This window comes from Rana temporaria, chromosome 6 (genome assembly GCF_905171775.1).
Source record: "Rana temporaria chromosome 6, aRanTem1.1, whole genome shotgun sequence".
Classification (NCBI taxonomy): domain Eukaryota; kingdom Metazoa; phylum Chordata; class Amphibia; order Anura; family Ranidae; genus Rana; species Rana temporaria.
The window spans coordinates 131,185,653-131,762,368 of record NC_053494.1 but is presented as its reverse complement, the minus strand read 5'-3'; the positions used below and the strand labels follow the sequence as shown (position 1 = coordinate 131,762,368).

Genomic DNA, 576,716 nt, shown 5'->3' with positions numbered 1-576,716 from the left:
GAGCAACTCACATGGCTGATGATTAAAAGAGGCACATCTAAGTACGCAGGCATCCGGGGTAAAGCTGTCTGCAATAGAGACCGGGAAGCCTACCCTGCAGTAGAGCAATCTGAAAGCGAGGCTTTAACCACTCATAAAGCGCAGCGTGGAAGGGATGACGTCAATGGCGGTGCGGGGGATGGTCTATGTGGACATCTTTACTCCGGATGCCTGCATAACTTATATGTGCCTCTTTTAATCATCAACCATGTGAGTTGCTAAATGTTGTACCTTCATTAAATGTAATCATATTGCTACACTTAGAGGCGCCTCTCTTCTCTTTTATACCCAGTTGTGACATGACGCTACTTGTATATCAAGACATCGCTTGTATATCAAGTCAAAATGTATTATAACATTTTGCTTGTCTTGCAAAATGCTCTCGAACCAAGTTACTCTTAAACCAAGGTTTTACACTATATGGTTTTATCATGGACTCAACTGTTGTTAGCTTAATTTTAGCTTGTAATAATATTAATGTGAAGTAAAAAAAAGATTATTATGCTCCCATTCTGATTTTATCATAGCCTATTTAACTAATAAATAACTGTATTCTGTGCAACAAATTTGGGTAACATGATATTTGTGGAATGGGTAAAAAAAAGCGATGTGGGTCAAAACACTAAAATTAATATATGAAATACATTGTAAGAGATACCAGTCCAGGATGCTTGGGCTGTGAAACATTTTGGAGAGCGTCTCTGGTCGGTCGACCTCTGACAATTGGATTTTGCAAGGGCATCAGTGTAACAATGACGAAGGACACTGCCACCTATCCTGAAGGCAGGATTTTGCGGTAGAAAAACGGAAATCCATCAGAGGGAGATTACATTTTGCCCAAGCAGGCTCCATTTGCCAAACTTGGCAAGTATCATGGAGGGGACTACAAACACATATCCATCATTAAGGGCCAGTTTGGGGAACCATTCTCTAATATCTGTAGGCACATTTAAGCAAATTGATTGGATTGGATAGGATTTTGGATCGGATAGGATTTTGGATCCAATACCGCGTACACACGGTTGGAATTTCCGACAAGAAATGTTCGATGTGAGCTTTTGGTTGCGTGACCCTGTGTATGCAACACAAGTTTGAGCCAAAATTCCGTCTGAAAAAATCCACGGTTTTGCTGTCGGAAATTCCGATTGTGTGTACGCGGCATTAGATGATTGGATCTAACCAGAGCTTTTTTTTTTTTTTTTTTTTTTTGTAATACCTATTCTTTTTTTTTTTTTAAAGATTTTATTGAAAAGATTTGCATATAACATAAAATGGAGTGGCTCCATGAGCCCAAACACAAAGTCGTACAGGCAAATTTTGGCAAAACATAGATCCAATATGTCTGTACAAGTCTACACAATAGCTTCCCGGGTCAAATGATTTGTTTGGGTGGGCATATTTAGAAGAGTTAGAAGGAGAGAGAGGGAAGGGGGGGGGGAGAGCGAGAGAGAGATAAGAGAAGGAAAAGAGAGAAAAAAGAAAAAAAAAAAAAAAAGGGAGGGGGGGCAGGGGGGGGGGCACGTTGGGGAGAGGAGAGAGATAGGTGGGGGGAAGGGAGTATATGGGTAAGCAGGGAGAGAATGGATGAGGGGGAATGAGGTTTAATCAGGAGAGGGGGTACAAAAGTCACCAGCTACCCTCTCCAGCATCTAGTGGTCATAATTCTACTGTGTGCCAGGCCAGGAGTGTGAGTCTGAGTCTGTATCCTAGACTAAGGGCAATAATGCCACAGTGTGGTACTAATCTGCATTGTTGAGGAGATCCTTGTATGATTGAGAGTTTTTAAAGGTTATCCATGCTTCCCATATAGCAGTGAATTTAGAGATATTATCTGAGGCCGTGTAAATCAGTTCCTCCATCTCAGCGACACGGTTTATTCGAGAAGCCCATTCAGCCATGGAGGGCGGGGATGGCGAACGCCAATGTACTGGTATGCACATTCTAGCAGCATTAATCATGTGCATTGCCACCGACTTGAAGTACCCCCCCCCCTGAGGTTTTTAGAGAAATGCAAGAGGTATTGTGTTGGGCAAAATTCCAGAGGGAGTAGGGACACCATTTTTGTCCAATTATGTACTTTGTGCCAGAAGGGTTGGAGCATTGGGCACTCCCACCAGATGTGGAGAAAAGTGCCACGTTCCTTGCCACATCGCCAGCATTGGTCAGAGACCGACGGGGAGAATTTATGGAGCAAGTCTGGGGTTTTATACCAGCGGGTTTTTAGCTTGTACCCATTTTCCTGGATAGAGACGTTCAGGGATCCTTTGTGAATGTACAAGTGTATACGGTCCCAACTCTCCTCGTCGATCTCCGAGTTCAAGGCTGAATTACAATAGGAGCGTTCTGAGTTTAATAGTGAGGAGGACTCCCCAAAGAGAGAGGTGTAAAGCATGGATATGACATGATTCTGGGGTGTCGAGCGAGAACATAAAGACTCCAGAACCGTAGGGGTCCTTGTAAAGTCTTTTCTTCTGGACGGGTCGTCTAAAAAGTGTTTGAGCTGGAGATAGGGCCAGAATGGAAATGTGCCAGTGTTAGAGCGTCTAGCAAGTTCGGTTTGCCGCAAAAAGCGACCCCTTTGAAAAAAATGTTTGGCCAGCATTTCAGCTTGCGACCATTCAGATCGTAAAAACGTTCCGGAAAGGCCTGGGGGGAAGTCTGGGTTGTGTCTTACTGGAGTAATTGGGCAAAATTTAGTTGAGACTGCGTGAGCAGCGCAAGCCTTATCGAATTCCTGAAGGGTGGCACCAACCAGAGGGTGGGTTAAGGCAACTGGGGACATGTGTGACTTAGGGATCCACGGGGCGCATTGTAAGTCCGAGTTTGTTGTCATGTTTTCAACAGTCACCCAGTCCTTATATCGACTATGTACCTTCCAATCTACAATGCGCGCTAAATGTACTGCCCGGGAATTATCGTTGCAGGTCAGGTAGGCCTATTCCTCCGCGCGCTTTCGGGAGCACCAGCTTCTTCCAACTAATCCGAGGGGATTTGTTGGCCCACAGGAAGGTTCTAGATATGGACCTATAGAGTTCAAAAAAGGAAGGTGGCAGACGAATAGGTAGCGTTTGGATTTTATAAAGCAGCCTGGGGAGGATTGTCATTTTTATAATGGACGCTCGCCCAAACCAGGAAATGGTGGATTTATCCAATTTTTGGAGATCACGACGTATGTTCTGCAATTCCGTTTGGAAATTCCTATTGTAAAGCTCTGCTAAATCGGCCGGAAGTTGGATCCCTAAATAGGGTATGGCATCCGATTTCCATTGGAAAGGGAAATTTAGCTGGCATTGCTTCGCTAGTGCCGCGGGTAGAGATACATTTAATGCAAACGATTTAGAGTAATTGATTTTTAAATTTGATAGCAACTTGAAATGTTCCAGGATTTGCAGGAGATTAGGTAGGGATGTGAGCGGCGAAGAAAGAAACAGTAGGACGTCATCTGCGAATGCCGCAATTTTAAATTCACGTTCCTGTATCTTTATGCCTTTCACATCTGGGTTGGCTCGAATGCAACGGAGAAGGGGTTCCAGTGTAAGTATATAAAGCAGGGGGGATAGAGGGCACCCCTGTCTAGTTGTTACGGAACCATGAACCAGACGTACAACAAGAGATAAGTGAAAATAAGAAGGCTTTATTGAAAATCAAGCTGTAAAGCAAAAGTCCAACGGATGGTGAAACCAGAGGTCAGGAACCAGAAGAGTAGTCAGACGAAGCCAGGATCAGGAACCAGCAGGGAAGTCAGACGAAGCCAGGATCAGGAACCAGCAGGGAAGTCAGACGAGGCCAGGATCAGGAACCAGCAGGGAAGTCAGACGAAGCCAGGAACAGAACCAGAAGCAGCAGCAGTCTTAGAAGCATGTGCACACAGGAGGACCAAGCAAGGAACTGAAGTCACAGACCTCCTATATATGTGAGCCAGGTATCCAGCTCCTCCCAGTGGGAAGGAGGAGCCGCAGGGTGGGAGGCTACAAGAGACCTAGAAACCAAGATGGCCGCCAGCACATGTCAAACGAAGGAGACAGGAGAGAGGTAAGACCATGACAGTACCTCCCCCTCAAGGGCCCCTCCTCCGCGGTGCAAAAAACGGTTTCTGAGGGAAGCGTGCGTGGAAGGCTCGGAGCAAGGCAGGAGCATGGACATCTGCGGAGGGAACCCAGGAACGCTCCTCAGAACCATAACCACGCCAGTGGACCAAAAACTGCACCCGACCGCGAACCAGGCGTGAGTCCAGGATATTGCTCACCTCATACTCCTCGTGATTGCCCACTTGGACCGGACGAGGCCGAGGAACCGAGGAAGTGAAGCGATTGCACACCAGTGGCTTCAACAGGGAGACATGAAACACGTTGGAGATCCGCATGCCAGGTGGAAGCGCAAGGGCATAGGCTACCGGGTTTACCCTGCGAAGCACTCGGAAGGGACCAACAAAGCGAGGAGCCAGCTTGGGAGTGGGCACTCGAAGGTTGAGGTTGCGGGTGGACAACCATACACGGTCTCCGACCTGGTAGGAAGGAGCAGGCGCTCGTCTGCGATCAGCCTGGAGTTTCTGGCGCTGCGCAGAGACCTCAAGGGACCTCTGGATCTGTACCCAAGAAGCACGTAGAGCAGAAAGGTGATCCTCCACAGCCGGAATATCCTGGGGAGAGAATGCCTCCGGTAACACGGCAGGTTGGAACCCATAATTGGCCATGAAGGGAGACGTCCCAGAGGAAGAGTTCACAGCCGTGTTCCTGGCAAACTCAGCCCAAGGCAGGAGGTCAACCCAATTGTCCTGGTGATCGGAGACATAGCAACGAAGGAATTGCTCCAAGGCCTGATTGGATCGTTCTGCGGCCCCATTGGACTGAGGGTGGTAGGCCGAGGAGAAGGAGAGATGAATCCCCAACTGGGAGCAAAAGGCGCGCCAGAACCTGGACACAAACTGACTCCCCCGATCCGACACTATCTCTTTGGGCAAACCGTGCAACCGGAAGACCTCCCGGGCAAAAATCGTGGCCAACTCTTGTGCAGAGGGTAACTTCTTGAGAGGAACACAGTGGCACATTTTGGAAAACCGATCCACAATCATGAGAATGACCGTATGGCCTCGGGATGCAGGGAGGTCCACAATGAAATCCATCCCCAGGTGTGACCATGGGCGCTCCCCGGTGGCTATGGGTTGCAGCAGGCCCAACGGAAGGTGCCGAGGGGACTTACTTTGGGCACAAACGGAGCATGCCGCTACATATGCGGCGATGTCGGAACGTAGGGAAGGCCACCAGAACAGACGTGAAACAGCCCAGGACAGCTGATTCTTACCAGGATGCCCCGCGGTCTTGGAGTTATGGTAGGTTCGCAACAACCGAGTGCGCAACTCCTCAGGCACAAAACATCTGCCGTTGGGTGTCCCAGAGGGAGCACCAGACTGAGCCGCCAAAATCTGCTCACCAAGGGGAGAGGTCAGGCTGGTGCGAATGGCGGCCAGGATCTGATTCGGAGGTATGACCGAAGTCGGTATAGATTCCTCCCTGGACAGCTCGGAGTACTGCCGTGATAAGGCATCCGCCCTGATGTTCTTGGAACCAGGTAGGTAGGAGACCACGTAATTAAAACGTGACAAGAACAGAGCCCATCTGGCCTGACGTGTCAATCTCTTGGCCTCAGAAAGGTAGGTCAGATTCTTGTGGTCCGTCAGGATGAGAACCGGAACCACCGAGCCCTCGAGCAAGTGCCTCCACTCTTTGAGAGCCTGCACTATGGCCAATAACTCCCTGTCACCAATCTGATAGTTGCACTCCGCGGATGACAGTTTCCGGGAGTAAAACCCACAAGGAAGCAGCGGACCCTCTGGTGTCCTACGCTGAGACAGAAGGGCGCCTACTCCCGTCTCGGACGCGTCCACCTCGAGGACAAAGGGCAACCCAGGGTTGGGATGAGACAGAATCGGAGCTGACACAAAGGCGGATTTTAGGGCCTCAAAAGCCCGGATGGCCTCGAGCGGCCAGACCTGGGAATTACTGCCCTTCCTGGTCAGATCCGTGAGAGGCTTGGCCAGCATGGAGAAGTCCCTGATGAACTTCCGATAATAATTGGCGAAGCCCAAAAAACGCTGCAAGGAACGAAGACCACTGGGCTGAGGCCACTGTAAGACAGCCGAAACCTTCTCAGGATCCATGGAGAACCCCTCAGCGGAAATGATGTAACCTAGGAAGGTTACCTGGGATCGGTGAAATTCGCATTTCTCAAGCTTACCGAACAGCTTGTTCTCTCGTAACCGTTGCAACACTCGTTTGACATCCAGAATGTGGGCCTCCCTGGATTCAGAATATACCAAGATGTCATCCAAATAGACCACCACACACTGCTGCAACAGGTCACGGAAAACATCGTTGATGAATTCCTGAAAGACTGCGGGCGCATTGCACAACCCAAAGGGCATAACCAAGGATTCATAATGACCGGTCCTGGTGTTAAAGGCGGTCTTCCACTCATCGCCCGCCTTGATCCTTACCAGGTTATATGCCGCCCTCAGGTCGAGTTTGGTAAAGACCGTGGCCCCTTTAAGGCGATCGAACAGCTCGGAAATCAAGGGTATCGGGTAAGCGTTCTTGATCGTGATGCGATTGAGACCCCTGTAATCGATGCAAGGCCTCAACTCACCGCCCTTCTTTTTCACAAAGAAAAATCCAGCCCCTGCCGGGGACGAGGATTTGCGAATGTGACCACGGGACAGCGCCTCCATCACGTACTCCTCCATGGCCTCATTCTCCGCAACCGACAGTGGATAGACCTTGCCGCGAGGAGGAACGGCACCAGGTTGTAACTCAATGGCACAATCATATGGGCGGTGCGGAGGTAGGGCAACTGCGCGTACCTTATCGAATACATCCCGGTACTCCTCGTATTCAGGAGGCAACAGAGAGTCCGAGGAAGTACACAGCAACTTGACAGGCCCATGGATGCACTTAGCCCCACACTGTGGTGACCATGAGAGGATCTCGGCCGATCTCCAGTCAAAAGTCGGATTATGCTTCTGGAGCCAGGGGTACCCCAAGACCACCGAGTAGTGTGGAGACGAAATAACTTGGAAGCAGACCGACTCTCTGTGAGCGGCACCAATGGCTACCCCCACTGGAAGGGTCTCATGAGTCACGTGTGACGGTTGGAGGGGTCTGCCGTCTATCGCCTCTAGAGCCAGCGGGGAACCTCGAGCCTGTAGAGGAATGGAATTGGCGGCAGCGAACTCACTATCAATGAAAAAACCACCAGCACCAGAGTCCACCAACGCCTGGGTCGTCACCGAGCCCCCGACCCAGGAGAGGACAACAGTGATCAGTGGTTTATCAACACGGGAAACCGGGGACGAGGAGACTCCACCCAAGATCTGCCCCCGACAGGATCTCAGGTGCGAGCGTTTCCCGGACGGTTCGGACATGCCAACCGAAAATGCCCATCGAGACCACAGTACATGCATCGGCCCTCGCGTCTCCGGAGTACCCTCTCCCCCTCGGACAAGCGAGCAAACCCCAGCTGCGAGGGTTCACCCCCAGACAAGTCAACACCAGGAGGCGTGGGAGGAGAGGGAGGCACGGGTGGGACAGCAAACGTAGGCGCCAAACTGTTAGGAGGCCTCCGCAGGCTCACCTTAAAGGAAGGTCTCTCCCTGAGTCTGGTGTCAATCAAAATCAGGAAAGAAATAAGAGCCTCGAGCTCCACTGGTAGGTCCTTAGCTGCAACCTCATCCTTCAAGGCATCCGAGAGACCATGAGAGAAAGCAGCGACCAGGGCCTCATTATTCCAACCTACCTCTGCTGCCAGGGTACGAAACTCAATGGCGTATTCGGCTACGGATCGTGAACCCTGTCTGACGGACATAAGGAGCTTCGCAGCAGAGGCGGCGCGAGCCGGCACATCGAATACCTTCCGAAGAGAAGCAACAAAACCGGAAAACTCGGCAACCACCGGATTGTTGTTCTCCCATAAAGGACTGGCCCAGGCCAAGGCCTTGTCAGAGAGCAGCGAGATCAAGAACCCCACCTTTGATCTCTCAGTGGGAAAGGCATGTGGCAGCAACTCGAAATAAATGCCCACTTGGTTAAGGAAACCTCGGCACTGAGTTGGCTCTCCCCCAAATCGTTGTGGAAGGGGGGCAGAACCGGACATACCCCGAAACACCGCAGGCGCAACAACAGGTGTCGGGGTAGACTCTGGCGCAACAACCGGAGCGGCAGTAGGAGCGGGCCCAGGAGCGACAACCGACCCATCGGCAACGGGAGCGACATGAGCCGTGCGTTCAAGCAGGGTTTGCAACGCCACGGCGAACTGACCCAACAGGGACTCCAACTGATCAAGTCTGGCAACCAGCGTGGGTAGCGAGGATGGCTCTGTACCGTCAAAATTCATGGCTTGGTCCTAATGTTACGGAACCATGAACCAGACGTACAACAAGAGATAAGTGAAAATAAGAAGGCTTTATTGAAAATCAAGCTGTAAAGCAAAAGTCCAACGGATGGTGAAACCAGAGGTCAGGAACCAGAAGAGTAGTCAGACGAAGCCAGGATCAGGAACCAGCAGGGAAGTCAGACGAAGCCAGGATCAGGAACCAGCAGGGAAGTCAGACGAGGCCAGGATCAGGAACCAGCAGGGAAGTCAGACGAAGCCAGGAACAGAACCAGAAGCAGCAGCAGTCTTAGAAGCATGTGCACACAGGAGGACCAAGCAAGGAACTGAAGTCACAGACCTCCTATATATGTGAGCCAGGTATCCAGCTCCTCCCAGTGGGAAGGAGGAGCCGCAGGGTGGGAGGCTACAAGAGACCTAGAAACCAAGATGGCCGCCAGCACATGTCAAACGAAGGAGACAGGAGAGAGGTAAGACCATGACACTAGTTCCATTGTGGATGGAGAAGGCGTCCGACAGGTGACCGTTGACTTTTACTTTGGCCGTTGGGTTGGCATATAATGAGAAGATTAATGACCGCATACGGGTCCCCAATCCCAGCGCAGTTAGGACTTCTGCTGTGTAGTCCCAAGCCACCCTGTCGAACGCCTTCTCCGCGTCCATTGCCAGGAAAAAACCTTTTTGCCCGGAGGTAGTAAGCCAATTGTGAAGGTTCAGGGCCTTAATGGTGTTGTCCCTGGCTTCTCTTCCAGGGACAAACCCCACCTGGTCTAGGCCCACCCAGGCTGGTATGTGGTGAGATAGGCGAGTTGCCAAGATTTTGGCAAAAAGCTTGACGTCCACATTGAGCAGGGATATTGGACGATAACTGGCAACATTAGTTGGATCCTTCCCTTCTTTGGGGATAACAGATATATAGGCTTCAAGCAATCTTTCTGATCTGTAAGAGGAGTCAGTAGGAAGAGAATTAAATGCTTTAAGGAAGCTTGGTGCTATGACGTCAGCAAAGGTTTTGTAATATATGGCCGTAAAGCCGTCTGGGCCTGGACTTTTGCCTGGTTTTGTGGCTTTGAGTGCCGCTAGGAATTCCCCTAGGGTCAGGGGGGCTTCTAAGGCTAGGGAATCCTCCGTTGACAGAGCTACTGGACTGTGTTTACCTAGGAATTCCCTAATTAACTTCTGGCGTTTCTCCTGCGTTGCAGGATTCTCATCTCCTGGGCGCAAGTTATAGAGGTTATTGTAAAAGGAGTGGAACTGTTGTGCTATGTCTTCGGTTTTTGAGTGTGTCCTACCCAAAGCATCTACAATATGATGGACTGTAGAGGCCAATTTACGCTGCTGGGTGGCTCTGGCCAGTAACCTGCCTGGTTTGTTGCCTTGTTCGAAGAAAAGTTTCTGGGCTAATACATTACTTCGGCGTGCTTTTTTAAATAGTTCCTCCCGTAATAGTGTTCGTGTTTCTGCCAGTTCTTGTGATGTTTTAAGCGCCAATGTACGTTTGTGTTGAGCTTCTAAAGTGCGTATTTTGGTGGACAGCGCGAGTACCAGGGCTTGTCGTTCCTTTTTTTTCCGAGCCGAGATCGAGAGCAACTGGCCCCTAATGACGCATTTGTGGGCCTCCCATTGTGTCATGGGAGATGTATCTGGTGTGTCGTTGTGGATAAAGAATGCTTCTATTTCGTGTTTGAGCGTCGCTAGGTCTCCAGGGTCTGTAAGAAGGGACGCATTTAGTTTCCAGAGCTTAGTAGAAGGGACCATGTCAGGGAATTGCAGGGTGGTCGTGATAGGATGATGGTCAGACAGCGTCATAGGTTCGATCGATGCTGAGTGAAGGAAGGATAAGTCTGCCTGTGTTACAAATAGGTAATCCAGCCTTGAATATCGGTTGTGTGGGGATGAGAAAAATGTATAGTCTTTGTCTTTAGGGTAGAGGGTCCTCCAGGTGTCGTGTAGTGTCAGGGACGCAAGCTGAAGTTTAATTTGGCGAAGGGCGGAGTAGGGGAGGGAGGAAGTACTGGTAGAGGTGTCCAATAGGGGGTCGAGAGGGACATTAAGGTCGCCCCCCATAATCAAGAGCCCCGCTTGAAAAAGTGTGAGTTTCGCAAGGGCTTCCCGAATAAATGTGACCTGCTTAGAGTTGGGGCAGTATAGATTAGCTAGTGTTATTGGTCGGTTTTTCCATGAGCCCCTCAAAAAAATGTACCTACCCTCCGGGTCTATTAGCTGGTCCTCAATATCTAGAGATAGCCCCTTGCATAACAAGATGGACACTCCTTTAGTCTTAGAGTTAGGGGAGGTGGCCTGGTAGGCCGTGGGGTAGTGATTGTTGCGGAAGCGCGGGACCGAGTCCGATTTAAAGTGTGTTTCTTGAATAAAAAGGATTTGTGCTCCAAGTCGGTGTGCTTCTGCTAAGACACTGCTGCGCTTTTCGGGGACGTTTAGTCCCTTGGCATTCAGCGAATATACCTTGAGAGAGAGGGGAACTGAACGTGTCGGATTGGATGGCATGGTGAATATTGAGGTGTACACGCTCAGAGGTGGGCCTATAAATAGACAACCAGGGTCGTAGAGTGCCGGAGAGGGTAGAGGGGGTCGGGATAGAGAGGGGCGAGGGAGGTTGGAAGACGGGAGGGGGGAGGACAAAAAAAAAAGGAGAAAGAAAAAAGAAAGGGGGGGGGGAGAGAGATGGGGAAGATTCCCCTAGTAAGGGCGAGGAGTAAAACCTCGCAGAGGAACTACCGGAGGTGGAGACAGGCCTGCTCTTCCACCTGAAAAAGTCAGGGAAGGGTTATAGAAGGGTACAGGAAGAAGAAGCCGGGTACTTTTAGAGGGGAGCTAGCCGCTCTAAAGCGGGGTAGTAGTCTTACACCGGGTAATAGGTAGTATCGACAGCCAGGACTAACACACTTTGAGAAAAAACATAACATATAAATATAACAGCCTCAATGTAAGGAGTAACATGGCCCTAGAAAGAGCTTCCTTAGATAAGCAAGCGTTTCATTCCCAGGTCCCCTTGGGCCCGGTTAAGAAATGTAATATCTGTGCCGTGTTATATGAAGTTCGGAAGGCCACAAATGTGATCTCTGTCCGGCTCTCTTATCCCGCCGAGGAACCGGCCAAAATATCAGGAGATCCGAATGTAGCCGTCCGGAGGTCAGTATACACCGCTATAGAAATCCTGTGTAACCGTGGGAATGTTAATACAAGTACCGCAAATAAACAGTGCATATAACTTAACACCAGAGCTTTTTTTCTCAGAAAAAATAGGTGAAGGAACTCAACCACGACCCTGTTTAGATTTCACAAACAGTAGGAGGGTCTTAAAGGGGCATTAAATACCAGGATTGCATTACATAGTACACAGAGTACAGAGTTCAGGGGGGGTTTCACACAGAGTGCAGAGCTGTCACTTATAAAAACCAGACTTCTGTGTTTACAAGTGATTGTGGTGAGCAGGCACCAAAGGGTCTGAGCCAGAGGTGGTGGAACTGAGTTCCCCCAAGATCCCCCTGGAAAAAAAGCCCTGGATCTAAGCAAACATATCCAGTATTTTTTTCTTTCAATCAATTTTGATTTTGAATAAAAAACTAAAAAATCTATCATCTATAATGCATATTCATGCACATCACCAAGTAATTATGTTATGAATTTAAACATGTTGTTTTGTTAAATGTTATGGAATATTTTTTTTACTTGCTTATTTGCAGTATTTTCAGTACTGTTTTACTGTCATATTGATATTATAAACTATATGTAATAGGACCATGATCAAAGAAAACCTGAGAATTCTTGTTGACTGACCTTGTGCTCAGTTGTGCTGCCTACCATACACAGCTAAATTATCACAAGCAATGTTCTGACTGGTCTTATTACTAGATAAAATTGAAGGATAGCATTATTTTGCTGTTACAACTGACGTCAAAAAGGTTCGTGCGTTGCACATGAGTTATTTATATGCTCTGCTTTTTCTAACATTTGTGGTTACATGTTTATCTGTGCGTATGAATATGTGCATTTTTTTTGTTTTTTACTGACTGCTTTTCCATATTGGCAAACATTTTAATGTGTTCATGCATGCTTTTTGTACCATAAAACATACATATATATATATATATATATATATATATATATATATATATATATATATATATATATATATATATATATATATATATATAAAATTGTCTTTTTTACTTTATGCGTTTTATAGTTGCACACAACCACCTGCTCTATTATAATCTGTGTAGCTAACAGACTGATTAACAAATACTTTTCTTGATGGTATATAGGAGAGTTGCCATTGCCTTCTTATACTCAAGAGGTACTTGAGATCAGGTGACTCATACTTGGGGATACTGTACTCTGAACATTGAAGTTTAAAAAAAGTTACATCAAAGTCCATCTCCAGAATTATATTATCTCCCTCCCATTCCCCTCTCCCTGACCACTGGAGCAGAAAAATGCCAAAACTCTTCTGTTTACATCCAGAGGGTTGCTTGCATGAAGTTGACACTTCCTACGGGCACCAGCATAACTTTAAGAAGCAGGGCCTTTTCAAATTGTTCAGCACCAGAATATGTAGAGTGCGTACATGGAGGTGGTGAGGGAACCAGTGCCAGGAGACATAACAGGGGGTGTATAGTGGATGGCCCCCAAAACAGGAGTTTACCATTCCCCCATAAAGGAAACTGAGACATTCAACAAATATGCCATGGGATAGGTTACAAAGATGTGTTTGACAGGAACACTAATGCCGTGTACACACAATCGTTTTTTCCGATTAAAAAAGTCAGATAAACTTTTTTCATTGGGAAAAACGATCGTGTGTGGGCCTCATCGAAACTTTTTACATCGCTGTAAAAAAATAGAACATGTTTTAAATCCGGAGAAAATCCGGAGAAAAATCTACGCATGCTCAGAATCAAGTCGACGCATTGAACTTAATTTTTCTCGGCTCGTCGTAGTGTTTTACGTCACCGCGTTTTGGACGGTCGGAATTTAGTCTGATAGTGTGCAGGCAAGACTGATGAAAGTCAGTTTCATCGGAATTCCGATCGTGTGTACGCGGCATAAGGAGTAGAAGTAAATAATGCAAAATAAACAATTGGAATTAGATTTAATATTTTTTTCTTAGATTTGGGTTATTATAAAGTTAGGAAACACTGGCTAGTTTGTAAAGGTTTTATACCTATGTATTATATGTAGACTTTGTGTAATGTTAATGTGGTTGTAAACCCTTTAAATAAAACCTGCAAGACAAAGGCATAATGAGCTGGTATGCATAGCATACCAGCTCATTATAAATTACTTACCTTAGATCGAAGCCCCCGCAGCGACCCTTGTCCCTCCCTCCGGCGGCGACATCTCTCCCGGGGGTTACTTCTGGGTATCGTGGCTCTGGCGCTGCAATTGTCCGGAGCCGCTAGGACGTCACTCCCGCGGGAGCCACCGGTAACGGCACGTAGATGCCATTGCTTCAGTCAGTTTGCCTCAGTGCGCATGTGCTCATGACATCAGCACATGCAGGGCACAGGGGATATCTCCTAAACAGTGCAGATTTAGGAGATATACTGGGTAGCTACAGATAAGCCTTAATTTAGGCTTATCTGTAGCATAAAGTGGTTGTAAAGGGTTTACAACCACTTTAATGCACTAAAAATGTGTGGGGCTGTGCATGTGTTAAAAATGATTTTTCTATTATTTTCTGACTTTCTTTGATTTTATAACATTTATCTTCCATAGTATGCAATTTACTGAAGAGATTTAAGCAGTGCAGGAAAATATTTGTATTTTATACTCAAGAAATACCTACAAATATGCATACTGTAGTGTAGTCTCTCACTGTCAGAATACAATGACTCAGTGTCGAGAATTCACCCATTCACCTCAAATGTGTGGATGGGGGGTTGAATCCTTTTTCTTTTTTTTTCAAGCCGCTGGTTGAACAAAAAAATCTGATTCATGTATGGGCTGCCAAGAGGTTGCGGCTGCTTTCTGCATGTAGCTCTGAATACTCCCACAGCTTGATCATGATTATGAGACTCTGACTTCATGGTAACGATCCTGGCATATGTGTGCTTATAAGTACACAATGTTACTTCTAACATGATGTAAGCTATGCTAAAAACAATCCTGTTATATAAAGTAATGTCTGGAGTGTATGTTGTCATGGAGTATACTATGGTTGTTAGCTAACATTGTTTTGCCTGATGGGATTTACCTGTACCATTCTATGTACTAGGACTAAGTTCTTTATGAAAAAAATAAAAGATCCTAACAACACTTCAGTTTATAACAGACTAGAATGGGTTTCCTTGCACTAGTCATGCAGATGCCCAGTTAAAGGATAAGTTCACATTTAAAAAAAAAATGCACAATAAATTATTAATGCACATATTTTTGCAGGTAAAAATAAATAAATTTGCATTCATTATTATTATTTTTTACTAAGAGTCTGTAACACATTGCACCCGCAATCAGCAATTTTACAGGTGCCATGCAGGACTCCTGCAGACTTGTCAGTGTATCTGTCCACTCGTACCTCATACAGGCAGGCATATACACACTGACAGGAAGAGACAATGAACTGTCACAGTGCCATGGTAGTTCATTGAGAATTACAAGCCGACAAGGTTGTCAGTACTTGTAGTTTCCCATTCACAGAACTGTGTGAATGAATGACACGGCAGAGTGGGCGGATCACCCTTGCAGGTCCCCCACTTATTATCACTAGAGACAGCGAATTGGGCAGCTGCTGTATGTTACATGTTCCACCCTAAAAACCAGAGGCAGCCTGTCCATTTGGGGTGCCCGGCAGGTTGCCCCTCCCTATCCTCGCCACCCCCCTATATGCATAGCATGAATCTACAGTACTTCGGGTCACCGAGCATATGAATTAGAGCAGCCAGGTTTTTTTATTTTTGAAGCACTGATTAGAGCATAGGCTCCAATAAGCTTCAAAATAGGGTGGGCTTGGGATGCAGAGCATTGTGTCTGGAGCCCACCCAGGTGTGTTGCAACAGCGAATGAAAATTTTCTTTTGCAACACTGATCCTTCTCCCGGCTAATAGTGATACAGGTATGAAACCTGTTTCCCGATTGGCCAAAATGTCTGGCAATCCTATTGGATGGTTGTTTGCCACCCCCCCCCCCCCAAAAAAAAAAACCACTAGCAGCCACTGCAAAAAACAGGTGGAATATATAACATGTTACCAAAGATGAACTTATTCTTTAAAACAGAAACTAAACCTTCCTATCCTTTACAGCCAAGAAGCACCACCATAGTCTCTCTTTGATCAGCAGTCACCATGGCATGGTGTTGCACTCATCTCTAGCCAAACTTCAAAGCTATGCTGTTTTTTTACTCCACAGAGCTGTGATCGGGTCGCCTCTTTGTTTATGTGGGCTGGGAATGAGAATGACCCGGACTGGGTCATTGTCATTCCCAGCCCACATAAACAAAGAGTAAAAAGAAAAAGCACAAGTTCAGAGTTTGGATAGAGATGAGTTTGGGGAATGCCTAAGCCAGGGGTGTCCGACCTGTGGCCCAAGGGGGCTATGTATGTGGCCCAACACAAAATCGTAAACTTACTTAAAAATTTTGATATTTTGGGGATTTTTTGGGGAAAAATTTGTTTACGCTTAGCCGAAGAAAAATTTGACAGTGTCTCTTTAGGCTCAATTCAAACTTGTGTGACTCCAAAGTTGTGTAATTTCAATAGCGATTTTACATTGCAACTTTGATGTAACTTTGGATGGGTATAACTTTGACTGTTGCACAACTGTCACATTGATAACATTAAGATGCGACTTTCCTTTGACTTTTGAAAGTTTACATGGAAGTCTATGGCACTCAAGTCGTATGAAAGTCGAATCAAAGAAGTGCAGGAATCTTTTTAAAGTCGCTACGAATTTAAGTTGCATCTATTTGAACAGCTTCCATTGAAATACATTGGCTGCAACTTGTTATGCAGCCTTGTGTCCAAAGTCGTATGACAAGTCTCACAAGTATGAATGGAGCCTTACTGGACTTTTATCATTGTTATTTTCCCAAAGAAAAATATCCCACTCTTCACAATCATGCCTTATTCATGTCATCAGTTTTCGGCAGTGCCTAAATTTGTGAGCAACTATTTTCAAGGATGAAGCACGCGAAGGGCAAAATTAGAGCCAAAATATCTGATGAGCACCTTGAGAATTCATTGAGAGGTGCTGCTCCGTCCATCGAACAAGATATTGATGTGTTTAGCAAAAACAGTGTTGTATATTGCACTAGATTTATGTTGCCCTCTTTTACCTTTATAATAAAAAATATTACAAAAAAATGAAGGTTTATTACTTAAATAGGTACATTATCTATATCAGTGGTTGTTAAAGCGGTTGTAAAACGCATATATATATATATATTTTTTTAAACCTGCAAGGCAAAAGGCATAATCAGCTAGTATGCACCGCATAATAGCTGATTATGAAATACTTACCTCAGAACGAGGTGTGTAGCACTTACCTGGTCCACATCTTGCTCCGGCGTGTCTTCCGGGTATCGCCGATCCAGCGCTGTGATTGGCTGGAGCGTGCGCGCGGGAGATTTAAACGCGGCAAGGTCCGGCGGCTGCCGGTCCTTTCGCCGTGGATCCCCCCTACGCATGCGCCGCTGCAATCAGCGGCGCCTTGCGAGGGGAATATCTCCTAAACCGTACAGGTTTAGGAGATATTCTTTATACCTACAGGTAAGCCGTATTATAGGCTTACCTGTAGGTAAAAATGAAAAATAATGGTTTACAACCACTTTAACTTGTGATCTGCATGACTTCTTCTGCTCAGCAGCTATCCTTATTGTTAGTGCATTTTATGTATTGCCCAAGAATATTTCTATTCTTCCACCGTGGCCCAGGAAAGTCAAAAGATTGGACATCCCTGGCCTAAAGCCCTGTGTACACTATAAGAAAATCGGGTGAACATTTTTGTCTAAGGAATGATCGTACAATTTTCTTATAGTATGTACACAACTTTCGACAGGCGATTCCAACCTTCTGAATAAAAATTTCCGAAACTCCAAAATGTTTCTTGTACAGGACCAGAATGAATGATTTTAATTTCATGTGTACCGAATTCGTACGATTTTCATATGAGAAAAATTAGGAACAAAAGACTGCATGTGATCAGAAACCATAAACAACAAAAAGAAGCCTTTATTTTTAACCGTGATAATATATTGTTTATCACTACTGATGTGTCTGTATTTTCTACTTGTGTCCTTGAGCCCAGGTTCACACTGGGCTGCGGGAGTGAAGCCCTGCGAGTTCAGCTGAACTCGCACGATTTCACTCCCTCTGGCAGTCCCGATTTCGGCCGCGATTTCAGAGACATCTGTGCAGGTTTCTGCACAGATGTCAATGTAAATCGTGGCCCGAAATCGCAAAAAGTAGTACAGGAACTACTTTTTGAAATCGGTGTAGCGCCGCAGATGCGGCATCGCACCGATTAGGACGGCGCCATTGCCGGCAAGTGCTGCCGATTTGAGATGCGATTTGACATCTCAAATCACATCTCAAATCGTACCAGTGTGAAACAGGCCTCAAAAGTGCTTGCAGAGATTTTAGCTAACCAGGTGTGTCAGAGGGGCTGAGGCCATTCTGAGGCCACCGCTTCAGTGATATCTTGGCTGCACTCCTCTAATTTCTTGGTCTCACAGGAGATACTGAGGGCAGGTGAGAGCCATAGCCAGTCATACTTCTATAAGCAGGGAGCTGGGGCCTCCTCAGCAAGCACCTGACCTGCTAAGGTAGCACCTTGAGGAAGGAGCAGCATCGGCTTGGAAACATCCAGAAGAGGCGGTAAGGGATCTTCTAGGCAATATTGTGGCACAAAGCAGTTAAGTAAAATATATATTTATTTGAGCCAGGAACAGTTGTATTACTGTATTTATTGGCGTATAACACTCACTTTTTTACCCTGAAAAAAAAGGTTAAACTGTGCCTGTGTGTTATACGCAGGGGGCTGTGGAATGTTTTTTTCCTAAAACTTCCCTCTTAAAGTTAGGGTGCGTGTTATACGCCTGTGCGTGTTATACACCGATAAATACAGCATTTAGTATTATTTTCATAAACCTACAACATATAACTGTATGACTATCATAATAATTTAACTGGCTATCCCCATTTGATGAGTCTGTTTCCATTAGGTTGTATGTGTGGTGGTGAATACCCCTGCATACAGTATCTCACAGAAGTGAGTACACCCCTCAAATTTTTGTAAATATTTTATTATATCTTTTCATGTGACAACACTGAAGAAATGGCACTTTGCTACAATGTAAAGTAGTGAGTGTACAGCGTGTATAACAGTGTATATTTGCAGTCCCCTCAAAATAACTCAACACACAGCCATTAAAGTGGGGGTTCACCCAAAAATCTATTTTTAACATTACATTCAGCCGAGTTGTCCTAATGACAATCGGCTGTTGTTGTTTTTTTTTCCCCCGTACATACCGTATTTCACCGCCGCTTCCGGGTATGTCTTCTCCGGGACTGGGCGTTCCTATATGATTGACAGGCTTCCGACCATCGCATACTACGCGTCACGAGTTGCCGAAAGAAGCCGAACGTCGGTGCGGCTCTATACGGCGCCTGCGCACCGACGTTCGGCTTCTTTCGGCATCTCGTGACGCGTAGTAAGCGACGGTCGGAAGCCTGTCAATCAGATAGGAACGCCCAGTCCCGCAGTAGACATACCCCGGAAGCGGCGGTGAAAATAAGGTATGTATGGAAAAAAAACAAAAAAAAAAACAGCTGATTGTCATTAGGACAACTCTGCTGAATGTAATGTTAGAAATAGATTTTTTGGGTGAACCTCCACTTTAATGTCTAAACCGCCGGGCACCCGCGATTGCCCAGTAACTGAGCAGGGACGTGGAGCTCTTTGTGTAAACACAGAGCTCCACGTCCTGTCAGGGAGAGAGGAGACCGATCTGTGTCTCTTGTACATAGGGACACAGATCGGTCAACTCCCCCAGTCACCCCCTCCCCCTACAGTTAGGACACTCAATAGGCTACACATTTAACCCCTTCCCCGCCCCCTAGTGGTTAACCCCTTCCCTGCCAGTCACATTTATACAGTAATCAATGCATATTTATAGCACTGTTCACTGTATAAATGTGAATGGTACCAGAAAAAGTTTTAAAAGTGTCCGATGTGTCCGCTATAATGTTGCAGTCCCGAAAAAAATGCAGATCGCAGCCATTCCTAGTAAAAAAAAAAAAAAAAAAATCATTATGTCCCCTATTTTGTAGGCAATATAACTTTTGCGCAAACCAGGTTATTGTGATTTTTTTTTTCCAAAAATATGTAGAATAATACGTATCGGCCTAAACTGAGAGAAAAATATATATATTTTTTAAAAAATTGGATATTTATTATAGCAAAAAGTAAAAAATATTGTGTTTTTTTTTCAAAATTGACGCTCTTTTTTTATTTATAGCCCAAAAAATAAAAACTGCACAGGCGATCAAATACCACCAAAAGAAATTTCTATTTGTGGGGAAAAAAAGGACGTCGATTTTGTTTGGGAGCCACGTCGCACGACCGCGCAATTGTCAGTTAAAGCGACGCAGTGCCGGAAGCTAAAATCTCGTCTGGGCAGGAAGGGGGTGTATGTGCAGAGTAGGCAAGTGGTCAAGGTGCGTTTTTTTTTTTTTACCGCCCAAACGTTTGTGCGTTCAGATTTCTGTCACTTAACGCCTATGTGTTCATGGACACATACGCTAACAGAGGGGTGTTTAGGGGCCGAAAAAAAAGTAAAGTGGACATTTGACAGCTGCAGTGTTCATGAGGCCTTTGCACTCCTGGTAGTCATATACAGTATAGGAGATTGGACTGCACCGTGGATGGATTTGCACATGTAATGGACTTTACACATGATATACCCTTGCAGTTATTTTATACTAAATCTTTGCACATAAAATGTACACATTTATTGTATTCATATTTATGTTGGTTATTTTTTTTATTGAACACTGTCTTTCTATCGGTTTGTATTTTTTTCTCAGGTAAGTCAGCACTGACACCCATTCTCCTCTCAGGACAGGTTCTTCATCCATAATCAAGTGACTGAAACTCTCCATCCCTGAAAGTCCGCACATGCTCAGTCAGCACCACCTAGTGGTGAGCGGGGACGAGCGCGGAGCGTGCACGTCTACAGAGATGCCGGGGATGCTGGCTGCGCTCTCATTGTCCCTGAGAATTAGATCTACAATGTAACGGTGTCACGCCTAGCAGATGTGAGCGATACTTTATTATTGTGTGCTCCTCTCCATGCCGGGGATGGACGGCTGAGCTCGGAGGATACTGTCATTGTTGGGTTGGACTGAACTCGGGAAGTTGGGTGGACTCCGGGCAGAAGAGGACATGGATCTCCTTCTCCACCCGGCGCCTCCGAGCCCGTCCGGGAAATAGAGGTGAGACTCTGAGCGGCAGGAGCCCAGTGTACATTAAAGTGTATGACAGGGGAGTCAGTGGATGTGGCTGACAGGGGAGTCAGTGGATGTGGCTGACAGGGGAGTCAGTGGATGTGGCTGACAGGGGAGTCAGTGGTTGTGGCTGACAGGGGAGTCCGTGGATGTGGCTGACAGGGGAGTCCGTGGATGTGGCTGACAGGGGAGTCAGTGGATGTGGCTGACAGGGGAGTCCGTGGATGTGGCTGACAGGGGAGTCCGTGGATGTGGCTGACAGGGGAGTCAGTGGATGTGGCTGACAGGGGAGTCAGTGGATGTGGCTGACAGGGGAGTCAGTGGATGTGGCTGACAGGGGAGTCAGTGGATGTGGCTGACAGGGGAGTCAGTGGATGTGGCTGACAGGGGAGTCAGTGGATGTGGCTGACAGGGGAGTCAGTGGATGTGGCTGACAGGGGAGTCAGTGGATGTGGCTGACAGGGGAGTCAGTGGATGTGGCTGACAGGGGAGTCAGTGGATGTGGCTGACAGGGGAGTCAGTGGATGTGGCTGGCAGGGGAGTCAGTGGATGTGGCTGGCAGGGGAGTCAGTGGATGTGGCTGACAGGGGAGTCAGTGGATGTGGCTGACAGGGGAGTCAGTGGATGTGGCTGACAGGGGAGTCAGTGGTTGTGGCTGACAGGGGAGTCAGTGGTTGTGGCTGACAGGGGAGTCAGTGGTTGTGGCTGACAGGGGAGTCAGTGGTTGTGGCTGACAGGGGAGTCAGTGGTTGTGGCTGACAGGGGAGTCAGTGGTTGTGGCTGACAGGGGAGTCAGTGGTTGTGGCTGACAGGGGAGTCAGTGGTTGTGGCTGACAGGGGAGTCAGTGGATGTGGCTGACAGGGGAGTCAGTGGATGTGGCTGACAGGGGAGTCAGTGGATGTGGCTGACAGGGGGTCTGACAGCTGTGGAGGAATGTCTGTGGATGGAGTTGAGGTCTTCCTGGGAAGAGGATGAAGCTGAATTGTGGGTGTACAAGTTATGTGTCTGGACCCAGAGCTTGTTTACTACCGGTAGGAGTCTGACTCCAGGCATTGTTTTCTGCTGAGTGGGACACAATCCAGGGCTTTTTTTTTGGTCTGAATAAGTGCCTATTGACTTGCTCCTTGTCTCTGGTCTGAATATTGATACAAGGACCCAGTGCTCCTGCTGGGGGCTATCCTGAGTGAATTAGTTGTATTTTGGGAGAATAGGAGGTTTCAGAAGAAAAAGGATGTTTTGAGTTGGTTGAATCTGTACACAGAGAGATGAGCATAGGTTATGGGTGTACATAAAAGGAATAATCATGGCTTATGGGTGTACATAAAAGGAATAACCATGGCTTATGGGTGTACATTAAGGAATAACCATGGCTTATGATTGTACATCAAGGAATAACCATGGCTTATGATTGTACATCAAGGAATAACCATGGCTTATGGGTGTACATAAAGGAATAACCATGGCTTATGGGTGTACATAAAGGAATAACCATGGCTTATGGGTGTACATAAAGGAATAACCATGGCTTATGGGTGTACATAAAGGAATAACCATGGCTTATGGGTGTACATAAAGGAATAACCATGGCTTATGGGTGTACATAAAGGAATAACCATGGCTTATGGGTGTACATCAAGGAATAACCATGGCTCATGGGTGTACATAAAGGAATAACCATGGCTCATGGGTGTACATAAAGGAATAACCATGGCTCATGGGTGTACATAAAGGAATAACCATGGCTTATGGGTGTACATAAAGGAATAACCATGGCTTATGGGTGTACATAAAGGAATGAGTTTGGGTTATGGATATACACAGAGGAATGAGTATGGGTGTGCATATAGTATGGTTTATGGGTGTACAGAATCAGTATGATTGTGCATATAGTGATGAGTATGAGTTTTTGTTGTACATAGAGGAATGACCATGAGTTATGGGTGTACATAGAGAGATTAGCATGGGCTTTGTGTGTGTATAGAGAGGTGAGCAATATGGATGGACATAGAGGAATAAGTATGAGTTGTGTGTATACATAGAGGGATGATCTTGGGCTATGGATGTACAAAGAAGGACGAGTTTGGGTTATGTGTGTTCATCAAAGGGTTACATGGGTTAAGTAAGTAGATAGAGGGGTGACCATGGGGGTATGTGTGTACGTAGAGGGGTGACTGTGGGGGTATGTGTGTACGTAGAGGGGTGACTGTGGGGGTATGTGTGTACGTAGAGGGGTGACTGTGGGGGTATGTGTGTACGTAGAGGGGTGACTGTGGGGGTATGTGTGTAAGTAGAGGGGTGACTGTGGGGGTATGTGTGTAAGTAGAGGGGTGACTGTGGGGGTATGTGTGTACGTAGAGGGGTGACTGTGGGGGTATGTGTGTACATAGAGGGGTGACTGTGGGGGTGTATGTGCACATAGAGGGGTGACTGTGGGGGTATGTGTGTACGTAGAGGGGTGACCATGGGATATGTAGGGTTGCCACCTCATCCCTTTAAACCTGAACACCTACACAGGTTCTGTGGTTGATTAAGGTGCTATTTAATCTCACTTGGTGCCTTATCTGCAAAAAAAATAGCCTCAGAACCTGTGTAATTCATGTGTTCAGGTTTAGAGGTAAGGACATGGGTTATGTGTGTACATAGAGGGATGGCCATGGGTTATGTGTGTACATAGAGGGGTGACCATGGGTTATGTGTGTAGATAGAGGGGTGACCATGGGTTATGTGTGTACATAGAGGGGTGACCATGGGTTATGTGTGTACATAGAGGGGTGACCATGTGTTATGTGTGTACATAGAGGGGTGACCATGGGTTATGTGTGTACATAGAGGGGTGACCATGGGTTATGTGTGTACATAGAGGGGTGACCATGGGTTATGTGTACATAGAGGGATGGCCATGGGTTATTATGTGTCACATTGTATGATTTTGTTAAATTATTAATTTGCATGACATAAGTATTTGATCACCTACCAACCAGTAAGAATTCCGTCTCGCACAGACCTGTGATTTAAAAAAAACAAAGCCCTGCTGTTCTCCTCTAATTACCTGTATTAACTGCACCTGTTTGAACTCGTTACCTGTATAAAAGACACCTGTCCACACACTCAATCAAACAGACTCCAACCTCTCCACAATGGCCAAGACCTGAGAGCTGTGTAAGGACATCAGGGATAACATTGTGGACCTGCACAAGGCTGGCATGGGCTACAGGTCAATAGACAAGCAGCTTGGTGAGAAGGCAACAACTGTTGGCGCAATTATTAGAAAATGGAAGAAGTTTAACATGGCGGTCAATCTCCCTCGGTCTGGGGCTCCATGCAAGATCTCGCCTCGTGGGGCATCAATGATCATGAAGAAGGTGAGGGATCAGCCCAGAACTACATGGCAGGACCTGGTCAATGACCTGAAGAGAGCTGGGACTACAGTCTCAAAGAAAACCATTAGTAACACACTACGCCATCATGGATTAAAATCCTGCAGTACACGCAAGGTCCCCCTGCTCAAAGCCAGCGCATGTCCAGGCCCGTCTGAAGTTTGCCAATGACCATCTGGATGATCCAGAGGAGGAATGGAAGAAGGTCACGTTGTCTGATGGTACCAAAATAGAGCTTTTTTTGTCTAAGCTCCACGTGCCGTGTTTGGAGGAAGCAGAAGGATAAGTTCAACCCCAAGAACACCATCCTGACTGTGAAGCATGGAGGTGGAAACATCATTCTTTGGGGATGCTTTTCTGCAAAGGGGACAGGACGACTGCACCGTATTGAGGGGAGGATGAATGGGGCCATGTATCGCAAGATCTCGGCCAACAACCTCCTTCCCTCAGTAAAAACATTAAAGATGGGTTGTGTCTGGGTCTTCCAGCATGACAACGACCCGAAACACACAGCCAGGGCAACTAAGGAGTGGCTCCGTAAGAAGCATCTCAAGGTCCTGGAGTGGCCTAGCCAATCTCTAGAATTGAACCCAATAGAACATTTTCCGTATTGCCCAGCGAAGCCTGAAGAATCTGAAATAGCTCTGTATGGAGGAGTGGGCCAAAATTCCTGCTGCAGTGTGTGCAAACCTGGTCAAGAACTACAGGAAACGTATGATCTTTGTAATTGCAAACAAAGGTTTCTGCACCAAATATTAAAGAGTCACTAAAGGAATTTTTTTTTTTTTTAAATAACAAACATACTTCTACTTCCACTGTGCAGTTTGTTTTGCACAGAGTGGCCCCGATCCACGTCTTTTGGGGTCCCTCGGCGGCTGGCTCTGGTCCTGCCCGTAATTAGTAACCACAGTCATGCGAGAGGTTGCATGGTGGTCACTAATTGCGGGCGTGCTCCCGTGATACAGTGAGCGGCCATAGCCGCTCACTGTATCACTCGGCCTCGGCACGCCGCGTCACTGGATGTGATTGACAGCAGCGCCAGCCAATGGCTGTGCTGCTCTCAATCCATCCGCTCTAGCCAATCAGCGGCCAGGCTGAGCGGCGAATAGGATATCGTGACCGCGCGGGACTTTAGAGGGGTCAGGTAAGTATAAGGGGGGCTCGGGCCGGCAGCAGGAGATGTTTTTTCACCTTAATGCATAGATTGCATTAAAGGGTCACTAAAGGAAATTTTTTTTTTTAGCTAAATAGCTTCCTTTACCTTACTGCAGTCCTGGTTTCATGTCCTCATTGTTCGTTTTTGCTTTGATGTTGCTGTAATTCTTTTCTGTTCTGGACACTTCCTGGTTGTCTGTTTCCTGATCACCACAGTACTGGGAGATTTCTCACTGTGGTCACTAATCAAGGAGGTGTGATTACTGTGTGTCTAAAACCCCTCAGCACCAATCCAGTTTAGTTTTCCAAACCATCACTGATCTGTACATCAGAGAACCAGGAAACAACAGCAAAAACGAAACTGTAGGTACATTATATGATTAGTTTTTATCTATTTTTAATCATTTTTAAAAGGAATCAGTTAACTATTATGTCTCTATACCCTGTAAACAGTCATTTTAGCTAAACAAATGTTTTCCTTTAGTGACCCTTTAAGGTGATTTTTTTTTTTTTTCTTTACAACTCCTTTTTTTTTTTTTTTTTATTGTTTATTTATGAAAGATTTTCAAAAACAAAATACAGCGTCCAATAGTAAGACAGATAAATTCAACGATCAGACATACACAGCTAATCACATCTTAGACAGAGCAGCGTAAACAGGCAGGTTTATTTACAACTCCTTAAGTTCTGCTTTTCTGATGTATCAAATACTTATGTCATGCAATAAAATGCAAATTAATTACTTAAAAATCATACAATGTGATTTTCTGGATTTTTGTTTTCGATTCAGTTGAAAACCTATGATAAATTACAGACCTCTATATGCTTTGTAAATGGGAAAATCTGCAAAATCAGCAGTGTATCAAATACTTGTTCGCCCCACTGTAGAGGTATGGCCATGGGTTATGTGTAGGGTTGAGCGAACCCGAACTGTAAAGTTCGGGTTCAGTATGGACTTTGGGTTTTTCCCGGACCCGAATAATTGGCAAAAGTTCGGTCCGGGATCGGAGTTCGGGAAAAAAAATGCCCTTCAGGTCTGGTATGGATATTCAGGGGAACCCCGCCGTCAATTTAAAACAAAAATGACGTGCGGTTCCCCCTAAATATCCATAACCAGACCCGTTATCCGAGCACGTTGACCTGGCCGGCCGCAGAAAAGAGGGGGGGACAGAGTTCGGCCCCCCCTCTCTCCTGAACCGCACCAGGCCACATGCCCTCAACATGGGGAGGATGTCCCCATGTTGATGGGGACAAGGGTCTCATCCCCACAACCCTTGCCCGGTGGTTGTGGGGGTATGCGGGCGGGAGGCTTATCAGAATCTGGAAGACCCCTTTAACAAAGGGGACCCCCAGATCCTGACCCCCCCCTGTGTGAAATGGTAATGGGGTACACTGTACCCCTACCATTTCACGAAGGAAGTGTAAAGTCTTGTAAAAAAACACACACACACACCGTAGAATAAAGTCCTTTATTAATAAAAAAGAAAATAAAAAAACTCCAGCGGTGATAATCCACTCGTTCCCGGCTTCCTGCTTCAACGTTGTCCTGATCCTGCGACGGCTGCGGGTGATCTCCAGCGATGAGAAGATCCAGCGACGGGTGATCTCCGCTCCAGCGATGAGAAGATCCATTCATCCGGAGCACAGCATCCCCGACCTCCTCTCACCGCTGGACACAGCCCAGCGAATGACGTGCTGAAGCTGTGACATTACTTATATAGAGGAGGCAGGGCCACCCGTCACGTGACCCCGCACCCTCTGATGTACCCTCTGCTACGTCACTGGGTAAGCCCCGGCTTCCCTCTTCCTGGGCTTGTTAAAGGGGTCTTCCAGATTCTGATAAGCCTCCCGCCCGCATACCCCCACAACCACCGGGCAAGGGTTGTGGGGATGAGACCCTTGTCCCCATCAACATGGGGACATCCTCCCCATGTTGAGGGCATGTGGCCTGGTGCGGTTCAGGAGAGAGGGGGGGCCGAACTCTGTCCCCCCCTCTTTTCTGCGGCCGGCCAGGTCAACGTGCTCGGATAACGGGTCTGGTTATGGATATTTAGGGGGAACCGCACGTCATTTTTGTTTTAAATTGACGGCGGGGTTCCCCTTAATATCCATACCAGACCTAAAGGGTCTGGTTATTGAAATTGCGGGGACCTCCGCACATTTTTTTTCTAAAAGTCAGTGTCCCATTGACTACAATGGGGTTCGGGTTCCCGAACCTCTTTTTTTAAGTTCGGGTTCGGACCCGAACCCGAACATCCAGGTGTCCGCTCAACTCTAGTTATGTGTGTGTTTGTAGAGAGGTGAGAATGGGTTATGTGTATACTAGTGATGGGCTCGGGTGTGTTCGGATCACACCTGCCAGGAAGCTGTCACTGCGCACCGCTAATCGTGGGCTTGAGGCATTTCCCGACCGACGGCTGCACATACTTACACACGCTGCCTATGATTGGCAGTTCCGGCTTCCTGGCATGTTCAATCCGAACACGCCTGAGCCCAGTCTTAGTGGGTACATATGGGAAAGAACATGGGTTTTGTCCATACATAGGGCTTAGAGTTGCCACCTCATCCCTTTAAACCCAAACACATATTAACCACTTAAGACCCAGACCAATATGCAGGTAAAGGACCAGGCCCCTTTTCGCGATTCGGCACTGCGTCGCTTTAACTGACAATTGCGCGATCGTGCGACGTGGCTCCCAATAGTTTTATTACATTTTTATGAATAATTTTTCCCTATATCAGGGAAAAGACGATCAATGACGGCGCCACTGTGAAGAACGGGGAAGGTGCGTTTATACACACCTCTCCCCGTTCTTAAGCTCCTTTGAACGATAGCGGGACTCCAGCGGCGATCGGGTCCGCGGGTCCTGCGGCCACGGTGCTTCGGACCGGGGGGCGCACCCGCGACCCACGGCTGGGAATTTAAAAATCACGTACAGGTACGTGATTGTGCCCAGCCGTGCCATTCTGCCGACGTATATCGGCGTTAGGTGGTCCTTAAAGCGGTGGTTCCCCTAAAAATAAACTTTTAACATTGCTTTTCCCAAATGAATTACGATTAGAATCGGCTGGTTTTATTAAAAAAAAAACGTCCGTACATACCGTTTGCTATATTCGTTCCCACCGCCACTTCCGGGTACGATGCTGGCGGTGGGCGTTCCTAATTGATGGACAGGCATCCGACCGACGCATACATCGCGTCACCAGATGCCGAAAGAAGCCGAACGTCGGTGCGGCTCTATACGGCGCATGCGCACCGACGTTCGGCTTCTTTCGGCATCTCGTGACGCGATGTATGCGTCGGTCGGATGCCTGTCCATCAATTAGGAACGCCCACGCCAGCATCGTACCCGGAAGTGGCGGTGGGAACGAATATAGCAAACGGTATGTACGGACGTTTTTTTTTTTTTTAATAAAACCAGCCGATTCTAATCGTAATTAATTTGGGAAAAGCAATGTTAAAAGTTTATTTTTAGGGGAACCACCTAACGCCGATATACGTCGGCAGAATGGCACGGCTGGGCACAATCACGGGGAACCACCGCTTTAAGTGTATAATTAAACAGGTTATGATGCTAATTGATTACAGATAAGGCACTAAGTGGATTTAACTACCACCTTAACCTCTTCGCCACCAGCCGCCGTCTGGAAACGGCGGCAAGGTGGATGCTTAACTGGGGGTCGCCGTTCTGAAACGGCGCCCCGCAGAAGCAGCAATGCGCGCCGCCTCGGGCGCGCACACAGAAATTTCTGTGCGCGCCGGGTCTATGAGACCCGGCGCTACACAGATCTAGGTAAATGACCAGCAACAACGGTCATTTACCTTGTGATCGCGCCGTCCAATGACGGCGCGATCACAATGTAAACACAGGAGGTCAGGGAAAGTTTACCTCCTCTCCTCTCCTCACACAGTATCAGCGGGAGAGAAGAGGAGATAAACTGTGAGTGTTCTATTGCCGATAGTGTCACATCAGTGCCCAATCTGTGCCCTAAAGTGCCCTAAAGTGCCCAATCTGTGCCCTAAAGTGCCCAATCTGTGCCCTAAAGTGCCCAATCTGTGCCCTAAAGTGCCCAATCTGTGCCTAAATTGCCCAATCTGTGCCTAAAGTGCCCAATCTGTGCCCATCTGTGCCCAATCTGTGCCCATCTGTGCCCAACAGTGCCACATCTGTGCCCAACAGTGCCACATCTGTGCCGCATCAGTGTCACCAGAGCCGCACCAGTGTCACCAGAGCCGCACCAGTCACCAGAGTCCTATAATATTGCCACAACAGTGCCGTACCAGTGCCGCCTGTGCCCACCAGTGACGCCTGTGCCCGCCAGTGCCGCCTGCGCCCGCCAGTGCCGCCTGCGCCCGCCAGTGCCGTCTGCGCCCGCCAGTGCCGTCTGCGCCCACCAGTGCCGTCTGCGCCCACCAGTGCCGCCTGTGCCCACCAGTGCCGCCTGTGCCGCCTGTGCCCTCCAGTGCCGCCTGTGCCCACCAGTGCTGCCTGTGCCCACCAGTGCTGCCTGTGTCCACCAGTGCTGCTAATCGGTGCACACCAGAGCCACCTGTGCCCACCAGAGCCACCTGTGCCGCCTGTGCCCACCAGTGCCGCCTGTGCCCACCAGAGCCACACCCGTGCCACTACAGTGCACATAAGTGCCACCTGTGCCCACCTGTGTCCACCAGTGCCACCACAGTACTCTGCAGTACAGCCTCACCAGCCACCAGTATGGCAAAAAAATTCTTTACCGGCGAGCAGGCCGTACATCTTCTACTTGCCATGAGCGATGAGAGCAGCGAGGAGTCTCTGTCCGATTCTGATTCGGCCTATGAACCCGTTATAGACAGTGGGTCCGATTCAGAGTCTGAAGAAGAACATGTGCCCAGGAAAAAAAGGGGTGCTGGCGTGGAGAAGCGGCCTACTCCCAGACGCGCAGGGCCGTCCACCTCAAGCGCTGTGCCTACAACCCCAAGCGATGTGCCGTCCACCCCAAGCGCTGTGCCGTCCACTCCAAGCGCTGTGCCGTCCACCCCAAGCGATGTGCCGTCCACCCCAAGCGATGTGCCGTCCACCCCAAGAGCTGTGCCGTCCACCTCAAGAGCTGTGCCGTCCACCTCAAGAGCTGTGCCGTCCACCTCAAGAGCTGTGCCGTCCACCAGTAGGGTGTCATCTCAGCCCCAAAGGGATAGGGGCCATGCCAGCCTTCCCTATGGCCTTCAAAACCCCCTGTGGCTTCCCCCCAATTCCGGAGCAGCAAATATCCCCCCCTTCACTGCCCAGCCAGGTGTCCAGGTGAACACAGAAAACTTTTCTATGATAAATTTTTTTAATTTAGTTTTCACCGAAGATTTCCTTTCCTCCATTGTGGCCCAGTGCAATCTCTACGCACAACAGTACGTAAGAAGTAACCCTGGTTCCAGATATGCCCGCCCCTTTGAGTGGAGAGAACTAACCGTGGACGAATTTAAAATGTTCTTAGGCCTAACCTTTACTATGGCACTTTCAAAAAAAAACCAATTGTACTCCTACTGGTCCACCAAACCCATTCACCACATGCCACTCTTCTCCTCCCTTATGCCAAGATCCCGATATTTAATAATTATGCGGTTCCTCCACTTTAACGACAACGCCCAGTGCCCCCCCCGAAATGACCCTGCTTTTGACAAGCTATATAAAATTCGGCCACTTCTAAATTTTTTCGCTCAACAATTTCCCCAATTATATACCCCTGACCAGAACATATCTGTGGACGAGTCCCTTGTCAAATTCTCAGGCAGGCTGGGCATCAAGCAGTTCATCCCCAGCAAAAGGGCCCGATATGGGGTCAAAATGTACAAGCTTTGCGACAGAGCCACAGGGTACCTCTACTCGTTCATGGTGTATGAAGGAAAGGACTCCCAACTGCATCCCCCTGAATGTCCAGAGTATATGGGAGTCAGCGGAAAAGTGGTCTGGGATCTGATGTATCCACTCTTTGGAAAGGGATACCACCTTTATGTGGATAATTTCTACACCAGCTTGCCCCTGTTTCGCTGTCTTTACCTTCAGAATACCCCAGCATGTGGCACAATAAGACCCAACAGGAAAGGCTTCCCGCAAAAACTGGTGGATCAAAAGCTCAGACGAGGGGAGTCTGCAGCATTGAGGAACCAGGAGATATTGGCTGTCAGGTGGAGGGACAAACGGAACGTCCACATGCTTTCATCAATCCACAATGACACCCACGTGGAAGTCCCCAAAAGAACCGGCCCAATCCAAAAACCAAAATGCATATATGACTATAATTTGTTCATGGGGGGAGTGGACTTCAACGACCAGATGTTAGAACCCTACCTGCCCACAAGAAAATCCCGCCACTGGTACAAGAAAGTGTCCATTTATTTTTTTAGTTTGGCCTTCTACAATTCCTATGTAATTTACAAAAAATCATCCGAGAACCCCGTATCATATCTAGACTATCAAGAAGAAGTCATCACCGCCCTTTTGTACCCTGAAAACCCACCGGAAAATATTCGCTCTGATTCTGTGAGCAGACTGCACGAGCGTCACTTTCCTGAGCAAACCCCCTCCCGTGAAACAGGCAACAGACATCAGAAGAGGTGCCGGGTGTGCTCCAGAAGAGGAATTAGAAAAGACACCACATATTACTGTCCCGATTGTCCTTCCCAACCAGGCCTCTGTATTGGAACATGTTTCCGCCGTTACCATACGTTTCTTCATTATTAGGGACGTATGGTAAACGCAATTCTAATTTCCTGTACTTTCCCCCCCCCCCACACCCCTTATGCCACTGCACTCATACCTCTGCCTTCTCCGGAACCGACCATGGCCTGTTATACAACCACTCTTTTGCCTAACCCTAAACATACTTCTGCCTTCTCCGGAACCGACCATGGCCTGTTATACGACCACTCTTTTGCCTAACCCTAAACATACCTCTGCCTTCTCTGGAACTGACCCTGGCTTGTTATACGACCACTCTTTTGCCTAACCCTAAACTGTACCTACCTCTGCCTGCTCTGGAACTGACCCTGGACTGTTTGACCACGTTTTTTGCCTGCCCCTTGGATTGATCTTTTACCCTGCTATACTAGTGGGAACACAGGGGTCTCACATATGTGAGGGGCTCCAGAATTGTTTTTCTGGATGAAAAAACTAATTTTTTAGTTTTCTCATTCCCGGATTAGGGTCTGGTTGCCCGGAGGCTTCAAAGAGATTTGGGTGGGAGAAGCCTCTACCCCTGTCCCCATTCCCCTACCCATGGCCCGCTACTTGGACCATGTTCCTACCAGGACAAATATTTTGCCACTGCTGGCACTGTACTGACTATGGACAATATTCCTGCCTGCTGCCTGGACAATTCCATTCACTGTCGCTGACCAGTGACCACGTCCCTGCCTGCTGCCTGGATCGGGGCTCTCCTTCTGTGGACAATTGCACTACTAAAACCACAGGTAATCTTCTTTTTTTTTTACCCATTACTCAGCAGAATGTATTTTAGGGTGTAATTCTTGGTATGTACATGCTGTGTTAGAAATATGAAGGCCCTTCAAAAATGTGATAGATTGTAAGGAAATTGGATGTGTAATTTATGTCCCTAGAACACCTGATGGTGCTTCTTGGATGTTGGGCCTCTGTATGTGGCCACGCTGTGTAAAAGTCTCACACATGTGGTATCGCCATACTCAGGAGGAGCAGCAGAATATATTTTGGGGTGTAATTTTTTCTATGTACATGCTATGTGTTGGAAATATCCTATAAATGGACAACTTTCTGTAAAAAAAATGCGTTTTTATTTTTTTCCACATTTTCCAAGAACATCTGGAAAAAAATGAACTGTTCAAAAGACTCATTATGCCTCATAGATTATACGTTGGGGTGTTAGCTTTCCAAAATGGGGTCACTTTGTGGGCGTTTCTATTGTCCTGGTGCTCCAGGGCCTTCAAAAGTGTAATAGGTGGTTGAGAGATTAGATGTGTAATTTATGCTCCTAGAATGCTTGAAGTTGCTACTTCGGTGTTGGGCCTCTGTATGTGGCCACGCTGTGTAAAAGTCTCACACATGTGGTATCGCCATACTCAGGAGGAGCAGCAGAATATATTTTGGGGTGTAATTTTTTCTATGTACATGCTATGTGTTGGAAATATCCTATAAATGGACAACTTTCTGTAAAAAAAAATGCGTTTTTATTTTTTTCCACATTTTCCAAGAACATCTGGAAAAAAATGAACTGTTCAAAAGACTCATTATGCCTCATAGATTATACGTTGGGGTGTTAGCTTTCCAAAATGGGGTCACTTTGTGGGCGTTTCCATTGTCCTGGTGCTCCAGGGCCTTCAAAAGTGTAATAGGTGGTTGAGAGATTAGATGTGTAATTTATGCTCCTAGAATGCTTGAAGTTGCTACTTCGGTGTTGGGCCTCTGTATGTGGCCACGCTGTGTAAAAGTCTCACACATGTGGTATCGCCATACTCAGGAGGAGCAGCAGAATATATTTTGGGGTGTAATTTTTTCTATGTACATGCTATGTGTTGGAAATATCCTATAAATGGACAACTTTCTGTAAAAAAAAATGCGTTTTTATTTTTTTCCACATTTTCCAAGAACATCTGGAAAAAAATGAACTGTTCAAAAGACTCATTATGCCTCATAGATTATACGTTGGGGTGTTAGCTTTCCAAAATGGGGTCACTTTGTGGGCGTTTCTATTGTCCTGGTGCTCCAGGGCCTTCAAAAGTGTAATAGGTGGTTGAGAGATTAGATGTGTAATTTATGCTCCTAGAATGCTTGAAGTTGCTACTTCGGTGTTGGGCCTCTGTATGTGGCCACGCTGTGTAAAAGTCTCACACATGTGGTATCGCCATACTCAGGAGGAGCAGCAGAATATATTTTGGGGTGTAATTTTTTCTATGTACATGCTATGTGTTGGAAATATCCTATAAATGGACAACTTTCTGTAAAAAAAATGCGTTTTTATTTTTTTCCACATTTTCCAAGAACATCTGGAAAAAAATGAACTGTTCAAAAGACTCATTATGCCTCATAGATTATACGTTGGGGTGTTAGCTTTCCAAAATGGGGTCACTTTGTGGGCGTTTCCATTGTCCTGGTGCTCCAGGGCCTTCAAAAGTGTAATAGGTGGTTGAGAGATTAGATGTGTAATTTATGCTCCTAGAATGCTTGAAGTTGCTACTTCGGTGTTGGGCCTCTGTATGTGGCCACGCTGTGTAAAAGTCTCACGCATGTGGTATCGCCATACTCAGGAGGAGCAGCAGAATATATTTTGGGGTGTCATTTGTGGAATATACATGTCATGTGAGAGAAATAACCTGTTATAATGACAATATTGGTATGAAAAAAAAAAAAAAAAAAAAAATCTTAATTTTGCAAAGAATTGTGGGAACAAATGACAACTTCAAAAAACTAACTATGACTCTTACTAACTACCTTGGAATGTCTACTTTCCAAAAAGGGGTCATTTGGGGGGTATTTGTACTTTATTGGCTTGTTAGGGTCTCAAGAAATGAGAGAAGCTGTCAGTAATTCAGGTGTGATCAAATTGTTCAATTTTCAGAAATTGGTACCATAGCTTGTAGACCCTATAACTTTCACCCAGACTAAATAATATCCAATTTTTTTTTTTTTTTTTACCAAAAATATGTAGCAGTATGCATTTTAGGCCAAATGTATAAGGAAAAATTACTTTTTTACAAAATGATATGATAGAAATGAAGAAAAATTCATTTTTTTACAAAATTTTCGTTCTTTTTTCATTAATAGCGAAAAAAATAAAAACCGCAGAGGTGATCAAATACCACCAAAAGAAAGCTCTATTTGTGGGAAAAAAAGGACAAAAATTTCATTTGGTTACAATGTTGTATGACTGAGTTATTGTCATTCAAAACGTGAGAGCACCAAAAGCTGAAAATTGGTCTGGTTATTAAGGGTGTTTAAGTGCCCAGTTGTCAAGTGGTTAATCAGCCAAAGAACCTGTGTAATTAATATGTGTTTGGGGTTAAAAGTAATGAGGTGTCAACTCTAAATGGGCTGTTTCTGGATACACATTGATGTACAGTATATGATGGGGGGCCTCAACCCTGTCCTCAGGGCCCACTAACAGGCCAGGTTTTATGTATTACCTTGGGGAGATGCAGACTAGAATACTGCAATCACTGATCAGCAAATGATATCACCTGCGATGTATTTCAGTTATCTTACAAACCTGGCCTGTTAGTGGGTCCTGAGGACAGGGTTGATGACCACTGGTATATGGGACTGTGTGAGGACAGGCATGGGAATGAGGGGGCTGTACATATAGAAGTGAGAGTCAGCTGGATCTCTATACAGAGGTAAGTGCTGCAAAGAAAGGATTGTTTACACCTGGAGATCAGTGGATGAGGGTAGCCACTCACATATATCAATATGATCACTCAGTGGTGTTTTGCTTTTCTTGCAAAACGCTCTCAAACCAAGTTACTCCTAAACCAAGGTTTTACTGTATATAGACTATTTTATGAACATGAGGTGGGCCGTCTGTCCGTGTACTGAGTAGTGATGATTTATCACTGCTTAATAAATGGACAATTCAGTGTTTTCAGTGAATTTCTGGTACAGTAATCTCACTATGTCTCCCGAGATTCCAGTATCAGGGGGCGTACTTCCCTTCATAAAAGGAGAAGCGATCTACACCACTACATAAACTGGCACTCGTAGAGAGCTCTCCTCTGTGAATGCCGGAGAATGGAGCCGTGGAAATTTTCCACTGCTTCATAAACGGACACCAATGTGTCTAAAGTGATTGAATAAACATCACAAATCAGTAACCCTGCTTTCCATCAAATTAGAGAGCCCTTGATCTGTTTCTACGTTTCCACATCTATTGACTGTGACGAAATGTTGCCTGCTTCTGATTGCTCAAATATCTGTGTGTGTGTGTGTGTGTGTGTGTGTGTGTGTGTGTGTGTCTGTGTGCAGAAAAAACAATTATGTTACAGATCTATTAAACGACCCCGCTTAAAGACCCCTTTCACACTGGGTCGCTTTGCAGGCGCTATAATGCTAAAAATAGTGCCTACAAAGCGTCCTGAAACAGCCGCTGCTGTCTCTCCATGTTGAAAGCTCTGAGGGCTTTTACACTGGAGCGGTGCGCTAGCAGGATAATAAAGTCCTGCTAGCAGCATCTGTGGAGCGGTGAAGGAGTGCTGTGTATACTGCTTCTCCACCGCTCCTGCCCATTGAAATCAATGGGGCAGCGCGGCTATACCGCTGGCAAAGCGCCCCAGTGGTTTAACCCTTTCTCGGACGCTAGCAGGGGTTAAAGCGCCCAGCTAGTGGCCGAATAGCGCAGCGAAATTGACGGTAAAGCACGCTAAAAATAGCGGCGCTTTGCTGTCGACGCTGCCCCCGCCCCAGTGTGAAAGGTGACAAAATAAACGTTCATTTACTACTGATCATTTGTTTAATCAATATTTTTGGTCGATCACAACAATACTGTGTGTTGTATTTTTCGTAATATTTTGATGGTGAAAGGCTTGTTTGTTCTCACTTGTATCTAGATTGATTATGAATCACTTTGTGTATCACCACCATTAAGTAGGGGTGCAACGGATCAAAAAACTCACAGTTCGGATCATTCCTCGGATCATGAGTCACGGATCGGATAATTTTTCGGATTGGCAAAAAAAAAAAAATTCTCCCCCACTGTAATATTCACATCCCCCCACTGTAATATCCACATCTCCCCCACTGCAGTGACATCACCCGGTGCAGAAAAAAATGGTGTCGCCTCCCCTCCCACCAACTATAGTCCCCCCTCAGTAAAGAACCCCCTCGGTGCAGATACCCATATCAGTGCAGACACCCCCTCCTCTCAGTACAGGCACCCCCCAGGTAGTACAGACCCCCCCCACAGGTAGTACAGACAGACCCCCCCCCCCCCCAGCGGTGTGTCCCATGAGTGCTGGCTCCTCCTTCTCTGTACGTGTAAACAGAGAGGAGGGTCGCCGCTGGGTGTACCAAGATGGACACGGCTCCGGAGTTAGGCCATAACATTAGGAAAGGCCGCGGCTTTGGCCTAGCTCTGGAGCCGCGGCGATCCGCGGATCACAGTGTGTGCTGATCCGAAGGGGGTGACCCGTTCGGATCATGGATCAACTGTGATCCGTTGCACCACTATTTGACAGGGAAGCCAAAATGCTCCCATACAGGGGATTTAAATGACGCGAGGCGTTCAAGTTCCTCCGCTCGCCATGACCACGCTGTGTGTGGACTGAACATGCGCAACAACTTTTTTTTTCAGAAATCAATCCTCGGAACACGTGTGTGCGGTTCGGATCAATGTTTTTCGGTTCGGATCACGGATCAATGACGATCCGTTGCACCACTACCATTAAGTCTGTACAGATGGAGATGTGTATGAATTATGTCTTTACAAAAGGGGATATGTAGGTGGATTATAACCCTTTAAAGAGTTAAGTGTCTATAGAGTGAGAAGGGCAAATCCACTTTGCACTACAAGTGCACTTGAAAGTGCTTTAGCTGTAGATCTGAGGGGGACATGCAAGGAAAATAAAAAAAACATAGTTTCTTTATCGTACATCACGGGACACAGAGCGGCATTCATTACTATATGGGTTATATGGAGTACCTTCAGGTGTAGACACTGGCAATCTCAAACAGGAAATGCCCCTCCCTATATAACCCCCTCCCATAGGAGGAGTACCTCAGTTTTTACGCCAGTGTCTTAGGTGTTAGTCATGGTTTAGCTTGCCTCCGCATCCTTGGGATTAGGTGAGCTACCGGTTCTGTCCAAAAAAGCCTCAGCGCTAAAGTGGTCAGTAACCGGACCCCAAACCCTTGGGGTATAGCCCATAATGCTTTTCTTTTTAGAGAGCTGGACCCTGGGCCCAGAACTTAGAAACCTTTGGGTACCTAAAGTTTTCTGTTGCCAGGGTGCTATATGGGCCCAGGACAGTGGATCCTTCATAGGAACCCAGGGCCTGAAGGTCTAGACATCCCCACGGAGATGGGGGAAGATTGGGCCTCTTGCTTGGCAAAGTCCTGCGGCATGGAGCAGGTAAGTGAGGGGAAAACTTGCGGAACTTGGTTCTTAGCAGGTTTTTTTCTGGGGGGTCACAGGGGACATGCCTAAAGTTATGCACTGCATCTGGCAAACTAGTCACATATCATAAAGATAGGATGGCTCTCTATGTATTATTCCCCATAAGATGTGACCTCCCTTGTAGTGTTGGAAAAGCATTGAGTGGGGCCTGTGTTATATAAAAATATATGTGTGTGTCAGAGAGCTTTGCTTACCTGCAGGCCTCCAGGCGATGCTCCATTCAGTCTTCCTCCTCAGAGCCTGCAAGCAGGCAAAACGCTGACCTCCTCATGGTTCCAGGCTGCAGTTTGCTGGAACAGAGAGGTCCCTTCCTCCCAAAATCCCCCCCCCCTCCCCCTCCCCCTGTCGGGAGGGGCATTTCCTGTTTGAGGTTGCTGGGGGGGAAGGGCGGGTCAGTGGCTTAAAGGAAGGGGCGGCCCTTCCTTGTTTGTTCCATCAATACTTTGGAACTGAGGAGAAAGACCAGAGCGGCAGCACGGGGCGCCGAGGACACACAGTGGCCAGAAAGGATATTGCAGTCTTCAGAGGACTGTTTTGTCAAGCCTAGAAATAGGCTGTTTCTTTTCCATCTCATAGTTTTTCTTTGCAATACTACTCAGGGGGACAGAATGTTTTTTCTTTCCTGGATTTGAAACAAAAACGAAAAAAAAAAAAAAAAAAGTCATCTAGGGGAGAGGAAGCATTTTTTTTTATCCCCCAAACAGGTGTTTGGACAATTAACTTTTATAGTTCCAAATACCAATAGGTAGCAGGTGTACCTCGGTATTGTACCATGGTATGCCGCTGTTTTCCCTACAGGGAGCCTTGGGGCCATCGGGATCTGGGGCTGGAGCTGACGCGGGTCAGTCCAACCCTAAGATGGTCACGGAGGAGGTATTACTCACCTCTTTAAAAGAGATGCAGAAAAGCATGGGAAAAATGATATCCGCAGCTATGCGGGGCAGTAAGCGGAATAGATCTCCGTCGCCCGAGCGCGGACCCTCAGAAGAGGAGGTCCTTTCCTCAGGGGAATTGGACGACCTCTTGGACACGGACCAAGTAGGTTCAGGGATCGAAGACCCGGATACAGAGGAGTCTGGGGCAGTCTCCCTGAGGGAGAGCTGGTGGATTCAAGGATTGTCGGACTTGGTCCATAGGACATTCAACTTGCCAGTACCAGATCTCCAGGTATCGACGGTTTCAGCTTTGGGCTCACTGAGGGCGCCTCAAAGCAATGCTGTGTTTCCGATCCATCCTCTATTAGAGGGAATTTTGTTCCAAGATTGGAACAAGCCAGATAAGATCTTCTTACCACCTAAAAGGTTCTCTGTCCTATATCCTATGGAAGAAAATTTTTCCAAAAGATGGGCTACTCCTGCAGTGGACGCAGCCATCTCATGTGTTAACAGATCGTTAACATGCCCTGTAGAAAACATACAGGTGTTCAAGGATCCAGTTGATAAGCGCTTGGAAGCACTACTTAAGAACTCCTTCACTACTGCAGGGGCAGTAGTACAGCCAGCTGTGGCTGCGATTGGGGTCGCTCAAGCATTATCGGATCAATTTAAGCAGATGCTTAAACTTATTCCGGCCCAGCAGGCAGAAAAATTTTCGGATGTCCCTAAGGCCATATGTTTTACGGTAGACGCAATCAAGGATTCTATCCAGCAAGCGTCACGTTTATCGTTATCCCTTATCCATATGAGAAGACTCTTATGGTTAAAAAGCTGGGAGGCTGAGCCCCCATGCAAGAAGCTCCTGGTAGGGTTCCCCTTCCATGGAGGACGACTCTTCGGAGAAGACCTAGATAAATACATTCAGACCATTTCAAACGGCAAGAGTACTCTCTTGCCAACTAAGAAGAAGGTTCAGGGACCTGCGTTTAAACGACAGTATTCCCCTGGGCAGGGGCCCTCTAATGCCAAGCAGTATCGACGGCCTCCTGCAAAAGCAAACTTCGGCTTCAACAGCAGATCACAAGGACAGGCTGTTAGAGGCAAAAGGCAGTGGTTTCGCAAACCAGCAAAACCAGCCCCCAAGCCAACCTTATGAAGGGGCGCCCCCACCCACGAAGGTGGGGGGAAGGCTGCGACTCTTTTCAGAGATTTGGGAAGCCAGCATTCCCGACGAGTGGGTACGGTCTTCCGTGGCCACAGGCTACAAATTAGATTTCCTAAGGTTTCCTCCTCCTCATTTCCAGAAGTCGAGGATTCCAAACGATCCGGAAAAGGGAGCCGCATTAAGATCGGCATTAGATCATCTACTTTCCCAGGAAGTAATAGTAGAGGTACCAGTCCTGGAACAGGGGCTGGGTTTCTACTCCAACCTATTCATCATCCCAAAATCCAATGGAGATGTCAGGCCAATTTTGGACCTAAAGATGGTAAATGCATATCTAAAGATCCGCTCATTTCGGATGGAATCCGTGCGGTCAGCAGCTGCCACACTCCAGAAGGACGACTTCATGGCGTCCATAGACATAAAGGATGCCTACCTTCATGTTCCAATTTATCAGCCACATCAAAGATATCTACGCTTCATGGTGGCTTCGCGTCACTTCCAATTCGTGGCGCTTCCCTTCGGGTTGGCTACGGCCCCCCGGGTGTTCACGAAGGTCCTAGCTCCAATCCTAGCCAAACTAAGGATCCAAGGGGTCACGATCCTAGCATACCTGGACGACCTCCTAGTCATAGATCACTCGTCTCCCGGCTTGGAGCGAGCAGTGGCCCTCACGGTCCAATACCTCGAGAGGTTCGGCTGGGTCCTAAATCGAGAAAAGTCAGCTTTCCAGCCCACAAAGCAGTTGGAATATCTCGGCATGAGATTAGACACAGAACAACAAGGAGTGTTCCTACCTCTGAGGAAGGTAAAAGCCATCAAGGAATTAATCCTACTGGTTCTAAGCAAGAAAGAACCGACTATTCGCCTATGTATGAGGTTACTAGGCAAGATGGTGGCCACATTCGAGGCGGTACCATACGCCCAGAGCCACACTCGCATCCTACAGGCAGCCATCCTGTCAGCATGGAGCAGAAGGCCACAGGCCTTGGATATCCCGTTGCCGCTCTCATCAAGAGTCCGACAAAGTCTGTGTTGGTGGTTAGACCCTCAGAATCTACTGAAGGGGAGGTCTTTCAGCCCAGTGGCTTGGAAGATAGTGACCACAGACGCCAGCCTGACGGGCTGGGGAGCAATTTTGGATGGTTGCACTCGCCAAGGTACTTGGGCAAAGCCAGAGAAGCAGTTGCCCATCAACATCTTGGAGCTCAGAGCTGCTCGACTAGCCCTCAGGGCTTGGACGTCAAAATTGCAGGGGTTCCCGGTGAGAATTCAATCAGACAATGCCACGGCCGTGGCACACATAAATCACCAAGGGGGAACCAGGAGTCAAGCCGCTCAGAGAGAGGTGAGCTTGATTCTTCTATGGGCAGAGGCTCATGTGCCCTGCATATCGGCAATATTCATTCCAGGAGTGGACAACTTTCAGGCGGACTTCTTAAGCCGCCAGACTCTATGGCCGGGGGAATGGTCTCTGCATCCACTAGTCTTTCAAGCACTCTGCCAAAGATGGGGAGTGCCGGACGTGGATATCATGGCATCGAGACTCACCAAGAAACTAGACGGGTTCATGTCCCGCTCAAGGGATCCGATGGCCTGCGGAACCGATGCGTTGGTTTGCCCTTGGCATCAGTTCAAACTTCTTTATGCGTTTCCCCCGCTCCAGTTACTACCCCGCCTGCTGCGCAGGATCCGGGTGGAGCACATACCAGTCATCCTGGTAGCTCCAGCATGGCCCAGAAGGGCATGGTACTCACTAATCTTAAGGATGGTAGTGGGAGACCCTTGGACTCTTCCTCTACGGCCAGACCTGCTATCGCAAGGTCCGATCCTCCACCCTGCCTTACGGCATCTAAATTTGACGGCCTGGAAGCTGAATCCCTGATTCTCAGGGGTAGAGGTCTGTCTCAGAAAGTAATCTCTACCCTAATCAGAGCCAGGAAACCGGTCTCTAGGGTGATTTATTACAGGGTCTGGAAGGCCTATGTAGGCTGGTGTGAGTCCAAGTGATGGCTTTCTCGCAAATTTACCATCGATAGAGTATTAAGTTTTCTCCAGCTAGGAGTGGATAAAGGATTGGCATTAAGCACAATCAAAGGACAGATTTCTGCTCTGTCAGTGTGGTTTCAGCGGCCGCTGGCCACCCACTCGCTGGTTAAGACCTTCCTTCAAGGGGTCTTACGTATTAGACCTCCAGTTAAATCCCCGCTTTGTCCGTGGGATTTAAATCTTGTTCTGTCAAGTTTACAGAAACAACCGTTTGAGCCGTTGGCTGATATTCCTTTGGTTCTACTGACAAGGAAGTTAGTATTTTTGGTTGCCATAGTTTCCGCAAGAAGAGTTTCGGAGCTGGCAGCCTTATCCTGTAAGGAACCATATCTTGTTTTTCAGGGTCGTTCTCCGCCCTCATCCTTCCTTCCTTCCGAAGGTCATATCCAGTTTTCATTTGAACCAGGATTTGGTATTACCATCCTTCTTCCCTAAACCTACTTCCAGAAAGGAAGGGTTGCTGCATACCTTGGATATTGTCAGGGCCATGAAGGCCTATCTTAAAGCTACAAAGAAGATCCGGAAGACAGATGTGCTGTTCATTCTACCGGATGGGCCCAAGAAGGGGCAGGCAGCTGCAAAGTCCACCATTTCTAGGTGGATTAAGCAATTAATCACTCAGGCCTACGGCTTGAAAGGGTTGCCTCCTCCAGTATCATTAAAGGCTCATTCTACTAGAGCCATGGGCGCCTCCTGGGCAGCACACCACCAGATCTCTATGGCTCAAGTTTGCAAGGCGGCAACCTGGTCTTCTGTCCACACGTTTACAAAATTCTACAAGTTGGACGTAAGAAGGAATACTGATACTGCCTTCGGGCAGGCAGTGCTGCAGGCTGCAGTTTGAGACCCTCGGATTCCGGGGGCTCCTCTTGTTCGAGTTAAATTTAAAAATTTTATTTTTCTCAACTAAGTTGGATTTATTATGATTTGAGTATATCTCTAAATTAAATCCTTTTGTCTTGGAGATGTTCTCCCTCCCCTCATTGTAAGCATTGCTTTGGGACATCCCATATAGTAATGAATGCCGCTCTGTGTCCCGTGATGTACGATAAAGAAAAAGAGATTTTTAATACAGCTTACCTGTAAAATCTTTTTCTTGGAGTACATCACGGGACACAGAGCTCCCACCCCTCTTTTTTGAGGACCATTTTGGGAGGCATACTGCTTGCTACAAAACTGAGGTACTCCTCCTATGGGAGGGGGTTATATAGGGAGGGGCATTTCCTGTTTGAGATTGCCAGTGTCTACACCTGAAGGTACTCCATATAACCCATATAGTAATGAATGCCGCTCTGTGTCCCGTGATGTACTCCAAGAAAAAGATTTTACAGGTAAGCTGTATTAAAAATCTCTTTTTTAGCTTGCACATGATTGGATGATGAAATCAGCAGAGCTTCCCCCTCATTTCAGATCTTCTCCTCAGATTTACAGTGACTGCACTTCCAAGTGCACTTTCAGTGCATTTGTTGTGCAAAGTGGATTTTCCTTTTTGTAAATAACCCCCAATGTCTGTTTTGGACGAGGGTGCCCTTACGCATGCATGGTGATTCCTCCTTTATTCAACAGGGATGACCACTTAGTACATTGCATGTCACCCATTCTTAGGAATTCATGGCCCAGGAATGCAGCTTCTTGCATTTTGGGTTCACTAATTTGGGAACTATTACTTGTAGTGCGGCAACCTCTGGCGTGCAATAAAAGCTTGCAGATGGTCAAAGTAGGCTATCCATGTCAGCGGAGGAGAACAGATGTGAAAATCCTGCATCTTAAATGGCCCCTTAAAAACAAACAACAATCTTGAGCCTCATGATAATCAAGCTACATTGTTTGTGATGTCCTAGACTAGAGAGTGATAACATGTACTAAAGGCGCTCCTCGTAATACAGGGAGATTTTCCAACTTGCTGGAAAATCTTCCTGATCTCTTGTTTTAAAGAAGAAGAAAGGATCAAAGTACAGAGTACAATGCTACCAACTTTTGAGCATCATTTCCACTGGGTCTTCTTCTTTCTTCTTTCTTCTTTCTTTCTCCTCCTCCTCCTACAGAATTATACTTTTATATTAAAACCATCCATTCCTCAAATCTCAACAACGTGTTCAATATTATCCAGGTTAAGGCACTAGATTTTGATTTTCTCTTAGGCCTCGTACACACGACCGAGGAACTCGTCGGAAAAGACACATAGTTTTCCTCGACGAGTTCCTTGTTAGGCTTGTCGAGGAACTCGACAAGCTTTCTTTGCGTACACACGGTCAAGACCAAATCTTCTCGTTCTCAAACGCGGTGACGTACAACACATTCGACGGCAGGGGAAGTTCGATTCCACTGGCACAACCCTTGGGGCTGCTTTTGCAAATCTCATGTTACTGCGTGTTAAGTAAAAGTTTGGTAAGAGACGATTTGCACTTTTCAGTCTGTGACAGCGTGACAAATGTGCTATCTCCATTACAAACTCTACTTTTACCGAAGGTACACTCCCGTCTTATACTTTATTCTGAGCATGCGCGGGTTTCTAAGCATACACACGAACGTGTTTCTAGTCGAAAACCAGCCCGACGAGGAAGTTGAGACTCCCGTCGAGGAAAAAGAGAACTTGTTCTCTTTTTTTCCTTGTCGAGTTCCTCGACAGTTTTCTCGATGAAAAGCATACGCACGACCGTTCTCCTCGGCAAAAAAGCTCTGCCACCAAGTTTCTTGATGGATTCTGTCGAGGAAAACGGTCGTGTGTACGAGGCCTGAATCTTTAAAAACCCTTTCATGACTAAGCCTATTTCTGGCATTTGGTGTTTACAAGTTAAAATCCGTATTTTTTGCTAGAAAATTACTTAGAACCCCCAAACATTATATATCGTTTTTTAGCAGAAAATCTGGGGAATAAAATGGCGATTGTTGCAATATTTTATGTCACACAGTATTTGTGCAGCAGTGTTTTTAAACGCAGCTTTTTGGCAATAATTTACTTTCATGAATTTAATGAAAAAGTAAAGTTAGCCCAATTTTTTTGTATAATGTGAAAGATGATGTTAAGCCACGTAAATAGATACCAAACATGTTATGCTTTATAATTGTATGCACTTGTGGAATGGCGACAAACTACGGTACCTGATAATCTCCATAGGTGGCGCTTTAAACTTTTTTTACAGTTACAAGGTTAGAGTTAGAGGAGGTCTAGTGCTAGAATTATTGCTCTCACTCTGTGTGATTTGAACGTTTTCTTTGTTGTGTGAGCTCGTGGGGATGGGGGCTCTTTAAAAAAAAAAATTGTATTATTATTATTTCTTTTATTTATTTGTATAAATATTAAATTGTGGTGTTTTTTTATTTGATCACTTTTATTGCTGTCACGGGTAATGTAAACATCCCTTGAAATGGAATGTGACAGTAATAGGTGGTGACAGGTACTCTTTATGGAGGGATCGGGGGGCCTAAAAGACCCCAATCCCTCCTTTGCACTTCAAAATATTCAGATCGCCAAAAACGGCGATTCTGAATACTGTGTATTTTTTTTAAATCCGGCGCCGTCATGACGTCGCTTCCGTGTTTGCATTGAGGAGACTGGATCGTTCCAGTCTGGGGCTAGGCACTGGAGGCGGCGGATCGTAGATCGGGTCTCCCGGTGGGACGGGAGGCCCGGTCAGAGCGGCGGGAGGGGGGATGTCCCCTCCCGATCCTCCGGTATAACAACCAAGCGGCTTTTAGCCGCATCGGTTGTTATGCCTGGATAGCCAATCGCCGGCTCTAAACAATGGTACCGGGATGATGCCTGCAGCTGCGGGCATCATCCCGGTATAAGCCCCGAAAGCTGAGGACGCATATATGCATACGCTCGGCAGGAGAGGGTTAAAGCAATAAATACACCAAACACTTAAGGAGGCTCCCCCCCCCCCAAAAAAAATACTGTAGCTGCTGACCTTTATGAGGACACTTACCTGTCCAGGGATCCAGCAATATCTTCACCCTAGTCGATTCTTCGGGTGCAGGCGCCTGCATCTCAAGTAAGGGAAAAAGGCAGTGAAACCTTGTGGCTTCACAGCCGGTTTCCTACTGCGCATTTATGAGCCATGTTGCGTCCTGTGAATTGATCTTGTAGTCTTCTGGGACCTGTGATGTATCACAGGTCCCAGAAGACTGCAGGAAAGGAGAACTTCTGGCGCAGATTGCTGTTGCACATTTGACCAGAAGTGGGAGTGGGTATGTGTCCAAACCAAGGAGGATGCAAACAAGCAGAACTTCCCCTTTTGTGTGACATTCTATTTTAAAATGATTGCAGATTCAGGTGGCAGTCTTGGGGCATCTAGCCAAGGTTGCCACATATTATCAAATTTCTTCACACACCCTTGTCTCACATAAGTAAGTTTCTCTCTCACTAGTATGTTGTTTATCACTTTAACCATTCTGAATAAGAAGGCGGTGAGGAAGATAAACATTTATGGGCTATAAGTTTATGTCAACGTCAAACTCCATGTGACCCACTACATATAAATTAGGAGCTAATATCCGAAATACTCGTTCAATACTAATTCAGAGTTTATTTTACTCAGTATATCTCCCAGTATATCTCCCAGTATCTATCTATTTAACTTAGGGCATCTCCACAACATATAAATGAAAGTCCAAGGTGAGTTCCCACACCTTGGGCAAGAAGCATCTGGCCGTCGCTTATCATAAAATAATTTTTGTAGTGTGCGATATACTATATGTATTAGAAAAGATGCGTCGGATTTTGAAACGGAGATACTGAAATTAAGGAAACTGATTCTAATATTTAATCCCATTGTTCATTGACTGGGCCATTCCTGATAACAGTGGAGAGCAAAAGCCTCTGGCAGTTCCAGGCACTGGTTAGCACAGATGTGAAACAGCAATTTTTAAAACAATGGCTAGTCTGTGTACATGTGTTAAAAAAACACATAAGTGTAAATCGACTTTTAAAGTCCAACTCCGGGAAACTAAAAACAGAATCCCTTGCAGCAGGGTTGCGCCTGCTCGGCAAGATTTACCTGCCCATTTGGTCTAGGGAAGAGTTTTTGCTCTGTAACATACCTTATTCTCTGCTTACCTGGCAGATAATGTCTCCCCACGCTTATACAGAGGACTGTCCCTCAACGTCCTCATGTCCATAGCTCTGTATTGGTCTTTATGACTCTTGAAGCTTAGACTGCTGGAGCATGGAGAAGACGCGCTGCAGGGACCGGTCTAGTGACGTGGAGGATCAGGTCAGTAGATCTTCTTCTTTCCTATGTCCCCAAGACCTAAATGAGCAATTAACCCTTGCACTGTGCCTGCAGCCCCACTGCAAGGGATCATTTTTCATTTTCTTGAAGTTTGGCTTTAGGAATCAGAAGGCCTATGCGTGCTTTGCTGTCAGCAGCAGACAATGATTCTGGGCAGGATCCAGAAGATGGGCAGATATCTCTCCACCTATTGTATATGGTCAGCCTTTTTCTGATAACAAGATCATCTAATTTGCATAGCAGTAGCTCTTACAACATCAGAAGTTAACATACAAATATCTTCAGGTATGTTAAGTCTTGTCTACAAGCCCATCTCAAGGAAGAAGGAAAAATGCTGTTTTGCAGTGAGGCTGTTCCTGCACAGCAGCAGATAAATATTCGTTAAGGTCTAGGGGTATCGGGAACAGCAGTTTTACTTTGCCAGTCCTGCACTCCCCCTGGCCAGCGTTCATATTTTCTCCCCCATGCTATCTGCAGTGGACTATTCCTTGGCATCCTCATGTCCAGTGCAGGGCTCCGAAACGTTTTGTAATTATGATGTGATCGCTTTGGACCCATTCTTGGCATGCTGGTGACATGAATCTTGCCTAGACATAAATGAGCATTTAAAGGACACCCCACTGCATTTTTACCGTCCCTGGAGCTCAAGTGGAACTAAATGTATCAGAGTACCATAAAACAACTGTTTTATTAATTTTTAATATTGAAAGCAAGCTCATCCATCCACGTGTGAATGCTTTATTTTGTTGAGAAATCACTTTAAAAAATAGCACCAACCCCCCCTGCCCCCCCCCCCCACCACCACTAGCATTATGGCCATCTAGAGTAGGGGCAGATGATTTATCATGTGGGCCAGGCATGCAGGCAAAAGTGTGTGCTTATCTGAGAAAGCCCCTCCTACCTTCCTCCAGATGAAAGGGGAAAAAATGCCCATGAAGACCCCTGGGTTGTATGAGGCCATTTTGGCTAAAAAACAGGAAGCAACTGAAAAAGGTTAAAACAATATAAATAAGCCTTTCTATTTACTAAGGCTAGCAGCAGCATAAGGCCCCTTTCACACGGGCGCATAGAATTCAGCTTCTAGCTGCCGATAGATCAAGTTATCTACTGTACCTAAACTCAGACAATGCTTTCCTATGGCCCCAATCACACACTGCATTTAGCAACGATTTTGTTACATGAGGTTTTGTGCGGGGATTTATTGCAGCTATCTGCACATAACTGCAGGTAATCGCAATGTACTATTTCTCCTGCAGATAGCAGGAGCAGCAAGGAAAGAAAAACAGGAAGCACATCAGAAATGGTAAGAATGTTCCAACGCAGCTAAACGCAGCCATGTGTAAATGCAGCTAATCGCAATGTACAACTGTAAGTGATCGCTGTGTCTGGAGTCTTGGCAAATTTTAAAATAACAATATGTGCTTTTAACCGTGGCAGAACATCCACCCGTGTGAAAGAGGCCTCAGGAGTTAAAATGGTTGTTACCACAGCAATGGAATTTACTGCCAGCCCCTCTATTATATCTAGGCATACCACACTGTGCAAGTGTTTTATTAAAACAAAGCTTGTAAACATGATTTTACAGCTAACTTCAGGTTGGTCACGTGACTCCCTTCTGGTCTAGTATTCTGGGTCATGTGACCGGCCTGAAGATAACTGTAAAAAGGTATTTACAAGCTTTGTTTTATTGCCTAGATATAATAATTTGTAATATTTTAGTTGCTACTAATAGCGGCCGGGGAAGATTGGTGGCGGCAGACACAGACACTACAGACACAGAGCTGACAGACAGGGAGGGGGGACAGAGGAGGGCTGCGATGATGGAGGGGCGTAACCTGACCATGATGATCAAGGCTCAGCAGCCGTGATTATCATGGCGAGGACACAGAGGGGGGTACAGGAATTGGCAGACTCATCCAGGTTTTTTACAGTTTAGAGAGGGGCAGATTAGACCACACAAGCAATGTGCTGTTTAATCTGCTATAAGGGAACAGGATCTCCCCCTTTTTTTTTTTTTTAGGGCTACAAACACTTTAATGCTGACTGAGTTTTTAGTTCTGCTTTCAGCTTTTAAAAAAAATCCCCAAAACGGACCTAATTCTTTCTGACATAGTAAGTCATATGATAGTCCCTTACAAGAAAAAGGAAAAAAAAAAACTACAGTGGAACCTTGGATTACGAGCATGATCCGTTCCAGGAGATCCAAAGTACTCGGGTATCAAGTATCAAGGCGAGTTTCCCCATTGAAGTCAATGGAAACAGAAACAATTTGTTCTGCATTGATTTTAATGGGATGCAACACCGCATGCGGCCAGAGGAGGGGGGGCACCTAAGAGCTTCGGAAACGTCCGAAAAAGGCGTGAGGACACTTCGACTGACCTCGGCAAACTTTGCAAAGACTTCCTACCCGAGATTTGCCGAGGTCAGCCATGCTGTCATCGGTCCTTTCCATTCATTTCCAAATGGCACCGATTGCCTGCGATCGGCGACGTTCAGCTCTAGAGGTCAACCGATATATCGGTCGGCCGATATATCGGCCGATATTTGCCCGTTTTTGTGAAATCGGCATCGGCCGATTATCGTGAAAAAATCGGCCGATTCGCGGCTACAATATCAAGGCCGCGAGGTCCCTTGCCTTCTAGTCATGTACTGACCAGTCACCAGAGCCCCCGCCATGAATCCTCCATCTGCATTGGCCTCTGCTACTCACCGCAGGTCCTGGAAGTCTACGTACTGCGGCGAGTAGGGGCGTGACGTCACGGTCCTTCCCCCGCAGCTCGCGGTCCACTCCTTGCTCACATTGGGGGCCACGCCTGTCTCTCACGTCACCCTTGCGTGCCCCACCCCCTGCTGCTCCTGGTTCCCGGGTCTTCTACTGGCTCTCCGTTGCGAGTAGAGGCGTGACGCCCAGTGCGCGCCCCGCCCCCTGCTACTCCTTCCCGGCTTCTTATTTTGCAGCATCCCCTCATTCTAGCTAGGTATGTGGCATATTTGTTCATTGATGTAGATCACTATGGGCATTTATTTTTTGTCAACACTAACACTGCTGGGCAAGGTCACGCTGATGGGCACTTTTTTATGTTAAGGGGCACTCTGATGGGCGCATTTTATTTTAAGGGGCACGCTGATGGGTATATTTTTAATGTGCGCACTGATGAGCATATTTTTTTAAGAGGCACACTGATGGACACATTTTGTTGTGCCCATCAGATTGCCCCTTAACATAAAATATGCCCATCAGCATACACATTAAAAATGTGCCCATCAGAGTGCCCCTTAACATAAAATTTGCCCATCAGAGTGTCCCTTAATAACAATAAATGTGCTCATGGGCACATTTTATGTTAAGGGACACTCTGATGGGCAAATTTTATGTCAAGGGGCACTCTGATGGGCACAACAAAACTTTTATGTTAAGGGGCACGCTGATGGGTATATTTTTAATGTGTTCGCTGATGGGCATATTGCATGTTAAGGGGCACTCTGATGGGCAAATTTTATGTTAAGGAGCACGTTTTGTTGTGCCCATCAGAGTGCCCCTTAACATAAAATGTGCCCATCAGCGTGACCCTTATTTTAAGTTGAGGGGCACAATGCATCCCCACCCATCCCTCTCCACAACACATGGCTGTGGAGGAGGCGGGTACACAGAGAGGTGGCTGTGGAGGAGGCGGGTACAGAGAGGTGGCTGTAGAGGAGGGGGTACAGAGAGGTAGCTTTACAGCCACCTCTGTACCTCCCTCCTCCACAACCACCTCTCTGTACCTCCCTCCTCCACAACAACCTCTCTGTACCTCCCTCCTCCACAACCACCTCTCTGTACCTCCCTCCTCCACAACCACCTCTCTGTACCCCCCTCCTTAAAATGACTAAGATTGTATTTTTTTTTCTTTTTTAATAATTGTGAGGTGGCACTGATGGGCTGCACTGGTGGGCACTAATGAGGTGGTACTGATGGACACTAATGGGCTGAACTGGTAGGCACTGATGAGGTTGCACTGACAGGCTGAACTGGTGGACACTAATGAGGTGGCACTGATGGACACTGATAGGCTACACTGGTGAGCTGCATTGGTGGGCACTGATGGACACTGATAGGCTGCACTCCACCTTTCCACCCTAAACAATGACCTCCTCCCCAACCTAGATTTTCTGAGATAATGGAAAAAAAAAAAAAAAAGCGGCCTAAAATATCGGCCATCGGCCGCCCCGATTTTGAAATATCGGCATCGGTATCGGCCAGAGAAAAACCCATATCGGTCGACCTCTATTCAGCTCTGCTCGGCTCAGGCCAAAAGCGTTACTGCACACCGCTTTGGCCTGGATTGTGCTCGTATTGCGAAACAACAGTCGCAAACAGAGTCACGATTCTTTAAAATGCAGTGCTCGTATTGCTCGTTAACCACGTTTACTCACAATCCGAGGTTCCACTGTATTGCTGTTTATTGCCTATATCATACATTTCTCGATATATTCAAGTTAAGGCTTCCAATTAGAAGATACTCCAGGCTGAAAACTTCCAATAAGGTATAAAGCTGCTAAAGCTTGCATTTTACATTGCAGATCCATCAGTCATCGGGCATTTCTCAACCTCCTTTCTTGTCTCGTACCATTAGATATTTATTATATGTTTGTTGATGCCCAGTTGTCTGATCTAAGGCTGGCCATAGATGGCTCGAATCACGGTTCAGCAGAAACCAGCCAAAATTGGAACCGTGTATGGGCAGGCTGAACAAACCAGGTTGTTTGATCAATCAACTTGGGTACAACCAGGCTGCTGGATTTTACTTGCGATTATTGCTAGATGCTGCTGTGGCCGCTAGCAATAGTCACTTTCTAGGCAGGAGGGATTCCCTTGTCAGCACTGGAAGTATTGTGCAAACCCGTGGTTGCAGGAAAGAAAGTCACACCATCTTTAGCCTGCCTACGATAAGTTGCCATTGTCCTGTAAATTTATACAAAGACTTTGGTGTAATTATAAAAGTTGGGTCTATTTGGGACTGTCAGCCCTCTTCCTTACACTGGTTTGAGGATTTTAAGAATGATAGGGTAACCTGCATGCTAAAATGAACCTTTCAGTCAATGGTGTTTGCACCCTATTTAGAATTTTTATTCTGAAAAAAAAAGCTGAACTCCGTAAATGGCCAAAAGCACATATGGGAAATCTTTAATCTATCTTTAAAATATTATAATTGTGTTCATTTAGTTTTGTGATGCAGGTGTTTATAAAACACAGCCAGCTTTGTGGCCTTTTTTCGGACTATACAGATGGAGACACAGGGGAGAGTGCAAAATCTGGTGCAGCACTGCATAGGAACCAAGATTGTTCAATTGAGCTTTGACAAAAAAAGCCTGGAAGCTGATTGGTCTGCACCAGATTTTGCACTCTCCTGTTTTTTAGTAAAGCAATCCCCGTTCCAGGATATTTATTTAAACCAAAATCTTCCCATTACCGGTTCAGCAGGGACCAGCCTTAACTTTCATCCATAAGTCTGTGCATCTACCCTGTTGGATTTTCCCTGCTCGATCAGCACGGCAGGCTATAGCCAGCAGGGCTGATCGGTGTCTTTTAAAGGCGGGAGAGCCGCTCCCCTGTCAGAACACAATAGCTCAGCAAGGAGATTCCCTCATCCACCTTAAATGTGTGGATGGGGAAATCTGGTCAGTTTTTGAATGAAAAAACTGATCCATCTAAAGTTGTGTAGGAAGGTGAGGGGAGGGGCAGAAGAGCTGGGCCAACACAAGGGTTGTGCATGGCTATGCTAGGGAATTGACTCTTATTAAAGTAATTAATCATTTTGTACTAAGTTCAGGGGTACATTGCGAGTTAGAATTTGGAATACTAGATTTTTTTTTCTTTTTTCTGTGCTTTGGTGCAGTTTTTAAGTGGGGGACAGGGTCTCTAGACAATTCCAGCCTAGACAAGGACGCGTGTTTATAAGGATGCAGGGTGGGAAAGGAGCAAATAGAAAAATTACAATTAAATGGGAATTCTTATTTAACAGCTTTGGCTTCTTCAATTTGTAAATTGACTTCTGTAAGTTTCTGTCTCATTCTGTGACTCTATCAGCCTGTGTCATTCTCTGTCACAGTGTATGTCATCGTATCTCACATGCTTTTTCTATTAGTCATTCTGTCACTTAGAATCTGTCACTGTGTCATTGTGTGTGTTTAAAGTTGTTTTACCATCACTCTTCGCAATGCTCCTTTGCAGTGTCAATCACTGTCGGTGTCTCTGTAGTTTCCCACATGTTCGTTCTATCCTAGGAATTCAATAAAAATGTAAAGTACATTTAGGTCTTTTGAAAAATTCACAGATAAACGTGATATTTTATAAAAGATGTCTAACGATTGAAAATATGTTTGAGCCATTGTATTTGCATGATGTTGGTTAAACCACAAACCCAACAACTATTTGGGCACTTCCCTAATGCATAACAACCATCTCCAGGGTTCATGGGCATTTTACAAGGGATAATGGCTGCCATGTAAACATCATGAGCTACCTATTTGGAGTAAATTCAATAATATGAGATCTGGTAATAACTTGTAGAGGGGCATGTGTGTATATGTGTGTATGTGTGTGTGTATATATATATATATATATATATATATATATATATATATATATATATAATTAGCAGAGGCCCTAGGTAAATAAAATGGTGGTCATTGCAAATTTTTATGTCACACGGTTTTTGCACAGTGGTTTTTCAAACGCAAAGATATATATATATATATATATATATATATATATATATATATATATATATATATATTTAATGAATTAGAAAACAAAACACATTATATACCTCAATTTTTTTTGTAAAATATGAAAGATGATATGTTGCGGAGTAGATAGATGCCCAACGTGACATGCTTTAAAATCGCACACGCTCGTGGAATGGCACCCAACTACAGTGCTTAAAAATATCCATAGGCGACGCTATAACATTTCTACAGGTTACCAGTTTAGCGTTGGAGGGGAGGTCTAGTGCTAGAATTATTGCTCTCCCTCTGACGTTCGTGGCGATACATCACATGTGGTGCGAACACCGTTTACCTATGTGGGCGTGACCTACGTATGCTTTCACCACTGTGCACTAGCACAGGGGGAGGGGGGCACAAACATTTTAAATCTATTTTATTTAAATTTTTACTGTCCATTTAAAAAAAAAAATGTGATCACTTTTATTTCTTTCGCAAGAAATGTAACCATCCCTTGTCATAATAATGCAGCATGACAGATCCGCTTTTTAGGGAGAGATCTGGGGTTTATAAGACCCCAAATCTCTCCTCTACTTTTCAAAGCAAAAGATTAAAAAAAAAATTACCTTGTTTAACCACTTCCATACCAGGTACTTACGCAGCTTCCCGCCCAAGCCAATTTTCAGCTTTCAGCACTGTCGCACTTTGAATGGCAATTGCGCGGTCATGCTACACTGTACCCAAACAAAATTGGCGTCCTTTTTTCCCCACAAATAGAGCTTTCTTTTGGTGGTATTCGATCACCTCTGCGATTTTTTTTTTTTGCGCAACAACTAAAAAAAGGCTGAAAATTTGGAAAAAAAATTACGTTTTTATTTTTTTCTGTTAATTTTTTTGTAAATAAGTTTTCTCTTTCAATTACGGGCACTGATATGGCGGCACTAATGGGCACCGATGAGATGGCACTGATGGACATCGATGAGGTAGTACTGACGGGCACAGATGAGGTGGCACTGATTGGCGGCGCTGGTATGCGACACTGATGGGCACACATAGGCGGCACTGATGGGCACACATAGGCGGCACTGATGGGCACACATAGGCGGCACTGATGGGCACACATAGGCGGCACTGGGCACACATAGGCGGCACTGGGCACTCATGGGCGGCACAGATGGGCACTCATAAGCGGCACAGATGGGCGGCACTGATGGATACTTATGGGTGGCACAGATGGGCACTGATAGGTGGGCACTGGGCATGGATGGGCACTGTGGGGTGGCACTGATGGTCACTGGGGTGGCGCTGATGGACACTGGGGTGGCGCTGATGGACACTGGGGTGGCAGCACTTATTTTTGCCAGTTTGCCAGTCAGTGCCCATTTGTGGGCACTGGGTGGCATCTTTTTTTTTTCTTTTTTTTTTTTTTTTTATTTTTTAGATTTTTTTTTTTTTTCTGGCCATTTTTTTTTTTTTTTTGCCCACCCTGGTGCTCCAGGGTGGGCATCCCTGGTGCTCCAGGGTGGCGATCCGAGGGGGGGCTGCGCTGATAAACAATCAGCGCTAACCCCCCCTGTCAGGAGAGCCGCCGATCGGCTATCCTCTACTCGCGTCTGTCAGACGCGAGTGAGGAAGAGCCATCGACGGCTCTTCCTGTTTACATCGTGATCAGCCGTGGTTGGACACGGCTGATCACGTGGTAAAGAGTCTCCGCCGGAGGCTCTTTACCGAGATCGGAGATGCAGGGTGTCAGACTGACACCCCGCATCACCGATCGCCGCGATGCACGCCCCCACGGCATGAAATCCTGCAGGACGTTCTAGAACGTCCTGTCAGGATTTCATAACCACTTCCCGGACGTAAATCGGCCATAGGCCGGGCGGGAAGTGATTAAATGGGACCGAAACCAGAAATGACGTCATGATGTCCTTCCAGTCCTCCTAGGCCGTAGAGATGATCGGAGGCCATCTTTCCTTCACTCATCTCTGTGACCAGCTACTGCCAGCACCGATCTGTTCCCAGAGTTACCAATCATACAAGTAAGTCTGAGAACCATCGGAAGCGGCAAATCCGCCGCTCGGATCACTTTTAGTATAAAGTCTGGTGCCTGAGAAAAACCTATATGGGAGTTGTGGCATCTAGCTGCAGCCATAACTCTGTTATTAAACGTCAAAATCATTTTCCCAGTTAAGTGGTTGGCAAGTGGCTGGCTAGAGTGGGGCTTTAGAGGGTCAGTCCAACAAAAGCTGATATTTCCACTTCCAGTAGAGTCTGGAGAGTAATATTGCCCTATATCTCAAGGAAAATATGTTGGTGAAACATAAGGGCAAGGGTGTCAAACTCAATTTCATTGTGGGCCGCATAAGCATTATGATTGCCCTCAAAAGGGCTGGTTGTATCTGTAAGATTAGATGTCCAGAGCCATCCCGTCATCAGAAGTTGAGTCCCCCACACTCCCTTACATCACAGTGCACCCCCCTTACCTTATGCTGCTGCTAAGAAGAAGCTGGATGCCTTACTTGAAAGCAGAAAGTAAGGGTCTGGAGGAGGACCAGAGGAGGGCTGGAGCTCTCCTGCAGCTGCAGGAGAGGTGCGAGGGCCACATGAAATGGCCTGGAGGGCCGGATTCGGTCCGCGGGCCTTGTGTTTGACACCTGTGCTTAAGGGCATGAGTTCCTGGGTCTGTAGACCTGCTGGAGCCATGAGAGGTTCCCACTCCTATTAATTTTTTTTCTTCTGTACTATGGCAAATACTACAGGAAGTGCAGGGATAGGTGAGCTCAACACCTTAAGGCCGAGTTCACACTGGTCCGACCAACGCTCTGACATTTGACACTCATGTCGCATGACATGTGCAAATCAATGTTTCCCTATGTAGCCGTCTTAACTGGTCTGACACAAATCAGTCTGACTTTTAAAATGTACCCCATACTCATACAATGTGCCCCATACTCATTCACATAGGGTGAGAGACTGGGATCTGGGGCCCCCTTTGTTAAAGGGGGCTTCCAGATTCCGATCAGACCCCGACAACCAATGGCCAGGGTTGACGGAAAGAGGCCCTTGTCCTCATCAACATGGGGACAAGGTGCTTTTGGGTGGGTTGCGCAGGCCCCCCATGCCCCAAAGCACCCGCCCCCCATGCCCCAAAGCACCCACCCCCCTATGTTGAGGGCATGCTGTCTGGTACGGTTCAGGAGGGAGTGGAGTGCTCGCTCACCCCCTTTCCTGACCTGCTGGGCTGCGTGCTCGGATAAAATATCTGATAAGCACCTTGAGAATTCATTGAGAATTGCTACTCCATCCATCCAACCAGATATTAATGTGTTAGTTTATCAAAAACTATCAAAGATCGCACCAGTTTTATGTTGCCTTCTTTTACTTTTATATTTGAAAATATTAAAAAAACAAACGTTTTATTACTATATTATCAGTGATCGTAAACTTTTGATCTGCCCGACTTTTTCTACTGATCAGCTATCCTTATTGTTAGTGTAATTTAGGTGTGGCCCAAGAATATTCCTCTTCCTCCAATGTGACTCAAGAAGGTCAAAAGGATGGACATCCCTGCTGTAGGAAAATATACTGGCAGGCTAAGACCGGCCAGCCATAGACAGTTCATATGTCGGCTGGTTCAGCAGGAACCAGCCAGATTCAAACCGTATGGGCAGGCTTAATGTACCAAGTTGATTATCCTGGGTACAACCAGCCTGCTGTATACCCTTGTGATTATCGCTAGCGGCTGCTACAGCCGCTAGCAATAATCACTGTCTTCTCTGAGTGGAGATGGTTCCCCCCCCCCCCCCCCCCTCCACCGGAGCAAACAATTGCTCAGCAGGGGGATTCCCCTGTCAGCACTGTCTATGTTGATGGGGGAATGGTGCAAAGTTCTTTCCTGCAACCCGTGATTGCAGGAAAGAAATTTGCGCAGTCTATGGCATGCTTTACTGTCTTCCACCCAAACTGCCCCAAGTGTATTTGAATGTCAGTTAATGTATGATGGTGTTGGGAAATCAGAATGTAAATAGTCTATTTATACATTCTTGCAATACATTTTTTTAGCGTTTTTTTTTTTGTTTTCTTTTTTCAAAGGATCAAAAACGTAAAAACTTTGGTGAGCCGCGTTTTTGAGCGTTTATCTGCATTTCTAGGCTTTTTTTTTTTTTTTTATATTCAAAGCATTTACAGCTGAAAAACGCCTCTCAGAACCCACTATTTTTTTTTTTTTTTTGCAACCAAAAATGGTTAACAGCCATAGGATAACACAAGTTTATTGACTGTAGAAAAAAAACATCTGAACATCTGAAGCCAAAAACAGCAGCTGTAAAAAAGATTCAAAAATATTTCACCCATGATTTACACATTTTTTTTTTCCAAGTCAATCCAAATAAATTGTGTTAAAAATATGTGTGTAAAAATGTATAAATAGACCCCCGTCTTCTGGGGTCTTTGTTTTCTGCAAAGCGCAGAGAAATTAGCTGGTGCTGTATAAATAGATATACTGGAAATGGACCCTTGTGTTTGGTCTCAGCTGCCACGAAGAGCCATTATCCAAAGGCCAGCTGTGTCCATGATCCAGCAAATGCCTGTAACCTTCACAGTCACACAACACAGAAGAGGGAACAATCCCTGAGGCTGCATCTGCATTTCTGTAATGTGATGTGTCTCTTGGGAGTAGATCCGAACAGCTGATTACATAGAAGTTACTATCTAGTAGGAAAGTTGTCTGAAGTTGTTTATACTACAATTTGAAGGCAACACTTCTACTTCAGGAAAGCACAATTTTATAGCAAGAAGATGATTTTTGGTGGCATTTCATCAAATTATTTGTATTTTTTTGCCAATAGAAAAAATGCAAAGCTTGCTCAAGTCCCCCCCTATTTACCAGCTCTGTATATATGTGAGCTTTAAAGCTATTGTTCAAATTTTGCCCCAAATGTAATACTCCAGTTTACTAGTACAAAGTGTTAAAAAAAGTTTGCCTCTTCAGTAATACCACATTGGTAAGCATCCATTCTGGTAAGGGTTTGCATGTGTAAAGAAGAACTCCCCTATTAGTAAACACACACAAAAAAGACCAGCCAAAACACTAAGGCTGCTTTCACACTGGGGCACGGGCGGCAGTAAAGCGCTGATATTTACCCTTTCGTCTTCCAGGACAGCCATGAGATATAGCTCCTCCCTCCGGGACAGGAAACACATTAACCCCAATTATAAAAGGCGGTCCTCCAGGCCTCTTCCTCAGTTTTTTGTGTTTCCTGCCGGATGGGAAGGAGCACATTAGGAACGTTTTTTGTATAAAGGGCTGAACCTACCTTTTTTTCTTCCCAACAGCACACCTCTGGCCCTAGGGGTAGAGAGTGTAGCTGTACTCGCCTCCGCCAGGACTCGGCGAGAGTTGGACCCCGGGTGACGGAGGAGCTCGGTCCCCCAAGCTGCAGCATCCCCTGGCAGCGGTAAGGCGAGAGACGCCAGCAGACCGCGTGCGGTGGAAGGATCTTCCGGATTCGCCAGCGGGAGGCGGGGCTCCTGCGTTCCAAAGAGGGGAAGTGTCGTATTCCCCGGCGGAAGCGCGTCATCAGGGGGCGCCCGGAAACGTCGTTCCGGTTTCAAAAAAGGGCGCGGAGGTGCGGTGAGGGAACCCGGCGCTGGTGTGTGTGTTCGGAGCGCTGAACGAGGACACCAAGAACCATGGAGGCAGCAGTGGCTCATTTGGATCCAGGTTCAACAGGCTCCGGTGCCTCTCAGGTAAGCTTGGTGACAGCACATGGCTTACGCTGGGGGGCGGGGGTCTTACTAGACCCAAATACCCCCCCTTGGTGGTGAACCTAATGGTGGAGGGTTGGCACTTTTCTAGGAACCTTCACAGTGGTGAATAGGGTTTTGGCCAGGTTATAATGAGGTCTATTTTTGTCTGCTTTCTTTAAACAGGTTAAGGTCCATGACAAATCTCAGAACCAGCCTCCTAGAAAGAAATGTGCCGTGTGTGGGACTAAGCTAAGTTCTAATTGGGAAAAGCCGTTATGTCCCGAGTGTGTCAATAGTTTGGTTAAAGATAATGCAGTAACCACTTGTCACCAGATTTTGTCATCTGTGAAGGATGAGATTTCATCTACCTTTCAGTCCTTTAAAGGTCTGATTGACAAGATGCAGGGTCCTCCCTCGTCCCTACCTAGAACCTCTAGTGCTTCTTCTGTTCCTCAGGTTCAGGAGGAAGAAGAATGTAGGGAGAGGACTCCTAGATCAGTTGCTTCCTCCCAGGCAGGTTCAGCATCTGATTCAGAAGGGGAAGAGGATTCCTCCAGGGTGTCTAGATACAAGTTATCATTGGACGATGTTGGGGATCTTCTAAATGCTATTTATGAGACGTTAGAGATCCCAGAAGAACAGGTTCAGCTCTCAAAGCATGACCTTATGTATCAAGGAAATGCTAATAGAACCAGGGTTTTTCCGGTTCATAAATCTTTAATTGATACGATTCTGCGTGAATGGGAACAACCTGAGAAAAGACCTTTCTTTTCTGGTAGCCTTAAAAGGAGATTCCCGTTTGAAGCGGATGTATCACATCCCTGGAACAAAGTTCCTAAGCTGGATGCCCCTTTAGCCAAAGTATCAAGAAAGACTGATCTGGCCTTTGACGATCTGGGTTCCCTTAGGGATCCAATGGACAAGAGGGGAGATTTGTTGTTAAAGAGAGCGTGGGATGCCTCCTCTATAGGTTTAAAGCCAGCCCTCGCAGCTACTTGTGTAGCTAGAAATTTGGAGTGTTGGCTCGCTCAGCTACAAGCACACATTTTAGCTGGTACCTCCAGACAGGAGCTTCTAAAATCCTTTCCGCTCTTAATTAAAGCAGTAGGATTCCTAGCAGATGCCTCAGAGGAATCAGTGAGGTTAGCGGCCAGGTCAGCAGCTCTGGTTAATGCAGCCAGAAGATCTGTATGGCTAAAGACTTGGGCTGGCGATGCCGCCTCAAAATTAAAATTATGCGGATTACCGTTTTCAGGAGACCACTTGTTCGGGGCCGGCCTCCAGGAGGCATTGGAGCGAACTCAAGACAGAAAAAAGGCCTTTCCTGAAAAGAAGAAGAAGACAGAAGGAAAGGGTTTTTTTCGAGGCTTCAAGGGATCAGGCTTTTGGCAGAACCAAAAGAAAGAGGGTCAGCCCAAAAAGCATTGGACAGGTCAGAAGGGTCGTGGAAGAGGAGGAATCTTGTTCAATCCTCCTCAATCCACCCCAAAGGCCCAGTGACGCCTGGGTCCCGGTGGGGGGAAGGTTGGGGCAGTTCCTCCCACAATGGACCAAGGCAACCTCAAGCCCGTTCATATTAGATCTGATAAAGTTCGGGTACAAACTGGAGTTAACGTCACTGCCTCACCTAAACTTTATGGTTACTCAGCCGCCCAGGGACAGGGCAAAGGCAGAAGCCTTGTTCCTGTCTCTGGGAGAGTTAGTGGATCAAAGAGTCCTAATTCAGGTCCCCCAGGAGGAGCAGGGACAAGGGGTATACTCCCATGTCTTTATAGTAAAAAAAACATCGGGAAAATTCAGGATGATCCTGAACCTCCGACCTCTGAACAAATTTGTGAAGTACAAAAGGTTCAGGATGGAGTCGATCTTTACGGTAACAAGATGTCTGTTCCCAGGGTGTTACATGGCAACCCTGGATCTCAGGGACGCTTACCTGCATATTCCCATACACCCAGATTACCAAAGATTTCTCAGGGTGGCTGTAAGGGTGGATGCAAGGATTCAACATTTCCAGTTCCAAGCTCTCCCCTTTGGGCTATCCTCATCTCCGAGAATCTTTACGAAGGTTCTAGCAGAGGCCCTTGCCCCTCTAAGAGACAAAGCGATCACTGTGATCCCATATCTGGACGATCTGCTGTTCGTTGCAGGATCAGTTCAACAGCTAGAGAAAGATCTGCAGATAGCACAGGATTTTCTCTCCTCACTCGGATGGATTATCAACCGAGACAAATCACAGTTGATCCCATCCCAGGAGGTCGTGTACCTAGGGTACAGGATCTCTTCGGTAGAGAAAAAGATTTATCTCCCCGAAGAGAAGATTGCCAAAGTGAATCAAGCAGTAGCCCTGTTACAGTCCAATCAGCCGACTTCGGTCAGGGAAGTGATGAGGGTGCTGGGATTCATGACATCATGTTTTCCAGCAGTTCCTTGGGCAAGGTTTCACCAACGTCCTTTACAGGAACTTATGCTTCGTCTCTGGAGTGGTCAAAGCCAGGACTTAGAAGTACCGATCCTAATCTCAGACAGAGTAAAAAAGACACTGTGGTGGTGGCGAACACACCACAATCTGAGCAAAGGTCTAGATTGGACCTTCCCTGTGGAAAGAATAGTAACTACAGACGCCAGTGCCTGGGGGTGGGGAGCCCACTTGGAAGAGGAAGTAGCTCAGGGAGCTTGGTCTCCCTCAGAAGCAGGCCGCTCTTCAAACCAAAGGGAGCTCTTGGCGATCCTAAGGACGATCGAGTCATTTCAGAGAAGCATAGTAGGAAGGCACCTGCAAGTTCGCACAGACAACGCAGCGGCTGTCGCGTACTTGAACAAGCAGGGAGGGACAAGAAGTCCTGCTCTTCAGGAGATATCCAGCAGGATCCTCTCCTGGGCAGAAGCCAACTTGTCTTCGCTAACAGCTGTCCACCTAAAGGGCACTCAGAATTTTCTGGCAGATTACTTAAGTCGCCAGCCATTAAGGCAGGACGAGTGGTCCCTGAACGAGGAGGTGTTCTCTCAGATAATACAGAGATGGGGTCTTCCAGAGGTAGATCTGTTTGCTTCCGAACAGAACAGGAAAGTAACACAGTTCTTTTCAATTCACCCAAGAGACCAGGCCTTAAGGATAGATGCCTTTTCCGGTCCTTGGAGGTTCAACATCTGCTACGCTTTCCCTCCAGTGAGGATGATTGCAGCAGTACTTCAAAAATTCCGGACGGAAGAAACAGATCTAATTTTAATCACGCCTTTTTGGCCAAAGAGACCCTGGTTTGCAATTTTGAAGAAACTGAGTGTTCTCCCCCCATTTCACCTTCCAGTCCGGAAGGATTTGATTTCACAGGGTCCAATTCTGCACCCACAGGTAGACAGACTAAACCTAACTGCGTGGTTTCTGAGGAACAGTTATTAAGAGCGCAGGGTTTCTCTGAAAGGGTCATAAAGACCTTGTTGCAGTGCAGGAAACCAGTAACAAGGGCAATTTATGCAAAATACTGGAAGAGATTTTGCTCATGGTTAAAAGAACAGGGTTTGGACCAACCTGGGATTCCAGCTATCTTAGACTTCTTGCAAGCTGGCGTGGAATTAGGGCTCTCCCCTAGCACCTTAAAAGTACAGGTGGCAGCTCTTAGTATCTTTCTACAGGATTCCCTACAGCAGAACCCATTTGTTAAAAGTTTTTTCAAAGCATTGTCAAGATCAAAGCCAGCAAGAGTAACAGCCTGTCCTTCTTGGGATCTTTCTTTGGTGCTTAAGGCACTGTCAGAGAGTCCATTCGAACCTCTGGAGGAATCCGTCCTTAAATGGGTTACACTTAAGACAGTACTTTTGGTAGCAGTCACTTCAGCCAGACGGGTGAGTGAGCTTCAGGCTCTTTCCATTAAGGAACCATTTTTGTTGATTTTTGAGGATAGAATTATTTTGAAAACAGATCCCAGTTTTCTCCCAAAGGTAGTATCCAAATTTCACAGGACACAGGACATTGTCCTACCTTCTTTTTGTTCCACCTCAAGCTCTGAGGTAGCATCCCCAAATTCACTAGATGTCAGGAGATGCCTCTTAATTTATTTAGAAGCTTCCAAGATTTTTAGGAAGTCTGATTCTCTTTTTGTGAATTTTTCGGGAAGTAAAAAAGGACAAAAAGCGTCTAAATCTTCCATTGCTAGATGGATCAGGATGGCAATAGGAAAGGCTTATGAGTTACAGGGCAAACAGGCCCCGTTTGTTAAGGCACACTCAACTAGAGCTGTTTCGAGTTCATGGGCAGAGAGGGCCGGAGCTTCTCCAGAAGAGATTTGCAAGGCGGCAACGTGGTCAAGTTATACTACTTTCGCCAAGCACTATCGCCTGGATTTGATGTCTGAGAAGGATCAGGCATTTGGCAGAAGGGTCCTCCAAGCAGTAGCCCCACCCTGATAAGTAAGTTTCTTGCCAATCATCTCATGGCTGTCCTGGAAGACGAAAGGGTAAAACCGGAGTTAGGCTTACCGGTAACTCTTTTTCCAGGAGTCTTCCAGGACAGCCTGGCTTCCCACCCGGTGTTTATATTATTAACTGGAAGTGGATGTATGTACTGACGGTGTGTTAGTAATTTTATGTCTTTCAGAGCCTTCAGGAATTCTTGGTAATACTGAGGAAGAGGCCTGGAGGACCGCCTTTTATAATTGGGGTTAATGTGTTTCCTGTCCCGGAGGGAGGAGCTATATCTCATGGCTGTCCTGGAAGACTCCTGGAAAAAGAGTTACCGGTAAGCCTAACTCCGGTTTTCTAGCGGCACTTTACCATCATTTTTGCAGAGGTATTCGGCCGCTTTTAACCACCCGCAAAGCCAAAAAATGTAACCTGTATTCTGGCAAGGGGGAGGTGTTAGAACAGTGATTGCATCATATCCTATTCTCTCTCTCTCTCTCTCTCTCTCTCTCTCTCTCTCTCTCTCTCTCTCTCAACTGTAATCGGCCTACATTTCCCATGAATCCTTGGGATTGGAGTGAATGGGGAGGGTACATGTAAATGTGAACTTGCCTACTTCATCCTAAATCACATGCCTCATTCTGCAGCCAGCAAGCCATACATAACACACAGTATGATAGGTTACAGCCTTATAAATACAAACCAGTGCAATGTGTCGGTGTCCACCAGAACCAAATGTCAGGCACCACCAGTGCCGCATGTCAGGGACCACCATGTCGGGCCCCACCAGTGCCTCCTGCATGTCAGGGACCACCATGTTGGGGACCACCCATGTCACATGTCGGGGACCACCCAAACCGCATGTTAGGGACCACCCGTGCCGAATGTGCCCACTGTTCCTATACCGGCATTAGGTGGAACATCAGCGGCCAGTGTTCTCGCATACAATACCTGACACAGTAATTTCTGATAATAATCCCCGCTCTGCACGGAAAAAACAGGTGGGGGGGGGGGTGGAGGTGCAGTGACTGGCAGGTGCCGAGGAGCAGATGGGAGAAGGAGTACACCTCCTCCATGGGCGGCATAGACCGGGGGCAGCGAGAAAACCATTTTATATTTTATTATAAAATTTTGCAAACAGGTAATTTTTGTCCTTCATTGATGTACACTGCTGATGGGCGGCACTGGTGGACACTGATTGTGGCATTTTTTTTCACTGCTGGGCACTGGCAGGTTGTACTGGTGGGCACAGATGAGGTGCCTGTGTCCCTTCCTCTTCAGGACTGTTCTCCACAAGAGCCGGTGAAAAAAACGATTACCGAGCTCTTGTTTACACCACTTACTCGAATCTGTGATCACCCGAGTTTCAGTGACTCGGGGAGCATGCAAAGGGGAGGACTTCTATTGACAGCCTCCCAGCAAAGCGGGTCCGCACTGTAGCCATCATTTGGCTATAGTGCGGATCTGAATGGGTTAATTTGGTGGTACATGAACATGAATATCTTCAGATTTTTGTTTTTTTACGAAAAACTGACCCGAAATAGTAAAGAAAATCATAATTTTTTATATTTAGCTGCACATTTCTTGCTACTATCATAACCACCAAAAATAACCTAAAATAAATCCCCCTGTTACGGACGATCGCAGCGATACCACATATGTGTATGTTAGTTGTTGCTTGTACCCGTAGTACAGCCCAAAAACAGTGTGCATTTTTCTTTTTTTATCCTACCTAAAACTGGTACTAATTTTAAAAATGTTTTTTTAAATCCTGCCCAAAATTTACTGACCATGATCTTTGACTCTGACCCAAACACTAACCCTGCCACTGAACTAGACCAATCCTTAATCGAGGAATTCTTTCTTAATTTTTTAATTTTTGAACACAGTTGTTTGTTGCAGGGAGAAAGAATGTATCTCTTCCTCCATTCAGAGTGAAAGAAAACACAGGGGCGAGCTGCACAGTGATCGATCACGTGATAGCCAATCAGAGGGTTTCACAGCGATCGGGTCCCGATCATTAGTACGGGACCCAGGGCTCCCAGCACAAAGTCAGATACGCATATATCCGGCCCCACAGAAAAAAAGCCCAGTTCACCGAGGCCGCATATATGCGTACTGTCGGCAAGAAGGGGATAAGATCTGCCAGAATTAATTATAGCAAACCTAATGCTCCAGTCATCTCCCTAAAATTACATGGAATGGGAAAGCTAGGTAGGTCTTTTAAGCATGTAAAAAGGTAAGCAACAATTATTTTATTTATTTTTTTATCAAGTTAGGGCCCTTTCACATGTACGGATCCCGTGAGGATCCATACATGTCTCATCCGCTTGCTCAGCGGGGATCGCTCCGTTGATCCTTCGCTGAGCCGGCAGATGACAGGGCGGTCCCTGCACGCTGTGCAGGGACCGCCCTATCAGAACTCCGCTCTCCCCTATGGGGGTATCGGGTGAACACAGACCGTCTGTCCGTGTTCACCCGATCCGCTGTGCAGACGGATGGAAAAATAGGATTTTCCTTCGTCTGCAAAATCGGAGCATAGCGGACACCAATGAGATCGGGTGTCAGCGGATGTTCATCCGTTGACACCCGCTATCCCATTGGGATCAATGTATGTCCCTTTTTAATCCGTAAACGGATGGATGAAATATGGACATATGGTCCACTGGCGTGAAAGGGGCCTTATGCTATGCCTTATGCTATGTGAATGGGAACAAAGAACAAATATAAAGTAGGTATTTTTCCAATTTGGAAGCAAAAGTGCTGATATTTCCAGCCCTTGTGAAAGTTGGGTAGCATCTATGGAAATGCTACACAAAGATGCTTCAATGAATGGTCCAGCAGAAACACCCTTTAATTACACACAAGAGCTAGCTAAATCTTTAACAACTGTGTGTGTGTGTGTATATATATAAATATATATTTATACATTTAGTAGCTATACTATGAATGCTTGTGCCTAAAATACCATTGACTAGAAGCCATTAATTCATTGTCTGTGTGCAAGTCACATCACTTACAAATCAAAGACTCGACTCCTTACTCGGTTCAGTATCACAATGCTGACTTGCACCTTCTTTCCTAATAATAAGATTCTAAAGCAGGAAAGTGTCTTCAAAAAGGCATCTAGTAGTCTCTGCTCGAGTATTGCCGGAGGGGGTGTTTGTAGTTTAACTCCTTTTTAACAGCCAGAATAAAAATGTGTCAACGGCAGCCATCTATTGGGTGTGGGTTTAATATCTAATGTTAATTCATCTGTAATTGATATCTTGTGAATCTGTAACATACAATGGTGTGATTTTTCACATTGTTTTTGCCACATTTTACTAAAGCAGCTTTATAATTCAGTTCCAGGAACCGTCACTTCATCCTGAAAGCGGCACATCTCTCCTTGCCTGCAGATCAGGCTTTCAGGCAGAGATGACAGCCACAGCTACCCAAAAGTGCCTGAAGAATGATAAGGTGGATGAAGCCCAAGCTCTGGCCAGGAGCTGTGCCGGAAGACCAGATTTCAAGCCTTGTGACGGACTATCCATCTGTGCCACCCACAGTCACGGCAAGTGCTTCAGACTCCATTGGTGCTGTCACTTGGGCTGGTGCCACTGTAAGTCAATATTACTATATTTCTTAAATTCATAATTCGAAAATGTGACATTTAACTTAGACTGTGTGTGTGTGTGTGTGTGTGTGTGTGTGTATATATATATATATATATATATATATGTGTATATATATATATATATATATATATATGTATATATATATATATATATATATGTATATATATATATATATATGATGTGGATTATACAATTCATAGTATTGTGCTTTTTATAATTTAACACGGTTTGGTTGCTCTACTGTATATGCAGTTAGTAATAGGATTAAGTAAGGATGACTGACTGTATTCAGAGAATACTATTTAGTGCAAATTATATTTATGTTAATATTATCGTTATCTATAACGTGATATTAAATTGCCACTATTAAAGCTTAACTAAACCCCAGGCACACCGAACTTTCCGCAGCCCACTCGGCCAACTTTTGCAGCTTTTTAAGCACATAATGGACATGGGTACACATCGCTTTTTGTGTGACCATACTGCTGGTCCTCCTTTCCAGAGTCATTGCGAATCAAAGCAGTGGGGGATTTTGCTTGTGAGTATTGGTGGCTCTCGATGGATTTGAACTTGCACGCTGTCTACTGGGCTGGTTTGTAGTTTTCAGATGGAGTTTGCTGCCTGCATAGGATCACAACACCATTACTGCTTTAAAACCTAGTGAGGGTGCATTGTCATCCTATGACAGCATGTGCCTATAGATGTACTGTATGGCTTAACATATACTGTATTTTTAATTATTGACTATGGGTTTATATAAACTTTTTAATGTACAATGTATATCAGTACGCACACAATGTCAAAATAACCGCTTTTAAGCCAGCCATGCATGGATTGAAATTTGACTGATTCAGCAGGGATCGGCTGAATTTCAATCCATGTACGGCAAGCTGGTTGCACAGAATCTACCGTTTGACTTCTATACAATCAGTCTATCAGATTTTCTCTGTTTGATCAGCACCACTGGCTATAGGCAGCAATGCTAGTCAATTTGTTCTAGCGGTGGGGAAGTCTTCCCACTTTTAGAATAAAATAACTCAGGGGGAACATTCCCCTATCCATATTGAGTGTGTGGATGGGGGAATCTGCTGGTTCAATGAAAACAAAAGACTCATCTATGGCCTGTCTTAGAGTTTGACACATCCATCAAACTGTCAACTACTATTATGCCGCATACACATCGGAATTTCCAACAACAAATTTTTGATGGGAGCTTGTTGTCAGAAATTCCGACCGTGTAGGCTCCATCGGACATTTGATGTCAGAATTTCCGACAACAAAAAGTTGAGAGCTGGTTCTCAAATTTTCCCAACTACAAGTTTTGTTGTCGGATATTACAATCGTGTATACACAATTTCGATGCACAAAATTCCATGCATGCTCACAATCAAGCAGAAGAGCCGCACTGCCTATTGAACTTCATTTTTCTCGACTCGTCGCACGTCTTGTACGTCACTGCGTTCTTGACGTTCGGAATTTCGGACAACATTTGTGTGACAGTGTGTGTTCAAGACAAGTTTGAGCCAACATCCGTCAGAAAAAAATCCACGGTTTTGTTGTCAGAATGTCTGATTGTCTGTACGCGGCATTAGAGTAAAGCTGGCCATACCCCAGTCGAAGTTGGTTAGAGTGTTTGTTTGGAAATTCAGAAAAATGGTCTGTCCGTTTTTTGAGCTTGCCACCATTCAGTGAACTAATTTCATATGAAAGCCCTTAAAGACCTGCTACTTAAATGGAATTTCAGCTGCATTAAACCGATTACTTTGTGCCTAAGACATTCGTATAACAATATGTAATGCTACCTCTAGTGTACTGCCAGTTTAACTGTGCCAATCTCCTCAAATCCTAACTTTGACTTTTGGATGATCTTTTCCCAGATAGTGGGTGAAGTTTTTTAAGGTGACTTTCCAAGCCTACATGAGAGCCTAACTGTACCTGGGAATACACCCTGTATTGGGCTATGTCTGTTAGGCCGGGTACTCACGACCAAACATGTATGGTGAAAGCGGTCCGTCGGACCGTTTTCACCATACATGTCTGCCAGAGGGCTTCTGTACGATGGTTGTACACACCATCGTACAGAAGTCCGCGCGTAAACAATACGCGGGGCGTGTCCGCGGTGTCGCCGCGTCGATGACGCGGCGACGTGGGCGGCCCGCCTTTAAAATGCTTCCACGCATGCGTCGAAGTCATTCGACGCATGCGAGGGACGGCGGGCGCCTGGACATGTACGGTAGGTCTGTACTGACGACCGTACATGTCCGAGCGGGTAGAATTCCAGCGGACTGTTTTAAAACAAGTCCAGGAATATTTGTCTGCTGGGAAAAGGCCCGGCGGGCAAATGTTTGCTGGAATTCGGCCCGCTCGCGCCCACACACGACCAAACATGTCTGCTGAAACTGGCCTGCGGACCAGTTTCAGCAGACATGTTTGGTCGTGAGTATGGGGCCTTAGTCTAATGCTGTGTATTTGCACACATGATTTTAACCCTTACTTTTATTTTTCCCCATAAAAGTTAATATTTGCACTCGTCACACAAGCTGACATTTTTTGCTTCTGTGTGGGTACTTGATCCCATCCTAAAGGGAAGCCCTGTGCATCTCGGTTCTCAAACAATCAGTACAGGCGATATTCAGATTGGGTTAAAATGGGTCTTGTAGGGCCACCCTTAAGTATAATTGTTGCGTATAGAGCAAAATGACTACCATTAGACGTATTGCCATGAAACATACTATATTGCTGGTAGTTATAGTTATGACTAGCTACCGTATGCTTGTTTGTAATAACTGGTTTTAACAAAAGAGAATAAAGAGAGTCGGTTCTTATATTCACAGTTGAAACCCAAAGATCAGCCACAACTTTCAACTATTATCTGATGTTTAGGATTCTGCTTCCACAGTAACTCAGTTTGTGCTGCTTTAGGGGTTAATGACTTCTTGTTTCACAGATGTCTGAGTTGTAGGGAATCCAAGTGAACTAAAGCACCCCACAGCTCAAGTTCAGGAGCCACCATGAGTGCAAAAATGAAAAAGGCAACACAATATATTTTCCTGCCTCTGCTGATAATGTCACTGAAAATAATATGCTGTGTAACAAAAAATAGTTCTTACAGTGTGTAGGCTGTCTCATCTAATTGTAAAGGTTATCCGCACCCAAAGAAGTGCATGGTAGTTCTGGAAACAAAACAACATTGTTCGATATGTAGCCCAAAACAATGAAACTTTTATTGCTTGAATCCCCCCACCCCCCAAATCTATGTCAGATCAACATGTGAATAGACTGGTGGAAGACAGACAGAATCAGCTTGTCAGGCTCCAGTAGACTTTAAAAAATGGTGGACACCGGAGAAACGGAATCACTGTTGCATGACTGAATAAGATGAATAAAAGGTGGCTTCAGCTCCTGTTCTCCACCTGTAAAGAACTTCTCAGATGCGTTTCGCCCTTTTTGGGGCCTAATTGTAGAGAAAATATCATATATGCAGCAAGGACTGCTGGTGATCATATAGCATGATAAGCAATAAATGAACAAAATCCATATTAAATTGAAATTTAAGTATTTGTTTCCAGAGTTTAGCTTTTGTGTGCTACATAAGATATATTCCTGGATCCTTGTCAAATATGATTTTCAGTATATTATTATACTTACTACAAATGGTTATCATTGAGGTAATTGGATCAAACTTTAAAGGGGTGGTTCCCCCTAAAACACATTGCTAACAATAGATTCGTAAGACCCGTTACACTGCGGGTAGGCTGGCTTTTTTTTTTTTTTTTAAGTACATACCGAGATCTCCCCGTTCTCGTCCCTTGTCGGTGGGCGTTCCTAGTTGATTGACGTTCCTCGGACGGGCGCGTACGTGACGTCACGACTTTCCGAAAGAAGCCGAACGTCCCCCGCCAGCTCTAACACCACTGTCTTCGGTCTCTGCTCTGCCCCCGAGGGGGCGGGAGTGGTCGACTCTGCCTCTCATCGGCTCGCTGAGAGGCTTACCCCGGGTGCCGGTCTAGTTGTGCGGGTGGGCAATGATCACATGTCTATGCACATTGTTGTCAAAATACACACGTCTAATGTCGCGTACACACGATCGGTCAAACCGATGAGAACGGTCTGATGGACCATTTTCATCGGACCAAACTGATCGTGTGTAGGCCCCATCGGTTAATTATCCATAGGTTAAAAAAAAAAACAATCTTGTTTTAAATTTAACCAATGGATACCTAACCGATAGAAAAAAACGATCGTTTGAAGGCACGTCCATCAGTTAAAAATCCACGCATTCTCAGAATCAAGTCGATGCATGCTTGGAAGCATTGAACTTCGTTGTGTTTTACGTCACCGCGTTCTGACACGATCGTTTTTTTTAACTGATGGTGTGTAGGCACGACTGACCATCAGTCAACTTTTATCGGTTAACCGATGAAAACAGTCCATCAGACCGCTTTCATCGGAAGCACTGATCGTGTGTACAGGGCTTAAGTGTGTTTGGAGCTTATTTCTAAGCACTTCGGGAAGCAAGACATACCTTGCTGTGGCTGAATTCACACCTAGATGTTCAGCTGCATCTAGGTGCTTTCAGCTTAGCTGGTTTTACATAAACAAGAATTTTGTGAATCTCAGGATCGTTTTAGTCTGGTGTTCTGTAGCTAAATACATGTAAACGTACATGTAGATGCAGGAGGAATGGATCTGGGAAGTATAAAGTTTGTTTATAATGATTTCTCCTGCATAAACCAGAACGCCCATGTGTAAAAGGCCTTAAATCTCATCTAAACCTCAACAGACATCCTCTGTTCAACCTCCATTAGGCAGCATTTTTTTTTCCCCACAAGATAAGCCAATTGCCAGCCTTCATCTAAAGTCTGTAGGCTGCTTTAGTGTTCTGTAAATGATAGTGACTTTTAGAAATCTTTTGCGGCATAGAAGTATTACCATATGTAAACCACTGATACTGACTTCCTGTTAATGAGAACATATTTTGATGTTGGTATAAAAAAAAATGTTTTTTATTGAAAATCTTTGCTACGTGGAAAACTGAAAATGAGTGATAAAAGTTTCGTATCTTGGCAAAAATGACTATATAAACCCCTGAGAAGGACTAGAGTTGGACACACGCCACCTGATTCAAATTTTTAATTGCTGTGATCAAGCAAACTTTGGGTCATGTGGGACTTCCTTGGAGCTTAATAACAGGTGCTCCCAACTGTTGGCAGCACTCATTATCGCGTTTATACATGAGGCTGATTTTGTGAAAGTGAACTTTTTCCAAGGGTATTCAAAGTGAACAGGAATTTGCTTTTCACATTATTGTATACCTAATTGTGTGAATATTCTCAACTCTTTTGGTACATCAGCCACAATATTTCACCATGCATGCAAATTAAGAGGCTTGTATACCAATTTCAGCTAACATTATTGAGCTAGGGATGGTTGGAAAGGGGGAGGGGTATGCCTGTATATCAAGAATGATGTGCAAGTGTACTTGATGGATGACTTTACTAATGGAGCTAGGGAGGAGGTGGAATCCTTGTGGGTGGAGCTCCAAAGGGAGGAAAATATTAGGAAAGTAATAGTGAGCATATGCTACAGGCCTCCTAACCTGAGAGAGGAGGGGGAGGCAGGCCTATCACAGATTGGAATGGCGGCAAGGCTGGGAAACATTCTTTTATAATGGGGTATATTATCCAGATGTAGACTGCGCATTTGTCTAAGGCTTGCCATTTCCTAAATGCCTTGCAGGTTAATTTCATGGGTCAGTTTGTGAATGCACCAACAAGAGATAATGCAGTACTAGACCTACTGATTACAAACAATACAGACCTGATCGCGGATGGGGAAACGGCGACCACAGGTCAGTTTGTTTCAGTTTAAATCACAGAAATAAGCACAAGGTCAATAGAAGTATAATGAATAGGAAAGTTGGCCTTTTTTAAAAACTGCGCTTTTTGCTTGATGTTGGTAAATAGGATGAAATACTAAGAACAAAGAACACAATGGAAAATAGGAGTGCTTTCAGAGCATATTAAATAAAAGTATTGGCCAGTGCATTCCAACGGGAAATACATTTAAAATAGCTAAAATTAATCCTGGGTGGCTAAACTCTAACATAAAAATGCATATGAAAGCAAATAAAAAAAGGCCTTTAAAGAATTCAAGGCTAAGGGGCCATTGTCAGTATTCCAACAATACAAAGAATGCAATAAGAGATGTAAGAGCGCAATCAGGGCAGCTAAAATAGACCATGAAAGGCACATAGTGCAGGAGAGTAAAGAAAACTACAACAAATTCTTTAAATACATAAACAGTAAGCAAGTGAGGCCAGAACATATTGGCCCCATAAAGGATGATGAAGGGACTTTGGTTACAAAGACATCAGAAATAGACTTGAAAAACTTGACTGGAATGGTGCTAGCTGATTAGAGAAATGCCAACGTGGTACCAATATTTAAAAAAGGGACAAAATATATCCCTTGAAACTACAGACCAGTAATCGGCATGGATTCATGAAGAATCATTCTTGCCAGACCAATCTATTAATATTCTATGAAGAAGTGATGCCATCTAGATAAGGGCAAGTGAAGGCGACGCCAATCTATGTGCAGTATCGGATTATAAGATATAAGCATCTAGATAAAGGAAGGCCTGTAGATGTGGTGTATCTGGATTTTACAAAGGCATTTGATATAGTTCCCCACAAATGTTTACTTTACAAACTGCAGTCTGTCGGAATGGACCAAAGGGTAAGTACCTGGTTTGAAAACTGGCTACATGGGTGGGTCCAAAGGATGGTGATAAATAGCGAGCACTCTGAATGGTTCATTGTAGGTGGGGTCCCCCGAGGATCTGTCCTTGGACCTATTTTGTTTAATTAATTGATAAACAATAAAGACGATGGGATTAACAGCTCAATCACAATGTTTGCGAATGATACAATGTTAAGCAGGGCAGTAACTTCACAGCAGGATGTGGAAACCTTAGAAGAAGACCTAAAAAAAATAATGGGTTAGGCAACTACATGGCAAATGAGTTTTTCTCAAATCGCCTTTCAGGACAACCTTGGAGAGAGAGCGCAGCTCCGCCTCTTCTGTAGGAAACACCCACAGGCTTTAAATCCCTCCTCTTCCACCATGGCTTCAGTTATTGTGTTTCCTCCGCCATGGTGGAAGCATCAGGTTGGAGCCAGGGAGCTGCGTTCTCTCCAAGGCTGGAGACAGGCTTTTCCCTCATTATTTTGCCTTTTTTGTAAGGTGTAACTGAACCATCCCAGCTCCTCCACTGTACCTTTAAGGGGGGATGCTCCGGAGTCCTCTGGTCTCGCCTGCTCACGGGAGCTTTAGGATCCATAGGGGACGCTGCGTCTGGTGCCCGGAGTCTGCAGGTTTTGACCCCGGTGGTCGGGCAGGTACCGTTTTCTTTAACAAGAAACATGCCCTGCATGTCGGTTCCGGGTCCCGGTCTGGCGGGTGACGTCACGCCGGCGACGCGGCGTTTCCTGTGGAGGCGTGGCGCTCGTGGCTCCTGGCGCCTGGAACGCAGGGACTAGGGGGCGGGTTCTCTGACCGGCGCTTCCGTTTCCGGCTCCTATTGATGACGCGGAGCCCGGGAAACTCAAAAGCCCAGCGTTTTCCTCTACAGCTGTCTCTCTGCAATGGAGGAAAGAGTCACAGCGATGGCGGATGCAGGCGCCGTCAGCACCGGTCAGGCCCAGGTAAGAGGGGTACAATGGTGCCTTTATTCTTATCCTTATGGGCTTACTATTGTGTTTTGTTGTTTTCCTCCTCATGGGAGCCTGCTCTGCTCTGATGGAAGCTTATGCTGGGCCATCTAGCAGAAACACTGGTGGTTGCTATGTTTTATCTTTTTCTTAAAGGGGACATTTTTCACTCTGGTGGTGGTATTAGCACGGTGGTGGTTTCCCTTGCTTAGCCAATAGGGCTTTGATTTAAATCAGTTTAATTTCTCGTTTCAGGAGAAAACTGCTAGTAAATCTAAACCAGCAAATCCACCAAGCCAAAGGAAATGTCCTTCCTGTAAAAACCCTTTGAGAGACTCTTGGCAGAAAGCAATGTGTAGATCATGTATTAAAGATCTAGTTGAAGAGGAATCTTCTCAACAAATTAAAGAATTATTTTCATCTGTCAAGGAACTCTCGGACTCACTTAGTTCAGTGAAATCCATGCTAGTGCAAAGTGCGGTCCATACTGAGCCCCAGCAACCACCAGCAAGCCCAAGAGCTTCCACCTCCAGGCCGGTAGTGGTGGACTCTGGGGATGAGGGGACAAGTACTCTTCCCTCACTTGTAGACTCTGAGGAAGAGGAAGAAGAGGATGCAGGCAGAACCTCTAAATATAAATTTTCCCTGGAGGATGTGGATGAACTTTTAGGTGCAATCTACACTACCCTTGACATTCAGGAGGAAAGAGTACAACTATCAGTCCATGATAAAATGTACCAGGGTATGGATGACTCCAAACATAGAGTTTTTCCTGTCCATAAAGTGTTATCTGACACAGTTAAGAAAGAATGGAAAGACCCGGAAAAAGGTCCCTTCCTTCCTAAATCTCTTAAGAGAAGATTTCCCTTTGAAAACAAAGAAACTGAGGTTTGGAATAAGAAACCCAGAGTGGATGCTGCCTTTTCACAGGTTTCTAGAAGGACAGATCTGGCCTTTGAAGACATGGGGGTCTTGAAAGATGCGATGGACAAAAGAGCAGATGCTCTCCTTAAAAAAGCTTGGGACTCCGCATCCGCCAGCCTTAAACCAGCCATGGCTTCCACGGTGGTAGCAAGAAACCTGGAATGCTGGGTAGAGAAACTGAAGGGCCACATTGAAGCAGGCACCCATAGGAAAGACCTTTTAGACTCCTTTCCTCTAATCCTTAATGCAATTAAATACATGGCTGATGCATCAGCCGAATCAATTAAAATGGCAGCCAGATCCTCAGCACTTGTCAATTCAGCTAGGCGTGCAGTCTGGCTAAAAACGTGGTCAGGGGATACAGCCTCAAAGATTAAACTTTGTGGCATCCCTTTTTCAGGGGATTTTCTTTTTGGGCCAGACCTGGAAACAGTCTTAGATAGAACGGCCGATAAAAAGAAGGCTTTCCCAGCCAAGAAGAAACAGACGTTTAAAAAGAATTTTCGTGCTGTTCAACAACCCTACAAAAATAGAGAAGATGTCAACAAAAAACGTTGGATTCCTCAAAAGGGTAGGGGAAGAGGTGGGGTTCTCTTCAGATCTCCTCCAGATCAAAACCCTAAAGACAAATGACGTAACTACTCCAGTAGGGGGAAGACTGTCATCCTTTCTCCCTCAGTGGAGTCAAATATCCACAAGTCCTTTCGTGAAGAACATCATTTCACAAGGTTACAAACTGGAATTCTCGGAATGTCCGCCAAGCAGGTTTTACATTACAGCCCTTCCAAGAGACCAAGAAAAGGCTTCGGCCATGATGAACCTTTTACAGGATCTGATTCAACAAGAAGTCATTGTCCAGGTCCCGAAACAGCAGGAGGGTCGGGGGTTTTATTCCCATATATTTCTTGTAAAAAAACCTTCAGGCAAATACCGGTTGATTCTGAATCTAAAGATCCTGAACAGATCAATACGGTACAAACACTTCCGTATGGACACAATTTACTCCATCACAAAGCTGTTGTCTCCAGGTTGCTTCATGGCATCCCTGGACCTAAGGGATGCCTATTTACATGTGCCAATAGCACCAGCCTCCCAAAAGTTCCTTCGCCTAGCCATCAATCTGGGAACATCAGTATGGCATCTCCAATTCAGGGCCCTACCATTTGGCCTGTCATCTTCCCCCAGAGTTTTCACAAAAATTATGGCGGAAGCCCTGGAGCCTCTAAAACTGAGGGGGATCTCGGTCGTGCCATACCTGGACGACCTATTATTCTTCGCAGATTCCAGGGATCAGCTTGTGACGAACCTCCAAACGTCACAGACTCATCTCAAAAATCTAGGTTGGATTTTGAACTTAGAAAAATCGCATCTAGATCCCTCTCGGGAGATGAGGTTTCTGGGCTACACCCTAAACTCAGTAGTGCAAAAAGTGTTCCTGCCTCAGGAAAAGATAGACAAAATCTTTTCAGCAGTGGGTCAGATCCAGACGAACCTTTCAGTACCAGTCAGAACAGTTATGTCAGTTCTGGGCCTTCTTACAGCTACAATTCCGGCAGTCCAGTGGGCAAGACTGCATTCCAGACCACTTCAGAAAAACATCTTGCAGGTCTGGTCACACCAGGTGCCGTTCGAGAAGCGTTTCAGACTTTCTACGAAAGTGAAACGAGCACTATGGTGGTGGAGGGACCCCTCCAATCTAACGAAGGGTCTCCCATGGTTTTTTCCTCTGGACAAGCGTCTAACAACCGACGCAAGCTCCTGGGGTTGGGGAGCCCACCTGGAGGGTCAAACCGCTCAAGGCAAGTGGTCAAAAATAGAGGCAAGAAAATCGTCAAATTGGCGAGAATTGAAAGCCATTCATTTGGGTCTGATAGCTTTTCAACAGGAGGTCAAAGGACATCATGTACAGATTCTGTCAGACAATACGACAGCAGTGATCTATGTGTTAAAGCAAGGGGGAACCAGGAGCCAAGGGCTCATGGACTTAGCCAATCAACTTCTGTCATGGGCGGAAATAAATGTGGCCTCCCTATCGGCAGTCCACCTGAAGGGATCACAAAATCTCCTAGCAGATCTGCTAAGCAGAAAAAGAGTGGTGGAAGCAGAATGGAGTCTGAACCAGGAGGTGTTCGATATAATATCGGAGGAATGGGGACATCCCCAAGTGGACCTATTTTCAAGTCAACAAAATGCGAAGGTCCAGGAATTCTTTTCAATTCACAGAATGGATCAGGCAGTGGGGATAGATGCCCTGGCACACCCATGGAATTACCGGCTGTGTTACGCCTTTCCCCCTTTTCCACTAATCCCTCTGGTCCTAAGGAAATTCAGGGAGGAGAACACCAACTTGCTCCTGATCGCTCCTTTTTGGCCAAAAAGGCCTTGGTTTGCAACACTTTTGAACCTGGCCTCAAAACCTCCCTGGAGATTACCATACAGGAAGGATCTATTGACACAGGGCTCTGTGTGCCATCCGGAAGCAAGCAGGCTACATCTAACTGCTTGGTTTCTGAAGAAGACCTTCTAAAATCTAAAGGACTTTCTGATAAAGTAGTTAAAACTCTACTATCAAGTAGAAAAGAGGTAACTAGGTCCATCTACCTCAAGGTATGGAAGAAATTTAACTCTTGGTGTTCTTCCAAAAGTTTTGAAATCAAGAGTACTATTTCAGTTCTGGAATTTCTCCATGAAGGAATGGAGAAAGGTCTAGCCGCCAGCACCCTGAAAACACAGGTAGCGGCTCTCTCAGTTTATCTTGAAAGATCTTTATCCAAAGAAACTTTAATTTCTAGATTTTTTAGGGCTCTGGCTCGAAATAGACCGATAGCCCTCAAAGTTTTCCCTTGTTGGGACTTATCTATTGTTTTGCAAGGTCTCACGGGAGCTCCGTTTGAACCTTTACAGAGTGCATCGTTAAAAAGTTTAGTTCTCAAAACAATTTTTTTAGTTGCCATTACATCAGCAAGGAGAATCAGTGAGCTCCAAGCTCTAGCAATTAAGGAACCCTTCCTTAGAGTTTTGCCAGACCGAGTGGTCCTTCAAACGGATCCAGCCTTCCTACCGAAAGTGGCCTCAACTTTCCATCGGTCGCAAGAAATAATTCTACCAACATTTTCCTCAGTTCCGGCTAATGCAGGAGAAGAAGCTTTCCATACACTGGATGTAAGGAGATGTCTGTTACAGTTCCTTTCCGTCACCAAGGAGTTCAGGAAATCAAACGCTCTTTTTGTGGTATTCTCTGGTTCCCGTAAAGGGGAAAAAGCTTCTAAGAGTACGCTCGGTAGATGGCTTAGACAAGCAATTTCTGAAGCCTATCAAGCAAAAGGAGAAGTTCCTCCTTCTGGGATCGCTGCTCATGCTACAAGGTCAACCGCAGTTTCCTGGGCCGAAAGGGCCGGTGCTACGCCTGATCAGATCTGTAAGGCTGCTACTTGGTCCAGTTTCTCAACTTTTATTCGGCACTACAGGTTGGACTTGCTGTCGGCCGCAGATCAAGCCTTCGGCAGGAAGGTACTGCAGGCAGTAGTCCCACCCTAGGGTAAGTTACTTGGTTATCCTCTCCAAGGTTGTCCTGAAAGGCGATTTGAGAAAGGCCTAGTTAGACTTACCGGTGACGGTATTTCTAAGAGCCTTTCAGGACAACCGCTATTTCCCTCCCTAAATGTGTATAAAAAAGTAAAGTATGTATCTATCATGGTGTTGTGGTTCTCTGTGCTTTGTTTTCCAGTGCCGGAGGCCACACAATAACTGAAGCCATGGTGGAAGAGGAGGGATTTAAAGCCTGTGGGTGTTTCCTACAGAAGAGGCGGAGCTGCGCTCTCTCTCCAAGGTTGTCCTGAAAGGCTCTTAGAAATACCGTCACCGGTAAGTCTAACTAGGCCTTTTTTTTTTTTTTTACAGAAAGAGCAAATGAGGTTTAATGTTGAAAAATGTAAATGCAGTTGGGTGCTAATATTATGAACGCAAGTTACTCGCTAGGAGGAGAACCTCTGGAGGAATATAGGATGGAAAAGGACCTGGGGATCCTAGTAGATGCCAGGCTCAGCAGTTGCATTCAATGCCAAGCTGCTGCAAGCAAAGCCAGCAGAATATTGGCATGCATTAAAAAGGGAATCCACTTCAGAGATAAAACAATAATTCTCCCACTCTACAAGACTATTGTCCAGCTTTATCTGGAGTATGCCATCCAGTTCTGGGCACCAGTCCTCCGGAAAGATGTGATGGAACTGAAAAGTGTGCAGAGAAGGGCAACAAAGCTAATAAAGGGACTACAGGATCTCAACTATGGTGAAAAACTGCAAGCATTTGAATGTATTCTCTCTGAAGAGAAGACGCTTCAGAGGCGATATGATAGTGATGTACAAATACTGTACTGGTGACCCTAGCATAGGGAAAATACGTTACAGTGAAAGGCAATTCAAAAAGACATGTGGCCATTAACTGAAAGAAGCGATTTAACCTTAACTACTTCACCCCCGGAAGGATTTGTCCTCTTCCTGACCAGGCCATTTTTTGCGATGCAACACTGCGTCGCTTAAACTGACAATTGCGCGGTCGTGTGATGTTGTACCCAAACAAAATATATGTACTCTTCCCCCCCCCCCCCCCACCAATAGAGTTTCTTTTGATGGTATTTGATCACCTCTGCGTTTTTTTATTTTTTGTGCTACAACTTCCGTACCGTGGGTGTTTTTCAGATTTGGTGTTTACAAGACTAAAACTTTTTTTTTTTTTGCTAGAAAATTACTTAAAACCCACAAACAGCAGCGGTCCTACAAGCGCACTTTATTTGGAAAAAATGCACTTTTTTGAATTAAAAAATAAGACCGCAATAAATTTGGACAATTTTTTTTATATATTGTGAAAGAAAATGTTACGCCGAGTAAAATGATACCCAACATGTCACGCTTACAAATTGCGCCCGCTTGTGGCATGGCGTCAAACTTTTACCCTTAAAAATCTCGATAGGCGACGTTTAAAAAATTCTATAGGTTGCATTTTTTGAGTTACAGAGGAGGTCTAGGGCTATAATTATTGCTCTCACTCTAACGATCGCGGCGATACCTCACTTGTGTGGTTTGAACACCGTTTTCATATGCAGGCGCTACTCACGCATGCGTTCGCTTCTGCGCACGAGCTCGTAGGGACGGGGTGCTTTAATTTTTTTTTTTCTTATTTATTACTTTTATTTTATTATTTTTTACATTGGAAAAAAACAAATACATAAATGATCACTTTTATTCCTATTACAAGGAATGTAAACATCCCTTGTAATAGAAAAAAAGCATGACGGTCCTCTTAAATATGAGATCTGGGGTAAAAAAAAACTCAGATCTCATATTTAGATGCAAAAAAAAAAAAAAAATTGAAACTGTCATTTTTATAAATGACAAAAAAAAAATGTTTCTTTAAGACGCTGGGCCGGGCTGACGTTTTGACGTTTTCCGCCCAGCAGAGCTATGGGGACGGGTGGGGGCGATTTTTTTTTCCCTTACTCGCATCCCCACACAGCAGCCGAGCGGACCAGATCGCCTCCGCCGCTACCGATGGCTCCGGTAAGCGGCGGAGGGCGCGGAAGAGCGGCGGGAGGGGGGGGCACACAGATCCCTATTCTCGCTTTGTCACGAGCGATCGCGTGACAGACGCTACAGCGTCTTAAAGAGCCGATACAACGCCTCGCGCAGCAGTGCCGACCTGCCGCAGTATCACTGCGGCGGCTGGTCGGGAAGTGGTTAAAGGAGAAGTCTAGCCAAAGCTGGGCTTCTCCGATGGATGACAGGAGTGCAGTTAGTTTTGCAATCCTGTGACCCGTTAACTGACTGAAGTCTGCTCTCTGCTGACGTCACAGGATTCAGTCCAGGCACCGCTTCATCCCGACAATGGAAGTCTGCATCAACCAGGTACTTGGACTGACCCCCGTCTTAGCCTCTAAGCGAGCCACTTTGAGCCTGAGCTGGCCTGCTCTGCCCCCTTCACCGCTCAGCACTCCAATGAGCAAAGCGCTGTGACTGACAGTCTACAGCTCTCTGCTCACGGCACTCTGTAAACCGAGCGATCGGCGGTGTTGGATCACTCAGCTTTCAGTGCAGAGGCGTCGGGGGACAGATGCAGCATCGGACCAATGTTGCATCCACCTAGGTAAGTATAAATAGGGAAAACTGTAGTTTTAAACTGCATTGCGGGTTCTTTACTGTTAGAGTGGTAAGGATGTGAAACTATTTTCCACAAGCAGTGGTATTAGCAGGGAGCATTGATAGTTTAAAAAAACGATTAGATGGGCACCTTAACGATCACGACATACAGGGATATACAATGTTGAACTGGATGGACTGGTGTCTTTTTGTTCAACCGTACAAACTATGTAACTATCTTACATTTTAAAATGCCTTTATTGTGCATACTATAATGAATGGTGCACATTGTATATTTAAAATTTTTCAATGCATATACATGGTGTAAGCAAACGCACCAACAAAGAGAATGTGAATATTTTGCACCCCAATACAAGAGGTAGCAAGAGGTATTTAAGAAAATGTTCAAAGTTGGCAAACTTTTTTTCCCTGCACTAACATCCCCAGCAAGCGTGCCCACATACACCAACCCACATAAGCTGCATTTAGTAGAACTACTTAATAAGGCACTACCACAAACTACTCCATACTACTCCATACAGCCACTTGTATACATTTAAAGATAGAACTGAGCTCCAGAGGTTCTCTCTTCTACACCCACTGAAAAAATAACCTACGGTTTATGACAGCCAGGCAATTGGCTCTGCTCTAGTGCATCCTGTAAGTGCACTTCAACTTGCATGCGTTTTTGGCACACCACAGAGGGTCGTTGTGTACTGCGTTGGTAAAATAGGTTCATATCCAGTGTTTATGTGCATTGGTATCCTGTTCAAATGGAGGGGGCTGCCTTAATATACTGCACATTACCACACAAATGGTCTGTCTTAACGCACATTGGCGTACACATGGGTTGATTTCATACAATGACAAAATGCATGTTAATGCAACACACTGGTTATATATTTTTTTTTTTTGCATATCTGTGCTATTTTAGCACTGCACATATAGATTCATATGTAATATACGTGTCAATAATAACATTGCACGATTTTGCTGCATATCTGTATTTTCTGATTGTGTGAAGTACAACTCAGTGACTATCTTAAATGTGTGTGTCTATCTAGAATAGTGTTCAAATATGGACACCAAAGTATATGGACTTTGCTATACCAAAGATGAGTGCAGTGGGGGCTCTCAGATATTTTGTAGTGATCAGACATCCCACGCTACATATGGCTGCTTAGTGCTGACTGACAGGCTTGCCATATGTGCCTAGTTCTCAGAACTAGAGAACTCCGGGAACGCTTTCAGAATCAATTGGCAGAACTGCCTTTAAGGAGGGGAAAGGGTTAAATTGGGACAATGTGTGCACAGCCAGAATTACAGAGCTAAAGGCGTAACTGTGGATAGTAGTTTAGGTAAAAGGCTAGGAAATCTGGCATTCAAACAAAAAGCAGAGCATACAAGCCTTACATTTACAAATAACAGTTTTATTTTACCAGAATTTTTTGTATTTAATACATTTTATTTTTTATTCAGTGTGTGTGTATGTGTATGTATGTGTGTAATTAATATATATATATATATATATATATATATATATATGTATTGGGGCTGTGGAAATTAAAGATTAATTCCTTGATTAATCTTAAATTTTTTTGATCGATCAAAATTATTTTTATTGGTACTAGTGGTGCAACGGATTGTAAATGATCCGTGATCCGAGCGGATCGGAACACAATGTGATCCGCGGAGCTCCGCTGCTGTCTCGGCCATAGGAAAGGCCGCGGCTTCGGCCTAGCTCCCGGAGCAGCGGTCAACTTGGTCCACCCGCCGGCGGCCTAGGTGAACCTAGAGCGGCATGCTGATGTCATCACCCGGCCTCAACTGCTCGTGTTCGGCCGGCTTCTCTGGTAAGACTAAGCAAGCACTAATCTTCCTATACAGTGGGGGAGATGCCTGTGGATATTACAGTGGGGAGATGTCTGTGGATATTACAGTGGGGGGGAGATGTCTGTGGATATTACAGTGGGGGAGATGTCTGTGGATATTACAGTGGGGACTATATATGGTGGTGATCCGAAAAAAGTATGTGCGTCATAATTAATCGAAACTAGTCAATTAATCGATTAAAAAAAATCGATTAATCGAACACGAACATTTTAATCAGTAACAGCCCTAATATATATATATATATATATATATATATATATATATATATATATATATATATATATATATATATATATATATATAATACATTACATTACCAAAAGTATTGGGCTGCCTGCCTTTACATGAAATGTAATGGCATCCCAGTCTTAGTCCGTAGGGTATAATATTGAGCTGGCCCTCCCTATAACAGCTTCAACTCTTCTGGGAAGGCTGTCCACAAGGTTTAGGAGTGTGTCTATGGGAATGTTTGACCTTTCTTCCAGAAGTGCATTTGTGGGGTCAGGCACTGATGTGGATGAGCAGGCCTAGCTCTCAGTCTGCTCTAACTCATCCCAAAGGTAATCTATAGGGTTGAGGTCAGGACTCTGCTCAAACTCTATCATCCGTGTCTTTATGGACCTTGTTTTGTGCACTGGTGCGCAGTCACATTAGAACAGGAAGGGTGTTGTCCAAAATGCTCTGGTATAATGAGAAGAGTTCCCTTCACTGGAACTAAGGGGCCAAGCCTAACCCCTGAAATACAACCCCACATCATAATCCCCCCCCCCCCCTCCACCAAATGATTTGGACCAGTGCAGAAAACAAGGTCAATAAAGACATGGATGAGTTTTGGGTGGAGGAACTTGACTGGCTTGTACAAGAGTCCTGACCTCAACCCGAAAGAACACCTTTGGGATGAATTGGAGCAGAGACTGCAAACCAGGCCTTCTCATCCACATCAGTGCCTGACCTCACAAATGCGCTTCAGGACACCTAAACCTTGTAGACAGCATTCCCAGAAGAGTTGAAGCTGTTATAGCTGCCAAGGGTGGGCCAACTCCATATTAAACCCTACGGACTAAAGCCTTGTACACACGATCAGCTCATTGGACGAATTTTCGTTAGTTTCTTGTTGGATGCTAGTCTGAAATCGAAAGTGAAGAGGATTCTCGCCATCAGAAAATTTTCTGACGACAGAATTCCATGTCAGAAGTGACGTTATGTGTGGAATTGTTTTTGTATTCTTTCCTTTCTGAGCATGCCTAGTTTTGCACTTCAGATTTTTGTATGTATGTGTAGCTGCTGGCTTTTAATTATTTAATTTTTTGGGCAGAACACCACTTCAAGGAGACATATGCCCAAAGCTTTTTTGGGCTATGCCTGTCCTGGGGATCAAAGGAGGGCACTTTGTTCTGCAGTCCTGTGACCCAGATTCAACCAATAGTGGGCTAAAGTTTGCTGTCAGTGTCAGCTAATGTCACTGAGCCGGTCCAGGCTCTGCAGGGATCCCGACAGTAATGTAGGGATCCACTCCGATGCCTGATGAACAGCTGGCTCACACTGAGTGCTGGAGGGGCAGAGCAGAGACCAGGTGACAGACTGTCTCTGCATACTTACGAGATCAGCAGTCTTTGATCACTCAATTCTTGCTGTAGAGCTGGCCTGGGATAGCTGCAGCATCGGATCAATTCTGCAGCCAGCTAGGATAATGTATGCGTTTTTGTTTGTTTTTTGTGAACCCAAACTTGTCTTTTAAAACATTTTGGTAAAATTTGTTATAGCTATATACATATTGGCATGTTTTTAATAAGTAGTGTTGTTTTTTGTTTTCGTCCAAGTATGGCATGGGTGTCCCATAAACATTTTGAGGATGGAAGTGTTCATGGGCATCCAGTGGACATTTTGGAGATTGAATTGTCCATTTTAGATAATATTATATTTTAGCAATATATTATTGCATACTAGAATTTTTTATTTTTTTAGGGGTGGTGAACCATTCCTAAATTTCTCACTATTCTCTAAAGTCTGTGGGAAGCATAAAATGTCAAGCTGTAATGGCGGAATGGATGTCCCAATAAGTGCTATAGAGTATAGATATTTTTTCCTGGTTCTGGGAATATATCTGCAAAGACCACAGCTCTGCTAAATGTGAAACTGGCTCCTGTCAACGGAAATACTTTATTGTTGGAACATTTCCCTAATCTTCCATCTTCTCAGAGCTAATGTCATAGATGGGTGGATGCCAGGAAATTCCAGCACTGACATAAAATCTTTAGCTGAGACAAATGGTTTATATTAGGCTGTCCCAAAATCCAATCATATGTGGCTTTTAAATGCAGCTTGTTATAATATCTTGTTTCTCTAATGAACTTACTGGAACTAAAAGCTCAATATATGTGCTGTTTAACTCTTTGCATGTTCATTGGTAGAAGATGCAGCAGCTCAGAAAAAACTATTGACGGTGATTACTAAAACACCCATTATAAAATACATACTGTAAAAAGAAGATAATTACGAACTGGGGAAAAAAAAAACACTTATTTTTTTTTAAAGGCAATTTTCACCCAAAACAGATATTCTAGTCTCATGTAGAAAGGTTGTTAAAATCATCCTTTAGTTTTCCAGAGCTTTGAAAGACTCCAGCGGCAGCAGTTTGCAGTAATAGTCTTGCATTTCCTCCCTCCCCATAGGACCGTAAGAAAAGTATTACTATTTTTCAGCAGGATTAGCCAACTATTTGTTCTAGATTATGGAGATTTCATTAATCACATCAAGACCTGGAAATTCATAAGTCAGAGGCGATCCCTCTGCTGGAGTCCCTGAAAATGATGGAAAAAAATCGCCATGTGATTCAATTTGCCAGGAACCATACAAAAGTTTAAAGACTCTGTTAGTTTAAAAAAATATATTTTCTCAGGGATATCATTATTGAGATACCCCAACAGAATTTTTAGGGGCAGATCCACATACATACGCTGCGCCCGGTGCAGATGTAAGATACGCTACGCCGCTGTAACTTACTTGGCTTTGATTTGAATCCTCAACTAATTTGCGCCGTAAGTTACGGCGGCGTAGTGTATCTCTCGCGGCGTAAGGGCGCGGAATTCAAATTGGGCGGGTAGGGGGCGTGTTTCATTTAAATGAAGTGCGTCCCCGCGCAAAACGAACTGCACATGCGCCGTCCGTAAAAACTCCCAGGGTGCATTGCTCCAAATGACGTCGCAAGGACGTCATTGTTTTCAACGTGAACGTAAATGGCGTCCAGCCCCATTCACGGTCGACTTGCGCAAACAACGTAAAATTTTCAAAATTAGACGCGGGAACGACGGCCATACTTAACATTGAGTACGCCACCATATAGCAGCTTTAACTATACGCCGGAAAAAGCCGAACGGAAACGACGTAAAAAAATGCGACAGCCGGTCGTACGTTCGTGGATCGTCGGAAATAACTAATTTGCATACTCGACGCGGATTACGACGGGAACGCCACCTAGCGGACGCCGAAAAATTACATCTAAGATCCGACGGCGTACGAAGACGTACGCCTGTCGGATCTAACACAGATGCCGTCGTATCTTGTTTTGTGGATACCAAAACAAAGATACGACGCGCAAAATTTGAAATTACGCGGCGTATCAAGAGATACGCCGGCGTAATTTCTTTGAGGATCTGCCCCACAGTTCCTAAAACAAACAGCCTTTGTATTTATGAAGCTGGGTTGATAGTGCTGCAGTCCATATCAAAGTCTTTATTATGCAGCATTAAAGTGGAAGTAAATTCTATCATTTTCAACCAAGGAAGCTGCCACCTTTGCCTCTGTTTAATCTTCAGCTTCCTTGATGCTGCACATTAGAGCTGCATGATTCTGGATAAAATCAGAATCACAATTTTTTTGCTTAGAATACATCTCACAATTCTCTGTGTAACATCATCTTTCTGACAGTACAGAAAAATTGGGCTAACTTTACAGTTTAGTTTTATTGTTACCTTTATTGAAGTGTATTTTTTCCCAAAAAATTGCTTCTGAAAGACCGCTGTACAAATACAGCGTGACCTACAACATTGCAATGACCGCCATTTTATTCTCTAGGGTCTCTACAAAAAAATATATAGTTTTCTAAGTAGTGTTCTAAGTGATTTTATACCAAAAAATTACTGATTTTATCTTGTAAGCAACCAGTGTGAGAAAAAGGCTTATGCCGCTTACACACGATCATTTTTCGGGTTGTAAAAAACAAAGTTATTCAGGCTCTAGAAAAAACAGTTTTTTTCAACTTGATCATTAAAACGCTCTTGCCTACACACGATCGTGAAAAAAAAATGCTCTAGCAAAGCGTGGTGACGTACAACACGTACAACGGCACTATAAAGGGGAAGTTTCATTCGGATGATACCACCCTTTGGGCTGATTTTGTGTTGGTAAAAGACGATTCGCGCTTTTCTGTCTGTTACAGCGTGATGAATGTGCTTACTCCATTACGACCGGTAGTTTTACCAGAATGAGCGCTCCCATCTCATAACCTGCTTCTGAACATGTGCGGATTTTTCACGTCGTTAAAGCCCACACACGACCAATTTTTACAAACCGAAAAACGACAACAGGTGAAAACGTGAAAAAATAGAGCATGTTCGAAAAAAAAATTGCACGTTTTTCAGAACCCGAAAAATGCTCTGAAGCCCACACACAATCGTTTTTAATGACATTAAAAAAAAAAGCGTCATTTTTTAGAACCCGAAAAACGGTCGTGTGTACGCAGCATAAGTCTTTTAAAGGGTTACTAAACCCAGTAATATGAAAATAGTTTGCCTGCCCACAGCTTATAAATCTTCTTTTTACATAAAAATATTGCCACTATATACCTTTTTTGTATGATCTGTATACCGCGGTTACATGATAAACTGCACAGTTTCTCCAGTGCTGAGAGTTTAGGTAGGAGAAGAGTTCCACTACAGCCTGTATACACGCCCACATATGTGATGTCAATATCATGTGACCTGGCTAGCTCCAAGAACAAGTACAGGCAGTCCCCAAGTTACAAACACAATAAGGACTGTGGGTTTGTTCGTAAGTGGAATTTGTGTCAGAACACATGCATTTGTAAGTGTAACTTTCGCCTGTGCGTGGATGTGGGATGTTTTGGGCCCTTCTGGGCATGCAGTTATTTTATCTGGGGTTCTTCTGGCCATGCAATACATGTAGTACTGCAGTGTAGGATGTGTTGGGCGCTGCAAGATGGCTGCTCAGAGGTATCCAGGACCAGCATGGAGCACAAGCGGCCGGGATTGAGGCTATTTGTAAGTAGGAGTCATTCGTAACTCGAGGTCGAGGGACTGCCTGTAAATGTTCTCTAAAGCATAAAAGACACAACTGATCATGTGCAGGTTGGCTACCCTGTCTGTGTTAGCTGGCCTTCCCCAGATAGACAGTGCAGGAGATGGAGGATCTGTGCATACAGAATAAAACAGCCTTTTTAGACAATGCACAAAATGAACCCCGTAAGTTCCACAGCGTATACAGTATACCCAGCATGCTATGCTACATATATAGACAGATTTTTTTGTTGTGGGTTTAGTAACACTTTAAGTGGTTAAACTGCCCTCATTTGCAGACCAAAGTTCATCCTTTTGATCTAAAAGAACCAAATTTATACAATGTTTCCTTTTCTCTCCACGCTGAGCAATGTTGTGGTAAACTTTGCCAGCTCCCTTTTTTTTTTTTTTTTTTTTGGACAGCTCTGAGCAGAGAACAGCTCGGCACTTGTTGCATGAATCGTGGAAATGCCAGATTAAGATCGCGAGGGGGGGGGGGGTTGAATCGAGATCACAATGTTTTTAAGATTAATCATGCAGCTCTACTGCACATGTATAAACCATATATCGCTGACTTGTTTAATTATAGTCATGATATTACTGTATCCCTTTACTTACCACTACCCCCTCCCCTATTGTGATTGGTAAAGCTGAACTATATATAAGCTGTATGCACGCCCCAATAAAGTAGGCATTTTCTTTGAACTTATTCCGTGTATCTTCTGTTTATTTGAAGTGCTTCACGGTACCGGGGGTCTTTTTGGGTGTGGTATTGCAGTATTCTTGGCTGATCCGTCAATTATCCTGGAGCACCCTTGTAATCTCTTCAATAAGTTATGACACCAGCCATTGGGTGGTTTGACAGCTTGGTTGAGAGCACAACCAATGTGACAGTTGCATTCCTGGAACATGCTGAAAATGTAATGTAAAGTGGTGGTAAACCTCAGACCTGAAAAATGAACAAAGCACATTCCACTATAGTGTGTACTAACCCAGGGTCGCATTTACAACTAGAATAAGTGACCTGGGGCGGCACAGCTGGGGGTACCCTGTCTCCGCCCCCTGCACGATCGAATCGGGCCACGCCAGCCGGTAATTGAGGCAGCGGCTTTGCGGCCTTCTGCAGTCCTATGCTTCCTTCTGGAATCTGGCACCCTCTTGTGGTGGCCGCTGGTATGACAAGACAACCAGCAATGCTAATGGAGCTTCCCCTGCCTGTTTCAACACCCTTTTTTTCGTAATAGCTTTTATTTTATTTTTATTTTTTTTAAGAAAAAAATGTTTATTTTTTTCTTCAGAATATATATATTGTTTTTGTTCTAGTCGCCTTTCTGTGTGTTAACGCACCACAACCGTGTACATTCAGCCTAAAGTATAAGTGCATTTTCCAAAAGACAGCAGTTGCTCTCCCAATTCCCCCCATCCCTTAATGCATACGTAACTCAATTTCGGAGCCGCGGATCACCCCAATGTTTATGTAGTTCAGCCTGTGCAGTTGATTCCAGTAAGCTTCTATAGGGATGTCTACAGAAGCGGGAGAGCCTCCGGAGATGATGCTTTATGAAGCCAATCTGAAAGCACAAAAAAGGAAATGGAATACAAAAAAGCCAAGTGTTTTTCTAGGCTTCTATAATCATAAGTAAAACGTGGACCTTCGGTGATAAAATTGCTAGAAAACAGGCTAAATGTATAATAAATACAGTCATAATTCTGTAAAGTAGCACATGTTGATAAGGAAAATTGAGCCCTGTAAACTACCATTATATTATCACCTACTGCCTACTTTCAAAGGGCAATTATGCTTTCACTGTATTATGCAGCATCTTTTTGTTTTATAAATTCTGTTCACAAGTAGCACCTTGTATGAAAGGCAAGGTAATTCTACGTACTGGAACTGCTTGACTTTTTAAACTGATAATTTCATTCTCGTTTAAATGTCTGTCTTTGTAATGTAGTGCAAAAGGCTAGGCAAGCTTGTGTGTGTGTGTATGTATGTATGTGTGTGTGTGTGTATATATATATATATATATATATATATATATATATATATATATATATATATATATATATATATATATATATATATATATATATATATATATATATATATATATATATATATATATATATATATATATATATATATATATATATATATATATATATATATATATATATAAAATCTCGTATCACTTAACAGTATGGTTTATTAAATACGTGCTAGGGAAAATAAAATACACCAAAACTTGAAAAGTCGTTAACATTTAAGAGGTTTAACAAAATACAAGAAGGGTTCTCTTTTTTTTTTGTGTATGTGCAGAAAAAGCTCATGAATTAAACACTAGCTTTATAAAATGTTTATGTCTGGGTATTTCATAACATCCTGTCAAGTGATTGCAGCTATGAAAGGAAAGCCTTGAAAAACAATTCACATATTAAATGGAGTTATGCCGAAGAATAAGCCAATCCTTTACAAGGAAATATGACATCCACAGTGCTTTGTATAGATACAATGGAGTCTGGATTTACACTTGATGGTGTGATTTATAAATCTTCTTTTATTTTTTATTTTTTGTTTTCTTTGTTATATGTTTTCAAGTGTTCAGGCTTTTATAGCCGGTTCACAATGGGGCAACACGACTTTCAGCGTGACTTTGGGAGGCAACTTGAACCTGACTTGAGTATGAATCACAACGCGACTTACAACACGACTTGAAGTCGCCTCGAGGAGGGGGAACTCGGAAATTGTAAATAAAAAAACGACATGGTTCCCCCTCTAGGAGCATACCAGGTCCTTAGGTCTGGTATGGATTTCAAGGGGAACCCCCTACGCCAAAAAAGCGGCGTGGGGGTCCCCCCAAATCCATACCAGACCCTCATCCGAGCACGCAGACCAGCCAGTCAGGAAAGTGGGTGGGGACAGGTGAGCGCCTCTCCCCCCCCCCTCCTGAACTGTACCAGCTGGCATGCCCTCAACATGAGGGGGTGCTTTGGGGCAGGGGGGCGCCCTGTGGCCCCCCCACCCCAAAGCACCTTGTCCCCATGTTGATGGGGACAAGGGCCTCTTCCTGACAACCCTGGCCCTTGGTTGTCGGGGTCTGTGGGCGCTGGGCTTATCGGAATCTTGGTGAGCTAATCACCAAAGCATTAAATACTTTGAAAGAGATATAGAACCTGCAGCCTTTCTCATTGTAACACTGAATGTGCACCAGCTGATTGTAATGAACTATTCCCTCCCATTCAGTACTAGTTTGCAAAGGACATGGTCAAACACATGGCTATTTCTTCAGAGCAGCAAAAGGTAGGAATCTGCCACAATGTTTGTTAAAATCCCTTCAATATACATTGATTGCCCTGAGAGCCGGTTCACACTGGGGCAACTTGGGATCCGACTTGAAGTCGCCTCAGGTCGTCCCAAGTCGCGCTGTCGAGAAAAACAATGCAAGTGAATGGGAGCGGTTTTAATACACACGACTCGAGTCGCTCCGACTTCAAAAGACGTTCCTGTACTACTTCAATCCGACTTGTAGGCGATTTGTACCCATTGATTTCAATGGAAGTCTGATCCAAGTCTGATCACTGTCTTAACTGAAGCGACTTTCCAGGAAGATAACATACATTTCTCAGGCAAACCTCTCCCTCCCTCTCCCTAGAGCTGTTTGTTGTTTGATTGGCCACTGGAAAGTCTCCTGTCCTGGAGACGACTTCAAGTCGTGTTGTAAATCACCCCAGATCGCCCTGTGGTTCATGCTCAAGTCGTGTCGAGGTCGCCTCTGAAAGTTGCGCTGGAAGTCGTGTCGCCCTAGTGTGAACCGACTCTGAGGGGATTGTTTTGTTTACAAACAAATAAAAAAGAGTGGAGTTACAGACTTGGTGTATTTATTCTCTCTTGAGAAGAGAAGAATAAGGGGGTATATGATCAATATGTACAAATATATAAGGGGTCCATATAGTGAACTTGGTGTTGAATTATTCACTTTATGATCAACACAAAAGACAAGGGGGCACTGTTTACGTCTAAAGGAAAAAAGATTTTGTCTCCAAATGCGGAAAGGTTTCTTCACAGTAAGAGCTGTGAAAATGTGGAACAGACTCCCTTTCAAAGGTTGTTCTGGCCAGCTCAGTAAAGTGCTTTAAGAAAGGTCTGGATACTTTTCCTAAATGTACATAATATAACTGGGTACTAACATTTATAAGTAAAGTTTATCCGGGGAAAATCCGATTGCCTCTTGGGGGAATTTGCTGTAGCAAATTGGATCATGCTCTGCTGTTTTTTTTTGCCTTCCTCTGGATCAACTGTGGGTATAGAATTGGGTATATTGGATTGTACGATAATTTTATTTTTTAATGGTTGAACTAGATGGACTTATCTTTTTTCAACCTGACTATGTAACTATGTACACACTTTTTTTTGTTTTCACTAATGGAAAGCTAGTCATTAGGAGGAGGAGGCAAAATCAGATCTTGTGCAAGCACTACCATTGAAGTTTGTTGCACAATGCAAAAATGCTCAATCATGCCCCAAAGAAGTTCCTGTACTTTGAGAGTGTGGTGTAACAGTATATTGCTAATATATGAAGGCCACAACAGATTACCAAGGAAATATGGTGTTGAAACACACTGGGGGCTAAGGCTATTGCCTATAGCAGACAAATCTTAGCATTTTGATAGCTTTGGTTACATTAGCCTTGTACAACCAAAGGGGACCCAGAATAAAAATTTCCAGGACACCAGCCTATGTATGATTCAATTTTTATTGTTGGTGTTCCCTCCTTTTTTTAATTTCACACTAAATGTAATTTTCTCTGACTGATGGTAAACTGACAGGTCCACTTGCACACTTAGAGCTGTAACACAAAGGTTAAAGGCCCTATGGCACTAGCATATTATACACAGTGCAATCTCAACATACAATTTCCTTTTAGCAACTATGTACTGCAAGGGCCTGCCTGGCTGTATACAAATTGCTTGAATAGTTTATGTAGGTAATTTATTACATAGTTTTGGTAAATCTAAAGGAGACTCTACAGTCAGATGTGTATAATGATAACTGGATAAAAAAAAGAAATAACAGTAATGGCCATAATATATATATGTGTGTGCACAGGATACCGCTACGCTCAAACAAAGCACAATGTTTGCTGCTTCAGGGCCAGTTCACATCACATGCAGTCCAGTGCATTTTATTTTTTTGCATTAAAAACACATGGAAAGTAGGCTATATGTTTTTTTTGGCATAGTTCACACCACTGTATGCCATTCCAGAAAAAAAAAAGTAGAACATGCTGCATTTTTCCTGCACTGGACTGTACTGGAACGCTGTGAAAGCATCAAAAACAAGCTGGAATGCACAGGACCGGACGCAATCTAAACGCACTGAAACACACATGTCCTTATTTAAGGTTAAGCCAAAAGAGGGTGAAAAACGCGCATAAAAGAGAAGCATCTGGAATGCATCCTAACTGTACCCGATGGAGATTTTTATTAATATCTCAATGAACACCAGAACAATTTCCAAAATTTTTACAATACTGAGTTTAATAGAACATTTGTTTACCTTATTACATGCAAGTAATGTTAATACTATAACTTAAATTGCAATATCTTTAGTTTTACTCAAATTAATGCAAATAGTTTATATTTTGTATGACCTCAATGATTTGTAAGGACAGTATCAAGTCTTCTAGGCATGGAATGAACAAGTTGACAACATATTGCAACATCAATTTTTTTTTCTATTCTTCAAGAATTACCTCTTTTAGAGGCTGGATGCTGGATGAAGAGTGATGCTCAACTTGTCTCTTCAGGATTTCAAAAAACATTTACCTTGGTCTCATCACTCCAGAGTCCCAGTAGTATTTTTTTTTTTTTTTCAGCATTGGCCCTGGCAAATTTTAGGCAGGCTTTTTTGTGCATGGACTTTAGGAAAGGCTTCCTTCGTGGACGATGCCCATGCATGCCATTCCTGTGCAGTTTATGCCGTATTGTGTCATGGGAAACATTCACCCCAGTTTGGTTTTCTACTTCTTTAGCTAACTGCAGCAAACTGGCGTGGGAATTTTCTATCTATCTATGTGCCCAGCCCCTTTCAGGTGCATAGATTCCTATAGCATGGGGTAGGGGGGTGGTTTCTTTTGAAGAACTTGTTTAGAGTCAGAGGCTCTAATGGACTTCAAAAAAAGAGTAGGCTCGGGGCACAGAGAGTGCGTAACGATCCCACCCAATTGTGTAATTTTCACTATTTTCACACTAACGTTCCATTAGTCCAATCGGGGTAGGTCGGTGAGGCCTGTTTCCCGATTTGGCCAAGCACCAGGCAATACTATTGGATGCCTGGCGCTTAGGAAGACGAGACGCGTGCTGGAGATGCACGCTCTGGAGCAACACTGCTGCTGGCCGCATACAAGACACGGGACTCAGAGGAGACTGCCTGCCACCCCCGCACACAGGAGACACCACCACAGTCCGGTAGGGGGGGGGGTTCTGGTTGTTTAACGCTCCCCCCTGGAAAAACCCACCAGCCACCACTGGTTGCTGTTCCAGCTTTTGTTAAATGTCTATAATTTTTGTTACAGTATTCTAAGTGATCTTGCCATAAATTTTGACCAAATTTCCTGTGCCTTTTGTAGCTCGCACATCCCCAAAACATCAGCGATCCACCTCCGTGTTTTGCAGTAGGAATGGTGTATCTTTCATCATAGGCCTTGTTGACTCCTCTCCAAATGTAGTGTTCATGGTCAAAAAACTAAATTTTGGTCTCATTACTCCAAATGACTTTGTGCCAGAAGGTTTGAGGCTTGTCTCTGCTGTTTGGCGTATTGTAAGTGGGATACTTTGTGGCATTTACATAGTAATGGCTTTCTTCTGGCAACTCGACCATGCAGCTAATCTTTCTTCAAGTGCCTCCTTAGGCTGGATTTACACCTATGCATTTTTTTTTTTTTTTTACTTTCAAATTCTTTTTTTTTATTTGCAAAATAATGAAAAATACAGAGGGTTACATTGCGTCTAGAACAAAGCACTACCCATATTTGTACATAAAATAGAGCATGGCATACAGATTCAATAAACCCCAATTGACCAAACCGGGTCTGAGACATGTAAAACCATCAACAAGAAAGGAAAAAAAAATTATATAAAACAAATCCAATACCATGCAGTGGGACAAGCTTGTAAGACTATCCGTATCCATGTAAGCAAATAATTTGGGAGGAGAATTGCAATGCAAACCCAAAGAGCAGAATATACAGGTTAAAAAGTAAAGAAAAGAAGGAAAGGAACAGAAAAGAGAGAATCAAAGAGACATAGACTATCAAGCTGTGACAGCAGGAAAAGTACAAAATAATCATAATACTAAAAAAAAAAAAAAAAGAAGAAAAGTTGTCATGCATTGTTATTACAAATCAAAGCAGGTCATTTGCAACTTGGGATTGAATACGAAACAACCACCATGGGTTCCACTTAGCTTCAAATATAGGCATTGAGTCATGTAATTTATGGAATATCCGTTCAGAAAGCATAATCTGATCCATCCTGGACAAAACCTGAGAAAGGGGGACAGCAGGGGACTTCCAGTTGAGAGCCACCACCCAAAGGACTGCCGTGCAGAAGGTGTATATCAGGCGTCTAAAAGGTCTAGGAGTGTCTGGGATTTTTTCAAAGAGTAGGCAATGTCTATATGACAAGACTATGGGACCGCTTCCCAACTTGTCTATGAGATCAAAGACCCCCTTCCAGACCTGGGAGACTTGCCCGCATTCCCAAAAAATATGAAAAAAAGAGCCGAGGGTAGGGCAACCCCTGAAACAATTCGGGGAAGTCTGGGGGAAAATCTGGTGTAGGCGTTGGGGTGTATAATACCAGCGAGTGTAGAATTTAAGCGCTGTCTCCCTGAATGACAGTGAAACTGTACTTTGACGAAGATTCAGCCAGTTCCTCTCCCAATCCTCCAGCTCATACTCCAAGCCCAAATCAGACTCCCATTTGGTCATATATTTCAATTTGTCCCGGTTCTGATCACCAGATAAAACATTATACAGTAGGGAGATCAGGCCCCTCTGTCTAGGACCAGATCTGCAAATCGACTCAAAGGATGAGCAAGTGGGAGAGAGGGTCAGCGAGTAATGGGTCAAAAAGAAGTGTCTAAGCTGCATAAACCTATAGAACTCACTAACTGGGGCCCCCTTAGTAGTTTGCAGGTGGGTAAAAGAGATGAATGCATCATTATGTTGAAAGTCCTCCAGAGTTGTCAGGTCGGAGGAAATCCACCAATCAAATGATTCAGGGTTCAAAAAGGCAGAGGGCAGTCTGGGGTCCCCCAGAAAGGAAGATCCGGGGGAGCAGCTGAGGCCAAAGAAAGAGAGGAGCAATACCTTCTCCAAAGATTCAAACCCTGAGCCACCAAAAGATTGCGATCCGCCAACTCCGGAGGACGAGGGCCCGAAAACCACAAAAGGCCTGGTAAGTATAAGGGATGAATAGTCATGTTCGAACCTGACCCAAGGGACTCTAGGTCTTCTAATGGACCATTGTGCTTGCTGGGAGAACCTACTTGCCAAATAGTAAAGCCACAGCTGTGGGACTCCCAAACCCCCGAGTTTACCAGATCTATAAAGAACCTCCCTCGAGAACCTAGCCGGTTTGTCACTCCAAATAAATCTGTTGATACAGGATTGAAACTTAAGGATACATTTTTTAGGGACCGGAGAGGGAAGGGCACGGAATAGGTATAATAGCTTGGGGAGGATGGTCATTTTGACAGCTGTAATTTTACCCATAAAGGAGATATTATAAAGGGACCAGGATTTCAACAGTTTTTTGAGGGAAGTAATCAGAGGGGGATAGTTAAGGTTGAACAATTCACTATAATCTCCAGAGAGCTTTATTCCGAGGTAGGGGAGGGCAGGCCCGGCCCAAGAGAAAGGGAATGATTGTTTGATAGGAGTCAATTCTGCCTGGGAGAAACCCACCGGGAGGGCCAATGACTTAGAAACGTTGACTGTAAGACCTGAGATGCCCGCAAAAATAGAGAGGGTCTCCAGAAGGTTCGGCAGTGTTACTTCAGGGTCGGTCAAAAAAAGCAACACATCATCTGCGTACATACAGAGCTTATAGTCCGAACCTGCCTTGGTGTATCCAGAAATCAAAGGGTGACTCAATATTGCAACAGCTAATGGCTCAATTGCCAGGGCAAAGATTAAAGGGGAGAGTGGACAACCCTGTCTTGTACCTCTACCAAGCTGGAAAAATTCGGAATTGCACCCGGGAATCCTAATTCTAGTGCAGGGGTTGGAATATAGGGCTCTAAACACATTAAGAAATTCCCCTTTGAAGCCGAAACGCTGTAGCAAAAGAGAGACATAATTCCAAGAAACACAGTCAAAGGCCTTATTTATATCTAAACTTAGCATGAATAATTTCCTAGAATTGAGGTTGGCATCTTGTAAAATATTTGTGGTTAAACGAATGTTATCAGTGATAAATCTATGGGGAATGAAACCTGCCTGATAGGGGGAAATCAAAGAAGAAATAATGGAGCCTAATCTATCCGCCATAATTCTACTAAAAATTTTCACATCATTATTCATAACCGAGATAGGTCTGTAGTTTTGGGGCATGGTATGGTCTCTATTGGGCTTGGGAATCAGGGACATATTTGCCAAAAGCATTTCGTCAGGAAAGGAGCCACCCTTTAAGATTGAATTAAAGAGGAGTGCCAGTTTGGGGGAGAGGAGGGCTGAAAATTTCTTATAATATGGGGCAGACACCTATGCATTTGTTGTGCTTTTTGCAGATTTGCACTACAGAATGTGTTCCATAGGAAACCATGGTAAATGGACTGCAGTGCAAATCTGCAAAATGCAAAAAGCACTAAAACTGCATAGGTGTGAATCCAGCCGAATTGTGCATCTTGGAACAGCAACACCACATGTTTTCAGAGAGTCATGTATTTCACCTGAAGTTATTTGTGGGTTTTCTTTGCATCCCGAACAATTTTCCTGACACTGGTGGCTGACATTTTAGTTGGTCTACCTGACCGTGGTTTGGTTTCAACAGAACCCCTCATTTTCTACTTCTTGATTATTGTTTAAACACTGCTGATTGGCATTCTCAATTCCTTGGATATCTTTGTATATCCCTTTCCTGTTTTATACAATTTTTTTGCTTTCCCCATGACTCAGAATCCAGAACTGTCAGTGCCGCACTGGATGAAAGAAAGGGTCTGTCAGGAGTCCAGAAACTCATTGACTTTTTTTACACACAAACGCCAATTACAAGCAAGCAGATCACAGGTGAGGATGGTTCCCTTTTAATAGCCATTCAAACTCTTTTTTGTGTCAACTTATTTGCATGTTATCAGGCCAAAATCGCCAGGGTATGTAAACTTTTGATCAGGGTCATTTGGGTAGTTTCGGTTGTCATTAAGATTTAACCCCTTCCCGACCGCCGCATTTACATATACGTCGGCAGAATGGCACGTACAGGCACATTGGCTACCTGTACGTCCCTGCCTAGACGTGGGTGGGGGGTCCGATCGGGACCCCCCCGCGACTTGCGGCGGTCGGGTCCCCTCGGGGAGCGATCCGGGACGACGTCGCGATCGCTCCCCGGAGCTGAAGAACGGGGAGAGCCGTGTGTAAACATGGCTTCCCCGTGCTTTACTGTGGTGGCGCATCGATCGGGTGATTCCCTTTATAGGGAAGACCCGATCGATGATGTCATTCCTACAGCCACACCCCCCTACACTAGTAAACACACACTAGGTGATCCCTAAATGTTACAGCGCCCCCTGTGTTTAACTCCCAAACTGCAACTGTCATTTTCACAATAAAGAATGCAATTTAAATGCATTTTTTGCTGTGAAAATGACAATGGTCCCAAAAATGTGTCAAAATTGTCCGAAGTGTCCGCCATAATGTCGCAGTCACGAAAAAAATCGCTGATCGCCGCCATTAGTAGTAAAAAAAATAAAAAAATAAAAAAATAAAAATGCAAAAAAACTATCCCCTATTTTGTAAACGCTATAAATTTTGCGCAAACCAACCGATAAACAATTATTGCGATTTTTTTTTTTTTTTACCAAAAATAGGTAGAAGAATACGTATCGGCCTAAACTGAGGAAAAAAAAATTATATATGTTTTTGGGGGATATTTATTATAGCAAAAAGTAAAAAATATTGCATTTTTTTCAAAATTGTCGCTCTATTTTTTGTTTATAGCGCAAAAAATAAAAACCGCAGAGGTGATCAAATACCACCAAAATAAAGCTCTATTTGTGGGGAAAAAAAGGACGTCAATTTTGTTTGGGAGCCACGTCGCACGACCGCGCAATTGTCTGTTAAAGCGACGCAGTCCCGAACTGTAAAAACCCCTTGGGTCTTTAGGCAGCAATATGGTCCGGGGCTTAAGTGGTTAAAAAGAGTAAACAGTTGATTGATAATAAATTGCTTCAGCCAAACACTAACCATGAGTGAAAGAAACGTTTTTTTGTGTTATCATTCATATTCTCTGAAAAATGGCCAAGAAATCCTAAATTCTGCCAGGGTATATAAACCTATGAGCACAACTGTATATAGTTGGGTTTGGGTGTGTGTGTGTGTGTGTGTGTGTGTGTTTATATATATATGACACAGGCACAATTTTCATACGTTTGTATGCCACCAGAAAAAAATGTAAATGAAACAATCCAAATGAGTTTGAAGTGCAAACTTTCAGCTTCAATTCAAGGGGTTGAACATAAATGTCAAGTACAAATTTTAGGAACTGCAACCATTTTTTATACACTGCCCCCTATTTTCAGAGGCTCAAATGTAATTGGACAAATTAATATAATCATAAATAAAATGTTAATTTTTAATATTTTGTTAAGAATCCTTTACTGGCAACGAACCCAGGAACATTACCAAAGACTGGGTTTCCTCCTTTTTGATGCTTTGCCGGGCTCTAACTGCAGCCATCTTCAGTTGTTCTTTGTTTGTTTGTGGGTCTTTCTGCCTTTGGTTTGCCTTCAGCAAGTAAAATGCATTCTCAATTGGGTTAAGATCAGGTGATTCCACTTCTTTTGCTTCAAAAGCTCCTGGGTTGCTTTTGCAGTGCGTTTCAGATCATTGTCCATCTGTACTGTGAAGCGCCATCCAATCAACTTTGCTGCATTTGGTTGAATCTGGGCTGACAGTATATCTTTAAACACTGCAGAATTTATCCCATCTGGCTGCTTCTGTCTTCTGTCACATCATTAAACACCAATGACCCAGTGCCACTAGAAGCCATGCATGCCTATGCCATCACACTGCCTCCACCATGTTTTACAGATTACGTTGTGTGCTTTCAATCGTGAGCTGTTCCAAGCCTTGCCACACTTTTTTTTTTTTTTTTTTCTGTCATTCTGGTTCTGATTATTTTTAGATTCATCTGTCCAAAGAATGCTTTTCCAGAACTGGTCTAGCTTTTCTATTCTTCAGGCTTATTAATGGTTTGCACCTTGTGGTGAACCCACTGTTTTTGCTCTTGAAGTATTCCCTTAAATGTAGACTTTGACAATCATACGCCCATCTCCTGGAGAGTGTCCTTCACTTATATGGATGTTGTGAATGTTTGTTTTTTTTTTTGTTTTTTTTTTTGATCCTGCGATCATCTACCACTGTTGTCTTCCATGGACGTCCAGGCTTTTTTATGTTGTTGAGCTCACCAGCGCATTCTTCTTTACTCAGAATGTATCAAACTGTTGATTTGGCCATTCCTTATGCTGCCATCTCTCTGATGGATTTGTTTCATTTTTGAAGCCTTACAATGGCCTGTTTCACTTGCATGGACAGCTCCTTTGAACGCATGATGTAGGTTCACACCAATAGATTCCAAATGCAAATACTACACGTAGAATAAACTCCAGACTTTTTACCTGCTTAATTGATGAAGAGAGAACAAAGGCGTAGCCCACACTTGGCCATTAAACCGCTTTTGATTGAATTTTCCAATTACTTTTGGTCCCTTGGAAAAGGGGGAATGGCTATTCTTAAGAGCTGTATATGTGTATGTGTAATGTAAAATAAATATATATATATAATATATATATATATATATATATATATATATATATATATATAATGTGTGTGTGTCCTAACTGTAAATATATATATATATATATATATATATATATATATATATATATATATGTGTGTGTGTGTGTGTGTGTGTGTGTGTGTGTGTGTGTGTGTGTGTGTGTGTATGTGTATATATATATATATATATATGTATGTGTATATATATGTATGTGTATATATGTATATATATATATATATATATATATATATACCCTTGGATAGATTTGATCACTCTGCATGACGTGCATTTTACATCCACAATATGACAATTTTTTTCTGGCTGTGGAGTTCTAAATAAAGGATTTTGTAGCGCTCTTAAAAGGTCAGCAACAATTACTGCTGAAACTTTCAAGCACTTTTTAATTATGAAGCACTAGATCTTGGCAAAAAGAAAATAATGTATTTCCCACTTACTCATTTAAAAATTAATTGCCTTTTTTCTTATTAGCTTTATAGACGAGCATACAATAATGCCATACTTTGGAAAGTGTTTTGGATGGTACCTACACTGAATCCCTCCTCATTGTAACCTTTGACTCACTTTATCAATGAACTGAATTTAATTCAAAATAATTTTCTTTATTATGACCCCTTAAATCATCCACACGCAATGTCGTGCTATATTTAAAATTGTAAGTGTACTATAGAACTATAATGGAACTATAATGGTTTTTAGGGCTTATATTTCTTTGTATTTTTTCAGTTTTTGTACAGTCTTTGTTTTTCAAATTAAAGATTTAATTTGACCTCCCTGAGGAAGTCACGTGACCGTGATGACACGCGTCGCGTGGAGCCGGGTGATGCTTCCAAAACTGGAAGTGACGTGGGTGCCTCTGAGCCCTGCTGTCATTATTAGCTGTTGCTTTAAATCTAAATGTTATATGCAGTGGCAGGACCGCGGATTAAAAGGGCCATACACCCAAATGTGTGGCCTAGCGCAGGATATCAAGGAGTGTGTTAGAGCAGGAGTACAGAGGAGCCTATTTTCTTGTACCCCAAAGTGGGGAAAGCATGATTTGACCTGGGCATGACAAGTCAAATGTGGAGGGGAGCGCAATATTGAATGGTGGTGGGAGTCACTGAATATATTTTTTTATAAAATGCCACAAAGTGTGGATCATTTAAGTGTATTATGAACTATATCACAATTTGGATTGAGGAGGACACTTGAAGAGTTGCACATTATTATTTTATTTTTTCATTTCAATATTCTGCATTCTATTGTTTGAATGTGGTCAGTGTATTACTATACACATACAGTGGGGATCGAAAGTTTGGGCACCCCAGGTAAAAATTTTTATTAATGTGCATAATAAAGCCAAGGAAAGATGGAAAAATCTCCAAAAGGCATCAAATTACAGATTAGACATTCTTATAATATGTCAAAAAAAGTTAGATTTTATTTCCATCATTTACACTTTCAAAATTACAGAAAACAAAAAAATGGCATCTGCAAAAGTTTGGGCATCCTGCAGAATTTATAGCATGCACTGCCCCCTTTGCAAAGCTGAGACCTGCCAGTGTCATGGATTGTTTTCAATCATCGTCTGGGAAGACTCATCTGACCTTGCCCCAACAATCAGCACCATGGATTCTTCTAAGCAGTTGTCTAGAAAACTGAAACTGAAACTAGTTGACGCTCACAAAGCTGGAGAAGGCTATAAGAAGATATCACAGCGTTTTCAAATGTCAGTATCCTCTGTTCGGAATGTAATTAAGAAATGGCAGTCATCAGGAACAGTGGAAGTTAAAGCAAGACCTGGAAGACCAGGAAAAATATCAGACAGAACAGCTCGCAGGATTGTGAGAAAAGCAATTCAAAACCCACGTTTGACTGCACGATCCCTCCAGAAAGATCTGGCAGACACTGGAGTTGTGGTACACTATTCCACTATAAAGAGATACTTGTACAAATATGGTCTTCATGGAAGAGTCATCAGAAGAAAACCTCTTCTACGTCCTCACCACAAAAATCAGCATTTGAACTTTGCAAATGAACATATAGACAAGCCTGATGCATTTTGGAAACAAGTTCTGTGGACCGATGAGGTTAAAATATAACTTTTTGGCTGGAATGAGCAAAAGTACGTTTGGAGAAGAAAGGGCACAGAATTTAATGAAAAGAACCTCTGTCCAACTGTGAGGTATGGGGGTGGATCAATCATGCTTTGGGATTGTATTGCAGCCAGTGGCACATGGAACATTTCACGAGTAGAAGGAAAAATGGATTTAATAACATTTCAGCAAATTTTGGATGGTAACTTGATGCCATCTATAAAAAGCTGAAGTTAAAGAGAGGATGGCTTCTACAAATGGATAATGATCCTAAACACACCTCAAAATCCACGGGGAATTACATCAAGGCGTAAACTGAAGGTTTTGCCATGGCCTTCACAATCTCCTGACCTCAACATAGTTGAAAATCTATTGATAGACCTTAAAAGAGCAGTGCGTGACAGACAGCCCAGAGATCTAAAAAAACTGGAAGACTTTTGTAAGGAAGAATGGGCAAAGATACCTCAAACAAGAATTGAAAGACTCTTAGCTGGCTACAAAAAGCGTTTACAAGCTGTGATACTTGCCAAAGGGGGCAGTACAAGATATTAACTCTGCAGGGTGCCCAAACTTTTGCAGACGCCATTTTTTTGTTTTCTGTAATTTTGAAAGTGTAAATGATGGAAATAAAATCTAACTTTTTTTGACATATTATAAGAATGTCTAATCTGTAATTTGATGCGTTTTGGAGATTTTTCCATCTTTCCTTGGCTTTATGCACATTAACCACTTAAGGACCGCCTCCTGCACATATACGTCAGCAGAAGGACACGGCTGGACACATGTACGTACAGGTACGTCCTGTACATGTACCCAGCCGTGGGCGCACGCCCGTGGCGCGCTCCCGCGACCCGGTTCGAAGGTTCGACCCGGTTCTAAAGAACGGGGAGAGCCACAAGTAAATACGGCTTCCCCATTCTTCACTGTGGCGGCTGCATCGATCGTGTCATCCCTTTTATAGGGGGACACAATCGATGACGTCACTCCTACAGCCACACCCCCCTACAGTTGTAAACACACATTAGGTGAAACATAACTCCTTCAGCGCCCCCTGTGGTTAACTCCCAAACTGCAACTGTCATTTCCACAGTAAACAATGCATTTTAAATGCATTTTTTGCTCTGAAAATGACAATGGTCCCGAAAATGTGTCAAATTGTCTGAAGTGTCCGCCATAATGTCGCCGTCACGAAAAAAAAATTGCTGATCGCCGCGATTAGTAGTAAAAAAAAAACAATTAATAAAAATGCAATAAAACTATCCTCTATTTTGTAAGGCCTCTTTCACACAGAGCGGATCCGTAATTGATCCGATCCGTGTGTGTCCGTCGGCTCAGCGGGAATCCCCGCTGAGCTGTCGGCGGACAGGGCGGTCCCCGCACACAGTGCAGAGACCGCCATGTCTCTCCTCCGCTCTACCCTATGGGGAATCGGATGAATACGGACCGTGTGTCCGTATTCATCCGATCCGTTTCGCTGGACGGAAAAAAAATAGTGTTTTCTTCCTTTCCACAAAAGCGGATCTTTGCGGACGCGGATGGTTGCGGACGTTAGCGGATGCATCATCCGCTAACGTCTGCAATCCCATAGGGAACCATTACAAGTCCGTAAACGGACTTGTAATAAACGGACCGTTCGTCTGTACGTCTGAAAGGGGCCTAAACGCTATAAATTTTGCGCAAACCAACCGATAAACGCTTATTGCAATTTTCTTAACCAAAAATATGTAGAAGAATACGTATCGGCCTAAACTGAGGAAATTTTTTTTTTATATATATATTTTTTGGGGGGATATTTATTATAGCAAAAAGTAAAAAATATTGCATTTTTTTCAAAATTGTCGCTCTATTTTTGTTTATAGCGCAAAAAATAAAAACCGCAGAGGTGATCAAATACCACCAAAAGAAATCTCTATTTGTGGGGAAAAAAAGGACGCCAATTTTGTTTGGGAGCCAGGTTGCACGACTGCGCAATTGTCAGTTAAAGCGACGCAGTGCCGAATCGCAAAAAGGGGCAAGGTCCTTTTAGCTGCATTTTGGTCCGGGTCTTAAGTGGTTAATACAAATTTTTACCTGGGGTGCCCAAACTTTCGATCCCCACTGTACTGTGCACTACACTATTGGGAAACTAATAAAGTTTGGATTGTACAGTATATGCTTCTGATAATCACATTTAAAGGGAAAGGCGCAGCAACATTTATTTGTTTTTTTAAAGATTTAATATGTGAGCATTATTAGTCGAAGCACTACTAAAACTATATATGCCTTACAATCTTTTTTTCTTCATGTGTATGTGAAGGCAAAAACAAAACATATTACATCTATGCAATGCATGCACATTTATTTGTGTTTTTTTTTTTTATACCTTTAGACACCTTGCAAGTACATAACAATAGCTGTTGATGTGCCAGAAATTCAGTGTCTTCCTACCTTCCTCTTTGATACAACAATACCACTCCAAATTCCTAAGCACGTGGTGCCATCCCTGCCTACATTTTTTTTATGTATCACATACAGCACAGACCCCCTCCTCCTCTTCATGTCCCATTCTCATGCACAGGCAGAAAGCATAGTAGGACTTCTGGGAAAATCAAATGAAACAGCAGAGTGCGCCAGACTAAGTGCAGTAGTATGAGCAGCTTTTATTAAAATGCAATTGGCAACTTACTTTTAGCTGTAAGAACAAAGCATGTCTCCATGATTTAAAACACTGCTCTCCATGAGTCTGCAAGGTGGATGCTGCTGTGGCCACCTACAGGACCAGATGCCACTGTAGGATGTGCCAGGTAATGCCGAAAATCAGGCTTGATTGCGCATGAATACTGGACCAGAGGTGACGTCACCGTGGACAGGAAATGAAGCGGAGGTGTGTGGTTATGTGTTTCAAAGCCCTGCAGCTTCTTCCTCAAACCATGTAGTGTCATGGAACCCATGCAAATATGTTCCCACTATGAGGGGAACCAGCAAGGGGGTGATAGGCTATAAACATAAAATGAGAAATCAGTGATGCAGAGGGAGGCCCTTCTTGCCAAATCAACAGATATTTTTACTTCATAAACAGAGATTACCACACACTTTTAGTGTTATATTTAGCAGAACAAAAGGGAGCAAATGGGTAGAGTTCACGGTTATGATTTACATGCATTTTAATACAAATTAAATGTCTTTAACTTGTTTGCAATCCAGTATAAAAATGTAAATCTGATAAGAGATCATTGTGTTAACCCTGCCTGTCCTTAACCAGATAAGGATATCAAGACTACTGTACAACCTTCAAAGATCCATATTCATACATAAGCAAGTATTTTATATCTCTGCTGTGCTGGCATATCGGATATCCAGGCCAGAGTGATCAAAGATGTTGCATGCCCTCTACCAGAACATCTATCTTATTTTCAGTCCTGGAAAATGTGTGTGTGTGTGTGTATATACTGGTGGCGGTGGTGTGATGTAAATGTAAAGATTCTTTCTCCATTTTTATAAAAGCCAGCCATGTGCAGTGGTAGCAATAAACAAATCAACATAATTTGGAGTATATAGGGAATTTCTATAGGCTATAAACTGCTGTATAGAGGCCAAGGCAGGAGTTACATGAGACCCTGCTTACATCCTGTCAGATTTTAGGACCCTTTAACAAATTATTTTCCATGTCCATAAGGATCTGTGTATTTCCCATAGACCTCAAGACTTACATGATGCAGAGATTGTCAACTCTGTTAGGAACTTGCACACTGCAATCTGAAAAAACAGTTACATGGGTTTGGAAACAATCTTACTCCCTGTATGGGTAGGGTTTTACAGTTGGGCATACATGAGCTCTCCACCATACAGAATAAGTCAGTTGGGAAAAGCTCCAATTAAGCGATCTACAAAATTTGACTTATTTTTTTTTCATATTGAACAAGATCTTATTGCTCAGCCGCTTGCATAACTAAGTATATGATTTTGTGTGAGTATATGAGGAAATAGTCATCTGCATTAAATTAGTTGGCTCAGCATCTCCAAGGCTAGCACTGCATACAGTCTGGCTTTTTAAGTGTTGACCGAATTCACAATCTCATAGATGGTCAAGCAGCAGCCCTGAATGGGGTGGTTGAACACTTGCTTTATTTTTTATTTTAGCTCTTCAGGGCTGGTCTGAAGAGTTTCCAGTTCAGCAGACATTTAGATGCCCAGGCCATATTCAACATGTGCTGGATAACTTGACAATGTAACAGTCACTCCATAACTAATTTGTATACCCAAATACTGTATTTATTGGCGTGTAACACACTTTTCCCCCCTGAAAATAGAGTGCAAATAATGTGTGCATGTTGCATGCCGATATTTTAAAAGAAAAAGCCAATTGGGAGAAGATGCCAGGCAGGGCAGATCCTGGGCTGGTGTCCAGGGTGCGCTGTGCCCAGAGGCAAAGGGGGGGGTGTCCAGGGCCGAGGGGAGGGGGGCAAGCGCCGTCTGATTACACAGAGCTCGGCTCCTATTATAGCACACTGGTCCAATGGACGTGTGACATCTATCATAGGAGCCTGCCAGTAGGCTGGACTTCGTATGACAGCGACCGCTGGATAAGCGGGAGATCCTCGTTTTGTGCAATCCGGCGGCTCTCCTCTCTTAAATCCTCATGCTGATGGGCACTAGTAAGTCTGCACTAATGGACACTGGTGAGGCTGCATTGATGGGCACTGATCAGAAGGCTGTCCCAGCCTTTTTTTTTTAAATGCCAGCAGCCCTGTTAAAGGATTCTATGAATCACATAGCTAAAAGACTTGGGCCGCGTACACACGATCAGTCCGAAGGACCGTTCTCATCGGTTAACCGATGAAGCTGACTGATGGTCTGATGTGCCTACACACCATCAGTTAAAAAAACGATCGAGTCCAACGCGGTGACCTAAAACACAACGACGTGCTCAGAAAAATGAAGTTCAATGCTTCCAAGCATGCGTCGACTTGATTCTGAGCATGCGCAGGTTTTTAACCGATGCTTTTGCATACTAACCGTCGTTTTTGACCTATCGGTTAGTCGTCCTTCGGTTCAATTTTAAAGCAAGTTCTAAAATTTTTGACCGAAGGATAACTGACCGATGGGGCCCACACACCATTGGTTTGGACAGATGAAACGGTCCTTCAGTCCGTTTCCATCGGTTTTGACCGACTGTGTGTACGCGGCCTCACAAGAGGGCTTTAAAAAGGTTGCTTGATTATTTTAAAGTCTTGTAAACACTTGGTGAGGATAAATCTCTTCAGACAAGTGCTCACAAGCTAAGATGTAAAAATGCATGTATGTGCTTGGCCTTGGCGTGACATAGCTACTCGCATAAAACAGTTGATGAATGTCAGTGTGGGCAGGCTCCAACTTTTTATTTGAATGAGAAAAACCGCAGTCTCACCAACATCTTATTTTCTTTTGACGATGACAAAGTAACAATCCCAAATAATTATAATAGTTAGCTGTTTGCACCGTATGAATTCATTTAACTAATTAGCATGTTCTGAATTTCCCAGTCTATTTGCTGGTTAGATTTGCCGAGATGCTATTTAGAACATTATTTGAAAATTGTGAAAATACCTGTAATTAATATAATTCTATCCACAAAGGCACACGGTTACAATATATCGGGTGCTGAATGCATTGCTTTGTGGCTGGATATTTAAATTGTGTTTTCAAAGACTTGAAAATATAGATGTTCCAAATAGATGCATTGATGTTCAGCAGCTGCCTCTTAAGTGTAATTTTAACTGCTCATTCCTGTGCCAGTCCTGCTGGCAAACTGTAAAGCATAATAAAGTAAAACACAATTGTTAATACAAGCATTTAACAGAGCAGTAGAATCGCATCCAATTTCAGACACAGTGCGTGGATTCCTAACTGCATGAACATTGTATTTCCATAACAACCATATACTTAGAGGCATGCCAGCAATATATTGTAGAAATTAATCTGTACATAAAAAGCTTGAATAGCATAACATTTTATATGGTTTGTCAATTTAATAGATCTAGCTTATAGCCAGTAAACCTTAACGTGTATGTGAAAACAAAATTAATAAAATAAAAAATAAAAACATATGCAGTACCTCTCTGCAATGCATGCACATTTTCCTGTGTTTTACCCCGGTAAACACCCTGTAGGTACAGAAAAAAATGTTAATTGACCTGTCAGAAATGCATTGACAACACAGTTTTGAGGACTGACTGGTTTAGCCTTGCCCAGTGTCTTTCAAGCCATTCTCAGCTCTAGATAACATAAAGGCTAAAGCCCAGTACACACTGCAAGTAAATTTTTTTCATACAACCCAACGGGCTAAACAAGAAAAAATGACAGATCACCATACCAGTACAAGCAATATTGGTGCAGAGATATTCCTCGATGTGTCTTTGTGTTCTGACAGGGGGACTCCCCCCACTAGAATACACTGATCGGCACTTGCAGTCATTAGCTGCGAATGCTTATTGGATGCTGGTTTTCCAGCATTCCCCTTCGACAAAACCTGGTCGTCAGATCGGCTTCTGTTGGAGCGACCGCTGTACACACTGACTGAAAGTCGGACGGTTCCTGCTGAACCACTTATTTTCGGCCAGTGTGTACCCAGCTTAAAGCAGAACCAGGGATTGGCTAAAAATCCCCCATTTGTACACCTCCGTACACAAAACACTAAACCGTTAATACATTTGTGAAATTCCTTAGCATTGAAGAGAAAAGTCTAATGCCTTGTACACACTATCATAATTTCTGATGGCAAAAGTCAGACGGAATTTTTTCATCCGATATTCCCGACCGTGTGTGTGTGTGTGTGCCCCATCAAAGTTTTTCCATTGTAAATTCTAACGGACTTGGAAAGAGAACATTTGTCTGTATGGAACTCCGACGGAGAAAAAAACTTGCATGCTCAGAATCAAGTTGACGCATGCTCCGAAGCATTGAACTTAATTTTTCTCGGCTCGTCGTAGTGTTGTACATCACCACATTTTGGACGATCGGAATTTGGTGTGACAGTGTGTATGCAAGACAGCTTGAACGGAATTCCGTCAAAAAAAATCCGTTGGAGTTTATCCCAACGGAAATTTCAATCGTGTGTACGGGGCACCACTGGATTTTCAGGAATTCGTCTCTTTAATTAAAAAAATAACAGCATCTTCTCTGCCAAGAAGGAGCTGTTACAGCAGTGAGTACATCATATCCTCTCCTCTCTCTCTACACTATAATGAAACTGCGCTTCCCATCATGCTTTGTAAAATGGCAGTGAATGTGGAAGGGTACACTAGGCCTGTAAATGTTAATCACACTACTCAGCAACACACAGCAGGATAGGTAGGTTAAAGCTTTTTAAATGCAAAGCATGCATTTTCAAAATGTTTAGTTCATTCTATCCTCTAATCTATTCTATCTCCCTCTTCTAGGTTTTCTGTTACTGTTTGTGCTGCTATCTTCACATGCACTCTCTCCCCCTCCAGCCACAACAGGAGATAAACATCTTGCCCTTACTTGCTTTATGTAATCATCACCAAACTGTAGATACATGCCCATAATTATATATTTTTCTTGTGGTAGTCTACTGTAATTCAGTATTGTAAATATTCCTCCTCCTGCTGTAGCTTTGAGATCTTTCTTACAGCAATCAGTGCTTGAATTGGGTATATGAGCACATCCCTTTTCACGCAACACAGAAAGAAGGAGCCAGGACATGCTCCTTTACATCATGTAACAAACAAAGACAAATCTCCTGCGCTCTTTTTGGTGCTATGGGGTGGTGTAATCCAATTTAAAAAGTATCTTCCAGAGTCTTGCAGCCCTCCTCAAAATCGTGGGAATTCATGAAGCTAAGAAAAAAGAGAGAAGAACGGAAGGGCGCACCGACCTAGTGTGATACCGCTTAAAATAATTTTATTAAAATATTAAAATCAATCATTATACTCACAATTGGAGTTTAAAATCAGGCCTAAAATCAGGCCTTAAAAGACAGTGCAGCAAAAATCCAGCAACACCAGCAGAACACAATAATCACTTGAATCTGCAATCGATGTTAGGGCTGTAGCGACCACCGAGCTCTGAAGAAAGGGTTACGCCCCCGAAACAAGTCTTTTAAGGCCTGATTTTAAACTCCAATTGTGAGTATAATGATTGATTTTAATATTTTAATAAAATTCATTTAAGCGGTATTACACTAGGTCGGTGCGCCCTCTGTTCTTCTCCCTTTACATCATGTGGCACAAGTAAATGTTGGCATGAGAAAAAAACAAAAAAGTGCAGCGCTAACTTACTATTCAGTAACACAATAATGGTGGAACCCTCTAATGCAGGGATATGCAATTAGCGGACCTCCAGCTGTTGCAGAACTACAATTCCCATGAGGCATAGCAAGACTCTGACAGCCACAAGCATGACACCAGAGTCCCGAAGCATGATGGGACTTGTAGTTTTGCAACAGCTGGAGGTCCGCTAATTGCATATCCATGCTCTAATGTATGAAGATCTCAAACGTCATAATCACCACAATAACGGTCTCTGTTATATGTAACTTCACATATAACAAACTGAAAACAAAATAAAAAATGAAACTTTGCAGGGATGGTGGAAACACCCTCTACAGATATTTGACAGTTGACGGTGTCAGTAAAGCAGTGTCCACCGCTTATCAGTGCAGCCTATTAGTGCCCATCAGTGCAGCTTGTCAGTGCAACCTATCAGTGCCCCATAACTGCAACCCCATCAGTGCCCATCAGTGCAGCTTCATCAATGCAGCTCCATCAGTGACGCCTCATCAGTGCACATAAGTGTACCCTATCAGTGCAGCTTATCAGTGCAACTTATCAGCGCCCATCCATGTAGCCCCATCAGTGCCCCTCAGTGCAGCTTATCACTACCCATCAGTGCAGCAGGGATCACAGTAAGAATCATGAGGATTGCCGGCTGTATCGAACAAAGCGGGGATTTCTCACTGTAATACAACTGGTATACGAAATGCCGACCTCTGTCAAACAAAGTCCTGCCTCCTGAAACGGCATTGGACCAGTGTGCTGTCTTTCACAGGAGCTGGTCCAGGAGGTGGGACTTTGTTTGACAGCGAACTGTGTCTTACTGTGATCCCCCTGCAGCAGTGACAAAAGGCTGGCCGGCAGGGGGGGGGGGGCTTGGGGGTGTTGATATGGCATGCTGGAAAGGAGCAGAGGAGGACCCCGCATCCAATGGACAGTACAGACTGAGGATCTGTGAGTCCCATCCACCCACTACAGCAATCAGGAACGGAAGTACATTTGTAGGAATAGGAGGAATAGCAGCCACTGGTCTTGCAGAGCAACTCCTGAGCTAAGAAGATGGATGGCATATTCGGTGAAGGTAGATCAGCAACGACATGAAAAAAACATTTTTACGGTTCCATACCTCACACCCCCATACGAGGTTATGGCTATATGGTTCCTCCCTCCCCCCCTTCGCCCCCTCCCCCTTTCGATATGTTTTTCTCTTTCCCTCTTTCCCGTTTTTGCATTAGGTTTCTCATATTGGTATTAGGGTCTTGTTCACCCTGACATTTTACTGCCGGTCTGCTTAGATGGGACGCTAATAGTGTGTTTGCACTCTGTGCCCCCTTCTCGTTTCACTTACAAGCGCCGCTTGCAATGTATAACATGGCGCAGGCAGACCATAGGCAGCGCTGTCCTTATTATAATGTATGAGCTTCGACAAAATGGCCGCCGGGCGCTCATCAATACAGACTATAAATGTCTGTCAATGTGTCCCCTACATCATCCCCTGATGAAGTCACGTGTTGTGACGATACGCGTCGGGATTGGCAGGCAGGACACACTCCAGCATCTGACGAACAGACACACGAGTTCGCCACTCGTAGGATTTTTGCAGAGTTCCTGAGTTTTAAATGTGAGTTTTTATTTTGTTTTTAAATAAACCTTTTGTACCGCTGATCGGGCTATACTATGGGTGTTTGTTCACTTCTCCCCCATGTATAATCACGCCATCTGAGCGCTCCATCTGAGGCATCGAGAGAGGGAATAGGAGCCGCTGCAAGCCCATATCAGCTGAGGTATTTCCACACACCGCGAACCATTGGGGAGACTAAACAGCTAGCCTACTACTCCAGAGATCTAGCAGGAGAAATGATAGAGGGACTAACGAGCTCGGCGCTCGTGGATACGAGCCTGAGATCTCTCACTTACATGTGAGTGCATTCCCACTCGCCAAGACCCCAGCTACCAGCCCCCTCTGTGACGTTATTTCACCATCAGCTTTTTGTTTTCTTTTTGCTTTGTTTTTTCATGTAATACACCGGACGGAGACCTGTATGTGTTACCTAACTGTGGACTATACCTACCAGGACGAGGTTGATCTAAACACAGTGTGTTTAATTTGAGGTGAGCAGCTGGGTCCACCAGAGGTGTATACATGTGATCTTGGTGTTGGCTCAACTACTCTATCTCACCCATACTCCGGATCCAAGGGTCTTATATATATATATTTTTTCCAGAACTATTTTCTTTGTTTCTCACTTAAGAGTGTGTTTTTGTATTATTATTTACACAATACCTACACTGTTGGCGATCGGATCCACTTTTGATGAAATACACCAATACACGGCAGGATTGTGCTAGATCTGGACTTTTTCTGAGTGCCGTGTCCTATTAAGGATTTTTTCTTTATTGTCACAGCAGTATTATCCCCACTAGTCACTTTGTAATTTCATTACTTATTTTCACTTTCTGTCACACACCCTACAGCGCAAATATTTTATCTGTTACATTTGCTTCACCTTAGTCTATCGAGGTAGACCTTTATATTTGCAGCAGTATTTCTAGTTTGCCTTTTGTCCCCCTTTCCTTCACTTTTTAGACAGCGCAGAAGTTCACTTTATCCACAATATCACTACCCATCAGTGCAGCAGGGATCACAGTAAGAATCATGAGGATTGCCGGCTGTATCGAACAAAGCGGGGATTTCTCACTGTAATACAACTGGTATACGAAATGCCGACCTCTGTCAAACAAAGTCCCGCCTCCTGAAACGGCATTGGACCAGTGTGCTGTCTTTCACAGGAGCTGGTCCAGGAGGTGGGACTTTGTTTGACAGCGAACTGTGTCTTACTGTGACCCCCCTGCAGCAGTGACAAAAGGCTGGCCGGCAGGGGGGGGGGGCTTGGGGGTGTTGATATGGCATGCTGAAAAGGAGCAGAGGAGGACCCCGCATCCAATGGACAGTACAGACTGAGGATCTGTGAGTCCCATCCACCCACTACAGCAATCAGGAACGGAAGTACATTTGTAGGAATAGGAGGAATAGCAGCCACTGGTCTTGCAGAGCAACTCCTGAGCTAAGAAGATGGATGGCATATTCGGTGAAATGTAGATCAGCAACGACATGAAAAAAACATTTTTGCCTGGAGTTCTCTATTGATAATTTTGTTGTACAATAAAAAAAAAACAACCAGGATGGCTTAATATACTCTTTGCAATAACATAGTGCGTAGAAGACACAGGACAGTTTTGTCTCCAATGCTTTACTAAACAGATCAAAATGCAGCAAATAATAGAAGTTCATTGTTCGGGTTTACATACATTTTAAAGCTGGAGTGTAGTGTTCACTAAACCACTGAATACCTGATGGAAGGATTTCAATTACTGAGCTATACAACGTTCCTACCAAGGACTTATTTAAAAAAAAAACATGTCTTCTCAGCAGTATCAAATTCCTGCAGAATATGCTAAGATTTTGCAAAACTGAGCTTAATAAGTAATTTCCTTTCTAATTTTAATTCAGCAGTAGAGGCAACAGGATAGCTAAATTTAAAACTATTATGAAGATAATAAGAAATCCTAGGGAAACAGTGCTGCTTGATGACATTGTATACTGTAATGTCAAAATGGTAAAATCCTGTAGGTATGAAGCATCAAAGTTCGGCTGGTTCAGAAGGGACCGGACGAGCTTTGATCCATGCATGGGCAGGCTCGTTCTACTGAAGTCAATCAATCCATACAATCCATTCAGAACAGGTACTTGTAGAAGAAATTTCAAGAGGAAGTAAACCCTGATGGGTTTTACTTCCTCTTTATTCCCCTGCAAAGTAAACGCATAATGGGCTAGGATGCATCACATCCTAGCCCATTATGTGGAACTTGCCTGCAAACAAAGCCTGCGATATCCCCGCTGGTGGAAGCATCCATATTTGCCCCTCTTCTGGGGATGTGTATTCCAGCTCTGTGATTAGCCGGAGCCGCGTGATGTCACTCCCACACATGCGTGCAGGAGCTGTCAGTCACGGCACTTGCTGGAGGGCCGTTTCTTCACCGCGCATGCTTCTATGACATTGGCACACTACAAGTTAAATATCTCCTTAACAGCGCACAGTTAGGAGGTATTTTCAGTACATATAGGGAAGCCTTATTGTAGGCTTCCCTATATGTAAAAATGTCTCTGGATGGTTTACAACCACTTTAACATCCAAGCTAGGTGTTGTCCCAAAAAGGATTTGTGTATTTGATTATTTTATCTTCTCTTTGATCTTGGTGCTTCTCTGAGATGGTAAAGGATGATTTCACCTATAAAGTGTGAGTCTCTCTGACTCCATACCCATAAGAATAATATAGGGACAGACGACTTCTGAAAAAACAAAACTTTTTCCTAGTTTTTCTTTAGTTTTAGCTAGATAACACAACATGCACTTTAGTTTTCATCTTGTATATTTTCCTGATGTCACAACATCTGTTGTAACAATACCTTCTTGTCATACAAAGATGTCTGTAAATTCTAGTTTGGTAAGTTTATTACTGTAACAAGAAAGGAAATAGACATAGCCTTTCAGAGTCTACACATACTTCTTGGACTAGGAAGGTAAAAAACAAAAACGAAATAAACAAAAAAGGAAAATCACCACCCAGATCAAAAACTATATAGCAGGTGGCATCTATATAGCAGGTGGCATCTATCCTAACAGTGTGTGTAGACGTGGCACAATGATTGTCAACAACTATATAACAATATATACAGTGGAACCTCAGATTACGATCATAATCTGTTCCAGGAGAATGCTCGTAATCCAAAGTACTCACATATCAAAGTGAGTTTCCCCATTGAAGTCAATAGAAACAAAAATAATTAGTTCCGCATTGACTTCAATGGCAAGCAATACTGCATGCTGCCAGAGGTGGGGGGTGCCAAAGAGCCTCGGGCACACACGGAAAGGCCCGAGGACAGCTCGGCTGACCTCGGAAAGACCCAGGAACGGCATATTTCCAAACTGCTGCTCCGATCGGCGTAGTTTGGCTCCGCTCGGCTCCTGCGCCCCCCCACCTCAGGCCAAATGCGGTACTGCACCCCGCTTTGGTCTGAATCTTGCTCCTTTTGTGAAACAACACTCGCAAACCAAGTTATTTTAAAAAATACAGTGCTCATATTATGAAACGCTTGATTACCCGCAATCCGAGGTTCCACTGTATTTTGTTTATTCTCATATAGACCATACATCAGCTTATCCTTTTTAGAATTCATATTTGTGCAAAGAAAAATTTAAAATGTGTTTTGACCATCTAGGCTCCATTGAGTAAGTATTTTGGCATAATAAAAAAGGGGGAGGGGGGGAAGCACTCACATTGCCACATCCGTATAATCGTGAGAAAGAAGGGGATTACTCAAAAAAGAATAACCAATGGTTGGACTTTGGAGGCAAGACAACAACCGAAAAATGCTAAAAATATATTTTATTTTAATACAAAAAGTATACACCAAAGAATACAATGTTCAAAGATAAAAAAAAAGATACAAAAAGTATGAGTAGTTGGACACACAAGGGATACTACTCATACTTTTTGTATGTTTTTTTTTATCTTTGAACATTGTATTCTTTGGTGTATACTTTTTTTTATTAAAATAAAATATATATTTTTTGAATTTTTATGTTGTCTTGCCTCCAAAGTCCGACCATTGGTTATTCTTTTTTGAGTAATCCCCTTCTTTCTCCTAACTATTTTGGCAGTCTTAATCTAAAATGACCCCATATCACACATTTTTCCAATAACCTGTTTTGATTTCCTATAGAACCAAAATGTATCTAAACCAAATAGATTTATGCCATTAAAGTGGTTGTAACACCCATTCATGAAATTTGTCCTAGGCACATACAATGCTGTGAAAAAGTATTTCCCCCCTTTCTGATTTTTTTTTTTTACCATATCTGTCATACTTAAAGCGGTTCTCCACCCTAAAGTGAAGTCCCGCTGATCGGAACCCTCCCCCCCTCCGGTGTCACATTTGACACCTTTCAGGGGGGTGGGGGGTGCAGATACCTGTCTAAAGACAGGTATTTGCACCCACTTCTGGCCTGGCATTCACGGGCAAAAGACAGGCATTGCGTCACATCCCGTCGCCCCCCGTTGTGTGCTGGGAACACTCGGCTCCCAGCACACAGCGGGAGCCAATCGGAGGGCGCGACTCACGCATGCGCCGTAGGGAACCGGGCAGTGAAGCCGCAGCGCTTCACTTCCTGGTTCCCTCAACGTGGATGGAGGGGGGAGCAGCAGGGTGACGAGCGATCGCTCGTCATCTGCTGCGGACGGCGCTGGACTCCCGGACAGGTAAGTGTCCTATTATTAAAAGTCAGCAGCTGCAGTATTTGTAGCTGCTGGCCTTTAATATTTTTTTTTGGCGGAACATCCGCTTTAAATGACAGAAGATCAGCAAACACATTTTATTATTACACAAAGATAACCCGAGTAAATACAAAATGCAGTTTTTAAATGATGGTTTCATTTAATAAGGCAAAACGGCTGTCCAAGCCTGCCTGGCTTTATGTGAAAAAGTAATTGCCCCCTAAACCTAATAACTGGTTGTGCCACCCTTGGCAGCAACAACTGCAATCAATTGTTTGCGATTACTGGCAATGAGTCTTTCACATTGCTGTGGAGCAATTTTGGCCCACTCTTCTTTACAGAATTGTGTTAATTCAGCAACATTGGAGGGTTTTTCAGCATGAACGGTCTGTGTAAGGTCATGATACAATTGGATTTAAGTCCAGGCTTTGACTAGGCCACTCCAAAACCTACATTTTGCTTTGTTTGAACCATTTGGAGGTGGACTTGCTGTTGTGTTTCAGATCATTGTCCTGCTGTATAACCCAAGTGAACTTGAGCTTGAGGTCACAAACTGATGGCCGGACATTATCCTTTCGGATTTTCTGCAAAGCAGCCCCAGACCATTATGCTACCACCACCATTTCTGACTGTTGGTATGGTGTTCTTGTTATGAAATGCTGTGTTAGTTTTATGCCAGATTTAACGGGACGCACACCTTCCAAAAAGTAAAATATTTGTCTCATCAGTCCACAAAAGATTTACCTAAAAGTCTTGGGGATAATCAAGATGTTTTTTGGTAAATGTGAGATGAGCCTTTGTGTTCTTTTTGGTCAGCAGTGACTTTGGCCTTGGAATTCTCCCATGGATGCCATTTTTGCCCAGTCTCTTCCAGGGCTGAAGTGGTTAATAAGCTCATGTTAAATTGAGTATCAGGCCACCTTTTCATAAAAATGTAACTAAGCAAATATACGATAGAATGGAATAAGAATTTAATTTGACCATAATTGGATAACAGATTCAAAATAACTGTTATCACATAAAGCTAGCACCTTTTACATAATCCTTTCTAAAAGAAAACACAAAACAAAGTGTTAGAATATCTTTTGAAAATATATAAACATATCAGGGCACGGTTGCATCATATTGTTTAACTTTACATCCTTTCACGTTCATAATTCTATCTTGGAATTATCATTTTTTCTACACCCCCCCCCCCCCCATGTTCACACACACACAACAGTTTATTTTTTAAGGGGGGGGGGGGGATTTGGTGGCTGCATGCATTTCTTAGTCGCTCAATTCAACCCTTAAAGCCTTAAAACAACGTACTCATACCCTGAATTACGTTTTATACCTCTGTTCTGACATTTATGCAATAACTTTACTTTTTCATAACCCTAAAGTCTCAAGGATATTTTCTTTTACATATATATGGGGCTAGATGGCATATTTTAAAAACTCTCCATTTTGGGAATGAAAGGAAAACTGTGAAACTTGTGCTGTTATAGGTACAGGGGGGGGGGGGATCTCTCAGATTCTTATGGTATGAAATAAGAGATCCCCCGTTTAATTAATTTGATATTTACATTATTATTTTGTAGGTTTTAACTCTTAGAAAGGCTGGCCATACACAGTACAAATTTCTTTCCTGCAACCACGGGTTGACAGGGGAACCAGCAACTGTCTGATTATTGCTAGAGCCGATAACAGCAGCTAGTAATAATCACAAGAGAATCCAGTGAAGGGAACTCTTAAATTGGTTGTAAACCCTTTACAAACCTCTTTTCACTACAGGTAAGCCTATAATAAGACTTACCCGTAGCTACCATGGATATCTCCTTAACCTGCACGGTTTAAGAAATATCCCCTGTATCAGCATGTGCCAAAGTCATCGGCACATGCGCACTGAAGCAACGGCTCGTTCGTGCCGTTGATGCCGCTGATGTGGCGTTACCAGTGGCTTCAGCCAATCACAGCACCGGAGCCTGCGATATCTGGAAATGACTCCAGTAGACATGTCCTGACCTCAGCCCAATAGAACACCTTTGGGATGAATTAGGCCCCGTACACACGGTCGGACAAAACCGATGAGAATGGACCGAGGTTCAGTTTCATCGGTCCAAACCGACCGTGTGTATAGCCCATCGGTCTGTTGTCCTTCTGTCCAAAATTTTAAAACATGCTTTAAAATCGAACTGATGGCCCGCTGCCCGATCGGTCCAAACCGGTGGTTAGTACAGAAAGCATCGGTTCAAAACCCACGCATGCTCAGAATCAAGTCGACGCATGCTTGGAGGCATTGAACTTCGTTTTATTCAGTACGTCGTGTGTTTGACGTCACCGCGTTCTGGCCCGATCGGTTTTTGGAACGATGGTGTGTACGCACATCAGACCATCGGGCCACTTCAGCGGTGAACCGATGGAAATGGCTCGTCGGACCATTCTCATCGGTTTGGAATGACCGTGTGTACGCGGCCTTAGAGTGGAGACTGTGAGCCAGGCCTTCTCATCCAACCTGACCTCACAAATGCACTTCTGAAAGAATGGTCAAACATTCCCATAGACACACCTTGTGGACAGCCTTCCCAGAAGAGTTGAAGCTGTTATAGTTGCAAAGTGTGGGCCAACTCCATATTGAACCCTATGGACTAAGACTGGGAGGCCATTAAAGTTTATGTGTGTGTTACCAATACATTTGGTAATATATATATGTGTGTGTGTGTTTTTGTGTATAGATAGAAAGATAGATAGATAGATAGAAACTCGACAAAGAAACATGTAGTAACACTAAGCCTGTCAGCCTGATGAAGAGCAGGGATGCTTGAACCTGTACAGTAGCGCTGCTTTTGCTGTTTGCCTTATGTCTACATGATTTGAAGATTGAAGTAAAATCGTTTGCAACTGGAGTACATGTCCTTTTGTCGTTTCCATTGAAATTGGTGGAAGTTTGGGAGCCCACCCTGACATTTTCTCCACTACATGAAAATTAAAGAGATAAGTAACCCACCTGAAGTTGTAATTAATTAATATATATATATAGTTGATTTTAATGTATTTGGGTGGCTTGTATGTATAAGAGATGCGTCTAAAAATGAGTATTGTTTACTCTTCAAGGAGCCTGTTTTCAGCTTTTACCAGAATGTTTCACGTTTACAGCTTATCTGTGTGGGAGCATCCTTTGCAACATTTTTTTTTATCTGTGTTAGCGATGTTTGTGGTATTGGAAATCCTGGAGCAGTTACCACTCATAGGCTTCACTGAACTCTTCAATGGTGTTTGATTACAGGTATGCATGAGTGATTGCAGTCACAGTTGGATAAAAGCCGATGGGGCCTTTTTTTGTGTTGTTTGGTGCCGATGTATATTGTACACCAGGGATATGCGATTAGCGGACCTCCAGCTGTTGCAGAACTACAAGTCCCATGAGGCAAAGCAAGACTCTGACAGCCACAACCATGACACCCAGAGGCAGAGGCATGATGGGACTTGTAGTTTTGCAACAGCTGGAGGTCCGCTAATTGCATATTTCTGTTGTACACCAAGGGAGGTATGCTTCCTGTTGGTTAAAGTGAATCAAATTACAGCACCAGCCTAGCTCAATATGCCATGAGCTGAATCCAATCTAATTACGGTGAGACATGAAAGGGCAGAAAAGCATCTATATAAACAATACCTAATGCTCATCTGGCCTTGGTGCCAAAACAAACTAATACTTTTAATTGCTTAAAGGGTCACTAAAGGAATTTTTTTTTTTTAGCTAAATAGCTTCCTTTACCTTGCTGCAGTCCTGGTTTCATGTCCTCATTGTTCGTTTTTGCTTTCATGTTGCTGTAAATCCTCTCTGTTTTGGACACTTCCTGGTTGCCTGTTTTCTGATAACCACAGTACTGGGAGATTTCTCACTGTGGTCACTAATCAAGGAGGTGTGATTACTGTGTGTAAAACGAAACTGGATTGGTGCTGAGGAGTTTTAGACAAAGTATCACTGCTCTCTATTGGCTGACTGCCCTCTAGTGGCTCTCTGTACATCAGAGAAGCAGCAAACAACAGCAAAAACTAAACTACACTGCAGGCACATTATATGATTGTTTTTTTATCAATTTTTAATCATTTTTAAAAGGAATCAGTTAACTATTATGTCTCTATGCCCTGTAAACAGTCATTTCAGCTAAAAAAAATGTTTTCCTTTAGTGACCCTTTAAGTAAAAAAAAAAAAAAAACCTATTAGAGTCTTTTTCCAGGAAAGTATTATTGTTATTGGGCTGCTGTCAAGTATTATTACATTACAGCCAGTGTGAGACTATGTTCTTGTACACAAGTATGCATGAGTACCTCTGGGAGCAAAGTGGTTAAGGTCTTGATCCTGTAGATGTGAATTGCATTAGTACTCATTACCAAACAAACACTGGAAGACTGCTAATGAAAGCTAATGTCTCCTGTGTATTACATAATTGCTGACTTGAAGTGAGAGTATCTTAATAATCCTGTTTACCTTTAATCATAGTTCAAAGTAATGTGGTATTCTGCCTACCAAAGTTTACCTAAAATGCACTTAAAAAGCAAACAATCGGAAAGAAGATAAGATTCCAATAAATTAAACAGGGAGTTATATTATCACTGTCTATGTAATGTTTATCTGATGAACGCCAACTATCTATGGCCGGGTTCACTCTGCTCTACTACTGTAAAGCACTGGTCACAAATCATAACATGCAGTTACAGGACTATACAGAGATAAGATTGTGTGAGACTTCAATTAGGCTTTAATGCTAGAAAAAAGAAATGTGTAATATCCATGCCCATTATACACTTTGTGTTGCCCTTATTTTTTGTTATTTTAAATTGTGACTACCCCTTAATAAATCAATCTGCTGCACATCAGCTTACCATCTACATTGTTAGTATCTGCTTCATAGCTCTCCCAGCATGATGGAGACGGCAGGTTATTATTTTCTGTGTGAGGTCAAAACATGCTATGCACAACATAATGGGTCAGGAAATTATTGAGTGCTGTGTGACTTCCCTAAAGATTTCACACCACAAAGATTTGTTAATTAAAAAAAAAAAAAAAATATATATATATATATATATATATATATATATATATATATATATATATATATATATATATATATATATATATATATATATATATATATATATATATATTAGCAAAAAAATATGAGGTATCCAAAAAAAAAATGGTATCCCTTAAAGGAAGTAAATTGGGAGTTTAGCAGATGGTGCCCCTGTTTGCCTTTCAACTACAACTTGTGTGATATGGTGAAGTGAACAAACCTAGAGTTCCACCAATTATGGCTAAGAAAGTGAGGCATTATATTTACAAAAAATCTTAAAGTCTGTCGGCTTTTCTATTTAAAGTGTTTCTAAAGGCTCATGGTTTGTACCTTCATACGTATAAAAGCCTTTTGGGTGCAGCTCCTCCCCATCCCCAGCCCCTTCTCATACCTACCTAAGCCCCATCTCAATCCAGAGATGTACATGAGAGCAGTGGCTCTCCCTGGTCTATCTTTCCTCATTGACTCACAGCAGTGGGAGCCATTGGCTCTTGCTGCTGTTAGTAACACCCAATGAGGAGAGAGTGGGGGTGGGACAAAGATATGCAAAGCGTGGCTTTGAAGCGAGCCTGCTCAAGTGCCCTCATAGGAAGATGTTTGCTATTGGGGGCACTCAGCATGGTTGAGGAGCCCGAACCACTGGCGGAGGACCCAAAAATAAAAGGATTGGGGTTGCTCTGTGCAAAACCATTTCACAGAGCAGGTAAATATAACATGTTTTTAAAAAATGATTCCTTTTAGAATTAATTTAATTATAACTTTAGTAGACTTTAGAATAAAAATGTTGTTACAGAATGAATGATAATTTAAAGAATGTAAACCCAACATAGTCTGTCCCTGCTGGAAACGGCAAACTCTCCCTACACTGACAAAGTATATGAATGTATTACACACCTATGTACTGCACAGCAAGTAGCACACCTATACCAGTCCTTAAAATAACTTTTGTGGACCTTTTAGATAGCTATTTGATTGAATACAGCCTGTCCCTGCTCCAAAGATCCAACCTCTCCCTACACTGACAAAAAGCAGAATGTAAGATGCCTGCCAGATCAGGTCTATTTATAAGGTAGGCAGTATGTCCATGTGCTGAAATGTCTCAATTGGCTGTCCTGCACCACCTGATGGATGTGTCATAGGTCAAAGTTCTTACCCATGTAACATTGCGGACTGCCGCGAACATCGCCAGATGTCCGCCGGTTTGGCGGACAGCGGACACACAAAGTTCGCCGCGAAACGACCGCCGGGCGAACCGGTAGGCCATCTCTACAGGTCATTAGTTGGATGTAGAAAGAGGAAAATACCCCTATAGATTGTGAGCAATCCTCACCTCATACACCTCCTATGCATTAGTATGTGAACCGATTGAGTTCCGCTTTAAGAGCTTTAGTATTGATACCGTTTTCAGGCCTATTATGAAAGCATGATGGTGCAGCTAAGATATCAATAATCGACTAACACAATCCTAGCGATATTGGATCTTATAGGGGTAGTAGCCAGGAATGGCTGGTTGAAGATAAGAAAAGCCATTAATGGAGTCAGGAAGTTCTCTGGTATCCTAATATATGCACCGTGTGGGCTCACCTCTGTGCAGTCAGGGTGGTGTTCTGCCATGCTAGGTCTAGACTTGGCTGCACACTCTGAAGGTTTGTAAGGTGCAGGAGAGGCAGGCTAAGGCAGGTTTGCGTGATATATTCTACTGAGAAGCATCTAGAGGTGGCCAATGAGCCATTGCACAGAGCAGGTAAGTATAACACGTTTTTTTAATAGAAAAATAAAAAAGCCTGTACAATCACGTTAAAGTTTGCATTGAGCTAACCATTATTACTGTGCTGCGCCTGGAGTTCTTTGCGCTTTCTACAGGGCTTACATCAAGATAGCTCAGCAACTTTCTCTTTATCAGGACCTACACACTGTCATAATTGACAGCCACCTCTGTGCAATACAATTTGTAAATTAATATATAAATAACTAAAGATACAGATTTCCCATTAGCACTGCCTTTATTAAGTAGTCGGCTCAGTATAATTGGCTCATTTGATTTTTATAGCTTCTTAAAAATGTTCCCAGCCTTGCCTTCATTTGCTCTTCCAGCACCACTGCCTCTGTCGGGGTGTCAGAGCTACACATAGTAGCAGAGATACCAGCAGATTTTTGGTAATGTTCCTTTGGGAAAAATTGTCTTTGTTCATAGATGACAGATGGTTTTAGCTGAGCTGTCACTTTGTCTCTTCTGTGGATGTGGCAGGTTTTACATTATTACTAATCAGTCATTTACATACAATGTTGCAAGCTTTTCTTGAAAGAAGGTCAGCAGAAGCTCTTTGAAACAAAAAGTTTGGTTCTGAAAGTGGGCCTGAGGGAGAAGGCAAGGACGTGAAAATGTTCGTAATGAAGTCAAATTAACTCTATATAGGCAAACATTATCTTCTGTTGGGCCAGCATGCTTTATGAATACTTAAAGTTTTACTAAACCCACAACAGTAAAAACTGTCAGTATATGCTGAGGGGGTTAATCCTCTGCATTGTGTAAAAAAGGCTGTTTTATCCTGTATGCACAGATCCTCCCCCTCCTGCACTGTCTATCTGGGGAAGGCCAGCTAACACAGGGTATCCGACCTGCACATGTTCAGTTGTGTCTTTTATGCTATGAGATAGCCTGGTCACATGATATCACACATCTGGTCCTGTATACAGGCTACAGTGAAAATCTCCTCCTTCCTGAACTCTCAGCACTGAATAAACTGTTTAGTTTATGACGTAACCAAGGTATACAGATCATCCAAAAAGGTATATAGTGGCAATATTTTAATGTAAAAAGATGATTTAGAAGCTGTGGGCACTGTTGGGGAGGGGGGACTATTTTCATAGTACTGGGTTGAGTAATACTTCAAAGGCATAATATATTCAAATACAAATGTGGACGCAGCTGCCTTAGAAACCATGTGTATAATGACATGTATACATATAAAAAACAAGGCCTCGTACACACGACCGGGTCTATCCGCTTGAATTGATCCGCGGATCAGTCCGGACGTCTGTACGGCCTAGCGGATATTTATCCGCGGAGATTCCTCGGGCCGGATCATTTCAAGCGGATATAAATTTCTTAGCATGCTAAGAAATCTATCCGCTTGAATCGGGACCAGCGGATTGATCCGGTGGTCTGTACAGACTCACCGGATCAATCCGTCCGCTCCCCTCCCTCGCATGCGTCGTAATGATTCAACGCATGCGTGGAAGTACTTACCTTCCAGCGTCGCCGCGACACGTCACCGCGGATGAATTCCGCACGGATTTTGATCCGATGGTAAGTACAAGCCATCGGATCCAAATCAATAGTCCACTGTTCGTTTTGGTTGTTTAGTGTAATATTTAGCTTCTAGTAGTGTCCGGGGTAGCTTCTCTTTGTAGAAGTGCCGGTCAACTAACTGCCAAGTCTCTATTTCATCAGTTTTTTTCAGAGACTGTCTGGTTGCGTTTAAGGGTTTAGTAACACTTTAAGGAAGAGAACAGAATACTGGCATATATACAAAAAACAACTTTAGTCCAACTATGTATTGTACAGAAAATCAGTACAGGTATTAGGAGAAGCTTTATAACTTTCTAAAAAGGAAACCAGTGATGAGATCAGTGAATAGTGTTGACCTCTTAAGCCTTGTACACACGACCGGTTTTCCTGCCAGGAAAACTGCGGGAAGAGCTTTTGGCCTGGAAAACCGGCCATGTGTATGCTTCCTGCATACACATGGCCCCCACCCCAGAGCATCCTGTCCCCATGTTGATAAGGACAGGGCCTCTTCCCGACAACCCTGGCCGTTGGTTGTCGGGGTCTGCGGGCGGGGGGCTTATCGGAATCTGGGAGCCCCCTTAAATAAGGGGGCCCCCAGATACCGGCCTCCCACCCTAAGTGAATGGATATGGGGTACATCGTACCCCTACCCATTCACCTGGAGGCAAAGTGTTAAAGTAAAAAAACACATGACACAGGGTTTTTAAAATAATTTATTAGTCTGCTCCGGGGGCCCCCCCCTGTCTTCTTTAGCTCTTTTAGCAGGGGGGGCTTCTTCTTCCGCTCTCCGGGGGGGTCTTCTGCTCTCCGGGGGGGCTTCTCCGCTCTCCGGGGGGCTTCTTCTATATTCGCCGCTCTCCGCTGTTGACTCGGCGCACCCCGGTTCTTCTCTCCGGTGCCTTCTCCTTCAGGGCTGGCAGGCGGCCAGCCCGGCTCTTGTGTGACGTCGTATTCTTCTTCTCTTCTCTTCTTCTCCCTTCTTCCGATGTTGACCCGACTCCTCCTCTCGCTGCAATGACGGGAGCGGGGTGTGCATCTGATTTATATAGGCCTCACAGTCCCATCATGCTCCGGCACCTACCCACGTGGGTAGGTACCGGAGCATGATGGGACTGTGAGGCCTATATAAATCGGATGCACACCGCGCTCCCGTCATTGCAGCGAGAGGAGGCTTCGGGTCAACATCAGAAGAAGGGAGAAGAAGAGAAGAAGTAGACGACGTCACACAAGAGCCGGGCTGGCCGCCTGCCAGCCCTGAAGGAGAAGGCACCGGAGAGCGGAGAGAAGAACCGGGGTGCGCCGAGTCAACAGCGGAGAGCGGCGAATATAGAAGAAACCCCCCCGAGAGCGGAGAAGAAACCCCCCCGAGAGCGCAGAAGACCCCCCCCGGAGAGCGGAAGAAGAAGGCCCCCCCCTGCTAAAAGAGCTAAAGAAGACAGGGGGGCCCCCGGAGCAGACTAATAAATTATTTTAAAAACCCTGTGTCGTGTGTTTTTTTACTTTAACACTTTGCCTCCAGGTCAATGGGTAGGGGTACGATGTACCCCATATCCATTCACTTAGGGTGGGGGGCCGGTATCTGGGGGCCCCCTTATTTAAGGGGGCTCCCAGATTCCGATAAGCCCCCCGCCCGCAGACCCCGACAACCAACGGCCAGGGTTGTCGGGAAGAGGCCCTGTCCTTATCAACATGGGGACAGGGTGCTCTGGGGTGGGGGGGCCCCGCAGTGCTCCCCCTGCCCCAGAGCACCAAACCCCCCCATGTTGAGGGCATGCGGCCTGGTACGGCTCAGGAGGGGGGGGCGCTCGCTCGTCCCCACTCCTTTCCTGGCCGGGTAGCGTGCTTTGGATACGGGTCTGGTATGGATTGTAGGGGGACCCCCTACGTCGGTTTTTCGGCGTAGGGGGGTCTCCTTACAACCCATACCAGACCTAAGGGCCTAGTATGCTCCTGGGGGGGGAACCCATGTCGGTTTTTTATTTAAAAATTGGCGTGGAGTTCTCCCTCTCAGGAATGCATACCAAACGCCGGCTAGAATTGGCGGGAATCCAAGTCGCTAGAATTGGCGGATCCCCGACGCTTCTATGACGCGCTCACTGGAATGTGCTTTGTCTATTCCAGCGAGTGCGAGATGTCGGCACCATGTCGCCGAGAATCGGCGCGATGCTGTCGTGCTAGAAACACATTCTCGGCAACATGTACTGTAAGTGAGCAATCAAGAATTGAATTAATTTAAAGGTACTTAGTCTTTATATTTTATAAAATGTATCTGCCATTGTATAAGAGGGTTGGAGAAAATTCATGTAACCCTTTTGCTGCCACCAACGTAAGGCTTATGTTGGCAACAGAGGGGCGTTTACATGTTGCATACTGTTGCATACCCGAAAGTAAGCGCAATAATTCTAAGGCCATTATTTACAGTTAATTGTAAAGGAATGGCCTCTAAAGCTTTGCATGGAAAATTTTGTGTACCGAAGTTTGTCACCATTTCACAGGCACACAGTGTTAAGGTTTGACATGTTTGATATCCATTTACTCGGTGCAACCTCATCTTTTATATTTGTATGGGTAATATATTGTATTTGTGTGAACTAAAATTAACTTTGCTGTATTTTTTACTGAAAATATGCATCAAGGCTTCGTTGACATAGAGGTGCATTTCGTAAAATGAGAATATCATCAAAAAGTAGGTTTTATTTCAGTAGATCAATTCCAAAAGTGATACACACAGAGTGATATATTTCAAGCATTTCTTTCTTTTCATTTTGATGATTATGGCTTACGGCTAGTGAAAACCAACAATTCAGTATATTAGAATATTACATAAGACCAATAAAAAAATAAGGATTTTTAATACAGAAATGTTGGCTTACTGAAAAGTATGTCCATGTACAGTATAGTATGTGCTCAATATTTGGTGGGGGCTCCTTTTGCATTAATTACTGCATCAATGCGGTGAGCAGGGCCGGACTTACCATTGGCCTTGACTGGGCTCAAGCCCAGGGGCCCCACCCAATAGGGGGCCCCCTTTAAAAAAAAAAAAAAAAAATTTTTTTTTTTTTTTTAGGGGTCCGGAGGTCCCCAGGGGCCCGGAGGCCCCCAGGGCCCCGGACAGAAACCCCCCTTTTTTTTATTTATTTTTTGTAAAAAAATGTTTTTTTTATATATTTTTTATTTTTATATATATATATAATATATATATATATATATATTATTATTATTATTAAAGGGCCCAGGGGTCTCCAGGGCCCCGGATGGCAACCCCCCTTTTTTTTATTTATTTTTTGTAAAAAAATGTTTTTTTTTATATATTTTTTATTTTTATATATATAATATATATATATATATATATATATATATATATATATATATATATATATATATATATATATATATATATATATATATATATTTTATTATTATTATTAAAGGGCCCAGGGGTCTCCAGGGCCCCCGGATGGCAACCCACCTTTTTTATTTTTTTATAAAAAAAATTACATTTTTTTTTATATATATATATATATATATATATATATATATATATATATTTTTTTTTTTTTATTAAAGGGCTCAGAGGTCCCCAGGGCCAGGGCCGGACTTACCATTGGCCTTGACTGGGCTCAAGCCCAGGGGCCCCACCCAATAGGGGGCCCCCTTAAAAAAAAAAAAAAAATTTTTTTATTTTTTTTTAATTTTTTTTTAGGGGTCCGGAGGTCCCCAGGGCCCCGGACGGCAACCCCCCTTTTTTTTATTTATTTTTTGTAAAAAAATGTTTTTTTTTATATATTTTTTATTTTTATATATATTATATTATATTATATTATATATATATATATATATATATATATATATATATATATATATATATATATATATATATATATATATATATATTATTATTATTAAAGGGCCCAGGGGTCTCCAGGGCCCCCGGGTGGCAACCCACCTTTTTTATTTTTTTATAAAAAAAAAATACATTTTTTTATATATATATATATATATATATATATATATATATATATATATATATATATATTTTTTTTTATTAAAGGGCTCAGAGGTCCCCAGGGCCCCATGTGGCAACCCCCCCCTTTTTTTTTTTTTTTTTTTAATTGTTTATTTTTTTATTTTTGTTTATTTTTTTATTTTTTATTAAAAGGCCCAGAGGTTCCCAGAGGTCCCCAGGGCCCCCGGGTTTGGCAACCTCCCTTTTTTTATGTATTTTTTATAAATGTTTTTTTTTATTATTATTAAAGGGCCCAGAGGTTTATTTTTTCTTTTTATTAAAAGGCCCAGAGGTCCCCAGGGCCCCGGATGGCTACATATATTTATATATATTTGTTTTCTTCTTTATTTCTTCTTTTTTTTGTAAAGGCCCCCCCGCTTCTCAATTTGCGGCAGCCCCCACGCTTCTCAATTTCAGGCGGCAGCACCCCCACCCCCCCTAGGTTCTCTGCTTCAGGGGGCCCATGCCTTAAGCTGTGCAAGGGGCCCCAAAATTCCTGATGGCGGCCCTGCGCATACCTCCCAACACGCACGGATTCTGTGGGACTTTCCCGCACAGACAGCTTCTTCCCGCAGTCCCGTAAAAGGGTTAATTTTCCCGCACTGCAAGAGGAGGCAGCACGGAAGCAGGAGGAACCGGAGTGGTGTGTGGAGGACTGTGGCTGCTGAAGGGAAGAAAGCCCGAGAGCCGGGCTAATGACAGTCTGTGGCCCCGGCTGTTGGCACAGGTGAGAGGCACTCCCCCCCTCAACAACTGCAAAATCCCCCCCCCGCTCAACAACTTTAATGCGCTCCCCCCGCTCAACAACTTCAATTCGCCCCCCCCCCCCGCTCAACAACTTCGATCCCCCCCAATTCTCGGCTCCAGGGGGCCCCTTCAACACTCAAGCCCAGGGGCCCCCACCACCCTAAGTCCTGCCCTGGCGGTGAGGAATGGAGGCGATCAGCCTGTGGCACTGCTGAGGTGTTATGGAAGCCCAGGTTGCTTTGATGGTGGCCTTCAGCTCGTCTGCATTGTTAGGTCTGGTGTGTTTCATCTTTCTCTTGACAATGACCCCACAGACTTTCTATGGGGTTTAGGTCAGGCAAGTTTGCCGGCCAATCAAGCACGGTGATACCATGATTATTAAACCAGATATTGGTACTTTTGGCAGTGCGGGCAAGTGCCAAGTCCTGCTGCAAAATGAAATCGGCATTTCCATAAAGCTGGTCAGCAGAGGGAAGCATGAAGTGCTCTAAAATTTCCTGCTAGAGGGCTGCACTGACTTGTGACTTGATCAAACACGGTGGACAAACACCAGCAGATGACATGGCTCCCCAAATCATCACTGACTGTGGAAACTACACACTGGACCTCATGCAACTTGGATTATGTGCCTCCACACTCTGGGACTTTGATTTCCAAATGGAATGCAACATTTTCCACAGTCCATGATAATGAATCGGACCCAAAATCGCACAGGACACGTTTTAAAACTGTACCGTGGCCAACCCTGCACATGTGTGTACTGGATGCATTGAGAAGGCTGCCGATTCACATGTTATGCGAATCAGGTGCAGTTTTGAAACGCATCCAATTTGCATATATGTGAATCGAGTCTTACAAAAATAGGGGTTTTAACTAATCATCAGAAAAATAATTGAATATAACAAGAAAAACGGCTCTGGCAGCAAGTTAATAGTTGAAAGTCTGTTTAACCGCTTCACGTCTGCGCTGTAGCCGAATGACGGCTACAGTGCGGACCTGAAATTCTGGGAGGCAGTCAACAGACATCCTCCCGTGCTCGAGCGGCCTGCGCAACCCCTGCAGGACGCACGCGGCACACTTTGTGATCAGCGAGTCTGAGACAGATCAGAGTAAAGGGTCGGTCCCGACCGCTTACCACGTGATCAGCTGTCAGCCAATGACAGCCGATCATGTGATGTAAACAGAGTCAGTAATCAGCAGGAGAAAAAAAAGCAGATCACCGGCATAAGACAAGTACACCTAGTATAAAAAAAATATCAGAGGCACCAAGTGTCACTGATCCCAGCGCTCAAACGATGAAAGACTAACGCACTATAGCTGGTATTATAAGTATACAATAAACATTAAAAAACATTAAAAAACATTAAAAAATATGCTTAGATTAAAATCAAAGCATTAACAACGCCAAAACGACACCTAGTACTTTTATTTGTGGATTAACCCTGCAAGCTTAGAGATGACGTCCCATATGTGTCTACTGACAATGCAGTAATTTTTTTTAAAGGTGTCACATAAAGTGTAAAATCTATTATTAGCACCACTGTTATTACCTTAAAGCGGGAGTTTAACTGAAATTTTTTTTAACATTAGATTGATGATCATTTTGTCAAGGGGAATCGGGTAGTTTTTTTAAAATCGAAGCAGTACTTACCGTTTTAGAGAGCGATCTTCCCCGCCGCTTCAGAGTATGGTCTTCGGGACTGGGCGTTCCTATTTGATTGACAGGCTTCCGACAGGCTTCCGACGGTTGCATACATCGCGTCACGAGTAGCCGAAAGTCGGTGCGGCTCTATACGGCGCCTGGGCACCGACGTTCGGCTACTTTCGGAAAATCGTGACGTGATGTATGCGACCGTCGGAAGCCTGTCGGAAGCCTGTCAATCAAGTAGGAACGCCCACTCCCGCAGCCCATACCCGGAAGCGGCGGAGAAGATCGCTCTCTAAAACGGTAAGTACTGCTTCGATTGTAAAAAAAAACACCCGATTCCCCTTGACAAAACGAGGCTCAATCTAATGTTAAAAAAAAAGGTTTTTGGGTGAACCTCCACTTTAATTAGCAGATAAGGGGCAAAGACCAGTACCCTTTAGTCACGGAGAGTCCAGTAGAAATATTGTGTGTCGGGTGATATTGCTGTATCCGATCCCATTTACCCACATTTTTGTTTGTCCTTATTTATTATCTTAATAACTTTTGGCATTTCTGTAGTAAAACCTGTACATATTCAGTGTCTGTCTGCTGTGCTTTTTTTTTAAAAGAAGATATATCTCTGCTTCTAATTTATAATAGATCAGGCTCTGTCTGCACATCAGTGAGCCTGTACTGTCATCAAAGGGCTGCTTTTGGACAGATTTGCTCTTGCTTTGTCCTTTAGATGTGCAGTCCCCCTGAGCAGGCTTGTCCTTTCCTATTACATCTGTAAATGACAGTTTGCTGCACTCAGGCTTCTTTACACTGTTCATCTCCTCTAGCTCTGAACTGCAACATATACTTAGTGCCACTGTCTTCCAAATAAAGCAGTGCACCATTGGAAATCAGTGGGTGTTCAAACTCTAAAGAGATTCACTGGCAACTTTACTCCTGCAGTGCATTGTCACTATGGCAACATCATACCCAACAAAAATATGTCATTTTTTGCATGATAGCTGACAAGAGCTATGTTCCTTATTTCATTTAAAGGAGTTGTAAAGAAAAATGTGTTTTTGCCTAAAATTAAAGGGGTTGTGAATAAAAAATGTTGTTTTGCTGAAATGACTGCTTACAGGGTATAGAGACATAATAGTTAACTGATTCCTTTAAAAACGATTAAAAATAGATAAAAATCAATCATATAATGTACCTGTAGTTTATAGTTTCGTTTTTGCATGTTGTTTCCTGCCTCTCTGCCTTACAGAGCCATAGAGCAGTGATGGTTTGGAAAATGAAGACACACAGTAATCACACCTCCCTTGAAATTGGTGACCACAGAGAGAAAGCTCCCAGTACTGTGGTCATCAGGAAACAGACAACCAGGAAGTGTGGAGATCAGAGAAGAATTACAGCAACTTGAGAGCAAAAACGAACAATGAGGACATAAAAACAGCACTGCATTAAGGAAGCTATTAAGATAAACAAAACATTTCCTTTACAAACCCTTTAATGTCTGCAAGGTAGACAGACAGAATAGTGTAATGATTCTGTTAAAAACCAAGTAAATACCTATTAAATTCCTTCATCTATATCACCTCTGGCATTCTAGTTTCTGTTCTCTCATTCACTTCCTGGTTTGCGGCGCTCGTTCATGTAAGAACTACATTTCCCAGTATGCATTGCGGCGCGCCCAGTAATTCACAACTACTTGAAGTCTCTAACACGTAGAGAGTGTTCTGCCGCACATATGTAGTTCCCAGGAGGGGTCGAGCACGTCACTGACCATCCTGGTGTCCTCTCTTCTTCGGGAAAGCAATACACACTCACCTGGCCATCCACATGATAAAAACTGTGCTTCATTAGACCAGGCTGCCACCCTCCATTGCTCCATGGTCCAGTTCTGATGCTAATGTGCCCAATGTGTAGGTGCTTTTAGCTGTGGACACAGATCAGCATGTGCAGCCTGACTGGTCTTCAGCTATGCAGCCCCGTACACAAACTGTAATGCACACCTTTCTATCAGAATCGGCATTAACCTATTCATCAATTTTAACTACAGTATCTCTTCTATTGAATCGGACTACATGGGTCAGCCCTTGCCCCCCATGAGCATTAAAGAGCCTTGGCTGTCCATGACCCCGTCACCAGTTATCCTTCCTTACACTTTTTTGTGTTTTTCATTGGACAAATGTTCGCTGTGGAAACAGACAAACTTTCCGGCAACAAATGTCGTACGTCGGCTTATTCGATCGTGTGTACACAAGTCCATTGACTTAAAGAGGAAATAAACCCTCCTTTTTTTTTCTTTCTTTTTTTTTAAATACCCTGCAAGGCAAAGGCATAATGAGCTAGTATGCATATCATATGCATATGCGTACTTACCTGAGATCGAAGCCCCCGCAGCGGTGCTCGGTCACCTCCTCCGTCGGCGCCATCTCTCCACGAGTCACTTCCGCATATCGCGGCTCCGGCGATGTGACTGGCTAGAGCTGTGATGACGTCACTCCCGCGCATGTGCGTGGGTGCCACCACTAACGGCATAATCGCCGTTAGTAACCGCACGCTCAGTGCGCCTGCGCCTTTGTCTATGGCGCATGCGCCATAGACATCGGTGCCTTTCTTTTGAAAATATCTCCTAAGTGGTCTGTAAGGGTTTACAACCACTTTAAGTCCAAAGTACAAACACGCATGCTCAGAACCAATGCTAAAGATAAGACCGCAATAGCAGAAGTTGCCCAAAGGGTGACGGTAAAGAGCTAAAAACCACTTGTTTTGGTGAAAGTTGGCTGAAAAAGTCCTACCGTGTGTGCGCATACCAAGTTCACGGCCAACGCCCATTCGGAGCAAAATCCAGCTAAAAGTCAGATGGAAGTCCAATTGTGTGTATGAGGCTTTAGAGATAATTTGACTCAGTCATCCAGTCATTACAATCTTGTCCTTGTCAATGCAGCCAAAATCCTTGCCCATTTTTTTTTCTACTTTTAACACTTTTAACTTTAAGGACAACATGCTCACTTGCTGCCTAAGGCCCCTTTTACACTGGGGCGGGAGCCGTGGTGGCGGTATAGCGACGCTATACCGTCGGATTTGCCGCGGGATTCGGTCGCTAGTGGTGCGGTATTAACCCCCGATAAAGGGTTAATACCGCCCGCAATGCGCCTCTGCAGAGGCGCATTGCGGGCGGTATTGCTGCGGTTTCCCATTGTTTTAAATGGGAAGGAGCAGTATACATACCGCTCCTCTCACCGCTCCAAAGATGCTGCTAGCAGGAGATTTTTTTCCTCTCCTGCCAGCGCATCGCCTCAGTGTGAAAGCCCTCCGGCTTTCACATTGAGGTTGCTGGGTAGGAGTTTTTCAGGCGGTATAGCAGCGCTATTTTTTAGCGCTGTACCGCCTGAAAAACTCCTCAGTGTGAAAGGGGTCTAATACATCTCAATGTCTTTCAGATGCCATTGTAATGAGATTAATTAATGGTATTCATATTATCCTAGAGTGTAAGCTCTAACCAGCAGGGCCCTCTGATTCCTCTTGTACCAATTTGTAATGTAACTAATGTCTGCCTTCATTCTGCCAGATTCCTGCGCAAACTGTTGGCGCTATATAAATCCTATATAATAATAATAACCCGTCAGTGGTCATAATGGTTTGGCTGATATATAAATTGCATCTGTGCATGTGCTATTACTTATAACTCCAGAAATCCTAATAGAAACATGCCTAATGTTATTTGAATGATATTCTTAGTAAGTAAAATGTTTTGTAAAGAAATGTACAATGTAGAACAGCGCAGAGTCTTATTTAAATGAAATGCCTTTTCATATTCTAAATGATCCCTAACATTAGTAATTACTCAATTTTGCAGCATTTAGTACTGTAAAATGACACTTTCACGTCCTTAGTTTTAATTTGTAGTCAATTATAGAACAGCACATTCCTGTTACCATAGAATTGTACCTTCTAGCATAACATTTAGTTTTAGTATAAAATGCCCACTTATAAAACTGACATGTACTAAATCCCTAAAGAGGTTCATTAGTCAAATGGATTTTGTCACTAAGTTGGAATAAGCCGACTTGACTCCTCTGCATCTATCAAAGATTGAAACATTTGTTTTTGGGTAGACCAACCCTCAAAGTGTGCAGTCAGAGATGTGACAGTTTAAAACTCCTAAGTATGAACATCTTTTATTTGGTCTGTTAAATATACCAGAGAGTTTGGTTATATATGTTCTATACAGAGCTTTTTTTCTCAGAAAATAGGTGCAGGAACTCAACCACGACCCCGTTCAGATTTCACAAACAGTAGAAGGGTCTTAAAGGGGCATTAAATACTAGGATTGCATTACAAACAGAGTGCAGAGTTCAGGGGGGTTACACACAGAGTGCAGAGCTGTCACTTGTAAACACAAAAACCAGACTTCTGTGTTTACAAGTGATTGTGGTGAGTAGGCACCAAAGGGTCTGAGCCAAAGGTGGTGGAACTGAGTTCCCCCAAGATCCCCCTGAAAAAAAGCCCTGGTTCTATATATAAACATGTTTTCCCTACCAGAAATCTGAACTGATAACTTCCTGTGCTCACTGCTTGTGTTGACTGTCATCAGTTAGCATTGTTCCCAACTGTAAAAAACAGCTCTAAAGAAATAATTCCGGACGGCTGCACTTTCAATAATCCTTTTATTGAAGCTTGATATGACAAGTGGTTGACAGATGGAGCAGGGGACAAAGAGGTAGACGCGTTTCGCGCAAATGTCAGCGCTTAGTCATTACTTATTGGAACTAGTCACCACAATCACCTATATACTGCTCTAATGTATTATCATTAGGTTACAGGCGAACTAACCAATTAAAATTAGTACTAGCTGTATTAAAACAGCTCTACTTTTAGCTTTTAAAAAAAAAAGGTCGCGGGGAGGTCTTTTGTAGTCCTTGTCCTATGCCATCAAGGATGCTCCTCCATAGGTACAGTACAGTAAGTGAGTGTAGTCACCCTAGTACAGGTAGTGTGTTACAGGAAGGCAAAGAGAAACAAGTCTATAATAGAAAATCAATGTAGCCAACATATCTACAGTGGGGAATATAATTATTTGATCCCATGCAGATTTTGTAAGTTTGCCCACTTACAAAAAAAATTAAGGGTCTATAATTTTTATCATAGGTGTATTTTAAAAGATTGAGACAGAATATCCGCCAAAATTCCAGAAAACACAAGATACAAATGTTATAAATTAAGTTGCAGTTCAGTGAGTAAAAAAGGAATTGGATCCTCAAGCAAAACTTGACTTGTTAGTTGGTGGAGAAACCCTTGTTGGCAAGCACAGAGGTCAGACTTTTCTAATGTCCTGTACACACGACCATTTTTCCCTTCGGAAAAATTGCGATGAGAGCTTTTCGTCTGGAATCCTGACCGTGTGTATGCTCCATCTGACTTTTTCCCACAGGAAAACTGCTGGGAAAAAAAAAAGAGAGCAGGATCTCTCTTTGTTTCCAGTCAGGAAAAAATCATAGCGGGAAAACTGTTCGTCTGTATGCTTTTCCGACATAAAAAAATGCCATTAAAAAACTGCACTTTCAGTGCGCCTGCGCCGTTGTCTACAGCACACATGCGCCATAGACATTGGCGCCTGTAATTAGAGGTCGACCGATATTGGAGAAATCGGCATCGGCCGATTTTTTTCCAACTTAGGCCGATTTTTTTATTTTTTTCGGCTCCGGAGCTAGGCAGAGGCCGCGGCCTTTCCTGATGCTGTGACCGCGGCGGCAATCCGCGGATTGCCACCGCGGTCACAGCATCAGGAAAGGCCGCGGCTTCGGCCCAGCTCCGGAGCCGCGGCCATCTTGGTACACCCTGCGCGGCAGCCAACCAGCGGGCCTGTAACAGCCTATCGGCGGCGGCCGCTGCCGACATCCTCCACTCTGGGGAAAAAAAACGTCCCCTGACATGCTGCGCGCCCTGCCTCTGCCTACAAACCCCAGGATGCAGCGCGGGCCGGCAGTTACCGGCCCGCGCTGCATTCTGGGATTGTAGGCAGAGGCGGGGCAGCACGTCGGGGCCAGGGACATTGGAACTTTCTTGTGCTGGGACTGGGAGATGGAACGGAGCCTGGAGCGCTCCGCTGGTGGCAGTGAATGACATTGGGCTGTACTGGTGGGCACTGATGAGGTAATGCACTGATGACTTGGTAATGCACTGATGACATGGTAATGCACTGATTGGCACTGATGAGCGCTGGTGAGCACTGATGAGGAGATGCACTGGTGGGCACTGATGAGATGCACTGGTGGGCACTGATGAGCACTGATGAGGTGATGCGCTGGTGAGATGCACTGGTGGGCACTGATGAGGTGATGCGCTGGTGAGATGCCCTGATGAGGTGATGCACTGGTGGGCACTGATGAGGTGATGCACTGGTGGGCACTGATGAGGTGATGCACTGGTGGGCACTGATGGGATGCACTGGTGCATTGGTGGGCACTGATGAGGTGGCACTGGTGGGCACTGATAGACACCAATGAGGTGGCCCTGATGGACACTGATAGGCTGCACTGGTGCGCACTGATGGGCTGCACTGATGTGGCACTGACAGGCTGCACTCCACCCTAAACAATTATCTCCTCTCCACCCTTGGTTTTTGGAGATGAGGGGAAAAAAAATTAAAAAATAAATATCGGCCGCAAAAATCGGCAACACATATCGGCCATCGGCCGCCCCAATTTCCAAATATCGGCATCGGCCAGAGAAAAACCCATATCGGTCTACCTCTACCTGTAATTACTGGAAATATCTCCTAAACCGTGCAGGTTTAGGAGATATGTCTTGCACCTACAGATAAGCCTTAATCTAGGCTTACCTGTAGGTGCAAGATGTGTGGTTGGGTTTACAACCACTTTAAACTGCAACATAGTATTTCTTGGGAATGCCAATAGTAAGTACTAGGTACTCTTTCACATGGGTGGCTGGGGGGTGGTAAAAACAGGACCTGAGCCACGGTTTTAACACGACACTGCCTGCCAAACTTGCACATTGCAATCAATGGAGACGCACCAAAACTGCCATGCAAAAGATTGTCACACAGTTGCAGTGTGGTCCTGCAATATAAAATGTCCTTTTGGTATTTTAAACAAAAAGTCATTAAAAAAAACTCCTACTGAACACCTGCCAATCACTGCTATACCGTCCACTGTGGATTGCTTTTCAGGATTCCCTGCATGCTTTGCGGCTTCTCTCTCGGCTCATTCCTTTGGTTTTCTTTTGATTTCTAAGAAATATATATCCCATGGTACCTTGCTATGTGCAAGCCATGATGATGCCACATGCAGTGTGATGTTTACTGTCTTTGCCTCCTGAAACTCTTATTCCGCGTACACACCATCACTTTATGTGATGAAAAAAAACGACACTTTCTGTGAAGTAAAAAACGACGTTTTTGAAACTTCAATTTTCAAATACGAAGTTGCCTACACACCATCGTTTTCTCACAATGATCTTGCAAAGTGAGGTTACATTCCACCACGTTTTACCATTGAAGCTTGCTTCATAAGTAGCTTCTGGGCATGCGTGGATGAAAAAACGTCTTAGAAAACGACGTTTTTTGCTACACACGGTCAATTTCTGTGAAGTAAAAAGTGCACTTTTGAAAAACGACACATAAAATTGAAGCATGCTTCAATTTTTTTTGGTCGTTTTTTACAAGACATAAAACGACGTTTTCCCCCACACACAGTCAATTAAAGTGACGTTTTTAAAAACTTCATTTTTTTTCATCACATAAAGTGATGGTGTGTACGCGGCATTATGCTTTAAAACCTCAGCAGTATAGTTGCAATTTCTGTGAAATATGTGATACAGCAGCTCATATGCCAAGGCATAGTGAATGTGTGTCACTGCATTGAGTGGGATTTTTTTTTTTTTAAATAACTTTTCAAGCTTCTAGATCATTCAAATTAATAGGAGTAGGCTGTAAATTATTAAAATGTAATCTGTTTAATAACAGATAATCATATGTGGTTGAAGATGCATCCACAATAACCGACAAATTCGAAAAGCTTTGCCAATCCATGCCATCTTCAGTCTCCAAAAAATGATGCATTCGTTACTTTAAGGCTAGGTTCACACTTATGCAGTGTGGAAATTGGTGCAATCCATGTGCGTTTCCCCGAACTGCATGCAAATCAATACAAAGTTAATGACACCCCAAACATAGGTTGCAAACGCAGTGCATTTGCCTGCACCGGATTGCATGGTACAAAACGACCATGCGATCTGCTTGTGTGGCTGGAAAAAAGGTGGCAGCACTTCTACGGTGTAATACGGTGAGATTTGAGCCCTTTCAAAATTGATGGCCTCAAATCGCACACTGAATCGCATGTGAATTGAACAAGAATGCAGTGTGGTTCCTTTGCGATTCGCATGTGGGTTGTGGTGTGAACCGAGCCTTAATATCTGTGAATTTTTATACGAAATTATATATACTTTAAAATGAGCAGTCTTTGCATTACAATGACTTCTCTCAGTTGTAATCCACACCGCTTGGCATGTTGAACGAAGGTACATCACTTATTGTTAAATTACAGGGCGCAAGCAATGTGTAAAATATTGCAGCATTTTGTAAAGGAGATTTTGCTACATCTGCAAAACTGATGCAGTAAGCTGTATAAAATATGTATAATTATCTCCTAAGGGATACACTTCATAGCAGACAGCTGTGGCAGTAATCATTTTAAACCAAAACTAAACACTCTGCCATTACTGCGATTGAAAATACAGTTGGAAATGGTAAACAATGGGTCTCCAAACAACAGCCTGCTACAGAATTGTATCCGGCCCACAGCTAGGGCCAGGTTCACCCTGTGATGGGGGCATGATGTAAGGGGGACTAAAATGTGGACCTTGATGTAAGGGGGATCCTAATGCCATGTACACACGACTGTTTTTCATGACGTGAAAATTGTCATTAAAAACGATCATGTGTAGGCTCCAGAGCATTTTCCTCGATGTGAAAAATGGGCATTAAAAATGTATAACATGCTCTAAATTTTCTCGTCGTTTTTCACGTTGTCTTTTTTTCACATAGTGAAAAATGATTGTGTGTAGGCTTTAACGACGTGAAAAAACGTGCATGCTCAGAAGCAAGTTATGAGACGGGAGTACTCGTTCTGGTAAAACTAGTGTTTGTAATGGAGATAGCACATTTGTCACACTGTAACAGACTGAAAAGCACGAAGACTGAAAAGCGCGATTCGTCTCACCAAACTTTTACGAAAACGAAATCGGCAAAAGCAGCCCAAAGGGTGGCTCCATCTGAATGGAACTTACCCTTTATAGTGCCAGCGTAAGTGTTGTACGTCACCACGCTTTGCTCAAGCATTTTTTTTTTCACGATCGTGTGTATGCAAGGCAGGCTTGACAAGAATCACGTCGAAAAAAAATAATAATAATTTTCTAGGACATTAAAAATGGTCGTGTGTACGCGGCTTCAGGCTTACTCAGGTGGTGTCCCTGATGTAAAGGGGGCTAAGATATGGACCTTGATGTAAGGGGAGAATCCTAAGGCTTACTCGGATAGTGTCCTTGATGTTATGGGGACTCAGATGTGGACCTTGGTGTACTGTAAAGCCCTGTACACAAGTCCGGTTTTCCTGCCAGGAAAACTGCCAAGAGCGCTTTTGGCTGGGAAAACCGGACATGTGTATGCTTCCTCACAGTTTTCCCGACAGAAAAACTGACGGGAATCCCACAGGAAAATAGAGAACCTGGTCTTTTCCCGGCAGTTTTAAACATGGCAGTTTTCCCATACACGCGGCCGGGATTCCCGGCCTTGGCTCTCCCCGCAGTTTTCCTACCCGGCCGTGTAGACTGGGAAAGTTACCAAGCAGGTTTTCCCGTCGGGATTCCCGGTCGTGTGTACAGGGCTTTAGAGAGAAACCTAAGGCTTACTCAGATAGTGTCCCTATTGTAAGGGGGGACTCTGATGAGAAAGCAGGGGTCTACTAAGGTGGATGTAAGAGGAGCTCTGATGGAGACCTTGATATAGGGGCAGATTCTGATGTAGGAGGGGTTCTGCTACATCCATAATGTAAGAGGAGGCCTCACATGAGGATTCTGATGTAGGGGGGGGGACCTATGGCTTACTCAGGTAGTGTCCCTGATGTAAGGGGGACTCGGATATGGACCTTGATGTAAGGGGGAATCCTAAGGCTTACTCAGATAGTGTCCCTATTGTAAGAGGGGGTTCTGATGAGAAAACAGGGGTCTTCTAAGGTGGATTTTGATGTAAGGGGAGCTCTAATGGAGACCTTGATATAAGGGGGCATTCCAAAAGCAAATTCTGACATAGAAATCCCTGCTAGGGAGATTGATTCTCACTTCCTGTCTTGTTGATACCTTGCCACACCTCAATACAGAGGAAGTCCCATGTTCCGCCAGTGAGAGCAACTTCTCCCATGCAGACACAATAATGATTCCCCTTACTATGAACTCCAGACAGTCATCTGGTTACAATCCATGCCAACAGTGACGCATTGGTAATCTTTTGGAAGTATCACACTGAAACATTCACAAAATTCCTGAGTTTACAAGCCAGTCTTTCAAATTCTGTTAGGCCAACATCTAGCATGGATCCTTAGCTATTCTACTGAACAGTGCTTCCAAAAACAAAATGTACTGGAGCTCTACGGGTAATATGACTATATTTATGGCTTATTTATCTCGAGTTTTGTGGTCTGCTTGTAGTTATCCTTTAACATTTTTCGTTGCTGTTTGTACTGTGGCAGACAGAGTGCACTTCTGCCAGTTCTACCTTTATATAATATTTATATTCTCTGAGAGGGAATATATTTTTGTAACGTATTCCCACACTCCCTGTGAGCAGATGCACTTCTGAAAGCATTACTGTCAGCTTACAGGGATGTTTTCCATCAGATCTTGACATACCCTAATTAAACTTGTAGAATGGCAGAATGGGATAATTGTGAAATATATGCACAGGAGCTAAATTTACCGTCCTTTTTTATTTTTATTTTTTTGTTTGTCTTTCGTAGTAGAGAAACTTTGTTAGTGAAATCAACTCTCGTGAAATTACAGTAGTTCCGATTGAAAAGCTTATTGTTCTAGTTCAGTCATGTGCAGATGAAAATAAGTAAACAGGAATTGGCTTTTTGCATGATAGGATAATTAAAGTGATTATTCACGGGAGTGATGTCATCGCCGCTCGGCCAGTCAAACAGCCGAATCCCGTGAAGCCAAATAATGCCACTCTAGGTGAGTGAGCAAATCTCACATGTTGTGAACTAGTACCCAGGGTGAAGCACAGCTCGTCTGTGAGATTCAGTAGCATGCACAAATCTAGAATATTGCTGCACTCCTTGGTATCTTTATTGAACCATTAAAATCTCATCACAGGTAAGCTTTTTCGTGAGCCGCCGGCCACTGTCCCTGGAGTGTGCAGGGCACATGCTCGCGGCTCAGCTCTGTCTGCGTTAATGCATGCAAATATGCAGCCTAGGCGATGCATTTCGCACTAAAGTCAGCGCTTACAAAAGCCTCATGAAGCTGAAGACCAGGTGAAGATGGACGCACTGTCAACGGTGACAGCGCACTGCTGAAGGGCTTTGTTCTAATGTCTTTCATAAATGCTATTCTCCTGCAGGGGACTGTTTTTTTTTTTTTTTTTTTTTTTTATGGACGTTTTTTTGTGGCTTACTACTGTTTTAAGGCAGCCTATTGATATTAATCGACTTTCGATGCACAAAAATTAGATTTTACAAAAATGTTGGTACAATGCACTATGGTGCGTTGCCAAGCATTGCCGTGGTTGCAATGCATGTGTGTTGGGTGCTGTTTAAAACAAATGTAATCGTAATTATTGTTATACAGGATTTATATAGCGTCAAGGTTTTGTGCAGCACTTTACAACATTAGGGCAAACGGTACACTTATAACACAATTCAATACAGGAGGAATCATAGCCCTGCTTGTTAGAGCTTACAATCTAAGAGGGAGGGTCAGGTGATACAAAGGGTATTAACTCTGGGGGATGAGTTCATGAAGAAAATAAAAGTTCAGTTGTTAGGTGGAGGCAGGATTAGGCTTCTCTGAAGAAAGAAGTTTTCAGACAGATTGGGGTAGGGAACTCCAAAGAATAGGAGAGGCTCGGGAGAAGTCCTGGAGGTGAGTATGGGAGGAGGTGACGAGGGAGCTAGAGAACAGGAAGTCTTGGGAGGAACAAAGAGGACAATTTGGTTGGTATTTTGAGACTCTGTTAGTGATGTAGCAAGGGGCAGAGTTGTGGATGGTAAGTTATTGTTAGTATTTTGAATTTAATTTGTTGGGTAGGTGGAAGTCAATGGAGGGATTGGCAGAGAGGGGTAGCAGGCGCTGAGAAGTGTTACGGTGGATGAGTCTGGCAGCAGCAATCATGATGGACTGAAGGGGGGGATAGTCTATTTAAAGGTAAGCCAATGAGCAGGGTGTTGCAGTAGTTGAGGCGAGAGATAACCAGGGAGTGAATCGGGAGCTTTGTGGTTTCATTGGTTAGGAAGGGATGTATTTTAGAGATGTTTTGGAGGTTGAGGCAGCAAGCCTTGGAAAGTGATTGGACGCGGGGCTGAAAGGAGAATTCAGAATGCAGGAGAACACCTAGCACCCTGGAATGTGTGGATGGTTGTGCCATTGCTCTTGACAGAGAAGTCAGGGGAAGAGGCAGGTGGGGGAGGAAATATTACGAGCTCAGTTTTGGACAAGTTGAGTTTGAGGAAATGGTGTGACATCCATACAGATATGTTTGTTAGTAAGGTAGTGATGTGTGAGGAGACTGATAGAGTGAGCTGAGGTTAAAGGAGAAGTCCAGCCTGAGCTTGTTTGGCTGGCCTTCTCCTATGGGTCACAGGAGTGCAATTCGTTTTGCACTCCTGTGACCCATTTTCAGCAGAGAGCAGTCTGAAGTCCGCTCTCTGCTGACATCACTGGAATCAGTCCAGGCACCGCGTCATCATGACAATAAAGTCTGGATCCACCAGGTGCCTGGACTGATGCCCGTCTCAGGCCCCGTACACACGACAGAGGAACTCGACGTGCTTGGCACGTCGAGTTCCTCGTCGAGTTTTGGGATGAAGCCGCCGAGGAGCTCGGCGGGCCGCCTTCTCCCATAGAACAACGCGGACAACGAGAAAATAGAGAACATGTTCTCTATTTTCTCGTCGAGTTCCTCGGCGGCTCCATCGAGCCAAAACTGTACAGACGACAGAGTTTCTCGGCAGAATCCGGGTTTTGACCGAGTTTCTCTGTGAATTCTGCCGAGAAACTCTGTCGTGTGTACGAGGCCTCAGCCTCTCTAAGAGCCGCTGAGAGCCTGAGACAGCTGCTGAATGACAGACAGAAGCTCTCTGCTCGGGAAGCTAAGAGAACCGAGCGATCAATGATATTTGATTGCTCAGTTCTCAGTGTAGAGGCGGCAGGGGGACAGATGCAGCATCAGACCGATGCTGCATCCACCTAGGTAAGTATGATTAGGGGGGGGGGGCATTCTCTTTTATTGCGTCAGTGCATATAAAATGCATTGCTGTGTGTTGTGGTAGCACTCGTATTGCTGCAGGGGCATATATGTAAATCAGCCCAGTTGTATCTACTTACTTGGTAAGGAAATTTGGCTACATTAGCTAAGCCCATACCTGTGAATGGAGGACTCAGGGATCAGTTCAGGGGGAATGTGCTCAATTGGAAAATCTACTATAAAGGATATCTAAAAGCTACAGTCACAGCTTTGTGATGGCACCATACAGTGACTGCACTACCACGTAAATGTAAAATTGCCCTAAATGTGATTTTAAATGATTAAACCTCTGTTTGGGAATTATTGTTCTTTTTAAGGCACCTAATATCTGAACATATTTTTAGATTCCTGTTTAAATCTGCCAGGTTTTTAGATTCTGCTTGAAAACTAGGCGTCAGTCTCTTATCTAGTTCAGCACGAATTTGGTTGTTAAAATTCAGTGATTTCCCTTGTCTGGCCCATATCTCTTTGAAGAAATTGCAATGCGTTTCACCTCTCCTTCTGCTAAGTGCTGCATGGTTTTGTTCACCCCTATCGATGCAGTAGCTCTCTTAAAGTATATTACTTTTAATCCTCTCTTTTCATTGCAATCCACTGAACCAAAATTGGAATTAGTTGTATAAGACACTGTGAACGATGATTAATTCAGTGCTGGATAAGTCACGAAGAGAGGGGAGTGAATGAATTTAAGTGCAATCCTCTTTAAAGCTTTTTTTTTTTTTTTTTTTTCAATTTGCATTATAGATGAAGCTTTGCGGCACCAAGCTACATTAGATTCCAGAAGGGACTGAAGGGCCTTGGCTCTTTTAAACATTTCTTAGAATCTTTTAGGCCTACATATGAAGTATGGCATTTCATCAAGCATATATTTTTTATGTACCGTGCTGAAAATGTATTTGTCTCATTGTATGTGCTAAAGCCTGTGTAACATAGTGTTAATGGCTGCTATACATTCTTGAGGGTTATGTTTGTTCTATATGGAATGTAAAATCATATATATGGGAATGAACTAGAGCTAATGTGCAACTCCTTTTTTTCTACCTTTTTATTATTGTCAAGGTTTTTAATGCTGATAAACAGGACATATAACATACAAATATACTGTACACTTTGAAACTGTAAAAGTTTTTGCTTCAGATCCATTGGCATAAGCTGGGCCTACTGTTGAGACCACTAACTGAACGAATGACAAACAGTATTTCCGAAAATTGCCAGTTTCGGCAAAAGTTCTATACGTGTATGGCCAGTTTTACATACCCTTCTATGAATTCATATCCAAAAACCAACCTAAAACCCTGATTACCCAACTATAACTGAATTTTTTAACAAGAGTCAGCACTAGGGATGAGCAAAATTTAACTTTTTACATTTCATAAAACTTTATTAAAAAACATCATTTGACTTTTACTAGAGACTATTGACATTTTGCCATATTGTTATAGAGTCTATGGGGAAAGTGATATGAAGATGGTTTCTGATGGTTTTTACACGCGCAGTGGGCTTCCAATGGCCCCTAACAATCCAGAAGCTCTTTGTTCCTGCCTCAATCTCCACAACCTGTTCCTGTACCAAGAATGGCGCCCTGTCAAGCCTCGTACACACGTATGGGTTTCCTGGCGGACTTTTTACTGGAAATCCACCCAAAACCCTTGTCTAGATTTGAGAAATGAAGGGAAGAACAGGACTATCGGGTTTTATCCCTGCTGATGTCCCCAATGGGGAGGTTTCCCTTCATTTTCTGACCAAAAGACACAATATTATACTGGAGTTTTACCCAAAAGTGGAACTTCCGCTCATCGGATTTGTCCCCCCCTCCGGTGTCACAACTGGCACCTTTTTGGGGGGAGGGGGGACAGGATTCCTCCTCCCTCCCCCGACTGCCAGGCCAGTGGGAGAGAGGAGCGGGCCTCACATGTGCAGTAGGGTTCCTGGCGTAAAAGCTGAAAGGCTACACTGCCGGGTTCCCTTACCCGCAATGGCAGCACCCGACAGCTGATGGAAATATAAGCTGCGGGTGATGACATGGCTGGACTCCAGGACAAGGTAAGTGTGCATTTATTAAAAGCCAGCAGCTGCAGTATGTGTATCTACTGGTTTTAATCCTTTAATTTTTTTTTGCCCGGAACACCGATTTAAGTAGGAGGAATTCTCCTTGAAATAAGGAGAATATCGAACTTTGACAGTTATTACTGGAAAAGCTGTCATATTGGGAAATTCCTCCCTCCTCCTGTTGACAACTGTAAAAGTTACTTTGTGTTATGTTGAAGTGATTGTAAAGGTCCCTTTTAAAAAATAAATAAAAATATGTTCTGCTTTATAGAGTGGTTTTGCACAAAGTAGCCTCGATCCTCCTCTTTTGGGGTCCCCCTTCATTTAAGTAGAAAGCTATCGAGAATCGGATGTTGGATGGAAATGGGTTAAGCAAAAAATAATGTGTTTGCTATATGAACCTTTCAGAGGTGCCATGGGAACAGAACACTTAACTGGAACATTTGCCCAGAATTGCTGTGAAAATAAATGTCATTGTGCAGCTGGGAGAATCCATCTACAGTAGTTTATCGTCCATAACCAATTCAGCCGTTTGATTTAACCTACCTAAACATATAAGTAGGAGTTTTTGTGTTTCCTTTTTGAATGTGTGTAAATGTGTACCAATAAAAGACTGTGCTGAATGAACCATTATCGGTGTAGTACAGGGACTAAATGTCCTTTTTGCCTACCTGAATCTGTGGTGACATGATGCTGCAGTTAAGAGTCTTTTCTTTTCTTCTTTTTAACTACCTCCCTCCAGCCGCATAGGGAAATGAAGGCTGCGGGTTGGTTCTATTGTTATGGGGTGACGATTAGCGGCATTTCCTCACAGGGGAGACCTGCACAGGTAATCGGGGCACTGATTATCAGTGCCCATCAGTGTTGCCAATCGGTGCCCAGTAGTGCCTGCTGACCAGTAGTGCCCCACTATCAGTGTCCAACAGTTCCGCCCATCAGTGCTGCATATTAGTGCCTCCTCATCATTGCCACCTCATCAGTGCCATGCCTCATCAGCGCACATCAGTGAAGGATAAAAATTACTTATTTACAAATTCTCTACCAGAAACTAAGGAAAACTTTTTGCCCTTTTTTGTTTTTGTTGGCAAAAAATAAAAAACCCAGTGGCAATTGAATAACACCAGAAATTGGTACCAATACCAAACAAATGGTACAGCATTGCTTGACTGCGCAATTGTCATTGAAAGTGCAACAACGCTGAAAGTTGAACATTAGCTTGGGCAGGAAGGGAGTAAAAGTGACCTGTATTGAAGCAGTTAATTGAGACGGGGTAATTTTTCTGCTGTCCACGGTACTACCTGTGTGATGTTGGCACTTCCTAATGGCTGTTCAGGGGCGTGGTACTCGCAGAACCCAGAAAAAGTCTCAGTGGTGGCATCAGAAAGAGGAAATCCATTGGGGACTGGCCTGTGCGAGCACATCGGCATCACTGGACTGGTCCCCCGGACCCAGATACTGCACCAGTGAACAACTAGGACAGTGGAATAAAATAGTGTTTGAAAAAAGTAAAATGAAAACAACAATTTAATGGATGCATGAGAGGAGGATGGAAGGGGTGAGTTTTTGCTGAGATGGGCTTTAACCTGTGCATGTGGCATATGGGACAGCGCAGTGTCTAAAGTGGTTCGCATGTCTGCCTAGCAGCACCAAGGTCGAGGGTTCGACTACCAACCACAGCACTAGCTGCACAGTTTCCTTGTTCTCTCTTGCCCTCCACGTACTCCATTTTCTTCCGACACTCCAAAAGCAGACATGCTAGTAGGTTAACTGGCTCCTGACTTGGCCCTAGTATGTATGAATCTGAGAGACCTTATATTGTAAGCTTGTAAGCTCTGAGGGTAGGGACTGATGTGAATGCACAATATACTGTATATGTAAAGCACTGTGTAAATTAGTACCTGTAACAAAATAAAGGGTGGAAAACAATGTAGTGTCAATCTACACAATCACAGTAGTGCAAAATAACTTTTTGCAGGGGTTGTCCCAAGAAAAGTAACAGAGGGGAAATCTTTCAATGGGGACACTAGTTCTGATGGCCTGGAATTTGCAGGAATTTCATCTCAGGAAGTGAAGTGAAATCTCCCCAATGGGACACCGATGGCGAAAAATAAACTGCCAGGGGTTATATCCCCCCTTACTCTATCCGAAATCAAAAAAATAAAATAAAAATTGCCTATAGTCCTACTTTAAGTGCTGGCGAGGGACAGTAAGTCTGACGAGGAAAGAGCAAGATGATACTGGACATACTCGAGCTAGGAAAGGAGATGGGCTCTATCTGACGTGCTTCAGATTGTAACTTGCGGAGAAATTGATGGTGTGCAGTGGAATCCAATGGAGAAATTTCAGTACAGGAGAGAGAGCCTGTAAAACTGTGCAGGTAAGGCTGGAGTTCAGGTTCAAGGATAAGTTCACTTTAAAAAAAAATATATATAAGAATTGCACATTTTTTTGCAGGTAATTTTTTTTCGTAGCCTGTAAACCATTACACCCGATCGGCAATTCGCTGGTGCCATGCAGGTCTCCAGCAGATCTGCCAGTGTATCTGTGTGCCCGTATATCTCGTACAGGCAGGCATATACACTGACAGGAAGAGAAAATGAACTACAACTACCACAACGCCATGGTAGTTAATTGAAAAGTTCAAGCCAATAGCTGCAAACTCTGGTGGACCTTGTAATTTTCCATTCATAGGACTGTGATTGAGTGACGCCGCCAGATGGGTGGAGCCCCGCTCGCCCACGTGTTTTTTTTTTTTTTTTTATCAAGATCTCTACAAAAGGTGAACTTATCCTTTAAACAAAGATGAAACATTCAGATAAACTGAGCCTTCGGTCTTATTATTATTACAGTGATTGCAATGTTCCACAGAAAGCAGTAGATGTTCTCTGTTTTGACTGTTTGCTCTCCTCTTGCTAAATACATATTTTATGTAATCTTCAAACATACTTCTTAAATTGTACGAGTTGAAAAACAGGGAAATACTCGCTCACTCTTGGTAATACAGCTGGTGTGTGACTATCTTTGGCAATAGATGATTGAGTCTGATCCCTTCTGTTGCTGGCTGATAATAAGAATTGGTGTTTGTCTCTGAAATCTGCTCCAACAGGCACTGGGCCCAGCCGTTGCTATTCTATGAGGAGAAAGTGTTTAATATATACTAACTGCTAGGTACTTTGACATAAAATCTAAATATTTTTGACATGCTTGCTTTCACTTTCTAACTTGTGAATGAAAACTAGGAAATAGTACAAGGAGCAAAGTGGCTTAATCCATAGCAGCCCATCATATTTCACGTTTCAGACACCAGACCTGTACAAGACTGTTTCTGACTGGTTGTTGGGTGCACTGGGCTTTATGCTATAGCGGTGTACAACATAAAATTCAGACTTTTTTAATTTCATGATTTTCCCCAAAATTCTACAAACAATACCCCATAATGATAAAGTGAAAGACGTTTATTTGAAATCTCTGCAAATTCATTAAAAAATAAAAAATGCAACTTTGTTGAAGCACCTTGGGCGCCAATTACAGCCTCGAGTCTTTTTGAGTATGATGCTACAGGCTTGGCACACCTATTTTCGGGCAGTTTTTCACATTCATCTTTGCAGGACCTCTTCAGCTCCATCAGAGTTGTCCCATAGCCACTCCTTTGTTATCTTTGCTGTGTGCTTAGGGTCATTGTCCTGATGGAAGATAAACCTTCGCCCCAGTCTGAGGTCCAGAGCGCCCTGGTGCAGGTTTTCATCAAGGATGTCTCTGTACATTGTTGCATTCATCTTTTCCTCGATCCTGACTAGTGTCCTAGTTCCTGCCACTGAAACACACTGTATAGCTTATGGATCAGTCTGTATTTAGGTCCATAGTCCATAGACTATATGCAGGTTTACACATTTACTGGCGTATACCCTCATATTGCCGTGCATGGCCATTTATGTTTTATGGGTGGCTGTACCCAATACCTGGACTTCCCTGTCATGAGAGAGCCAACATTTTATGTTGTGCGCCTCTAATATGCCTATACCTATGAGGCCTAAAGCTACTTTTTCACTGTAGCCTAGCCTTGTAAGCGGTAAAGCACCGCTCGTTTTAGCGGCGCTTTACCAATGTCTTATCAGCGCTTTTCAGCTGCTAGCAGGGTGCTTTTAACCCTTGCTAGCGGTCGAAAAAGGGTTAAAAACGCCCATGTTACGGCGCTTCTGAAGCACTGCCCATGCATTTCAATGGGCAGGGGCGGTTTAGGAGCGCTGCACTCCCAAACTGCCCCAAAGATGCTGCTTGCAAGACTTTTTGTAACTTCCCGCAAGCGCACCGTCCCAGTGTGAAAGCACTTGGGATTCCACACTGGGGTGCCATGGGAGGTGGTTTTCAGGCTCTTTACAGGTGCCATTTTTAGAGATAAATCACTTAAAAAATGCCTTCAGTGTGAAAGTAGCCCAGTTGTTCTACTGAACATCCAAGTCATATGTGTTCCTATGTGCAACCCAGCCAGATAAAAAAAATCTAATGTTTGCCCGGGCTGAATTCACTTATACCAATTGATGTACCCACATCAAAGCTTGAAGTTGGGTTGCTCATAGCAGCCAGTCAAATGCTTTTCTTAAGGCCCCGTACACACGACCGGATCTATCCGCTGGGTTAGACCTGCGGATCAGTTCCAGCAGACAGATCCGGTCATGTGTAGGCCGGAGCGGACATTTTCCAGCGGATAAAAATCCAGCCGACGGATTTCCAGCGGATAAAAATTTCTTAGCATGCTAAGAAATCTATCCGCTGGAATCCAGTCCCTCGCATGCGTGGAAGTATTTACCTTCCAGGGTCGCGCACGTCGCCGCGTCATCGGAGCGGCACGTCACCACGGATGTTTTCCGCTGGGATTTTGATCTGATGGTGTGTACAAGCCATCAGATCAAAATCCGGAGGAGGAATGTCCGCTGGAAACGTCGTCTGTACGAGGCCTTCTAGACTGCAGTGAAAGACTACAGTGGAGAAAAATGTTTGCTACAAGAACAGAGTATTTCTTTAGCTCTGAACAGGGCATACTGGTGGCAAAATACTGTATTATATAAATGATATGTAGGTTGTTTCCAGCATTAAAAGTGATGCATTGAAATCTGTTACTTTTTTTTGCTACAAATCTCCTCCAATTTGGAAGGTTTGTCATAACAGATAGAACAGGGAGGAAAATTGATACTTGTTATTTTTCTATAAAGAAAAGTGTTTATAGCCAGAAAACTTGATATAAAAATATATGATAACAATACAATGAATAATACAATAAAAACTGTGTTTATAAACAGAAAATTAGATGAACTAAAAAAAAAAATAATATAATAAATATTACAAAAAAAAAAAAAATCCTATCCAGCTAACTTAATAAACTATTACTGGTTCAACAAACTGTTTCTTTATGTGTATTTTAAATGCAAATTGATTTACCAGTATACAAACAAACACTTCTGCACCATGGCAGCCTATATGGTGTGAAAACATTTGTAGATAGACAGCTGTATAGCGGAACACCCTATAAACAACAAAAAATATGCAGTGCCAAAAGCATTTAATACATTATACCTATAAGTGTGATATAACATATATCAAGTACAATAAATATATAACAAAATCCAAAAGTGATCATATGCCCAGAAAAAAAATCAAATGGTGAAAGGACTAGAGGTTTCCACCACCAATCTCAATATGCAGTTTCTCCCACCCAGTGATCTTCGCAGATCATAATAATTGTCAAATGCGTGCCTTCCACCGCACTTAGGAACTGTATTTACTAAGAGTGCATGCTTATTCTTTTAGCGATTGAACAAATACAGCTTGTATGTCTCCCAGTAGGACTGTGCTCCCTGGGACTCACCCTTTAAATACTTTTTAAATCTTCCTCCAGCTCCATGCTCATCCTCAGGTGGTCATTAGCATAAAGAGAAACTCACACAAATTAAAAGTGTCCCATTAAATGTATTTAATGCCATCAAATATACTCCTATAAGTAAACACCTATAACAAATAAACTCGCACAATCTTTCTTACTAATCCATGTACAATAAATTATATTTTATGACTTTTGTATTGTGCCTCATTTAAAGTCCCATGGGCAAATATTGGTTGTGTGTATGTAAGGAAGGATTATGACCCCATCTTTGTCCCGTTGAGGAGATTCACCTGTCCCTGTAAAAACCCAAAGTTTGTGATTTTCTTCAACTCACTCTTGGTGATCATGGTGAATTGGACCAATTAAGAGAATAATTCTCCCTTGGGCCTCATTTACACAAGTGGTACCTGAAGAGCCATCAGTGTCAGAGAGCATTCGACAAGCAGTGAGGAGGCATTGTATCGCCTGTTTTACACCTTAAATGTCAGACTATCATGGCATAATTATGTGCATTGTGTGCGGTTGAGGGGTTGTTGTAGTACAGCCACTGGGTTGCATGTGGCAAGTGGTAGTGCCTGCGAGATGCGACAGGTGGTATAAGTGGGAACAGTTGAGAGGTGATAAAAATTCTCAACTGTGTGGTTTTACTGCCAACACCCCCTCACTATCAATGCTAGTGTAAACAAGCCCTAAGGCCCCTTTCACACTGGGGTGGTGGGGGCTTTGGCGGTAAAGCGACACTATTTTTAGTGGTGCTTTACTGTCGTTTTCACGGCGGTATTCTACTGCTAGCGGCCAAGAAAGAGTTAAAATCATCGGCAAAGCGCTTCTACAGTGACGCTTTGCCGGCAGTTCGTCGGCGCTGCCCATTGATTTCAATGGGCGGGGGCGCTTTAGGAGCGGCGTATACAGTGCCTCAAAGATGCTGCTAGCAGGACTTTTTTTTTTTGCCGCCCTGCTAGTGCACTGCTCCAGCGTGAAAGCCCTCAGGCTGAAATGAATGGACGCTTTGCAGGCGCTATTTTTAGCATTATAGCACCTGCAAAGTGCGAAGTGTGAAAGCGGTCTAAATGTTCACAGACAACAATAATAACTTGATGGGTGTTTCATTCCCTTTCCACTCTGCACAAACCTAAAATAATTGCCTTTTATTTATATTTTAGTTGAAGTCCACCATAACACTAAAATCCCTGCATCTACAGACATCCGCGATCTAACACTAACCTATCTTACCCTGTAAAGAAGAAATCATCATACAGTACATGCCTTTTCTGAAGCCGCTCCGACCCAATCCCAGGATGAGCTGTCAGCTGCGGCTTTGCTGTGGAGGCAGGTGCAGAGGACACAGCTGACAAAAGAAGCCCTTATAGTAAGCCTATGGGTGACATCACCCCCCCATTCATTTCACAGCCATTGTCGGCTGTGTCCTCTGCAGAGCTTCTGCCGCTGGAGACCGGACGGGCTTCAAAAAAGGTATTTACTGATTTCTTCTTTACACGGTTAGATAGGTTAGTGTTAGATTGTGAATGTCTGTAGATGCAGGGATTTTAGTGTTGGGATGGACTTCTACTTTTGCGAAAATTTGCAAAACTGTTCTAGTTACCTGCAATGTAAAATAAGAGGCAGAAAACGTTTTCAATGGAATAGTCATTTACAGTCTAAGGAACAGCAGCAGTTTATATTACAGTATGGCCCTTGCTACTAGACATGCTTTCTGCAGCTTAATTTATACTAGTTTATACTATGTAGGCAGCGGCATATGACCATTATGGCAATTCTAGTTCCTGGTCCTTTCAATTACTTGAAAAGTTTTTTTATATACTCTAAAGAAGTCAAACTGCAAAGCCCACAAGAAGAACTGCTTGGTTAAAATGTGCGTGAGACCTAAATGTGTCAGCTTAAAAAGGAAACAGGTGTGGGTAAAATCTAATATTGTAGGCCAGCTGGCCTTTTTGTTCACCTTTCTGTAATTTGCAGGGAAGATTGTCTAATTAAGTGGACATTGTGGAAACATTCGTGCATCAAGCAATACATATTCTGGAGTGTGCCACTTTGTGTAGAATATTCTTACTAATTGGTGCAGGCTAAAATAGATGTAGGGTAATTTAGAGCCGGTTCACACAGGGGCGACTCGTCAGGCGACTTGGTCGCCTGACAAGTCGTGTCCCGTTCTGTACAATGGAACCAGTCTAATAGGAGCGACATCCCAGCGACTGTACGACTTTGGGATGACTTCAGGGCGACTTGCATTGACTTCAACACAGAAGTCATTTTGCAAGTCGCCTCTGAAGTCGTGGACAGCCCGCCTTGCCGAGTCGCTCGGCAAGTCATGCTGCCTCAGTGTGAACCGGCTCTAAGGGAAATAATAAATACAGATTCACAACTGTTAATTTAATCATTACAATGAATGCACTTGTGATACTATTTTTGGGTTATCCTTCTAACATAAGGCTCTGGCACTGGTACTGTTAAACATATAAAGTGATTTTTTTTTTTTATTACAGCATCTGATGAACAAAAAGTTAAAACTTTTCGTAAGCCAAATCCAACAAAAGCTGGTATTTGGGGTTTGGTAGACACCCAACTATGACTCTCTTGTGGAACTCCTCTTTAAATTTAAAAAAGATTTAAACAAAATCTCTAAAATCTTTAGTATACATTTGTATATGTTAATGTAATTTCAAAAGGTATTTCATTTTTGTTTTTTTAATCTGCACCCTTTTCATATATAGGCATAGTCCATCATTGTCACTATCAAGAAGCTATCTAAATCATTAATATGCATCCAACATCGGGGCCAGTGCATGTAGGGCCAGGATTGAGATGCAGATTGTTTATTATTCACAGTGCTTTAGTTGTCAACTTTAAAGAATGCTTGTATTTGCCTGGTTTCTCACCTTCAGTTCGCAGGTTGGAAAAGGCAAGAGAAAAAAAATCTTAGTAGAAGGTGTCATGACTGATTCTAAAATGTTCTAGTGAGTCCTCACACAGACTTTAGCTATCCCTCAATGCAGAAAATTGGTTTCTAAATGTTTAACCTGTTAGGACAAAAATCTTTAAGTTAAAGCCAGCCAAAGACAGTGTGATTTTTCTTTCTTGCAACCATGGGTTGCTGGCAGGGCCGTCTTTAATATTGACTGGACCCTGGGCAAACATTTTCTTGGGCCCCCTCCTCCATGCAATTTCGCTTTTCACATACTTTGAGACATACAATAAATATCAGCTAGACTCAAAATGAGTTTACTGAATCAGATCAGGCAGCGATTGAGATTAGTTGCCAGAGGTTACAGTGTATCATTACCGCTCACTGACTTGCTGCTAGAGGTTACTCATTATGGCTCACTGTTTATTTTCTAGAGGTCACAGCACACAATATGGCTCACTGTTTATTTTCTAGAGGTTACAGCACACGACTTATGCTTGTTGTTTGGTTGCTAGTGATTACTGTACATCAATACTGCTCACTGATTGATTGATTGCTAGAGGTTACTGGACATCTATACCACTCACTAATTGGTTGCTAGAGGTTACTGCACATTATTCCTGATCACTTATTGGTTCCAAGAGGTTAGTCCACAGTATTACTGCTCACTGATTGGTTGCTAAAGGTTACAGCACATCATCTCACTGCCTGCATACAATGGACTGGGGAGGTAAGGGGACCTATCGGTAGACAGAAAACTTCTAGGAATCCTAGGACTCCTGGGATCAGTGACAATGCTGGGGGAGGGGGGTGATCAGTGGCAATTCTCAGGGGGGGTTGATGAGATCAGTGGCAGTGGTGGGGGGGATGGGATTAGTTAGGAGGCAGTACACTGTGACAAATTCTGAATCATGTAGAGCAAAGCTGGAAATCTTTGACAAGTATATAGTGGGGGATTCTACCAATGTAATGGGGAATTTATAATGTCCACGGATGTGAGGGGGGATTTAAACAGACCATCAATGTGAGGGGGAATTTGCACTGACCACCATGTAACAGGGGCTTTTATACCACCCACCAATAGAAAAGCGTGATTTACAGGGGAAACAATGGTAATAAGAGCATTTACACCAACCACCAGTGTAAGGGGGAATATACAATGACCTCCATGTAAGGGGGAATTTACACTGACAACCATTGTCGAGGCGATTCGTACTGACCACCAATGTAAGGTGACACTTCTACACCGACCACCAATGTTGGGGGAGATTTACACTGACAACCAGCGTAAAGGGGGATTTACACTGACCACCAGTGTAAGGGCAATTTTGCACTTACCACCAATGTAAAGGGAAATGTACACTGATCACAAATGTCATGAAGAATTTACACTGGCATCCAATGTAATGGGGTATTTTACATCAACAGCCAACAGAGGGAGATTTCTACACTCGCCACCAATGTAAGAGGGATTTACACTCGCCACCAATTTAAAGGTGGCTTCTACATGGACTACCAATGTAAGGGGGCGAATAGAAACTGACCACAAATGCAAGTTTTGTATTTTTTTAATGACTAGCAATATAAAGAGGAGTTTATACACTGGCCACCAATGTAATGGGGATTTACACTGACCACTAATGTAATAGGAGCATTTACAGTAACCACCAATGTAAGGAGGGATTTACACGGACCACCAATGTAAGGAGGACCTTCACACTGGCCACTAGTGTGAATGAAAGGATTGTACACCAAGCCCCAAGGTAATGAGAAGATTTAGACTGACCACCAATGTAACTGAGACATTTAGCCTGCGTTCACATTTGTGTGTCAGGAATACATGCAAAATTGCTTTCCTGACAACACAGAAACATGCTGCTCTTCAGCAGATACACAGAAGTGCCATTAATTGTTATTGACACCCTCATGCATCGGCTGAGATGTGCGTATTCACATGCACCAAAATTCAGGGTGCTGTGGCACCATGTTCTTTTCAAGAAGGGTTCCACCTCCAACTTGCTGATGTTAGGCTTAATGACTATAGTTGTAGGCAGGACTTTTAAGCACCTCCCCAGTGGGCAGCATTCAGCAGAAGTGATGGTAGATGAGACCTCAGGGGGGCATAATATAATATGAATGCCGCCTCTATTTACATGTCAATTCTGCGGTCCGTGTCTATTTACATATTAATGCCTCCGCTATTTACATATTATTAATGCAGGTTATTTACATGTAAACACAGGGTCTAGAGGGGAGTCATCTGTACATGGCAATAGGGCAGAGCTGGGCGGCAGCAACAGAACTTTACACTGAGATATCGGGACACAGCACAGGACTAAAACGTCAAGGGATAAGGGAATTTAAACTGGGATAGTTGGCAAGTATGAGGCAGCTACTTTGGGCCCCACAACAATGATGGGGCCCAGGGCAGCTTCCCCTTTTGCCCTGCCTTAAAAACGGTTGTTTGAAAGAAAATCGATTGATTCCCACATCAACATAGTCAGTGTTTTTGGGGGTATCCCTCCAGCAGAGCTATTGTGTTTTCTCAGCAGGGGGGGGGGGGTGATTATTGTTAGCGACTATAGCCTCTGGCAATAAACACATTACATTTTAGACAGGCTGATTGTACCCAAGTTGAACGATCATCTTGGATACAATTAGCCATCCTATACATGGCTTCAATCTTGGGTGGTCGAATTGCGATGCATCGATGCTACGATTAATTTCAACACCCCTAATATTTATATACAGTTGTGCTCATAAGTTTACAAAACCTGGCAGAATGTATGATTTCTTAGCCATTTTTTCAGAGAATATGAATGATAACACAAAACATTTCATTCACTCATGATTAGTGTTTGGCTGAAGCCATTTGTTATCAATCAACTGTGTTTACGCTTCCCTACCGCACTATTGTAATATGACGGCGGCAGGTACCCGTCTTTTTTTTCCTGAGCCTTTAGGGGGTTACTTGGTACTCGATGCGAGGGGTGCCGGTGGCTACGATGTCCGCCGGGCACCCGAAATTGCCCGTGAACACGGCAGGACCGCGGATCTGTGTGTGTAAACACACACAGATCCATGTCCTGTCAGAGGAGAGGAGACCGATGTGTGTTCCCAGTAAAGAGGAACACAGATCGGTCTCCTCCCCTTGTGAGTACCCTCCCCCTACAATTAGAATCACTCAATAGGGAACATATTAACCCCTTGATCGCCCCCTAGTGTTAACCCCTTCCCTGCCAGTCACATTTATACAGTAATAAATGCATTTTTATTGCACGGATAGCTGTATAAATGTGAATGGTCCCAAAATAGTGTCAAAAGTGTCCGATGTGTCCGTCGCAGTCATGATAAAAATCGCAGAACGCCACCATTACTAGTAAAAAAAAAAACAATAAAAATGCCATAAATCTATCCCCTATTTTGTAGATGCTAAAACTTTTGCACAAACCAATCGATATACTCTTATTGTGATTTTTTTTTTTTACCAAAAAACTACCCAAATGACCCTGATCAGAAGTTTACATACCCTGGTGATTTTGGCCTGATAACATGCACACAAGTTGACACAAAAGGGTTTGAATGGTTATTAAAGGTAACCATTCTCACCTGTGATCTATTTACTTGTTATTAGTGTGTGTGTGTATAAAAGGTCAATGAGTTTCTGGACTCCTGACAGATCCTTGCATCTGTCATCCGGTGCTGCACTGATGTTTCTGGATTCTGAGTCATGGGGAAAGCAAAAGAATTGTCAAAGGATCTGCAGGAAAAGGTAGTTGAACTGTATAAAACAGGAAAGGGATATAAAAAGATTGTTTGAATGTGTGGTCTCACATTATGAGCTGCGGCATATATTTAATTTTACATTTTTATCATCACGTGTTTAGTAGCGCAGTGTATTCCATTTCCAGATATAATAAGATATCCAAGAAATCGAGAATGCCAATCAGCAGTGTTCAAACTCTAATCAAGAAATAAAAAATAAGGGGTTCTGTTTAAATCAAACCACGGTCAGGTAGACCAACAAAAATTTCAGCCACAACTGCCAGGAAAATTGTTTGGGATGCAAAGAAAAACCCACAAATAACTTCAGGTGAAATACAGGACTCTCTCAAAACATGTGGTGTGGGTGTTTCAAGATGCACAATAAGGAGGCACTTGAAGAAAGATGGGCTGCATGGTCGAGTCGCCAGAAGAAAGCCATTACTACGCAAATGCCACAAAGTATTCCGCTTACAATACACCAAACAGCACAGAGACAAGCCTCAAACCTTCTGGCACAAAGTCATTTGGATTGATAAGGCCAAAATAAAGCTTTTTGGCCACAACCTTAAACCCTTTTTTTGGAGAGGACAAGAACAAGGCCTATAATGAAAGGTACGAAGGTGGATCTCTGATGTTTTGGGGATGTGTGAGCTACAAAGGCACAGGAAATTTGGTCAAAATTGACGGCAAGATGAATGCAGTACGTTATCAAAAAATACTGGAGGAACATTTGCATTCATCAGCCAGAAAGCTGCACATGGGACGTATTTGGACATTTCTACATGACAATGATTCAAAACACAAGGCCAAGTGGACCTGTCATTGGCTGCAGCAGAATAAAGTGAAGGTTCTGGAGTGGCCACCTCAGTCTCCTGACCTCAAAATCATTGAGCCACTCTGGGAAGATCTCAAACGTGCAGTTCATGCAAGACAGCCCAAGAATTTACAGGAACTGGAGGCTTTTTGCCAAGAGGAATGGGCAGCTTTACCATCTGAAAAGATAAAGAGCCTCATCCACAAAAGACTTCAAGCTGTCTTTGATGTTAAAGGGGTCAATACACGATATTAAGAACTGGGGTATGTAAACTTTTGATCAGGGTAATTTGGGTAGTTTCAGTTTTGATTATGATTTTAAAAGAGTAAACACAGTTGATTGATAATAAATGGCTTCAGCCAAACACGAACCACGAGTGAAAGAAAAGTTATCATTCGTATTCTCTGAAAAATGGCCAAGAAATCGATATCTATCTATAAATATAAATCTATATCTATAGATAGATATCTATTTCTTGGCCATTTTTCAGAGAATTCTAATGATAATGCAAAAACTTTTCTTTCTGTGTGTGTATTGTAAGGGGTTAGCACGGTAGCGGGGTGTGTGACCCCCTGAATTGGTTCACTACACACTGAATTTATACAGACAGGCAGTCGAAGACGGTTGAAAACAAAGATTTTGGTTTATCCTTCCATCTTGCTGGAAACAAGTGCAAGCATCCAAACAGCATAATCAAAATCAAACATAAAATAAACCCTGGCCACTTGGGGCGTCTACCTTCACCACACAGGAACCTATCTAGCGAGTCTGGCACAGCCTAGTGCTGGGCAGACACTGCTGGTGATACAGCAGAAAAACAATAGTCTCTTTTTGATTTTTATCACACAGAAAAATCAATCACCTCCTCAGAAGATTTTCAGCTACTGCTCTCCTTACTCACAACGCCTCAGGATTCAGCAAATCAGTGGTAATCCTCTGCCTCATTCTGAACATCTGAAGTTTTCCAACGCCCTTAGACCTTTTCTGGCTACTTTTGCAGCCGATGTGTGTGTATATATATATATATATATATATATATATCGTGTGTGTGTGTGTGTGTGTGTGTGATTCTGCACAGAACAGCTGCCCTGTAGCAGTAAATCTGCTATGGTGCGGTCGGCATTTGGTTAAACAGTACTCCACAGATTACAAATCAGGGGGCGATTGAGGATTTTTTTGCAAGTAAAACAAACTTAAAACGTTAACCAGCAATTATTTTTTTTTTGTTTAGGTCATGTTATGTTAATGGGAATATATGTAGCAAGTTAAAAATAAGGCCCCGTACAGACGACCGAACATGTCTGCTGAAACTGGTCCGCGGACCAGTTTCAGCAGACATGTTCGGTCGTCTGTACAGCCGAGTGGACAGGATTCCAGCGTACATTTGCCCACCGGGCCTTTTTCGAGTGGGCAAATATTTCTAAACATGCCCGCTGGAATCCTGTCCGTCGGACATGTTCGATCGTCTGTACAGACCTACCGTACATGTCCGAGTGGCCGCCATCCCTCGCATGCGTCGAATGACTTCGACGCCGCGTATCGAGTACGCGCGGATTTCTGTATGATGGTGTGTACAGCCATCATACAGAAATCTCCGGGCAGACATGTACGCTGAAAACGGTCCAGCGGACCGGTTTCATCATACATGTTTGCCCATCTGTACGAGGCCTAAGTGTTATCCCAACTTCCCTGCAAAAGTGGAAATACACTTTAACCTTTTGAAAACAAATGCATTTCTTCGAGGTATCTGATGGTCATTCCCACAGTCAATGCCCTGAATCTGAAAGTGCATTTTAGCAGTAAAATGTCATGGCACTGGACCATTTAGATCTTACAAAGATTACTTCTAAATTTCATTAGGCCCAGTAATTGATGGCAAGTCTTATAATTTCGCTCCATGCCTTCCAGTATTAGGGGGATTGCGACAGTCATTGTGTTAGATTAAGTTGTACGTAATATTTTGGTGTGTTTAATTGGTGAATATTTACAACATAATGCCTATACAATCTGGCTTTATTTACATAAAATCATAAAGACATAATAAAAAATAAGAACCCTTTTGAAAACCTGTGTTGCCTTTTTTGTGTTTGATAAATGATGGCCTCATGTTGACAGCCAGACATCAGGCTGACGAGTACTTAGCACGGTTTAGATAATTGAATACACAGCCTGAATTTAGGACTACTAATAAGTCTTTTATTTGGCAGCACTATATATAATTTACGATATATATAATTTGTGGCTGCTTACTTAAAGCAATTTTACAGGCTCCATTTTTTTTATCTTCTCTTTCATCCTCCCTATTCTGTTCATTACTTTAATACGCAATCTCCTCGTCATCATAATAACCCCATCATTACAACTACATTAATCTGCCAGTACACAATGTTTATTCATGAGAATTCAATTACCTTGCCAGCTGCACCCTGCAGCTTCAGGTTTTATATTCTAAATTGTAACTGTCTTTACAAGGAGCCTTCAAAATTGGTAGGTTTCTATCACAACTGTAAAAATCCTCAAAGGGGTGATTTTTCTCAAAGGGTTTGCAAAGAGACTAGTTGCATAGTTTGAAAAAAAGACACAAGTCCGTTAAGTCTAACCAAGGGAATAAATAAAGACATTTAAAATTTTTGTATACAGAACCCTAAACCTACAGTTGGCCCAGAAGATGACAAAAAAAAAATCTTTTAAAGCACGGTCCAATGTTGTCCAACTGGGGGGGGGGGGGATTGCTTTCCTGAACCCCTAGGGCAGTTGGATCAACAATATGTGATGCTATTACTATTAATAGCCAGTTATATAATTTTAGGAATGCATTGAGCTTTTTTTATGAAAGAAAATAAAAAATTGCCACACAAACCACATGACCAGTCATGTAAATTGGCCATTTACATATATTTATTTGAATACAATAAATACTATATGCACGGGTTCTTTACAAAATCGGCCAATCCCCCATAATACTTTTCTTTGGAACTAAAGTACTGTAAATATATTTTGCAGTGGTTGTGTCTATACATTTTGTCATATCATAAATTAAACCACCATATTAAAGCGTTATTAAATCCTAAAGCAAAAATGTGATACAGCATATTGCAGTTTTACCAATTATGTGGTGTGGTGATTTGTGGTGATATGTGGTGATTTGCATTTGTTTTTCTTTTTTATTTATTTAGGTTTTATTTCCACCTCTTGATCTGCCCAGTAAGGTTTTATTCACACCTATGTAGTTTACTTTTGAGTGTTCCTGCAGTGCTTGTTACTGTGCTTTTTTAACAATGTTATTGCTATTTTGCCGCGATTTGCGTTTCCTTTTTTGCTTTTTAAAAAAAATTTAGATAAAAAAAGCAAAACGCACATCGCAGAGAAAATTTTGGTAAAAACGCTGTAAAAAAAGCACTACATGCTTTTCTGCAGCTTCTCTATTGAAGTCTATTGAACCAAAAAAAAGAAAAAAACACCATTTTGCGTTTAACCACTTTACTACCAGCCACGGTCAATTGACGGCGGCACGATAATCCTCTAGTTCTATGATGTCATCGCCTTGCTGAGCCACTAGGGGGGTGCGCGCGGCGGCGTGCGCACCCACCGCGTTACTGAGAATTCCATGCGCGTGGCCCGCGATTGCCAGTAAATGAGCAGGACTGTGGATCTCTGTGTGTAAACACAGATATCCACGTCCTGTCAGGGAGAGGAGACCGATGCTGTGTCCCTTGTACATAGGGACACAGATCGGTCACCTCCCCCAGTCAGTCCCCTCCCCCTACAGTTAGAATTACTCAGTAGGGTACACATTTAACCCCTTAATCGCCCCCTAGTGGTCAACCCTTCCCTGCCAGTGACATTTTACACAGTAATCGGTGCATATTTATAGCACTGTTCGCTGTATAAATGTGAATGGTCCCAAAATAGTGTCAAAAGTGTCTGTGTGTCCGCCGCAATATCGGAGTCACGATAAAAATCACTGATTGCCGCCATTACTAGTAAAAAATTTAATTAAAATAAAAATGCTATAAATCTATCCCCTATTTTGTAGCCGCAATAACTTTTGCACAAACCAATCAATATACGCTTATTGCGACCAATACGTATCGACCAAAACTGAGAATTTTTTTTTTTTAATATATATTTTAAGGAATATTTATTATAGCAAAAAGTGAAAAATATAGTTTTCTTTATCGTACATCACGGGACACAGAGCGGCATTCATTACTATATGGGTTATATGGAGTACCTTCAGGTGTAGACACTGGCAATCTCAAACAGGAAATGCCCCTCCCTATATAACCCCCTCCCATAGGAGGAGTACCTCAGTTTTTCCGCCAGTGTCTTAGGTGTTAGTCATGGTTTAGCTTGCCTCCGCATCCTTGGGATTAGGTGAGCTAACCGGTTCTGTCCAAAAAAGCCTCAGCGCTAAAGTGGTCAGTAACCGGACCCCAAACCCTTGGGGTATAGCCCATAATGCTTTTCTTTTTAGAGAGCTGGACCCTGGGCCCAGAACTTAGAAACCTTTGGGTGCCTAATGTTTCTGTTGCCAGAGTGCTATATGGGCCCAGGACAGTGGATCCTTCATAGGAACCCAGGGCCTGAAGGTCTAGACATCCCCACCGAGATGGGGGAAGATTGGGCCTCTTGCTTGGCAAAGTCCTGCGGCATGGAGCAGGTAAGTGAGGGGAAAACTTGCGGAACTTGGTTCTTAGCAGGTTTTTTCTGGGGGGTCACAGGGGACATGCCTAAAGTTATGCACTGCATCTGGCAAACTAGTCACATATCATAAAGATAGGATGGCTCTATATGTATTATTCCCCATAAGATGTGACCTCCCTTGTAGTGTTGGAAAAGCATTGAGTGGGGCCTGTGTGATATAAAAGTATATGTGTGTGTCAGAGAGCTGTGCTTACCTGCAAGCCTCCAGGCGATGCTCCATTCAGTCTTCCTCCTCAGAGCCTGCAAGGCAGGCAAAACGCTGACCTCCTCATGGTTCCAGGCTGCAGTTTGCTGGAGCAGAGAGGTCCCTTCCTCCCAACCCCACCCCCCCCTGTCGGGAGGGGCATTTCCTGTTTGAGATTGCCGGGGGGGAAGGGCGGGTCAGTGGCTTAAGGAAGGGGCGGCCCTTCCTTGTTTGTTCCATATAGCTCATTCAATACTTTGGAACCGAGGAGGAAAGACCAGAACGGCAAGCACGGGGCGCCGAGGACACACAGTGGCCAGAAAGAATATTGCAGTCTTCAGAAAGACTGTTTTCAAGCCTAGGAATAGGCTGTTTCTTTTCCATCTCATAGTTTTTCTTGCAATACTACTCAGGGGGACAGAATGTTTTTTCTTTCCTAGATTTGAAAAAAAAAAAAAAAAAAAAAAAGTGTCATCTAGGGGAGAGGAAGCATTTTTTATCCCCCAAACAGGTGTTTGGGCATTTAACTATTTATAAGTCCCAGGTACCAATAAGTAGCAGGTGTACCTCGGTATTGTACCATGGCATCAAAAAACAAGGGTACAAGAGGTGGGGATTCCCCCAGAGAGTCTGAGGTCTCGGACAAAGCTATGCCGCTGCTTTCCCCACAGGGAGCCTTGGGGCCATCGGGATCTGGGGCTGGAGCTGACGCGGGTCAGTCCAACCCTAAGATGGTCACGGAGGAGGTATTACTCACCTCTTTAAAAGAGATGCAGAAAAGCATGGGTAAAATGATAGCCGCAGCTATGCGGGGCAGAAAGCGGAATAGATCTCCGTCGCCCGAGCGCGGACCCTCAGAAGAGGAGGTCCTTTCCTCAGGGGAATTGGACGACCTCTTGGACAAGGACCAAGTAGGTTCAGGGATCGAAGATCCGGATACAGAGGAGTCTGGGGCAGTCTCCCTGAGGGAGAGCTGGTGGATTCAAGGATTGTCGGACTTGGTCCATAGGGCATTCAACTTGCCAGTACCAGATCTCCAGGTATCGACGGTTTCAGCTTTGGGCTCACTGAGGGCGCCTCAAAGCAATGCTGTGTTTCCGATCCATCCTCTATTAGAGGGAGTTTTGTTCCAAGATTGGAACAAGCCAGATAAGATCTTCTTACCACCTAAAAGGTTCTCTGTCCTATATCCTATGGAAGAAAAATTTTCCAAAAGATGGGCTACTCCTGCAGTGGACGCAGCCATCTCATGTGTTAACAAATCGTTAACATGCCCTGTAGAAAACATACAGGTGTTCAAGGATCCAGTTGATAAGCGCTTGGAAGCACTACTTAAGAACTCCTTCACTACTGCAGGGGCAGTAGTACAGCCAGCTGTGGCTGCGATTGGGGTCGCTCAAGCATTATCGGATCAATTTAAGCAGATGCTTAAACTTATTCCTGCCCAGCAGGCAGAAGAATTTTCGGATGTCCCTAAGGCCATATGTTTTACGGTAGACGCAATCAAGGATTCTATCCAGCAAGCGTCACGTTTATCGTTATCCCTTATCCATATGAGAAGACTCTTATGGTTAAAAAGCTGGGAGGCTGAGCCCCCATGCAAGAAGCTCCTGGTAGGGTTCCCCTTCCATGGAGGACGACTCTTCGGAGAAGACCTAGATAAATACATTCAGACCATTTCAAACGGCAAGAGTACTCTCTTGCCAACTAAGAAGAAGGTTCAGGGGCCTGCGTTTAAACGACAGTATTCCCCTGGGCAGGGGCCCTCTAATGCCAAGCGGTATCGACGGCCTCCTGCAAAAGCAAACTTCGGCTTCAACAGCAAATCACAAGGACAGGCTGTTAGAGGCAAAAGGCAGTGGGTTCGCAAACCAGCAAAACCAGCCCCCAAGCCAACCTTATGAAGGGGCGCCCCCACCCACGAAGGTGGGGGGAAGGCGGCGACTCTTTTCAGAGATTTGGGAAGCCAGCATTCCCGACGAGTGGGTACGGTCTTCCGTGGCCACAGGCTACAAATTAGATTTCCTAAGGTTTCCTCCTCCTCATTTCCAGGAGTCGAGGATTCCAAACGATCCGGAAAAGGGAGCCGCATTAAGATCGGCATTAGATCATCTACTTTCCCAGGAAGTAATAGTAGAGGTACCAGTCCTGGAACAGGGGCTGGGTTTCTACTCCAACCTATTCATCATCCCAAAATCCAATGGAGATGTCAGGCCAATTTTGGACCTAAAGATGGTAAATGCATATCTAAAGATCCGCTCATTTCGGATGGAATCCGTGCGGTCAGCAGCTGCCACACTCCAGAAGGACGACTTCATGGCGTCCATAGACATAAAGGATGCCTACCTTCATGTTCCAATTTATCAGCCACATCAAAGATATCTACGCTTCATGGTGGCTTCGCGTCACTTCCAATTCGTGGCGCTTCCCTTCGGGTTGGCTACGGCCCCCCGGGTGTTCACGAAGGTCCTAGCCCCGATCCTAGCCAAGCTAAGGATCCAAGGGGTCACGATCCTAGCATACCTGGACGACCTCCTAGTCATAGACCACTCGTCTCCCGGCTTGGAGCGAGCAGTGGCCCTCACGGTCCAATACCTCGAGAGGTTCGGCTGGGTCCTAAATCGAGAAAGGTCAGCTTTCCAGCCCACAAGGCAGTTGGAATATCTCGGCATGAGATTAGACACAGAACAACAAGGAGTGTTCCTACCTCTGAGGAAGGTAAAAGCCATCAAGGAATTAATCCTACTGGTTCTAAGCAAGAAAGAACCGACTATTCGCCTATGTATGAGGTTACTAGGCAAGATGGTGGCCACGTTCGAGGCGGTACCATACGCCCAGAGCCACACTCGCATCCTACAGGCAGCCATCCTATCAGCATGGAGCAGAAGGCCACAGGCCTTGGATATCCCGTTGCCGCTCTTATCAAGAGTCCGACAAAGTCTGTGTTGGTGGTTAGACCCTCAGAATCTACTGAAGGGGAAGTCTTTCAGCCCAGTGGCTTGGAAGATAGTGACCACAGACGCCAGCCTGACGGGCTGGGGAGCAATTTTGGATGGTTGCACTCGCCAAGGTACTTGGGCAAAGCCAGAGAAGCAGTTGCCCATCAACATCTTGGAGCTCAGACTCCGCCAGACTCTATGGCCGGGGGAATGGTCTCTGCATCCACAAGTCTTTCAAGCACTCTGCCAAAGATGGGGAGTGCCGGACGTGGATATCATGGCATCGAGACTCAACAAGAAACTAGACAGGTTCATATCCCGCTCAAGGGATCCGATGGCCTGCGGAACCGATGCGTTGGTTTGCCCTTGGCATCAGTTCAAACTTCTTTATGCGTTTCCCCCCGCTCCAGTTACTACCCCGCCTGCTGCGCAGGATCCGGGTGGAACACATACCAGTCATCCTGGTAGCTCCAGCATGGCCCAGAAGGGCATGGTACTCACTCATCCTAAAGATGGTAGTGGGAGACCCTTGGACTCTTCCTCTACGGCCAGACCTGCTATCGCAAGGTCCGATCCTCCACCCTGCCTTACGGCATCTAAATTTGACGGCCTGGAAGCTGAATCCCTGATTCTCAGGGGTAGAGGTCTGTCTCAGAAAGTAGTCTCTACCCTAATCAGAGCCAGGAAACCGGTCTCTAGGGTGATTTATTACAGGGTCTGGAAGGCCTATGTAGGCTGGTGTGAGTCCAAGCGATGGCTTTCTCGCAAATTTACCATCGATAGAGTATTACGTTTTCTCCAGCTAGGAGTGGATAAAGGATTGGCATTAAGCACAATCAAAGGACAGATTTCTGCTCTGTCAGTGTGGTTTCAGCGGCCGCTGGCCACCCACTCGCTGGTTAAGACCTTCCTTCAAGGGGTCTTACGTATTAGACCTCCAGTTAAATCCCCGCTTTGTCCGTGGGATTTAAATCTTGTTCTGTCAAGTTTACAGAAACAACCGTTTGAGCCGTTGGCTGAAATTCCTTTGGTTCTACTGACAAGGAAGTTAGTATTTTTGGTTGCCATAGTTTCCGCAAGAAGAGTTTCGGAGCTAGCGGCCTTATCCTGTAAGGAACCATATCTTGTTTTTCATAAGGACAGGGTCGTTCTCCGCCCTCATCCTTCCTTCCTACCGAAGGTCATATCCAGTTTTCATTTGAACCAGGATTTGGTATTACCATCCTTCTTCCCTAAACCTACTTCCAGAAAGGAAGGGTTGCTGCATACCTTGGATATTGTCAGGGCCATGAAGGCCTATCTTAAAGCTACAAAGAAGATCCGGAAAACAGATGTGCTGTTCATTCTACCGGATGGGCCCAAGAAGGGGCAGGCAGCTGCAAAGTCCACCATTTCTAGGTGGATTAAGCAATTAATCACTCAGGCCTACGGCTTGAAAGGGTTGCCTCCTCCAGTATCATTAAAGGCTCATTCTACTAGAGCCATGGGCGCCTCCTGGGCAGCACACCACCAGATCTCTATGGCTCAAGTTTGCAAGGCGGCAACCTGGTCTTCTGTCCACACGTTTACAAAATTCTACAAGTTGGACGTAAGAAGGAATACTGATACTGCCTTCGGGCAGGCAGTGCTGCAGGCTGCAGTTTGAGACCCTCGGATTCCGGGGGCTCCTCTTTTTTGAGTTAAATTTAAAATTTAAAATTATTTTTCTCAACTAAGTTGGATTTATTATGATTTGAGTATATCTCTAAATTAAATCCTTTTGTCTTGGAGATGTTCTCCCTCCCCTCATTGTAAGCATTGCTTTGGGACATCCCATATAGTAATGAATGCCGCTCTGTGTCCCGTGATGTACGATAAAGAAAAAGAGATTTTTAATACAGCTTACCTGTAAAATCTTTTTCTTGGAGTACATCACGGGACACAGAGCTCCCACCCCTCTTTTTTGAGGACCATTTTGGGAGGCATACTGCTTGCTACAAAACTGAGGTACTCCTCCTATGGGAGGGGGTTATATAGGGAGGGGCATTTCCTGTTTGAGATTGCCAGTGTCTACACCTGAAGGTACTCCATATAACCCATATAGTAATGAATGCCGCTCTGTGTCCCGTGATGTACTCCAAGAAAAAGATTTTACAGGTAAGCTGTATTAAAAATCTCTTTTTTTTTTTTTTTTTTTCAAAATTGTCACTCTTCTTTTGTTTATAGCGAAAGAAATAAAAACCGCAGAGGTTATTAAATACCACCAAAAGAATGCTCTATTTGTGGGGAAAAATTATTAAAATTTCATTTGGGTAAAGTGTTGCATGACCGCGCAATTGTCATTCAAATTGTGACAGCGCTGAATGCTGAAAAATGACTTGGGCAGGAAGGGGGTGAAAGTGCCCAGTACTGAGGTGGTTAAAAAAAAGTCCATGACCCTTTCCGAGAAGGCAGAGACACAAAAATGAATTGATGTAAAAATGTTCCCATAGGAACCTATGTTAAAAATATATCCTGTGTTTCTGCAAAAAGCATGAAAAATGCATTGGTGTGAAATATTTGATTTTTCAATTTTCCTTAACAGACCAAGCTGTCAAGCTAAAATTGCAGTTAGGTTACCAATTAACACTGACTGCGTAAAAGATTGTTGGCTGTCGTTCAGATTTCATGTTAGTCAAGTCCATCTAAATCTAGTGGATCTAGATTGATAGTGCTTCTGTCCAGTGGTGGCTCCCTTGGTCCTCCAGTGAAGTGGAGCCACGCTAGGGCAGGAAAGGCAGGAAGTGTGTTACTGGCTGGATAATCACAAACTGAGAATCTGACCAATGAAACCTTGATGTGGCATTCAATTACCCCTAGCTTGTTCAAATAATGTAATGCAAATTTACTAAGGTGAACTAGCTCAGGACAAAGCAACAGAAGCATTCAAGGGGAAAGTGTCTGCATTCAAATATAAAGCCAATACCGCCTGAGGCAGGAAAGAGAGTGTCAGACCCAGAACAACCCCATCCTTATGAAGCACCAAAAATGGAAGCCCTATGGGCCAAAATAATGGCTACTATGTATGCCACTTTCTAAGAGAGAATTAGCAGTGGGATATCCTTAACCACTTAAGCCCCGGACCATATTGAGCACTTTTTGCGATTCGGCATTGCTTCGCTTTAACTGAAAATTGTGCGGTCGTGCGACGTGGCTCCCAAACAAAATTAGCGTCCTTTTTTCCCCACAAATGGAGCTTTCTTTTGGTGGTATTTGATCACCTCTGTGGTTTTTAGTTTTTGCGCTATAAACAAAAATAGAGCGCAGGGGCGGACTGACCATTGAGTCACTCGGGCACTGCCCGAGGGCCCCATGCCACTAGGGGGCCCCATCAGGGTTGCCAGGCTCAGTAAAACCAGGGACAGTATGTAAAAATCTGTGTTTTTTTTTAGATCTGTCCCTGATATGTCCAAAACTGACATGCTTTTAATGTGAATATCCCAAGATTTTAGCTGCCCTGCCTCTGCACTGCCTCCTGGCGTGTGGCCATCTGTAAGCCAGAGGGGCCCCATAATCTTCTATTGCCCGGGGGCCCCATGAGTTGTCAGTCCGCCCCTGATAGAGCGACAATTTTGAAAAAAAAAATATGTTTTACTTTTTACCATAATAAATTGCTGCACTTGTAAATTCCAAAAGCCAATATAAAGGAATAGAAGTGGTAAAAAAAAGCACTTGGGGGTTTAACCAATCTTGTTTTTTTGTTCAATTCTCCTTTAAGGGGGCGTGGCATGGGATGCGTCCTATGCCTGCATACTTTTGCTGATAGGTGTCCCTCATTCCCATCTCAAAGTTAGGAGGTATGTGCATCTGCACATGGTATCCACCTGGGAGATGCAGCAAGCAACTAGTTAATCTGATTGCTTGAAGTTCCGGCATTTTTATTGGAAGCAGGGACTCTTGCAGGCTCCAAAAACCCTGATATTACACTTGAAATGCAGTACCTCTCCCGAGCTGTGTAGGCTAGTTTCCATATTTAATATTTTCCAGCGCAAAGAGAGAAAAAAAAATAGCAATGGGAGAACATTAAACCAAAGATGATTGTAGTGGAAAGAGCAGATGCACAGGGAAGTGAATAGCAAAAACCCACCACTGAGTAATCGCTAAAACCAGTGAGGGTGGGTTTTTGCTATTCACTTCCCTGTGCATCTGCTCTTTCCACTTCCTCACACAGCGCAGTCACCATCATTTATTTCATTCACATATTTCTGGCCAGGACCGGTTCAAGGTAACTGCAGCAGTGCCCCCCCCCCCATAGTATTTAGCACCGATAGCGCGAGAGCCCTTCCAATTCAAAGATGATTGTAGTAAAATTGCCCAGGGCAAAGTACTCAGAATAATGTAAGCCACATCTGCCTCCACTTGGGAGGTCCACAGAAAGAGCAGCATTACATAAAGGACCAGTGCATCTTTTAGGCTTCATTTCCATGGACGTTTTTACAGCCACTTTCTTTAGCCTTTTTTACAGCTTAAAAACGCCTGTCCATGTTTATTTATTTTTTGATTTTTTTTTGAAAAAAAATGTTTTGAGCTGGAGCTCAAAAACGCAACAGTAGCATTTTTCTGCATGGTGCTCTAGTGAGCACTCAAAGGGCAGAGAACAGTGACAGTCACTGCGCTTCATATTGAGCAAACCGAGAACTTGGCGTTAAGCAGTCATGTTATTACTCAATTCTAATGCCGCGTACACACGATCATTTTTCGGGTTTTAAAAAATTACGTTTTTCGGGCTCTAGAAAAAACAAAGTTTTTTTCAACTTGATCATTAAAACGGCCTTGCCTACACACAATCGTGAAAAAAAAAATACTCTAGCAAAGCGCGGTGACGTACAAAACACGTACGACGGCACTATAAATGGGAAGTTCCATGCAAATGGCTCCACCCTTGGGGCTTCTTTAGCTGATTTTGTGTTGGTAAAAGACGATTTGCGCTTTTCTGTCTGTTACAGCGTGATGAATGTGCTTACTCCATTACGAACGGTAGTTTTGCCAGAACGAGCGCTCCCATCTCATACCTTGCTTCTGAGCTAAGTGTGAAAGGGGTCTTACTTTATAATTTCAGTTGGTTTGCTTTGCACTTGCATGTTTTCAAATGGTCAAGAAGCTCTTATGGACAAACAATGGTTTTTGCAGACATAACCCACTATGTATGTTAAAGCGGTATTAAACCCAAAACAAATTTATTTTTATTTTGCAGCTTACCAATCATTGGACGTGGCGGCTGCATTTGTTTTCTTCTCTATGTCTTTTCACTCCCTCTCTTTTCACCTGGTGATCTAGCCAGTAACGCACCTCCGTTAATATTATTGAGATGCCACTGGATGAATGAGAACAGAAGGCACAGCAGACAGCAGAATTGTCAGTCTGGTGTGGAGAGTAGTGTCAAATGTATTGGCAGATTAAGTGCCCATTCACACCTGAGCGTTTTGTCGCCTGAAGCGCGACGCCCCAAAACACTAGAGGGGGAAAAATACATTATTCTCTATGGAGATGGTTCACATCTCCACTACAAAATGCCTGACGCCGAACGCTTGAAGCCCAAACAAGTTCTGGACCCTTTTTTGTCGCTCCAATTGAGTGTACTTGGGCGTTTTACATTGGTGACCCTAGACCTGTACAAAATCGCGGTAAAAAACGCAGCGTTTTGTCGTGGTAAAAAACATACTGTTTTGTCGCGACAAATTGTGGAAAAAAACGCAGCGAAACGCTACGCTCAGGTGTGAATGCAGCCTTAGATACACTTATGCCCTGTACACACGATCGGTCCATCCGATGAAACCAGTCTGATGGATTTTTTCATTAAATATCCAATGAAGCTGACTTTCATCAGTCTTGCCTACACACCATCAGTTAAAAAAACGATCGTGTCAGAACGTGGTGACGTAAAACACAACGACGTGCTGAGAAAAATGAAGTTCAATGCTTCGACTGCATGCGTCGACTTGATTCTGAGCATGCGTGGATTTTTAACCGATGGACATGCCCACAGGCGATCGTTTTTTTCTATAGTTTTTTTAACCATCAGATCATTTTAAAACAAGTTCCTAGTTTTTTCACCGATGTATAAAAAAACGATGGGGCCCACACACGATCGGTTCGTCTGATGAAAACGGTCCATCAGACGAACCGATCGTGTGTACGCGGCATACCAAATTAAATCCATACACCAGCTCACACTTTTTATAATCCGTCCAGCATTTATTATTCCTTTTGGGATAAGGGTTTTGCATGAATAAATAAAAGCGGATATTTTTTATAATTTCTGCCAGTGTTAGAGCCGGTTCACACTGGGGCGACTTGCGATCCGACTTCATGTCGCCTCAAGTCGTCCCAAGTCCTGCTGTAGAGAAAAACAATGGAAGTGAATGGGAGCGGTGTTAATACACACGACTCAAGGCGATCCGACTTCAGAAAAGGTTCCTGTACTACTTCAATCCGACTTGTAGGCGATTTGTACCCATTGATTTCAATGGAAGTCGCCTCAGAAGTCGGATCACTGTCTTATCTGAAGCTACTTTCCAGGAAGATAACATACATTTCTCAGGCAAAACCCTCCCTCCCCCTCCCTCTCCCAGAGCTGATGGTTGTTTTATTGGCCACTGGAATGTCTCCTGTCCTGGAGACGACTTCAAGTCGTGTTGTAAATCGCCCCAGATCGCCCTGTGGTTCATGCTCAAGTCGTGTTGGAGTTGCTTCTGAAAGTCGTGCTGGAAGTCGTGTCGCCCTAGTGTGAACCGACTCTTAAGGGGTTTATCTCATCCATGTAAACTGATACATTCTGCTGGAGAGCTTGAGCTCAACAGACTTGCTGGCTGGTCCACCAGATGTAAATAGAAGGAAAAAAAACTAACATTTTGGAATGGGTAAGCTGCAATATAAAAAATGTTTTGCTTTGGGGTTTAATACGGTTTTAAAGTCAGTTCTACGTTTTTTGATTTTGCTACTTATTTCAGTTATATAGAATACATGGCAATATATATCATTTGTCATGCACATCAACAAGAAGAGTGAGCTATAGGAGAAATGTAATTACTATAATTATACACAATTTCTCATGTTCCATATTAAAGTGCTCATACTTATTTATAAAACAAATTGTGAAAAAGTTACATGAATTGTAAAAGCTTTGCTAGCAACAATTTCTTTGAAATATTCTTGCTTTGAGCTTGCAAGATGTTTTTTATGCTTTTTTTTTTAAAAGAAATAACAAAGTGCGTTTTACTAATTGTCGTCCACAATTCTGTATGTGCATTAGAGCGTGTGTATTGATGAAACACTTGACAAGATTGTCAGTTTTTGTATGTACATTGAAAAGGAATCTCCTCCCATGGAAAAGGGTTCAGGAGCTTCTGGCAAAACAGCTTCAGATTTATTCTACTGTGAACTAGAGCAAAAAGTAGCAAACGTCCATTGGCCAGCACTGAATGTAAAATGGTTGGGGTATGTGAATGAGGCAGAGGAGTGAGAAAATCCCTAATACAATCTCCTAAATGTTATGCCATCCAGGTTAGTGGTTGTAAAGACTCAAGGTTTTTTACCGTCGTGCAAAACAAATTCTGCGTGCAGCACCCACCCCCCCCCCCCTTTTATTTCGATTCAGGCTCTCCCAGGTTTGGACAAATAAAGTCGCATGACAAGTCACAGCCCATTGATTCCAATGGCACCCGTTCCAATCTATTTGACTTAACGTTGCAGCGACATTGGAAAGGTTCCTGCACTCCTTTGACCACTTTGCATCCAGGCCAATTCTGACACTTTGCTCCTACATGTAAAATTCATCATTTTTTTTTGCTAGAAAATTACATAGAACCCCCAAACATTATATATGTTTTTTTTAGCAGAGACCCTTGAGAATACAATGGCAGTCATTGCACCTTTTTATCGCGCACAGTATTTGCGCAGCAATTTTTCAAACGCGTTTTTGGGGAAATTAACTGTTTTGTGCTGTTAAAAAAAAAAAAACAGTAAAGTTAGCCCATTTTTTTGCATAATGTGAAAGATTAAGTTACGCCAAGTAAATAGCTTCAAAATTACACACACTGGTGGAATGGCGCCAAACTTCGGTACTTAAAAATCCCCATAGGCAACGCTTAATTTTTTTTTACTGGTTACGTTCTCGGCGACACATCACATGTGTTGTTTGAAAATCGTTTTTTTTTTTATGTGGTTGGGACTTGTATATGCATTTTCTTCTGCACATGGGAACAGGGGCACTTTACCAATAAAATATATATATTTTTTTATTTTACTGACACTTTTAAAAAAATAAAATAACATTTTTGATCACTTTTATTCCTATTACAAGGAATGTAAACATCCCTTGTAATAGGAATATGACCTCCTTTACAGTGAGATATGGGGTCGATAAGACCCCACATCTCGCCACTAGGTTGGGAAGCCTAAAATAATAAATAATAAAAAAACAACAATCATGGCTTCCCAGCCGAGGCAGTGTCGTTTTTTTGAATGCAGAGGTCGGGCATGACATTATAACATCACGCACGGCCTACGACGATCATAGAGACTCCGACAAATAATCACTATGGTCAACATCCGGGGATGGCAGATCCGTTCTCCGACTCACCGATCGCAGCAGTGAGACGGTAGAAGCATCGGAGGGAGGGGGGGAGTCTCCTTTCGCTGCCGTAAGTATGATCAATTGGCAGAACAGCCACTATGATCAACCCTATGGTGTAGGAAATCGCTGGCTGAAAATGCCGATATCTGAATGATGCCTGTAGCTGCAGGCATCATTCAGATATCCCCACACAAAGTCAAGGACGTCCTATGATGGCCTGGGGGCGCCAAGTGGTTAATGCAAATTTTGATGCAACTTTGATCCAGAGACTGTAAAGTTGGACTAAAGCTACACTCAAACTCGCATCAAAGGCGCACTCGAGTTTGGGGTCGCAATAGTGGAAACGTAGCCTTAATCAGGTTGTTTACCGCAACCAAGTCAGTTTTTGGTTTCCCCATTTCCCATTTCTCAAGAAAGCGCCATTTTATATCGAAATCATCCCCTTAACAAATGTCTTTGCTTTTTCAGATAAATATTAAGTCTGTGTAAAAACATATCCTGTGTTTGGGATACATGTGGCCTTAATTGACCCTGGGAGGTAGAACATTTAAAACATGCAGCACTTCTGTATGGCTTTTCATTCATAAAAAAATGCATGAATTCCTGCACCTGTTGGCTCCCTACAGATGTTAATCTCCTCTTCAACCACTAGATAGTGGCTAGTGGGTATCTGCAGCTCCAATAAGAAAATACAGTGTATTAGAAGCTGCTCTGGTTGCCAAAATGTACATGTCTTCTATGCCAACAACTAAATATTGCTATTTGTCGGTCGTGCATTGGGAGGCTATTCCTCTTTTTGGGTGCAACTTGTCTTTGCAGAGCTGTATGATCATCCAGAGATTTCATCTCATTTCATTACTATTTTTTGGGCACAATTTTATATAATTCATCCAACATGGACAACTAAGAACTTTATCTACGAAGACACACAGCATTATAAACTTTGTTGGCATCGGTGTCTGCTTGGTGGGCATTGAGTGGTCAATGCCTTATGGAGGTGTGGGCAGAGAAATGGTAGCAAAATGCATTGTTTTTAAGATATGGCTTATGTTTTCTTATTTTTCAATTTACTCAATATTACATCACCCTTTTTGCAGAGCCACTCCTGAAGAAGGAGCTAACTGGCGTTGAAACATGTTGGGTTTTCTGTAATGAATTTTTATAGTTTGCATGGGGAGTTCAGTTTTTGAAGACTAATGCCCCGTACACATGAACCGAATTTCCGTTGGGATAAACTCAGATTTTTCTGACGGAATTCCGTTCAAGCTGTCTTGCATACAAACTATCGCACCAAATTCCGACCGTCCAAAATGCGGTGATGTACAACACTACGACGAGCCGAGAAAAATTAAGTTCAATGCTTCTGAGCATGCATCGACTTGATTCTGAGCATGCATGTTTTTTTCTCCGTCGGAGTTCCATACAGATGAACGGAATTTGTTGTCCATCGGGAAAAAAAGTGAACATGTTCTCTTTCTAAGTCAGTCGGAATTTCTGATAGAAAAACTTTGCTGGAGCACACACACGGTCGGAATATCCACTGAAAAAATTCCGTCAGGCGTTTTCCATTGGAAATCCTGATTGTGTGTACAAGGCATTAGGCAGATGTTGAGAGAAGATAGTCACCGCTCCAATTTGGTATGTGGATGAATCCGTATCCTCTCAGAGAAACCCAGGTGTCGGCAATGCACAAAGCAATTGTAGAAAGAAATGTTTGGACAGCCACACTCTGGAAAAACCTTGGTTGCCTTTTATTGATAAAAGTATTTAAACACCACACATCACAGCAAAGACAGGGGCATACAACTGACGTTTCGCACTACAATCAGTGCTTACTCATAGCTAGTTTGTAGTGCGAAAGGTCAGCTGAACCACAACTGTGGTAGCAAGGATTTCAATGCTCTTCTTTATGTGAGAATTCAATATTAGACCCCAGGTGTCACTCCACACAAACAGGAGTTTGGGGGTTCTCTACATCATCTCTCTCGAACATAAAGAAAGGCGTTGAGCTACTGAGCCTGGACGCATTACAACATGCGACCAGAGCTTAGCGTTTAAAATTATAGCATACAGTTTAAAGATTCCAATGCACCTCTATATGCAAGTGATTATCAGTAAGGGACCCCAGGCATCACTCCACGCAAACAGGAGTTTGGGGGTTCTCTACATCATATCACTTTAAACATATAGTGATGAATTAGGCCACTAAGGGAGTTGGTATGAGAATACCATCAACCCTTAGCATAGAAAAGTTAGAGCGAACATGTTCAGCAAGCTAGGGCAAGGCCCATAAGCAAACTACACTTATGTCAAGCACGTAGTAGATTGGAGTTGTAGAGACAACTAATCGTTACATATGAGAGGCAATTATAGCTCCGGTACTTTGAGAGTACACGTAGTAAATAGGAGTTGTAGCGACAACTAAAAGTTGCATATGAGAGGCGAATATAGCTCAGGTAATTTGAGTGTAGGTGTCCCTTTAAGATATTCCATAGCAAACAATCATAGGCACAACAGTCTATTCCAAGTAGTATGTTAATAGCCACAAGTCATAATGAATAACAGCAATTGTTTTAGGTGGAAAGTATGCAGTGAAACAATGGCTACGTATCCGTTTGCAGGGCTTCAGTGTAGCAAATAGGGATTCCGCAGTGTAGAGTGTTCAGCAAGGAAGGCCTCAAAAGTTGTCCCCGGCAATGGCACTCTGTTGCAGTAAATGCAACAGCACTAATGCAGAAGTTGCAGGCTGGGGAGCGATGGCACCATTATGTGTAGCGTGGCCGAGCTACGGCTGACAATAATAGAACAATGTTTCTATTGAAGATAATTGCCTTTATAGGCAAGGGACAGGTGCAGTGCATAAGCACTGATACGGAGCCGGCGGGGAGGCGCACTTCCGCGTTCCAAGCTGGAACGAACGCGGCGCAGGACGATGATGTTATCGCATGGTCGCCGTAATGCGTTCCAGCGTGGAACGCATTACAGCAAACAGCCAGTGTGAGGAGTGCCTGTTACAGTCAGCTACCAAGAACAAATATCAAGACAAGGGATTCTTAGTTTTCTGTGACTTGTTTGTTGAATACTTGTTCTAGGCTAGTTAATCAGAAGTATGAAGCCAGATACAACCAGGCAACTAGAACCTTTTTTTTACATGAAGTTGGCTATGGCATCCTCATAATTCTTGTCATGACAGACAATTGAGACCTGTGGATATAACTTTCATCATATTATAAATATAGTGAATGTTACCTTGGTTTCCGGTTAAGGAACTGCAAAATAAAACAATGATCAGGCAACAGAGATCTGAACAAATAAATTCATAAGTAGATCCAACTGTTGAATTGGCTTTATAATAGGGAAAGTTCCCAACAGGAACTGCTATGTATTTCTAACTACCCTTTCTGTTACAGTGGTGGTATTATTTTATACTTTTCTTTTGACATTTTTACAGACCTTATGCCGCGTACACACGACCGTTTTTCGGGTTGTAAAAAATTATGTTTTTAATGGTCTAGAAAAAAATATGTTTTTTTCAACCCGATCGTTAAAACGGCCTTGCCTACACACGATCGTGAAAAAAAAAATGCTTTAGTAAAGCGCGGTGACGTACAACATGTACGACGGCACTATAATGGGGAAGTTCCATTCGGATGGCGCCACACTTGGGGCTTCTTTTGCTGATTTTGTGTTAGTAAAAGAGGATTTGCCTTTTTCAGTCTGTAACAGCATGATGAATGTGCTTACTCCATTACGAACGCTAGTTTTACCAGAATGAGCGCTCCCGTCTCATAACTTGCTTCTGAGAATGCGCGTTTTTTTACGTCGTTAAAGCCCACACAGGACCATTTTTTACAACGTTAAAAACGTAGTGGAAAAATTAGAGCATGTTCTAAATTTTTAATGCCCATGTTTTAAATCGTGAAAAATGTTCTGGAACCCCCACACAATCGTTTTTAATGACATAAAAAAAAACGTCATTTTTTACAACCCGAAAAACGGTCGTGTGTACGCGGCATTAGTATTTTACACCTTTCAGTCACAGGAACATGACTGAAATGCGTAAAACTTCTGTCGTTAAATTGTGCAGTCTTTTACATTATGGCAGATTGCTACTTTTGTCCAAACTATAGAATTTTATCACCCAAGACCGTTTCTTTTATTATTTCAAGGGTAAAACAAACCTTTGTTTGGGCAATATGCTGTTTATCATAAAGGTTTATTACAACTGTTTTATTCTCCTGTAGAGAGAGGTTAATCAGTAATACTTCTGTGGAACTCTAATCAGACGATAACTAGATGTTCTTTTATCCAAGTCATTACTTCTGAAGTGGCTTTTTACACTAACATCTGCAGTCCCTAGTGGGATTTCTGAAGATGTTTTGTCGGTATGGCATCTTCTGGTGAAAATGTGCTTATTTAACCAATGCCTTCTTCACGTACAAAAGACTATACAAATAATATAAAAAGCCAAAATGTAAAAAAACTGAATACAGTCAGCGGACACTAATGTGTGTCCTACTGGATGTACAGTAGGACAGAACTGAGTGCTCTTTATAGCAACAGTTTATTTATAATTTAAGGGTTTTGGACTATAAGAGCCAGTTCACAGAGTCGCGTCCCATTGAATGCAATGGAACCGTTCTGAAAGGAGCGACGCAAGTCGCTCCGACTTAGAAAAAGGTTCCTGTACGACTTGGGGGGCGGCTTGGGGCGACCTGCATTGACTTCTATACAGAAGTCGTTTTGCAAATCGCCTCTGAAGTCGTCCTCAGGACGACTTGCAGAGTCGCCCCCGAAGTCGTGCCGCTGCAGTGTGAACCGACTCTAATGGTTCTGTTTGACATTGCAGATAACATTGTGTAACAATAAGGGCATACAGACACTTGAGGTCTTGAATGACCCTGTTTTTGGAGAAGAATTAAAAAAACTTGAATTTTAGTTAGATATAGTGCTTGTATAAAATGTACTGGCCTGCTGAAATACAGCTCACACATGGCAATGTATTGAGCCTGCGACATGCATGCGTACCATATAGAGGAGCTTGTGAGAACATTTTTGCTAGAAAGGCTGTGCAGCACTGGCCAAGGCCATACAATGAAGATTGCTGGAATAAGGTACCGTACATACTCAAGTATAAGCTGACTTTTTCAGCACATTTTTTTTATGCTGAAAAAGCCCCCCTCGGCTTATACTCGAGTCTCGAGCTGTGTCATGCTGTATTACGGCGGCTGTTGCCGGGTGTACTGCGCATGCGCGAGCGCGTCCACAAGAACTTATTTCTTGCTGTGTGATAGGTGATTATCGTGCGTTAAACGAAGGAGCGGTGCGCGACTAATGGAGTTGGAGTATTTGGGTTGACGATGTGCAGCAGAAAGACATGCGCAGTACACCCAGTTGGAGAATTTGACAAGTTGGAACCTTTGACAGAACACCACCGACTGCAGTTGGGCACTGATGAGACAGCTGGGCACAGTGAGGCTGCAGATGGGCACAGTGATGCTGCAGATGGGCACTGTTGACCCTCTTTCCACTTACAGTAGCTGCTGCATTTCCCACCCTAGGCTTATACTCGAGTCAATACGTTTTCCCATTTTTTTGTGGTAAAATTAGGTGCCTCGGCTTATATTCGGGTCGGCTTATACTCGAGTATATACGGTAAATAAAGTAAGCATTTATCAGGCTGCACTAAGGAAGTGGGCAATTATGTACAGTACAAGTTAATTGTTTTAACAAAGATCTTAACGGGTTTGCTGATTATTACCTTAAAGTGACCTTATCACTTAATTAAAAAAAATAAAGTAGCAGCAGGTGGCAAGTGAAAACGTTGCACTTTTAGAGAATACTGGCATTACTGCTACTCGGCACTCGTGTTCTGTAGTGACAGGAGAAACCACTGTGCCCAGTGGCAGACAATGCTATCTGAAACACCTGGAAGTGTTGTAAAGCAAGGAAGTGGGAAGTTTTTTAAGAAAGTAAAGATTTTACTTGCCTCCAATTGGAAAGGTAAGTATAAAACAAGTTCTTTTACAGTAGGCTTTTGGTTTTCTTTTTAAATCCAAGTGGCATGGACTCTATAAGCTACTAGCAGGCTTTAGCATGCTTTTAACACGTTTCAAATTGTGCTAAAGATTTATTCCCCCCACTCCAAACTCCCACCAATTAGCTGTTTTACCAGTACACCTAGGAAGATATGAGGCAAAGAGTATTGTTTTAACCACTTGCTTACTGGGCACATATACCCCCTCCTGCCCAGGTGAAATTTCAGCTTCTGGCACTGCGTCACATTAACTGACAATTGCGCGGTCATGCGACGTGGCTCCCAAACAAAATTGACGCCCTTTTTTCCCCCACAAATAGAGCTTTCTTTTGGTGGTATTTGATCACCTCTGCGGTTTTTATTTTTTGCGCTATAAACAAAAAAAGCAACAATTTTGAAAAAAAATTCAATATTTTTTTCTTGTTGCTATAATAAATAGCCCAATTAAAAAAAAAAAAAAAAAAAAAATTTCTCAGTTTAGGTCGATACGTATTCTTCTACATATTTTTGGTAAAAAAAAAAAATCGCAATAAGCGCTTACAAAATATGGGACAGAATTATTATTATTATTATTATAATTTTTTTTTTTTACTAGTAATGGGACTGCGACATTATGGCGGACACATCGGACACTTTTGACACATTTTTGGCGCCATTCACATTTATACAGCGATCAGTGCTATAAATATGCACTAATTACTGTATAAATGTGACTGGCATTGAAGGGGTTAACACTAGGGGGTGAGGAAGGGGTTAAATGTGTATCTGTATTGTGTTCTAACTGTGGGGGGAGGGGGGTGACTGGGGGAGGTGACCGATGCTGTGTCCCTATGTACAAGGGACACAGATCGGTCTCCTCTCTCCCCTGACAGGCCGTGGAGCTCTGTGTTTACACACAGAGCTCCACGTCCCTGCTCTGTCATTACCAATCGCGGGTACCTGGCGGACATCGCGACCGCCAGGCACGCGCATCGGCATCGACCGCCTGCATGCCCCCCAGTGGCCGGAGGAATCCAGGACGTCATATGACGTCCTGTTGGATTTTCAGAGCCACCGTGAAGCCGTCATTTGACAATGGCACGGGGCTCAAGTGGTTAAAACCATTGTTTTATGCATGTTTTTTTACTATATGTATAAAACCTTTATTTCACAAATAAACATTTAGTACATTAAAAATGGTTCACAGAGCACCAGGGGTTAGCTAAAGAGATACCATAGTAGAACAGCTTGCCTTACTGATCCCTTTGTCTAATTAAAACCCTCTTCTCAGCCTTCTGAAAAAGTTCTGTAAAAAGGTTTTTCTGACTAATATTAATACTAAATCTAAAAGTTTAGAGCTACACTTTGTCTCTAATGCAGAATACAAGATGTTTATATGAAATGTTTAAGAAATAGCAGACTAAAAATATTAAAACTATTTTTTGCTTTTTTTTTCTGTAGTAGTGGTAGACCATACTAAAGAAAGAAATACGCCAAAAAACATTATACATTCTCGTTGCAGAAAATTTGAAGTATAAAGATTAGGCATTACATGTGTACAATTAGTGGCACAAACCATAGTCCCATCCAATGTTCTAACTGGCTCATGTTTTTTTTTTTTTTTTATTTAAGGCAAATATGTATACCAACCTATGACTCCAGTGGAGCAGCTTCCAAGCACACAAATTCCAGTGGAGCCTCAAGAACATACCGACACAATCCAGATCTCTGTCTCGCTGGCCGAGCAGTTCCTCAAGGTAGCTTCTTCCTTCCAGCCTCCATTCATTCCGGAATCTCCACGCTACTGTACAATTTCTGACCTCTTCCTGGATAATTATCAGGTAAAGTGTATCAATGGAAAGATGTGCTATGTGCAGCGCCAACAGCCACTGCCACCACCACCACCTGCACAGCCATGTGTTAGGTCAAGGCCTGAAAGAGAGTTTCTACAGGAAGTTTACACACCAAAAGACACCACGGAGGGACCAAAAATAGATCATTGCTCTTCTCCTTCCAACTCTGAGGACTCTGGGATCAATGCAGTAGGAGTCCCCTACTTAGAGTCATGTGATGAGGACACAGAAGAAGGGGCAGAACTCAGTTCCGAAGAGGACTGCAGCCCAGATGGTTGCTGGGGTCAGGAGCCTTCTCCATTGGTGTCTCCTTCGAAGACTGATCTGGAGATCATAGAAACTATAGAGACTACAGTCTAACGTTTCATGGAAGGATGTCACAGGTCAACTGTTAAGCACATATAGGCAGTGGATAGCTGCCAAGGGACAGAGCAATACAGTCATATTGCACATTTACCTACAAATATCGATACGTTTCCAGGAATGTGTAATCAGTTTATGGGTCAGCTATCCATTGTACCCTGGGTAATTGAAAGTGTTTTTTTTTTTTGGGCTAGAGCCAGTCAGTAGTTTTTAAATCTCTTGCATAAGAATCAAGTTTTATATTCATTAAGGCATATTCCATTGTGTGTTTCCAGTCTGGTTTGTGTTTTCAGAAGATGCAGTCTAAAAGATTTATTAAACAATGATTAGACAACTCTCCATATATCATGATATTCCTATAGCGATATAAGCTGTTTATGGTTAACTTATACAGAGAAGTTAAAAAATCATTCACAGTATGTAACCAACAGAACCATCATAATATGAATATGTGCTGGTCACAACATGGGGCCTTTTTATAGAATATGCTGCAATGAATATAAAAACAGTAATGTATAGCATTGTTGAGTTACTTAGCTGTCTCGTGAGCTTCATTTTTGATAGAAGCATCACTGTTACTATTTAATGTCACACATTCCTCAACTATCAGTCAGGAGAACAATTTGAAAATACAGTATTAAGAACTGTATGATCCAATACTCAGTATTTTTACTCAAACGCCTGCAAGGCATAGCGATGTACATACAGAACATGTCACTAGATGTTCACAGAAACTTTGGTTAAATCACAAGTTCAAAGCATTAGTAAGCCTATGGTATTTGTATTCTCCTCAGCAAGCCTTACTTGAAGCCTGTGCTGTGGTACCTCCCTTGTTTTCTTTGTTGCCATAAGCATGTTGCCTACCATCAAAAGGCTCATAGCTCCTTGAGAAGCTACCTGATTTTCATTGATGAGAAACGCATGCTGCTATAAGCATCTCTCTGACTCAATGAACTTATGGTGCTTTGGGCAGATCTTTAAGAGACATTTGTAGTAACGTAGTGCGGGTTCAGGATGCTATCAGAAACCACATTATCACTCTTACCCGTATTTTTACTCCAGTGATAGTTCACTTTTGTATTATATTTTAACACAATGTTCATGCTAAAATGCCCTTTTGCTGCTATTACCGTTTGTGGTGCTGAAGAAATGCTTTTAACAAAGCAAAGGGGCATATCCTCACTAAGCCATGACTAAAGGTTGCCCTCCAAAAACAAAAGATAGGGTAAACATAATGGAATCAGACCTAAGCGAGATACTAGGAAAACCAATTTTATTATTTTGGGCATATGGCCATAGTATATTTAATGCAGTGACCGTGTACAGCAGTATATACCTTATTACCTTATTATTCAATTGTACAATATATAGCTTGCCTCCTCAGTCATGAAATTGCTACATTTTTAAATCGATATGTTGGCTGTTTTAAATTGGCTTCTAGCCTATGATAAAAAGAACTCGACTACATTTATTTATCCTGTTAACACTCCTTTCGATAACCCACTTCAAACTGAATTGTTTCACATCTCAATGATGTCCGGATAAATAGACTTGACACCTGCTCTTTCTCTCGATCTCTCTTCTTCCTTATTCTGCAATTACTGAATGGATGAGTGCAAGCAGAGTCAATTATGATGCAGTTAGGTTATACTGACCTTTAAGGCAGCTCATCTTCAAAGGGAAATAGCAAACCATAGGTGGTTGCATCATAATTTAGTGAGGAGTACATGGAATTAAACCTTTCGAATACCTTGTATGAGCTGTGGATTGCTACACATTCTCTTCATTTATTACCGACTATAGTGAAAAATGCCCGCAGTGCTAGTATTAATATTTAACAGTATTAGTAAGTCTTAAAAAAATACTTTGTTTTGAAGTTCAGGTGAAATAACAGTGGGTGATGCTGTCCCTTACTGATATGGATTTTTGCTGATCTTTGGAATTAGTTTTAGTACTACTGTGTTACTGTGAATTTGACATACTGTTGGCAGTACGGTGTGCCATGAAGTGTGTTATACCAAGCTGTCTTTTAGTCTATATTATAGTGGCAAAAAGATCTAAGTACCATAGTTAAGATGTCTGTCTATTAATCTCTTAGATAACAGCAAATGAATACATCCAAGACTTGCGGGACAGGCCTTTAACTGCTGCAAATTAACATTATGATAATGTTACCACAAATTTTGGCTTATTTTGCACTTTGACTACCAGAAATGGGGTCTAGAACAACATTAGACACAAAAAGCACAGGCAGATTTTACTTTTTTACTAAAAGAATTAAGAGATTGATGCAGGGGTGCCAAATTGTCTAACAGCAAGACAATTTCGATGAGCAAGACATGGCTCTAATCTACTATAGATAAACAGCACAGGTAGATGTTTTACTACAAAAATTAAGAGACATCAGAGGATATAACAGTATAAAATTGGTCAGCAGCAGGACTGATTTAATCAGGGATAACAGGTCTAACCATTTTTACTATAGGAATAGAGGGTGCAGTTAATGTGGCCAATATAATTTGAGGTGGATTAGGCACACACTGTTCTTGGACTTTTTTTTCTTTCAAAGGAAGCAGCTGTGTACTGCAAGGAAAAGGCAGCTACTGTCATATGATACAGGAACAAGAGAATGCTGCTCTTTAAACACCCTGAACCCAAAAAGGCCCCATCAACATGAAATAAAATAAAAAAATGCTTAACCTAAGCACCTGCAGCAAAAAGATTGCTATGGACAGGACAGAAACTAAAAGTCACAGCTTGTCTCAAATCAACCATGAAAGACAAATAAATTGACCCTATAATAGTGACACCAAAAGAAGAAGCAAAGGGGCAAGTGCCCTAAGAGCTAGCAATCCGAACTAAAATACCTTTTCATAACTGACCCTAATCTCTCCCTATGCATTGTCCTACAGCATTTTCCAAATAATTAACAATGGCTGCTCTCTATTCCCCTCCATGCAAGGGGTTGGCTAATTTAAAAGCTCCCTTTATTGGTCCTTCTAAACCCGTCATTTAAAGACCATGCAGCACAATTCATTTTAAAAAATTATCCCAAGTGACTCTGCACATAAATGCGTCAGGGCTGAGAACACAAAGAATTCACCTCAAACCAATTGTGACAAACCTGTACCTCATTCCTAGTGACATGTAAGGTCCATATCCCCCAATATCTGCTTATAAATGTGTGATTATTACCATTTGTAGGTGTTTTATTATCTTTGATAAAAGAGCCTTTTCACTATTATTAGTACCTCTTGGATTGCAAACTGAAGCCAAAATAAGTTGCATAGATAAATTCAATACTGATATTGTGTAAGGTGCTTTGCTAATCAGGGGTCCCTTAACATCCTACATAAGGGTTTTCTTAACAATCGTGTGCTTTTTATTTTGTTTTAGAATTTGCTTCAGCACAGCTATAGATTATTATGTTACATAATAATATTTTCAGTAACATTGGAACTGGGGTTAGATGGTAGGGTGCCAGTGAATCCTCCAAGTGATACCTCTTTTGTCCTGTGTGACACTCATGTCATAGATTGGCATTCAAAACTGACTGAGCCTGTTAATGTTTCAGGTAACATAGAGCGGTGGTCATTAACCTTGTCCTCAGGGCCCACTAACAGGCCTGATTTTATGTATTACCTTGGGGAGATACAGACTAGAATACTGCAATCACTGAGCAGCAAATTGTATCACCTGTGATGTATTTCAGTTATCTTGTAAACCTGGCCTGTTAGTGGACCCTGAGGACAGGGTTGATGACCACTGACGTAGAGAAAATACTAAGTATGAGTAAGCAGTACCCAATAAATAACTCTTTCCTGTTCATCACATCTATTTCCAGTGTTTGCCATTGCTGTCCTCATCTGATGTAGGGTAGTCTGTGTATGATTTTATTCTAAACAGTAAGGCAGGCTATAGATTATGCCGTTTTCTTTCGGTGGAATGAAGGAAAAATGCTTGAATACCTCCTGCAGCGCTATTCTGTTGTGCCGGCAAGGAGCCTTCATTACAGCACTACACAATGATTAGTGTTGCTCGCTATAGCTGGCGGCACTAACCATTAGGGAAAAACCCAACAGGCTGGTTGTACACAGTTCCCGCTTAACTGGCCGAATTTTGATCCATGTATGGTCAGCTTTTGAAAGGCAGCTCATCTATTTAAGGCAAAATCGAAACAAAGAAAAGAAAAGAAAAACGTTTAATTTAAATCCAAGCACTTTATTGTTTGAGTGAATAGTCTCCTTCTCCTCCTTTGTGTCTTTTCTAATCACTGGTTGCAGCTGGTAACACTTTCTGCAACAAGTTTTCCCTGTGGACAGCCTTAAGCTGGTTAGAGAAATACTTTCCTGTATACTTTCAAAGTCAGTACAGCAGGTTTATCTCAGCGGGCTCCAAGAAATAATTATGCCAGTGTGGACTTATTTTTCATAGCATCTCCTTTTACTGACTGAAGGTTAAACCGTGCTGTGTTTTCCGTCTCTGAAAAGCTCAGTGTGGAAGCTGCGGCTGTAAGGAATCATTCCTGTACTCTGCATACTTTGTCTTAAAGATTGTTTTTAACATGTGTGTGCCATTCTATTTTTGGCTGGATGTAGAGAGTAAATTATGGAAAGTGTTTCTGCCCATTGTGACAGTTTTTGGTAGCCATTTAAAAAGATTGTTAGGTGTATTTTAGCCATTAGAAGAGAACGATTTGGGAAAAAGCAACCAGTAACTGCAGAAAGAAAGACATCAATATTTTTGCTGAAATTTACAGACTTATCATTTATATCTTGTTATAAAAAAGGAGTGGAACTAATAATAGGAATGAAGCCTTAGCATCCTCTGACCACTGGGTACTTTAATGAAGCCCAACACTTTCAATCAGCTTGCTACATGTATGTTTGCCTTCTTGTTGAAACAAATTCTCAACAAAGTATTTTCTACTGGATGATTAAGACCAGTAGGGTGTTTCAAAATCATAACTTTTTGAAAATGATCCTTTGTATAGGCAATGAAAGGAGTGAACATAACAGTAATACTTATAACAAACAAGGTCAATGGTTGGCCATTTTGTCAAAAATATCACAAAAGGAACATCCTTGAAGGTATTTTTGGAAGTTTCCAAAGTCGATAAGTGTTCCATTGAAAGCTTTAAAGAGAGTGAAGGGCAGATGACCCAAGAAGAGTTTCTCCAGTTAAATCATTGGGTTATTCATTCAAACCTGGAAATTTCGGTAATGCACACGTGTGTCATCAGATAAGGACACTTCTTTTATTAATAAAGGAATTGGAGATCATATGGGAAAGGGATGCCATAAGTGCAGTCACTATTACATTTAAAAGAGAACAACCAAACATGCTCTCCATGCTGCCATATTTATCTGACTCTGTAGCTGTCCCCCACTGACTCGAAGACCAAGAAGTGATCACATGACTGCTGATTGCTCAGTTCTCAGTTTTATGTCAGTCACCGCTCTGCCCTTCCAGTGCTCACTGGAGAGGGGGCAGGTACAGCTAGCTTCATTTCTCAGCCGTGCACCAAAAGCCAGAGCCAGCTGTCAGGCAGCTGGTTGGATCCCAGCAATATGGCCAGGATCCATTCAGAGGCTGTTGCTGCTCTGTGATGTCAGCTGATAGCCGGATTCTATGTCACGAGAGAGCAAAAGCGAGTACACCCCTGTAACCCAGAAGCTTTTCCTATACTTCTCTTTTAAGCAAAGTACATATTCATTTGTATGTGTTTGACCTAATATCTAGATGGACAAATGCATCATGTTCTGAGATCCATTAGTCTTTGAGATGCTTCTAAAATGCATCTGAATATATGACCAGCATTTGACTTCTTTCGGACTTACATTTTACCATCTTCAGGGCCACATCACACTAATTTTGTATTTTTATGAACTTGTATGGTAAGGAAAGCAATTGTCAAAAGAAAGAAATTGCTAAAAATTATCTATGATCTCCCGAACTGCATTAATGGTCATTCTGACACTGCTGCCATTTTTTCAAGGCTTAGTGGTAATGCCCTATAGCTAACCTATATTGCGCTAAAGTTAATCTCTTACTCAAAGATATTCCAGGAAGTTCCAAAACATTGTTTGCTAGACCTACCACAATTCACTAAGGATAGAAATGACTCAGATGATTAGAATAGTTTTGCCGGTGCCCAGATTTTGTTTTGATACTGGCAGCGAAGAAAAAGTTGTCAACCCTTATCTAGTGGATGGAGGTCTAATTTACATAGAAATAGGAACAGATGAGCGTCAATTGCATCCATTGATATTTTACAATAATATGACTGTAAAGCCTCCATACGCACTATTAGATTTTCTGCAGATTTGTGTCTTCAGATTTACCACAACCATGTAGTGCAAGAGCCTGCCTGATTGCATACAAATTGAAACTCTTTGAGGTTTGACCTCATATTATATGGTTTTGGTAAATCTGAAAACAAAAATCTGCAGAAAATCCAGTACAGGTGGCAGGGATAGAATGGGATAAAGGAACTGTGTTTTAGTTTTTGATCAATTCAAAATCCTACAAATTGCTGTTATCAAAAATGAATATGCTTAGTGCACAAATAGAAGTTGGCTTACTCTAGCTACTTCACCAGAGCAGCTGAAGTGTTTTCTACAAGTAACCTGTGTCCTTATGACGTTAAAACCTGAATCTATAGACATAGCAGACCTTGCAAATTGTCCAAGCGGCACAGAAGGTTGAGTGCTCTCTTGCTGTATAATTTGTATAATGACTTTCCAAGATGGTAGAAGCATCTGTCAAATCATTTTTTTTTTTGTAAAAGTAATTAATATGCTACAGTGTTGGTTATGGATTTAGAATGACACTTGTTGAAGTTGTATGAATGCTTTCAAGTAATGTTGAGCTATTGCCAATAGGTATAACACTATATAGTTGCTTTTTTTTTTTTAAGTTTAATTGGAGAAACCCTATAAACTGTCTGTTTGGGAATTACATTTCTATTAACACAAGCTGCTTTTGTTTCTCTTTCATTATTATCCTAGTGTAGCATCATTGCAGCTGTATTTGAAAAATGATGCTAGGTTCACTTTAAGCTAACATTAGACTTGTTTTCATGAGGCGTGAGAATATTTAAATGAATTGTGGGAAGAGAAGAAACTGCATTAATAGGCAAAGCTGTCAATTGAGTCTTTTTATAACTAATTTTCACATTATACTTGTTGAAAATATTATAATGTATTTACACATTCAAAAACACCCCCTCACAGCCTTAGAAGCAGATTAAATATACGAAACACCTTGTTCAGTACAATTGCAGCATATTTGCACAGTTCCAAAAATGTGGTTAGCAACAAATGAACTCTTCAATTACCAAAGACGATTTCAACTCCCATCTTACAGGAAATAAGTTAACTCTCGAATGACACGTTACCTTTTATTTTTAAATTCGTACTAACAAAACAATTTGAAGCACAATGTAAGCAAAATTAAAGCACATAACTTGTATTTATCTAGCCAAGAAAATTGTGTGTACATTTTATCAAGTGTAATAAAATTTGCTGTTTTTCCTTTGTGTCTTGTATCCTTTCTGCTTTCTTTTCTAAAAACGTATACAAAAATTCACACAATAATTTATTAATGTCAGATTTTGCATGATTGAAAATGTTTTATTTAAACAATTTGATATTAGAATTTTTACCCTGGGATTTATAAAGTTTTGCCAGTCATGTTCCTATAGATGCATATGTATGCTTGGCAGTTTCTCCCTGGATAGAGTTTACTCATAGATGCATTTGTCCAAGCTCCAACTATTTGGATATCCAGCCAATGCTTTGAGGAACCCAGCACCGTTAACCACTATATGTGGTTTCATTGCCCTACCTGGATGGTAAAGCAGAATTTCACCCACAGACATCTATATAAATTCTCAATGTTGTTGTGAAGGAAAACAATGGTGTTGTTTATCTGACACTTCTCTCCCATTGTTCATTCACAGAATGCCTTCTATACGGTGAATGGGTCACAGAATACAAGGCACTCTGTGAATGCACAAGGGGAGAGGATGGGTGGATAAACAACATTATCACTTCCCTGTATCTGATGGTTAACTAACCGATAGAAAAAAAACAATCGTCTGTGGGCACGTCCATTGGTTAAAAATCCACGCATGCTTAGAATCAAGGCGCCGTTGTGTTTTACGTCACCGCGTTCTGACACGATCATTTTTAACTGATGGTGTGTAGGCAAGACTGATGAAAGTCAGCTTCATCGGATATCTGATGAAAAAATCCATCAGACTGTTTTCATCGGATGAACTGACCGTGTGTACAGGGCATATAGGTTAGTTTTCAAGATTTTTTTTTTAAATAACAAACATGTCATGCCTCCACTGTACAGTTCGTTTTGCACAGAGTGGCCCCAATCCACCTGTTCTGGGGTTCCACGGCGGCTCTCGCAGCTCCTCCCCGCATTAGATAACCCCCTCTGGGAAGTGCTCTACAGAGGGGGTTACCTTGCGGGCGTGCTCCCGAGTCATTCATTCAGCGTCCATAGCTGAATGAATGACTCGGCCATGCCTGCGTCACTGAATTTGATTGACAGCAGCGGGAGCCAATGGCTGTGCTGCTATCTATCCAGTCAAGCGACGGGAACCCATGGAAAGAGCGCCGGCGGGGATGCGCCCACGGAAATTCAGGGCTCAAGTAAGTAGAACGGGGGGGGCTGGGGGGCCGGACACGGCAGGGTGTTTTTTCACCTTAATGCTTAATGGTCACAAGGAATCCGAGCGGATCCGGATTACTCTCATCAATGGCGACGGCTGGAAGATAGGGAAGTTGACACGCTGATGTCTTCGCCCATAGGACGGGTGTCTGCTTACCGGCCGGCTGTTTGTTTTTAAATGCGATTTTATTCAGATACTTTTGTGAGTATATCTGAGTTTTTTATATTAAATTTTGTGCATACAATATTATGCTATGCGAGTATTTCTTTCCTCGGTTCCATCTGGTGCAAATGAGGTGATCGTTCCCACTCGTTCGGACCATTTCTACCAACCTTCCAGCCGTCGCCATTGATGAGAGTGATCCGGATCCGCTCGGATTCCTTGTGACCATCTTCCTGGTGTACGACCCATTCTGGATTCAAGTGTGTCTTACAGGCCTATCTAGCCTGTGTTCTGGTAAGCAGGCTTGTACTTCTGGTGAAGGGACACGTGTGTTATTGGTGTCATCCTAGATAATTTTTCAAATTTTTTGTCATTTTGGAATCAATCAATTTTTTTGATATTCATTAAGACTTTTTTCTTCTTTTTTGCTGCCATTTATTTGTTGGCAATTGGATTTTTACTATATACTATCATAAGGAGAACTTTCACATTTTATGCACTTAGAGTCGGTTCACACTAGGGCGACACGACTTCCAGCGCGACTTTCAGAGGCGACTCCGACACGATTTGCGCATGAACCACAGGGCGATCTGGGGCGATTTACAACACGACTTGAAGTTGTCTCCAGGACAGGAGACTTTCCAGTGGCCAATCAAACAACAATTAGCTCTAGGGGAGGGAGGGGGAGGGAGAGGTTTGCCTGAGAAATGTATGTTATCTTCCTGGAAAGTCGCTTCAGTTAAGACAGTGATCAGACTTGGATCAGACTTGGAGGCGACTTCCATTGAAATCAATGGGTACAAATCGCCTACAAGTCGGATTGAAGTAGTACAGGAACTTCTTTTGAAGTCGGAGCGACTCGAGTCGTGTATATTAACACCGCTCCCATTCACTTGCATTGTTTTTCTCGACAGCACGACTTAGGACGACTTGAGGCGACTTCAAGTTGGATCCCAAGTCGCCCCAGTGTGAACCGGCTCTTACTGTGATATTTGTGTTTACATCTTAAGATATTTTCCACTGTTTTATTTACATGTTGGTTTATAGCGCATTTTTTTCCATTTTTTCTTTGCATTATTATTTGTGTTGTCGCACAATTTTTTACTGCTGCTTTAACTTACCATATTGCATTTACTGCTGGGTTAGATGCATTCTCATTATTTCACTCCATCATATTGTGTTTAGTCACCATTAGGGAGCGTGGTATTTTCTCTTTTTTTCTGTTTTAAAAAATAATTATTGTTTGTATTGTTATTACAAAGCTGATCTTATGAAATTAAAGTGTTTGACTATAGAGTCCTTTAATGTACAGTATATAGATGTCTGTGGCTGAAGATCAGCTTTAAAGGCATTACTAATCCTGGAGCCAAAAAAACTGGGTTTACTCCCATATTTAGAGTGCATTTATTAAAAAAAATGCAAATGAATGCAATGATGTACTTTATATCATTATTTACAATATATCCTAATTAAAGCTAGTTGAATACTTGAATTTGACTTTCAGTCTCTTGTAAGGCCTGGTTCACCCTGTTGCGACTTGTCATGTGACTTGAGAGTTCAAAATGGCATCACAAGTTGCGCCCCATGAAATGCAATTAAACCGTTCTAATCAGTGCGACTCAAGTCACTCCGACTTTAGGAAAAGGTTCTTGCACTGCTTTTGGTGTGACATCGGCACGACTTGCATTGTTGACTCCTGTTAAAGAAGTCGTATGCAAGCCGCAGTGAAGTTGTGCTTGTATGTCTGATTCAAAGACACGGCATTGTGAGCCAGGGCTAAAGCAGTAATTGGAGCAGATCAAGCTCTACTGCAGTGCCCATTGGCTGACTGAGGGAAAGGTAGAAAGATGACCTTATAAGCCTGTTGTTGCTCTTTCATGGTGAAATCATAGATTGGGGACAGGACAGTGACCACCTATGTTGCTAAACTGAAGTACAGAAGCATCAGGTCCCCAGGCTGGCTCTGCTGTGTGGGCAGGACTATGTAAAGCTCAGGACTTTATGGACATAAATACTTTTTGGTAGGTTAGATGGCTTCTATTTATGCATGTCAACTGGCACTTCTTTTTTTTTGCTTTCTATCTTTGCGTTCTTGTATTTTTTTTTCCCCATAGATGGATTTACCTGATTGGGTAGATAACATCAGCCTCAACCAAAAGCATTTACTCAAAGAACTGCAGTACCATTCCCTTTGGATGAGTCAATCTTTGAAGAAAGATTCAAGACACATTGATATTGTGAGGGCATTATGCCTGGAGAAATAAAAATTCACCTGTCATCCTGGAACCCTTGGATGCCAACCATCCTAGACTAGCATTCTGATCTAGTAGAGGATATAAGATATATTGTATTCAATATTGCTCTTGTTCACACAGATCCCATTTACAGATTATTCTTCATTTTATATCTTCCGATTGGAGACTTTTTCTGCAGACATTGAGGGATATAAAACTGTAGATAATAACTATGTGTCTATCTTCTGTTTACCTGTCCAGTTAGAGAGATTATCCTGGCCTTAGTGCCACCAGTAAACATGACATATGTTACCTGTGGGCACGTGTATGAGGAATGCTCACAATAAACCTAGCAGGTTGGGATTTTTATAATCTTGTTTTGCTGCTTGTTATATGATTGACAGCACAGTGTGTGGCCTTGTAGAGAAATAAAACTTACAGAACATTTGATTTATAGACATTCTGGAGAGATAAAAACAGTTTGTGCTTTCCAGAATTGCTAAAGAAATGATGGGTTGTTAAGGGGGAACGTGAGTATTCTCTACTCTTGATCACGATGAAGAATTAGTGACTGAACATTACATCACTGACTGACAAATTACATTTATAATTGCTGTAATGAAAGCAAGTCATTTTTACTATTGTTACCGTTATTGTTGTGTTTAATTGAGTTGATTTTTTTGTGCCAGAATTACCTACTGTATAACATCTTCGAGTCTCATGTGTATAAAAAGTGTTCGTTAGCGGTTGTCATTCAAAAGTGGAGTTTTTTTTTTTTTTGAAGAACCAGAAATGGGGACTTTTTTTTTTTAAAGAAGCCTGGCAGGGTAGATTTAACATGGCTCACCCCTTATGATATGGTAAGACTAGAGAACCTTTCTTTTAAAAGTAGACATCTAGATAACCCTTTTCTCTAGAGAAGGGTGAAAAGGGTAAAAACTTCTGTACGATTTTTTTTTTTAATTGCTACCTGTACCCTTGCTGGGGAAGTTCACCCTCAATATTAGTGCTTGTGGCCATCTCAAGGCACCTGCAAAATCCTTAAAATTGTTGTAAACAGTCACCTTGTAAAACATCCCATTCAGTTTAACCACTTCCCACCCTGCGGCCGACTATATATGGCCGCAAGGTGGCTCTGATCTGCCGGGAGGCCGTCTATATATGGCCTCCGGCCGCACGCCACTGGGTGGAGCGCGCACCCGTCGCGTCACACAGGTGCCGATGCGCGTGCCTGGTGGCCGCGATGTCCGCCAGGCACCCACGATCGGCAGTCACAGAGCCAGGGACGTGGAGCTCTGTGTGTAAACACAGAGCTAGACGTCTTGTCAGGGAGAGGAGACCAATGGTGTGTCCTTTGTACATAGGGACAACCATCGGTCACCTCTCCCAGTCAGTCCCCCTCCCCCACAGTAAGAATCACTCCCAGGGTACATATTTAACCCCTTGATGCCCCCTAGTGTTAACTCCATCCCTGCCAGTCACATTTATACAATAACCAGTGCATTTTTATAGCACTGTTCGCTGTATAAATGTGAATGGTCCCAAAAATGTGTCAAAAGTGTCCGATGTGTCTGCCATATCATCGCAGTCGTGACAAAAATCGCAGATCACTGCCTGTGCTAGTAAAAAAAAAAAAAAAAATCGGCCATAAATCTTTCCCATAGTTTATAGACGCTATAACTTTTGCGCAAACTAATCAATATACGCTTTTTTTTTTACCAATAATATGTAGAAGAATATACAGTTGTGCTCATAACTTTACATACCCTGGCAGAATTTATGATTTCTTGGCCATTTTTCAGAGAATATGAATGATGGCACAAAAACTTTTCTTTCACTCATGGTTAGTGTTTGGCTGAAGCCATTTATTATCAATAAATTGTGTTTACTCTTTTTAAATCATAATCACAACAGAAACTACCCAAATGATCCTGATCAAAAGTTTACATACCCTGGTGATTTTGGCCTGATAACATGCACACAAGTTGACACAAAGTGGTTTGAATGGCTATTCAGCCAAACACTAACCATAAGTGTAAGAAATGTTTTTGTGTTATCATTCATATTCTCTGAAAAATGGCCAAGAAATCATAAATTCTGCCAGGGTATGTAAATTTATGAGCACAAATGTATATTGGTTTAAACTGATGAAGAAATTAGTTTTTTAAAAACATTTTGGGGATATTTTTGGCGATATTTATTATAGCAAAAAGTAAAAAATATTTTTCTTGTTTATAGCGCCTTTTGTGCAGGGCTTTAGTGTCTGGCACCAGCCAACACCTTACGTGACAGTTGCAGCAGGGTGGCAGCAGCAGCGTGGGAGCTCTGGTAAGGTGAGTATTAATAGGGTGGGGGATGGGACCTTTAGGTCACTTTGTCCTGCATAAGCATTTCTTCTTAATTGGGTTAATAGAGCAATCTTGGTAGAGTTTTGTCTTTTTCGCATTAGGAGATTTATGCTGAATGTTTAATAGTGGACCTAGAAATATAAATAGTAAATAAATTAAAGTAACAAGCCTGGGCCTGTACTAATTGGCCTCATTAATTTGTCACTGTAAAAAAAAGAATGTAAGATGCATTTTTAAAGTGACTGTAAATAAAGATTGAATAAACGCACAAAAAGGGAAAAAAATAAATATAAAAAAACACCAAATTAAATAAAACGACCCTAAATGCACCTAAAAACACACACACACACTCAACATAAAATAAAAAAACTGAATAGACCCTTTCTTTTTCAAGCTAATTTTGCTCCGCCATTAAAAAAATATTAAAAGCCAGCAGCTACAAATACTGCAGCTGCTAACTTGACACTTATCTGTCCTGGAGTCCAGCGACGTCTGCAGCAGAAGACGAGAAATCACTCGTCTATCTGCTGCCCCACCGCCATCCTCGGTGAGGCAATCAGGAAGTGAAGCGTTACGGCTTTACTGCCTGATTCCCTATGGCGCATGCGCAAGATGCGCAGCGCCGTCCTCACTGGTCCCTGCTGTGTTCTGGGAGCCGAATGTTTCCCAGAACACAACAGGCAGGGGCGGGAAGTGACGCACAACCTGCAGACTCCCCGCAGAGAGGACTCCCGAAAGTGGGGGCAAATACCTGTCTTAGACAGGTATCTGCACCCCCCTCCCCCTGAAAGGTGTCAAATGTGACACCGTAGGGGGGAGGATTCCGATGAGCGGAAGTTCCACTTTAGGGTGGAGCTCCGCTTTAAACAGCTCAAGAGAAAAATTCAGGGTTTCTTCCTTTATCAAATTTCACTGATGGCGAAACCAGTAATTTCACCAAAATCATTGTGCTTATCCCAAATGGAGAGCTGATTGGAAGTGCAAATGTAGTTCATAAAAGTGTCTCACCCACCATAAGGATATAATAAGAAACGTAAACAAGCCAATATAAAAAGGGATTTTTAAACACGTATAGCCAGCGTTTTGAAGAGATGATAGGTCGCCATTCTGTTGTGTACAGATTTCTCCACGTTTATTGCGATTTCTACTAAAATACAAACTGAATTCCATCCCTTGCCTGACCTTGGTGATCTGCGAGATTAATTTTGCTTTACTGTTCCCCCATTTGACAAAGCACATTACAGTAATAACATATCATCAAGCTCTAATCCACCTCTCAGGGAGATAATGCCGACTCCAAATCTCCCATTTAATAATTCATAAACTGTTCATGTGGAGTCACAATACCTGATATTACATGTATACATTTAATGGAGACGTTATCCACATAGCCTGGGTGTTAATATTACTCATACACATCTAACAAAAACTTGCCATTGAGTTAGGTAATCGGATATTATGCCCTAGACAAATATTACAGTACAATCATTAACCTCATGAAATTTCAGTTTGGTAACATTCTTTATGTTTACACCATACAAAATTAGAAGTGCATGTATTTTATGTTCATATCTAATTGTACTATAACACAAGAGTGACATAAAATTCCAATTAGGGTGTTGCAAGCTGAGCCATTTCACAGCGGTGGAGTCCAGCCAAAGGCAGACTTTGGTCACATGACCCAGATATTCATAAAACGATGGTTGAACAGCAAAGTGCATAATTATGAAGTCTTCCTGTGGTTTCAGAATATTCCTGCTGTTATGGCACTTCAAGGAATGGAATAAGGTAGCAAGCTATTAACTGACAGGAAGCTAATGAATTATTAAAGGTAACTTTTTATGACCTTTCAAACTTTGTACCTTGTTTCTGATGATGCTAAAAGCCCAAAATTCTAATTGTTACTGTCATTTTACTAGTGAATAATTATATGATATAATTATATAATCAACTGTTCACTGAAAGCCCCAGCAGACCTAGAAAACCTATGTGTATAGCACATAATAGCACTTCACTATGAATTTTCCACTTTATCATCTGTGATCTCATGCTTTTTCTGACATTTATGCTTTACTAAGACACCTCATCATTGCACTGTGGGAAATTAATATTTATTATTGAAAGAAAGGTAAAGGATATGGTCCTATCCGTTTCTGCATATGAGGAGGAGCATAAAGACCATCTGCCTACAGTATATCATTAGTGGACGTCCAAAATTCTTATTTCACTACAGGGTGCAAAAATATGGCCTATTTAACTCTCCTAATTCTATCCATAGCTATTTAGGGCTCTTGCACACTGGCACCTAAAACAGCATGTTTTTAGATTTTCAGGCATTGCACTGATCTGAATGCAGTTCACTGGTTTCAATGGACCTGTAAACTCTTAAATAATAGACTAAATTAAATTATTTAAATTTCTAGCATTCTGGGAGCTAGAACTATTTTATTGTGCATTTGCACGCTTATTATACGGACAATACAGTAAGTCCCCTACTTGCGAATGAGTTCCGTTCCAGGGGCTTAATATGCAAGTCCAACAAAAATCAGCGCTTGCAGACAAAGGCTGTGAGCACTGATCAGTGTGTTCTGGCATGTGTTCTGAATGAAAATAAAACTGTGCAAACGCGTTTGCACCTTTAAAGGTTTGCAAGTTGAACGTTCGTATGTAGGGGACTTTATTGTACTTGCATTTTTGCACCAGAACTTTCTGCCAGAAAGATTTGGCGTTCATACATCAGTATCACGTGCAAGGACTAAGAGAAATTAAAAGTTTAGATACAGTAAAAATGTAAATTGTCAATTCACAAAGTTAACATGCAAGAAAAAAAGTTAACTATAAGACCAAATAAAAATATACAGACCTTAAAACCCATTTAAAGTGGTTCTAAAGGCTCAAGGTTTTTTACCCTAAAGTGAATGTAAACCCTCTCCTATACCCAGTGAATTGAATAGCCTCAGATGATACACAGAGATTAAATAAATCTCCCTACATAATTTTTACATGTATATCTGCTGTCTTTCCCTTTCTATATTCTTTAGAATTGTTACATCGTGCTAGAATTTTCACTTCCTCATTCAGCACTGTAAGGCCCCGTACACACGACCGGATCTATCCGCTGGAACTGGTCCGACGGACCAGTTCCAGTGGACCGATCCGGTCGTGTGTAGGCCCGAGCGGACAATTGTCCGGCGGATCGGACAGTTTCCAGCGGACCAGAATTGGTTAGCATGCTAACCAATCTGTCCGCTGGAAATCTATCCGTCGGACGTGTTCGGTCATCTGTACAGACTCACCGGACACGTCCGACCGACCGCCATCCCCCGCATGCGTCGTACTGAATTGACGCATGCGTGGAAGCTTTAAACTACAAGGCCGCCCACGACGCTGCGCCCCCGCGTATTGTTTACGCGCGGATTTCTGTCTGATGGTGTGTACAACCATCAGATAGAAATCCGGCAGCCGGACGCAGCGGATCTGTCTGCTGGAAACGGTCCGCCGGACCGTTTTCAGCGGATAGATCCGGTCGTGTGTACAAGGCCTAATTGTAGTCTTGGATTACACTGGGAGACAGCTAATTGGAGGAAAGGCACACACCCACCCTCCACATAGGCAGAGACTTGCAGAGCTGTGCTGTGACAAGAGAAGTTCTCTGCTAATTTATCTCCGTCTCAGAGAACTTGTTGGAAATTATCATGCTGATAACAGAGAAACGAAACAGCAGAAACACACTGGACTGTTTTGAAGAGAGATAAGAAAACACTACAGATATGTGCCTAGGTCAAGATTCATGAATCAGGTTTACATCCACTTTAATGCATTCTATGTAATAAGGTAAAAAAACCTTCTGGGTGCAGCTCTCCACTCAGCCCCCCTTTATTAGCTCCTGCTTCTGTCAATCACAGCCAGTGAGCAAATGAGGAGAGAGAGGGGCGGGGCTGAGCCACACAGAGTGGGTCTTGGGAATAAGCCTGCTTGAGTGCCCACATAGAAAGAGGCTTGCTATTGGGCACTCAGGAGGAGGGAGGAGCCAGGACCACTGGAAGGGGACCCAAAAAGAAGAGGATCCGGTCTGCTTTGTGCAAAACTATTGCACAGAGCAGGTAAGTATAACATGTTTGTTATTTATTTTAAAAAATTCTTTAGAATCATTTTTAAAGGAACACTAAAGGTTAGTTTTTTATTAGATCAACTGATTGCTGTAAGCTAGAGCATTTAAATATCACTTACCTCGTTTTTCCTTTTGACCTCCAAAATACAGTAATCCAGGTTTGAAAATGCCATTTCCTGTCTCTCCTCTTCTTGCTTTCTTTTTTTGTGCTCACCCCCTCCCTATGACTACAGCCCTGCGTGAAGATGCTCTCTTATCCCTCACAGGCATGGAGGCTAAGCCTAATGGGGAGTCAGTGAGAATAATGAATCACGAGTGCTGGAGGTGAATAAAACAGCTCGATTTCAACAGGTATCAAACTAGTTATAATGCAAAACATTACTTTTTACTTTATCAGCTACTGTCAGACTTTAATTTAAGAGGAAAATATTTTTGTCTTTACAACCCCTTTAAGTTTCTACTTAGAACCCAACTCTAACCTGAAACCATTTTTTTTAAGTTTTGGATAGAGTGAAGAAGAGATAGAAACTCTTTTTTTGTTGCTGTCTCTCTCCTAAACTTCCTGTTCTGGTGAAACCCACTGATTAAGGGAAACGAGTTTCATCAAAAATGCTGAGAGCACAATAAAGTGACAGAGGTTCCAATCCTTCCACCATTTTTTTTCTGTTCTGTCTCCCTTGGAGAGAACATCTGTTTTTTCCCCGTGATGCTCTATCACTCTGTCAGTAAGAGAGAAGAAACGTCCCCTATGAGGACACTTACAGCGACAGAAAAAACATTATGATGCCTTTTAAAAACTAGAAAAAAAAGCTGCCTGGAACTGTGCTTTATCCCTTTCCCATCTAACCCCTGTATCCCTTTAACAGCATCTTTATGCCTGGGGTGGGCACCCAATTATTAAAAGAGACTGGAAGTTGTCTATTACAGCTTGGCCACTGTGCTGTGAGTGTGCTCTTAGCATAGAAATCTCAGACAACCAAGGACACATATGTGCAGCATGTGGGCAGTAAGGCCCACCATGTTTTCCATTGCAAATTTGCATTATGTGGGTGGGTGGCAACAGGTTAAGAATGCAGGAAATGAATGGCTGCAGTGGACTCACTGATCATGGAAAAAGCACTGTGGGACAACTGTACCTTTTAGCCTAGTTGTCCTTAATGCCACCACAACACCATGTAAAATACTTACCTTTCTCCCCTACTTCAGTGATATTCACTGTGCATCTCTGTCCCGACTTTTGTGGTGAAACATCCCCATCAGATCGTTACCTTACTACTCATGGCAACCCCATTCATTCCTATGGGTTAGCTGTACTGTTTTTTTTACATGGCTAGCCACTGCCTCTGATGATGTCCGCTGTGACAAAACGCATCGGGCAGGGCCAGTAAAGGTGACGCGATTACACCAGCCGGGACCTGGAAGTAGATGAATGGACGCCACGAGGAGGAAGTTCAGATGCCTGTATATGAATATATGACCATGCTTGTTTTCCTTTTGGCTTTGTGAGTATTTTTGATCCTTTATATTAAACTGGCTTATTTGTCCTAATACATTATGAGAGTCTCTTTCCATTTTCTATGACCTTTTTGTAGGATATTCTTGAGCATTCCAAAGAATTATAGTTAGAGCTCCAGTGATTGCCTTGCTGCAGTGATTACACATAGAGCCTGTTTTGACCATCCGTCATAGGTGGTCTCATCATTCTGTAAGGTGGATCTATATACACAAGTGCAGATTTGGTGGTTGATTTTTTACACAGTACTTTTTTTCACATTATAACATTTGTATACAGTATGTTGCATTTACAGTATATGTGTATGTATTTGCTAAAGATAATTTATTTTCACGAGCGCTGCACTTATCTTAGTTATTTTATTTTTTACATGGTATTCTGCATTCTGCAATCAGGTGGGGACAGTAGTTAAAAGACACTTGTAATAAAGGTACAATTGTCATGAAAAAATCCATCTATCACAAAGCTCTAATGGCTTTTTTTTTTTTGATAGCAGCCTTTTGATTATGATCCTGATTCCTGACTATAGTAAAAACTTTTTCTCTGTCTCATTTCACAGTTGCTGATGATGGAGTAGCAGAACAGGTAGTTATGTCAAGCCACATATTGATATGTCAGAAAGAAATGGAGGTTGTGTCTTTATTGTGTGCCAGAAGCTGACAGCGTTTAATAGAACTACTACAAACTGATGCAGTATGGTCAAGAATAATGTGAGAGATGCTGTAGAGTTGTCAGTAGCAGCTATTCTGATGTAGAAACGAATACAGCTGTGACTATGAATAGTTTTATGATTTAGTGCATATTTGTAAAAACAATTTGTAAACTATTTATGATTTTTCTTCCACTTCACAATTATGTTCCACTTTGTGTTGGTCTATCACATAAAATCCCAATAAAATACATTTACGTTTTTGGTTGTAACATGACAAAATGCTGCTTATTCACCACCTCCAATGGTGGTCATACACACTTTGATAAATAAGAATTTATTTATTTTCTGAACATTCTCTTTTCATACTAATAATCAATCTATAGTCAACAACCCATTTCATCAAAATGCCACACAGGGAAGTGGATTTTGTTTGATTGTTATGATACAGTCGTAACTTATGATCATAAGTCTGTTTAGAGGTGACACTGAATTTATGCTCATAAGTTATTACCATCTTAACAATCAAAGAAAATCCACTTCCCCGTGTGGCATTTTGATGAAATGGGTTGTTGACTATAGATTGATTATTGGTATGAAAAGAGAATGTTCAGAAAATAAATCAATTCTTATTTATAAAAGTGTGTATGACCACCATTGGAGGTGGTGGGTAAGCAGCATTTTGCAATCTCATAATCTGATCAATCAAAAATTCATGAACAAAGTATTTCAGTGCTGCTGATCGATGCAAAAATTATTTTCGACCCTGGCTAGTCAACTGAGTTTGGTCAAATCCAATCTAAATTGAGTCTAAATCGATCAGAAGGGACGAGATAGTTATTCAATTTTGGATTCTATCATTTTGATGAAATCGCAGGACGATCGGATGGAAAAAAACTGACTTCCTGCCCAGAGGCGTATCTAGTGAAAATAGCGCCTATGGCAAGCACTAAATCTGCGCCCCTGTCAAAACATTTGAAACCCATCTTTCAGATAACCTTAACAAAAAAAAACAGCTAACAAAACTAGTGATATTTATCATCCCTTGTGATACCTTGGGTAGTGACATATCCTTTTTATGGAGAAATCTGGGGTTTATTAGACCCCTGATCCCTCTGCCCTCCAAGGCCAGGTAAATGCAGAACCAATACTGGAAGTGATGAAATCTTCATCCCTTAAGGCCTCAGTTTTCACAGAGGAGAGGGAGAAACTGATGTTCCTCCTTCTTTGTGAGCTTCCAATCCGATGGGAGAACAGGGGAGGGCTGTGGCTGAATGCAGCAGGGATAGCGCTGCCATTGTCCATTAGCAAAGGTGCTGAAAAGGAGATCCTGCCTATGCTCAGGAGGAGGGAAGAAGAGACCTTCAGACCCTGGTAAGTGCCTTGCTGCCCAGCCACTCAACAGTGCCCCCTTCCTGTGGCACCCATGGCACTTTCCATGGCTTCCATACCCTAGATACGCTACTGTTCCTGCCTCATGCACATACTTACAGTGAGGGAAAAAAAATGTGATCCCCTGATGATTTTGTACCTTTGCCCACTGACAAAGAAATGATCAGTCTATAATTTTAATGGTAGGTTTATTTTAACAGTGAGAGACAGGATAAGAACAAAAATATCCAGAAAAAGGCATTAAAAAAAGTTTTAAATACATTTTCATTTTAATAAGTGAAGTAAGTATTTGACCCCTTTGCAAGACATGACTTGGTACTTGGTGGCAAAATCTTTCTTTCAGGAAAGATTTTGCCCCACGACTCTTTGCAGATCCTCTCTAAGTCATTAAGGTTTCAAGGTTGAAGTTTGGTAACTTGAACCTTCAGCTCCCTCCACATATTTTCTATGGGATTAAGGTCTGGAGACTGGCTAGGCCACTCCAGGACCTTAATGTGCTTCTTCTTGAGCTTTTTTTTGTTGCCTTGGCCATGTGTTTTGGGTCATTGTCATGCTGGAATACCTATCCACTTAGCATTTCAATGCCCTGGCTGAGGGAAGGAGGTTCTCATCCAACATTTGATGGTACATGGCCCCGTCCATCATCCCTTTGCTGCTGTGAAGTTTTCCTGTCCCCTTAGCAGACAAACCCCCCAAAGCATAATGTTTCCACCTCCATGTTTGGCGGTGGCGATGGTGTTCTTGGGGTCATAGGCAGCATTCCTCCTCCTCCAAACACAGTGAGTTGAGTTGATGCCAAAGAGCTTGATTTTGGTCTCATCTGACCCCAACACTTACACCAAGCTCTCCTCTGAATTATTCAGATGTTCATTAACAAACTTCAGACAGGCCTGTACACATGCTTTCTTGAGCAGGGGGACCTTGCGGGTGCTGCAGGATTTCAGTCCTTCATGGTGTAGTGTTTTACCAATTGCTTTCTTGTTGACTATATTGCCAGCTGTCTTGAGATCATTGACAAGATTCTCCTGTGTAGTTCTGGGCTGATTCCTTACCATTCTCATGATCATTGAGACTCCACAAAGTGAGATCTTGCATGGAGCCCCAGACCAAGGAAGATTGACAGTTATTTTGGGTTTCTTCCATTCGCGAATAATCGCACCAACTGTTGTCACCCTCTCACCAAGCAGCTTGGTGATGGTCTTGTAGCCCATTCCAGCCTTGTGAAAGTCTACAATATTGTCCCCAACATCCTTGGACAGCTCTTTGGTCTTGCCCATGGTGGAGAGATTGGAATATGATTAATTGCTTCTGTAGACAGGTGTCTTTTATACAGGTAACAAGCTGAGATTAGGAGCAATCCCTTTAAGAAAGTGCTTATAATCTCAGCTCGTTATCTGTATAGTAGACACCTGGGAGCCAAAAATTGTGCTGATTGATAGGGGATCAAATACTTATTTCACTCATTAAAATGCAAATCAATTTATAACTTTTTTGAAATGCGTTTTTTCTGGATATGTTTGTTATTCTGTCTCTCACTGTTAAAATGTACCTACTATTAAAATTAACGACTGATCATTTCATTGTCAGCGGGCAAACGTACAAAATCAGCAGGAGATCAAACACTTTTTTCCCTCACTGTATTGGCCACTGAGGAACACCCATCATTGTGATAGACTAAGGATTATGTTGTGGGGGCGAGAGTTAGCAACAGGCTTCAAACGGTAACCATGAAAGATTGTTTTTTTAAAGAAAGGGGCATTTATTTATTTTGCTGGCTGAAGCTTCTTTATAGTAGTTTTAAAGCCTAGCAAATAAAACGGTCCCTCACAGGACAGGGCTTAATGTTTAGATGTTCCTTAGAAATTGTATGCTAGTGAGCATCAATAATTACCCTTTTTCATGACACACTCTAGCACTGAAACTTGAACATTCCTTATCATGTTACTAACAACATTTGTAGATGACCAAAGATTTGTTGGAACTGGATACCAACATTATGTGCTAGCATTAGACTCTTTATACATATGTTACTGTGAAAAGTGCTCAATGAATGTAAGGAAGATTTTTCAGAAAGCTTCTCCCTTTAACAAAGTGAGGTGAGTATTAAGTTTGCTTTACAGGGAAAACTTCTTTTCAGCTTTGACAAATGGCGACTGAGTTGCTTTAAACCTTTCGCTGCCAGAGACAGCTTTTTTTTTTTCTCACACAGACACTGGAGAATAAAATTTGGTTATTTCAATTAATTTATGTCACATGATATCAACACAATGGTTTATGAATAAATGTAATACAACTATAAATTAGCAGTAAAAACAAACAAACACTGTAGTTAATTTTAATGCAAACAAACACAATGCATTAAATCTTAAATTAACATGAGGCTGCGGTGAGTAAATGTCCATCATGCCAAGCCTTAAAATTGCATACACCTGTGAAAAGGAAACAGTAGATAGTATTGTCTATATGTAGCACCTTCTAGTGCGGGGGTCAGCAACCTGTAGATCGTGACCTACCAGTAGATCGCGGATAGGTGACTTTTAGATCTCGGTCTGTGCTTGCTGACTCGCCATTCCAGAGCATCAGAGTGCAATGCAGAGGGACTATTTGTAAAGTTGGAGCTGTAGTAGGGAGCAAGAGCTGCATAAGCTGATGCCTCCTTTGTAGTGCTGGCTCTTGTCCCATACAGCGTGATACCAACTGCACTCCACCTCTTATCTCGGCTAGCGGTCTCCAGAGTGGTACCAGCAGCAGGAAAGAGGAGAGCGTACAGTGAAGCAATACACTGGGCATAATAGTATAGGGCTGCTTTCACCGTTATGTGCTGCAGTTTACCCACACTGCGGGTGCAGTGTACCTGCAGCTTTCCTGTGGGTTTGCTGTACTTATCCATGGACTTCTATTATATCCTGCTGTTTTACCACCCCCAACTTGTGTGAACAAGCCCTAAGGGTTCCACTGCCAAATAAAAGTAAGGGCTCATTCACAAGTGCAGCAGGCATTGCTGCTCCTCTCAAAAGTGATCTAAGTGTGTGTTGACAGGAGGTGATCTACGGTACTACAGCAGATAGAGGTTTAAATCAGGTGTGAGGAGGGGTCACTGTACCCAGTGATCTTTGACTTCTCCCGTGTTGTTCCGGTAGATGTCCACCTCTTTAAGACCCCTTTCACACTGTGGCGGTTTGCAGGCACTATTGCGCTAAAAATAGCGCCTGAAAACCGACCTGAAACAGCGGTAGCTGTTTCTCCAGTGTGAAAAGGCGCATTGCAGCCATTTTTTTCTCGATCGCTAGCGAGGGGTAAAACTGCCCCGCTAGCAGCCGAATAGTGCCGCGAAATTAGAAGAAATTAAAAATAGCGGCGCTTTACCGCCACCGCACCTTCCGCCCCAGTGTGAAAGGGGCCTTAAGGTTGCCTACCCCCTAGTGTGTGCTAGAAATAGTGTCTTTTTTTTAGTGTAGGTAAAATTTAGTTAGCTCAGGGCTAAGCCTGAGCTGTGAATCTGGGTCAGGGTTCAGTGAGTCTTGGCTGGATGACTCATGCTGACAGCTCCTCTGGTGCCTCCCCTGTTTCTAGGACATTGGAGAATGTTCCATGGCCCATGTCTATTTATAGTCGGGTGAAATATGGAGATACATGATGTGTGGGCGGGCACTGCGCGATGACATCACGCCCTCTTTGCCGCACATGGATCTTGTCTCCTTGCGGCGTCTATGGCAGCTACGAAAAATGTGGGTAGCTATTGGCGCCAAACCACCGGGCGGCTCTTCCGCTTTGGGGTGGGCACCTCTCCTCCCCATCTCCTCGCGTGCGCGACATAGGCGGGGTGTTTCGGACGGCGGCGCCTATATATGGGGGCGCTGCCTTTGGGTGGTTCAGGCATTCGGCTCATTGCACTTCACAGCATACACGCATCTTTATTGACTCTACAGGTAACTTTTTTCCTAATTTTCCACTGACACGCACTCAGCTTCACACCAATCCCATCCCCTTTCATGCAACTTTTTTCCCTCTCTTCTCACCTGCAGTCATTATCTTGACCTAAGTCCATATATTACTTCCTGCCTGATGCCTGTCCATCCTGGGTGTGCGCCTCTGTGTATGGGGAGCCGTCTGCCGTTCAGCACCCTGCCTCAGTCCCTGGCAGGATCTACGCTTATTGAGGTCTGTTTGGGCTCGACTTCCATGCCAGGTACATAGGAATACCCCGGTAAGTACCAACTGGGTCTTTGATTGCTCACAGTCCCCAGAATGTCAGATGCCCTGAAGCAGCCTAAATTGTGCTTTTGTCTTTACAGAAACACAATTCATCTTTGCTCCTGATGAGTGACTTAAAGTCGCGAAACGCGTAGAGCTAACAACTTCATGCTCCAACTATATGTTACTACAATACCCCATATTGCACTTTGTGTCTGTGTATCCCGGCTTTTGTTCTGAACTGCTTTAAGCTTTCCATAAAAGTCTATGTATTTTAATCTTATAATTTTTGTCTTTCTGTTGACATGAATTTGAATCTATATATATAAGTATTTAATACTGTATAATAATAATATAGTTATGTATGATACATTATATGAAAGTATTAAATGATCATAATTAGGGTTGTCCCGATACCACTTTTTTAAGACCGAGTACAAGTACCGATACTTTTTTCAAGTACTCGCGATACCGATTACCGATAATTTTTTTTCAATGTTATGTGACAGTTTGACAGATGGGGACTGATAGGTGGCTAGTACTGATAGGTGGCACTTATGGGCACTGACTAGTGGCTGGCGCTGATGGGCACTGACTAGTGGATGGCGCTGATGGGCACTGACTAGTGGCTGGCGCTGATGGGCACTAATAGCTGGCACTGACAGGTTAGCTGGCACTGATAGGTGGCACTTATGGGCAATGATAGATGGCAGTGAGTGAAGGGGAGTACATAGGGCAGGGTGCAGGTGGGTGCAGTGTGCAGGTGGGGACAGGGTACAGGTGGGTGCAGGTGGGTACTGAGTGCAGGGTGCAGGTGGGTGTTGGGTGCAGAGTGCAACTGGGTGGTGGGTGCAGGGGAGTACAGAGGGCAGGGTGCAGGTGGGCAGTGGGTGCAGTTGGGTACAGCGTGCAGGTGGGTGGTGGGTGCAGATGGGTGGTGGGTGCAGGGGAGTACAGAGGGCAGGGTGCAGGTGGGCAGTGGGTGTAGCGTGCAGGTGGGCAGTGGGTGCAGTTGGGTACAGCGTGCAGGTGGGTGGTGGGTGCAGATGGGTGGTGGGTGCAGGGGAGTACAGAGGGCAGGGTGCAGGTGGGCAGTGGGTGTAGGTGGGTGCAGTTGGGTACAGTGTGCAGGTCGGTGGTGGGTGCAGAGTCCAGGTGGGTGGTGGGTGCAGGGGAGTACAGAGGGCAGGGTGCAGGTGGGCAGTGGGTGTAGGTTGGTGCAGTTGGGTGCAGGTGGGTGGTGGATACAGGTGGGTGGTGGATGCAGGAATGTCTTCCCTCTCCCAGCACAGACACCCTGTGGCTGGAGAGGGTGGGCGGGAGCCAGGCTTCTGTATTTAGATGTAACACAGTAATGCGCTCCTGTCCAGCCGGATTCTTGGCACCCGCCCGCACTCCCGCAGCATCGCTCCCTGCTGTTTGTCACACTAGAGCCGGGGATGGAAAGCTTTTCCTAGGCAGAATTAACACACTTGACACACTTTAAAAATCACCCCTCAGATACAGCGCGGCTCAATTCAGTGAGAGAGCTGCCCCTCCTCTCAGGCTCCTCCTCATGACCTGTAAGACATTTCAGATCGGGGAGGAGCCTTCTAGGAAAAGCTTTTCATCCTGGGCTCTAGTGTGAAAAACGGCAGGGAGCGATGCTGCGGGAGGGCAGGCGGGTGCCGAAAATCCGGCTGGACAGAAGCACATTGCTGTGTTACATCTAAATACAGAAGCCTGGCTTCCGCCCACCCTCTCCAGCCACTGACTCCTCCCGCCCTCTCCGGTCACTGACTCTACCCGACAATCCGGTATCGGGTAAGGCATCGGGAGCATTTGCGCGAGTACAAGTACTCGCACAAATGCTCGGTATCGGTCCCGATACCGATACTAGTATTGGTATCGGGACAACCCTAATCATAATCTACTTCAATCATCCTTTACCATTTCAAGCTTTTCCCGCACATACTTCGTTTAAAGTCCCGCTCTCCTTCGCTCTTCCTTTATATGGAGATACAGTGCTGAGGAGGCTGTTGGTGGCCCCCTAGTCTGGGGGAGTGGTGTCCTGCCTTGGGCTGGGGCTTGGTTGCTGGAAGGATCTTGCAACAACACATGGGGCAAGCCCTTCCTGGAAGCACAGGAGCAAGAGAGAGGACAGCACTGGGATCAACAGTCACAGAAGGAGATGTTCATGCTGTTTCACTGACACGAGGGGCTGTGAGTTTCTGCCTGTAAGGAGCCATTGCTGGATCTGACTTAGAGCTTGTCAGATCAACTAACAGTGATTCAGCTGGAGCAGGCTTGTGCAGGAGGAGTGCAAAGGAGACTGTATGTAGAAGATGTAGAAGATGTCCCTGAAGTTTTTCTTAAGTCAAGTGGGCATCCCATAATCTCCCATCCCTATCCAAGTTATTAACCCCTAATAAATAAAAACAGTCACTAACTGTTCTCTTACTCTGGAGTTCCTGTGAAAATGTGTTGTGCCTGGCTGTGCAGAAGTGGGGGATCCAAGTTCATCTGTGGCTCCTTGCGAGGTGTGCTACATATAGGTGACACTTTATTAGGCCTTACAGATCTTACATTTAGAGGTAACTGATGGCCACAGATTTTTTGCTCTCACTCTGGCATGTGTGGTGACATTTAACATGTGAAACACAATCAGTGTTTTTGTGTGTAGACACCCGATGCATGTGTTTACATTTATCCATTCATTTTCACACGTACTGTACGTGGGAGATGGAGTTTAAATACTTGAGTGCAAATTTTATTTCTTACACATTTTTTCACTTACCTTTATTGCTATCACATAGGAGGCTGACAAGATAGATGAACGGATATTCGCTGGTCTCCCTTCACTCTACAACCACAATGCCTGTGTTCTGTCAAGAAGTGCCCCCCTATCGAATAGTGACCAGAAGCACTGCAGAGCTGAGATTACGATCAGCTGTTGTTTCGCATGGCTGGGGCACGTTCATGTAGGAGAGGGGCGGATATTTAAGGGGTCAGATTTTTCAATGATGGGCAGTGTCGGGGGGCGGAATTTTTATCGATGGCCAAACAAAGCTGCAAAACAAATCTTTATCTGCTATTGAATTTGAAGGCTTGCGGGGCGTGTCAATTGAAGGGCGGCTTTATCTATATTATAAAGATTTTTTTAGTAGATTTGTTTGGCCATCGATAAAAAATTCCGCTCCCAGCACTGCCCATCATGAAAATATCGGCCCCCTTCATGTATATATCCGCCCCTCTCCTACATGAACGTGCCTCAGAAACGCGAGACAACAGCTGATGTAAAAACTGTTCTGAGGGTCCGTTCTGCACATGCAGTTCCATCTGGGTATTTTTCGATAGGGGCATTTCTTGACAGGACACCGGTCCCTGTCTGCAGGTTAGAAAGCACAGCTCGAGACACATTGTGCGAAGCTCACGTTCCAGGGGTATGGATCACTTCCATCTGAAAGCTGATGCTTTGCTTGTAATGTTTCCGTGCCTTCCCAGCTGCGGTAGCAGCCAAGAGTGTGTGTAAAACCTCCTGCTGCCGCCAATGTAAGCTTTATGTTGGTGGCAGCGAAAGGCTTAATGTAGAACTAAAGGAAAAACCAATGTCAGGTTTTTATTGCAGTCATTAGAGAGATGTACTTTTTCTAATTAATCTCATTACTAATGTTATCGGGAATGAAAAATGTAGGTAGATTCAACATTTTGCATTGCCACCAGACCTGAAATAGAGGGGAAATCTTCCAATGGGGAGAGAGGATATCCCTCACATTGGAAAGATATCTACTCACTTCCTCTAGAATCTACAGGACAGAAATTGAAGAGGAGTGTCCCTAATGAGACACATATGGCAAAAAATTACAGTAGTTTTAACCCTACACTGCTCTACTCAAAAGGCAAACACGATTTGGCTTTAGATATACTTTAAGAATTATTATAGGATTATGGATATTATAATGTTATATGTGCACATGTGAGGGCTCTTGGGGGATGTTTCCTAAATGCATTAACATATGTTTTTGATACTGTTAATTACAGATGTTTTATTTGTGGTGCAGAATTTGGGCTGGAGTTATTATGAGTTTGTCTATGAAAGGATCTAATGAAATATTGGCCAAGTGTTAAGCCACCACAGTGAGAAATTGTGTGTACATGTTTACATGAACTAAACTAAGGAAGATTTTACAGATTATGCATGAAGCACTTGTAGTCATTAGTAATTGTTTGTAATGTGCTATTATTTAGGACACATTTAATCATTGAGTGCTTAAAATAAATTACAGGGCTGAAAATAAGAATGGGTATGGTAAATAGAACATGGGTTCAAATTTGAGGAATTGAGTTTATAGTATTCTTTTGCCTTATAAAGTTGATTAATTTCATATCAAAACAGCATTATGAATGAGTTAAGTTATTTTACTTGTAAGTGCTCAGCACTTACAGTATATATAATCCAATTACAAGAAAGGTGTTGGTATAGATACATTTCCATTTTCTTGCAGACTGCAAGTCTGGATTATTCAGGAAGCTACTGGTTATTTAAAAGCCTCTTGAGATCATTCAGCCAATGTTGCTTAGTAGCGATTCTCGGTAATGTATACTCATGCCTTTTTAGCACACACTGTTATATCATAGAAGGGAACCAAGATACACATTATCCACTCAAGTTATTCATATTAGTTATTAGTATTTGACTACTGAAAAGTCATTTTAAAGTGTCTCTAAACCTAATTGAAAAACAAAATGTCATATTCAAAATCTTCCTAATTTCTCATCTCTTTACCTTCTAACAACAGCATTGTTCAACACATCCAAAAAAATTAAATCCTGCTCTTGTTAGAGGGGTTGATAGTGTAATCACAAGAAATTTTGTTTCCTAAGTGTACCCCTCTTGCTTACACCTTCTGACAGTCCTAGATTTCACAAAATTGTCCCCAAATCTTATCCCGAAGCGTCTGGTATGGATGGATCATTGGCTGTTAGAGATGTGGAGGCCAGCTACCCGGCCCGCTCCTTAACAACAAGCTAGTCTTCACACAGAATACAGATCGGTCGATCATTTTTCGACCGATCCAAATTTGAATCGTTACGAAAATTTGGAATTCATTCGAGAATTGATAAACAAAACAAAACTAAATGAATTTCTGAAACGAATCAACAAAACTAAATTAGTAACATAACGAATCTATCTGAAAAGCTAAATAAATTTCTGCACATGTCTAAATGCAACATACTAAAATGACCTGCGCTGAGCCTTGCTGGCCCTCCTCTCCCCTGAGCACTTGTATTTGACATCATATGGAATGAATGAGAGGGAAAATTCAGTTGGAATTAGCGTGCTATAACAGATAGTGAGGTGACTCTCTGCATGTGAAGGAAAGAGGAAAACATTTCTTCCCTACAGACTACGGATTCCTGTACTCTGCCCTGTTGACCCCTGTATTTTGTCCTACAAACTACTAACCTCTGTTCACTACTCTATTAACTACTGGCCCTTATACTCTGCCCTACAAAATGCTGACCTCTCTATACTGTCCTGCGTATTACTGACCTTTGTACCCTTCCCATACAAACTACCAACCCCTGTACACTGCCCGCCATACATAATATTTATTCTTGTACACGACCATACATAATAATAACCCCTGTACACTACCTTACATACCACTTACACAGACTATAACCAGCGGGTCAGGCCAGAATTCTGACCAGACCTGAAACTAATCTAGCAAGTCAGCCTACAGTACCAGTTGTTCTGCCTTCCTGATAGACTTTTAAGGTAAGTGTTAGGCCCGACGGGTGCACCCTCTGGGTTGATCTGTGTATGAACCTTTGGCTAGCCGGACAATCAAAGAAAACCAATGACGCGGTGATGGGTTCAAAAAGATTGTATAGTTTTAAAACAGACATCTTAACAATTTATAACTTTAAACCACAAAGTTTCCCTTATACCGCCCAAAAACCTCCCCGAAGCTTAATACCCTCCCAGCACCCTTTCACCCAATGAGCATACCAGGCTTATAAAAATTCCCCAGTTATAAATGTCATATAAAGTGTTACAAAAACATGACGCATGTATCATCACACATCCACCACAGTATTAGCTATATTGGATATCGTGTGTCATGTGTGGTCTAAAATTGCCAGACTAGTTCCGCAATTCTCACGGTATAGATGGACCTGTGGTCACATATGTCTGCAAAGAGTCTTATCCCTATCTCTAAAAACCTACCAATAATTCTCCTACTTAAATCTACTTAAAGCTATATCAATGTATAAACTATAGCTGATATATTAGATTACATAAGTATTAATGCGTATTGATACTTAACTACATATTGGCAATATCCTCACAGTAAGCAAAGTTTATATTTTTACAGTGACCTTTGTTTAGATATAATTCATTATCTTCACGCTGTCTACTTTTTATTGGAGCTTTGCTAGTAAAAAAAAAAATGTAATAAAAAAAAAAGGTGCTGAACCCTAGTGATCTAATATATTTTATGTTGTTCGGATAGATCTTAACCCCTCAAAGTTTGCCTTGTTCTTTTAGGCCATGCCCAATATCCAGTGCAATTTAGTGTCACCCGCTTTCACCTTTCCATGTTGTCTCTTTTTGTCAGTTTCTAATGTTGGGAGGTATACTTACTATGGTCTAGTCCTCTCCAAACAGAACTTTGAACTTAAGCATTTTCTCAGGTAAATCAGTAGATCTATTTAGGGATGGTCCAGATGTTCGAGTCGAACATCGCGTGTTCGTTTGTCCTTAGAACAAACAAACATATGGGGCGCTCGCAGGAAGTTCGCCCACCGCGGAGTGCCCCATAATGCACTGCAAGATTGCAGGGCATTCACAGATGCTATTGGCCAAAACATGCACCTGACCTATATGCTTTGGCCAATCACAGCGTGATGTGCTGTGAGAGCCATGATTGGCCAAAGGCAGGGGTACCTTTGGCCAGTCATGGCTCAAGGACTAAGTCCACGCCCCACACTATATAAGGCTACTGCTTACATAGCGGCCATATATAGTGAATGAATAGAGATTAGGCAGGTAGTTAGTGTAGTGTGCAGTCAGTCAGTGTAGTGTATATATAATACAGTGGCGAGTTTATAGTGCAGTTTGTGTAGTATATATAATACAGTGGCGAGTATATTGTGTAGTATATATAATACAGTGGCGAGTATATATAGTGCAGTCAGTGTAGTATATATAATACAGTGGTGAGTATATAGTGCAGTCATTGTAGTATATATAATACAGTGGTGAGTATATAGTGTAGTATATATAATACATTGGCGAGTATATAGTGCCATCAGTATAGTATATATAATAAATTGCAGAGTATATAGTGCAGTCAGTGTAGTATATATAATATAGTACAGTGCAGAGTATAAAATAGTGTATTGAAGTGGTTAAGAAACCCTATGACAGAATTAAGAAAAAATGGTGTGGGCCCCCCCCAAAACCCATACCAGGCCCTTAGGGTCTGGTATAGATTTTAAGGAAAACTTCACGCCGATATTATAAAAAAAAATACAGCATGTGGTCCCCCCCAAAATCCATACCAGGACCTTTGGGTCTGGCATAGATTTTAAGGGGAACTCCACTCCCATATTTAAAATAATTTATATTTATTCTTCCCAATGACTTTTATGGACTTTTACATGGACTCTCCTATTTTATTATAAGGACTTTAGTTTTTCATTTTATGCTCTTTGGCTTTTATTGTTGGCCTAGAAAGAATGATTGGGAGAAGAGAAGGAAAGATTGAAAGAAGAAGAGGCGCAGTCGGCAAAGAATGGAAGTGGTGGTTGTCGGAGTGACGGAATGTTTTGATGGGGGAGTGATCTGCATAATGCGGGATGCACCCTCCTAGGCAGGTAGGATACCATAGTGCGGTCCTCACACGCAACATGGGCTTACACACAGGGACCCAGCCTATAGCCATGTTGACTCCAGGGCCTTGTGGATGGAAATTTCCTGGCTCCTGTCCTTACAGTATAATGTAGACCTTTGTGTGTATGATGGAGCTGGTAGAAAGCCTTAAGCTCTACATTCCCCCTCCTGAAATGCCACTGAGTCAGAGCCTGAACACTGTTGGATATTGTTTACAGAGCAGAATTGTAGTCTTTTTTGTTTAAGGCCCCTGGTAAGCCATTGTGACCTCCACACACTAGGGGGCACTTGCACTATGCTCCAATTTATTTTCTGAGGATAACTATGTTCATTCTATCTTGTCTCAATGTATTTGAGAAATTACTTCCTCTTCTGTGTGTTCCTTAGATGTACTAGAGAAGTAGTTTTACATCATGGTACTGCCTGCATCAGTACCAAAAATCCCTGTCCACACAGAAACACAGAGTTCCAGCTAAAACGAATACAAATGGGACAGTATGAGTATTAGAACTGGCAGGCACAATAATTACTGGGTCTTGTAGTATGAGAAGAGCAATACATTAGCACAAGATATGTGAACTGCTAGTACTCAGAAAGCATAAGTAAAAGGAAAGGAACCTTCATAGGGAACACACAGAAAGAACATGTATGAGAAAATCATTATGTTAAAGTCATTTCCAGTGTATAATAAATGGCTATGATTTAAGACAGTATAATCACTAACGTAAAAGGACATTATTTATTGGGGGCATTTATCCACTTTCCATTATTGTAAATGATCATTGCTTTACTAACCCACAATGTTACAATTGCATTGACAACCAATATAAGGAGAGCACTATACCACTGACCACCAATGTGAGGGGGCACGTTTCCACTAACCCCCAAGGTAAGGGGGCATTACACCACTGATCACCAACATAAAGGTATATTACTCCACTAGCCAACTATGTCTCAATTGTAAATTATTTAACAACTGGACAAAAACGTTCTCATCCCCCAGTACACAGAAAATCCTATTAAATCTATCATGACTTATGATACTGACTATGTAGTGTATTTGTTAGAATGCCCATGTGGGCTACAATATGTTGGAAGAACAAAGCAGAAATTAAGGATTGGGATCAGCTAATTAGGATCAACCAACACAGCTACAGACCATGAAACCACATCAATATATATCAATGTACATCTGTATATACACTAACCATCTCAGCCTACCATAGAGATACTCATATTTATGTGGATAGACCTATGGCAATATATTCCACAATTAGTGTACCTCAACATGTGCTGTCACAAGTAACCTGCTTTGGTATTTTTTACCATATAGTTTGTGTCTTGGTGTATTCCAATATTCCCCCCTACTGTAGGGTAATGCAACCTTCCAGTTAAACCAGTGGTGGTCAACCTTCTTGATATTTTGGGACTCAAGTGTGCCCCCTGATATAACCAAAGGTCCATACAAAATATTCAGTTTTCAGAGACAGCAGACACACAACAGGATATGGCCTCAGGCTTTGGACATGACAAAGAAGATAGTCAAACTATGGGCATGCTCCAAGAGATGATCAGATACTTTAGACATGGCTGCAGGGGACCTGAAGGGTCTCCTTTCCTCACTGACAACTTCTGTGTGAGGAGAGCCGATCGCCTAGCAACCAGCTCTCTATTTACTTCACATGATGGCTGTGATTGGACACGGCCCTCATGTGATCAGGAGGGCCAAACACAGAGCCCTCCTGCTAATTGGAGAGTCCGGGTGACACAAGCGCATCAGGATCGCACCACTGCGGGGGCACACGCGTGCGCGATCTCCCTCTTTCTGAGGGACGTTCCTGAACATCCATTCACAAGGAGGATGTGCCCACCCGGCTGTATATATGCAGTGGCTGGGTGGGATGTGGTTAATGCACAGTGTGCAGGGGTCAGAATTACGTAATGCACAGATTGCAGTTATCAGTTGTAAGGAATGCAAAGAATGCATAGATCAGGAGTTAGTAATGCAAAGAGTGCAGGGGTTAAAAGTAATACACAAAGCACAGGGGTCAATAGTACATAACACACAGAGTGTAGGAATTCAGAGTAAGTAACAGTAACATACAAAGTGCAAGGGTCAGGAGTATGTAATGCACAGATTGCAGGAGCCAGGAGTAAGTATCACTAGAAAAAGAAAGTGCAAACTGTAAAACACCACTCAAGGTGAGTCTTCACCAGTCCTAACCAGTGGCGGCTGTTGATTAATATTGTGGGGAGGTGGAAAACCAATGACAACCCCCCTCGCCCCATGTGCGCAGAAGACAGATGGGAGTTCGGCGATCGGAGATGGACACCTGGGAGACGGACAGGAATTTTGTGATTTCACCCCCACGCGGGAGATGGACTGGAATGCAGCGGCGATCAGAGGCCTTCTTACCTTAAGATCGGGTCTCAGGAACTGCTTCCTGATTGGCCGGGAGGAGCATCAGGAAGACAATAGAAAATATTAATTTGCTATTGTCACACAAGTGGGTGAGCTCGGAGCACAGTGCTGCACCCCAAGCCCCCCCTCCCATTTTTTAAGCCAATTCAAACCCCAGGCTCTAATCATGTGCTTAAAAAAAACATTGGAATCCAATGCGTCCAGGGCCCTGCATGTAGTTTAGGAGGCTGGACGCATGGATAGGGAGGGAAACGCCCGTGCGCCCTGCATTATGGGCCGCCACTGGTGCCAACTCCACTGCATGGTAATGGTTGCTGGCCCTATTTGTAGGAGAAGTTATGATGTGAAAAAAAATCACCTTTATCGCTCTTTTTGTGTACTGTGAGTGAAAAACTTGTATAGAATGACATTTGCGAACTGAATCGCCTCAAGACGCTTGGCATCCATTTTCATTCTGTTTATCCTTCAGAATAAGTGGGTCTTGATTTTTTTTCTGAAGGCCTGGTGATCAATTTCCAATCGGATATTAGTAGGTAATGCAATCCACAGTCGAGGTCCTTGGACTGCAAATCTTCGTTCTCCGTTCTCCTTTGGACTTAGCGGGCTTTTGGGATTTGCAGTAGTTTTTGGTTAGTAGATCGTAGAACGCGATTGGGGTTTTGGTATTTTATTTTCTCAACTAAATATTGGGGGGCACTTCCGTGTACACATTAGTGCGTCAGGCAGAGGGTTTTAAATGTGCCCCGGTCCTTTACGGCCAGCCAATGGAGGGATCTCAAGGAGGGAGTGATTGATTCCCAGGTGTTTTATCTGAGCTGATGCCTTCTTGTTTTTGACTGTGGACTGTATGTGGATTATGATTCAATAAAGATGATTTTGTGAAAGTGCAGCCAACAGGATTTTTCTTCATGTCATGAGTCTGCTAGAAAATAATGTATTTGGTATTTATGTGTTTAGTAAAGTTTAACTCAAAGGGCCAGATTCACGTAGCCCGGGCCCAACTTAACTTTTCCGATTTAAGTTACACCGCCGCAAATTTTCTGCCTAAGTGCCCGATCCACAAAGCACTTACCTGGAAATTTGCAGCGGTGTAACTTAAATCCGTCCGGCGCAAGGCGGGCCCAATCGAATGGGGCGAGTCCCATTTAAATTAGGCGCGCTCCCGCGCCGGACGTACTGCGCATGCTCCGTCGGGTAAATTACCCAACGTGCATTGCGCTAACTGACGTCGCACCGACGTCATTTGCTTAGACGTTAACGTAAATGGCGCCCAGCGCCATTCACGGACGTCTTACGCAAACGACGTTGATGTTTAAATTTCGACGCGGGAATGACGGCCATACTTACCATGGCTTAAGACAACTAGGGCTCGACGGAAACAACGTAGATTTAGATCGACGGGCCGTTCGGGACGTTCGGGGATCGCCGTAAGTCTTAATTTGCATATTCTACGCCGGCCGCAATGGCCTCGCCACCTAGCGGCCAGCCTAGAATTGCATCCTTAAGATCCGACAGTGTAATTCAATTACACCTGTCGGATCTTAGGGCTAGCTATGCGTAACTGATTCTATGAATCAGTCGCATAGTTAGAAACAGAGATACGACGGCGTATCAGTAGATACGCCGTCGTATCTCGTTTGTGAATCTGGCCCAAAGTGCATATTTTAATCAAAATCTTGAAATGTATACAACCCTGGTAAAAAAATAAATACAAATCTTAACAGTAACATAATACAGTTAATTTGTTTTACGGTATAGTTACATAGTTAGTCTAGTTGAAAAGAAACCCAGGTCCATCTAGTTCAACCAGGAGTATGCTCGTAATCCAAAGTACTCGCATATCAAAGCGAGTTTTCCCATTGAAGTCAATGGAAACGAAAATAATTTGTTCCACATTGACTTCAATAGGATGCAATACCAAATGCGGCCAGAGGTGGGGGGCGCCAGAGATGGCCGAAAATGGCAGAAAAAGTCCCAGGGACGCTTCGGCTCGTTTTCTGCGCCCCCGTACCTCAGGCCAAATTAGGTAATGCAGGTCAATGTTCGACTTTTCTCGGCTCCTGTGCCCCGTACCTTAGGCCAAATGAGGCACTGCAGGCCTTTTTTCGGCTCTGCTCGGCTTCTGCGCCCCTGTACCTCAGGCCAAATGATGTACTGCAGGTCTACTTAGCTTGAATTCTGCTCGTCTTGCAAGTCAACACTCGCAAACCGAGTCAGAATTTAAGAAAAAAAGTTGCTCTCAAACCAAGTTACTCTTAAACCAAGGTTCCACTGTACATAGAAAACCGTCATATACATAGTCCTAAACCCACAGTTGATTCAGAGGAAAGCAAAAAGACCAAAATTAATGCATGATCCAGTTTGCTCCAGCAAAAAACCTTCCTGTTTCCCCAGGAGGCAATGAGATATTCCCTGGATCAACAACCCCTGTTGCTAATACCTATAAAAATAAGTATTGTGCATTTAGGAACGAATCCAGGCCTTTTTTAAAACAATCCACTTAGCAGGCCAGAACCAGTTCTTATGGAAGAATATACCACATTTTCACACCTCTTATTGTGAAGAAGCCTTTCCATATTTAGAGGTTAAATCTCTTTTCCTCCAGATGTAAGGATGCCCCTTTGTCCTTTGTGACGATCTTAAATTGAATAACTTTACACCAATTCACTACATAAACCACATATATATTTATACATGGCGAATATATCCCCCTTAGTGCCGGTTCACACTACCGCGACTTGGGATGTGACTTGTGTCGCCCCAAGTCGCGCGACATGAGAAATTCCATTGAAGTGAATGAGAGCTGTCTTAATGTACACGACTTCAGAAAAGGTTCCTGTACTACTTCAAGGCGACTTGTACCCATAGATTTCAATGGAAGTTGCCTCCAAAGTCGGTTCTCCATCTTAACTGAAGCAACTTTACAGGAAGAGAAAATAGTTTACTCAGGCAAACCCCTCCCTCTCACAGAGCTGATTATTCTGTGATTGGCCACAGTCAAAGTCGCCTGTCATGGAGGCAAATCTAAGTCGCGTTGTAAGTTGCTCCAAGTCGCGCTGAAGTTGCCTTGCAAAGTCGCACTGTAAGTCAGGTTGCCCCTGTGTGAACCGACTCTTAATCACCAAAAAAAAAAAAGAACAGGATGAGGCCTCAAAATATTGTCACTGCAACAACCCAGAAGCCCTATTTGCCGGAATTCTGGTTCTTGGTTCACCTGCTTGCTTTTGTCATTGAGCCACAAACACAGCACTGTGATTACATCAATCTATCAGGATCCTCTCACTTCATACCTCTACTGCTGGCCACAGGAGAGGGAGCCATGCCATGATTTTTTCAGAAGTGTCTTGGATGTGCACAGTTACAGCTTTTATATGAGTGCATATTATTTTCATTCATAGTATTTTGATTTATCATTGATGAGGCCTATGTTTACTTCCTTGCCAGCTGTACAGACATTGAAGCTGCTACTCTGAACCACATTCCAGCAATCCTTTCATGGACTATACAGTCTCTTTTGTGACTTTGCTATTTTTAATCCATTACATTCTGTATACTTGATGTTTTGTACTATATCCTTTTACTATTAAAATGTACATCTGTTTAGACATACTTTTTTATTATATATTATTGCATTATATTTAAATGCAGGCAGCTTTTTGTACTTTGTGGTTTGTTTTTTGGTTCCCCTTAATCTTCTCTTCTCAAGATAGAATACATTCAGTTCAGCTAATCTTCCCCATGCCTTTTATCACAGAGTCTATATGATTTATAAATATTTTAAAAAGTAAAGCCTTGTGGTACACCCCTAATCACCTTAGACCTTTCTGAGTAAGAATCGTTAATCACTATTCTCGGAATATGGTCTCTTAACCAGTTTTCTATCTGTTTACAAACTAACTTTTTCCAAGCCTATAGACTTTACCTTACACATTAGCCATGTGTTGGAAACTGTCAAACGTGTTTCCAAAATCCAAGTATAATATATCCAAAGCCACTCCTTTGTCTGAGTTTTTGCTTACTTGCTCATAAAAAGAAATCAGATTTGTTTGACAACATCTGTCTTACATAAATCCATGCTATAAATATCCAGCACAAGGGAAATTCTTTTCAGAATTCTTTCCCTGTTTTTCACCTGCCAACAAAGGACTTTTTCACAGCCGTTTGATATTTGTTACACAGGATTTCATATGCACTTTAATATGTCTGCACCAGTTGTTTTGTATTGATTGCAGCGGATTACTATTATTCCTGATTTGCACAGGTTTATTGAACCTATTGATTGCACAGTTTAATCAGCACAGGTGCACTAATTTTGTATTCATTGCACACCTTGTTACAGTATATTGCACACTTGCATCAGTTGCACCAAGCACACATGCACTTTTGGACTATTTATATTCTGGATATTTATTTTTTATATTTATATAGCATGATGTTTTTTCATATTTTTTTATTATTTATGACATCACATAGAACAGCGCCATACCTACTATCTCTTCTTCTCCATGAATCCATGCTGTCCATTGCCTAAAATATATTTTTTCTGGCAAAAACTCTATTTCGTCTTTTATTAAACTCTCCGATATCTTCCCAACTATAGAAGTTAAAAAGGTCTGTAGTTATTTGGTAAATACTTTAATCTATTTTTTTACATGTATTACACATTGGCCTTACACCAATCCAGTGGTACCATGGCAGTCATTAAAGAGTCCCTAATAAATAGAAACAATGACTGAAATAACAGAGCTCAACTCTTTTAGGACACATGGGCATATGCCATCTGGTCAAAGTGCTTTGTTTACTTATTTTTAGCCTTTTATATGATTTTCCCATGCAAATATATTTTGCAGTGTGTTCGCGTACAGTCATTATGAAGCATTTCCATATCTGTGTTCATCAATGCCAATATTCCTACCCAGTCTAAGTGAAGGGCAGCCCTCAGCCTTGGAAAATTAGCTTCCTTTAAGTGAAGTGTTTTTGTCTTTCCAGTAAGTGCTTGTTGCTTACAGGTAACATTAAATTAAATCAAGTTATGGTTACTGCTACCCAGATGTGCTTTTATATGAGCATTAGTAAAAATCTCTGCATGGTTTGAGATCACCAGGACCAACAGAGCATCATTTCTAGTTGTGAATTCTGTCAACTGTAGCATAGAATTTTATTAAGCTTATACGTTTCAGCCTTTTAACTGTTCCAGCAGTGACATTACTCAAGCTAATGTAGCGCTACCCCCGCAGGAGCCGCTGATTTGTTTTTGGGATCGGCATATTGAGTCACCTTAGTGTGGCGTATGGGTGCAGTTAGAGAACAAAGCAATGAGCGAAGGTCCAGACAGTAAATAAAGGGTTTTCCAACGCTTTATTCCAGGCCAAACACGGCCAACATCAACATTAAATGGGAAGAGCAGGTTGATGAAGAAAAAGAAGAACCTTGCAGTGTCAGGCCCGGATATTAATTGAGCAGTCTTAGCTCAATAGAGTACCAAGTTATTATTCGTCGCCACTCTAGTTGGAGTAGGTAAAGTGCCTCCGGACAGACCCCTCTCACAAGCCTGGCAGCCGAAGTGTCACTTAGGATTTGATGGGAGGAACAGATCTCTTTCACAGACCTGGCTCTAGGGCCTCTGCCACAGGCCAATTACTTTAGGTGAGCTAGATAGATGAATGGAGCGAATCCTCCCAGTAGGTTTTAGCATAGGTCACCGGATGACAGCAAATGTACCTGTAAACATTCCGGTCACCAGATCCCCGATTGGTTCGTTCAAGCCCTGTTGGACAACCTGCCTCCGGGTTCCCCTCAAGCCGACCCCCCAATCGAATGGCACCCAGTCTGGGTTCCTCTTAATAGAACCGGGGACCCAGTAAGTCACTGGAGTCCCCCTTTACCTCCGGATGAGGGTTTGTGTAGGCTGCAATTCTGACCTGGTGGGCCGCGCTGGCAGGGTCCATGGATGCGCGCACCCTGAAGGTGGATGCCGCACCTGGAACCGGGACCCCGCAAAACTTGCTTAGCACATGACACCTGTCCCAGATATACCCCTCCCCAGCATGCCTTGCGAGGGAGAAACTTCTCTAATTGGCTGCTGGGGAAAGTTGCTCTGCCAGAACCCCTCTGGCGCCAACTGCTGGCCAGGGATGGTATTGCATCACGGGAGCACAGACTGACTCAGTGGACGTTTCTGGAGTAACAGAAGTCCCAATTTTAGCAAATTGTGAATGGGAGCAAAATAACTCTCCCATTCCCCACTAACTTTAGCGTAGTGCCCATACTGAAAGTAAGGGGGCGCTACATACTCCCCCCACTTGAAATGACACTGTCCCCAGTGTCCCAAAGCATTCGAGCCCGAATGCTGGCCTGATACCTGCTAACAGACAGAAAAAGGAGGAAAAGAAGGAAGGACATAATTCACACATTGTATTACAATATCTAAGTAGCATAAGACATACAACATACACAACCCTATCTATCTACCTGCCCATTCTCCGCAGTGTTGATAGTAGGTGGGTCCAAAAAAAAAACCTGTATAGGAAAAATAAAGTAGCATACAAATACACAATATGCATTCTGATATCAAAATAATTTTCTTATGTATTTAGCCATGCATTCGGTTCTCTAAGCTCCCCCTTTCTTTCCTGTGTTGTGCATGGCACAGGCAATATTCCAGAGATTATCATGTTGGAGGTCTTTCCCTTCAACTTGCAGCCTAGTTCTTTAAATTGATTCTTATGGAGCCTCGATCATTCCTGTGTTCTGTTGTTGGTTTCAACATGGACCAAAAACAGCTGGAACATGCACAGCTTCTCTGGGAACAGGGAGAGAGCACACTATTCGGTTGAGGTAATCCTGGCGACAAATTATTCTTTCAGTCCTTCTGATTTAAAAGTTCCCCCTTACTAACAACTGTCTAGGCCTTTCTGCACTATCACTTCTAGATGGAATGCTTTCCCGGATGTTGGGGGTAGCAGTGACATAGTTATATAGTTAGGTTGAAAAAAGTCCATCCAGTTCAACCATAAATAAATAAATCTAGGGTTGCCACCTCCACATCTTCACCCAACTTGGCAACATTTTTTAGCTCATGCTGATTGGTAACTAGATTAACTTGTGTTAATTTAGCTCAATGTCTGGAAAGAACAAGACCAACACGTCTTTTGAAAAAGTCTGACTAGATAAAACGTGTTGGTGGAACCTGGTAACATCACAGAGGAGGTGGAGTTCCCACACAGTGGTGCAGCATGGTGTACCTTGGGAAAAATTAACCTGAAGATCAGCAGAGAGAACACTGGTGGGGGCTCTAATTTGCCCTCTGCTATGCATGCGCTACACATGCTGGTGGTGCACAGTTGCACATGTACAACTGAATTAACTAAAAATAATCCTTGAAGAAAGAGGTAATAAAGTCTGAGATATAGATTTTGGGAGAGTGAATTTTACCGAAGGATTATTGCTACAGATTTCCTTGAAAATGCTATTTATCTTCTCTGAAACACAAAGAAAAAATGATCTGATATTTCAAATTTAGGTGGAGGTGTGAATTCACTTAAATCAGTGGTTCCCAACCTCACTTGTGCCGTGACCCCTTAATTAAATTTTCCAAGTTGTGGGGACCCCTAACAGTAACATTTTTGTAGCGTGGGTTGTCAGCACCCAAGGCAAGACAAGTCATTTTCACCACTAACCCAGGGATATTTAGCGCTCCGAGTCCCTTCCACTCGTACATTATTAAAACCTATTATGGTACATTTTCATATATACCACTCTTTCTTTGTTCTCCTTTCTTTCCCTTTTATTCTCTTTTTTCCCCTATCCCTCTCTCTAGCCATCTTTCTTGTTGTTTTTCTTATTCTTTTTGGTATTATTTTTCTTATTCTTTCTCTCCCTTTTTCTTTGTTCCTCCCCCTCTTTTCCTCTCACTTCCATGTATTCCTTCTCTTACTCCTTGGTGGGGGTAATTGGATGAGTGGCAGTGCTGGGGGGAGTTCTGCTGATCAGCCAACTTAGGTGCTCTTGATCAAGATCATCCGCTGATCTGAGAACTGTAGTGGGGACTTTTAATGGCAACTCTAATCACAGGAAGTGTTACTCATTATGTCTACGGTGTCACTGTGTCTCCAGATCTGTGGTGTCTCGCAGCAGTGACACCTATGTCGAAATCAGGAGATAGGGTCTCCTCCAGCCCCTCCCACTTCACATTCCTCACCAGTCAGCTGAACTCTAGTCTCTGCTCCCCAGCCATGCCGTGAACTGAATGGGCGGCTGCGAAGAGGCTGAATGGGCAACCACGGGCTCCAGGAAAAGCCCAGCTGGGTGGTCGTGAAAATGCTGGGAGAGTGTTTGGGGCTTTAGGAACAGCCCAGGATTTAGTGACCCCTGGCAAATCATCATTCGACCCCCAGGTTGAGAACCACTGACTTAAATGGAGTAAGATGTTTAATGAGTTTGTTGTTGAAGTTTCACTGAATATTCGAAGGATTGTTTTGATCTGGATGTACAATGTTTTTGGCTGACTCGGTCATTGCAACACTTGCTACTAATCTTGCACTAAAGAGATTTTATCTTGTGATAAAGAAACTTTGGGATTTATTTACATATTTATTTTCAGTATTGTTCGATAAAGAATAGCTGCAGTAACTCACATTGTGCAGACATGGTTCACACATGCCAATCCACAGCAATTATGTGCAGATGGTGCTGGAGTGCAAACATGTGGATAAAAAGTGACTGAAAGAGCATAAAGGAGATTAGCAGCAAAAGGGAAGATAAGTATTTTATCGGGAAAAAAGAATGGCAATTGTTCATCATCTACAGCACTTTAGCAAATGGAATTCAATTCACTTAGGGTTTAAATCAACTTTAACTTTGCCAGAGATTACCTTTAATAGTTATGGAGACAATAAAAGATTAGCAGTGTACTAAACTTTTCTAACTGACTTGAACGCTCAGATTTTTAACTGGGCTTTTTGGTATTGAGAAAGAAGATGAAAATACAGGAAAAAAAGCATATTTTAGTGTAATTTCTGTTAACACAGCAGATTGACCTGTAATAAAGGAGTTAAACATAACAAGGAACTGGGAGGTGTTCTGTATCAGACCAATGTCCCCTTTCAATATATGTGGTCTGCCTGCAGGGTAAGTTCCTCAATGAATTATACGCATTAATGAAATCTCTTAAAATGGAATTGCCTTGCAGCAGGATTAGCTGTGCGTTAAGTAAAGAGGCGATTCACAGAGTAGCAGGATTCCTGGATATTAAAAACATAAACAGACTGTACAGATGTAATACTGGATTAACCTAAATTTCAGATTCAAGAGGGGAGAGTGAGACCCTGTGTCACCCCCACACCCACCAACTCCAATTTATACTGAAAATTCCATGGACACACAGGAAGTATTCATAAATATGGGATTCCTCCTGTGTACAATGCCAAGACGCTTGTTTATGTATTGGGGAAATACAACCTACAAATGCAGCATTTTCTCTGCAGCTTATCCTTATTTATTAAAGTGGATGTAAACCCTCCATGCACCCAGTGAAGTGAACAGCCTCAGATGATACACTGAGATGAACCAAATCTTCCTACATAGGTTTTACATCCATATCTGCTGTCTTCACATTTATATACTGTTTTGAAAGTTGAGATAGTGTTTGGAGATTTTGCCTTCATGATTAACACAGAGTGTGATGTCTGGGCATACAGCCAAGATAGCTAACATTTCTGATTGGAGGAAAGGCACACACCCTCTCTCATCATAGGCAGAAACTCTCAGAGGTGTTTTGTAATAGCACCTGCTCTCTGCTAATCTATTTTAGCAACCTCCCCGGGCAGAAGATTCAGGCTGCTTTTGTCTAAAAAGTCTGAGAATTTGTCAGGAGTTATCAAGCTGATAACAGAGTAACCGTTCAGGAGAGAGCTACGGGACTTAGCTCATTGAAGAGAGATAACAAAATACTGCAGATATATGTGCCCAGCTTAAATTTAATGAATCAGGGTTTACATCCACTTTAAAGAGGAACTATTTTTAGTTTCCCAAAATAGTTGTATTGTTCTCTCAACCAAACTGTTAAGCCATCACATGGCTGGTGTCATTACTGACCACGTGCATCAACCTGGTAACTGCATATTAAACAGGGACTCAAGCTTTGTACACACGATACTATTGTTGGCAGGGGATTGTCTAACTGTTATCCTAAAATCTTACCGTTAGTACGCTCCTTTCGATAATTGTTGACCAACTTTCGGCCAACAAGTGTTGGATGACTGACTAGTAAATTTTCGGCGGACAACGGTTTGACGTCAGATTTTCGTATGGTCAGTACACAAATCAGTCACACAAAAGTCGAAAATACAAAGACGCGTGCTCGGAATCAGTTCTCACCAAACATGAAATTAGCAGAAGGGGTCCAAAGGATGGCGTCAAGAGTTGAAATTCCTTGTAGTACGTCACTACGTTCGTGTTTGTCGGATGACGATTGTGTACTGTTGGTATGCAAGACAAGATCCTGGCACACCCCTTTTTGACGCTCGGTTGGGCCAACAATCGTACCGTGTGTACGAGGCTTAAGATGGCAGCTTCCATGACTGTAAAGTAGTGGTTCTCAACCTGGGGGTCGGGACCCCCTTGGGGGTCAAATGACAATTTGCCAGGGGTCACCAAATCCTGGGCTGTTCCTGAAGCCTGCAGCACTCTCAGCCTTTTCACAGCCAGGAGCCTGTGGCCGCCCAGCTGGGCTGCTCCTGGAGCCCTTGCCTGCCCATTCAGTTCACAGCATGGCTGTGGGGCAGAGACTAGAGGTCAGCCGACTGGTGAGAAATGTGAAGTGGGAAGGGCTGGAGGAGACCCTATCTCCTGATTTTGGCATAGGTGTCAGAACTCCCCGCCAGCACCCCCCCCCCCCTCTGACCAAGAGCATCTGAGCTGGCTGATCAGAACTCCTTGCCAGCACCCCCCCCCCCCCAAGGGGTAAGAGAAGGAATAAAAGTAGAGAATACATGGAAGGGAGAGGAAAAGAGGGAGAGGAACAAAGAAAAAAGGGAGAGAAAGAATAAGAGAAAGAACAAGAAAGATGACTAGAGAGAGGGGTGGGGGGACAAGAAATTAAGATGGAGAGATAAAAGTGAAAGAAAGGAAAACAGAGTGTGGTACATCCTAAAATGTACCAGAAGGGGGTTTTAATACTGTACGAGTGTAGGGGACTTAGGGATCCCTAAATGTCCGTGGGCTAGGGGCGTAAATTACTTGTCTGGCCTTAGGTGCTGAAAACCCACGCTACAAAATTCTACTGTTAGGGGTCCCCACAACTTGGGAAATTTTATCAAGGGGTCACAGCACTAGAAAGGTTGAGAACCACTGCTGTAAAGGATAAGAGGGTTTAGTTCTGCTTTAAGTTCTTAAACAAAGTAATTGCTGGTCTATGACAGCTCTCTAGGTATTTACAAATGTGTTTATAGGCAGCATGTAAATACTCCTAAATTTCACTTGCCCGTGCATTTTCATTTTAGCCCCTCTTCTGTTGTGCAGAATTGTCCTGCTGTTATCCACTGCTCAGGTCTCATAGCCTGGGTCCTGTAATCCTTTGCCGGTTGCCTAATCCAGGTGCCTAATCATGCAGTTTTAATTACCCACAATGCATATGTCAAATGCATTACCAAAGCATTTTCATATATTTTAGATGTATTTCCAGTGCTCTAGTGGATAAGACGATTTCAAAAAAATATCAAGAGATAGATGCAGCACCATGTAAAATCTTTTAGGTGGACCTTCCATGAAAGTTATTACTCCTGGCTTTTGACTTTCAGAAGGCATGGGTGATGTGACAGACTCTGACCCTCTTATGTCTAAAATCATCCTATGTCCACTAGGGGCATAGGATGACTGAGAAATTATATCTTGGACTACCTGAGATGGAAATTATTATGCAATTATTATCCACAATATATTCCAGGATATCTGTAAAGAACTATTTACTGGTTGTTGATTCTGAACTCAATGGGTTAATTGTAAGAGTGACTCATTCATCATGTTGGTACACATACTGTTAGATGCTAATTGACCCTGCTAGTGTGTGAAGATGTCCTGTATTTACACTTATGATAATGTGTATTGTATTGCAGGTGAGCAGAGACGGGCCGTCTACTCTGAAACTTCATATCTCGGAGTCACCTCGTCTGGGTAAATTATTAGTTAATGAGCTCATGTTAATTTATGTTCTGGTTACCTCCTCTTTAAACTGTATATAAGGTTGTATTCTTGGTTCTATTGAACACTCCATGTTCAGCACACAAAAAAGTCTTGTCTCGTTGTGTGTTGAGAGCAGCTGTATTATCTGATATCTATATGCAGACTGATAGGAAGCGGTATATGACGGAAGCACTCAAGCTGAGTGTGGGACATTCAGTTACAGGTGATATCACCATGCTTCTTGAAAACTGAGAAACTAGGGCTGGGTTTTTTTTGTTTGTTTTTTATTTGTAGGTGGAAGTTGTCAATATAATTATTCCTAGAAGTAATAACTAGTCTACACATAAAACACAGCAGTGCTCCAATACCAGAGTATTCAATGCAGAGAACACTTAATGGGACAATGCAGACTGTGCACCCATCCTGCATTTATGAATAGGCTATAAAATACAGGTGTGTGGAGAGTAAAAACTGCAGTATCCAACAGATAGCAATATCCACTGTAATATGTGTGAAGGGTAGTCAACAATAACAGACAATTAATTTAATTTATTGTTTTCTTCATCAGATGCAAGCAATGCTTTAAACATTTACTTCTCTAACATATCAGTCCATGCAGCTGAATCTACAGAGAAAGGAACTGGACAATCTGTGTCCTCCTTTCTCCTTCTTAAAGGTGAGATGTCAGCAGGGCTGGACTGGGACAAAAATGTGGCCCTGGACTTCATGCAGACTGGCCCACTTTGACAGGTCTCTCCCACAACGGCAGGACAACTCCCACACCCCCCCTCCCCGGCCACCCAAGCCCCCTCTCCCCCTTCACTAGCCACTAGCCGTTTTACTTTATTAGTGTAGAACAGCTGGTACTGGTACTCTTATAGGCAGTACCAGTGGGGAAGCTAGACATTATTTCACCCGGGGAAAATAATAAGTTTGGTGCAAGATTAGGCAGAAGTGAGAAACTCCCAGGCCGCTGTCACTGAAGCCGGCCCACTAAGCCATCGGCCCACCGGGAAACTCCCTGTAGTCCCAATGGCCAGTCCATCCCTGGATGTCAGGGGTCACAATGTTTTAAAAAAAAAATCATTTAAAAAAATGTCAAAGATAAATTGTTGACAAAATTTTTTTTAAAAAAATTCAAAAAGTTATTTTTGTAATTCTGTAGGGGGGGGGGGGGGTGTATGTTAGTTTCCATCCCCCTGAAGGCAGCAACATAACCCTCTGAATTACTTTCCCCTTACTGAAAAATGAAAGCCCAACTCAATGAATGAATGAAATTTAAATCGTGCATTGTGCATCAATTACCTTATTCCTCAGTCTTGATTCCAAACATGTCTTTCTAAGAAATCTTTCAGTGTAATGGATCAAAGTCACAGTTTCTTCTGTCTGGGTGGATGTGTGTTATGTCGCCCCTGGCTGATATGCCGGAAGCCTGAGGCCTATCCCGAGGACACCTGGCTGCTAGGCTGCCTGAGGCCTATCCAAGAGCAGAGGAAGCAGCATAATGTTGGGACTGCAGATTTTGGAGTCCAACCGAGTTGGGAAGGTTCAGCCTGATGGGAAAACCAGTTGTGGTCGGAGGTAGAAAGGAAGCTGTCATCACTAAGGGGCCATCCATCTTACTACCAGAGACCACTGTGAATAAGCTGAAGCAAGTACCAGAGCAGTCTTCTCACCAGACGGGGATGGTTAAGAAGTGGTAAAGCATCAGCAAGTGCCAAGCTAGGAACCCAGCAGGATAGCAGGGGTGACACTTCAGGAGTATACAGCGGGATAGCTGTGGAAGAGCTCAGGGGATCCAGTGATGACTGGGATCAGGAAGTCTAGTGAGAGACTGGGAGCTAAAGTGTAGTGAAGATCTACAGTAGAATACTGTGAGCCAAGTAAAGGACTGTTCAGTGTTACCAAGAGTTAAGTACAACCACCTTTAGTGACTGTTAAAACATTAGTTGCCATAGGAGACAGTGGTCCTAACTATACAGAAGTGTTATCCGACTGGAGGCCTTTCACTGTATAGCTGTCTACCTATAGAAATCTCGGAGTCTGCCAATTATCATTGCATCTACTCAAGGGTGTCCTGGCCCTAACCCCCTCTCCCACAGTTCTGTTAAGAGACAACAAATCTCTTGTTCGCAATCAAAAGTTACTGGCGCCCATCATTTCATCTTATATTACACCCACCATGCCTGGTAACCCACTCTATAAAGGATGTCAGCTTTCCCTAACCCTTGAGGTCACCATTAGACCCCTTGGGCCCCAGGACCTTGCTACATGTATTATTGAGAAGGAGTTTGGATTCTTGGTCATCTTTTTTTACAAACAAATTAATATTAATGACCTTGTGTAAACCTATACCCTACAGAATTGTTTTTAACAACTTTGAAAGCAAACTTTCATGCTGTCATTAATTGTCTACTTATGTTTTGCCTATTGTTTTGGCAAGCATGCATCTGGTAAAATAAAGCTGGTAGGCCTATCAAGAATAAGCAACCTTCTGTTATTATTCCCCTATAAACATAAAAAAAAAAGGACACACCATGTACTGATAAAAATCTGACTAATCTGTTGTCATCAAGAGTAAGAAAAAAAAATCACCAATGAATATTGTACCACAGTGCAATGACCTGAAAAAATGTTATTCGCAAAATAGAAAGATTGTGATAAATCTGCAGGGAACTTGATCTATTTTGTTCCCCCTGAAACCTTGCCTGTCTTTGTGTGTTCAAACAGCATTCATTATTAATTAGCCCTTGACTCTCTGACAGCTCTGCACAGATTTGTGAATTGTGCAGGACATCAAGAGCATCTGTCTCGACATGGACTTGTTAGATAAATCTAGATGTTCCTACCAAGTAATTTATTTCAGTGGAACAAAATGGAAGACACAAAGTGACCTTAGCAGCAAGCATGGTTTAACCTGCTAATAAAACTGATATCAATAAAGCTGTCATAGCAAGGGCTACAATAATTTCCTAGATGAACCCTTACACAATTGTTTAAAAGACATTCTGGATGTTGGTCGGCACAGACTCAGGGATGGCAGATCTCCAAGATCAGTGACTATGCAAGGTTTTTTATTTTTCATGTGTACATAAAAAGGTCAGGCAAGAGAGGAAGCAGTAGGAGCCATTGAAGCTGCAATTTCTACAGGGCAGCTGTGTAACTTGGTCTGTGCTGTGACCCACTGCTGCTGCCACTCTCCCCATTAAATTGACTCCAGTCATACATGAAAGTTATCTATTTAATCTTGCTAAGGGAAAGTCATCATACCTGGTACATGGCAATTACATCCTAGCATCCATCTTCTACAGTTGGCTTCCCGTAAGAAGTAAATTACATTAAATGCCAGAATAATCATCTTCTGAATAACTATATTTAATCCTGTATAAATGTTGTCCAACATTTTTTTTGGGGTTTATCACCAACCACTCACTGTAGCCCACTGCTGCAGGATGGAAGTTAAACAGAGCCATCCAGACTCTCTTGGGAGAGGCGCACCCATGATTGGTCAGTGCCCGGTCTAGAATCACAGAAAATGAATCTGTTCTTACCAAGGCAAAAGAAAGGACTACAATGCAAAGTGTAACGTTTTTTGTATAATGTGAAAGATGATGTTACGCCGAGTAAATAGATACCAAACATGTAACAAGTGGTGATTGTCTGTGCTGTGGTATGGCTTGGCCGGATGAGTGAAATGAGGGAATGGTGAGTGAACGGGCTAATAGGGCCTGGGGAGTGACAGGTAATGCAGACACAAATTAACCTTAACGGTTTTAAATAGGTACAGTCCTAACTGGACTGTAAAATGGTACAGTGGAGTCTTGAAAAGAAAGGTGTATGTGAAAATCAAAGCAAAAACTTAATCTTGCAAGATTCATCCACCGCAATCATCTATCAAGATGTCTACTGATCCTGGTGTTAAGGTGTGACCAACTATTGAGAACTGGCAGCAAGATATCCACCCAACAGAAAACTGGTAACATTTTGATCCTATGTGTTTGACCCTTTTATGTCAGCTGGAAGGTAAGCTGCACTAGTCACCGAGGTGTGGGCTGCATGCGTTTGTTTGGATTTGTCTGGACTGAATACCCCTTGTAGAATTTGGAACCTTTTCCATTTTAACCATTTCCTCACTGCTGCACCAGTCCCAGTGTTGAACTGCGGTCCTTTTCTTTTGGTTTGCACTCACCTAAGACTTTATGTTCACGTTTTAAGTTTTTTTGCTTTGATTTTCACATACACCTTTCTTTTCAAGACTCCACTGTACCATTTTACAGTCCAGTTAGGACTGTACCTATTTAAAACCGTTAAGGTTAATTTGTGTCTGCATTACCTGTCACTCCCCAGGCCCTATTAGCCCGTTCACTCACCATTCCCTCATTTCACTCATCCGGCCAAGCCATACCACAGCGCAGACAATCACCACTTGTTACATACACCTTTTTTGTCTATAAAGGACAGACTCCCCATTTGTTTGCTGCAGTGTTTACCATATTGCACTCATCCCTTAGCCCACCTCCCTCCTCCTCCCCCCTCTTTTCTCTTACTTCCCTTTCCCCTTATCCTACACAGCGCAGGAGCTTTCACAATCATAGATACCAAACATGTCACGTCTTAAAATTACGCACACTCGTGAAATGGCGACAAAGTACGGTACCTAAAAATCTGCATAAGGGATGCTTTAATTTTTTTTTTTTATGGATACCAGATTAGAGTTACAGAGGAGGTCTAGTGCTAGAATTATTGCACACTAAACACTGTTTACATATGTGGGTGCGACTTCCATATATGTTTTATTTGCTGCACGGGGACGCAGGCATTTGAATTTTTTTTCTTATTTATTTTTATATTTTTACATTCTGTTTAAAAAAAAACATCTGACAAACATCCCTTGTGACAGTAATTGGTGGTGACAGGTATTCTTTATGGAGGGATCAGGGGTCTAAAGGACCTCCAATCCCTCATTTTCACTTCAAAGTATTCGGATCGCTGAAAATGGCGATTCTGAATACAGTATTTTCTTTTTTAAATCCGGCGCCATTGGCAGCCGAGTAAACTGGAAGTTGCGTCGTGACATTGTTTCCGTGTTTACAGAGAGAAGACTGGAACAAAACCGTTTCTGGCTTTGGGTCAGTCTATCTCTAGGTGCCAGAAGTGGCGCATTGTGGATTGGGTCTCCCGGTGGGATGGGAGGCCCGTCAGAACGGCGGAAGGCAGCAGGAGGGGGGATGTCGCTTCTAGCCGCTTCAGTTGTTATCCCTGGAAAGCCGACTTCCCGCTCTAAAAAACACTACCGGGATGATGCCTGCAGCTGCAGCTATCCCAGTATAACCCCCTAAATCCAAGAATGCATATATGTGTACGCTCGGCGGGAAGGGGATAATAAACTCTTCCTTGCAACATCTTTGAGAAAACTATAAAGCTCTCTGGCAGACTTTGCATATTCCTTGACTGTTACTACCATCAAAGATCCTGTGTGAGGGTTCGTTTAGTTAGTCTTTGGGGACACGTATGATGAGGACTGAAGAAAAAGGAGAGTAGGCCATGAGAAATTGTTACCAAAACTGCCCCCTTGTCAGGTTGCCCAGCAAGCTGAACTGGAGAAAGCTGCATTCCTGACTCCCCCCTATAGAGTAATGGCCTAGAGCAGTGGTTCTCACACTGTCCCCAAGTACCCCAAACAGACCATGTTTGCAGGTTTTCCTTTATCTTGCACAGGTGCTTTAAATCAGGGTCAATGGTTTGGTATTTTGCACAGCTATTTAATCTAAGAGAAATTCCCAAAACATGGCCTATTTGGGGGACTTGAGGACTGAGGTTAAGAATCACTGGCATAGAGCAAGGTGAATCAAGCAGACTACAGCCAAGAATCTCTAATCAAAAATGTTCATTATCTAATAAGTAAAGGGCCGAAAAGCAGATTTAAGTACTAGGTGGATTTAAAAGGTGATTAAAGGCTCAGTTCACCTTTATTTTAAATGCAGGTAAAAAATTGGCATTTATTTATTCATTTTTCTTAGGATCCTACAGTACATTGCACCCGCGATAAGCAGGTCAGGTTTCTGTAGTCACTCATTATATCTATCTGCCCGTACCTACCAGGCAGACAGTTGCTGAAGTGCAGGAAGAGTAATGAACTATGAGGGTGCTCATCAGTGCCCAAACACTTAATTGAGAACTGCAAGAATCCTGCCGCGGTAGTTCATTCTTTCACAGACCTGTGTGAATGAATGACGTGGCTGTGTGGGTGGAGCCTTGCACAGCTTTGCTGTGATGGTGGGTGCAGGAAGAGGATCCCCTGCCTGCTGTCACAATAGGAGATCAGGGGGTGCTGGTGTAACATGTTACTAAAGGTGAATTTACCCTTTAAAGGGGGTATGGAAAATGGCAGTCATGAGGCCATTAATAAAGTTGGCTGTCCTTAAAGTTTGATGAGCTGAGGGGTTTTCCTGCTCCTCTTCCAACTATAAAGCTGTAAAGCTATGAGAGATTATTAGGTCTGCAAGTAAGTTTGTACACCATACAGCTGTCTTATGTAATGTACACTATGAGGGTTATTTACTAAAAACTGAAGAGTGCACCTTTGCATAGAAACCAATCCGCTTCCCGGTTTTATTGTCAAAACTTAATTGAACAAGCTGAATTAAGAAGCTGATTGGCTACCAAGCACATCTGCACCAGATTCGAGTGCACCAGTTTTAGTAAATCTCCAATAACAGGATATGCCCACCTCCATGCTTTACTGTAGAAATGGTGTTATTTGGATGGATTTCCACCAGACATATCCTTTGGCGTTGATGCCAAATCTTTCTATTTTAGTCTCATCTGATCATAACACCTTTAATAACCTTTTCCGTGTGGCCTCAGAATCTTCAAGGTGCATTTAAGGTGGTCAAATGAGAATAACATTTTGTTGTTTAGACTCCACACCAAACAATATGTCTGGTGGAAATCCAATACAGCTCATCATCCCTACAGTAAAGCATGAAGGTGATAATATCCTGTTATGGGGGTGTTTCTCTGCAGCAGGGACTGGAGCAGTTGTCAGGATAGAAGGAAAATGGATGGGTAAAAATACCAAATTCTTGAGGAAAATCTGCTTCCCTTTGCCAGCAAGTTGTCACTCTGGAGAAGGTTTACCTTCCAACATGACAATGACCCAAAACGCACAGAAAAAACAAATACACAGTGGTTCAAGGAGAAAAAGGTGAATGCCCTTGCATGGCTTAGAGATCCCAGGCTTGACCCCCATTGAACATCTGTGGAATTACTTGAAGACTGCAGTCCACGATCAGTCACCATCAAATTTAACCGAAAAGGTGGTTCAACAAACAGCTGACATAGGGGGGTGATTCTTTTTCCAACTCAGTGATTCTGTTTTTTTTTCCCTGACATGTTGGTGTTATACTAGTCTTTCACTTGGTCTAGTCTTATACTAGTATACTAGTCTTTCACTTGGATGTTTTAAGTTGGTCTAGAAAACACCTCTGGATAAAACAAAAACTGTGTCTGTCTTAATTTTAGACTGCAAAGCATCAAAATGTGATGATTTAAAGGGGGGTGATTTGTATACCCACTGTATTTTCTTTCTGTCAGACCAGACACATCAACACAGTGTTAGGCTTAAGCCTCATACACATGATCGGATTATCCAATGGCAATTGTGTGATGACAGGCTGTTGTCGCAAAATCAGACCGTTAGTACGCTCTATCGGACAATTGTTGTTGGATTTTCCGCAGACAAATTTGGGATTGCATGCTTTAAAATTGTCTGCCAGCAATTGTGTGTTATCAGATTTTCCAATCGTGTGTACAGAAGTCCGTCGGACAAAACTCCAAAGTACAAACTCAGAAGCAATGCTCACCATAACATTAGCAGAAGTTGCCCAAAATTTGGCACTAAAGAGCTTAAAAACCACGTAGTTTTGCGTTTGTTGGCCATGAATTCTTTGCCGTTTGTATGCAATACAAGTTCCTGGCCAACGCCCTTTGGACAAAGGTCCTATGCTTTTTCTGCAGAAAATACGATCGTGTGTATGAGGCTTTAGGCTGTAACGCTCCCATGAGGACAACAAGCACACCAGAATGCACATAAGTGAATGTTCTGTGTGTTGCGTTGCCAAAAATATTTCAGGTGTATTTTTTTCATTCTCTGTATTGCATTACCAGCCCATTCAAAATGCAGGGCTACCTTAAAGCAGTTCATATTTAGAAAACATGTTATTGCACCACAACCGTGTAAATGGGTCGTTAAACAGAAAGTGGAAGGTATATGTTTGCTCTAATTTGTAAACACTGGTTTATAATAATTGTGACATTCATCAGTCAATACAAAGCCCAATCATTTTCTGTACACTGTGCATCTCTGTGTCTGTGAATTAAGTAACACCTGCCGACTCTTTAAGGGCTTTAAAATGCTGGGAGGCGGAGTTTATGGTCATGTGACCTCCATGATTGGCTGTCACATGATAGCCGGTAACTGTGACGGGAGCGTGCTCTCAGCACAGCTCTGTCGGCACTATTGCATGCAAATGTGCGGCCGTTCGGTGCCAAAGCCTGGCCACCGAAAGGCCACATATTTGTATGCGCTTGGCGCAAAGAGGTTAAGCTGGGTATACACATCATCAAAATCATCAGCAGGAACCGGCCTAATTTCGAACCATGCATTTCCCTCTCCGTTCAACAGAAGCCGATTATTAGAGCGACTTCGGTCAAATTGTCCTGCTGGATAAACCATCTGCAATGTATTCGGGGGGGGGGGATCCCTTCTGCCAGAATACAATAGTGCAGGAATTTGGGAGTTTTTTGTTCATTCAACCTGTAACGGTCAGGGGTTAACACCGTTTACGATATTCCATTCCACCAACCCAAGACAGCTCCTCGACACTCCACAATCCAGCAGACAGGACCCATTGGATTTCCCCCCAGAATAACGAGACACAGCTCTGTTCTATGGTTCCAAACAAATGAATATTTTAATGGTAAACTTGTTATATACAGTTAGAAACCAAATATGGACAATGACTGAACTCCACCAACAACATGACACAAGGAACTTCAATACACATTCCGTTAGATAATGACATTCAGATGAGCTAATTACTAATCATTACCCAGACGTTCTGACTCCACGACAAGCTGTTACACAATACACAGACGTCTGACCTTTAGAGGGTGCTAAGTCACATCACATATTATCATCAATAGAACTTCACACAATAAAAGGTTCTTGAGAGGCAGACTTAATTAGCACAATAGACAATAGAATGCAATCACAGCAAGCTTTTATCACTACAGCCAGGTAGACTTAATTAGCACCTCAACAGTCTATGTACCACATTGAATGAGTCACTCTCCTATTGACCTGTTGGGGTCAGAATTAACAACTTGTAATATTTCAAGATATCCTGCAATACATGAATTATCATTATTGTCCCATCTCATGTAATTCATGATATCATTTCTCAGTCATCCTATGCCCCTATTGGACATAGGATGACCCTAGACCCATTAGTGAAGCTGGCACAACCCAATCAAAGTGTATACCCAGCTTGAGATTGCTAGTGACACCTGAAAACTAGTTCTAATGCCTTGTACATACCATAGTTTTTCCCGACGCGATTCCTCTCCAGCCTAAGTTGCATACACATATTCATGCAAAAAAACGTCCGACCAAAGTGCGGTGGTGTAAAACACGTACGACGGGACTATAAAGGGGAAGTTCCTTTCAAATGGCGCCACACTTTTGCTGATCCTCGTGTTAGTAAAAGTTTGATAAGAGACATTACAGCGTGATGAATGTGCTATCTCCATTACGAATGCCAGTTTTACCAGAACGGGCGCTCCCGTCTCATACTTAAATCTGAGCATGCGTGTTTTTCCCCCTCGGGAAAGCATACACACGACCATTTTTTGCGACAAGAAGAAGACTGACGGGAAACACGACCAGAAAAAAGAGATCTGGTTTCAATTTTTTTGCGGCCAGTTTTTTCGTCGGGAAAACTGCTAGGGAGCATAAACACGACCGGTTTTCACGACCAATATAAAAAATGGCAGTTTTCTCGTTGTGAAAACCGGTCGTGTGTACAAGGCATAAGGCTACATTCATAACCCAATGCCGATGTGGCTCCCACCAGAAGTCCAGTGCGTCCTGGTTCACTGTTTCAGGTCCGATTTCAGCCCGAATTTTTGGCTGAATTCGGACCTAAAACAGACCAAAAGACGCACAGGGCTTCTGTGCAAATTCGCACCAGAGCCGCATCGGAAATATGTGAACTGGCTCCATAGAGAGCCATTCACATTCTCCTGCTATTGTGAATTAGATGTGAGGATTCCGCATCCAATTTGCAATAGTGTTAACCCGGCCTCAGGGTTATGGAACAGGAAAATGTTACAATAACTGATCATTAAAATGACATAAAGCATTTTGATTATGTTTATATTTATAATTACATTTCCTGTTATGATTTTTTTTAAATGTCGGAGGTCAAAACACATTTTTTCCCCATCCAAGTAGAGATTAATGAGCTCTCCCTAATCACTTATTTTTATGATATTTGTAGAGATGTTTTAGATTGTTTACATCATTACCAGTACCAGTCGTCATGCTCCATACACACCTCCACAAACCTCTTTATTATAACGCGTCTATTCAATTAGTCATGCACAGTGATGCTTGTTGCACTGCACTATGACACTTATCAATATATAAAAAGATTTGTGTTTTTTTTTTTTGTCAGGTTGGTGTCATTTGCATCTCTTTACCTAAGGGTTAATGCGACCTTAAAGAGAACCAGTCACAAACAGGCTTAAGGAACAATCAGATTTTTCAAGCAAATTATAGGTGTGAAGATTTACCCATGACATGTTTATAGCTAATCGTTTTTTTTTTTTTTTTTAACCAGTAATCAACCAAAAAGGAATAATTTATTTGAAGCTACTGCATCTATTGCAGTGAAAATAGAGGGAAAAGGCATACAAAAAGAAAATGAATGCAGACACCACTAAATATCTAAATATTGGTGCAATATATTACATTTTTGGTTTAATACTGCTTAAAGCTTTGCTTGCATGAGTGATGGGTCAACTGCTAAATATGCACTATATTACTAAAAGTATTGTGATACCTGCCTGTACACGCACATGAACTTTATTGGCATCCTAGTCTTAGTCCGTAGAGTTCAATATTGAGTTGGCTGTATACAAGGTTTAGGAGTGTGTCTATGGGAATATTTGACTATTCTTACATAAGCACATTTGTGAGGTCAGGCACTGATGTGGAAGAGAAGACCCAGCTTGAGTCTCTGTTCTAATTTATCCCAAAGGTGCTCTATCAGGTTGAGGTCTGGACTCTGTGCAGGCCAGTGAAGTTCCTCCACCCCAAACGTGTCTTTATGGACCTTGTTTTGTGCACTGGTGCGCAGTCATGTTGAAACAGGAAGGAGCGATCCCAAACTTGGGAGCATGAAATGTCTTGGTATGCTGATGTCTTAAGAGTTCTCTTCACTGGAACTAAGGGGCCAAGCCCAACCCCTAAAAGACAACTCCACACCATAATCTCCCCTCCACCAAATGATTTGGACTAGTGCACAAAGCAAGGTCCATAAGGCTGCATTCACACCTGAGCGTAGCGTTTTCTGCGATTTTTGCTGCGTTTTTACTGCGTTTTGCCGCGATTTTTAACCACGTTTTGCCGCAATTTTGGACAGGTCTGAAAGGGTTACCAATGTTAAAAGCTGAAAAACGCCCAAATCTGCCTAAAAAAAAGTCCCATAACTTGTTTGAGCTTTAGGCGTTTTGGAACTTCTGGCTTTAGGCGTTTTGGAGTGGAGATGTGAACCATCTCCGTAGAGAATAATAGATTTTTTCCCCTCCAGCATTTTGTAGCTTCAGGCTTCAAGCTACAAAACGCGCAGGTGTGAATGGGGTCTAAAGGCATGGGTGAGCGAGTTTGGGGTGGAGGAACTTGATTGACCTGCACAGAGTCCTAACCTCAACCCGATAGAACACCTTTGAGATGAATTGGTGTGCAGACTGCAAGCCAGGCATTCTCTCCAACATCAGTGCCTGACCTTACAAATGCGCTTCTAAACGAATGGTCAAACATTCCCATAGACACACTCCTAAACCTTGTGGACAGCCTTCCCAGAGGACTTAAAGTTTTTATAGCTGCAAAGGATGGGCTAACTCAATATTGACTAATGCCCCGTACACACGATCGGAAATTCCGCCAGCAAAAGTCCGATGTGAGCTTTTGAACGAAAATTCCGAACCGTGTGTATGCTCCATTGGACTTTTGCTGTTGAAATTTCCGCCAGCAAAAGATTGAGAGCTGGTTTTAAATTCAGGTCGTCTGTAGCAATTCCGACGTGCAAAATAACGACTCGTGCTCGGAAGCACTTAGTTTTCAGAGAACTTTTGTGTGACTGTGGGGGTTATTTACGAAAGGAAAATCCACTTTGCACTACAAGTGCACTTGGAAGTGCAGTCGCTGTAAATCTATCATCCAGTCATGTGCAAGCTAAAATTATGTTTTTTATTTTCCTTGCATGTTCCCCTCAGATCTACAGCGACTGCACTTCTAAGTGCACTTTCAAGTGCACTTGCAGTGCAAAGTAGATTTGCCTTTTGTAAATAACCCCCTGTGTGTATGTAAGCCAAACTTGAGCAGAATTCCGTCGGAAAAAACATCCAAGGTTTTTCCGATGGAAAATCCGGTCGTGTCTATTGGACTGGGATCCCATTAAAGTGTGCATGTAATGGTAGGCGTACCTATACTTTTGGTAATATATAGTGCGGGGAAAAAAAAAGGTTTTTGGGTGAACCTTCACTTTAAGGTTTCAAGGCTGACGTGTGGCAACTCAAACCTTCAGCTCCCTCCACATATGTTCTATGGGATTAAGGTCTGGAGACTGGCTAGGCCACTCCAGGACCATAATGCACTTCTTCTTAAACCACTCCTTTGTTGCCTTGGCCGTGTGTTTTGGGTCATTGTCATGCTGGAATATGCATCCACAACCCATTTCCAATGCCCTGGCTCAGGGAAGGAGGTTCTCATCCAAGATTTGTGGTACATGACCCTGTCCATCGTCCCTTTGAGGCTGGGTTCACACCTATGCAAACTGGATGCGGGTTTTCTCCACATTCAATTCACATGACAGGAGATTTTGACCGGCTCTCTATGGAGACGGTTTACATATCACCGTTGCGGCTGCTGAACGGCTTGCACAGGAACACTGTGTGACTTTAGTTCCATTTCAGGGCCCAATTCAGGCAAAAATGTGTCCCTTAAATGGAGAACAGGGACGCAGCGGATCCCTGCTGCGAGCTGCATCCACCGCAAATGTGAACCCAGCCTAATGCTGTGAAGTTGTTCTGTCCTCTTTGCAGACAAACCCCCCAAAGCATAATGTTTTCACCTCCATGTCTGACGGTGGGGATGGTGTTCTTGGGGGTGTTCTTGGGGTCATGGCCAGCATTCCTTTCCTCCAAACACGGCAAGTTGAGTTGATGCCAAAGAGCTTGATTTTGGTCTCATCTGACCACAACACTTTCACACAGTTCTCTGAATCATTCAGATGTTCGTTAGAAAACTTCAGACAGGCCTGTACAGGGGCTTTCTTGAGCAGGGGGGTCTTACGGGTGCTGAAGGATTTCAGTCCTTCATGGTGTAGTGTTTTACCAATTGTTTACTTGGTGACTATAGTCCCAGCTGCCTTGAAAGCATTGACCAAATTCTCCCGTGTAGTTCTGGGCTGATTCCCCGCCATTCTCATGATCATTGAAACTCCACAAGGTGAGATCTTGCATTGAGCCCCAGACTGAGGGAAATTTACAATTATATTGTTTCTTCCATTTGCAAATATTCGCACCAACTGTTGTCACCCTCTCACCAAGCTGCTTGGCGATGGTCTTGTAGCCCATTCCAGTCTTGTGTACAATCTTGTCCATGACATCCTTGGACAGCTCTTTGGTCTTGGCCATGGTGGAGAGATTGGTATCAGATTGATTGATTACTTACCTGGCAGGGGAGACACCATGATCATGAAGGTGGTTCTCCCAGGGCGAGGCACGGCTATTGCACACTCTAGGCCGTGCTGATCGTGGTTGTCTTCCCTGCCGCTTCTCGGCCTTTTGGCTGGGACTGGGTGTGGTATCTGTCCTTATCAGTTGTCAGCGGAGCGCTGAAGCACCTCCTACATGGGGAGGGTGGATGCAATCCAATGACGTCATTGCACCTGGAAGGATGGTTTCAGCAGGGACTACGCTGTGCTGCCCGACAGAATACTGGGGGCCGGCCCATGGTTGAGTCTGAGCCATCTGGAAGGGTGCTCCTGGTGAGGATGGGTGCTGCGCTTGGTCCTGGTCTTTTTGCCGAGTTCTAGTCTGGCCTTCTGGCTGGCTGGTGTAAGTGCTATCTCTGTCAGCGATCCGGTTGGAGGAGCTGGTAATGCCCTGGGGTAGGACCATGCAAATCCGCCGGGTTGGCTGGCAGGGGTGGAGGGCTGCACTGGCCGGTCGGGGGGTTGGATATGGAACGAAAAGCCTATGGTGCATGTGCCCCTGGAGTGGCAGTCCAGGGGTATCTGAAGATCACTGTGTGTGAGGGACACATTGATTTAAGATACCACGGTCACTGCACCAGATACACGCTTTTTTTTAGCACCTGCCTCCTGGGCCGGGCCTTTTGGCTAGGACCGGAGGAATTTTTTATTCCTGGCCGGAGGGCCTGGTCATTGTTTCACCACAATGGCCACTTCTTTCACTCTCCTCTCCACTATCCCTTACCCCACTTTATTTTATTTAAGCCTGTGTTTGTCACTTTTTTGTCTTTTTTTGTTGTGCACGTTTTGTCACTGTGTGATTAGTAGGGTGCGGGTCCTCGGGCCAGCCCTGAACGTCTTGGGAGTGGGTGGACATGGCCTTCTGGCTTAGTTCGCCTGCTCTCATGGGGTCTCCCTTCGGGGGAGCCCCACCTAGTACTGGGAGGGTTCTGTTTCGGCAGTCCATCCGAGGAAGTTGGGTCCGTGTCGGCTTCGGTTGCTCGGACCACAGTACCTCAGTCCCCGTCTGGAGCCTAACGCCCCGGGGGATCAGGGTTTGGGTCCCTCTTCACAGGAGGACCATTTGACGTTGCACCCGTCTGCACGTTTTTGTGAACACTCTTTATGTGTGTGCACATTTTTTCTGCACCGGGTGGACTTTTTTTGGGTGTGTTCACACGCCATAGGCTTTTAAAAAAAAAAAAAAAAATCAGATTGATTGATTGCTTCTGTGGACGCAAGTCTTTTATACAGGTAACAAGCTGAGATTTGGAGCATTCCCTTCAAGGCTCTGTTTCCACTATTGCAACCCCAAAGTCGCACGATTTTGATGTGATTTTACTGCAATTTTTTCCACGATTTTGATGCGACTTGAAGCAATGCCTGTGTATTCTTGAGGTCCTGGACCTCAAGTCGCATCAAAGTGGGTGGGACCAAAGTAGTGCAGGGACTACTTTGAATTCGCACAGATATGAACTGTACTCATTGGAAATCATGGGGTACAGCTTGTCATACGACTTTGCAGTCCCAAGTCGCATGACAAGTTGCACAAGTGGAAACCGAGCCTTTAAGAGTGCTGTTAATCTCAGCTTGTTACTTGTATAGAAGACACCTGGCAGCCAGAAATCTTGCTGATAGGGGATCAAATACTTATTTCACTCATTAAAATGCAAATCAATTTATAACTTTTTTGAAATGTGTTTTTCTGGATATTTATGTTGCTGTTGCTATTCTGTCTCTCATTGTTAAGATAAACTTACCATTAAAATAATAGACTGATCATTTCTTTGTCAGTGGGAAAACGTACAAAATTAGCAGGGGATCAAATACTTCTTTCCCTCACTGTAGTGTATATTAAAGAGGAACTGCAGTCTGCTCACTTAATTTGTAATAAAAACATCTTTGCCATTCTGAAGCTTCCCTCCAACCATTTTGCATATTATTTTATATATACTGTGATTCTGTACTTGCCAAATATGCTGCAGAAATCTCCCTTCACTGAGTCTGGCTGCAATCGTTTAAACTGTGGGCAGCTGAAGCTGCTGCCTGTTCACTTTCTGGATTTACAGAGAGGCACACCTCTCATTGGCCCTCTTATGACTCACCCCTCCCTTCCTGGCAAACTGTCACAAGACTGAGAGAGAGAGCTATGCATGCCATACGCCTAGGCCTTTTTCCAGACAAGAAACAGGAAGTGGGCTGTATAAGCTATTTACTGGCAGAAAAAAAATGTTTTACTATCCAAAGTTAAAACAACAAGGGCAGAAGATTTAATAGATGTAAAGATGAAAAAAAAATGACTGAAGTTCCTCTTTAAACTTTTGGGCATCAATAATATCAACAAGTAACAGAGAGATTTAAACTCTGTGTTATAAAGAACCTTAAAAAAATTGTTTGAATTTTTAATAATAGTTCATCTATATAAACTTAGTTTTATTTTTTTTCACAAGAAAAAACTTGGTTTTATTAATTTATGTGCTTTAAGTCACCTGTTCTTCATGTTCCTAAAGCGTTTGTTACCCTAAAAAAAGAAAAAGGATCTTGTTCCTTTAAAGCATGTTATGCAGCACAGTGCGTGTTCTGTGTCATTTTGCCCCCCGTATTCCCGAAAAGTTTCTGCCCTCCCCCCTCTAAACTGACCACGGTTAATCATGGCTGCTGAGCCCTGATACTGTGGTCAGTTTACTTGCCTCTGTCATCCGCAGCCCTGCTCTCCTGTGCCCTCTTCCCCTCCTTGCCTGTGAGCTTGTCTGTGTGTGAGCCGCCCCTCTCCTCCCCTTGTAGCACCACTCCGAGCAGTGCAAACATTTACTGCTCACAAGCACTGCCAGTCCCACTGCTAGCATAACCTGTACTATATACCGTTTTTTAAAATCCATCTTCCAAATACCCTATTCTTTCTTTACGATCAGTGGTCACGTGACTGCCCATTGCTATCTTCCTTCGATGTAAACACTACAGAGGGAGGTCATGTGACATTGGGAGAGCTCGGCCCCTCCCTCCCTAGTACATACATCTCATCAGAGGGAGAGAATTATGGGAAGTCATGTGACCGCTGATCGGGGAGAAAGAATAAGGTATTTGGAAGATAAACTTTAAAACAGCATACAATATATAATACAGGTTATACTAGAAGTGGAGCTGGCAGTGCTGGTGGGCACTGCCTTAAAACCCCTTTAATAATTATTTTTTTTGCCAAAATTCAGATGATTTGGGATAAGCTTTCAGAGTGTACTCTGTTCTTCAAGGTCCAAGCAGTACTAATACACAAAGTTTTAGCAAAATGTTAAGTACGACAATCTCTGAAGAAAAAAAAAAAACAAGCATACACAGTAATAAAACTAGGATAGTTAGTGAAATAAGCAAAGGAGAAGGTAATGGTTTGTTAGAGGGGAAACGATTTAGAAAACCAAGGCCCACATTTAGTCCATTATCTTTTGTGCCAAATAAAATTATCATTCTTAGTTCAAAAGTTTTCATTTCCTGAGTATTTTTAAAGTTCCCTTTTTTTTTTTTTTTTATATATATTTCTTTATTAATTTTTCACTCAAATATTAATATTTTCCATAGTGGTCTGGTTTTGATGTCCCACAGGTGTGCAGAAGTCATCTTCCTTTTGTTCTTTATTGGTATATGTGTAAATTCATTCTTTTTTTGTAATTTCTGTCCTGTTTTGCCAATCTTGGTGGCATTTTCTATTTCTTCTTTACATTAGAAGAGGTACACAACATTACTAGAGGTACAGTTGTATGATCCTGTGATATTGAAGATTCCTTTTATGTGCGCGATCATTTTTAATAGACTGATTTGGCTGTACAGTTTGCAAAGTTTTTGTTGTTGCAGGGCTTGGTTCCTTCATTTGTAACTTGGAAATCTGAATGAAGTATCCACTGCCGATTCATTTGTGTATAACAGCTGGTTGCCTGAAAGCTAGCATTGGGGATTGTTAGAATATTTCTTTCAGGGCTTCATCCTCTGGTATTATAAATTTGTATTCTGGTGCTGAATTTAATGTGGTTACCAGAGGTACACAGTTATTTGTTTCCTTTTTGTCTTTGGACTTTCAAAGCCGTGTTTATGCTTGTATTTATGGTTTTGCTCTTGTAACCTTTCCTATGGAATGGAGTCTGCTAATACTCTGAGATGTTTATTTCTGTCTTCCGAGTCAGCATGTTCGTGGTATCTGGGGACCTGGCTGTGTATGATGGCCGTTTTGGCGTGTTGGGGGTGGAACTGTGGGGACAGTTGCATTGGTCAGCGAGATTTTTGTACATTGAGGTGTGCAGCTTGTCATTCCTGATGGATACCATGGTGTCTAGAAGTTGACATTGGTGCTTAAGTAGTCCTTTCTTTCTTTGATTGATGGATAAACAGTTTTAATTAGTACATTTAAAAAAAATGTTCCTCACCTTCTGTCTGTATGATGAAAATATCATCATTATAGTGAGTGTATCTTATGGCTTTTATTGCATGCTGTTAAAGAGGTTGTAAACCCCCATAAAAACAAAAACAAAACTGTTAGACAAAGGCATTGCATACTAGCTCATTATAAAAAAATATGCCTTAAAGGGGTTGTAAAGGTAAAAAATGTTTCCCTAAATAGCTTCCTTTACCTTAGTGCAGTCATCCTTCACTTACCTCATCCTTCCATTTTGCTTTTAAATGTCCTTATTTCTTCTGAGAAATCCTCACTTCCTGTTCTTCAGTCTGTAACTCCACACAGTAATGCAAGGCTTTCTCCCTGGTGTGGAGAAAGCCTCTTGAGGGGGTGAGCAGGATAGTCAGGACGCCCACTAACACACAGCTCCTTTCTCTATCTGCAAAGTAGAGAGTGTCCTGACCCTCCTGCTCGCCCCCTCCCCCCTCAAGAGAAAGCCTCCCATTACTGTGTGGAGTTACAGACAGTAGAACAGGAAGTGAGGATTTCTCAGAGGAAATAAGGACATTTAAAAGCAAAATCGAAAGATGAGGTAAGTGAAGGAGGAATGCACTAAGGTAAAGCTATTTAGGGGAAAAAATGACCTTTACAACCCCTTTAAGCCTCATACACACGATCAGACTTCAAACAAACGTTTCCGTGGATTTTTGTTCGAAGGGCGTTGGCCGTGAACTTGGTATGCATACACATGGCAGGACTTTTTCAGCAAACTTTCCCCAAATCACATGGTTTTTCAGCTCTTTACCCTTTGGTCAACTTCTGTATGTCTGATCTTTTGCATTGGTTCTGAGCATGCGTGTTTTTACTTTGGACTTAAGTCAGATGGATTTCTGTACACACAGCAGGACTTTGCACCATAGAACTTTTGTTGCCGGAAAGTTTTTCTGTTTGCAGAGCGAACATTTGTCCGATGGAGCGTACACACGGTCGGTGCATATGGGCCTTTAGAACAAAGCTCTGCAGCGGCACCTGCACACTGCTGACACAGCGACATCTTCCCCTGTGTTTCTTCCGGGTTCGTGGGTTTCGGGGCTGTGATTGGTCAGAGCTGCTGGTCACGGCACAGACCCTGAAGAAACGGCATGCACCTATTACTATACAGTAAATATCCCCTAAACCGTGCAAGTTTAGGATATATTTACAGTACCTATAGATACGCCTTATTACAGGCGTACCCATGGGTACAAACAAGGGGAGTTTACTTCCTCTTTAATGAATTTGTCCTCCAGGCAGCCATAAATAATTAGCATATTGGTGTGCCATTTTACTTCCCATAGCAGTACCCATAGACTGAAGATAAATGTCATTATTGAAAGTGAAGCAGTTGTGTGTTAGAATACATATAGTACTGAGGATGTAAGACAGCTCATTGAATTTGTGGTTTGATGTGGATGATAATAATCTGACATGCAGCAATCCCATCCTTGCGATGGATTTTACTGCACAGAGCTTGCTCTGAAAATTTGAAGGCTAGTTCAAATAAAAAAAGTATCATAGACAGTACTCGGCTCTTTTTGTTGCGATAATACGGCTACATTCACCTCAAGCATGGCTAAGCACACAAAGTCACAATGTAATGTTCCAATTATTTTGGACCCCCAATGGTTCCCGTTGCTGTCTATGAGCCAATGAGGTGGCAGAGAGCTGGGACAGCAGCTGCTCTCGTGCACATCCCTGGATCTGTATTGGGCCCAGGTAAGTATTGGGGGGCTGGGGGAGAAGCTGCATACTTAAGATTTTTTTAACTTGCATGGAATGCATGAAGGTAAAAAAATCTTCAGGCTTTAAGACCTATTGGTATTTGGCAATTGGATATTCCCTGGATCAACTTTAATTATAAATGTTAGTATCCAGTTAAATTATGTACATTTAGGAAAGGCTTTATTTAACCCAATATTCTGAGTGGGCAGAACCAACTCTTGAAGGAGTCTATTCCACATTTTTACAGCGCCCTTTGCCCTCTGTGATGACCTTAAAGTGAATAGCTCAACACCAGGTTCACTATATGGACCACTTACGGTATGTATTTATACATGTTAATCATATTGCCGCTAAATCTTCTCTTCTCAAGAGAGAATTCATTCATTTCTTTCCTCATAAATGAGCTCCTCCATGCCTCTTATCAGTCTGGTTGCTCTTCTCTGCACTTTCTCTAGTTCCCTGATATTCTTTTTGAGAATTGGTTCCCAAAACTGAACTGCATATTCCAGATGAGGTCTTACTAATGATTTGTACAGGGGCAGAATGATATCTCTCTCTGGAGTTCATACCTCTCCTAATACAAGAAAGGATTTTGCTTACTTTGAAAACTGCAGCTTGGAATTGCATGCATTAAGCCTATGATCTACAAAAATAATTGGAATATCGAGCTTCCGAATATTGAATTGTGCCCTTGCAGTGAAAAACATTATTTTTCACTGAACTAAAACCTGTATGTCATTTTGGATATGTCAGTTTTGGCGTCATGTAATTTGTCACTTGATGAATTTGGTGCACTTCTATTTATCCCACCCGAAATCTTTAAGGGACCATGTGCTTGATACTGCTTTGCATTAATGCATGCATTTCAGCCACTTTATTTTATTCATTTTGAATGCCCCCAATGGGGGGAAAAATCATTCCTGTATTTTTTCACTGGAGCACGCTACACCCAACACAATGCATTAAGCTGTCATGTAGGTGCATTGTGATGCCATTTAAAATGAAATGAATGGCAATGCAGATGCACATCTAAGTAAGGTGTGTGGTACTCCATGCATTACCGCAGAGCTGACTGATGCTAGGGTCATATATGTACTGAGAAAAGCAGTCTGTCATATGTCAATGCTATATTACAATGGCGAATAAATAAGTATAAGATGCAACTAATGAAAAACATAGAAGTGTATTAGTGTTTATTTTAAACAAGTACAGTCTGACAATTTAAATATATAAACAGCTGTGTCATAGGTAAGATAGGTGGATGAGATGTTCTGAAGTGGACGGCCCTTGTTCAGATGAAGCAAAGATGAGATTTCCATTTTTAGAATTAATCATCAACGATTGGAGGGGGTGCCAGATGTAACTGGAAGTTCTCATTCTGAAAAACACTGCTTGATGCAACACCCCCATAGGATGGATGATATGATAAGGATTTTTCTGGGCTCTGAGATCGGCATAGTTCTGTCAATAAAGCAAGCTGCAAGAAAGATTAAAAAGAAAATGCAATGAATGAATCACTAAAATTACAGGATGACAATAAGACCTCATCAATGGAGCAGTGCTTGGGAAGGTACGAGTAGTTATGTAGGTTACACATACATTCACATTCGTGTTCTCTTCACAGAAAGCAGTAGAGAAGTCCCAGCTATCGGTGTGGTTTACATACAATGTTCTGTATTATTTGCATTGCAGTATGTGGTCCCCATAGACGTCTACTGATATAATTATTTTAGTTCTGACAATGTCTCTGGGATTGAGCAGCTGAGGGCAGCAAACAAACTGGGAGAGTTCTTCAGAATTTCCAACACAGTATACAAGGGAGGAAAATGTTTCCTTCTGAAACATGGCAGATACCAGCTTTGTTTTGTTATATATACAGTATACGTCAAGCTATAGTTTTGTTCCTTTTTCTTTAGACTATACTAGCAAAAGTACGTCCATTTGTTGAATGAGATGAATATGCGCAATGTTGGCTAGTGGGGGAAGTGCATGTTGGTGCAGTGATGGCAAGTGAGGAAGTGTGTGTTGGTACAGTGATGGCAAGTGAGGAAGTGTGTGTTGGTACAGTGATGGCAAGTGGGGAAGTGTGTGTTGGTACAGTGATGGCAAGTGAGGAAGTGCATGTTAGTGCAGTGATGGCAAGTGAGGAAGTGTGTGTTGGTACAGTGATGGCAAGTGAGGAAGTGTGTGTTGGTACAGTGATGGCAAGTGAGGAAGTGTGTTTTGGTGCAGTGATGGCAAGTGAGGAAGTGTGTGTTGGTACAGTGATGGCAAGTGAGGAAGTGCATGTTAGTGCAGTGATGGCAAGTGAGGAAGTGTGTGTTGGTACAGTGGCTGTGAGTGGGGAAGTGCTCATTGGGGCAATGGCAGCAAGGGAGAAAGGGCAAGTCTACGCAGTGGAAGCAAGTGAGCTTTTGGTGCAGTGAGTGGTAAAGTGTCAATACAATGGCAGCAAGTGGGGAAGTGTACATCAGTGCTGTGAAGGCGAGTAATGAAATGCAGGTTGATGTATTGGCAGTGCGCAAGAAAGATGAGGAAGTGTACATCAGTGCAGTGACATGAATAGGGAAGTGCAAGTTGGTGCAGTAATGGCCAGTTGGTAATTATGCATAGGCGCAAGTCAATGCAATGGTGGCGAGTGAAGAAATGCAAGTCACATGCGGGGTGGCTCCCAAGCCGGACTGTGTGCATCCATATTCACACACAGGGGGTTATGTACTAAAGGGAAATCCACTTTGCACTACAAGTGCACTGCAAGCACACTTGAAAGTGCAGTCGCTGTAGATCCAAGGGGAAGATCTGAAATGAGGGGAAGCTCTGCTGATTTTATCATCCAATCATGTGCAAGCTAAAATGCTGTTTTTGATTTTCCTTGCATGTCCCCCTCGGATCTACAGCGACTGCACTTCCAAGTGCACTTGCAGTTCAAAGTGGATTTGCCTTTGGTAAATCAACCCCACAGTGTAGCTCAGTCACGCCTCCCGCTCTCTCCTCACAGGATTTGACTGACAGCAGCAAGAGCCAATGGCCCACTCGGATTTCAGTGAAGCCTGTGAGAACAGGAAGAGGGGAAAGAAAACCTGCAGCTGGGCACAGCGTGGCATTTATAGAGACTTGGGTAAATGTTTAGGGAGTGGGATGGGGAGAAAGAGCTAGTGGAATTGTTCTTTTTCTCTTTTATCCTTAATGCAAAGAATGCAATAAGATAAAAAAAAACACTTTTGACTTTAGAACCACTTTAACATTGCCTTTTATTACTTTGACTTGCACATCTTTAACTTACCAGTAAAATCCCATTCTTGGAGTATAGTACAGGATTTAGTATTTTTAGTCTTAAACCATAGGTTATATATGCTAGTGCAGTGGTTCTCAACCTTCCTAGGGCCGTGACCCCTAAATAAAATTTCCCAGGTTGTGGGGACCCCTAACGGTAAAAAAAAAATCGTAGCATGGGTTGTGAGCACCCAAGACAAGACAAGTAATTTGCGCCCCTAACCCATTAACGTTTAGAGCTCCCTGAGTTCCTTCCACTTGTAAAATATTAAAACCCTTTTGTGGTGTCTCGTAGCAGTGACACCTAAAGCAAAATCAGGAGATAGGGTCTCCTCCAGCCCCTCCCACTTCACACTCATCACCAGTCAACTGACCTCTAGTCTCTGCCCCCCAGCCATGCCATGAACTAAATGGGCGCCTGCGAAGAGGCTGAGTTGGCAAAAAGGCTGGGAGAGCAGTGCAGGCTTTTGGAACAGCCCAGGATTCGTGACCCCTACCAAATCATCATTCGACCCCCAGGTTGAGAACCACTGTGCTAGTGCCTTCAGGTGATTGGACATTGGCAAACAAGCAGACCAACTAAGGGGTAGGCAAAACCGCAAGCAAATGGCAACAGGCTCAGGTAACAAACAGGTCAGGAAATGCTCAACAGAACTCAGAGAACCTTGTAGGAACTTTTGTCTAAAAATGGCATCAGAGGAGGCCAGAACATCCATCTGGTACAACTTAAAGGGGTTGTAAACCCTTGTGTTTTTTCACCTTAATGCATTCTATACATTAAGGTGACCGGCCCTCTAGCCCCCCGTTTTACTCGCCTGAGCCTGTTCGTTATCCTTAGCAGAGATGCAATGCACCTCTGCCCGGGGTTCTCGGCTCTTGATTGGATAGATTCCAATAACACAATTTGATTTCAATCAAATCCAATAACACGGAGGCGGGCCGAGTCCGGCATTCTGTGTCTATGGATGCAAATGCTGGACTCGGGAGCGTGCCTGCAAGGTAACCTCCTGGGAGAGTGCTTCTCCTAGGGGGTTCACGGATGTGAGGAGGAACCCCTTCAACAAATGTGTGAAGGGAAGACCAGGTAGAAGCCTTGCAAATCTGATAAACAGATGCCTGATAGTAAAAAGCCCATAAAGAACAGATCTGTTAAAATGCACCCTACCAGGAAAGGTAGGAACCCTATTCTTAGACCATAGGCTTGAAAGATGATGTGCAATGGTGGAAAAAGAAACCGTGAGCCCCCTGTAGGAACCCTCAGGACAAAAAAGATGCAATGTGATTGCCTAAAAGAGTATGTAGCTGAGAGGCAGACTCATACAGTGCTCTACACAGTGAAGAGAAATATACTTGAGATGTTTCAAAGCAGAACATAAGGTATAAAGAACAATTTCCTAGTTCAGGTGAAAAGAGGAAACAATCTTATGGAAAAATAAGCATTAGGGTTTAGGGCAACCTCGTTTTTATGTAAAACTGGGAAAGGCTCTTTACAGGATAAGGCCACTAACTCAGAGACCCTCCATGCAGAGGTGGCAGCAACCAGTACTGGTACTAACGAGTCACATGACACCGGGGAGGGAAAATGGCTAACTGGGCCCAATTTGGACATTTTCACTTAGGGGTGTACTCACTTTTGTTGCCAGCGGTTGAGACATTAATGGCTGTGTGTTGAGTTATTTTGAGGGGACAGCAAATTTACACTGTTATACAATCTGTACACCCATTGTACCAAAGTGTATTTTCTTCACATGAAAAGATAAAATGTTTACAAAGATGTGAGGGGTGTACTCACTTTTGTTAGATACTGTATATGCTGCTGAGGAAGGCTAAAGTTAAAGCAAACCTCTTGATTTGACCAGTGTGGGCAAATCACAGGTTCTCTTTATCTTCTATTGCAGCTTAAAGTGGAAATTCAGCTTACACCCAACTAGCCTTGAATCTGTCCCCTCTTAACATCTATGCCAGTTAACCTGTGTAAGAAAGATGCACATACTTACCTATTTTTAGCCTGCTCCAGTCATGTGACCTCCCATTTGTCAGCCAGTGGTGGCTGCAGGGGAGAGGAGAGAACGCTTTGACAACTGATAGTAAAGCATGGAGCAGAGATGACACCCACAGGCTTCAATAGCTCATCCATTGTCAGTGTTCCATCCTCTCCTCTAAAACCACACTAGCTAACACAGGGGAGATCACATAACCAGACTGGAGCAGCCTAAAAATAGGTAAGTACATGCAAACCTGTATTACACAGGTTAGTTAGCATTGGTGCTAGGAGGGGTAAGAGGACCGTTTTAGGGCTAGTTAAATGCAAGCTGCAATAGAAGTCAAAAATAACCTGTGCTTTGCCCACACTGGTCTAATCCAGTTTTTCTCAACTCCAGTCCTCAAGGCACACCAACAGGTCTTGTTTTCAGGCTTTCCATTATTTTGCACAGGTGATTTGATCAGTTTCACTGCCTTAGTAATTACTACAGCAGTTTCATCTGAGGGAAATCCTGAAAACATGACCTGTTGGTGCGCCCTGAGGACTGGAGTTGAGAAACACTGGTCTAATCAGTAGGTTCCACTTAGAATGAATCAGACCCTAAGTGACTCTAATAAACAGTAGTTAAAAGATAAAACAAAAACATACATTTTATTTTAAAAGTTTAAAAAACATTTTTAGATTCACTTAAAAAATAAGAGAATAGTTTATAGCAATTCTAGTCCTAACACTTCTGAACAATCAGCAAAGCTCTTTTAAGCAGAATAAAGAGACTTGTTACTGTACCCGTGAGGTTCCTTTATAAAGACGGCAGAGTTCATTGAATGCCTGCAGCTGATGTGGGTCGAGGACGGAATCAGAGCTTGACTGAAAAAATAATAAAAACACATAATATTAGCAGAAACAGCTGCTGCTCTGATAGAGAAGCAAGGAAATGCTACAGGTAAACTATTCGTTTATTTGATCCTCATTGATTAGAACTCAGTTGGAGTTGAATTATGTTCCTTAAGCACAAATGCAAAATCGGAATCACCGTTTGAGCCAAGACAGATTTAAGAATTTACAGTTCAAAACCATGCAGTTAGAACAATACAATGGGCCTTATACATACTGGAAAAAGAAAAGTGGTGTAGGTGAAAGCCAAAGCATCCAATCATAGCTTCTCTTTAATTTTATAACCTGCTTTCTGTAGCTTACAGCTAAATTAAATATGCCTACACTCAGGGCTGCCGTTAGAAATCACGGGGCCCCGTACAGCCTACCTGACAGGGCCCCCCAAAATATATCAAAACAATATTTTCACAAACAAATACACTAAAATCCTTATTAGCGGACACAAAGATAACAGAGAACCTGTGTGAATTAGCCATTTTTAAAAATCTTTAAACTTTTTTTTAATATAATTTTTTAAAGAATGTTAAAATGTATTAAAATTGATTTTATTTTACAATTTTTTTTTGTTTTTTTACGAGACAGGTAAGCCAGCAGTGCCGTGGGGGGCAGCACAGTGACAGGGGACAAAGAGGGGATCAGAAGCAGGCACAACAGGGAGGGGGATCGGTGCGGGGAAGTAATTCTGTAATTGCCCCTCCATCCGACCACAATGATTCCCTCTGCAGTCCGGGCCCCTATGTTTGCCTGGGCCCCCTACAGGAGGGCTGGTGGTCCACCCCTATCAGCGGCCCTGCCTACACTTATTGGGCACTTCCGTACCAGCCTCTAAAAACCTGTTCATCAGGGGCGGACTGACCATTCGGGCACTGCCTGAGGGCCCCATGCCACTAGGGGGCCCCATCAGGGTTGCCAGCCTCAGTAAAACCAGGGACAGTATGTCAAAATCTGTGTTTTTTTTTTAAAATCCCAAGTTTATAACTGCCCTGCCTCTCCAGTACCTTTTCAGTGTGTGTACGTGTATTCTGTGTGTATGTATACTGTGTGTGTATATTATGTGTCTGTGTATACTGTGTGGCCCCATAATCTATTGCCCGGGGGCCCCATGAGTTGTCAGTCTGCCCCTGCTCTTCATTACTAGGTATTTTTTCAGTGTTTGAGGGGACAGTAAATTCGACCCTCTTAATTCCCCCCTTTGCTGGCGGAGTTGCGGACAGATGGGCAATATCTACCAAATTTTCTGGAGATGTAAGAGCAAGTTGACAAGTTTTTAGAGAAAGGTGTTCCAATTCATATCTAACATTACAGGTATACCAATGAAACCAGACCGCTCCCGGGCGATTTTGAATATAGACAAAGACAACGTCCCTAATACTTACCGCATGGTCATAACCCATGTCTTACTGGCAGCTAAAACTGTCATAACAAGACACTGGAGAAAGAAGCTAGCTCCTAATCCCTCACAAGTCATAGCTTTAATTAGGATAAACCATGCAAATGAAAGATCATTATCCTTGAGAGATTAGGCTCCCAAGCTATATTTTAAAAATCATGGCAACCATGGGAGGACTTGAATAGTACATGTCTTAATGATGGGCCAAATTCTCAAAAGAGATAGGCAGGCGGAACTGCTGTTCAGCCTGCCTATCTCTGTGCCTAACTTTGGAAACGATCCTCAAAAGGCTTTTTCCAAAGTTAGGCAGAAGATCTGACATCTGTAAGACACTTACACTGTCAGATCTTATGATGCAGTACCGCATCCGCCGCTGGGGGCATTTCTCATTGAAATGCAGCTTTGCGTATGCAAATGAGGACTTAAGCAGATCCACAACGCTTTTAAGCATTGTGATTTCTGCGTAAGTTCCGATTTGCTTGCGCAAAACTAGGGCTGGTTTTACAATGTGGAAAGTTAGTAACACCTTGTAAAAGCCCATTCAAGCGACGGCATTTGGTATACATTCCTGAGGGAGAACTCCACGGCAATTTGTAAAATCAAAACCGGCATGGGTTCCCCCCCCAGGAGCATACCAGGCCCTTAGGTCTGGTATGGGTTGTAAGGAGACCCCCCTACGCCGAAAATTCGACGTAGGGGGTCCCCCTACAATCCATACCAGACCCGTATCCAAAGCACGCTACCCGGCCGGCCAGGAATGGGAGTGGGGACGAGCGAGCGAACCGTGCCAGGCTGCATGCCCTCAACATGGGGGGGTTGGGTGCTCTGGGGCAGGGGGGCGCACTGCGGGCCCCCCCACCCCAGAGCACCCTGTCCCCATGTTGATGAGGACAGGACCTCTTCCCGACAACCCTGGCCGTTGGTTGTCGGGGTCTGCGGGCGGGGGCTTATCGTAATCTGGGAGTCCCCTCAAATAAGGGGGCCCCCAGATACCGGCCCCCCACCCTAAGTTAATGGATATGGGGTACATCGTACCCCTACCCATTCACCTGGAGGCAAAGTGATAGTTATTAAACACACAACACAAGGGTTTTTAAAATCATTTATTAGTCTGCTCCGGAGGCCCCCCCTGTCTTCTTTAGCTCTAATACCAGGGGGGCTTCTTCTTCCACTCTCCGGGGGGGGTCTTCTTCCGCTCTCCGGGGGTCTTCTTCCGCTCTCCGGGGGTCTTCTTCTATCTTCACCGCTCTCCGCTGTTGACTCGGCGCACCCCGGTTCTTCTCCAGCTGTCCGGTGCCTTCTCCTTCAGCGCTGGCTGCCTGCTATCTTCGTGTGTTAGCTCAATTACTAGCAGGCAGCCAGCACGGTCTTCTGTGACGTCATGTTCTTCTCTTCTCTTCTCCCTTCTTCCGATGTTGACTCGACGCCTCTTCTCACTGCAATGATGGAAGCGCGCCTTGCATCCCTTTTATATAGGCATCACCGTCCCATCATGCTCCGGTAGGTACCCACGTGGTGGGTGCACGTGGGTAGGCACCCACCACTTGGGTACCTACCGGAGCATGATGGGACGGTGATGCCTATATAAATGGGATGCAAGGCGCGCTTCCATCATTGCAGTGAGAAGAGGCGTCGAGTCAACATCGGAAGAAGGGAGAAGAAGAGAAGAGAAGAACATGACGTCACAGAAGACCGCGCTGGCTGCCTGCTAGTAATTGAGCTAACACACGAAGATAGCAGGCAGCCAGCGCTGAAGGAGAAGGCACCGGACAGCTGCAGAAGAACCGGGGTGCGCCGAGTCAACAGCGGAGAGCGGCGAAGATAGAAGAAGACCCCCGGAGAGCGGAGAAGACCCCCGGAGAGCGGAAGAAGACCCCCCCCGGAGAGTGGAAGAAGAAGCCCCCCCTGGTATTAGAGCTAAAGAAGACAGGGGGGGCCTCCGGAGCAGACTAATAAATGATTTTAAAAACCCTTGTGTTGTGTGTTTAATAACTATCACTTTGCCTCCAGGTGAATGGGTAGGGGTACGATGTACCCCATATCCATTCACTTAGGGTGGGGGGCCGGTATCTGGGGGCCCCCTTATTTGAGGGGACTCCCAGATTACGATAAGCCCCCGCCCGCAGACCCCGACAACCAACGGCCAGGGTTGTCGGGAAGAGGTCCTGTCCTCATCAACATGGGGACAGGGTGCTCTGGGGTGGGGGGGCCCGCAGTGCACCCCCCTGCCCCAGAGCACCCAACCCCCCCATGTTGAGGGCATGCAGCCTGGCACGGCTCAGGAGGGGGGGGGCGCTCGCACGTCCCCACTCCCATTCCTGGCCGGCCGGGTAGCGTGCTTTGGATACGGGTCTGGTATGGATTGTAGGGGGACCCCCTACGTCGATTTTTCGGCGTAGGGGGGTCTCCTTACAACCCATACCAGACCTAAGGGCCTGGTATGCCCCTGGGGGGGGGGAACCCATGCCGGTTTTTTATTTAAAAATTGGCATGGAGTTCTCCCTCTCAGGAATGCATGCCGAGCGACGCTGTCATTTTTTTTTTTTCCGGCGCGTAGTTTTTTTTTCACCCGTCGCAACTTTATTGTCCCGTCGCAATCCACAAAGCCCGGCGTAAATTACGTTCGCGCGCTGCACGTCGGGAAAATTACGTCACACGCATGCGCAGTACGGCCGGCGCGGGAGCGCGCCTCATTTAAATTGTAAACGCCCCCCCGGAGAGGAGGACCGCCTTGCGACGGAGGCACTTAAGTTACACGGCGTGTAATTTCTAGGTAAGTGCTCTGAAGATCGGGCACTTAGGTAGGAATTTAACGCCTGTGTAACTTAAAGCGGGGGTTCACCCTTAGAGGGCAGTTTTTCCCCTTAGATTCCTGCTCGTTTTCTCTAGGGGAATCGGCTATTTGTATTAAAATATGTGCAGTACTTACCCGTTTTCGAGCTGCATCTTCTTCCGTCGCTTCCGGGTATGGGCTTCGGGAATGGGCGTTCCTTCTTGATTGACAGTCTTCCGAGAGGCTTCCGACGGTCGCATCCATCGCGTCACGATTTTCCGAAAGAAGCCGAACGTCGGTGCGCAGGCGCAGTATAGAGCCGCACCGACGTTCGGCTTCTTTCGGCTACGAGTGACGCGATGGATGCGACCGTCGGAAGCCTCTCGGAAGAATGTCAATCAAGAAGGAACGCCCGCTCCCGAAGACCCATACCCGGAAGCGACGGAAGAAGATGCAGCTCGAAAACGGGTAAGTACGGCTCATATTTTAATACAAATAGCCGATTCCCCTAGACCGAACGAGCAGGAATCTAGGGGAAGAAAATTTTTTTTTTTAGAAATGGGTGAACTCCCGCTTTAACTGCTGAAAGTTAAGTTAGGCAGATTTTTTGAGAATTTGGCCCGATATCTTTATATCTTATGTTTTACGCTTGTTGTAATTGTGCAAGGTCCTGAGTGGCAGCGAAAACTTTTGTATTTAAGTTATTTTTACTCTTTTGGATACCCTGGTGTATAGCCAATTGTTTATTTCTCTGTTATTTTCTTTTTTTCAATAGAAACATATTGACATGAAAGTAGCACAGTGCTGAATAGCAAAAAACGCCCTGGTCATGAAGGGGGTAAAACCTTCCAGTGGTAAAGTGGTTATTCAAATAAATGAAAAGCAGCCTGTCTTGTTGATGCCACATTTTTTTACTTTTGCACAACTGCACTGTTACTTAAATTTTTAACACTTTTGGGTTCACTGGATATGTGCCACCCCCACTGTGTGCTGTGATTCCTCCTGCCCGCCACTGCATCACTACAGCTCTGCAGGAAAAAATTACTAACATAGTGACCAGTGGGCGGTGGTTACTAACAAAGCACAACTGGGGATGCAGGTATCCCAGAGAATGTCAGTTGTTGAAAATTCTTTAGCTCTGTAATTAGGGCTGCAACTAACGATTATTTTCATAATCGATTAGTTGGCCGATTATTGCTATGATTAATCAGATTAAAACCTCAAAAAAACAGTGTGGTGTATAATTTAGTTAATATGTAAAGTTTACAAAATATCTAATCCACTCTGAGAAGAACATAAGATATATAGGGATGCACCAATACCTGTTTTTTTTTTTTTTTTTTTACACCGCTGAGTACAGATAATTGTTCTCAAGTACTCACCGATACCTTTGCAGTATGGTTTGAGCCCATATATACAGTATACACAACTTTTTTATATATCAAATGCTGATCTTCCTGCACAGAGACCTTAAAGTCTATGTAAATGTTGGTTTTATTTTTTTTAATTTTTTTTTAAAAAAACTAGTCATACTTTACCTGCTCTGTATAATGGTTTTGCACAGAGCGGTCCAGATTCTCCCTTTCTGGGGTCCTCCTGGTGCTTCTGACTCCTCTTACTTTCAGAGTGCCCCTATAGAAAGCTGCAAAGTATAGTATGGAGTGCCCTATAGCAAGGTAAAAAAAACTCTGCCTTTTGAATTGCTTTAAATCACTTCCTTCTTCTGCCCAGGACTACATGTCCCATGGGGCATTGCTCCTCACACATTCAGTTTCCCAAGTTCTCAGGAACTTGCGTATGGTCAGTGTATTGAGCTCAATCTGTGCTGCACTATGTATACGGACATGTATGGACGGTGTGCTGTAGTATACTGTATTTCCTGATATGTAAAAGAATAATGAATTCTGGAAGCAGGCCAACCAATCAGCTCACCAAATAACCGATTATGAAAATAGTTGACAACAATGTTGATTAGTTGTTTCAGCTCTATCTGTAACATAAGAGTAATGTTCAGAGAAATGGGTGGCAGGACAAGTTTTAGAACTCTTCTTTCATAGGCTGCTTTTGTTTTTGTTGGTGACAGAGCTACTTTAAAAACACCTGAGAACTGTGGATCAATGAAACAGTAGAATGAGAATGAAGCATGATCAAAGTGAGCCTTGACCATAAAATTACAAGTTTTTAGAATCTCAAGTGTGTATTAGTGTTGCTCACGAATATTCGCATTGCGAATATTCGACTCGAATATAGCATATTCGAGAAATCGCGCTATATTTCGAATTTCGCGGTGAATATTCGCAATTCCGAATATTCGCATTTTTTCAATTTGATTTTTAAAACAGATCACATCCTATCGACGTCTAAAAGCATTGCTGGTATGATTAGAGACCCTGGGCCGAGTAGCTAAGCTGAGGCGATCCTTTTATGTTGCCAAATTGAAAAAAAAAAAATTGCGATTTTTCGCTATTGCGAATGCGAAAATGATTGCGAATTTTCGATAACTGTGGTAGGAGAACTCTGATTGTCTCTGATGCAAAAGGGGGGGGCTTTGTGTATGTGTATGTTATGAATATTTGTATGTTTGATATTATTATTTTTTGTAAGAAGGAAAAAATTGCGCATACCTTAAAAAAGGGGAGAATACAGCAGCAACTCAAAAATGTTATACAACATAAATTAATACAAGACAGAAAATGGAGTCGCTCTACAAGAATAAAAAATATGTCTAGTGACAAGACATGTGGGCAAATTATAAAATAAGCAAGCGCAAATAACTTGTGAAATACACAGTGAAACAAATATATAAAGAAATATAGTCCCAATAATAGAAAAATAATCTTTCATAAAAATGTCTTTGATATGTGAAGTGAAAAAAAGTCCAAAGCATGCAGCATGAACGTGTTCAATCTTCAAGGTGTTTGATTGACAAACGGCTGTGACAGATGGATAGAGTAAAGAATCACCACCAATGCAAAACACTTTTTATTTTGTATTGTAAAATATCACGAATATTCTGAGCCAATCAGAGTGCTCCTTCCGCATTTGCCGAATATTCGCAATTATTTTGTATTGTAAAATATCAAGAATATTCTGAGCCAATCAGAGTGCTCCTTCCGCATTTGCCGAATATTCGCAATTATTTTGTATTGTAAAATATCAAGAATATTCTGAGCCAATCAGAGTGCTCCTTCTGCATTTGCCGAATATTCGCAATTATTTTGTATTGTAAAATATCAAGAATATTCTGAGCCAATCAGAGTGCTCCTACAGCATTTGCCGAATATTCGCAATTATTTTGTATTGTAAAATATCAAGAATATTCTGAGCCAATCAGAGTGCTCCTTCCGCATTTGCCGAATATTCGCAATTATTTTGTATTGTAAAATATCACGAATATTCTGAGCCAATCAGAGTGCTCCTACAGCATTTGTCGAAATTGCGCAATAAATATCGCATTCGCATGTTGCGATATTTCGATAAAATATCACAAATATTCTGAGCCAATCAGAGCGCTCCTCCAGCATTTCTCGAAATTGCGCAATAAATATCGCATTCGCATGTTGCGATATTTCGATAAAATATCACGAATATTCTGAGCCAATCAGAGTGCTCCTACCGCAGTTATCAAAAAATCGCAATTATTTTCGCATTCGCAATAGCGAAAAATCGCAATAATTTAATTTCGATAAAATATCACGAATATTCGAATTTAGCGAATATATCTCGAATATTCGAATATATATTCGAGATATATCGCGAAATCGAATATGGCATATTCTGCTCAACACTAGTGTGTATAGAGAGTAGTGAAAAAAATACAAACACAAACAAAAAAAAAAACCCCATCAGGCTTATATAACAGTGTCAATTTAGGTCTGGAGACATGCTTGGCCAGCCCATCACCTTTACCCTCAGCTTCTGTAGCAAGGCAAGTTGTCCTCTTGGAGGTGTGTTTGGGGTTGTTATGTTGTAATACTGCCCTGTGGCCCAGTCTTCAAAAGGAGGGGATCATACTCTGCTTCAGGATGTCACAATACATGTTGGCATTCATGGTTCCCTCAATGAACTGTAGCTCCCCAGTGTTGGCAGCACTCATGCAGCACCAGACCATGACACTCCCTCCTCCATGCTTGACTGTAGGCAAGACACACTTGTCTGTGTACTCCTCCCTTGTTGCTGCCACACACGCTTGACACCATCTGAACCAAATAAGTTGATCTTGGTCTCATCAGACCACAGGACATGATTCCAATAATCCATGTCCTTTTCTTATGCATCATTGAAGATGGGATGACAGCCATGGAGACCAATTTGATGCAGTGTGCGGCGTTTTGTCTGAGCACTGACAGGCTGACTCCCCACCCCTTCAACAATGCTGTCAGCACTCATATGTCTGTTTCCCAAACTTCTGGATATGATTCTGAGCACGTACTCTCCACCTCTTTGGTCGACCATGATGAGGCTGGTTCCGAGTAGAACCTGTTCTGTTAAACCACCATATGGTCTTGGCCACCATGCTGCAGCTCAGATTCAGGGTCTTGGCAATCTTCTTATAACCTAGGCCATCTTCATGTAGAGCAACAGTTTTTCCGGATCCTCAGAGAGTTCTTTGCCATGAGGTGTCATGTTGAACTTCCAATGACCAGTATGAGAGAGTGAGAGCGATAATTCCAAATTTAACACACCTGAGACCTTGCAACACTAAGTCACATGACACCGGGGAGGGAAAATTTTGACATTTTCACTTAGGATTGTACTCACTTTTGTTGCCAGGGGTTTAGACATTAATCACCTTGTGGTGACTTATTTTGAGGGGACAGCAAATTGACCGTTATACAAGCTGTACACTCACTACTTTACATTGTAGCAAAGTGTAATTTCTTCAGTGTTATCACATGAAAATATATAATAAAATATTTATAAAAATGTAAGGGGTGTACTCACTTTTGTGAGATACTGTAGTTAACAGCTAATGTAGCATAACAGCTCTTCAGAGTGTGACCATTCTCTTTGCTGTGGCCCAAGGAGGCTACATAATTTAAACTATTGTCACTAGAAGTTTAACCACTTCCGGACCGCCGCATGTACATTTACGTCGGCAGAATGGCACGGACAGGCACATGAACGTACCTGTACGTGCCTGCCTAGACGTCGGTCAGGGGTCCGATCGGGACCCCCCCCCCCCCCGTACATGCGGCTCGCTCCCCGGAGCTGAAGAACGGGGAGAGCCGTATATAAACACGTCTTCCCCGTGCTTCACTGTGGCGGCTGCATCGATCGAGTGATCCCTTTTATAGGGAGACTCGATCGATGACGTCAGACCTACAGCCACACCCCCCTACAGTTGTAAACACACACTAGGTGAACCCTAACTCCTACAGCGCCCCCTGTGGTTAACTCCCAAACTGCAACTGTATTTTTTACAATAAACAATGCAATTTAAATGCATTTTTTGCTGAGAAAATGACAATGGTCCCAAAAATGTGTCAAAATTGTCCAAAGTGTCCACCATAATGTCGCAGTCACAAAAAAAAAATCGCTGATCGCCGCCAGTAGTAGTAGTAAAAAAAAAAATATATATATAATAAAACTATCCCCTATTTTGTAAACGCTATAAATTTTGCGCAAACCAATCGATAAACGCTTATTGCGATTTTTTTTTACCAAAAATAGGTAGAAGAATACGTATCGGCCTAAACTGAGGAAAAAAAACAATTTTATATATGTTTTTGGGGGATATTTATTATAGCAAAAAGTTAAAAATATTGAATTTTTTTCAAAATTGTCGCTCTATTTCTGTTTATAGCGCAAAAAATAAAAACCGCAGAGGTGATCAAATGCCACCAAAAGAAAGCTCTATTTGTGGGGAAAAAAGGACGCCAATTTTGTTTGGGAGCCACGTCGCACGACCGCGCAATTGTGTGTTAAAGCGACGTAGTGCGGAATTGTAAAAACCCCTTGGGTCATTTAGCAGCATATTGGTCCGGTCCTTAAGTGGTTAAAGGGTATCTAAACCAACGGCGGATCCAGGGGGGGGGGCAACAGGGCAATTGCCCCCCCCCCCCCCGAGGCAATCATGTCACATTGGCTTTAAAAAAAAAAAAAAAATGTAAACTGCTTTGTGGCAACGGCGGATCCAGGGGGGGGGGGCAACATGGCAATTGCTCGCCCCCCCCCCGAGGCAATCATGTCACATTGGCTTTTAAACTGCTTTGCGGTGCCTGCAGCTCCCGCTGCCAAGTCTCTCTCCCTCTCTCATCACCAGGGCTTTGAGCTGTAGCTGACTGCAGCACTCCCCTCTCTCCTGCGTGTATGACATCGGGCATCTCTGGCTGTGTGTGAGAGCTGGATCTGTGTTCGGCTGTGCTGCCTGTGCTAGACCTGCTCGTGTGATAGTAGATGGAGATGGAACACTGATTGAATCAGTGTTTTGTCTATCACACAAGCCCGTCTAGGGGGGGGACTTTGCTAGAGCCGAACACAGACCTACAGTTCCTGTTTGTTCCATGACACACGTCGGGAGAGGAGATACCTGCTGTGTGTGATCGAGGCAATGCCATGGTGAGTGCCATGCACAGTGTGGCTGCATTAATAGACAAAAGTGGGGCTGCATTCATAGACAAAAGTGGGACTGCATTTATATACAAAAGTGGGACTGCATTTAATTACAAAAGTGGGACTGCACTCAATTACAAAAGTGGGACTGCATTCAATTACAAAAGTGGGACTGCATTGATATACACAAGTGGGGCTGCATTGATATACAAAAGTGGGGCTGCATTGATATACAAAAGTGGGGCTGCATTGATATACAAAAGTGGGGCTGCATTGATATACAAAAGTGGGGCTGCATTGATATACAAAAGTGGGGCTGCATTGATATACAAAAGTGGGGCTGCATTGATATACAAAAGTGGGGCTGCATTGATATACAAAAGTGGGGCTGCATTGATATACAAAAGTGGGGCTGCATTGATATACAAAATTGGGTCTGCATTGATATACAAAAGTGGGGCTGCATTGATATACAAAAGTGGGTCTGCATTCATATACAAAAGTGGGGCTGCATTGATATACAAAAGTGGGGCTGCATTGATATACAAAAGTGGGTCTGCATTCATATACAAAAGTGGGGCTGCATTCATATACAAAAGTGGGGCTGCATTCATATACAAAAGTGGGTCTGCATTGATATACAAAAGTGGGACTGAATTTATACACAAAGGTGGGGCTGCGTTCATATGCACAGTGAGGCTGCAATGGTGGGCACTGATGAGGCTGCATTGATCTCTTGTACCATGTGTTCAGTCTCTGACCATCCCTTGTACCATGCCTGCAGTCTCTGACCATCTCTTATACCACGTCTGCAGTCTCTGACCATCCCTTGTACCACGCCTGCAGTCTCTGACCATCTCTTATACCACGTCTGCAGTCTCTGACCATCCCTTGTACCATGCCTGCAGTCTCTGACCATCTCTTATACCATGTCTGCAGTCTCTGACCATCCCTTGTACCATGCCTGCAGTCTCTGACCATCTCTTATACCACGTCTGCAGTCTCTGACCATCCCTTGTACCATGCCTGCAGTCTCTGACCATCTCTTATACCACGTCTGCAGTCTCTGATCATCCCTTGTACCATGCCTGCAGTCTCTGACCATCTCTTATACCATGTGTTCAGTCTCTGACCATCCCTTGTACCATGCCTGCAGTCTCTGACCATCTCTTATACCACGTCTGCAGTCTCTGACCATCTCTTGTACCACGTCTGCAGTCTCTGACCATCCCTCGTACCACATCTGCAGGCTCTGACCATCCTTTGTACCACGTCTGCAGTCTCTGACCATCTCCTGTACCACGCCTGCAGTCTCTGACCATCTCTTATACCACTTCTGCAGTCTCTGACCATCCCTTGTACCATGTCTGCAGTCTCTGACCATCCCTTGTACCACGTCTGCAGTCTCTGACCATCTCTTGTACCACGTCTGCAGTCTCTGACCATCCCTTGTACCACGTCTGCAGTCTCTGACCATCTCTTGTACCACGTCTGCAGTCTCTGACCATCTCCTGTACCACGTCTGCAGTCTCTGACCATCTCCTGTACCACGTCTGCAGTCTCTGACCATCTCCTGTACCACGTCTGCAGTCTCTGACCATCTCTTGTACCATGTCTGCAGTCTCTGACCATGCCTTGTACCACATTTGCAGTGTCTGACCATCTCTTGTACCACGTCTGCAGTCTCTGACCATCCCTTGTACCACGTCTGCAGTCTCTGACCATCTCCTGTACCACGTCTGCAGTCTCTTACCATCTCCTGTACCACGTCTGCAGTCTCTTACCATCTCCTGTACCACGTCTGCAGTCTCTGACCATCTCTTGTACCATGCCTGCAGTCTCTGACCATCTCTTGTACCATGTCTGCAGTCTTTGACCATCCCTTGTACCATGCCTGCAGTCTCTGACCATCTCTTGTACCACGTCTGCAGTCTCTGACCATCTCCTGTACCACGTCTGCAGTCTCTGACCATCTCTTATACCATGTCTGCAGTCTCTGACCATGCCTTGTACCACATTTGCAGTGTCTGACCATCTCTTGTACCACGTCTGCAGTCTCTGACCATCTCTTGTACCACGTCTGCAGTCTCTGACCATCTCCTGTACCACGTCTGCAGTCTCTGACCATCTCCTGTACCATGTCTGCAGTCTCTAACCATCTCTTGTACCATGCCTGCAGTCTCTGACCATCTCTTGTACCATGTCTGCAGTCTCTGACCATCCATTGTACCACGTCTGCAGTCTCTGACCATCTCCTGTACCACGTCTGCAGTCTCTTGTACCATGTCTGCAGTCTCTGACCATCTCTTGTACCATGTCTGCAGTCTCTGACCATCTCTTGTACCATGTCTGCAGTCTCTGACCATCTCTTGTACCATGTCTGCAGTCTCTGACCATCTCTTGTACCATGTCTGCAGTCTCTGACCATCTCTTGTACCATGTCTGCATTCTCTGACCATCTCTTGTACCATGTCTGCAGTCTCTGACCATCTCTTGTACCATGTCTGCAGTCTCTGACCATCTCTTGTACCATGTCTGCATTCTCTGACCATCTCTTGTACCATGTCTGCAGTCTCTGACCATCTCTTGTACCATGTCTGCAGTCTCTGACCATCTCTTGTACCATGTCTGCAGTCCCTGACAATCGTCTACAAACTATGGGATAGATTTATCGCATTTATATTTAAATATTTTTTACTAGTAATGGCGGGGATCATTGATTTTTTAGCGGTACTGCAACATTGCAGTAGACACACAGGACACCTAATTGAGTTCTGTAAGCAACACCTTATTTTCTGGCAGTGCCCCTCCCGAGACTAGACACTGGATCCGCCCTTGATCTAAACCCAAAAAATACTAATTGCTAAGATGTAACAATATTTTTCTTTTATTGTTTTTCCTTTATTTTCAGTGTGATCCTGTCAATAACACACTTCCTGTCCTATAGTGACAACGCTTGCTCACTGCACTGTATCCATTAACCATTTCACGACCGCCCTATAGCAGTATTACTGCTACAGGGCAACCGCTGTCACCTATATATAGGCATGATCCTGGACTTTCAGGTAGCGAGCGCAAATGCGCGCTGCCGCCGGCTCACTCCCGCTGTCTCAATGTCTTCTGGCACCCACTGATCATTTGTTACAGAGGCAGAACGGCAGTCTCAAGCCAGATAGACATTTTGTTCATGCCTTCCCCTAGTAAAAGCACTTCCCACACAGTACACAAACACAGGCTAGGCACACAGTTAACCCTTTGATCACCATCTTTCCAGACAGTGTCATTTGTACAGTGACAGTGCATATTTTTAGCACTGATCACTGTATTAGGGTTTCTGGTTCCCAAAAAAAGTGGCAGATGGTGCCCGATTTGTGCACCGCAATATCACAGTCCCACTATAAGTCGCTGATCGCCATCATTACTAGTTACATTTTTTTTATAAAAATTCCATAAATATATCCCATAGTTTGTAAACGCTATAACTTTGCGCAATACAATCAATATACGCTTGTTGGGATTTCTTTTTTTTAACCAAAATTATGTAGCAGAATACATATTGGCCTAAATTGATGAAGAAATTTGATTAAATTTTTTTTTTTTTACTGAACATTAAGGATAATCACAGGCAGTGAGACATTTCCCGATCTCTGCAGCTGCGAATCCGAACAATGTCTCACTGCCTGTGATTAGCGCAGTGCCGACTTCCTGGTGGAAAAAAATGTAGTTCGACTTACCGGTGATGGATTTTTTTTTTTTTTTTTTTTACCACCTCAGCTTTTACCAAATTCTAGAGACCAGCTCATGATTCAATGCTTCTTACGTCTCTATTTGCGGTTTGCATCATATGTGGTATTTTTGTACAGCCAGAGTAGAGCAAAGGTATCAGTGGCTTCTAATATGCTTGAAGTACTGATTTTTTATTTTTTTTTAGTTTATAAAGTATAATCATATGAAATAAGTATATGTATCGCCCTCCCGCTAGGGTGCTAAGATCTTATCCATGCTCCTTTATATTTTGCGCCCCAGCAGGGATGACAGAAACATCACTTACATATAGAGCCATTCCCCCCCCCCCCCTCGTGGCTCCCAGGGATCTTATGCTTTTCCCTAAAGAATATATCTATAGAATTAACCATAATAAGTAAAATTTGAAAATGACAGTCAAGGAATCGAACTTTGTTTCGAGTCTAATTATATATACTATATTCTCAAAGGAATGAGAATTAGGAAACACTTAATCTCTCTGCATAGCTCCATGTTTTTTGTACTCCTTCCATTTTTCCCATTTTTTCTTGAAGTCACTGTTTGTCTCTGAAAAACTTTCCTTTAGCTCTTCCAACCTATAGGTTTCCTCCACTGCGTCTATTCAACTCCACAGACGTGGACTTTCCGTTTCCTGCCACCCTTTTGGTATGAGTCTCTTGGCTGCATTTAGCAGGTGAGGTAGTAAGGACTGCTTATATTTTTTTATTCCCTCTTGACTCCCATGGAAGAGCACTACCCAGTGGTCTTTCTTTATCTCCTTACCCGTGATCTCTTTTATTTGACTTAATATTGTGTCCCAATAGATTTGAATTTTCGGGCATAAATGTGCCATCGTTCCTCTATCTGGACATCCCCGCCAGCACTCGGCGGTCTGGTCAGCTTTAAAATGATTAGCTTTATTAGCTTTATTGGGGGTAATGTACCAACCCGAAATGCACTTATAATTTGCCTCGGTGGTTCGTATATCTATTGCTGAGGAATGCGTTAATTGCATAATCCTCTGGAAAGTATTCGTCCCTCTCGTAATTTCTAACTCCCTTTCCCATTTTTGTACGAAAGGTGCTTCACCCTGTGCTCCTATCTTAACCAGTATCCCGTATAATTTAGTGATCGTGCCCTTAGAATTTTCTGATTTACATATCTTCTCAAGTGGTGTCAGCTCCGCCCCCGTCCGAAGTGGGTGGGGGAGGTGCCGCACAAAGTGATGCAGCTGGGAGTAATGCCACCTATCAAGGTTCCAGTATTCTGTTCTGGATTTCAATTCTTCATAGGTCATTATCTCGCCATATTTTATAATATCCCCTAAGCAGGGCCGGTACAAGGCAGGGGCGGATGCCATATTGAATTCCCCAGGTTGAGAGCTAGACAGAGAAACCGTTGGGAATCTTGGGCTATCGGGACGTGCAGATAAGCGTCCCGTCCAGAGATGCCATAAAGCAATTTGGGGACAATAGCTTCATTATAGAATAGATTGTGTCCATCCGGAAGTGTTTGTAACACATCGACTTGTTCAGAATTTTCAAATTCAGTATCAGTTATTTCCGAGAGTTTCTTCACTAGGAGGAGGATGTGTGAATAGAAACCCCGAACCTTCTGATGTTTTAGGATTTGAATAATAACTTCCTGTTGTATTACATCCTGGAGCATGTTCGTCATTGCGGAAGCTTTTTCCTTTTCTTTTGGAAGACTGGTGATATAGTATCTGCTCGGAGGGGTTTCTGAGAACTCCAAACTGTACCCCAGGGTGATATTGTTGTTCACGAACAGGCTTGTTGTCACCTTTTCCCACTGATGCATGAAAAGAAGATAATGTTCTCCCCACTGGGATGAGATTATCATTTATTTTTGGGGGCTGATCAGGGGTTCTGAAGAGAACCCCCTCCTTTCCAATTGCCCCTCTGGGAGGTCCAGCGTTTTTTTGTTTGTTCCTGGTCTCTATTCGTGTTAGGCTGCTGAACAGCACCAAAATACTTTTTGGGTGGTTGCTTCTTTTTGGAAGGAAACGCCGCCTTCTTGTCGGCTGTCCTGTCCAGGACCGTTTTAAGGTCTGGGCCAAAAAGTACGGCGCCTGAGTACTGTAGGCCGCACAACTTCGTCTTGGATGCTGCATCTCCAGTCCAAGTTTTCAGCCAGATAGCACCTCTAGCTGAGTTCTCCAGAGCTGACGATCTCGCTGACATCTTCACTAATTCTGCTGATGCATCAGCCATCTACTTTACTACTTTAAGCATCAGTGGAAAGGATTCCAGTAATTATTTTCGCGATGTACCTGCCTCCACATGACTCTTAAATTTTCCTATCCAGTATTCCAGGTTCCTGGCTACTACTGTGGAAGCCATTGCAGGCTTGAGGCTGGATGAGTTGGAATCCCATGCTTTTTTCAGAAGGGTATCTGCCCTCTTATCCATTGCGTCTTTTAGTACCACTATATCCTCCGACGCAAGGTCCGTGCGACTGGATACTTGTGTAAACGTGGCGTCCATCCTGAATTTCTTGTTCCAGACCCCAGTCTCCTTATCCTTCGTGTTTATGAGAAGAAAGGACCTCTCTCTGGGTCCTTCCACTCTTTCTTAATTGCATCCGAGAGGATCCTGTGAACCGGAAACACTGTTTGGTTTCATCCAAGCCTTGGTACATCTTGTCGTGTACCGACAGTTTCACCCTTTCCTCCTTGTTTTTTCAGAGTCATGTAGATTTATTTTATTAGATCATATACCTCCTCCAGTGATAGCTTGTACCTCTTTTCCTCCTCATCCGAATCCTTGAGGGAAGAAAGAGAACATTTACCCTCATCCCGAGTCAATAGCCTCTGCTGTTGTACTCTTAAAGCGGTAGCAAATTCCTGTAAAAATAAAAAGCAATGGCCCTCATGTAGGTCTTCCTTCTGGGTTCGCTGGCTCTGTCTGTACGAGTAGCCGAGGGCCGCAACAACATCACTCCAGATGCACACAGGAGCCTTTGGCCTTCAGCACAGAGCTCTGAAGGCCCAGCATGGTGCCATCCCTTTAGAGCGCATGCGCCGGTGACATCCCTGTCTGCATGTGACATGAATATCTACTAAATAGTGCAAGTTTAGGAGATATTCACTGTACCTACAGGTAAGCCTTATTATATACTTACAGTTGAAAAGTGGAGTTTAATGCCACTTTAAGTACAAAAACCTCCCCCTCCTCATATACATAGAAGGGAGTTTTTGTAGTTTACCAAAGATAGCTTGAAAATCGGTTACCATTGTTTGCAATATCAGTTCAGTTCACAGAAAGCTACATATACTCTGGAATGAAAAGGTATGTTTTTGTAGTTGCAGAAAATATACTTAGCCTGAACAAACACAAATGCAGCCACCACATCTAAGGACTGGTAAGCTGCAATATGTTACATGTTTCTCTTGGGTTTAGATATCCTTTAACCACTTGCAAATTGGCAACAATGTGCTGCCATCATTTTGGATTACAAAAACAGACCAGATCAACAGAACCTACCATCAAGTAACAGAAATAAGTTAACTGTTGCTGGTAGATTGCCTTGATCCATCCAATTGTTTATACAATCCAAAGCCAAATGAAAAAGTTAAAACGGCTAGAAAATTGCTGCATGTAATTTTAACCTAATACACACAGTACTTATTTGGCCTTTCAATCAGCATTGGATTACAAAAACAGATCGGATCAGCATAACCTACTACCATCCCTGTAACATAAATATATTATTTGCTGCTTGTAGCAATTGATTATGCAATCGAGACCCAAATGAAAATAGTTGAAATAGCCTAAAAAATTGCTGAAAACACTCTCCAGAACAGTGGTGGCTGGGATACTGGAATGGGAATTATTATTAAAGTCAACCCAAAAGTAATTAAAATGTACCAGTGACCGATCCAGCCCAACAGTAGCCAATAAAAACTGAAATAACAGATGTGCTTAAAGTGGAGCTCCACCCTCCACCCCCGCTCATCGGAACCCTCCCCCCTCCGGTGTCACATTTGACACCTTTCAGGGGGGAGGGGGTGCAGATACCTGTCTAAAGACAGATATTTGTACCCACTTCCGGCCACACAGTCTGCGGGTAGACTGCGGGCAGGACGTCAGATCCCGCGCCCCCCCCCCTCGTTGTGTTCTGGGAAACACACAGCGGGAACCAGTCAGCACGGCGCAGCGCGACTCGCGCATGTGCCATAGGGAACCGGGCAGTAAAGCTGGATCGCTTTACTTCCTGGTTTCCTCACCGAGGATGTCGGTGGGGGCAGCAGAGTGACGAGGACAGGTAAGTGTGCTGATATTAAAAGTCAGCAGCTGCAGTTGCTGGCTTTTAATATTTTTTTTTTTCAGGGGACATCCGCTTTAAAAAAGAGATTTTTAATACAGCTTACCTGTAAAATCTTTTTCTTGGAGTACATCACGGGACACAGAGCGGCATTCATTACTATATGGGTTATATGGAGTACCTTCAGGTGTAGACACTGGCAATCTCAAACAGGAAATGCCCCTCCCTATATAACCCCCTCCCATAGGAGGAGTACCTCAGTTTTGTAGCAAGCAGTATGCCTCCCAAAATGGTCCTCAAAAAAGAGGGGTGGGAGCTCTGTGTCCCGTGATGTACTCCAAGAAAAAGATTTTACAGGTAAGCTGTATTAAAAATCTCTTTTTCTTTATCGTACATCACGGGACACAGAGCGGCATTCATTACTATATGGGATGTCCCAAAGCAATGCTTACAATGAGGGGAGGGAGAACATCTCCAAGACAAAAGGATTTAATTTAGAGATATACTCAAATCATAATAAATCCAACTTAGTTGAGAAAAATAATCTTAAATTTTTAAATTTAACTCAAACAAGAGGAGCCCCCGGAATCCGAGGGTCTCAAACTGCAGCCTGCAGCACTGCCTGCCCGAAGGCAGTATCAGTATTCCTTCTTACGTCCAACTTGTAGAATTTTGTAAACGTGTGGACAGAAGACCAGGTTGCCGCCTTGCAAACTTGAGCCATAGAGATCTGGTGGTGTGCTGCCCAGGATGCGCCCATGGCTCTAGTAGAATGAGCCTTTAATGATACTGGAGGAGGCAACCCTTTCAAGCCGTAGGCCTGAGTGATTAATTGCTTAATCCACCTAGAAATGGTGGACTTTGCAGCTGCCTGCCCCTTCTTGGGCCCATCCGGTAGAATGAACAGCACATCTGTTTTCCGGATCTTCTTTGTAGCTTTAAGATAGGCCTTCATGGCCCTGACAATATCCAAGGTATGCAGCAACCCTTCCTTTCTGGAAGTAGGTTTAGGGAAGAAGGATGGTAATACCAAATCCTGGTTCAAATGAAAACTGGATATGACCTTCGGTAGGAAGGAAGGATGAGGGCGGAGAACGACCCTGTCCTTATAAAAAACAAGATATGGTTCCTTACAGGATAAGGCTGCCAGCTCCGAAACTCTTCTTGCGGAAACTATGGCAACCAAAAATACTAACTTCCTTGTCAGTAGAACCAAAGGAATATCAGCCAACGGCTCAAACGGTTGTTTCTGTAAACTTGACAGAACAACATTTAAATCCCACGGACAAAGCGGGGATTTAACTGGAGGTCTAATACGTAAGACCCCTTGAAGGAAGGTCTTAACCAGCGAGTGGGTGGCCAGCGGCCGCTGAAACCACACTGACAGAGCAGAAATCTGTCCTTTGATTGTGCTTAATGCCAATCCTTTATCCACTCTTAGCTGGAGAAAACTTAATACTCTATCGATGGTAAATTTGCGAGAAAGCCATCGCTTGGACTCACACCAGCCTACATAGGCCTTCCAGACCCTGTAATAAATCACCCTAGAGACCGGTTTCCTGGCTCTGATTAGGGTAGAGATTACTTTCTGAGACAGACCTCTACCCCTGAGAATCAGGGATTCAGCTTCCGGCCGTCAAATTTAGATGCCGTAAGGCAGGGTGGAGGATCGGACCTTGCGATAGCAGGTCTGGCCGTAGAGGAAGAGTCCACGGGTCTCCCACTACCATCCTTAAGATTAGTGAGTACCATGCCCTTCTGGGCCATGCTGGAGCTACCAGGATGACTGGTATGTGCTCCACCCGGATCCTGCGCAGCAGGCGGGGTAGTAACTGGAGCGGGGAAAACGCATAAAGAAGTTTGAACTGATGCCAAGGGCAAACCAACGCATCGGTTCCGCAGGCCATCGGATCCCTTGAGCGGGATATGAACCTGTCTAGTTTCTTGTTGAGTCTCGATGCCATGATATCCACGTCCGGCACTCCCCATCTTTGGCAGAGTGCTTGAAAGACTTGTGGATGCAGAGACCATTCCCCCGGCCATAGAGTCTGGCGGCTTAAGAAGTCCGCCTGAAAGTTGTCCACTCCTGGAATGAATATTGCCGATATGCAGGGCACATGAGCCTCTGCCCATAGGAGAATCAAGCTCACCTCTCTCTGAGCGGCTTGACTGCTGGTTCCCCCTTGGTGATTTATGTATGCCACGGCCGTGGCATTGTCTGATTGAATTCTCACCGGGAACCCCTGCAATTTTGACGTCCAAGCCCTGAGGGCTAGTCGAGCAGCTCTGAGCTCCAAGATGTTGATGGGCAACTGCTTCTCTGGCTTTGCCCAAGTACCTTGGCGAGTGCAACCATCCAAAATTGCTCCCCAGCCCGTCAGGCTGGCGTCTGTGGTCACTATCTTCCAAGCCACTGGGCTGAAAGACTTCCCCTTCAGTAGATTCTGAGGGTCTAACCACCAACACAGACTTTGTCGGACTCTTGATGAGAGCGGCAACGGGATATCCAAGGCCTGTGGCCTTCTGCTCCATGCTGACAGGATGGCTGCCTGTAGGATGCGAGTGTGGCTCTGGGCGTATGGTACCGCCTCGAATGTGGCCACCATCTTGCCTAGTAACCTCATACATAGGCGAATAGTCGGTTCTTTCTTGCTTAGAACCAGTAGGATTAATTCCTTGATGGCTTTTACCTTCCTCAGAGGTAGGAACACTCCTTGTTGTTCTGTGTCTAATCTCATGCCGAGATATTCCAACTGCCTTGTGGGCTGGAAAGCTGACTTTTCTCGATTTAGGACCCAGCCGAACCTCTCGAGGTATTGGACCGTGAGGGCCACTGCTCGCTCCAAGCCGGGAGACGAGTGGTCTATGACTAGGAGGTCATCCAGGTATGCTAGGATCGTGACCCCTTGGATCCTTAGCTTGGCTAGGATCGGAGCTAGGACCTTCGTGAACACCCGGGGGGCCGTAGCCAACCCGAAGGGAAGCGCCACGAATTGGAAGTGACGCGAAGCCACCATGAAGCGTAGATATCTTTGATGTGGCTGATAAATTGGAACATGAAGGTAGGCATCCTTTATGTCTATGGACGCCATGAAGTCGTCCTTCTGGAGTGTGGCAGCTGCTGACCGCACGGATTCCATCCGAAATGAGCGGATCTTTAGATATGCATTTACCATCTTTAGGTCCAAAATTGGCCTGACATCTCCCTTGGATTTTGGGATGATGAATAGGTTGGAGTAGAAACCCAGCCCCTGTTTTTCCAGGACTGGTACCTCTACTATTACTTCCTGGGAAAGTAGATGATCTAATGCCGATCTTAATGCGGCTCCCTTTTCCGGATCGTTTGGAATCCTCGACTTCTGGAAATGAGGAGGAGGAAACCTTAGGAAATCTAATTTGTAGCCTGTGGCCACGGAAGACCGTACCCACTCGTCGGGAATGCTGGCTTCCCAAATCTCTGAAAAGAGTCGCAGCCTTCCCCCCACCTTCGTGGGTGGGGGCGCCCCTTCATAAGGTTGGCTTGGGGGCTGGTTTTGCTGGTTTGCGAAACCACTGCCTTTTGCCTCTAACAGCCTGTCCTTGTGATTTGCTGTTGAAGCCGAAGTTTGCTTTTGCAGGAGGCCGTCGATACTGCTTGGCATTAGAGGGCCCCTGCCCAGGGGAATACTGTCGTTTAAACGCAGGTCCCTGAACCTTCTTCTTAGTTGGCAAGAGAGTACTCTTGCCGTTTGAAATGGTCTGAATGTATTTATCTAGGTCTTCTCCGAAGAGTCGTCCTCCATGGAAGGGGAACCCTACCAGGAGCTTCTTGCATGGGGGCTCAGCCTCCCAGCTTTTTAACCATAAGAGTCTTCTCATATGGATAAGGGATAACGATAAACGTGACGCTTGCTGGATAGAATCCTTGATTGCGTCTACCGTAAAACATATGGCCTTAGGGACATCCGAAAATTTTTCTGCCTGCTGGGCCGGAATAAGTTTAAGCATCTGCTTAAATTGATCCGATAATGCTTGAGCGACCCCAATCGCAGCCACAGCTGGCTGTACTACTGCCCCTGCAGTAGTGAAGGAGTTCTTAAGTAGTGCTTCCAAGCGCTTATCAACTGGATCCTTGAACACCTGTATGTTTTCTACAGGGCATGTTAACGATCTGTTAACACATGAGATGGCTGCGTCCACTGCAGGAGTAGCCCATCTTTTGGAAAAATTTTCTTCCATAGGATATAGGACAGAGAACCTTTTAGGTGGTAAGAAGATCTTATCTGGCTTGTTCCAATCTTGGAACAAAATTCCCTCTAATAGAGGATGGATCGAAAACACAGCATTGCTTTGAGGCGCCCTCAGTGAGCCCAAAGCTGAAACCGTCGATACCTGGAGATCTGGTACTGGCAAGTTGAACTGCCCCAGACTCCTCTGTATCCGGATCTTCGATCCCTGAACCTACTTGGTCCTTGTCCAAGAGGTCGTCCAATTCCCCTGAGGAAAGGACCTCCTCTTCTGAGGGTCCGCGCTCGGGCGACGGAGATCTATTCCGCTTACTGCCCCGCATAGCTGCGGCTACCCATGCTTTTCTGCATCTCTTTTAAAGAGGTGAGTAATACCTCCTCCGTGACCATCTTAGGGTTGGACTGACCCGCGTCAGCTCCAGCCCCAGATCCCGATGGCCCCAAGGCTCCCTGTGGGGAAAGCAGCGGCATAGCTTTGTCCGAGACCTCAGACTCTCTGGGGGAATCCCCACCTCTTGTACCCTCTGACCCGGATGCCATGGTACAATACCGAGGTACACCTGCTACCTATTGGTATTTGGAACTATAAAAGTTAATTGCCCAAACACCTGTTTGGGGGATAAAAAATGCTTCCTCTCCCCTAGATGACCTTTTTTTTTTTTTTTTTTCAAATCCAGGAAAGAAAAAACATTCTGTCCCCCTGAGTAGTATTGCAAAGAAAAACTATGAGATGGAAAGAAACAGCCTATTTCTAGGCTTGAAAAACAGTCCTCTGAAGACTGCAATATCCTTTCTGGCCACTGTGTGTCCTCGGCGCCCCCGTGCTGCCGCTCTGGTCTTTCTCCTCAGTTCCAAAGTATTGAATGGAACAAACAAGGAAGGGCCGCCCCTTCCTTTAAGCCACTGACCCGCCCTTCCCCCCCAGCAATCTCAAACAGGAAATGCCCCTCCCGACAGGGGGGGGGGGGGTTTGGGAGGAAGGGACCTCTCTGTTCCAGCAAACTGCAGCCTGCAGCCTGGAACCATGAGGAGGTCAGCGTTTTGCCTGCTTTGCAGGCCTTGAGGAGGAAGACTGAATGGAGCATCGCCTGGAGGCTTGCAGGTAAGCACAGCTCTCTGACACACACATATATTTTTATATAACACAGGCCCCACTCAATGCTTTTCCAACACTACAAGGGAGGTCACATCTTATGGGGAATAATACATAGAGAGCCATCCTATCTTTATGATATGTGACTAGTTTGCCAGATGCAGTGCATAACTTTAGGCATGTCCCCTGTGACCCCCCAGAAAAAACCTGCTAAGAACCAAGTTCCGCAAGTTTTCCCCTCACTTACCTGCTCCATGCCGCAGGACTTTGCCAAGCAAGAGGCCCAATCTTCCCCCATCTCCGTGGGGATGTCTAGACCTTCAGGCCCTGGGTTCCTATGAAGGATCCACTGTCCTGGGCCCATACAGCACCCTGGCAACAGAAAACATTAGGCACCCAAAGGTTTCTAAGTTCTGGGCCCAGGGTCCAGCTCTCTAAAAAGAAAAGCATTATGGGCTATACCCCAAGGGTTTGGGGTCCGGTTACTGACCACTTTAGCGCTGAGGCTTTTTTGGACAGAACCGGTAGCTCACCTAATCCCAAGGATGCGGAGGCAAGCTAAACCATGACTAACACCTAAGACACTGGCGTAAAAACTGAGGTACTCCTCCTATGGGAGGGGGTTATATAGGGAGGGGCATTTCCTGTTTGAGATTGCCAGTGTCTACACCTGAAGGTACTCCATATAACCCATATAGTAATGAATGCCGCTCTGTGTCCCGTGATGTACGATAAAGAAACAATTATTGCCTCCTAAAGGCCAAACTTTTTTTTTTAATGAGCAATTGATATCAACCATTTGCTATCGGGGTCTAAAACATCAAGTTTCCAAAAGCTTTCTACTAACTATAAAAGCCGTCAAGTAAAAAGCATAATTTTTCCACTTAATAGTAGACGCTGTCAAAGCAAGATAATTTGCTGCGTGTTTACATTTATATTGCTGAAACCAGAATACACCTTTGTGACTCGTGCCCTCTCCTTTTATCCACTGGCTGGTAGTAATCGGTGTAGCCACATGCCCCCCTCCACAGCACTGTGAAAATGCAGCGTGTAATTACTTCTTTCTGAACTATTTTCCACTATCAACCTGACTCTCTTCCTTAAGAATACATAATTTTTCCTGTTGTCATGGTAACATGCAACCCTCCCTCCCTCGTTTTTCTATACGCCCAAGGCCACTCACTCGTTTTCTGCCCTGTGGATAAAACCAGACACATGCAGAGCTCTGAAGGGCAGTTTTACCCACCAGCAGACAGCTAAATTATAATACTGAGCACAGATCATACTCAAGTTTGGGTGCGACATACCATAAAAGTCAATGTTTCCCAAACTTTACATTACCAACATTTCAGTGCATGAGTACATGTGTGCCACCCATCTGTATGGGTATGGTTCTAATATGTCACTGCAGCCTTGTTCAGGAACTCATCCGCAAACTGACTGTCCTTCCTATATTGTTTGGGATTGCTTAACCGTTTCCCCAAGCATTGTCTCTGTCCTTCTCATAATGGTCATGGAGCAATGGACACATCCAGACCACATTGGTAAACCTACTTACTGTATGTTAAGCCCCTGCAATTAGATATAAATGCCCTATAATGTGATGCATTATACGTTGGCACCACCTAAGCTATCGTGATTTCTTGTAAAATTTAAAGCTTGCATAGTTTCTGTTGCCTGAAAATCTACAAAAAAAAAAAAAAAGAAGAAAATAAAGCACAACTCCAGCTCAAAATAACAAGATGTAAGTGAACAGCCTATTAAACAAAACCAGATTTTGTTGCAGCTTCAAGCCAGGGATTGCCCCCACTGTCCTATTTTTCAGCTGTTGGATTTCCTAGGTCTGATAGCCAGCATCTTTCAACCAATGTCCTCTGAGCCCAGGTCATCCATGACCTACCCCACCCTGTGTCGGGACAGTAAAAGGGGAAGCAGCATGTGTTTTGTTATTACATGAACCAATTGACTCCTTGTTCTGTTACCTCTTCACACATTACAGCTCTTTTATGCAACTGCAAGCTGCTGAAACCAAGGTACTTGCATTGCTTGCGTTTAAAATACATTTGAAGGATAAGCTCACCTTTTTAACAAAAATAATAAATGCACATTTTTTTTTACTATTTTTTGTTTTGGAAGCCTGTAAAGCATTGCACCAGCATTCAGCAGATCGCTGATGCCACGCAGGTCTCTTGCAGACCTGTCAGTGCATGCGTGTGCTCCTACCTCGTACAAGCAAGCAGATACTCACTGACAGGAAGAATGAACTACCACGCTGTAAATGAGTGACGTGGCTTTAGCGGGCAGAGCCCTGCACGGCTACATTATTTTCAAAGAGTGACAGCGAGAGTCTGACGATGGCGTCCGCTGTCACTGGGGTTGGGGAGGGAGAATAGCTGCAGCTGCTGGAACCTGGTATATGTTCCACTCTAAATACAGGTGGAACATGTGACATGTCCCAAAAGGTGGATGATGTATCCTTTAGGCTGCTTTCACACTGGGGCAGGGGCGTTGGGAGGTAAATTTAAGCGGCACTTAATCAATGTTATATGGGCGCTTTTCGGCCCAGGAAAGGGTTAAAAGCGCCCAAAAAACGGTGCCCATTGGATTTTAATGACAGGGTCGGTTTAGGAGCGGTGTATAAACCGCCTCTGCACAACCCCCCCCCCCCCAAAGATGCTGCTTGCAGGACTTTTTTTCCCATCCTGCAAGCGCACCGCCCCAGTGTGAAAGCACTCTGGCTTTCATACTGGGGCTGCAGAGGAGGCAGTTTACAGGCACTTTTCAGATGCCATTTTTAGCGCAAAAATGCCTGAAAAATGCCTGTAAAATGCCTCAGTGTGAAAGTAACTTTAATGATGTATTAGGCATTACAGAGCTGTACTAATGTGATTTTTAAATATGAGGAAGGCTTAAATATTTTTCTTTTGCAAATAAATATTTTATACTTACCTGCTCTATGCAATGATATTGCACATAGCAGCCCTGAAACCAACTCTTCTGGGGTCTACACTGTAGGCTCCTCCTCCTCCTCTTTGTGCGCTATTATAGCAAGCCACTTGCTATGGGGCGCTAATGCAAACTCAATTCCCAGCCAGGTTGTGTGCCTCTATAAACACACACAGAGCAACTTGACCCCGTCCCCTGCTCTCAGCTCAATTTGATTGACAGCAGCAGGGCCCAATGACTTCTATGGCCTCAGCAAAGCCTGACATTGAGAAAGGACAGAGTCACTACAAACTGGCACAGCGCTGGATTGAGTGAGTACTCAAGGTGGAGAGAGGATGATACAAATACCGGGACATTTTGTACCTTAATGCAGGGAATGCATTAAGGTATAAAATGTCTTGGCTTTACAGACACTTTCAACTTTAATGCATGGAGCAGCGTTTTTAGTTGCGGCACCAGTTAAAAGTATGCAAAATCTCACGGCACTCTAGTCTAAAAAACATAAATGTTACTTATTAATGGGAAACCCAAGTCTGGGACAAGGCACACAACCACCTTGATGAAACTAACTTTACATTAGACGTGAATTGGATGTGACCTGGTACACTCACTTAGCACACATGGAGTACCTCCCTATTTTAATTTATAGAAAAGGAGAGGTATTTGGGACTTTGAGTGCGGTCACGCCATGTCAAATAGAGACAAGATCAATACATGAATGAAATTACAATACATGATTTATTATTGCAAACTAAAATTCATACCAGATTCTTAAAAAAAAAAAAACATTGTATCGAATAAATAGGTAGTCACATGACTTACATTAAGATATGCTGCTCAAAGCATGCAATGCAATTGATGAATAGATATTCATAGATCTTGTAAAGGAATCACAAATGATGGTATCATATACCCCTGTGCCTCACGAAGATCTAACCAGACACGTCCCCACTATGCTTTAGAGGTTGCACGCATTTAGTCTCTCTCTTGCATACTTGGTGGACGTGCTCTCGTATAAGAAGCTATTGGAATAGAATCTTTCAGATGTTAGCAGGGCCACAGGGGCTGCCATCCCCAAAGCGCCTCAGGTTGCATTGGTGAACATGGGACCAATTACGTTTATTAAAAACACGCAGAAACAAATACACTATATTTTGCTCGGAGCCAAGTTCACCATCGCTCGTTCATGGAAGCAGCCCTATGTCTCCTTGACAACAGCTAAACGAATGATATCATTGACATTCACAACAAAAGATAGTGAGCATTTTACAAGATACACTGAACAATTTGAGGCCGTCTGGGAACCATGGCCCACCTACATCCGACTCCCCTTATATTATAATAGTTTGGTCTAAAGCTGTTCTAACTCTCCTTTTTCTCACTGCTCCCCTTCTTTTGTTTACTTTCTTCACTTCTCCTTCTATAGCCGATTGAAACAAGGCCTACCCTCTTCTCCATAGTCTCGGTGGCAATTGATGGGTCACGGACTGATTCAAACTCCGAGCCTCATCTATGGGCCCTGTTCCCTTGAATATTAAGGAAACGGTAGATAAATAACAGAACATCGCTTCACCCAAAGGGGAGCTAGGTCACCATTGTTCTTCTTCATAGCATTCTGTTCTATTAGTTTGCATCTGAGCTGGAGGACTTGATTTCTGATTTGGGTATCTGATGTATTCTGTTTGTACTACTGTTCCAGTGTATTTCTTTATGTGAAAATGAATAAACAGATTGAAAGAGAAAATATAAAAAACTATATAAAAATATATACTGGTCATTTTAATAAAGTTATCTACCGCCATAATATAATGTACAATTACACAAAAATTCATAAAAACACAAGTTTCAATGCAGTGGCTTGCAGAGAGCTCATCAAGTAAATAAAAAAAGAAGAGTGGCAAATTAAGAATTTATAGATGTAAAACAAAATCAGCCGTGTCTGAAGTTGGGCTTTACATTACTGTGAAAAACAACTGCACTTGTAAAATATATACTATAAACTCAAATGTGCTTCTGTAAGTTATTATATTATCTCTTTTTTTTGCAGACCATTTTCATTGAAGGTCTGTTATTAGAACTGCACCATTAATGGCCAAGAATCATTATTGCGCTTTTTTCCCCGTTGGAATCTTGATAAAGTGTTTCCCGATCTTTGGTATGGGCAGTCTGCCAAGTTTTACAACATTCTTTAACCGCGTACACACGATCAGTCCATCCGATGAGAACGGACCGACGGACCGTTGTAATAGGTTAACCGATGAAGCTGACTGATGGTCCGTCGCGCCTATACACCATCAGTTAAAAAAACGATCGTGTCAGAACGCGGTGACGTAAAACACAACGATGTGCTGAAAAAAACAAAGTTCAATGCTTCCAAGCATGCATTGACTTGATTCTGAGCATGCATGTTTTTTTAACCGATGGTTGTGCGTACTAACGATCGGTTTTGACCTATCGGTTAGCAATCCATCGGTTACATTTTAAAGCAAGTTGCAATTTTTTTAACCTAAAGTTAAATAACCTATGGGGCCTACACACGATCGGTTTGGACCGATGAAAACGGTCCATCAGACCGTTGTCCTCTGGTTAACCTATCGTGTGTACGAGGCCTTTATCAGTGGAATGTTAAGTCTAAACATTGTATCAATTTGTCTTTTACATCAAAGGAATAGACTTCTGTATGTAAATTAGGAAAGTTTAAACACTATTAGCCAGATTCAGATACACTGGCTTAATTTTGAGGTGGCGTAGCGTATCCCATATACACTACGCCGCCGTAAGTCAGAGAGGCAAGTGCTGTATTCACAAAGCACTTGCCTCCTAAGTTACGGCGACGTCGCGTAAATGGGCCGGCGTAAGCGCGCCTAATTCAAATGAGGAACAGGGGGGCGTGTTTTATGTAAATGATTTGTGACCTGACGTGATTGACGTTTTTAACGAACGGTGCATGCGCTGTCCGTGGACATATCCCAGTGAGCATGCGTCGGATAGAATGACTAAGATACGTTGAACACTGCCTACGACGTGAACGTAACTTACGCACAGCCCTATTCGCGTACGACTTACGCAAATGACGTAAAAAGATAGGCCTATTCCGACGTCCATACCGTGCATGGGCTGCGCCACCTAGGGAGCAGCTTTATCCTTACGCCGGCGTATCTCTAACGTAAACGGCGTAACTAATTGCGAAGGGCGCACGTACGTTCGTGAATCGGGGTATCTTGCTCATTTGCATATTCGACGCTGCAAACAACGGAAGCGCCACCTAGCGGCCAGCGTAAATATACACCCTTAGATACGACGGTGTAGGAGACTTACGCCGCTCGTATCTTAGCCTAATTTAAGCGTATCTGGTTTCCAGAATACGCTTACATTTACGACGGCGTAGATTCAGAGTTACGACGGCGTATCTACTGATACGCCGCCGTAACTCTCTGTGAATCTAGCTATAAACCTTTTTCTGACAGTTGTTGTTTTCAAGTTAAAATCATTTTTTTTTTGTTAGAAAATTACTTCGAACCCTCAAACATTATATATATATATATATATATATATATATATATATATATATTTAGTAGGGACCCTAGAGAATAAAATGGTCATTGTTGCAATATTTTATATCACACTGTATTTAAACAGCGGTCTTTCAAATGCAAATTTAAAAAAAAAACTAACCAGTAAAGTTAGCCTAATTTCTTTTTTGTATAATGTGAGAAATTGTGAGAGAATCGTGATCTTTATTCTAAGCAAAAAAATTGTGATTTTCATTTTGGCCAGAATCGTGCAGCTCTACCTGGCATGGACCAACTCAGTCCCGTGACTTATGGTTTGAGGTTCATCATATATTCCCACCATTTTTCATTGTGGAAGTCTTGGTTATGCTTTCCATGTGCAGATACTGAATACCGTTACAGCACGTGGTGTCAAATTGTATTTCCAACTCTGCATCTATTGCTTAGACCCTAAAGACATCCTTAAAATCAGATTAATTCTGCATTTAACACCCTGTCACCTAGCAGAGACCCAAACAAATATAAATAAAAGTTGTTGTACAATGTAAGTGCTAAAGACGCTGCATATATTCAGTAGATCCAGTATGTAAATATGGTGCCAGGCTGACGAGCCAACAAACCGCCCTATATACACAAAGGCTGTGGTATTCGTGTGTACTCAGAGAACCTTTCTATTCACATATATGCTTTAAATATTTTCTCTTTAATAAAATATTTATGAACTGCAAATTTTGTTTGGAGAAATGAATAAAAAATGAGATGTGTATCAGTCTGGGAGCTTGGAACATCTGCCAGTTTCCTTCCTCTTTTCCCTTCAAGGGTTTCTGCAGTGAGGGCAATTTCGGATAAGACAAAGCAGTAAACAAGGGTGAATAAAGGCCATTTCAGCAGCTCTGTAATTATCCTGTCTCAGGTGAGATTCTCTACGCTTTCCTCAAGCAGAACAGAGCAGTGAGGCAGAATCATTTATTGTGCACAGGCTGGAACACACTTCCAGAGCTGACCCCCTACATATACAGTATTCTTGTGTGTGCGTGTCAAATGTGACTATCGCTCAATGTATCAAACTCTACACCTCTAATAATCTAAACCAGGACCATTTGCTTCAACCTGTTTACAAACGTATTAAGGTCTGGTTCACACCTATGAGTTTTTTTGGTTCCTATGGGACACGTTCACATGTATGCTTTTTTTTCCAGCCACTGTGTTTTTGTAAAGGGTCAGGAACTTTTTTTAAATGCAAAATGGTGCTTGGTTTGCTTTTTTTGGTTCAATATACTTCAATGGAGAAGCAACAAAAAAAGTGTTTTTGCTAGACTTTATCACGATTTAGCAGCGTTTTTCAATCTGCCCAACAACAAAAAAGCATAAAAAATGCAAACCACTGTAAAGTCGCATGTGCAAAAATACAAAACGCACTGCAGAAACTACCAAAAGCAAACTGCATAGGTGTGAACCGAGCCTTAGCCCTGGTTCACACCGGTGCATTTTGGCATGCGATGTGAAATCGAATGTAAAATCTGCGCCATTTTCCGGCAATGGCACAGTCCTAATCGGTACGACGCTGCATCTGCGGTGCTGCACCAATTTCAAAAAGTAGTTTCTGTACTACTTGTTGCGATTTCGGGCCGTGACTTACATTGACATCTGTGCAGAAACCTGAAATCGTCTGCAAAATCGAACTGACCAGCGGGAGTGAAACTGAACTCGCACGGCTTCACTCCCGCAGCCCAGTGTTAACCTGGGCTAAAGGATTGGAGCACCCTCTATTTCATTTGCATTAATATATAATTTAATTCCTCAGATAATATTTTAGGGTCCACTCATACCTGTCTTCTCTGGTGTGTTGCGTTTACATGTGACAGTGTGTTTTTCACTGACATAAGATGCGCATTGATCATGTAGTTTCATTGTTTTACGAAAGCTAAAGAGGGCAAAATTAGTCACAATTCTACATAGAAACCAATCGGCTTCTAACCTCAGCTTGTTCAATTAAGCTTTGGCAATAAAATCTGGAAGCGGATTGGTTTCTGTGCAGAATTGTGACTCGTTTTGCCCCCTCTAGCTTTAGTAAATAAACCCCATTGTGTCCTTTGCTCAGCCCATAGTAGAGTAATTCTTCTAATTTCTGTACCTTTGCATTCAAAAATGAGGCCAATGCATGATCTCTGTCTGTAGTCTAAGAACTAACATTTCCTGTGAAAAACTATATATCCCACAATCCCTCTCAGTTCAGTGTCGGGTGAAAGCTTAATGAGAATTAGAACTGACAGACACAAACAGGTAGAGCAAGGAAGGTAAGAGATGCGTTTCATCACATTAGCACTTCCACACTTCTGATGCAACACAGACAAATTTACAAGACATGGTTTGGACACCATGTAACCCAGAAAATGAAGTTGCCTGTCCTTAGGGACAAGCTAGGTGGATTAATACACAGATTTAGATAAGTAGATCATCCATGACGCTACAAACTGCAGCCACAACATATGAGCACACCATTAAGGCAAACAAATAACACATGGAGAATAACTAGGTAAATCAATGAAAACCTTTGAAAGTGTACAATGCCTTTAAGCAAGTTTATTTATTTGGAATGGGCTTCTAACACACTTATGGACAGGAGAACGAACCTGCATCTTTGTGGTACGCTGCAACTCAACTGATCACCTCCCCACCTACCTCCATCTAGAAAAGATTATGATAACGGTATGGTGTGCAACAACAGAAGTGCAGTGAAAGAGGGAAGTGAATTTAACAGTGAAGAGCACAGCATCTGGTTACCCACATTGCGCATCGGGCATCTGCTACGGCGTGGGGGATATGGGGATATGGGGGATATGGGGAGGAAATGAGCCCCTGATTGTTAGTGGTGATTAGCAGCATTGAACCATCCTGAAATGCAATGGATTTTTTTTAAGCAGATACGTCACGTCCCAGGTAGGTATTTATTTGTACCTTGTTCTAATTGTGAAAGTGTAGTTTTAGATTACAATGCATATGCGATCATGTTGATATTTTCCTGGGGGATTATGTACATATATTTACTCTGGTAAGGTCGCGCCCACAAATACAAACAGTGGTCAAATTACACATGTCAGGTATTACCGCGATTGGTGGAGCAAGAGCACTAATTCTAGCAAAAGACCTCCTCTGTAACTCTAAACAGGTAAAGATTTTTAAGGGTCGCCTATGGAGATTTTTAAGTACCACAGTTTGTCACCATTCTACAAGTGGGTGCAAATTTAAAGCGTAACATGTTAGGTATCCATTTACTCAGCGTAACATCATCTTTCACAACATAATAAAAAAAAATACTGTTTATTAATTTTTTCATTAAGTGAAGTGTATTTTTTCCAAAGAAATTGCCTTTGAAAGACCGCTGCGCAAATACTGTGTGACATAAGATATTGCAACAACCCCCATTTTATTCTACAGAGTCTCTGCTAATATATATATATATATATATATATATATATATATATATATATATATATATATATATATAAATAAATAAAATGTTTGGGGGTTCGGAGTAAGTTTCTAGCAAAAAATACTGATTTTAACTTGTAAACAAGAAGTGTCAGAAATAGGCTTATGCCGCGTACACACCATCACTTTATGTGATGAAAAAAAACAACGTTTTTAAAAACGTCACTTTAAATGATGGTGTGTGGGGGAAAACTTAGTTTTATGTCTTGTGAAAAACGACAAAAAAAAATTAAAGCATGCTTCAATTTTATGTGTCGTTTTTCAAAACATTGTTTTTTACTTCACAGAAATTGACCGTGTGTAGCAAAAACAGATGTTTAAAAAGACGTTTTTACACCCGCGCATGCCCAGAAGCTAGTTATGAAGCAAGCTTCAATGGAAAAACGTGGTGAACGTAACCTCGCTTTGCTAGAGCATTGTGAAAAAAACGATGGTGTGTAGGCAACATCGTTTTTGAAAACTGAAGTTTCAAAAACGTCGTTTTTTACTTCACAGAAAATGTCGTTTTTTTTCATCACATAAAGTGATGGTGTGTACGGGGCATTAGTCTTAAAGTGGTTAAAATGCTGGTCTATAGCATTAAATGATGTAAACCAAGATAATCCAGTTTTCTATGAAATAATCAGTGGTTTAAAAGGTTTATGTATAAAACTATAAGAAAAAGGCTTAGCCCAACTGAACTCAGCAGCATGTAATCATGTATTACTGTCAGTTACAAAGGCAGACTTATAAGCCTGGAAAATAAGTATGACTAAAAGGAAAATTTCTGATATTCCGTCATACCAGCAGAAATCACAGTAAAGTCATAGGATGACATGCTACAGTATAGTATACATAAAACAGGCTTTATTATCTTACCACTTTCTTATGTGTCTTTTCAGGAGGATGGGGACTCTGGTCGGCATTGTTCATATACACGGACCAACCATAAAACTTTATGACCTCTGACTAAAGTATAACGTTTTGGATAGAATGGAGGAGCATTAGACCACCTGTCAAATTGTCAGTTTTTATTGTTCTTTGTCCTGTTTATCATTATGATCGAAAGTGAAGGTAAAAAATTAAATAAAAAATGGATTGTCCCCATAACAGGAAGAGAGGGGAAATATTCCAATAGGGACACTAGTTCTAGTTCTAGTGACCCTGAGAACTAAGGGACAGGGAATAAAAGGAAATCTTCCCAATGGGACACAGATGACAAAAAAACTGACAGGGGTTAAAAGCCTCCCTTACTTTATACAAAATGAAAAAAAGTTTCCTTGGTGAATACCTATAAATATCTCATAGAATAGCATCTGAAATTTGGTGGGATATAAAAATGTATTAGATAAATAATACATAGCAATTAAACATGTTGTCTATAAAATTGATGTATTGAAAGCAGAAAAATGTGGCACCGCAGTTTGTGTGTATGGTCAGGGTACCATGCTGACCAGTGCCTACAGGCAAAAGTCCCTACATACAGTACTGAACCATAGAGCAAAGGAAGAAGGTGGCCTGGTTTTATGAATCACATTTTCTTTGACATCATGTGGATGGCTGGTTGCATGTGGCTGTCTGACCTGGGGAAGAGGGCACCAGGATGCAGTATGTGGAGAAGACAAGCCTGTGGAGGTAGTGTGATGCTTTGTGCAATGCTCTGCTTGTCCTGCCATTCATGGAATATTACTTTGACATGTACCACCAACCCAAACATTCTTCGTGACCAAGTACACCCCTTCATGAAAACGGTATTCTCTGAAGGCAGTGTCCTCTTTCAGCAGGATAATGTAAGCAGGATCTGTCAAGATCAGTGGCACAGCTATCAACTTGTCCTCACATGCCATGGTTCAAGGTGTAATCCTGAACTCTGAACTATCCTTTCAGCTCCCGCATTCAATCACTGTCAAATTCTTGCTGCCTCAACCTCCACAACATCTCCAAAATACGTCCCTTTCTAACCAATGAAAACACAAATCTCCTAGTTCACTCCTTGGTAATGTCTCGCCTTGACTACTGCATCTCCCACCTCACCGGATCATCTTCACATAGGCTCTACCACCTTCAGTCCATCATGAATGCTGCTGCCAGACTCCACCCTGCGAACCATTCGGTATCTGCTGCTCCTCCCTGTTAATCCCTCCACTAGCCTCTTCTCACCCAACAAATTAAATTCAAAATACGAACTACTACTTATAAAAGCCATCCACAACTTAGCCCCCAGCAACATCACTAAACTAGTTTCAAAATACCAACCAAATCGTTCTCTTCATTCCTCCCAAGACCTCCTCTGCTCTTTAGCTCACTTGTCATCTCCTCCCTTGCTCACCTCCGGGACTTCTCCTGAACCTCTCCCATTCTATGAAACTCTCTACCCCAATCTGTCCGACTATCTCCTACTCTGTCCACTTTTAGACGATCTTTGAAAACCCTTCTCTTCAGAGAAGCCTATTCTGCCTCCACCTAACTACTGTACATTTATTTTCTCCATAAGCTTATCCCCTGCAGTTGTTCCCTTTTGTACCATTTGACCTACCCTCCTAGATTGTAAGCTGTAATGAGTGGGCCCTCTGATTCCTTCTGTATTAAATTGTATTGTATCTGTACTGCGTGTCCTTACATTGTAAAGTGCTGCAGAAACTGTGGGCACTATATAAATCCTGTATCTTAATAATAATGCACCCTGCCACACTGCACTGTTTGAGATAAAAACGTGTTTGTGGTGCTGACTTGGCCGCTAAGTTCTCCAGAATTCAATCCAATCGAGCATCTGTGGGATGTGCTGGAAAAATAAGTACGATCCAAGAAGGCCCTATCTTGCAACTTAAAGTATCTGCTTATGACAGCACAGACAGTACAGAATACCTTTAGAGGTCTAGTGGCATCCATGCCTCAGAGTCGGGAGAGTTATTTTGCCGCAAAAAATAGCTATTTTGGTGGCAAAAGGGGGACCTACCCAATATTAGGAGGGTAGTCACAAAGTTATGGCTGATTGGTTTATATTCAACACTGTAAATAGCTATGGCTCAACAAACTATTATAAAAAATAAACTAAGTTATGATCAAAATGCTCATCAAAGTCTGATGTATAGAATACCAAAACCCAATTTAAATGATTTTGAATGTTCAGTACGGTTTAATCTGCATGGAAATGTTCTCGGGAATGTAATTTAATATTTACCATAGATGAATATTCAAAACACAACATAAATGAATTATAATCATGACTTTCACTTGTCATGTTGGGTCTTGCGGCGTTCTATATCTAGCCTAGGCTAGCCTGAATCTTGCAGAGTGTTAAGATATACATGCCTGGCAGGAAATTGTACTGGAGATGATACAATTTTTAGTTGTATGGGAGATGATAATAAAGTGCCTTCTTTAATAGTGCATGTGTATGATTGTCAGCCTTTGCACAGTTAGAAAGATTTATCAACTTTGCCACACAGCAAGACAGTGACACACTTTTTCCTCGGATATGCTATCTGTTCCCAGCTTCATTCATACATTATCCCACACTACTGCTGAAAAATAGCATTATGCCAATATACAATATCCGCAGACCACATAGGTGTGCTTTAAGCGGAAAGTCTTGCACAGGTACTATGATATAATTCTTTGCATTCGATCCTCAGCTTCTGCAGTCTAATGCCTCGTACATACGACCAGTTTTCCCGTCGGCAAAACTACCATGAAAGCGTTTGACTGGGAAAACTGTCCGTGTGTTTGCTCAATGGCAGGTTTCTGGACAGGAAAACTGCCGGGAATCCTGGCAGGAAAAATTAGAACATGTTCTCTTTTTTCTTGCTGCGATTCCCGGCGGTCTTTTTCCTGGCAGTTTCATTATGGGAAACACTGCGTTGGATCATACACAAGGCCTCTGGTGTGTACAGGGGGGAAAGTTACCGAGCAGGTTCTCGGTCCCCCCCCCCCCAGGATTCCCTGCTGACTTTTTACTGCTGGTAATCCCGGTCGTGTATACAGGGCTTTATTCCAGGACCGCAGAAGGCGCCAGTCACAAACATAAAAAAACATGGTCACACCTTTTGCTACAAATTTGGCTAGATCTGTAAAATTTGGCCCTGATTTTGAAGGTATGCTGCTTGATAAATTCAAACCATTTCCCAACACAAGAACAATCCATGTGCCCACCAGAAGGAACACACACATTTCATTGCACAGTATTTAAACTGCTGCGATCGTTACCCCAAAGCAAAATAAAGTGAGCTGGCTCAAAGGGCTGAATATGGAAAATCAATAGACCAACAACTGCATAAAGTGAAATCAATATACTCAATAACATAAAACTAGGATATATCCAGAATTGAAAAACCTAATGTACAGTACTTTGTGTCCTGATTTGTATCTGATGGACGTATTGGTGGCATCGGGGGTTTTATAAACATCTCATGTCTTTATAAAGTCTGCCACCCAGTAAAGTAAAATAATAACATATTTTTTTAATCCAATCTTTTTCGTCTTATTTCTAACCTGTCTCTACAGTGTGCTCACTGTCATAGCCTTACCATACACACAGAAAACATACTTTTTCCCCAATATAATATTGTACACACTGTTTTAACTTCTTATTGCCACTTCTGTGTATATGGGATGGGAAAAAAAGCTTTTGCGTTATGAAATGGGCATACTTTTGGTGGATTTATATATAACATACACATATCTCAGGTACTTCTAAGGCTATTTATGCTGAATGCTTACATCTCATGCAGATATGGGGGCGAGCTTGTAATGAAAACTGCTATTTATATCTAACGAAATAATACAAAGTGTGCACATTATACCCAGCACTACTCCAGGTATGCATCAAAGGGTCTTTTTCAAAGATCTACCAAATATAGCAGCAGCATAGTGTGCAATGCTTGACATGTTTGAAGTTTTCTACATTTGAATAAGACAAACTTTCTGGCACATATCAAGCATTGCATTCTTCTTACAAAGCCCCATCCCTCTTGCATTAACTCCACCCTCACCTTCCTTCCAATGGGTTGCAGCAGATGGAAACCATCATTTCACTATTATTTACAAGGGTAGTATGTTTATTTTTGAAGCATACCTTACACATACATACGCCAAATAGTATATAACATTAAAGCTCACCTTTCTTGCAGATTCCTCTTTGGATGGATGCGCTGAAGCAGATCTCACCTGCATTAACATAAATATTCATTGATTAGCAACTTAAGGGAAAATACACAGAATGAGTCAAACACTGCAATATAGCCATCACATATGTGCAGTGAAAATATTTCCAAAAATGTGCTCATCTGTTTTTTTTTCGTTTTTTTAAAGCACCTTGCATCAAACGATAACCCATCCAATGGATAAATTCTCTGAAAGCACTATGCATGATTTTCTTATGATACCATGCTCACATTTATCTAAAAAATGTGGCCAAGAATTTCAGCCAAGCCTTTTGGTTGTGCACTAAGCAGACACTTCTTGTGTTTGCCATATCTGGGTGGTCATCATAGTGATTATCCAGGGAGATTCTTTCCAGCGGATTAATTGCCAATTCAAGCCAACAAACATCCTCACGCTTATAAACGGGCTAGGCGTTCATCCTTGCATATCAGTTCATTTTGTTAGCATTAATTTGTATTGGTGCACTGTATATTTGTCATTACAGTAAAACCTTGGTTTACGAGCATAATTCGTTCCGGAAAGAGTGCTTGTAATCCAAAGCACTTGTATATCAAAGCAAATTTTTCCATAAGAAATAATGGAAACCCAAATGATTCATGTATTTACAAGTCTTTCAGTTTATATCCCATAAAAAAATATTATAGCAATGTGATAACTTGTTCAACCATAAAATGCCCATCCACAAATTGCAGCCTCCACAAGGGGATTAGAAGCAAAATCCATCAGGAGCTACAGAGTATAAAAGAGAAGAGAAGAGAGGCGCCTCTAAGGCCCCATACTCACGAGCAAACATGTCTGCTGAAACTGGCCCGCAGGCCAGTTTCAGCAGACATGTTTGCTCGTGTGTGGGCGCGAGCGGGCCGAATTCCAGCAAACATTTGCCCGCCGGGCCTTTTCCCAGCGGGCAAATATTCCTGGACTTGTTTTAAAACAGCCCGCTGGAATTCAGCCCGCTCGGACATGTACGGTCGTCAGTACAGACCTACCGTACATGTCCAGGCGCCCGCCGTCCCTCGCATGCGTCGAATGACTTCGACGCATGCGTGGAAGCATTTTAAAGGCGGGCCGCCCACGTCGCCGCGTCATTGTCGCGGCGACACCGCGTCATCGACGCGGCGACACCGCGGACACGCCCCGCGTATTGTTTACGCGCGGACTTCTGTACGATGGTGTGTACAACCATCGTACAGAAGCCCTCTGGCAGACATGTATGGTGAAAACGGTCCGACGGACCGCTTTCACCATACATGTTTGTCCGTGTGTACCCGGCCTAAGTGTAGCATTTAATGAAGGTTACATTTAATGAAGGTACAAAATTTAGCAACTCACATGGTTGGTGATTCAAAGAGGCACATCTAAGTATGAAGGGATCCGGGGTAAAGTGTTCCACATAGACCGTCGTCCTCACCGCCATCGTCAGTCTGCAATCGTGACCGGGAAGACTATCTGTAGTAGAGCGATCTGAAAGCGAGGCTTAAACCACTCGTGGAAGGCACGACATCAATGGTGGTGTGGAGGATGGTCTATGTGGATCGTTTTACCCCGGATGCCTGCATACTTAGATGTGCCTGTTTTAATCATCAACCATGCGAGTTTCTAAGTGTTGTACTTTCATTAAATGTAACTACACTTAGAGATGCCTCTCTTCTGTTTCATACACGGTTGTGACATGACTCTTATATCAAGACATCGCTTGTATATCAAGTCAAAATTTATAAAAAAAATGTTGCTCGTGTTGCAAAACGCTCTCAAACCAAGATTTTTTATCATACTCTTTTTTATTAGAAAAAAGAATAATCAGAGTACAAATTACAGCCAGGGTACCTTAGTACCACACAATAGTACATAGTCAAAACATGTCGAATTCATACTCTGAAAGTAAGCAACTTTTATATCTTATAACAAAGAAAAGTAAAGGGAAACATCACTATCTAGGATATTACCCGCTACTAGCTAATGCTAAGAAAAAAGGAAAGAAGAAAGAAAGAGAGAAGAGAAAGAACAAAAAAAGAAGAAAAAAAGGGGGGGGCAAAGACAACGTAGTGAACGGACCATCTAACGTCTTCTACCTACCAAGAAGAGTGAAAAGGAAATGATCAAAGCCACGACACCAATCTCATCCCGAATCGAGTTGTGAATATTGATCAGAATTCCTGAACGTCACCCAGGGTAACCATGTCTGATTGAATTTTTCCGATGATTCCCTGGCAATTGCTACAGTTTCCTCCATTTGGTGAATATTCTCTATGTGGCAAAACCATTCCGGGATGGAAGGAATATCCTTCGATTTCCAGTGTCTGGGAATCAAGACTTTTGCTGCGTTCAATAAACCAAGATTTTACTGTATTTGCTTATTACGTTGTACATACAGATACAGTTCAAAGACTTCAAATGCGACATCAGAAAGCAGCTCTCTCTTTTTGTCTTATTGTAGAAATCCTCCCTTTACCATATGCATCTTTAAAACAGCCCCACTGCACCCTCACCCAACTTGCATCTATACAGAGAGACTGGGCAAGGTTTGTCCATGATCTTCTACATTGTTCGCACCAGGGCTTTTTTTTTTCAGCCGACAAAGGTCCGCGACCGCAATAGCCACCTGCGATCGTTCACAGAAGAGACAAAACTGCGTCTGCTGTAAACAAGGCAGATAGCTGTTCTCTGAGGGAGGAAAATGGAGATCTTGCGTTTCTGCTAAGCAAAAAACACAGATCTCTGTTTTCCTCCAGTTACAGCAACCCCCCCCCCCCCCCCAGTTAGAGAGCACTGCCTAGGAGCAGTTAACCCTTTGATTGCCCCTGATGTTAACCCCTTCCCTGCCAGTGCCATGTATACAGTGGCAATGCATTTTCTTTAGCACTGATCACTGTATTGGTCCCCAAAAAGTGTCACTTAGTGTCAGATTTGTCTGCCGCAATGTCAAAGTCCTGCTAAAATTCGCTGATCGCCACCATTACTAGTAAAAAAAATCCATAAATCTATCCCATAGTTTTTAGACACTATCAATATATGGTTATTTTTCTTTTTTACCACAAACATGTAGCAGAAAACATATTGGCAAAAATGTATGACATTTTTTTTATGTTTTTTTACATTTTTTCATTGGATGTGTTTTATAGCAGAAAGTACATATTGTTTTAAAATGTTGGTCTTTTTTGTTTAGTGTAAAAAATAACTAAAAACCGCAGAGGTGATTAAATGCCACAAAAAGAAAGCTCTATATGTGGGGCAAAAAAAATACATAAATTTTATTTGGGTACAGTGTAGCACGACGGCATTGTAAGTTAAAGCAACGCAGTACCGTATCTTAAAAAAAATGGCCTAGTCGGGAAGGGGGTAAAACCTTACGGAGTTGAAGTGATTAAAGTGTTACTAAACCCACAACAGTAAAATCAGTCTGTATATGCAGTAAAGTATGCTTGTTCTACTCACTGTGGAACCTAAGGGGTTAATCCTCTGCATTGTGTAAAAGGGCTGTTCAAGCCTTTCTTCTCTTATGCTCCCCTTAATTTACTGCCGCTAATCCATCTGTGGATAGAACAGAGCATTGGAGGCACTCTGCACATGCTCGGTTGTGTGTGTAATGCTAGAGAGTTTTGTTTTTGGGGGGAGGGTGCATGTGATCAGCACAGGGCCAATCAGCCCTGTCCAGACAGGGCTGATTGGCGGGGGGAATGAAAACTCATCCTACAAGGTTTACTAGGATCTGATAGAAGTCACAAGGCTGTTATATACGCCTGATGAGAAAAGGTATTTCCCGGTTTACTAAAATAATTGCATTTCCATGTTCTGTGTACTGTGGGGGACCAGATAAATTAAATGCAGGTTCTATGTTTAGTAACACTTTAATATTAGCAAGGATCTCTAGAACTTTTGGGGTCATGCAGAGGAAAGGAGAGTGGTAGCATAAAAACCTCATACTTTATTGTAAATCCATAAAAATCGAGGACATGACATACACATGCAGCTCAAAAGAAGTTCAAGGGTCATGCAGCATCATTGGACCATCAGAGGAGAAGGAAAATTCCTCCTACAAGCTTTAACCAATGCTCAGTCAGACACTGACAGAAGTCACAGGACTTCTACATACTGCTCACGAGAAAAGGTATTTAACAGTATATATTTACTAAAAGAATTGCATTTCCATGTTCTGTGTGAGACTAGATATAGTAAATGCAGGGTCTTGGATTTAGTAGCATTTTAAAGACTGACCACTAACACAGAAAGAAGAAGACAATTTTTTGTCATCATGTGACTTGCCATAAAAATGCTGGATTTAAAGGTATGTATATGGGGTATTTTTCAAAAAATATAAGGGAGAGGTAGAACTGCTTTGTTTTTGTTTTTTTAACCACTTGCTCGACTGTCACGCAGATATAATGTGGCACAATGGCTCTCCTGATCAAATACCACCAAAAAAAAGTTCTATTTGTGGGAAGATAAGGATGCAAATTTTGTTTGGGTACAGCATTGAACAACCCAGCTCAATTGTCAGTTAAAGTGACGCAGTGCCAAATTGTAAAAAGTGCTCTGGTCAGGAAGGTGGTAAAATCTTCATAGGCTGAAACGGTTAAGCTGGAGATCTGCTTGAAGGAAAATCTCCCCAAAAGGGGCACATGGAAAATGCTAACATTTATTTACTCTCAATCAGTTATTTGTTAGGAAAAATGTACCTGTTGGGTGGAATGAAAAAAATGATGGTTTGGGTATTTGGTTACTGGGCATCTAAAGGCCCATTAATGCCAAATGCATTGGGCTGCACTTGGCAGAGTTTCCCACTACAATTCCATGGCATAGACAAGGCAATTTTCCCTATGTCCTATAAATTTAGTTCACAACATTGCTCCGGGTTTTTGTGTGCCAAACAAATTAGGACATGCTGAACTTTTACACAGTACAGCATGTGTAAAATGTGTTTTATACAGAATTTCTGTCAACTGACCTACTGAAAATGCACTCCCTGTGTGGCAAACCTCTTAATTGAGCAGTTCTTGAGCAGGAAATCCAAGTAATTTCGGTTAGATACAGAGTTTCCTGTAGAGCATAATCTGAAAATCTCTAATTATTTATTATAATCTGTATTATTTATTAATTACAGGTATTTATACAGCACAATTTTTTTGCAGTACATTCACATCAATTTCTGTCCTCAGGGGGCTAAGAACCTAAGGTCACTATACCACATGTATACTAAACTATGGGGCAAAATAAAAAGGTGGCATTTGATCCTGGGCATGCAAAAGTGGAGGCTAAATAGGGACCATTGGAATAATTGGTAGAGTGGGTAGAGCATGGCTGCAGAGGAGTATAGGGCAAGATAAATTTAGATGGGGAGAGAAAGGTAGGGTAGACCTGACCTTGAGCATGAGTGAAAACAAGTGTTAATTTTGCCAGCAAATTTCGATTTAGTTTTAGTCTTAGGACTAAAATAGCATTTTAGTTTTAGCCCCATTGTAGTCATCATATTCTAGTCGACTAAAATCTCCAGTACATTTTAGTCTAATAAAATCATTTTAGTCAACTAAAATCTAATGGGTTTAGTTAAATTGTAATACATTATTCAAGCATTGCTCGAAATTAACACTGGTGAGAACTGATTGCTGAGTGAGCGAGTGAGTGAATAACTTATATAGCGCTACAAATGCGAACTGAATCGCCTCAAGGTGCTTGGCATTCATTTTCCTTCTGTTTAACTCCCAGAACAGGTGAGTCTTGAGTTTTTTTCTGAAGGCCAGATGATCAATTTCCGTTCGGATATTAGTTGGTAATGCGTTCCAGAGTCGAGGTCCTTGGACTGCAAATCAACGTTCTCCTTTGGTCTTGTAGCAGGCTTTGGGGATTTGTAGTAATTTTTGGTTAGTTGATCGAAGAACTCGATTGGGGTTTTGGTATTTTATTTTCTCACTTAAATACAGGGGCGCGCTTCTGTGTACACATTTGTGTGTCAGGCATAGGACCTTGAATGTGACTCGGTCCTTTATGGGCAGCCAATGGAGGGATCTCAGGGACAGGGTGATCGGTTCCCAGGGTTTTTTCCCTGTTATCAGTCGTGCCGCCGTGTTCTGGACGACTTGGAGACGGGCCAGCTGGTATTTTGGGAGTCCGAGGTAGAGGGAATTCACATAATCTAACCCAGAGTTAATGATTGTCCCTACCACTACTGCTGTGTCTTCTTTCGGGATGAAGGGAACAACTCTTCGTAGGAGACGTAGAAGATGGTGGGATCCGCCGACTACTGATCCTATTTATGCATCCATTGTCATGTCCGAGTCAAAAATGACTCAGAGGCTTTTGACTTTGGTGCTTGGGGTGATGGTTTGTCCCAGAATGGGTGGTGGTGTCCAGGTAGTCCTGGCCAGTTTCCTTCGGTTTGCATGGAGTTGAAGGAGTTCTGTTTTTGCTCCATTGAGTTTGAGGTGACTCTCCGTCATCCAGTTGTCTGAGTGAGGCATTGATCTAATATACGTGGTATTGGTTCTTTTTGTCGCTGATACGAAAATAAAGTTGCGTGTCGTCCGCGTAGGAGTGATAGAGAAGGTCTTGATTACTGCTGAGGGGTGATGGGGAGAGAGGAATGGAAACTGAAGTTCCACTGGGAGAGGATACAAAATAGAAAGTGGTCATAGACAGGAGGTAGAAGAAAGAAGGAGAGAGGAAGTTACTTTTGGTCAGCAGGGAGGGTCATACTGTATATGAACGATTATTTCTTCCTCCTGCAGAAGGTCATGAGGTATTGCAGCTCTTTACACTACACCTGACAGTTCTGACAAAAGGTTGAGTCAAAGAGGTGTTGATTGGTGGACACATGCTTTAGAAATTGTCTTCCCTATGGTAGCCAAAGGACAGTGTTTAGAGACCACATTGGGGGGTGGTAATCTGGTAATGAATGTTGTATAGCAGGTGAGTGGGGGGTAATGAATGCCAGAGAATGTAGTGTTGCTAGTAGAAGTGGGGTTGTGGAGAAGCATGTGTAGAACATGTGTAGAGCGACTTTAGGAACTTAATATATACAGTCTGGAGGAAATAGGGCAAAGGGGAGACATGACCGAAACCTTTAAATACATCAAGGGGGTGAATAAGGTTCAGGAGGGCAGTTTTTTTCAATATGAAACCAAAATCAAGAACACATGACCTAAAACTAACTGGAGGAAAATTCAAAACTAATCTTAGAAAGTATTATTTTACTGAACCGGTAGTTGATGCTTGGAGTAAACTCCTAGCAGAGGTAGTAAGACCATCAACAGTAAATGGCTTAAAACATGCTTGGGACAAACATAGATCTATACTCAGACAAAGTTAACACAAAAAATATATAATAATAAAAAAAATAAAAAAATGGGCAGACTCGATGGACCACTAGGTCTTTTTCTGCCGTCACTTTTCAATGCTTCTATTAGGTAGATAAACATATATAATAAGAACATAAAGTCCCTAGAAAAAACAGTTTGTGTTGGACGCCTGTCAGTCCTCCAATGTAATAATCTGGAAGGGGTCAGATCTGACAAGATGTTTCCTTCTACATTAATTTCTAGTGTCTTGTGAGCAGCTTTAATTGGCTAGGTCAGTCTAAAATTATTTTCTACATATACTATGATAAAAGTAAAAAAAAATAATTTTGGAAAACTGCAGAAAATAAAATACTTTTTTTGTAATAAAAGAAAGTCTTTCATGTGAGAGAACTTCTAAAAGTCATTGCGACCAAGTTATAGTGCCCATTGATAGATAGAGATCTATCTAACTGCTTTTATCACTGTATAACAACATAACATAAAATCCCATTATTTTAGGTATAACATTAGATTCCATTTTCTTTAAGGCATATAGCAGTACAGAAGAGATTCCATTAAATTCACACATTTTCTAAATACTTTTTTCGGAAGCGGGAAACGATTCACAAAAACTGATTGACATGCCCTGAGTGAGGGAAATTGTGTTTTTTTCCACATTACTGCTGAATGTTGGTCCAGACAAAATGGCAAAACTTTTGTTGTTCAAGCTTCAGGAAAAGCTTGTGGGCTTGACCTAAAATTGGGCCCAAGGAAAAAGCTCTTGAGAATTGAAGTCTCGTGGATCTGCAGCAGAAGTGTATGTCCTTTCTTGCTGACCTTTTCTAATGATTTTACCATTAGTAAAAAAAAAGTACAGTACTAGTGTCATGGACCTTGCAGTGCTGGTCCCGAACCAATTAAGCTTGAATAGAAGTTTGTACTTTTTGGTGACTGGCTCTGAAAGAAAAAACATTTTGATATCTGTACGTGATCATGCATGAGGGTTTTTAGCTGCTTCTTCACTGACATAGCTCGCTGTCTACTAAAGCTTATTGCACTAACTCACAGGAGAGAGGGGAATTCAGCAGATTACAAACACACTTCTGTGCAGATTAAGCCCCCAGAGATGAGCTGCAGATACAGACACACTTCTGTGCCGATTAAGCCCTCAGAGATTAGCTGCAGTGCTTACCCTCTCTACATTGCAACCCAAGTTCAGCACAGAAGTGCACATGAGTATATGTGTGGTAAGCTTTACCCTGTTCAAATTGGAAAGGAAGCTAAAATACAGACATACATGAATGAATCCTTACGTATAATGGTTAGATTATGGCCATTCCTTTCTTCATTTTGGTTTAATGTGTATCTAACCCACACAAATTATATACATTTCAGCTTACTAGTTGCTAACATATTGTGTCTGCATTAGTTTTCACTTTATAGGCTAAGAACCCTTATCTCTATTGTGTAAACCTCTAATCCCATCAATCCACCATGTAATGGACATTAAAAAAAAACAAAAAACGACAGACAGGAAATGTGTTATTCACAGGATTACTAGATGCAAAAAAAATCCTGAAAGGGGAAAACTAATGATAGACACTGCAACTAAGGACTAGTAAACTGCAATATATACAATTTTAGTTAATTGGGGCTTATATATTGTAAAGGACACCAGGGATGGATGGCAGGTATGTGTCTCCTCTGCATGGGCTGTGGTCTCTTTAAGGGGGATGACAAGAAGCATTTTTGAGTATATAGGGATTCTTACCCATGCAGGGTGGGGTGATCCAGTAAAGGGGGAAAACTGCAGTTTTCTCAAGATTATTAGGTATTCGTATGGGTCCTGGAATTCAGGTGTCCGTTTATGAAGCAGTGAAGAGCGGTGATCCCAACCCTGTTTTCGGGGACTTTGGTTCTGAAAGGGTTGGGTCGCCCTTGAGAGGGGGCTAAAAAGGGCAAAAAGCAGCCTGCAGATGTCCATGAGGGCCGTGGACTGTTTATCGGCTGAGACACTGCGGGACCCCTGTGATCTTTTTCTGCACCCTGAAGCAGGTGGGAGCATTAAACCCTGTGGTGGGACAGGTTTTTGCTCACGGTGAGCCAAATCTTTGTGTTGAACCAGAAATTTAGGGATGTTTTATGCTGAAGAAAATGTTTATTTTTATTTATGTTTTTGCCTGTTTTGAAGAAATAAAATGGGTTTGCTTTTACAAAGATGGCTGGCTAGTGACCTGGACTACCAAATATCACAATATGCTGTAAGCAACTTTTTTAAAAGCAAAAATTATTAGCTCTAATGCACTTATCCTTAAAACACATCTAAAGCCAAGTCTTTTTCTTTTTAAAGGTAAAATATATTGTTTCTTTCCATGTTGTTGTCACATTAGGGAAAATTTATTTGATTTCCTGTTCCACCAACAAGCACAGTATATAGAGGGAAATCTCCTTTTAATCAGGTGTCACCTCAACAATTGTGGGCGGTACCTAAACACTGTATTTACATGCTCTGCCAGAGGTATTCCTAGGTGGTATCCCACAGCAATCCACTGGCAGTGTGACAGGTGGAAGTGGTGCTATAATACCCTTTGGTCAACAACAGAAGAGCTGTATACATCAAAGAAAGGGATTTTATGGCATGTTGCTTGGTTACAGATGTAGATCTGATCTGCAGCACCCTTTTTGTTCTACTTCAGAGCTGTGTAAAAAAAAAAAAATGGTGTTGGCATTCAGGAGTGAAATGGCTGTGAAATTATGCTTGTTTTACCTCCTGTGATATAGAGGTCCAGGTGAGGGCATTGCCAAGAGCATGTGATGTGGAAGGGCACCATGGAGGAAGAGTGTTTGCATATACACCAGAAGATTGGATTTGGTTCACTGGACTTTATCATGCCTCAGAAAAAATTGCGATATTAATGTGCACAATTTTTATATGAAATATTTGCATCAAATATTAATCACTATAATTCTGTTGGGGATTTAATATATATATATATATATATATATACACACACACACACACACACACACACACACACACACACACACACGTAGATATTTTTCTTCTTTGACGCATATTGATACGTGATTGATAGAAGGTTTTGAGAATAGTTAAGAGCACTGAACTTATTAATTGATTTTGTTTGCTTGCGTTAAGCACAATTTGGTGTAAGAAGATCTCAGTTAAGGCTACACGAGGAGAATAAAAAAATTAAAAACGTTTGAAGCGACCACGCGATAATCTATTCATTAGTACACAGCTTTCGAGAGCCGATCACGTCAGTGAAAATAATTGAAGGGACAAGCACGAAAATGTTTCTCATCCGATAACGGAATAAATAATTTTTGTGTAATTAGTATAGTATTTGTATGGAAAAAAATTGTGTGACCAAGACCATGCATGCTTGGAAACAAAAGAATACATTACAATTCAATACATTACATCATTGCAGAAAATTGGATTCCGTCTTCGGAGAATTTTCATAACTTTAGTAACCTATTGGTCTTTAATGAGGCTAGTATGCAAAAAAAAAAAAATATATATATATATATAATTTGTCCCATATTCTCATTGTGTGTGCTAGGCTTTAAAAAATTATCGGAGTTGAACATAGCAGTGGGGCAATTTGTGTGTGTTTTTTTTTGTTAATTGTATACAATGGAAGACTCCCTCCTCTATTCCTGCCCTAATGATAACTAAAAAATATGCATCTTTCCTAGCTTTTAGCCTTAGGCCCCATACACACCATAGAATCTATCCGCAGATAAATCCCATCAAATGGGTTTCTGCGGATAGATCCTATGGTGTGTACACTCCGTCGTATATTTATCCGCGGATAAATCTCCCCTGGGATGGATTTCCAGCAGATGGATATTTGCTGACATGCTCAACAAATCCATCTGCTGGAATCCATTCCAACGGATGGATCCGCTCGTCTGTACAGACTTACCGGATCCATCCGTCCAAAGGGATTCCCCGCACGCGTCGTAATGATTTGACGCATGCGTGGAATTCCTTATATGACAGTGTCGCGCCCGTCGCCGCGTCATAATAGCGGCGACGGCGCGACACGTCATCGGCAGAGGATTTCAGCGCGGATTTCAATGCGATGGTGTGTACACGCCATCGCATAGAAATCCTCTGAAATCCTCGAGAGGATTTATCCGCGGATACGGTCCGCTGGACCGTATCTGCGGATAAATCCTCTCGTGTGTATGGGGCCTCAGTGACCATCATTACCAGGGCAAATGTATAAATTAATCCCTTCACTGAGGGCCTTTCTATATTAAAAATAAATAAATAAAAATAGATATTGGGTACCTGCAGGAGGGGTTGCCCTGCTATGTTCAGTCACCTCAGGAGGTTTTTCCCAATTTTTCAGAACTTTCAGAGGTAAATGCTTAGGCTTATCCACAATAATACTACAGTAAATCTTCTTTTTGATGCATAGCGAATAGGTTTTCACTCTACCCTTACATGTCAACTGCGACCACTAGCCTAATACCCAAATACTGGAGCCTGCCTTAGCCTCCCCTTTGAGGTAGTTGCTGTTAAAGGGTAGAAAATATAGGGTGAATGAACAAATTCCCATTTAAAAAGAGGAACAAAGGAACATGCAGGGCTGTATTCTGAATAGACAAGCTCCCTGCTTATCTACCTCTATGCTCCCTCCTGACAAAAAAATTCAGTCCATGTTATCTCATGTGTTGGAGAACTTATCAGAAGTAAATCATGCTGATAACAGAGGAACGAAGCACCAGAGAGAAATGACACTTAGAGCTTTGGATACATGTGCTTAGTTAAAAAAAAAAACATAGTTGGTAGCTGCTTACATGTAGTCATGTTGAGAAAAGAATGGTGTTTATTTTACATTCACATAGATACAACATTGTTTGATTGTCCAAGAACATAACTAGAGGGTTGAAATGTTGTGTAACACCACATTTTAAATAACGTAATCCGATCACCATGATCAATTTCATGTTCATAGACATTCAACATCTGCCTTGACACATTTCATGATGATGGTGATTGGATTAGGGTGACTGTTTCCCATGTGGGTAGAAATGCTGGGCTACCTTCCAGACACTTTGCTTTGAACAAAAGAAGCATTTTCAGCATTACAAAAATATGTTGATTTGAATGCTATACCATGACCTGGATAAATGAAAATCATCACAAACATATGCAAAAATAACTTGACTGTAATACCTTGGCCATGTTAACACATTTTGCTAATAAGGGTTAGTATATATACATACACTTGTTTGAGAGCCATTTCTGCTCTGATTTTATTCATCCATAGAAAATGCACGGTAAACACATGTAAAAGGCTCAAACAGGCATTCACATTAGCCCCAAACCTGCAGCACCTTCAACTGCATATCCTTCTACAAATTAGAAAATTATCGTTAAAAAGAAAAATGAACACCGCAGAAATGCTTTTATAGCAATCTGGCACAGGTGTCTTAATCCTATACTCATTGACTGTATCCTAATTATTTGCCAAATGTTGTTTATAACTGGGTAAATAATTATGCAGCCAGCCAGATGGGCCTTTAAAAAGCGTGCATTTTCTTTGTGTATTGAAATCCATTTCAGATGTATAAACTGGTACTCTTCTAGCTACACTAATAGTTTTCTTGCCATCATTGCTCAGCACAAGATCCTTGGATTTTGTTACATACAGTCTACAAACTATTGCCTAGTATTTCATGCGGACCGTGATATTTCCTATACTGAGCCTTTTAAAGGTATAACCCTAAATGCTAATATACCCAAATATGTACATTATATGATTAAGTAAAATGAGATGAATTAATAGTTTATCTTAATAATAGCTGTTTCTTTCTATTTTTCTTGAATTAAAGAAACTTTATTGAAAAATCAGTGGCACACTCTTTTTTTCTATTTTTAAATAGAGAATGGTTAAAGAGGTTGTAAACCTTCATGTTTTTTCACCTTAATGCATTATGGTGAAAAAACACCTTGCACTGTCCGGCCCCCCAGCACCCCGTTTTACTTACGTAAGCTCCGAATTTCAGTGGGCGCGATCCCACATCGCTCTCTCCACTGCTCCTCAGCTCTTCATTGGATAGATAGATAGCAGCGCAGCCATTGGCTCCCGCTGCTGTCAATCAAATCCAATAACGTGGGGGCTGGGGCCGAGTCATACACTCGGCGGCTATGGACGCCGATTGTATGACATGGGAGCACGCCCGCAAGGTAACCCCTCAGGAGAGAGCTTCCCAGAGGGGGTTAGTTATTGCAGGGAGGAGCCGAGAGAGCCGCCGTGGGACCCCAGAACAGGACAATCGGGGGCCACTTGCCTCCACTGTGCAAAACTGCACAGTGGAGGCAAGTATGACATGTTTTTTTTTTTTTTTTTAAAGTGAACCTTTAGTGTCACTTTAAGTGTTTGTTTTTGTTTGTTTTCCAGTCTGTTTTATTGGTTAATTTTCTCAAAGACACAATTAAGATATCACCTCATTAGAATGATTGCTTACAAATCCCCGTTGTGTCATTATGAAGTTTGTTTAATCGCTTGGGAGATTCAACCTTTCTATTTTTGACCAAGATGATAAGTGGTAGAAAATGTATTGTACAGTTATCACCAGAACAGTGGCGGAGAGGAAAATCTTCCAATTGGGACATTTGTTCCACAGACAAGTGTTCACGGGGGATTTTCTCTTATTTTGACTTAAGTTATACTTTACCTACAATTGTATTTAAAGCTGAACTCTAGGCAGCAACTAAAATTTGCTTCCAACATTTTTCTCCCCATGTAGAGTGTCCTCCTTACTTTACCCATGGGAGCAAGAAGGAGGGGTCAACAGGGCCTACTATGTAATTTCTAGTAAACCAGGGCACCTGGCAAAACTACATTTACCATAAGCTCTGTGCATACAGACTGTGCAGTCTTTTGAGACTAAACAGGTGTGTGGGTGGTGACAGAGGAGCAGACAACTCCCCTGTCTTTGCAAGGACACGTTTGCTGGCAGCACAGGCACACTTGTCATAGAAGGAATAAAAAAAAGCAAACAAAAACACATTACTAGGAGAAGAAAGAACGAGCGTTGCAGTGTTCTCTCTGCTTTTGTGGGTCTCTAAGCTCTCAGCTCCAAGACAACCAAGAGCTGTGGTATGCTAAACTATGGAGAGAAGCAGGGGCAGAAATAGAGCTGGTGCTGGGTAGAGATGAGTAGTGTTTGGCTATATCGTAAGGGGTAAAATAACAAAAACAATCTGCAGTAAGGGCCTATTTCACACATGTGCTTTGGGCTGCTTTCCCACCACATTCAAAGGCATAGCCAAGGCAATTTGCCGTATGCCCCATTAGCTCAATTTATATTAATGTGCTATATTAGGGAGCGCAAAAAAAAAAGTAGGACATGCTGTATTTTAAGCAGTGCAGCTTGTTGTGACAAACTACACTGCACAGCAGTGCACTGTTGTCAATCAAAAAAAAAAATTGTCATTGTGCGGTATTAAAAAAAAAAATGAACAGTAGGATGAGTCGCAACAACCCATTGAGTGAGTGAGTAACTTGTATAGCGCTACAAATTCGAACTAAATCGCCTCAAGGCGCTTTTTGCATCCAGTGTCATCCTGATCCTTCAAAAGAGGTGGATCTTTGTTTTTTTCTAAAAGCCGAGGTCCTTGGACTGCAAATCTTCGTTCTCCCCTAGATTTGTAGTGGGATTTGGGGATTTGGAGGAGGTTTTGGTTGGTTGACAGGAGGAGGCGATTGGCGACGTAGGGTTTTATTTTCTCGCTTAAGTATTGAGGAGCGTTTACTTGTGAGCATTTGTGAGTGAGGCAGAGGGTCTTGAATGTGGCCTGATCCTTTACGGTTAGCCAATGGAGGGTCCTCAGGGATGGGGTGATTGATTCTCAGGTTTTTTTCCCCTGTTACTAGTCTGGCTGTCGTATTCTGGACGACTTGTAGACGCGAAGTCTGGTATTTGGCATTGCACCATCCCTACATAACAAACAACTGTTGGAATGCATTATATAAAGCACGCCAATTGGCTTGAAAAGGCCTTAAAGTTGTAGTAAACTCTATTTTAATAGATATACCTACAGGTAAGCCTATAAAATGGCTTACCTGTAGGTACTGTGAAACTTGCACTGTTTAGGAGATATTCAGAGTGCATACAGCCGGCGTATGCTCTCATGCCGGACCTTCAGAGCCTATGACGTCATCACGCCCAGGCCACTCATGTAGCTGGAGGACGCAAACCTGGAAGGAAGACTGGGGGAAGATGAAAGCCCTCTCAGTGGTAACAGCACGGCGCTGGAGAGCTTCATTTTAAGGTCTCTCATAAGGTGCTAGCATGCAATGCATACTAGCACATTATGACATTGCCTTTCAGGGAAATGTTTATTTTATTTTTCCTTAAACTGCGGTTCACTACCAGAGATCACCAGCCAGCCATGTATGTAAAAGCAGCACTTTTTATTTTCCAAAAGTTAAGCGAAAACTGCTTGCTTCAGCATGTAAAAATGAAACAGTCCATACCTCTGGCACATACAAATGCATTTTCAGTTCACAGCTGTCTCGGTCACAAGAGAACATCCCACACTTCTCACACGGCTGTCTCCTCCTTCACCCCACCTCACAGACACCTGCTGACTGCACCCTGTTCCTTTTCAGGTCTCTCCTGCAGGCGGGTTTAACCCTTTCAGGACCAAAGTCCCTGTAATCACGTTTCCACCCAAAGTGTCTTTAAAGCTAAACACCATCTTTTGATACACTCTACATATTTAATTTGGGCCAGCTTTGCCCAAACAAACTATGTCCCTCACCAACATGTGAGGCCGCTGGATGTGCAGTATAAACTGTAACTGAGGTTACATACAGCATACAGAACTGTGTTCCAGGTTCGAGCCAAGATTCCTGTCTCATAGCTGGGACACAATAGAGTCAGTGTTAATATCGTAGACTAAAATATAAAAAATTAATACTATTTTAGTATGCTAAAATACGACTAAAACTAAAACATTTCAGATGACTAAAATACGACTAAAACTAAAATGACATTTTAGTCAAAAGACTTTAACGAGAACTAAATTTAATTTATATCACAACGGCTAAATTTGTGCCTGTAGTGCATGCTCAAACCTTAACCACTTCCATACAGGGCATTTTCACCCCCTTCCTGCCCAGACCAATTTTTAGTTTTCAGCGCTGTCGCAATTTGATTGACAATTGCGCGGTCGTGCGACGTGGCTCCCAAACAAAATTTTCACCCTTTTTTCCACACAAATAGAGCTTTCTTTTGGTGGTATTTGATCACCTCTGCGGTTTTTATTTTTTGCGCTATAAACAAAAGAAGAGCGACAATTTTGAAAAAAAAACACAATATCTTTAACTTTTTGATTTCATAAATATCATAATTTTTTTTTAAAAAAAGTTTTTTTCCCTCAGTTTAGACCGATACGTATTCTACATATATTTTTGGTAAAAAAAAAAAAAACGCAATAAGCGTATTTGATCGTTTTTGCACAAAAGTTCTAGCGGCTACAAAATAGGAAATAGAATTATGGCATTTTAATTTTTTTTTATTTTTTACTAGTAATGGCGGCGATCTGCGTTTTTTTTTTTATTGTGACCGTGACATTGCGGCGGACATATCGGACACTTTTGACACATTTTTGGGGCCATTTACATAGCGATTAGTGCTATAAAATGCACTGATTACTGTGTAAATGTGACGGGCAGAGAAGGGGTTAACACTAGGGGGCGCTGAAGGGGTTAAATATGTTCCCTAAAGTGTGTTCTAACTGTAGGGGGAGGAGGACTCACAAGGGGAGGAGATCGATGTGTGTTCCTCTGTACTGGGAACACACATTGGTCTCCTCACCGCTGACAGGACATGGATCTGTGTGTTTACACGCACAGATCCATGGTCCTGCCGTGAGTGCGGGTAATCGCGGGTGCCCGGCGGACATCGCGGCCGTCATATGACGTCCAGTCTGAAGGACGAAAGGTCCCCACCGACGTCATTTTACTATGGCTCGGTGGGGGAAGGTGTTAAAGAGGAAGGAAAAAACGGGGGAAAAAAACACCCTGCAAGACAAAGGCATAATCAGCTAGTATGCGCAGCGGTCCACGTCTCCCCCTCCGGCCGCCGTCATGTTGTCCCAGAGTGACTTCCAGGTATCACCGCTCCGGCGCTGTGATTAGCTGGAGCGGCGAAGACGCACAAAAACGGCATATGCTGGGGAAGAAACGGCACAGAGTTTTGTTTCCTCCAGGCGCATGCGCCGTTTGCATTTCCGGCAGACTACAAGTAAAATATCTCCTAAACAGCGCACGTTTAAGAGATATTTCCACTACCTATAGGTAAGCCTTATTCTAGACTTAGGTAGAAGTCCAAAAAGTGGGTTTACAACCACTTTAATAACCTATAATAAACAGGTTATTAGATTTTTACTCCAGGAGTATTTAATGTTTGACAATTCTAAAGAAATAATGCATTCAAATTTAAGGAAACCTATTAGATTTTGGTCTACTAAAATGTACTGGAAGAGAAAGACGAACTAAAACTAAATCGAAATTTGATGTCAAAATTAACACTGAATAAAGTCTATCAAAGTGGCGCTCAGCCATTCAGAGAAAGTGATGTATTTAACAATGAATACAGCAATAAATGAAGATCAGAGAGGCGGGCTGATGATGTTCCAACCTCTGACTCAGCCAATCAGAGAGAGCTTTATATTCATTGCTCATATTCATTTTTTTTCCCCCTTTCTAACCAGAGCCTCTCACCTTACATGGGTGAGAACTTCTGAGTACTCCAAAACTGTATTCACATTGTTTCCCTTAAAGGAACCACAACCCAAACATTAGGGACACATCTCCTGTCCAGGACCACCCATTTCATGTCTTTGTAAGTGGAAAAGCATACAAAATCTGCAGAGGATCAAATAATTATTTTCCGCACTGTGAGAAGCTCTAAATGTGCAGTAAAATCAGACTAAGCATTTACAGCACAGGGGTGGAGCCTTTATAACTGAGTAAGACTGAAAGTAATAGCTAGTATACAATAAAGCGCTCGGGAGGAGATCCGATGTACAACTATCTCCCCCACTGAGCTTTTGTGTGCTGTCAGGTGGACTGCCCCCCCTGCCAGAACACACCGGTCAGCATTCTCATCCATTGGCTGAGAGCACCGATTGGATGCTGATCAGCAGACCTTTTTTTGGTCATGCCCCTTTGACAGAAGCCAGACGTTCAGCTGGCTTCTGCTGGACCGGCTGCCGTACACACAGGCTGAATGCCTGCCAGTTTCTATTGAACCGGCCAATACCGCCTGACATTTAGCCCGTGTGAACAGCCCTTATAGCTTGAGGTCTTGCATAAAATGTAGGCAAAAGTGCATTCTACAACAGTAGTCTTCCCTACAATAATAACATGATACAAGGGCAGAGCTTGTACAAAAGCCTTGGCTGGGGCAAAATCTCACATCTTGGTGATAATGCTATATTTAAGTTCTGACCTGCCAGATTCTTGACCAATTGTTCTCTTATCTGTATGGTGCAACTTTACTCCACTGAACTTTTGCTGTGTATTTTTTATTCATCACCATTAAGTATGTCTAATTCCTGTAAACATCCGTTTGTAATTTGGCTTGCTTTTGAGCAAATTTGTTTGCCTTCTGCTTCCTAAATACAGGGGTCCTAGTGATCGATGGTACTGATCCTCTGTGTGATTTCAATGCAAAACCAAGGGCAGTGGAAATCTGTGAATCCTGTAAAATACTTATTGAATTGCTTTACGAAGAGGAAGTCAGTCATATTCAGAAGATAGCAGCCTGAAGGATCAGAACATTATAAAATACTAGTGGTTTTATATCAGAATTTGAGCAGGTTAATAATAGCTCAGATGTATAACAGCCAATGTTGTTCCTGGTGCGTCACGTTATAATTAGCAATGAATATTGATTTATAAGTAAACTAAATGATGACACCCATATGTTATACAAGTACTCCGCACAATCTGGCTTGATTTTTTCAGCAATTTCCTTAGTGCCACCTAGAGTTTTGTGTTTAGATATCAGGTAGCACTGCAGTTCCCTGCCAATGTAAACTTGTCCTAACACTGAGCATTGCATACACAGACTCAATGAAAAAAGATTGTATGAACTTGTCTGGCTATAAACTTTAGAAGCCTTTTTTGAAGAATACATTTTATAAAACATCCAATCAAGAGAGTGAGACCTCTACATCATGTTTACAATATGTGGGTGAAGGCGAGTGTAGACAAATTCAAAGGTCTCACCCCTAAAAGGTTTTAGAGATATAAGAAGCCATCGATGAATGACTTCATACCCACCTACCAAAAAAAAGTCAAAGGGAGAGGCGCCTCTGGGTGCAGAAATATAACAAGTTTAATAGCATATAAGGTGAACGACTCGCATTTAGGAGGTAAAAAAAGAGATTTTTAATACAGCTTACCTGTAAAATCTTTTTCTTGGAGTACATCACGGGACACAGAGCGGCATTCATTACTATATGGGTTATATGGAGTACCTTCAGGTGTAGACACTGGCAATCTCAAACAGGAAATGCCCCTCCCTATATAACCCCCTCCCATAGGAGGAGTACCTCAGTTTTGTAGTAAGCAGTATGCCTCCCAAAATGGTCCTCAAAAAAAGAGGGGTGGGAGCTCTGTGTCCCGTGATGTACTCCAAGAAAAAGATTTTACAGGTAAGCTGTATTAAAAATCTATTTTTCTTTATCGTACATCACGGGACACAGAGCGGCATTCATTACTATATGGGATGTCCCAAAGCAATGCTTACAATGAGGGGAGGGAGAACATCTCCAAGACAAAAGGATTTAATTTAGAGATATACTCAAATCATAATAAATCCAACTTAGTTGAGAAAAATAAAAAATTTTAAATTTAACTCGAACAAGAGGAGCCCCCGGAATCCGAGGGTCTCAAACTGCAGCCTGCAGCACTGCCTGCCCGAAGGCAGTATCAGTATTCCTTCTTACGTCCAACTTGTAGAATTTTGTAAACGTGTGGACAGAAGACCAGGTTGCCGCCTTGCAAACTTGAGCCATAGAGATCTGGTGGTGTGCTGCCCAGGAGGCGCCCATGGCTCTAGTAGAATGAGCCTTTAATGATACTGGAGGAGGCAACCCTTTCAAGCCGTAGGCCTGAGTGATTAATTGCTTAATCCACCTAGAAATGGTGGACTTTGCAGCTGCCTGCCCCTTCTTGGGCCCATCCGGTAGAATGAACAGCACATCTGTCTTCCGGATCTTCTTTGTAGCTTTAAGATAGGCCTTCATGGCCCTGACAATATCCAAGGTATGCAGCAACCCTTCCTTTCTGGAAGTAGGTTTAGGGAAGAAGGATGGTAATACCAAATCCTGGTTCAAATGAAAACTGGATATGACCTTCGGAAGGAAGGAAGGATGAGGGCGGAGAACGACCCTGTCCTTATGAAAAACAAGATATGGTTCCTTACAGGATAAGGCTGCCAGCTCCGAAACTCTTCTTGCGGAAACTATGGCAACCAAAAATACTAACTTCCTTGTCAGTAGAACCAAAGGAATATCAGACAACGGCTCAAACGGTTGTTTCTGTAAACTTGACAGAACAAGATTTAAATCCCACGGACAAAGCGGGGATTTAACTGGAGGTCTAATACGTAAGACCCCTTGAAGGAAGGTCTTAACCAGCGAGTGGGTGGCCAGCGGCCGCTGAAACCACACTGACAGAGCAGAAATCTGTCCTTTGATTGTGCTTAATGCCAATCCTTTATCCACTCCTAGCTGGAGAAAACTTAATACTCTATCGATGGTAAATTTGCGAGAAAGCCATCGCTTGGACTCACACCAGCCTACATAGGCCTTCCAGACCCTGTAATAAATCACCCTAGAGACCGGTTTCCTGGCTCTGATTAGGGTAGAGATTACTTTCTGAGACAGACCTCTACCCCTGAGAATCAGGGATTCAGCTTCCAGGCCGTCAAATTTAGATGCCGTAAGGCAGGGTGGAGGATCGGACCTTGCGATAGCAGGTCTGGCCGTAGAGGAAGAGTCCAAGGGTCTCCCACTACCATCCTTAAGATTAGTGAGTACCATGCCCTTCTGGGCCATGCTGGAGCTACCAGGATGACTCGTATGTGCTCCACCCGGATCCTGCGCAGCAGGCGGGGTAGTAACTGGAGCGGGGGAAACGCATAAAGAAGTTTGAACTGATGCCAAGGGCAAACCAACGCATCGGTTCCGCAGGCCATCGGATCCCTTGAGCGGGACATGAACCTGTCTAGTTTCTTGTTGAGTCTCGATGCCATGATATCCACGTCCGGCACTCCCCATCTTTGGCAGAGTGCTTGAAAGACTAGTGGATGCAGAGACCATTCCCCCGGCCATAGAGTCTGGCGGCTTAAGAAGTCCGCCTGAAAGTTGTCCACTCCTGGAATGAATATTGCCGATATGCAGGGCACATGAGCCTCTGCCCATAGAAGAATCAAGCTCACCTCTCTCTGAGCGGTTTGACTCCTGGTTCCCCCTTGGTGATTTATGTGTGCCACGGCCGTGGCATTGTCTGATTGAATTCTCACCGGGAACCCCTGCAATTTTGACGTCCAAGCCCTGAGGGCTAGTCGAGCAGCTCTGAGCTCCAAGATGTTGATGGGCAACTGCTTCTCTGGCTTTGCCCAAGTACCTTGGCGAGTGCAACCATCCAAAATTGCTCCCCAGCCCGTCAGGCTGGCGTCTGTGGTCACTATCTTCCAAGCCACTGGGCTGAAAGACCTCCCCTTCAGTAGATTCTGAGGGTCTAACCACCAACACAGACTTTGTCGGACTCTTGATGAGAGCGGCAACGGGATATCCAAGGCCTGTGGCCTTCTGCTCCATGCTGACAGGATGGCTGCCTGTAGGATGCGAGTGTGGCTCTGGGCGTATGGTACCGCCTCGAATGTGGCCACCATCTTGCCTAGTAACCTCATACATAGGCGAATAGTCGGTTCTTTCTTGCTTAGAACCAGTAGGATTAATTCCTTGATGGCTTTTACCTTCCTCAGAGGTAGGAACACTCCTTGTTGTTCTGTGTCTAATCTCATGCCGAGATATTCCAACTGCTTTGTGGGCTGGAAAGCTGACTTTTCTCGATTTAGGACCCAGCCGAACCTCTCGAGGTATTGGACCGTGAGGGCCACTGCTCGCTCCAAGCCGGGAGACGAGTGATCTATGACTAGGAGGTCGTCCAGGTATGCTAGGATCGTGACCCCTTGGATCCTTAGTTTGGCTAGGATTGGAGCTAGGACCTTTGTGAACACCCGGGGGGCCGTAGCCAACCCGAAGGGAAGCGCCACGAATTGGAAGTGACGCGAAGCCACCATGAAGCGTAGATATCTTTGATGTGGCTGATAAATTGGAACATGAAGGTAGGCATCCTTTATGTCTATGGACGCCATGAAGTCGTCCTTCTGGAGTGTGGCAGCTGCTGACCGCACGGATTCCATCCGAAATGAGCGGATCTTTAGATATGCATTTACCATCTTTAGGTCCAAAATTGGCCTGACATCTCCATTGGATTTTGGGATGATGAATAGGTTGGAGTAGAAACCCAGCCCCTGTTCCAGGACTGGTACCTCTACTATTACTTCCTGGGAAAGTAGATGATCTAATGCCGATCTTAATGCGGCTCCCTTTTCCGGATCGTTTGGAATCCTCGACTTCTGGAAATGAGGAGGAGGAAACCTTAGGAAATCTAATTTGTAGCCTGTGGCCACGGAAGACCGTACCCACTCGTCGGGAATGCTGGCTTCCCAAATCTCTGAAAAGAGTCGCAGCCTTCCCCCCACCTTCGTGGGTGGGGGCGCCCCTTCATAAGGTTGGCTTGGGGGCTGGTTTTGCTGGTTTGCGAAACCACTGCCTTTTGCCTCTAACAGCCTGTCCTTGTGATCTGCTGTTGAAGCCGAAGTTTGCTTTTGCAGGAGGCCGTCGATACTGCTTGGCATTAGAGGGCCCCTGCCCAGGGGAATACTGTCGTTTAAACGCAGGTCCCTGAACCTTCTTCTTAGTTGGCAAGAGAGTACTCTTGCCGTTTGAAATGGTCTGAATGTATTTATCTAGGTCTTCTCCGAAGAGTCGTCCTCCATGGAAGGGGAACCCTACCAGGAGCTTCTTGCATGGGGGCTCAGCCTCCCAGCTTTTTAACCATAAGAGTCTTCTCATATGGATAAGGGATAACGATAAACGTGACGCTTGCTGGATAGAATCCTTGATTGCGTCTACCGTAAAACATATGGCCTTAGGGACATCCGAAAATTTTTCTGCCTGCTGGGCCGGAATAAGTTTAAGCATCTGCTTAAATTGATCCGATAATGCTTGAGCGACCCCAATCGCAGCCACAGCTGGCTGTACTACTGCCCCTGCAGTAGTGAAGGAGTTCTTAAGTAGTGCTTCCAAGCGCTTATCAACTGGATCCTTGAACACCTGTATGTTTTCTACAGGGCATGTTAACGATCTGTTAACACATGAGATGGCTGCGTCCACTGCAGGAGTAGCCCATCTTTTGGAAAATGTTTCTTCCATAGGATATAGGACAGAGAACCTTTTAGGTGGTAAGAAGATCTTATCTGGCTTGTTCCAATCTTGGAACAAAATTCCCTCTAATAGAGGATGGATCGGAAACACAGCATTGCTTTGAGGCGCCCTCAGTGAGCCCAAAGCTGAAACCGTCGATACCTGGAGATCTGGTACTGGCAAGTTGAATGTCCTATGGACCAAGTCCGACAATCCTTGAATCCACCAGCTCTCCCTCAGGGAGACTGCCCCAGACTCCTCTGTATCCGGGTCTTCGATCCCTGAACCTACTTGGTCCGTGTCCAAGAGGTCGTCCAATTCCCCTGAGGAAAGGACCTCCTCTTCTGAGGGTCCGCGCTCGGGCGACGGAGATCTATTCCGCTTACTGCCCCGCATAGCTGCGGATATCATTTTTTTTTTTTTTTTCCATGCTTTTCTCATCTCTTTTAAAGAGGTGAGTAATACCTCCTCCGTGACCATCTTAGGGTTGGACTGACCCGCGTCAGCTCCAGCCCCAGATCCCGATGGCCCCAAGGCTCCCTGTAGGGAAAACAGCGGCATACCATGGTACAATACCGAGGTACACCTGCTACCTATTGGTATTTGGAACTATAAAAGTTAATTGTCCAAACACCTGTTTGGGGGATAAAAAAATGCTTCCTCTCCCCTAGATGACTTTTTTTTTTTTTTTTTTTTCGTTTTTGTTTCAAATCCAGGAAAGAAAAAACAAACATTCTGTCCCCCTGAGTAGTATTGCAAAGAAAAACTATGAGATGGAAAAGAAACAGCCTATTTCTAGGCTTGACAAAACAGTCCTCTGAAGACTGCAATATCCTTTCTGGCCACTGTGTGTCCTCGGCGCCCCGTGCTGCCGCTCTGGTCTTTCTCCTCAGTTCCAAAGTATTGATGGAACAAACAAGGAAGGGCCGCCCCTTCCTTTAAGCCACTGACCCGCCCTTCCCCCCCAGCAACCTCAAACAGGAAATGCCCCTCCCGACAGGGGGAGGGATTTTGGGAGGAAGGGACCTCTCTGTTCCAGCAAACTGCGGCCTGCAGCCTGGAACCATGAGGAGGCCAGCGTTTTGCCTGCTTGCAGGCTCTGAGGAGGAAGACTGAATGGAGCATCGCCTGGAGGCCTGCAGGTAAGCAAAGCTCTCTGACACACACATATATTTTTATATAACACAGGCCCCACTCAATGCTTTTCCAACACTACAAGGGAGGTCACATCTTATGGGGAATAATACATAGAGAGCCATCCTATCTTTATGATATGTGACTAGTTTGCCAGATGCAGTGCATAACTTTAGGCATGTCCCCTGTGACCCCCCAGAAAAAAACCTGCTAAGAACCAAGTTCCGCAAGTTTTCCCCTCACTTACCTGCTCCATGCCGCAGGACTTTGCCAAGCAAGAGGCCCAATCTTCCCCCATCTCCGTGGGGATGTCTAGACCTTCAGGCCCTGGGTTCCTATGAAGGATCCACTGTCCTGGGCCCATATAGCACCCTGGCAACAGAAAACTTTAGGTACCCAAAGGTTTCTAAGTTCTGGGCCCAGGGTCCAGCTCTCTAAAAAGAAAAGCATTATGGGCTATACCCCAAGGGTTTGGGGTCCGGTTACTGACCACTTTAGCGCTGAGGCTTTTTTGGACAGAACCGGTAGCTCACCTAATCCCAAGGATGCGGAGGCAAGCTAAACCATGACTAACACCTAAGACACTGGCGTAAAAACTGAGGTACTCCTCCTATGGGAGGGGGTTATATAGGGAGGGGCATTTCCTGTTTGAGATTGCCAGTGTCTACACCTGAAGGTACTCCATATAACCCATATAGTAATGAATGCCGCTCTGTGTCCCGTGATGTACGATAAAGAAAACAGGCATGTAGTTTTTTCCAGCACAGCGGGGAGTGGAAGAGGGTGTCCTCAGTAGATGGTCCAATCCCGGATAGGAAACGCAGTATCCTCTCCATCGCCGCTCACTGCTGCTCTGCTGTTGTGGAGGCTGGCCGCGGTGGAGAGGAGCTCAGAACGAGGCCTGAAAGGCTGGGGGTATGCAGGACGAGGATGGATGACGTCACTGGCAAGCAACGCATTTCCTGAGCATGCGCACTGCGGGTGACACGGCAGCTGTGCTCCTTTATCAAGGTTAGCTTGATAAAGGAGCGCAGCTGCCATGCCACCCGCAGTGCGCATGCTCAGGAAACGCATTGCTTGCCAGTGACGTCATCCATCCTCGTCCTGCATACCTCCAGCTTTCCAGGCCTCATTCTGAGCTCTTCTCCACCGCAGCTGGCCCCCACAACAGTGGAGTGGAGCCGAGCGTGGCCGAGCTTAGCAGAGTGTACTGCGCTCGGTATATGTCGGCGGCGGCGCGGATCGGCGTATAACGCGCACCCACGATTTTCCCCCGATTTTAAGGGAAAAAAAGTGTGCGTTATACGCCGATAAATACGGTACTTACAGTAAGCTGAGCTCTTATGTACACTATATCTAAAAAATATGTAAAATGTAGCTATTAGCCAACACTCCCATTTGTAAGCCTGTACTATATTGTAGTAGATGAAGTAAGAATGTGCGAGACTGCAACTATAACAGATCGCAAAAACTATCTGGCATCTGTCAGACAGATTTACACATTCACTGACACAGTGGTAATTTAGCATTGTTAATATTAGACAAATGTGCCCAAGTGCTACCAACTGCCTTATGTGCCATAATACTTGACCATCTGTTGCACTGGATGCTGTAAAACTTACAATTAGACATATGACAAACACTGATTTCCTAACAAAGACAATTCTGCTGTCATGACTCCAGAAAGCTTTTAGTTGAATTTATCTAACTGATGTCTCCATTAAGTACAAAGAAAGCATTTTTCTACTTTGCCAGAAAGTACATCAAGATACCGACTGCTCTTAAAATACTAAAAGCCAATAAAGAAATGGTAAAAGGACTGCTTAACGAGCGGGATATACACCAGACAGTTTACAGTGGTCTCGGATTGGGCTGTCATCCCCCACTGTGTTTGTGAAGTGGGCACAAGGAAACATCCAAGAAATGGCAGAATGAAACATCCAGCAAAATGGATTACAAAAGAAATATAAATGTTAACTCTAAAGTTAGTACATAGATAAAGGGGAACTCTGCCTGAATAACCCAACGTTCATAAAAAAAGGTTTAAAGGTACACTCCTGTCAAACCTAATGTCTCAAAAGTAAAATGAAGCCTTGAAACGCGTAAGGGAAAAGTGCTCATCTACATTCAAGGCTTCAGTTTTAATCTAGTACAGTGGTTCTCAACCTTCTAGTGCTGTGACCCCTTGATAAAATTTCCCAAATTGTGGGGACCCCTAACAGTAAAAAAAAAAAAAAAAATCGTAGTGTGGGTTGTCAGCACCCAAGGCAAGACAAGTAATTTGCACCCCTAACCCACGGACATTTAGCGCTCCCCAAGTCCCTTCCACTCCTACAGTATTAAAACCCCTTATGGTACATTTTAGGATGTACTACTCTTTCTCATTGTTCTCCTTTCTTTCCTTTTATCACTCTCTATCATAATTTCTTTTTTTCCCCCATCCCTCTCTCTAGCCGTCTTTCTTGTTCTTTTTCTTATTCTTTCTGTCCCTTTTTCTTTGTTCCTCCTCCTTTTTTCCCTCTCTCTTCCATGTATTCTCTATTTTTCTTCTTTCTCTTACTCCTTGGTGGTGGGAGTTGGGATGAATGGCAGTGCTGGTGGGAGGTGGGATCAGTGGCAGTGCTGGGGGGAGTTCCGATCAGCCAACGTTGGTGCTCTTGATCTGCTGATCTGAGAAATGTAGTGGGGAATTTTAACCACTTAAGCCCCGGACCAAAATGCAGCTAAACGCCCAGGCCAGGTTTTGCGATTCGGCACTGCGTCGCTTTAACAGACAATTGCGCGGTCGTGCGATGTGGCTCCCAAACAAAATTGACGTCCTTTTTTTCCCACAAATAGAGCTTTCTTTTGATGGTATTTGATCACCTCTGCGGTTTTTATTTTTTGCGCTATAAACAAAAATAGAGCGACAGTTTTGAAAAAAATGTAATATTTTTTACTTTTTTCTATAATAAATATCCCCCAAAAATATATAAAAAAAACTTTTTTTTACCTCAGTTTAGGGCGATACGTATTTTTCTACATATTTTTGGTAAAAAAAAAAATCGCAATAAGCGTTTATCGGTTGGTTTGCGCAAAATTTATAGCGTTTACAAAATAGGGGATAGTTTTATTGCATTTTTATAATTTTTTTTTTTTTTACTACTAATGGCGGCGATCAGCGATTTTTTTTCGTGACGGCGACATTATGACGGACTCTTTGGACAATTTTGACACATTTTTGGGACCATTGTCATTTTCACAGCAAAAAATGCATTTAAATTGCATTGTTTATTGTGAAAATGACAGTTGCAGTTTGGGAGTTAACCACAGGGGGCGCTGAAGGAGTTATGTTTCACCTAGTGTGTGTTTACAACTGTAGGGGGGTGTGGCTGTAGGTCTGACATCATCGATTGTGTCTCCCTATAAAAGGGTCGATGCAGCCGCCACAGTGAAGCACGGGGAAGCCGTGTTTACATACGGCTCTCCCCGTTCTTCAGCTCCGAGGAGCGATTGCGAGGGGGCGGCTAGAAACGAATAGCCGCCCCCTCATCCCAGGTTGCTCCCACGGAAGAACCGACCGCCGCATGTACCGGGGGGGGGGGGGGGGGGCCCCCGATCAGACCCCCGACCCACGGAAAGGCAGGGACGTACATGTACGCCCATCTGCCTGTACGTGCCATTCTGTGGACGTATATATACATGCGGCAGTCGTTAAGTGGTTAATGGCAACTATAATCACAGGTAGTGTTACTCACTGTGTCTCCGGGTTCACTGTGTCTTCGATTTTGCGGTGTCTCATAGCAGTGACACCTATGCCGAAATCAGGTGATAGGGTCTCCTCCCGCCCCTCCCATTTCACATTCATCACCAATCAGCTGACCACTAGTCTCTGCTTCCCAGCCATGCTGTGAACTGAATGGGCGGCTGTGAAGTTGTTGAGAGGGCAGCCGTGGGCTCCAGGAACAGCCAAGGATACTGTGACCCCTGGCAAATCTTCATTCGACCCCCAAGGGGGTCCCGACCCCAAGGTTGAGAACCACTGATCTAGTGGAACAAACTTCACAGGATCACCTCAGGGTGGATTGTATGTCTATTTTTTTCTGTGAACCATTTCAGAAAAACTGAAAAAACATAATGTTATACAGAGTTTAACAAGTATGTACAACCATTCCCTGTACCACAAAAGGAACTCACATTTAAATGCCTGCACCACACTCTTATGCCGCGTACACACGCTCAGAATTTCCAACAACAAATGTTCGATGGGAGCTTTTTGGTTGGAAATTCCGACCGTGTGTAGGCCCCATCAGTCATTTGTTGTCGGAATTTCCGACAACAAAAATTTGAGAGCTGGTTCTCAAATTTTCCGACAACAAAATCCGTTCTCGTAAATTCCGATCATGTGTGGACAATTCCGATGCACAAAATTCCATGCATGCACTGAATACGAGACGGAAGCGCTCGGCCTGGTAAAACTAGCGTTCGTAATGGAGATAGCACATTCGTCACGCTGTAAACGGACTGAAAAGCATGAGGCTAAAAAGTGCGAATCATCTCTCACCAAACTTCTACTAACACGACTGGTATTGAGCTTCCCTTTTCTAGTACCGTCGTACGTCACCGCGTTCTTAACGTTCGGAATTTACGACATTTGTGTGACCGTGTGTATGCAAGACAAGTTTGAACTAACATCCGTCACAAATTTATCCACGGTTTTGTTGTCGGAATGTCCGATCGTCTGTATGTGGCATTATACATACTAGTGGACAACAAAACTACCAAAATATTTTTGGGTTCTGAACAGCAGCCAAAGCACCCAAAATAGACAACACATAACATACAAAAGTATAAGATAAAAAAAAAATCCATGTTGATGTTGTCCCATGTGGGATTAGAACCGAGAATTTAAAGCTCCATGCACATGTGCTAGTTACCTAGCTACAAGTAAATAGGCAAACAGATACTCAAAACAGTTTCTTACCTGGACTAAAGATGCTGCCCTCCCTCTCTTCATTTCAGCCAACGACTGGCAACCCGTCCGACCTTTACTAGTTGAATGACATCGGTAACAGATCCAGTGACTCTGTCCACCAACTTCAACCTTGCAGTGCTTTCCCGTCAGGCAGAGGGAGTGGTATAAATGTCCACAGCTACAGAACAGAAACAGTTTCTAATGAATATATTTCTAAAAGTCAGTCAATTGCAAAAGTCAAACTTACAAAGAACATGTAAAGAAACATGTAAAGAAACTGCAAGAAATAATTAGACTTTTTCTTTTTCATAGCATCAATATGATTTTTTTTATCTGAATCCAATCTGGAATGCACCATCTACCATTATTATCCACAAGTCTTTTGAACATCAAATGGTAAACTACCGTATATACTCGAGTATAAGGCGACCCGAATATAAGCCGAGGCACCTAATTTTACCACAAAAAAACTGGGAAAACATATTGACTCGAGTATAAGCCTAGGGTGTCCATCTGCATGCCTCACTGTGTCCATGTGCATGCCCCACTGTGCCCATGCCTCACCGTGTCCATGACTAGACTGACATTTAACATGGGAGTCTATGGGTGTGCCAAGTTCCGGATCCAGGGGACGGTAACGGGTCCCCAAATTCACCAGAGAAATTACCGTTTGACATGGCAGTCTATGGAAAAGGTGCCCGGCTTTGAAAAAAGTGGTGCTCCCTGGCCGTAGATCCCCGGACAACAAACTTTGCACACTTGTAGAAGTATGGCTACATGTGTGCCAAGTTTGGGGTCCAAGGGACCTACAGCTGGCCGGTACTGGGTCCCCAAAATACGAGAGATCAGGCGCAAAAAGGTGACTCGGGTATAAGCCGAGGGGGGCATTTTCAGCACAAAAAAATGTGCTGAAAAACTTGGCTTATACTCGAGTATATACGGTATATAAATTAAAGCAATCATGCTCAATTACAAATCAACTGTAGACACAGGCAAAATAAGCATAATTTACAAAGATACAAAAGGCACAAAAATTAACCCTGGAGTAGACTTCATTAAGTATTAGAATTTTTATACATACAGTCTGACTTGTAATTTTACAGGTATCTTCCACAAAAACTAGACATGATCCATTTGTTCAAGCCGTCCGAAAGTATGAAAGGGTAACCTGCAGTTTCAGGGCTTGCTTGGTACAGACAGCATTTATTACAGAATGTACCTGCAGCAACCCCTGCTGGTGGCATCTGGCACTGTGGACTGACCAAAGCATACAATGGTTCTCTGTCAAAACCACTGGTTGCAAGCCAGTCTGCCAAATAACGTACACTTCTGCAACACAATGGGGTGGATTTACTAAAGGCAAATAGATTGTGCACCTTGCAAGTGCAGTTGCACACATTTTTCCCAGAGGTTAGTAAGTGTGGTAGGCTCCACCGATTTCCATCAATCAACCATGTGGAAGCTTAAATGCTTTTTTTTTTGTTTCGATTTTCCTTGCCCCCGATTAGGTATTCTTTACAAAGTGAAGATTTACCACATTTACCAAAGCCCTGTACACACGACCAGGATTCCCGCCGGGAATCCCAATGGTAAAACCGAGAACCTGCTCGGTAAGTCTCCCTGTGTACACACGGCCAGGATATCCTGTCTGGAAAACTGCGGGGAGAGCTTGGGCCGGGAATCCTCGCCGTGTGTATGCTCCCTCGCAGTGTTTCCCCATAGGAAAACTGCCGGGTTTAAAACCGATGCAAATCCCGGCGGGAAAATAGAGAGCAGGTTTTCCATTTTCCTGCCGGGATTCCCAGCAGTTTTCCTTTCGGCAAAACTGCGAGGAAGCATACACATGGCCGGTTTTCCCGGCCAAAAGCTCTCCTAGCAGTTTTCCTGGCAGGAAAACCGGTCATGTGTACGAGGCTTAAGAAAAATTAGTGCAACTGCACTTCCTGTCCTGATTTTTACAAATAAACCATGGGAGGTGCAGACCCCTCCATGGTACTACACACCAAAACATAACAGGTATCTGAAACCTGTTCCTAAATACCACCAGCAGTTAATGTTATGTAGACAATCTCGTTTGCATGCAAATGCAGAGGTTTGAAAAACCCTGGTCAAATATATTTTTTCATTTTCTCAATAAAAAGTAGTATCTACAACATCTGCTGGGATAGAAAAGAAAAGGGGAATATTTCTACAGATTGTAAGGCCCCTTTTACACAGGGGCGTCTGCGGCAGTAAAGCGCCGATATTTTTAGCGGCGCTTTACCATCATATTTGCGGGGTTATTCTGCCGGAAAACCACCCGCAAAGCGCCGCTGCAGCGCTTTGCCGGCGGTATAGCCGCGGTGCCCATTGATTTTAATGGGGAGGAGCAGTATACACAACGCTCCTTCACCGCTCCTAAGATGCTGCTAGCAGGACTTTTTTTTACCATCTTGCTAGTGCACCGCTCCAGTGTGAAAGCCCTCGGGGCTTTCACATTGGAGAGACAGCACCATCTCTTTCAGGGCACTTTACAGGCGCTATTTTTAGCGTTATAGCACCTGCAAAGCGCCTCAGTGTGAAAGGGGTCTAATGCACCATTTATTATACATTTTCTTAATTTATCAGCGTTGACACAAACAATTTAAATATGCAACATATAACACATAACAACATTGTCAATTATTACTTTGTAACAACACCTTTAGGCCCCTTTCACACGGGGCGGATCAGTAATGATCCGCCTCGTGAACCTCCGTATGCTCAGCGGGGATCGCTCCGTTGATCCCCGTTGAGCCGGCGGATGACAGGGCGGTCCCCGCACACTGTGCAGGGACCGCCTTGTCTTTTCTCCACTCTCCTCTATGGGGGGATCGGATGAACACGGACCGCCTGTCCGTGTTCATCTGATCCGATGACTGAAGGAAAAATAGGGTTTTCTTCCGTCTGCAGTATCAGATGAATGCGGAAGCGGGTGAGATCGGGTATCAGCGGATGTTCATCCGCTGACACCCGCAATCTCATTGGGACCAATGTATGTCCCTTTTTCATCCGCAGATGGATGGATGAAAAAGCGGACATCTGTCCGCAGGTGTGAAGGGGGCCTTACAGACATCAAAGATTCCAAATGTTTTTTTTGCATCCAGCTAATGGTGCACATACATTTTCAAGCATAACAATGCACAGTACACTATTGAAATTGCCAAATTGGTAAAAATATATAATATACATAGAATTTTGTGTAGGCACATACTTAGCATATGTTTGTGTGTCTATATACCCTGGATGAAAGACATCTGGCCAAATGCTAGGCACCATACTAATAAAGAGGTCTACTGTCAGTTCAGGTGACTGTGTTGATAGGAGGTATGTAGGGGAATCATGGCCATATCGGGGACATGTATAGATGTGAAGGGTCCTTAAAATAGGCCTAAAAAGCTGCCGTGATGCAGAGGAGGAGATGACACAGGAGCTGCTGCCCGTCACCTGCCGACACAGGAGCTGCTGCCCACCACCTGCCAACAGAGGAGCCAACACCTGCTGCTGTCCGCCAGCAACCTAGATGAGGTAAAGTGCCAGACTGGATGACCGACTGACCAGTGAGTGCGGGTGACCCGAGCACCTAACCACAGTTTACAACTCAGAAAAGACAGCTGGCTCTCTTGGCTTCAATTCTCAGAGTCTCCCTTGTATTGCACAATGACCCCATAAGACTCAGTCCTCCCATCCTGATACTCCTAGGTTGTCCCTTGAATTAAATCCTTGTACCCGTTTTCTGCCTTGGATCTTCTTTCCGAACTTGGAGGGGGGGTTTCTCTCAAGAAGTACTGCTGACACCCACCTCTGTTTTTCTCCTAGGTCCTTTACCTATTCCATATTCCAATTCCCCCTGTGTTTTCTCAAACACATTTTTAATCTGATAATTATAAAACTGAAGTTCCCCATTATATATATATATATATATATATATATATATATATATATATATATATATATATATATATATATATATATATATATAGAAAGTTACTGTTATTATGTTACAAAGTTGGATATCTTATGCTCATGTCAACCTCTTTCTGTAGACATGTCTGTAGTCATTATGCTTCACTGCCCCCCCCCCCAAATGTTTGGTGATGTAACCTGAACTAATCTTTTTGAACAAGTCCACATGTCCATAGGATTACAGTTATGATTTACCATATATACTGGTGACATTGTTGCATGTCTTGTACTATATGTTGAGATGCATATCTAATCAAAATAAAGAACAAAAAAATAAAAAATAGGCTGCTGAGAAGTGTGTGCTTATGATATTAAGATGAAGCAGACAGATAAGAAATAAGTCATCTGTATATTTTCCACCTGCAGAGTTTTTGCCAACTTTTCACAAACAAAAAAGAAAGAAATAAAAAAAAAAAAAAAAAACAATATAACATGTCATTTATCTGGTAGCCCCAATGAAGGTGAAGCTATACAGATATCCATAAAACATGAAAACACAGAAGGATGCCCGCATTTATAAGATTTATTTTGTTTCATTTCTGTTTGACTTAAAAGCAGGGCTGTGGAGTCGGTAGATAAATGTTCCGACTCCGACTCCTCATTTTTATGTACTTCCGACTCCGACTCCTCTGTATTAATATGCGAATGTATTTTATACATTCCTTGAGGGAAAGGAACGCAACCTACCACAGGACTACTGGCTGGGAAGCCAACAATCTACTGTATTGCACAGTTTAAGCAAAAGACAAACACAATGAAAACAAAGTTTTTTATTCTAAAACATGATTTTCCTAGGAGAATCCCATAGTCATGTTTAAAGTTTAAGCTAACAATCGGAGTTTACAGTTTTTATAGCCTTAGAAAAAGGACAGTAGTTTTTCCAATGGTTTACAGCTTCAGTCTTGAACTATTGGCCCTCCATTCCCTTCACTTATACAAGTGTCTCACTCTCTAGTCCTGCAAAAAAAAGGGATTTTTAATACAGCTTACCTGTAAAATCCTTTTCTTGGAGTACATCACGGGACACAGAGCGGCATATTCATTACTATATGGGTTATATGGAGTACCTTCAGGTGATGACACTGGCAATCTTAAACAGGAAATGCCCCTCCCTATATAACCCCCTCCCATAGGAGGAGTACCTCAGTTTTGTAGCAAGCAGTATGCCTCCCAAAATGGTCCCCAAAAAGAGGGATGGGAGCTCTGTGTCCCGTGATGTACTCCAAGAAAAGGATTTTACAGGTAAGCTGTATTAAAAATCCATTTTTCTTTATCGTACATCACGGGACACAGAGCGGCATATTCATTACTATATGGGATGTCCCAAAGCAATGCTCACAATGAGGGGAGGGAGAACATCTCCAAGACAAAAGGATTTAATTTAGAGATATACTCAAATCATAATAAATCCAACTTAGTTGAGAAAAATAATTTTAAATTTTTAACTCAAAAGGGAGCCCCCGGAGTCCGAGGGTCTCAAACTGCAGCCTGCAGCACTGCCTGCCCAAAGGCTGTATCAGTATTCCTTCTTACGTCCAACTGGTAGAATTTTGTAAACGTGTGGACAGAAGACCAGGTTGCCGCCTTGCAAACTTGAGCCATAGAGATCTGGTGGTGTGCTGCCCAGGATGCGCCCATGGCCCTAGTAGAATGAGCCTTTAATGATAACGGAGGAGGCAACCCTTTCAAGCCGTAGGCCTGAATGATTAACGGTTTAATCCACCTTGAGATGGTGGATTTTGCAGCTGCCTGCCCCTTCTTGGGCCCATCCGGTAAGATGAACAACACATCTGTCTTCCGGATCTTCTCTGTAGCTTTAAGATAGGCCTTCATGGCCCTGACAATATCCAAGGTATGCAACAACCCTTCCTTTCTGGAAGTAGGTTTCGGAAAGAAGGATGGTAATACCAAATCCTGGTTTAGATGAAAACTGGATATAACCTTTGGTAGGAAGGAAGGATGAGGGCGGAGAACGACCTTGTCCTTATGTAAAATAAGATATGGTTCCTTACAGGATAAGGCTGCCAGTTCCGATACTCTTCTGGCGGAAACTATGGCGACCAAAAATACCAACTTCCTTGTCAGTAAAACCAAAGGAATTTCAGCCAACGGCTCAAAAGGTTGTTTCTGTAAACTTGACAGAACAAGATTTAAATCCCACGGACAAATTGGGGATTTAACTGGAGGATTAATACGTAAGACCCCTTGAATGAAGGTCTTAACCAGCGAGTGGGTGGCCAGCGGCCGCTGAAACCACACTGACAAAGCTGAAATCTGTCCCTTGATTGTGCTTAATGCCAGTCCTTTATCCACTCCTAGCTGGAGAAAACTTAATACTCTATCGATGGTATACTTGCGAGAAAGCCATCGCTTGGACTCACACCAGCCTACATAGGCCTTCCAGACCCTGTAATAAATCACCCTAGAGACCGGTTTCCTGGCTCTGATTAGGGTAGAGATTACTTTCTGAGACAGACCTCTACCCCTGAGAATCAGGGATTCAGCCTCCAGGCCGTCAAATTTAGATGCCGTAAGGCAGGGTGGAGGATCGGACCTTGCGATAGCAGGTCTGGCCGTAGAGGAAGAGTCCAAGGGTCTCCCACTACCATCTTCAAGATTAGTGAATACCATGCCCTTCTGGGCCATGCTGGAGCTACCAGGATGACTGGTATGTGCTCCACCCTGATCCTGCGCAGCAGGCGGGGTAGTAACTGGAGCGGGGGAAACGCATAAAGAAGTCTGAACTGATGCCAAGGGCAAACCAGCGCATCGGTTCCGCAGGCCATCGGATCCCTTGAGCGGGATATGAACCTGTCTAGTTTCTTGTTGAGTCTCGATGCCATGACATCCACGTCCGGCACTCCCCATCTTTGGCAGAGTGTCTGAAAGACTTGTGGATGTAGAGACCATTCCCCCGGCAACAGAGTCTGGCGACTTAAGAAGTCCGCCTGAAGGTTGTCCACTCCTGGAATGAATATTGCCGATATGCAGGGCACATGAGCCTCTGCCCATAGGAGAATCAAGCTCACCTCTCTCTGAGCGGCTTGACTCTTGGTTCCCCCTTGGTGATTTATGTATGCCACGGCCGTGGCATTGTCTGATTGAATTCTCACCGGGAACCCCTGCAATTTGGACGTCCAAGCCCTGAGGGCTAGTCGAGCAGCTCTGAGCTCCAAGATGTTGATGGGCAACTGCCTCTCTGGCTTTGCCCAAGTACCCTGGCGAGTGCAACCATCCAAAATTGCTCCCCAGCCCGTCAGGCTGGCGTCTGTGGTTACTATCTTCCAAGCCACTGGGCTGAAAGACTTCCCCCTCAGTAGATTCTGAGGGTCTAACCACCAACACAGACTTTGTCGGACTCTTGATGAGAGCGGCAAAGGGATATCCAAGGCCTGTGGCCTCCTGCTCCATGCTGACAGGATGGCTGCCTGCAGGATGCGAGTGTGGCTCTGGGCGTACGGTACCGCCTCGAATGTGGCCACCATTTTGCCTAGTAATCGCATACATAGGCGAATAGTTGGTTCCTTTTTGCTTAGAACCAGTAGGATCAATTCCCTGATGGCTTTGACCTTCATCAGAGGTAGAAACACACTTTGTTGTTCTGTGTCTAACCTCATGCCGAGATATTCCAACTGCCTTGTGGGCTGGAATGCTGATTTTTCTCGATTTAGGACCCAGCCGAACCTCTCGAGGTATTGGACCGTGAGGGCCACTGCTCGTTCCAAGCCAGGAGACGAGTGATCTATGATTAGGAGGTCGTCCAGGTACGCTAGGATCGTGACCCCTTGGATCCTTAGCTGGGCTAGGATTGGGGCTAGGACCTTTGTGAACACCCGGGGGGCCGTAGCCAACCCAAAGGGAAGCGCCACGAACTGGAAATGACGCAAAGCCACCATAAAGCGTAGATATCTTTGATGTGGCTGATAAATTGGAACATGAAGGTAGGCATCCTTTATGTCTATGGAAGCCATGAAGTCATCCTTTTGGAGTGTGGCAGCTGCTGACCGCACGGATTCCATCCGAAATGAGCGGACCTTTAGGTATGCATTTACCATTTTTAGGTCCAAAATTGGCCTGACATCTCCATTGGACTTTGGGACGATGAATAGGTTGGAGTAGAAACCCAGCCCCTGTTCTAGGGCTGGTACCTCTATTACTTCCTGGGAGAGTAGATGATTTAATGCCGTCATTAATGCGGCTCCTTTCTCCGGATCGTTTGGAATCCTTGACTCCTGGAAATGAGGAGGAGGAAACCTTAGGAAGTCTAATTTGTAGCCCGTGGCCACGGAAGACCGTACCCACTTGTCGGGAATGCTGGCTTCCCAAACCTCTGAAAACAGACGCAGCCTTCCCCCCACCTTCGTGGGTGGGGGCGCCCCTTCATAAGGTCGGCTTGGGGGCTGGTTTTGCTGGTTTGCGAAACCACTGCTTCTTGCCTCTGGCCGCCTGGCCCTGCGATCTGCTATTGAAGTTGAAGTTTGATTTCGCAGGAGGCCGTCGATACTGCTTGGCATTAGAGGGCCCCTGCCCAGGGGAGTGCTGTCGTTTAAACGCAGCCCCCTGAAACTTCTTCTTAGTTGGCAAAAGAGTACTTTTGCCGCTAGAAATGGTCTGAATGTATTTATCCAGGTCTTCTCCGAAGAGTCGTCCTCCATGGAAGGGGAACCCTACCAGGAGCTTCTTGCATGGGGGCTCTGCCTCCCAGCTCTTTAACCATAAGAGTCTTCTCATATGGATAAGGGATAATGATAAACGTGACGCTTGCTGGATAGAATCCTTAATCGCATCTACCGTAAAGCGTATGGCCCTAGGGACATCCGAAAATTCTTCTGCTTGCTGGGCAGGAATAAGTTTAAGCATCTGCTTAGTTTGATCCGATAATGCTTGTGCAACCCCAATCGCAGCCACAGCTGGCTGCACTACTGCCCCCACAGTAGTGAAGGAGCTTTTAAGTAGTGCTTCCAAGCGTTTATCAACCGGATCCTTGAACACCTGTATGTTTTCTACAGGGCATGTTAAAGACTTGTTAACACATGAGATGGCTGCGTCCACCGAAGGGGTTGCCCATCTCTTGGAAAATGTATCTTCCATAGGATACAAGGCAGAGAATTTTTTAGGTGGTAAAAATATTCTATCTGGCTTGATCCAATCTTGGAACAAAACTTCCTCTAGCAGAGGATGGATCGGAAAAACTGCGTTGCTTTGAGGCGCCCTTAGTGAGCCCAAAGCTGAAACAGTCGATACTTGGAGATCTGGTACTGGCAAGTTGAAAGCACTATGGACCAAGTCCGTTAAGGCTTGAACCCACAAGCTCTCCCTTTGGGAGACTGCCCCAGACTCCCCTGTATCCGGATCCTCGATCCCCGAACCTGCTTGGACTTCGTCCAAGAGGTCTTCCAATTCTCCTGCGGAAAGGACCTCCTCCTCAGAGGGTCCCTGCTCGGGTGACGGAGAATTATTCCGTTTTCTGCCCCGCAGAGCCATGGTTATCATCTTTTCCATTCTTTTTTCCATCTCCTTTAAAGAGGTGGACAAAACCTCGTCCGTGACCACCCTAGGGTTGGACTGACCCGTGACAGTCCCAGCCCCAGATCCCGATGGTCCCACCAAGGCTCCCTCTGGGGAAAGCAGCGGCATAACTTTGTCCGAGACCTCAGACTCTCTGGGGGAATCCCCACCTCTTGTACCCTCTGACTCGGATGCCATGGTACAATACCGAGGTACGCCCGCTAACTTATCGGTGTTTGGAACTATAAACAATTATTGTCCAAAAACCAGTTTGGGGGAAAAAACTGCCTTCTCTCCCTTTGATGGATTCCTTTTTTTTTTCAAACCCAAGAAAGAAAAGACATTCTGTCCCCCTTAGTAGTATTGCCAAAGAAAAAACTGCTGAGATAGAAAAGAACAGCCTATTTCTAGGCTTAAGACAGTCTTATGAAGACTGTAATATCTTTTCTGGCCACTGTGTGTCCTCGGCGCCCCGTGCTGCCGCTCTGGTCTCTTCCTCCTCAGTTCCAGCATGAACTGAGCTGATGGAACGAAAAAAGGAAGGGCCGCCCCTTCCTTAAACCAACTGACCCGCCCTTCCCCCCTCAGCTAATGGCGCGAAAATTGCGCTCATAACACGGGGACGCGCGCGCGCCCGCCGACGGGGGGGGTGGGGGGGAAGGGAGCCCATGAGGAGACCAGCGTTTGCCTGTCTTCAGGCTAGGAGGAAGAACCCATGCAGCATCGCCTGGAGGCTTGCAGGTAAGCACAGCTCTCTTAACACACACACACAGCCACTCAAATGCTTTTCAATACTACCAGGGAGGTCACCTCTTATGGGGAAACAACACATAGAGCCATCCTATCATTAAGATATGTGACTTACTTGCCAGATGCAGCGCATAACTTTAGGCATGTCCCCTGTGACCCCCCAGAAAAACCTGCTAAGAACCAAGTTCCGCAAGTTTCCCCTCACTTACCTGCTCCATGCCGCAGGACTTTGCCAAGCAAGAGGCCCAATCTTCCCCCATCTCCGTGGGGCTGTCTAGACCTTCAGGCCCTGGGTTCCTATGAAGGATCCATTGTCCTGGGCCCATATAGCACCCTGGCAACAGAAACATTAGGCCCCCAAAGGTTTCTAAGTTCTGGGCCCAGGGTCCAGCTCTCTAAAAAGAAAAGCATTATGGGCTATACCCCAAGGGTTTGGGGTCCGGTTACTGACCACTTTAGCGCTGAGGCCTTTGGACAGAACCGGTTAGCTCACCTAATCCCAAGGATGCGGAGGCAAGCTAAACCATGACCAACACCTAAGACACTGGCGTAAAAACTGAGGTACTCCTCCTATGGGAGGGGGTTATATAGGGAGGGGCATTTCCTGTTTAAGATTGCCAGTGTCATCACCTGAAGGTACTCCATATAACCCATATAGTAATGAATATGCCGCTCTGTGTCCCGTGATGTATGATAAAGAAACATATTTATTTAATCCCTTATCAGTGAGAGGCTAGGTTACACATGGACGCTGCGTTCCCTGTAACAGCAGAACACAACACTATGGAAAGTATAAGTATTGCAGCTCCTAATTGTGCATTGCCATATAGTGAAGCACATGAAAAGCATGCTTCTTCACGGTCACTTAACGTGTTTGTTTTGCGGTTACGTGAGGCACTGCATGCATTGGTCTTTATTCTTACAGTAGAGAAGTCATTAATTATAACTTTTTGTGAATTGGGACATTTAAACTTGCTTTTTTTTTTTTTTAATTCCAATCTAAATTTAGTAGGAGTCGGAGTCGGTGCATTGTTTGCCGACTCCGACTCCAGGTACCCAAAATTTCCCCCGACTCCGACTCCTCGACTCCGACTCCACAGCCCTGCTTAAAAGTCAAGCATGTTCGCATTGGTCAGCTAAAAAGTCTGAATATATGATATAGATTTGTAGAGCTTTCATGAAGACTCTACCAAGTCGGACTTGAAGAATATGCATGTTAAAATGTATTCTGTATAGACTATTTTCTGAGTGCCGACAACTGTAATTGATTCAACATTCATGAATCAATTCTCATAAAACTGTCTAGCACAAGAACTGTGACAGAGAATATTCAAATATTCTTAAATAGATGCTACATGACCATTTAAAAAATATACAAAGGCAGACAAAGGAAAACTACTAATGGTATGCAGACACATTTTAGCTTCTTTTTATTTTTTGACATTCGTGTTTTTAAATTGCTGCATTACATATATTTTGGGCATTTTAATGTTTTACAAAAAAATATTAAAATTGTGATGTAGGATTCCCAGAGCATGGTGGACTATTTAAAGAAACAGAACATCAGCTATCTTTGCAGCTCTATTTGTCTGCCTGACTCTGAACCGTTTAAAAAGGGTTGGATCACTGCTGCTGATGAGTAACTCTGAGGCAGGATTGTATCGAGGCACAGATCTGGGGAAGCGTACAGAATTATTTCTGAAGCATTGAAGGTCCCAAGGAGCACAGTGGCCTCCCTCATCTGTAAATGGAGGTAGTTTGGAACCACCAGGACTCTTCCTAGAGTGGGCCCCCCACCTGGCCAAACTTAGCAATCAGGGGAGAGGGGCCTTAGTCAGGAAGGTGACCAAGAACCCGATAGTCACTGACATAGCTCCACCGTTTCTCTGTGGAAAGAGGAAAACCTTCCAGAAGAAAAACCATATTTGCAGCACACCACCAATCAGGCCTATATGGTAAAGTGGCCAGACGGAAGCCACCTCTCAGTAAAAAAGCACATGACAGCTCACCTGGAGTTTGCCAAAAGGCACCTAAAGGACTCTCAGACCATGAGAAACGAAATTCTCTAGTCTGATGAAACAAAGGATTAAACTCTTTGGCCTGAATGGCAAGAGTCATGTCAGGAGGAAACCAGGCACTTCTCATCACCAGGTCAATACCATCCCTACAGTGAAGCATAATGGTGGCAGCATCATGCTGTGTTTTTCAGCGACAGGAACTGGGAGACAAGTCAGGATAAAGGAAAGATGAATGCAGCAATGTACAGAGTAATACTTGATGAAAGCCTGCTCCAGATCTCTCTGGACCTCAGACTGGGGCAAAGGTTCATCTTCCAACAGGACAACAACCCTAAGCACACAGCCAAGATAACAAAGGAGTGGCTACGGGAGAACTCTGTGAATGTCCTTGAGTGGCCCATCCAGAGCCCAGACTTGAACCTCATTGAACACCTCTAGAGAGATATAAAAATGGCTGTGCACCGATTCTCCCTAACCAACCTGATGGAGCTTGAGAGGTCCTGCAAAGAATGGGAGAAACTGTCCAAAAATAGGTGTGCCAAGCTTGTAACATCTTACTCATAAAAACTTGAGGCTGTAATTGGTGTCAAAGGTGATTCAACAAAGTATTGAGCAAAGGCTGTAAATACTTGTACATGTGATTTTTTTCATTTTTAATAAATTTGCAAAGATTTTAAACAATTTTTTTACATTGTCATTATTGGGTATTGTTTGTAGAATTTTAAGGGGAAATAATGAATGTAATCAATTTTGAAATAAGGCTGTAACATAACAAAATGTGAAAAAAGTGAAGCGCTGTGAATACTTTCCAGATGCACTGTAGGTTGTTCCAAACATCTTGGATAACTAACCACAGATCTTTTGTGGATGTAGGCTGCCTCAGGTCCTTCTGTCTCTTCATGTAACCCTAGACACAGTCAATGTTGAAATCAGTGCTCTGTTGGGTCCAAACCATTACTTTCAGGACACCTTGTTGTTCTTTACACTGAAGATAGTTCCAATTGTAATTGGCTGCATGTTTGAGGCCATTTTCCTACTGCAGAAACAATTTGGGGCCAATCACACACCTCCCTAAAGGTATGGCATGATGGATAAGTATCTGTCTGTATTTCTCAGTATTGAGGACATCATTGAACCTGACCAAATCCCCATTTCCAGAAATGCAGCCCTAAACTTCCCAAGAACCTCCACCATGCTTCATTGTTGCCTGCAGACACCCAATTGTACCGCTCTCCAGCCCTTCAGCGAACACACTGCCTTTTTGCTACAGCCAAATATTTCAAGTTTTGACTCATCAATCAAAAGCACCTGCTGCCATTTTTCTGCACCCCGGTTCTTAGGTTTTCATATATAGTTAAGCGGCTTAGCCTTATTTCCTTGTTCTATGCAAGAAAACATGGGAACTAAGGTACAGAAAATGGCAACACTGAAGCATGGTAGCGGTTTCTTGCAAGTTTGGAGCTGCATTTCTGCAAATGGAGTTTTTAAACACCAACCGGCTGATTTATTTCAAAACCTGTGTGCAAGTGTACCTAGAAGAATTGTAAAATGGATGCCGTTTTGAAGACAAAGGGCAGTCACAATAAATATTGATTTGATTTGGATTTCACTTCTGTTCATTTACTTTCCATTTTGTTAATTGATAAAAAATAAACTATTAACATTTCTATTTCTGAAAGCATTCTTAATTAAGCATTTTTTTTTACACCTGCTTAAAACTTTCACACAGTGCTGTACACTCACAGGCCACTTTATTAGGCACACATGTTCAATTGCTTGGTAACACAAATTGCTAATCATCCAATCACATGGCAGGAATTCAATGTATTGAGCATGACAATGAGTTCAGTCTACTATAATGGCCTCCACAGTTACCAGAACTCAATCCAATAGAGCACCATTGAAATGTGGTGGAATGGGAGATTCGCATCACTGATGTGCAACACGACAAATCTGCAGCAACAGCGTGATGCCATCATGTCAACATGGACCAAAATCTCTGAGGATTGTTTCCAACACCTTGTTGAATCTACGACAGGAAGAATTAAGGCAGTTCTGAAGACAAAAGGGGGTCCAGCCAAATACTAGCAAGGTCCCCAGATACAATCATATGACTGCAGAGCTGAAGATAGCAGAGAGTTTATCAAAAAGGAGGCAAGATGCTCAGCTCAAAGTAAGTACTATTAATTCTGGTACAAGCAGGGGGGTTTGGACAGAGGACACAGAAGCGCTACAGACCGGAGAGCTGCAGGTGACCGAATCACGCGAACAGACCACGGTATCAGGGGGCTCAGCAGCCATGATTATCGTGGTCTGTTTGCAAAGGGGAGGGTATAGTCAGTCCGAATTAGCCAGCTTTTTTAGAGTATACAGGGGGTCAAATGACACAGCACAAGCACTGTGCTGTACAACATGCTTTAAAGAAACAGCATAATTTTTTTTTATTATTATTGGATTAAAAACTTTAAGCACTATATGGCCATATGGTGCAACCAAATCCCCATATTTGCTTATTATGTTCGGGTGCTTTAAATAGCCTTGTAGGATTTAAATGACATTTGTGTATGTGTGCGCTATAATCTTTTGATTTGTTTGTATGATCGTATGGCAGTACCATCTTTAATGTGACACATACTGTAGTTAGGGTGTGCCCCCAAGTCTTTGTTTTTCTCCAAGTATGTCTGGCCCAACCTCCTTCCACCCACTGCCTTTTGTGCCCCCCCAGAAGACACCAGGACCATTCAGAAAGCACAGTGTGACTCGCGAATGCGCAGTAGGGGACCTGAAGTCTATCCTTAGTGAAAATACCGATGCCTGCACCCAAAGCCAATTGAAGATTCGACTCAGGGTGCTTACATCGTTGGATCCCTGTACAGGCAAGTGTCCTTATATTAAAAGTCAGCAGCTACAGTATTTGTAGCTGCTGACTTAAAAAATGTTTTGCCCAGACTGGAGCTTCTCTTCAAGGTTGCATATTAAAGATGCCAACAGTGGTAATATAAAGATGTCATTTTAATTTTTCTATTTGTCTTTTTCCTTTTACGAATATTGACCTCAAGTACAATGTTGGTGGTAAGGTACAAGTCAGATAGAAGCCCTATATATTATGCCAGGATAGGAAGCATGTCTCTGTACCCAGTCACATGCCAAAAAAAGTATACCCTAGGCATTGCACAACAGAAACTCAGCATCCTACATGACTTAATCACTTCTAATAAAAACACTATAAATTAACTTCACAAGCATATGATTTAATTCTGCACCCCAAGACACAGGTAGATAAGGTCACTAGTGAAAAGTTACAAGGACAAGTGACGTTAAAAGCAGTGACATTTCCTCTAAGCTGCTCTTTCTGCCTGAAAGGCTATTGAAATGCCTTTGGGACTTTTTATCTGAATTGAGCTGAGTCACAACAGTAGAAGCATAAAAGCTAAACAAATTGCCAAATCTAATTCACGTAAATCACAACACTAGAGTGGAATTCCAGGCAATCACATTAATCTATAATAGCAGAAATTGCTGTCACAAAGCTTAAAATCCTCATAATGAGCTTCCACCAGTGTGCTTCTATCAGCATATGGAATGTCACATATCATTTGTACCAATATTTATACACCTGACAAACATTCTATCCCAAGGCTGTAAGCATAATACAAGAAAACAACCTATTGAATTTCAAATTAAAGTGAAAATATTCAGTAGCTAGCTATAGGTCTGATGCTACCTAATCCATTGAAACTCAATTGTTCTTGAGCTAGGATCTCAAATGTCATTATAATATTGCTTATATAATGAGCAAATATGGCAGCCTCTCTCTAAATATAATGTAACGTTTGCCCGAGTGTTATTGTTCTAGACAGAGTGAACAGTTATGGATATTTTTGTTTCATAATATTTTTACACCTGCTGTGAGTAAGTGGTCCTCTCCTTTACCCAACTATAGGTTTTTTTTTTTTTTTTTTTCCCACAGTAAAGTTTTATTGAAAAAAAAAGTTTAAGTAATGTACAAAAAATGGACAATTAAAGAACAAAAGAGAATTACCTGAAAACGAGGATCTCATCTGTGCCCTCTTGTCTCTTCTTGTACTGCTGAAGGCAGATGCAGCAGTGGTCCTGTTTTGGAGCAAGAGCTTTAGTAACAGAAGCTTTGAGGTTACGCAGCGACCAGTGTAAGTCCTGGTTCAGCAAGCTTGTGGTGGTCTCCAGCAGGGTCTATACACAGAAGACAAAGGTGTGAAATCATTACAAGGCGGTACAGGCACAACTGGCATTACACTTCCTCTGTTGGATGAGAGTGGATCAATAACCAAATCAAGCTACCTCTATTTCAACATTCAGTCTTTTACTTCATCTACAGTACTGTAGTTAGTAGTCCGCAAATCGCAGCCTGTGATTTTACAAAGACATGGTATTTTAACCGCTTAAGGACTGCCCCACGTACATATACTGCGGCAGGGAGGCCCTTAAGCACAAAATCACATACCTGTACATGTTTCCTTTCTTTGGTTCTGGGGTGCGCACTGCCGGAGCCCCGCTCCCGCTGTGATTGGACATACCGGGAGCCAATCAGCGGGTCCAGTGGACCCGATTTCCGCCGGAAAGCCGGCGATCGTTCGGAGAGACGCAGAACAGCGATCTGCCTACAGTACCTGTCGCCGAGAATGTGTTTCCAGCACAGCGGCATCGCGTTTATTCTCGGTGACAAGGTGTCGACATCTCGCACTTGCTGGAACAGGAAAAGCACACAATTAATACCAAACCCGTATGCAAGCACGCCGCCTGGCTGGTCAGGAAAGGAGTGGGGACGTGCGAGTGCCCCCCCCCTCCTGAGCCGTATCAGGACGCATACCCTCAACATGGGGGGGGGTGCGCTGCGGTGCCCCTACCCCAAAGTACCCTGTTCCCATGTTAATAAGGACAGGGCCTCTTCCCGACAACCCTGGCCGTTGGTTGTCGGGGTCTGCAGGCAGGGGGCTTATCGGAATCTGGGAGCTCCTTTTAATAAGGGGGCCCCCAGATACCAGCCCCCCACCCTAGGTGAATGAGTATGGAGGGTTTTAAAATAATTTATTAGTCAGCTCCAGGGGGTCCTCTCCGCTCTCCGGGGGTCTTCTCCGCTCTCCGGGGGGGGCCTTCTTCCATCTTCTCCGCTGACGTCTCGGCACTCCCCGGTTCTTCTCCCGCTCGCTCTCCGGTGCCTTCTTCGGGGCTGGCCGCCGCTATCTTCATGGTGGTAGGAACCAATACTACCATAGCTCCCAACTGTCTTTGTTCCAAATCAGGGACAGTCCCTCGAAATCAATGTCCTTCTGTCACTGTTTCCTCCTCATTTGTCCCTCATTTTGGCCTATATAGTTGTATATAAAATGCACTTTTTATCTTTCAAAAAGTGTTTCCCAGTGTTAAACCTTTCATGCAATTTCTAACTTGCTGCATTTGTAATTTTCAAAAGCCAATATAGAGGAATGAAAGTGGTAAAAAAACACACTATTTTTTGTTTAATTCTCCTGTAAGGGGGCATGGCAGGGGGTGTGTCCTATGCTTACATACTTTTGCCAATAGATGTCCCTTGTTCCCATTTTAAAAAGTTGTGAGGCATGATAATACAGAGATTGCTACCAGTTTTCAGGCCCCATGCCGAGCTGTTGTCCTGTTGCCTAGTGAACACAGGGGGTTGCTTGCCTAAAACAGGCACCATTCAGAGAACACTATACATTTTCTCAATGAATGAAAAGCATTCACTGATTGGATGAGAGAGATCATGATATAATTTATCTGTCTCTCTGCCTCATAAAAGTCCAAAGCCGGCTATAGATGGTTTGAATGTGGGCTGGTTCAGCAAAAATGATGTATGGGCAGGCTGAATGTACCCAAATTAAATCGATCAACATGGGTATAACCAGCTTGATGGATTTTACATGCGATTATTGCTAGCGGCTGTTATAGCCACTAGCAATAACCACAGTGCTCTCCCGCCAGGGGAATACAATGGCACGAGGGATTCCCCCATCAACACAGTCACAACCTGTGAATGTAGGAAAGAAAATTGCTCCATCTATGGTCGGCTTAATACTATCCTCCTCCTCGAAATGGGTATTTACGTTTGTTTGTGTGTATGGGCTCTAAATGTTTATCATATTTTTAAGAAGGGTTCTCTTTAATCAGACATCAGGGGTCAAATGTTTACTGGTTGCCCACTACTCCAATCTCGCTATGTGGGTCATGGTCCGCAGGTGAAACAGCAAAGCACACTCTGGGGAACGTGGAAAGGATCAGGTGGCTGTACAGCCGCCCAAGTCTATCTCATTAGAAAGCCAACAGTTGGCAAGTGGAGTATGCGGAAGTTTGACTGCAGTGGCAGTAAAAGGGTCAAAGCAGAACACCAGCCAAAAATAACAAATACAAATGAATTGCCCATTAAAGACAAAATACGTTCAATCCACAGATTTACCGGACAGAACTTTTTTTTGTCACAAAATGTCCTCACTCCAATGGCCATCATCATTCAGCCTATTTGCTCTTAGCCTAGACTGTCCTTTACCCACCCTAGCCTGTGATTGGCCAGTGATAGAAGAAGCAGCACAGTGATGAGCTCATTTTTCTGTCACTTGGCTCTCCACCGCTTATCAGCATGCACCTTGTCAGCACATGAATTGACTGGCTCCTTGTACTGCCATCTACACTCTAGCCCTTCTGTACAGGGACTTCAAATGCCAATATCAGTTAAAATCCAGGTATTTACACTGCTTGCATTTAAAACCTACATTTAATGAGAGAACCCCAAAATCCATCAAAACGTACCTAAAAGATTTATGCATTTGAATGTAATGCACATAAATGCATGTCAACCCAACACAAGTCTATTGATTAAAAAAATATTTATTTTATTTTATTTTGTCCGTTACAGGTACCCATATGGCAACTATCCTACAAGGGACATAGAGAGTATGCAGTAAAAAGCTGGCTAATGTCAGGTTTTATAGAAAAGGATGAGTGGCATCGTAAATCCCGGTATAAGGTCTGAAACTGCGAATGCAGAAAATGACAGCAGGTACGTTGGACTGATGACTCAAGATTTGAAATATTCGGCTGAAGCAGGAGGCAGTTTGTTTGCCAAAGGGCTGGAGAGCGGTACAATGATGAGTGCCTGCAGGCATCAGTGAATCATGGTGGAGGTCCCTTGCAAGATTGGGGCTGCATTTCTGCAAATGCAGTTGGAGATTTGGTCAAGATCAATGGTGTCCTCAATGCTGATAAATACAGGCAAATACTTATACATCATGACATACCGTCAGGGAGGTGTGCGATTGGTCCAAAATTTATTGTGAAGCAAGACAACGACCCCAAACATACAGTTCTTCTTTACACTGAACTATCTTCAGTGTAAAGAAGAACAAAAAGTTCTGGAAGTGATGGTTTGGCCCCAACAGAGCCCTGTTCTCAACATCAAGTCTGTCAAGGGATTACATGAAAAGACAGGAGGAGTCAGTCTACATCCACAGAAGATCTGCGGTTAGTTGGTTAGTTCTCAAAGATGTTTGGAACAACCAACCTGCCAAGTTCCTTCAAAAACTGTGTGGAAGTGTACTTAAAGCAGACGTTCACCCTAAAAACATGTAAATAACATTACATTCTGCATACTTCCAACATTTACAGTATGCGTTTTTGTACATACCATATTATTGCTATTTTCCACCCGGCTTCCGGGTACTCACTCCCGAGGGAGTAGGCGTTCCTATGCAGAGGCGCAGTGTCATGTGCGACTTCGTCCAGATGATTGATGTCTTGAGAAAAACTTCCCCCCGGCGGATAAGGCGCGTCACAAGTTTCCGAAAGTAGCCGAACTGCGAGTCGGCTCTATACGGCTCCTGAGCACTGACTAGGAGCCGTGTAGAGCTGACTGCGCAGGCGCCGTATAGAGCCGACTCGCAGTTCGGCTACTTTCGGAAACCCGTGACGCGCCTTATCCGCCGAGGTGACGTTTTTCTCAAGACGTCAATCATCTGGGCGAAGTCCCACATGACACTGCGCCTCTGCATAGGAACGCCTACTCCCACGGGAGTAAGAACCCGGAAGCCGGGTGGAAAATAGCAATAATACGGTATGTACAGCAAAAAAACAAAAAACAAACAGCATACTGTAAATGTTGGAAGTATGCAGAACGTAATGTTATAAACATGTTTTTAGGGTGAACCTCCGCTTTAAAAGAACACATGCAATTTTGAAGGTAAAGGGTGGTCACATCAAATTTTGATTTCATTTGGATTTCTCTTCTGTTCATTTACTTTCCATTTTGTTAATTGATAAAAATAAACTATTAACACTTCTATTTCTGAAAGCATTGTTAATTTACAGCATTTTTTCACACCTGCCGAAAACATTAGCACAGTACTGTAGCTATAACTACTTGAATATCACTCTCTCTGTACTATCTATGCATCATCCCTGTAATCAACAAATGTGTTAAATCATTTTTTTCAACAGTTGAAATAATAGGATTAATATCTAATGAACTAATTCATGCCTCATACAACTATTTTTTCAAATAAAGCATTTTCTCAGTAATCTAGCCTAAATGGGTGTGCTTTTTATGTTATACTTACTGTAGATTTATCATTAAAGAACTACAGCTAGTTTAAAAAAAAAAATTATAGGCCAAATGTGATTTTATTTTAAGGACATTATTTTAAATGCATTTACTGTGTTAATATAATTAACAGAGATAGCCTCTTATGCAGTGCTCTGTAAAACACTTGTTATTTATAGCTAAATTAGTGTCATATGATCAACACTGTTCACGCAGATTGTAAGCTCTAAGGAGCAGGGCCCTCTGATTCCTACTGTATTAAAGTCTATTGTATTTGTACTGTCTACCCTCAAGTTGCAAAGCGCTGCCTAAACTGTCGGCGCTCTATAAATCCTGTATAATAATAATACCCATTTTTTTTTGCAATAATTTTACCTGCTCATAGCTGAAGGTATCAAGCATTCCTAAGACCAAGCCTTGGATTTCTCCCAACTTTCCTTTTCCATACACAGGATCCTAAAACCAGAAAATAAACAGGAGAAAAATGTTTGCGTTTGTAAAAATAAAACAGAATTATCCCGAGCAAGGATTAGAAATAAAAAAAAATAGGAGATTTATGAAACGGAAGAAAATAAATAAAAATAAAAGTGATTTAATGTAAATCTTAGTTTTGCCTAAGTAGGACAAAGGAAAAGGTTTACTACTTTCCCCGTGCCCAATGCTTTTAATACTTACCTTCAGTTTGCTGGCTTGCCACCCTGTTCACCCACCAGAGAAAAGTGGACAAGTCCTTTAAGTGCTACAATCAAACGTGGTTGGAGACCACAAAAGGTTAAAGCGGTATTAACCCCAAAACCAAAAATGTATTATATTGCACCTTGCCAATAATCAGTTTTCTTTTCTTTAAAGCGGTAGTAAAGTCTTTTTTTCACTTTTACCTACAGGTAAGACTATAATAAGGCTTACCTGTAGGTTATAACAATATCTCCTTTAAATGCAGCTGCTGACAACAGCTGAAGTTTCGGCAGACGCTGCCGGACCTTGCCAGAAAGAAGTCTCCCGCGGCCGCTCACAGCACCGGAGAGCATTCTAAGTTAAGTATTTCATAATGTACTAGTATGCGATGTTGTCTTACAGTTTACAACCGCTTTAAGGAGATTTAACGAGACAGGCAAGACAATGGTAAATTGACAGATGTTTTTTCACCTAAAGCCTCGTACACACGTACGGGATTCCCGGCGGTAAAAAGTCCACCTGAAAACCAAGAACCTGCTCGGTAACTTTATTCCCCTACACACGACCTGGTTTCCCGACAAGAAAACTGCCATGAAAGCTTTGGTCGGGAATCCAGGCCGTGTGTATGCTCCATCGCAGTGTTTACCATAGGAAAACTGCCGGGTTAAAAACTGCCGGGAAAAAAAGAGAGCTAGTTCTCTTTTTTTTCCGGCAGTTTTCCTGTCTGGAAAACTGCGATGGAGCATACACATGCCCGGTTTTCCCGGCCAAAAGCTCTCATGGCAGTTTCCCTGATGGGAAAAACCGGTCATCCGTACGAAGCTTTAATGCATAATGGTGAAAAAACATGAGGGTTTACAACCCTTAGTAATTCTATGGTGAACTTGCATTTCAATAAAAAATAGGTAAATGTATTTCTACCTAAAGCTAGTACATACAAAGTCATTAAAGCAGAACTTAAACATTTTTTTGCTGCCACTAAATACCTTATTCAGCCCACTTCCCGTTTCTTGTCTGGTCATTAGCCTAGGCATATGACATCGTGCACAGCACAGCTCTCTCTCTCACTCTTCTGAGAGTGTGGCAGGAAGGGAGGGAGGATGAGTCAAAAGCGAGACAATGAAAGCTGCAGAGCTGGAGGTGTGCCTCTGTGTAAATGCAGGAAGTGAACAGGCAGCAGCTCCAGCTGCCCACAGTTAAAATGATTGCAGCCAGAATCAGTAAGGGAGATTTCTGCAGCATATTTGGCAATTACAGAATCACAGTACATATAAAATAATATGCAAAGTAGTTGGAGGGAAGCTTTAGAATGGCAAAAATGTTTTTATTACAAATTATATGAGCAGACTTTAAATCTGTCTTATTATCCCCGTCCTGTAATTCCCTGCCCCTATTATTCTACTGTAGTCTACAGATAGGTCTCAGGGAATGGCTGGCTGAGTGTTCTGGTTGTGGTGCATGGCATAAAAGCAGTTTAATAGAATTACAAACTCTTTGGCAGGTAAATTGTTTCCAGCTAAATGTAGCCGTCTGTCTTGAAGCAAGCATTAAATAAAAAATAGCAGAGGGAAAGTTATACCACAGACCTTTCCATGCTGCAGACGGCTGATTCAATTATTTTACAACAATTACTAATGGCCCCATGTGAGCTATGATATCTCAAGAAGCTCATACCACCTATAACTGTGATGGATTCTAGTGGCTTAATTTGAAAAGCAAAGCTGAAAAACACGGTGTGATATTAAGAGAAAATCACATCACAAAATGACCAGTTAATAGGCTATCTGGGCTTCAATAAGTCTGTACTGAGTCTTGTGTGGCATAATTGGCGATTTACAAATCTTATTCAAACTCACATCACATCAGGACACATTCTAGGAAAATAGATTTGTTGTACTCACTATAAAATGCTTTTCATAGAGTTCACTGAAAGACATTGAAATTATACACCAGTGGGTTACACTGCCTCTACCGAAGAAGACACAGAAACACCTCCTACTTACAACATGCCTCAGTTTTAACAAGCAGTACCAACAGCATTGACCATAAACACAGAGGTGTGGGTTATCTGTGCCCCCAAAAAAAACAAAGAATAGGATTTGTCAGAGTGCGCAGAAATGTTCTTTTCATTTGAAGGGCATGGAAAGTCATTTACTGTAGGGATGCCCAACAGCAGTCAAACTGAGGGGTGAGCAAAAGTTAACAACCACTAATAGGCCCAATATGAATAAAACTGGGGGCTGCATGCAGCTCCAGAGCCGCCTGATGACCAACAACCAAAACTGTGACTGGATGAGGCTGAAACTCCAACCTGGTAGGAAGAGGTCAATACAAATGGGTAAGTTAGCAAAATAAAAAAAAATAAAAACTAAGCCTCTTAGGCCCTGTACACATGATCGGACAAAACCGATCAAACGGACTGAAGTTCAGTTTCATCGGTCCAAACTGACCGTGTGTGGGCCCCATTGGTCAGTTATCTTTCGGTCCAAAAATGTAGAACTTGCTTTAAAATTCAACCGATGGACGCCTAACCGATGGTTAGTACGCAAAAGCATTGGTTCAAAACCCACGCATGCTCAGAATCAAGTCAACGCATGCTTGGAAGCATTGAACTTCATTTTTCTCTGCACGTCGTTGTGTTTTACGTCACCGCGTTGGACTCGATCGTTTTTTTAACTGATGGTGTGTAGGTACATCAGACCATCAGTCTGCTTCATCGGTTAACCGATGAAAGCGGTCATTCGGACAGTTCTCATCTGATGGACCGACCGTGTGTACGCAGCCTTAGAGGACCAAATGATACAATATGGGAGGCAACACCAAATCATACAACATTGTGTAGAAATGGTCTACCTAATGCAACCAAAGGGTGGGACAAAAAAGAAGCCAACAGTAATCACTGTAATAAAGGTGCATACTACAGTGAATGAAAGCTTCCACGGAAAAACCCACAGGTATGACACATTCATTTCATATTGCTCCAAGCCAGACCAATGTAACTATGTAAAATAAAAATTAACAAATATAATTGTAAACATTGAATAATAATCTTCAAGAGTTCTAGAAAGTAAACCTTATAGAAAGCTAAAATTCCAGTGGGTATATAAAACATGGAATTAAATGGTTATATAAATAAAACAGGCTGCCATGGGCAATTTTCACTCTTCAGACACTGGGATAAAGAGGTCCTATAGAGGATGATAACAAAACCAGATAACTTGCAAAGTGACCTAGACATGAATCTAGGGCTTAATGGTTGTCAGAGGGCCTGGCCATGGCTAAAAATATTAGGGGGTTCAATGATACAAGAACATATTTTGCACTACTGGATCACTCATCATATGCCTGCGTTTTACATCCCAAGGAAGAAAGCACTTACAGGCACAGGCAGTTAGTGTCTCATGGGCCAGGCAACACCACACAAATGATGTTAAAGCGTTTGTAAAGGTTCAGTTTTTTTTTTAAATAACAAGCATGTTATACTTACCTGCTCTGTGCAATGGTTTTCCACAGAGCAGCCCCAATCCTCCTCTTTTTGGGTCCCCCTCCGAGCGCTCCTGGCCCCTCCCACCAGCTGAGTGCCCCTATAGCAAGCTGCTTGGTCTGGGCTTACTCATACATGAGACACACAGAGGGCAGCTCAGCCCCACCCCTACTCCCTCCCCACTGGCTGTGATTGAAAGTAGCTCCCGCTGCTGTGTCTCAGCCAATGAGGAGGCCCAGAAGAGCTTCTGCTCTTGTGCACATGGCTGAATCGGGCTCAGGTGAGTATGGAGGGGGGGGGGGGGGAAGCTGCACTATGAATGTTTTTTACCTTCATGCATACAATGCATGAAGGTAAAAAAAAAATTCAGCCTTTAAAAACACTTTTATAGGGTGGTCCAAAGATAAGCCCATTCTTGTACTGTGTATAGCATGGTGTGGTCAAAAGGCAGAATCATTGTTGAATCAGATGTGAGAGTGTCAACTTCTCTATGATATAGGGGTGGAGTACGAGAAGGACCTAGGCAAGCCACTGGGTGTGCATGGGTACTTTGTTGTTCCTAGTAAAATTAGTCTTAACAAATAAAACAGGATACAAAGTGAAAAGTTATGATAGGGAAGGGACATTACAATGATGTGGAAGTTTGAAATATAGCTAAAAAATAAAATGAAAGAGAAATCATTAGCCAAACAGAAAAAATATTTACCGGTACTTCTCTAAAAGTCAAGTAAACAAATAATCAAACTGAGATGGAATATTGAGAGAGAAAAAACCTGCAATTCTAACTTAAAGTGTTACTAAACCCACAACAGTAAAATCAGTCTGTATATGTAGAAAAGCATGCTTATTATACTCACTGTGGAACCTAAAGGGTTAATCCTTTGCATTGTGTGTATAAAGGATGTTTGATTCTCTCTCCCTGATCCTCCTCTTCTTTCACCGTCTCCAAAAAATAACCTGATATTTATAGAGCCAGGGGACCGGTTGTGCACGTGCTCAGTTTGGTGTGTATTGCTAGAGAGTTATTTTTTTCTTCTTGGGAGATTGCAAGTGAACAGCACAGAGCCAATCAGCACTGTCCAGACAGGGGATCAGGGGAGAATGAAAACTCCTCCTACAAGCTTTACTATGAACTGATAGAAGTCACAAGGCTGCTATATACTGCTGATGAGAAAATGTATTTGGCTGTTTATATTTACTAAAATTATTGCATTTCCATGTTCTGTGTGCTATGGGAGACCAGATATAGTAAATGCAGGTTCTGAGTTTAGTAACACTTTAATATTAGCAAGGATCTCTAGAACTTTTGTGTAAAAGATATGTGAATGCCTACCAGACCATGATACTGAAGAGCATAGTTAATGAAATATACATGAAATGGTGGCCCAGATTTCAAAGAGACTCTCTGGAACAGCTGCATACTGTAGATGAGAGAGCCAAAGATGAGCAGGCAGCAGATGAGACTCCAGCTACAACCGGTGCCTTTTAATCCCTTTTGCACATTAATGTGGAATTACTATCCTAATCTTTTTAAATACTGCATGTTAACACACACAGATGTGCTTTGTGTTTTATTTGAATTGTGATTAGCTTTTATCTAGACATATTTATAAGTTCATAAAACTGAGCTGGTGGCATGAACATAAGCTTATGCCCGGGAACCTGAAAAGTTATTTTACATCAATAAAACAGTAGTTTTACCACTTAACCACTTAAGCCCCGGACCAATATGCAGCCTAAAGACCCAAGGTGTTTTTACAGTTCGGGACTGCGTCGCTTTAACAGACAATTGCGCGGTCGTGCGACGTGGCTCCCAAACAAAATTGGCGTCCTTTTTTCCCCACAAATAGAGCTTTCTTTTGGTGGTATTTGATCACATCTGCGGTTTTTAGTTTTTGCGCTATAAACAAAAATAGAGCGACAATTTTGAAAAAAAAGCAATATTTTTTACTTTTTGCTGTAATAAATATCCCCCAAAAACATATATAAAAACATTTTTTTTCCTCAGTTTAGGCCGATAAGTATTCTTCTACCTATTTTTAGTAAAAAAAATCGCAATAAGCGTTTATCGATTGGTTTGCGCAAAATTTATAGTGTTTACAAAATAGGGGATAGTTTTATTGCATTTTTATTTTTTATTTTTTTTTTACTACTAATGGCGGCGATCAGCAATTTTTTTCGTGACTGCGACATTATGGCGGACACTTCGGACAATTTTGACACATTTTTGGGACCATTGTCATTTTCACAGCAAAAAATGCATTTAAATTGCATTCTTTATTGTGAAAATGACAGTTGCAGTTTGGGAGTTAACCACAGGTGGCGCTGTAGGAGTTAGGGTGCACCTAGTATGTGTTTACAACTGTTTGGGGGTGTGGCTGTAGGAATGACGTCATCGATCGTGTCTTCCCTATAAAGGGAATGACGCGATCGATGCGCCGCCATAGTGAAGGACGGGGAAGCCGTGTTTACACACGGCTCTCCTCGTTCTTCAGCTCCGGGGAGCGATCGCGACGGAGCGGCTATAAACAAATAGCCGCGCCGTGGTCCCGGATCGCTCCCCGAGCGGACCCGACCACCGCATGTAGCGGGGGGGGTCCCGATCGGACCCCCCACCCGCTAATAGGCGAGGACGTACCTATACGCCCATGTGCCTGTACGTGCCATATTGTGGACGTACATATACATGCGGTGGTCCTTAAGTGGTTAAGGACCGCCTCCTGCACATTTACGTCGGCAGAATGGGGCGCGCCCGCGACTCGGTCCGACGCTCCGTGACCGCGCCCGCGGACCCGATCGTCGCCGGTGTCCCGTGATCGGTCACAGGAGCTGAAGAACAGGGAGAGATGTGTGTAAACACACCTTCCCCGTGGCAGTAAAACTGACCGTCTATTCCCTGATATAGGGAACGACGATCAGTGACGTCATGCCTACAGCCACACCCCCCCCTACAGTAAGAATCACTCCCTTAGGGCACTTAACCCCTTAGCGCCACCTAGTGGTTAACCCCTTCACTGCTATTGTCATTTTCACAGTAATCAGTGCATTTTTATAGCACTTTACGCTGTGAAAATGACAATGGTCCCAAAAATGTGTCAAAAGCGTCTGCCATAATGTCGCAGTCATAAAAAAAATTGCTGATCGCCGCCATTAGTAGTAAAAAAAAAAATATTAATAAAAATGCCATAAAACTATCCCCTATTTTGTAAACGCTATAAATTTTGCGCAAACCAATCGATAAACGCTTATTGCGATTTTTTTCCCCAAAAATAGGTAGAAGAATATGTATCGGCCTAAACTGAGGAAAAAAAATGTTTTTTTATCTTTTTTGAGGATATTTATTATAGCAAAAAGTAAAAAATGCATTTTTTTTCAAAATTGTCGCTCTATTTTTGTTTATTTTTGTTTATAGCGCAAAAAATAAAAACCGCAGAGGTGATCAAATATCATCAAAAGAAAGCTCTATTTGTGGGGAAAAAAGGATGCCAATTTTGTTTGGGAGACACGTCGCACGACCGCGCAATTGTCAGTTAAAGCGACGCAGTGCTGAATCGCAAAAAGGGGCAAGGTCCTTAACCTGCATAATGGTCCGGGTCTTGGTTAAACACCTTAAAGAATATGTAAAGCCAACATTTCATATTCCTGATATGTGCCTACTGTGCCAAGTACTTGTATGAAAATGTATCCTGTTCACTTTGTATTGCGCTTTCTTTGTGTAAAATCACTGGTGTTCCTGCCAGTCCCTCTGTTTTCCAATTACAAACTGATCACACTAAACCGGAGAACGCACTGTGGTCAGTTTTCTAGCTGTGCTGGGAACTCCACCTGCTCTCCTCCAATGAACAGACTTGTCCTGACACGCCTCCACTGCACAGCCATTCACTGGCAAGCTCAGTGTACTGCTGCTTCTCCTCCCCCAGCTCTTATTCAGCGGAGAACAGAGGCAATGTGATCTCTTATAAAAAAAGGTATTTATAATTTTTTATACACACGTTTATCCTATCATTTCACAAAAGATTTTATTGAGATTTTATGGTTTTATACAAATTACACAAAACTGTTTGCACAGGGAGATATAAGACCAGGAGTGAGGTAAAGCATAACAGAGGAAGGTACACAATAACAAAAAAAATCCATCTGGACACTACACAAGGATCATACATGCACAAAGATCTAGAAGTGTACAGAGCCAGCCTCATCACAACAAAAACAAAAAAAGGCTTCCCAGTAGAGGAGCATCCAGAATAATACAAATAGGCTAGAAAATAATTAAAATACAATGTGGAAATGGATATGTGTGTATACATTTTGACCACAGTTGTAAACTCTGTTACACCACTTGTACCTACAGATACGACTATAACAAGGCTTACCTATAGGTATTGTGAATATCTCCTAAACTTACACAGTTTAGGAGATATTCAGAGTGAATGCAGCTGATGACATCATCGGCTCATGCGCTCTGAAGGTCTGGCTTACAGTGCTGGACCTTCAGCGCCTATGTCGGTAACAGTGGCTCCTGCATGCAAGCGTGGGAGTGATGTCATCGCGGCTCCGGCAAATCACAGCGCCAGAGCCGCAAACCCGGAAGAAACACCGGGGGAAGAGGTCAGCCGTCTTAGTAGTGAACGGGCGCTGCTGGAAGGGCTTTGTTCTAAGTATTTAATTTATTCTTCAGTGGTTTACAACCGCTTTAAGGAGATTGTATGGGACAGGCAAGAAAACACATCAATATATGCATTTGATATTTTGTATCAATGTCAGCAACATTTGTCCAACTATAAATTGATGTTTTATAGTAAATACCCTGGACCTGGCTACACTTCTCATCCTTCCCCTCCTGTCTGTCCTGTCATTCCCAAGATTTTGTCTTCTCCCTTTCCTACACCTCCTATTTTTCTTCATGGTCTTTCCCTCCTTCTGTGTCTAGTTTATCTTTGGAACCTTGAAACAAAACTAGTCTCAGTAAAGGGTAACCTGCCTTTGAATGTGCCTCTATGCCAGTGATTCTCAAACTTGCAGGTGTACCGTGGGAGCTTTGAAAAATATAAAAAATTGCTAGCGTTTTGAAACTTTGAACACATCGATAATTAAAAAAAGGGTAAATCAATGTCGTAAAAGTAAAAAAAATAACATGTATAAAAATGCAATCTCTGTCAGTCTTTCATTCATTGGTTCCTTTCATAAGGCAAGACTTGTGCGAGATCTCGGAAGAACTTGATCACTCCAATTATATTATAATACTAGAGACCGTTGCATTCCAAATTTGATCCTTCTAAATAAAGTTTGTTCATTGTTTTTCAGTGTGGAAATAATTAATCAAGTCTGGAATTGCGTGCTTGTTTGTTGACTTTGGAATCTCGACTTAATCTGATTTTCTCTCGAAAGCAGGCACATCCTTCACATTCAATTTTAAATTAAATATATATGTAAAAATAAATAAGTTCTTCACCACAAAAATTATTATATATTTTCAGATCTTTTTGGTGCGCCCCATGTGTTGATGACTTGAAGCTGATGTGTCATGACAAGTTTGATGTATCTGTAAGTTTGTGAGTAGATTTTTTATCTTTGCTTTTAATAAATAAAATATGTTTTGAGGATAATGCACTAGGCTGGTGTGGCCTCCTTCCTAACAATGATGAGTAATCACCACTGACAGCAGAATGTAAACAAAACAGCATGAGGGCCCCCCTCCGATGGGTTATGTATATGGATATTAAAGGAGACCCCACATCAAAAAAAAAAAAAAAAAAAAAAAATCCAAACCAGGTCCTCAGTTCTTCTATGGATTTTAAGGGGAACCCTACACCAAAATAATGGTCCCCCCAAAAACCATACCAGACCTTTATCTGAGCATGCAGCCCGGCAGTATAGAAAAGGGGGGATGGGCGAGTCATGTTCAGCTGGCTGTTTTTTTTGTGTAGTTTGCCAGCTGGCATTTATCTTGATTGATGATGGATTTACATCAGAGACGTGTTTATTAATATTTTTATTAATAAAGGACAAAAACTGTGTTTGTATTTTTGTTTACTTTTGACATATTTCAGGTTGATAAAAAAGCTTACTATGTACCCCATAATCACTTACATGGGGGGGGGGGAGCCGGAATCTGGGTGCCTCCTTAAAGGGGGATTTTAGTTTCCATTAAGCTACCGCCCGCACCCCCAAAATCACCGGCTGTGGGGAAGAGGCCTTGTCCTCATCAAAATGGGAAAGTTCCCCCCCCCCCCTATGTTTCGGGCACGTGGCCTGGTATGGTTCAGGGGGGACGCTCGCTTGTTTCCCCTCTTTCCTGGACAACATGCCAGATCTAGGGCAAACAGCAGGGATAACTCACTGTTGTTAGGAAGCCGAGTGATGGTTACTTAACAACGGATGACTTGTTCCTGCTGCCGACAGCAGGGATAAGTCATTGGTTGTTAGGAGCTGGCACCTGCCGGCAACCTAACAACCAGAACAAATTGCATTGTAAAACAGAATGCAGATGTGATTTCAATGCATGTCCATTAAAGTCTATGGACCACAAAATCGCACTTCATCACACCAAACCCTTTTCAAAGTTGGATTGCAGTTACACCACATATATGTGCATGAGCTCAATGGAAACTTCTGTTATTTCACTTGTCATGCGATTCAATGCATTAAAACTCACATTAAAAATCACATTTGTGTGATCCAGGGCTAAGGGATGAGCAATGAGTCACTCAGACTCAATCTCTGGTGTTTTTAAATTACAGATTTAGTTATAAAAGGAGAATGAGGAAAACATGACAAGGATTATATGATTGCTATATACAGGGCATATAGTTTGTATAGCCGGTAGCTAACAACAGGAACCTCTACTAGGCCATAACAGCAAGTTCATCCCTGAAACGGTTTGTCAAACATGCAAATAAATATCTGCCTCATTCTGATGTCTCAAATCAAAGGAACAAATTCATTAATAGTGCAAATTATATTGCATTTACAGTGAATAAGTCTATATTTCTCCTTATAAGTGTTTATGTTTCTGGTGAGGCCTTTAAATTAAATTGTTTAAATATGTTATTAAACAGATACTTCTACTTTAACTAAAAATAAATGACAATTTGAGGAAAGCATACATAGATATCAATCTGCCAACATGAAGCCCATACCTGCAATATTCTCTGGAGTATGGATGGAAGGGAGATATAGGCTGCCATGCTGTTGAGGACATCCATTGTGAGATTCTTTAAAGCTATATGGACAAATATAAAAAACACAAAACTAAGCAATGCATAAAAGAAAATCTGATTAAAAAAATAATAACTAAAACAAAGCAGAAATGTTTATTTAGAGTATTTTAATACAAATGCGATGGGCTGACTGGTTTGCTGTGGGCAGGATGCTGCAGATTTTTCCTCAGTGCTATACTGAGTCTAATTTTCAGTATAGCTCAGCCTATCAGCGGCCGCGGCGGGACATTGCTGCGGCCGCTGATAGGCTGAGCGCACTGTGAGTCACCGACCCGCAGGAAGTGGAAGAGACCGGGAAACGGGACAGCGATATCGGAACAACGGGGGATCGTAGGCAGGTAAGTGAAAGTTTATTTTGTATAGTTTTACAGCCCGGGCACAGCGGGGGTTAAAAGTTTTAGCTTGGAGAACTCCTTTAAATCTAAGAAGTGTAAGAAAACCACGTCAGCCCATGAGCAATATCCAGTGGAAGAAGGCTCCCCTCTCTACGGACTCCCTTCATTCCATTAAATGATTCCTGCTCCAGCAGTCTGGAGAGCTCAGCAATTTAAAATCTTTCGTCTGCTAAGGAAGCAGACACAGCACTGCTGATACTAATTGCTTTTTATAACAAGTTATAGCTCAGCTTTCTCTTTAACCAAAGAAAGCTAGCATGTAATAGACACTCCTGGGTACCAGAGAAAAAAAAAAACTAGAGGACAGGAGCTCAACTGGGAGAAAACTAGCCTTCAATAGGGGCTGTGGGTGGGTTTTCTACTATATTGCTATTGAGGACCAAAACCTTTTGAACAACCCATGTCATAGAAAGAACAGGAAAGTGAAACTTACAGTCCAAATATAACTGAGAAGAACTTAAGAGCTTCTGTGGAGACATCATTGCTTCAAGCAGAGGAAACCATAGTGCCTATACAGAAAACAGAACATTAACTTCAGATGTACAGACTTAATTCACTGTGAGAGCTTGTACCGCATAACAAAGAATTCCTCAGTAAAGCAGTGACAATGAGTAAAGGTAAGACGATAAATTCCAATTGCTTGACAGGGATTGTACATATGGGGCCAAATCCTCAAAAGGGATACGCAGGCGGATCTGCTGTTCAGCCTGCGTATCCCTGTGCCTATCTTTGAAACTGATCCTCAGAAGCAGTTTTCCAAAGATAGGCAGAAGATCTGACATCTGTAAGACACTTACACTGTCAGATCTTAGGATGCAGTACCGCATCCGCCGCTGGGGGCATTTCGCATTAAAATGCCGCTTTGCGTATGCAAATGAGGACTTACGGAGATCCACAAAGCTTTTCAGCTTTGTTTTTTCTGCGTAAGTTTACGTTTGCATACGTAAAATTAGGGCTGCTTTTACAAGGTGTAAACTGTTTACACCTTGTAAAAACAGACCTTTTTTTCGATCGCCGCGATTTTTTTTAAATTTAGAAAAAAAAAATTCGGCACGTAACTTTTTTTTTACCCGACACAACTTTATTGTCCCGTCGCAATCCACAAAGCCCGGCGTAACGTAATTTCGCGCGCTGCCCGTCGGGAAAATGACGTCACGAGCATGCGCAGTACGCCCGGCGCGGGAGCGCGCCTCATTTAAATTGTCATCGCCCCCTGGATAACAGGACCGCCTTGCGCCGGGAGAATTTAGGTTACACTGCGTGAAATTTCTAGGTAAGTGCTTTGTGGATCGGGCACTTAGGTAGAAATTTCCCGCCAGTGTAACTTAAATGGGAAAAATTAAGTTAGGCTAGGATTTTGAGGATTTGGCCCATGGTTCTTAAAGTAGAACTTTACCCATAACATAACTTGATAAAAACTAATGATCTTTAACAAGAAACATATATTCTACAATAATAATTATGCTAAAAAAAATTAGTGTGTGCGTGTAATTGCCTCCAGCATCTTGTTTCTTCTTGCTGGAGGCTGCCATTTTGCAGAAGGCCAGAGCCCCTAAAGAGCAGTAAATCATAAAGCGAAACTAAACCCATGGATTTAACGGTTTCAAAAAATAGTTACATTCCTGGAATGCAGAAATTGGCAACTGTCATATTTGCTTGTGTTCTCAACCAAACTATTAAACCATCAAATGACTGGTGTCATAACTAATCACAAGTGCAGCATCATGGCAGTTGCAGATTAAACAGAAGCAGCTTCCTTGGTTGTAAAGGATAGGAGGGTTTAATTCCGCTTAATTCAGCAGATTGGCCTCTACAAACTCTGCAGTGCCTAAAAATGTAGAGCAACTGAGCATGAAACAGTTTATTACTGGATTTTAAACAGTGTACACGGGTCCTTATTCACTGTTGTATACCATGTACAAGAGCCCAAAACTGTGTGTAAAGACCAGAGTAATGTTGAGTTTAGGTGAGTAAAGGGGTGTAAGCAAATAGACAAGTAAAATGCTTCTTCATTGTCAGTAATGTAATATCTAATTTATACTTAAGACGCCTGTGTGCAAGGAACCAAAACAAGTAAATAGGTAAAATAGTGCACTCAAATGAAAAAAAATTTTTTTTTGTTTTACTGTTCTGTACTTAATACTGTATCTTTGCTCAGCTGTGTCCAACGTCCCACAAAGCATCTCTGTGTTTTTACTCTACAGAATTTACCAACTGACGTCAATTCTTGCCGCAGTGTATATCCCTCCACCATTTAACCCATTAAAATTACGCACCCTTCTGACATTCCAGCTGTGTAACCCGGGAGTGCCCCTAGTCTTGGTGGGGGACCTTAATGGTATAGTAGACCCTAATCTGGATAGACACCCTCCTCCATCGGGTGGCCCCACAAGGGCAAGACCAGCCCTGGCTAAATTTATAGAGGAGGTGGGGTGGACAGATCCCTGGAGAAATAGGAATCCTCTAGAGCAGTGGTTCTCAACTCCGGTCCTCGGGACCCACTAACAGGTCACGTTTTCAAAATAACTGAAACGTTTTCAAAATAACTGAAATACAGTTATACAGGTGATATCATGGTAATATTTAAAATCTGGCCTGTAAGTGGGTCCCGAGGACCGGAGTTGAGAACCACTGCTCTAGAGAGACAATTTTCGTGCTTCTCCAAAACACACATGTCCCTATCTAGGATTGATTTATGTCTATGTTCGATGTCGGCATCCCAATACATTGAGAAGGTGCAGTACCATCCTAGAAGCATCTCAAACCACTCCCCCCTTTTGCTTCACTTGAAGGTCAGGTCGGAGTCTAACTTACCGAGAGCGCCATGGAAACTTCTGCAGGGGATAGAGCTACCGTATTTGACGGAGTTCCAGGTGGAATCTCTAGAAGCTCCCATTACCATTGAGGAGATGGTTATTGCCACCAACTACTTTCCCAATTCTAAGGCACCCAGGGGATGATGGCATCCCGATCAATGTGTACAAACAGTATGGGGATGTAATACTGCCAAGACTGCTCCACACTCTGAATTCGGCTAGGGACTCACAACAACTTCCTGACTCCATGAGGCTGACAACAAAGCATCTCATTTCAAAATCTGTAAAAAACTCAGCAGGACTTAATTTTCTGACCACTTCCTGCCCAAGTTCTGATATTGTCTAAATCCCATTTGCGCAAACTTTATTTCATGACTAAAAATACTGCTATTATTCTGCCCTCTACCCCAGAGGAATTGATATTAATTGTATGTTTCTTTACTCAACTTTTCCAGCTTTCTTGGCTAGGGGTGTCTATATACTCTTCCTGATTTGACTTGTATATGGCCAAAGTGCATTCAGTTATCATGGCAGCCCAAGATTACCCCATGAACGAGTCAGGTCAGGGCTTTATCATTGTGAATATACTGTTAAACAGGCCAACATTCTGAACTACAATTTGAGCGAAACAAAAGGACTTTATAGCCACCATAAAACAACAGTTTCTTTAAAAAAAAATGTTTTATTACAAATAATCCTAAAACATAGTATAAAAAATATATTGATGTAGGTTGATGAAGCTCTACATATTTCGTGCTACTGCACTTCCTCAGGAGCTTAAGTAGGCATTCTAAACTATATATAAACAAATATTATTGAGAACGCCTGCTTAGTGGATGTACATCTACCATATACCTGTATACGTAGTGAACAGCCTCAGGTGATACACAGGGGGGGAAACAAATCTCCCTGCATACGTTTTACTTGTATATCTGCTCTCTTCATCTGTATGTATCCTTTAAAAAGTGCTCTTTGTGTTAATGATTTTTCTCTTCCTGGTTAACACTGCAGAGAAGCCCGAGCATACAGGCAAGAAAGCAGATTGGAGGAAAGGCACACACCCCCTCTCCTGGCAAAGGAAGAAAGGAATGTGCAGCACTCTGTTCTTAGACGGCAATTTGACTGCTAATCTATTTATAGCAACCACCCCCGATGCACACTTCTATCTCCCATCTCTTTGAAGAGAGATAAGAAAACACTACAGATATATGTGCCCAGCTCAAATTTAATGAATTGGGTTTATATTCACTTTAAGCTCCTGAGGAAGCGCAACAGAGTGAAACATGTAGAGCTTCATCAACCTACACCAAGCTCGCCTGGTTTACGGTAGACGCATTACTGGTGCATTACTTCTATGGAGTTGGCTAGGGCTTACTGGTGTTATAAATGGTGACATTAGTGCACTTTGGTTAGCAGCTCCATTGTGAGATTTTATATAATTGTCTATTTTCTAGAATTATTTGTAATACATTTTTAATTTTTAATAAACTGTTGTTTTCTAGTGCCTACAATGTCCATTGTATATACACATTTACAGGACGTGGCTACCACCCTGTGAAGATACAAACATTTATAATCACCATTCTGAACTACCTTCACATCGCAGAGCATTTAATATTGGCAAAAAAAATACAATACCTTACAACGAATAAATGTAGGGTAGATAATCCCTCCCCTGATTTTATTTGAAGTATAAATATTTTAGAATGTTCAGAGGGGAGGATATTAGGACTTTTTATACCAAATAACACATAAATCAATATCATTGCAGGAAATTGTGCAAAACAAGTGTGTTTATACCACAAATAATATGATTTATTGCTACCACTCCATAAAATATAACCTCTTAATATCACAACACAAAATTAAAACCATATCAGTTAATTAATAATCCCACCTCATATTTTTATTTTTAATTCTTTCTTTTATTTTTTAAACAAGGGAGGTATACAGGGATAAAGACAAAAAGACCATACAGAGTCCAATGACAATAACAACTATATACATATATATATATATATATATATATATGTATGTATACATATACACACACACACATATACACACACATACACTTTTCATCATCTCATGTTCCAGTCAAGATGCACATCATTATGTTTCTCCCCAGTGCTTATGGTGGCTGTAAACAGGTTTGGTCTGGGATAGGCTTGGTGTCATCATAATTATGTTGTGAGGTGCTAAATGACCTGTCATACAGTTATCCTTTATAGGGCCACCTTACCCTTGCAGATGTAACACTTACCACTTCCCCTTTCGCTGAGATCTTTAATGTGTGGTTCTATGGGTGTCATTACAGGCATTTGGGGTGCATTTTTGCTGCTCCCTCAATGCTTTGGAAAAAAGCCTACAATGGAAAATATAGACATTGGACAGAGCTGCTCACATCTGAAAAACATGTAGCACTTGCATTGCACAAATGAGGCTACATGTCGAGTCTGGGAAAAGTTGAAGCTTGCCAACTCTCTCCATTCAAGTGTATTTTAATGCAGCGTACATGCGCCTCTAATACTTACAGCATGTTTCAGTGCATTTGACAAGTGTTATCAAATATCAGTGAGCAGTGAACCGACCACCCCCCCCCCCCCCCCAAAAAAAAAACACCTCCTCTTAATTTAAAAAATAAATAAAAATCAGTTGAAGGGCATCTGGAGTGCGCCTTAAACTCACCTTAAATGCATCAAAAACACGCGTTAATGCTTTACGTATAAAAACTGCAATTATCCGTTACCCTTCTCGCACTGCCTTAGGGCTAGCTAGACTGTACTTTAAACATGGTGTATCCAGAGTACACTTAGCCCCCTTTTACACTAGTGAACCGAGCGGGTCCGCCTGTCAAGTTTTTCAGGCAGATTCAATCGGACCCTCCAGTCTCTTCAATGAAGCGACATGTGTCAGTTGACACCAGCCGACATCTGATCCGATCCTATCTGCTAAAAACAGATAGATAGGGATCTATTTCCCATCGATCTGGTGGACAGGTGGCTGTTTACATCCGACAGCCGATAGAGGAGAACGAGCTGTGTCTGCTCTGCATAAGCGGCACAGACACGGACCAGCCATCCGCCTACTCAGCAGGTATCAGAGGACAGATTCCCTGCTCAGCAGGCAGACTCCAACGGAGTCTGATCTGTGTGTAAGGGGCCTAAATCCTTCATTATTGGAAGAACTAAATACAAGTACCCAAGTGAAGGAGTCAACTTTAAATACAAGTTTAGACTACTTTTTCTCATGTGAAAAAACTGCACAATTTGGGCTACACTAAAAAAATACAATGATTTTAGTTAGCAATACCTCTCTCTGCTGCTGGTTCAGTGTACGAGATGTTCTTTCACACAATAAAATTGTTTCTGATAAAGTTTCCCTCACATCTTTTAAGATATCTGTTTCCTTTATCTGATCTGTGAAAAAAGCAGGAATAAATCAAACTAGAGTCAAGAGTAATGAGGAAAAATACAGTGTATAAGAGCCTGTGTACAAAGGCCTTTGTTAGCATAAGAATTGCTTTTCTCCCTATACAAATCAATAGTAATGCAAAAGAAGCATGAAGCAACTTGACGCAGATTAGGAGATCAAACACAACTGAGTACAGTGGTCAGATGCACCTGTGAATCATAGAAGCATCCTAAATTGATTTAAAATGCAACCATTATTAGAACTCAACCTTTAAAGTAACATTCACTTAACTGATGCTCTCTCCCACATCATACCAATTTTGCTTGGCGATGACCACTGAAGCACCCAGTGATGTCACATAAGGATAGGGTGTCAGGAACCATGAATCAGACAGACACAGAAAACGCAGTAAAAAATCACACCTTTAATAAAATGGTAAAAATTGTACAAATAGTAACCGTAGTCAAAACATAGCCAGGGTTTTGTAGCCAAAGCGGGTAGTCAGAACAAGCCAGTAAATCAGGAAGCGAGAGATCAGCGTAGTCAGTGGCAGCAGACAGGATTAGGAACCAGAAGGGATGTCAGTCAGGCAAGTCTACAACAGGAACACAGCAGAGAGTCTCCAGATATGTTTGACCAAGGCAAAGGCACGGAAGGATTGAACAAAACAGTTTAAATAGCCAGAAGGGGCTGGCTGTAGCCTGGAATGACTAGCAGGTAATGATCACCAGATGAGCCACTGTGGAATGATGAGTGCTGGCAATTAACTGACAGCTGAGCAACCTGAGCACTGAGAAGGGAGGGCTGGGAGCTCAACCATGGCTGTACTCCCTCCTGAACGACCCCCTTCCCCCTCAGAGGACCACCAGGTTTGAGGGGAAAACGACTAAATAAAGCACAGAGGAGGACAGGAGCATGTACGTCCGAGGATGAGACCCAAGAGCGTTCCTCTGGACCGTACCCATTCCAATAAACCAGGTACTGTATGTGTCCACAGAACCTATGGGAGTCAATTATCGATTGCATCTCATACTCCTCATGGTTCTCCACCTGAAGCGGGTGGGGACGTGGTACCTAGGTGGTTAAGTGGTTGCACACCAAAATTTTAATAAGGAGACATGGAATACATTCAAAATATGCATGTTAGAAGGAAGGTCTAAAGCGCAAGCCCCTGGGTTGATCCTATGGCGAATACGTAAAGGCTCAATAAACCGTGGTGGCAGTTTCAGTAAGGGAACGCAGAATCAGAGGTTATGAGATGACAGCGAGACCCTCTCCCCAACCTGGTAGGAAGGCGCAGGTAGATGTCTGCAGTCAGCATGGAGTCTGTACCCATCACTGGCACATTGCAAGGACTCTTGGACCTGTACCTAAGTGGAACGAAGATCACGGATATGCTCCTCTAATGCAGGAATTCTTTAAGGAACAAATGAGTAAGGCAACATGGATGGATGGAGACCATAATTCGAGACAATGAGGAAGCTGTATTGACAGCACTATTGTGAACTCCACGCAAGGTAAGAGGTCTGACCAGTTTTTATGGTGGTCAGAACTATAACAACGTAGAAACTGCTCCAAGGCTTGGTTGGCTCATTCTGCGGCCCCATTGGACTGCAAGTGATACGTAGATGAGAAGGAAAGCTGAATTCCCAACTGTGCACAAAAGGCTTGCCAAAACCTGGAGACAAACTGGCTACCCCTGTTCAAGATAACCTTGGGTAGCCCATGTAACCAAAAAATCTCTCGAGCAAAAATGGATGTCAGTTCTTCGGATGTGGGCAATTTCTTTAGTGGAATACAATGTGACATTTTCAAGAACCGGTCAACCACCATAAGAATAACTGTTGCTCTGAGAGTTGAGTAACTCCACAATAAAATTAATAGACAGGTGTGCCCAGGGCCTCTCTCTATTGGGTATGGGTTCTAAGAGGCCCATTGGAAGGTTTTGTGGTGTCTTACTTTGAGCACACACGGAACAAGCGGCTATGAGAGTGGTTACATCGGCGTGGAGGCCATTCCACCAGAATTGTTGAGAAATAGCCCAAATGAGTGGATTCTTCCCTGAGTGGCCAGCTGCCTTGAGAGAATGGGAAGTCTGGAGCAAAGCAGTGTGGAGATTCTCAGGGACAAAGCAGTGGTCACCTGGTTTCTTGGGAGGAAAATGGATCTGAGGAGCAAGAATTCTAACACTCAACGGTAAAGTGAGACTAGTACGAACAGTGACCAGAATATGATTGGGAGGAATCACTGGAACAGAAACCGCCTCCATCTTGGAAGCGGAGGAAAACTGTTGCGACAATGCGTCAGCCCTTACATTCTTAGTATCTGGCAAGAATGAGAACTTGAAGCTTGACAGAAAAAGAGCCCATCGCGCCCTTCTGGGAGATAAGCATTTGACCATAAGAATCTCACATTCTTGTCTGAGGCAAGTCAAAAAGGGGACCGGTACAGTGGTACCTTTGAGGAGATGCCTCCATTCTTTAAGAGCTTAAATGATAATTACCAATTCTCAATCCCCAATATTTTAATTGCATTTTAATTGCATTCTGCAGGAGACAAATTCTTAGAAAAGTAGCCACAAGGATGCATAATGCTCTCAGAGGTAGGACATTAAGACAGAAGAGGGCCTACTCCAGTCTCAGATGCATCAACCTCAAGAATGAAGGGTAACGTAGGATCAGCACAGGAGCTGAAACAAAGGCAGCCTTAAGAGGCTCAAAGGCTTTAATGAAATCCGGAGACCAATTCTCTGGGTTACTGTCCTTTCTGGTCAAATGAGTGAGTGAGTGAGTGAGAAACTTATATAGCGCAACACATGCAAACTGAATGGCCTCAGTCAGAGGTTTGACCAAAGGAGAGAAGTTACAGATACATTTCCGATAATAATTGGCAAAGCCAAGAAAAAGTTATAGCGCACGTAGACCTATGGGTCGGGGCCACTGTAGAACTGCCAATAGTTTCTCTGGGCCCATAAAAAAAAACGGCAGTAGAAATGACATAACCCATAAATTTGACATGTTCACGATGGACTGCACTTTTCCAACATAAAATACAGGTATTGTCTCTCAGCAAAAACGAAAAGAACTCTGGACAGCCGCACTCCAAAATGACTTGAAATAAAGTTGGTCTTTTAATGTAAAAAGTACATACAGGCACTGCAAACAACAGATACAGATTGGCCGACGCGTTTCACGCTGCAATTCAGCGCATCAGCCATGACTAAGCGCTGAATTGCAGCGTGAAACGCGTCGGCCAATCTGTATCTGTTGTTTGCAGTGCCTGTATGTACTTTTTACATTAAAAGACCAACTTTATTTCAAGTCATTTTGGAGTGCGGCTGTCCAGAGTTCTTTTCGTTTTTGCTATAATCAGCATTGCCGGCACCCTGGTGGTTCAAACTACCCTTGATGATCTACGAGACTCACCTGGAGCGGTGAAAGAAATTGTCTATTGTCTCTCAGCAGTTTTCCTTTCATCGCCCTCCTCGATCCTCACAAAGACTGTATGCCCCGTACACAAAAAAAAAAAATGTTTCCAACTTCATCATTTAAAATGATGTTGCCCACACACCATCGTTTGTGAAAAATGATGAACAAAGCGACGGCACTCTAAAGGGGAAGTTCTATTTGCCTTGAGGCTGTTTTTAGCTGGTTACTTGTTAGTAAAAGACGATTCGTGCTTTTTTGTCTGTTACAGCGTGATGAATGTGCTTACTCCATTATGAATGGTAGTTTTACCTCCAGTCTCATAACTTGCTTCTGGGCATGTGCGGGTTTAAAACGTCGTTTTTGCCCACACACGATAATTTTTTACGACACAAAAAACGACATTTTGAAAAATGACATTAAAAATTGAAGCATGCTCGAATTATTTTTTTGTCGTTTTTCAGAAGACGGAAAACGATGTGAAGCCCACACACGATCATTTTAAATGACGTTTTTCAAAATGTCATTTTATTTCATCACAAAAAACGACCGTGTGTACGCGGCATTAGAGTAAGCTTAGCGAAAAGCCATTGCTTCCTAAAGCAGTCAAATAACTCTGTAATTAACGGAATCAGATAGGCGTTCTTAATCGTGATGCAATTCAGACCCCTATAATCGATACAAGGTCTCAGTTTACCACTCTTCTTTTTCACAAAGAAGAAGCCAGCACCAGCAGGAGACGAGGATTTTAGGATGAACCATCGAGAAAGTGCGTCGTCAACATATTCCTCCTTGGCTTTATCCTCCGAGACAGATCAAGGTTAAACCCTGCCATGAGGGGGCATTGTGGAAAGTTGGAAAGGTTCCAAGTTGGAACTTACTACGAGTTTCAATTGCTTGTACCTGAACGCCATACATACTGGCATAACAAAAAAGTATGTATGTTGGCGATGAGTTCATTAAACCTGTTGCTTAGCTCTGCAAAGTAACTCTCGGCACCATATTAGGTTCCAATTTGAATTAATACACTGTAAACAGTTGCATACAATACTATGGATCACTAGTTTTTAAAGTATAACTAAAAGGCAAAACTTTGAATTTTCTAGTTTTGAATAGAGTGGAGAGGGACTCTTGTCGTCTTTTTTTTTTTGCTTTCTGTGCCCCTGTTAAGGCGATTCACTCTCTCTATTTGTCCTATTTAACATTATGATTGGAAGTGCAATAAAATCCCAAATTTTTGGTCTATCACTGGAAAATTATTAGAAGGAAATCTTCCACTGGGACACTAGTTCTGGTGACCTGGCGGTCCCCAAAGGATTACCTTAATTTTCAGGGATTTCCTCTCACTTCCTGTTTGGCTATGAGGCAGGTGAAGTGAAGGGAAATCTGCACAATACCACATAGATGACAAACAATCCAAAATGGAAAAAAAAAGTTTTGTCTACAATTCTACTTTAATGGCTCGCTTTTGGTGCAGGTACTAAGTTTGAATGAGCCCCAAGAAGGGAAGTTAAATGCCTCATGTGTAGTATAGAGCTTTATGATTTTTGTACCCTATCTCATTTTTCAAATTTGTTATATAACATTATATATGAGCAAGTCTTACCGCCTCCATCAACAAAATCTGTAGTCAGTGCTGAAAGTCTTTCCTGCAGCCTCTGGACACAAAAGAGTAACACAATCCCATTAAACACTATGGTTAAATACATATATAAACCATACAATTTGTATGAAAATCAATTTGTATGCATATGTATGAAAATCATGCACCCCTGGATGAGGTCAATGACCAGGAGAGAAAACTTGTATTATAGTAGTTAAAGGAAAACAAGGTTGCTGATTTTACCGTAAGCATAACTTCAAAAGCTGCCTGGATATCTCCCTTTTTCTCCAAGAGGTAAGCCAAGGTCTCATGGTTATTATGCTTCTGTGCAATCTTCAAAAGCAAAACAATATGTTGTTAAACTGTCTCTTTACCAAAACACATAGCAGACCTATAGTATGCATTATATAGTGAAGAACACCCAATCTCCTCAAACTGATGTCACAAGGCAGCTTTCAAAATCTTATCATGGTAGGAGAAAACCCTGTTTTGGTTACCACAAAAACTCCTAATGTGACCAAATACCTAAGCTTTGAGCAAGTGATCTGAGCTGAAGGAATTTAGGAGACAGACATCCAAAGCAGAAGCTGCTAACTGGATTCTGATCCTGGTCAAGGCTTCTATCTATTATCTATAATATCTAAGGAACCTGGGTGAGCAGAAAGATAAGGAAGCAGCTGTTATTTAGAAACATTTTAATTTTAAGAAAAAATTTATAAATGTGTTATCACAGTAGTTATACGGATTTGTTGGATCCCTAGAGGCATTTGGTTGACCACATACAAGAGGAACTTTCATCAATGTTGACAAAAGATGGAAAATATATTTCAGTTACATTTTTTCCACTCTACCTGTGACTTTTCTTCTAGCTGGCCATACAGTTAACAGTGGCCTAACAGTGAGTGGCCTTAACGACTCCTCAAAACTCAATTACTATTGTTGGAGTTGGATCAAAAATCATTGGCTGAACAGAGCCTGCAGCTGAACAGAGCCAGTAGCCAATCAGCTGTAGGCACTGTTAGGGTATCCTGATGGCCAGCACTGGCAGAATATAATACCACAGGGAGATTCGTAAATGTCATTGGTGTGACTGGAGGAATATTAGATACTGGTGTATGACCAAGATTAAAGGTGAGTTCCAGGCTTTTTTACCGTTTTTTAAAAGTCAGCAGCTACAAAAAGTGTAGCTGCTGGCTTTTAATAAACAGAAACTCACCTGTCCCACGGTCCAGCGACGCACTGGCCAGAGCTCCATTCCTCCCCCCCCCCCATCTCCGGCCGGCGTCTTCATTCTAAGTGTGGGCACCTGGCCGTGACAGCTTTCGGCTTCACAGCCGGGCACTCACTGCGCATGCGCGAGCGGTGCTGCGCACTGTGATTGGTCAGGCGATCGCCTGGGACCTGTCACGTGTCCCAGGCGATCGCCTACAGGGAGGGGCCGCCAAAAGTCAATACGATGTATATCGCCTTAACGGTCCCTGGGCTGAAGGAGGAAGTGGGACATGTAAGGGGGCAAGGAGTGGATTAAGCGGAAGTTCCACTTTTGGGTGGAACTCCGCTTTAAGCCAAGAGACTTTTCTTTTAGTTTTAGAATTTTATAGACCCTTATAAAAGGGAAGTTCAAGAAGACCTACTGAAACTATGCTTTCCTTTATGAACCAGATATGACATCAGAGGGGAGGATGTCAAGCTCTAGTCCACCAAACGTCTCATGAAGCCAACATACTATGTTTTTCATCTTTCTTTGTTGTTTCATCTAAAACATTTCCAATACAACATATTCAATTTTTTTAAGGCAATTTCAAGTTTAACCACTTGCCGACCAGCCGCCGTCGTTTTACGGCGGCAGGTCGGCTCCCCTGCGCGAGAGAGCGTAATACGTTGGCTCTCGCGCAGGCCACTAGGGGCACGTGCGCGCTCCTGACCCCGGTGGGCGCGATTGCCGCCGGGCACCCGCGATTGCTCCACGAGCGGGGATCAGGAGCTGTGTGTGTAAAAAAAGTAAAAAATGTTCATTTTTTTCAAAATTGTCACTCTATTTTTGTTTATAGCGCAAAAACTAAAAACCGCAGAGGTGATCAAATACCACCAAAAGAAAGCTCTATTTGTGGGAAAAAAAGGACGCCAATTTTGTTTGGGAGCCACGTCGCATGACCGTGCAATTGTCAGTTAAAGCGATGCAGTGCCGAATCGCAAAAAGTGCTCTGGTCGTTGGCCAGCAATACGGTCCGGGGGTTAAGTGGTTAAACTTCAATTTAAACTTTCAATGTTTTCTCTCATCCTACTCTGTGTATGAACATTGAGGGATCTCCACAACTAACTGAATTAATAATGAACAACAGTTTAAATTTTAAATTTTATTTGCAGAAGTTCTAGCATTGGAGGAAAATCCACTGTCTGAGGGCATCATTCTGAATGACTGTACTTCAGTACAGTAAGCAAAGTCAACTATAGTGGAAATCTCTACCTCCCTAAAGAAAAAAAAAATTATGTTCACTGCTAAAATTGGTTGACACAAGGCTTATAGCATGGCTGATGATGCAACACTATTGCTTATGCTTCTTCTAATAAAGGAACATTTAAAATAACAGTTATTCTCACCTGAATGGTCTCTTCTAATCTGTAATGCTCCAGGATTTGCAGCATTGAAGTCACATGCCCAGGATCATACTGGCACATCAGGTCTATGAAAAGCTCTGTGACGTGAGGCTGATTCTGCAGCAGCTCCGGATTTAACTGCACACCATCCCTAATAAAATATTTTAACATTATCAATAAATTGAAGCAAAGCAAAAAATATGCAATATTTCACCCGGTTTGTACAAACTAAGCCTATTGCCACTAAATCATTAATCCCATTCCCTCACATAACACAGAGAAAACAGTCAGTGGCAGCCTTCTGGGACTCTGGGGAGATGGCTATTATAGTAGTGGATCTATCTGGCAGCTTGCAGATAAAGCTTGAGACAGAGAAAGAGTGAGGCAGAGATTGTTCTAATGCCACCTTGTCTCCGGGCACACACTTGACATGTCCACCAATGGCACTTGGGGAAAACAATTCTTCGCACACACCAATGCCGACAACAGTAAATACACCACACAAAGACAATAAAATGGCTTCTTACAAAAATCTGCAAAATCAGCTTCCAAAACTAATTTCCGAGTGTTTGGTATAGCCTATTGCAAGTTTCAGCTTTGTCTCATTTTACTAATTCGAGAACAGTGAAACATGAAGATGCTGCTAAATAATAATAGCGTCTAAAAACATGAGGAATATTTATTTATCCTAGAGCAAAGCAAAGATAAAAATGTAATTTCTTACTACAGTTTTATTTTCCTACTTGTTTGAGTATAGAGATTTATAACATAGAAGATGGTACAATGCAGCAATGTGCACTTCTTTTAATTCACGGTTAATTAATTAAAGTATACATTTACGGAAAAAAATTAAACAATTGTGCAAAAAATGTGTATAAAAAATTTATAATCCAACGTATATCCAAAAATATCAAAGGAAAAAACGATAAAAGTGCAAACAATATATGTGTGTTCAAAAAATAGTCCACTGTAAATCCAAAAATATCAAAGGAAACGATATCCAATTTGAATCCACTCCAATCACCAATGTAACATGTAATGCAAAGTGTGAATCCTCCATCCTTGTAGATTAGCCTCTCACCTCACTGCCGTGACCCCTGCATTACTAGTAGGGCTCACCTCTCTGGTGATAAAGACAAACTGCTGTCGCTTCAAATGCCTCTTTGCATTATATGTCACATTGGTGATTGGAGTGGATTCAAATTGGATATTGTTTCTTTTGATATTTATGGATATACACATTGGACTATTTTTTTTTGAACACACATATATTTTTTGCACAATTGTTTGCACTTTTATCGTTTTTTTTTCCCCTTTGATATTTTTAAATATACATTGGATTATATATTTTTTTGTACACATTTTTTGCACAATTGTTTGCATTTTTATTATATTGTGGTTATTTTTGTGCAAGTTGTGCTACAATAATCTGTTGTATATATTAGTTGTTACAAGCCACACATTTCTGTATGCTGGTTTTCATAAATGTCCACATCGCAGAGTCTGTTCTTCGCGATTTCAGTATTCTGTCTGCAGTCTATTTGCTGGAAGTACTTATCTATGTCAGCGTTTCTCAACTCCAGTCCTCGAAGGCGCCCCAACAGGTCATGTTTTCAGGATTTCCCTCAAATGAAACAGCTGTGGTAATTACCAAGGCAGTGAAACTGATCAAATCGCCTGTGTAAAATAATGGAAATCTGCAAAAACATGACCTGTTGGGGCGCCTTGAGGACTGGAGTTGAGAAACACTGGTCTATGTCATTATCTCTCCTGACTGTCTCCCTGATTGCCCTGCCAATGCCTGTTATCATGCATGTACCATACTACCAGTCTCTTCTTCCGTAAACATTTTCCAGACTCCGCTTCTGCTCCTGCTCATATGTTCACACTCATGCAATTTTTCCATTCTGATGCTGTACAGAATGCATATTAAATCTCACAACATGAAATAATCTACAATTCAGTTATTTTGATAGGGGAGTCAGTTTTCATATCCATTTACTGCAGAAGACAGCTAATGAGCCATATATCCCATTCCTTAGGTTTATTTATATCTTCCAACTGTTGAAAAACAGTAGTTAAAAATGGGGGCCTTACAGATCTAGAAATACTGCATTTTAACAACAATGCATATTCAGTTAGAACACAGTTAAAGCGCAAGTCCAACCAAACTTCAAATTTAAGGTGGATACAGGCAAAGTTACCAAGTTCTTCTAACATCTTGAAGACCCCAGGTGAGATATTTGCAACTGAACTCAACTTTAAGAAGCTGCTGCTGCCACTCTCACTCATAATGATATAAACTCTACTTAAAGTGGAGTTTCCCCCATAAATATAACATTACATCAGTAGTTTTAAAAAAATGTCATTAGTCCTTTACGAATTTTTTTTTTTTTTTTTAGATGCCTTCAAAGTGTTGTTGCTAGGCAGAATAGTTAATCTTCCCACTTCCTGCACCTAGGTGCTTAATGCACCGCACAGACTCCTGGGAATGTAGTGGGTGTAACTTTCCAGGAGTCTGTGCATTCCCCAGTGTCAAAGAATCATGTGACTTGGAGAGCACAGGTGCTGAAACCTGATCTGACACTGCTTGTGCAGCACTGAGCATGTGCGAGAGCTGCAAGGCTGAAATCCAGAAAGTCATACAGTCTGGATTCATGATGCCCACACTTAAGATGGCCCCAGTCAATTTCTATTTTAAAAAGTGTCTAAATGCTGTAACAACCTAACAAAACGGACCTTAGTTTACAGACTAACTTTACTAGAATACACTAAGCTTGTGTATTACAGGGGTATTTATATTTAAAAAGTGAAATTGTGGCCGGAACTCCGCTTTAATTGACAATATGCAGAACACAAAAAGGAGTGATACTCGCTTGACATACGAATCACTGCATGAATTATCCCATTCGCACCAATCTAACACTGAAATATTAATCCTGGCTGGTAAATGCTGATATCCGTTTAAGAATACAGCTTTCCTGGCTGTCTTTGGCTTCACAATACTCTCAGATACTGATTTTCACTGACCAAACACAAAACTCCTTATCTGTCTTCATCTTGCAGGTCTGTGTTAAAGCATGTGTTACCTCAACACTTCATATTCCTAATATGCACCTCCTGTACCATGTACTTGCATTAAAAAGTATCCTGTTATTTTTGTATTGCTTCATGTATGTAAAATCCTTGGTGTTTTCTGCTACTCTCCTTACTTTTCCATTAAAAACTGATTAAAAATAATTTATAAAAAAAAAAAGGGGGAAAAAAAAGTACGGTAATTATGATTTTTTATATATCTATACAAAAATGTTTTGCCTTTGATTTCTAATTTAAACTGAATGGGTTGTTTTACAAGGTGATTGTTTACAATCACTTTAAAACAAAACTCCAATTTAAAAAAAAAAAAATTAAGTACCTACTGCACTTAAAAAACAAAAGATGTTTTTTCTGCAATATTTAATCTCTTCCTGTGCTGTACCCTGCAGATTAGAGCTGCACGATTCTGGCTAAAATGAGAATCGCAATTTTTTTGCTTAGAATAAAGATCACGATTCTCGCGGTGTAACATCTTCTTCAACATTAAACAAAACAATTGGGCTAACGTTGCTGTTTCGTTTTTTTTTTTATTCATTAAAGTGTATTTTTTTTTTAAATTGCGTTTGAAAAACCGCTGAGCAAATACGGTGTGACATAAAATATTGCAACAACCACCATTTTATTCTCTAGGGTCTCTGCGAAAAACAAAAAAAAAATATCATGTTTGGGTGTTCCAAGTACGGTAATTTTCTAGCAGAAAATAATGATTATTTACTTGTAAGCAACAAATGTCAGAAAAGGTTTGGTTAAATGGTTAAACTTCCTTCAGCTACACCCTGGAATTATTTCCTTTGATAAAAGAATGAAGAGATACTTTGTTTCCACTTATTCGCACATTGTATTAAAACTTGGCAGGCTGCCTGGATTTTGTTTATCTAGCCGTGAGAACTCTCTGCACTTGTTAGAAAGATCGTGACATGCTGTTTTGAAGATCGGGAACTGAAAAAGATTGCGATTTCGATTCTTCACGATTAATCGTGCAGCTCCACTGCAGACTCACTGCTTAGGACTAGTGCTGTTGGTTCACTCCTGGGCTGAAGGACACCCAATCCCTGTAAACCCAGGCCTGCATGAACAAGCATCATCATGCCAGACTGGACTCACACGAGAATGATGCAGAGAATTGCTGCCACTTAACTAGAGGATTACTGTTCTCCGCATCAATTGACACAGAAGAGTGTACAAGGCCCTTGTGTGTCATATTGCCAGCAAGAAGAAAGGTATGTATACTGACATAAAAAAAAAAATTAACAGGGGGTTAGAAAAATTAAGAGGAGGGACCCTGAAGTTGGGCATTAAAGACAGTAAAGCAACGTCAAGCCAGGCAACTAGAATTTTCAGAAGGGAAGTATAACGGTCACCACCGTTTACAACCTTCCATCAACCCACGACAGCTTATCGACACTCCACAATCAGGCAAACGAACACGACCCATAAGAATTCCCCCCAGACACGAGACACACAGCTCTGTTCTGGTTTCAAATGCAAGACAACTTTAATGGTTAGCTCTCAAGTTTATATAAAGTTCCAGCATGAAAGGAACCATCAAAATCTCCACCCACACATCACACCCTGGGGGGCTTCAATACACCTTCAGATGGCTAATTGCTAAACATTCCAGACATCTCGGCGCCGGGCTATAATTATCACTGCACCTGAGAAGTCACATTCCTTCATTAACAGAATTCAAACAAAACACTAGGGATGTCCCGATACCGATACTAGTATCGGTATCGGGACCGATACCGAGCATTTCCCCGAGTACTTGTACTCGGGGAAATGCTCCCGATGCTTCACCCGATACTTGGGCGGGCAGGCAGGGGAGTTGCAAATCTTCTCTCCCCCCGTGCTGTTGACTTCCCCTGTCCGTGCTGCTCTCTCACCTCCCCCTGTCCGTTAGTGCCGTTCTCTCTCCTCCCCCCGTCCATCCGTGCCGCTCTCTCTCCTTCCCTTCCCCCGTCCGTGTCGTTCTCTCCCCGCCCCCCCCGTCCGTCCGTGCAGTTCTTTCCTCCTCCCCCCGTCCGTCCGTGCAGTTCTTTCCTCCTTCCCCCCCCCCCCCCCGTCCGTCCGTGCAGTTCTTTCCTCCTCCCCCCCCCCGTCCGTGCAGTTCTTTCCTCCTTCCCCCCCCGTCCGTCCGTGCAGTTCTTTCCTCCTCCCCCCCCCTGTCCGTCCGTGCAGTTCTTTCCTCCTTCTCCCCCCCCCGTCCGTCCGTCCGTGCAGTTCTTTCCTCCTTCCCCCCCCCCGTCCGTCCGAGCAGTTCTTTTCCTCATTTCAGCTGAAGCTGCTGAGAAAGGGACTGGGGAATCTGTTTCCCTAGTCCCTTTCTCTGTCTTAAAGGGGAGATGCCAGAGGTCTGTTAAGACCCCTGAAATCTCACCAAAGCCCCCCAACAGGGCTGATTAAAAAAAAAAAATTGCAATAAATATTAAAAAATAAATAAAAATAAAATGTAAAAAAATAAATAAAAAAAAAACACACTGACAATTCACCCCCCCCCCCTAAAAAATAAATAAATAAAAAAATCACTAAAAAAAAAAAAAAAAAATACTGCCACTGTCACATGACATTTAAAAAAAGTATCGGTAATCGGTATCGGCGAGTACTTGAAAAAAGTATCGGTACTTGTACTCGGTCTCAAAAAAGTGGTATCGGGACAACCCTACAAAACACCATCACACAATAAATCCCTCTCAATCCACATCTTTAGACAGACGTTCTGTCTCCGCATGAAAGGTATTCACACCTCTGAGCATCAATAGGCTTTAAAAAGTGTTATTACCCACTGAAAGGCCTTTCAAGAGCCAGCCACATTTAACATGTCAACAGTCTACGCAGAGAGATGAGTCATAGAATAAACCAACACTTTGCAATATCTCCAATTGCAATATGAGCTATCAGTAATGTCCCCTGTCCTGTAATTTAGGATATAATTTCTAAGTCACCCTATGGCCCTATCGGACATAAGGTGACCCTAGACATAAGAGTTATAAATGACGCTGGCACAGGAGTACCCCTCATCCTTCCAAAGTCTCTGTTTGTCCCGGGTCATTCCGTTACAGGAAGATCACAAACAATGATTTTGTGCCTGCTTTAAATTTTTTTCTTTGATAAAAATATACACTTGGAATATCTCTCTCTCTCTTCCATTTCTATAAAATGTGACCATCTGCCTATAATTTCCAAGAAAACAGATTTTCACATGCACATTCACTATTTTTAGAATAAAATTATTCATAGGGTTTTTTTTTTTACTGCTTTAGTTTGTGTTTCAGACTCAGTGCTCATCACACACAGATATGTAACTGAATAGACTGTTGATGCCTACTGGTATTCAGCTGTCATCACTCATTCATGTTGGTATACTTCAATAAAAAGGACACCAAAATATAGCTTACAGACTCATGTCAGTAATACCGCATGATACATGGACTACAAACCTTGGATCCAAAAGACTTCTAAGAAACTGGAACAGTAATAATGTTTCCTAAAAATTACAAAGACAGAGCGTTTTGTTATAGACAATGCTGCTGAATGGGGCCAAGTAGTTAAATGCAAGCATTAAAAAAAGAGTCATACAGTAAAAAAATAAAGTTTATAAAAAAAAAAAGAAATCTGCATAGCACTTGGATGATCTAATAGACTAAGTGAATAAAATATGTACAAAGCTACATTAACAGTTAAATGTAATAATCTCAGTCATTGTGCTAGAAAATATAAACTATAAGCACATAATAAAATATTTAGCAAGAAAAGAACAGAAAGTGATTATATTATCACAGGCTTAGGCAGCTTTTGGCAGCAGTTGTTGAACAAAAGTTCCAGGCATGCTAGCAAGGCAGACAAGCCACCGTGGGACTTTAGATCATAAACATAGGACATAATTCCTGCAATCTAGAGAATAAAAAATAAATAGCTGTTGGTCCTAGGTCAGTTCCCCTTGTTGGAAAAAAAGATAAGGATGCAGAGAGTATAAAACACAAACAAGAGGGCTCACTGACCTAGTGCACTACCATACCTCAATTTTATTATGAATAAACAGCAAGTGAATACTCAGAGACGCATGTTATGCATAGGGATATCTATAAAAGCCGATTAGACCACCTTCAGATCCACCATAATCTGCTGATGGCTTGGGAAGACCTCATAGCGTACAGGAACAGCTGATTCATTTTGAGGGTCAAGCCCTCCTTATCAGAGTCGCTCAAAAAGAGGGCTTGACCATCAAAACATGTCAGGCATTCCTGTATGCTATGAGGTTTTCCCAAGCCATCAGCTTATTATGGTGGATCTAGAGACAGTCTCATCATTTTTTTAAAACATTTTTTTAGATATTAGTGGTGCACCAAAATGAAAATTGTGGTACCGAAATTGGGATGCACTTGGCTGAAAACCAAAAAGGGTAGTTTTTTACAAAAACTTTTATCATTTAATTAATGTGGCTGGTGTTTTTGCATCAGTGTTGCCTACAACCAGATTGGAAATTTACTCAACACAAAACCCAAATTGTACTGGCACTTCCAAAAGTTACGAGATTACAGTTTTAAGTACACATTTTAGCATTTAGGCTACAAACACGTAGAATATGCAATTAGAAATGTTATTAAAGATAGATATTAATTTATTTTTGATATAGTATGTACTGTAAGTAGCTCAGGGACAGGACTTAGGAGGGCAAGAAATTTGAATGGGTAAGCACACACACATGAAATTCACTCACACAGTGATATTGACAACCGTGTGCAGCAGCTCAGATGAGGATGCCTCACAGACATGACACGTCCCCTCCTGAGTCAACGTGACAGTCTCTTCTCTATGCCAGGTGTCCCTTCATTTCACTCCAGGCCAAACAGCACTGACATTCTTGCACACGGCTTGCCTTGCCCCCATCCCGCAGACCTGCACACAATGCTGCAGCCATTCTGCTCCTTTGCACCATGACCTCACACAACACGTTCAGGTACCACAGCCCGGACACACTGTAGCAGGCCCTCAAATGGTCTTGGTCGCCTCCTGACCAATACTGCACATGAGCGTCACAGCCATATTTTTTTACTGGCAACCCTTTTCCTGTTACTGCCATTTACTTGCAGGAGAAAAGTGCCCATTTTTTACTGGCTGCCAGTAAAAATACTGATGGTTGACAACACTGTTTTGCATTGAAGTCAATGGGATGCAATTTTGCATTGAAGTCAATAGAGGGAGTTTTTGCATTAAAGTCAATGGGATGCAGCATGCCGTTATCGGCACTTTTTTTCGATCTGCAAAAGGCAGATTATCCTATTTTCAGCTGATACATTTTGGTGGCCAATACATTAGTGCAGTGGTCATCAACCCTGCCCTACAGGGGCCACTAACAGGCCAGGTTTGCAAGATAACTGAAATACATCACAGGTGATATCATTTGCTGCTCAGGGATTGCTTTATTCTAGACTGCATCTCCCCATGGTAATACATAAAACCTGGCCTGTTAGTGGGCCCTGTAGGGCAGGGTTGATGACCACTGCATTAGTGCATCCCTAATAGCTATGCCTTTTCATGACATGCAACATTCAGTTATGGTAATGCACTAGGTTGGGGAGCCCTCTCTTTTGTGTTTTATAGTTTGTTTAAAAATACCCATAGTCCTGAAAGGGCAGAAAGTTGTACAAGATCAGCCAAGAGGAAAGCCCTTCTTTTATCCCTAAGCATCACACCTGAGCGCAGGAGTTAAGTGTAAAGATGCAGAGAGGGTAGGAGAGCAATAACAAAAGGAAGACAAACTGCTAAAAGGAACACTATCACCTTGCCCACGAGGGGCTAAGTGAAAGTCTCTGCAAAGTAGCCGGCCATTGCACACCTTCCTTTATTGCAGGCAGAATTTAAATCACAAATGTTGCTGACCAGGGAGAGCAGTGATTTCACACGCTTGATCACATGACATTGTTCAGATCTAGCAATTGGCTGCTAGGCCCAAGCACAATCACAGAGGAGGGGGGTCACATGCCCTCCATACCTGGAAGCATAGGAAGGAGTCCTTTGGGCTGGGGGAGTTTGCACTACATAAAATTAGGAATATGTGTTACCGGTCTGACAGACAGCAGTGTGAAAATATCAAAGACTTTTGAATCAGAACTCCTGGGATATTGATCTGGTCAGTTAAGTAGCAGAGGGGGAGGGGTGTATACAGAGGGGGCTGTTAATTTAAATTAACAGCAAAGCAGCTAAAAACTGGTTAACAACAGATGCACTAGATGGGCAACAATGAGACAACCTCCAAAACAGGGATGTTTTTTTCATGTGGAGGTGTCTGACATTTTTTTTCCCTACTCATCTTTTCTGACTGTTTTTCACTAGTTTTGCATTTGGCTAGGGTCAGTGTCACTACTGGTAGCACAAGGCAATACTTGGACCCTATAAAGGCTGCACAGGCAGTCCAACACCTCCAGGATGGCACATCAATACGTGTCATTGCCAGAAGGTTTGCCGTGTCTCCCAGCACAGTCTCAAGAGCATGGAGGAGATTCCAGGAGATGGGCAGTTACGCTAGAATAGCTGGACAGAGCCGTAGAAGGTCCTTAACCCATCAGCAAAACCGGTATCTACTCCTATGTGCAAGGAAGAACAGGATGAGCACTGCCAGAGCCCTTTAAAATGACCTCCAGCAGGCCACTGGTGTGAATGTCTCTGACAAAACAATCATAAACAGACTTCATAGGGGTGGCCTGAGAGGCCGATGTCCTCAAGTGTGCTCTGTGCTCACTGGCGGACACTGTGGAGCTCGATTTTTCCATTCAACACCAGAATTGGCAGGTCCACCACTGGTGCCCCATGCTTTTCACAGACGAGAGCAGGTTCACCCTGAGCATATGTGACAGACGTTAAAGGGTCTGGAGAAGCCACGGAGAACTTTATGCTGCCTGTTACATTGTTCAACATGACCGGTTTGGTAGTGGGTCAGTGATGGTCTAAAGGAAGCATATCCATGAAGGGAGGCAAAGACCTCTACAGGCTACACAATGGCACGCTGACTGCCATTAGGTATCGGGATGAAATCCTTGGACCCATTGTCAGATCCTACGCTGGTGCAGTGGGTCCTAAGTTCCTCCTGGTGCACGACAATGCCCGGCCTCGTGTGGCTAGAGCATGCAGCCAGTTTCTGGAGGATGAAGAAATTGATACCATTGAATGGCCCCTAGGCTCACCTGACCTAAATCCACAATTACACCTCTGGGACATTATGTTTCGGTCCATCTAGTGCCGCCAGGTTGCACCTCACTCTGTTCAGGAGCTCAGTGATGCTCTGGTCCAGATCTGGGAGGAAATACCATCCGTTGTCTCATTAGGAGCATGCCCTGATATTGTCAGGCATGCATACAAGCACTTGGGGGCCATACAAACTACTGAGGACCATTTTGAGTTGTTGCAATGAAATTTCAGCAAAATGGACTAGCTTGCTGCATAATTTTTTCAGTTTGATTTTCGGGGTGTCTTTGAATTCAGCCCTCTGTAGGTGGATAATTTTCATTTCCAACAACTGATGTGCCATCCTTTCATTCCCAACACATTGCCCAGTCCATATCAGTATAGATATCCAGCATTAGATTTTTTCCCGTTGAGATCTGATATGTTTTCAAAGTGTTCCTATAATTTGTTTGAGCAGTGAATAAATCCTTGGGCATGTAAAACAATAACTAGATATGCATCCTACAGTGCATTTAGTGGTTTGGCTGTAGTTCCGATTTAGAAAAAAAAAATGATTTCTAATGAGGCCTAGGCTGTTTTATAAACCAAAAGGATCAGCGTTAAAAGTGTATATTATATGTGTTGTTTCGGTTTTTCCTATAAAGGAGCTAGCATTACATCTAAAACAAAAAGATTTGTTTCTTTATAAAGAAAAAACACTGGAAATGCTAAGAATGAACCAATCTCCGGGCTGCAGCAGATGACTGACCATCAGATGGCAAGTTACAGAGACGAGTCATTTGAAGGTTTGTGCACCGAAGGTCACAGTGAAGGAAACCTGGCTTTCTTAAGATTGTGCTAATGAACTCATTAAGTGTCTGCCAGCAGAGATGATTCGATTGAAATGGTTAGAGGTGTGTGACTATAGACAGGAAGCGCAGGATGGTAAATACATGTCCCAGCTTTCATCTCTCATCAAACACGAGGCAGAAAAATGCTGGTATCAGTGCTTTTTAGTAGCTAGTCCTATTCCCTATTCCCATGGTACAGAAAACTGCAGATTCATGCAATAGAAAATATGCCAGTAAAGAGTCTTCTCAGAGAGCCCTGGGCATTGATTAATATTACACTGGGACATGTTTATAGTCACATTAATCCAGCTTAATATATTATCAGTAGTTTTTATTCAATGTGGACAACCCTAGACAAAAACATGTACGTTTTCAAGCATTTTTTTGGCCAGTGTCTGTCTGGGAAATGCATATTTTTGTACATCCTTCTGTTAGTGTTATCCAGACAATGCAGGCTGTTTAACACTAAAAAATTAAAATTCCTGTCTCTGAGGCTAGTTATTTCTTTATGGGTCTCAGCCCTATTGCTGAATATATTTAAAAATTATTTTGTCCAAACATTTTCCACACCCAACACTAGTGTTTGACCACTATACTATCAAATAGAAAATAAATAATATACACTCCTGCTCTGTCCTCTTCACTGCACTGTTTGGAGGAATATTTAAATGTCCAAATTACTCTTCCTATTTTAGATTCATTGGCTTCCTGGATCACCCCTTTGCCGAATATACAGAAGTGACAATTGTGATTCACTGTGCAGAGAGCAAGTTGGAGGTGGAGAGCTGACATACGTAGCTGCATGCGGAGCTAGGATATAGATGTGATAATGGTCTGCCTGTGCAATGTGGTAAGGATGTGTAAATCATGATGTTTGTGAAACTAGGGGACACAACACACACACACACACACACACACGTCAAAAGTATAGTGACGCCTGCCTTTAAACACACATGAACTTTAATGACATCCAAGACTTAGTCCATAGAGTTCAATTTTGAACTGGCCCACTCTATGCAGCTATAACAGCTTCAACTCTTCTGGGAATGCTGTCCACAAGGTTCAGGAGTGTGTCTATGGGAATGTTTGACCATTCTTCCAGAAGCGCATTTTGTGAGGTCAGGCACTGATATTGACGCAAAGGCCTGGCTCACAGTGTCCGCTTTAATTCATCCCAAAGGTGTTCTATTGGGTTGAGTTCAGGACTCTTTGCATGCCAGTCAAGTTCCTCCTCCCCAAACTTGCTCATCCATGTCTTTATGGACCTTGCTTTGTGCAATGGTGCGCCGTCATGTTAGAACAGGAAGGGGCCATCCCAAAACTGTTCCCACAAAGTTGGGGACCATGAAATTGTATAAAAATGTTTTGGTATGCTGATGCCTTAAGAGTTCCCTTCACTGGAACTAAGAGGCCAAGCCCAACCCCTGAAAAACAACCCCACACCATAACCCCCCCTTCAAATGATTTAGACCAGTGCACAAAAGGTCCATAAAGACAAGCCGGCTCTGTGTGTCCATTGACATACAGGGCCCACTGATTCGTCCTGTACTTAATTGTATTGTAACTGTACTGTCTGCCCTCATGTTGTAAATCGCTGCGCAAACTGTTATAAATCCAGTATAACAATAGTAATAATAATACAGAGCATGGCTCAGCCCCATCTTTCTTCTCACTGGATGTGATTGCTCTGATACACATAGCTGGATCGTGATTGGCTAAGGTGTTAAGGGCAGCTGCACTGAGAAGACTTTTTTACCTTAATGCATAGGTAGATGGTAAGAAACATTGTAATATACAAATACACTATATAGACATAAGTCTGGGGACACATGACTATCACACATATGTATGAGTTTGTTGGACATCCCATTCCAAAGTCAATTGAACTAATATGGAGTAAATTCCATCCCCTCTCCTTTGTGGCCATATTTCCACAAGGTTTTGGAGTGTTTATGGGGAGATTTGTGCACATTCAGCCAAAAAAGTAATTGTTAGGTCCGGTACTCATGCTGAGAAGGCTTGGGTTGCAATTGATGTTCTAAATTATCCTGCAAACGTTCAATATGGTTGAGGTAAGGGCTCTGTGTAGACCATTCAATCAGCTGAACATGTACTTTGAATTCATACAATAATGAGCTCAAGTAATCTTGTTACCTTATTTGCAGATGCAAAATATTATATATTGCTTCTTTATAATTAAGAATACTAAACATTTCAATTAGATTGTATAATTGAATATAAGAATGATTCTAATACAGTGGAACCTTGGATTGCAAGTAACGCAGTTAACGAGCGTTTCGCAATACGAGCACTGTATTTAAAAAAATCTTGACTCGGTTTGAGAGTGTTGTCTTGCAAAATGAGCAGGATTCAAGCCAAAGCTGTGTGCAATACCGCGTTTGGCCTGAGGTGGGGGGGGGGGGGCACTGAAGCCGAGCAGAGCCGAACGGGGCCGTTCAGAAATGCATGGAAAATCTCGGAAATACTCAGTTCCCGAGCCTTTCAGAGCTGAGCCGAGGTGTCCTCAGCCCTTTCCGGGTGTTTCCGAGGCTCTCCAGTGCCCTGCCCCCCCCCCCCACCTCTGGCCACATGCGGTATTGTATGCCATTGAAGTCAATGCCGAACAAATAATTTTTGTTTCCATTGTCTTTAATGGGGAAACTTGTTTTGATATGCGAGTACTTTGGATTACGAGCATTCTACTGGAACGGATTATGCTCATAATCCAAGGTTCCACTGTAATAGGAACAAAAAAGCTTCCAATATTTCAAAGAATTATATAAAAAATCAATAAAAAATGTTGCTCAAATAATGGTGAAAATTAAACACTCTTGTTGATAATTATATTACCTGGAGCTTTTCAATGACCTCACTTAGCTGCTCACCAAAGTGAGTGCACACCAGGTCAGCTGCTTTACTTGGACTTAGTGCTACCAGCTCCTAGATGCCAAAGAAATTAAACACATAATGAAAACTTATGCAACAACAAAACACAGACTTATGTCTAATAAAACAGGAAAAACTATCTACAGTCTTCAGTGTTGTGAAAAAGTATTTGCCCCTTCCTGATTATTTTCATTTTCTTGCATATTATTCAGATAACCAAACACATTTTAATATTACACAAAGATAAACCTAGTAAATACAAAATGCAATTTTTAAATTACTTTTTCATTTATTAAGGGAAAAAAGCTGTCCAAACCCACCTGGCCCTATGTGAAAAGGTAATTGTCCCCTAAACCTAATACCTGGTTGTGCCACCCTTAGCGGCAACAATTGCAATTAAGCGTTTGCGATAACTGGCAATGAGTCTTTCACACTGCTGTTGAGAAATTTTGGCCCACTCTTCTTTGCAGATATAAATTTTAAATGTGACACCCTAGGCCAGTGATGGCGAACTTTGGCACCCCAGATGTATTGGAACTACATTTCCTATAATGCCCATGCACTCTGCAGTGTAGGTAAGCATCATGGCAAATGTAGTTCCAAAACATCTGGGGTGCCAAGGTTTGCCATCCCTGCCCTAGACCAACAGCCATGTTCTATAGGGAAGTAGAACACTAGAGAAAATAAGACTATATAGGTCCATGTTTGGGCTTATATACAGTGCCTTCAAAAAGTATTCATACCCCTTGAAATTTTTCACATTTTGTCTTGTAAAAACCAAAAATGTAAATGTATTTTATGTGATAGACCAACACAAAAGTGGAACATAATTGTGACGCAGAAGGAAAATTATAAATGTTTTTCAAAAGTTTTTACAAATAAATATCTGGCGTATGTGGCATGCATTTATCATCAGCCCCTTTATTCTGATACTCCCAACTACAATCTAGTGGAACCAATTGCCTTCAGAAGTAACCTAATTAATAAATGGAGTCCACCGGTGTGTAATTTAATCTCAGTATAAATACAGCTGTTCTGTGAAGCCCTCCGATTTTTGTTAGAGAACCTTGGTGAACAAACAGCATCATGAAGGCCAAAAAACACACCAGACAGGTCAGGGATAAAATTGTGGTGAAGTTTAAAGCAGGGTTAGGTTAAAAAAATATCCCAAGCTTTGAACATCTCACGGAGCACTGTTCAAATCCATCATCCGAAAATGGAAAGAGTACAGCACAACTGCAAACCTACCAAGACATGGCTTTCCACCTAAACGGACAGGCTGGGAAAGGAGAATATTAATCAGAGAAGCAGCCAAGAGGCCCATAGTAACTCTGGAGGAGATCCACAGCTCAGGTGGAAGAATCTGTCCACAGGACGACTATTAATCGTGCACTTCACAAATCTGGCCTTTATGGAAGAGTGGCAAGAAGAAAGCCATTGTTGAAAGAAAGCCATAAGAAGTCTTGTTTGCAGTTTGCAAGAAGCTATGTGGGGGATACAGCAAACATGTGGAAAAAGGTGCTCTGGTCAAATTAGACACCCAACGACCACAATGGCTCACCCTGGCTGGCCACATCTGGTCTTTCTGGGGAGTATGGAACAATGGAGGCATGACTAGGATCCTCAGAGCCTGTGATGCCTTTGGAGCCCCTTTTGGAGGTTTTGTCCCCAAATTCCTGGAAGGCATAGCCCGGAGCATAAAAGCAGAGGTACTAAAAAACAAACGCATCCACTGCTGAACTATTAGTCTAGCAATCTAATGTTGCTATCAGTTGTTCAGCCTGACGCTGAGTCAATGTGTCATTGGGAGTGCCTGTATCACCACTCACATGCCCTTACACTGCTCCTGTGTCCCTCTGACAGCCAAAGCCTGTTAGCTATGTAAGGCTTTATAGGGTAGGCAGTCCTGCGCCTGTGCCGTGTGAAAAACGTGGACGCCGAACCCTGCACATGGTGCCGTGCTAAGCCACACCCCTTTCCCCTCCCCGGAACACCATCTGGATTTTAAAGCCCAATTTCTGGCGAGCGCTGCTCGGGACCCAGCGTGAGGAAAGAGGAGAAAGGGATCTCTCCAAAAAAAAAAACTCTGCAGGGAAGAAAAGAGTGCACCACAGTCACGAGGACCGGGATCGCACCTGATTGCCAAGGGGGAGACCGCATACCGCAGCCCTCTGTACCAACAATCCCCCCTTCAGGGGTCATATAGGGGAGGGGACTTCCTGTCGTGGGTGTGCCAGTGTCTATCTCCTGAAGGTGGCCTATAACCCACAGTTATCATTATGCAGCTCTGTGTCCCGTGATGCACAAAAAAAGAAAGTATGTTTTCTCCTTCACCGATGATGAGGCACTTATACACAGCACTGATAGGCGGCACTGATAAGCAGCACTGACAGGCAATCACTGATAAGCACAGATTGGCATTTTTAATGTTCACTGATTGGCATCCCTGGTGGGCTCCCTTGATGGGTCTGCACTAATCATTAATGTGCTGATTATCAGCGCAGGCCCAAAGTCAGGAGAGCAGCCAATCGGCTCTCCTTTATTCGTGCCTTGTCAGTGCAAGTAGAGGAAAAGCTGATAAACGGCACTTCCTGGTTACCATGGGATGAGCTGTGATTGGACACAGTTGATCACATGGTAAAGAGCCTACGTCACAGGCTCTTTACAATGATCGGAGATGTGGTGTGTCAGACAGACACACCACACCACCGATTGCCGTGCTGCGCGCTCTAGCGGCTTCTCCTGCTGGACATCATATGACTCCCAGTCAGGATAATGCAACCACTTTCCAACCGTCATTCTGCTATATAGGGCGGGCAGTGGTTAAGGTCATGCCACAGCTTCTCAATCGGATTTAAAGGAGAAGTCCACTCAAAGCTTGTTTGGCTGTACCACTCCTAAGGGTCACAGGAGTGCAATTCTTCTTGCATTCTTGTGACCCGTTTTCAGAAGAGAGCCGGCTGAAGTCCTCTCATGCTTTTTGTGTGTTTTTTGATTTTAAAATAAAAGCAATTTATTTTTGGAGTGAGGCTGTCCAGAACGTTTTTCCTTAATTTTGCATGCTGACAATGGAAGTCTGGATCTACCAGGTGCCAGGACTGATACCTGTCTCAGCGAGCCGCTGAGACGGCCGCTCTGTTCCCTCCACAGCTCAGCGCACCAATGAGCGAGGAGGGAGATGAGAAGAGAGCTGTGGCTGACAGATTCCTTTACTTCTCTTTTAAATCCGGACTTTGACTAGGACACTCCAAAACCTTAATTTCGTTTTTTTAGCCACTCAGACTTGCTGGTGTGTTCTGAATCATTGTAGAGCTGGATGACCCAAGTGTGCTTTAGGTTGAAGCCACAAACTGATGGCAGGACATTATCCTTCAGGATTTTCTGGTAGAGTGCAGAATTCATGGTTCCATGAACTATGGCAAGTCGTCCAGGTCCTGAAGCAGTCCCAGACCATCACAATACCACCCCCATATTTGACTTTTGGTATGATGTTGGAACTGTCTTAGTGTTATGCCAGATGTAACCGGATGCATACCTTCCAAAAAAAATCCACATTTTTTGTCTCATCAGTCCACGGCGCTTTGCAGTGGTTTTAACCCTTTCTCGGCTGCTAGCGGGGGTAAAAGCACCCTGTTAGCGGCCGAAAAATTTACAGGAAAACGCGGCCGGCACTTTACTACTGACACACACACCGCCCCAGAGTGAAAGGGGCCTAACTGAGGCAAGTGAGGCCTGCAGTTCTTTAGATGTTGTTTGTGTTCTTATATGGCCCCCTGGATGGGTCATCTTTGTGCTCTTGGATTCATTTTGGTAGGCTGGCCAATCTTGTGAAGGTTCACCATTGCTTCAATGTTCTCCATTTGTGAATAATGGCTCTCACCATGGTTTGCTAGGGTCCCAAAGCCTTAGAAATGGCTTTCTAACCCTTACCAGACTGACAGGTCAATTACTTTGATTCTCATCTATTCTTTCTTTAGATCGCAGCATGATGTTTCATTTTAGAGACCTTTTAACATGCTTCACTTTGTCAGACAGCTTCCATTTAAGTGATTTCTTGATTCAACGGGTCTGGCAGTAATCAGGTCCGGCTGTGGCAAATACAATTTAAAGCAGAAGTACAGCCAAAGCTTGTTTGGCTGTACTTCTGTGGATTATAGGAGTCAGGGGCGGATCCAGAGTCTAATCTCGGGAGGGGCACTGCCAAAATATTTCCAGGCAATTTGTAGGGTGGGTGCAGCCACGTGGAGGGGAGGACAGGGCGAGAGAAGCCAGGTGGAGAGAGGACAGGGCAGGAGGAGCTAGGTGGAGGGGAGGACAGGGTGGGAGAAGCCAGGTGGAAGGGAGGACAGAGCGGGAGAAGCCAGGTGGAAGGGAGGACAGGGCAGGAGAAGCCAGATGGAAGGGAGGACAGGGCGGGAGAAGCCAGATGGAAGGGAGGACAGGGCGGGAGAAGCCAGGTGGAAGGGAGGACGGGGCGGGAGAAGCCAGGTGGAAGGGAGGACGGGGCGGGAGAAGCCAGGTGAAAGGGAGGATGGGGCGGGAGAAGCCAGGTGGAAGGGAGGACAGGGCGGGAGAAGCCAGGTGGAAGGGAGGACAGGGCGGGAGAAGCCAGGTGGAGGGGAGGACAGGGCGGGAGAAGCCAGGTGGAAGGGACGACAGGGCGGGAGAAGCCAGGTGGAGAGGAAGTAAGTTCTTACCTTAGAGGATAAAAATAGAATCTCTGGCTCCCTCCACCATACAGCCTCATGGTCTCTCTTCCTCCTCCTGCTCGGCATGCTGGGGGCTGCAGTCCTCTCAAGGAATCATCCTGGGGACTGCTGGTATTCTAAACTAAATGTCCCATAATGCCCTGCTTCTAGTTTCCCAGCCATTGGCTCTGAATGTAGCCAATAGAAGCATGCATTGGCAGATTAATTCTCTGCTCGAGCAGGAGGAGGGGTGGAAATCCCCCACAGCTGCGGCTCTGCCTGTGTCTCTACACAGAGCCTGTCAGTTTCGGCGCCGCCTCCCTGTACTGATGGGAGGTCGGCATCAGCACAGCCTGCTCACTAGTTTTTGAGGGGGCAATTTACCCGTTGCCCCCCCCTTGGATCTGCCCCTGATAGGAGTGCAGTTCGTTCTGCACTCCTGTGACCCGTTTTCAGCAGAGAGCAGGCCGGGCAGTGACTCGTGCATGAAACGACGTACGGGGTACGTCGTTTTGCGCAATAGGGCCACCCTACCGCAGTATATATGCAGTGGGCGGTCCTTAAGTCGTTAAAGAGTAATTCCACTTATGAGGAAAAAACCAAACAAACAAACAACCTCCTCTGGATAATAAATATACATTGCAGGAATTTTAACAAACTTTGTAGTAGAGTCCTACCTGTTTCTCCCCTAAATAAATAACTGTTTACACTTTTATGTCTTTTGGATACCGATTGTGTATGAGAGTGACATTTTCATTATTGATCAGCATTTGCATTATCCTAATGAGGAAAACTGCAGGGCCTGAATTCCTTTAGAAGTATGTCACCAAAAAATCTTTTTTTTTTGCTGCAAAGAATGCCTAAAGTCTGACTTGTATATTAGTACAGACCTATAGAAAAAACAGTGAGCCAATCACACAAGCAGTCTGGGGGTGTTCCATTCACTAACTTTGGACAAAAGACATCCAGGTTGCCATATTGCACTGAATTTTACAGAAAAATATAGCGGCTGCAGATTGAAAAGGAAAGGTAATTTTTAGGAACATCCAATTATAATATGGTTTGTCTAGCAATTGTGCATGCTATACTTGCTATTTTATTTCCCATGAAAGTAGGTTACCCTTTAAGTATGACATGACCATCAGCAAAGTAATTTATTATTTAAAGATTTCTGTTCATTTTGGCACAAACAAATGGCTAGTATAAGGAGCTTGAATATGCATATTTAAAGTGAAAGTCCAGGATTGATCTAAAACTGCTCCCAACCCCTTTCTAAATCCTATTCTAGCTACCCTGTAAAGGTAAATACATAAACGGACCTGTTCTGAGGGTGCTTTAGTTCGGTCACATGATCTCCCCAGCGGCTGGCTTCAGGGGAAAGGAGAGATCACCAATAACGGCTTCAATGCCTGTGAGGTGACATCACCCATAAACTTATCAAGGGGCCATCTGTTGTCGGCTGTCGCTCCTCTTCCCAGCCGAATGCTGGTAGCCGATCATGTAGCGCCCTCAGAATAGGTAAGTATAAATGTTTTCTTTTACTGGATAGTCAGAATAGGATTCGAAAAGGGGTGGGAGCAGTTTTAGAATTAGTCAGATTGATCCTGCTGTCGACTGACGTCTCTCAGCCCGTCACTGGAAAGATCCTGACTAATATTGGGATACACCCAGTGGCCTGGACTGGCAGCTGGCTCAGCCTTTCAGCAAGCCGCTCCTTCTTCAGCCCAGTCTTATGCCTGGTGAACACAATGAGAATATCGGAGGAATAATCGTCCGTTTTTTGTTTTTTTTTGCATGCTAGTTTCATATTGAAAACAAATGGGTTACTAGAGTTACGAACATTCTCACAAGACAGAATAAAACTTTGCACGATTCATTAATGTATTGTATTCTTTCATTTCCAAGCACGTGCAGTCTTGATCGGCTCTCAAAAGCGGTCTACCAACGATCAGATTATCGTACGATCGCTCCAAAAGCGGTATTCTTTGTCCAATTTTCTTATTGTGTTTAGGAGGCATCGGGGACCACCTAGGCGAGTATGAATGTTTTTTTTTTTTTTTTTTATTCCCATACTTCGCTTTTAAGGTTTGTATTTCATTCTACTTCAACCATATTCACAAAATCTATTTTTACATAGGAATTTGATTAACGTCACACCCTTTCCCATAGAAACAGACTAATATTTATATATCATACCTCCATATGTTTCATAACTTTGTCCCATGTTGCCTGTTTTTCCTCAGGACTGTAGCCCGGGATTGAAAGAATGTTGTGAATATAATTAAAGATTTCTTGCTATTAAAAAAAAAAAAAAAAGGTAATATACAAAAAGAAATAGTTGGGTGGCATACACAAAAATAATTACAGATATAAATTTAAAGAGGTTTTCCAGTTTCAACAAGATGGAGGTCATTGTATCCTGAAGCATGACAGCAACAGTTCTAAGCAAAAAAGTAATTTCCATAGATTTCCAAGGTATGCCATTGGTTTCCAAGCCAAACCGTGTTATGATGATAATAAATCCTTTCTTGTTGAAAGTACAAATATATTTAAAAAAAAGGTAGAACATTTTTTATAGTATCATGAAACAAATTTCACTTAAAAGATTTGGAAAAAAGGTAATTTAGAGCTTTTGATGGAAGACCAAAAAAACATCCAGTTTTGAAGAGGTATTAAACCGAAAAGCAAACATTTATTATATTGCAGCTTACCAATATTTTTATGGGTTTTATCTTTTATTTTCACCTGGTGATCTGGCCAGTAAGTCTGTTTTCAACAGAACAAGCTCCCCTACAAATGTATCAGTTAAAGAGTGTTGAGACAAATCATTTAACACTGACAGGGTGGCTCACAATAATCAACTTTTATTTATTTCTGTAAAACCATTATCTCATAAGAAATAGACACTGTTACCGTAACTGCTTGTGCAACTAAAGTGTGAGCTGGCATTTAACTTCAATTTGTTAGTGTGTCTAAATCTGCTAGTCCATCTAACACTACTCCTCCCCCAGACTGACAATGCTGCTGTCTGATGTGCCCCCCGTGCTCCGTCATCCAGAGTGGGGGCGCTCTAATACAGGTGGTGTGTTACTGGCCAGATCATCAGCAGAAAACAGAGGGAGAAAAGCCTACAAAAAGAACACTTATGCAGCCACCACCAGATCACACTATATTACATTTATGGTTTATTACCACTTTATTTATAATCACCAAGAAAATGTTGACTCTGCAGCTTTAACTTCTGGAATATTATTTTTATAAATAGGCACAAAGAAAGAAAATAACTTTTCTATGGGAAAACCAAAAAATCTCTATAACTGATAAAAAAGAAAAAAGAAAAGGCGTAAGAGAGCTTGTCAATTTATAAGCCGCAATATTTTCTCAGCACAGGCTTGTAAGCCAACAGAAGAAACCTACTTTCCTGTTTTAAAAAATAATTAAAAACTGTGATCTCAGTTGCAAATGTGTATACACATGAAGAAAACAGAGACCACTATTAGGATGCCTCTACAAGTGAAGTCCTACTGAGATCTACAAGACTGCCAACACTAATGGAATAGCGAAAAAAAAAAATACTTACTTTAGTATTTTCTATATATGTTTTAAAGTAGTTGTAAACAACAACTGAATGACATCTACTTTGATAGAGTATTGTGTATAATATACAACTACCATGTTTTTAATAAAATACTTGTTTCACCTTTTTTCATCCATTGTTGCCGATCTTCTGTGGCCTCCTAATGGACACTTCCTATCCTAATTTTTACATTTTTGTGTATTGTGTGCTCAAAACAACCACTTGTAACTTCCACTAGAAGCCGTACGACAGTGTGACAATGCAGGAGCAAAATTGCTAAACAAGGACAGACTGTTGTCATCCTTTAACAGTAAATGTCTAAACAACACCCTTCTTAGTAGAATCGCTAAGCACTTATTAGTTTAAAGCTGCAGACGTAAAATATTGAAATATTGATTTTTGAATTATTATTAATTATTAACATTTTAGGGATTATATGAGATTTTGGTGATTGGCTATACATACTGTATACATGAAAGCGTAGCTAAAGGCAAAACTTTTTTTTTTGTTTTGGATAGAGTGAATAGGGATTATAACACCTGTCAGTTTTTACTGCTGTCTGTGCCCCCATTAGGGAGATTCACCCTCTCTATTTGTCCTGTTCACCATCATTACCAAAACTGACAGTAAAAGAAAATCTTAAAGTTTGGGTTGACATCTGAACAGTAATGGAGGGAAATCCTCCAATGGGGACACTAGTCTGGTGACACCCCAGGAATCCCTCCTTTTGGAGGAATTTCCTCTCACTTCCTGTTTTGGTTATGGGACAGGAAGCGAACAAAAATCTCACCAGTGAAAAAAAAAGCTGAGAAGGGTTATAACCCTCCATTGCCCTATCCAAAATGAAAAAACAAACAAAAAAACTTTGCCTTTAATTCTACTTAAATATCTATACTCTCACAGACTGAAGTTCATCCAAACATGCAGAGCCATCTTCACAGTAGTGGTTGGTTTTCACGTATACCTGCTAACATAGGTACAAAAAGAGGCTTGTTTGATTTAGATTTTGGAAACAGTTGTTAAATTAGGTCCCTTGCTAATAAGACAAGTTAGGGGTTTTTCAAATGTGTGGTAAAAGCAGGAAGTTCAGCCACAGTCTACTCTCTCCTCAATGCCCACCTGAACACGTAGGTGCAGCTGCTCAGGGATCTACACTTACTTTGTTTGCAATACTTTGCTTTGTGGCCCTTGCAAAAATTAAATGACATGCCACATACAGTGGGCACCACTGCAGCATATTGTGTCCCACTTAAGTGAATGAGGCTATGCCACTACCACCCCAGCTACTGCTGACAATGCCCGAGTTGCAGCGTGGTGAAGCAGCATTTTCAGAGTTAGCGAAGTGGTGGGGTAGCAACATTCTCACCGAGTGTCCAAAAAAATGCAGAGGGCCAGCAAGGGCTGTGGTATGTATGATCCAGATCTATTTATAAAGGTTTTAACACAACTTTCTCCACGGATTTGTTCATGTATCCAAGAAAATTTGAAGAAAGCTGTTAGAATCATGTCTCTATAAATATGCCCTTAAATGCTGAGAAATATGTGTAACACAATTAATAGTAGACCTTTGGAGGACTTGCTCTTGAAGGAAAACATTTACTGGTAATTACCGTTAGCAATTCATAGCCAGCGTCTGTAAATTCCAAAGAGAAGTCCAACAGATTCATAGTCTGAACAGGATAATAAATGCTCTACAGAAACCAATGTAAACCTGTACAGACTAGGAATTTACAACTCAAGAAAATAATAAAAAATAAACTATCTCAGACATCATTACATATTGCTTGTTTTCACAAGACATGCAAGGCAGAATACTGAAATTTGTCTGAACCAAAAACTGAGATTAAAGCGCAGATTCATCCAAAAGTGGAAGCTGTGCTTTAAGTCCTCCTCCCTCGTCCTCTGCCACATTTGGCAGGTAATTTTTTTGGGGTGACAGGGCGGGAGCAGGTATCTAGTTTTGACAGGTACCTGCTCTCACATTCGCTCAGATCGCCTAGGCAATCCGAACAGAAGTTGTCCTATCCCCCCTCCCCCACAGTCTTCTGGGGAATGTTGCAGGTCACAGAAGACTGCCGGAATGCTCACAAAGTGCGGCGCTGTTCGTGCATGCACAGTGGGCAGCCGGCTGTGAAGATGCAACCAGCACAGCCGGCTGCCCACAGTTAAAATGACGGTGCTGGAAACCCGAAGGCTAGTGATAAACAAGTATAAAAAAACAAAAGGAAGTGCAGCGCTGAAAAGTGATAAATATATAGTTCATGAAAAATTATATAAATAAAAGTTCATTCTAAACTTTGAGAATAGAACCAGAAAAATTAGGAGAGGTTTGGTTTGATACAGAAACAAGACCTCAAAAACCATTTAGTGATAAAGATTGAGTGAAATAGTCCAGCATTAGTTCTTGTGAAAACAACAGCTGCCAAGAAAGGTGATGTGATGAACTCCAAGTTGCTGCTATTGGGATAGATCTCCACACTACACCCGTGAGATAAGACTGCCTGCTTACCAGAAAGAAAGACTGCTTTGCATCAGTCTCATGGAGCATATGGGAAGTCAGGTCTCCCTGTAACCAATTCGTATGTTGTTCAGAATGGAGCTCAGCAAAGGATCCGGGATAGATACATGAACGATAAGAAGAAAGGAACTCTCATAGCGTATTATGAATTCAAAGAGGTAGATTTAATAAGTGGTTGCACTTACAATTATTCGATGGGATTAGGGCACAGAAGCAGTAAAAAGCGGTAATCACTCCACTCCGATGTTCCGATGCCTCTCGCTACTCGATCGAAAACACCGCCGGCGTTCAGGACGGAACGCGATGACGTCACGGCACCCTACGATCGTTTCTCGACAGGACTTCAACGGGGGATTAGCCGGATTAGCCTTTTTTTTTCTGTGTTTACTAGTGATAAACAAGCCCAGGTGGGGGCGGTGCTGGATCCCTATACAGGTAAGTGTCCTGTTCTTAAAAGTCAGCAGCCACAGGATTTGCAGCTACTGACTTTAACATTTTTTTTCTCCCAGAGTGGAGAACCACTTTAAAGCGGAGGTTCACCCAAATAACATTTATATAAGACCAAATTCTTTATACTACCAGCATGTACCTACCTTATAATCTATATTTGCAATCCGGCTTCCAGGTACTTCTCCCGCGGGAGTAGGCGTTTTCAAGCTGAGCCGCAATGTAATCTGGGCGTTCGCCCAGATGATTGATGTCTATCAGATAATGTACCACCCGGCGGATAAGGCCCCGCCCCCGTATTGCGTATCACAGAGTTTCCGAAAGGAGCCGAACAGGTAAAGCTGCGAGTTAGCTCTACGCGGCTCCTAGTCGGTGCGCAGGCGCCGTGTAGCACCGACACGCCCCTTTACATGTTCGGCTCCTTTGGGAAACTCCGTGACGCGCCTACGCAATACGGGGGGCAGGGCCTTATCTGCCGGGGGTGAACATTTTCTGATAGACATCAATCATCTGGGCGAACGCCCAGATTACATTGCGGCTCAGCTTGGAAACGCCTACTCCCTACTCCCTGGAAGCCGGATTGCAAATATAGATAAGGTATGTACAGCCTAAAAAAAAAAAAAAAAGTGCCGACTGTACATGCTGGTAGTATAAAGAATTTGGTCTTATATTTATGTTATTTGGGTGAACCTCCGCTTTAAGTTCTCACTAGGATACACTGATGTTCTTGTAGCACCATGATATCTTAATGAATTGATTTAAGTGTGTAAGAAATACATCAGGACAAGTATCGTATTGGTCTCAAGCAGACCAGAGCAGGTAAGAATCTTTTTCTGTGTACATAGAGGGGTCAAATACATAAAATTTTAATAGAAAACCTTTAAATTGGCGTGAAAAATGCTTATTAGTCAAAAAGTAATCAACATTTAGGAAAAGAATGTATGCAATACCTTTCTTATTGGGTCTTGTAAATAGCAGTCTATAATTTTGTCATATAGGTGCTTCCTCTCGTACATAAACTCACAGATCTGATAGCTGCACATAGAAGAATAAAATAAGTACAATGTTAAATGTTTTGACCTGGTCTTCACCTTGATTTATATATATATATATTATATATATATATATATATATATATATATATATATATATATATATATATATATATATATATATATATATATATATATTTTTGTGAATAAGTTGCAATGAACACACTTTGTCCATTTAAAATTGGGAACCAATTGCTTGCCCGATTATGTTTATCACCCACATGCATGTTCCTATGTAATTGTTCGATCATATTACTGTACTACATTTGTGCATGCATCCTAAAATGTATGTTTAAGCGTAAACATTACTAAGTGGTTCTGAATGGCTCAACAGAATCTACAGTAGGTGACCGTGATACTGTGTCAATCTCGCTCCCTTTCTCGGCGAGATTGACCACCTACGTGCCCCGTCGCGAGAGCCGGCTCGCGCGATGGGAAAAAGCCGTCATAGAAGCGATGGGGATCCGACTTGGATTCCCGCCAATTCTAGCCACGGGGTTTGGTATGAATCATGAGGGGGAACTCCACGCCAAATTTTAAATAAAAAACGGGCATGGGTTTCCCCCCCAGGGGCATACCAGGCCCTTAGGTCTGGTATGGATTGTAAGGAGAACCCCCCCTATGCCGAAAAAATGGCGTGGGGGTTCCCCACAATCCATACCAGACCCCTATCCAGGCAGCATGCCCTCAACATGAGGGGGTTGGGTGCTCTGGGGCAGGTGGCGTCCTGCGGCCCCCCCCACCCCAAAGCACCCTGTCCCCATGTTGATAAGGACAGGGCCTCTTCCCGACAATCCTGGCCATTGGTTGACGGGGTCTGCGGGCGGGGGGCTTATCGGAATCTGGGAGCCCCCTTTAATAAGGGGGCCCCCAGATACAGGCCCCCCACCTTAGGTGAATAAATATGCCCCCCTGCCCCAGAGCACCCAACCCTCCCATGTTGAGGGCATGTGGCCTGGTACGGCTCAGGAGGGGGGGGGGGGGGGGCGCTCGCTCGTCCCCACTCCTTTCCTGGCTGGCCGGGCGGCGCGCTTGGATACGGGTCTGGTATGGATTGTGGGGGAACCCCCACGCCGTTTTTTCGGCGTAAGGGGTTCTCCTTACAATCCATACCAGACCCAAGGGCCTGGTATGCCCCTGGGGGGGAACCCATGCCGTTTTTTTATTTAAAATTTGGCGTGGAGTTCCCCCTCATGATTCATACCAAACACCGTGACTAGAATTGGCAGAAATCCAAGTCGGATCCCCGTCGCTTCTATGACGCGCTCGCTGGCATGTGCTTTTCCTATTCCAGCGAGTGCGAGATGTCGGCACCATGTCGCCGAGAATCAGCGCGATGCCGTCGTGCTGGAAACACATTCTCGGTGACAGGTACTGTAAGCAAGGGAAGAGGTCTTGGATCTAGTACATATGAACATCTTGGCTTTTCATATGTGCTGCACAGGCTTTGGTTCTTTAAAGAACAGTAACCACAGGAACAGAGTGATAATCAATAATAATGAATGTTATATTCTCTTTCCTTTGTGACCATCAATGCATTCCAGTTTGTATAGGAGCTGTGCCACAAATACTACTGAGTTGTGTTTTGTGTTAATCTTGACTTTTAGGTTTCTGAACAAAGAAACCCTCAGAGCACAAGTGACCATGAAAAAAAATTCCTAAGCTTGTATTTCCGCATTGGTACCTAACCAGGTTACACTGCAATGAAATGTGTTTGATGCACTACGAGAGGACTTAACCTGCATAGAGGGCAGATCACACTTTCTTTAATATAACAGGAGAAATAGTGCAAGCAGAGATTAAATCCTTTAACATATGTTTTTTTTGTATATAAGTTTTACCTAGTCAATACATTCAAACTTTACTTGTGTTGTTGCAGTGTGCTTGTAGAGTGTCAAGAGGAACAGAACTGCAGTAAAAAATATGGTTATGTAAAATGCGCATAACCTGTAAATAAAGGCCCAGATTCACGTAGGAGATACGACGGCGTATCTCCAGATACGCCGTCGTATCTCTGAGTCGGAGGCGTCGTATCTTGGCGCCTGATTCAAAGAATCAGATATGCCAGAATTTGTATAAGATACGACCAGCGTAAGTTGCCTACGCTGTCGTATCTTAACTGCATATTTACGCTAGCCGCTAGGGGCGTGTTCGATGATTTACGCCTAGAATATGTAAATCAGCTAGATACGCCAATTCACGAACGTACCCCCGGCCGTCGCAGTACAGATACGCCGTTTACGTTAGGCTTTTTCCGGCGTAAAGTTACCCCTGCTATATGAGGCGCAGCCAATGTTAAGTATGGACGTCGGGCCAGCGTAGAATTTTCCGTCGATTACGTTGTTTGCGTAAGTCGTTCGCGAATAGGGCTGTGCGTCATTTACGTTCATGTCGAAAGCATTGGCTTTTTGCGGGTTAATTTGGAGCATGCGCACTGGGATACTTTCACGGACGGCGCATGCGCCGTTCGTAAAAAGCGTAATTTAAGTGGGGTCACAATAAATTAACATAAAACACGCCCACATGTTCCACATTTGAATTAGGCGAGCTTACGCCGGCCTATTCACGCTACGCCGCCGCAACTTTGCTTTGTGAATACTGCACTTTCCTGTCAAAGTTGCGGAGGCGTAGCGTAAATAGGATACGTTACGCCCGCTCACAAATACGCGCTCCCTACGTGAGTCTGGGCGAAAGTGGGCAAGTTTACAAATCTGAAGTGGGTTAACTGAGGCGGAAACTATCTGAATAAAAATCATTTAACCTAACTATATAATGATTATTAGCATACCAAGAATATTCATATAAATAAATGGAGAATAGTCTTACAACTGAGCTCGTTCTGCTAGCTGGATCAGTCTGTTTTCCTCAAACTGGACTACTCCTCCAGCCTGAAGCAGCTCTAAAAGAACCTGTAAGAAAAACCAACAAAACAAGGGTATCACTGCAAGCCACAGTACAGTACATCAAGCTAAAACCAGAGTGCATATTATATATATATATATATATATATATATATATATACATACATATACACAGTCCTGTGCAAAAGTTTTAGGCAGGTGTGAAAAAATGCTGTAAATTAAGAATGCTTTCGGAAATAGAAGTGTTCGTTTATTTTTATCAATTGACAGAATGGAAAGCAAATGAACAGAAGAGAGATCCAAATCAAATCAATATTTGGTGTGACCATATTTTGCCTTCAAAACAGCATCAAATCTTCTAGATACTTAGACAGATTTTAAAGGAACTCAGCAGGTATGTTGTTCCAAACATCTTGGAGAACAAACCACAGATCTTCTGCCTCAAATCCTTCTGTTTCTTCATGGAATCCCAGACAGACTTGATGATGCTGAGATCAAAGCTCTGTGGGTGCTGACCATCACTTCCAGGACTTCTTGTTCTTCGTTACGCTAAAGATATTTCTTAATGTAATTTGCTGTATGTTTGGGGTTGTTGTTCTGCTGCAGAATACATTTGGGGCCAATCACACATCTTTCTGATCGTATGGCACGATGGATGCCTGTATTTCTCACAATTGATGACAACATTGATCCTGACCAAATCTACAACTCCATTTGCAGAAATGCAGCCTTAAACCTGCAAGGAACCTCCATCATGCTTCACAGTTGCCTGCAGGCACTCATTATTGTACTGATCTCCAGCCCTTCGGCTAACAAACTGCCTCCTGCTATAGCAAGATATTTCAAATTTGAACCTATCAGTTCAAAGCACCTGCAGCCATTTTTTCATACCCCAGTTCCTATGTTTTCATGCATAGTTGAGTCTCTTAGCCTTGATTCAATGTCAGAGTTATTGCTTTTCGGCCACAATATACGCTGTAATGTAAGAGTGCTTTAAAAAAAAACGGAATTGATAGGGGATCAAATACTTATTTCACTCATTAAAATGCAAATCAATTTATAACTTTCTTTTTAAATAAGTTTTTCTGGATATTTTTGTTGTTATTCTGTCTCTCATTGTAAAATAAACCTACCATTAAAATTATAGACTGATCATTTCTTTGTCAGTGAGCAAACGTGCAAAATCAGCAGGGGATCAAATACTTTTTTACCTCACTGTACATAGTATCCCTGATCCAATGGCCATTGCAAACAGTAAGTAATAATTGAAGATAGATAAATAAATAGATGAATACATTTAATTAATTAAAAGAAAAGGAACTGGGACAGTTCAGCTGGGGAGGAATGACCTATATCAGTGATGGTGAACCTTGGCATCCCAGATGTTCTAGAACTACATTTTCCATGATTCGCATGCAGTATGAAGAGTAGTTGAGCATCATGGGAAATGTAGTTCCAAATCATCTGGCGTGCCACGGTTCGCCATCACTGACCTAGATGATGCTGGACATCTTTCATTCAGGAAATGAGGAAGACTCTATCTGACTTGCTGCAGCTTGTAATTGATACTGTGAGAAGTTCACCCTGTCATGAATACTTCAGGACTACATGCATGGTCATGCTCGGAGCATGAATATAATAACCCAGTAGTGACTGCTTGCATTGATAATGACTTCTCCTTGTGCTGACTACTGATGCGACTGACAGCAGCTTCTGTATTATGTTGCTTGTTCTCTGCTGCTAAAACCTGATGCAGAAGAAGGGACCAGCAGAAATACTGAAGCATCCATGCGCTTACCATACTAGCAAACATGGGATATGGAGTCTCTCAGTGGCATGACACTTGAGGCATAAATGATGTACCATGAAGTTCTGACAGGCAGTGCTGAAACATTGGAACTTCAAAGTAGCCTTTGCAACATTATATTGATGCATAGATTTAAGTTTTTAGATCAGGGCTTTTTCACATGAAGGTCTTATATATTACTATAATTACTAATGCCACTATAAAAGATAAATGATCATGCCACGTTTCCCTGATGGATTACCTATAAAGTGAATAAATAGGTAACAGAGGAATCCAACTACAAGAGCTTTATCATATAAAAAGGCCAATTACATTATTAAAGACATCTTTATTTTGGTAGTGGGCACAGACTCTCAACACTGGGGTTTCTGAGAGACAGAAGAATCTGGTGGCTGTTCTTTCCGTCCCCCTAAAACTAACATCAGTTCTGGATGAAGACTTATATTCCATCCATATCCATAATCTGTTTTTAATACTGGAAGTCAGTACCTGCTGTCTTTCTGAATGCCTGGAATCATCATCTGGACTGCACAGAAATTCTAGGACCTGCACAAAAAAAAAGAGATTTTTAATACAGCTTACCTGTAAAATCTTTTTCTTGGAGTACATCACGGGACACAGAGCGGCATTCATTACTATATGGGTTATATGGAGTACCTTCAGGTGTAGACACTGGCAATCTCAAACAGGAAATGCCCCTCCCTATATAACCCCCTCCCATAGGAGGAGTACCTCAGTTTTGTAGCAAGCAGTATGCCTCCCAAAATGGTCCTCAAAAAAGAGGGGTGGGAGCTCTGTGTCCCGTGATGTACTCCAAGAAAAAGATTTTACAGGTAAGCTGTATTAAAAATCTCTTTTTCTTTATCGTACATCACGGGACACAGAGCGGCATTCATTACTATATGGGATGTCCCAAAGCAATGCTTACAATGAGGGGAGGGAGAACATCTCCAAGACAAAAGGATTTAATTTAGAGATATACTCAAATCATAATAAATCCAACTTAGTTGAGAAAAATAATTTTAAATTTTAAATTTAACTCAAAAAAGAGGAGCCCCCGGAATCCGAGGGTCTCAAACTGCAGCCTGCAGCACTGCCTGCCCGAAGGCAGTATCAGTATTCCTTCTTACGTCCAACTTGTAGAATTTTGTAAACGTGTGGACAGAAGACCAGGTTGCCGCCTTGCAAACTTGAGCCATAGAGATCTGGTGGTGTGCTGCCCAGGAGGCGCCCATGGCTCTAGTAGAATGAGCCTTTAATGATACTGGAGGAGGCAACCCTTTCAAGCCGTAGGCCTGAGTGATTAATTGCTTAATCCACCTAGAAATGGTGGACTTTGCAGCTGCCTGCCCCTTCTTGGGCCCATCCGGTAGAATGAACAGCACATCTGTTTTCCGGATCTTCTTTGTAGCTTTAAGATAGGCCTTCATGGCCCTGACAATATCCAAGGTATGCAGCAACCCTTCCTTTCTGGAAGTAGGTTTAGGGAAGAAGGATGGTAATACCAAATCCTGGTTCAAATGAAAACTGGATATGACCTTCGGTAGGAAGGAAGGATGAGGGCGGAGAACGACCCTGTCCTTATGAAAAACAAGATATGGTTCCTTACAGGATAAGGCCGCTAGCTCCGAAACTCTTCTTGCGGAAACTATGGCAACCAAAAATACTAACTTCCTTGTCAGTAGAACCAAAGGAATTTCAGCCAACGGCTCAAACGGTTGTTTCTGTAAACTTGACAGAACAAGGTTTAAATCCCACGGGCAAAGCTGGGATTTAACTGGAGGTCTAATACGTAAGACCCCTTGAAGGAAGGTCTTAACCAGCGAGTGGGTGGCCAGCGGCCGCTGAAACCACACTGACAGAGCAGAAATCTGTCCTTTGATTGTGCTTAATGCCAATCCTTTATCCACTCCTAGCTGGAGAAAACTTAATACTCTATCGATGGTAAATTTGCGAGAAAAGCCATCGCTTGGACTCACACCAGCCTACATAGGCCTTCCAGACCCTGTAATAAATCACCCTAGAGACCGGTTTCCTGGCTCTGATTAGGGTAGAGACTACTTTCTGAGACAGACCTCTACCCCTGAGAATCAGGGATTCAGCTTCCAGGCCGTCAAATTTAGATGCCGTAAGGCAGGGTGGAGGATCGGACCTTGCGATAGCAGGTCTGGCCGTAGAGGAGGAGTCCAAGGGTCTCCCACTACCATCTTTAGGATGAGTGAGTACCATGCCCTTCTGGGCCATGCTGGAGCTACCAGGATGACTGGTATGTGTTCCACCCGGATCCTGCGCAGCAGGCGGGGTAGTAACTGGAGCGGGGGAAACGCATAAAGAAGTTTGAACTGATGCCAAGGGCAAACCAACGCATCGGTTCCGCAGGCCATCGGATCCCTTGAGCGGGATATGAACCTGTCTAGTTTCTTGTTGAGTCTCGATGCCATGATATCCACGTCCGGCACTCCCCATCTTTGGCAGAGTGCTTGAAAGACTTGTGGATGCAGAGACCATTCCCCCGGCCATAGAGTCTGGCGGCTTAAGAAGTCCGCCTGAAAGTTGTCCACTCCTGGAATGAATATTGCCGATATGCAGGGCACATGCGCCTCTGCCCATAGGAGAATCAAGCTCACCTCTCTCTGAGCGGCTTGACTCCTGGTTCCCCCTTGGTGATTTATGTATGCCACGGCCGTGGCATTGTCTGATTGAATTCTCACCGGGAACCCCTGCAATTTTGACGTCCAAGCCCTGAGGGCTAGTCGAGCAGCTCTGAGCTCCAAGATGTTGATGGGCAACTGCTTCTCTGGCTTTGCCCAAGTACCTTGGCGAGTGCAACCATCCAAAATTGCTCCCCAGCCCGTCAGGCTGGCGTCTGTGGTCACTATCTTCCAAGCCACTGGGCTGAAAGACTTCCCCTTCAGTAGATTCTGAGGGTCTAACCACCAACACAGACTTTGTCGGACTCTTGATAAGAGCGGCAACGGGATATCCAAGGCCTGTGGCCTTCTGCTCCATGCTGACAGGATGGCTGCCTGTAGGATGCGAGTGTGGCTCTGGGCGTATGGTACCGCCTCGAACGTGGCCACCATCTTGCCTAGTAACCTCATACATAGGCGAATAGTCGGTTCTTTCTTGCTTAGAACCAGTAGGATTAATTCCTTGATGGCTTTTACCTTCCTCAGAGGTAGGAACACTCCTTGTTGTTCTGTGTCTAATCTCATGCCGAGATATTCCAACTGCCTTGTGGGCTGGAAAGCTGACTTTTCTCGATTTAGGACCCAGCCGAACCTCTCGAGGTATTGGACCGTGAGGGCCACTGCTCGCTCCAAGCCGGGAGACGAGTGGTCTATGACTAGGAGGTCGTCCAGGTATGCTAGGATCGTGACCCCTTGGATCCTTAGCTTGGCTAGGATCGGAGCTAGGACCTTCGTGAACACCCGGGGGGCCGTAGCCAACCCGAAGGGAAGCGCCACGAATTGGAAGTGACGCGAAGCCACCATGAAGCGTAGATATCTTTGATGTGGCTGATAAATTGGAACATGAAGGTAGGCATCCTTTATGTCTATGGACGCCATGAAGTCGTCCTTCTGGAGTGTGGCAGCTGCTGACCGCACGGATTCCATCCGAAATGAGCGGATCTTTAGATATGCATTTACCGTCTTTAGGTCCAAAATTGGCCTGACATCTCCATTGGGGATGATGAATAGGTTGGAGTAGAAACCCAGCCCCTGTTCCAGGACTGGCCGGAATCCGAGGCGGATCGTTTGGAATCCTCGACTCCTGGAAATGAGGAGGAGGAAACCTTAGGAAATCTAATTTGTAGCCTGTGGCCACGGAAGACCGTACCCACTCGTCGGGAATGCTGGCTTCCCAAATCTCTGAAAAGAGTCGCAGCCTTCCCCCCACCTTCGTGGGTGGGGGCGCCCCTTCATAAGGTTGGCTTGGGGGCTGGTTTTGCTGGTTTGCGAAACCACTGCCTTTTGCCTCTAACAGCCTGTCCTTGTGATTTGCTGTTGAAGCCGAAGTTTGCTTTTGCAGGAGGCCGTCGATACTGCTTGGCATTAGAGGGCCCCTGCCCAGGGGAATACTGTCGTTTAAACGCAGGCCCCTGAACCTTCTTCTTAGTTGGCAAGAGAGTACTCTTGCCGTTTGAAATGGTCTGAATGTATTTATCTAGGTCTTCTCCGAAGAGTCGTCCTCCATGGAAGGGGAACCCTACCAGGAGCTTCTTGCATGGGGGCTCAGCCTCCCAGCTTTTTAACCATAAGAGTCTTCTCATATGGATAAGGGATAACGATAAACGTGACGCTTGCTGGATAGAATCCTTGATTGCGTCTACCGTAAAACATATGGCCTTAGGGACATCCGAAAATTCTTCTGCCTGCTGGGCAGGAATAAGTTTAAGCATCTGCTTAAATTGATCCGATAATGCTTGAGCGACCCCAATCGCAGCCACAGCTGGCTGTACTACTGCGCCTGCAGTAGTGAAGGAGTTCTTAAGTAGTGCTTCCAAGCGCTTATCAACTGGATCCTTGAACACCTGTATGTTTTCTACAGGGCATGTTAACGATTTGTTAACACATGAGATGGCTGCGTCCACTGCAGGAGTAGCCCATCTTTTGGAAAATTTTTCTTCCATAGGATATAGGACAGAGAACTTCTTAGGTGGTAAGAAGATCTTATCTGGCTTGTTCCAATCTTGGAACAAAACTCCCTCTAATAGAGGATGGATCGGAAACACAGCATTGCTTTGAGGCGCCCTCAGTGAGCCCAAAGCTGAAACCGTCGATACCTGGAGATCTGGTACTGGCAAGTTGAATGCCCTATGGACCAAGTCCGACAATCCTTGAATCCACCAGCTCTCCCTCAGGGAGACTGCCCCAGACTCCTCTGTATCCGGATCTTCGATCCCTGAACCTACTTGGTCCTTGTCCAAGAGGTCGTCCAATTCCCCTGAGGAAAGGACCTCCTCTTCTGAGGGTCCGCGCTCGGGCGACGGAGATCTATTCCGCTTACTGCCCCGCATAGCTGCGGCTATCATTTTACCCATGTTTTTCTGCATCTCTTTTAAAGAGGTGAGTAATACCTCCTCCGTGACCATCTTAGGGTTGGACTGACCCGCGTCAGCTCCAGCCCCAGATCCCGATGGCCCCAAGGCTCCCTGTGGGGAAAGCAGCGGCATAGCATTGTCCGAGACCTCAGACTCTCTGGGGGAATCCCCACCTCTTGTACCCTTGTTTTTTTGATGCCATGGTACAATACCGAGGTACACCTGCTACTTATTGGTACCTGGGACTTATAAATAGTTAAATGCCCAAACACCTGTTTGGGGGATAAAAAATGCTTCCTCTCCCCTAGATGACACTTTTTTTTTTTTTTTTTTTTTTTTTCAAATCTAGGAAAGAAAAAACATTCTGTCCCCCTGAGTAGTATTGCAAGAAAAACTATGAGATGGAAAAGAAACAGCCTATTTCTAGGCTTGAAAACAGTCTTTCTGAAGACTGCAATATTCTTTCTGGCCACTGTGTGTCCTCGGCGCCCCGTGCTTGCCGTTCTGGTCTTTCCTCCTCAGTTCCAAAGTATTGAATGAGCTATATGGAACAAACAAGGAAGGGCCGCCCCTTCCTTAAGCCACTGACCCGCCCTTCCCCCCCAGCAATCTCAAACAGGAAATGCCCCTCCCGACAGGGGGGGGTGGGGTTGGGAGGAAGGGACCTCTCTGCTCCAGAGGTCGGCGTTTTGCCTGCTTTGCAGGCCGTGAGGAGGAAGACTGAATGGAGCATCGCCTGGAGGCTTGCAGGTAAGCACAGCTCTCTGACACACACATATACTTTTATATCACACAGGCCCCACTCAATGCTTTTCCAACACTACAAGGGAGGTCACATCTTATGGGGAATAATACATATAGAGCCATCCTATCTTTATGATATGTGACTAGTTTGCCAGATGCAGTGCATAACTTTAGGCATGTCCCCTGTGACCCCCCAGAAAAAACCTGCTAAGAACCAAGTTCCGCAAGTTTTCCCCTCACTTACCTGCTCCATGCCGCAGGACTTTGCCAAGCAAGAGGCCCAATCTTCCCCCATCTCGGTGGGGATGTCTAGACCTTCAGGCCCTGGGTTCCTATGAAGGATCCACTGTCCTGGGCCCATATAGCACTCTGGCAACAGAAACATTAGGCACCCAAAGGTTTCTAAGTTCTGGGCCCAGGGTCCAGCTCTCTAAAAAGAAAAGCATTATGGGCTATACCCCAAGGGTTTGGGGTCCGGTTACTGACCACTTTAGCGCTGAGGCTTTTTTGGACAGAACCGGTTAGCTCACCTAATCCCAAGGATGTGGAGGCAAGCTAAACCATGACTAACACCTAAGACACTGGCGGAAAAACTGAGGTACTCCTCCTATGGGAGGGGGTTATATAGGGAGGGGCATTTCCTGTTTGAGATTGCCAGTGTCTACACCTGAAGGTACTCCATATAACCCATATAGTAATGAATGCCGCTCTGTGTCCCGTGATGTACGATAAAGAAAAAAAAGGATTAATACCATAAGAAACTACATGTATTGAATGGTATTAGCATTTTAATTGCACAAACATTTTTTTCAAATGGGTCTAATCTATTTACCCATCAATCCCCCAAAAAATAACTTTTAACTAGTGCGGGAGTGAGCGTCTTCAGAAAGAGGAATAGTTAATAAATAATTGCATTCCAAATCAGTCTTCCCACCTTGTTCAGTACTGTTCCATAGGACTTGGAGATCCTTGTCCCTGTTCGGGTGGCAGGAATGGAATGATAGCCCTTTATAAAATGCTAGGTTTCCTATATGCATTTCTTAGTAAATGGAAATTATTATACTGATGTTCAGAATTCTATGTTCACCAGGCAGCTTTGCCTACTTGTCAAGATAACTAGAAGGACCTTGGGGAGGAAGTAGCATAGCCAGGGCTGATGATAGAAATCACGGGGCCCCATACAGCCTATCTGACTGGACCCCCCCCATCCTCAAAAAATATCAAATGATATCTATATATATAAAACTCAAGTGTGTGTATGTATGTATGTATGTTCCAGCATCACGTCCAAACGGCTAAAGATATTAACATGAAACTTGGCACACATGTTACTTATATGTCAGCAACAAACATAGGATAGGTGGTTTAACCCTTACCCACCCCCATTTGCCATGGTCGGGGTTTTCCTTTAAAGTCCCATTCAACTCTATGGGAAATACATGTTACTTCATAACTTCCAAACGGCTGTAGATATTTCGATAACACTTGGTCACATGTTACTTATATGTCCACTTAAACTATAGGATAGTTAATTTATCCCTTAACTACCCCCATTTGTGAGGGTCGGGGTTTTTGCTTAAAGTCCCATGCAAATCAATGGGAAATGTATGTTCCCACATAACTTCTGTACGCCTGGAGATATTTCAATAATACCTGGTACACATATTACTTATATGCCAAATAAAAATATATGACAGTTAAATTAACCCTTACCTACACCCTTATATAAAAGATGGGTATATTTATATTACTATGATTTTCCTCCCCAAAAGGTTAAGATAGGAAGACCGGGCAACGCCGGGTATTCAGCTAGTTTTTGATAAAATGCAACGCTTACGATGCTATGCAGCCATGGCAGAGGTTATACCCCCGTCAAACAAGACCCATTCAAGTGAATAGCGACACAGAGGCAATATCTGCAGCCCACAGTGAGCGATCGGTACCGATCGCTCACTATGTTCATTCAGGATGGTGAGTCCCCCCACTCACTATCTTAAAATAACCAAATCATCTGTTTTATAAAGTTCTCTTGGCCTATCATTGCTTACTATTCCACTGTCAACTTATAATTTACAGAGTTCAGGTTTTTCCATTAAGGAATACTATTACATTTACACAATACAAGAATATTTTAGACAATTGTTTGACTCCAATCTTGTGGAAAAAGCTTGTGGCAAGGGGATTTTTTTTTCTTTCGATTCCAGCATGACGGTTCTGAATTTTTGACCCAACTACCTTGAAAAAACATGTGCTTTGCACCAGAAACATTCTTCAGCTGAATGTTTTTATTGCTTTTACCCTTTGGAATTGATGACCAATCAAAGAAGAGTGTAATTTTGTGCGTGACCTGGATTTTGTTTCTTTTTTGGTTGCTGCATGACTATGGATTTAGAAGCCAGCTCCATAAAGACATGGTTTGACAAGTTTGGTGTGGCAGAACTTAAAAGGAGAAGTATGGCCAAAGCTTTTTTGGCCATATTACTCCTATGGATCGTTCTGCACTCATGTAATGCATTTTCAGCCGACAGAGGGCTAAAGTCGGCTGTCGGCTAACGTCACAGAGCCAGTCCAGGCTCTGAAAGGAACCCGATCATATGGCCGGGATCTGCCCAGAAACCTGGACCAGCAGCTGGCTCAGCCACTCAGCGATCCGCTGGGAGACTGAGCCAGCCCCTCCCGCCCCCTCCACAGCCCAGCGCTCCAGTGACCACTGGAGGGGCAGAACAGAGAGACGTGACTGACAGTTACCGCTCTCTGCTCAGAGCAGAAGGGGAGAACTGAGAAATCAATGCTGTTCTCACTCCAGTGCCGGCGAGGATAGATGCAGCATCGGATCAATGCTGCATCCACCTAGGTGAGTTTCATTGTTTTTTTTTAAAACCCACTAACATCTCTCTTAGGTGGCCTGTACAAAGCCTTGATCTGAACCATAGTAAACACCTCTGGGATAAATTGGAACACCAATGGTGAGCTAGGTCTTCAAAATCCAGCACCTTTACTCTACCTCACAAAGGTTATTTTGGGGAAAAGAGCATATATTCCCATAGACATACTCCAAAACTTTGTGAAAAACCTTCCCAAAAGTGAGGAAGCGGTTAGAGCTGCAAAAGGGTGGGCCAAGGCAATATTAATGCCCATGGTTTAGATGTCCAATAAGCTCATATTGGTTTGAAGGTCGGGTATCCACAATCTTGTGGCCATATATTAGCTTACACCTTCCAAGCTTTCTTGAAGTGATTGTAAATGCTATGAATATGTGTTTAATACCACTGTTATCTATTATAGCTGAAATATATACTTTGTACTGCACAGAAGAGATAATGTTGCTATATTAATCACTATGATTAGTAAATGGCTTTAAGACTATAAAACTAATAAAAGCATCACACATAGGTGTTAATGATAAATGTAGAAATTACTATAGCATAGTTATCACCATCATTTCTTAGCTTAATAGCTGCCTGGAACAGTATTTAAAAATTTGGTATTCACAAGTTGCAAAATTCTATGCCATCATAAGACAGCAATGTTCAATTTTTAATCTTCCACTGGGGTTTCAGGCTGTCTTTAAACAGTACAAGTTTGAAGGTGTAATTTTTAATAGAGTGTTGAAATGTTAGTACTTCTGTTAGGGAGATTTCCCATCATTTCCCTCTAAGTGACAGTGGAAAGGAGATCAAATCAACAGACACATGCTATAATATTTTAAAACAAAGACCCAGTAAGTGAGAGCAAGAGCTTGATCTGCCCTCCCTCTAACAAACTGGATTATAGTAATGTGGCAGTGTATATTGTGACTCTTGGTCACCTATACCATCCACCCATACCACAACACAGACATGTGCGGCTAAGTTTTTATATCAACTGCACTGTCCATTGCCAAATTATCAAAGAAACTTTGCAGACCAATGACCATTTTTTGATGGAAAAATTTCAAAAGGCAGCGTCAGTATGCGTTGATACACCCGACACTCGTTTACTTACCTGCAAGTCCAGCAGCACTAGGTCACCCAAGTAAACGCTTACACTACTTTACGGAGCATCAATGCCACCACACACAACTTAAAAACTAACACTGCACCCACGCATGGAAAAAACATCAACAGAGCATGTACGCATAAACAGCCTGTGCGTGTGTTGATCTACTTGACACTAATTGCATAGTTCCAGCTTCAGTGCAGACATCAATTCTCAGAGACCCTTCACATCTGCAATTGCAGGTAACAGTGACACACACACGTACACTTCCTCACTGCACCCACACACCTCACTGACTGTAAATGTACCCACACATTTCACCACAAGCATGTTTTTTTAGTGACTGCAGCTGCATGCTTTTCCACTGGCCGTCACTATACCCATAAACCACTGTCGTGCCTGCAGTTTTTTGCTTACCTGGTCAAACAGCATTCGGTTGACAAACAGAGTATTATCTGGCTTAGCGAGCTGCCGGGCAAGAAATGTGAAGAGACAGCCCACCTGGGAAGGAGTAAAATCAGAGTTCTCCACCATAACCTGAGAAAAAAGATTCAATGACAAACAAGACAACCTATTAAACGTGCAATTTTCACAACTGGTAAAAGTAAACCTATCTTCTGCTCCAAACATCCAATTATGAGCAATGGGAAATTCTGCACAAGACTGAATGCTTACAGAAAATACAGGTTCACTTTACTAAGACCTTCTACACACATGCTTCAGCTTATATAAGAGCAGTGTGTAAAGCACCATTTACAAAGCATTTAGACATTTTTTAGCATATTTTAGGCAGCTTTGTTTATGACTTTTAGCTTCACTTTGGGGTTGTTAAACCCAGATTGTAGCTCAAATAAAAGTTCTAAAAGTTGCCAGCAGGTTTTCAACAAGTAGAAGAGAACCTTTCTAAAGTATGCTAGGATGATGTTTAAAGTGACAGCCAGCACTACTATTAAGATCTGTGTTTAAAAGAATATTTCACCTTTTGAATAAATTCACCCACATTGATAAAAGAATAAAATACGGCATTGTTAATTCTTTGCATTGCAGTCTGCACAGCATTGCAAATGTGATCAGTTCATCGTGGGTGCAATGAACAGGCTCCTGCAGGCTCTATTCCCAGCCCTAGGTTCCTACAGATCTATGAACCCAACGCAATGAGGCTGGAGGAAGTTAAGGGACTACAAGTGCGGTGATGTCACTGGGATTTCTGCCATGGAGGAAATAAAGTCTTTCATTCACAGATCCCTGCGATCCACCTGCACAAAATTCTGAATAATGCAGAATCATGTGGGGAGAAGAACCTTGAGATTCAGGTAAGTTAGGGAAGTTGGAATGTAACTATGTTTCAAGTTACACCCTAAATATGAGTACTTGTTTTTTTCTGGAACCATTTTCCTATGTGTTTACATAGGACTGCAGAAGTGTCTGAGGGCAGAAGCCTACAAAGCAGAATTCCAAGACTTCTGTAGTTTACAGGGGCTTGGCAAGAAGAGATCAAGATTTCTGTGGCAGCCCCCTAGGCCACTCCCCAAAGACTTCATGAAAAGAAGGTCTATATTTCCGGCGCTGGACTGATTGATGTTTTAGGGAATCATAGAGACCCCCCTCAGAAGAGCAGGGTGTGTGGTTTTATTCAAATTGGTACCGAAACCGATTGTGTGTGTCAGACCCTTTTGTAGATCTTAAAGATATGAATCGCTTCCTCAAAATCCGCTCTTTCAGCATGGAGTCAATCTGGTCAGTCGTATCCACCCTAGGGGGAGGAGAAGTTCTAGCATCAATGAACATCAAAGATGCATATCTACATGTGCCAATTTTCCCCGCTCATCAGAAGTTTCTGCGTTTTGCGGTGGAACAGCGCCACTTTCAGTTGACCTTGCCCTTCAGGTTAGCCACCGTTCCCCGGGTATTTATGAAAACTTTGGCCCCAATACGAGCAAGACTAAGGGGCCAGGGTATAGTAGTAATGGCACACCTAGACGACCTGCTACTGGTAGATCAGTCAGTCCTTCCATTCGCCTTTGCATGAGGTTGTTATAGAAGATGGTGGCTTCATTTGAAGCAGTTCCCTATGCCCAGTTTCATTCAAGACTGTTGCAATACAGTATTATGTCTGCTTAGAACAAGAAAACCCAAGTTTTGCATTTTCTAATGAATCTGGCCCTAAAAGTGCGCCAGAGTCTCAGTTGGTGGTCGATAACCAAGAATTTACAGAAAGGTAAACCTTTCATTCTGGTTACCTGGAAGGTGGTAACAACGGATGCCAGCCTATGGGCTGGGGAGCAGTCCTAGAAGAGACCACTGTCCAAAGGAAATGGTCAGAGTCTGAGAAAACCTTACCCATCAACATCCTAGAGATTCGGGCAATACGTTTGGCTTAATGGCCTGGACGTTTCAGGTTATGGAATTGTTTCGTCAGGATACAGTCCAACTATGCCACAGCAGTGGCCTATATCGATCACCAAGGTGGCACCAGAAGTCACGCAGCCCAGAGGGAGGTGAACCATATTCTGGCTTGGGCAGAGGAACATGTTCCTTGCCTGTCCGCAGTCTTCATCCCACCAACAGTTGTTCTCGGGAGAATGGTCCCTACGTCCCAATGTTTTTCTGGCCATATGCCAGAGATGGGGCCCCCGGACATAGATCTGTTGGCATCCAGATGCAACAAGAAGTTGGACAGCTTTGTGTCAAGAACAAGGGATCCTCTCGCACTCGGGACAGATGTGTTGGTGACCCCGTGAGATCAGTTTTCACTGATTTATGCATTCCCCCAGTTCAGCTTCCACCACTGCTTCTTCACAGGATCAAGGAAGAAGGGAAGCCGGTAATCCTAGTAGCTCCGGTGTGGCCCAGGAGATCCTGGTATGCAGAGATCATGAGGATGGCAGTAAGGGTTTTGTGGACTATTCCATGTTATCCAGACCTGCTGTCACAAGGGTCGGTATTCCATCCTACCTTACAGTCGCTAAATTTGACGGTGTGGGTGTTGAAACCCACATCCTAAAGAATTGAGGGCTTTGAGGTTCAGCAATTACCACCCTGATTAATACTAGAAAGCCGGCATCTAGGACCATTTATTATAGGGTCTGGAGGGCCTATGCCTCCTGGTGTGAAACCAAGGGTTGGCATCCTCGAAAGTATGTCATAGATAGAATTCTTGCCTTTCTACAGTTGGGGGTAGAAATGAAGCTGGAGAAAAAGATTGGACAGCCGCACTTCCACGAAATTCTTAAAATGTTGCCTTTAATGGTAAAAAATGGAAACAGCACTACAAGTCACAGCAGACAGTGGGGTGGATAGCTGACACGTTTCGCACTGGGGTGTCAGCGCTTAGTCATAGCTATGACTAAGCGTGGAAGTGCGGTTGTCCAATCTTTTTCTCCAGGCTTTGCTCCATGCATTGCCTGCACCCACGCTTCTGAGAGGACACTGATTGCTGAGCGCACTCACCTGGAGCGGCAGTTTCCCTTTTCCCTAGAAATGAAGCTGGCCTTGAGTATGATCAAGGGTCAGATTTCGGCCTTGGCAGCATTTTTCCAAAGGTCGCTTGCTTCGCATTTTTTGGTCCGGGCCTTTTTTACAAGGGGTAACTCGGATAAGCCCGCCAGTCAGGTCACCCTTGTGCCCATGGGATCTGAATCTAGTTCTGTCGGGTTAGCCCTTTGAGCCAATACACAATATTCCTTTTGACAAAAAATTGGTGTTCTTAGTTGCGTTAACCTCCACAAAAAGAGTGTCAGAATTGGCTGCTTTTCCTGTAAAGAGTCCTCACCCAACCCTTTTGCCTAAGGTAGTGTCAGGTTTTTCATATGAACCAGGATGTTTCCCTACCTTTGGTTTTTTCCTGAACCATGTTCTGCAGATAAGGAGTTATTACATTCTCTGGATGTAGTAAGGGCAGTTATTTTTTTATCTGGAAACAACTGCCCACATACGGAAAACTGACGCTTTGTTTGTGTTGCCAAAAAGGCCCCAGAAGAGGGCAGGCAGCATCAAAGTCAACCATTTCTAGGTGGATTTATCAGGTTATTGCTCAGGCTTACAATTTAAAAGGGGAAGATTCTGGCTTTTTATCCTAGAGCACACTCTACCAGGGCAGTCAGTGCTTCTTGGGCAGTGCATCACCAAACCTCTGTGGCTCAGATTTGCAAGGCTGCAACATGGTCATCAGTGCATACATTCACAAATTTCTACCAGGTGGATGTAGGTCACCAAGAGGATGCCGCCTTTTGGCGCAGTGTTCTGCAGGCAGCAGTATAGGTCCTCATGTCTGACAGTGTTAACATATTTGGCAAGTACAGAATCACAGTACAGGTATATATAAAATATGCTAAGTGGTTGGAGGGAAGCTTCAGAATGGCAAAGATGTTGGTATTACAAATTATGTGCACAGACTGCAGTTCCTCTTTAAATTAATAACATATATTTTTCTTACCACTCACCAGACCATAGCCAGAGATTGAAGACAGTCCTCCCTGAGAGCCTACTGGCAGTGTCACAGAGATAGAAGCACATCAGTGTGCTGCTTTTACTCACCAGCCATATGGGGTGGGGGGGAGAGATAAAACCTGTATATACTGCCTAACTGCTCAAGAGTAAGATCAAAGATCTTCTAGCATGCTAGACAGAGCGGTGTAAATCTCAGAACTTGATGGATAGATATACACATTCTTTGGCAGGTAAAAGCTCAATTTTATGTATTTTATCTGTGAATTCAGCGGTTTGAGTTTAGCTTGAAGTCTGCACCTTTAGGCTTCTTGCACACTGCAGCTTGAAAAAGCTCAGTACAGTTTTTTTTTCTTTTTTTACTGAGCTAAAATATAGCCCATTAATTGCAATGTGCCTCTGCACACAGGCGTGTAAATAAGCGCTGTGCATTTTTCAGCAAAAATAAAAAATTTGAAAAATGTGCGTGAATACAAGCAAACACATACAAAAAAAAAAAAAAGTAGATGCTCAAACGGGAGTATCATGTGCAAGAGGCCTTACAAACAGATTAGCAATGGCGGCTCCCATATTTCTATCAACACAAGTTCCAATAAAGGTAAAATTGAAAACAGACTAGAAACAAAACACAAAATAGATACAGCAACAATTTTACAGCCGCACAGAAAATTTATGTATTTATGTTGATAAACAATTTTTTACTAACCTACAGCTAACAAAAACCTTTGGGGGGTTACAATTTTCAACTTTTACCTTTAACAGAATATCAACTATTCGCTGCTGGTGTTCCACTGCTTGCTTGTCATTAGTAAAATCTTCGAATGTCTAAAATTAAATAAATACATTTTAATTGTATATATACTGTGTGTACATAAAATACAACTTATTTATATGCATATAAGATAGCACTTTTTTTACCACAATCTACCCAAAATCATAATCAATACAAAACGTATATTTTAGTTAAAGGAAAAGCCTGGTGGGTTGAGTCAGTCTCTGTCTTCCTATGTGTCTTAGATCAGGGCTCAAAATTTCAAATCCTGAGCTACTAGCCAGGCCTCAAGGCGTACTCGCCACCAGATGCCCCGCCCAACCTCTACCATGTCCCACCCCCTAATCCCGCCCCTAGACACGCCCTCATAAATCTCATGAAATGACACTTAAATGTTTTATGCAGAATTAAGTTATAAAAATAAATATTAACAAAAACTTTATCTGTGCCCAAAAAGGCAGCCTGCCCATGTCTACCATTGCAGCCACATGTCCCCAGTGCAGCCACGTGTCCCCGGGGCAGCAAAATGTCCCCAATGCAGTAAAATGTCCCCATTGCAGCCAGGAGTTCCCCCCCCCCCCACATTGCAGCCAGGAGTCCCCCCCACATTGCAGCCAGGATTCCCCCCTACATTGCAGCCAGGATTCCCCCCCACATTGCAGCCAGGAGTTCCCCCCCCACATTGCAGCCAGGAGTTGTTCCCCCACATTGCAGCCAGGAGTTCCCCCACAATGCAGCCAGGAGCTCCCCCACAATGCAGCCAGGAATTCCCCCACAATGCAGCCAGGAGTTCCCCCACAATGCAGCCAGGAGTTCCCCCACAATGCAGCCAGGAGTTCCCCCCACATTGCAGCCAGGAGTTCCCCCCACATTGCAGCCAGGAGTTCCCCCCACATTGCAGCCAGGAGTTCCCCCCACATTGCAGCCAGGAGTTCCCCCCACATTGCAGCCAGGAGTTCCCCCCACATTGCAGCCAGGAGTTCCCCCCCACATTGCAGCCAGGAGTTCCCCCCACATTGCAGCCTACCTGTGCTGGGTAAGGGAGAGGAGCCGGAGCCGCCTGGTTGTTTAGAGCGTGAGGAACATAACGGCTTTCAATTCAATAGCTGTGTTCCCCACCGCGAGCCGCCATATACAGCCCCTCCCCCCTTGTCTGGGAAACTTTGATAGACAGATCACCCGTCCAATCCTGGGATGGGTGATCTGTCTATCAAAGTTACAACATTTGTGTAGCTTTGTCAAATGCCCTTTTGGATTATAGGATGGTGTGAATAATGGGAAAGCAAACAAGAGTCTAATCATTCCAAAGGCATGCAAGGGAGGTTGTATGTGTGGCAAGATCTTCTACCAAACCGGAAAAGAAATTGTCCGAACATGCATGTTTATGACATTACAGTTTGGCCTGAAAGAAAAACATCCCGTATGTTAGGAAAAAAAAACAGCAATAGGCCCTAAAAAAAGTAATCAAGTATCAAAAGTAGCTGATCATCAATTCCTCCAAGTTTGCTCAGCTGAGCACATCTGTAAAGGTCTCTAGTACCCGCAGACTGAGATTATTGCCTGATCTGTCACAAATCTAAAATTGGGCAATGACCATCTCACGTCTACAGATATCTTAATATATATGTCATTTCCAAGGGCCTTATCATCTGATGCCTTCCAACAACTTAATTATTATTCCCCGTTCTGTTCCCAGATTATTAGCTTGGAGGAAACTGAATAAACCTCATTTAATTTTATTCGAGTCTCCTGAGGACTATGCTTCAGAAAGAGAGACTTCAGAGGGGAGAGAGACGCTTGGATTAAACGTCCTCCCTTTGAACTAAAGCCGAGTCGTGGTGTTGATAATAAGCAAGCGTTCCCCTAGCAGATGAAAGCTAAGCATTCAGGGGCTGAGGAGGGGAGAGGTACATATACTTCCTGACTGCATGACAAGGAGGCTGTTCACATATTAAAAAAGAAACGACACAATAGTGACAAATATATATATATATATATATATATATATATATATATATATATATATATATATATATATATATATATATATATATATATATATATATATATATATATAATTTATTTTATTTATTTTTTGAGAGATAGAGATTGGCTGTAACCTGCCATCAGTGTTCAATATACAAGTGGAAGACTACTAAGGGCCAGATTCAGGTAGAAGTGCCTGATTCACTCTAAATCAGGCACTCTAAGTGCCTGATTCACAAAGCACTTGCGATGAAAACTACGCTGGCGGCCTCCGGCGTAAGCCCGCGTAATTTAAATGGGCGTGTGCCATTTAAATTAGGCGCGCTCCCGCGCCGGACCTACTGCGCATGCTCCGTTTCGAAATTCCCGCCGTGCTTTGCGCGCAGTGACGTCATTTTTTCGAACGGCGACGCGCGTAGCGTAATTCCGCATTCCCGGACAGCTTACGCAAACGACGTGAATTTTTAAATTTCGACGCGGGAACGACGGCCATACTTTATACAGCAATACGTTTGCTGTGTAAAGTTAAGGCACCAAAAACGCCGACTAACTTTGCGACGGGAAACTAGACTAGCGGCGACGTAGCGAACGCGAAAATCCGTCGTGGATCGCCGTAACTTCTAATTTGCATACCGGACGCTGGTTTACGACGCAAACTCCCCCCAGCGGTGGCCGCGGTACTGCATCCTAAGATCCGACAACAATTACACCTGTCAAGTCTTAGGGATATCTATGCGTAACTGATTCTATCAATCAGTCGCATAGATACTCTGAGAGATACGACGGAGTATCTCAGATACTCCGTCGTATCTCCGCTGTGAATCTGGCCCTAAGTGTCTACCTTACCCTGGGCTCAGGGTGCCCATGCTGACCTGTGTTCACAGCCAAAAGCACCTTCTTTGGGTATGAGAGAATTAGAACTGGTGGGCTGGTCTGATAAACCACATTTTCTTGTACAGTATGTGAATGAGAGGGCGTGCTGTTTACTTGGGGAAGGGGTGGCACTAAAATGAAGTATAGGAAGAAGGCAAGCCAGTGGAGTTAATGTGATGCATTGGAAAATGTCCTGCTGGAAAACCTTGGGCCCTGCCATTTATATGGATGTTACTTGGCCCATACCACCTACCTAAACATTGATGCCCACCAAGTATAACCCTTCATAAAAAAAGGTATTCCCTGATGGCAGTAGCCACTTTCAGCAGGATAAGGTGCCCTGCCACAATGCATAAATGGTTCAAGAATGGTTTGAGGAACACAACAATAAGTTTGAGGTATTGACTTGCCCTCCAAATTCTCCATATCTCAATCCAATTGAGCATCTGTGGGATGTGCTGGAAAAAAGTCCAATCCGTGGAGGCCCCCACGCCAACATCTGCTACTGACAGCTTGTTCCAAGATACCACGGCATAACAAAGTGGATGTAAACCCAAATGTTATTTTATTTTTGATGTCACAATGTAGAGTATAAGATTTCCTATCATCTGTGCCCAGTCTTGCCACAAAGAGTTAATCCAGCTCTGAGCAATCCTCTGTTATTGTTCAGTCAAAATAAAAGGAATTACAGAGAAAAACCTTAGTCCGTTCCGCCCCCTTGCTGTGAATGGCAGGTTATTTACATATCTCATGCACTAGCCTGGAGAGAGGCATTTTTTTTAATTCCCACCCCCACTCCTTTTCTGAAGTCATGTGGTTACTTTTCTGGATTTTGACTGGATGTTAGTGATCATAGCAGAATTCAGTGTAAGGAATACAAAGGAAAAAATGCATGTTGACAAGGGGAGTGTAGAGGTGAGCAGGGAGTCTACTGACATCACGACTCCACCCACAGAGCTCCAGACCACAGATCCACCCACAGAATCTGCAGTTTTTCAGTTCTTATAACAGACAGAGGGGAGGCATTTGAAAAGTGAGGATACATGCAGGAGGCATCTATATCCTTTTAGATCAGCACTATATGGCAGTAGTTTAGAAATGATCAGAGTGGGTTTACATCCACTTAAAGATGTCTAGTGGTGTTCATGTCTTAATGTTTCAGGGCTGTTTTAATAGCTAAAGGGGATCTACTCAGCATTAGGTGAGTCATCAAAATGTTATGGCTCATCAGTGCATTTTATGTGCCCACCCTATCCTATGAACACTGGGACTTTCTTTGTCTATGCTAATCCCCATCAATGACACTTTGCACATTCCAAGAATGTAAAGTAGTTCATAATTGTACAGTAAAGCCTTTGTTTGAGAGTAACTTGGTTTGAAAGCGTTTTGCAAGACAAGCTAAATTGTTTAATACATTTTGACTTGATATACAAGCGATGTCTTGATATACAAGTAGCGTCATGTCACAACTTTGTATAAAAGATAAGAAAGGCGCCTCTAAGTGTAGCCATATGGTTACATTTAATGAAGGTACAACATTTAGCAACTCACATAGTTGATGTTTAAAACAGGCATATCTAAAACCTCATCCCTTCCACACTGCGCTCCATGAGCGCTTCAAGCCAAACTTTACTTATATGTGCCTGTTTCAATCATCAACCATGTCAGTTGCTAAATGTTGTACCTTCATTAAATGTAACCATATTGCTAAACTTAGAGGCGCCTCTCTTCTATTTTATACTCTGTAGCTCCTGCTGGATTTTGCTTCTAATCCCCTTGTAGAGGCAGCCATCACATTGCTATAATATTTTTATATGGACTATAAACTGAAGGACTTATGAATAAATGGTTGTGGAACGAATCAAAGTTTTACTGTACTTTTTCACGAGTGCAAGGCTGTTGAAAGCATAGGGGTCCCTACACTGTTTTTAAAAGGGTATTTGATTTCTAACACTGCAGATTTAGACAGATTGGACAGTTTAGATACAAATATTGCACAGTCTTTGCAAAAGTTTTTCATGCCGACATCACAAAAGTATAAATGGCCCACCCAACAAGATTTGGTCAAACCATAGCTACTCCAAATTCTAAATTAAAAAATGCATTAAAAACACACAACAAATGCAAAAAAAGGCATGTTGATGCACCTATACGTACATGCAAAGATCGCAATGGGTGTTTTGCTTTATTCGGGCTAAAATCTAGCCAGCTTGCCCAGAGTGGGGAAATGTCTTATGTTTGTAGGTTCTCTCTGACCTCTCCTTAGCACTCTCCTGGATGAAGCAATTGACTGAAATATACAGTGCCTTGCAAAAGCATTCACCCCCTTGGCTTTTTACCTATATTGTTTTTTTAATCTGAATTATATGTGATGGCTCAGAACACAATAGTCTAAGTTGGTGAATTCAAATTAGAAAGATATATGTACATAAAAAAAAAAATCAGAAATAAAAAACCTTTATTATAAAGCCCATAAAAAGCTCTGGTACAACCAATTACCTTCAGAAGTCACGTAATTAGTGAAATTATGTCCACCTGTGTGAAATCTAAGTGTCACGTGATCTGTGATTACATATACACATCTTTTTGAAAGGCCCCAGAGGCTGCAACACCTAAGAAAGAGGCACCACTAATCAAAAACTGCCATGAAGACCAAGGAACTCTCTCCAAACAAGTAAGGGACAATGTTGTTGAGATGTACAGGTTAGGTTATAAAAAAATATCCAAATCTTTGATGATCCCGATGATGTCCTATTGGTTGTTTGCTTCACAATGTTCTGTAAATTAAATGATGCAAATCCTCAAACAATCCATGTTAACTCCAGGTTGTGAGGCAACAAAATACGAAAAATGGCAAGGGGGGATGAATACTTTTGCAAGGCACTGTATTTTTCCAGCTGATTGCTATGATTTTCAGCGGATTTAAGTTTGATTCTTCCTACTTATGGCAACAGGTATGTTTATACAAAGATATTTCATAAGAAATGGCTGGATCACACATGCCAGATACTGTCTCTAGGTACCTTAAAACAGAAGTCCAGATAATGGTAAATTTCTTGCCTCTCATTGTGGTAGGAATTTATTTTTCTGCACCCTGTGCTCCCTGCTGTGAGCATTAAAAAGCTTTTTTTGGTTTAGAGTAACTCAATGTCTGATGCTAAAATCTGGGCAGGTTGATGGCCAGTCTCATCCAACCCCTTCCCTCACAGCTAGACTGTTAGAGGGTGTTGTCAACATTCAGTTAGTGCCATTTTGGGGTCTGTATGCTAATGTGGGACCCCCAGTACTGATACTACCTTGACCGGCAACTTTTTCTAGTAGCATTCCATTAAAACAGACTGGCCCTGACTATACCCATACCTTCTGCCCACTCAACTACTGCCGAGAGAGACTTAAATCATGGGACATATATTTCCTGGACATACTGTACATAAAATTCCTTCCTTTAGAAGACACCGGAACACCGTTTTAGAGTTTTATGGCATTTGCAATTGTCAGTAACCACTAGGTGCTTAGTCTGTTATGCATGCTGGAATTCAGCTTTAAAAGGAACATTGCTATTCCCCATGCATGTATGTATTAGTGGTATCTTCATCGTCCACTCCAGCGGTTTGAACAAATGTACTCCTTTACCCAAAATAAGTTGTTTGAGCTGAAGTAAGTAATGCCATTGAAAGGCACATTGTGACTTTTTTGCCGTCTAAAGCGAAGCTCTACTTTCTATCCCTAAACACTCCCTCTGGCCACAGGGGACTAACTGGGTATCAAGCTACAGACTAGAGCAGAATACTTTGTTTGTAGGTTAGGATTTGTTTATAAGCCAAATAGTTCACATTTTACAAATTTGCAAATAAATGATTTTGAGGAGTAGGAGAGGGTCTGGCAGCGATGTGCTGCAGGACGAAGTCAGTTTTGATGCAACGACTTAGGGAGAAGCAGCGTGCTGACGCCATCACTACACAAAGAGAGTCCCGGAGTGAACGGGCTTGTTTTATATATATTGTTTACGATTTGTGTGTGTCTCACATTTAAGTTGCTGCATTAACAGTAATTTGTTCACAATTTTCTAACAGACAGCGCAGTATTACCAATTTTTTTTTGCATTTTTAGCGATGTGCTGCAGTCTGGCTTTGTGAAGCTGCGCTACTAGCAATAAAGCTTGTTGGCCGTTAAAAAAGGAAGTAAGGCCTCTTTATTTGTACTCTGTAAAAAGTTGTTGTAAAGAGACTTTATTCAAAGCACGTCCTCCAACCCACTGATATTCACCTTCCCCACACTCCGCCCTTAGTGGCAGGAGTCCCAACACTGTACATGCTCCTTGTCAGAGTGCGTTAGAGCATACACAGGGTTAATTATTTCTTCCAATCCCTCAACAGTGTTTGGGCCTGCTGATTGTCTTCTTAGGTCTGGGTACCTCATCCTAGATAGGGAGGAGATGCAATGCTCACGCACACCCACAAACTCTGGGTTCTTTCCCATGGGCCTTGACAAAGCAACAGAGCAGCAGAGGAGTGCAGCGAGGTACCAGGAGGCGGCAGGTTGCTTTTTAAAGAGAACCTCTCATTTGCTCTAAAATGGGCCAAGTTGCAGATTCCCATAACGTTTGTCCATATCATATAGTGGTCAATAGCTGGGAGGAGAAGCAAAATGACACAGGTTCAAAATTATTTTTATTGTAACATAGGGAATTTCACTTAAAACAGGCTTCTAATTTTAAATTAGCCAGAAACTGACTAGGGAAGTGCTTTTTAGATAGACAACACTTTGAACGCAAGTGAGCTATAAGGAATATAAAACAACATGGATGCATGTAGAAGGAGGAGACACAATGAAGTCTAGAGATTTCTAATTAAAGATAGAGAGTGTTGTTTCTGTAATGGTTATACTAACAGATAAATTGGAAAGATATGATTAAAGGAGGATCTGGAATGAAATCAGTGCAATGCTTATACTGTTTTTATGAGCCTCGAGTGAATGACAGGACCTCTGGGAACACTACCATCTGCAGGCATATTACCCTCAGTAATTAGAGGACCTTGAGGCCTTCAACCATTTGATGTTGGCTGGAAACTGCCTTTCTGCTGTGATGACATCAGAAAGCAATTTACCCAGCTCAGATATAAAGATTTCAGAAAAATATATCCAACTACGTGAGCAGTATCCTTTTTTTCTAAAAGGTAGCAAATAATTTAGTGATGCAGAAATACAAGTTCGCTATGCCTTTAACAATGTCAAGTATTTCATTCAATATTGCAATAAACGTTTTATGTTTGATGATCACAGAGACGATAGTTAGATGAAAAACAGTTATTAATTGAGCCAAACCAGCTATGGCATATTAACACTTGTTTGTTTTGATACAGCAAAACCCCTGCATTTTGCCAAGTCGAAATCCTATGTTGCTGGTTCACATTAATGAGCTGCAGTTTAGTAGGAGAGACAAATGGAAACTCTATGGGCCCATTCACACCTACATAAGCGTGTTACAATGTGCGCTGCATGCATGTGGACCAGTGTAAATCCAGCCTAAAAATTAAAGGATAAAGGACAGCCAGATAAATCCCTAGATTTAAATGCTATTAGAACTTTTTATATTTATAAAAAAAGAGAAAATGGGAAATTAGAGCAAAATAAAAAAGTGTTTTTATTTAGTCAGGTACAAGCAGGGTTAATGTAGTAAGGGATTGTGCCAACAGGCAATTTCAGCTTGCTTCCAGGTGCATTCAGCCAGGATTTGAGATCAATTTGAGATGCTTCTGAGATTATTTAGAGTTCAAAGACAGGTGCATTTGACCTGAAGCGGACTTGCATAAAGTGTTTTTTGCATTTCCTTTGACTTGTATAGGGAGAGAAGCAGTTCTAGTGTAGACAGGTTAAACATAAAGGTTCTCTATAATGCTAATATTTTTTTCTATACAACCACAGCTCAATTGCTTATTGACAAGTATGACTCTTATGCCGCGATCGGACATTCCGACAACAAAACTGGAATGTTGGCTTAAACTTGTGTTGCATACACACGGTCACACAAATGTTGTCGGAAATTCTGAACGTCAAGAACGCGGTCACGTACAACACTACGACGAGCCGAGAAAAATGAAGTTCAATGATTCCGAGCATGCGTAGGATTTTTGTGCCTTGGAATTGCAAACAGACAATCGGAGTTTCCGACGAGAACTTTTGTTGTCGGAAAAATTCAGAACCAGCTCTCCAACATTTGTTGTCGGAAATCACTTAATTTGTTGCTAATGAATTTCATAGCTGGATCCTTAACTCAGAAGGATAACTCTATACTTTAACCAAACGGTGATGATGGAACCATAGGGAAGTCCTTGGAACTTTAAAACCAGAGATTTATGTTTACATTTAAAAGCTCTGAATTTCATAAAGATAAAAAGGTTCTACTCTTTCCTTGCCCTTATCCATTTTTTTTCTTTTTTAAGATGTTCTTGATTGTACCATTAGGCCTACCATGTTCAATGTGGTTTCCCTGAACGTCCAGAGTCTCAATGTCTCTAATAAAAATGTCTAAGCCTTCTGGAATTTTTGCTCCCTTCATGCTGGCATAGTGTGCCTCCACGAAACCAAATTCCTGCTCCATCCTGTCCTATTTTTTTTTTTTTTTTTTTTACACCTCTTTATCCAGTTTTATTGGCAAATGCATCAACTCGACAAGGGGTATTACCTACCTTCAAACAATCCTGTCACTTTAACTGTTTATACAAATTCAAGGACCCTAATGGTCTTATTCTACAGGGCTCTATCCCTGATGTGGTGGTTACCATTGTCTTACATTGCCACCCAATACTGAATAGCTTCTGTTTTTTTACTCATCTATTTGAGGTGGCTTTTAAACATTGCCCCGGTACTCTTCTATGCAGAGAGTCCAACTTGAAATTGATTCCTAGTCTTGATATGAAAGAAGCTTCCTTCATTATCCCAGCAGTTTCTATCAGCCTGGCTTCAAAACACCTTTGTTCCCATCTGTATAAATATGGGTCTGCTGACATGTGGCATGAAATGCATCCCACTAACTAGACCTACTCCCAATATTCTTAATATATACGTTGGACAAAATTCCGATACTACCGTAAAAGAAACAAACCACCCTGTTAGCATGTAGGCTTTATTGTTCCTCCATGGTCAATTAAACCTTTCTGAATTAAGTTCACAGCTAGCCAACTAACTAGTAAACCCCTAAAAATGACCCAGATTTTCCAAACTCACCTATCTTGCCTTTATTCATCTCCACAAACATAACAAATCATTAGCAGATTCTTTTTGTTAAATGTCGATCTTCCTCAGCTTTTGCCTGATTTTTATTCACTTCTTCAAAAGGAAATATCGAATTTGGAAGTTGAAACTGCAACTAAAGCTTGTATAACTAGTCCCAGACAGTTGTTGCCCTTTATTATAAACAATTTCCTAAATGCCTTGGTCCCAAGTTGGTTTCAACTTTTAATAGTCTTCTTTGTACTTTACATCAGCTATTAATATGATCCCCAAACTATTGACAGATGATACAAACTGGTCCAAATTCAGGCCTAATGAGGGGTATTGATTACCTTCAAATTTGGTCCTAAATTGGTCTCAACTTTCAATAGTCTTTGTGGTACCTCAAAGCAGCTATTAGTATGATCCCCAAACCATCAAAAAATGATACAAACTGGTCTAATTGCAGACCTTTGGAGAGGCCTGAGCTTCGAAACTGAGAAGATGGGATCTCTCGGAACTCCAGCTTGTACCCTAGGGATACTGTGGATATCACCCATCTGTCCTGGATCTCTGTCTGCCATACCTGAAAACTGACAAAGTATTCCCCCCCATTCGGCCGAGCGGGGGCGCCTATTCATGCTGAGGTTTTGTGGTTCTGCTTGCTAGCCTTAGAACCCCACTATCTCTTGCCTCTCTGAGGCTGCTCTTCCTTGGCTTTTGTGACTGGCTGAAGATGCCGTCGCCACTGGCTAGAGATAGCTTTACCAGGAGACGGGGACAGAGAACGTTTAAAACAAGGTCGTTTGTTTTTCTTCTTCTCTGGTAACAACGTAGACTTCCCGCTGGAAATCTTCTGGATATATTTCTCCAAGTCTTCCCCGAAGAGGCGTTCACCATAAAAGGGGAATCTCGCTAGAAGCTTTTTGCATGGTACTTCCGCAGACCAATGCTTTAACCAAAGGACTCTACGCATGCGCACCAACTGGAGTGCCAAACGAGATGCTTGCTGGATCGAATCTCTCATAGCATCTATAGTAAAACACAAGGCCTTGGGGAAATTTTACCACAATCTAGCCTGTTCTGGAGACAACTCCTTAAGCCCTTCCTTTACCTGGTCCTTAAAGACCTGACACATACCCACTGCGGCTACTGCAGGTTGTGCCACTGCACTTGCCAACATGAAGGAGGATTTCAATAAGGATTCCAACCCCTTTTCTGAAAGGTCTTTAAACACCTGTACGTCATCCACTGGACGAGTCAGGTTTTTGTTTACACAAAATATGGCTGTGTCTACCGCAGGTAAACTCCACTTCTTGACAAACTCTTCCTCCAAAGAATGAAGAATTTCAAATTTCTTTGGAGGAGAAAAACGCTTGTCTGGGTCTAACCAGTCTGCGTAAATTAGCTTTTTTAACAGCGGATGAAGTGGAAAAGAGCCTGAACTCTGCAGAGATTTTAGTGAACCTAGAGAGGAGACCGGTAATTCCGACTCCGAAGGGGGCAGTCTGAATGAAGTGCGTACCGCTTCAGCAAAACATTGCACCTGCGATCTCAGCATCTGGGAGGCAGAAAAAGGCTCCTCTGATACCCCTGAGCCATCCGACTCCTCATCTCTGTCCTCTGCAGATTCTTCCTCCTTCTCTTCAGATCTTTCTGATAGAGGGTCTATCGCTGACGAAGGAGATCTTCTTCGCTTTTTGTCCCTTTGAGAGGACTTAGCAATTAAAGTCGCAATTTTTTCCTCTAATTTCTCCATGGCTGCCGTAAAAGTGTCTTCAGTGACATAAGCAGGCCCAGGTGCCACCGGACAGACTCCTGAAAGTGGCAAAGGATCCTCCTGTATAGGCAAATCAAGACTTACAGGGGAGGATGGTACCGAACAGGCGCGGGAAGAACCCCGTCTCCGGCGGTGCTGACTTCTTATTTCTAGTCCCTGAATGAAGACATTTTCAAAGCAACAAGCCGAGGTACCAATATGCATATACTACTGTGCTCAGTTTAGCAATCTTCATAACAGTAGGTGTCTCTCTTTAACAGTGCCCACCAACCACCTTAACTTACGTGTCCCCAAGCTGCTGTGTCCCGAGGGAGAGCTGCTGTACAGTTTTGTAAAGTTTTGAGAATGACACAAATATTCGTTTTCACAGTGTTTGCTGCTAAACTGCTTTTAGATCTTTGTTTCAGTTGTTTCTGTGATGTAGTGAAATATAATTACACGCACTTCATACATTTCAAAGGCTTTTATCGACAATTACATGACATTTATGCAAAGAGTCAGTATTTTCAGTGTTGGCCCTTCTTTTTCAGGACCTCTGCAATTCGACTGGGCATGCTCTCAATCAACTTCTGGGCCAATTTCTGACTGATAGCAACCCATTCTTTCATAATCACTTCTTGGAGTTTGTCAGAATTAGTGGGTTTTTGTTTGTCCACCCGCCTCTTGAGGATTGACCACAAGTTCTCAATGGGATTAAGATCTGGGGAGTTTCCAGGCCATGGACCCAAAATGTCAACGTTTTGGTCCCCGAGCTACTTAGTTATCACTTTTGCCTTATGGCACGGTGCTCCATCGTGCTGGATAGTGCATTGTTCTTCACCAAACTGTTGTTGGATTGTTGGAAGAAGTTGCTGTTGGAAGGTGTTTTGGTACCATTCTTTATTCATGGCTGTGTTTTTGGGTAAAATTGTGAGTGAGCCCACTCCCTTGGATGAGAAGCAACCCCACACATGAATGGTCTCAGGATGCTTTACTGTTGGCATGACACAGGACTGATGGTAGCGCTCACCTTTTCTTCTCCGGACAAGCCTTTCTCCTGATGCCCCAAACAATCGGAAAGAGGCTTCATCGGAGAATATGACTTTTCCCCAGTCCTCAGCAGTCCATTCACCATATTTTCTGCAGAAGATCAATCTGTCCCTGATGTTTTTTTTGGAGAGAAGTGGCTTCTTTGCTGCCCTTCTTGACACCAGGCCATCTTCCAAAAGTCTTCGCCTCACTGTGCGTGCAGATGCGCTCACACCTGCCTGCTGCCATTCCTGAGCAAGCTCTGCACTGGTGGAACTCCGATCCTGCAGCTGAATCCTCTTTAGGAGACAGTCCTGGCGCTTGCTGGACTTTCTTGGGCACCCTGAAGCCTTCTTCACAAATGCAGTGGGATTTTTTTTATGGGATTAAGTTAATTTTCATTGCAAAGAAGAACTTTGTAAACTTTGCTCCCATCATTTCCGGTCCCTGGGGCTTTAAAACGGGCGCGCGCGCCCCCCGATGTAACAAAAAGAAATTGTGGAGCTGATGTGGCTGCCTGGAGGCATTGGGAATCTTCTTGCGCCCTCTTTGGGGCTTTTTAATCCCCCCGCCATCTTTAACCAGCGCTATGAAGCAGAGCTCTGCAGAAGCGTGTTTCTGGGCTCTGGCACGTCTGTGACTTTAGGTGAGTACGTTTTGAGAAGACACCCCCCTGTAAGATCCTTTGGAAAGGGTCCTAAGATACACTTAGGCTCCTCTTCCCTTACCTTATCCCCGCCGCAGGGTTACTCCCAGTCTTCACCCATCTCCGTTGGCTTTGTGTGCCAACCTTCAGGGGTCCAGGTTCCTATTTAAAGGATACCTCTTCCCTGGGCCTTGTAAAAGACTCTGAGCAGGCCTTTTAGCTGCAATAGCGAAAGTGCTGGAACTTCAGAGCCCAGTCCTCCTAAGAGAGACATTACAGGCAACGCCTCCTGCGAGAGGCCAGAGTCACATCCAATTTAGGCTTAAATTTAGCGTCCTGGATGGACCCGATGGTCTAGCTCTTCTAGCCCTAAGCAGGTTTTGCTCGAGCTTCCCTTCGCATTTTTCCATGCGTCCAATCCTAAGACACTGGCGAAAAAACTAAGGTACTTCCCTGGTGGGAGGGGCTATATGGAGGGAAACTGTCTCTGATTGGTTGTGCCAGTGTCCAGTCACCTCTGGTGTCCATACAACCCATTATGTAATGATTAATGGCTCTGTGTCTCGTGGTGTACGATAAAGAAAGTTGCACCATGTCAATGCCTAGTCTCTGTTCTCAGCCTCCCATTAGCACGCATACTGTAAGTACTGCCCTCCCCTACCCATAATTTACAAATCAGTAGCTTCTACAGCAAGTAAAAATGTAATCTTTAGCTAACTTCTACGAGCATAATGTGGACTAAAGGGTATACTTGCATTGTACTGACTGCACAGAAGTAGATGAAGACTGCCATTTGATTAGTCATCCTGAGAATGCAAGCTGCCTGCTTGCCATGGCCGGTTTCTATTATTTCTGAGTTACAGATATTAAACAAGTAAGTTAATCAGGAGTTCTCTCTGACTTTAGTTGCATGTTTGTTCAGGATCATTGACTCAAGTACTGAAGAAAGACAGTACAGCACCTAAACTTTTTATCAAAACAACAGCAACAACACTCTACATTTTTACTTTTTTTATTAACAAACTGTTTGGCATTAAATAAGTAGAAGTTTAAAGCTGCGTACACACGGTCGGAATTCCAATGAAAAAAGTCAGATGGGAGCTATTCATCGGATATTCCGACCGTGTGTATGCCCCATCTGACTTTTTCCGTCTCAGTTTCCGACGGACTTAGATAGAGAGCAGGTTCTCTATTTTTTGTCAGAAATTCCGACTGAGTTTTGCCCGGTCAAAAATCCGACCGTGTGTACACGGCATTAAAAGACCTGCAATCTAAAAATACTGTTGTCACACCATTAACAACGTCATACGTTTCCAATATGTTGTTAGCACTTGTGTTAAGGTGGATAGTTAGTCTCTCACACCTAGTAATAAACAGGGTAGTTATACTTCTGCATTCTTAGAAAAAAAAAGACAGTGATAAACTATAGTGCTGGGTTATTGATGACATTAAAGCATGAACTATTTACTTCCACTTACCAGTGCCAAAACATTAAGGAACTCTCTTGTGTCAAAGTGCAACAGTGTCCGGATATAGGGGTACACCTCTTCATCAGAGGGAGCCTCCGGAGAATGTAAACGTATTAGGAACTCAAAAACCTGTAGAAGCAAGTGACAGTTAAATGAGGCCTATTTAGATTAGTGCCCTGCTGGTATATGTTATTTCCATAACTCTAGAGCATGGCACAAAAATGTATTTGAATGAAATTGTGTTTATTTTTGTTATATCACTTTATATAATTTTTTTGTTTGTTATATTTATTATATGTGTGTTGTACAGGAAATTCAGAATCCCAAAATATCCAGTTATCTGGGTAATGTACAATTTAAGATTTAAAACTTAATATCTATAGATATAGCACACAAGGCACTAACCTGGTTTTTCACTTGTGGGACAAGGTCTTCTGGAATGTCACCTAAAGGATACGCTCGCCCAGCCAAACTTGAGCTATTGATAATAAAGAATAGATAAGGGAGGTAACTAAAACAAAAATAGAGAATGCCATAAGAAGATATCAAAAAATAAAATCAACCTATATCTTCACAATAAAGCCTCCCTTTTTATTTAATTAAAATGTTATACTTACCTGCTCTGTGCAGTGGTTTTGCACAGAGAAGCCCTGATCCTCTTCTTTTGGGGTCCCCCACCTGATCCCCCCCCCCCATGCCAAGTGCCCTCATAGGAAGCGGCTTCCTACAGGAGCACCCATGAGTGCTTGCTCTCGAGCCAGGCTGTTTGCACCTATTTAGACACACAGCCAGACTCGGCCCCGCCCTCAAGTTGAACTGAAAGCATCAGGAGCCAATGGCTCACGCTGCTCATAGCCAAGCCTGTGAAAGACGGGAGAGGAGCTGCTGCAGACGTGAACAGCGCTTGACAGAGATCGAGGTGAGTATGTGGGAGGGGGCTGCATGTAAAAAATGTTTTACCTTAATGTAGAGAATGAGTTCAGGTAAAAAAAAAAAAAAAAATTACTTTACAACCACTTTCAATATAATTAGCGAATACATAACTTTGTAAAGCAACAACTAATAGCAGGTTAAAAGAACTTAAATTATTTTTAAGTCAGCAGCTACAAATCCTGTAGCTGCTGACTTTTAATATAAGGACACTTACCTGTCCAGGGAGCCCGCAATGTCGGTACCCAAAGCCAACCTGTCCCTCAGCTCCGGGTGCAGGCATCCTTACTAAGGGAAACAGAAAGGGAAGCCTTACGGCTTTACACCCTGTTTCCTATTGTGCATGAGCGAGTCACACTGTGCTTTATGAATGTCCCTGCTGTCTTCTAAGACCTGTGTGGGGGGAAAGAGAAGGAGAGCCGGACATTGCGCAATTCAAACGCACAGATTGAGGCGATTTATCCCCAGAAGTGGGGCATCTGCTCCCCCTCCCCCCTGAAAGATGCCAAATGTGGCACCGGGGGGGGGGGGGGGGGGGAGAAATCTGATTTACAGAAGTTCCATTTCTGGATGTAACTCCGCTTTAAACACCACCGTTTTTCCTTAAAAAGAAAAAAGTGTGGAAACATTTGCATCAATACTAGCTTGCAATGTCGCGGCTACAGAAATCTGATTGGCTATATGCTCCTGGGTCAATACAATGAATGGTCTGATGAGTAACCCATTAGGTAAAGTACATATAAAGTGTTTCTTTACATGGATGAGCACCAGACTCCTTAACGCAAAATATACATTGTGAATGTAATTCCACTTCTTTTTTTTTTACATTAAAACGGTGATCCCTCTACTGCTTGTCTTGCAAGACAGCAATCACATATCAAGTTACAATAAAAAAAAAAAAAATAGTTGGTCTCGCAAAACGCTTGTATACCACGATACTCGAAAACCAAGGTATTACTGTATATACACATTTGGAGCTTTTGTTTGCATAGCCATAGTCATCAGTGCATTCATCTCAGCCACATTTAGAGATAAAACAACCTTTTATAGTTTACTGTAGTAAGGGTTCCCTCATTAGTGCTCATTCAAGACATGTCATCTATCCTTCTCTGAACTCACAAGAACCTGCCCTGAACCTCTACGCAAATTGTCAGAGTCTCATTTTTTTTACCTCCAGAATAAAGTGGTGGTACACAGACATTTCCAGCAAGTTGGAAAGCCTGAGATCAGCACATACTATTTTTGGAAATGACTGCACTGGATCCTGAAAGAAGTCACCTCTAGTAGACCTTTCCAGGAGTTGCTGCTCTTGCATTCCCATTAACATGTACGGGGAGAGAAGTATTTCTGATGCAACAAAAGCTGGTGTACACAGGAGCCAAATAATACTACTGTATTTATTCTCATGAAATTATTTACTTGTATTTATATTTTGAAATCACTAAAAAGGATAATTTTGTTGTTCACCACCGACTCCTACAGAGACAAAAACTCAAATCTGAAAAGTATGATCAAATGGTTGGGTTGATTCTGCGACAAGGATATGCAGCTAAATGCAGAGAAAACATTTTATGTACCTGCTGGGGAAGAGCAAAAGAGAAACCTATAATGTGTCACTTAAGTGACAGCTGATATCACATTCAAGATGGCAGTGCTCAGTAGGAGTCTCATGTCTTTTGAACACAAGGAGGATTTTTTACAGAAACATAACGTGCATAAAATATGCCACATGCACATATAATCTTATGGGAAGATATCTGTTGAAATAAAGGCTCTGGTGACAGGGTCTTTTTAAAGAACAGTACTTACCTAATATAAACAAGAAGCTTGTTTCCCATCACAACTTGCTCATCTAAAAAACAAATTTAGAAAATTATTGTATGACAACTAGGTAATCAAAAAAGTACACTGTAAAAATGACCAGAACTGCGTCTCAAACCCTCCACTCGCCTTTATGATACTTATTGTATTAAAAGCTTGCCCAATACCATTGGAACACATTTTTCTTCACAATCTTAGATCGGGTGAGTGGGAAGGGTCATACACCCAATAAAAATTAAAACTATTCAACATGACAGTTGAGACATCAAAAACTGATCATGTCTTCATAACAGGGTTGTACCCTGAAATAAATATGGTTAGGTAATATACACACTGTTTATCACAATTTGTTTGCATATGTGAAAAAAATAAATACAAATTCTTGTTCTAATGCATGAGGTAATTTTTTTCACACAGAGTCTGCATGTTCTCACATCCTGTGATGTAGGTGTCAGCAAGGGGCTTTCAGCACCACAAACCAAGTAAAATGAAACAGAGGAAGACAATCAGTGCTTTCAATTTACGTCACTTATTATTTATGCAATGTATATTCCACCGGATGGTAAAGCTGCCATGCAGTTGATCTAGGAGTCCGAGTGCTTAGATGGCAAAGCACCCTGATGGAGTATATAAAGTGGCAGGGGACTTTAATGAAGCAGATTTGAGATAAGTGCTGCCAAAGTTTGAATGGCATGTCAATATCCCTGCGAGGGAGGACAGTACCTTGAACTGCATTTTCACTAATGTGTCTGAAGGGTGCAAGGCCAACTTTTGCCCCCAAATGGGACTATCAGATCATATATAGTACCTGCATACTCAGAGGTTATTAGGAAGGAGAAACCAGTACTAAGAACAGTCAGGAGGTGGACTGCAGGATTGCTTTGAGCGAACCGATGGGTAGGTGTTTAGGGATGATGTTACCACAGGCAATCAGCTAAATGTAGAGGAGTATTGTTCTGTGGTATTAGTATGTTAGCAAGTGTGTGGAATATGAAGCAATTGTCAAGACCAAGGGTCTCCAAGATTTCTAAACAAAGGGTCAGTTTACTGTTCTTCAGACAATAAAGTGGCTGGAATGTGCCCAGTGGGAGTAAACAATGCCCCATCTTTGGTATTAGGGGGACAAATAGTGCCCCATTATTAGTGCCAGTGGAAGGAATTATGCGATATTGTCGGTGTTGATGGAAGGAATAGTGCCATATTGTTGGTGTCAGTAGCAGAAATAATGTCTCATGGGCTGGATAAAGACAAGCAAAAGGCCTTATCTGACTCCTGAACCGCAATTTGGAGACCACTGGGACAAGACGATAAAGAAGTTCAGAAATCAGAAACCCTTGGTGGATAAGGAGGTAAGAGATTTGGTTATGGAAAGAACGATCACCTTTAAAGGGGTTGTAAAGGTAAACGTTTTTTTACCTTAATGCACCCTATACATTAAGGTAAAAACATCTGACAGCACCGCCCCCCCCCCCCCCCGAGCCCCCGTTTTACTTACCTCACCGTTCGAAAGTCCTGGGCGCGTGCTTGTCATCTTGTTCGGTTCCCAGCCTGGCCGTTGATTGGCTGGCGCTGCTGTCAATCACTGCGAATGACGTGGCGCGCCGGGGCCGAGTGATACAGTCGGCGGCGAGGGAGCTCGCATGAACGTGGAAAGCTTTTGCGAGGAGGAGCCAAGACAGCCGCCGAGGGACCCCAGAAGACAGGATTCGGGGCCACTCTGTGCAAAACGAGCTGCACAGTGGAGGTAAGTATAACATGTTTGTTATTTTTAAAAACAAATATGTCTGCCTTTAGTGTTCCTTTAAGTGAGGTGATAAGGAGGCAAATAGTGTGTCAAGGGGGAGGTTAAGAGTAGGTATTACGGAGGCTAAAAGTAACTATAAAAACTGAGGTTAGAGAAGGGACTTGAATGCAATTGTGCTAGAACCATGTGGAAGACTTTCCAGTCCACCACAGGTTATTTAAAAAAAAAAGACAAGCTGATGTGAGAGGAGGCGAGGCCCCCCCTACTAGATGACTTAAACATGTTCTACGCCCGTTTGGTCATCGAATAATGCTGTGATTAATAAATCGTCTATTCTACCCAGGGATGTGCCTCTTAAGATCCCTGTTCAGGGTGTGCATTTAGGCTAAGCGTTACTGAGAGGAAAGCTGCAGGGCCTCATACCATTCCAGGAATTATTTTTAAGAAATGTGCCTATCAATTGGCAGATGTAGAAATCTTTAAAGTGGATGTAAACCTTCACATATGCCCAGTAAAGTGAACAGCCTCAGATGATACACAGGGATGAAACAAATCTCCCTACATAAGTTTTACATGTATATCTGCGGTCTTCAGCTTTATATATTTTTTTTTAGAAAATGCTCTTCTTGGGGTGTGTCAAGGACCGGTGCTGTAATTCATCATTTATAGGGTGCAGACCACACTAATTAATCCCTCCTGTGTCCCCCTAGCCTCGGGACCCTGCAGTAGTGGGGGCGGCCGGATGTGATCCCGGGAAAGGCCACAGACCGGACATCGCAGACTAGGCCGAAGCCGGGGACTGGCCTAAAATCCTGGCTTAGAGCTCCGCAGGGCCGGTGCGGTAAGACGCCTATAATCCGTCCCTCCTGTGTCCCCCCTAGCCTTGGTACCCTACCCAGATAGTGCAGGAGTGGGGGCGGCCGGCTGTGATCACGGGAAAGGCCGCGGACAAAGTAGCACTCAATATTGGGATTGAGGACTTTTGTTCGCACCAGGAGATTTTTGTTTTTATTTTTTTGCACTTTTGATTGAATGGTGGATTGGACTTTTTTCACGAATGCGTTTTGTAGAAACATGATTTATATATGCACATGACAATAATTTGGAGGATTATCATATTTATTTTCATTGTTTATGATTTCTATGAGTTGTTGAAAAGCATGGTTTAAATTTGTACATGATTTACATTTGATTTTCATATTTAAGGATTTATATTGAAATTATTCAGCGCTGCTTAGATTTTTTTATTTTTTGTTTTTTTAACAAAGGTTTGTGATGTGGGAGGAAATGTTAATTTTTTATTTATTTTTTTTAAACATAGTTTTTATTAAAGTAATATGTTTTTCAAGAAAACATATACATAAAAAAAAAAAAAAAACAAGCGAAACCCATTCTAATAATAATAATGTAATTAACAGGAAAATGTTTTGCTAATAGATTTGTTGGGTTAGCACTGAGCCATTTCTCTTGCACATCATAACGCTCTTCTTTTCTGGGAGTGTATAATTACTGTCTGTGCTATCCAAGTATCTGCCCCTCCCCTCCTTACATAACCTTTTATGTAGTTTCCCAGGGCGATGAGAAGTGGGATACCATAGTGTCACTTGAGTGAAAGCCGTCAGTAAGCTGGAGCGGCTGACATCACATTCAAGATGGTGGCACCCAACAGTATCAGTGCCTTTGGATGTCTACACAAGGAAGACTTTAACAGGTAAATATTATGCACAAAATATGTTAAAAAGGAAGTAAACACTCTTTTTTTTTTTTTTTTTTAAAACACCCGGCGCCACCTCTCCAGGAGTCACTTCCACATATCGTGGTTCCAGCGCTGTCACTGCCCGGAGCCACGATGACGTCACTCATGCACATGTGCCCTGGTGCCACCACCAACAGCATGATCGCCGTTAGTAACGGCACACTCAGTGCGCCTGCGCGCCGTTGTCTAGGGTACGTCCCAAGATTCAGAAATGCTGGACCTGTCTAATTTTTATTTTTTTATTACAACTCTGAGTAATTAAGTAGGTATAATAAAGGCATAGCTTACCACTTAACAGTCGGTGTAATAAAACCGATGTAAAAATTTCACTTTTTCTAGAAAAGAAAGCTAAGAACGTGCAGGAATATTCTGAGAATTACCTAAATACTGCATCTTATACACTAGTATATTGTCCCTACCGTACCTGTCAAAGATTTCCCAGAGCCGATTGGTGCAGAAATGGACTTGAACAATTTCTACAAGAGTAACAAACACATAGTACATACGTTATTACTAGAATAAGACAAAAAAAAAAAAAAAAATACTATTAAATACCATTAACAATGAAAATCTTACCTCCATTGGGCTTATAAAATCATTTGTCCCACTATTGTACACAAAAATCATTGCGTCGTATAGTCTGTGTTCCCAGCACATTTGGACAATCTACAAAATAAAGATCAAAAAGGAGAGGACTTCCATGAAGAAAATAAAAAAATATATATATATATTACGAAGCAGTGTTGATTTCAGGAACAGGTGGCAAGTTTGCCTTTTCACTATATAACATTTAAAGACATTTCCATAATCAACCCAAATTAATGTGGTTCTAAAGGTATACGTTTTTTTTTTAACCTTAATGCATTCTTTGCATTAAGATAAAAAAAAACTTCCACGATCACCCCCCTTCAATAATGATGTGGCTTCTCTTTTAATGCAGCACTGTTCCTGTCTGCATCAAAGCTGCTCTCTCTTCCTTTAGTCACAGGACACAAAGGCAGTAGCGGGAGTCATTGGCTGCTATCAAACACTGTGAGGGGGAATTGGGGGCAGGGCTAAACTGTGCTGTGTGTGTCAATGGACATGCACAGTCTGGGCTCAGGAGCGCACCAGCACAAGTGCCCCCATAAGAAGATGCTTGCTATGGGGGTACTCAGAGAAGAAGAAGAGTGGACAGTGCTGGGGGGGACCCCAGAAGAGGAGGTAAGGAACCATTCTGTGCAATATTCCTTGCACAACCTTGCACAGAGGAGCAAGAACATAAAAAAATATGCCCGATTTAAGAGATAAAATTATCCATCCTAAAAACAAATGAAATTGGCCACAACAAATAGAAGAAAAAAAACACCCATAAATAAACAGATATATTTAGTGTGAAAAAACATACACAATGATTGATAAAAAAAAGCAGACCAATAAACAGCACAGTACCAAGTGTAGGCACTTAAAGAAAGCCAATATATGACAATATATCTTGTAGGTAAAAAGCTGAAGCATTCAGATGCTTGCACAATACCTTCTATTACTGGATGCAAATGCATACTTTAACAAGAAGTTGGTACTTTGACATGTCCTCCCCCATGCTTAGATATTAGTCAGTAAGGCCACCATATTTGGAAGCCTAAAGCCGAGATTAGGAGCAGACAAATTTCTAGTTCAATTTAGTATTTGCAGAATTAAAGTGCTCCAGGTTCTTGGGCCAATGTATCCATTTATGGGACCCTGACAATCAATATTTTTTTTAGTCTCTAGGTGCTGCACAACAGCTCTTCTTGGTGTGAAGCAGCTTGAGCACAAAAGCCAATGGCTTCCAGTGGGTTTCCAAGTTACAGCTGAATAATGTTAAGTTAGTTGGTCCCTGGGCCATACTACAGGGGGCAGTATTAGACTAGTTCATTGAAACTGGAACATGCAAAACTTTGAAGGTTTGTGACTAAAATATCTGGGTTGCCTGGTCTCGCCCTACCTTCCTCTCTGTCATTAACACAGTATCTACTCTTCCCTCTAGGCCCTGTTTCTTTCCAGTGGAGGTAACAGAAAGATAGAAACGTAGAAAAGTGACGGCAGAAAAAAGACCAAGTGGTTCATCGCCTCTGTTCAAATTTGAATTTGCTTACTCATTACCTCTGCTGGAAGTTTATTCCAAGCATAAACTTCTCTTTCTGTAAAAGAAAACTTTCTAAAGTCTCGTACACATGACCGGTTTTCCCGGCAGGAAAACTGGCAGGAGAGCATTTGGCTGGGAATCCCGGCCGTGTGTATGCTCCCTAGCAGTTTTCCCGACCGGAAAACTGCCCGGGAAAAAAAGAGAACCTGCTCTCTATTTTCCCGTTGGGATTCCCGGTAGAGTGTTTCCTGCCGGAAAAAAAACGGTTGTCTGTATGCTTACCTGTTCCATGCTAAACCCGCACGTGCTCGATAAGAGTTTGACGCATGTGCGGTAGCATACAAGTTTACTGTGGGGTGTAGCAAGATTGCGGCTACGGCATTAAATGTAACGAGCGCAGGCTTGTCGTAGTCGATGACGTCACTGCGTTCTTGCCATTCAAAAGAACGGCGGTTCTTTTGAATGGGCGTCTGTATGCACAGCAAGCTTGCCAGGAATCCCGTCGGGAAAACCAAAGTTTTTTTCCTGATGGGATTCCCAGCCGTGTGTACAGGGCTTAAAGCGGAGTTCCACCCTCTTTTTTTACTTTAAAGCTTTGTATAGCATACTGCCCCCTTAAACATATTTGGCATGTGTTTTTATTTTATTTTAAAAACTCACTTTGTTATCGCCGTGAGTTTCTTTCTCCCGCCGCGGCGCAGCGCTGCTATACCTCCTGGGACATGTTTGTGATCAATCCCAGGAGGCAGGGCTGAAGGATCGCCGCTGTTTCAGCTCGAGCGAGCGGGCTGGAGGGGGCGGGCTGGAGGGCGGGCGGAGGCGGAGAGATGTTTAACAGCCCCGCCCACCGCCAAGGTAAGCATTGCGGTTGTCTTTGAAAGATGCGGTCCCACCCCCTGTCACTCTCAGGATCCCAGCAATAATCTGGCTGCTGGACGAATGTGGGCGGGGTATCAGGAGGGGGGGGGGGGACCGTGCGGCAGTGTGGGCTCCTCAATGCCGGCTGGCTGGGATGAAGATGACAGCAGCCGGGGGGGTGTGTCCAGCCTGTCATCAGTGTTAGCAGAGATCGAACCATGTGTGTGCTGCCTGCTAGAGATACGCCAATATACAGCCCCACCCCTGTCACCTCCATCCTCCCTGTCATCCACCCCTGTCATCTCCATCTGTCATCTCCATCCTCCCTGTCATCCACCCCTGTCATCTCCATCCTCCCCGTCATCCACCCCTGTCATCTCCATCCTCCCCGTCACCCACCCCTGTCATCTCCATCCTCCCCGTCACCCACCCCTGTCATCTCCATCCTCCCCATCACCCACCCCTGTCATCTCCATCCTCCCCATCACCCACCCCTGTCATCTCCATCCTCCCCGTCACCCACCCCTGTCATCTCCATCCTCCCCGTCACCCACCCCTGTCATCTCCATCCTCCCCGTCACCCACCCCTGTCATCTCCATCCTCCCTGTCACCCACCCCTGTCATCTCCATCCTCCCCGTCACCCACCCCTGTCATCTCCATCCTCCCCGTCACCCACCCCTGTCATCTCCATCCTCCCCGTCACCCACCCCTGTCATCTCCATCTGTCATCTCCATCCTCCCCGTCACCCACCCCTGTCATCTCCATCCTCCCCGTCACCCACCCCTGTCATCTCCATCCTCCCTGTCATCTCCATCTGTCATCTCCATCCTCCCCGTTACCCACCCCTGTCATCTCCATCCTCCCCGTCACCCACCCCTGTCATCTCCATCCTCCCTGTCATCTCCATCTGTCATCTCCATCCTCCCCGTCACCCACCCCTGTCATCTCCATCCTCCCCGTCACCCACCCCTGTCATCTCCATCCTCCCCGTCACCCACCCCTGTCATCTCCATCCTCCCTGTCACCCACCCCTGTCATCTCCATCCTCCCCGTCACCCACCCCTGTCATCTCCATCCTCCCTGTCATCTCCATCTGTCATCTCCATCCTCCCCGTCACCCACCCCTGTCATCTCCATCCTCCCCGCCACCCACCCCTGTCATCTCCATCCTCCCCGCCACCCACCCCTGTCATCTCCATCTGTCATCTCCATCCTCCCCGTCACCCACCCCTGTCATCTCCATCCTCCCCGTCACCCACCCCTGTCATTTCCTCTGACACTCCAGTTGCTATTGAAACCTGATCTGAAACCATTACATTGCTTGTACAGCACTGAGCATGTGCGAGGCTGAAATCCAGGAAGTCATACAGTCTGGCTTCATGATGCCCACACTTAAGATGGCCCCAGTCAATTTCTGTTTTATAAAGTGTCTAAATGCTGTAACAACCTAACAAAACGGACCTTAATTTACAGACTAACTGTAGTAGAATACATTAAGCTTGTGTATTACAGGGGTTTTCATATTTAAAAAGTTTTTATATTTAAAATTGTGGCCGGAACTCCGCTTTAAGATTCGTTTTCATCTTTCCACCTGCTAGTTTGAGCTCATGTCCTCGTATTCTTCATCTTGGCTTTATATGGAAAAAACATCCCTTCTGAACCTTATTCATCCCCTAGTATAGAAGTATTGAAAGGCTTTAATCATGCCTCCTCTTTCCCTTCTTTACTCCAGGCGGTACATATTAAGCTCCTTAACCACTTGAGGACCACCGCACAATGATATACCTCAACAAAATGGCACGGCTGGGCACAAGGGTGTACATGTATGTCCCCTTTAAGATCCCAGCCGGTCCTCTGCTCCAAGACTGTCCCTGCGGGAACAGCGGACCTGATCGCCGCCGGTGTCCCGCGATCGGGTCACAAAGAGGAAGAACAAGGAGAGGTAAGTGTAAAAAAAGCCTCTCCCCATGCTTCCTAGTCAGACTGTCACTGATTGTCTGTTCCCTGTCATAGGGAACAACGATCAGTGACGTCACACGCTAAGCCACGCCCCCCCCCCCCCCCACAGTAAGAATTACACATTAGGGCACACTTAACCCCTAACACCGCCACCTGCTGGTTAACCCCATTCACTGCCAGTGTAATTTTTACAGTAAACAGTGCATTTTTATAGCACTGTTCGCTGTAAAATTGACAATGGTCCCAAAATAGTGTCAAAAGTGTCCGATGTGTCTGCTATAATGTCGCAGTCACGATAAAAATCACTGATCGCTGCCATTACTAGAAAAAAAAATTATTAATAAAAATGCAATAAAACTATCCCCTATTTGGTAGACACTATGGGGGTTATTTACGAAAGGCAAATCCACTTTGCACTACAACTGCACTTGGAAGTGCAGTCGCTGTAGATCCGAGGGGGACATGCAAGGAAAAAAAAAAAACAGCTTTTTAGCTTGAACATGATTGGATGATAAAATCAGCAGAGCTTCCCCTCATTTCAGAGCTTCTCCTCAGATCTACAGCGACTGCACTTCCAAGTGCACTTGTAGTGTAGAGTGGATTTCCCTTTAGTAAATCAACCCCTATAACTCGCAAACCAATCAATAAACGCTTATTGCGATTTTTTTTACCAAAAATATGTAGAAGAATACGAATTGGGCTAAACTGAGGGAAATTTTTTTTTTTATATTTTTGGGGAATATTAATTAGAGCAAAAAGTAAAAAATATTGATTTTTTTTCAAAATTTTCGCTCTATTTTTGTTTATAGCGCAAAAAATAAAAAGCGCAGATGTGATCAAATACTACCAAAAGAAGACTTTATTTGTGGGGAAAAAAAGGATGCCAATTTTGTTGTTTGGGAGCCACGTCGCATGACCGCGCAATTGTCAGTTAAAGAGACGCAATGCTGAATCGCAAAAAGGGGCCAGGTCCTTTACCTACATATCGGTCCGGGTTTTAAGTGGTTAAGCTGCATAACGGTCCGGGGCTAAAGTGGTTAACCACTTAAAGACCTTAGGTGTTTTTCAGATTTGGTGTTTGCAAGACTAAAACATTTTTTTCTGCTAGAAAATTACTTAAAACCCCCAAACATTATATATATTTTTTTTTCTAACACCCTAGAGAATAAAATGGCGGTCATCGCAATACTTTTTGTCACACCGTATTTGCGCAGCGGTCTTACAAGCGCACTTTTTTTGGAAAAAATTCACTTTTTTGAATTAAAAAATAAGACAACAATAAATTTGGCCCAATTTTTTTATATATTGTGAAAGATAATGTTACGCCGAGTAAAATGATACCCAACATGTCACGCTTTAAAATTGCGCCCGCTCGTGGCATGGCGTCAAACTTTTACCCTTAAAAATCTAGATAGGCGACGTTTAAAAAATTCTATAAGTTGCATTTTTTGAGCTACAGAGTAGCTCTAGGGCTATAATTATTGCTCTCGCTCTAACGATCGCGGCGATACTTCACTTGTGTGATTTGAACACCGTTTTCATATGCGGGCGCTACTTGCGTATGCGTTCGCTTCTGCGCGCGAGCTCGTCGGGACAGGGCGCTTTAAAAAAAAAAAATTTCTGTTTTCTTATTAATTTTTATTGATTTTATTATTTTTTACACTAAAATATATATAAAAAAAAAAAATGATCACTTTTATTCCTATTACAAGGAATGTAAACATCCCTTGTAATAGAAAAAAGCATGACAGGTCCCCTTAAATATGAGATCTGGGGTCAAAAAGACCTCAGATCTCATATTTAGGCTTAAATGCAAGAAAAAAAAAAAAAAAGGAAAATTTGTCATTTAAAAAAATGACAAAAAAAAAATTGTCTCTTTAAGAGGCTGGGCGGGACTGACGTTTTGACGTCACTTCCGCCCAGCAGAGCTATGAGGACGGGTGGGGGCCATCTTGCCCTCACTCAAGTCCTCACTCTCCAGGCGGCAGCATCGGATCTCCTCCGCCGCTACCGACGGCTCCGGTAAGCGGCGGAGGGCGCGGAAAAGCGGCGGGAGGGGGGGGCCCTCTCCCGCCACCGATAACGGCGATCTCGCGGCGAATCCGCCGCGGAGACCGCCGTTATCGTTTACACGGCCGCCCGCTGAAAACATGGATATCTCAGTTGTGGCAGCAGCTGCTGCAGTTACTGAGATATCCATGTTTAAAAAGAGGACGTACATTTACTATACGCGGGTCTTTAAGTGGTTAAGGACCGAGCCTCTGAGATTTGGTGTTTACAAGTTAAAAACTGTTTTTATTTCTAGAAAATTACTTAGAACCCCAAACATTACATAAATGATTTTTCTAACACCATAGAGAATAAAATGGCAGTCTCGTGAAAGATAACGTTACGCCGAGTAAATTGATACCCAACATGTCACGATTCAAAATTTCGCCCGTTCGTGGAATAGCGACAAACTTTTACCCTTAAAAATTCTACAGGTTACATGTTTTGAGTTACAGAGAAGGTCTAGAATCGTGGTGATACCTCGCATGTGTGGTTTGAACACCGTTTTCATATGCGGGCTCTATTCGCGTATTCGTTCACTTCTGCACATGAGCTCAGCAGGACAGGGCGCGTTTAAAGAATTTGTTGTTTTATTTCTTATTTATTTTTCCTTTTATTTTTTATTTTTACACTGTTCTTTTTTTTTTTTTTTTTAAAGTGTCACTTTTATTACTATTACAAGGAATGTAAACATCCCTTGTAATAGAGAAAAAGCATGACAGGACCTCCTAAAGCGGTTGTAAACCGCATAAACATTTTTTATTTTTTTTTCAAACCTGCAAAGCAAAAGGCATAATCAGCTAGTATGCACCGCATACTGGATGATTATGAAATACTTACCTCGGAACGAGGTGAAGAACACTTACCTGGTCCACACCGAGCGAGATGTCATCTTGCTCTGGCGTGTCTTCCGGGTATCGCCGCTCCAGCGCTGTGATTGGCTGGAGCGGCGATGACGTCACTCCTGCGCGTGCGCGCGGGAGATTTAAATTCGGCAAGGTCCGGCGGCTGCCGGTCCTTTCGCCGTGGATTCCCCCCTGCGCATGCGCCGCTGCAATCAGCGGCGCATTGCGAGGGGAATATCTCCTAAACCGTACAGGTTTAGGAGATATTCTTTATACCTACAGGTAAGCCTTATTATACAACCACTTTAAATATGAGATCCGGGGTCAAAAATACCTCAGATCTCATATTAACACTAAAATGCAATAACATTTTTTTTTATGTAATTTGAAAAAAAAAAAAAAAAAGGTCCCTTTAAGAGCATTAGGCGGAAGTGACGTTTTGACATCGCAATAGTATGGAGATGGGTGGGGGCCATTTTCCCCTCACTCGTCTCTATACCCAACAGGGACAAGAAGCTGATCGCCTCCACCGCTACCAATAAAAGTGATTTTGCGGCACATCCGGCGCAGAGACCACTTTTAATCGGAAACCGGACCACCCGCTGAAGAAGAGGAAACAAGGGTTATGGTAGCTAGCTGCTACCATAACAACTGTATTCCTCTTCAAAGTAGCGACACAAAACGACGGTGGGGCGCCGGGCGGTCCAGAAGTGGTTAAGACTCTCTTTTTCTTATCCCTTAGACCTTTTGCCATTTTTGTTGCCTGTGTCTGGACTCATTGGGGGGAATTCAACAAAGTTGCTGCACCACGTTTCTGGCCTTTTGTTAATGTACAGTGCCAAATTACTAAAGCATTAGCGACACACTTGGTTCTGACAGCGACTCATGCACCAAACTCAGATAGTTCTAAAATGCGCCACTTTTACATTGTGTTGCAAAATGTGCCAAATGTAAAATTGGAGCCAATTAAGACCAACTCTCTTTTGGCGTACAGAGAAACTGGCTCAGACTTTGCAAAAGTGTCTCTTGTGCATTCTAAAAGTGGCGCAGCATGAGACAAAATTCAAGTATACCTAAACAGGTACATGAATTTGGTGCATTCTTCACCGCTTTTACAATATGAGAGACATTTTCACAAAATCTGTCTGCGCCAGTCATTATGAATTCCAGGGGTTCCATCTTATCTATATCTTTTTGTGAGATCTTCAGAACTGAACACAGTATTCTAAATGAGGTCTAACTAAAGGTATTCCAATGGTTTTTGAGATGCATATTAATTACTATTACTCCCTTTTGTTGCCAGCGGTTTAGACATGTGTTACGTTATTTTGAGTGGACAGCAAATTTACACTGTTAAACAAGCTGTATGCTCACTAGGGGTGTACTTACTTTTGTGAGATACTGTAAGCGAGTTTAAATTAAACCATTACACATGATGATGCCTTGTATCAGCTCAAGTATTTGGTGCAGCTTGGTCCCATGGGCTTGTGGAAAATTGCACAGACCATGGGCTCGGAATAGCCAACAGCTCAACAAAAATTCTCACCCTGGAGAATTAATACAAACTGTTTCTATGCTGGTACTACACCCCAGCTGATTTGTCTAAGATTGTACCGACATATCCCCCACACAGTTTCAGAGCTTGCTCTCAACAGGCTGACATGCATACTGTATATGTGGAGGTCCTGGCAACCATGTGTGTCTGTCATTGACTTCTAAGGCCCCTTTCACACTGGGGCGGGAGCGGCAGTGGCGGTAAAGTGCAATATTTTTAGCGGCGCTTTACCGCTAATTTCGCGGCGCTATTCGACCGCTAACGGTGTCCATGAAGCACCTCTGCGGAGGCACTTTGCCAGCAGTATAGCCACGGTGTGCTATGCTTTTAATGGGCAGGAGCGGTAAACACACCGCTCCTTCTCGGCTCCAAAAATGCGGCTAGCAGGACTTTTTTTCACGTCCTGCTAGCGCACTGCTCCAGTGTGAAAGCCAGAGGGCTTTCACAATGGAGAAACAGCAGCCACCATTTCAGGGCGGTTTGCAGGCACTATTTTTAGCGCAATAGCGCCTGCAAACCGCCCCAGTGTAAAAGGGGTCTTAGACTAAAAATCATTTCATGCGAGGGTGGGGCACCGTGGTTTTGAGACTTTGCTTTCTTTTTTTTCCTTCCCTTCCACTTATCCCTTGTCTTGCTTGTATTCCATCAGTTCACTGTGTATTTTTCCCTTCTTTTCTCCTTTATTCTTAGTTCTTTATCTGGACATACCATTTTCAAGTCTAAGTTTTACATACTATGGATGCAGTTTTCACCTTCATTTGTATTTGCCTTAGTGATATATGATTTAACTCAGAGAAAGGGGCAGAAGTTACAATCTTGTTTTTTTTTTTATATGGATCTGTATGGATTTTTGACCAAGCGTCTTATTATTATTTGTTATCCATAATGTATTCTTTACCTTTCATTGTTTTGTTAAAGAAACTGTAATCCTAACACATCAGTTAAAAATACAATAATATTGTACTCCTTTTCATTGATATATAAATGCTGGATGGTAAAAAAAATTTGCAAGATGACAATAAATCACTGAGAAAGTCAAATATAAGGAGGTGATCAGTATGTAGGACATAGTAAGAAATACCTGCTGTATGTCAAGGCTGGTGATGTCCATGTGCACTATACAAGCCTCCAAACTTTCCATCAGGCCCCGATCCTGAAAATGGAGCAGCAGATCCTTCATGACATGAGTAGTAAGACCTGGTAACTGGTCCCGGAGAAGATAAGGCTCTAAACACTCCAAGAATACTCCTCTGGCTACACAGTTCTCACAGAGCTTGTCATACATCTGACTAAAGAGGATATCCCTGCGCAGATAAGACGAATAAAGAGTTAGCATAGCTTAACAGAAGAACCTTCCAATGATAAAATATGTTATTGCTTTAGCACTGGGACTATACAAGTAAAATATTACTGCATTATGCATATTATTAGTCCTTTTAGTATATTACCATTATCACAGTTTTTTGACACACCCACTGAAATTTCAGCCCTCTCAAAATGACATTTCACCCACATCCTGTTACTACCGTGTTTCCCCGAATGTAAGACCTACCCCGAAAGTAAGCCCTACTGTCATTTTTGGAGAAGGCTGCAATATAAGCCCTCCCCCAAAAATAAGCCCTAGTTTGGGGTTGTGTGGTCTAGACTGTGTATGTTTCTTTGGTGAATACCTTTGTTGCGGCGCTACTCAGCTGATATCCCCACTGCTCAGCGCGTATCTCGGCCCCCCCTCCCTCTGTAGTGCTCAGAGCAGGAAAAGACCATTCAGGCAGTACATGGAAGCGCCAATCGCCGCTCAGCTGATTCCCCGCTGCTCTCCTTCTGCCAGCTGTCAGCGGGGGATCTCGAGCCCCCCTCCCTCTGCAGTGCTCAGAGCATGGAAGACCGATCAGGCGGGTCACGGAAGGACCATGGAAGGCGCTGTAGGAAGGTACGGTGCACACTTTACATTGTATGTAGGCTGTAATACAGTGCATTTTATGATTTTACAGGCACTTTTAACTCCGTTCCAGGAGATGGGGAGAGAAGACAGCACACAACAAGCCCTACCCTGAAAATAAGCCCTACTGGGTCTTTTGTCAAAAAAAATATAAGACCCGGGCTTATTTTCGGGGAAACACGGTAGACATGCAAGCAATTCTGTAGCACAATAAATATTTATTCGTTTTAGATTACTTCTAGTGTGCATGATCAGAGCAGCGCTATCTATGTTAGATTTATTAGGTCGTTTTTGATTATTAAATTTATTTATTCAATTAAATAGATTTTCTGTATTCAGATAACTTTAGTTTACTGGCAATTCCTACTTAGACTTTTCCAAAAACATTTTGTGATCTCCTGTCATATCCACATTTCTATTCTCAGAGATACAATATTAAACACTGCAGCAAGCCTATAAATTACAATAGAAAAACACCTATAAAATAGGAAAGTTACAATCAAAAGACAAGGCAATTCAAAAAGACACGTAAAAGACAGAATTAGAAAATCAAGAAAAAACTCTCTATAGCTAGCAAGTGCTAAAATATTTGTTGATAAAAGTACTTTATAATAGAACTTTATTTTCTTAAGATTTATTGTGATGACATTTTTATGAAACTAGACATGACTAGCTGTAAGAAGGTGTGAGCAATCCTGCGTAGAAAAAAAATCATGACACACATAAAACAGGTTCTTTAAGTCATTTCATACACACGTCTAGTAAAAGCTGGCCCCTGAAAAACTGTTGATCAGAAAGAGCTTCTTCTAGAAGGTGATGGATTCATCAGACTTCTGAATACAGAGCTGTCATTCCTACTCATTGCTCTGGAGACAACCTTTCCCATTTTTATGGTAAAAATTGCTCAGATGGCCAAGCAGATAACGGTGACATTCCCCTTCAAGTCACTATCTTTATTCCATTAGCATTGACATTTCAATGCATCCAAGACAACTACTCCCCTGGGTTCACACAAAGGACACACATCCAACTGCCTTCCCATGGACACGTTTTAACTCTTGATGACTACATTGTGGGTGAAAGACGGGAGTTCACAGTCCTAATGATAACTTGTGATCATTTCTATCACTGCACAGTGCGGTCAGTCTCATCAAAACCTTCAAGTTGAACAGAGGACGAAGACTAAATATCATAAGCTCCGTCATGATGCAGCTTACAAAATGTGTCTATTATTTAGTGCTATCAAAACACAATCTGCTCGTCACTTCACTCTTCAATCCATCTATATACAGCGGGTAAAATAAGTATTGAGCGCTTCACCATTTTTCTAGGCAATTATATTTCCAAGGGTGCTATTGACATGAAATTTTCACTGCATTGTCAGTAACCACTCATGCAATCCATACATAGAAAGGATCCAAAAACAAATAAGTTCAGAAATTAAGTGTGTAACAAAATCTTTTGTTGGCAATGACAGCTTCAAGATGTCTCCTGTATGGAGAAACTAGTCGCATGCTTTGATTAGGTGCGATTTTTGGCCCATTTTTCCACACACTCTTCAAATCTTGAAGGTTAGGTGGGCCTCTTCTATGAACTCTGGGCCAGATTCACAAATGAGATACGACGGCGTTTCTCCTGATACGCCGTCGTATCTCTGTTTCTATCTATGCGACTGATTCATAGAATCAGTTACGCATAGATATCCCCAAGATCCGACAGGTGTAATTGTTTTACACTGTCGGATCTTAGGATGCAGTACTGCGGCCGCCGCTGGGGGGGAGTTTGCGTCGTAAACCAGCGTCGGGTATGCAAATTAGGAGTTACGGCGGATCCACAACGGTTTTTCGCGTTCGCTACGTCGCCGCTAGTATAGTTTCCCGTCGCAAAGTTACACTTTTTTTTGGTGCCTTAACTTTAGTCAGCAAGTGTATTGCTGTCTAAAGTATGGACGTCGTTCCCGCGTAGAAATTTAAAAATCAACGTCGTTTGCGTAAGCCATCCGGGAATACGGAAGTATGCTACGCGCGTCGTCGTTCAAAAAAATTACGTCACGACGGGAGTTAGGAAACGGAGCATGCGCAGTAGGTCCGGCGCAGGAGCGCGCCTAATTTAAATGGCACACGCCCATTTGAATTGGCCCGCCTTGCGCCGGAGGCCGCGGGCGTAATTTTCATCGCAAGTGCTTGGTGAATCAGGCACTTGCGATGAAAAATTGCGGCGGTGTAACTTATCTAGGATACGTTACGCCGCCGCGATTCTACGTGAATCTGGCCCTCTGATCTTTAAAATGTTACTAAACCCACAACAGTAAAATAAGTCTGTTAATGCAGTAAAGCATGGCCGTTCTACTCACTGTGGAAACCAAGGGGTTAATCCTCTGCATTGTGTAAAAAATGCTGTTTGATCCTGTCTTCTCTGATCCTCGCCTCCTCCTGCTAAGGCCTAATCATTTCTTGATAACACATCAGAGTCTATGGAGTTAGACTGCACATGCTCGGTTTGGTGTGTATTGCTAGAGAGTTTTTTTTTTGTTCATGGAAGGATGCATGTGATCAGCACAGAGCCAATCAGCACTGTCCAAGCAGAGAGTCAGGGGTCTTGCAGTCTCATAGATCAGTCAGAAAACTCCTCCTACAAGCCTTAACCAGTGCTTTGCTGGACACTGATAGAAGTCACAAGAGTGCTCTATAACTGCTCATGAGAAAAATATTTAGCAGTTTATATTTAATAAAATAATTGTATTTCTGTGTACTGTGGGGGACCAGATATAGTAAATACAGGGCCCTGGGTTTAGTAACACTGGATTCAATTCATGTGATTGGCTGGGCCATTCTAGCAGCTTTATTTATTTTTTTCTTTGAAACCAATTGAGAGTTTCCTAGGCTTAATTTTCTTGCTGAAATGTCCACCCTCGTTTCATCTTCATCATCCTGGTAGATGGCAGCAGATTGTTATCAAGAATGTCTTGAAACATTTTTTCCATTCATTCTTCCTTCAAGCATATGAAGTTTGCCAGTACCATATGCTGAAAAACAGTCCCACACCCCGATGTTCCCACCTTCAAACTTCACCGTTGGTATGGTGTTTTTGGGGTGATGTGCAGTGCCATTTGACCTCCAAACATGATGTGTATTATGGCATCCAAAGCGTTACATTTTGGTCTCATCTCACCAGACTATATTCTCCCAGTATTTCACAGGCTTGTCTAAATGTTGTGCAGCAAAAACTGAAATGTATGCAAACTGTAATCACGGTGGCTAATGTTTATTCTCCCAATCAGGAGCAGCTGCAGTTCCTCTCCTCTGACAGCTCATCTTAAATCATTTGGCACCACTAATTTAATCCTGGGCGGAGACCTGAATGACCCCCTGAGGAAGACACGTGATCAACCTGTTTCGTCATGCGTAGGGGAGGGGCCAGGACGGTGGAGGAGACGCTTGCTCTCTGAGCTAGCTGCTGGTTCACACAAGCATGCAAACCATTTGGAGAGGATTTTAACATTGTATGTTTTCTATAGCCTGGTGCGCTGCAAGCACCTATAAAGTGTGAGTACCCTGATGTTTACCTACAATAAATTTCTATATTTAAATGATAATGCACGATCTGGCCTTTTTTGTATTTTAAATTATGGATACCATCTTGGGATTACACCTGGGGGAGCCTGCAAATCCTGCTACTTAGAGCTCAGAGGTGGTTCAGCTGCTATTGTGGACCAAACTTAATTGTGCGGTCACACAATTGAAGGTAAGCGCAGTCACATGGGCGGGGGGAGCACGTGTGTGAAGTCACGGTTAATATTATTCGGATCATCATCACAGAGTCGCTTTATGGGACATAATTTTTTTTTCCACTGTGGGAAAAAAAATAAAAAGCTGTGGTATATTTGGATTTGTTACTCGAAAAAAAAAAATTAAAACTTAAAGTGGAGGTTCACCCGGAAATGTTAATTTTTAACATTAGATTCATGCTCATTTTGTCAAGGGGAATCGGGTAGTTTTTAAAAAAACTAAGCAGCACTTACCGTTTTAGAGAGCGATCTCCTCCGCCGCTTCCGGGTATGGGCTGCGGGACTGGGCGTTCCTATTTGATTGACAGTCTTCCGATGGTCGCATCTATCGCGTCACGATTTTCCGAAAGTAGCCGAACGTCGGTGCGCAGGCACCGTATAGAGCCGAACCGACGTTCGTCTTCTTTCGGTTACTCGTGCCGCGATGTATGCGACCGTCGGAAGCCTGTCGGAAGACTGTCAATCAAATAGGAACGCCCAGTCCCGAAAACCATACCCGGAAGCGGCGGAGAAGATCGCTCTCCAAAACGGTAAGTACTGCTTCGTTTTTAAAAAACTACCCGATTCCCCTTGACAAAATGAGCATGAATCTAATGTTAAAAAAAAATTTGGGTGAACTCCCACTTTAAGATGTTTTGCTAGTTTAGATCATAAGGTGTAAGATGGACCTTTTTTCACTCCTCCCCGAGCAGAGCGATGCCGACTGCCAGTCAGCATTGCTTCTGCTCTAATCCTTCACGCTCATTGGAGCAATGAGATGTGGAGAGGGGGGGGTGGCCATCTCAGCGGCTTGCTGAGGCGCTGAGACTGCCATCAATCAAGGCAGCTGGCAGATGCAGACTTGGGAAGTCGGGATGACGCTCTGCCTCGACTGATGGCAGTGATATCAGCAGGGAGCAAACTTCAGACTGTTCTCCACTGATAATGGGTCACAGGAATGCAAAACAAATTGCACTCCTTTGACCTAGAGGAGAAGCCCAGCCTAAAAAGTGCAGGCTGGACTTCTCCTTTAAGCCTTAAAGCTTGTACCGTGTCGACATACTTGGTTTCTTTATCCATTTCTTTTTTTCTGTTTCTTGCCATTTCGTTTTCTCCTTCCTCCTTTCAGATTTTGATACCATACCCAAGGTAATGTTTGATATGTTTCAGTGACAGATTTAGCATATATGGTGTCTATGACTCTATTGTATTTTGGGTTCTATTATGTACTGGACACATTTCCCCCTCCCTATTTCCTCTTTTTATACCATCATATGTTTTGATTCTCATATTCAACAAAAATACATTCATGTTGTGCAGCAAAGTTTAAACAAGCTTCAACATGCTTTTTGTTCAGCAATGGAGTCTTGCGTGGTGAGCATGCATACAGGCCATGGCAGCTGAGTGCATTTTTTATTGTTTTCTTTGAAACAATTGTACCTGCTAGTTTCAGGTCTTTCTGAAGCTTTCCACAAGTGGTCCTTGGCTCTTGGACAACTCTTCTGATCACTCTGTTCACTTCTCTGTCAGAAATATAGCGAGGAACACCTGGTTGTGGCCGGTTTGTGGTGAAATTATGTTCTTTCCACTTCTGGATTATGGTCCTAACAGTGCTCACTGGAACATTCAGAAGTTTAGAAATCCTTCTGTAACCAATGCCATCAGTATGTTTTGCAACAATAAGGTTGCGAAGGTCTTGAGAGAGCGCTTTGCTTTTACCCATCATGAGATGTTTCTTGTGTGACAACTTGGTAAAGAGACACCTTTTTAAAGACCATCAGTTAAGACTGAACCAGCTGATATTAATTTGCACTGACAAGGAACAGGATTGCTTTCTAATTACTGATATATTTCAGCTTGTGTCATGGCTTTCCATGCCTTTTTGCACCTCTACTTCTTCATGTGTTCAATACTTTTTCCCTGTGTCATCCCTTTTATTGCACATAACTTAATTTCCGAACTTATTTGTTTTGGTTTCTTTGCATGTATGGATGGATCGCACCTTTAGTAATATGTTGTTTACCTAGAAAAATGGTGACTTGTTCAATATTTATTTTACCCGCTGTATGTGCCCTGCACACTGATTCTGTGCAAAAGCTTCCTGTACAAACAATTGTTACTACTGCTTGCTCTCACGGTGTAAGGTGACCAGTTGGGTGTCTGCTCCCCTGTAGTTAAAGTAGATTTACGTGCTCCAGCCTTTTCCTGCCACTACATGCTCCCATAATGTGACTGACAGCAGATTCAAATTAATCTTCACAATCTGTGCTCTGCTGCACCTCTCAGGCACCGTTATTACTTGAGGTACATGGGTAGGTATTGTACACAATAAGAAACTTACAATGACATAAAAAATAAACACAATTTTAAATAATGTAAGCATAATTAAAAGTAAAAATGTTAATCCCTGCCAAAGCTGCACCCACCAAGAAAAAAAAAAAAATCTTTACACATAATCAATCCAAAGGGAATGGTGGGAGATGTAGTTTCCCAGCAGGCACGCATCACTAAGATGTAGCAGGAGGAACCCATCTGGCATCTCCCCCAGGCTAATTGACTGAGTATATCACAGCTACTGTATTTAGTCTCTTTACATGGACATAATCAGATGCCAGATCCACAAAAGGGATACGACGGCGTATCTACTGATACGCTGTCGTATCCCTGTTTCTATCTTTGGAACTGATCCACAGAATCAGTTTCCAAAAGATAGGGAGAAGATCCGACATGTGTAAGGGACTTACACTGTCGGATCTTAGGATGCAGTACCTCGGCCGCCGCTGGGGGCATTTCTCGTCGAAATGCCGCTTCGGGTATGCAAATTAGCACTTACGGAGATCCACGAAGCTTTTACGCTTCGTTTTTTCTCCGTAAGTATTAGTTTGCAATCGCAATATTAGGGCTGCTTTTACAAGGCCTAAACTGTTTAAATTGAGCTTGGAGTTCAGTTTTAAAATTGTAAAGGGAAAATATATTTAAACCTTTAAACACATCAAGATACTGTTTATTATCCCCAGTCAACAGTAGAAAACAACATAACTAAAAAAAAAAAAAAAAATCATATATCATATATTCAGATAATAAAAAAAAAATAGAAAATGCATTTCCTGCACAAAATGCGTGGGAATGCTGAATAGCTGCTAAGCCCACACCAAAGCCATTCACCATAACCACTACACTATCTTTAGGACATACAAGCAGTGTTCATTCAGTATTAATAAAGCCTCTCTTTGATCATTAAAGGGGTTGTAAAGGTAAAAAAAAATTCCCTAAATAGTGTCCTTTACCTAAGTGCAGTCCTCTTCCACTTACTTCATCCTTCGATTTTGCTTTTAAATGTCCTAATTTCTTCTAAAAATCCTGACTTTCTATTCTTCTGTCTTTAACTACACACAGTAATGCAAGGCTTTCTCCCTGGTGTGGAGAAAGCCTCTTGAGGGGGGAGGGGGCGAGCAGGAGTGTCGGGATGCCCACTAACACACAGCTCCTTTCTCTATCTTCAAAGTAGAGAGTGTCCTGACTTGCCTGCTCACCCCCTCCCCCCTCAAGAGGCTTTCTCCACACCAGGGAGAAAGCCTCACATTACTGTGTAGTTACAGACAGAAGAACGTGTTGATTGAAGTGATGATTTCTCAGGAGAAATAAGGACATTTAAAAGCAAAATGGAAGGATGAGATAAGTGAAGGAGGACTGCACTGAAGTAAAGGAAGCTATTTAGGAAAACATTTTTTTACCTTTACAACCCCTTTAATCCCCACAACTAATGATTTTGAAAACCCTTCGAACAAGCCTTAATAAATCCACAACAGTACATGCTATCGAAACAGCAACTTCTTCCAATTTTCCTTTATTTGATTTTAAACAGCAAAGCAAGAAATTTTACAATAACCTAAGAGGCATTCCTCTGGTTTCGTCCCTTCAATTCATATATAACAGACATATCAATCTATCATTCCAACAAAAAAAAAAAAAAGAGGAAAAAAGAAAGGGAGAGAGCAAGACCTTTTCTCATCATATCCTTCCCCGTGTATGACCGGGGGAGGACATTAAAACTAAAATATGATTCAATTATTCTGTATTATTCTGTCTTATCCCTCTTCCTTTACCCTCTCTTGATCCCCCAAGATCCGCTCCGTTAACAAAGGTCATCCTTGCCTCAGTGCCACTTTTATCCCCATCCCGCCGGGAACACATGTCCCGCCGTAGTTGGGGCATTTAATCTAGCTCCGCTTTGCCTCCCCTGAACCCCCCCCCCTCTATAACTTAACCCCCAGAAACAAACACAAAAACAAAAAAAAAAAAAAACACGTCTCCCCCCCGGGCCCCACCACGTTCCCCCTTCCTCAGTCTACATCTATCAGGGCCTTTCCCTCCTCCGAATATTTAAATACGTTCCACTCCGCCCAAGTTTCTAAGTATAACTTCCGTTTCTGCCTTGAGGTCCATACCAAATCTTCCATTCTGTTTAGATCTTCCACTCTATTAAGCCACATCCCTATGGTTGGGGGCCGTGTCTGCTTCCAGTTCCCCCCGGGATACACGCCCGGGCCGCATTTAAGAGATGGCACACTACTGTTTTCCTGTATCGCCTCACTGACATCTCCATATCCTGCAATATAAAGAAAGACCACTCGTCTGGGAGTGGCTCCCCACTGAATCTTTGTGTTATTTCCCGGACCTTGCCCCAATAGCCCAAGATCTTGGGGCAAGTCCAAAAAATATGCATTAAGGATCCTCCTCTCTTCCCACACCTCCAACATCTGTCTATCATATCCGGATAGCACTTATTCAGTACCTCCGGGGTCCGATACCACTGAGACAGAATTTTATAATTCATCTCTTGTGTCTTTACACACATGGATGATTCAAAAATATTCCGGATTATTTTGTTCTTTTGCTCATCTGTAAAAGGTCTTCCTAATTTGCGCTCCCACTTATGAAAAAAGGGTATCTGAGACGTCTCTCCTGGGCTATTCAATAGTTCACTAATCCTCGATAGGGAGTGTCGTAGGGTCCCCCCCTCGCTACAGAACCTCTCAAACCTAGTCAGTCTTCGGCCGTATTTATCTGGTGAACTCAAAGTATCCAAAAAATGTCGCAGTTGTATAGATCGCCAGATATCCAATTGATAGGGCGACTCACCCCTTGCCATCTCTTGCCTAGTTATCCAGGCCCCCTCCTTCAGGAAGTTTGATGCCTGGAACCGCCCCTGTTCTACTAGTTTACTAAATTGTCCTTTCGTCCATTCTATTTTAAACTGCAGGTTTCCCAAGATTGGAAAAAGCGGTCCTCTGTTGACAGTATACCCCTAACAAATAGCTTGTGTGCAACCAGAAGTGTGGGGCCTATCAACGGATGCTTCTTAACATTTGTTGGGAGCCCCCGATAGCACCATGCCGCCCGCTGCAGCATACTACCGCATTGATCTTGTTCTAGTCCTGTCCACAACTTTTCTTTGGAGTGTCTGCTCCAGTCAATCAGTCGGCACAATAACGCCGCTTGGTAATATCTGTAGATGTCTGGGGCTGACATTCCTCCGTCCCGCTTGGCCAGAGATATTATACTAGCCTTGATTCTTGGACGTTTGTTTGCCCAAATGAACCTATTGATAAGAGACTGTACTTGCCTAAAAAAGAATTTCGGTATTGCGATCGGTAGGGTCTGGAAGAGGTACAGAAATGTAGGTAATATACTCATTTTGATGATGCTGGATCTCCCAAACCACGAATGGAACCCCTTCTGCCATCCGTCCAGGAGGGCCCGTGTTTTAGATAATAAGGGTAAAAAATTAAGTTTAAAAACTTGTGTTAAATCCGACGGGATAGAGGTGCCCAGATACGTAAGAGAGGTATCTGACCATCTAAATCCAAACCTGGATTTCAATATCCTCAGTTCTCTTCCCGGGATCGCCACTCCCATCGCCTCCGATTTATCATAGTTAATCTTAAAATTTGACAGTTCTCCATACACCATTAATTCTTGTATCAAATTAGGAAGGTATTCCATCAGGCTGGTCAAACTAAACATCATGTCATCTGCATATGCAGATATTTTATATTCTGCCCCTCCCAGAAACACCCCCTTAATACCGGAATTCAGCCGTATCCTGCTCAGCAGGGGTTCCACAGTCAGAGCAAACAGGAGCGGTGACAGCGGGCATCCCTGCCTTGTCCCATTAGAAAGTTTAAAAGGGGGTGAGAATATTCCATTTACTCTGACCTGGGCCACTGGGTGTGTGTAGTTACTTGCAATCCATTGCAACATCCTCCTACCGAACCCCATGTGTCTCAGAGCCGCAAACATAAATTGCCAGTTTATCCGGTCAAATGCTTTCTCTGCATCCGTCCCTAAGAAGACACATGGGGTTCGGGAGGTACGCACCAGGTGGATCAAGTTCATGGTCTTAACCGTGTTGTCTCGGGCCTCCCGAATCTGCACAAATCCCACCTGGTCTTTATGAACAAGCCCTGGTATGTGCTGTTGTATCCGCCCTGCCACAATCTTAGCAAAGAGCTTCAGATCTTCGTTCAGCAGCGAGATTGGTCTGTAGCTCCCATATTGGGAGGGGTCCTTTCCTTCTTTGGGGATAACTACTATCACCGCCTTTAGTGAATCCCTATGAAATGTGCCTAAATCCCCTAGTCCGTTAAACATTTTTACCATAAATACGCCAAGCTCTGGCAAGAAAGTTTTGTAGTATTGGGTAGTATATCCATCCGGCCCAGGAGCTTTTCCCGCTTTCCCCTTCTTCACTGCATCCTGTAGTTCTTTTATCGTGATAGGTTTTTCCATCTCCTGACTTATTTCTGATGTAAGACTCGGGATGCCCGAGGCTATTATATAATTGTCCATTTTCATCTGGTCCTGCGAACTTGTTTGCAGATTATATAAAGAGCCGTAAAAGTCTCCAAATCTCCCTAGGTAGCACAATTTTCTCACCGTCCGTACCCTGAATCATTGGGATATAAGTCTTAGTCTGCTGTTCCTTTAACAAGCCAGCTAGTTGTTTCCCGCTTTTATTCCCAAATTCATAGTTCTGCCTTCTACCATTCTGGATTGCCCTTTTTGCTTTATATAATAGAATTTCTGTGATCTGTCTACGAGCCGCCCGTAGGTCCCGTTCTATCTCTGGGTTAGGGTTCTGTTTATGTCTTGCTTCCAGACTTGCGATCTCGGTCGTTAAATTTGTTACCTTTAACTCCCTTTCCCTCTTTATCCTTGCCCCGTGCTTCATCAGAACCCCCCTTATTACCGCCTTGTGGGCCTCCCAAACCACTCCTACGTCGCAATCTGGGGTCTCGTTTGTCTCAAAGTACCACTTTAATTCCTTCCGCACCTCCTCCACTACCCTCTCCTCCTGTAATAAGCTTTCATGCAATCTCCATAGCCCGGACCCCGGGGGCCGGGAGTCTCCCAATGCATATCTCAAAAAAATTGGAGCGTGATCTGTCCATGTAATCTCTCCTATTCCGACCTCTTTTACAGAATGTAGCTGATTATGTGGGATAAAGTAATAATCTATCCGCAAATAGCTCTTGTGCGGGATGGAATAAAAAGAGTAATCTCGTTCCCCAGGATGCATCAGCCTCCATACATCTATTAGCCTCGCTTGCTGTAATGTATGCCGAGTTCTCCTCCAGGTACCCCCCAAAACTGAGGATCCCCCAGACGATGTGTCTACCTTTGGATCCAGTGGCATGTTCAGGTCCCCTCCCATTATTAACTGGCCCTCCTGGAAACCTGCAAGTTTATCCAGAAACTTCCTTAGAAAATGATCTTGTTGTGTATTGGGGGAGTAAAAGGTGGCCACTGTTATTGTCGTGCCAGCTATAGTCCCTTTCAACGCTAAGAACTGCCCCCCTGGGTCCACTAGTGATTCTGAAAATAACCATGGGGTATTATTTGAAATTAAAATTGAAACTCCTCCCTTTTTGGCCTCTGGGTTTGTCGCGTGGTACACCCACGGGAACAGTCTACTTGTGAGAAAGGGCGGGCCCCCCGTCCTAAAGTGGGTCTCTTGTATCAGGGCAATATTACTCCCCCTCTTCTTTAGGTCCTGTGATAAAATCCTCCTTTTTTCTGGTATATTTAGACCCTTAGCATTGATTGATATCACCACTAGAGGGTCCATCACCAAGCCGCAATGAAGCCCTGAATAGTGTATCTCGTTATCCTTAACCAACGGATCGGGTGGGCCCGCGAGGGAGAAGAAAAAAAACAAAAAAAACAGCAACTTCACCGTTAGACACACGACCTTTGTGAACGTATCGGTATGAAATTTACGCTGATAAACTTAAGAATGCGGGCATGTCAGCGATTTAAAAAAGAAGTTTTCTGTGTGTTTTGCTGGGAAATCTGAAGAATTTTTTACATGACAGTTAATGGAAGAAAGTGTGTAACTCTTGTCATTTGGAAGCTCACCCAGCCAAAAGTAAAAGGTGTATCACAAAACTTTTGCCTGAAACTGGACACAAATACCTACGTTTTGATGTATAAATTGTGTATGACAAGTAGATCTTGTGGGCGTGAGAGCAATTTGTTCCTTCTCTGTAAAGATAATATTTTTAAAGCTCTGTGCTGTAGCGATGACATACACTCTAACCAGCCCCATAGACACTCTGTTTAATCGATAACATTTCCTGAAAAAATCACTAAACTTAAACAGCTTTTAAAAAAAAAAAATGTAAAGGATATCAAACTGAAAAGATATAGCCGGATAGCTGAATATTTTATGAACATTTTAACGTTTGTTTGGTGTCTGTAGGTGAAAGTATGAAGGAGCTGAAACTTTTGGTAGCGGAGAAGATTTTAAGGATTTGAAGCATGCTCTCATTGACTTCAATGTTAAAAAAAGTGTCTAAAAGCATAATATTTTAAAAAGTATAAATAGTAGAAAAAAAGTTGAAGAAGTCCCATCATTAGCTGAAAGAGTTGAACATTTAAAAGTTGAGTGGTCTTAATAGCTAAAAGTATGCAGAAGTTACGCAGGGCCAAAAAACATAAGGAATAAAAAGAATAATAAAAAACGAATAACAATACTGGGAATGCTATTGAGCATTCCCACTAATAATCATTTCACACGGAGTAAAAAAACAACTTACGTGCGTTGCAGAAGCAGGCAATAATCAACCAATACTGGTACTGTGTCCTAACAAAAAAAAACATATTGACAATAAATAATCATCTTAAAATGCGTACGAAACACACCTCTTAAAAAAAAACAAAAAAAAAAAAACAATCACAATCCTCCTTTTAGGTGAACCCAACAGTCATCAAAGTGACCAAACAAGGTCATTGGGTGTGAGGGATTCATGCGGATTCAAGAAATAAGACCTTGATTCTGCCTTTCACACCCTCCTTTGCTTCAGATCTAGACACCCATGCCAGATAGCACAGACAGGTCATGCTGGCTGTACTGTAGTTAAGCAATACAACTAGACTAAACACAGCCCCCCTTTTGGGGAGGGAGGAGTATATACACACATGCATGCATACATACACACACACACACACTGTATACATAAATATTAACGAGAGCGAAAGCTTCAGTTAGTTAACAGCAGTAATTAAAAATATACTTAAAGCCCAAAGAACCCAGACAGTGTATTATTTTAATACACCCAGGCTGCATATACAGTGGCACATGTATTTGTTTCATCTTTATTTAACTGATAAATACTGCTGCAACAACCTAGAAAGTTTCCGACACACACATTGCAGCAGTCAAGCTCTCCCAAGGTCCAACAATCCCCCTCCTCACCTCCTGACAGTGGGTGGGGTGGTAGGACAGATGGAGAGCCGGGCTGTAGATTTGTGTAAGAGATGCAGTCCAACATTCTAGACTGCTGCCGCACTTATTGTTAAAAAAAAAAAAAAAAAAAAAAGGTAAAATAACAGATATATTATATGCAGCCTGGATGAATTACAGTAATAAAAAAAATCATGCAGGTTCAATTTGGCTTTGAAAATTTTTCATTAAATCCGCAGCTGGATTTATTGTGTTTTTACATCTGCTCTCAGAGTGAGAATTCCCTTAGTCACCCAGCTTCCGTACCTGGAAATGCTGTTCCATGACCTGGATTTTGCCTTGCTCCGGACATTTCCTCAATGCTTTGTCAGTATACTGCAGCAAGATTTCAACTATCTGAAATAAGAGAGAAAGCCAAAATTGAAGGCGTTGTTGACAAAACTGCACCATGGGTCACTATTCTTAACTAGAAACATGAACATAACATGTATAAGATCATTCAGATGTGTGCACAAATTGACAATAACCTCAAAAGAGCAATGACCCATACGTAACAAAGGATCAGGCTACAGTTCACTGTAGCCAGTTCAGTGAAGTGCTCATTTACTGCACATAAAAAAAAAGCTTAAAGAGATTGTAAAGTCTTGTTTTTTTTTTTCTTAAAAAATAACACATGTTATACTTACCTGCTCTGTTCCAATGGATTTGCACAGAGCAGGTGCCTCTTCTGTGCCCTTGGCCCCTCCCTCCTGTTTAGTGCCCCCACAGCAAGCAGCTTGCTATGGGGAAACCTGAGCCGAGTCCCAGCTCCCTGTGTCCATTCAGACATGGAGCCCCGCCCCCTCTCGCCCCTAATTGACTAGCTGAATGATTGACAGCAGCCAAGGGTACTGAGTCTGAGCCAATCAGGAGGGAGAATCTCTGATGGCCGAGACCCTTGTGGACATTGCTGGACAGAGAGGAACCTCAGGTAAGTGTGTGTGGGTGTGTGTGTGTGGGGGGGGGGGGATTTGGTAATGCACGTTTTACTTTACGTTTTACTTAACCAATCCTCTGCTCCTGCAGGCTCTTCCATGCTGCCAACTAGATGCAAGGACCATAGCTTTGCACTAGACATGAGGACAGTCCATCACTGGAGCATGAGAAGCATTGCCTTCCATGGAAGTCGAGGATAACGTAAAACTGCTTTTACCATACCCTAGACAGAAACAAGCAGTTAACCTTTGCAGTGCGGATGCAGCCCCACTGCAAGGGAGAAGTTTCAGTTTTACTGGAGTTAGGTCCTTTAAAAAGGCTATCACAGGAAAGAAGAAGCTGCTATAAACAATAAAGTGCCAATACCCCAAGGTGTCTGCATTTAAATGCAGCAGTCTACAGTCCCTGTCCCTAAGTTTGAGAGCCCAGGGTGTTCTATTTGGGCATAGCTCTGGCACTTTCTGTTAATGTAAAAGCTTACCCATCCAAACCTGTCTCATGCACATACCCATTGGCCAATCAGTAGCACACCATAATGACGGGGCCACTAGGAATGTGTAGGAGGTGGGAGGAAGGAGACAAATATTGACAGTACAGGCTGCTGCACTTGCATAGTTATATAGTTGGCTAGGCTGAATAAAGACACATCCAATTCAACCTGAGAGTGTGTGTGCTTATGTCACTAGCCTTTTCAATATCCCTGTACACTGTGTTTGCTAAGAAAGCTTTTTAATTTTATCTACATCCCCTCACTGACACCACCAACTGTGGAAGTGAGTTTCACATCCTTAATGCTGTAACAGCAAACTCCCTATGCAGTTTAAACTTGAACCATTTCTTGTCCAACTTCATGGCCTGGATGCATCTTTCAGTTTTCTCCCAATACTAGAGTCACCATTTAAAGATTTGCATATCGTGATCATATCGCCTCTTCTGCAGGGAGAATAAGTTAAATGTTTGTACTATTTCCTCGTAACTGAGGTCCTCCAACCCCATTATTAGTTTTGTTGCCCTTCTCTAGACTCTTCAGCCTTCCTGGGTATTGGTGACCAGAACCAGGTGGCATACTTAACCACTTGCTTACTGGGCACATAAACCCCCTTCGTTCCCAGGCGAAATCTCAGCGTCCGGCACTGCGTCGCTTTAACTGACAATTGCGCGGTCGTGCGACGTGGCTCCCAAACAAAATTGGCGTCCTTTTTTCCCCCACAAATAGAGCTTTCTTTTGGTGGTATTTGATCACCTCTGCGGTTTTTATTTTTTGCGCTATAAACAAAAAAAGAGCAACAATTTAAAAAAAATATATATTTTTTTTACTTGTTGCTATAATAAATATCCCAATTTTTTTTTAAAAAACAATTTGTTTCTCAGTTAAGGCCGATACGTATTTTTCCGACGTATTTTTGTAAAAAAAAAAAAAAAATCACAATAAGCGACTGGTTTGCGCAAAAGTTATAGCGCCTACAAAATGGGGAACAGAATTATGATTTTTTTTATTATTTTTTTTTTTACTAGTAATGGCGGCGATCTGCGATTTTTATTGGGACTGGGATATTGCGGCGGACGTATCGGACACTTTTGACACAAATTTGGCGCCATTCACATTTATACGGCGATCAGTGCTATAAAAATGCACTAATTACTGTATAAATGTGACTGGCAGTGAAGGGGTTAACACTAGGGGGTGAGGAAGGGGTTAACTGTGTAGCCTGGGTGTGTTATAACTGTGTGGGGGGAGGGGGGTGACTGGGGGAGGTGACCGATGCTGTGTCCCTATGTACAAGAGACACAGATCGGTCTCCTCTCCTCTGACAGCACGTGGAGCTCTGTGTTTACACACAGAGCTCCACGTTCCTGCTGTCACCTACCGTGTCACCGACGATCGCGTGTACCCGGCGGACATCGCGGCCGCCAGGTACACGCATCGGGTCTTCGGCGATGCGTCGGGACAGTTTTTACCCGCCGCGCGCCACCCAGTGGCGCGCGCGGGTAATGCACATAAAGGCCGTTTTTAAACGGCCACTTGGCACTTGAGAGCCGCGCTGCGGACGTATTTCGTCTATAGCGCGGATCTCAAGTGGTTAAGAAGTGATTGAACTTTTGTGAGATAGTCAACTTAGTTCACAGATAAAGCCTTATAAAACTTGTTAGGTAACTACCCTACATAGAAAGCTATTCCTGTTTGGATGGTAATAAATGGTATAGGCTTTTAAAAAAAAAAAAATAATAATAATAATCATATCCACTAATAAAGACAAATTGAAACCAATAATCATGATGATAAAGTTAGTTAATTGGGTCTGTGGACAATAATAAAATTGCTATTTCTCATAGACTTTAAAAGAGCATTAACGTGCATTGGGAAATAGAATTGTTTGGACTCTTAAGACAGAACATCCAGCTCTGCCACAAACACATAGCCTTTAGAAAACAATTAATTCTAGTACTATTTCTAGTGCCATTTTACTGATTCTTGTTGCAATTCCTTTACGGATGCCTTCATTTTACCTTCATATATAATTGACTGCTCAATACATATTTATTCTAACATCTCAGCTCCCTACACAACCTGTTCCTCATGTATTAGTACCAAGAACGATCTGGCAAAGAGCAATCCCAGGTAATAGGAGACAACCCATGAGTAAACCATTCATACTCGTTGGCAAACCTGCAGCTGTGCTAAAGCAAATATTCCAATTTTTAAAATTTCCTAATTTGTGTTCTCTGTATTAAACTGCAGCCACAGCTCACAGTGCTTAATGTTCAGAGTGGGGTTTTCTTTCTAAAGCCTGCGTTGTGTAATTTCCTTTCACTCTGCTTCCTATATCTGTATTCAGATTCAAAATTACAAAACAGATTTGACTTTGATTGCAAGAAATGCCTTAGTATCAACAGTTTACCACTTTCTCTACATCAGGCTCATCAAGAAGTATGTAGTGGGTGTGTTTGAGAATTTTGCACCTGCATTACAAATAGTATGCAAAACAGAGTACCAGCCAACAAAATGCTGCGAGATAGACTGGTTCACTGGTGTCCAAGTGAAAAACTGACTGTTTTGCAGAGGATAGCTACCTAGTTTCAAAAAAAGCCACTTATTCCTTACACCCCCACCATTGTGCTCAAGTACTGCACCATCTCCAGATGTATCCTTACCTCAAAATCGTGCATATGGCCTCTGGTTTGGTTACATTGTGCGGGCTGCTCTTCAGTGTGTTGGTTACACATGCACAATGGCTTCTCATAGGGTTCAATAAAACCACCTTCCAAGGAAGGAGATGGCCCCAGAGACTGATATCCAATGGTTTTCTTGTAAACTTTAACCCCTCGTCTAGTGTTTATTATGGATTCAGATTAACCAGAGCTCAAGGTTATAAATTAATTTATTTTCTAGATCTATTTCTTTTACAGCCATACATTTGATAACAAAAGAAAAACAGTTTCTTTCACCAAGGGGTGATTTTAACCTGATGAATATGTGGGGGGTTACAAAGATGAGATGGCCCATACATTTTTGAATCAACAGGAACGTCTCCTACTCAGAGAACTGCAGCAAACATTTGTTTGACCACAAAATGTACTTTAAAACTATCTCACAACCAGATCAGTTATTTACCAGAGCTGACCTACTAATGCAGACTCTAATCTGGATAAAGCAGACCTCAAGCAATGCTTACACCTAAATTAGTAGCATAGTATAACTCAAAAGCATGTTTGTTACTTACGGTCCTTAAACTCATACCCTCGTGGAAATATTAAAATAAGGACCTTCCTTTGACATAGCTGAGAAGTTCTGAAGTAGGAACAAAAAAGGCCTGCTTCCAAGAACAGAAAGTTTCTTTCTGGGGCTATTCTTGGTGTGAAGAAGTAATGATGGGTGTGGGCACAGGCACAGTATGGACTTGGCAGAACAGACACAAACAAAAAAAAATGTAAGTATTTAATTTAGGATATCAGATAATCTGCAGATTAAAAACCTCTTCCCCCTGGACAACACTTACCAAGTTTTAATCAGAGAGAGGCAGCCTGAAGGCAAGTTGTTTACTTATGCTCTTTCTATAGAAAACTAATAATTCTCTGTGAATTCCATGTGGTGGGTGCCGTCTTGAAATATATGTTTAGTGGGGGGCGTGGCCACAGGCAGAGGAATATGGCTGCAATTTTGTTTAGCTCCTGGACAGCTTCTCAGTCCAGACTCATGGCAGCAGCTCTAAGCGGAATCAGCATCCACATCGGTTCCCTCCAGAGGGTCATCACACCCAGCGAGCAGAGAGGAGAAAAAGAAAGTCGCGGGATGGTCCCTGCAAGCGGACATATTTATTTTCTCTCTCAGTCCACTCCTTACGCTGAGCTGACGCCATCACCACCTTCTCTCCCTGCGCCTCTGCCAGTGGGTCTCAGAGCAAGGGGAAACATCCTGCACACCCTGCTAAGCAGCTGTGTTCCTATTGGGACACTGGAATAACTAATCTGCACACAGCAGTCCACAGAAGTCTAGGCTGGCACAAGCAGGTTCCCTCCTGGAACAAGTTGAGCACAGTTTTGATTCCTCCTCCTTGGAGGAGGACACCAGGGAGCTGATGGGTGCCAAAGAGCAGTACCCCGCAACTGGCCAACCTATTATAGACAGAACATTGAAAGACGTGTTGGTATACCCTAGAAGCACTCTACACAGAGACATGATTTCTTTTATGGCTCAAGTTAAATTTGATTTGTCTGAAATAGGAGCAGAATTGGCCATGTTGAGACCATGATAGGGGAATATGAAGCAGCCCATAATGAGCTTGTGAACGCACATAATCACGCAGATGACGAAAACCAAAATAAAAAATTGCTGATCTAGAAGACAGATCACGTAGAAAAAATATTAAACTATGCGGAGTGGCTCAGACAGTGCCCCAAGGGGATCTCAGACACAAAAATGTATTACCATCAGATGTTCCTGCAAATGAGATAAAGGTTGACAGGGATCACAGGCTTCCTAAGCCTCCTACCTGACAGAATACTGCGTTGATGTGATAGTGCGCATTAATTTCTACCACGTTAAGGAACAGCCGATACAATTATTTAGAAAGACTAACCCACTTCCTGATCCTTATGCTCATATCACGGTTTATGCTGAGCTTTCACAGTTCACCATTTTAGCCTATCACCAAAACCCTCAGAAACCATAGCGTGCTCTATAAAATGGTGCTACCCTACAAAATTGGTTGTCACCAAGGAGGGGAGGTCTTTCGACATCTATACAGTGGCAGACGGACTTCACCTTGTGCAGAAATTGGGGTTACTACCACCAGGTGAGCAGGCGTCTTCCCCCACCTTGTCTATAAGGGCAAGATATCCAAACTGGGAACCGACTGATGAGTGAGTGAAAAACTTATATAGCGCTGCACATGCGAACTGAATCGCCTCTGGGCGCTTGATTGACCATTTCTCCTTTGACCTCAAAAGAGATGGGTTTTGATCTTTCTCCTAAAGGCCAAGTGGTTCTCCTCCAACCGAATGGAGGTTGGTAAAGTGTTCCAAAGTTGAGGGCCTAGGACAGCAAATCTTCTTTCTCCTTTGGACTCACTTCTCAGTGAGGGTGCGATTGATTCCCAAGGTTTTTTCCCAGTCACTAGTCACGTGGTAGTATTCTGAACGACCTGCAGGCGAGTGATTTGGAACTTTGGGAGTCCGGGGTAGAGGGCATTTACATAGTCCAGCCTGGAGTTAACAATTGTTCCCACCACGACTGCTATGTCCTCTTTGGGAATAAGTCTGCGTAGTAGGCGCAGCAGATGGTGGGATCCGCTGACTACTGACCCTATTTGTGCATCCATTGTCATGTAGGCGTCAAACATGACTCAGAGACTTTCGACTTTGGTGCTAGGGGTGATGATTTTGCCAAGAAAGGTGTGACAGTAGGCCACACTCTAATGCCGCGTACACACGATCGGAAATTCCGACAAGAAAAGTTAGATGTGAGCTTTTTGGCGGAAATTTCAACCGTGTGTATGCTCCATCGGACTTTAGCTGACGGAATTTCCACCAACAAATGATTGAGAGCAGGTTCTCTATTTTTCAGACGGAAAAAGTTCCTATAGGAAAAGGCGCTCGTCTGTATGCAATTCCGACCTGCAAAAAAACATGCATACTCAGAATCAAGCAGAAGAGCCGAACTGCATTGATCTCGGCTCGTCGTACGTCTTGTACATCACCGCGTTCTTGATGGTCAGAATTCCCGACAAGATTTGTGTGATCGTGTGTATGCAACATAAGTTTGAGCCAACATTCCATGGTTTTCTTGTCGGAATTTCCGATCGTGTGTATGCGGCATTAGCCTTCTTGTGAAATTTTGTAATGCAATGTTTATACATGCATCTTTCTTATGTTATGTGTCAAAACTTTAATAAACATAATTGGAATTAAAATATAGGTTTAGTTATCAGATAAATACATATAATATAGCTTCCCTTTAAGAAGGTACAAAGACAAGTGGAACCCACTAGTAATTGGTAACTGGGATATTTCATCTCCCTGAGGCACATAAGACACTGTACTGTGGTTTGATTTTGTAGCATCTACTAAAATGAGATTTATCTGCTTTGGGTGGATAGTCAATTTAAAGATATTTGTTTAATGTCTCTAACTATACAGAAATGTAGTTTCCTGTCCAGTTTGCTTCCTGTTGCAGAACCACAAGACCAAATCTCACCTTATCAGCCACAACACTCTTCCTTTTCTTGGGATCCCCAGAAAGACCTGCAGAGAGAGTGCCACGTGACAAACTGATAATCTTATATGCACTGCAGTCTATACTTTCACAGCATGACCACAAATCACAAAAGTTAGAGCTAAAAAAATTAAAATTAAATGTTTTCAAACATTACATGACGTGCAATACATGCACCGTTTTCTTTTTCGTTGTATTTGAGAAAATAAAACACCTTCTATAATCAGATTTATCCAACTTACCCACAACAGCTTTTGCCTTGCCTTCGTGAAATGACCATGCTAGAGCCAAGGCTTCATTGTAGCAGTCTTGTTTCAGCAAATGATCAACTCTCTGTAATAAGAATAAAAACAGTTTGGTGTGCTGCATTACCAGGCAATATATGTGTAGCTGTTCATGAGTTTGAGATGCCTACTCAAAGTACATGTGAAGTATACCAATTATAAAAAGCCACAGCCAATGTATGCATTAGTGATTACAAGAATAGTTTACTAAAAAATGTTGGGGTACAACAATGCTTATCCACAGTATTTGCATAAATGGTCAAAGCTGAAATCTTGTGGCGAAGGAAAGTACTGCGAGAGGACAGCTCTTAGCTGGAGGTATGTTTAGCAGTCAGAGCTGCTCTTTTATTTTATACACTGTCTGGGGAACCATTTTATAAAAAATACAATTCTCAGGGTCAGGCATTAAAGAAAAGCTGTGCCAGAGGAGCTGACTAGCGTGGCTATTTTGCATGCTCTTTTTCAGGGCCACAAAACACTTTTAATATTTTGGAAGTCCTCTCAGTTAAACAATGGGTGACTCATATGGGCAATACTCCCTTTTTTTAAAGATATGTGTATACAGTAGAGCAGGGATATGCAATTAGCGGACCTCCAGCTGTTGCCAAACTACAAGTCCCATCATGCCTCTGCCTCTGGGTGTCATGCTTGATGCTGTCAGAGTTTTGCTATGCCTCATGGGACTTGTAGTTTGGCAACAGCTGGAGGTCCGCTTATTGCATATCCCTGCAGTAGAGGTTGCCCGGGTAAATTTGAAGGGCTTTGGGCTCCCTGGCTCGATACTCCGGGTTTAGGCCCTGTGGAACTGGTGAAAATTAGGCTTCTGCAATGTATTTCTCATACTGCTAGGACTTGATTACATGTACAATGTTGTTTAGACTTTTACCAATATCCTATATGTCTTGTGTGCGTTTCATGAGTAGAGTGTGAAATACTGCAAATTAATCTTTGACTGGCTGTGGATGACCAATGTTTTTTTGTATGGACACCAGAATGTCCTTTTTTGGATCAATAAAACCTTTTGATAAAAAAAGAAAAAAACAAAAGAAAAGCATGGAGTCTGCCACTGCAGACTTCCTTTTAAAAAGGCCAGGTGCCTGGCTATCATGGAAAAAGTTGAAGATATTCTGACTTTCCTGATCTGCATACTTCCTCTGAATTGGTGGCTTATAAATCCAGAGGTTTAGTAGCATAACAGCCACGCGTAAGTAGCATTTCCAGAAAGACGTCCACAACGGATGCCTCAATACATTCTTCAGAAAAGGTTTACTTAACGCTTCAATTAAAGGCAATAGGCATAAATTTACCTTACTAAGGGCTTTATACGACAAAAAACTGTTAAAACACCTTGGGTGGCATTAAAAAAGGCTAAAATCAAGACAATGTCTGCTATAAAAGTGTTGCTCCCAGATGTGCACTTTTGCAAAGTGCATATAATTTAGAACACTCAGATGCGTATTTTTACTGCAAAGATTTAGAAAATTTGCATGCTGTTCACAAAGCACTGACATTGCCAGTTTTTCAACTTGCATAGTTTTAATGTGTGCCTACAGGAGTTTTAAAGACAATACAGATTTTAGGCAAATACTGTATTACATAAATAGTTTCACATTGAAGCTATACATTTGTATCTGATTCTATAGCGGTCACTATAGTCATACACTGCAATGATAAAACGTATACTGAGAAACCAGATATTGTTTTGCAAACAGGAAATGTGTGAGATGCCAGCATTCCTTACCTCTCGCCAGTTCCTGAGCATCATTGCATGGACTGACTGTGGAAGATTGAAAGAGACACAATCAGAGAGAGCGGGGCGAAAATAGGAAGTCAGAGATCTACTCAAAATACAAGTGATATGAAAAAAAAAAATGAGTGAGTGAGAAGGCGGAAGTGTCACGTCTTAAACAGCAAGGCGAGCACAAAGAGCAAACATAGCTTAACTCACTGACTGTGCTACTAAGTACACAGTGTCATCACCATAGATAAAGAGACTGAATAAGCCACAACAAAAAAAGGGGAGCAAAAGAGTGATAATCAGACGGATGATTGCACTTTCATCTCCTGTCTTGCATTATATAGAAAGACCCCAATACAGTACCTTAGTTCCAAGGTAGAATATCTGTCCTCCATAACTGCTGATTGACTGATAGCAAGCTTTTTCTCCTACTAGAGCCTGCAAATACAAAACATTCAACAAGAAAATAGTTAAATAGTTGCAAATAATTAGTCAAGATGAAAAAAAACTCGAATTCAACCAAAAGACAAATAAAAATTAAAAACCGGCATCCTTAAAATATTTTTGCCCTTCTCTGGATAACGTATGGTCTATCTTGCTTCAACAGGGAAACAATCATTCCTTCCTGATGCCCTAAGGTAACTGGATACTCTGAATCAACATTCTACAGTGTTATTTTTTATATATATATATATATATATATATATATATATATATATATATATATATATATATATATATAAACTAGTTACAGAGGGTGTAGAAAATAATCACCTTTAAAATAATTACAATTTTGTTGCGTTGCAAACAGTTTTTGTTGCTTTTGGTGCAACTTATTAAGATCAAATGAAATATATAACACCAACATGCCAGGAACATTTTTAATAAAATTCAAACACAGAATCACTGAGTTGGAAAAAAGAACCATCCCTCCTAAACATGACTTGTAAATTCAATCAGGTGTAGCTAGCTAGTCACCTTCTCAATTGCACACAAAAGTCATTTGACTTTCAACTGTAGCTGTGGTCATTTTGCTCAGCATGAAAAGAGCTTTCCTGGAGCATTTCTGCACCTGGTAGTGCAACTGAAGCAAACAAGCAACTATGGATGGAAAGGCACTGCCACAATTAAATTAAAAACCTGCATCCTGAGAACCCTAAACCTGCAGTTTAAAAGATTTTTTGCCCTTCTCTTGATAATGCATTGGTTAATCTTGCTCCAACTAGGGAAAACATTCCTTCCTGATCCCCTAAGGTAATTGGATCCCCCGAATCAACAGTAAATAATCACCCCTTTTAAAATAATTACAATTTTGTTGTTTTGAAGACTGAAATTAAGACAGACCAGCTGTATTTACCCAGTGCAACTTATAACATCCAAGTGAAAAACATAACACCAATGTCAGAGAAATAAAACAAAAAAAAAAAAAACAGAATCGCCAAGTTGAAAAAAAGGATCACTTCCTTGTGTCAGTATTTTGTTTAACTACCTTTTGCTTTAATTACAGCCTTTAGTCTGTTGGGATATTTCTCTAACTTGACACAACTAGACCTTGCAATATTTGCCCGCTCTTCTTTGCAGAACTGCTTAAGTTCAGTTAAATTTGACGGTGACCATTTGTGGACTGCAGTCTTCGTCATTCCACAGATTTTCAATGGGGTTGAAGTCTGGGCTCTGACTAAGCCGTGCAAGGACATGCACCCTTTTCCCCCTTAAACCACTGTGTGGAAATTGTTTCTGTGTGTTTTGGGTCATTGTCATGTTGGAAGGTAAACCACCTTCCCATTGACAACTTTCTGGCAGCGAGCAGCATATTGTTCTCAAGAATTTGATAGTATTTTGTCCCATACATTTTCCTTCTATCCTGACAAGTGCTCCAGCCCCTGCCCCTGCTGCAAAGAAACACCCCCATACCAGGATATTACCACCTCCATGCTTTACTGTAGGAATGGTGTTATTTGGATGCATTTCTGCCAGGCATTCCATTTGTCGGTGAGGCCAAATCATTGAATTTTAGTCTCATCATTAGAATTTACACAGCATTTCTGAGCTTCAGAAAGCAGGGGATGGGGAGCTGGAAGTACACTCTGCACAGCTCAGTGAGGGCTGATTCGAGGGAAGGGACACAACTCTCTTCACACAGCACAGAGGAACAGAGCCGAGCCTGTCAATTGCAGGCTATGTGCTGGAGCTTCCTCCCCTGTCACCTTTGTTCTCTTGGTGTCAGGAAAACCTGTCAGGAGCGACTTATGCAGATAGCAGAGGAATGAGACAGAAATTACACATATTACTCTGGATTGAGACAAGTACACACTATGGAGGATTAGGCTTTGTTCAGATTTAATGTCAGGGATATACAACCACTTTAGCAAATACAGTATATCACATATACGCTACGGTTTTAAAAACATATAAAAAAAAAAAAATAGGCAAATATTTGGAGGAATAGTTATGTTAGAGAATTTCACCAACAAAAGCCAAGCCCAATTTCTAGGCAGAGCTCTGGAACAAATGATTGAGATAATAGATCTAACTAATTACGGGGGAAAAGAGAAATTAGTCACTTCATTCCAGTACTGAACTTCCTATTTGGTTAAATGATTAACTGATGTCTGTGTTCATCTACTCATAAAAAATAAACAAATAAAGAAAAACCTATATAAAAACGGTTTTGCACAATGCCCCTTTGTCAATTGTACAAAGTCAAATAACATCATTACCATCTGTTCTTTCAACCAAGGCAAAATTTAAGTTCAAATTCTTACAGGAAAAGCAAACTATGAACAGATTTAGGCTGTTCATCAAGCACACAGATACTATCAACTGTGCAAAAAAAACAAAACGAAAAAAAAAAAAGAAAAGAAAACAAAGACAAATGAATGCAGCTTTTTTCTTGTTTAAAAATTATGATAGCAGTTTCCTGCAACTCTAATGCCGCGTACACACGACATCTAGAAAAAACTGTTTTTTTCAACCCGATTATTGTCAAACCTGCCTTGCCCACACACGATTGTTAAAAAAAAATGCTCTAGCAAAGCACGGTGACATACAACGGCACGACGGCACTATAAAGGGGAAGTTCCATTCGGATGGCGCCACCCTTGGAGCTGCTTTTGCCAATTTTGTGTTAGTAAAAGTTTGGTGAGAGACGATTTGCGCTTTTCAGTCTGTTACAGCGTGATGAATGTGCTATCTCCATTATGAACGCTAGTTTTACCAGAACGAGCGCTCCCATCCCATAAACTTGCTTCTGAGCATGCGTTATTTTCACGTCGTTAAAGCCTACACACGACCATTTTTTACGACGTTAAAAACGACGCTAAAAATTTAGAGGAAGTTCTAAATTTTTAATGGCCATTTTTAACGTTGCGAAAAAATGCTCTGGAGCCCACACACGATTGTTTTTAAAAAATGTAATTTTTCACATCGCGAAGAACGGTCGTGTGTACGCAGCATAAAGCTCCATGTACAAGGGACATTTTTACAACTGCTCCTGAACTATTTAGCTTGGCAGATAGTAACCCATGTTTAAAACGTCTGTTTTGGCGCGTTTACATGCCGCGTTTAGCGATGTTTTGTAGCGTCTGCATTTATATATTTTTTTTTTAAATGGTCAAAAATGAAAAACGTCTATAAACGAAACGCTGCTAAACGCTGGTTACCAGGTTTAGTAGCGTTTGGCGTCTGAAACATGGAAATCTTCTGCGTCTGAACCCATTTTTTTGCTTTCAAAAGGAACGCTGTTAAACGCAACTGCCTAAAACGTCAATAAACGAGACTGTGTACATGGTCACATAGGATAACATTGAATGAGTTCAGGGGCAGTTGAAAAAAGCGTCCAACTGCCTCTGAACGTACGTTTAGCAGCGTCCTGTGTACATGGGGCCCTACAAACACTGGGGGCTTTCAACAGCACTAGAATACATTAGTCAGCTGACTCTCTAGAAATGTCTTACCAAAGCCTGGCTGACATTACCCCCGGTGGCCAAAGATTTGAAGTGGCTGCTGTTGTACACAAGCTGGAAATCAGAAATCTCAAGAGTCTCAAGCTCCTCCTGTGTCTGCCTGTCAATCACATGGAGTTTCTCAGCACTATCCAGGAGAGCCACTGTGCGTGCATTAATCCACTGCAATACAGGAGAGTCATTTTACGCATACAAAAAATATCCATCCAGACCTAATTATATCATTTGTTAAATACTAAAATATTCACATATGGAATGATCAAAAATACAGCATCTTCAAATGGCCTTATTTCTAATATGTTTTAAAAAGTGTGTGTAAAAAGAACTGCAGTCTGCTCACATAATTAGTAATAACAACATATTTGCCATTTTGAAAGGGGTTGTAAAGGTAAAAAAAAAAAAAATCCCTAAATAGCTTCCTTTACCTTAGTGTAGTCCTCCTTCACTTACATCATCCTTCAATTTTGCTTTTAAATGTCCTTATTTCTTCTGAGAAATCCTCACTTCCTGTTCTTCTGTCTTTAACTACACACAGTAATGCAAGGTTTTTTCCCTGGTGTGGAGAAAGCCTCTTGAGGGGGTGAGCAGGAGAGTCAGGACGTTCTCTACTTTGCAGATAGAGAAAGGAGCCGTGTGTTAGTGAGCATCCTGACACTCCTGCTCGCCCCCTCAAGAGGCTTTCTCCACACCAGGGAGAAAGCCTTGCATTAGTGTGTGCAGTTACAGACAGAAGAACAGGAAGTGAGGATTTCTTAGAAGAAATAAGGACAATTAAAAAGCAAAATCGAAGGATGAGGTAAGTGAAGGAGGACTGCACTAAGGTAAAGGAAGCTATTTAGGGATTTTTTTTTTTTTACTTTTACAACCCCTTGAAGCTTCCCTCCAACCCAGGGATCTTCAAACTACAGCCCTCCAGCTGTGGTGGAACTACACTTCCCATGAGGCATTGTAAAACTCTGACATTCACAGACATGACTAGGCATGATGGGAATTGTAGTTCCTGAACAACTGGAGGGCCATAGTTTGAAGACCCCTGCTCCAACCACTTTGCATATTATATTATACATACATTATGATTCTGTAATTGACAAATATGCTGCAGAAATCTCCCTCCACCAAGTCTGGCTGCAGCCATTTTAACCGTGGGCAGCTGATGCTGCTGTCTGTTCACTTCCTGGAGTTACACAGACACACAGAGGCAAACCTCCAGCTCTGCAGCTCTCATTGGCCCTCTTCCAGGCAAACTCTCACAAGAGTAAGAGAGAGCGCTGTGCATGATGTCATAAGCCTAGTCTTTTTACCAGACAAAAAATAGGAAGTGGGCTGTATAAGATATTTACTGGCAGAAAAACTATCCAAAGTTAAAACAACAAGGGCAGAAGATTTAATAGATGAAAAAATGAAAAAAATTACAGAGGTTCCGCTTTAAGGATAAACTCATCAGGTAGTGATTGAAGTGACTCAGAATCAGATATAGTCACTGCATCCAATGGCTCAGAAGAAGGCTTGTCTAAAAGTTTAGCCACAGATACTGCATGGGCAGCACAGGAGTACACTTCATGCCCTCAAGGTTACAGCCGGAAAGGAAATGGGTGAGCATGACCACAATGTTTTTCATTACTCTAGTAGAGACTTGGCCCTATTTGGCAGAGCTATAAAAGCACCCAGATGATAAATTAGACTTGATGAACAGAGGATACCAGGATTCCAATGTAGGTGTCAGTAGGTTGAGAAGGCATGGAGCAAACATCCCCAGAACGGTTAGTAGACTGTAATCTGAGGTAACCCATTACAGTTGCACTGTCGCCTCTGTGTCTAGACATAGAGCTGTTGCAAACACATAGCAGTAAAGATAGGAGGCAAGGCCTACTCACAAAACCCAGGCAGCTATTAGCAGATAGGGGATTAATGGCTGAAGAAGACCAAGGTCACTGTAGATAAGTAGAAGAAACAAATCAAGGTCGCCCAGTGACCTATGTGAGTGAGGTAGATGATTGGTCTGACTCGCCTATTCTCAGACAGTTTCTTCAGAGACAGGCAATGCTAATAACTATGGATCTGGAAAGTGCTTTGGGGCTAAATCGTTAGCAGTTGCCAGGCTGATGACAGCCAACCCAGATGAAGAGAACAGCTCTAGCAGTGATGTAGTGAAGAGGCCTCAATGAAGAAAAAAAAAACTCTTAGCATAATGATAGTTATAGGTTATGTGTTACTGGGAACTACAAAACAACATTTCTATCCTGCTAGGACACTAACAAAAAAATATAGGAATTTTGTTAGTGGGAGGGATTATCCTGGGCTGGCCAAAATATATATGGTTAGCAAATGTCCAGTCCTTCTGTAGGAAGCATTATAATGCAACGGTGAGGACTTCCTGTATCCCCTAAAGCAGGGGTCTCCAAACCTTCTAAGCAAAAGGGCCAGTTTACTGTCCTTCAGAGTTTACGAGGGCCGGACAGTGGTCAGTGGGAGACGAAAAGGTCCTGACATCAGTGGGAAAAATGAAAGCCCCATTGTTTCAGTGGGAGTAATTGTGCCGCGTCATTGGGTCCCTTTGTTGGTGTCTTAGAGAAAACTGTGCCCCATTGTTGTGTCATTGAGGAAAAACTGTGCCCCATTGTTGGTATCCTTGTGAGGAATTGTCCCCTATCATTAATGTCATTGTAAGGGATTGTGCCCCATCCTTGGTGTCATTGTGAGGAATTGTGACCCATCTTTAATGTCATTGGGCCCCTTTGTTGGTGCCATTGAGCCCCATTGTTGGTGTTAGTAGGAGAAACTATGCCCCATTGTTGGTGTCAGTAGGAGTAACATAGTGCCCCAAGGGCCGGATAATAGCAAAGGGTCCCGGGGCCACAGTTTGGAGACTATTGCCCTAAAGGATGAGAAAAAAATTAACCACTTCTAAAAACCCATACAAGTATGACAATTTAGTACTTACTGTGAAGTTGATAAGATCATAGTGCAAGTGAAGCTGTTTCTGCTTGTTTATGTGAATTGCTCCAGATTCATCTCTCTTCACCTGTAGATATAGCATTTGTATTAGTGAGCCAGCCTTTACCTGAGAGTTTCACATGCTAGTTTTAGAGTGCATTATGACTAAATATGAACAGATGCATTTTAGATTTAAGGTAGTTTTAAAAGAGAGAAGTCCAGTATGTAGCAATATATATTTTTTACTCAGTTGCTTCACTGTTTACTGTGCAACATTCCAACATTATTTTACCATTTATCTGCATCTTTTAAGAAAGAGGTAAGGACAGAGCATTGAATCTTTTATTGAAATAAACATGTTCTGGACTCCAAGGATTGGACCACAGCATAATTATGTGGCCATCTTGTTTTACCTCTTTCTGCAGTATCAGCCTGAAGTGGCCCTGGAAGATCTGCCAGTTCAGTGGCAAAATGCTGCACATTACCATTTTCTCAACACCTGGTGGAAATACAAATGGCCTTGGAGATCCAGTGCCACCCATCCATTCTTCCTTTCCAGAAACTTTATTAGCAGTTATTTTGCAAACAATAACAGGTAATTGGAAAGGGTTTGGTCTAAAGACTAGGCTGATAAGGCAGCTTGTATTTGATATATTTTGGATAAAACAATACATATACAGCTCTAAATAGGGGGAAAAAAAGCCTAATTACGGTTAACAACAGTACATACTGGATGCAGTACATAAGAATATATGTATTAATCTTCCCTGACTAGCATGCCCTTACCAAAAGAAAATGCACCACATCCCCTCTGCAGAATGCCAGCATGGGGTTCAAAGCTCCCTGCAGAATCACAAAATGCCATGCTAGAAGTGGGACACTGGAAGGATCCATCTATGAGAATGTAAGAAATATTGCCAATATTAACCTAGTAAAATGACTGTATAGAAAGACTGAAAAACAGATATCAGAAAAAACATATTTCAATTAATAATATTTGATTGCAGCTCATAATAAAAAGATCAGTTTACGAAATAGCCAACATCTCTACAACATACAAAAGAAAAACAAAATACATACAGCATTATGTATTGTCACAAAGTAGCAGTTTGATTAGAAAATGATGTGCATGTGATGATTTGAGATTGTGATAAAACAGAACTCAGTAAAGAAGAATTTCACCATTTTAAGTGTACGTAAGTATGCCAACCTGAAAGCATGGCCTAGCATTTTTTCTTTTGTGCCATTACAGTTACCAAACAGATGCCAAAACTACATCTCCCAAGAGCTCTTTCCCTGCACACAGTGAGTGGGAAGGCTCTTGGGAGGAAAAACATCAAAACTGTTTTTCTGATTAAAGCGGTTGTAAACCCACATGAAATTTTATTTTTTTTCCTGTAAGGCAAAAGTCATAATGAGCTAATATGCACCGCATATTAGCTCATTATGAAATACTTACCTCGGAACGAGGTGTGTAGCACTTACCTGTTCCACACCGAGCGAGATTTCATCTTGCCTCGGCGTGTCTTCCGGGTATCGCCGCTCCAGCGCTGTGATTGGCTGGAGCGGCGATGAAGTCACTCCCGCACGTGCGCGCGGGAGATTTAAAACTCGGCAAGGTCCGGCGGCTGCCGGTCCTTTCGCCGTAGATCCCCCCTGCGCATTCGCCGTGGCGCATTGCGAGGGGAATATCTCCTAAACCGTGCAGGTTTAGGAGATATTCTCCTTACCTGTAGGTAAAAGTAAAAAAAGTGGGTTTACAACCACTTTAAGAAATCAATGTATGAATGTGGAGTGGCACAGGAATTAAACATAGGGAAATGTGACTGTATTGCAGAAATATTGGGGCAGATCCACAAAGAAAGTACGCCGGCGTATCTACTGATATGCCGGCGTACTTTCAAATTTCTCGCGTCATATCTTTGTTTTGAATCCTCAAAACAAGATACAACAGCATCTGGGTTAGATCCGACAGGTGTACGTCTTCGTACACCTTCGGATCTTAGATGCAATTCTTCGGCGTCGGCTTGGTGGCGTTCCCGTCGTATTCCGCGTTGAGTATGCAAATTAGCTATTTCCGACGATCCACGAATGTACGAGTGGCCGTCGCATTCTTTTACATCGTCTCTATTTGGCTTTTTTCGGCGTATAGTTAAAGCTGCTATTTGGTGGCGTACGCAATGTTAAGTATGGCCGCCGTTCCCGCGTCCAATTTTAAAAATGTTATTTTGTTTGCGTAAGTCGTCCGTGAATGGGGCTGGACGCCATTTATGTTCACGTTAAACCAATGACGTCCTTGCGACGTCATTTAGCGCAATGCACGGCGGGAAATTTTAGGGACGGCGCATGCGCAGTTCGTTCGGCGCGGGGAATTCCGCGCCATTACGCTCCATTTGAATTCCGCGCCATTACGTCGCGAGAGATAGACTACGCCTCTTTGTGGATCTGCCCCACTGTGTGTGTGTATATATATATATATGTGTAATTGTATATATATATATATATATATATATATATATATATATATATATACATACATATACATACATACACACACACACACATACATACATACATACATACACACACAGTGTACAGTGTATATTATATATATATATATATATATACATACATATACACATACATACATACATATACACACACACACACACATACTGTATATATTGCCCTTGCATACAGTATGCTTTAAATCAAGAGGACCATGAAGGTAAATGAAAATGAAACGGCCAGAGACAATTTCTCCTTGGTGAGGCAAGATAAAACACTGTAGTTTCAGAATAAATATACAAATCTTTCATAACTTGTATTTACAAGGGATAATTAAAAAGTTTCTGCACTTTTATATTATCCTTGAAAATGGTGTGAGCGGTTGGAATAGTAATTGGTTGCATCTGAGATTGTCACATGACTAGTCTTGTCTGGCAAATTGGCTGATCTTGCAGTATAGTACAAGAATTGTCACACTGTGGCGAAACTTATGAATTACACCAAAGAAGAACAGCATTCTGTCATATGCTTTTCATAGGCAGAAGATGTGCGGGGGGCACAAATTAATCTCCGTATGTGTGCTCAGTAAGGGGATAGAGTTCTTTCTCATAGAGTTGTTTATGAGTGAGAGATTATGGAACACCCATTTTAAAGTTCAGATTTGGCACGTTTTTGGACCACTCAAAGAAGCTTAAAGGAATTTTTTTTTTCATCTTAATAGCTTCCTTTACCTTAATGCAGTGCTGTTTTCATGTCCTCATTGTTCGTTTTTGCTCTCAAGTTGCTGTAATTCTTCTCTGATCTCCACACTTCCTGGTTGTCTGTTTCCTGATGACCACAGTACTGGGAGCTTTCTCTCTGTGGTCACTAACTTCAAGGATGTGTGATTACTGTGGCCCAGATTCTTAAAGGACTTACGACGGCACAGCGCCATGTAAGTCCTAATCTGGCCCGTCGTATCTATGCAACTGATTCTTAGAATCAGTTACGCATAGATATCCATTAGATCCGACAGGCGTAAGTCCGTCGGATCTAAACTGCAATATTTTTTTTTGCCCGCTAGGTGGCGCTTCCGTTGATTTCCGTTGAGTATGCAAATTAGCGAGATACGCGAATTCCCGAATGTACGCGCGGCCGTCGCAGTAAAGTTACGACGTTTACGTTAGGCTTTTCCCAGCGTAAAGTTGCCCCTGCTATATGAGGCGCAGCCAATGTTAAGTATGGCCGTCGTTCCCGCGTCGAAAATTTAAAAAGTTACGTCGTTTGCGTAAGTCGTCCGTGAATGGGGCTGGACGGCATTTACGTTCACATCCAAACCAATGACGTCCTTGCAACGTCATTTAGAGCAATGCACACTGAGATATTTTACGGACAGCGCATGCGCAGTTCGTTCGGCACGGGGACGCGCTTAATTTAAATGCTACACGCCCCCTACCCGCCAAATTTGAATTCCGCCGGGGTGATTTACGCTACGCCGCCGCAACTTACGGAGCAAGTGCTTTGAGAATACAGCACTTGCCCGTGTAAGTTGCGGCGGCGTAACGTAAATCGGATACGTTACGCCGCCGCAGGAGATATGACGATCTACGAGAATATGGGCCTGTGTGTCTAGTTTCTAGTTTCGTTTTCCAAACCATCACTGCTCTGTGGCACTGTGTAGCACAGAGGCAGGAAATAACATACAAAAACGAAACTAGAAACTACAGGTACATTATATGATGGATTTTTATCTATTTTCAGTTAACTATTATGTCTCTATACCCTGTAAACAGTCATTTCAGCAAAACAAATAAATTACTTTACAACGCCTTTAAGGGCTAGTTCACACCAGACACAATTCCGTACAGTTTTGTGTGCATTTTTTCTGCACTAAAAATGCATGCACAATGTTTTCCATGTATTCCAATGGCTCTAGTTCACACCATGCAAAACTGACTGCATGGTGTGAACTAGAGCCAACTAGAGCTATTGGAATACATGGAAAACACTGTGCATGCATTTTGTGCAGAAAAAAAGCACACGGAACTGAAGGGAACTGCGTCTGGTGTGAACTAGCCCTTAAGGGGAAGAAGATTTTTATGTAATGATGTGGTGCATCAGTGGCTACATGCTCAATCAAAAACATTTTTGCTGATGGTATTAAACATTCAGTTTTGTCGGATGTCAGCGGAGACATGTCCACTGACATCCGACCTGTGAAAATCAGACGTATGGCGGTACGTCCCCATCCGTCCATGGCGGTTCGGATGAAATCTGATGAAAACGAACATGCTGTACGTTTTTTTTGTCAGATCTCTCCATATCAGACAGCGGCGCTGCACAAGCCCCTCCCCGCTCAGTGAGCAGAGAGGGACTTGTCATCCGCCGGCTCAGCGGAGATCAGTGGAGAGATCTCCCGCTGAGCTGGCGGACTCGGTAGCGACGGAGTTCATCTCGTGTGGAAGAGGCAATAGGGTGAAAAGTACAAGGTTTTAATAGTTTGCAATTCGACAATGGATAAACAGCCAACGTGTTTTGGAGGCAACAACTTTCCCCTTTCATGTTTGGTACAAATTTGTGTATGGTTACATTTGAGTCATTTTGTGGTACCCATTGAGGGAGGTCAATTTGCATTGGGAGCTGCCTCCCCAAGCCAGTGAGCTAGGAAAGAAAAATCGATGTATGCAGCAAATATGATTGTTTGATTAAGCATATAAATCTCAATGCTCCGCAAATATTTCTTCCAAATTACTCAATAGCTTTTTGGGGTCAGGGAAGACCACTTACCCGTCCATAAGGAAAAGTCATCCAAACTTTCAGAGATGGCTTCAAGCCAATTACCAGTATCTGTAGGAGGAACAAGAAGAAGCATTAACAATGTATTCATCTGCATAGTCAATGTAATTTACTAAATAAAGTAATTTTGTGTAAATCTTCAACGACCTTGCATCTAAAGAATTCACAGTTTTGCTCTAGGTAGAACATTTAAAAATATCAATACATCAATACTGTATTTGTAAGATTCAAATAGAAAGTACATTCACCAAGGCAGATTAAAGAAAGAAAGTATTAAATTGATATCAGGCAAGCAAAATTTTAGTCTGATCCATCTTTAAACCACTTAAACAAAAACGGTGTGCAACCAATATACTTTAAATAAAGGAACTCACATAGATTGAGCACTGATATGTTTGTGGCCTCATAACATATGCTGTTGTAGATTAAAGAATATGTAAACCCAATATTTCATATTCCTGATATGTGCCTGCTGTACCATGTAGTTGTATGAAAAAGTATCCTATTCTCTTTGTATGGTTTCCTTTGCGTGAAATCCCTGGTGTTCCTGGTGTCCCTCTGCTATCCTATTAAAAACTGACCACCCTAGGAATGATTTTTATGTTAATTGCTGTTACAGGGATAGGAGGAAATGCCCACATCCCTAGTGAAAAAGACTACTGGACTGGACCCTCAGTGAGATTTTAAAGGGCATGAACTCCGAAATATGTTAAAAAAAAAAATCATACAACTTTATTGGTACATATATGACAGATCAAATAAATTTAACACTGCTGTTTACAATTAAATCTAATTAATAAGTGTACAAAAAATAACCACAATATCACTGTCAGTGTGGACCATGCAGACCTTATTAAACCAAATGCATTTTGAGGATTAGCTTCTCCTCTTCTTCATGCGTAAGTGGTTGTAATGCAAAACTTATCATGTAAATATAAGCACAGTGTGGTCAGCTCTCTAGCTATGCTGAGAACTCAGCCTGCTTTTCTCCAATGATCAGATTTGTCCAGATACCCCCCTCCCCCCTCCGCACAGCCATGCACAGGAAAGACCAGTGTCCTGCTGCTTCTCTTCCCCCAGCTCTGATGCAGCTGAAAACAGGGAATGTGATCACAAATTTAATGTTTTTATATGTATACAAAAATGTTTGCCTTTCATTTCCATTTTAAACTGAATGGGTTCTTTTACATGGTGATCATTTACATATACTTGAAGGTTAGTGTTGGATTTTTCAGTTTAGAAGGGTCAAGGTAAATCTCCAACTAAAACTTTTTAATTTAGTTTCATATAGCACAAGAAATCTTTAGAACCCAACTCAGCCTTTTATTTCTTTCTTGTCTGGGTCCCAATTCAGAAAACTCTATTCACTTACTGTCCTGGGAACACAAGAAAAAAAGTGAGAGGAAATATGCTTAAAGTGCAGAGAAATCTCTTCCTTAACAGCTCTCACTGGAAAAAAGAAAAACGACTACCAGGATTGGGCTCATTAAAAAGCACAGAGACCCAGGATTGCTCTTTTTCAAATAGAGAGCATGATATACCTCAATTAATTAGAGAGAACATGTAGTAAGAGACATACAGAGAGCACATTTGCTGATCTTTCACTGAAAACACTAATTGTCTGGCTGGCTGTGATACTTTGAGATATTAACCTGTAACAAGCATATAGATCTGGAAAGTTAAGTCTGTTTTTTTTTATCCATATACTTATTCCACGGCAGTAAGTGAAGCCCCTGGATCAAGATGAGAGCCCCAGCTAGTAATTCTACCTAGTCTTTGTTCAGAAGAAAGCACATTCAGATTTTTTTCTTTTGAAACAAACTAAGATAAATAAATCTAGGGCCGTTTTACATTCTCGTAGGTAATGGTAGGGAAATTACCAAATTAGCACATACTTGGAGTACAAGGCACTATATGAAATAGATATATAATCATTTAACCTGTACATTGGAACGCCAGCAAGTCGCAAAAGCAGCACTTCCCAAGCAGATACTTAAAAATGAGGCCCAAGATACTACAACACAATTGTATTTGTATATATTAGAGTTCTTATACCTTAGTCAAGGATGCCATGGCCAAAAGAGAGTACTGAGCAATAGGGTGATCTCTCAGTTCAGCTTTTGTATGCAAAGGCTCAATACAGCAAACTTCTCCCTTGGATCCACTGAACAGACATCTGGATTCACAGCTTCTTACTCCCATTACTCGCCTGTATCACAAAACAAGAGGTGATTTTCTTTTAAGCACACAACTGTACAAAGCCAACTAAGGCCAGATAAGATAAACACCTAGTGTATATATATATATACTGTATTTATTGGTGTATAACACTCACTTATTTACCCTGATAATAGAGGGTAAACTGTGCCTGCGTGTTATACGCAGGGGGCTGTGGAAAGTTTTTTTCCTGTCAAAACTATGAATTAACACATGTGGAATTATACATAACAAAAAAGTGTGAAACAACTGAAAATATATTTCATATTCTAGGTTCTTCAAAGTAGCCACCTTTTGCAGCAGACACATCTGTAGAACTGTTAGGAGGAGACTGTGTGAGTCAGGCCTTCATGGTAGAATATCTGCTAGGAAACCACTGCTAAAGAAAGGCAACAAGCAGAAGAGACTTGTTTGGGCTAAAGAACACAAGGAATGGACATTAGACCAGTGGAAATCTGTGCTTTGGTCTGATGAGTCCAAACTTGAGATCTTTGGTTCCAACCCCCGTGTCTTTGTGCGACACAGAAAAGGTGAACGGATGGACTCTACATGCCTGGTTCCCACCGTGAAGCATGGAGGAGGAGGTGTGATGGTGTGGGGGTGCTTTGCTGGTGACACTGTTGGGGATTTATTTAAAATTGAAGGCATACTGAACCAGCATGGCTACCGCAGCATCTTGCAGCGGCATGCTATTCCATCCGGTTTGCGTTTAGTTGGACCATCATTTATTATTCAACAGGACAATGACCCCAAACACACCTCCAGGCTGTGTAAGGGCTATTTGACCAAGAAGCAGAGTGATGGGGTGCTGCGCCAGGTGACTACGTCTTGAAGCTCATCAAGAGAATGCCAAGAGTGTGCCAAGCAGTAATCAAAGCAAAAGGTGGCTACTTTGAAGAACCTAGAATATGAAATATATTTTCAGTTGTTTCACACTTTTTAGTTATGAATAATTCCACATGTGTTACTTCATGGTTTTCATGCCTTCAGTGTGAATCTACAATTTTCATAGTCATGAAAATAAAGAAAACTCTTTGAATGAGAAGGTGTGTCCAAACTATATATATATATATATATATATATATATATATATATATATATATATATATATATATATATATATATATATATATATATATATATATATATATATATATATATATATATATATATATATATATACATATATATACACACACACACACACACACACACACACACACACACACACACACACACACACATACATACATATACACACAATTTCAGAGGGGCTGTATGTTATTTCTGTTTAAATATATTTCTTTTGAATGGTAGGCAAAAAGCTTAAATTTCTAAAGCAAAACTCAAATTTCATAGAACATAATTTAACTTTTAAAATAATTGATAAATAGTTTTGTAATTTAATATCTTTTTTCTGTCTGTAGGTAGCTATCATTTTTCAAATCTGGCAGAACATAATTTTACACTTAATTCCACAGTAGAAATGGAGGAGCTGATCAATATAGCTAAAGATAGCCCCACCAAATTCACCCAAACGTGGGCATGCTGGTTCCACTACTCTGACTCTTTGTAACCATGACCCCCCTTTATCTTATCAGATCCAACCTGACTGGTCTCCTTGACTTCCAGTATACATGAGAGGCGGAGAGACTTTTTTTATTCTTCCTTTCTTTCTATCATATGTTTCAGTCCATTGGCCTTATTCCTCATAGATTTGGATTACAATTAGCTGCATACATTCCCCTTCATTGTCCCCTCCTTAAACACTCTCCCTTTGTCGTCTTCCTTCCTCATTTTTTCATGTCTAAACTCTTATTTTGTCCTTGCCCCATACCTCACACCCTATCATAGAGAAGACAGAATACAGATCCACCCCCACTCTACCAGGTTATACAATATCGACTTTAATTCACTACACAATTGCAGGCCTCTGACCTACAGCTTATAACAATTGGAGGTTTGTACCTTAAAGTGGATGTAAACCCCCCATACACCCAGTGAAGTGAACAGCCTCAGATGATACACAGAGATTAACCAAATCTCCCTACATAGGTTTTATATGTATATTTGCTGTGTTCACATTTATATACTGTTTAGAAATTTCAGATTTTAATAAGAGATTTATTCTTCCTGGTTAACACAGAGTGTGATGTCTGGGCACACAGCCAAGATAGCCAACATTGCTAATTGGAGGAAAGGCACACACCCCCTCTCCTCATAGGCAGAGACTATCAGTTTTTTCATGTTTTGTAATAGGAACTGCTCTCTGCTAATCTATTTTAGCAACCTCTTTTGACAAAAGATTCAGGATGCTTTTGTCTTAAAAATCAAAAAATATGTCAGGAGTTCTCATGCTGATAACAGAGGAACTGTTCAGAAGAGAGTTATAAGACTTCGCTCATTGAAAAGAGATAACAAAATACTGCAGATATATGTGCCCAGCTCAAATTTCATGAATCGGGTTTACATCCACTTTAAGGCCCCTTTCACACGATCGGACTCTTTAGCTCCGCCTGTCAGTTTTGACGGCGGACCTGAACGGCCGCTCCATGCAGTCCTATGGAGCGTCGGATGTCAGCTGACATCCGACTCGATCCGCCAAAATCGGACGGATGGCGATATGTCCCCATGCGTCCATGGTGGATCGGATCGGGCGAGATCTGATGAAAACGGACATGCTGTCCGTTTTCATCAGATCTCCCCATAGGAGACAGCGGCGCTGCACAAGCCCCTCCATGCTCAGTGAGTGGAGAGGGACTTGTCATCCGCCGGCTGAGCGGAGATCAGCGGATAGATCTCCCGCTGAGCCGGCGGGAGCAGGCCGACTCCAGAGTCCGCCTGTGTGGAAGAGGCCTAAGACTCAGACAAAACCCCCTTGATCTGAAACCTTTTTCATGAAAAGATGTTTATTGTTCAATGTCCTTCATCTTTGTTAGCTCACAAATTTGCCAAGGGATCCTTCTCTAAGTAAACACACACCATTTTCTCACTGTTTTATTACTATTGTTCATGTAACATAATGCACCCACTTATACATTGTACTGATGTAATGTTGCATATGTATAGATCAATATTTAAAAATGTAAAAAAAAAAAATTCTGATAAAGGAATTTCTAATTCCTTGTCGCCATAGTCTGTTTTGTAGAGAGATCTTCCCCAAATCTTCTCTTCGCCTCTTGCTAATGTAACATGTAGCTTGAGCAGGTAACTATAAATCCTGCATCCTAATAACAAGATCAACTTAAAAAAAAAAAAAAAAAAATTCACACTAGTCTCTCAATCAGGTGATTGATAAGAGGAAGGATGGTAATGCTTAAAGTACATGGAGTCTCTGACATTAGTGAAAACCATGCCTCTACCAAGATGGCCACCCAAACCAAGAGAAACAGTGCAGAACAAGGCATTGTAAGTCAGTAATGGGGAAAAAGATCATCTACAATGGGACCACAGGCAATACTGGTGACAGAGGACCAACTCTTTGCCCTATGACTTTTAGAAAAAAGATTCCAGAGTTCAGTTAAATTATCAAAGAATTGGTAGAGAGGATTTTTGCTAAATATCTTATAAGAAAAACACCTGTAAATTGTATTCACCAATTTTAACCTGTATAACATAACGTAGTGCTCACTTTAAGCAAAGAGGGAGATTCCAACAAGTTTTACAATATTTTTTTTGTGATAATAACTATATGAATATTTGACAGCTATATTTGTAAACAGTTGTTAGATCAAGTCTGGACCTACAGCACTATCTAGTGGCAGCATGACTAATTTATCCCACAGTTTGTGCCTCCAATGTAAACCACCCATATAAAATTTATCATGGTGAATCACAGCCAAAATCAGTAACGGAGCAAATATCAGAGGGAGCCAAATTGGGACAAATCAGAAAGCCCGTTAGTGGTGCCAGACACCACAAACCTAAGTCAACCAACTGCCATTAACATTTGACTGCATTACAAACATCACACCTTATAAATGTTTACAGCATAGCATAGTACAACAGCATTCTATAGCACACATATAGTTAGATTCATGCAACATTTAAAAACTGCTTCCCCATAAAATAAAAATAAAAATTTGTTTCCCTCCTTTATTAAAGGGATTGTAAAGGATTTTTCCCCCCCCTAAATAGCTTCCTTTACCTTAGTGCAGTCCTCCTTTACTAACCTCATCCTTAAATTTTGCTTTTAAATGTCCTTATTTCTTCTGAGAAATGCTCACTTCCTGTTCTTCTGTCTGTAACTCAACACCGTAATGTGAGGCGTTCTCCCTGGTCTGGAGAAAGCCTCTTGAGGGGGGAGGGGGCGAGCAGGCAAGTCAGGACACTCTCTACTTTGCAGATAGAGAAAGAAGCTGTGTGTTAGTGGGCGTCCTGACACTCCTGCTCGCCCCCTCTCCCCTCAAGAGGCTTTCTTCACACCAGGGAGAAAGCCTCGCATTACGGTGGTGAGTTACAGACAGAAGAACAGGAAGTGAGCATTTCTCAGAAGAAATAAGGACATTTAAAAGCAAAATTGAAGGATGAGGTAAGTGAAGGAGGACTGCACTGAGGTAAAGGAAGCCATTTAGGGGGGAAAAAATCCTTTACAACCCCTTTAAGAAAGTCTAAAAATGCAAGAATGAAAACTAGTCCACATTTTTAAAAAGTACGGTTACTGATTGTATTGTTAAAATCTTCAATGGTTCTTTAGAAGGTGTGAAAATACAAGAACATGAAACAAAGGGGCAAAAGGACAAACAAATAAAAAAAAATAAACTTACTTGAAAGTCAGTTCAAATACAGATCCTCCACTGTCATTGCAGATCGCAAGAGTTGGGTCATCTGTAAACTGAGCAAAAACACAGCAGTGGCTAAGTGGTTAGCTCTTCCAGTCATAAGTTTGAATCCTAAAAACTGCACTACCTGCCTGGAGTTTGCATGTTCTCCCTGTGTGGGTTTCCCCCTCACTCCAAAGACATGCTGGTAGTTTAATTGGATCCTGTCTAAATTGGCCCTAGCATGTTTATGTATGAATGTGTGGAGGCTGGGCTCAGCCCTTCCTTCTCTGTGCTGACAGCTAATTGCCAGCTCCCATCTCTCCACAGTGATCCACCTGTTGATGATCCTGCTCATCAGCTCTGCCTACTTAAAGCCTTCCAGTTCATTTGCTATTTGCCTTCGCCTGTGTTAACATCACAAGAGACTTTCTCCTGTGTTCCTGTGAAAGACCTGCTTGACCTACGTTCCCTCTGGCTAAAGATCCTGCTTGCTGTATGTCTACCTTTATCGCTGGCTCTTGGACATTGGCTTGGCCGACTACCCGATCCGGTTACTGAACTCTGGCTATGTTTTGACTACGCTTACTCGGTTTACCTTTTTATTTTTATTATTAAACAAGTGTGATTTAACTGTACTTCTGTCTCAGTCTGATTCATGGTTTCTGACAGAATGTGAGTTATGGACTTTAGATTGTAAGCTCCTTGAGGGCAGGCACTGATGTAAATGTACATTATATATGTAAAGCACTGTATAAATTGATGGTGCTTTATAAGTACCTTTAATAAATAAAATATATAAAAACACCGCTTGGTTGATTTTTCCCATCTAGCTTATTTAACCACTTAAGCCCCGGACCAATATGCAGCCTAAAGACCCAAGGTGTTTTTACAGTTCGGGACTGCGTCACTTTAACAGACAATTGCGCGGTCGTGCGACGTGGCTCCCAAACAAAATTGGCGTCCTTTTTTCCCCACAAATAGAGCTTTCTTTTGGTGGTATTTGATCACATCTGCGGTTTTTAGTTTTTGCGCTATAAACAAAAATAGAGCGACAATTTTGAAAAAAAAGCAATATTTTTTACTTTTTGCTGTAATAAATATCCCCCAAAAACATATATAAAAACATTTTTTTTCCTCAGTTTAGGCCGATACGTATTCTTCTACCTATTTTTAGTAAAAAAAATCGCAATAAGCGTTTATCGATTGGTTTGCGCAAAATTTATAGTGTTTACAAAATAGGGGATAGTTTTATTGCATTTTTATTTTTTATTTTTTTTTTACTACTAATGGCGGCGATCAGCAATTTTTTTCGTGACTGCGACATTATGGCGGACACTTCGGACAATTTTGACACATTTTTGGGACCATTGTCATTTTCACAGCAAAAAATGCATTTAAATTGCATTCTTTATTGTGAAAATGACAGTTGCAGTTTGGGAGTTAACCACAGGTGGCGCTGTAGGAGTTAGGGTGCACCTAGTATGTGTTTACAACTGTTTGGGGGTGTGGCTGTAGGAATGACGTCATCGATCGTGTCTTCCCTATAAAGGGAATGACGCGATCGATGCGCCGCCATAGTGAAGGACGGGGAAGCCGTGTTTACACACGGCTCTCCTCGTTCTTCAGCTCCGGGGAGCGATCGCGACGGAGCGGCTATAAACAAATAGCCGCGCCGTGGTCCCGGATCGCTCCCCGAGCGGACCCGACCTCCGCATGTAGCGGGGGGGTCCCGATCGGACCCCCCACCCGCTAATAGGCGAGGACGTACCTATACGCCCATGTGCCTGTACGTGCCATATTGTGGACGTATATGTACATGGGGTGGTCCTTAAGTGGTTAAAGCAGCAAGGAAAAACAGTGTGTGCACCAACATATCCATGAATGCTACAAGAAAAATGCACCATTTTATTTCAGGTTTAGTTTAAAAAATGCTTTATAGATGATCTCACATAGATGATTGCTTACGTTATAAGAATTATTAGCATATTTAAACCAATATGTCAAGTTTAACATTTACTTTGATCAGTCAATAATACGAGTATTTTTAAGTTTACGGTCATTTCTTAAGCCTTATTTCTTTTAACTTTTTCAGGTTTTACCAAATAATTATAAAAAAAATAAAATGTAACTGATCCCTAAAGATTGAATTGAATTATATCATTGCACACAGGTTGCTATCCCTCACTATTGGAAAGCTATGAGAATGAAGCACCATTACTATCCTTATACTCTCCTATTTTCCCTTCAGCACCAACAAGGTGCTTCCAGTAGGGTAAAAAAAACACCAGCTCGGTGCAGATAGGCATTAAGAGTTCGTACAAGAAAGGGGGAGTGTAATGTGCAACTTACCTCACAATAAGAGTAAGGTCCCTTGCACACTAGGGATTTCCCAGAGTTTTAGTGCACCCGTGAAAAAGAGGTGCAGTCTTTACCCCTGGTGGCTGTGAAAGACTATTGTAGGCTGAAATACACTAACTGGGTGGGGCCAAACACTGTACCCAGTGGTGCTCTTAATTAGTGCCATACACCTAGAATGCAGGTATACTGCATCCTGGGCATAAGTTCCTGGCATTGACAAGCTACAGGCAGTAGAGCTGAATGCTGCACCTGTGGCTCCTAAGCACACTAAAACCCTGGAATTGGACACACAATGGCTAAACGCCCAATGTGAAAGGGGCCTAAAGTTTATGTAAGTAAAGAATGTGATAAAAACAACCTTAAAGTATAACTAAAGTTCACTCCCTGGTCGTCTCTCGCCTCGACTCCTGCAACTCCCTCCTCACGGGATTATCTTTACATAGGATCAGTCCATCATGAATGCTGCTGCCATTTTTTTATTTATTTTTTGACAGCTTTGAGGTGGATTAGAACAAGATAGAGCAAGATCTTTTCTATGAGGTTTTTAACTCATCCTTGAGGTGAGTGGGCATTTTGGATGGTGATGGTGTGCACATAGCATTATACTCAAGAGAGCGGTGTTTCTGTTTACAACACATTTTATGAGAACATTTTTTGAGAAAATACAGGAGTTGCTTTTTCACTATTATTATTTTTTTCATTAATATTTTTGAGCGGTCACACAAGGACTGACTAGAGTGTGAGACAATCACCAATAATAAGCATTGTACACTTTATATATGTATATTTTAAAGTTTGTTTCATAGCGCTGCAATATTTAACAATTATTAAGGATTAGAACACCTGTTAAGTTTGTCCTGCTGTATGTGCTCATATTAGGGAGATTCTCTATTTGTTGTGTTTACAATTATCATTGGAAGTGAAAGCAAAAGAAAATCTGACAATTTGGGTTGTACCCAGAAAAGTAGTACAGGGGAAATGTTCCGATGAGACAAAGATGGCAAAAGAAAAATCCCTAAGGGGTTATAACCACCCCTCATTCTACCCAAAAGTAAAAAAAAAAAATTGCCTACCTCTTTCAAAAATCTTTCTTAAAGGGGTTGTAAAGGTACAATTTGTCATGCTTGCCACCTCCCTTGGACTACAGGAGAGTCAGGACGCCCACTAACACACAGCTCCTTTCTCTATCCTTTCTCTATCTTCAACGTAGAGAGCGTCCTGACTCTCTCGTAGTCCAAGGGAGGAGGCGAGCATGACACTCCACACCAAGAAGAAAGCCTTGCATTACTGTGTGGAGTTACAGACAGAAAAACAGGAAGTGAGGATTTCTCAGAAGAAATAAGGACATTTAAAAGCAAAATCGAAGGAGGAGGTAAGTGAAGGAGGACTGCACTAAGGTAAAGGAAGCTATTTAGGGGGAAAAAATTGTACCTTTACAACCCCTTTAAGTTTTAAAGTCTAAAGTATTTTGTGCTATCATGTCTCATAATGACCGAATTTCAGTAAGATTCAATGCAATAAGAGGATTGTCGACTACTCATGGAGTCACACAGTTTGGTTCACATGCTGTCATTGTTAATTAAGTTATTTAACAGTGATTACTGCTTTTATATTTTTTTTCTTAGCATAGAAGAGCTCAGAGAACTGGAGCATTTGAGTGGATTGAGTGACTTACCTTTAAGGCAGATTTATTTTATTCTATCATCAAATTATTTCAAATTTTGACCTTATTTCACTACATACATTGATTGATAACCAACAAAAGATATTGTTAAATGTAGTAGTTATGGGATAAAAATCAAACATAAAAACAAAGGAGAGATTCTTACACAGCAAAACTTTCAATCACAGTGCAGCCTATAGTGTGCAAAGAACAATAATACAGGTACCTTGATGTGCAGAATGGCTGTCCCAGGTGGGTGGGCATCAGTTATAGATCGCAGGAGCTTGCCGCTAGCCAGATCCCACATTGTAATCTGACAGAATAGGAAATTCACAAGATGAATTATGTGAACAAACCTCTAACACAAATGCCACTACCATTTCTATGTCATAGTGTAAACTACAAAACTTCAAATATTGACATTGCCTAGAATGCTATTCTGGCTATTGTTCATGTTGGTACACTGAAAATCATTTATATTTGTTTGTTCAGTCCAACTAAACTGTCACACCATATTTCAAATAAGAATCCAGGATGCAAAAACTAACTGCTGGAACAGTGCAAAAAAATAAGGTAAACTAAACTTAACAATTTCAAATAAATCAGCATTACATATATAGTAGTTTGGTTAAAATTTTATATTAAATGAATATTTAAATTGCTCAAACCTGCCCACTTTGCAGCACCTTTTTAGATTAAACGACAGTTCAATTGCTCGCTTCTCGTTGTCCCCCCCACCTTTCCTGGTCAGATGCCCAGATAAGGGTCTGGTATGGATTTTGGGGGGGCCCATACTATTTTTTATTCAAATTTGGGCTTGGAGTTCTCTTCAAAATTCATACCAGACCTAGGTTTTTTTGGGGGAAGGGGCCGACGCCATTTTTGTTATATTGTGGCGTGGGGTTCTCCTTAAAATCTATACCAGACCTGGTATGGATTGAGGGGGACCTCCATGGTCTTTTTTTTCCTCAATTTGTGAACTTCAAAACAGATGAAATGTGTGATTCAGATGCATTCCCATAGAAGGCAATGCGCCTTAAATTTGTATCTTAACCACTTGCTTACTGGGCACATAAACCCCCTTCCTTCCCAGGCGAAATTTCAGCTTCCGGCACTGCGTCGCTTTAACTGACAATTGCGCGGTCGTGCGACGTGGCTCCCAAACAAAATTGGCGTCCTTTTTTCCCCACAAATAGAGCTTTCTTTTGGTGGTATTTGATCACCTCTGCGGTTTTTATTTTTTGCGCTATAAACAAAAAAAGAGCGACAATTTAAAAAAAATATATATATTTTTTTACTTGTTGCTATAATAAATATCCCATTTTTTTTTTAAAAAAACTCTTTTTTTTCAGTTAAGGCCGATACGTATTTTGACGTATTTTTGTAAAAAAAAAAAAAAAAAAAAAAAAATCGCAATAAGCGACTGGTTTGCGCAAAAGTTATAGCGCCTACAAAATGGGGAACAGAATTATGATTTTTTTTATTATTTTTTTTTTTACTAGTAATGGCGGCGATCTGCGATTTTTATTGGGACTGGGATATTGCGGCGGACGTATCGGACACTTTTGACACAAATTTGGCGCCATTCACATTTATACAGCGACAGTGCTATAAAAATGCACTAATTACTGTATAAATGTGACTGGCAGGGAAGGGGTTAACACTAGGGGGTGAGGAAGGGGTTAACTGTGTAGCCTGGGTGTGTTCTAACTGTGTGGGGGGAGGGGGGTGACTGGGGGAGGTGGCCGATGCTGTGTCTCTATGTACAAGAGACACAGATCGGTCTCCTCTCCTCTGACAGCACGTGGAGCTCTGTGTTTACACACAGAGCTCCACGTCCCTGCTGTCACCTGCCGTGTCACCGACTATCGCGTGTACCCGGCGGACATCGCCAGGTACACGCATCGGGTCTTCGGCGATGCGCCGGGACAGTTTTTACCCGCCGCGCGCCACCCAGTGGCACGCGCGCGGGTAATGCACATAAAAGGCCGTTTAAACTTGGCACTTGAGAGCCGCGCTGCGGACGTATTTTGTCTATAGCGCGGATCTCAAGTGGTTAACTGCATCGCTCAGAAAACGCACAGGACTCATTTTAAATTTGCACTGAATCTGCACTGCCGCTGCATAGCATATGTGAACCAGCTCCATAGAAAGCTGGTTTAGTTCACATGTCATACAAGTCGAATGCAGTTTAAAACGCATCCAATTTACATATATGTGAGCGGAGCCTAAGTAAGCACATCTGTGTTCCAGTGCGTTTTTTGGTGTGTTCAGGTGCATTTTACCACGTACCAGTACAGTTCAATGAGCAAAAAAAAAAGATAGATTCAAAGTTTCAATTATAAAAATAATATGTTATTATAATTTCTGAATATCTTTAGGAAAGAATAAAACAGTTTCAAGTTAAGCACACGGCGGGTCTATTCACAAGTGTGTCATTTACATTATGTGCCCACCAATAACACTCTACAAGTATGTTGCAGAACTCCCCTAGCAACCTGTCTAAAAGGGGTAAGTTAACAAATAAGGAGTTCCTTTTTGCACAACACTCTATTCTCCAAATGTTATTTTAGCACAAATATGGACATTCATTTATTTATTTTTGAACGGTTACTCCTTTCTCCTTAGGAAGGACAATTTCTCCATATGCATCACTGTGAGGCAATTGTCCGACACCTAAAGGGGGTGTTGCTTAATGGGAGGGGTGTGTCTTCACAGGACCAAAAGTCTGACAAACACATGAAAGGTCACTCAATGTATATGCTTGGGAAAACTACTCCATCGCATCACCTAAAAATATACCCCCTACAAACAAAATATTTAATACTCCCCTCTCTCATCACCAATCCTGGCAGTGTACTATAGAAGTTAAATTGCCGCTTGAAGATTATGTAGAATCAGACACTTGAGGGATTGTCTGGTCACACACCATGTATTGTGTGTGGTTCCTCATGTTGCCCCTAAGTCATTACAGGATGCAGTAGTGATGGTGAATCAACATTTTCTTTTTCAAAATTCCAAAAACTGCTGCCAAAAATCTGCTATTCTCCCAATAAAATATAAAAATCACTATTGCAGAATCAATGAACAAAAAAAAAAAAAAAAAACTCTGCCCAATCGGTCCCTCAAGACCCTTTCATTTATCCTGCTGGGCATTGGGACAGCTTAGCTTTTTCGTAATGTCAGAGCTCCACCCGGGTGGAGCTCTGACATCACGACACTGTCACATGTCGACTGCGGCCATCTTTGTGGTTGGAAACAAATGCTATTCATGACAGACTGCAGCCTTTGATATGCCTGTTTTTATCTGACAAAATGTAAGTACCCTGGCTTTTTTTTAGAAAAAAATTTTGCCTGGTTTTAATACTACACCATGAGGAGAGGCCTTTCTTGTATTTTTTGTATACACCTACGATCTTCCATTTGGTGAGACTACAAGACACAGCCATCTATGATCCAATTGAAGTAGTTTTGTGGCGCTGTGGACATATAATGCTTGTTTGACCACCTGTATTTAAGTGGTACATTTTCTTTGGTAAGAGGCCCGGTGTGTTGATGGTCGGTAGAGGATAATTTCATGCTCACCTAATTGTGTCTTTGTTTACACCGTGGGCGATTCCAGCTTCCTTTCCTGAACAAGGACTTGAATTTTAACACTATGGACTCTTACCTTTAATTATATACAGTATATAAAATGGGTATGTGAACACGTAGCTGCAGGGTGGGGAATGCCTCGGCCACTTATGATTGTCCAAGTACAGAGACAGCTTCCTGGTGGGATTGCTCAAGCGTGTTCGGACTAAACACGCCTGAGCTCAGCCCTAACTGTAATGTGTTTTTAACACACAGTTTCTCCACTTCAGTTGGAAATTACACCATAGATCAATTATTTTGAATGTTTACTACTTAACACACGACACACACACACTAAATGAATCATTCAGTCTGACAAAATGTTTCATATTTTTAGAAAATATTTAACAAAAAGAATTACTGTTTGGCATTGCCGTAAAATTTCTGAAAACACCATATGCAATTTTTACCCATAAGAAAAGCGATCCCAACTAAAATGTCTCAAACAAGAACCAAAACAAACCAACCCCACTATGGCGGAGATTTACTAAAACTGGTGCACACATAATCTGGTGCAGCTATGCATAGTAACCAATCAGCTTCCAGGTTTTATTGCCAAATTTTAATTGAACAAGCTGAAGTTTGGTGCAGCTGTGAATGGTTACAAATCAGCTTCTAACTTCTGCTTGTTCAATTAAACTGGCAATAAAACCTCATAGCTGATTGGTTACTATGCATAGCTGCACCGGATTCTGTGTGCTTTAGTTTTAGTAAATCTCCTTCAATGTGGCCAGCATTATCATTTTGCCTGGATCTACAGAGCCACTTACTGAGCATAAGTAAAATACTAAGAGATAAACACAAAATTGGAGGTTGAATGTAAAATTACCTGTCCTTTTGCAAAGCCACAGAGAAGTCTGGAACAGTCGTTGTTGATGCTTAAAGCTGAAACAGCGCCATATTGTGCACCAACCGCAGTGCTTCCCAGACAGAGACGGAGGGCTTGGTTTGCATCTGTAGAAAAATTCAAACTTTAATGCCAGCGATAATTAGCATCAATAAAACAATTACCCTACTGTACGCATGTCTAGCTAAAGGCTTCAGAAAAAAATTCAGATACACATAATAATACAGGGAGTATATTACTCTATGTGAACACTGTTTCTACATAGCTTAGCAAGTGACAGACTAGGCAGACTAGGGCCCCAAGGATGGTAGCAAATTTGGCATACCCGCATCCCTTTAATAACTTAAAGTGGAGGTTCACCCTATAAAAAATTTCTAACATTATATCCAGCCCAGTTCTGCAAATAACATGACACTGACCTTTTTTTTTTTCCCCTGTAGATATCGTTTAGCCATAGAATTCACCGCGGCTTCTGGGTAGGGAATCCCGCCCACTCCCGCGGGATTCCCTACCCGGAAGCCGCAGTGAATTCTATGGCTAAACGATATCTACAGGGGAAAAAAAAAAAAAGGTCAGTGTCATGTTATTTGCAGAACTGGGCTGGATATAATGTTAGAATTTTTTTTATAGGGTGAACCTTCACTTTAAGTATTGCAATAGGCACAGAATAGCTGCCAAATCTGCACGGTGTGTACTGGAATGGCCGGTCTCCTCAGATACAAGTGACTACAAGTACATCATCCCTTGTGAAGTGGCAGACAGGTGCACAGCTTTGACTAATTCTGCTATCCCACTTGTTTAAGACTGTGACTAGACACCTTGGACAGTCACCAGGCCCCAGCCCTCTAGCCCTTAAGTGATGGGAACAATCTGAACATCTTTCATGAAAATGGAGCAGTGTAGAGCTTAACAAATAAACAACCAACTCAGGATCAGACCATTTTCCTAACAGAATGGCTGGTCACAGAGCTTTGTAGTAGAGAGTTAAACCTCAGAGCTTCTGGATTTACCCTGTAAAATCATATTTATAGAGCGGAAATATTAAGAATCATCTAAATAATTTAATATAAATATATTAACGGGCCAGGTAGAACACGATGTTTTAGAAGCAGAACTGGAGATGACGGGTAAAGTTTGACCATGGAATCAAGAAGAAGCAGCACTGTTTTATGCGTGATGAAAGAAAGTTTAACATAGAAGTTGAATAGTGATGGATCATTAAACAAAAACAAAATATATTTTTCATGCTAGTAATTCACATGAGAAAATATATTACTGAAACCTGTTGTTGAAGATATTTACATGTAAAGCTGTCCAACTGGCATCCCATGGGACCTTATTTTGCATTCTGTAAGCCTCCAGAGCAGAGGTCTCCAAACTTTCTAAGCAAAGGGACAATTTACAGTCCTTCAGGCTTTAAGAGCCAGACTGGCTAGTGGGTGTAGAAAATGCCCTGGCAACAACAGTGCCCCATCATTGCTTTTAATGGGAAAAAGAGTGCCCCATTGTTAATATCAATGAGAAGACCAGTGCCCCATTGATGGTGTCAGTGGGGGAATGGTTCCCCATCACTGGTGTCAGTTGGTGCAATAGAGCCCCAAGGGCCAGATAAAGGCCTCTGGGCCACAGTTTGAAGACCACTGCTCCAGTGGAAGCCTGGCTGCACATTAAGAGAAGCTGCAATTCCCCAAACTTATAAAAGAAAATTTTCTCTAGAATTAGCTGGCCATACATTATACGAACAATATCAATCAATCAAGTTCAGTGTAAACAAATCGGTTGTTTAGAGCTAACGACTCAACTATCATGCAGTTTCAAAATTTTGACCGATAAATAGTTTGAATGCCACACTATGTGACGATTTAACATTCAAGAAATTGTTTTGGGGAAAGTGATGCAAAATTTGACCTTTCACACCTGTACATTTCCTGTGGGGGTGGTAGATAGTTCATGGTAGAAGGAAATATTTTATCGTATTTGTTTGTGTAGCGAATCTTCGTTTATTCACTATGGAATGTGTAGATGAAATACAAAAAAAAAAAAACATTGCTGTTGCAATTCTGGGAGTGCATCAGTGCTACCTATCAGTACCACCTATGAGTGCCACCTCAAAAACAGAAGAAATTACATTACAATGTAAAGTAGTGAGTGTACAGCTTTGTATAACAGTGTAAATTTGCTGTCCCCTCAAAATAACTCAACACACAGCCATTAATGTCTAAACCGCTGGCAACAAAAGTGAGTACCCCCCAAGTGAAAATGTCTAAATTGGGCCCAATTTGCCATTTTCCTTCCCCGTGTCATGTGACTCAGTGTCACAAGGTCTCAGGTGTAAATGGGAAGCAGGTGTGTTAAATTTGGTGTCATCACTTTCCCTCTCTCATACTGGTCACTGGAAGTTCAACATGGCATCTCATGGCAAAGAACTCTCTGAGGATCTGAAAAAAAGAATTGTTGCTCTACATAAAGATGGCAAAGCTATAAGAACATTGAAAAAGACCATGAAACTGAGCTGGAGCACAGTGTCCAAGACCATACAGCGGTTTAACAGGATAGGTTTCACTCAGAATATGCCTCACCATGGTCAACCAAAGACGCCGAGTGCTCGTGCTCAGTGTCAAATCCAGAGGTTGTCTGAGAAATAGACGTATGAGTACTGCCAGCGTTGCTGCAGAGGTTAAAGGGGTGGGGAGTCAGCCTGTCAGTGCTCAGACCATATTCTGCAGACTTCATCAAATTGGTCTCCATGGCTGTCATTCCAGAAGGAAACCTCTTCTAAAGATGATGCACAAGAAAGCCTGCAAACAGTTAGCTGAAGACAAGCAGACTAACTAATTACTGGAACATGTCCTGTGGTCTGATGAGACCAAGATAAACTTATTCGGTTCAGATGGTGTCAAGCGCGTGTGGTGGTAACCAGGTAAAAAGTACAAAGACAAGCGTGTCTTGCCTACAGTCAAGCATAGTGGTGGGAGCGTCATGGTCTGGGGCTTCAAGAATGCTGCCAGGACTGGGGAGCTACAGTTCATTGAGGGAACCATGAATACCAACATGTACTGTGACATACTGAAGCAGAGCATGATCCCCTCAGAGACTGGGCCGCAGGGCAGTATTCCAAAATGATAACGACCCCAAACACACCTCCAAGACAACCACTGCCTTGCAAAAAAAAAAGGGTGTAGGGTGATAGACTGGCCAAGCATGTCTCCAGACCTAAACCCTATTGAGCATCTGCGGGGCATCCTCAAGTGGAAGGTGGAGGAGCTCACGGTCTCCAACATCCACCAGCTCCGTGATGTCATCATGGAGGAGTGGAAGAGGACTCCAGTGGCAGCCTGTGAAGCTCTGGTGAACTCCAGGGTTAAGGCAGTGCTGGAAAATAATGGTGGCCACACAAAATATTGACACTTTGGGCCCGATTTGGACATTTTCACTTAGGGGTGTACTCACTTTTGTTGCCATCGGTTTAGACATTAATGGCTGTGTGTTGAGGTATTTTGAGGGGACATCAACTTACTACTTTACATTGTAGCAAAGTGTAATTTATTTAGTGTTGTCACATGAAAAGATATAATAAAATATTTACAACAATGTGAGGAGTGTACTCACTTTTGTGAGATACTGTAGGGTATCACACTGAGTGAAAAATTACTTTTTTTCCCCCCATTTAAAAACTAGTATGGTGTCCTTAGAAGCAAGTCTAAGACAGCGGCCCCAATATTGTGATCAATACAAATATCTTTAAAGCAACAGGATTTTACTTCAACACAAAGGATGCATCTAACATGTCCAACATTTCTCAGAACTGCATGCAGCACATTCCCATACCTTTGCCTTCTCCGTTGCACAAGGTGAGGGAAAGGGACAGAGAGAAAGTTAAATATTACTACAACCAAAGAAGAAGAATTTTTTGAGTGAAACTGCAATTTGACAACAATTTTAAACTTATGATATTGAAACAAAAGGATCAACTTACCAAATATAAGAGCCAGACCGTGAGAAGTTCCCACTGCAATTAGATTAGAGACAGCCTAGAGACGCACAGAAAAAGAATCGTTAAGCTTTAGCCACTTTAGCTCTGGAAGGTTTACCCCTCTTCGGGACCAGTCCATTTTTTTGCGACATTGGAACTGCATTACTTTAACTGTCAATTTCACAGTTGTGAGACACTGTAACCAAATAAAGTTTATGACCTTTTTTTCCCACAAATAGAGCTTTCTTTTGGTGGTATTTGATCATCTTTGCTTGTTTTATTTTTTTCGCTATAAACAATTTTGAAATTCGCTATAAAACACATCCAATTAAAAAAAAAAATGTAAAAAGAAATCACATTTGTTCATCAATTTAGGCCAAAATGTATTCTGCTACATATTTGTGGTAAAGAAAAGTCCCAAATCGGACACCTAGCTGACACATTTTTGGGAGCCAGTGACAACAAACAATACAGTGATCAGTGCTAAAAATATGCACTGTCACTGTACTAATGACACTGGCAGGGAAGGCGTTAACATCTAGGGCGATCAAGGGCTTAAATGTGTGGACAACATATGTTACTGTGTACTGTGTGTGCTGTTTTTCCTAAGCAACGTGCCGTTTTTTTCTTTCCTGCTTTCCAGGAAATAAAACACAGCACATTGCTGCTGTCAAAAAAGAGCCCCGTATTTTGTTTACCTACCTGTCTAATGTCTGGAGCCGATGGTTGTGTGCTGCCGGCCCCCGATTGGCCGGTGCTTCAGCAAATCACAGCACAGCGGGGGCGGTCTCTACCACTACGCATGAATCACATACTAGGTACATGATCCGGTGCAGAGCGTCTGCCCTGCCGCAGTATATCTACGGTGGGCGGTCCGCAAGCAGTTAATGGCATTCTTCAAAATGTAAATCTAAGGCCGCGTACAGACGAGCATACATGTACGATGAAACCGGTCCACCGGACCGTTTTCACCGTACATGTCTGCCCGGGGATTTCTGTATGGTGGCTGTACTCACCATCATACAGAAATCCGCGCGTAAACAATACGCGGGGCGTGTCCGCGCCGTCGCGGCGACGTGGGCGGCCCTGCCAGTTCAATGCTTCCACGCATGCGTCAAAGTCATTCGACGCATGCGAGGGATGGCGGGCGCTCGGACATGTACGGTAGGTCTGTACAGACGACCGAACATGTCCGAGCGGGCAGGATTTCAGCGGGCTGTTTTAAAACAAGTCCAGAAATATTTGCCCGCTGGAAAAAGGCCCGGCGGGCAAATGTATGCTGGAATCCTGTCCGCTCGGGCCTACACACGACCGAACATGTCTGCTGAAACTGGTCCACGGACCAGTTTCAGCAGACATGTTCAGTCGTGTGTACGGTCCATAAGGGTATACAATGGATTTGATCTCGGATACTGAGAAATTTACTTGTTGGTTGTCATTTTATTTGCAGCAAACTAAATTAATAGACTGCCAAAAGGACAATGCCCACAACAAGCAGTCTCTCAGTAGCAAATTAATGTACTTGTCTGTGTAGCCCAAACATGAACAATGAATATCTGAGAATACAAATCTGAACAATCTCATTATAATTAACCAACATCTAGTAGAATAAACAATCCATTACATTTATCTCCAGTTTGGTAAAAATGTTGTGCAATGTCCGTGGTCACCTTGCAATGACCCTTACTATTTCTTGTACAATTCCATCTAACAATAAGCTCTTTTTTGCTAATGTTTTCATTGCACAGCTTTCTAGAGATCCCCAGATAGTAGTTGAGGAATTATAAGTAAAAATTATCTTTAACTTTTAGAAGTCTACAAAGATAAAGATCCTCCTTTCCCAACTTGCTGGAATTACTTTTCTTTCTATTATATAACAGTTCATTGTGCTTTTCTATGACAGTGAGCTGTCACGCAATAATAAAAAAAGTTCAGCCAACTGCAAAAGGAGGAATGCCATTGCATATGGGAACACTTCTTGTACATCAAACTTCTAAAATTAAAGCTGATTTTTACTCAGTGTTTTACAACTGCTCATTAGAGATTACTAGAAAGCTGTGACATGAAAGAGCAATAAACAGCGTGTTAGATGCATTACATGGTATACCAAAGGTCAAGGGTCTGGGGAAAAAAAATAAAACAATACTCACTATAGCTGTGGGAAGGCCAGCATCTACTTTATCCTGAAATAAGAGAATAACAAATTAGAAATATTGAATGTGAACTTCTTTCCACTGGTTGATGTTCTGCAGCGTCCTGTGCACATAGGCTTAATAAATACGATGGTTGGGGTTATATTTTACAGCTGAACTCTAGGCAGGTATATAATAATAGGTACATTAATGTGGCTTTAAATTATTACAACCATGACATTTATTTATTTGAATTACAAGAACTGCAATATATACATTTGACTTGGTATCAACCTGCAGCCCCTTTACAGGGGAGGTCAGTCTAGGGCAGGGGTCCTCAAACTATGGCCCTCCAGTTGTTCAGGAACTACAATTCCCATCATGCCTAGTCATGTCAATGAATGTCAGAGTCTTGCAATGCCTCATGGGATGTGTAGTTCTGCAACAGCTGGAGGGCCATAGTTTGAAGATCCCTGGTCTAGGGGGAAGGGAAAAGCAGCACAAGTAGCCAAACTGTTGTGCTGTACTGCTTATGTGCTACCAATAGATATAGAAGAAGAGGAGAAGAGAGCAGAGCGACAATGAGCTTCTCCTTTCACTGTCAATGCACAGGCTAGGGAGGTACAAGACCTGTAACTGTTACTGAACTGCAGCAAAAGGACAATCAGATGTGCTGTCCTGCCAGACAGGTCTGTACTTTGTGCCAAAACTGTGTACATTTCAAAACTGGATGAACAGAGATACAAATCCTTTGGCAGGCAATACAGCTCTCCTATACAGTATGTATTTTATCTGTGGCCTTAATTTCCCTACTCTCCTTCCCTCAAGGCCTGCTACCGTCACTTGACATATCACGTCACAGAAGACTGTGTGTGCAGAACTTAATATATGGCTTGCAAAGAACAAGGGGAACTCATGAGACCACTAGATGTGTCTTACTGCACATGCTACAAAAGAAAAGAAAAAACAAAAAGAAAAGAAAAGAAAAAAAGAAGGCGCACCGACCTAGTGCATTACCACTTAGAGGGATTTTATTAAATAAATAAAACACTAGTCATACTTACAAAGGGAGTTAAAGACAGCGCTTATCAGACAATGGAACTGGTACACAGTATCGCCTAACGGACACGGTGACAGCACGGATAAGATGGCATCAGACCAACATTTATGGCTTATGGCAGTAGTTGCTCCCTCATACAAGAAGCTCTCGAATATATATACACATACATACACACAAATGAGCATGTGCGGAGATGCCCAGCATGTGCGGAGATGCTCAATCGGCCAGACCCACCCATTAACCCCTCAGCCATTCCTGTCCTAAGGGGTGTGGCCAGAGAATCCCCCCACCAAAAGGAAATAGGTGTAGATATGTTTCAAGGGCCAGTCCTATTCGCTATGTGAGCATTAATATAATAGATATGTAGATCAATATATAAAAAGACATAAAAGCTCACACATGCGCTTTCCCAAACAGCAAAATCCAGAGTCAAAAAGCAGACCAGTGAGTGAGATTGATGCCCACACAACATCTCCTTAACAGGCAGCCGCGGCTCCTCTTCTAGCTCAGTGGGTCAAAGACCAGAGGTATTCCATCACCAGCCCCTCTTTCACCATAGGCGTGCGATGAAACGCACGCCATGGTTACACCAGGAAGTGAATGCGTTCCAGCCCTCACTACTAGATGGGCCGGAACGTCACTTCCGCTTATGCGCACCCAGCGCAGCGCATATTCTTGCTGCGAAAGCGGAAGTGCGGGTGTATATGCGTTCCACCCGCTACTTCCGGTTCGCCTGGGAAACCTAACGCCCCACAGTATGTAAATACAGGCGCTCGACAGCTATACCTCTCTCCCCCACACCGCCCAAAGGATAAATTCATGGTGGTTGGAGGGATATGGCTGCAAGTATGTAGTCTAGTGGTATTTTCTGCATTTCACTATTACTGACACATAGAAAATGGATTGGATAGATTGATAGTAGCGTAGACATTGGCTCCAATGACGCAGGTGTCGGGGGCGGGGCCAAGTACTACATTCGGTTTGCATGGACGCCAAATGCTGGACTTGGGAGTGCACCGCAAGGTAACCCCCCCGGGAGAGCGCTTCTTCTAGGGGGTTATATGATGCAGGGAGAAGCTGCTAGCGCTTCCGGGGATCACAGAAATCGAGGATCGAGGCCATCTGTGCAAAACGAACTGCACAGTGAAGTTAGGTATGACATGTTTGTTATTTTAAAAAAAAGAAAAAACTGAGAGACAATTCACACTGGGGCGACTCGTCAGGCGGCTCAGCTGCCTGATGAGTCGCGTCCCATTCAATGCAATAGAACCGTTCTAATAGGAGCGACGCAAGTCGCTCCGACTTAGAAAAAGGTTCTTGTACGACTTCCGGGGCGGCTCGGAGCGACCTGCATTGACTTCTATACAGAGGTCATTTTGCAGGTCGCCTCTGAAGTCGTGCCGCCTAAGTGTGAACCGGCTCTAAGCCTTACAAATCATTTTAAGATCAAACATACTGTAGATCAGATCTATTTCCTTAGAGCCTATAAATGTAGCCATTTAATGCAATATTTTTATGCAGAAGGTATATCAAGTTACAATAAAAATCACAGGCCAATCAAACCACTCGGTAAACACGCACACAGCATGTTTTTGACATCCTTAAGACTATCCTAACATATGGCCTAGATTTGACTGGTTAATGTATTTTTCAGCGCGTTAGGGTTCATGCACACTGGCGTTAAAAACACTGGGCCAGATTCACAAAGAGATACGACGGTGTATCTACAGATACACCATTGTATCTCTGACGTAAACTGGTCCTATCTATGCGCCTGATTCATAGAATCAGATACGCATAGATAGGGCTAGATCCGACAGTGTTACAATGTGTTACACTGTCGGATCTTTTTTTCAATTTAAAAATGGCGAGATACGCAAATTCACGAACGTATGCGGACCCGTCGCAGTGTTCTTACGTCGTTTCCGTAACGGTTTTCCGTCGTATACTTACCCCTTCTTTTATCAGGCGCAGCCAATGTTAAGTATAGCCGGCGTTCCCGCGTCGAATTTGAATTTTCCTAAGTCGTTTGCGTACGCCGATTCACAAACACGCGCGTCGCAAGTCCCGCTCACGTCGCAACCACTGACGTCCTAGTGACGTCAGTGGGAGCAATGCACGCCGGGAAATTCCCCGGACGGCGCCTGCGCATTTAAATCGCGCGGGAACGCGCCTGATTTAAATAGTACACTCCCCTAGCCGCGGAATTTGAATTCCGCCGGGGGATTTAGGATCCACCGTCGCAAGTTTGGAGGTAAGTTGTTTGTGAATTAGCCACTTGCCTCCTAAACTTGCGGGAGCGGATCTTAATTCACGTAGAACGAGCGGATCTATAGATCCGCTGCGCTACGTGAATCTGGCCCACTGTGTTTAAATGTCTACAACATACTGTATTACTTTTTATAGAGCTGAATACGGCAATATTGTATACACTAAACAGAACTTCATAGACCATTACAAGTAGGGTTGTCCCGATACCGATACCAGTATCGGTATCGGGACCGATACCGAGTATTTGCGGGAGTACTTGTACTCCCGCAAATACCCCCGATACCTAAATAGAATACTTGCACCACCCACCCACCACCCTGCCGCAACGAATGCCGCCGCCGACCCCGTCGCATACCGCAACGCCGCCCCTGCATGGGTTAAACAGCGTGCGGGGAATATCACAGCTTTCATTTGAATAGCTGTAGTATTTCCCGCCGTGCCGCGTATAGACACTCCCCCTTGCTCGGGATCTGTCCAATCCCGAGCAAGGGGGGGTGTCTATACGCGGCACAGCGGGGAATACTACAGCTATTCAAATGAAAGCTGTGATGTTCTCCGCACGCTGTTTAACCCATGCGGCGGCGGCATCTAGGTATGGGGGGACATGGCTGCATATAGGGGGGACATGGCTGGATATAGGGGGGACATGGCTGCATATAGGGGGGACATGGCTGCATATAGGGGGGACATGGCTGCATATAGGGGGACATGGCTGCATATAGAGGGGACATGGCTGCATAAAGGGGGTCATGGCTGCATATGTGGGGGGACATGACTGCATATGTGGGGGGACATGGCTGCATATGTGGGGGGACATGGCTGCATATGTGGGGGGACATGGCTGCATATATGGGGGACATTGCTGCATATGTGGGGGGGCATGGCTGCATATGTGGGGGACATGGCTGCATATGTGGGGGGACATGGCTGCATTTGTGGGGGGACATGGCTGCATTTGGGGACACATTTAAAAAAAAGTATCGGTATTCGGTATCGGCGAGTACTTGAAAAAAAGTATCGGTACTTGTACTCGGTCCTAAAAAAGTGGTATCGGGACAACCCTAATTACAAGTGTTTTTTTTATGCAGGATCTTTGCAATAGATACCAGCATTTTAGTATGCCAGTGTGCATGAGCCCCAATACATCTGTGGTTCTTGAAGGCCTTTAAAAAACGTCCTTGTATTTGTAATACACAGGGAAACTTCCAATTCATCTACATGTTATATACCCAAGCACTATTATGACTTACTGCAGCAGACACGATCTGAGCAGAGACGCCTTTGAGCAGCATATGGCGCAGCACAGCTCCATGGCGGGAAAAAGCATCTGGTAGCTTCTTCTTTCTGATAAGATAAAACAAAGAGCATTCTTCAATCAACATAAGCTGCAACAGAATTTTTTACTACAAAAACAGCACCGAGTCATACAGCAATTCACTAATAAGAAAGATATAGTACAAGTCTGCCAGTGTTCCTAGGTCCCCTTTTGCCTTTCAGGTTTTGTGTTCATTCAGTATTATGGAGATAGCAGTAGGGGTGCTGGAACACACAAAGATGGATGGAAAGATAGAAGAGAAATTCAATGCTGGAGTTTCCAAGACATAAGAATCCATGGCCTGACTAAGCCCACCATTTCCACTCATAACTTAAAGGAGAAGTCCAGTCTGAGCTTTTTAGGCTGGGCTTCTCCTATGGGTCACAGGAGTGCAATTAAATTTGCACTCCTGTGACCCGTTTTCAGCGGAGAGCAGTCTGACGTCACTGCATATAGTCGAGGCACCCTGTCATTCTGACTTAGGAAGTCCGGATCCGTCAGCTGCCTTGACTGAGCTGCTGAGATGGCCACTCCCAGCCCCTCCACAGCTTAGCGCTCCAATGAACGTGGAGGAGCAGAAACGAGCGGTGTTCGGTGGCTCGGTTCTCAGTGCAGAGATGCCGGGGGACAGATGCATCGGTCTGATGCTGCATCCACCTAGGCAAGTATAAATATGAAAAAGAAAATTTAATAAAGCATAGAGTGTGCACAAAAAGTATTATAATGGGTAGCCAAAAGCATTACCGTCCCTAAAAATAAGGATATATATATTATCCCAGTAAGGGATGGAGCATGGGACTGTACGAATGCAGTTGGATAGTTCTGAGACCACAGAAACCGTACACCAGAAACAGTTTACAGATAAAAAGATATATTTTAATCTTACATATTATATACATACAAAAATAGAATAAAATCAAATATTGTATTGAGTTTCACCAATAGTTCATTGTTGAGATATTATATACAGTAGGATGTCCAACATGTTTCGCCCATTCGGGCTTCCTCAGGGACGTATGTTTGTGTATATATAAAAGATCTCAATCTAAAGTAAGAAATACAAATGGTGAAGATATCTTGACTATTATATATAAATATTTACAAGACAAATTCATATAAGTTACTAAGGCATTTGAAATTGTACATGTGTATCTAATTTATTACAATGATAAAGACAACATATTAGCGATGAATCGCCGCTTTTTTACTGTTCCATGGTGGCACCCCTATTCATACAGGGAATTACAAACTTGTGTAGATAATTACCTCCTTGGTGATTCCTCTCACTGGCCACAGAAAGGGTGGACACTATAAAGCCCCAGAGGGTAAGCAGCCGGATCAAGGATCATATACTAGCCGTGAAAAAGAAACTTTTTGAGACTCCCATCAGTAGACACATGGGCCTCTTTCACGCACATGATGCAAAGATGATGGGCTTTTACGCCCTTGCCCACATAGCACCAAATGAAAGAGGTGGGGAGGTGGATAAACGTTTACTACAAATTGAATCTCGTTGGATATACTCTTTGAAGGCCACAATACAACCGGGCCTCAACGAGGGCATAAGTTTTAAACCGTTCCTGTAACCATGCCAGTACTCTGTTTGACTATGTCCCTTATCACCTCCCCCTTTTCCATCTATGTCCACCCACCATGCCACGCCCCACCCTTGTGCAATATTCCACTCTGTGCCCCTTATGCAATGTGGCGGCACTGTTTGTGACAGTGCTGACCGCAATGCTTTGTTTCCATATTCTTAGTTACATGCATATGTAATTTCCATCATTCGCATACATGGCACTCGATGGCCATGTTAGGCGACTATATGGACCCATTTGCAGTATTTTCCTTTGTTAGCATTAAATAACAATATTATTCCTTTCATCTTTTACTGTTAAAGAGCGCCACAATCACATGGTTTATATCCAATGTGTAGAAGGCGATATCTCTTTAAGATCAAGGTTGTAAAGTGTATTGCTGCCGGAATGTAATCATGATGATCTTTGGTCCTATGGCCACGGTCCTTTCCTTTTTCTATTTAAATAATGCAATGTCATTGTTGTTCATTTAATATGTACAACATACATACAATGTCTATATGTACATACATTTTTTTTTTGATGAATACTGTTTCCATGCTGACACCCTTTCCTCGTGTAGGTTTTATGCTGCCATCGCCCTTTACTGACTCTCTTCACGGCCACACTTCCAGGTGGATCATCTCTATCCCCATATGTCACTATTTTTCCCCTAGCAGCCGGACCAGGACGATATGCACGTATCAAAGATGCTGGCCATATCCTTTAGTGGGCGCCCAGGGATGACCACCAGGTGCATACAGCCCTGAACCATGGCGGAGGCTGTGATGCTGTGGTCACCCGCTCTATGTGCTCTTCGCAGCGAGACATAACAACTTACGCAGGGATTCCCTGTGCTCACAGCCCCACCTACGGGGCGTGCCTCACATCCCCGTCACTTCACTCTGCTGGGCCATCAACGCTGCGTTCATTGGAGGTGTGGCACACACCCCCTTTGACACACACATTCCGCCCACTACTGCGCTCTGACGTGTGCTACGTCAGAGCACACTGGGATTATATAAGGCTCCATTCAGCACACACACACCGCTCAGGCCACTAGGCAGCCCAAACGCTCCATAATCGCAAGACAGGTAATTAATTTCTGTTCTTTAACCATCTGGCCTTTATTATTATTTTGTTACTGGCACCAAAATTCGTTCCTTTTCTTTTTTCCTGGTTGTCAGTCTTCTGATTAGCGTCGGCTATTTCCATCGCAAAGGCTGATCTGTCTTACCCTTTTCAATGAATGCTCTACAAGTGAACATTTTAAAGGTATTTTTTCTCCTTGCAATCTTTTTCCATGTATTGCAGACATTGCCATTTTTCCCTTGCTTTATGCTTACATATTTATATGATTATTTCACACAGCATCAGCCAGCAGCCGCTCTGCATAATTAGTATATTGTCTGCCAAGACATTTTTTGACTTCCTATAGAACCTGCATACCTCTAATTGAAGCAACAAATGTGAGTTCAATTAAGTATGCAAATATTTTCCTTTCTCCCTATAAAAAACCCTTCATCTTTCTTTTCTCATTTTCTTTTTTATTACTATACTTTACATTTTTCACATAGTCTTCTATGTATACTAACACAATTTTACTATAAATATAATGTTGAATATGTCCTTTATATTTATCATTTCCTTCTAATTTATTTATTGACTACAGTATTTACCGTATCCATTTGATGATACCCATAGTTATTAACTATGGACATCCAAATATGTGATATATATCATATATTATTAACTGCACTTATCATAAGTTATCAAGGTGGCGTATGCCCCTGATTGATTAATCTGGATGTCATACAGACGCATTCATGGGTAGTAACCAGGGCTTTTCTTCTCAGAGAATAGGTGCAGGAACTCAACCATGCCCTGCACACACTCCGGGCACCTGCATCCCCCTTCTCCCCATCCTGCACTCAGTGGGAGCTACTCAGGAGATTAGATCTGAGGGAGCCAAGCTGTCACTTGAAAACAAAGAGGTCCTGATTATGTGGTGAGCAGGGAGCAGAGGGCCTGGGCTGGAGGTTCCACCAAGTTCCAGCTGAAAAAAAGCCCTGGTAGTAACATAGATTCACTAACTGATTATCCAAATCCTCATTAGATCTTTGCATTAGCACAGATACTTTATAATTGTTTTTTTCTTATGCTATATTTTCTTTAACTTTTTCTTATTTAATTTTTCATTTTCCAATTTTTGCTTTATTAATGACACTGTTGATAATTAATCCAATATCCTTATACTCCCAAATAGGATTGATTAGCACCACGTGCTTTCTGTCCTTGATCCGGCTGCTTACCCTCTGGGGCTTTATAGTGTCCACCCTTTCTGTGGCCAGTGAGAGGAATCACCAAGGAGGTAATTATCTACACAAGTTTGTAATTCCCTGTATGAATAGGGGTGCCACCATGGAACAGTAAAAAAGCGGCGATTCATCGCTAATATGTTGTCTTTATCATTGTAATAAATTAGATACACATGTAAAATTTCAAATGCCTTAGTAACTTATATGAATTTGTCTTGTAAATATTTATATATAATAGTCAAGATATCTTCACCATTTGTATTTCTTACTTTAGATTGAGATCTTTTATATATACACAAACATACGTCCCTGAGGAAGCCCGAATGGGCGAAACATGTTGGACATCCTACTGTATATAATATCTCAACAATGAACTATTGGTGAAACTCAATACAATATTTGATTTTATTCTATTTTTGTATGTATATAATATGTAAGATTAAAATATATCTTTTTATCTGTAAACTGTTTCTGGTGTACGGTTTCTGTGGTCTCAGAACTATCCAACTGCATTCGTACAGTCCCATGCCCCATCCCTTACTGGGATAATATATATATAAATATGAAAACAAAAATATACTTCTCTTTTAAATTTTATAGCGTCTACAAACTATGGGATGTTTTTCTCCATTTCTTTTTTATTTACTAGTAATGGCAGCAATCAGCGAATTAGCAGGACTGGGATACTGCTGCGATATTGCAGTGAACAAATCCGACATCTAACTGACACCTTTGACACTTTTTGGGAACCTGTGACATTATTACAGTGATCAGTGCTGAAAAATATGCACCGTTACTGTACTAATGACACTGGCAGGGAAGGGGTTAACATTAGGGGCGATCAAAGGCTTAAATATCACCTGGTAGTCACCAGTGATTCACCAACTGTGGGGGGTGGCGGTGCTTTGACTGGAGGAGTGTAAAAATCTGTGTTCCTGTTCCTTAGCAGGAACACAGGTTCAGCACCTTTCCCTCTCACAGAAGGGTGCTCTGCCTTGTTTACAAATTGTAAGAACAGCGGTCGGCGGGTCCGAACGGATATCACGTCCGGCGGACCCGTTGATTGGCTCCCGCTGTGTTCAATCGGTGACAGCGCATGTGCATACCCCAGAAACGTAAGTGTCAGATCACGTACTAGGTAGGTGATCTAGCACAGAGCGGCCGCCCTGCCACAGTTTATCTGCGGGGTGCGGTCGCAAAGGGGTTAAATAGCTTTATGCACTGGACACTTTAATTAATAGCACTTGAAGCACTGGGCACAATTTTTCATCTAATGGTATTTTTGATTATATTAACTTTGGATGCAATTAATTTATTAATGTGATAAGACGCTTTATTAACTTCAGTTGTTTTGCAGACATTTGGTTAGATGAATATTTTAACTATTTCCACTCCGGCTACAGCTTGTGTGTCTAGTGAGCGTCCTTAGAGGTGCACATTAGCCCAATCTGTGATTTCTGTGTCTTCTGGATCACAGATCGGGGTACAGGGCCAATGGGATTGGCCTTGTACAATGTGATTGCTGAGACCAATCACAATAATAGTAAAAAAGGGTTTTTATTAATTATGCCCTTGTTTACTACTGTGATCTCTGCAAGACCCCTTTCACACCGGTGCCGCCCATAGCATCAGTGGTAAAACGCCGCCATTTTACACGTTGGATTTGCGGCACATTTTAGCTACTAGCGGGGCACTTCTAACCCCCGCTAGCGGCCGAGAAAGGGTTAATACCGCCGGCAACGCACCTCTACAGCAGCGCTGCCCATTGATTTCAATGGGGAGGAGCGCATAAGGAGTCGTGACTTCTCCTGACGCCCTGCCAGCGCACCGCTCCAGTGTGAAAGCCCCCAGGCTTTCACACTGGAGTGAATAGAGCAGCTGTTTAAGGGCGGATTGCAGGCGCTATTTTTAACGCTATAGCACCTGCAAAACGCCCTCAGTGTAAAAGGGGTCTAACTGGTCTCAGCGATCACATTGTACAGGGCTTATATAGCCGAACAGTTAGAAATGATTGCTTATACAATACTCATGACAGTAAAAGCAATCACAAGTGTAAAAAAAATGAAAAAGTTTATAAAACAACTGATAATTAGTCAGGAAGTTAAATGCGTAATTTATGCCCCTAAAAAGCCTGAAGGTGCTCCTTGGATGATGGGCCACTCTGTGTGGTTAGGTTGTGAAAAAGTCTCACACATAATAACACAACACTTATGGTAAGTAACAGAATGTGTTTTGGAGTGTAATTTTAAGTATGCCTATGCTGTGTGTGAGAAATATCTCATTAGTTAACATTTTTATTTTATTGTTAGAAATACCTTGGGGCATTTGCAAGACATGTGCATTAGTTTTCGTCCAAATACATTTTAGTCCAAATTTCATCTATTTTCGTTATTGTTTTAACAAACGAAACTGAAAGTGCAGAATACGAAAACCGAAAGATCCGACATAAACAAATGCTTTATTTTCGTTTTCGTCGGTCGAATGTGCCTAACCTTAACTCCATTAGTCCAAGATTATTCTACATAGAGAGAAAAGATTCGACATTATAGAGAGAAAAGATTCGACATTATAGAGAGAAAAGATTCGACATTATAGAGAGAAAAGATTCGACATTATAGAGAGAAAAGATTCGACATTATAGAGAGAAAAGATTCGACATTATAGAGAGAAAAGATTCGACATTATAGAGAGAAAAGATTCGACATTATAGAGAGAAAAGATTCGACATTATAGAGAGAAAAGATTCGACATTATAGAGAGAAAAGATCGCTGCTGGAATTGGGTGGGGGGAAGTAAAATAAAAATATAAATAAAAATAATGATGATGATGATGAATGTTATTGGCTGATTGTAACCAAAGAGGAGCAGTAAAACAGCTAGAACTAACTTGACAATTCAACATGGACGAAGATTCGACAAAGCATCGAAAAACATACATACATACAAACGTCGAATCTGTCATTGAAGGCTTAAGGTGTCTGTCGAATGTTCAAAGAAGATTCGACAGAGTAGCTAAACTGTACGACGCCGCAATCGTAAATTTCTGGTCAAATGCTTGGCCCATAGGCTATAGAAAAATTCTAATGTTGGTTGACTAGTAATAATTAGGGCTGCGCCGATACCGATAATAGTATCAGTACCGGGACCGATACCAAGCATTTGTGCAAGTACTTGTACTCGCACAAATGCTCCGATGCCTGACCCGATACCCGGAAGTTGGCGGATGGAGAGGGGGCGGAGCCATTGTACGGCGCCAGGTGCATACATTTAGGGGGACACCAGGCAGTGTGCGTCACTGCCGGATCCGCCCCCCTAATGTTCCTGTGAATGGTCATGTACCGGGGCGCACGGGGCAATCCGTGATCACGGCGGGGCTGGCCAATCCGTGATCACGGCGGGGCTGGCCAATCCATGATCACGGCGGGGCTGGCCAATCCATGATCACGGCGGGGCTGGCCAATCCATGATCACGGCGGGGCTGGCCAATCCGTGATCACGGCGGGGCGAGGCTAGCCTATCCACGATCAAGGCTGGGCTGGTCCCGCCTCCTTCTAGCCTCCGGACTATATGCTGTCTTCCCATCCTCCAGGCTCCCCCTCTCCTCCGGACACCCTCGATTCACCTCCTCCAGGCTGATGGAACACACAAGCTGCAGGTGAGACTGTCAGCCAGAGAGAGAGGTTGGAGGAGTTTAGACAAGTCAGTATTGGTCAGTATGTAGTGGACAGAGCAGTGGTCAGTAGTGCCCTCCATCAGTCAGTGCCATCCATCCATCAGTGCCCCCTGTCAGTGGCATCCACCCGTCGGTGCCCCCATCAGTGCCCTCTGTCAGTCAGTGCCCCCCTGTAGGTGCTATCCGTCAGTGCCCCTTGTCAGTGTCATCCATCCCTTCAGTGCCCCCCTGTCAGTGTCCCCCTGTCAGTGCCATCCACTCGTCAGTGCCCCCTGTCAGTGCCATCCATCCGTCAGTGCCATTAACCCGTCAGTGCCCCCTGTCAGTGCCATCCACCCGTCAGTGCCCCCTGTCAGTGCCATCCACCCGTCAGCGCCCCCTGTCAGTGCCATCCACCCGTCAGCGCCCCATGTCAGTGCCATCCACCCGTCAGCGCCATCCACCCGTCAGCGCCCCCTGTTAGTGCCATCCACCCGTCAGCGCCCCCTGTCAGTGCCCTCCACCCGTCAGCGACCCCTGTCAGTGCCCTCCACCCGTCAGTGCCCCCTGTCAGTGCCATCCATCAGTGCCCCCTGTCATGCCCATTTTTTAAATTGTCACGTGACATTAAAAAAAAGTATCGGTATTCGGTATCGGCGAGTACTTGAAAAAAAGGGATTTTTAATAACAGCTTACCTGTAAAATCCTTTTCTTGTAGTACATCACGGGACACAGAGCAGCATAGCCATTACATATGGGTTATATAGTGTACCTTCAGGTGATGGACACTGGCACTCTCCGACAGGAAGTTCCCTCCCTATATAACCCCCACCCATAGTGGGAGTACCTCAGTTTTGTAGCAAGCAATATGCATCCCAAAATTCCCATAAGAGGGGTGGGAGCTCTGTGTCCCGTGATGTACTACAAGAAAAGGATTTTACAGGTAAGCTGTTATTAAAAATCCCTTTTTCTTTATCGTACATCACGGGACACAGAGCAGCATAGCCATTACATATGGGATGTCCCCAAGCAATGCTCCATGAGGGGAGGGAGACAACCAGAAAAAAACAAACAGGAGGTGCCACCGGACAAGAGGAGATTAAACTGCGGCCCGTAGTACCGCCTGCCCAAAAGCTGAATCAGCGTTCCTCCTAACGTCCATTTGATAAAATTTTGCAAATGTGTGGACAGATGACCAGGTTGCTGCCCTGCAGACCTGGGCCATAGAGACCTGGTGATACGCTGCCCAAGAGGCACTCATAGCTCTAGTGGAATGAGCCTTAACCGACAAGGGTGGACTCTTCCCCTTCAGGCCATAGGCCTGTATAATCGTCTGCCTAATCCACTTAGAAATAGTGGCCTTAGACGCTGCCTGGCCCTTCTTGGGCCCTTCCGGCAGAATGAATAAGACGTCCGTCTTACGAATCTGGGCTGTAGCTTCCAAGTAAATCTTTACAGCTCTAACTACATCCAAGGAATGTAGTAACCTCTCTTCCTTAGAAGAAGGTTTTGGAAAAAATGATGGAAGAATCACATCTTGATTAAGGTGAAAATTCGATATCACCTTAGGCAGGAAGGACGGAAGTGGCCGCAAAACGACCCTGTCCTTATGCATTAATAAATAAGGTGCCTTACATGACAAGGCTGCCAACTCCGACACTCTTCTGGCGGATGCCATGGCCACCAGAAACACTAGTTTCCTAGTCAAAAGGACCAAAGGGATCGCGGACAAGGGCTCAAAAGGCTGCCTTTGCAAGACCGATAGAACCAAATTTAGATCCCAAGGATACAGGGGAGCTTTAATCGGGGGATTCACCCGAATAACACCTTGTAAAAAGGATTTCATTAAGGAATGGGCAGCCAAAGGTCTCTGGAAGAAGACCGACAAGGCAGACACCTGCCCCTTGATTGTGCCGACCGCCAAACCTTTTTCCACTCCCAACTGTAAAAACTCCAGGATTCTCCCAATGGTATATTTGCGGGGATCCCATTTCCTGGTTTCACACCAGGTAATATAGGCCTTCCACACCCTATAGTATATTAACCTGGAAACTGTTTTTCTTGCGTTTATAAGGGTGGAAACGACCTGCCCTGAAAGGCCTCTGTTTCTGAGAATCAGGGACTCAGCCGCCAGGCCGTTAAATTTAGGGCCTGTAAGGCAGGGTGGTGGAATGGCCCTTGTGAGAGGAGGTCCGGACGTAGAGGGAGGACCCAAGGCTCCTCTACGGTCATCCTTTTTATCAAGGAGTACCAAGGTCTTCGGGGCCACGCTGGGGCCACTAGAATCGCTGGCTTGCGTTCCCTTTGAATTCTGTGAAGAAGACGGGGTAGCATCCGTATTGGAGGGAAGGCATAGATTAGCGCAAACTGATGCCAAGGGCACACCAAGGCATCCGTGCCGCAGGCCAATGGATCCCTCGTTCGGGAGACAAACTTTGCTACTTTGGCATTGAATCTGGACGCCATAACGTCCACCTCCGGGGTACCCCACTTCCGGCAAATGTCCTGGAACACTTCGGGGTGGAGGGACCACTCCCCTGGGGACATCTGTTGGCGGCTGAGAAAGTCCGCTTGCCAATTGTCCACCCCGGGGATAAAGATAGCTGAGATGCAGGGGACATGGGCTTCTGCCCATAAAAAGATCCGATCTACCTCCCTCTGGGCTGCCTGACTCCTGGTGCCACCCTGGTGGTTTATATAAGCTACGGCAGTGGCATTGTCGGATTGTACCCTTACTGGGGAGCCCTGCAGAACCTCCGTCCAGCCCAAAAGAGCCAACCGAGCTGCTCGGATCTCTAAGACATTTATGGGTAGGGCTGATTCTGCCCTTGACCATTTCCCCTGTAGGGTTAAATCGTCTAGGACTGCACCCCAGCCTGATAGGCTGGCATCCGAGGTTACTATCCTCCATGAGGGGGGACTGAACGATCTTCCTTTCAGAAGATTTTTTGTGACTAGCCACCAACACAGACTCTGCCTTACCGCATAGGGAAGGGAAATGGGAAGATCCAAGGCCTGGAGTCTTTTGTCCCAGGCCGTGAGAATCGCTCTCTGTAGCCTCCGAGAATGGATCTGGGCATAGGGTACTGCCTCGAAGGTGGCCACTAGCTTTCCCAACAGGCGCATGCAGAGGCGTATAGATGGCCTTGTGCTGCTTAGGACTAAGTGGATTAACTCCCTTATCGAGTCCACTCTGGACTGGGGCAGGAAGATCCGTTGTCGTCTTGTATCTAAAATCAGACCTAGATACTCCAACCTTCTTGTGGGCTGTAGGGCCGATTTGTCCCGGTTTAGAACCCAACCCAGGGACTCTAGGCAGTTTACTGCTAGCAACACTGCCCGATTTAAGCCGGCCGCTGAGTGGTCGACTACCAGAAGATCGTCTAAGTAGGCCATGATCAGAATGCCCTGTTCCCTTAGGATGGCTAACACGGGGGCCAGGATTTTCGTAAAAACCCGAGGGGCCGTGGCTAGTCCGAACGGAAGAGCCACGAACTGAAAATGCCGATAGTTTAGGGCAAAACGCAGATACTTGTAATGACCCGGGAATATCGGAACGTGCAGGTATGCGTCCTTTATATCGATGGAGGCCAAGAACTCCCTTCCTTGGAGGGCGGCCACCACCGAACGAATGGACTCCATTCGAAAGGACCGGACTCTTAAAAAGCGGTTTAATGACTTTAGGTCCAGTATAGGCCTGACGTCGCCGTTTGGCTTCGGGACAATGAAGAGGTTTGAGTAAAACCCTTGTCCTTGCTCCCCTGCTGGTACTTCCATAATCACTCCTTGAGATAGGAGTCGCTCTAGGGCGGACAGAAGTGATGCCTGCTTTTGAGGGTCGCCTGGAAGTCTTGACGTTTGAAAGTGAGGAGGGGGGAACTCCCGAAACTCCAGCTTGTACCCCTGAGTCACTGAGGACAGAACCCATTGGTCGGTAACTTTGGCCCCCCACAACTCCGAGAACAACCGGAGTCTTCCCCCCACTCGAGAGAGTGGGGGCGCCCCTTCACAAGGCTGCCTTAGGGGCAGCCTTAACCGGCTTACGGTTCCACGGTCTTTTGTTCCCTGCAGGTTGGCCTTGTGGCCTGTTTGCAGCTGCGCGTCCAGGAGGCCGTCGATACTGCCTAGAGAATGAGGGCCCTGGAACTGGAGAGGTTGGACGCTTAAAGGGACCCCGGAACCTTTTCTTAACCGGCAAGAGGGTGCTCTTACCACTAGAGATCTTTTGAATATATTTGTCAAGATCTTCTCCAAACAATCTCTCTCCTTGAAAGGAGAATCCTGTAAGGAGCTTTTTGCAGGGGGTTTCTGCAGACCAGTTCTTTAACCAAAGTAATCTTCTCATGTGAACCAAATACAGGGATAGGCGGGACGCCTGTTGGATTGAATCCTTGATAGCGTCTACCGCGAAACATAAAGCTCTAGGTAGGTCGGCCAAGTCCTGAGCCTGTTGAGCCGGGAGGTCCTTTAGGGCCTGCTTGGCCTGGTCTTTTAAAGCCTGGCAGACGCCAATGGCAGCTACAGCTGGCTGGACCACTGCCCCCGCTGTGGCAAAGGATGCCTTCAGTAAGGTCTCAAGCCTTTTATCCACAGGATCTTTGAACATGTGAATATTGTCCACTGGACACGTTAAAGCTTTATTGACACATGATATGGCTGCGTCAACAGTGGGGACAGCCCATTTTTTTGAAAACTCCTCCTCTAAAGGGTACATAACTGCGAACCTTTTAGGAGGCAAAAAAATCCTGTCTGGCTTAACCCAGTCCTGAAATATCAGGTCCTTTAACAAAGGATGGACCGGGAACACCAGGTTGGCTTGGGGCGCTTTTAGGGAGCCCAATGAGGAAACAGCGGAAGCCAGAGGCTGAGGCAAAGGCATTTTAAAGGCTGACCGCACCATATCCGTTAAGGACTGAACCCACAATTTTTCTGCGTGAGAAGCTGAAAAAGGTTCTTCTATAGTAGAATCCTCAGAACCTAAATGGTCCAGGTGATCCTCAGGCTGGTCTCCTGTATCTTCCAATTCCTCAGTGGAAAGGACATCTTCCTCAGGAGATTCAAACCTGGGAGACGGGGATCTAGCCCGCTTCTTCCCGGATAAAGAGGCCGTAATAAGAGCGGCCATCCTTTTTTCAAATCCACCCAAGGTGGAGGCCAACATCTCTTCCGTGACATAGGAAGGAGTTGGTTGAATAGGGCCCGCCATAGCACCTAGCAACCCCGATGGCTCACCCAGGGCAGCAACCTCCGGATCCTCCGGGGAGGTAGGGGCAGGTGGATTCTGGGAAATATCCTCCGAGCCCGATGGGGAACCCTTCGGCTTTTTAACACCTTTAGCATTTTTAGCGTTCCCTGCACCCTTAGGAGCCATAATAAACAAATCTGAGATACTCCGCTAATATACAACTAACTGTAATAGCTGGAGGAAAACACACATTTACATAAATGAGGAAAAAATTAGGCTAGGGTAATGTTAAACAGAAACTAAACTTCCCCAAACCTAACAAGAGAAAACAATATTGAGCCCCAAGGGCTTAATCACATCCTAATATTGCTTCCCTTAATGCTGGGCTAGGAGAGTACCTAATAATAAAAGTACTCTGACTGCTACTTAGTACACCGGCTTTCCAGAGAAAATATGAGCTTAAACAGCTCTTTAGCAAGGTGTGTACAAAAAAACGGCCACTAGGTGTCACTGTGTCAGCATAACATAGGCAAACCTATCCTGCTCAGCTCAGCATCGCTGCTCCGTGTCCCTTCACAGCCTTCAGCAGACTGACAGGCTAAATAGAGTTTTCCCCTCTGATGTGCAGAGGGGAGGGAACTCCCCGGGCGTCCCCCGCCCCCTCCACGCAGCGTCGGCGCCTATAACAGTGCGCGCGCGCGCTCCCGACGCCGCTCTGCAGGAAGCAGGAAGCCATGTGGGGAGAGGAGCCCAGGAGCTGCTGGAAGCACACACAGACATCAGGAAGTAAGTATTTTACCTGACATGCTCCCCTTTTACATCTCATGGAGCAAAAAACACCTTGTAGCAGCAGCGGCAGTCTATTAGCCCAGCCAGAGGAACAGTATACCTGGGTGTTTGAGCCATCCAGTCATGCAGACTTTGTGGTTTCTCTTTAGCCCATGCACAGAGGCATAAAAAGGCTTTCCCCCCAGAGTCCCCCTGTGGGGAGCCCACTGACAAACCAAGTTCCGTAGGCCCCCCGCTTACCTTTCCACGCCGCAGGGTATTGCTCATGCAAGAGGCCCAATCTTCCCCCTTCACCGTGGGTATGGTCATAGACCTTCAGGGACCGGGGTCCAAGTCAGGAACACCACACACCTGGACCTATACAGCACTACTGGCAGCAGGTATTCATAGGTTAAAAAACCCAGTCCTGGAACCCAGAGTCCAGCCCTCCAAGGAGAGGCATTATAGGCAAAACCCCATCCACGAATTGGGGCCCGGGTACCGTCCACTTTGGCTATGAAGCACCTTGGACGGATCCGGTCGGCTGGCCCTGGTCCCAAGGACAAACTGCAGGCACAACCTTCAACGTGCACCAACACCTAAGACACTGGCGAAAAAACTGAGGTACTCCCACTATGGGTGGGGGTTATATAGGGAGGGAACTTCCTGTCGGAGAGTGCCAGTGTCCATCACCTGAAGGTACACTATATAACCCATATGTAATGGCTATGCTGCTCTGTGTCCCGTGATGTACGATAAAGAAAAAGTATCGGTACTTGTACTCGGTCTTAAAAAAGTAGTATCGGGACAACCCTAGTAACAATAATTAATAAATATAATTATTACTAGTCATACAACATTAGAATTCTTCTATACCTTGTAGGCGGAACATTCGACCGGAAATGTACGATTCGACGTACAGTATCGCTGCTCCGTCGAATCTTCTTTCAACATTCGACAGACACCATAAATATTCAATGGAAGATTCAACCTTAATTCATTCGAATTTTCGGACAAATGCAATTTCTAACGAAAAACTAAATAAATAAAAACGAATTTCGGGAGTAACAAAAAAAATTTTTTTGGACGAAAACGAAATTCCGAAACAAAATATTTCAGGGTGCACATGTCTAGTGTTTGCTTTTCAAATTGTGGTCATTTTGTGGGTGTTTCCACTGTCCTGGTGATCCAAGACCTCCAAAATGCGATGGGTAGTCAGGAAATTAGATGTGTAATGTATGCACATGGAATGCATGAAGGTGCTTCTTGGATTTTGGGCACCTCCATGTGGTTAGCTGGGAATAAGTCTCACATAGCAAAAAGTGTTTAGGGGTGTAATTTCTTGTATGCCTATAATGTGTGTTAAAAATATCTTAATTTATAACTTTGTGTAAAAAAAATACATTTAAAATTTTCTTTCCTGCATTTTCCAAAAACTTGTGGCAAAAAAAAAAAAATTAAGTCTTCAAAAGACTCACCATGCCCCTTGTCCTTGCATTTCAGGGACTCAAGCGAAATACGACAGATAGTCAGGAACCAGACATGTAACTTATTCTCCTTGAAAGCTGAAAAGTGCTCCTTGGATTTTGGGAAGTGGTGCACCGAAATAAAAATTTTGGACCGAAACCAAAAATTCAGGATATACTTGGCCGAAAACCGAAATGGACAGTTTTAAAAATAAAATCAAAATGTACGTTTAATTAATGTGGCTGGAGTTTTTCTGCATTGTTTTTGCATTGCAAGTATTGCAAGTCAATAGGGGGCATTTTTGTATTGAAGTCAATGGAAAGTGATTTTGCATTGAAGAAGTCAGAAGCAGACGGTTTTTGCATTAAAGACAATGTTTTTTTTTTGCATTGAAGTCAATGGGGGGGGGGGGTGCATTGAAGTCAATGGGGGCGTTTTTTGCATTGAAGCCAGTGGGGGGGGGGGAGTTTTTGCATTGAAGTCAATGGGACACAGCATGCCATTATTGGCACCTTTTCCATTGGCAAAATACCGATAACTATTTTTTTTTTCGATCATTTTCGGCAAATGATATATCGGTGCATCCCTAATCAATGCTATCCCCATACTCAGGAGGCGTAGCAAAATGTTTTTTGGGGTGTAAATCATAAAAATGCCTATGCTGTGGCAGAGAAATAACTTGTTAAAATTACAACTTTGTGAACAAAATTACTTCACTTCTTTTTTTTTTATAAAATTTGTAACAAAAATGTACAACTTAAAAAAAAAAAAAAATCACCATTCCACTTACTATATACCTTGCACTGTCTACGTTACAAAAAAGGGTAATGTGGGGAATATTTGTACTGTCCTGGCATTTAAGGCCTCCAAAAATTAGAGGAAGTCACTACATCAGGACTGTTTGAAATTTCAAAGATATATACCATAGTTTGTAGACCCTATAACTTTCACACAAACTAAATAATGTACACTGATTTGGGTTCATTTTTTTTACCAAAGAAATGTAGCAGAATACATTTGGCCTAGATCTATGAAGAAAAATTATTTGTTAGTAAAACTTTATAACATAAAACTAACAATTTTTTTTTCAAAATATTCAATCTTTTTTCCTTTATATAGCAAACCACCAAAAGTTAATCTTTCTAAAAAAATTCTATAAAATGTATTTGGGTACAATGTTGCATGACTGAATAGCTGTCATTCAAAGTGCGACAGTGCTAAAAACTGAAAAATGGCCTAGCCAGAAAGGGGGTCAAACTGTTCGGTCCTGAAGTGGTTAAAAGTACTGGTAATTGTTATTTAGGACTTGGGTCCATCTCAGTTTGGTGCTCACTTTCAGCAGCAGAAACATGGGAAATGGTTTTATATACAAGAAGAATACTTACTATCACGCATCCTATGCTGCACATATGGCGCCCCTCGGCGCCGTTACGTGTGCGCTGTTTGTCCACACTCTAGGTGTTGGGAGGTGACAGTGCGCCGGTGGGTCAGAGATTGGCTGTCCGATTCACGGGGGTCCTCCTCTCACTTCACGGTGTGACGTTGTTTGTCCTCCCCGCGGTGGCGTACTTAAGGGCATCCCCCATGGGTGGACAGGGCACCCCAGGCTATCTACACATTGGACATCACGATCCTCGTCTCTGCTTGGATTCTTTACTCCCACAAGGTAACACAGTCACATTACTCCCCCTAGCCATTCACTCTCACTACTTCGGTCCTACCTTTGGTCGTCATACCAGCCCTCCCTTCACCCCCACTCACCTTGGTCCCCATCTGGGTCCCTTACCTCTCGCACTTTACCACTATTTTTGCAGCCTCTGCCTTCCCTTTCTCACCCCCCCTCCCTCCACCATCCCCACATCCGTCTCCCTCACTCCTTGGTCTAACACTCTCCCCCTTTCTACAGTAATGCCTGTGGCTCCCTGCCTGCTTGGGTGGTCTCCCACCTCGTCTCCGCGGAGCGGGCTGCCGCCGCTCCTGACTGGGGGTTCCTTTCCTGCCCCAACCAGCTTTCCCATATATTTTACGCTTTTGCCTATAGCAGTATCATTTCAGATACCTCACGTGCTTGCTCCGGATGATTGTCATTTAAGACATGAAACGCGTAGAGCTACCGGATGCCGTATCCTTAGCTATTTACCCATAATCCTCAATTTTACCAATACTAACTCTTCCAGGCTCAGTTAGGCCATAGGCTTCGCAGGCATATCCTGTATTTTAGCATTTTACCAATTCTTTGGTGGTGAACTAGGAAATTTATTGTGATTACATCATGAGTTACCATGTAAGGGCCCTTTCACACGGGCGGACGAACGGACCGTTTATTACAAGTCCGTTTACGGACTTGTAATGTATCCCTATGGGATTGCAGACGTTAGCGGATGATGCATCCGCTAATGTCCGCAACGATCCGCGTCCGCAAAGTTCCACTTTTTCAGACAGAAGAAAACCCTATTTTTCTTCCGTCTGGTGGAATGGATCGTATTCATCTGATTCCCCATAGGGGAGAGCAGAGGAGAGACAGGGCGGTCTCTGCACTGTGTGCGGGGACCGCCCTGTCCGCCGACAGCTCAGCGGGGATTAACAGAGGAATCCCCGCTGAGCCAAACGGGCTAACGGAGCGGATCAATACGGATCCGCTCCGTGTGAAAGAGCCCCAAATTATCGTGCTATTATCATTGTTATCATCATTACCTGCATGTGTATATTATAATCCTTATGCAATGTATGTATATTTGTATCCATTATTGAGATTGCTAATATGTATGTTTACCACTTTGTATTCAATAAAATTTCTTATGTTCATCCTAATACCCCTTTGCTGTCACATGCTTCACACAAAGTCCCGCCTTCCCCTTGCTCAACCCCTCCTTTGCGACTATCAGGACTAAGTTGTGTATTACCTCTGGGATATACCGTATTTTCCGGCGTATAAGACGACTTTTTGGATGCAAAAAAATGCATCCAAAGTCGGGGGTCGTCTTATACGCCGGTGACCGTCTCCATCTGCTGCGGGCATCCATGATTTGAAAGCCGCGCCTTCTCAGACTGTCCTCTGATAGGCGGAACACAAATTTTCCCAGCAGCGCCTCTGTTCTGTGTTCCTCCTATCATGGATGCCTTCTCATCCTCGGACGAGAGGACATCCGTGATAGGCAGAACACAGAACAGAGGCACTGCTGGGAAAATTTGTGTTCCGCCTATCACAGGACAGTCTGAGAAGAAGGCGCGGCTTTCAAATCATGGACGCTCGCAGCAGACGGAGACGGTCACCGGCCTGGAAGCCAGAAGCTGCAAAACGTGAGTGATGGCACAGTGGGGGGGCAAGTGATGGCACAGTGGGGGCAAGTGATGGCACAGTGGGGGCATGTAATGTAATGGCACAGTGGGGCATGTAATGTAATGGCACAGTGGGGCATGTAATGTAATGGCACAGTGAGATTTGAAAAAAGCCTGTTTCTATCAGCGGTTGTTCTGGCTACCCCTCAGCTTCCAGAAAGACTAGAAGGAAGGGGGTAGTCTTATATGGCGAGTATATCCCAAAACCAAAAATTTTCCTGGAAAATTAGGGGGTCGTCTTATACGCCGGCAAATACGGTACATATATTTATGCAGATTGTTTGTATTTTTAAAGGAAGGTTGCTAAATAGATAATCATAGGCATGGATTTTAGGTGTTTTTATACATAGCAGTATTAAACCCCAACACACAAATTTATTAAAATGTGACTAACAATGCTGTTGTCTAAAAGCGTCTGCTTTACTACTTTATGCAGAATGAAGGCAGTGCCTTACTGGCCGGATTACCAAGTGTAAGGGGGGGAAAAAATTTATGCAGTAACCACATCTAATGAATGGTAAGAGCTGCAATATATTACATGTTTGGCATATCCCCCCCCGACAGCAGGCAGCAGTTCCTCTCCCTGTAGCCGCTGTCACATTTTAAAAATCTCACAGATGTGCACGTCATTCATTCACAGAGATCAGGGGAATACATGGATTACAAGCCCCATATCCGCCATCAAGGCAGAGAGCTTGTAGTTCTTAATGAACTACGAGGGCATCGATCAGCACCCTTATAGTTCACGGACACTTCCTGCAGCTTTGCAACTGTCTGCCCATATGGAGGTACTGCCATAAATCTGTCAACAGTATCTGCAGGAGCCTCACATTGCACCCACGATTCACTGATCATGTGTAATGCTATGCAGGCTTCAGTATAAAAAAAAATGCACATTTTGTTTTACCTGCAAAATCATGTGCATTTAATATTGGATTTATTGAATATTTTGCTAAGGGTGAACTTAGACTTTAATGTGCAATTTTGAGAATAAAATACATATACATTTTTTAGCAGTGCAGCTACTGTTCTACAATGAATTTATTTAATTCCAAGTTGGTAGGCAGTGGTGGTTAAGTTCTGTTAAGGCAAATACTTTGAAAATAAGACACATGATTCATAAACCCAAATGATAAAGATTATTTAATATACCTCTTATGTGCTCGGTCACCACTATCAGAGCTGGCCAATGATGAGGTGTCACAGGAATAGGTGTCAATAGTCTCGATGTTCAGTAGCGCAGGATCTTCTGGTATGAAGGTTTCATCCTCATCATCTGTCTGTATAGATTAAATTTGATATTTGGTCAAACAGGTCTATTTGTTTAATACCATAAATTTATATCCCATATTGATAAATGCAGGATAGCTCTAGCCTCTTGTGTATGAATGACCAAAGGATTTTTTATGCAGGTTACTCCATGGCAGTAACTGGGTTGATTGGTTCTATGCCATTTGGCATGACTAGTCCTAGAGCAGGACTAAGTAGGTATATATTAAAGGGGTTGTAAAGGTTCATTTTTTATTTTCTCAATAGGTTCCTTTAAAGCAGAGGTTCACCCTAAAACAATTATATACCATTCCAACCAGCATACTGCCGACATGTATGCTGTTTTTTTTCGCTGTACATACCGTTTTATACTTCTTTTTCTTTTCTGGCTCCTGCGGGGAATAGGCGTTCCTATAAAGAGGCGTAGATGATTGACGTGCAGCTAAGGCGCGTCACGTGTTCTGAAAATAGCCTGACTGGGACTCGGCTCTATACGGCGCCTGCGCACAGATTAGGAGCTGACTGCGCAGGCGTCGTATATAGCCGAGTCCCAGTCCGGCTATTTTCGGAACGCGTGACGTGCCTGAGCCGCATGTCAATCATCTACGCCTCTTCATAGGAATGCCTATTCCCCGCGGGAGTCTGAAAAGATAAAAGAAGTATAAAACGGTATGTACAGCGAAAAAAATAAATAAAAAAAAACACACAGCATACTGTACATGTCGGCAGTATGCTGGATGGAATGGTACATAATTGTTTTAGGGTGAACCTCCGCTTTAAGCTAGTGCATTGTTGGTTCACTTACTATTTCCTTTGATTCCCTTTTTTTTTTTTCTTTTGTCTGAATTGCTCACTTCCCGTTTCTTCTCAGTAAGCTTGCCTCCATGTTTTGGCTGGGGGTTAGTCAGCCAGAACAGCTTACTGAGGAGGAACAGGAAGTGAGAAATTCAGACAAAGAAAACAAAGAAAAAAAACATTTAGAAGGGAAATTGAAGGAAAAGGTAAGTGAACCAACAATGCACTAGCTAAAAGGAACCTATTTAGAAAAGAAAAAAGCGAACCTTTACAACCCCTTCAAAAAGGACTTAAAAACATTGAAAACCTTGCACCAAAAACAAACAATACCTAAGAAGCTGCTCTAATAAATAAACAATACCTAAGAAGCTGCTCCCCAAGAAAAGTAGTCAAACTCCTGTGCAATATGATTTTGGGAGGATAGGGGGCACTTAGTGCAACAATTTTTTTTAAATAAATAATTTAAACTTTAAACAATGTGAACCAAAAATAAACAATATTAAATATATATCTATCTTAAGAGTCCATTAATCTTCAGTGAAAATGTTTGCAATCAAAAGTCCTTCACCACACAAAGTAAATCCAAATGACACCCGAAGTGCTCAAATGAAATGCTTGCTCAACATATAACCATGACCTCTTTAACTGTAGTAAGTAGTATGGGGAAAACATTCAATCCTCTATGCCATGGTCTCCGCTCCACCTCAATGCCCAGGATAAAAGACAAAGGGAGAACCAATAGCAAAATAAAGTATTATATTTAAAACGATCAGTAATTACTTATATATCAATCAGTGACTCATTTGGAGCAAAACGTACGCACTACAACCAACTATCTGAAAGCATTAGGTTGGATTCTCAACCTAGAGAAATCTTCCTTAATACCGCTAAAAAGACTGAAGTACTTGGGTCTGATCATAGACACAGCCCAGGAAAAAGTGACCTTGCCTCAAGCAAAGATCAACTCCATAAGAGAACTGGTGCGGAGGGGCAGGTCAAACGGCAATCCCTCTATTCACCTCTGCATGTGGTTACTAGGAACCATGGTGGCTTCATTCGAAGCAGTTCCTTATGCCCAGTTCCATTACAAAACAGACTCACTTAGTGGTTACTAACCCAGAATCTGCTGAAAGGAAAATCCTTCAGACCAGTTATCTGGAAAGTGGCAACAATGGATGCCAGCCTCTCAGGCTGGGGAGCAGTACTAGAAGGGACAACTGTCCAAGAACAATGGTCAAGAACCGAAAGAAGCTTGCCCATCAATATCCTAGAGATTCGAGCAGTACGTCTGGCTATAAAGGCCTGGACTTCCAGGCTACAGAATTGCCCTGTCAGGATTCAATCCGACAATGCCACAGCTGTGGCCTATATCAATCACCAAGGGGGCACCAAGAGTCTCTCAGCACAGAGAGAGGTGAACCATATTCTAACATGGGCAGAAAGGAATGTTCCTTGCCTTTTTGCAATCTTCATTCCGGGAGTAGAGAATTGGCAGGCGGACTACTTAAGTCACCAGCAGTTATTCCCAGGGGAATGGTCGCTTCACCCCGACATATTTCGGGCTGTTTGCCAAAGATGGGGGACTCTGGATGTAGATCTCCTAGCATCCAGATTCAACACGAAGTTGGTCAACTTTGTGGACAGAACAAGGGATCCACTCGGAATGGATGGTGACCCCATGGGATCAGTTCTCACTGATATATGCATGTCCCCCCATCCAGTTGCTGCCTCGACTTCTTTGTAAAATCAAGCTGGAAAGGAAGCCAAAAATTCTGGTGGCACCAGCATGGCCCAGAAGGTCATGGTATGCAGAAATCATAAAGATGGCAGTGGAAGGCCCATGGTCCCTCCCACTACGGCCAGATCTGCTCTCTCAGGGACCGATATTCCATCCTTCCTTATGGGCTCTAAATTTAACGGCTTGGCTATTAAAACCCACATTCTAAAGAAACATGGGCTTTCCGGGTCAGTTATCTCCACCCTGATCAATGCCAGAAAACCAGCTTCCAAAACTATTATAGAGTCTGGAAGGCCTATGTTTCCTGGTGTGAATCCAAGGGTTGGGACCCTTGGAGATATATCATAGGCAGAATTCTTGCCTTTCTACATTTAGGGGTAGAGATGAAGTTGGCCTTAAGTACTAATAAAGGCCAAGTTTTAGCTTTATCGGTCTTATTTCAAAGAACACTTGCTACTCATTCTTTAGTCCGAGGCTTTATACAAGGGCTAACGTGGTTTTATCCGCCCGTCAAACCTCCCTTGAATCCTTGGGACTTTGTGTTACAAAAACAGCCATTTGAACGAATTCAACATATTCCTCTAGTCCTGCTGACAAGGAAGTTGGTATTTTTGGTTGCTATATCCTCAGCAAGGAGGGTTTCAGAGTTGGCTGCTCATTCTTGTAAAGTGCCATATTAAATTTTTCATGAGGACAGAGTGGTGCTACGCACTCATCCAGGCTTTTTGCCAAAAGTAATTTCAGGTTTTCATCTGAATCAAGATATTGTCCTGCCATTGTTTTTTCCAAAACCATGTTCCAGAGAAGAAAGGTCACTACATTGTCTTGATGTGGTGAGAATAGTGAAAATGTATTTAAAGAAAACTGCTCAGATTCGTAAGACTGATGTCTTATTTATTCTGCCGGAGGGTCCTAAGAAGGGACAGGCAGCATCGAAATGCACTGACGCTAAGTGGATTCGGCAAGTAATAATTCAAACTTATGTTTTAAGGGGCAAGATTACCCCGTTTCAAGTTAAGGCGCATTCTACCAGGTCAGTTAGTGCTTCTTGGGCAGTGCGTCATCAGGCCTCCATGGCTCAGATCTGTAAGGCCGCAACTTGGTCTTCAGTGCATACATTCACCAAATTTTATCAGGTGGATGTAAGAAGGTATGAGGATATCGCCTTCGGGCACAGTGTGCTGCAAGCAGCAATATAGATCCTCAAGTCTGGGTGTACCCTGCGGGTTGTTTCTCCCACCCCTCAAGTAGCATTGCTATGGGACGTCCCATTAAGTAAATACTTAAGGCTCTGTGTCCCATGATGTACGATAAAGAAAATAGGATTTTTATTACAGCTTACCTGTAAAATCCTTTTCTTGGAGTACATCATGGGACACAGAGGTCCCTCCCCTCTTTTGGGATTTAGACATATTGCTTTCTACAAAAACTGATGTGCTTCTGGTAGGAGGAGGGGTTATATAGGGAGTAAACTTCCTTAATTAGGGTTTAACAGTGTCAACACCTGAAGGGGCCTATTACCCATTAAGTAAATACTTAAGGCTCTGTGTCCCATGATGTACTCCAAGAAAATGATTTTACAGGTAAGCTGTAATAAAAATCCAATTTTCCCAGCACTAGGATAACCTGCAAGAAATGTTGGTAGGGAGCCGCACACCGCCACGCTCATGTCAGAAGGTCAGCGTGCGTTCCACTCCCCTGTGAGACAAAGCCAGAAGATTGGACCCAAAAGTGACATGACCGGAAGGCGCCTTGACGTAGGTTTCGTAATTGCTACGCCTACGTCATCAGGAAGTGTGATCTGATGACGTAGCAATTACAATTAAATAAAATACAGTATTGCACTATTGGTTCACCCTTTGTCTTTTATCCAAGGCATTGAGGTGGAGAGCAGACCATAGCATAGAATGTTTTCCCCAGTCTACTTACTACAGGATATCTCCATAAAACACTTCCAGGCATTCTTTTTAGTTAAATAAGTCATGGTTATATTGTGAGCAGGCAATTCATTTGAGCACTTTGGCTGTTATTTGGATTTACTTTGAGTGGTGAAAGACTTTTCATTGCAAAGTGACTCTTAAGATTTATATATATTAATATTGTTTATTTTTGGTTCCCATTGTGCCATGTACATGGTCGTAAAGTTTAAATTGTTTATTGAGTATTCGTTGCACTAAGCACCCCCTATCCTCACAAAATCATATATTAAAAAGTACCAGACAGCAGGCAAGTATGTTGCTGGGCAAAAATGTTCCTTTTGTCACATGATTTTTCACCACTTTTCGTTAGGTACATATCGATCAGGCACCCAAGCTGGGTTGTGCAGTGGTCTGTTGGAGATCAAAGTGATCTTCATAGCATGCTGCAGCTAAAATTTACAGGACTTTAGTTCATGTCCTGCTGGCACAAGAAACTTACCAGAAAAATATTAAAAGGGTAAGCTCATCTTTTGGAGCATGTTACACCTGTATTTAGTGTAATGTTCTCTAGCACGCATCCTTGTGTCCCCCCGATCCCTCTCAGCAATAGCTGCTTGCACCCGCTGGCACTTTTTTAAAAACAGCATGGCTGTGCAGGACTCGCACAACCGTGTTATTCATTCACAATAATCTGTAAAATGAACTGCAAGTACCATCGTCCACCCTAGCAGACAACTTGTAGATCTCCATAAACTGTGAGGGTAGTTAATTGATACTTCCCACAGCTTTCAGAACAGAAAGCACATACTCAGGTATGGGCAGAAAGCTGTAGAAAGTGTCTGCAGGAGCCAGCTATCGCACCCATGATCAATGGATTATGAAATACTCTGCAGGCTTCTGAGAGAAACAATTATAATAAATGCACATTTTCTTTTACCTGCATAAACATGTGAATTTATTTATTCTTTCAAAATGTGAACTTAGTGTTTAACCACTTCAGACCCAGCCCTTCTTGACCAGGCATTTTTTTTGTGATACTGTGTTATTTTAACTGACAATTGCGTGGTCGTGCGACACTGTGCACAAATAAATTGATGTCCTTTTTTCCCCACAAATAGAGCATTCTTTTGGTGGCATTTGATCAATCACCTCTGCGGTTTTTATTTTTTGCACTATAAACAAAAAAAGACCGACAATTTTGAAAAATATATATTCTTTACTCTCTGCTATAAAACATTTCCAATAAAAAAAAAATGACAAAAATCAAATTACTTCATAAATTTAGGTCAATATGTATTTCTGCTACATATTGTTGGTAAAAAAAAAAAATCCCAATAAACGTATATTAATTGGTTTGCGTAAAAGTTATAGCATCTACAAACTATGGGATAGATTAAGGGACGTTTTATTTATTTTTTACTAGTAATGGCAGCGATCAGCGATTTTTGGTGGGACTGCGAAATTTCAGCGGACAAACTGGACACCAAGTGACACTTTTTGGGGACACTGGAACCGAAGGGGTTAACATCAGGGGCAGTCAAAGGGTTAAATGTGTTCCCTATATGCTTTCTAACTATAGGGTGAATGTTTTGACTAAGGGAAAACAGAGATCCATGTTTCTGCTTAGCAGAAATTGGAGATCTCCATTTTCCTTTCTGGCAGAACAGCAGTCTGTCTTGTTTACATAGGCAGACCTCCATTCTGCCTCTCTGTGAACAATCGCCAGGTTCCCGATGGCCATCGCTGCCGCCAGACCCGCTGATTGGCTCCCGCTGTGTCCGAGAGCCAAAGACGAGAATCGTTTACAGGTAGCTATGTTTGCCTTAAAGGGCCATCTTGCCACAGTAAATGTACGTGGGGTGGTCCTTAAGCAGTTCATTTTTAGCATTGAGGCCATGAAGGGGTTAAGACTACAAGGCAACCCTGCATTCTCAAAAGGAGGCCAAAAAACATGGTCCCCATAGCCTCTTCAGTACAGGTTATCTTTTAAGCTAGGCAATAACTCAATAATGTACAGACTTGGCAGGTTTTAATTTTTTTTCCCTAATATACATTTTCTTAAAAGAGAGAGGCCTGGGCCACATTTTCATAAGAACGTGACTCTTCAGGGAAAAAAATTATATGCATCATTTACTATATGCTACAAAAAGTACAAAAAACTCACCTCATTCAAGATGCTCTCCAGTGTTGGTGGAGTGTCAACTTGAGGAATGTCAAACTCTTTATCATCAATCTAAAAGGTGATCTCAGTAAATATTAAGTGATAAGTGGCATGGTAAACAAAAAGAAGAAATACAATTTACAATGTTTTGATATGAGGAAGGGTCCACTATAACACTATAATAACTCATACTTCATGAATTCACCATTATTTTTACACACCAAAAGTAAAAAGAAACTGTGGCTTTCCAGTTGATGATAAAAATGTTCGAATCCAGCATGTGCATGAACAAATTTGGTCCCTCCATGGTCCATAATATGCAACTGGGGTCAGACAATGAACACCACCTTTCAGTCCAAACTGCGTCAAGAGGAAATGGGAGAACAACTCTGAATCTCTCAGGAAGTAAAAGAGGTGCTTACTGCCCCAACACCAGATGGATATTACAAACCTGGGGGAACATTCATGGATTTATGAAGAATACCTCTCATTTCTAACCCATGCTAGAAGTGAGCAGCGTCCAGATCATGTGACAGCAGGAGTATATCACAGCACCCTCCAGCTAACATACAGTATAGATCTCAAGCTGCAAGGAAGCTTGTTGGCAAAAAGGGGAGCTTGCTACTTTGGGGTCACCCTTATTATGGCAAGGCATTTTAAGGTTTCTACCGCTTTCTCAGGCCAGCAGGTGTGCATGAACAACCATAAAATAAAATCACAATGATGCAATAAAACAAGTCATTTAAAAAATATTTTACAAAATATTAATTAAATAGTGGGATAACAATAGCACATATAAAAACACATTTAAAAAAAAAATATATAAACCATAAACAATAAACTCAATGGCAAATGACTGAAATAAAATGCCAGGACACTATATGGAGACAATTTACTATATCTATGAGGATAATATAGAGATTTTGGTTTTCCTACGTCCTTTTTCCTTCTAAGGAAGTGGTGACAGCCCTGCTCACACAGATGGCCCCTAGGAAAGCAGTGCCACCAGTGCCTTCAGAAAAATCTGCATTTTCATTCTGTACATTATGAAACTGATCTCATGTATGTGCAGTATAATAATACTGTGTGATGGGGCCTAACGCAACATCGGTGGGCTGGTACAGGGTACCAGCCAATATATACAGTATATATGGGTAGAGCGATATCTACATAATATTTACCAAATCATGTTTAGATTCCAGCTCCTTGTCTACATCAAGGTACCCTAGGCGGGTTTGGGACCTATTCAGCTCATCTTCAAGATTGGTAAGCGATCCTGTGCCTTCACTGGCAAGTTTCCGTGAGTCCCAGCTCTTGGCACTGAGGTCATCCTCTCCAGGGTCTGACTCCACTGCAAGGCAAAAAATAGGATCCTCTGTTAGCTTAGCTTGTGTAAGCTATTAAATAACAGTAAAAGGGACAAAAATGATATCTACACTTGTATATGTTAAAAGAGAAGTGAGGTAAAAGAAGAAAAACAAAACATCCATACTCACCTAAATGGCTGCAGCTATCGATCCAGTGTGCTGCAGCTGTCCCCTGCCGCCTCTGAGCGATTAAGGACCACCGATCACTAATTTCTAGGGTCTGCTCTTAACACAGAGCAGTGAATGTCAGTTGTTCTAAGAACGTACATTTGATTTTCTAATCTTTAGTGGGGTCAAATTAACCGCAGTGATGAAAGAATTTAAAGAAGCAGAATGGAGATGTTTTTTCGAACAAATTCATTTCTAACAGTGTATGTGGTTTTCATTTGGGAAAGTCTATTAATTCCAAAGCTGCATGTTAAATGTAAGTGACATTTTGAAGTACTTTCGAGAAAAAAAAAAAAAAACTAAAACGAATACAGCCACCTCATCCAATGATTGGCAAGCTGAAATATATTATGTTTTCATCTTGGATTTGATACCACTTTAAGCTACCACTCTAGGGACTCAAAGCTTATATACAAGGCTTTTTTCTTCATGTCTGGCAGCTGAATTTAGTGGTGGAGAAGCTCTGTAAAGCACAGGTTGCAGTAAGGTGCCCATAGTCACAAGCTGGCATTTCCATAACAATCAATAACTGGCATTCCTACTATGTGTGAAAAATCATAAAAGATCAATCTAGGGTTGTGTTTTTAATTGCATGTGAAGGTGACACTTGCCAAATTATTGAAACCTTTTTGGAAACAGAAAACGAGTATTATACACAAAAAGTTTTTACCATGTAAAAGGTTTGTATTGTAGTCAGTGGAGGTGAAGTCAAATTAGATCAAGCACTGAATGGAAAGCCTTTTAGGTTTTCTAATGGAGCAGGGAATTGTTGAGACACCCGTCTGTTCTTTTCTGCCTGTCCCATCTCAGATACACAGTAGGTAATAAGAGCAGATTTCTACTCTCTCCCCTCTTAGACAGTTTTCACCTCAACAGGTTTGTCCACTAGAAGATTTTTCTTTACTTCCTGTTTCTGTGACAACCCAAACAAAAAGGATTTTTGTACTCAAAGTAAAATCCTTTTTTTCTGAGTTCATGGGCAGACACAGCAGCAATCTTGACAATAGGGTATTGGCTTTCTATTAGGAGATTGACTAGGCAGAAACAGCATGTTAAGTGTTAAACACACATCAAAAACTGTACAGTACTGCCCAGGGGGGCGATCCCTCTAGGTACAACCCCTCTCCCTGCATGCAGCAGCTCAGTTCATCAAAAAGCAGTACAAACATATAAAAAGGAGGGGTGGGTGCTGTGTCCGTCCATGAACTCAGAGAAAAGGATTTTACGGTGAGTACAAAAATCCTATTTTCTCTTCTGTTCATGGACGGACACAGCAGCAATCTTGACAATAGGGACGTCCCCAAGCAGTGTAAAAAATGAGGGGTGGGAAAAACAGCATTAAACAAACTTCACCCCAAACAACCAGAGCTCCTCAACGGAGGAGTTGCAACTTTCAAACAGACGCCTGCAAAACTTTGCGGCCGAAGCAAGCATCCGAAGATGCACTCACATCAACCTTGTAAAATTTTGTAAAGGTGTGAACGGACGACCAGGTCGCCGCCTTACACACCTGGGAAACAGACGCTTGATGTCGTAAAGCCCAAGAGGCACCTATTGCTCTGGTCGAATGTGCCCGCCCTTTCAGGGCATAGGCCTGAATCACGATCTGTCTGATCCACCTAGAGATGGTGCCCGACGACCGCCAGACCCATCTTAGGACCAACCACCGAAACAAACAGTAATGCCGCGTACACACCATCACTTTATGTGATGAAAAAAAAACGACACTTTCTGTGAAGTAAAAAATGACGTTTTTGAAACTTCAATTTTCAAAGACGAAGTTGCCTACACACCATCGTTTTTCTCACAATGTTCTTGCAAAGTGAGGTTACGTTCACCACGTTTTACCATTGAAGCTTGCTTCATAAGTAGCTTCTGGGCATGCGTGGATGAAAAAACGTCTTAGAAAACGACGTTTTTTGCTACACACGGTCAATTTCTGTGAAGTAAAAAGTGCACTTTTGAAAAACGACACATAAAATTGAAGCATGCTTCAATTTTTTTTGGTCGTTTTTTACAAGGCATAAAACGACGTTTTCCCCCACACACAGTCAATTAAAGTGACGTTTTTAAAAACGTCATTTTTTTTCATCACATAAAGTGATGGTGTGTACGCGGCATTAGTCCGACCTCCGTGAGAGAGCCGTAGCAGACAAGTACACCCACAGAGCTCAGACAACGTCCAAGGAATGCAACGCAGCCTCTTCGGGATGCGACAGACGAGGACACAAAGATGGAAGCACAATGTCCTCATTGAGGTGAAAAGCCGAAACGACCTTAGGAAGAAAGGACAGCTGCGGACACAGTACCACCTTGTCCTTGTGAAAGATCAAATAGGGAGCCTTGCATGACAAGGCCACCAGCTCAGAAACCTGTCTAAATGATGTAATAGCCACCAAAAAGTTCACCTTTTGGGAGAGAGTCAATAAGGGAATCTCTCTAAGGTTCTCAAACGGCGGTCCTTGAAGTACTGAGAGGACCAGATTCAAGTCCCACGGAGGCAGTGGGGGGTGTCGGAGGGGCCACATGTCGAACCCTCTGCACAAACGTACTCACCAGCGAGTCAGCCGCCAGGGTCATTGAAAAAAGACAGCCAAGGCTGAAATCTTCCCCTTAATTGTTCTTAAGGCAAGTTTTTGGTCTACACCACGCTGTAGAAACATCAGGACCCTGTAAACCAAATATGCACGCAGATGCCACTTCATCTCCTCACACATAGAGATGTAGGCCTTCCAAGTGCGATGGTAAATCTTCCAAAAGGATGACTTCTGTGCCCTTAGCATGGTAGAGATCCCCGAATCTGACAGGCCTTGGTCCCTTAGTACCTGGCTTTCAATAGCCATGCCGTTAAAGCCAGCGACTGTAAAGCAGGATGAAGTATGGGACCTTGCGACAGAAGGTCCTCTCACATGGGCAGACGCCAAGGAACATCTGCCACCAGACGCACTAGGTCGGCGTACCAGGGACGCCAAGGCCAATCTGGAGCAATTAGGATTGTTGAAATCCCTTTGGCCTCCACTCTGCGAAGCAGATGGGGAAAAAGCTTTAGAGGGAAGGCATAAATTAGCCGATTCTGACCCTACGGCGCCACCAATGCATCTGTCGTGTCTGCCCATGGGTCGTTTGACCCGACCATGAACCTCAACACCTTCCGGTTGAGTCACAATGCCAGGAGATCCACGTCTGGCATGCCCCATCTCATATAAAGGAGCTGAAATACCTCCAGGTGCAGTGACCATTCCCCTTGGTCCAGCATCTGGCGACTTAGGTAGTCCGCTTGTTAGTTTTCTATGCCCGGAATGTAAACGGCCGATAGAGCCAGCACGCTTCGTTCTGCCCACCTCAGGATGTTAGCGACCTCTCTCGCCGCAGCCGAGCTTCTTGTTCCTCCTTGATGATTGACATACGTCACCGCCGTGGCATTGTCCGACTGGATCCTGACTGGACGCCCTTGTAGCCTCTGAGCCTATTGGGGACACAGACAGCGATAACAACCTGACAGGTGTTCTAATCCCACTTCACTCCATCCAAAACTAAAAAGCTCTACTTTAAAGATGTGTTGATCTTGCTGTGAGGGAACAAAACTGATAAACAAGGCCCAGTGTATTGTGACAGTGTCAGAACTTTGTAACTTTTCTCTGGCCTTAATGCTGGGTTCACACCTATGCATCCAATTCACATAGCAACAAAATGTGACCAGCTCTCTATGGAGCCGGTTCACACATCTCTGGGGAGGCTGCGGAGCACACTGTACAAAAAGTGCGTCTTTGGCTTTGTTTCAGGGCTGAATGCAGGCCAAGTTTCAGCCCTGATTCATCCCTGAACTGGAGAATGGGGAGGCACAACGTTCCGCAGCCGCTTCCAGTGTGAACTGAGCCTAAAGCCTTCATTCACACATAAGCGTTTTTTTTTTGTGTTTGTTTTGCACAATTCCCAAAGCTTGAAAATGCTGAAGATGAAGAACCCCATTATTTTCAATAGGCCTGTTCAAACCTGAGCACCCTTTCGCTTGTCACCTAATGTGTGAAGATCAAAAAAAATAGTACACAAGCTTCTTTGGGGCAGACCTGTACACTTTGCCCCCATACAAATTAATGGGAGTGCCTAGAAAATGCTCAAAAGACACACAAGTTTTTACAAGTTGTGTACAAGTTGTAAAATGCATACACACAAAGAAAAGTCTTCAAATCACACTCAAAGTGATCGTAAATGTAATTAAATAAATAAATAAATAACAGACATCTCATACTTACCTGCGCTGTGCAATGGTTTTACCAACAGGGGGGGTTATTTACTAAAGGCAAATCCACTTTGCACTACAAGTGCAAACTACAAGTGCAAATTGCTTTTGAAATTGCACTTGGCAGTGCAGTCGCTGCAGATCTGAGAGGGACATGCAAGGAAAATAAAAAACAGCATTTTAGCTTGCACATGATTGGATAAAAAAAAATCAGCAGAGCTTCTCCTCATTTCAGATCTACCCCTCAGGATTTACAGCGATTGCACTTCCAAGTGCACTTTCTATGCAATTTGCACTTGTAGTGCAAAGTGAATTTGCCTTTTCGTAAAGAAAACCATAAAGACTGCATTATATCATTTCAAATCATTATATGCATTCATATGTCTTCAGAACTGTTCATGCAGGTCATTGTCAGTGTGACTGAGGCCTTATCTTGAGTAAAATTCAGTGACGCTTAAGGTGTTACCAATGTCGTAAAAAAGTCAGAATGATGAAATACAGTACATGACTTCCTCTTGTTTTGCAACTCTAGTCTTAGGCTGGAATCACACTAGTGTGAATTGAATGTGGATTCCCAACATCCAATTCACAATAGCAGGAGATCAGGACCGGTTCTCTATGGAGCCGGTTAACATATCTCTGCAGTGGCTTTGGTGCGATTTGCACAAGAACGCTGTGCGTTTTTTGGTCCGTTTCCGGTCCGAATTCAGCCACATAAAAAAAAAAAAATCGGGCTGACATCGGACCCGAAACAGTGAACAAGGACGCACCGGCCTCCTGCTGTGAGCCGCTCCGTGCTCATATGTGAACCCAGCCTTATAGTAAAACAGTCTCGGTACTTGGTAAGAAGTGACATACATATAAAAAATACATTTTATTACATAAAATTGTTAAACAAGGAATAAATGATTAAAGTTGAAAAAACAGAACCTCAGGGATACCCCCGGGCAATATCTGTTATTACAAACATATAGACTGGTCTATGCCTTGACTAGTTTCGTGGTAGAACCGCTTCCTCAAGAGGACCAATCTATAAAGCAAACAATACAATTAATATTAAACAAACATAATAATTCAACAATAGCCATAATAATACAATAGAAAGGGATAATACAGAAAGAAATAGCTTACCCACTATTTGGGTGGTCATGTGCGGCGTCAGGCCGCCTAGGTAAAAATAGCCCCCCTGCGACGGACAAGGGGGATAATGCGGAAATCTCTAGATGGAGGCATAAAATAGGTAAAAAGTCAAGTAAAGAGCAGCATAAAAGAGGAGTGGGACACCCGTGGAGGAAGGAAAAGAAGGGAGGAGGGGGAAAAAGGGGAGGAAGGAATGATAAGGGGGGGGGGACCAGGGAAAGGAAAGGGGGAGACAGGACGGAAAGGGAGGGCAGGCTATTTTACCTGGGCGGCCTGACGCCGCACATGACCACCCAAATAGTGGGTAAGCTATTTCTTTCTGTATTATCCCTTTCTATTGTATTATTATGGCTAGTGTTGAATTATTATGTTTGTTGAATATTAATTGTATTGTTTGCTTTATAGATTGGTCCTCTTGAGGAAGCAGTTCTACCACGAAACTAGTCAAGGCATAGACCAGTCTATATGTTTGTAATAACAGATATTGCCCGGGGGTATCCCTGAGGTTCTGTTTTTTCAACTTTAATCATTTATTCCTTGTTTAACAATTTTATGTAATAAAATGTATTTTTTATATGTATGTCACTTCTTACCAAGTACCGAGATAATCCACTAATCCTTTTGGGGGGAGGGAATGTTGGAGGATCAGCATTGGCCACTGTCCCTTGTCCCCACCCTTTTTCGTCTGTGTGCATGAACACATAGGATAACATTGAATGCGTTCAGGGGCAGTTAAAAAAGTGTCCAACTGCCTGCGTTTAACAGCGTCTTCTGTGCATGGGGCCTTATGGGGGCGCAGACAGCTACAAAACCCCGACAGGTGTTCTAAACCCTCTTCACTCTGTTCAAAACGAAAATAAAACGTTTGCACAAAAAAATAATGAATATTCAAAATACCTCTAAAACACAAATCACTCTGAGCAATTTCTGAATTATTAAAAAGACTAAGCACATTAAAGGGGTTGTAAAGGTTTGTTTTTTATTTTCTAAATTGGTTCCTTTAAGCTAGTGCATTGTTGGTTCACTTACCCTTTCCTTAAATTTCCCTTCTAAATGTTTTTTTTCTTTGTCTGAATTTCTCACTTCCTGTTCCTCCTCAGTAAGCTGTTCTGGCTGACTAACCCCCAGCCAGATGATGAAGGGAAGCTTACTGAGGAGAAACAGGAAGAGAGAAATTCAGACAAAGAAAAAAAACATTTAGAAGGGAAATGGAAGGAAAAGGTTAGTGAACCAACAATGCACTAGCTTAAAGGAACATATTTAGAAAATAAAAAACAAACCTTTTGCACCTCTTTAAGGTTGTCAGCGGATCTACAAATTCAGCAGTGCCTAAAGCTTTGTACACACAGTTTGATTTCAGGGATTGTCTGTTGACAGACTGTTTGAAATTCTTCCTGTTGGTACGCTCCTTTTGACAATTGTTGTCCAATTTTCCGACAAGTGTTGGGATGACAGGCTAGTAAATTTTTGTCAAACGACAGTGTCACGTCAGATTGTTGGATGGTCAGTACATAAATCTGTCACACAAAAGTCGAAAGTACAAACACGCATGCTCAAAATCAATACTCACCAAACACGAAATTAGCAGACGGGGCCCAAAGGGTGGCGCTCAAGAGCTGAAATTGCTCGTAGTACTTCACTGCAATTGTGTACCGTTAGTATGCAAGACAAGATCCTGGCAAACGGCCTTTTGACAAAAATCAGACGCTAGGTCGTCCAACAATCAGACGGTGTGTACGAAGCTTAAAGCGGATGTGCCACGGGGAAAAAATATTAAAAGCCAGCAGCTACAAATACTGCAGCTGCTGACTTTTAATATTAGGACACTTACCTGTCCTGGAGTCCAGCGCTGATCGCAGCAGAGGACGAACGATCGCTCGTCACCCTGCTGCTCCCCCCTCCATCCACGCTGAGGGAACCAGGAAGTGAAGCGCTGCGGCTTCACTGCCCGGTTCCCTACGGCGCATGCGCGAGTCGCGCTGCGCCCACCGATTGGCTCACACGCTGTGTGCTGGGAGCCGAGTGTTCCCAGCACACAACGGGCGACAGACGGGAAGTCAGAAAAAACCCGTCTTTCGCCCGTAGCGTGTGGCCGGAAGTGGGTGCAAATACCTGTCTGTAGACAGGTGTCTGCACCCCCCTCCCCCCTGAAAGGTGTCAAATGTGACACCGGAAGGGGGGAGGGTTCCGATCAGCGGGACTCCACTTTAGGGTGGAGAACCGCTTTAAGAATAGAGAGCAACTGAGCATGTGCGGGGTGAGACAGTGTAATACTGGATTTTAAAAGACACTTATTGTTAATGTTTTACATACCTATACCTGCAAAAGGGGCCAGCCTGAAGACATCTAGCAAGTCATCACTGTAAGCTTTGACAATAAACCTGGAAGCTGATTGGTTACTATGCACAGTGACAGCTGCACCAGTTTTAGTACATCTCCTCCTGGGTGCCCACTCTCCTCTATTCCAGTGTATGGCTTTGTAGTATAGAGAACCTTCAGACTGACATATTTATACATAATGACACATTTATAAAGACAATGACTGAATACAGAGGCTCCCCCAATCATCCATAGCCCCCCTCCATGTACTATGTACACAGGTGACACATGCACACCGCTAACACTGGATGTCACTCACTCTTGACGGGTCCAAGGGGTCTTCCTCCTTACTGGGGAACTGAGCTAGCTGCCAACCCCATTGCCGCGCCTGCGCACTCCAGGAAACATGACTTCCTCTTCCTGCATCCCAGCCGTGCGTTCCACGGATACTTCCGGGAGGGTGGTGTCATATCACATGACCATGGAAGTAACCTTATAGTCTTATTAACTTACCAGATATGATTTAATATCTAGTGTAGAACCATACCTCATTCATTCTGTATAGGTAACATATAAGCTGGTATTAAATTGGACGTTTTATGCATGTTATAGAATTTGTATTCGCCATTTTCCTGAAGTAAAACTGTATGCACAGAGGCACACGTGACTAAAGCGTGACGTTTGTTGTGTCTTGAGTTTCGGGGAGAGCCAATTAAGTTCTCTGAAGAGAAAGGCGACCAATGAAAGCAGACAAGAAGGTGTACGCCCCTAAGTTCACACTTCCTCTGTCGCGTCACTACCACATCTGGACATCTTCCTGTGCAGCCTGGAGATCAGTATTGTGAGGAGTGTCTGTGGAGCTCAGGTAAGGAGCGGTGTACTGAGGGGGATACCATGTTATTGTCAGGGGGAGGTGTGAGTCGTCTCAGCGCTCACTTACATTGAGAGTTGCGGAATCCTATTCCCCCCCTCCTCCCTCAGTGTTCGAGGAGGCTGCGGCCTGCCGGGGGGACCTGAGCCTGTGCAGTACTCATATGGGGAGCGAGTCCTCCGGTGTGCGCATGCTCTGCTGTCCGAGGAGAATGTAATGGATTGTCAGTGTGTTTGTTTACAGCCAAGAAGCCCTATATTATACATGGTTTGATCTCTAGGACACCGGACAGTCACATCTTTGTCTGAGAGCCTTTGTCAGGGACTGATTTATCATAGTATAACTAAAGGCAAAACCCTATTTTTTTTTTTTTTAAGAATGGAGAGATTAGATGAGTCAGTTTTATTGCTGCCTGTGTCCCCCGTTAGGGAGATTCACCTTCTCTATCTGTCCTATTTAAAAGCAAAAGAAAATCCTACATTTTGGACTGTCCCCAGAACAGAAATAGAAGGGAAATTTTCCAATGGGGACATTAAGGGAACCCCTTGGGGACCCCCAGGACTAATCTGCAGGGATTTTGTCTCACTTCCTGTTTTGGCTATGGGACAGGAAGTGAAGGGAAATCTCTCTAAAGGGACACATTGTAAAACGAATCGGTTTCTGTACACAAAGTGGGGGGAGTTTTGTTGTATTAGTTGTTGCATGTATTTGCAATTTTTTTATGTCACTAGGATTTTAGTCTTATTATAGTGCATTTTTTTTTCCTGCAGATGAGAATATAAAGAAAGATTTGTCTCTGAGCTTTATTGGTGACCACACAAGAACAGCCATGAAGATTGCAGTGGAAGGATGCTGTCATGGTGAGCTCGATAAGATCTATGAGACTATCCAGTTCCTGGAGAAGAAAGAGAACACTAAAGTTGATCTCCTGCTCTGCTGTGGTGACTTTCAGGCCGTGAGGAATGAGGGCGACATGAAATGCATGGCTGTGCCCCAAAAGTACCGCCAGATGCAGACTTTTTACAAGTAAGGACGTTTTACTGTTTGAATATACACAATGAGGTTGGTTTACTGAAGGCATAGAGGTCCCACCTTGCAGGAGGTCCCACCTTGCAGGAGGTCCCACCTTGCAGGAGGTCCCACCTTGCAGGAGGTCCCACCTTGCAGGAGGTCCCACCTTGCAGGGGGACTTTTCCCCAGTAGTTAGTTTTACATTGCAAAGAATACCCAATCGCATACAAGGAAAATATTTTTTTGTTGGAACAAGATTGGATGACAGAAACCAGAGGAGCTTCACCTCATTCCCTAAGCTCTGGGGAAAATTCCCTTGCCAAGTCTATTTGTCTTTAGTAAATCAACCTCAAGATGTTTTTATGCAGCATAATGAGAACTGTACTGCTTGTTTTCATCAGGGTGTGATGGCCTGCCCTTACCCTAACCCACTCTTCAAGGCATAATCCAGCTTTTGCAAATTATTAAAGGTTAAGTTCACCTTTCGGGAACCTGTTGCATGTTCCACTTATTTTTAGGGTGGAATGTTCCCAATGTTTTTTGTTTTTTTTTAATACATACATACATACACGTATGTATGTATTTCCCCCCCCCCCCCTCTCTGTGACAGCTGTACAGGGATAAGTTCCCTGTACTAGCTGTCACATTTGAAACCAGAGCAGCCATGCGGTGCTTCACCCACACAGCCTTGTCATTCATACACAGAGCTCTGAGTATAAATGAACTACAACTACCAGCATCATTTTCAGATAAGGAAAGGGAGTCACCGCTCCAGGTGGATCTTTAGCAGACAATTGGAGGAACCTCCCAGGAGTCCAAGGTGCTGGCAATGCACTAGGCAAACATGGAAATCGATGGACAGCCGCACTCCGGATAAACTTGAGAAATTTGTCTTTATTGATAAAAGTAAGACATGTACATCCAAAGATACAGTCACATAAGGGGACAGCCGACAGTTAGTGCTTAGTCATGGCTAAGCACTAACTGTGTGCGAAACGCGTCGGCTGTCCCCTTATGTGACTGTATCTTTGGATGTACATGTCTTACTTTTATCAATAAAGACAACTTTCTCATGTTTTCCATCATTTTCAGATGTCAATTTGTAGTTTTCATTGATCCTTGAATGAATCTTCCTGTCAGTTAGAGCTGCACGATTAATCGTCAATCGTTACCGCAATCTTTTTCCGTTGCGATCTTGACTCAGGGTTTCACGATCTTTGGTATGCAAAGAATTTCCTCTCTGCTCTCAGCCAAAAGTCAGTCTGGGCAGTCTGCCAAGTTTTGAAAACTTTCTTTATCCGTGGAATGTTTAGTCTAAACATTGTATCAATTTGACTTTTACATCAAAGGAATATACTTTTGTATGTAAATTAGGAACGTTTAACCACTTAAACACCAAACCTTTTTCTGACAGCTCTTTTCAAGTTAAAATTTTATTTTTTTTGCTAGAAAATTACTTGGAACCCCCCAAACATTATAATTGTGTGTGTGTGTGTATATGTATGTGTGTGTGTGTATATATATATATATATATATATATATATATATATATATATATATATATATATATATATATATATATATATATAATTTATTTTTTTATTTTTTTTTATTTATTTATTTATTTTTATTTATTTATTTTTATTTATTTATTATTATTAGAGAATAAAATGGCGGTTGTTACAATATTTTATGTCGCACTGTATTTGCGCAGCGGTCTTTCAAATGCAATTTTTTTTGGAAAAAATGACTAATGAATTAAAAAAAAATAAAAAAATAACCAGTAACGTTAGCCCAATTTTTTTTTTTTTTTATAAATGTAAAAGATTTTACGCCGTGAGAATCGTGATCTTTATTCTAAGCAAAAAAATTGTGATTTTCATTTTGGTCAGAATCGTGCAGCTCTACTGTCAGTGTATTTGCTTGCCATCTGGCATGTAGGGGCACACACATACACTGACCGGTCTGCAGGAGACCTGCATGGCACTAGGAACCTGCTGATCACTGATGCAATGCTTTACAGGCTCCAAAAATAATAATCACATTTATTTACCTGTAAAAAAAAAAAAAAAAAGTGCTTTTATTTTTTAACCACTTGCCGCCCGCCAATGACATATTGACGTTGGCAAAGTGGTTGTAGAATCCTGACTGGACATCATATGACGTCCTCAGGATTCTGAGCCGCTGGGCGCGCATCGCGGCGATAGTTGTTGCAGGGTGTCAGTCTGACAACCCGCAACACCGATCAAGGTAAAGAGTCTCTCACAGAGACTCTTTACCACGTGATCAGCCGTGTCCAATCACAGCTGATCACGATGTAAATAGGAAAAGCCGGTAATCGGCTCTCCTCTACTCGCGTCTGACAGACGCGAGTGAGGAAAAGCCGATCAGCTGCTCCTGTGACGGGGGGGGGGGTTTGTGCTGATTGATTTATCAGCACAGCTCCCCCGAGGATGCCCACTGGACCACCAGGGATGGCCATATAGACCACCACGGGATATAAAAATAAAGATGCCACCCTAGACCACCAGGGATGAGGAGGACACAGAAAATGGATGCCAATCAGTGCCGCAATGGATGCCAATCAGTGCCCACAATGGGCATCACTGATTGGCAGGCATTGTTTGGCACTGATTGGCATCCATTAGTACAACACATACGATAGTGCCCATCTGTGCCGCCTATCCAAGCCGCCCATCAGTGCCGCATATTAGTGCCCATCAATGCCACCACATCGGTGCCGCCTCATCAGTGCCCGTCAGTGCAGTACCATCAGTGCCCATCAGTGAAGGAGAAAACATATTTATTTACAATGTTTTATAACAGAAACAAAAAACTTCTTCTTTTTTTTTTTTTCTAAATTTTCGGTAATTTTTTTTATTTTTTTTTTGCAGAAAATAAATATCCCAGAGGTGATCAAATACCACCAAAAGAAAGCTCTATTTGTGGGTACAAAATGATAAAAACACTTGTGCTGAGACTTGTAGTCGTGTAACTCAATCTGTGAATAGATAGATGATTTGCCTGTGTGCCTGAAGCCATGCACAGCTGCTCTGAATTCAAAAGAAAAGACTACTAAGCCAACAAATATACTGCAGCACAATGTTATATATTTGAATAAAAATATATTTTACAACATTTGTTGCAGTGCTGCTGTATACTTGGTGGCCCAATAACAGTAAACTTATAGTGAAGAGGCATTTGAATCTAAAAAACACTGTTACTGTTTGCTTTTGAAGATCAGAGGGTGGTTACTTTGGTTTTTAGATGATAGCATTTGATAATTTTTCATTTTGGAAATAGTTTTGCTGTGATCCCGCTTTTTAAACTGGCAGGATAATGCTACAAAAGGACACAACTATACAGATTTAAATGTATGCCTTATTTTATGTTTTATAGATATTATTCTGGAGAGAAGAAGGCTCCGATACTTACACTCTTCATTGGCGGGAATCATGAGGCCTCCAATCACCTCCAAGAGTTGCCCTATGGAGGCTGGGTTGCACCAAATATTTACTACCTAGGTAAGTGTTTTTGCAGTATCTAGCTATCCATGTGCATATTTATCTGCACAACTGTGTTGTTTTGGGGGGGGGGGGGGGGGGGGGGTTCATTGGATTCTAGATCAATTTGCATAAGAATGCAGTCTCATTTTACCAGGGACAAGTGACCTGACAACATTGCCTTCTTGTAAATACACACGTTTCAGTGACTGTAGATTTTAACTTGGGGGGGGGGGGGGGTGTTAGGGAGGATTTTTCTTGGCACAGCTAATATTACAAGTTTTATTGTAGTAAAAGTCAAAACGGCAGCCAACATATTTTATATTTTAGTTATGGATGGAGAGGGGGAGTGTTTTTTTTTTTTTTTTTTTTTTTAATTGCTGTACAGTTAAACCTTGGTTTGCAAGCATAATTCGTTCCAGAAACATGCTTGTAATCCAAAGCATTTTTTTTTTTTTTTTCTATACAGGGTATAAAAGAGAAGAGCAATAATTGCCAAATGTTGTACCTTCATTAAATGTAACCATATTGCTACACTAAGGCCCCTTTCACACTGGGGCGGGAGGCGCGGTGGCGGTATAGCACCGCTAAAAATAGCGGCGCTATACCGTCGGAATTGCGCGGGATTCGGCCGCTAGCGGTGCGGTATTAACCCCCGCTGCAGAGGCGCATTGCGGGCGGTATTACCGAGGTTACCCATTGTTTTAAATGGGAAGGAGCGGTATACACACCGCTCCAAACGTGCTGCTTGCGGGAGTTTTTTTTTTTTTTCTCTCCTGCCAGCGCATCCCCCTCAGTGTGAAAGCCCTCAGGCTTTCACATTGAGAAGGCTGGGCAGGAGTTTTTCAGGCGGTATTTAGTCATATTCTTAGCGCTGTACCGCCTGAAAAACTCCTCAGCGTGAAAGGGGTCTTAGAGGAGCTCCTCTCATTCCCCATTTTTTTTTTTTTTTTTTTTTTTAATACTCAGTTGTGACATGACACTACTCTTATATCAAGACATCGCTTGTATATCAAGGCAAAATGTATTAAAACATTTTTCTTGTCTTGCAAAACGCTCTCAAACCAAGTTACTCTCAAACCAAGGTTTGATCTCCTAACATGCAGTATGTTGCCAGCACACTCCTGAGTTTCAACCATTTCCTAAGAGGTCTACTTTACAAATTAGGAGCTAATAATGACTGTTTAGCCATTACAGTGACTTTGTTTTTGAAATATAATATTCTAAATTTTGTGTGTGTTTTTTAGGATATGCTGGGGTAGTGAAATACCAAGGTGTAAGAATTGGAGGTATTTCTGGAATCTTCAAATACCATGATTATAGAAAAGGTAATCAATAACTGCCATTTTTTTTTTTTTTCTTAACTTTATATATATATATATATATATATATATATATATATATATATATATATATATATATATATATATATATATATATATATATATATATATATATATATATATTTTAACTTAAATACAACATAAATACATAGGCCCGGATTCACGTAGCACTTACGCCGGCGTATCTCAAGATACGCCGCGTAAGTGTAAATGTGCGCCGTCTTATATGTGCGCCATGCCCACAGAACTAGATACACCTGAAAATACGCTGGCCGCAAGGGGTGCTCCCATTGATTTACGATTCGAATATGCAAATGAGTGAGATACGCCGATTCACGAACGTACTTAATATACGCAGGTCGTACGCCCAGACGTAATTTATTCCCCCCATCTATGAGGCGCAACTCATGCAAAGGTATGGTCCAGGGAACAGCCGTCGTATTTTACATCGTTTACGTAGTAGTACGTGAATAGGGCTGGGCGTAGGTTAAGTTCACGTCGTAGGCAATGATTCGGTGTATTTTAGGTGTTCGATCCGACGTGATTCTGAGCATGCGCACTGAAATGCGTCCATGGGCCGACGCATGCCGCCGTTCGTTCGGCCCATCATTTGCATGGGGTCACGCTTCATTTAAATGGAGCACGCCCACTTCCACCTACTTTGAATTAGGCCGGCTAACGCCTACGATTTTACGTTACGCCGGCGCAACGTTAGGAGCATTTGCTTTGTAAATTACATGCTTGCCTCTCAGCGTTGCGTCGGCGTAGCGTAAACGAGATGCGCTACGGCGGCATATATATGCACCGATGTATGTTAATCCGGGCCTAAATGTGCAATTAATCAATAAACATGATGTTCCTTGTGAAACATGTTCAATAAAGATTGTGTCCTGAATCTGTTCGCTTAAAGGGGAGTTCCACCCACAATTTCACTTTTTAAATATAATACCCCTGTAATACACAAGCTTAATGTATTCTAGTAAAGTTGGTCTGTAAACTAAGGTCTGTTTTGTTAGGTTGTTACAGCATTTAAATAGTTTATAATCTAGAAATAGACCGTGGCCATCTTAAGTGTGGGCATCATGAAGCCAGACTGTATGACTTCCTGGATTTCAGCTTTGCATATCTCGCACATGCTCAGTGCACAAGCAATGTAATAGGTTTCAGTCAGGTCATGTATATATGTGTGTGTGTGTATATAGTGGGTAGCGACAGGTGGGAGCAACATAGTCTTATGAAAACCGTCTGCTTTATTTGCATCAAGCGAAAAATGTCTCTTTTCGGCAAAAACATGCTGTCAGCGTGATCAATCTGCCTCCTTGGCAGCACCAACTCTTTCTAAGCTCGCCTCTGCTTAGGAGACCTGTCAAAAGGGGAAGTACCTGCCTTAACAAATGAACCCCTTCCTAGCTCTAAAGTATCTTCAAACACAATATTAAACTGATATTATCTTTTGCATTGTTTTAACACCTAGCTTTAAGTTTTTAACTTGCTGAACTGTAACCAGTATCCCTCCATGTGCTGTTTGCAAAGACTGGAACGCCACCAATGGAGTTTGAGAAATGTGATTCATGCTCTTTCATTAATAGTTCTGTGCATTACATGTTCTGTCGTTCCTTTAGGTCATTTTGAACACCCTCCATATTCCAAAGATTCAATTAGAAGCGCTTACCATGTGCGGAACATAGAAGTCTTTAAACTCAAACAGGTAGGCGCTAGATCAGGGGTGCCCAAAGAATTGCATAAGAGAACTGAAGAAAAAAAAACCCCAGGCTGAGACTGGAGTGAAGGTCATATACTGTTTCTATGCATGTTTTTGCTTGGGGCAAAAGAAAAATTAGAAACGTGCAAAGTTGATAGACTGGCAGCCACATTCACGTCACAACATTCTTGCTGATATAGTACCTTTTCATGCGGTCAGCTTGTTTAAGATGTGCCGCTGTGCATTTTGTGGTCAGTTTTGCAATAGCTCTATATAGTATATTTTAAAGTCTAGCTCCAGACCAAACTTTGTTTAAAGTTGAAGTCCTGGCTTTTTCTAACTATGCTTAAAGATGACTTTCACTCTACCCCGGGCCACTCTGATATCATTTTTTTCTATACTTTTGCTTACTGGGTGGTGTTGTCTGCACAGTTTGGCTACTTGTCCTGCTGACCTCCTTATGTTAATAGAAACTGATCAGTTCTGCACTTCCATCTTGCTTGCAATGTCATCGAGAGGCCCACCAGGTCAGCTGGTGGGGCCTCACGATGATGCACCTCTAGGCCGACCCCACCCCCTCTCCTACTTACTGAATGAAACACCTTAAGGACTCCTAGATTATGTGACGGGCATATCCCAGGAGGCCCAGTGACTGTGTACGTTATTTGCCTAGGCAAAATTGCGGTACTTTTTTGTAGAGGGTGAAAATTTGCTTTTAAACCTGCTCCCACCCACCCCCCCCATTCTAACTTGTTTTCTAACTACATTGTGAAAGGAAGATGTGTATTCTTACCTATTCCGAGGGCGCTCTGGTTCAGTCACGTGATCTCCCTAGCGGGAGGCTTCAGAGGGGAGATTACAGACAACTACTTAAAGCGGAACTCCACCCTAAAGTGGAACTTCCGCTCATCCGAACCCAGGTATTTGCACCCACTTCCGGGAATCCTCTCTACAGGGATATTGGGCGTGTAGTGCGTCACTTCCTGCCCCCGCCCGTTGTGTTCTGGGAAACACTCGGCTGCCAGAACACAGCGGGGACCAGTGAGGACGGCACTGCGCGACTCGCACATGCGCCGTAGGAAATCGGGCTGTGAAGCCGGAACACTTAACTTCCTGATTCCCTCACCCAGGATGGCGGTGGGAGCAGCAGATAGACGAGCAATTGCTCATCTTCTGCTGCAGACGTCGCTGGATTCCAGGACAGGTAAGTGTGCATATATAAAAAGTCAGCAGCTACAGTATTTGTAGCTGCTGGCTTTTAATATTTTTTTTTTTTAATGGCGGGAGCAGGTTTAATTTTTATTTAGGAAAAGCCTGGACTTTCACTTCAATTTGTTAAGCCCCCCCCCCCCCCCTTTTTTTTTTTTTTTTGTGTGTTTTATGTTTTTGTGTGTTTTATGTTTTGTGTGTGTGTGTTTATTTTTTGGACTTGCACTCTGTGATAGCAACTAAAGTAGGGAGAGGCAATACAGATGTCTTCTATACAGAAGTACTGTAATTCATTGTAATAGTGAAAGGGTAAGATTAGTTGCTGTGTTACTGCACTTATTTTTTTTTGTTCCCGACATATTACCACTTATCTAATTACGGTAAAGGAATGCTGTATAAAAGCAACATTACGATTCACTCTAGGCAACAATTCTGTAGCCTTTTGTGTGTATGTTATGGTAGCCGAAGGACTCTCTGCTTTTAACATATAATTTGGCTAAATGTACAGACAAGTATTTACACAAGCAAGTTCATGAAAAGCCTTTATACATACAACTCCAATTCCATTGGGACTATGTGTAAAATATCAGATAAAAACAATGCAATGATTTGCAAGTCTCCTAAACCCATATTTTATTCACAAATAATAAAACATCAATTTCAAAATTACATTATTTTTTTTTGTGAATAAAATATGGGTTTGAGATTTGAAAATCATTGCATTCTGTTTTTGTAGATTTTTACAGTATCAAACTCTTTTGGAATTTAGGGTTGTATAAACTAAAGTTACTATTTCCCCATTTAAACATCTGTCCCTTCGAAATAGGATCAGTAAGTCATCAAACCTCTAGGAATGGACAATGAAATAAAAACTATAGCTTATTGCAGTCTGCCTGCAAAAAAGAAAATGGCAGGCTGCACTTTGGGCACCCCTGCACTAGGTTATTATATGTATATTTAGCATGTTGCTTCTTATTTTCTCACATGACGTTCCAAAATATCTTCTCCCTTGATTTAGGGTGTCCTATATGTGATAACTATCCTAATGTTTAAAACATTTTTTATTAACTATTCTCTGGAATAATGATCATAAGGTCGTGGCAGTTAACTAAATGATCAGGGTCTCTTCCCTGAAAGTTCAACTAGAGCCCTATAAAGTTCCTGTACAAATACTTGTATTCTTAAAGGTGGGTATTTGCATGCCTTAAAAGAACCTCCACGAAATGCATTTTTGCCTCGTATGAATCGCCTTTTTTATATTCGATGTCAAGAATTGGGTTTATGGCTTCAGAACACGGTGCTAATATCTCTTTATTTTTTTTTCCCTCCTTCATTCAGATAAAAGAGCCCATGGACATCTTCTTGTCTCATGACTGGCCCCGTAGTATCTATCACTATGGTAACAAGAATCAACTGTTAAAGAAAAAAGACTTTTTCAGACAAGAGGTAGAAAATAACACCCTGGGCAGCCCGGCAGCGGCTGAACTTCTCCACCATCTCCAGCCGTCGTACTGGTTTTCAGCTCACTTGCATGTCAAGTTTGCTGCTTTCATGCAGCACCAGGTAAGAAGTATCCCTGTTTCTTGTATTCATCCTCAGTTTGTTTTTCATCTTCACTGCCCCACCTCTCCACTTTGTTCAATCGGAGAATGCTTTTCATTCATTGTGAAAATGCAAAGCATTCTGTAAATGGCGCCTGTACCAAGCAGCTGACCTCCTGTGTTCAGAATGCAGCAGGGTAGACGCTTGTCATGGGACTCAGAAGCTAGTGGAGATTACATGAGTAGCAGTGTCTATTGCAGTGATTTTAAATTTTTTTAGATTAGGGGTCTCAAACTGATGGTGCTCCAGCTGTTGCGAAACTACAAGTCCCATGAGGCATCGCAAGGCTGACGGTTACAAGCATGACTCCCACAGGCAGAGGCATGATGGGACTAGTTGCGCAACAGCTGGAGGACTACCAGTTTGAGAACCCTGTTCTAGAGGGACCCCACAGGCATGGTATATGCATATTTAGATTGGACTAATGTAGCTATGGAAAAAATGCCTTATCTGGAATTGGATAGAAATGGAGACTCCTCCCTCCTTTACAGGCTTTCACATAGAATGCATTCTGAAAACCTCTGGCAATGATTTATAGAAATTGGAGCAGACCCGTAGCTGTTTTCCATAATGACTAAATTGTTTTGTTTAAATATAAAGCTTATCTATCCCCCCTTCTCTTTTTTTTTTTTTTTTTTTTTTTTTTCTTCCCTCTCCTCCAATTGTATGTGTTCCAGTTCTCCTAGCTCAGCTGTCTTGACCATTACAGGAGTCCTGTCTTTAAAGCAGAACTAAACTGCATCTGGGCACCACCAGTCAAAAAAAACACTATTAATTTTTAATATTCAAAGCAAACTCTCCCACCCATCCGTGTCTCCGTTCTTTATTCTGCTGAGAAATTGTTTTGAAATGCACCCCCTAGCATTTCTGGCTGTGACCATCTTGAGTGAGTAAGGGCAGATGATTCATGTAACATTTACTTCTGAAATTGTTCTATCTAACTCAGGCATGCAGACAGGAGGGTGTGTTTAGCTGAGAATACCCCTCCTCCCCTCCTGAAGACTCCATTTGCCTGGAAACCAAGAAGTAACATAAACAGTTTAAGATGGGTTAATATGATACATGTTCCTGTCTATTTACTAATGCTAGCAGCATAATGTTCAAAAATACTCAAAGTTGCTTCAGAGAGTAAAGTTCCACATTAAACAAACCAAAAAAAAATACCTTAATTTCTGTTACTATGGTGGGTTAATAGGAATTTTCTTTTCTTTACAGCACAAAGGAGAGCTACCCAAAGCAACCAAATTCTTGGCACTAGATAAGTGCTTGCCACGTCGGGAATTTCTCCAGGTGAGAATGGTTTTCTATTATGTATTTTTGTTGTTATTCCTCTTAAACTTATTGATAAGCTCATCCATCTGTTGTATATTTTGTTGTACCTATTTTACGCTAAATTGGTTTGCAAGATATAATCAGTCTTATAACTCATTATGCCCCAAGTGTCAAGGGGCCTTTGTTCCTTTCTCCACCTGCTTTGGTTCTGTCCACAGATACAACCTCACTGAAAGCAATTCATAACCTTCTTTGCATGAATTCCTGGGTTCCCCAGCCAATTAGGCACTCAGACATGTCTTCTCTCCTCTCCTCCTTTTTTTTTTTTTCTGCACGCCTTTTTGTTTACTGTCCAGAATCTATTAGTCTAGGTGTGGATCCAAGCTGCCTACCTTGCCACAATGGAAAGTGGATATTGATAAGTTGCTTCTGCATAAAAAATGATCCATGACCACAAAAGTTGCACGAAATGTAAAAAAAATATGGGGTATGTGATGAGCAGAATCTACTTGCTGGCCATACATGGATCATAATTCGATTAGGTTTAGCAGGGATCAGCCATGATAAATGCATGTCCGCTGTGGTTGAAAATGACTTCATCTTCCCTGATGTGCTCAATCATTGATTCGGGCTGTAGACAGTGCTGATCTGTGTACTCTGACAGCTGTCAAAATGCGATGGCACATTGGGGATGTTTTCGGCATCCCAAATCGAATGTGGTGCTGCGAGAATTGGGTCAGGGTTTTTTTTTTTTTTTTTTTTTACTTTAACCTGCTGGTTAAATGGGTGAAAAAAAAAAAAAACACTAAACACTAATTTATGACCAGCCTTGCACACAGCCTACTCTGTAGAACATAGGTGCATGACTTTGTCATCATGTTGTTGCTTTATGCCCTTTCGATACAAATAAGGCCCCTTTCACACTGGGGCGGGAGGCACAGTGGCGGTATAGCGCCGCTAAACATAGCGACGCTATACCGTCGGAATTGCCGCGGGATTTGGCCGCTAGCGGTGCGGTATGAACCCCCGCTAGCGGCAGATAAAGGGTTAATACCGCCCGCAATGCGCCTCTGCAGGTATTACCGTGGTTTCCCATTGTTTTAAATGGGAAGGAGCGATATACATACCGCTCAAAAGATGCTGCTTGCAGGCTTTTGTTTTTCTCCTGCCAGCGCATCGCCTCAGTGTGAAAGCCCTCCGGCTTTCACATTGAGAAGGCTGAGCAGGAGTTTTTCAGGCGGTATAGCAGCGCTATTTTTAGCGCTGTAACGCTTGAAAAACTCCTCCGTGTGAAAGGGGCCTAAATATAGGCCATTTCAGATTTGAAATACATTTCGTTGTACAATTTATTAATGTATTTGTTACTTATAATTTCATATTTTTTTTTATTTATTAGATTGTTGAAGTGAAGCATGACCCCAGCAAATCCAACTGCTTGGAGTATGATATTGAATGGTTGTGTGTCCTGAAAGCTACTAAAGACCTTCTTAATGTAACTTCAAATACATGGAACATGCCTGAGAACAATGGTCTACATAGCAGGTGAGTAAACGAGCGCTGTCTGAGTAGGAAGGGTTCATTCATGCATTATATACCATAATCTTGCCACTGCACAACCAGAGCAAACCATAGATGGGGGGCTGTAGAACAACTCAATCTTCAGCTTGATTTGTGATAATTTACGTGTGCTGCTATTTAGTTCTGGTTGCGGGGATTGTTCAAATGCTGCTTGGTTAACTTTCATTCAGAAACAAATTACCGTTACATACAGGGAGGTATTGTTGGTCAGACCAGTTTGGATATCATTGTGTCTGATTTAGTTATTATGGTATCAAACAGAAATCATCTGTTTGGCCAATAGACATTTATTTTTTTGGGGATTCCCTCCCCTCCCCTTTTTGTATGCAGTAATCTGACTTTTTTTTCAGTCAGTGCGTCTAATGCTGGTCATGACTGTGCTCCCTACTGTTTTCATCTCAGTGTATAAGATTTATCATGTTTCCTTTGTCCTATGATTCATGCAATCTGGCTCTCAACATAATCGGGTTGATTTACTAAAGGCAAATATACTGAGCATTGCACGTGCGCTTGCTCCAGAGCTTGGTAAATTAAGTAAAACTTCACTTTGCAAAGAATGCTCAATCACATGCAAGGAAAATAGAAATAAACACACTTTTGTTTGTACATGATTAGATTATATAAATCGGTAGTACTTCCCCTTGGATCTAGAGCAAGTGCACAGTATATTTGCCTTTGTTAAATCGACCTCTTTGTGTTTTTGTAGTTGAGACGATCAAAATCTTTTCATTCGGAATAACAAAGCATTTGTGCAGGTGTAATAAAATGGAATTTGGCACCTTAAATCGACCCAGTACCTAATTTCAGCAGCTCTATTGGTTCAGATATTGAGGTACAAAATTATTACTACAGCGTAGTGAGAGATAAAATATATATATATATATATATATATATATATATATATATATATATATTTTAACTTAAATACAACATAAATACATAGGCCCGGATTCACGTAGCACTTACGCCGGCGTATCTCAAGATACGCCGCGTAAGTGTAAATGTGCGCCGTCTTATATGTGCGCCATGCCCACAGAACTAGATACACCTGAAAATACGCTGGCCGCAAGGGGTGCTCCCATTGATTTACGATTCGAATATGCAAATGAGTGAGATACGCCGATTCACGAACGTACTTAATATACGCAGGTCGTACGCCCGACGTAATTTATTCCCCCCATCTATGAGGCGCAACTCATGCAAAGGTATGGTCCAGGGAACAGCCGTCGTATTTTACATCGTTTACGTAGTAGTACGTGAATAGGGCTGGGCGTAGGTTAAGTTCACGTCGTAGGCAATGATTCGGTGTATTTTAGGTGTTCGATCCGACGTGATTCTGAGCATGCGCACTGAAATGCGTCCATGGGCCGACGCATGCGCCGTTCGTTCGGCCCATCATTTGCATGGGGTCACGCTTCATTTAAATGGAGCACGCCCACTTCCACCTACTTTGAATTAGGCCGGCTAACGCCTACGATTTTACGTTACGCCGGCGCAACGTTAGGAGCATTTGCTTTGTAAATTACATGCTTGCCTCTCAGCGTTGCGTCGGCGTAGCGTAAACGAGATGCGCTACGGCGGCATATATATGCACCGATGTATGTTAATCCGGGCCTAAATGTGCAATAATCAATAAACATGATGTTCCTTGTGAAACATGTTCAATAAAGATTGTGTCCTGAATCTGTTCGCTTAAAGGGGAGTTCCACCCACAATTTCACTTTTTAAATATAAATACCCCTGTAATACACAAGCTTAATGTATTCTAGTAAAGTTGGTCTGTAAACTAAGGTCTGTTTTGTTAGGTTGTTACAGCATTTAAATAGTTTATAATCTAGAAATAGACCGTGGCCATCTTAAGTGTGGGCATCATGAAGCCAGACTGTGTGACTTCCTGGATTTCAGCTTTGCATATCTCGCACATGCTCAGTGCACAAGCAATGTAATAGGTTTCAGTCAGGTTTGCAAGGACTACTGGGAAACATGATGCCTATCCCAGAAACCCTTGCAAATAGCATAGGCAAATAAGGAGGAGGAAGTAATGAAGGACTACAAAATAAAGGTATTTACAAGCAACAAATTAAATAAAAATTGTCCATTCTGAACACTATGAGATTAGAGCATGCAGCACAGACAAACATAAAAAAATGGGTGGAACTCCACTTTAAGATAATCCAATACAAATGCCAAGTTCACCCAGGAAATTTGTGTACTTGTGCAGACCATAGATGGGGAAAATTTCTTTCCTGCAACCAAAATAAATTTGCATCATTTACACCATCAACACAGACAGTGCTGACGGGGGAATCCCCCGCCGAGACATTGCGTTCTCCCGGTGGGTGGCAGGGGAAGCCAGTAAATACTGTTGGCGATAATCGCAAGTAAATCTGGCAGGCTGGTTGCTCAATCAACTTTGTGCTGTGCCCATACATGGTTCCTGCTAAACTGGCTGAGACTCGAACAGTCTATGGCCAGCCTTGTTTCCCACACCTCTGTGTTGTACTCCTTCTGTACAAGTATCATACCTCCCCAGAATCATAAACCTACAGTTCAGCTGCTTCACAAGCTCTAAATGTGAAATGTAGTTCATGCTTCTTCTATAAAGTGTAACCTGTTTTTATTTATATTATGAGTTGATGCTCTTTTAGTAGAATTCTAATGTTGATGTTTAATTATAGGTGGAATTACAGTTCTACAGAACAAATGAAGCAAGAAGTCTTGAAAGATATGGGCCATGACCTTACTATCCCATGCAACTTTAGTGTCAGCATTCCTTGCTATGACCCAAACAATCCTCAGCACAAGAGAGTGCCTTCTCACATTATTAATCCCCAGACCACCGAGTTCTGTGCCCGTTTCGGACTTATTGACATCAATGCTAAAGTCGGCCAGCTAGATGATGAAGGGGGAGAGTTTGATGCTGCAGAAGATAACGACGCAGAGAGCAGTGGATCCACAGAAGATCCCAGTGAATACAGTACTGACACTTCTATCCTCTCTTCTTCAATTAATCCTGATGAGATCACTCTGGAAGATGAAGAAGATGAGGAAGGCGTCTCTGTGCGGTCTTTGGAGCCCTCTCCAGAACATTGCCCAAGCCTCTCTGGTTTCCGTGTTCTGCCAGAGTCCATGGCTATTTCCTCAGATGATGCCATGGATTCAGCCAACGATGATCAGGAACGTTCGGAGAGCAGTCACACTGAAGGCGAAGGAAAGAACCCAGAAAAGCAACTTAAGAGACTGAGCGAAGAGAACGGTCGAGGTAGTGTGAAGATTAAAAGGAGAAATCAGGCCCTCTACACAGGTCAGGATGATGAAGCAGAGTAGCCAGATAGGATCTTTCTCTGGACTGTGGACTATTCAGACTGCTTTAAAGCCATCATTGACTTGCTGGTAGCATCTCTGGCACATGGTCTTGTTTTGTGGCCAGCGTCAAAATTCATTTACTTTTTACTGTTTTAATACGGTCAACATAGACTATCGTCTGACTGAAGATGATCAGGTATTCTATTAGTTACAGTTTTTATACTTTTTGTTGCAATTGAGTGGCTCCATCCAAAATGAATTTTTCTTTTAGTTGGAGTGGGAGCTGGGGTTCATTTTCCAATCTCCAGCACAGGATCAAACCCTGCTCCTTTCCATCAAAACTGGAAAAATGTGTTTTTGTGGAGTTGCCCTTCTAAGTTCCATTACAATTATTATGCAGCCCTATGGGGGGGAAATTGTGTATATATTTAAAGTTTTTTTAATTGTAAATTTTTTATTTTAATGTTCTGGGCAAAAAATGTCAAATAAATCGGGACTGTTTGGGGAAAAACAGCTTGTTTTTTTACGATGTATATTACTAAATCATTGCTGTATGTGTGTGTGTGATTATATATATATATATATATATATATATATATATATATATATATATATATATATATATCTATATCTATATCTATATCTATATCTATATCTCACTCACTCTCACACTAATAAATATATATATATATATATATATATATATATATATATATATATATATATATATATATATATATAATTATATGTGTGTGTGTGATTGATATATATCTATCTATCTATCTCACTCATAAATATATATATATATATATAATTATATGTGTGTGTGATTGATATATATCTATCTATCTATCTCACTCATAAATATATATATATATATAATTATATGTGTGTGTGATTGATATATATCTATCTATCTATCTCACTCATAAATATATATATATATATAATTATATGTGTGTGTGATTGATATATATCTATCTATCTATCTCACTCATAAATATATATATATATATATCAATCTCTTATTCAAGGCACTGTACTGTGTGAACAAACCCTCATGCCGCGTACACACCATCACTTTATGTGATGGGGGGGGGAAAAAAACAACATTTTTAAAAACGTCAATTTAAATGACCGTGTGTGGGGGAAAAAGTCGTTTTATGTCTTGTGAAAAACGATAAAAAAAAATTGAAGCATGCTTCAATTTTATGTGTCGTTTTTCAAAACTTCGTTTTTTTGTTTCACAGAAATTGACCGTGTGTAGCAAAAAAACGACGTTTTTAAACCTGCACATGCCCAGAAGCTAGTTATGAAGCGAGCTTCAATGGAAACAAGTGGTGGACGTAACCACGCTTTGCTAGAGCATTGTGAAAAAACGATGGTGTGTAGGCAACTTCGTCTTTGAAAATTTAAATTTCCAAAATGTCGTTTTTTACTTCACAGAAAATTTTGTTTTTTTTATCACATAAAGTGATGGTGTGTATGCGGCATCGGGCCCCTTTTACACCATAAGCCCACTCAGCTGGTTCCGAGCGGGGCCAACCGTTGACTTCTGTGGACAGGCAGATGTCAGTGGCCATGTGTCCATTGACAACCTGTCTGCCACCTGATCCGCTAAAATCGTACGTATGGCACTACGTTCCGCCATCTATCTGGCGGATCAGATCGCATGAGATGAAAACGGACATGCTGTCCGATCTCCCCATAGCACTCAGCGGGACTCTGACAGGTCCTGCCCTGTCATCCCGCCAGCTCAGCGGATCCATGTGAAAGGGTCCTAACGCAACCCTCTACCTAGTGGCTGCTTGCATGTCGCTGCACTGTAATGCATTGCAAATTGCTTTGGTACATAGAGTTGAATAAAGTTTTTTTTTTTTTAATTTAAATAAATTTAAAAGAAAAAAAGCGATGCAATGTGTTGCAACAAACATGTACCCCTGCACAACACAGACCAGTACGCACATGTTTTAGCTTAAGGGCTTGCTCATACTTGCTCCAAAACAATAACTTCTCCTTGTGCCTCTATCAGTGAATGAATATAAAAATGTTGAAAGCATAAACAGATTAATACATTGTAACTATACAAATTGACTAGATACGTTTACAAAGTGGAATAACCAATTTGTAGATTTTTTTTTTTTTTTTTTATAAATATATGGATTGTGCGTAGAATATGTCAATTAACAATAGAACGAAACTTGCAAAGAGTAGTTTTTCACACTGTAAAACCAATATATATTGTGTAACCTAGTGAGGAACTAATTCTAAAATGCAACTCATTCACAAGGATCATGAAAACCTTCGCAAGGTAGGATAATAATGTACAGCAGTGTTCTCCAAACATTAGTCTGCGGACCAAATGCGGCCCTTTTCTTACCTTTACCTGGCCCTCAGGGCAATAGTCTTCACCTTGACACCACTAATGAGGCAAAATTCCTCCAACTGACGGGCCCTATTTCTCCTCTTTTTTTTTTTTTTTTTTTTTTTTCCTCGGAAAGTCTGGCTGTGTGTAGCCTCCATCTGACTTTTTTGGTCGGAAGTCTGACGGACCTTAGAGAAACCTGTTTGCTATCTTTCCGTCGGATTTCCAATAGACTCAAGGCGGACTTTTGCATGGTCAGACATTATGGGCTGTGGATTTATAAACCCCATTGGTAATTCTAGGAGGCAATATCAATGATAATTGTTTGCCAGAACTGAACATTTTATGCACCTTGGTGAGCATGATTTTTCAACATAGTTTGTCTAGACTCAATACATTTGTAGTGATCTGCTGCCTTTTACTATTGGACTTTGTAAATATATTATGTATGCACGTCTTGTCCTTGTGGTGTTGGCGGCTTTGAAACCCTGGAAGGAAGAAGTGGAAAGAATCAGCCTTATGTCCCGTCCATGCTGCTAAACACTGCCAGAATTGTTGTGCTACATAAAGATGGCCTAGGCTATAAGAAGATTGCCAAAACCCTGAAACGGCTGCAGCGCAGTGGCCAAGACCACACAGCGTTTTAACAGAATGGTTCCACTCGGAACAGGCCTCGCTATGGTTGACCAAAGAAGTTTAGTGCATGTGCTCAGCATCATATCTAGAGGATGTCTTTGAGAAATAGACGTATGATTGCTGCAGAGGTTGAAGGGATGGGGGGGGGTCAGCCTGTCAGCGCTCAGACCATACATCATGCATCAAATTGGTCTGTATGGCTGTCATCCCAGAAGGAAGCCTCTTCTAAAGATGTACAAGAAAGCCCGCAGTTTACTGAAGACAAGCAGACTAAAGGCAAGGATTATTGGAATCATGTCCTGTGGTCTGATGAGACCAAGATTTACTTATTTGGTTCAGATGGTGTCAAGCGTGTGAGGCGGCAACCAGGTGAGGAGTTCAAAGACAAGTGTGTCTTGCCTACAGTGATAAAGTAAAAGAAACAAAAAATATTTTAACTAACAGTGCCGCCCCTACCACCCAATTGCCATTCTTTGTTTTTTTTTTTTGTGGTTTGTTTGGGGGGAAGGGGGTGGATTGCGTAACCTGGCCTTGGGGTGTCAGGGAAAGGAAATCCGGCCCTGCTGGCTGCCCTCTAACTTCCTCCGCCCTGGGGAGGCTGCAATTTTTTTTGCTGATCTGATCCGTGAAAATATCGACACTTTGGGCCCAATTTGGACATTTTCACTTAGGAGCTGTACACTCACTACTTTACATTATAGCACATAATTTCTTCAGTGTTGTCACATGAAAAGATATAATAAAATATTTACAAAAATGTGAGGGGTGTACTAACTTTTGTGCTAAACTGTATATAAATCAATATCCACACCAAAAAGTAAATTCTGAATTGTTGACTCAAATCAGAGGGTGGCACATTGGTATATACCTGTCTAACTTTTTGACCTACTAACCTGGTATTGGCATACTAAATATGCTGTAATTCAAAGTGCCAGTTGCACCATAGAGGACCTTTCAGGGACTTTTTCGGGTAGGTGCCCAGCTGTTATATCTGCCATGTCCCAATGTGTATATATAATTGCGCATTTGTAACTTTCATAAGATAGTTCTTGGCAGATGCCCACCGCTTGAGACATTTGCACACTCCCCTTGGATATCCTATCTTCTATTTGAACTTCCCAAGCTAGCTTAGTTTTGGACCTTTTTACTTTCTGCTGCCCTAAGCTGGAATTTAGATACCCATGTTTGCAGACAGTATTTTGATTTACTCAGTGTTACATTGTGGGGGTAGGACGTATCAGTGATGTTGGATTTGTTGACCTTCATTTTTGTTGTTTACAAACGGTTTATTGAAAAAATAAGTCTCAATACAGTTTAAACTCGAATTGGCAAGGAGTACAAAAATACATACAAGAGCAGTGAGCATCTGTGAAGAATATGCATAGCAGTTATTCGATAGGCAGAGAAATAGGTAATGATTTGTATGAAAGGCTATCAGGTAGCACAATGCAGCAATGTGGGAACTTAATGAATTAGATTAATGGCAAAAATAGAGAAGAGAAAAAAATAAATAAATAAATAAATAAAATTTGGCTTAATTTAGTGATTCAATAGAGAAAGGTCCCAAGGTTTCCATTTCTGATCATATATGTTCATAGTATCATATAAGGTGTGATGAATGCGTTCCCCTAGTTTGATGGATAACATACGATCCATAATTTGGGACCATGGCACAATGGAGGAGCGCCAATTGAGCGCTATCGCCCAGTGTATTGATGTGAGCAAGGTGTGTATTAGCCTGGTGTGGGCTATAGGGATGTCGGGGATAGGGTAAAACAGGAGACACATTTTAGGTGTCAGTTCTATTCTTCTACCTGTTATCTGTTCTATTTTAATACTGACTTGTTGCCACGTGTCTTTGAGGTGTGCACATTCCCAGAAGGTGTGGATAAGGGAACCCTGTACTGGGCAACCTCTAAAACAAAGGGGAGAAGTTGCAGGATAGAATGAATTAATTCTGTCAGGGGTGAGGTACCACCTATATTGGAGTTTAATGGCAGATTCCCTAATGGAGGCTGTCTTGGTACATTTCCGTAGGTTATTTGTCATGCTGTCCCATTGTTCAGTGGAGAAGGATTCATCTAGATCTGATTCCCATTGCAGCATTTGGCGTGTTTTGTCTGGTAAATTGTGTTCATTTAGGGTTCTATACATTCTAGAAATCAGGCCTCTATCTCGAGGTGAAGTAAGACAAATTCGTTCAAAAGTCGTGAAGGGGGTTTGGAGGGAGAGAGAATAGTTTTTTTCATAGAATAGTTTGATATTATTGTAGTCTGAGAGTTCAGTGTCTCTAAGTTTATATTCTGTTTGTAAATCCAAGAATGAGCGAAAAGTGTTCTTTTTAGTGAAAGCTTTTAAGTTAGATAGATTGAGGAGTTGCCAAACAGAATATTGGTTGGAGTGTAGGTCTGGGGGGGTAAAAAGAGGGTCCCCTAAGAAGGAAGCTAGGGGAGGGATCTCTGAGGCGATGTTAAATTTATGTTTATGTCTGTGCCACAATAGTAGGTCTTGATGCACTACTTTATTAAGTTGGCCCATTCTTTGAGTTTTAATAGATTTGGACCAAAGGAGGCCTTGGAGATGGAACGGTAGGATAGACTGTTCTTCAAATTCTAGCCAAGGGATATGACTGGAGGGTGCATACCATTGTGCGAGTTGTGTATATCTGGCTGAGAGGTAGTATAGCCATAAGTTGGGCATACTCAACCCTCCCTTCGACTGAGGTCTATACATCAGTGCATATCCAAATCTC

At 42.9% G+C, this 576,716-nt stretch overlaps 4 protein-coding genes and 1 non-coding gene across 10 annotated transcripts; 4 read left to right on the top strand and 1 right to left on the bottom strand.

The window, feature by feature from the left end:
• Positions 1-20,551: 20,551 nt before the first annotated feature.
• C6H3orf70 (chromosome 6 C3orf70 homolog) lies at positions 20,552-189,940 on the top strand. The gene is made up of 3 exons (XM_040357385.1): positions 20,552-20,876; positions 68,048-68,303; positions 187,797-189,940. The coding sequence occupies exons 2-3, from the start codon at positions 68,120-68,122 to the stop codon at positions 188,375-188,377; spliced, it is 765 nt and encodes a 254-aa protein (XP_040213319.1). The 5' UTR covers positions 20,552-20,876; positions 68,048-68,119; the 3' UTR covers positions 188,378-189,940.
• On the top strand, positions 61,834-64,998 carry LOC120943829. The gene is made up of 2 exons (XM_040357384.1): positions 61,834-64,708; positions 64,878-64,998. Exon 1 carries the CDS (start codon positions 61,850-61,852, stop codon positions 64,703-64,705), a length of 2,856 nt encoding a protein of 951 aa, XP_040213318.1. The 5' UTR covers positions 61,834-61,849; the 3' UTR covers positions 64,706-64,708; positions 64,878-64,998.
• A 60,228-nt stretch (positions 189,941-250,168) lies between the features above and the next one.
• LOC120944499 lies at positions 250,169-250,327 on the top strand. Its single transcript, XR_005750399.1, has one exon. It is a non-coding gene; the product is annotated as a U1 spliceosomal RNA (small nuclear RNA).
• A 7,177-nt stretch (positions 250,328-257,504) lies between these two features.
• Positions 257,505-553,994, bottom strand: VPS8 (VPS8 subunit of CORVET complex). 6 transcript variants are annotated; one of them, XM_040357376.1, is made up of 49 exons: positions 553,886-553,994; positions 545,514-545,683; positions 544,336-544,404; positions 537,603-537,730; positions 518,080-518,173; positions 513,517-513,549; positions 511,370-511,424; positions 511,222-511,230; positions 507,376-507,500; positions 503,140-503,226; positions 498,896-498,963; positions 493,968-494,121; positions 491,904-491,963; positions 487,416-487,523; positions 486,637-486,717; positions 483,687-483,857; positions 480,094-480,168; positions 479,734-479,769; positions 477,951-478,041; positions 477,691-477,737; positions 470,328-470,417; positions 469,375-469,421; positions 455,650-455,872; positions 445,769-445,858; positions 445,617-445,668; positions 441,681-441,723; positions 439,347-439,419; positions 438,951-439,070; positions 423,949-424,020; positions 419,167-419,286; positions 409,473-409,529; positions 407,142-407,224; positions 404,214-404,298; positions 401,200-401,265; positions 398,918-399,016; positions 391,998-392,087; positions 384,573-384,619; positions 378,043-378,190; positions 375,685-375,774; positions 375,445-375,496; positions 370,312-370,418; positions 364,617-364,692; positions 363,708-363,790; positions 352,785-352,865; positions 347,865-348,034; positions 331,572-331,740; positions 301,601-301,648; positions 262,381-262,461; positions 257,505-257,814 (listed from the first exon to the last, which is right to left on the bottom strand). In XM_040357376.1, coding segments are annotated over exons 1-49 (4,374 nt in total). In that variant the 5' UTR covers positions 553,887-553,994; the 3' UTR covers positions 257,505-257,664. The 6 variants fall into 6 exon arrangements, with proteins under 6 accessions (XP_040213310.1, XP_040213311.1, XP_040213313.1 ...); XM_040357377.1 differs by having other exon boundaries at positions 511,222-511,227; XM_040357379.1 differs by lacking the exon at positions 401,200-401,265.
• A 330-nt stretch (positions 553,995-554,324) lies between these two features.
• Positions 554,325-571,476, top strand: DBR1 (debranching RNA lariats 1). The gene is made up of 9 exons (XM_040357383.1): positions 554,325-554,431; positions 555,208-555,463; positions 558,848-558,972; positions 560,199-560,279; positions 561,917-562,002; positions 564,544-564,768; positions 566,023-566,097; positions 567,476-567,621; positions 570,336-571,476. The coding sequence occupies exons 2-9, from the start codon at positions 555,267-555,269 to the stop codon at positions 570,982-570,984; spliced, it is 1,584 nt and encodes a 527-aa protein (XP_040213317.1). The 5' UTR covers positions 554,325-554,431; positions 555,208-555,266; the 3' UTR covers positions 570,985-571,476.
• Positions 571,477-576,716: the final 5,240 nt, after the last annotated feature.

Excerpts from the sequence above, each read along its gene's own strand:
- C6H3orf70 (XM_040357385.1), top strand. The coding sequence starts at position 68,120 with ATGACAGCCACAGCTACCCAAAAGTGCCTGAAGAATGATAAGGTGGAT. Across the intron at positions 68,304-187,796 it reads TCACTTGGGCTGGTGCCACT|GCAAATATGTATACCAACCT; the intron begins GTAAGTCAATAT and ends TTTTTATTTAAG.
- VPS8 (XM_040357376.1), bottom strand. Across the intron at positions 498,964-503,139 it reads CAGCCATTCTGCACATCAAG|TTTACAGATGACCCAACTCT; the intron begins GTACCTGTATTA and ends GTTTTTGCTCAG. Across the intron at positions 424,021-438,950 it reads TCCTTAATGTTTTGGCACTG|ACATTCGAAGATTTTACTAA; the intron begins GTAAGTGGAAGT and ends ATTTAATTTTAG.
- LOC120943829 (XM_040357384.1), top strand. The coding sequence starts at position 61,850 with ATGGACCAAGGCAACCTCAAGCCCGTTCATATTAGATCTGATAAAGTT.
- DBR1 (XM_040357383.1), top strand. The coding sequence starts at position 555,267 with ATGAAGATTGCAGTGGAAGGATGCTGTCATGGTGAGCTCGATAAGATC. Across the intron at positions 555,464-558,847 it reads CAGATGCAGACTTTTTACAA|ATATTATTCTGGAGAGAAGA; the intron begins GTAAGGACGTTT and ends TATGTTTTATAG. Across the intron at positions 566,098-567,475 it reads CACGTCGGGAATTTCTCCAG|ATTGTTGAAGTGAAGCATGA; the intron begins GTGAGAATGGTT and ends TTTATTTATTAG.